At 38.9% G+C, this 540089-nt stretch overlaps 2 protein-coding genes across 12 annotated transcripts; one reads left to right on the forward strand and one right to left on the reverse strand.

Moving 5' to 3' along the window:
• The first annotated feature begins 42188 nt into the window (after positions 1–42188).
• Positions 42189–86549, forward strand: PTBP2 (polypyrimidine tract binding protein 2). Of its 5 annotated transcripts, none has more exons than XM_041421449.1 (14): positions 42189–42325; positions 43846–43876; positions 56189–56264; positions 67292–67464; positions 67886–68029; positions 69571–69735; positions 69813–69923; positions 76537–76732; positions 81988–82142; positions 83556–83589; positions 84033–84125; positions 84513–84729; positions 84832–84909; positions 85051–86549. In XM_041421449.1, the coding sequence occupies exons 1-14, from the start codon at positions 42318–42320 to the stop codon at positions 85181–85183; spliced, it is 1614 nt and encodes a 537-aa protein (XP_041277383.1). In that variant the 5' UTR covers positions 42189–42317; the 3' UTR covers positions 85184–86549. The 5 variants fall into 5 exon arrangements, with proteins under 5 accessions (XP_041277383.1, XP_041277384.1, XP_041277385.1 ...); XM_041421450.1 differs by having other exon boundaries at positions 85054–86549; XM_041421451.1 differs by having other exon boundaries at positions 82003–82142.
• Positions 86550–150830: 64281 nt separating this feature from the next.
• DPYD (dihydropyrimidine dehydrogenase) lies at positions 150831–487362 on the reverse strand. Of its 7 annotated transcripts, XM_041421778.1 has the most exons (23): positions 487282–487362; positions 463779–463889; positions 439617–439699; positions 395811–395898; positions 385385–385546; positions 376200–376396; positions 372204–372285; positions 369702–369789; positions 332217–332324; positions 328986–329155; positions 327136–327346; positions 318950–319134; positions 311310–311525; positions 280559–280723; positions 259073–259141; positions 256549–256632; positions 239649–239769; positions 238668–238787; positions 215397–215539; positions 196755–196934; positions 164040–164183; positions 154908–155048; positions 150831–152237 (listed from the first exon to the last, which is right to left on the reverse strand). In XM_041421778.1, exons 1-23 carry the CDS (start codon positions 487318–487320, stop codon positions 152067–152069), a joined length of 3078 nt encoding a protein of 1025 aa, XP_041277712.1. In that variant the 5' UTR covers positions 487321–487362; the 3' UTR covers positions 150831–152066. The 7 variants fall into 7 exon arrangements, 5 of the variants coding, with proteins under 5 accessions (XP_041277712.1, XP_041277713.1, XP_041277714.1 ...); XM_041421779.1 differs by lacking the exons at positions 395811–395898; positions 439617–439699; positions 463779–463889; positions 487282–487362 and adding an exon at positions 384796–384840 and having other exon boundaries at positions 385385–385439; XR_005953933.1 differs by lacking the exons at positions 150831–152237; positions 154908–155048; positions 164040–164183; ... (1 more) ...; positions 215397–215539; positions 238668–238787 and adding exons at positions 249114–249151; positions 250570–250688 and having other exon boundaries at positions 239700–239769.
• Between the last annotated feature and the right edge of the window lie 52727 nt (positions 487363–540089).

The raw sequence follows: 540089 nt of genomic DNA on the forward strand, positions 1-540089 counted from the left end.
TTGAAGAAAACAGAGTATATTTTAAAAGGGTTTCAGCTTCTAGAAAAGTACATGATGAGGCAGTCTTTTTAAGGAAGGGCTGGGGTGTGTTCAAATGGAGGCTGGGCTCAGAGGGTCTCTTGGGAAGAGCCTGCGAGCCCCTGCCTTGCTGGTTGCCCCCTGGGGGGGACCAGCCCTTCCTCTTTTCCCCTTTTTGCCTGTGCAAAGATGGTGCAGGTGAGACGAGGTCGTGGTGAGACAAGAGCAGCCTTGGCCTTTCTGCAGCAGGGCTCAAAGTGCTCCTTGTGGGATAATTGACACAGTTATGCAATTATGGACACTTAGCATGAGGTTGGATGAGCTCTTGACCAAAGGGGTTGATCGTGTCATGCTTTTTGAAATAAATATTCCATACTGCTTAGCTGTACCATTGAGAGAAAATGACCAGCTGCAGGAATCTGAACACACAAGTTCCCAGATTAGAATCCTCTCTGAGAACAAAACGCAGAAAGCGTGCAGGGCAATGCAGATGGGTAAAAACACATAGTCCTGAGAGACCCCAGCCGGTGCTGTAGTTATGGTACTTGCTACAATTCCTGCATCATCCTCCATTCTCATTTCAGGTTTGGCTTCAAATGAAGTTGACCCAAAATATAAGTTACAGTATTAAGGCACGGTTGTGCCCTAACAGACTATTCTGGTAGATAGGATTTCTTAAGGTGAAACTCTCATTCTTTATTTTTCAGAGAGATGAATAATGGCAGACAAAGCAAATCTGCTGCTACCTATCTCTAGCCTTTTGCTTCATCTGAACTCCTGTGGCTTCCCCTCTCTGAATGTCAGGCAGTGCCATTGCCCAGGTCCTGCTCTATCTCCATGCTGAGCCTTTACCCACCATCTGATTCATCACAGTGATTTTTCATCTCAATTTGATATGTGAGCTGCTGGCTCCACTGCTGTGTCACGGCTGTCGCTAATTTGGCATGACTCGCATCGTGGTAGGTTATTCAGTCTCTGGTCTTTCTTTTTAAGAGTTTTGAACCCGAGTCCATCTCCTAGGTAGGGCATTGTCCTCACTTAACACAAGCACTTTACTGATTTTGCTGTGTTGTGATCACAGAGTTAGTTTTAAAATAACATTTCTGTCTACTACCTGCATTTTCTAAGGCAGTGGTTACTTGATGAAATTGAGGATTACTGCTAGACTCTTCCACTGGAAGTTCCTTCCTCTCTCCTGCCTGTAGCAGGGAGGAAAAAAAGGACTCACTTCACTTAAACAAAAAATCCAGGATGGCTTGATTTTTATCAAGGTTTTCTTTTTATTCAGTTGTCCTAAGGATCTTTGATCCATCAGTAAGAGATGTTACTGATCTTTTGAGGTTTTCTGTGTGATGAGAGCATGACAATGGATTCAGCAGGTGAGGTATTCTGGTGCTCTTCTCTGTGAAGACTGGGGGCCTGTGATACTGGTTTATTTTTCAGGACAGGTCAAAGACCTGTACTTTGGTGTAGCCACTAAGCATTTCTTTTCTTAAAATCTTACCATGAATAAGTTAGTTGCTTTCTGTAATCTTTTGTAGCTCCTCTTTGTAATAAGGAAGTTTCATTGTGCCTTCACCTGATGATTTAATATTTTGATCAAATTACCTTTGAATGCTGAGCCTTTGAATGTTTTTCTGACTTAGGCTGTATATGGAAGATTACCCTTCAAGAGAATACTTTTTAGAGGGTTTCAAGCTAATAATTCAAATGAGATCTTTACAAAATTGTTGAATCATCAGTTGTTTGAAACTAGAGTGGCTTTTACATCAGACCAACCATTTCAACAGAACTGAGCCCAGGGTGAGCATCCTCTAACTGTTCCCTTAATCTCCCAATTGACTGCACACTGTAGTCTTCGTGGGCTTGTATTTCTGCATGTATTTTCTATGGTTGTGTCTTTTTTTCCTCTTGCTTTGAGTGAAGGAGATGCTCCTTTTTATTGAGAAAACATGCATCTTCCTCAGGTTTTCATGCTGTGCTTCCTACTCTTTTTGCTAAATGTAGCAGCTGCTGCTATCAGTCCTGAATCTGAACTTCTCTGCCATTTGAGGACCCAGGGTGCCAGGTGTTATCTCAGGATGTTATTACTCCTACTCTCAGTATCTTTGGCTAGATTTATTTCAGAGTAATTATTAAAAACAAAACACAAAAAAAAAGACACTCAAACACTAGCCCTTCTTTAGTCTTAGTAAATCCTTTTTCTTTAAGTCTTGTTTTGCTCCTGATGAGCTTTGCTGAGAGAAAATTTCTGCTGTAGATTTCAGTGGGTTGCACAGGGCTCTTGCTTAGGAAGCCATCAAGACCTCTTCAATCTTTATGTTCTATTACTGATGTTAGTTCTTAAAAAAAAAGACAGTAAATCAAGTTGTCATTAAAAATATGCCTTTCTAAGGTGACTGTAGTGAGGTTCTGTACCTGTAATTTTTCAGTTACGCTTAAAATATAAAATAATTGAGGAACATATTCTTCTTGCAACTCTTTCTCAGCATCCTGGTAGTTTTGAATGAGCTTACCCACTATTCTCTTCTTTTTTAATACAGTAAGAGCCTTGCAGCTATTTTTGGAGCAGCTTTTTTTCAAGTGTTCAGTCACATTTAAGCTACATGAGGTTCATGAGGAGATATTTAGTTTCAAAGAAAAAGCAAGCTTTGAAGAAATTCTTGTCTGTAGAAAGATTTGTATGTATGAACTCCTTTTCTTCCTATATTCCAATGTCTAGTGTAGGATATTATTTCAACTTATAAAACTTGTTTTGCCTCGATCTTGAGGTCGTTGTACTTAATGATTCTCATTGCTGCAGATACATTTATACACTTTAAATTTGTTTCAGTTCTAGCAGTGCCCATGACAGGTGGTAAGTATTTCCAAACACTTAAATGCAGTTCTGAGGAGTTTATAATCATCACTCTCCAGGAATTCACATCAGATACTTGTTTTAAATGCCTTGCTGTTCACGAAGGGAAATATCTGTTGGAGAACCATGCAGGCTCTAGGGGTACCTGTGTTCCTCCATCTCTGACCGATAATTCTTATCCCCTGCTGTCTGCTTGGATGGGTTTGCTTTATAACAAAATTGATCAAACACTGTTGCTTTAGGTGTTGGTCAGGTTCTGAAAATCTCTGGCTAAACAGCAAGGTGCAACACCTCCAGTTTGGACATTTTTGCTGTAGGGATTGCCCCTCAGAGGCATTTCTGAGACATTAAATTGCAAGTCCTCTGAGCTGAATGAGTGTTTATTTGCCTTATAACTTGGTAAAATCAGTCTTGCTTCCTGATGGAGCCCTGTCACATCAGAAATGGTGTTGCTCTGCAGATGTTAAAATAGCACAGCTTTGCTTCCTGCAAGCAGCCCCAGTGTTGTTCCACCCACCCATTCCCTGCATGTAGGGGAGCCTACATCATCAACAAGAAATACCATGCCACTTTCTGCCTGCAAATAGAAATGTGCTTGCTTTGATTTCCCTCTGTAAATGCTTTGTTCGGTATTTCAGCACATTTTAAGCTTTCTATTATGTGTTAGCAGTTAGAATTTTCAGATTGGAGCACAGGTATTACAGAGGAGGGCCAGAATTAATTCTGTGCTGAAAGAGCTGTTCTAAACAGAAATAGTGCTGATGCACTTTCCCTTTTCACCTTACAGGGGGAGATTATGTATGCATCACCTTGGGCTTACAGTAGGCTGTGCAAATATCCCTTTTGCAACAACGTGAGGCTATGCCATATTTAAATACTACAAATATGCAGTTGTTACAAGCATGTTTTTCTGCCATGAGCTGCTTTGATCAAATTTTCAATAGATATTGTGACTGAGCAGCACAGGAACACACAAAACATTAGCTGATATTGTTAGTGTAAAACAAAACCAAACAAAGCCAACATTATGTAGGGCAGTCTACTCTGGAGATAGCATTCCTATTAAGAGTGAGGTTATTAAGTTCAAAAAGCCCAATGTACTTCTTTTTAAACTTGAATCTTTTCTTTGAGACCCTTATACGAAGCCATTAGCACTGAGAAGAAATCTACTGTCAAGAAATTGCAGTAAGGGCCTAAATTGAAAGCAGAATGGGAGAGTCTTTTTGCTCCACTATGCCAATTATGTTGCCTCTTTTGTTTCTGCACTGCAAGACTGATAGGGATCTACAAATGCTTAGATCCCAAGGGATCTGAGCACATCTGGTGAAAATTGGAAATCAATAGCAGTCTATAATCAAGCAAACTGCATCATTTTCATGGGGGTGAAAGATGGCAGCTACCCAGAGATGCCATGGACGTGGGTCCATCAGGTGTATTTGTTGGAGCCTTCTGCTCAACATGAGAAGTACAAGGTCCTGGTTTCTTGGCAAATTAAGCTTATGACTTTCCTCTCAATTAGCAAGGGAAGAGAAGAATGTTCACTGACCTTTCCATTCCGATGAATATTTTGAAGCTGAAGAGGAAGATTCACTTTCTGGATGTGAATTTTAAATGTATTGGCAGTCCTGCTGAGGAGGCAAATGTTTCGTTTTCAGTCCTGTCACTAGACTGCAAATTCATCCCAGGTCTGGCTTGAAGCAAGTTTCATCTCCAAAGGTGGGAGGTAATTTAGTTTCCAGGGTTATTCTGTCCTGGCTTTTGCTTAAGCAAAGGCTACCAATTCAATGTGACAATGAGAATTACTATCCACTAGGGGCCAAACTATGCCCACCAAAGGCTTGATTTCCTTTCTGAAGCACATTTCTTCACTAGCGGTTGAAATTGCATGCTTTTTTTGCCTTTTTTTTTTCCCCTGAGCCCACTACTTGATGTATTCAATTCCAGACTGTCCTTGAGCTCTCTAAGTCTCACCCTGAATCCACAAGATACAGTTCACTTGTTCTAGAGAAATGTGCAGCAATTATGAATATTATGACTGTATTTGTCTATAGGGCAGGCAGGCAAGATATAAAAGTCAGTCTATTGACGACAAACATAAAAGAGATGTCAGTTTTCAGAGATGGGGGAAATTATGTCTATTGCAGGCTCAAATCCAATTTTTTCAATGTGTGTAATAGCTGAAATGATCCTGCTCCTGTGTTGAAGAAGGGATTGTGAAAGAACTCAACCAGAGATGGCTCAGTAAAGGTCTGATTCAAAGCTCAGGGAAATCACTGGGCAACCTTTCAAGCCAGACATGCTCCTGGACTGTGTGTCCCTTGTACATCTCTGCTTCCTTCACTGTTTGAGAGAACTGACAAATGGAGGAAAGCACTGCTGAGACACACCAAAGCACAGACCTGTTTACATGTTGGTGGCTTGTGGTCACTGGCCAGCAAACTCTAATGCTGTAAGCTGTCACTAGGAACTTTGCATAACCATTGAAGTGTATCTTTCCATAGACTCCAAAACCAAGAATTCTGAGATTGTTCTTGAGCTTTTCTTTCTCCCACAAGGTGCTAACAAATGAGCTATTGGATTAGTTACAGCTTTCATTAAAATGTAATTAAAAGATGTCATACTTTTATAGTTGGACTCAGCTGTAGCCAAACATATGGGCATAGTAATACATTTCAGAGAACTGAGAGATTTTGTGGTCCTGCTGAGAAAATGATAGCCTTATGGCTTCTCACTTAATTATTTTAAAATTAATAATAGCAATTGTTTAAGTTCTTCTCATTCTAACAGAGCAGCTTTTAATATTTGTGGCTGAAATGCTCAGTTGTGAAGGTAGATAGTCTGCTGTGGATATGGAGAGCAGCTCAGGGTCCTCAGTCCTGCTGGTTCCTACAAAAGACATCTTGGTGCATTGTGCACGTGCATGAAACATTACAGATGCTTGGGGGAAGGGACCTGAAGCCCTGCCACTCCTGTCTGGAGAGGACATCCTGGCTGCCAGTTCTGACATACTTGCTGTGTTCTCCACTGCTGTAGCTGTGCCTTTGGCAAATTACTCTGAGATGGAGACAGGCTGGGATGTTGAGTATTTAGGTCACTTCCCTAGAATGGGAGGTATGTCTGTGGCTTTTTTACAGTGATTTGAAGTTCTACAAAGTCAAGTAGCTGACAGAGGAGGGAGATCTCTGTCTCTAATAGCCTGGTCCCAGTGCAGTTGCAGTTCAAATCGTTGCTCCAGAGCAGGGATCCCAGCAGGGCCCCTGTGCCACAAAAGGCTTTGGGTTATGCACTTTCCATGCTGGCTCTGTGCTGTGACATAAGCAGCAGTTGCTGGGTGTGAGGAGCACATTGCTGTGCGGGGGAGCCTTGCCTGGGCTCCTGCTGGCTGCAGCTCTCTGTGCATGCACGGGTGTAAGGAGGGGACAAGTGCTGCTGCCTGCCCAGGGCACTCCATTCCACGGAGCTGGCTGTAGGCAGAAACACGTGCAGGGAGATTGTAGGGGACCCAAGGGCCTGTGAGCCACGGCCTCGGACACGATGAGACACGGGCATCCTCAGCCTGCAGAGCTGAGATGGGAGCCAGGCTGCCCCGTCCCAGGATGGGGCTGGCAGAGAGAGGTGCTGCAGCTTGGAGTGCGGGGACACTCCGTGTGACTCCCCACAGCTCCCCTGCTCTGCCTTCTCCTCTGCTTCATTCTCTGCAACACCAGGCAGGGAGGGACGCCTGGAAGGGACACCTTGGGATGCAGGCTCTGTTCCCCTCGTTTTTCAGAAGAGAATAATATTCAGCTTCTCTGAAGATGTTATCTGTATGCAATATTCTCTGTACCCCACTCTGGGAGACAGCTAGGGCACTTTGAATTATAAATGCAGAGAGAGTTTTCTCTGAAAGTAGTCGGGGGGATGCTCATTTATTCTGAAAGGTTCACAAATTTTAACACAGATTCAAAATTTAATTTAAATATGTATTACTTATTGTTTTACGCTTTTTCCACTTGCTTGTAAAACTTGTTCAGAAATGAGAAATCACATTCTGTACCCATTGCAGGAGGGAAAAAAAAAATAATCAACCTTACCACAATCCATTTACACGGATTACCTGAACACTTATAAGTAACTAATCTGTTCAGGGGAACCAGAATCAGGCCTCATACATGAAAAATGCCGAAGTTGCAAAATATAATTTGAGGATGAATTAATGACTCCAGAAGCATCACACACTTCTAGTCCCAGGAAAAAGACACTGTCACTTTGTATGTAATATTGGGGTATTGAGAGCACTTGCTGAGTGCAGACAATGACTGGAGTTGGTATGTATGTAACACAACAAGCCCTACTCTTATTTATGTTAATATTAATTAATTATTATTGATATCTGTGTCACAAAGCAATGACAAGGTGGAGAGGTTTCTCTGTGCCAGTAGCTCCTGCACATGTGCCCCTGCCAGAGTCCTGCTGAGCCAGAAGTGAGCTGCAGGGCACTCTGAACCTGCGTGCGCCTGGATCACGCAACAGTGAGACTGTCACCACTGGGGGCCAAGATAAAGATTTCAGTGGGAAAGTAAGACCAGTAGCATTGTCAGGATTCAAAATAGTAAGAGAAAGAAGTACATTCCTGCACTCTTGTGACTGGTACATGGAAAATATTTCCATTTCACAAGAGCTGTTTTCCTGGAAGAAGCTATCAAAGTATTACTTTAAACAAACTATCCCCTTCAAAGGACTGAACCAAACCTATTTCATCATGTGTGTGGTTTTCTAAAAGCCTGACTATGAGCTTGAGCCCTCCAATTGCTGTGATTCAGGGAAGGCTAGAATAGAAAACTGGCTAAAATATTCAGAAGTTAGAAATTAAACAGGTTATAGTAAAGTCAGTTTTATTTGGGGTATAAATTCTAAATAAATGATACAGTGTGTGACTGACTGCTCAGCTATCACGGACATCTGTCTGGAGATTATTCCTTAACAAAAGAGTCTTAGAAATCATCCATATAGTTTGCATTCATGTCAGGTTTTGGTCACAGACAAATTCACACACTCAGCAATGCAGTTAATCTCCTAGATACCCACCACAGAAGAATAGGGATTAATACATTTATCTTGTAAAACAATGCAGTCCTCCTCTGAATTACAACCAGAAATTAGACTGGAGTTATCAAATATGCTCAGTGAGGTTATGACTCAAGTCACTGCATTGTTAAAATTCCCATCTCTTACTGCCTCCCGTTTTGAAGGCTGAAGCCATTGAGTGTCCGCTGCCAGCTGGGTTTGCTGGAGTCAGGAAGTGCCTTCTCCAGCAGGGAATTTCTGCACAAGGGCTTTGCCTTGCAAATGTTATCCACAAGTCCAGAAAAGGTATCGGGAGACGCCCCTGGACTCGGTAATCCATAAGACCTTTATGAAAGTCAATGACTGCTCCGTCAGGGATTGAAGCCATCATTTACATGGCATGCCAGCAGTGATAAATCTGTCCTGCAGATGTGTGGAGGACTGGTGGGTGTCATGCTGTTTGCTTGCTGAAGTCTCTGTTAAGCTCAGAAAAACTTATACTTAGCTCAACTTAAAAAAACCCAAACCAAAAAACCCCGAGACAAACAAAACCAACCCACAATAGAAATTAAAAAGCCATGGCTATCTGTAAGGGAAGAAAATTTCCTAGCTTGCAGTGTTTGGGAGAGAAGAGAGGAAGGGCTCCTTCATTTCCTATTCCTTCTGAATGTATGTGGCACATGTATTTATAGGTTAATGGTACCTTTGAGGAAATACAAATCTCGCAGTGATTAACAGAATTTTTATTTTCTACAAGCCGTGTTACAAAACCCACGTAGTTCCTGCCTCCGAAATGATAATTAATCTGCTGCTGTGTGTTGTCCGTCTCCAGATTTCCACAGCGCGACACTGGCGTTTCTCATTAAAATGAATCCTGGAGGCACTTTGTTATTGTTTAGACTGTGAAAACCACGGGCGGGTTTTTTTCCCCACTCTGTATGTTTTGTAAGTGCTAAATGCAGGAGGAATTTAGCACATTCTTTAAAGGACTGCACATTAATAATACATTCTCGACCACAAAAAGTCAAACTGTTAAATGGTAGTTGTTTAAGTCAACAGCATACAGGAAAAGGCACTCTTCCTTTAATCTTTGCTACAAAGGGATGCCCTTGTAGTAGAGACAGTATCATCTATAAGTCGACCAATTCTTGCTTGATGTGTTGATCTTGTGCCTTTTAACAGTGCTTTAGGGGGTTATTTCAACAGCATTGTAGATGACAAGGCTCAGATTAGTGAAACTTTTCAACTCCATCTTTGTTTTTGAAAAGGTTGCCTGCTGTATGAGAGCACTTGTAAGGCCTTTTTGTGCATCTCGGTCTCCTGCCATAGGTAATTATTTATTAATGTAAACCCTGCAAGAAAGATTGACTGTGTCAAGAAGAGAGCAAGGCAATAATAACCTAATAAAATTCTACCCTGATACCCTTGTCTGATCCCAGTATGAGAGTCAGTAGTTCTGCCTTTTTGCCACATTGCATCAGCTAATTCCCAAATTCAAAAGCAGTTTTGTTCAGTAGTGCTCAGACTATACCAAAACAGTCCCACAACTGGGATCGTGTTGCTGCCAGCTGATGAGTGTTGATAGCGTTAGTGCTGCTCTGCCTCTAAGCCCGTGGCAATGCTGCAGTATTTACACAATGCACAGGATTAGGGCTGGTGGAGCCACTGGTGCTAGTCTGAAATCAGCTGTCCCATGGATCAAATGAACAGGGGAATGCATGCTAGGGAAGTGGTTTACTCTGGGTTCAGGTTTTGTTTTCACTGCTAGCCCCAGCAGTGCTGTAAGCTTCTCTCACAAGTTGCTTTGATTTCAATCCTTTCTGCTTTGTGCTTGGACAGGCTGCGCTGCCCCCGCTGCGTGTGGGGCTACAGGCTCTGCCCCTGGATGTGGAAGCAGCACCCTGGTACAGCAAATCTTGGGGCTCAAAGGAGCAGGCTGGGATGTGCTTCACCCCATTGGGCAGTTTGGTTACTTTCTGAATATCCATATGCTCTGTGAGCTACCACCTTCTGTCTGGCTTTAGGGACCTTGTTGTCCATAAATGTGTTTGGGCCCTTCTTGCATCTGCTGGCATAGTCCTCCTCCAGGTTCCTGTGGCAGCACCTCCCATCAGTTTGCTGCTCCCTGTGTAATGAAGTGCTTTCTCTCACCTCTTGTGAATTAATCTTCATATCCCACCAGATACCTCCTCATTCTCACACCACAGGGATAAATTCTGACTAAAACCAGGATGCTTCTTTGCACTTGTTCCACTCACAAGCAGTAGACAGGCTTTATTAAAAACTAAATTTAAATCTTACAGCTCTGTGGAGAGTGAAGGTAGAGCGAGGTTTGCACAGGCTCGTGGCAGACAGGGAGGTTTTGAGCTGTCAGGTTTTGAACAGGCAGAGGTTTTGCAAAGGCAGTTAAATTACATGTAAATGTTCAGTTTCAAATGACTCTGAATATGGCTTCTTTTGGTCATTTTAGGGAGGATTGCTCAGACCACACAAAGCATCAACTTCTGAATTTTGTCTTAAAATAACCAGTAAGTCAGCTGTCCCCTCAGTCAAGCTATGTGGCAGAGGGACAGTGTGGCTTCATCAGGTAAAGTTTCCCTTATGCAGAAAAACTTTGGCTTAGTTACAAAGCAAAACTTCATGACTTCCTTCTTAGGTTTTTGATTTATTTTTTATTTTTTCCCCTAATGGCAAAATGCCCAGTGCAAATCAAATCCTTCAATTCAGTTTCCAAAAAAGAAGAAGCCATCCTGTATGCCTGAAATATTAATTAAAAAGAAGCAAAAAGAGAAAGATTTGGACAGTTCCCAAACCAGCTACTCAAATATAAATGTCTGCAACTGTCATGTGAACTTCTCAGTAAATGAAACTATAATCCATCCTTCCTAATGTGGAAATGCTACTTGATTAGCCCAATTAAGAGCAGATTTGTGACAGAATATTACTTTAGGGTGTGTTTCCTTAAGGATGAAAAGATGCCAATTTAGAAACAACTGTATGTGACTCTTGTTAATAAAAATTAGAAACAAGGAATGACATAGTAAATTAACCAGTGGAATTACACATTGGCTCGAATTTCTCTTCAAAGTAAGATAAAATATGTAGAGCAATTAGGCTATTTTTACATGGAGTTATTTGGTAAATCAACATCCTCCATTAAACTTTTAATTTTCACAAGTAGAACACTAATGTATTTTGGTTTGTTTGGTGATGTGTTGATTGGTTGGGTTGGTTTTTACTGCTCCATTTGAAGAAACAGGTCACTTGAACAAAATCCTTTATTTGATCCTTTTTTTTTTTGGTATTATTTTGGTTTGCTGTCATAGTGGTCTGTTTGTTGAGAGTTGTTTTAGGAGGCCTGTGTTTTAATTGGGATGCCCGTGCATATGAGCATCTCTGAGCTACATGCAGTTCACTGCATGTGATAGGCTGGGACCCTCACTTCTCCCAGCTGCCTGGGTTTTGGTTTATTTTAAACACTCTGCTTAGCTGCCCCATGACCAAGTTAGCCTGAGATCTCCTTGCAAGTATTTGTGAGCTCTGCGTGTGGCACAGAGGAAGTGGGGCAGCCGTGCCCCTTGAAATGCTCCTGGGCAATGGTGCAGGGCTGTGAGGGCTCCCCTTGGTGTGAGCAGCAGGGTGTGCCAGGCTGTGCCAGGAGGATGTGCCACCAGGATGTGCCAGGCAGTGCCAGCAGCCCAGGAAGTGCTGGTAGCCATGGGGTGAGTGCCGAAGGGACACACTCTGCTCTCGCCCCAGGCACGGCCAAGCTCTCCTCGGCATCTGCGACGTGGGGAGCCAATTTCAAAACCTTTATTGTTTTGTACAATATAGCGTAAATATTTAACAGGGTTGCTTAAAGTTCTTTGTGTTTGCTTAACTGAATCGAGGCAAGGAACATCAATTTTCTGGGAAGATTTCTGCTCTGCACGATCAACAGAATTTCATATTGAAAGATAGTTTATCCATGCAGTCACGCTTATTTTCCAGTTGCCCAAATTAAGACAATCTATAAAGAAATGTTCATTTATTAGCAACTGGTGTTTGACAGTTTATTTCATGTAAGCCTCCAGCTTTCCTTGGCAAGCTTATTTGCATAATGTGTTATTATGTCTAAATGGAAAACTAAATGCCTCCATGTGGTCTTTAAATGACAAGTGCTTGTCAGCTTCATGCAATATTCAGAAGTAATAGATCCAAATCACAACAGCACTCACTATGATGTACAAGGAGAAAAAGAAACAAAGCCCAAAAACTTGTTGCCTATCCTTCCCTGACAAATTTACACTTTGGTACAGAATTGTCAATTAGAGTTTTCATTTGTTAAACAGTTGAGTTCAACTGTGAAGGCATTTACTGAAGCTTTATTCTGCACTGCTTTTGAGTAATTACAATTCACACTGCTGTTTTTTGTTTTCTTCATGTTTTTTGCCCTCTTTCAAACAATGCAGCTCGGGGAATAAGCTTCAGAAAACCTTGGCAAGGTATAGCCAAGAATTTCTGCCTTAATTACTTCTTAATTACTTCTGAAAACATGAATGCTCCCTGACAATGGTTACAATAGCTTTGGAAGATCTATTATGAAGTTCACATTTGAAAGCGTCCTTGGGTCTTAAATTTTTGCAGTTATGTATTAATAATTTTTTAAAAACAGAAAAGTGGTGTGTTTTTGTGTGGTTCCAGGTTATTTGAGGATTCAGCGAGGATGAAAAGTCATGGTGCTCATGTAAACATTGTCTTTATGCCCTTTCTTTGCATGTGTCTGGTGTGCTGCTCTGTCCCTCATAGCCTCTCTACCCTGAGCACACCAGAAACATCCAAGTGGCTTCCACCAAAGAAGGAAAACCTAAACTCTGCTTTTACACCAGGGTGGGATGTGGTGTGCTGGCACAATGAAGGGCTGGGGTTCAGCCAGGAAAAAAACCTGCTAGCAATTAATGCTACAACATGATACTGTCAAGGGGCAGTTGTGACCTTTAGCAGTGCCACATCTCCTTTTTGATAAATGCTATTATTTCCATCTCATGTTAAAGGTTAGGAAAAGTAAACAATACTTTACATATAAGATTAATTTTTAACTTTTAAAATAGCTTGTTATCTTGTTTCCTATTCATTGTGCGCCGTGGAGTGTTCTCTGTTGAATTTGACATTAGCAAGCTCTTTTTAAGTTGGCATTAACTGAATGAAATGGCGTGGAGCAGAGGTTGGGGTTTTTCTGTGGCACACAAAGAAAACCAAAAAGAGATAGGGAGGAAACAGAAAATATTAGGAGAAATATGCTGTCTCCTGGGTAAATCGGTGCAGGGAGAGAAAGAAAAACGGCCAGATACTGCATGCAATTTTAGCACTAGTCTAAAACCCAGGAAAAATGTATTTGTGTTGGACTGTTGAGTTTGTTGCTTCTAACTGTCCTGTTTGGCTGCTCAGTGTTGCAGGACAAGGAGACAAGGAGGTGTGCCTGAAAAGGACAGAAGGAAAAGAGAGGAGACATAAACTGATGGAAGGAAAATAGCACAGGGGGCAGGACAAGCGGCAAGGACTTGTGTCACAGCTCGCAGACTGGCTTTGGGCTCAGACTGCTTTGGGTACTGTCAGTCACCACCATCTGGGCACTTTGCCTCTTGGTAGCTGAACAATGTAGGCTCAGAGAAATGCTTGATGGTGTAAGTTTTAGGGGTTGGGAAGTGATGGAGATAATAAGCAGGCAAACAAAAAATAACACCTGTTCTTCTCATGCGCTATCCTGTCTAACCACCACTAAGCACTGTGGACAAACAAGTCATCATCAGCCACACACTTAACATTAGTTACTAGAAGTTTTTTGGGGTTTTATGCCTGTTCTGTCTGCACATGCTAGGTTACCTTTGTGCATTTTGTTCAATAAAAAGGGACCAAATTCTGCTTCCGGAAACCAAGAGAGGCTGGAAGCACTCTGGGTTCATGCCTGACGTTGGATGCCTAGCATGCTCCTGAGCGAGCCCTCATTAGGGGAGCAGCAACAGGAGCTGCAGTTAATGAGGAGGTGGGAGCTCCTGGCTTGGCAGTGTCTGCTGTGAGAGAAGGTGCTGTGCTGGTAATTCCCTTTGGAAGCTCGGGGTCAGGCATAAAGCAAGGCAACAGTTCATCAGTGTTATTAAATGATGTTTCAGTCCCAGGCCATGGCTTCCCTTGATGATTTCAGCAGCTGCTCTGCTTGATGCCATTGGTGTAATTAAAGTGGTTGTATCACTTGCAGCAGGCCTGGTGTCAGCAGGACAGGAGGTGTTTCCAGCAGTGGTGACCTGTACTGCCTCTGCCTGCCTGAGCTGGCCTGGGGCTGGGGGAGGCTGCTGTGGCCACTCACACAGGGGGCATGTCGTGCTCCAGTGACCCACCTTGCTGGGGACACTGTCACTTCCTCCACTTCAGGTTATAACTTTCACTCACCCAGTGCAAGAAAGCACAACACTAGCTGCAAACAGCAAGGTTGTGCTGGCTTGGAGCCGTCCTGCACCCGGCTCTCTCATTAAACCCTGGCAGTGCCTCCCCAAGACAGGTCCCAGAGGACATGGAAGGCTCCTGCCAGGGGCTCCCTTTGGGCTGAGATGAAGTGGGGCTCCCCTGGCTGCCCAAATGTGCCCAGGTGCTGGTCAGGCAGTGCAGGCAGCTGATGGGCACTTTGACCAACAGGAGCTGTTAGGGGAATGCTCAAATATCCAGAATAGCACATAAATTATCCAGTAAAGTCCAAAGACTTGCTCACAAATATGTCAAAAATGTAGCCAAAAAGGTATTAAAAATTAATGATGTCATTTGCTGCATGACCATGCAAATAACACTATTGCTGTGAAAATCAGAGGTGGATTGCACAGACTTGACAGCAGGTGACTTGCATGCTCCACCTCCAGTTGGTCTTTTAGATTCCTTGGCTCAAAAAGTTGTGCAGCATCATATCTTGTGCATCTCACAGTGCACAACAGTTCTTGTAAAGAGTAACATAAGAGTTATCATCTCATCTTGGCCTGAATGGTATTTATAGGTGCATGAAAATAAAGATAACTCTGAATCAGTATGTACTTTCTCCCTGCCAAAATAACAGGTTAAATTATCTGAAGGAAATGGCAATCAGACTGGATCTCAGAGTGTCCAACAGGGTGAACTTTTCAAAGTACCACCTCTGATTTTACAGCTATTAAAACCCAAGGGCATTTATTTAAAAATCCTCACCTTTTTTTTGGTACCCTTATTTGAGATTAATTATGTATGTAAAATTCTCAATGAAGAATGCAGCATTCGAGGAACTCATGTTGAGTTTCAGCAGTTAGTCCAGTGATATTAAAATGAAACAGGACCAACTTTGTAGGGAGCAATTATAACATATTACGGTGTGAATTGCACACTGTGATTAAACTCATAGGAGGTACTCAGCAGCAGCATTTGCTTTGAAAGGGGCACTGATTACCATTTGTACTATGCATTTTGGTAATCAGAAATCATTATGGAAAATATTACATCAACTAAACAAATACCCCCTTAGCATCATGAAATATACAGATTTTATTTTTTTTAAGTAGCCTTATGCATGTAAATAAATACTTTTTTTCTGCATGGGACTAGCACTTGATCAGCACGTGGAATTAGTATGCTGTCAGGCTACAGCAGGACCATGAGCTGCAGAATGAATGGTTTAAAGTTAAAATACCTCCTGGGGTTGGGTTTGTCTTCATGACTTAACTTCAGGCTCATTGCAATGACACTCTAAACCATCATTTACTTGTGATTTATAAAAATAGCCTTGTGAAAGAATTAAACTAGCAAGAGGTGTTAACGTTTACTTTGGAAGTCCTGAGTTATTTCTATTAAACGGCTTTCCCTAGGATTTAAGATAGGGGAGTCTTAAAGCTCTTACTACCTATAAAATACTAATGGGCCTGTGTTGCAAAGGTACTATATTTTTCTGGCATGTTTTGACACCTAATATTTTAAGGGATTTGAAGAGAGCTCTTGTCTAATGGCATTAACCAGTTTTATTAAGGCATTTTTGCCACTGCCTTCTGAGGGTGCTTTGAAGGGTGTCATGCAGCAGCACAGGGCTTTCACATCCCCCCGAGCCTCCTGATCCAGGGCCACACCTTCGCCAGGGTTCCAGGGCACAGCAGAGAGTGGCAGCCTGGCGACAGGTCACCTGCAATGACTCAAAGCAAAACTTCATCACGAGCTGACAAACCAAACAGCCGCTCACTCAGGGATCTCTCCCTCCTGCCTCTCCTTCCTGCCTCTCCTTCCTTTCTTCCTTCGACAGGATGTAATATAGATAAATCCTGTAACATTTCTGGCAGTTGGGGGCCATGTGATTGCTTTAAAGTTGTAAACTCATCTTCACTGTATCTTGATCATTTTCCTTCCTTCTCTTTCTGCCATACCATTTTGATTGCTTAACATAAGGTCTAATGTCAAGTAATAATAAAGCAATTACAAGAAATACAATTCATTCTAAAGCGCATTAAGCAAGAACTAAAATAAGGCACATAATTAACAACAACCAAAAAAAAATAAAGGAAGATACATTAAGGACAAAATGTTTTAACCCCTATATTTCTTCCAGCATTAACTACCTTGGCATTAACTCAAAACTGGTAAGGAAAAAATATAGATTCTGTGCAGGTGCAGTAGGGCTTTTACTGATTTATGAAGGGAGATTCACAGATCTGTCAGGCATGATCCTTTCTATATAGTAATAGACTCCGTTTAAACTGTCATGCTAATTTTTTTTACTTGTCCATCTGGTCCAATTATTAGAAAATTCTACTCAAGAAGGCTCCAATAACAAACATGAAACAGCTCAATATTTCAAGTTGCCAGTATTTTTCTCATATTTGTTCTTTTTAATTAGAGAGCATACCAAGTTCCAACCACAGGACCCAGGCATTTATTAAGTGATAGAGAAACAGCACTATTTTATTGACTAATTCCCCAGGCTTTTATTATGTTTCCTAGCAAAATGTGATTTATAGGAAAGTTAATAAAGGTATCCTCACCTACTGCTCCTGGAGACAGGACATCTACAAGGGGCAGACATTCAGACTAATAAGTGAAATCACAAATCTGGAAGCTGAAATTGGATTTTATTTCTGTGAGTGCAGCAAAAAACTGATGCAGGCTTGGGTATTTAACATCTCTGTCTTAACTGGCTTTGCCTATAAAATGAATGTAATAGTTTTTCTAGATTTTCACATTCTTCTAACTAATTATAGCACTTACATTTTTTAAAAGATTCAATGCCAAAAAAAAATCATTAAAGTTTCATTTTCTCTATACCATGACCCATTTCTTCCTCCCAAATGTATGAGATTTTTTTTTAGTGACTGCATTCCTGAATTGAAAGTAACAACTTGAAAAGTGTGTTATTCCCAATTTCTTGTCATGCTTTGACTGGATTTTTCCCCTTTTTATAGCATTTCCTGTATGATTTGTTCACGAAGGGAGCATTGTGCCATGAGGACATTCTGTGGGCTCTGCTGATGCCTGAAGGGTGGCATCAGGACAGAGGAACACTGGGAAGCTTGGCCCTGGTACATACATCCGTTCCAAATCCAGCTAAAAAAAAGAAATAGTACAAATTGGACAAAGGCAATTTAAAATAAATGCATTGATTCTCATTCTTAATAAGGTTAGGCATGCAATTGTGTGATGACTAATTTGTGTGCCTAATTACCATGATTGTATGTGCAAATCAAGTAATTATGGAAGTAAATAACCATAATCATTTATTTTCATGGGTAATTATTCAATTTTATGCACAATGGCAATAATTGGGTGTGCAAATTAAGCATGCAATTGTGCATGCATATTCAACACACACTTGTGTGTCTAATCTTTCCATAAATCTTTTTTTTTTCTGATTATTTTTCTTGCTTCCTATCCTTTACTCTGGTGTAGCATTACTGGGGCACTCTTGCTCGAGGTAAGGATTTGAAAACTATTCCAAACCTTCCTGACTTTTTAGTGGTTAATAGTTCTCCAGTGCAAATGGACTGCTCTCTTGAAAGATGGCTTTTCATTCTTGGTCTTAGTGCAGGTGTACTCTTTTCCTAATTAGGCAGGGAATTTCTAAATGGGAGACTGAAATAGATATATTCTGTAGTTTCCTAAAATTTCAAATACATAATTGTGTAACCTATTAAGGATATTTCATAGAAAATGGGTTTTCTGCACACATATCCACAATTACCTTGGGATTTCAGACATAACAGTGCCTTTGTCATGAAGAGAGACTTCATACTGCACTGCACTGGAGGACATGTCCCTAAGCTGCCATTAAAGGCAAGGAAAACACTGTACCTCTCTGCTTACCACACAGGTCTGATTTACAAAGCACTTTGGCACTGACCTAATTCAGTTCCCACTTAAGACACGTAGAAAGAAATCCCATTGACCTCAATACAAGCGAAGTTTATCACTGCTGAGCGCTTCTAAAAATGTCATCCCACTTTTCTGTCTTAAGACCTGAATTTGTAGGCACATGATTATCTTTAAGCATAAAGCATAAGCATATGTGTTATATGTTCAAATTCTTGCAGCTGCAGGAGCCTGAGTGGCATTGCTGCCAGCAAGGTGCTGATCCCCGGGTGCCAGGTTGGTTATTCCCGTGTGGCTCCAGGGCCCAGGGCAGGTGTGTCCCAGGCAGCAATGCTGGGCTGTTCCCAAGTCATGCCTGTGGCCAGGGTACAGCCCATGCAGCTCAGCCCAGTCTGGGAGGCTGTTCAGGGTCTGCCTGTACAGTACCCATGCCATAGGGGCTGTAGTTTGTCACTCTTTCCTCCCCACCTCTGCCTGCAGCAGGGAGGCAGGGGAAGCACCCTGGCTTCACTCTGCCTCGGGAGGAGTGGCTCATTGCTCTGTTTAACCAAGGGGTTTAATTTCCATCGTTTGTCTTTTGTGTCCCTTTTCATTCAGATAAATTTCCCCAGCCTCACTGATGCTAATTGTTCAGGAATCAGCAAAGGGTAATTAGTCTCTGCAATAATGATCTATCTGTCACAAGATCATGGCCTTTCATCACACACTATCTCAGGTGTTTTCTAACTAAGCCCAGGGAAAAGGAGCAGAGCTGTTCCATGGTGTTCAGTGTCAGCTGGGGAGGTCTGCGTGGTGCATGGGAGCAAGTCCCACCACCCAGACTGGGGCATCCAGCCAGCAAAGCCTTCCAGCTCCAGCCCCACGTGTCACCCACCACTGGGAAAGGATTTCCTAATGGTCAGAACCTGACCTTCTGGGTGGGTAAAATAATAGTAACAAGAAGAACCAAGCCTCCCATCCTCAACCTGTTTTGATATTTCAGAAGATAAATTAATTCTGTTTTTAGCTATGAAGTTATTTTTCTCAGCATGGTATGGTTTCCTGTGGCAAGAGGTTATAAAGGTCAAAACCAGAATACAGCTCATTTTTATTGAGATAAGACAGCTTGTTCATGTTGCAAAGCTTTTCTCCCAGCTGTTTTATTTCATAGGGAATTTTTAAATTTTAGGGTTTAAAACATTCTGAAGTAAAAAAAATTAAAGACTCAAAAGCAGAGCTTTGTATAAAACACAGCTGTTTTGCTGGGTATTCTCCTGGCAGCAGTGTCAGACCTTTGTCACAACTGGGCTTCCAGCTTGGGAGGGGACCTGCAGCCTTGGGCAGAGGTGTCACACGTTGTGCCCCATCTCTGGGGCTGAGCCATCTCAGCTCGACATGGTGTCACACTCTAACATGCCTTTTTCCCATAACCATGAGCACTTTCTGAGCTCTTTCTCTCTGCCAAAGAGGTCCAGATGTTTCTTCCTGTGTAGTCTTTAATTGCCAGACTAACTCGGCTTTCTGCTGGAGCCCATCAGAAGGTTGCATGTTCAGTTCTGCATTTCACATCACTGAGAAGCTGTGTAGTGTAATGTAATCTATTCTTTAAAAATATAATGAACAAGAAACTTCCATTCCAGAAAAAGTTTAGGTACATTTTTAGGAAAGGGCTGTTATTATTAAATTTTATGTATCCTACCCATAATATTGCCACCTTTAAATATACATATACACACACAAAGTTATTGAATTATAATGTCTAGGAGAAGATAGTTTTCAAAATATTCATAAATGAGGAAAATTGAGCTGGGTTCCTACATAGTAATATGGCCACTGAAGTTGAAGTGGAGAGATAAGTCACTAATTATAAACAATAAACACTGAATGTTGTCATTTTACAATTCTGCTGACTTTACAGGGCTGCAGCTGCCTTATGGAAAGTCTCACTAAATGTTTCTTTGTGTAAGAACAATTCTGCTTATATAGCCTATATTTTCCATATTTCCGTATCCTTATTCTGACTTACTGGAAACATTTGCATTAAAAAAGTATCTTTGTTTCTTAAGAGTTCATCTGGTTTCCTGCTTATCATGCACATGCTGAGAAAATGAGCTCAGCAGCAACAAGAAATGTCTGTTTCCCCAGGTCAGAAATCCTTCTGCCATAATGAACAGGAGTGACTTGGAGACAACACCTGATCTGCTTTTTCAGACAGATTCAGAGTCCTGCCTCATGCTTTTTCTGACAGATTCAGTCAGAGATAGTGCTCTAGCCTGACAGTATGTGACCTTGGAAAACTTTGGAGAATACAGGGCAAACTGAAATTCCAAGTTATTTATTTGGAGTTAAAAAATTCCTCTGGCTATTCACAGAAATGTTCTTGCTGAAGATGTTTGATGTCCAAAAATGGCAGAATAAACAGCTGAACAAGAATCCTAGAAAGCCAATTGGTGACTTGGTAGGGTGGAACACGAGAGCTTGAGGAGCATCTGCATCTGCAAAAAGGCTCAAAACAATGCAGTTGCATTAGTTAGTTCCCTGTCTGGAACAAGTGCCTGAACAGAAGATGGCTTTGTGGTGAGATAAACAGCAAAGGCAAGTGATTTCTCCTGGTGAGATTGGAACCTTTTGCTTCTTGGTAGCTTAACCAAGAAGAAACAAGGATTTGCTGGAGAATCAAGGATGTTGCCCTACATGTTTGTAAACAGAACACAAAATAGAGCATTCACTAGGAAACAAAACCAATTTTAATTTAGTAAAAATATTTTTAAATGCCTTTATATGAGAGGCAGCAAAACCCACTAACAGTCATATGTCTTGAAAATTACCTCTAATCAAATCATGCCTTTCCCTTCCCCAGTAAAAAGCCTTGTGCCCTGCTGTTTGTCACACTTGTCTTGTTACTCCTGATTATACCTGTTTTAGATTTATTCTTTTACTTAAATAGAACAATGCTGTTGTCTCAGTGAGGCTGTTACTTGTTTCTTATGACCACTTAATGCCATCCTGTGGAGCAAAATCATGCCTTTTTACTTTGCTCATCTTGGCTTATGTGGTACTGGAATTTGAATAATAAGTGATCACTTGGGCATCCTGTTTCATACCAGTCTTGTGCTGTTCTCCTGGCAATGGCAAGAGTATTCATAAGGTGAAATTAGGGTTTGGTTGATAACAGTGTCTTGGTCAGCAGACAGAAGGGTGACCACTGAGGGAACCCAGCTCAGACCCATCACTGCACTTCAGGCAGCGGGTTTCTGCTTCATCCGCAATTGAGAAGTTCCCCTGTGCCAGCAGCTAATTGTGCTGCCTACTTCTTGTTTTGTGCAAATGAGCTCTCCACTTGCAGGGGCTGTGCTTCACAGGAGTGTCTCCTGCTCTCTTGCCCACGCAGAGTGACAGAGGCTGGGCTGCAGGGCTCCAGGAGATGCCTCAGAACAGCAATGGGAACGGGAACAGTGCAGGGGAGGACAGCTGCACAGCTCTGCCTCCTGCTTTACCAGCCTCCTGTTTGTTTCCTCTGGTGCCTTGGAGATCCTTGGTCTTTAGCAGCAAAAGCTAGAGCATCTTCCTCTTGTTTCATACCTATACAATAAATTCAGGGTGCTGCTTGCCCAGTAGTATTCTGTTGGTAAGGCAATGAGGAGACTCTGTGACCATTTGCTTGAGGGCAAGATTTGCATCTGTATTTGTCTTGCTGTCATTTAGCTATAAAACACAGGAAGTAATCTTTTCCTATGTCATAGGCATGATATAGGCAGCTCAATTAAAGTTTATGAAGCATGATCTGAGATCCTTTTTAACTCAGAGCTTTACAGATATGCAAAGCAAGATTTTCAGTTATTCATTACTGTTTACGATAGTTCACTTCTTACTTTTTTCAAGCAGAACAGTACCTTGATCAGGAAATAAGTCTGCTTTCATGGCAAAGAACATTATTTGAGGAGGAGACAAATATGGTAATTATTAATTACATATTATAGATTCCCTAGCACATAATTTTATCCACATACATGGAATACACTTCGTGGACTGGATGGTAGGACTTTATTTCTCTGCTTCAAAATATATCTTGCTCATGTATGCTAGTCTGTGGAAGTACGCTTGGAAATATTTTGGGATGTAGCATCTGATTTTTCTGTTGACAGTAATCTGCCTGTGGTCATATAAAATACCTCCTAGCTTAGATCTGACAATGAACACCGAGGATTTGTTTGCGAATGGTTCAGAAAAGAAGATTTACTTTCCTTTGAGGGCAGCTGGGAAGACTCATTTTATTGGATTACAGAAAGTGAGAGCAGTAAATAAAACCTGATCCCCAATATTTAATATATGAGTGTCATGAAAGAAGTAAAGATTAACTGTCATGTCAAGATGCAGTAACTGTAAGTCTGCTGGTTAGCTATTTAACTGATAGAATTAAAGGAGGAGCAAACAGAACCCATCTGCCCACTCTTTGTTTTTCAGAAGACCGAGAAATGGAAGCTTTGAATTTTAACAGCAAAAGGTTTTCTGATCATTTGCCAATTCTGTCTCATCTCACTGATTTGAGTGGTCCTGCCAAGTTACATGAAAACAGTATCTTTGAACTGTCTCAAGACACTCTGTTAGATCATTGTAGCTCCAGTATTTTAACAAAAGCATGTAATTTTCATCACCAGAGAACTGTTCTTTATTTAGGTTCACCATTAAACTAGGAAATCCTTATCTAATGAATTTGGTTATGTAGCACTCATGGTATTATTAGGAGCAGGTGAAGCATCTCCAGTCTAACTCACCCCCCCTAAATTGAATCTGAGTTTTTTGGTTCATACTTTGTACAGATTGAAATGCTAAAGCTTTTTTACTGGCTTCATTTGAGCCTCTATCACAGCCCTGAATCAGTTGTGGAGCCCCTGTATCAATGAATAAGGTAAATTATGTACATGAACTAAAAATAACAGGGTGATACACTGTGACCTGCCACAGACTCTTTCTGAATTTATATGAACCAAAATACATTAGCAGTGAATAACATCTTGTTATGGAATCCCTAGAAGTGATATAAAACCAGTTTTGTTGGCACATCACAGTAAGAACTGGGGTCATGACAGCCTGTTTGATGGAACAGCAGATGCAGTGGAAAAGTTCAGCATTGTGCCTCAGAACCTGCTGTTGTTTTCCTGAGGTGACCTAACATCTATGACTTCAAAAACCCTCAGCATTTCAGTCTGCCTTTGGCTTATATCAGTAAGTTCTGCCAATAAATGAATATTAGCTATTTTAGTTAAATATCAGGCATTTACAAAAAGCATGGGAGAATGATCATAATTGTATTATAACTACACTTTGTCTGTCATCTTTTCTTGGACTCTGTGTCAACAGCCTCCATACAAAAGAACTGCTAAAGGCACTTTGGTTGCAGGCTCAGCGCTGCCACTTCAGATTTCTGGCTTTTGAGCTAAGATTTAACCACAAAGCCTCAGCTGAACTTTGTGGCTATGTACTTAAAAGATGAGTTGGCACCTTTAAATCAGTTCAGCCCATGGGCCCAGAGGAGAGAAAAGTCAGCTCCAGAGTGCACACAGATGCACTGAAGCTTTTTCATCCACATGTGGGCAAACTTTTATGTTGAAGCTATATTAAATTGCCAAAGGCAAACAAAACTACTTTGCTAGGTAGTCTTAAAGTTTATTTTTACCTGATGATGACATTTGCATTGGGAGTGAGGTACAGCAGCAGAAAGCCCACAAGGGCAGCATCAATGGAACAGATATTGAAAAGAACAAAAAAAACCCTGTTTCTTTTTAAGTCCTCCATACTTGTAAATGTGAGACCTATTGCTGTGATAAATGAAAGGGTCATGAGCCAATGCACCAGAGGAGGATGAAATAGCACAGCTGTGTGGAATACAATACTGACTTTTCAAAGTTTGTTTAAAATCAGGGCAGCCAGTCCAGCCCAGTCTGGCTTTGCCCAGGGTTTACTGAGGGGAATGTGCACATCACACTGCCCTGGGCAGCTCTGCAGATTTTGCTGTCTGGGACAGCATTTTCATAATGAGCAGCGTGTTACTAACTATGTATCCCGCAGCCTGCCCTTCCCTGGGGCCTGAAGCTCTGGCTCTCCATCCCTTCCCATCCTTTCCCAGCTGGTCTGGCTGCCATGAAGACAGAGCAGGTTCTCCTTCCCTCTCTCAGGCCCAGATGGAGCTCCCAGCCCAGTGTAGAGCCCCGACATGGGTCCCACAGCTCAGGGCTGGGCTGCTCCACAGCACTCCAGGGCCACCTCTGGAGAGGGGCACTAGGAAAATCTGGCAGCAGCAATGGACCATTAGCTGCACCTACAGGGCTGCTGCCAAAGTATCTGAAAAGCTTGTTTTAAAAACCAATCTGATTGCAAGTAGGAGTAATTTCTGTGGTCTGCACTTCTTAGCTCTTGTTTTGGGTATTGCAGTATGTGTCAGTGAGCTGAACTTAATAATACTTCACCCATATGAACCTTGGTGATTGCATGCAGCTTCAACAGAATAACAAAATTAATTCTCTGATGACTTCACAGTAGTTTTGGGGAATAATAAGCTAACCTTTTGCATTTATTTTGTACATAGAAAGCACTACAAATTTATTAAAAAAGGGATCTGCAGACTAATCTTTTAAGTGTTATTGAAAACAACAGCTTTTGTTACTTATATAGATTTAAAATTCTACCTACTTGAACCTGTTAGGGCACATGATTTAAAACAAAGTATAAAAATGTCATATAAGATTCAAATATTATAGGCTTCTAAAATGTACATGCTCTGAATAGCAACTCCAAATAATGTCAATGAAGAATACAGGTGATGTAAACTTTTACTGCCTTCTATCTCTCTTCTACACCAATCACTGTAAGTCTATGGCCTCATTTAAAAATCAGTTACACAGTTGAACCGTGCTCACTTTTAGGTCATTCTTTTAATGAGTAATTTCACTGGTATATCACTGTACAATGTCACAGTATTATAATCAATCAAAATAAAAACCACTCAATTATTTAGTAGCTAAACATAACAAATATTGTTATGTGTATATGAAAACTTCATTTCCACCAGAACTAGAGTAGAACCTTGTCCTAAGAGCAAGTATAATGTCTCATTTTCAATCTTAAAAAACTGTTATAGCATGAGAGAGAAATTTATAGAGATATGAGTTCCATCACTGTTATAATCAACTGTACAGTCTGCTCTGGAATGTTGTGGTCCTCAGAGTGGGGATTATGGCCAATGCTTGTGCTATGATCTACATTTCTTGAATTCTCAGACCTACTCTTTCTATTAGAAAAAGGTCCAAGTACATAAAAGAAGTCTGTTTGTAACACAGACAGGAAAACTTGTCAGGTTTGCTGAGAGCAAATTCCATTTAGCTAGTTTTACTGTAAGCAACTTAATCTACAGGTGCATTTTGCATTCAAATTATTTTTTATCAAGATCTTTTCCTAGTAATATTAAAATGTGTTTATAAAGCCTGTAAGTGGTTTATATAATAAGATTTTTAATGAGTTGGAATATTAAATTAAGTTGTGTAGAAGTGCTTCAGGTGCTGATATAACTAACTTACACACTGTACATCATTAACTTTATCATAAAGTTTAGCTTCTCTTCATGCAACAATATACAGCTCTGCAGTAGTAACTATCAGCTACTTTGCACTGCAAACTGTGTTTTGTGGACTGTTTAGCAGGATTTTCTGTGGCTGGGATACCTGAGCCCTGCTGCCAGTCATCCAGCTGCTCAGTCAGCCGGTGTGGTCTCATTCTGGGCTGGTTCTCAGGTTCTGTGCTCTTTGCTGAAAGACACAAATGAGAGCAGCCCAGTGGCACCACAGCCTGATCTGCTGAAGCCCAGCTGAGATCAGCTCTCTGTCCAGTGGGAGCTTGGAGAGTCACATTTTCATTCCTCTGCTTGTAGCTGAGATTCCTTGAAAGCAAAACTGTGGAAATGCCCCCCATGTTTGCTGTGTGAATGGCCAGGGCACACCAGATGAAGCATATCTTAACCTTACCTTGCAATTCTTAACTTTGATTTACCTTGTTTGTAAATCAAAATGAGATATGGGATTACACAGCAAGCAGAAAGCCAGAGTTTTGCATTCTGTAGTTAATATTGAAGTGTCTGGCATTATGTGTGCAAGTTAGATTGTCCTTTCATTATCAGCTACTGGTTTGACAGGAAAATGATGCTCCTAACTTTTAAAAAGCAGGGGTTTCCCTGCTCAGAGGAAACCTACCTCAGGGTTTTCCAGAGCAACTAATCTTCCTTGTCAGCTGCTGCTCTCTTTGCTGCTGGCAGGAAAGCCATGTGTTACTGCAGGATGATCTCATGCCTGGTCATGTAACTAGGACTTGGAGTATGTCTTGTCATATGACCAAATCGTCTTCCCCATAATGGGGAAAATTTCTCTTTACCTGGTGGATGAGGTATAGAGTGTGCTCCAGTGTTTGGACAACTGGCCAACAGTAGATGGGGAGCGAAACAATCCTCATCATTCTTAATTTGCCAGAAGTTGCCTAAAACAGACGATATGAGTACCTTTCTTAGAGTCGCCTTATTAATTTATAAGTCTATGGTAGCTTTCTTTTTGTTGTCTACAATTTGCTTCACTTCATATACTCTTCATTTGCCTTCTTACATTTTGTTCTTCTGTCTGAGGTTTGTCATTTCTCAAAATGGCAGGTACTGAAAAATCTCCCAGTGAGTTGGAAGTATACCATGCTTTGTCTCGTTTTTGATTTTGGCTTCAAGAAGCTTGAGCTGGTATGAGAAAAGCTCCATTTCTCCAACACCCTTTGCTGGGTAGTCACAATAGCTTACCCTGTCTCCACTCCTTGAGCCACCAATGTACCTCTGTCAAGTGCTGGAAGAACAGCAGCATTATAAATAAAAACAAAGCAGTATAGTGCTCCATGACACAGTTTTAGCATCTGTCATTAGCTAAAGTTTCTTACCCTGGGGAACGGAGGAGCTGCTGGCTACACAGGCTTGGAAGTGTAACATTATGTGTCAGTCACTCTGGCAAGATCTACATCCTAACCAGAGAATAAAATAGCTAGAAAGGATACTTTTGCCATAGGGATGATAACAGCAGTCTCACTCCAAACAAAAAAGAAAAGAAAACACTTTTCTTTTATTGATAACATTTGGCTAAGGTATATGGTTATTGCCACTCACTCTCAATTAAAAGATATTAAATTGTGTCAGTGAATTGATAGTGCTGAGGAGCACAGAGCTGCTGCTGAATATTCAGCAAGGTTAAGTGCAGCTATTGAGGCACCTACCATTGCAGCAAATGGGCTGCAACATCAGATTTTCACATGTAGGGCCAGTGCTCTCAAACTGTGGTGTAGCTCAGCTGTTCTGCCTCCCTTCATGAGATTGATGGGGATTCTGCTGTGCTTGCCACACTCCAGTGCAGAGCACTGGAGGGCATTCAGCATGTTGAGAAAGGTCAAAACAAGACTACATCAGCTTCTGAACCTAAAAACTCTGAACTCTTTGCTACCTATTAGGATGAACGAACAAAAGCTGTGTTTTGATGTGTGACATCCCAAAGAATTGCTTGAGGCAGATGAGAAAGCTACTGCTACTTAAAGGAAGGAGCAGTTGTCTGCAAGCTTCATCCCTTAGTGCAAGCAGTGCAGCACAGCTCCAGCAAGCTTCAAACAAAGCTGCGTCCTCAGTGAACTGGCTGTAGGTTTGCTAATGAAGTGCTCATCCCAACAGTCATTAAAATTTTGACACCCTTTACTGTGGTTAACAGGAAAATATTAATTGTTTATTTTCAGGTACTATGGAAGCTGAGATAAACAATGCTTAAAGAAATTTACAGCCTGGCATGTGCTACCAGTAAATAACAGTTTGTGCATTTTCAAAACTTGTAATATGCCCTGTTCCAGCCTGTTGAGAGGTATGGGAATCTCTCTTGGCAGAATATGTAAATAAACCTAAAATAAAGATGGCTCGGCGTGCAAACCCCCAGCCACAGAGCAGGAACAGCAGCAGGAGGGAAGGCAGCATCTCCCTGGGCTGGGTCACACGGCAGCTGCAGGGAGCTTCTCCTCTGTTCAGGGAAAATACTAATTAAGTAGCTTGTTTACTCCTAGCCAGACACCCTCTCCTCAGAGCTGACTGTCAGCGCAGGGCTCCAGGGTCGCCTGTGTCCCCTCTTGCTGGGTGAGTCACTTCAACTCCAGCCCTGGCTGGTCCTTTCCTGTGCCGAGGGCTCTGGAGGGGACCCCTCCTTGACCCCTTGACTGGGCTGCACACAGTGCTGGCACTGCAGTTTCACCTTCTGTCTCTATGCTAAGATGGGTAATATACATTCTGGACCTACACTTATTTGTAAATATTTTAATTTTTTGCAGGTCACTAACTGCCATGTTTGGCTTTGAAAAAATATTTTTCATGTATTTCTCCCTCACATAAAAATTATATTCTAGACCCTGGCTTTTAATATCCTGGCTATTATGCTATCAGCACTGAAGGGTTTAAAACTAAGAATTAAAAAAGCAAAATAAATGTTTAGCTTTTTGCCAATGTCCTCATCCAAGCACACTTATTAATTCAAATATACAAGCTATTTTTTTCTATTTACACTACAATAAATGAAGGTTGCTCATAGGAAAAGACCTGTCTGGGAGGAATGTGATGCACAACAAGCAAGAGACTGACCCTCTTAATGTCATGCTGCTGTTGATGATGTGCTTAAGTACTGCTTCTTTCTTTATATGGATGCAGGCTGAGGCAGGGCAGCCAGGCTGCCACAGAGTGTGACTCAGGGAACAAGCATGTAACTAACAGCTCCTGCACCGCTGTGGTCAGCCTTACACCCGCCAGGAATTTCTCCTGGCAGCTCTACCAAATTGTGAAAGAAATACTGTGGAAAGTTTCTGTTCCTCAGATTTTCCTTTCATCAGATCAGAAATTCCATTGCATAAATGTAACAGATTCATAGAGAGGCTTCTATAATTGCTTTTCTTTTTGGTCTTTTCAGGACTGCAGTTTTCTAGTTTTCGTTAACATTTTAATCAAGGGTGAATTAATGCCATGTATAATGTTTTTCAGTTACAAGTTGTGCTAGAATTCCTCGTAGTTTAATTACGTTTACATTAGGTAAAAACCTGGACGTAGGAGCTGCTCTCCCTGTATTCAGACTACATTTACTCTTGTGACATTTAATAAAAGCCTCATAAATCCAGAATTAAAAACAATTTAAATTCTGCAGCTAGAGCTGTGGAGTCAGTGCTGCTTTGCTGAAACTTCTACATCACTTTCACCTTAATTAAAATCTGCCTGCTTTTATTAATTGACAATTGCAAATGTAGAGACTAGACCAGAATGCAGTTATTTTCTGGCACTCTTGTCTCTCCTTTCGGCATATTCTGCTGTCTGCGTGGCTCACGCAGGTCATCCAGGGGAATTTCTTGAGTCACCAATGCCTACATTGTGCAGCTAATACAATACCAGATGCTTAATGTATTCAATACCTAGAGAAATGGAGAGTGGGCATTCCAAAAGGGTTCCAGTAAACTGGATTTATGGATCATTACAGCTACAGAGAAGGAATGGCGTGAATTTATCTACTAACCTTGAAATCTTGCCCTAACGGAAACCATGTTAAAGCGAAGCATTTCTTTACAAAATCCAAAACAGAACAAGTTACGATGGCAGATACAGTAAGAGAAGTGCACTTGCCTGGAAATCAAATTTAATTGCTTGTCCTTCCTCTCGGTATGCAGCTGACAGGCTGTGGGTGGCTAATGAATCCATGCTGTAAGGCAATGCCTTCCTGAGACCCTGGGCTGCAGAGAGCCACCAGCTGACACCCGCCAGCTCCCTTTTCTGCCCTCTCCCTCTCTCGTGGATTGCTCAGTGGGGCATTCAAAATCACACCTTCTCTCTTTGCCTCATGTGTTATTGATTGTCAGCTAATTTAGGAGGCAATTTCAAAGTTGTTCTGGGTGATCAAAGGCCCCTACTTTTTTGGAGATGCCTACTTCCCTTTGGTAGACTTGGCACCAAAATCCCCTGTACTTAATGAGGCAACTTAAAACTCATTGGCTGTTGAGAAATGATTTACTTTTGTGGTAAGACAGTGTCCAAATCTGCACTAAATCTATACATGTGTTGTACTTTACTCAAACCTGTAATGGAGATTAGTGCTCGTGGCTTATTATTGACTCTTGATTGCACCATGCGTGATAGATTGATATTTGGATCACTTGAGGATGATGATGATAGATTTGGGGTGTTCCACTTAATGTCCTGTGTTTTAGAGATACTCTGATAGCAACACAAGTATCAAGACTTTTAACTGATTTAAAGACTATGTTGATGTTTCAGATCAGTTTAGTAAAGCAGCTCACACACCTTAGACATCTTAATACATCAGACTGGCTGCATTTCCAGGACTGAAATGGTTTAAAAATTATCTTTCTGACCATGACCATTGAGATCATTATATTATTTACTGAAAAGTGGTCATATAGAGTGTAAAATCACCATGAGGGAAGGAGCGTGTAGCTCATCAGAATCTTCTCAAATACTTGGGAATTCAAAATACAGTTTTTAAAGTCCCATAACATTTGCATTTTAATTCATTTAAATTACACTGTGTGTATTACAGTTTGAAAGGTAACATTGTGGTTATGTTGACAGTTGTGGACTCAACTCTAAAGCTCTTTTTCTTCCTCAGCTACTGCAGTGTTGTTCTCGTGACTTGAAAGAATCAGTTTGTCTAACAATAAGAATATAATAATTATTATTATTATTATATGTTTTACAGAGGACAAGTTAAACTTAATTTATACTGGTATGGTATTTGTGATCTTTGGATGAAAGGTTATGTGTTAATAAAACTTCACATCTTGTTGCAAACCTCTCTGAAATAGTGCTTCAGTCAAACCTGCTTGGTTTGGTTGTGTCCTTAAAGAGAGGAATGGAGCAAAAAGAAAACAGAAGACTCTGAAAATCAGTCCTGATTTTTGTTGGCTTTGCCTTTTTGTTACTCTTAACCTCCACATTAATTAACGCATTGTCCAGCTGAGTATTGTTTCAACAGGGCAAGTAAGAGGCAAGCTGAGGAGTAGACTGGATACTGTAATGACAGCCTGGTGCTTCCCTGTTCACTGGTAATAAAAATATGTGGTGTCTGAGTAAGAACTGTTGTGTACTAAAATTTTCCCTTTAACTGAGCGTGAGTGACTGCTGTTTCCCTACTATTAAGAACTTGCCTTTAGCAGTCTTAGACAATCAAAATCCAGAGTTTTTAGGGTTTAGGTCTGGTGGTCCCTGAGCTTGAAGTTTGAGATTATCGCAGCAACATTTTGATTGCTCGGAGTGAAAATCAGTGCAGGGCAATTCCTGCCTGAACTAAAATAATATGACAGAGCTGAAAAAAGGACTGTAAAGATAGCTAAGCAGAGTCTCTACAGTTTTTAGAACCATGTTTGGGCAAAGCCATATTTTGTTCAGCAACACATGCCTTTAATCGGAGCAAGCTGCCTTGCCTCAGGTTGGGTTGGAGCTGGGAGATCTTTAGTGCCTCCAAATACCCTGTTCATCCTGTCTAGCACTTGTATGTGTCAGCAGCCCTGATCCCTTCTCACTCCTGTCAGAGAGTTCCTATGCCCTGAGGCCAAGGCTTAGCTCTGCCGGCCCTTGTGCAGAAAACAGGAGGGATATGACTACCCAATCCCCTAGAAGCCTGCACCAGGACTGCAGCTGTATTCTGATTACTTACTACAGGATGATGGCTTCTACTTTACATGCTTTGTGCCTACAGTGGTTGTAAACTATCAATTTTGCCCTTTTAAAATAATATTTTACATCTGTTAAGTCTCTACATTAGACAGCAAGCACAATATTGGACTGATAGCTGAACTAAGAAATGAGTAAAGAAATACAGACATATAAATTTGACACAAAGATGATTGCTGTAGTCCAAGCCATGAGGAATCAGCCTATCATTGGACTGCATCTCATACTGCTGACGGTATTTGTTAAAAGTTGCTGCTATTCAGGATGGATGTTGAGATGATAGCTGTTGTTTATTCTGAAAATGCAGATATCTTTGTTGGGTTCAAATATTGCAAAAGGTTAATGAGATATTATGTCACAAGTGGCCAGAAATTCTCTGAAATTTGCAAGCAGACGGTTTGTAATGCAGTGTGACAAGCTGCTCTTGTTCTCCAGCTACATCAGCATTCCTAAAGGACAGTAGACTACACAGAAGATTACTCTTGAAATTATAAAGTAAATTAGTTTTAGGGATGGCAAACTGATTTTTTTTTTTTTAAACAATATCCATCTGGATACATAATGAATTTAGGAACAGAATTATTTCTGACTTCCATCTCTAATCTGTTGCTCTTCTACTCAGCACCCATTTTCAAATTTGCAGTGGGTTGTTGTGCCTTTTACCACTTAACATTTTTGTAACTCTTCATGCTGCGTATGAAAGAAAACTATATCTGTTTTGTATGGTTGATAGAGCAACTTAAATTTTTTTAATGGAAACTATAATTTAGTCTAGAGAAGAATATTTGGAACCTCAGAAACATTGGGATTCTTCTATTATTTCCAAATTGAAAAGACAAGAGTTAGGTTGACAAGGAAAGTTACTGAGGTGCCTTGATCTGTTGCCCATACTCCACCATCAGTGAAATTTTTGTTTGCTGTCGCAGGTCAACTTTAAATTACAGCTAACACATCATGAAGTTTCTGTGGAGCATGAGGAATAGAAAAAACAACCTGTAAAACATTAGTTTATGGATTGCTTTCTGGTGCTTTTTTAACCTTGCAGCCTAAGGCATGACGGGTCACTAATTCTGCCTGTGATAGTGATGTCTCAGTTTCTGATTATTCAGGCACTTGTGTGCCACAACAGAGCTGCAGGGGTATGCACCTGTCCAAAAATCTCATTTGGAGCATGGGAGTACCACTCCCAGCCTGAGCAGAGCCTGGGAAGGGGCTTTGGGGTTTTCTTGAGCATTGATGTGAGGCTCTGGCTACACTGCTGGGAGATTTTTAGCTGCAGAAAATCTCACCAGTGCCTGCAGTTTAGGTGCCCACCCAGGGCAGCCCTGGGGGCTGTGTGGTGGCTGCAGGGGTGGCAGAAGGGAGGACACTGTGCCATCCCCAGCATGGGCTGCTCTGTGTCAGTGCCCACAGGGCCGGGCCCTGCGGCTGCCCCGGCTTCGTGGCACACCTGCAGCCTGCGTCAGGAGTTTTGGTTTGGAGAGGCAGTGCTGCAGAAAGGTTTTTATGTGCAGCTACTTGGGCAGATCATCTTCAAATGGTCTCACAAGGTATTTGTATCTTTTGCTTAAATTCTCTGGGCATTGCCATCTGCAGTGACTGCTGTATTCAGTGAGTGAAAAGACTGTAACAGCAACTGAACAGGTCCTTGCAACCTGGATTTATGCTATAAGAAAAACCAGTATTCACAACTACCTTCTAGCATGAAAACTTCTACTTTTTGTGGTCATCTTTTTGGGTTTTTTTTCCTAAAATGCAAACCTCCATCCCAGCTAAGGCTATTATTAAAGAACTTTGTTTATAGGTCATGTCAGTTGGGTCAAATTTGCCTCCTGTGTATACATATTGAGCCTCCCAGTACTGCACACACAGAAATCACAGGTCTGTGAAATTGATATGCTAAAAACTATTTCAGCTGAGTAGATCTGAAAGAGTAATGTTATCTACAATATTTAATACAGAAAGATGTTTAAGTAATCTCAGTTAAATTTGCTGGTAGACAAACAGACCAGTGGGAAAAGTATGTACAGTAAAGCAATTAAAAACCAGAGTGTCACAATGCATCCCCTTAGCTACTTTTTCCTAGGGGTGTTTATGATGCCCAAATCCTACAGTGAGGAGTGTGTGAGGACAGCATGAAAAGATAATAAAGGAGAGGGGAGGAGACACTCCCTTGTTGAGTGGTTTTGGTGTAGGAACAGTATGAAGGTTGTGGTACTATTGTAGGTTCACTCAACCAGGAGTAGATGACTAAAATGTTGCTTCCATGAGTCTCATGGGTAAGAGATGAAGTGGCCACTCAGGAAAGCAATTACGTATTTTATACGTAATTTCTGAATTTCTTAATTTAAAAAAGACTGCATCTCCGCAGGGTGCTTTGAACTCCAGTGCCTTGCCCTGCAAATAATTCTGGCATGCTGTTGCTTTGGGTCAGCTGCAGCTCACTCACAGTCCCACAGCTTGTGTAGTGCCCCAGCAGCCAGGCTCTTAAAATGATGCTATAGATCCACCTCCCTGCATTGCTCAAGGAAACACTTTAACAGCAGTCATCTTCAAGGCCATGGTGTTTCAGTGTGGCAAAATGAACAAATTGTCTTTTTATTGTTTCCTTTCTAAGCTATATAGAGGCTATTTACTTTGCTTGTCACAGCTTTGCTTCTATAGCACTTCCCTGTAAAGCTTTTGACCAGCAAGCACTCCATGGAATGTGCCAGTCGGAAAACATCTGACTATGCATTTCCACCCTGTAGAAATCATCCAGATTCCAAAAATCATACAATTCTTAACTGGGAAAACATACTGAAAAGTTGCCATTTCCTGTCTTTTAAGAAAAAAAAAAAGGGAAATTCATGAGAATATCATTCATAGAAATACTTCCAACAAGCTCCATTTCATGGACTTACATCTTCAAAAATGATTTCTTTTTACGTCAGCAACTGACTACCCAGAGAGAAAGAGTATACTGCCACCAATACTATTTATTGATTAGAATATTATGATAATATATTTTAATAACTTTGTGAAGATAAGGATTTTGAATAATACTTATTCCTCTTGTAAGAGAAGAAGCATTGTTCGCCTCTATAGTTAACGATGGTGCACGATGGTGCTCTCTTTAGGAACACCCTATTTCCCAAGGAAATACTGCTTTCAGTTTTAGGAATGGTTTATTGCTTTCAAAGTTTTCAGATCATTTAAGAGATTTCATTTTCAAAGATTCTCACTCGGGAGGAATGCCCCTTTGAGGATTTCCTCACAGAAAGAGGTGTCTGCTTTGAAGATTTTCATTTTTTAAAAAATGGCCACATTTCTGGGGTGTCCTCTTTGAAGACATTTTCTGTATCACTTAAAAGGCTTCCATTTTAAATATCTTTTGCCACCATGGACAGCATCCACTTGAAAATATTTTTCCTCTGTGATATTCTTTTTGATAATTTATACAGTCTTGTAGGATTCCATAAAATAATCCCTACCAAAAAAGCCCAGGAACATAATTCTGTTCCTACATGAGGTGCAAAAGCGTGTGGAAGAACTTAGGATATGATGTTATGAGAGCACAGTTTTGGAAAAATTGTACAAAAATAATTCCATTTTCTAATGGAAAAATTGTACAAAAATAATTCCATTTTCTAACATCAAAGGGTAAAGTGGAAAGGTGAGCTCATCTGTCACTTATATGGCCTCTTAAAAATTACTGTGAGACACTTTTTACTCCTTTTAAATTATTTGAGTTCAGAGTTCAAGTTCTGGTATTCCTGAAATCAATAGCAAAAGTCCCATTTCAGTCTAGCTGTGCAAAGAATATTCTTTGAAATTGCTATGAGTTTTCTTTCTTTGTTTGAGAATGTATTGCTTTAATTTACTACTATATTATTGGAGATTTGGAATCTTTTCCTCGGTAGTGTTTATTTTTTTCTAAAAATGTGTTCTCCATTACTTTTTTGGTCAGCATTTTAATAATCATAATTATCATATCTGCAAAACTAGGCAACCTCAGAGCTTGTACAAGACTGGGCTCATTGTGTATATTACATAAAGTCTTCTGTCTGATGTTGGTCTGGGAGTTAGTTAAAGGGCAAGTCAAAATTCACCTTAACACACCCTTAAGTTAACATCTAAGCCTAGTTTGGGGATATTTACTCAGGCTGTGGCTGAAACCTCTAGCCTGTCCTTGCTCCTGTCTGCAGAGCATAGGGCAGGAAAGGCTCCTGGACTGCAAACAGGCAGGTGGATGCAGGAGGGCTGAGGTCTCGGCGGGTCTCTGACAAAAATGACTCTGAGTATGTTTAGATCTCTTCAGTGTAAAGTAAAACCAGAAGAGTTTAGATCACCTGCAGCAGTGGATCTGCTTGATTTGGCAGAGGAACAGAGCAAAGTCCCCCCACCAAAGCATGCTTGTGGGATGAGGGGGTGATGTTTGCCACTGCTCAGACACCGCTTGGTCACCGCATACTTACTGGGACAGACTGGGCTCCCCTTTGCACAAAGCCACCGATTGCCAGGGCAGCACTGCACTAAATGCTGCAGCTCCGTTCGGTTAGTCACACCCTTATATGTGTATCAATAGCCAAAATGTAGGCAGCTTCACTTCAGAACAAAAATTAAAATAATCTTGAAATCCCTAAATTTACTCCTATCTGATCCTCAAAAGGAGAAACTTTGTTACCTGAACACTGATTGGCAAAAGCTATTGTAGTAATGAAGGACTTGCTAAGAACTAAAGCCAGGTTTTTGTTGATTGTGGGTCTTTCATGTAACTCACTCATGAAAATAAGCAGTAAATATTGATTTTGAAAGTACAGTGCTTAGAGATTTTTTCCTAGGTTTGGTGACTGCCTGGCAGGTGGGACAGCCCTGCTGTCTGCAATGTAATGATCAAGGCTGGTAAAAGCACCACCATCAAGGGAGCAGTCCTTAATGCAGAACTGGCCAGCCACATTGCAGTCAGGGAAAAACTAGGTTTCACTGTCCATTGACTAAATTACTTTAGTAATCTACTTGGAGAACTACCATAGTTTTGGTGTCAGAATATTTCACCTGTGGCTTGTAGAGGGCCAGGCCAGCACTCAGCTGCTTGTGACAATAGAAAAATTGTTGCATTTTTTTAGATTAAAAAGTAGAGAAGTTCTTCCCTTTGTTTTATAACATCAACAGACACTTTTGCATTCAGGAAAAAAAAAGGGAAAAAAAGAAGGAAAAAAGAAAAAGATTCATTTCACTTCTTGCCCTTGACAAGATAAAAGCTGCAGCCATGGCTGTACATGACCCACAATATGATCTTTACTCCACCATCTCTCCAAGACAAAACAAAGGAAACCCTATGGAATGAAAGAAAAAAAAAAAGTAAAACTGATCTCCAGTCCTGAAGAAATTAAATGTACATGTTTTTAATCAGAGTGATAGAAAAAAAAGGTGAATTTGCTGTGGAAAATAAATTTCCAGGTGGATATCCTAGAAGCTAGAGAGAGAAAGTGGGCAGACAGATAATAATCTGGTTGTCATGAGCAGACCTTTGGACACAAACGAATGTTCAGTTAAGTACAGGATGAGCTATGCCACATATTTCAGTGTCTGAAATAGTAGAGAGCAGTAACATTCCCAGCCTGCCCAAGATAAGCTGTCTTTCTAGCAAGGATGCTAGAAATAAAATGTTGGAGAGCAGCCTGTGGGATTCAGGCCAGCAAGACAAGTTCTGACCTGAACTTGAAAAAGAGACATTTATTTAGGGCACTGTGCTTCTAAGAGCTACACAATAGCTTCAAAACTTAGTTTAAGAAAACAAAGTAAATCAACATAGACTGGTGGGAAGAAATGTTGATTAAGGACATTGTTTACAGGAGACAAAAAGATGAATAGCTACTAATAAATGTTGGGACTTCGCTCAAAGGCATCTGGGGAATTTATGAAGATGATAAGGACTGGCTTAAGATAGAATAATGTGGTTTAATATAACAAAGACTGCTAAACCAAATGATCAACCTTTCCCATAATATCCCGAGGATCTGTTGTTCTAAGCCACACCATTTAATGACACTACCATTAACAATTTGGGGAAACTGAAAGATGGGGCTGTTTGGAATAAGGACAAATGAAGAGTTTTTACTGTGTAAGTGCCTCTAGTAGCAAGAACCATCATATTCTTTGAAGGAGTCAATGCGTTTTAGCATAGTCTGATTGAAACAACGTGATAACATTTTCTTAAAAAAATAATTTGTTGAAATTCTCTGCCCAAAGCTCTTGAGAGAAATTAAGCTGACACAAGACTAACAGGTACATTCTTTGATATATTAATAAATTGTTAATTATTAGTTATTATTACTAGATTAAGAAAATAAATTAAGGACAAGTAAAATGTTCTATTTTGTTACAGTACAGGGAGGTCATTGGTAGTGCACCACAGGGACCTGTGTTGTTCAGCATATTCTCAAATGATCTGGAAAAAAGAGTGATTATCGAGGCAACCAAGTTTGCTGATGATGCTGAATTATTCATGGTAATAAAAACAAAAGCTGACCGTGAAGAATTGTGGAAAGCTCTCATGATACTGTGTGACTGAATGATAAAATGGCAAGTTAAATTCTGTGCTGAAAAATGGAAGTAATATGTGAGAGAGAAAACAAGCCAAAATATAAGTGCAAAATCCTGGAATCTAAATAAATGGCTTTCACACAGCAGAGAGTGCTTGAGTTGTGGGGGGTTCTGTGAAAACACCAGCTCATGGCTCAGTAGGATTCAAACATGCAAATGAGATTGGTGTTATAAGAAAGAAAAATAATATAAAACCAGAAAGCATTTATTATGCACCTATATAAAGCCATTGAGTGTGTAACTTGAATAATGAAAACTATTATGGCCTTCTAGAATAGGAGTATGAAAGGTATTAAAAAAACCAAAACAAATCATTGAAAACTGGGAATGATTTCTAATAGAGGAAACATGAAATTTATTAGAACTCCTGAAAGATAACTGGAGACAGCATGATGGAGGTATATGCATTCAAGAACAGCAAGAATAGGTACACAGAAAAAATGATCCATCTGTTTCTTTAAAAAAAGGAGAACTAGTGGACATCAAAGGAAATTATCAGACAGTGGGCTTGACACAACCAAAAGAAAATATTTTTCAGACAGTAATTTCCTAAATCGCAAGACTTGTTGCCCTAGAATGCTGTGGATGTCCAAAAGTGCTCAGGCAAACCCTTGGACAAGCTGCTCTCTGACAGGGTAGACGCTGTTTTATCCCAGCAACTCCAGAGACTCAGTCTGGGACAATGTACAGCAGAAAATATCTTTGTGTGCTTTCTAATTCCTACAATCTTCCATGAAGCAAACATCATTAACTACTCCACTGCTACTGAACTACACAGATGGTTATTTATTAGCTGTTCTTGAAATAAAAAGGAAACAACCGAACAAAGCGAAACATCTAAGTGTATCAATGATCAAAGGAAATTATTTAGGAAAACAAGATATTGCTGCAGCAGTAAGATTACTGTGATTTTAAGGGTGTGGAACTTTTGAACAGCTGATAATAGTATCTGCACTTAAATTTTAGTTAGAATAAAATGGATAGAGTATATAAGCCCATTTGTTTTGTAATGTAACAACTGAATGTGGAGGGCTGTGCTGAAGATATTTTTTGTAATGGTTGTCTTTTATTGGACATTTCAGCTGCCTTCTGAAACATCTGATGCAGGACTTCAGCAGAAAGTTGACAGCTCCTAAGGACAAGAGGGTGTTTTTTGGGAATGATTTTTTTTTTTCTGATTTTCTGAAACATGAGAAAGACAAAGCAAAAACACACTCTAGCAACAGAGAAAACAGACAACCAGATAAACAGATGATGCTATCACAGTGTTCCAAATGCGGCAGACATTTCACAAGGCATTCAGAAATGTACTAAAAATGATCTAATAGTAAAAAAGGCAAAGCTTCAGCAAAGTGGAATATCACACTGCATGAACAACTGATCAAGAGGGTGCCATGGCATTTTATACTTGTACCATTTTATCCCTTTTAAAATTAAATGCTCTAGGTAAAATCCTGATTGATTATCACTTTTATTGATGCTTGGTGGGGGATCAGAGTTTTGCTGTATAAAGTCATATCCGTTATATCAACCAGATTTGCAGATTCAGTTCCAATGTCTTTTCTGCTATACTCAACAGGTACTCCTCAGCCTGCTCTACATGGAAGAGCTTCTAACTCAGGATAAACTGAATGAGCATTAGTGAATTTACTTAGATTTTGGTAGGTGTCATGAAAGAAAGAGAAAAAAAGAAATATTACAGAAGAGAAAAACAGGATTGAAGATGGCACTACTGTAAAGGCAAAGAAGGTAAGCAAATTAGGCATTTGGAGAAATGAGATGGAAATCAATCGCTAATTGCTAAGAAGTGGAAGAATTAGTACTTCTACCAGTACAAAAATGCATAAGATGTATTTAGATTTATAAGGGGGGAAAAAAGACAAAAACAATCCCAGTACAATGTGGCATCAAACAGGACTGAAGGCAGTGGGAAACAAGAGAAACCAATTATAAACCCAACTTCCAATGGTGCAAAGCCTAGTAAGTATGCCAAAATATACAGGGATTATACTTAGAGAGAGTAAATATATAAATAAACCCTGGATTTGTGGAGATTGTTACATGCACTCCTATATCTCTGATGTCTTCAATGTTACTTTCATCATGATCATAGTACTTTATCACACGTAATCAGGAAAGAATGCTACAACCACTGACTTAAAAAAAACCCCAAAACAACAAACAAAACCTAACAATGTAGAAGGCAAAACCCTTAAAGCATAGCATGTGGCATGATAGGCTGTAGATACAATCTCAGCAAATCAAATATTTAAGAGGGATTTTCTAAGAAACTGAATAATAAGTAATTTAGTCTAGTGGTCAGTGATGGGTGCTGAAGACCATTTCTGAAAGAGGAAGTAGTTGCAGATATCCAAGTGATTATGGCATTTAGGAGAAGCATTATCAGTAAACTTCTGCAGCGAATCAGAGTGGCTTTTCCAGAACAGAACGACAAAAAGTTGCAGAGTAGAATGAGAATTTGTACACGCTCCTAATTGTTAATCCGGTTATGAGCTATTTGTGGTGTCAGTTAGAGGAGGATACTGGAGTATTAAAGCATACTGAAAATTTTCCAGTTATAGATCTATGTATAGTTTTATAGTTTTTGGTTCCTAAATTCTTTATCAGGCTTCATTGCAATAGTTTTGATGACAGACTCCAAGGAATTTACACTAACCTGAAAAAATTAAAGTGCAATCAAGTAATGGGCTATCTTCTCTAAACATATTTTTGCTAGATCAAAATATAGAAATCACAGAAGACATTTTGAATACTTTGAAACATTCTTCTGGGTTTGGGATCTTACAGGAACATTTGGATCGCAATTTCAAATTTTCTTTCATAGGTATAAAATCTTTAGTTTGATTTTTTGTTTGAATGCAATCCAGGGTCTTCTCATGCACAGCTTTTCTGGAAAACCTAGACATGTATCAAACATTTGAAGATTTGTGATGAAATCCTGAGATCTGGCAAAAGATAACGAGGAGAAAATGTATATTTCGTAATAGCCACGTATTTTGTACCCTGACGCGCCAGTGTACAGAGATGCACGGAGACACTTATTCTGTGAATAAACAGCCCAATTCACTGCAGTAGTTCCTTTGTACGTTCCTCTTTATTATTTTTATGTAGTGTTAGCGATCAGTTATATAGTCAACAGGTTGTTTTGTGGGAAGTGACAACGTAGCCGGGGACAGCGAGCGATGGGGACAAGGCAGGAGCCCGGCGCGGGTCCCTCTGAACGTGTTCCCTGAGGAGAGGGGCAGGGACCAAGCCCGGGAACTCTCTCCCTTCAACAAGTGGGGTCCGGCGGCTCAGCCGCGGCCCGGGCGGGGCGACGGGGAATGCCGACGGCTGGGGATCCCCCAGCAGCCTCGGCGCTGTCCTGCGGCCGCTCCCCGGGCCCTTCGGACGCGGCCGCGGGCCCGGGCCGGGTGCGGAAGGCGCCACCGCCGCCTCTCCCGCCTCCCGCCCCAGGCGGGGCAGGCTCGCGCCGCCTCAAGGGCCGGCTCGGACCGGGTAGCTGAGGGCAAAAACTTCAGCGGCGCGCACGGCGCATGCGCGCTCTGCCGGCGCCTGCGCGGTAGGGGAGGGGGACGCGGAGCGGAGCCCGGCACTCGGCAACGCTCGGCGGTTTCCGTGCAGGCCAGGCCGCCATTTTCTCTCAGCCTCCCCGTGCGCGGCTCCTGTCCCGCTGCCCGCGCTCTGTCCTGCTCGGCGATGGACGGGTGAGTGGGCACCGGGGCGCTGGGAGCGAGCGCACTGCCGCGCCGTGTGCTGCCGGTCCGCGGTGGCACCTGTCCCGGTGCCGGGCGCTCGCTGGCTGTTGGCGGGCGTCTCCGAGGGTGTGGGTAGCGATGAGCTTCCCGCCGCGGGACAGCTGAAGCCCGAGGCCCCGCACAGGCTGGAAGCGGGGCAGGACGGGGCTCAGCCTCTCCCTAACGCGGGCCCCTCTGTAGGGTCCCCCGTTCAAATCGCCGAGGGCCTTGGGCTGCCCCCTACTTAAGTGTAGTGCCCGAGACGCCGTAAAGAAGGGGCGCGATCTACCATTATCTTGCCCCCCAGAGCCTCTCGCTCCCTCCTTCCCCCCGCCTTTGGCATCGCTCCTCTGGCCAGGGGCTGAGGAGGGGCGCCTTGCGGGGCTCGGGTTTGTTTTGGAGCTGGCTGGAGGGGAGGAGCGATGCCAGCAGGAGCCAGATGTCGAGCTCTTTTGTTTTCAGAAACTGCCTAATAAGCCCTTCGGCTTCCCCCCCTCTTCAGGTGGAGAGATGCCTTTGTATATACAGTGGACTGGCTGTAAAAACCAAAGAAGGGAAGGTTGGAAGCAGTCGGCAGTATGGGACAGAGAGGGCTGGGATGGGCAGGCACTACATGCCAGGCCTGCTTTTTGTTGCACCTGGGAAGCGGGCTGCTGGATGTAGCCTTCGTCAGTGTAAATACAACAGCTTTCTGCTTCTAAATCTCCTATTAGCTTGTTTACTCTGCTTCAAACAGAAAAGCCATCTCTTTGGTATGCTTTATGCATATAACCTTTCAACTGTGAGAGTTCCAAAGGCTTTTTATGGTTGTGGTTATATGGTAGGAGTTACAAATCCTGTCCGAGAACTACTAATGAGTACTACATTGTGGAATGCTCTCCCATGTTCTTTTTTGTGTGTATGTGTTTGTGGACTGAGGTTTCTTTTTGGATTGTGGTATACACTGTGAGTGGTGATGTCACAACCTCTAAGGAAAAGATGTACCTTGACATACCTGTTGCAGTGTTTTTCATAGGTGTACCTCATTAAATTTCATATAGGTGTAACTGCCAATGTGTTGGGGTTTTTTTCCAAGCTAATTAAAAAAAATTTTTGCTTTCTGCTGTTCAAAGAGTAGGTCAAACAAAGGTTCAGCTACGAGGTGTGTGAGAAGTTTTGTACTTACTTTTAAATTACTGTATTTCCACCCTGTAATCTCACCTAGTCCAGAAATCCGAGTTTTCTAAATAAATTTCCTGGCAGTGCTGCTTTGGAGTAGCATTTACTTGAAACTTTGTTCTCTTTGGAAAGGCCTATAAACTGTGGGAGCTCAGTGGCTTTTTAAAGTTTCTTTTGTGTTTCAGTCCAATATGTTTTTGAACATAGTTTCTTTCTCAGGGAACTTGTTACCTGTTTCTTTCCTCACAATTTTGTCATTACAATGCGTTGAAAAGTTTGGTTTATGAGGATAAATTGCTTGACTTGTGTTCTTGTTTTTTCTTTTTTTGCAGCATTGTCACTGATGTTGCCGTTGGTGTGAAGGTAGGATGTACACTTAACAAATAAGGGGGTAGAGTGCTCATACAAGATGAACTACTTTGAGCATCAGTAATTGCATGTTGGGAGATTTTAACTGGTCATTGTGAGCTGATATCTAGTCAGCCGTGTATGCTTTATTAAACAAAAATCCCTAGAGGTAAATTGGAGCCTCTACACAAAAGACTTTTCTAGGTACTGACTGTAAACAGTGGCTCTAGATTAATGTAGTGTTGTCAGCTTCTTACTTTAAAACTTGATTTACCATATTTTTTTTTCAAAACAACACTCCCGCATTGTTGCACGGGGCCTGTAAAAGTCATACTTTCTCTGTCCCTCCCCCTTGTTTTCTCAAACCAGTTCCCACTGAAGTTAAAAAAGAAGTGACTGTCTGTAAGAGGACAGAAAAATGGGAGCTAGAATTTGTTGTGGACACAGAAGTGGGTGTTTGCTTTGCTGTAACTTTGATTTCTCAAGTTCAGTTATGAGTTTAGCATACTTTTATAACAAGGAGAGGGCTTCCAAATAGCTGTTAATTTAGTATTTATTTTGCTTTTTTTATTCAAATCTATCACAGGAATTAGATCAGTACTCCGTAGTAGCAGAGTGAGAAATAATGTTTATGCAAAGGGACGTGGGACAGGAGAACTTTAATGAATGCGTGAGAGCAATTCTATTTCAGTGGTAGAAGCAGAAGTTTTGTAGTGCATGCAGTTTATTCTTCACATATGTTCAGGGACTTTGTAGCTTGTGCTATGTACCTGCCTTTTCACCTGAAGCTGATCAGTGTTAGCTGCTTGCTAAGCCCAGCTTTGTCTAGTAAGGCCCAGTTGCTCAGATTCAGTACTGGTCCTGCTGGATTTGGACTAGTTGTTATATAACACAGCCGGCCTGTCGATACAGCAGTTCTGTTAGATCTACCTGTATAATGTTTCTGGGTAAGCTTGCTTCTAGGAAGAGCTGTGGGAAGTCAGTGACATGGGTTCTGGACCCATCCAGCTCCGTATGTTCATGCAGTGTTGGAGACAAGCTTAGACTCACTCTCTGAATCGTGAGGCAAGTGTAGTTATTAAGGTACTTCCGTGGGAGCTAATCACAATGGAAATACGAACTGACATGATTATTTCTCTGATGCCTGGGAGGACAAAGTGTTAACTAATTAAAACTTGGCTATGTATTTACTAGTTTGGAGGGATACTGAGGATGTTCTGAGTCTTTCAGCAGCAAACTGTGCTCCATGTACTCGGCTTCAGGGCAAAAAATATAAAATCAATTATTACCCTTAGTATTTTTTCTTCTTTCTAGTGTAGAAGTAGTTTCAGGTAGACCATGTAATTCTGACATTTCTCACTTCAGGAGAAGTAAATGGATTCAGTATCCTTTTTACTCTGTACTGTGAGCAACTTCAATCTATGAGAATTTGAGTGGTATGTCCTAAGTGGGTAGTGCCATTTTGGAACCAAATTTTAAGATACTCCCCAGACAGTGAAATAAAGATGCTTCGGATGATGTAACTCCTTTCTTCTGTTGATTGTAGAAGTTACATTATGAGTGTAAGAAAGAAGGCAAGGCAGGTGTATTGGAGACAGTTACTAAAAACTACAAGGGAAAGCTCAGAAGGATTAAAAAGTTGTGCTTTTTGCTTGTAAAAATGGACTTGCTGTCTGGTTTCCGAAAGAAAACAGTCTGTGCATAGAAGTAGTGCAAATAAATAAGGATGATGATTTCCTGAAGAAAGCTGTTAAATATGGGAGGAACAAACTGGATTTTATTCTGGAGCTTCTTTAGTTATCTCAAGATACTGCTAAGAAGGGAAAATGGGATTTCTGTCTAATTGAGGCATACAGTGTGTGTAGTGATGTCATGCCAGCTTCACTCAGGTTTTGTGGAAGGACATGTGAAACACTTGTCCTTATGGTTACTATTCATTGCTCTTGAGGGACTGATGTTTTCAAGTTGAGGAATGCTTTGCTTGTCAAGTGTATATAAACAACTGGGATCAGTCATCTGGCCTTCTCTTGGAAGTTTTCTTTTTCATGGGGTGCCGTGGGAATGTGTAAGAAATAAGTTTTGAATCCAGTGAATTGCATTAGCAGTTCTAATGCTCTTTCCAACACTTCAAACTGCTTTTATTGTGACTGGATAGTCATTGTATGTGGGCAGGGTTTTACCTGTGAAATGTTGCCTTATTCAGGATAGTTTTTTTACTTGATGCTGAGATTTTTCATTTAGAGTGTATATGCTAATCACTTGCAAAACATGTTTGTGATATATTCAATTATACTTGGAGAAATGGATGGTGATATGTGAGTCTTCTTTTTGGAAAATTTGCTTTACTTTATGATCATTAGTCATGTCAATACAAATTTAAAAGTTGTATCAACTGTTATATGGCTGGGTGTTCTCTTAAACAGCAAAGCACACCTTTTATATTTTTAAATCCATTAGTAAAAGAGTAAGAGAAGTTAATTACTGTAGTCTGGGTATTGCCTTTGAATTAAAGGAGGGCTTTGTAGCTTAGGGGACTGCATGTGGTCAAGGCAAGTAAAAGCAAAAGGAATGCTTTCTTAGAATGCTTTATTAGCAGTTTTATAATTGGAGTTATCTACAAATGAGGGATACATTTGAAACTATTAACATTTATTTGTATTGTATACTTGATTTAAATTAAAACATTTTTGTTCATTTGAGGTTCAGTCTTCATTTGATTTACATGTTGAGTCACCAGAAACCAATACAAAACATAAAACTTAAAATGAAGGTGGGAAAAATGATGAACACAACTTGAGAACTTGGTTTACAGAGAGTAAATATGGGGATTTGTCTAACTCAATATATGCAGTGGGAACACACTTCCTAGCTCAAATCTGTCAGAGGAGCAGCATGCTTTAATTTCTGAAACCATTAGAACGTCACAACCCAGTCATCTTGTAAATACAAATGAAATAACTCATACTTGATTTGGTCTGTAATGTCTTGTTTTGCTTACCTAGAATTCATGGAGGCAGGGAAATGTCACTGCACACAGTTCAGCCCTTACATTACATTTTGCAAAATAATGCAAGAAGGAATGAGCTTTAGCTCTCTGTCTGATGCTGATTTGTGAACTTGCATTGTATATAAGCAGTTTGTGCGAAGTATACTTGCACAAATAAAGGAGAGTTAAGGATTCCAGTAATGGTAATGTTTACATAGTTAATCAGTTTTAAAAAAAGTCAATTCCCTGGAGAAATCCTATACATTTTATAGGTTTCTTTGTGCATCATTTAAAAAAATTATCATATTATATGAAGTGTTTGCTTTTTCTTTTTTAAAAAAGTACATTGGAGTTGCTCTGTTCGTATTACATCAGGTCCTTAGTTACTCTCTGGTTATACAGTTTTGAGCATCAAAAGATGCTCATATGAATTAAATTTGAATTCTTCTCTTGTGTTCTCTTTACATTACAATGTGTTAATCTTGATAACTGATGCTTGGTGTGGTTGAGCCTTTTTCAGCCATTGGATGTATGAAATATATAATGTATCTTTCCTGTGGAGTAATTAAAATAATCTTTGGAGGGATGTGGAAACATGGTATAAGGAATGTATGTCACACATGTGTAGGGAATAACTTAGGTGAACTTTGGGTGCATATTGAGGGGGATCTCTCCTACTGTGCTTCAGTGTGTGCCAGTTCAGTCTAATGGATGATGTTTCTCCTGGATGGGAGGCTGTGCAGTAGATGGGGTCTGAGCAATTGAGTGACTCATTCTGTGTATGTGCATTGCATGTTTCACAATGGCTGAGGTGTTGTTATGTCTGACAGGAGAACAGAACCAGTCATTTCTTCCTGGATGCATTATTTGGTACACAGCATTTGGGAAATTTTTTACCTTCTTGATGGTGGTATAGATACTGGCCAAAAACCAAGCTTCAGCTGCCAAGCATGGACAGCCCCAGTTAGAACTAGGAGAGAAAACTCCCTGTAAAGAGAGTTTTGTAATGTTTAAAGATGTGGGGATGGCCTTCTTCCCCCCAAGGTCAGGGCTTTGGCTGTTGCAGTGTGCTTAAGAAATGAGGGAATTGGTGGTGTGTTTTTAATTGTTGTGTTTTGGGATGGATAGAAGATGCTAAGAAACATGTCCTCATACTTTCTAAGTTTTCCAAACAGGAAAGTATCACCTAGTTCCCCTTCTTCTCCTTCTTCCTGGAGGAACATGGAGGAATATAGTAGTGTGGGGGAAGGACAGTAGCTAAGAACTGACAGAGACAGGAACTGATGGAGAAGGTTGAGAGAGCATGAAGTAGCAGTCTGTAAGTACTCTTGAATTGTGTCCACTTTGGTTTTTTAACTCATGTTCTGAGGAGTAGTCTTCTCTTACAAAATTATACTCTGAACCTTATTTGCTAGTAATAACTGAGAATTTTTTCATGGTGGAAACAAGTAGATACTGTAGATGTGCTGTGACTTTTTGTTTCAACTGTACATGGTATAATGAAAGTAGGATTGAAAGTCAGATTCTAGCAAGTTGTCAGAAGATAAACTCCCACTTCTAAAATTTAGTCTAAACTTATTTCACAAGCCTGTTCCTTTCAGTTTTGTACTGTCTCCAATTTTTTCGCCTTCACTGTTGTGATTTTGGCTACTTAAAAAGAAGGGAGTGGTAGGATAAAATACTGGTTTATTCATACAGACAAATGCCATGTGATAGTCTGTTGTATTTAAAATATTAGGATTAGAGTTTTGGGCTAACCTTGCATGTCTGGTATAATTGCTGGTAGACTAGACAAAGACACAGTGATATGAGAAAAATGGGTTGTTTGTGAATTAGAGGCGTTTTAGTCTTGTGTTAGCTCTGATAATGTTTTTAGACAACCTTTGTTTTCAATAATACTTAGTTGTGCTAGCAGCGGTAAACAGCAAAAAAGATTATAGCAGTGAAGTAGGGCTGAAGTCTGACCATGTTCAAAAGTTTAGAACTGGCATCTGGATTTGTCTTTCCAGCAATGGTATGGGGAACATGTCCATAGTGACAAAAAATAACTTCTTACAATGAAAGATATCTGTTAACAGTGAAGATATCTGATAACAGTAACTTCTATAAATTGACCCTGTTTGAAATGGCTTTCATGTTTATTCTCAGAACAGCTGACTCCAGTTCTTTTTTTCTTTGTACTTTTTTTTGTAATGTCCATTCTGCCACTGTAATATATGTGAAGAAGTAAGGAAAGCTGAAAATGGAAAGGAAGGAAACTTGTTGAAACTTATTTTGTTCTCTGTAGTAAGTATGCTTGCTGTAAGGAAGTTTTAGTGTACCTGTCTGATCAGTTTTGATATCTTTCACTAATTTGAAATCGTGTAGTTTTCATTTGTAGCAGAAGACTTAGCTTTGCATCTTAATTGAGGGGTTATACAAAGAGAAACACAATTGCCTGCACCAAATCTGAAAACATGCACGAATACCAGTATGCAAATACCCTTCCCATTTCCGAGAGCTTCGGGCTGTGTTTTCACAAGCAAATCAAGCTGCCTTCCATTTCTCTGTCACTGTAATACTTGTGCAACAGATGTTTAGGTTGCCAATTCACAAACCTTTGTTGGGACCTTAACCAGGATGAAGCTAAGCTGACACAACACCGAGCTCTGTCTTTTTACTCAGATTTGTACCAAAGCATGTGGTTGCGTAGGTGCTTGTAACAATACAGAATTAGGAGGACAGAGTAGGAAGAAGTTGCTGGGGTCTGGGAGAAGGTAGGATTCTTGCTTTTGGTGGTAGTGATTCAAATGAGGTTGTGGTTTCACAAGTTAATGGGACTGTGATGTTAGATTTAGGGGTTTGGTTATTTTTTACAGCTGCAAGTACATGTAGCCGTGTTTAGCTTTTAATAAAATCAGTTTTTCTGTGAATGAGTATTGAGTTATAGACAAAATAGCATTAGCACTTCTAATTTATTAGTGAAAAATAGGGGATAATTGAGTAGAAAATACCTTCCATGTGGATTGCATTTTGAAGTGTAGAAACTGCTACTGAAAGAGCAAGTCTGTACGTCCAGGTGCCATGGTTGTCTGGAAGGCAAAGGACACATCCAGGTGGTAGCTCTAGTGAGTTGTTCTCACCTATTCTAATTTACTACCAGTAATGTTTGAGAGTAGTACCTTCTTTTCTGGTAAAAGTGGAATCAAAAATCTGAAATGCTGAATAAATTATTATGTTTGTGTACTTCTCTTGAATGTTTGAAGCATTGACTTATATGAGGAGAGATCCTTGCCTGCAGTCTTTCATTACAATTGAAAGTTTGGAAGTTTCCAAATGAGGCTGTGTGACATGGTGTACATTCAGATTTGATTCTTTACTCTTTGGCTTTTTGGTTTAATAGTCCATCTTGATCTTCTGGTGCTTTGAGAAACTTGTTTTTTTCAACACTGTGTTTTGGGAAGCTGGAGATTTTTTAAGGAAATCGAGTTTTGTTTCCTGTCAGTCTTAAAAGACTTTTCAAATTTCCCTTGATTGCTCTTTCTCAATTTCTGCAAAATTTATGTGGTTTATTAATGTTTTATTAATTTTCACCTAGCTCCTTTCTTACTGAAAAATTGAGAGTGTTAAAATGGCATAGTTATTAGTCTATATAAACAATATATGCTTGGCTGAGGAGAATCTGAAAAGAATTGAAGTAGGGTGAAAAAGAACATACAAAGAGAGTAAGTAAGTAAAGGTGGTCATATTGTATGCAATGTACATACTGAATGAAAAGCAAGTGATGTTATAAGTGAGTTACTAAGCACCCGTGGAGTTCATGACCTTAACTGATTTCATGCCAGTATAGTGAAATGGTGCATTCTTTAAAATTATTCATGTAGGTCTGCTCCATGCATGTAAGGTTCTGTGAGGTGACAGCAAGCTTATAGTTGAACTGCATGTTAAATGCTTTGCAACACACTTATGAACCTGCATGGAGTTTCTTTTGAATATGTATCCTCTCCTGCATGGGCCTTCTGTGATCCTGTACATATGAGAGGTGCAACACATTCCTTAGGGAAGTTTGAATTATATGTTTTGACAGTTGTGTGTGTAATCAGAGCATAAGGCAGATCAAGTGTTTTTTCTTGATGAAAGATTATGTGAGGGTATATTTATGCAGTGTTTCATATAAAAATTTGTCATGTTAAAAATGAAGCATCCTTTTGAATTCTAATCCATCACATGTAAACTGAATGAAGTTTATAAATGCTGTGTTTGGGGGTTCAAAGTGTGTTGTTCTGTTTCGAACAGCCAGTCCCCAAAGTTACTTCAGATAGTGAAGCAGTGTGTTTACAATGTGTAACTGTTAGAGGAGAACGTTTTAATGTCTGGGTGGAAACTGTCATGTGCTTATTCCTCTCCCATATCATCAGGTTTCTGGCTCCTGCTTTTAAATTATTCCCAGATGTTGTTAGAAATAAAGTGTTTTGCAATGCTGTTGGATTTCCTTAAATCACGAGATCTGTCTCCTGGCTTGTCATACCCCTTGGGAAATTCATGCCTGTAGGCTGAGAATGACTGTGGTGAATGTGCAGTGCAGCTGAAGTTCTCTTACTTATCTTTCATTTGGGGAGGAGGGCAGAGAGGGGGAAATGGGAAGGGCAGAATCATGCTGGTTTTGAGAGAGGTTTGTAATATCAGCAAGTATAAACACCACAAATGAGAGAGTATTTGTAAAAAATGTATTTTTCAATGTCTTTGAGTGTCATCCTTATATTTTCTAGTGTGAGTTTAAGAAATTTTTTTAGGTGATACTGCTGACCTTTTAACAAAATTAACTGTTTCTAGGAGTCACTTGTTTACTGTTTCTAAGAGTATTGTAGTGCTTCTACACAGGCTTCTAATAAGCTGTCTGTAATACACTGTTAGGTTAGGTTTAGCCAAAACTTCTGATTAGAGTCTCCATAGCGCTGAATTATTGGGGAAAAAAGCTGATGTCTCTGATGTAAACAGTTGTCAAAAAGTATTTTAGCATAAAAGACTAAACCCTTGGAAATCTGGGGAATGTGTTAAGTATTTACAGCCTGACCTGGAATATGAGGAAAATAGTTTGCAAAGACTTCTAAATAGTATATTTTTGATTAGCCTGGAAGCATAATAAGACTGTAATGACTTCCTGAAAGTATACAGCTATGTAATAAAACCTGTGATAGCATGAAGCTTTATAGTAGCCTTTTATGTGAGGAAAAATCTGAAATTCTGTAATGTAAATCCAGCTTGTGTAGTGAAGGATTTTGAGTTAGCTGTAACTTAAAACAAGGACCTAGGACATTCATTTGCTGAGCTAGGAGCTTTTTCCTTCTCTTTGATTAATTGATTTTGTAAATTGTAGAAGTGACAGTGTAAGAAATAAGTATTCACGTAGGGAAATTAGCTAAAATATCAAAGAGGTGTCTTTAATTTACACTATGTAAAATAATTTTTGTATATATGATTTTGAATTTTCACTTAAATATGCACTAAAAGTCTGATTTGGTATATTTTTTGTCTTTTTTGAAAGTGGCCCTGCGTGTCAGTTTTACATTAATCCATTGATTGAAGCCATGCGTTAAACATGATGTTTTCCCACCGTGCATGGATATGCTCTCATGGGGTCATGGGGGTGAAGACATGGGCTGAAGTGGAAGGGTGGTATTGACTGTGACAAATTCAGGGTTCGCTTGCTGCAAGATGTTAGCTTGGAAAGTCCCTTGTTTATTTTGTATATTTTGGTAAATGCTGGTTTCATAAAGAAATGGTCTAGATAGCTCTGATCTGAGCACTTAGTTGTTAGTTTTTGTGGAAGATTTATGTAGATTAATTTTCTTGGTATTGGTAGGAATAGAAATATAGCATTGAAGACTTGTGCTGTTGAGGCTTAGATGTCAGAAGATGACATATTAATAGTATAATAGCAGTTTGTACTTCTTATTTTCTTTCTTAATAATCTCCTTGCCTCATGCTAAAATGGATATTCAGTTAGTCTCCACCATGTTGCTGTTACAGTAACTATCCTTTGCAGTTTCTGTGAAATATAATCATTGTGGTGGTTTTTTATTTTTTGGTTATTTTAACTTAGATGAGTATGTTTTTGCCATCTCTGTATTTCTGATATTCAGTACTGTTATACAATCTCAAACTTGCTTTGATTCTTTAGAACACAGCAGTTTGCACAGACAGGGAAAAGAGTTAAGCCAACGTTGCTGTTGGATCTTCCTTCCTTGAGTCTGATTCTGTGTGCTCTTCAAATATCTGAGTTTGGTTTCCTTAGCTCTGAAACACTCAATACAATTACCTAATTTAGTTTAAAAGTTTGTTCCATTCAACTGGCAGAACTTCTGTGATTGAGACAAATTAAATATTTGAGATGCTTGGAAAATTGGTTATGATTTTGAAATTCATGTGTGACATAGCAGGGTGATGAAAAGCTTTGCTCATGGAGCACGGTGTCAGTCCTTTTTGGCTTAGCACCCTCTAAAAGAGTATGCACATAAAACCAAAACCAAGCACCCCAAACCACAAATTGAATCCACCCTTATCTCTGCTGAATAAATGTAAGTAAAATATTTATGTCTATGTAATTCGGGAGGGATTGCGTTACACAGTAGTGCCAGTCCAAGAGCACACATTGGCTTACTTTAGATGCTTATATGAAATTGCTTTGCTAGCCAACCAAGATCTTCAGACAACCCTTTTGAAGTAAATCACAATAACCAGGCAGGTACTGCTTTTGATTTCGTAATTTACCACTCTATATCCAAGTCCATCATGTCTTTTGCTGCAGAGCTGATTTTAAATTCACCTACTGAACTGAAGTACAGAAGGATCTAGGCTGCATAAGAACCAATTAGGAAAATGTGTATCTATAGGATCATAACTTATATGGTAAGAGAGATCTTTGACCAAAAGTTTGGGGAATACATACCAGAATGAGTTAATAGAGGTTTGCTATACATTTGTGATTTCACAGGGGAATTGGAAGAACATTTCATGTGTGAACCTGTACATATGTGAATCAGACTTTTGAACACTAATTTATGCAGATAAGACAAGTGTAGATTTTATGATACACACCAGTGCAAGAAATTAATATTTAATTGTTCCTCTGAAGCAAAAATGTTAGAACTTTCATGTGCAATGACAAAGTCTTGTGATTGACTGTGAAGGTATCCATGAATTGTAAAATGATATGCTTGTAAATGAAGAGAGAACTGTTCATGAAACACAAATACAGGAACTGAATATCTACTCTGTTGAGTAATTTGTGCTCCTTTTGGATTTTTGTGCTGCAGATTAAGAAATTAACAGTTTTTTTGAAAGCCAGATTTACTAGGAACCAGAAGTTTATATAATCACTCTTGCACTCTTTCATTCAGCAGTTGCTGTTGTAAGTAACTTTCTGAAGCTGGAGGCAATTGAAATCTGAGATATTTCAGAATTGTAAAGTTCCTACAGATTTTGGGAAGAGCATTCATTTGGTACTGGGGTTGCTTCAGCTATTTATGTAGTAATTGCTGAACTGTTGCAAATTTACGCCTGTCTTACTGAGGGGGAAAAAATGCTGGAGAATGATCTTAATCAGCTGGACTATGAACAGATTCAGTGTCTGCTGCTACTTCTGTCTAATCAGCTGAGCTGGCCAGGCTGCAGACAGGGGCTCCCAGGCAAAGCTAGATGGGTATTGCAAGCTTAAAAAACTGCACTTACCACTGAGTAACCTAATGCTGCTAGTAATCCTCAACTTCGCAGCATTCTACCCTTGTCAATATTATGTTAGAAAAAGTAGAACATGAAAGGGAAAGAATGTTTATGTTTCAGCTTACATCGAATACTTGCATATTACATCAGTAGTAGAAATGTACTGTACATCAGTAGAAAGCAATGTAGTTAGAAAAACAGAGAATTTCTATATTTTACCTATAAGTTGCTTCTCAGTTCTATCTAGCTATTTTTTTTTTTTTGTTATATCTGATTAGAAATGCATCCTTACATCAAAATGGACAAGACATAGTCCCTCTCATGGTTCTGTCTGATCTTGGTATTAGGCATGATGCAATCTTAAGGGATGTCTTGCTCATTTGATTGGCACAGCTTTGTTGCTTGCTATGTACCCTTACAAGCTTAGAGCATTCAGTAAGCTGTATAGAGATTTTTCAGAGCTGATGTTGAAAACCAAGTAAATTTTAAGGGCTCTATATGTGTGTACACATATATAAACTTTAACATACTGTTCTCTGTGTGGACACAAATACAGTGCAGTATGAGAAAAAGGTAACGGTTTGATTTTTAGCAGTCCTTCAATTGTGCTGTCTGTGAAGGTAATAGTCTCAGATTAATTTATTATTAAGTATTGAAGTGCCCGGTAAAACATACTCGTTAAGTATTCTTGATTCTCTTGTAGTGTCCACAACAGAATTAAACCCATTTATTTTAGTAAGGATGGGTAGAAACTGGTTTTTTTCCTCATTACCATTTTAGCAGTGACCTGGATTAGTCTTAAGGGTGCTGCAGAAATACTTCTGAGGTGGGAAAGAACCTGTAAGAAATGAAAGATGATATTCAAAGGATGGTTTAAATATTTTGTTTATTGAAAGATCATGTAAAGATTTTGTAGGCTTTTTGAGGGATGAAGTCTTGAGGGTGAAGAGGGTTGGGGTACAAATGAAAAAAAGAAACAAGGTGTGAAAAGAGGCGCCTCTTCAGCTGCGTCAAGTGCCCATCACCATCTGTGGAAAGGGTTATCTTGTATGGTTTTAATATAAACCCTCCTGATTTTTGCAGCCCAATTTTAAGTCATTCATTAATTGATATTTCTCATGTTTTAAGAACTACAGTGAAGATGTAATTCCCTGCCCTAAGTTGTGTTTTTCAGAAAAAATTAATGTCCCCAAAATGAAAACTGATTTCATTTCCTGTGATAATTAAATCTTTGTTTTTAAATAGGGGTGTTAAAATTGAGCTAAACTCCATATTTCTCTTTGCATAGATTTCCCCTGTAGTTTCAGCCAGATATAATAGTTAAATATATATGTGTATTAAAATATTAAAACTTAAATTAATATAAATGTTATTGAAGTAGAATAAATTTATTAATTATATTTTAATTTGAAATGCTGGACAAAATTATTGTTCAGCAGTTCTCATTGTGTCCAGAGATGGCTTTATTTTAGTGGTGGGTTAAACAACTGTGCTTAAGCTGCTCTCATTTCAGATTGCCATGTAAATATTCCGCTTTACTTAGATTTCGAATTGTTGCACTTATCTGAAAAGAGGAAGTATCATCTTTAAAAATCACAAAATAGAGGAAAAAAAATCTCTTACTGTCTCTTTCTTTTTAGAGAGGATCTGACGAACTTCTTTCAGGCAGTGTACTCAGTAGCCCGAACTCTAACATGAGCAGCATGGTAGTTACTGGTAAGTGATGCCCTTTCAAAGGAGAAATCTATAATTTATACTTGGACTCATTTCCTGTTTACAAGGGGAGAACACCAAAACAAGAATCCGTTGTGCTGTAGAGGGATAAACTGTTGGCTTGTATTAGAATATAGTGACTTTGTATTTTCTACAAACTTTGGGTGTCTGAGAAGAATAATCCCACAATCAACAGGCAACTGTCAGATATCTGTACACACAATTGTTGGTGGGTGATGGGATGTAAAATCACAGTTGGCTTGTACAGCTACCTTTGAAGTAAGGAATCTCAGCTGGCAGGCAAAGGTAAACAGCCTAGTGCCTGTGGGACATGAACTTCTTTACACTTGGTCATCTGCAAAGCTGGGCGTTACAGGGAGCACCACTGTGCCAGTTTCATAATACAGTGTGGATTCAGGAAGAGAGTGTTCTGGTTCACTGCTAAAGCAGGAAGCTTCACTTTGCTCTTTCAGTTTGAGATTGCATGGTAGAATATCAGAGCAAAGTGACTGTGGCTATTCTTGAATCAGTTTTCTGGTGATGCTAGATAGAAAGGTTTTTTCATTAATTGGTGCACACTAAAATGCCTTCTATTGCAGTTGGTGCTTCTGTATGTTGAATGTACATTGAGTTCCCTTGGAAAGCTCATTTCAGAGGTCTTGCTTTTTCTCTTCTTTTTCTACTGTGCTAGTATTTTTTTTTGTGGATTCTTTCTCTTTTTTTTTTCCTCTTGCCTTAGAGATGTGGAGGAGTTAATTCATGGCATCAGAGGGTTGCTGCACTTTCCAGTCAGTTCCCTGCTTCACTGTTCTACTGTGCCTAATTTTCTGTATTCATGGGGTCAGCAGTATAATCACTGATATTAATAGCAGACTCTTCCCTTTTAATTTATTAGTAAGAGGTTGGGATTCAGGGTGCAGTTTCATGTTACTATTGGGGTGCTGTGGTGACAGCTCTTGCCAGAATGTGTAGCTCTGTGCTTTCTCATCCTACTTCTTTATCACAAGCACAAAAACCTCCAAATGCACGTTTCTGCTACACTCTTCTGTTGCAGTGCTCATACACTTGCAGAATAAGTTAATGCAGCATTAAATTCTTCTAACAAAATTAAGTAGATTTTCCTTGGAGCAGCTTACTGATGAGTCATGTATTGCACAGTTGTAGACACAGTTGAGTAGAGGAGTGTGGCAGCAGAAGAAAACCACTTCCACTGGCAGTTCTGTAACCAGAGGTGAAGAGGTGGTTGTACTTTGGAATAAGTCGGAAATGCAGTGTAGCCATAACCATTTTGGAACCCCAGAACATTTATCTATTCCCTGTTTTTCTTACTTCCTTCTGGTTCTGAAAGAGGTCCTTCTTGTTTTCATTTTCTTGATGTCCTTTTCTGTCCTGGATATTAATTAGTGCTTCATCAGTTTGCTTTACTTAAACAATAAACTACTATGGAAAAGAGTTGTGTGTAGGAGGGTTTGCGTGTCGGCAGTGGACATTAAGACAGGACCAAGTCCTAAATATTGCCAAATTTTCCATATATTTTTAGGTAAACTTTTAGTTCCAGGAAATTAAATGCAAATTATTTTACCAAAGGAAAAAAGAGGTAAAGTAAAAAAATTGAAATAAGTATTATAACTTTGAGGATTTGGAAGAAGTACGGAAGCTTGTCTAAGCAGCCCCTACATAGAAATTCTTCCTTAAAAATTCTGAGAATGGAAAAGCGTGTTTTGATCCCATTAGGCTGATGTATGGGATAGATGTTTGATGTATTTAACAGATAAGTTACTTCCCATTTTGTTCTTATTTCCACCCTGTTTAAGGTGATTAAGGGTTTGGGTTTTATTCTTGGGAGTTTCTTTGTTGTGTGTGGGAGTTTTTTTGATGTGGGTGGGGTTTCTCTGTTTGGATTTTTTTGGCATCCATAACCATAACTCAAGAAATAATCTCATTAGCAGCAGTGGTCAGAGTAGTGGTCTGGCTCCTGTAGTATGAGATGCCTTTTATTAAAAGTTTCACATGAATTCTGTGATATGTAAAGAAGGTTGGTGGAAAAATAATCCCAAACAAACAAACAAAAACCCACAATCTGAATGCAGTGCTGTAACTCAAGTAATTCTCTATAGCAGTCTGTAAAAAGGGGGCTAGTTTGTTTGGGTGTTCTATTTTTTAAACAATTTCTTGGTATTGTATTCAAACTTCATTCTGCTTGCCTCTTTGAAGTAGCACAAAAAACCCTATAGAGTAGGATAAGTCCTCTGTTCTGAATATATCCTCCCATAGCTGTCTTGTTTACTGTGAACCAGGAAGTACTTTTTCCAGACTTGCACAGTTTACAAGTTCACATTGTAAACTCAGAAATAGTTAGATGTGAAATTGAAACCTGTGTGTTAATTTTTCTGTAACCATCTCCTGAAGCCAAATGAATTCAAGTGTTCTTTCTATCTGATGTCCTCCTTTTGCTTCAGTTCTGCTATTACTTTTTCTCTTCAGAAGAATTTAAAACTTTAGTCAATTGAACAAATTTTCTTGCTGTAGTCAACGTGATGAATCTTTCCCAAATTTTCTAGGACTTCAAGGGCCCTGTGATCATTTATTAAGTCCCTTGTAAATGAGACACGTAGATATTTGCATATGTAAAACTAATACTTGTTCTTGCCCTTTCATTCTTAGGGTTGGGAAGTGTCATGGTATTATTATGAGACTTGACCATTGTTTTCTGGAGAATATAGAAACCTGTTCTGGTTTTGACTGTGATATTTCCAATATCTGATTCTGTGATTTTTTTTTAAGTAGATGGCTAGGAGAACAGAAGCAAGATACGGTTTGTCTTTGTAATCCTCTGAGCCTTTTATTGGTGAAAGTGTACACAGCCAAAAAACTAGTTATCAGTAGCAGTGCCTTAGCAGGCCTAAACTTTGAACAAAATCTTGTCAATTACAGCCTCATTCTTTCTCTGCTGTAGAAATATTAACCTAAACCAAAGTGCCTAAGTTGTCAAAAAAAACTACCTTTTCTTGGAAGGGAGGGGTTTTGGAGGGCTGTGTCATTATGGGTGAGACTGAAGATGATTTTTTAAAAATGAACATCCTACCTTTTTATCATGGGAACAGTTCCTTCAGTGGGTTGTTGTTTGTTTTGTGGGTTTGTTTTGTTTTGTTTTGTTTTGTTTGGGGTGGTTTTTTTGATTGTTTTTTATTGTTGTTGTTTTTATTCAGCTGCCATTCAGTGAGAATACGGTAGTACTTTAATGCTTTTATGAATACTCTTGCTCTAATCTTCTCTCCTAGTGAAAGGCACGAAAGAGGAATGGTTTCTCTGCCCTATAGGGAGTCTTGCAGATTAATTTTTTTCTATTTTTTTGTGAAAGAAACTTGTGAAATTGGTGAACAGATGTTTGATTTGCATTCTTACTGATAATTTGAACCACTGGTAATTCTCTAAAAAAGGCTAGCATCTTGGACATGGTTCAAAATAAAAGGCCTGATCCTTGGGCATTTTCTAAACAGTTTTGTCATCTGTATCCATCCTCTGGACTGGGTAGGTGACAGTGTGTTACATTAGCAGTCACTATAGGTGAAGTTACTGTTTTAGGTACTTTCTATGTCTCTGTGGAAGAACACTCTTAAGACTGAAAGAGCAGAAATCTAGACTTGGATTAAGATGACTTTTACCTCTTAATTCTGAACCCTGTTTTGGACAAATTTGGTTACTGTCATTGTTGAGAAATTTCATTTCAGTTAAGTGTTTATATTTAAATGTACATGATTTATTTTTGTTCCTGAGCGGGGTTGGACAGTATGGCAGAATATTATCCTTTAAACATTAAGGGAAGGATCCCATCCACTAGATTAGAATTTGTAGCAAGGGAGAACATCTTGTAAAGTACAAGATCAGCAAATATCTAGGCTAAAGGAGTTCTTTTTTTATGTTGCATGTGTAAGTTTCTGATGTTTTTAACACCAGCTGACATGAGCATATTAAAGTTGTGTTCTCAGAACTACAGACCTTTTACTACGTAAACTACTGCTAGTTTTCCTTTACATTTTTTTGAAAATATTGGCCAAGTCTATTCTTATTTTTTGCCATAATCTTGCTTGATTCTGATTTCTATGGAGAGCATGATCTTCTCATAAAGATCCATGAGTTAATTTCTTTTGTGTTGGTGCACAATGAACAGAAAGGCTCTTTAGGTAAGCTAAAATATGATTTGGTAACAGGATTCGGAGAAACCAGAGCTGAAACCAGGATCTTTAAATAAATATCGCTGATTCTGACATTGCTAATGTTTTCAAAGACATTAGTAAGGCAGATTGCAAATGATTATATGTAAAGAATTTTTTTTACCTTTCAGTGCTGTATGTTCAGTAAATAACTAGCTGCAGTGGTTTATTCTGCAGATTTTAAATGCAAGAAAAAAATTCCTGTATCTTTAAAAGCTGGGGAAAAGTGTTTCCTCTGCAAAGGGCTTACTTTTCCCCTGAACTTTGTGTGAGGCTTTGGCTGTTCAAGATGGAGGATTGCTTAATGGAAGTTGTAGGGAGTTATCTGTATGGAGATGCTCATGCCATGAACTCATTGCTGAAATCCACATACTAAAAAGGTAAAATTTTTAAGGGATGTAGATAAAAAGTGAAAGATGTTGATGAAAGTTTTATGAAAGTTGGCGTGTCAAAGACAAGAATTGGCAGGTTTTCTTGTTGCAGCTGCCATCAATTTCATTGTTCACATTTCTGTGTTTAAAGTAGATTAGTAGAAACATTCCAAAATCATTTTGCAGTTGAGCTCACCAAATTCCTGGAGCTTTGAATGATACTGTTGGTCTTGTTTTTACTTAATTAGCAGGGAATGTTAGGAGTGACTTCAGTAATTAATTCATTGTATTAACAGAATAATTAGCACTGAGGCATACAAACTAATAATATTTCAAGTGCTGTATTTAACTTGGGCAGTAAACATAGATGTGTCATGGATGTGCCATTTTTGCTAGCACATTAAGTAAAATTAGTTATTAGTTAAAATTAATGATGCCTAAACTTAGGTAATTTACTTCTGAAGTTTGCAAATTGATTACAATTAATAATAATTGGAAAGATTTTAAAAAGTATATTACATGTGATTGGAAAGAATTGTAATTTAATAATACCGTATACTTTACATATTTCTAGAGATACACAGATTTAGAAATGTACAAAAATAAAACCTCTCAGGATGGGAGAAATAAAATGTGGCTATTAATATTAATTTGAGTAATTTCTGTCTACATTGCTATGCCGTGGTAACTCGTTGCTCTGCTTCAGCTGGATTTCACTCTAGCCTGTAGTATTTTAAGGACTAAATTGAAGTGCATTCGTGTTAGACTGCAACATTGAACATCCACTATATTATACTGTAAATGTGTTATCATAGCTGCGTAGAAAACTCAGTGTTCAGTGCATTCTGAAACAGGCACAGCCTATGTGCAGATGTGCCAATTAAAAGCTGTATTAAAGTTTTCTTTGTTTCTCTGTATTTACTTATTTAAGCTCAAATTCCTCTTAAGCAATAGTCATTGTAGTGTAAGATAGTTTTAATATCGGTTGGTCAAGATTCTTGTATGCACATGGCTCATGTCTGTGATAAACAGCAAAAAAACCCTATTAGCAAAAATATAATTAACACTGACCGATGCAACCTAACCTTCAAGGTTAGCAAATGTGGACTTCAGACAACTTCATATTCTACGTGTTTTTATTGTATTTTGAGTGTAGTATCTCCTTTTCTTGTTCTTTCAAACATTTTGAATTCCAGATTTTATCTCTAAGTTGAACTTTTAAAGATTTACATGCTAAAGCAAAGGTCCTGTATATTTGCTTTTGGGAGCCTGGGATAAGTCCCTGGTCAGCTTTCTTCCTACATTCTGTCACTTAGATCAGGGTAGGGTACATCCAGGAAAACTTTCTTTAAGAAAAGAACTTTCCAGATATGAAACCACAGGGGACTCTATTATACAATTTATGATTGTCTGCAGTTTGTTGCTGGTTGGTTGAGGCAGATGACTGTATTCAGTAGCCAGTGCAACATTTTAATATTTGTCTAATAAACTAGATATCTTCGATTGCATTGCCTTTCTCTTAGTCACTTATTTCCTGTCTGGATATGTGTCTGATGTTCTACAGCTGATGACATTAAGTTAAATATATTTAGCCAAGCCACAAGAAGTGCTTTCTACACAGAACAGCACTGAATACTATTAAGCTATTAAGCTTCTTGTATTTAGTATGTACAAACTGAAAGTTACTTTTTTTTTTTTTTTTTTTTTTTTTTAAATTGATTGTTGGTATGTACTGGCAGTTGTGAAAGAGAGTGATTTCTTCAGGAAGTATGTGTATTTTTATATTTCACTACTGCAGATATGCAGGAATTTATAGCCAGTGTCTTGTGGTAATTTTTTTTTCCTTCTTTTCAGGAACTAACGGGTGAAAGCAGCTTTATATTGTATCCAGGTTTTTTTGGCTGTACCTACATAATTACATTTTGGTTTTAGGAGATTGTGTGCTTATGAAAAGAAGTTTATGATACAGAAAAGTTATGCTTCTAAAATAAAGGTCTCAGAACTCTTAGGTCGTATTTATATATTTCCTTTAAAAAAGTGCAGAGAAAAGCTCCTCTAGCATGAAATTTTATTAAAATATGTTTTCAAAATCAGTTTTTATCAGATAGTAAGCTATTCATTCTTTGGTAGGAGTTATGCTGAACTTGAAGAACAGTTTTTCTGCAAAAACTGCTTGGTTGCTTGAATATTCATAGCTTGAATGATTGAATGACTTGGATTTACAAATATGTCTGTGTATACTGCAGTTCATTTTGTTGCTTTTTTTATATAGGTTCTTATTTCTTTGTTTAATAAAATAGGAGTTTCTCTCTGAAAATGCCAGGACCCGAGTTGCACAGATTATGGCCATTTACAGGCTTTGTCAACCTGTAAGCATTCAATTTCAACAAGTTGATTTACGCTAAATTGAAGGAACTCGGTGCAACAGGGATGTGGCTTATGTATAAATTATATTTAAACTGCAGTATCCTATTTGGATGTGAGAATAATGCTTTGAACATCATTAGTAAAGATGATATCTTGTTTAGATATAGTTGCCTGATGTCACATGGAAACTGAATTCTTCATGTGCTTGGTAGAGAGACGCAGAGGACTTAGATCAGTGCTATGGTTGTTACAGAACATGGGTTTTTACGATAGTCTGAATTGAATAGAACCATTCCTGTGCTCAGTGGATCTTGGCAGTGCAGGGTTAATGGTTGGGCTCGATCTTAAAGGTCTTCTCCAGCCTAAATGTTTCCATGATTCAGGGATAGGTTTCTAATTTTTTGGGTTTATATTTTTTTTAACTATGTATTTGCAGCTATAACTTGATTTGTAAATGAACTAACACTGTGTTTTAGTCATTCTCCCAGTGCTTCTTAAAACTTTTTCTCGCAATGCAAATGTTGCAGCCTGCTGTTTTCAGTGCATATTTGTATTTGTTAAAGCGTTAGCAGCAAAATGTTTGAATTGGAACAGGATTTTCAAGTCCAGTGAAAGCCAAACTACCTCATGAAATAGCTACTTGCCAGTAAGTCTCCAGTTTAACAGCAGTTTCAGCAGTAGTTAGTCAGCTTGTGAGGTCTCCTCCAATATCCCTTGGCCTCTCCCCCAGGTTTCAGCAATTTTGTCTTAAGTGCTGTGTAGGGAAGGATCTTTCAGGTTGTTGCTGCTTAGGCATGGACTCTACTTCTACCAAAAGACCATGTTATTCCTTTAGTACCTTGCTCCCCTCAACTTGGCTTTTAACCTTTATAGACACTGATTCTGCTAATAAAATTTGTTAGAGGATAACATTGTTGTTTTAACAGTAGTTAAATTCACCTTTCAATGGCTCTGAACAAGTTGTGTTCCCGTGTTGTAAATGTGGTTTTCTATTCCCAAGTGCAATTTAATGATGCATCTTCAGCTGAGAAGTACCATTTATAATGACAACTGAGAGACTACAGTCAGAGAGGTTTCATGTAGTGCCAGAATCTCTCAATAACTCTCCTAAAAGCTAAATATAATTTGTTCCACGAGTGTCTTGAAAAGTTCAGTTGTGTATGTGCATGCATATTTAGTGTACGATACACACTTCATTACTGGAACAGAAAATTACTGTTAGGTGATGCTGAATGGATAACCAAATGTAGTAAAAGTACATATTCTCTTTGCATTCAGCGGCTGGCATGTTAATTTCTTCTGTCTTCCAAAATCCACTGTTAAATCTTTTGGCATAAATTTTACTTTAAGAAGGTGAGCTTCATGTTTCTTGAAGAATGGTACCAATTTGGCTTTCATTGTACTAGAGATGCTTTTGCCAATAAGTAACAAACAGCTTTTGTCATGTTTACCTGTCCTACTGCTAAAAACATTTTTTGGGCAATTCCAAAGCGTTGAGAATGCCTGTTGCCAATCCCCATCCTGTACCTCCCGCCCCCTGTTTTCTGATTGCCATATGTTCTGTGCCTAATTCTGTATTTTTTTGTATTACTGTAATATATTTATCTGCTTTTTAACATAAATGTTTTTGCCCAGGCACTTGTCTACATAGCTTTTTTTACAGTGAATAAAAAAAGTTACAATTATAGTGTAGCTGAGGTTTAAGACTGTGTAAAAAACAAAATTGTGTGAGAGGCTTGTATATGTGAACTAAGTTAAAGCTCTTAGTTGCTGTTTAGGAAAAGATACACATATTTAATACATCAAATGATTCTTTTAAGCTTGTTCTTTAAACTTACTGCAGCAAAAGTTGAAAAACTATTTAAAATGCCAGTATTAGGTAGCAATTCTAAGAGATGCAAAATCAGTTGGGTAACACAGTAATCAATAAAGTATTGTGTTAAATAATTATTAAAGGAACATTTAGTATATATGTATGTGAGTGATTATATGCTGGCCAGTGATAACTTTACTAGAAATGATGGGATTACCTGAAGCCTAATTTAAGTAAGAGCTTTACTGTAACAAAAAAGTAAATTCCTAAACATTATGCAGTGGAAAGGTTAATATGTTAAAATTGTCTGTTGAAAAGCACACAAGAGACAAAACAGTTCTGTCAGTAGTGATCTGAACCATTATAGTGAATATTTTTCTGGTGATGTAAAAAAGGTTTCTTAATTTGAGAAAATCCTTTAGTTTGAAAGCTTTTTCTCATTTTCATTTTTGATTGGTAATGTTTCATATTTTTTGAAACTTTAATGAATTGAAGTTATTCAGCAAGCTGAAGTATGAAGGGCATTGGACTTGTAGCTTCAGTATCACCACAATTCTTCTATCCTTTGCAAGTTTGTTTTTAACATATTGTTGGTCATGCATTGTCCAGCCTATCATGCTTCACCTTGTTTCTTCTGTTTGGGTTTTTTTAGTTTTGTAGAGATTTAAATTGAGAACCAAGGAAGACTATTATGTGACGAGCTTCAGGTGAAAAGTAGAAGTACTTTTTCGCAAACTTTGGCTGTCTCTTTGAGATAGTGTTATTATGTATAATCTTGAACAAGTGAAATATTGTTACCTGGAAGCTCAATCTCACCATGTTTGCCAAAATGGTACACGTTAGAGTCCTGTGTAGACTTCAGATCCTAGTTGTGTGTGTTTTTCAAATTTTACTCTTCTGTGTTCCACCAAATTTTGTCTTTCTCTGCAGCAGACCAAAATAAAATTCCTCCTATTGCATGGATATGCATCGTCAGTTGGAGATACTAGTTGGAGATACTAGCATTTTGACCAGTTTTGAATGTTGTTAGGTTTTTGTTGTTCTGTCTGCTGTAGTAAGTTGGAAAACACTTTGTGTTCTTCGGTGCAAGAACCTTTTAAAAGCCTAGTCATGGAAATTTTTTTGGAGGAGGGTTGATGGTAGTGGTACAGGGTGTGGAGTTACTGCATGACGTGCCTGTAAGACATACTGTTTTTAACTAATAGGATATTTTGAATTTTATATTTAGATAAATCTAAATATCTTTTTTGGTAGAAGAAAGGGAAGTCTTATCACTTGTTTCACTAACATCTAAGTACATACTGATTTCTAGCATTGATTAATTCATTAATATTATATATTATGACAGTGTTATTCTTTAGCTCTTGACTCTGATGTTTACTCCATTGACATATTTTTAAGCAAAGTAAATAATTTTTTTCTGGCCTTCTTTCAAAAGCAAGATTTCTTCCATCCAACTGGTTAGCTGCTTATCAAGCAAAAGGAAGTGCAGTTGGAATTTTGCTGTAATTCTTTGCAACAATACTGGAGAGTATTCTAAATCGTCTTTCTGGTGTTTTGTACATTGATGCTAATGCTTCCTGGCTTCTTTTAGGGAAATGTATCTGGATCTTCCTCCATCCCGGTCTGTGTTGACTGCATCATTTTATTAGTTGGTTTTTCTTTTTTTATGAGTGAGATCATAGTTTAGAATTGACATTTTCCTACCTTAAATTGTTGGTTTCATCAGCTTTTTGTGATGTCAGTCCTCTGGGTCATCCCCTGTCTCCGCTCTGATCTTTCCCAGCATTAATGACTCTTCCTTTCTTGCTTTGTTGCTTTTCTACTTTGTGTCCAGTTCCTTACTGCAAGCAGCTCTTAAAAAACTTTGGGATCTATTAATGGTTCACCACCATTTTATTTCCTTCAAAAAATCTCTGGGTAGCCACTAACTGGTTTGACTTCAATATATGTTGGAGTTCTTATGTGAACTCTTGTTAGACGTGATTAATATGTTATTCCATGTTATTTTTTGAGATGCTTCACTGAAAGTGAGGTGTAAAGGATTTGCTGTGGTCTCTAGCAGATGAATAAGTCTCGAACAATCTATCTTCCATGAAACTAGCATTTGTCTCTGCAGAATTTGTTCTGAAGCCTTGAATTTGACCTAAACCAAGGGAGATGGCTCACTTAAAATTAATGTAATGTTTATAATTAAAAGCATTTTTAATAAAGCATTAATAATATCAGTAAACTTTTCAAATAGAGTCTGAATATGTCTTTCAGCCAATGGTAATGACAACAAGAAATTCAAAGGTGATGATAAAATGGATGGGGCTCCTTCTCGTGTTCTTCATATCAGGAAATTGCCTGGGGAAGTGACAGAAACAGAAGTTATTGCTTTAGGTTTACCTTTTGGTAAAGTAACCAACATCCTGATGCTGAAAGGGAAAAACCAGGTAATTTGTTGCTTTCTGTTTTTTAATATGCTTGCTGTCTGATTTCAAAATATATTGTTAAAATGCTATTGAAGTAAGTCATAAAGCAGTAAGTATTCTAGAAAAATGAGTTTTTGTTCCTTTATTTTTTTTATTGAATTTATGCCATCTTTTACTAAATTTTTGGGGGAAACAGGATGGTTGGCAGCTACATAAAGCAAAAAGTTAGTTGGAAGATAAATATTTATTCTTGCATCTTCACAGATGAATTTATGGAGATTAAGTAGCTTAACAAATAAAGTTGGTATGTGTAGAATGACATTTTCTGAAGACTGATCAATCTGTTAAAATGTGTTAGAAAACCCTTTGGTTTTTTGTGTTCGTCTAATATGAAGATTACCTGCTTTGTAAATGCTGAAAATTTTAATTCTTTTAATTACAGGCATTTTTGGAGCTTGCCACAGAAGAAGCAGCTATCACTATGGTTAATTACTACTCTGCTGTGACACCTCATCTTCGTAACCAACCCATTTATATCCAGTATTCCAATCATAAAGAACTAAAGACTGATAACACACTTAACCAGGTATATTTCCTGTTCAGTAGTATCACAAATGCAGACAGTAGAAGATGGGGCTTGGCACGTGTTCTTGGCTCACGTGCCATATGTTTGAATCATTTGGTTTTGTCCACATTCTAACACTCCTCATGTCTTTACCTATGATCATTCCATTTTGTGGCACTGAAAGGCATTTGCTTTCAATAATTTTTCAAATTATTGAAGATTTCTGAAATTTTCAATAATTTGATTATTGTATTCCATTACAATAAATTTTCTTAATGTGTCCTTAATGTCAAAAGGCAAAGATTCTGAAGTGTGTTTTTAATAGTTATTCAAAAGTTCTAAATAACTTCAAAGTTTTTCAGTTTATAGACTGTAGGATGGTAGAATTAACTTCCTTGTTCTGACACCTGCAACTCAGCCAAATATCTGGCCGTCTTGAAAGTTGTGTGTTTCATGCATTTGGGAAAAGACATTTTTACACAGTTACAATAATTAATGTTAAATGTAGAGGTAAATTTTGTTTTCCCAACTGATATTCACCAGGTCTTCCCCCCCACCACTTTCCTTATTCATTGATTTGATTCAGTATGAGGAGTATCATGTAAGTTGTGAGACATGAAGTTGTGTGGTATCTCTAATACCTTTAAAATATGCAGTATGCATTAATATGATGGTTATTATTTTATCTGGCATGCTCACTTGTCTCTCTTGTTTTGTATTGTTTTGCTTCATAAGGCAACTGTAATGAAAGTATTAAATGGAACCTCTTTTTTCTGCACTTTTTCTTTCTCAGAAAAAGACATCTAATCTTGCTGATACTGTCAGCTGATACTGATACAGATGTGTGTTTTTGTGGTATCATGGTTACCTTTGAATTTCTAAAGTCCTACTTGTGTTTAAAAACAAAAAAAAGCCCCACATATGGAGAGGATTTTGTTTTTATTTTTACGAAAGAGAGTGGATAACAGACACCAGTTTGTTTACCTCTCTGGAGGTTTACTTTCTGACATTTGTTAGTCTTTTGTATTATTTCCTTGTGTTAAAACTGAGAAGCTTGGATGTGTTAGTTTAGAGTTTTCCCTTCCTATTAGAACCTTCTACATAATTAAAATGGCAGTGAAATGTTAGCTGAGATGCAACCTTTTGAATGTAAGATAAGTTCCTCTGCTTTCTGTAGGGTTGGGGTTTTTCCTTGATTCGTTTGTGGGTTAGTTTAGTTTTATTTCCTGTAAAGGAAAGAATCTTGAAATCTACAAAATCCTCACTTTCTTGATCCTTGTTAGTAGAACAATAAGCTTTCTATTAGAAAGATTGATATTGTTGCCTTTTGAAGCCCCTCCTTAATGTGACATAAGGATTAATTGCTGTTTTCATTTTTCTTGGCTCTTCTCGCAGAGTCAGACTGCATTGCATTTAACTTTGTGTTATGTCTGTAGCTCCAGGTTTTAAATAAGTGGACTATTTTGTGTTTCTGGAGTTAACTATATTAATATTTCTAATTAATTTCAAGCTGCTATCTTGAAATATTAAGAAAATCTCTCTTCTGTCATGTTTTCTTTAAGCGGGCCCAAGCTGTTCTTCAGGCAGTGACGGCTGTGCAGGCATCAAATGCTCCCATTAGTGGGACCACTGTTAGTGAGAGTGCAGTGACTCCAGCTCAGAGTCCAGTACTTAGAATAATTATTGACAACATGTACTATCCAGTAACCCTGGATGTTCTTCATCAGGTGAGTCAAATTTCATTTTAGCTTGAGCTATGATTGGGAGAAACAGATGTGTAAAACTGTACAATGTTTTTTGGCAGATATTCTCTAAATTTGGTGCTGTATTGAAGATAATCACATTCACAAAGAATAACCAGTTTCAAGCTTTGCTTCAGTTTGGTGATCCAGTAAACGCACAGCAAGCAAAACAAGTAAGTATAGTTCTCTTCTAAGGCTAGAGATCTTCCTGTACTCTCAGTATTTGTAAAATGTTGATCATACAGAGTACTGCCATAGCCGTGTGTCGTACTCCTCCACCATGTGTGTGAATTTTTTGAGATTAAAGAAAATAAGTGGAAGTTAGTTTTTATACTATGTGAAATCAGTGTTTAATGATAGTGTGCTTATGGATACAGTGTGTAAAATATTTTAGACAATTGTATGAACAAATATTTTAGTAAGACTGCACAGAGATGAAATAATATGCAAGACTGCAATAGTAAAAATGTCAACCGGAAATAAGAATGTAGGATGTCATGGTGATGCATAATTAATTCACTGTAAGAAGCAAATTTAGTAACCCTATTGGATTGTTGTTGGCAGGTACTTTTAAGCATCCATATAGAGATGTGATTTGTGGATTAGTTACAGATTTGTGAAAGTATTTAGTTACAGTATCCTAAAAAAAAAAATCTATACTTATTTGTAACCATAAATGCCCATAAGAAAGAGAGCATTTTACTCATGTGACCAGACTGCGACAAAGCTTTGCAGCAGTGATGGGTGAGCAGGATCTTGCTTTTGTTTTATAGGAAACTCTCCTATCCTGGGTAGGAGAGGCAAGAACAGGTAGCTGGTTTTATTCATTATAGCAGGAGAGAGCCTATGGATAAATTATGGCAAAGATCAACAGCATGTCATCTAGACCAGATGGTTTGAATTAATTGAATGGCATGTGTTCACATTTGTGGCAGTAGAAAAGGTGAACCAAAGGGGAAGGTGAGATTTTTTTATTATTATTATTATAATTTTCAAGAGATAAATGGAATTAATTTGTATTTTCAAACCTTCACATGCAGTCTGAGTTTGAGGAAGGCTGATTAAAATTGATGTGCTGGTTAAGTGTTGCTTGGCAGCATAGAAAGTGCTTATTGCCTGTAGATGACAGACTAGCTGAGAACTTCAGAAAATTGAAAAGCTCACACCTCAGGCTAAGCTGGCAAATTTTCCTCTTGGTAGAAAAAAGACAAAAAGGGCTTAATTTTCTGTTGTAAATAATGAGGACTGTATTGAAATGAAGACTTCATTAAGTGGTGGAGGGTGGTCATTTTTGTCCCTATCACCAAATGAAATACTGGGCATTGAGTAAAGAACTGTGAGATGGTCAAGACAAGGAATCACAAAGAATTGAACATGTTTTCAAAAAGCAGAGTGTAAATTTTCATGCTATTGAGGAAAGCAAGAGAGAAGAGAAGAGACTATTTGCAGCTTGGTTTATGGTGGTCCACTTTAAGATAATCAACTCCAGAAAAGCAGTCTGGAAATACTTGTAGATCTGGAACACAATTTAAATTAGGGATATCCTTTTCAGAGTTGAAACAATATCAAATACTAGATTATGCCTCAGAGTAGAGAGAGATGCAAATTATCACTGTACTACATAAGAATTTGTACGGATAGGATGGACCTTGCAGGTTTAAAATAGTGGTACATTGTGGCCTACAAGTTCTGCTGAAATCTGTAGACATTTAGATTTATATTTGAAATATTTGATAAACAGTTGGATGCTACATGCATTTGTTACAGAAGGGCATCATTCAGGCTTGACTTGTGTTTGGAAAGACATTTTTCAGTAGTAGATGTTACTGCTGCTGTTAAAGGGCTTTTCTGATGCAAAGTATGACATCAAGTGTTAAAACTTTTGACTTTGTTTTTTGAATCATGTGTATTATCAGGAAATTTAATGGCAAAATGACATCTGCAAAATGGACTGTAGTGATATGAAAATGATCAGTGTAATTTTAGGACCATATTACAAAGAAGTTACAAATGAAAGGAATATTGCTGTTATTCGCTTCAGACAAACTGTTATTACCTTGTGGGACTCTATTGGTCTTAAAAAAAGCCCAACATGTATTTGTTTCTCCAGTTTTGCATGTTGCTGTTCACTTGTAGTAGCATGTGTGTGAACAACTAAACTTCAGTAAATAAGTGACTCTTGTATGTACTGTCATTGACAGAATAATGTTGGGGCCTTATTGTCAAATTGAAATGGTCTTAGGTTTACAGTTTCATATTTTAACCAATCTATGCAAAAATATACAAAATGTTAAGAGTAGTACCAAGTGCAATTATTAAAGGATGCTAAATTGGAAGGAAGGTTTGATTTTGCTACTACCCTCACAAACTCAATAGAGTAAAACACAGTTCTTACGGTTAAGGCACTGTGATAAAACATAAAGAGCCACCAGAACAAAAATACCTAAAGGAAAGAAGCAGTCAGGTGATAGGAAAAAACCCCTTCAGCTTAAATACATCTGGATGTAGAAGCAAGATGATATGGTGGCTGCAATTAAGTTGCATGGAGTTCAAGATCAAACACATGGTAAAAGAGTAAAGTTTTCAATTTGTTTTCCATCCAAGTTGCTGTAGAAGATAATGGGGAAATTTAATTTTCCGGTGGCCCTCTTCACAGGAAATCAGAATATGGCCTTAATAGAAATTGAAGACTTAATAAGGAAGTTAAAGAGCAATTTGAAAAACTCAAGTGATGTAAGTACCAAGGAGAGATGCTATGCATTTGAAGGTTCTGAGAAAACAGTGACACTGACAAGAATGTGCAATATGAAGTCTCTAGCCCTGTGGGATCTCTTTTGCAATTTGAACGAGCAGCTAGTGAAAAACCTCATTCCTGCTCTGCTTGTTTTGTAAGAAACTCATTTCCTGTAAAAGTAGATAGTGGCTCCACCGATACTTGTTTTATCACCACTCTCAGGTTGGATCATTATGGGTTCCTTAAGTGAAGACTGGGAGCTTCAGGTTCTGTATAATGCAGCAGTCTAGCCAGGGTGGAGAATATAACTGAGAATGGGCAAGAGTAGAGGACAGTAAACTCTCATGCTTCTGCTAATGAAGGTTTTGTCTGGAGATGTCTGTATGCATATGGAAATATCTAAGCATTAAAAATAGCCCATTTTCATAGTAAATGATGAATACTCTTGGCATAAGCAGCAGGCTTAAATGTTTAAGGACCATTGGTATACCATGAGATGGGTGCTGGTGTTCCTGTCTGAGAAGCTGGCTAATTCAGAGAATTGCCTTCCTTCGTGCAGGTTTACTGAAAGTATTCTTGTCAAGTCATGGATATTAACAGTTATTTATGACTCATCTGTAGACAACTGAGGCTCATATGTAGTGCATGCTGGTCATCTTGACCCAGCACGGGTTAAAAATATCGCTAGAGCTTCTGTTTCAGTTGGCCAGTTGATCCTTCCTTGGCCTGCACGTGATTCAAAGATTCCAGTGAAGTTTGACTGCATATGTCATCTTTCCAGTTGTTTTGCCTCACAACTTCAAGGTAGCTCTGTGCTGATAGCAATCTGCAAAAGATCTCTGCCAATCTGCATTGCCCTAAAATATGTAGCAGGAACTTCAGGTAGTTGTTGCAGAATGGAAAAAAGAACATCCTCAGATGGGGGGATACTGAGCTGCAGGGCTATTATCCACTATTATTATATTAGCCTTTTTTGGATATCTTTTGTTCTGAGGAGCACAGTTTTTGCTCAGAAATTATAAGTAGTGTTCAGGTAAACATTAGAGTCTGGATTACATTGTATCAGAAAGCCCAGGAAGTACAGCAACAGGTCCTTTGCACATAAAATATGTTAATTTTTGAGAACATAATGTATTTACATACACTTCTTAGCCACAGAAACTTCTTGTATCTAAGATACTTGTCTCAAAAGAAATTACTTTCATTCAGATGCACTGATCTGTGGGATGCGCTTGGGACATACCTCTCCCAAGAGCTATTTAGCATATCACCTTCAGTTACTTTGAGGTACTTATTTGAGCTGGCATATGTTTTGTAAGTGTTCCTTCCTTGGGTTTGGGGTTTTCCTTATGCCTTTAGCTCTTACGCTCTTGTAAAAATCTTGGGTTTACTTTTTTGGGTTTGCTGATACAGCAGGATGAAGAATGGTACTCACATTTGTAGAAGGTCTCATGATTCTTGATCTCCTTGGTTTGGCCTGTGTGTGGTGTGGTATGGTATCACATGTGAAATAAATACTCGAAAGAAGGTTTCTTAGCAGTGACTAGAGTTCTTGGAGATGGTGTTGGTATGTACATTCACTAGCAGTGAATGGCTGGTGTCATGTTTTTCAGAATGTCTGAGTGGAACAGTGTTTGAGGATTTGTTGCACATTCTTTTGCTATACAAGTAAGCGCTCAGGACACACATTCACATTTGTGACTTTAGATGTGAACAAATAATCTTGAAAAAAATGCTGGTTGGTGAGAGTCTTTCTTGCATTGTTAGAGGTGTATGATGCTGGTAGAGATGGTGATGGAGGGGTGAGGATTTTTTTTTGTTCTGGTGCTTGAATCCTCTCCTAGAGTTTGACTACAGTGCTTATTAAGAGTGCATCTCCTTCCTTTCTGGTTCAGGATGTTCTTTCACCCCATCTATCCCCCAACTACAAGGGATTTCTCTTGTGCAGTATCTTTTATATGTATTTTTGGTCACTTTGATTTTGGCAGAAAGAGGAGTTTTTGCTGTTTCAGTAGAAGTTTTAGTTACTTATATAGCTCCCTTTAAACACTGACTACTCTAGAAACTACAAACACAGATATATCTTGGTTTGCTGCTTCTTAAGTCTAAAATATTTCCATCAACTTAGCAGCTTTCTGCAAGCCACAAGTCAGTATTTCTACAGACTCCACAGAGGTAAAGTATGAATCTTGTTGGGTCCTGTGCTTCAGACAAAGCTAAAGAATACAGCCTTTCAGTCTTGTTCACACCTGTTTTCTTCATCATAGCATTGGGTGTTCCCTTGCTGGGCAGTGATATTGTATTTGACAGTAAGTAAATTCTGGCTGGAAAATTTGGACCTTCCTCTAGTCCATATCTTAGTGGATTTTAGAGTAGGAAGTCTTCTGAAAGTGATGGCGTATTCTCAATATAAACTTTTTTTAGGTGTAAATGTTCAAGTGATATTCTTTCCCAAATACCAATGGGAGTCTTGGATTGTGCTTTGTCACCATGCATAAAAGAGCTAGCAAATGGTGTATGCTGTAATGGTGGTGCCCACCACCAGCCCAACAGTCCAGAATTAATTTAGCTTGTGTTCTATGAATAAGGACAGTAAATTTTGCTTTTGAAATATTGTATAAAGCATTTTTAAGCTGAACTTCAAGCACAAGAGTTTCTCTTTAATTGCTGTTTGTTGATGCTTAGATTTTCCAGTTAAGTTTTTTGTTCTATATGTTTTTAGAACTTCCAAGCTATGGCAAAATAATTACATTGACTTAGACATTCTTTTACGTTGACTAATGGTGGTAGTTCTTTTAAGTGGTTTTGTGAGTCCTGGAGATTTCAGGTGTGAGAATGCTTTGTGGGGATAGCCTTGCTGGCCCAGACCTAGCAGAGGGATGTCTGCAAGATGTTCAGTTTCCAGATGCATCACTGTATGAAAATAGCAGGCACACAAGGTTTGTACAGTGCTGAGCTCAAAATAGAAAGCCCTACCAGAACCTGGATGTGTTGGCAAGTAAACTGCAGCTGTAACCTGCTAACTGCAAGAGCTAGCTCAGGTCCAGAAGTGGTACATTTCAGTCTAGCATTTCAGTCCAAACAGTGAAATAAAAGATCTGATGTGTGTATTTGATAATTTGCTTTATTTGTGTTTTTCAGTGCACATATATATAAATGGTAGCTTTATATTTAACATAATGAATTGATTGAATGCTAGATTAGCTGCATTGTCACTTCCCAGCATTCCCTAAGAATTAAACTGACTTTATTGCAAAAGTTAAGTCTCCCATATTTAACTGGTAGTGCTTTGAGTGAAAGGAAGATATGCCCAAAATGTAAATGGACTCAAATCCAGGTATTGACTTGCCTGGTGGATAAGGAAGATGGAGGAAACATATATATATATATATATATATATATGTGTGTGTGTGTGTGTGTATACATATGATGGATTTTTTAAAAAGTGTTTTCATGGAGTACTAGCTGTCATGTTAATACACATTCTTTCAGAAGTACCAATTAATTGTGAAAATGGGATTTCTAAAAAAGAGTATTAGTAACATCAGGTTAGCAGTTATAGTTGGTTTTCTCTCTGTTTTGGCACTAACTACCTTTAAGGAGAGAAGGAAAGCATGCAGGAATAATGTATATTTTATGCTTTAACAGATGGCTGTCTAACATGGTAGTTAAGTCTAGGTTTTCCATGTAAGATTCTTGGTTTTGGTTTTTTTTTTTTTCTTTGAGAAATCTATTTGGCATTATGTCTGATTTTAAGCTGTGCTATGGAATGCAGGTTAGTTAGCTGTATTCAACAGACAGAATTTAAGTTTGAATTTAAAATGTCCCTAGCCCCTTTGGTGCATAAAAACAGTTTCTAGGTAAGAAGGGAACATTGAGCTTCCTGGCATCATGTTGAGAGGTTAATGCATTTTAATTGGTTTTAAGCTGGACAGTAAGAGAGATAAATATCTATACACTGACCTTGTTTAAAATAAAACAACCAAAAACCCCAACCTTGTGCAACCAGCTGGTATTGTGTGTCTTTAAATAAACTGTGGTCTTTTTTTCAGGCCTTAGACGGTCAAAATATTTATAATGCTTGCTGTACCCTACGAATTGATTTTTCCAAATTGGTGAATTTGAATGTCAAGTACAACAACGATAAAAGCAGGGACTACACTCGTCCTGACCTTCCATCTGGCGATGGACAGCCAACGCTGGACCCAGCTATTGCTGCAGCATTTGCCAAGGAGACCTCTCTTCTAGGTATGATGTTGACATTCTTTTTCTGTATTGCAGAGCCACTTCATGACAATATTAATTAATCCTTCTAACAACTTAAATTACAATAGTGTCCAAAGGCCCATTCACCATTCAGTCTATATCGTGGTCTGAACTGTAGTAACATAATTATATAGTCTTTAGAAGTATTGCAAAAAATGAATGAAAGCTTGCATGACAAAATGACAAATGCACAAAGTGCTAGAAAAAGTCAAGTTAGTTCAGCTTGTATCCCAAAATCTGTCCTTCCATGTTTTGTACGTTGCTGTCTGTGGCCACCTTGCCCACCTTCCCAGCTAGTTTGTAAGAGAGACTTAACATGATTTGCATGATTTCTTCATGCTAATGGTTATTTGTAATATCAGATTATGAAACTAACATTTTGCTGGTTTCCTTCAAGGGGAACAGATTATGGTTTTTGCTTAAAATATCCAAACCCTATTGTGCTACCTGTAGTTTCTGTGAATAAAAGAAAAAAATCTATAGTTGCACTTCTAGTGATACATTATAGCAGTTCTATATATCCTGTTAGCCTTTGAGTTCATCAGAAGTTGGTAAAATGTTCTAAAATCTGACTGTTACCAAAATAATCAGTGCATGCTCCTACTCCTGTCAAATGGGTTTTTGGGGAGAACACCTTTCACTCTTTAAAATGTAATAGCACTCAGATATAGAATCATTACTTTTATACAAGCTGATTTATTATGTTGTGATCATTGTTCTTCCCACTTAGCCTTTTTCTTTTTCCCTTCTTGGATACTTTCCCATTTTTGTTCTGAAGAAAACTTAAGAACAACATAGATTTCATGGGTTTTGTACAGTCTGGGCCAAACTGAAGTAAGTTTGAGTTACTCTAGGAAAGAGGGGCCTCTGCTGTCTGTTACAAAAGATAGAAGGCACTTAGTGAATGATGTGAACCCAGGAAGAGGTAATAGGGCTACTGAATGTTGCACTGTATTTGCCAGTTTTCTGAAATCAGGTTACTTGAAGGATACATTTCATATCTACTTTTGTAAAGTACACACAAAGTCAATTCCACCAAATTCCAGAGCGCTTGACTTCACATTTTCAGTATCATTTGCAGCTACAGCAAAAGTTTTGGAAAGTAAAATAAATACTGTAAGAATCTAAAGTCTCAAAAAAAAAAACTTCCCATAATTTAAAAATTGAAATCTCTCATTTTATGCTTTGATTGGGAAGATGGATGAATGTTCATGTAGAAGTTTGACACCATAGAGATGAGTGCTGTAGGAACACCCTTGAAGCAATTAGTAATTGTTTTGTTAGCCTATAATGACTAGAACATAGACGTGAGGCTTCAGTGTGAATAGTAAGTAGACAAAAGCAAAATAAATCTGCTTATTAATGAGACCCACAATATTTAGGAGAGGAGAGAGTAAAGATTCATGAGCTATAAAACAGTGCCAAATACATTTTCTTATGTAACTCTACATGACATTTTCCTGAATCCTGAGAAGTTGATTTTTAGTCTCAGGCTTACTAATGTATTTCCTTGTATATAGTACTTAGAGCATGCATCAAATTAACAGGTTTAATTTGCTTGGCATGGTGAAATCACACTCTGTGATTGCATCGTTGCATTACTACGGATATATTTAATTGGGGTTATTGTACTTTCTGCAGTTATCCAAGTGACTTTAGTGGACTTTATGGTCTACTACTATAGACCTGAAAGTCACTTAGATACGTTTGATTTTTGCCTGCAAAATTACAGAGTTTTCTAACATTTTGATTTTCATCACTCATTCTTCTGTATACATTTAAAAAATTTCTACAAATATTATGAAGACGACAATCACAATAACTAATTAAATATTTTAATTTGTTCTCCTTGGGTGGACCTCCAGACATGCATTGTTTTTCTAAAGCGGTAGAAAAATACGAGATACATAACCTGCGTGACTTTCCTTGCAGCAGTGAAACGTTTTCAGCATCGGTGAAGTCAGTCATGTTTTTTTTTGATGAACAGTGGAAATTTTATATCATGTTGGCTTTTTCTTATTTAAAAACATTCATTGTTTCAAAAGAGACTTAAGGGAGCTGGATACATTTTCTTAGTCTGCTCCTGGCCAGTTGGGTAAGCTTGGTATGTTGTTAACTCTTCATCCTCTGTCAAATGGGGATGGTTAGTACAGGAATTTTTTGTTGTTGTTATTGTTCATTTTTTTCTACTTGACTGCTGTTTTTACAGAACTTGAGTTCTCCAGCTGAAAAATATTACGAAAAGACTCCATAGTACTATTGATGCCTTAGTCATTAGGATAATTGTCATAACGGGAATGGTGCTTGTTTGAATATGGAATAACAGGATTCTTGTTCTGGGCTGCTTACTGTATAAAAAGGCACAAAATATAAATGATGTAATAAATAAGAGGACAAAGGATAGAAAAATACCGAAAACCAGAATGGATACTTGTGCATACAATTTATAGTTGCATTTATTAAGATGCTCAAAAGGAGAAGGGTGCCAAAACTTAGAAGTTCAGAGAGTCATGGAGGTTGGCAAACTCTGATGTGTTAAGTTTGGCAACCTTCCTCCTAATTTTTTTAATCTTAATGTTTATTTCCTTCTGTTTGATACACAATTTCTTTCTCTAATGTTGATAAAGATGTCTTCAGCATATGCTGAGTTTCTGCTTTGCCTTATTCACATGTGATTCTCAGAGAGCATATTTCCCCGTGAAAGAGTGGAGTTCCGGTTTGACTTTAGTGTGTTCTTCAAGTTCTTTTGCATGCTCAGAAAGAATACCATGAGATGGATGTGTGGCATTGCTGTAGAAATTCTTGCTGTAGCTGATCTTTTATATGTATATCATGAGATTGCTGACAGAAAATGCATTAAGGACTCCATTCTTCCTTTTGCTTATGTTACACTTTTATATGCTGCAAACTTGTACAAAACTTGGGTGCAATTTTTGTTGTTGGCTTTCTAGGAGTATACTGTAATCCATATGTCAAAAGTGAGATTTAGGTTCAACACAGTTTTGTTGCTTGATTTTTAGTGACAGGATGTAAATCTTGTTAGTCTTGGTGCTTAAATCTGCACTAATTCTAAACCAAACATATCTCGGTTTCCTTCTGGGTGAAGTTAACGCTCCACTTCAGTAAATGTAACTTGATGATGTAACTCTTGCATCTTTGTAAGCTGTTAAGCAGAGATGTTAAGCTGCTGTCTCCCCCAAAGCTGTAGGAAGCAGGACAGGGACTAGGCAGTACAAGTAGATGGTGATTACTTGACATAGAAAAGGGTTCCTAACAGGTCTATAAACCCAGTCCTTGGTCAATTTTACTCTACCTACATTAAGATTACTACTAGTAATCACTAGTGCCTGTGGTTTTCATGGAAGTTGATAATATATTCTTAGTATAGCGTCAATTTGCCTACTATGGAAATGGCATTAACAATTTGCATTTTGGAAGTCACACAAAAGGATAAGCTGAGAGGAAATAAATAATGCAATATGTTGTATTTTAACTTCATTGAGGAAAAGGCCTCAAAAGGCTGGAAAGAAGGTATATAATATTTGTATGTTTCCATTAATATTTTGAAAAAAACAAAAGCCTGTTATCTGTAGTTGCTGGAAGCTGAAATAAAGCTAGTGACAAAGATTTCTAATACTAGTTGATCATGTTGACAGCATAGCTAACATTTCTAAATAGTTTCATACAAGTCCTAAACAGTGTTACGTGGTAACTTTTTCATAATAGAAACTCTTCTTATTTTTATTTATTAAAAAACTTTTCTTTGCTTTAATCAGAATGGCAAATCAAAGTACAGTGGAGACTGCAGACCAAGAATTCTGTTCCACAGCTATTTGCTGTGGCTTTTTAATTTGTCTGACCTTTTCAAAAAATGAGATCTGTGTATGCTAAGTAATCAGTTAAAAACATATCAATCAAATAGATGGTCTAGCCTGCGTGCATCATCACTCATTCATCTACTACATCCTCACCTGTGATAAAATAAGGTTTCAGAAATCTTTGAGTCTGTAAACTGGACAATATTCAGTGAGTGTTAATGTTTTTTGAAAGAATGAGAAAATTACTAGTGGACTAAATGAGGTGGTTTCAAATGAATGACCAGAGGCAATTTTTTTTTTCTTCCGTTTTTCACCTCACATATGAAACAACAGATACAGTCTCCCTCTTTTTCAACCCCCCCAAAAAAAGTTACAGATGTCACAGAAAAAAGCTTTGGATAAACAACAGCTGTATTATATCGAACCACAACAAACAAAATATTTTATATAAGAAGTACTTAAAATAGCAAATTTTCTAAAATGTAAGTGATTGCTATTGACCTAGTATAAAATAAGTTGTATTTCCTTCAGGTGGGGATCTGTCATGCCTTACTGTCCTGGAAAAGTATTTTGGTACAATATTGCTCTTTTACTGAACATCATGTGCAAATGGCAGTGTTGATCAAATACAATAAAGCTGTTCCTATATAAACCATGTATAGTGCAAATGTATCACTTCCAGAACCTTTCCTGAATCCTGCGAGTAGCACACTCAACTCATACCCCAATGACGTGAGCAGACAAAACCAGCGTTTCTCTGCGGGGTCTGAGTTTCCTTGAAGAGGAAAACGTAAAGGCACAACTGAAGCTTTAGCTGAGAGTGACATGCTTCTTCAGAGAACTGGATTACTAAAGCCACAGAGCATGTTGAATCTTGAATTTAGAGAGTTGCCTCCCCACCTCATGCTAGGGTTGTGAGAGAAGTGTAAACCTCTTCACATGGCCAACTGCACTGTTGGGGATTTAGTCAAAAGCACCAAGTTGAGTGAGGAACATCTCCCAAATGATGATGGGAAATAAGGATGTAATGATGCGGAGAGCATTGCAATAGTGTTTATTCTTACTGATTACTGAATAAACACGTAGTAGTGTTTATTCTTACTGATTACTTTAGACCATTTGATAAACTAGACACTTCAAGCATTTTGGAGTGCAGTGGAAAGTTTTGCTGCACAATAATTGTTATTTGAATAGAAAGTACTTTTTATACCTCATAACCTTTCAGACTTGATCTGAAAAAAAATTTTCTACGTTTCTGTTACGTTAATTTACCAACCCATTTCACAACCCTTTGGATGACTTTAGAGTGGTATTGTCTGCTGTGTAGAGTGGTGTATACAGCTCTAGTACTGATATAGGAACTTTTTTTTTAAAATGACTTGTGTGTGTTTCGTAAAATATGCTTTATTTTAAAATTAGGGCTTCCTGTTGCAGCTGTTCCAGGAGCTCTGAGTCCTTTGGCTATTCCAAATGCTGCTGCTGCAGCTGCTGCTGCTGCTGCTGGCCGTGTGGGAATGCCTGGAGTTTCAGCTGGTGGCAATACAGTCCTCCTGGTTAGCAATTTAAATGAAGAGGTAAGTGAAACAATTTTACTTTTTCTTCCCCCCCTCTTTAGTCACACTTCATTTGTCAGTATTTTATAATTTCTTTGCGTTTGGCCTCTTACATTTGGATTTTAAGCTCAAAGTATTTTTGCTGGTTTTTTAATAATCCCCAAAGTTTATTTTAATGCCATTGTTAAATACATTTTTGTTCCTAGGTAGCTCACAACTTAAAAATATCCTTTGACAGTCAGCTACCTATTTTTTCTAAGAAAAATTTGGTAACTTCTTTATGTTTGAATACCAGCTATTCTTTCTTTTGTAACTGTAATCATGTAAACTAGAATTTCTGTTTTGTTTCTAATTGTTTGCTGTTTCATTTCATGCTTGTATCTCACATTTTTGAGTCTTAATTTATGTGAACTACTCTAATGCATTTTTCTTTGAAGGTTCTCCCAAAGATCTTGACGAGGCACTCTCCCAGTCTGTCTTAGTAATTTTTTTTTTCTTTGCAGTTACTCATTTGTCTTAAAAAAAACAAAAGTGGTGGCAAAGCATTTTCACCTTAACTGTATCTTTCTTGCTAACTCTGAAATCTAAAGGGATTTAGTTTTGCATTTTTACTGTCCTTTACGTTTATTTTGATGGCTGTGAAAGCTGGTATGAAATGTGGGAAGTTTGTATCAGTCTAGCTGTTCCATTTTTAACTGGCCTCTGTCACTGTAAATCATTAAGCTTTTTTTATCATCTAGTACTATTTTGTCATCCACAGTCTTGCATGTTAAAATGTTTCAGATCAGAGTGCCATTTTGAAAGATATTTTGCCTGCATTTCATAACCAGCCATGCTTACGCAGTTAAAGTTTAAATTTCAAATTTTCTATTGCATGCTTTTTTTAATTTATTTTCATGTTGAGATGAAATGCTGTAGTTTACTCTTGATATGAATGTACTTTACCCATATTTGTCTTGGGTGACTACATTTTACTCAGTTTTTCTTGTACAGTACATAAACCAACCATTTTCTGACCAAATTCCTACATTTCCTATGTACTGACCTATATTTTATTTTTTTTTTGTTCCCCACTTCCTTATTTTTTTTTTCTTCTGCATTGCTGTATTCCCTCCCCCATTTCATCCTTTTCCCTGTGTGTTCAACTTCCCTTTCCTTGTCTTTACCCAAATTCCCATGCCCTTCCCTGTCTTACCCTTCTCCTCGTCTTTGTCTACGTTCCCTGTCTTCATTCCCTATGTTCATGCTTCTGTGCTTGAACAAAATGTTCCTCGGACCAACTTGCCCCAATTAACCGCCTTGAAACCATGATCCATGACCACCTCACCATTCTGCGGGAACCACCCTTCGTTATGGATGATCTGTTCATCTCCGCTCTTCCTCGACTCTTCTCTCTTCTTGTCTTACGCTGCTTGCTCTTCTCTCCTTCTAAAGATGGTTACGCCCCAAAGTCTGTTTACCCTCTTCGGTATGTTATTGTTAGCACTATACTTTTATTATTGATTTGGTTTTGTTTTTATGGTTTTTGTTTGGTTGGTTTTTTTGTTTCACCTTAATTCTTATTTGTAGCTAGCACTTTGGCTTAAAGTTGAATAGTGAATCTTTTGCTATTTTTCTTTTGCTGTTTAAATCTCTCCATAGACACAGATTTTCTTTTAATGCATGCTAATATATTTTGCATGGTCTTTAATTTTATATCATTCACATAGCTTTGAGGGTTTATCAGAAATTATTCTTTTCAAAATTCACTATTCAAAATCTTTATCTCCTTTATTCATTTGTGAGTGTGTTGAGTTTGAGCGAGTGATCTTGTTGCTGTCTGAATGTTCCATTGATATGTCAAAATATATTACTTAGGTGGCTGGCTTTAAAATAAACTTTTCCTTTTGGGTTACTTTTGACTTTGAAAAGGTGTTTATGGTGATGTGCAGCGTGTGAAGATTTTATACAATAAGAAAGATAGTGCTCTTATACAGATGGCTGATGGAAACCAGTCACAGCTGGGTAAGATTAGTTTTCTGTTTATATTCCCATTAGTCTAAGTACTTGGAAATTAGGCTGTGTAAGATCAGGTGAACTAAATGTATTTATATTTGTCAGTCTGTCTCTTATCCTGGTTATCCACCAGATCCAAAATCTTTTTGCATGCACTTGTGTTCCAGAAGGTCTGCACTTAAATGAATACCCTAAATGAATTCAACAGCTGAATCAAATATGATGATCCCTGAGTAAAATTAAATATTGACAGAGAGTCTGCAGATCTAGTTCTTGATTCTAGTCCTTTAGCATACTGACCCTTTGATTTGCTTGAGTGCTTTTCTTCTTTGCATGTGTGATGTACAACAAGCTGTTGAACAGTAGCACTCAATTGAGTAAACTTGTCTTTTTCAGCCATGAGCCATCTTAACGGACAAAAAATGTACGGAAAGATCATTCGGGTTACCCTTTCTAAACATCAGACAGTACAACTACCTCGAGAGGGACTTGATGACCAAGGGCTGACTAAAGATTTTGGTAATTCACCTTTGCACCGCTTCAAGAAACCTGGTTCCAAAAACTTCCAAAATATATTCCCTCCTTCTGCAACACTTCATCTGTCCAATATTCCGTAAGTGCTCACTGTCAGCAATCTGGTAATATTTATGTGAATCACAGCACACTGAGCTGCCTAATGATTTCCTGCTTATGCTTATTTTCTCCCTGTCTGTAGACCATCAGTAGCAGAAGAGGATCTACGCACATTGTTTGCTAACACTGGAGGCACTGTGAAAGCATTTAAATTTTTTCAGTAAGTACCTTTTCTGCACATAGCTCTAAAAAGACTTTTGCAGCACATCTTAAGGAAAAATATATATCAAATAGCAAACCCCTGCAAATTAGGAGCAGCCCCTGTAGTGTTCAAGTTCCTAATTCCATTGTTTTGTTTCAGAAGAGATCACAAGATGGCACTTCTTCAGATGTCAACAGTAGAAGAAGCTATTCAGGCTTTGATTGATCTTCACAATTACAATCTGGGAGAAAGTCATCATCTGAGAGTTTCTTTCTCTAAGTCAACTATTTAAAAAGGCAGATAGAGAATGAAGGTGTATTGCATTGTTTGGTGTTGTCACCTTTTGACTGTTCAGGAAAGTGGGGACCAGAGTTTGTCTTCTGTTTTTTATTTTTTTTTCATGCTGTTACCATTCCTTGATTGTTTTAAAAAAAATAATTAAAAAAGGCAGTGATGTTAACTGCTTTTCAACTGTTCAACTGTTGTTTAGATAAACCATTGTTTTGTTTAAAGGATTTCAAATTGATACCACATTTTTTCAACTTGGTTGACGTACGTGCCTTAAAAAGGAAAATTAGTACTGCTGGAATTGCATAACTAGTAAAAAGCAAATTTGGTTGTCTGGGGCACATTGTTACATGATAATTTAAATATGTTTAGGCAGGGGTGTGTAAAAAGGTTAAGTGTTTGTTTTCTCCTGCTTGATAGATTTCTTTATCTGCTGGCTTGTCACTTATTTTCTTTTTAATTGGATAAGATGCATTACGCTGAAAAAGTAAAAAAAAATTACTTTATTTGATTTTTGCTACTTTTTGCTATGTGTTCTTTTTTAAAAAAAAGCCTTTCTATTTCATTGTTCTGGTCTAGATTCAGTTATGAATGTAGGCATTAGTTAAAATTAACAAGGTACAGAATATTAATTTCTTAAAGGACAAAAAGTGACTTCTGTGACTTTGAGCCCTACGTGAAAAGCATTGTGGAATCTTAACCTTTTTGTACACACTCTTGTGGGATGTATCATATAAATGTCAGCACTAAGTAATGTCTTGTTTGTGGCTGAATATTTTTCGTAGATGTTTTTGAAGTTGACATGACTTACGTGCATTTCAATATATATTGCCATCTTTAGTTTGTAATTAAGATATGGAATATGGTTGTGGATTTCTGAGCATGTACAGACTGGTCAAGCTAGTTCAGGAAATGGTGCATGTATTTTTCAATGATGAAGAAAGTTTGCTGCAAATGCTTGCAGGAAATTTTGTGGCAGTTTTCTAAAACTGACAACCAGGTGGGACCAAAGTTAATGTGCCTTTAGTCTTAATTTACCTTGCATTGTAATATTCAGTTTTAATAAATCTCTTCAAAATATTTTGTATTTAGAAATTGATCTGACTTTACTATAAACATGGCTCAGAATCTGCAGATCCAGTTAATTTGAAAGCAGTTCACTGACAGTCTGAACTGTTACCTTGATTCTGTTTAAATGACCAATACTTTTTGAAATTGATGTACTTAGTTTCAAGATTCATAGATTCTGTTATCTATGTAGAAAAAAAAGGTCATGTATATTTTCTATTAGTTGAGTTTTTACATCTTTAGAATTGTAAAATTCAGTATAGTTTGGAAGTGGCACAATTAAAAATTAATTTTCTAACAAAGTTGGGAGGTTTGATGGTTGTTTAATTTCATTTTGTGTGTACTCTGCTTACCTCTGTAGCATGCTCAATAAACACTTCTGTAGCTCTGTATTCACCTTTTCTGTCTTTCTCTGCTGCTTTCTATCTCTTCTCTTCTTTGTTTTTCACTTCTACTGTGCTTCTAAATTCATGTTATTCTCTGCCAGGGTGGGAAAAGCATAATATAAAAACTACTATTTATGGCTTTTTACCATAAATCTGATACTGTGAAAAATACCAACTCTTTATTTTCAGATAGTGACCCCTTTGCAGTTATATGTGCAAATTAAACATTTCCCACCCTGTTATAACTTACTGCTTTAAAGACATAACCTTTATTGTAGTTTGTTAGCTCTCTCTTTCTATCTTTTTAGTTTTTAAGCAGATTTATGCACTAATAGATCTCTCAGGTTTGCCATGCTCTCTTGCTGCAAGTTTCATCTTTCATTTTTTTTGTGTGTGCTAAAGATTTTCTACTAATCATACAGTACACTCATGGGTGAAAGTAACAAAGGATTTCACATGAGATCCATGGACCATACATGTTTCAGAACAGGATACTTCACCTTTTCAGAGTCGTGGGTTCAAATGAATATTAGAACAGTTTAGGCACTTCAGTAGTTTTTCTGTATATTACTTTGAACTGATTGTTGTGGGGTTTTTCCCCTTTCAGTTAGAAATAGAATTTCACACAGTTGCCATTTAACAGTAACTGAATGATCCTGGAGCATTTGGTAAAAGCTGTCAGCATTCAAATCAAAGCATTTTTCAATCACTTTCCAGTACACTGTAGGTACATTGATGTCAGAATACTTTGTGGACTGATGTCTTTGGGTGGCTTTCAAATCAGTAAATAGCTATCAGCTTTTGAAGGTCATGGTATAATGTAGGGGCTTGCATTAGACTTAAATAAAATGCATTTTATCAGAATTACACCCAATATATGATTTAAGTTATACTCCAGGTGCTGCAGTGATCACCCAGTCTGAAGTGCTGATAGAATCCTATTCATCCATACTCAGTTTGTGAATCAGCATCTTTTTACGACTCGAGCACCCAAACGCACAGATGTGACTATTTCCAGTGATTTAAGCAGTAGTTCAGGGTCTGACTGAGCTGATCTGTTAACGTTTTTCATCTGTACAATATGATGTCCCATATTTTTCTAAAATAAAAGTGTGTCAGATTTTCTTTTGTGTATCAGAATGTGCTTACGTGTTCCAACTAGAAATGTGACTTGAAACTTGCCATTCTGTGTGTTCAGCCTGTGCTGAATTATTTCCACGTGTATCAGATAGCACACAGTGATTGCCATATGTGTAATTTTGAAATAACTGTAAACATCTGCATTGTCCAATTGTGTACAAATATAGGGGTTTATAAAAGGGTAGCTAACATTCTTCTTGCCAGGCTTATTTCCTTAAAAAGAAGTTTCTATACTTTTCTCATATTGAAAATTTCTGTGGCAAAAAGCTCAAGGGAAAGAGTATATATTGGCTTTGACTTGTTATAAATTCAGCAGCTTTTATTATGAGGTTATATTTGTATCAGCCAAAATTAAAAGTAATGACAGTCATAATTGTCATGAAAGCATTTTTTATTAATCTGAAGAAAATCACTGTTCAGTTACGGATACTTAGTCTTTAAAGTGGTATCTCTTCAGAAAATACAGACTTAGTAATGTCCTAACTCCTAGAACTTTCAAAAACTTCTTTTTCATGAGATGGTAATGCATTTTGTATAGCAATTTGTACATTTTTTGTTGTTACAAAATGTAAATAAGTTTCTGTATTTTTAGCTCTTCAGAATGTGAAAAGCATCACTTTTATTAAAATTTTACTAAAAATGAGATTCATGAATAACTTCTTACACTCCATGGAATGTGAGTTTTCAGATTGTTAGTAAAACCTTACCAAAGGCATGGTGTTTCTCCAAACTCAATTTCAGATTTTTAAAATAATTCTGGTATTTTGTCAGAGGGCAGTTGCTGACTTCTATTTCTTTGTGAATCGTTAGTTTTTCTCTGGTGGAGCAACGATATTGGTTGGAGAAGTCCAAAAATGATCTTTGATCAGATAATGTTGAGTGGCAAATACAGTAGGTAAGTGAAATAAACCAAAACCTTATAGCATTCTAACTAGGAACTGGGGGAAAACCTGGAAGCTAAGTGAATACACTTAAAAATATTTCTGTATATTGTGATTTAATGTGTTATGAAAGACACCTTTGCCCTGCAGGAATAACAACAGTTCATACAACTGCTTGTAGCTTGCCATTTTTAATGTTTTGCATTAAGAATTAGTTTAATAAGCCATTTTACAAAAACAGTTTACTTGACTCTTTATAAGTTTCCCTATGTTTTCTAGTATCTTGCAGCATGACAAGATTAGTAAGATCCTGCTGTCTGTAGGATTTAGGGCACTGTGATTTCAAACTCTCATTTACTCCAGATAATTTGTCTAATTCTGTGCTTAGATAACATGTACATCTGTCAAAACATGAGAAAAAATGAATTGTGGAGTTTTTTTTTTTTGCCAACAGGAATATAAATCCAGTAGTCCCATCTCAGGAAATTGATTTCCTAGTGTCAAATGTGTTACAGTGAGCAAGACTGCTCAAAAGGTTTGACCGTGTTATGTAGGGATGAGGCTGAAGTCCTTGTTCTGTTCCAGGCACTGAGACAACCTGAAATGTAGTTTTGCTGAGGTGAACAAATTTTCTTTTAAATAATTAGGCAGACTATCCCATGTCTTGTAGTCCTGCTGTGTCTAGAAAGGTATGTATGTATGTGTATATATATATATATATATATATATATATATACACACATACACACATATATAAGGACATCTGCAGTATTTCTTACCTTCCTGGTTTCTTGGGGAGCTGAGCAGCTGTAGCCTACTAGTGTGATTCCAGCCATACAGAGGATAGGAAGAAAGAAGGATTTTTTTTTTGAATCTATAGGATTTGGCATGGTGTTTTCTACCTAATGGGCCTTGGTGAAGTTAGTCAGTCAGTAGACTGCAGTAATCTTAACTGTAGAGAATGATGAACCATTAATTATTCTGTTAGTGCATTGGCTTGCTAGAACCAGTGACAAAGTTCCTGCCTTGCTGTGGAATTATAGGCTATAATAATGCAGCTTTAAAGAATTCTTTTACCTTGTTTTTTCCTTTGATGTAAGAATTTATTTAGTATCACATAATCCGAGTATTTTCAGGTTTGAAATTCTTTCCAGTGCATGTGTTTGGTCTTTGATGATGGTTAAGAAAAAGAGATTGGTGAATTCCTGCTTCACCTTAAAAAATTTTACAGCTTGCTATATCTTTTGTTGTTTTCTGAGATGAGTGGATTTTCCTCTGATCAACAGTCTAAATTTGGAACAGGGTTACGTTGCTTTGTTTTTTCCCTTTCAAAATGTACAGCATGTAATGTTTAAAATCTGTTCTTTCTTGATTAGTTCTGCAGGCAGGCAGCAAAGGAAAAGAAAAGAGGTTTTTTCCTTGGGAAAAATGTGAATTAAATACAGATTGATTTAAATGTCTCAAAAAACTTAGCTGAAACTAGCACTCCTATTATGGAAGAGTTCTGCATGTTTTATGAGTTTTAGCCCAGTGTCTTTAGGAAATGAGGCGTGTGTAAGTGCACCATCTCTGTGTGAATGTGATGTTCCCGAGATAACCCCTGTCTCTTCCTTGTCACTCCTGTACCCTTTGGTTGCCTTCCTGGCAGGCAGAGGGGATGAAGGTCTCCAGTAGTCGGGCATTTCTGTTTCTATCCTCATGATTAATTGGCTTGCTAGGTCCAAGTCCCCACTTTGTCCTACAGGCAAGGGAAGGGAAGATCAGGTGCCTTGTCTTTTGCTGGGACTTCTCAAAGAGGCACGGAGCTGGTTCTCTCCCTCTTAATGGGCAGCAGCTTCAGAGGTAGCCAGCCTGGTGAGGCCTGGGGATGGTGGCTACAGGACGTGAGAAGGGCAAGGGAAGGGATATTTTGCAGGAGGACCTGAGTATTGGACAGAGGAGTGTTGAGGGTGTTTCAGTAGCTTGCTCTCAGTTGTTTCATGCATACACAGACAAAAAATTATTGAGTAGGTGAGACATGTTGACTGAATAATTCTGTAGGGGTATTTTACAAATTAGTCTGAAAATATGTAGTCCAGCTTGGGAAGTAAATGTGATGTATTTTCACTTCGGCTCAACAGGTACAGGGGTGTCAGAGCTTAACACTTGCCTGCAGATTGCTGTGGAAGCTGGTTTTCCTAGGATGAGTACTTATCATCCCTGGAAGCCAGCAAGACTGAAAGCCTGAAGCCTCTAGCCCTAGGTTAGGCTACATGTCAGGGTAGTTTAGGATGATTGACACTGATGGCTGGCCAAAGAGCTAGATGAAGTGAGCTAGTGGGATCCAGGAAGAGATTTGTTAGACGAGTCATCAAGTGACATGTGGGGACTGGCATTTTTTGATGAAAAATAGAAACTAAAATTTCTGAGTGTATTCCATGGCAGGTTACACCAGTGTCCTTTGGGCTAACCCTATTCCCCCTAGTTCCTTAATGCCCGGGGCTTATCTCTGACAGCATCAGCACTCTTTGAAGATCTCAGTTGTGCAGCTGAAATCATGCCGGACTAGTCTGTTCTTTTCCAAAGCAAGAAAGGTTTCTTGGCAGCTGCATCTGACAAGCACCAGTGATTTGTTGCGTGTGGTGGGATACTGGCCTTTCCACGTTAAAACACTGGCAATCCTCAGCTAATAAGGGCCCTGGTGCTGTGTCAACAAAATGCTCCTTTCATCATGCTGTGCTTTGTTGCCTAAGCACTAATCTTCAGGTATTGACTTAGATAATTTGAGTAAGCTTTTTGTGAACAATGTTTATCTTTAAAAATAAGGGAGCTTTTCCTTTTTTTCTCTTTTTAGAGAGAGGGAGATTTTCCTGTTGATTATAGAAAATAAACTAGAAATTGCCATTTTCCAATTCTTAAGGAAATTTTGGTTGTCCTCAACTGTTTGGATCAGAAGTGTGTCTAACTTGTTTAAACTCTGATGGCAGAAGTCACACAACATCCTCAGTCTGTATCACTGCTCCTACACTTCAGGGAAAAAATAATCTTGACCTAAATCTTTTGCTGCAATTTTAAAAGTCTGCTTTCGCTTTTAGGAAGTGGTAGTTTTCCAGTTCCTCTTAGATGGAAGATGGAGCTAAACCTCATATTTCAAGTGTAGCTACATTAAAATACCTGATTAATAGTAGATAACCTTTTCCTATTGGTGGCTCTTCACTCAAAATTGTTCTTAGAAACAGAGGTGTTTGTGGTGCCATCGTGTTACAGTTGAAAAAATTGCTCTTTTAATTAGAGAATGATAGCACCAAGCACTTCTGCAGTGCTGTAGGTGAACTCTAAATAGGTTTTTTCCTGCAGGTGGCATACCTTGCTCGAGTACGTGTACAGCAAGTTTTGGTCCACCAAGGGATGTGCTGTCAGTTGTGGCAATGGAAGAATTGCCATATCACCAGCCATTATTGTTGGCAAGTGACTGGAGTTGCTCAGCAAAACTGAAGTCTGTAGAGTGCAAGTGATCTTGCTAACAGATCAATATTAACATTTATTTGCAATTTTCTTAAGGATACCTGGAAATCTTTAAAAGTAGTTTGCTTTTCAAAGCAAACAGGTAAAGTATTGGAACTTATTCCACAGGAATGTAGACTGTTGGTTTGTATAAGCTATAAATTTTTACACAGATCTTCTGAATAAGTTGCCCTAGGGAAAGGGATTCCACATTTCATTTAATTTCTAATTCCAGCTTTTGCAAGTCTTGAGCCAGTTGAAAACATGGATTTTTTACTGATTTGAAATAATATATCCTTTCATACACATCCTTTTTCAGTCCAAAGCAGCTTCCTCAGTTTCTAAAGATGGGAATTCTGTAAAACTTAGCTTTTTCCCAGGGGGATTTCAAACAACATACGTTACATACTCCTGCGTAGTTAAAGAAAGGCACAAGGATTCTTCCTTTGCTGGGAGCAGTTATCCCGATGCCTTCTGGGCTTAGAACTGCTTGGTAAGCTTCCAGACATGTACTGCAAGGGAAATACATTTTGCTTTGGTGTGCCTGGACAGCAGCAGAACCCCTAAACTTCCCTCAGCGAGCCCTCATGCTTGAAGCAAAACATGGTTATGTGCTGCAGCTGTGAGGTGCCTAGGAATTCAGGCCTGGCAGGTTCAGTGTTCATAGAACTCTTCTGCCCTTCGGAGATCCTTGGGTAACAACAGCAAGCTGCATCCATGATTTCAGAACTTCTGGGGTGCGTACTGTCGAGTGAGACCAGGGCTCTCTGCATTAGGCTCTGACATGGAGTAGCCCTAGAAAAATCTGGGAAACCTCCAGTCTGTTTTGAGAAAGTTCCCTCATAAGACGTCATTAGATATTGAAAGTTCTATTCATTTCAGCTTCACTTAGGGTTTAACAACCTGCTTGAATCCTGAGTAACCAACATCCTTGTAACACTCCAAGAGAAGCTCTTAAAATGCAGCGGGTTTTTTGAAATATTTTTGGAACTTAATGTTATGCTCTGAATAATGCTTTTGTAATTAAAAAGTTACATTTTTCAGTCCCCTACTTTGTATTTCTGTAGTAAATGTTACTTATGTTTATTTTAGCAGAATTTAATAATAGTCAGTGTAGAAGTTGGTGAACTTGCAGGAGGATTACCACTTGGAACAATAGGCATTAGTTTTCTGTGCTGGAAAAAACAAGTCCAGGCTTCTGGCACTGAGAAGGTGGTATCTAGGCAACTGCTGCTGAATGCCAAAATCCTCTCTTGTGCAGACATCTGCCCTGCCAAAACCATGTTCCTAGGGAGAAGAGAAAGTTCATCCAGATGTAGTGACTGAGTATGCAAAGAAAATGAAACTGAGGACAAGTCCTGTAAATACTGAACTGCTGCACAAGAACTTCAGCTCCCTAGAGATGAGACAAGTGGGAAAGCTTCCTCTGCACACACCGTGTGAAAGGTGGCTACTGCAGGGCACATGTCCTGAACTTGTACCCTCTCTCAGTTGGTTTCAGCCTAAATCCTTGCACTCCTTTTTATAAGACTGCGGTTTTTTTTTTTTCCCTTCTCCAATTTCAAAAATAAATTTGCAAGTTTTTGAGTTGCAGTGTTTTAAGGTTTTTTTTAAAATCTGTCAAGCAGCGCTATGCAGATAAGCTGTGTGTCACTGTGAGGCCAGGTGTGATTTACTTAAAACTGGAAATTATGTAAAACACTGGATGTAGCTGAGACTTCACTTTTACAGATTAATAATTGTCACAAATAGAGCTCTGATCATTGGGCTGCCTTAATCTATAGTACAAAATCTCCTGTTGAGTAAGTATGTGTACATCAAGTTGCCTTTCTCTGTCAGGGACCAGAATGCCTATTTGCCACCACTCTATTGTTCAGAGACATTAACAACTCCTTCTGCTGATAAAGAGCTGATGTTTTAAACTGGTTGATTTATATGAGTTATCAGGTTTGTTACAGACTTCCTTATTCTTCTGTGTTTGGCAATTTTAGAAGTGTTAAAGTGTCAAAATATCTTACACTTGTTAGCGTTTAAGCACCTTCTTTTGCAATCATTTCAAGCAGTAAGGAAGATGGAACAGTTACAAGTTTCAAATATTTTGGATGTCAGCTTTGTTCCAAATTTGGTTTTAAGATACTTAATGCTTGTAAAATTGCAACTGGATTTTAAAGTCTAACCTGTACAGCTGCCTGATCCCTTGTACAAAATGCAATGAAAGATTTAGCTACACACAACAGACACATAACTTTAAATACATTGGTACTAATAATGTAACCTATTTCTCTCTCCCATCCCCTGGTTAACATGGATGTCAAGGGAGGGAGGTGCCAAATGCTCCTCTTGCACTGCAAGAAGCAGCCAGGAATCGTTCAGAAGGTGCTTTCACTTTACAGCTGGGCTGCTCTTAAGGCTTGCTGCTATTCAAGGGATTAGTTCTGCTCCTGCCATTCTTGCTTGGTGTCTTCTGCCAGCTCTGATGCCTGTCTTCTTGCCCTTCATCTGCATGATTTAACCTGCTAAACTGACAGCATCCCTACCAAAAAAAGTGACATTTCTGCCTTGTCTTCTCCCTCTCCCCTTTTGGTATTAGTTTTTGCCCTTTGGTGGACTGAACCTGGTCACTGAATGGTTACAGAAATACTAAAGGAGGCGGAGCATACTCCTGGGAGCAGGGGGAAAACAACTCTGCCTGCTTCAACAGAAGTCAAATATCAGCTAAAATGTAACCAAATCTCATATTTAGAACATTTTAACTGATATAGCTGTTCCAGCCCTAAAGGCTGGAATTGTCACAGATTTTAGATACAGGTGGAAATACTGCGTTCCTCTAGACTTCAGATAATAAACACCTTGATATTTATTGACCTAAGTGCCCATATGAATCTCTTTAGTTTCTAGACATTAATAATTACAAAAATACTGTATATTACACAGAGTTGTAACATAAATTAGCATAATAAACACATCACTTTACAAGAGCATCTTATGAAATGGTCTGCCACATACTGCCAAATAAGTTCATTGCATCATCTTCATGGGCTATGTGAAATGTTTTGCTTAAGTAATGTTATTTAACTTCTTAATGTTTTTCCTTCAGTGAAAAAGGGAAAAATATTTGTAATTGTGGATCAATGATCTCTGGGGTGCTGTTTATTTTGCATGGGATTTTTTGGGGGGTTGTGCTTTTTTCCCCTACCTTTTGCCTATCATGCCTCTTTTGTTGTGTTTCTGTCATTGCTGCTTTAGGTCCAAGCAGGATTCACCAGGCACAGCTCTTTTGAAATCTCTGGTTATTATCTGGATGGGATTTTCCTGTTTTGTTTCCAGACATGCTCTTTTGAAACAATGTGTTAGTTCCCTGTTTATCATGCTAAGAATTACATTTGATTTTAAATGGTGGAATTGGGCTGGCGTTTATGCCATAAGTTTCTCAAAACAAAGCTTCTCTTTTGAGGTGTCAGATATGTCATAAAGGCTGCAAGAATTCTCAAATATACACTTCTGATTTTTGCCTCATCACTGTAGTATAAGAGGAGAAAGACAAAAAAAATGGTGCTTCATGAGCCAGGGTTTTACTGCTTTATGGTGACAGATAATGGTAATATTTACTACTTATGAGCCATGCACATAAATCTACATATTTATGTAGTAATGAATACAGTAAAATATTGTGGCATTTCTACTTAGAACATAATTGCCATGTATATTAACACAGATCTGGATGTCATAGAAAGTGAGCCAAAAATAAAGGTGTTTTACCAAATTGATTCAGTACTATGGGATTATTTTAAGAAGCTGTAATAAGGGAGATTCTTGAGAAATAGACTGAAATATTTCTGTTTATATGTAATGACAATGTAAAGGTGATAAGCAGTGTCGTTCTTACAGCTGATTACATGCTGCAAAGGTAGCTGTAGATTAGTTCTTGTACTAAATTTCTGAAGTGTATAAATAGCTCTGTTCTTTAGAGTCAAAGCAGATAGAAAATTGAATTAAAAAAAGAAAAAGTTCTGCTAGACTTGGTTTACTCTTTTCTAAAACTTAGCACCTCTTTTCCCCCTTGCTCTGTCATGTCTCCTTTTCCATTTTCAATTTGTCTCAGCCTAGATACACCAAACCCTTAAATGAAATTATTGTTTTTCTTTTCTCTACCTTAACACCTGCCTGCCATCACACCACCTGTCCCAAGCTTGGAGCATTTGCGTTGTTTACATTGATTGGTTTTGAAAGCTGCTCTCCTGATATGTTCTCCATCCAGCATTGCATCCTTGTACCTTATTGCCCTGCTGTTGCTGCCTCTTTGTCCTCTGTGCCCTGCCCTTCCCCTGTGAGTGATCCCCACGCTCTGCTCTGGGCTCCCTCTGCTTGTTGCAGGTGTAATGGTGCTGTGGCAAGCCCAGCACCCAAATGCTGTTGTTGGCCTCTGCAGGTGTGAGCACGCTGGGAATTTCTTGGGTTTGGGAGCAGTTTCAGGAATGCCTTGTCTTCTCCAGCCACAACTGACCTTGGGAGGCCTTAATGATGGTGAACCTGAGCACAGAGAGCGCTGCCTTGTGACAAACTCTTCATCCTTCACATCCTTCTCATCCTTCAGTGCATGGAGCACTGGCCCAGGAGACCTCACCTGCAAGTGCAGCAGGGACTGTGCAATGGGACACTTGAGCAAGACCTGTTCTCTGTTCAGAACATCACAAGATTTACAGCAAGAAGTCCAGATAACAGTGCTGAAATGCTGAAACAAGGGGTGGGAATGTTGAGGATGTGTTTTCTATGGATGTATGCACAGGATCAAATCAGACTTTAAATCTTGCTGGATAGTTGTAATGGTGGTAGCAGTGCTTCTAAACACATGCCAGAGCTTTCCATTTTATTGATGTGCAAAGCCAAATGAGGGTTTTTTTAAGGTTCTGACCCAGTCCCTTTCCATCTGTATGGGCCTGTTTCTCAGGAAAGATGCTTATGGGATATGGCAGAATTGCTAGGTAGTTTGGGTTTTTTAGATCACAAAATCTACTGCTGTACTGAAGGAAGGGCTAGTAATGAGAAAGGATCAATTGACAAGAGAAAGGGTGATTGCTAGTGTTGAGCAGGGAAAATGTACGTGCTACTCTCAGGGTTTTCTTAAAAGAGTTTCTTTCAGCGTGTTCTCTAATGACCTTGAAGGTGAGGTTAATTTGATATTGATCAGATTAACAAATGTAAAATCTGGTAAATAAAAGCAATTAATTGAAAACAGTGAGGAGGTTGAATAAAAGTAAGGGGAGCTTTAACATTTGGAAGAACAAGAGGCTACAGAACTGCTGATGTTCCTGAAGTTATGCACGAACTTGTGACTCCTTGTTACTTGCTAGAGAGAACTTTGATTCCAGGGCCTTTTGTGCTTCAGCATTTGATGCTGTTCACACTGAACCAACCACTGAAGCACAGCAGAAAATAAGGTCTTGTCTCCCAGGATTTCTAGTTGGATTGCAAGCACCCAGACTTTCTTTAGAGGCTTGTATTTAATTAGTCCTAACATGGCCCAGGAAAGCAGAGGAGATTTTGAGCTCGCTCTCAATGTTACATTAAAATACTGTGCTATTGTCATGTTTATGTTATTGAAAGAGGAGGGAGGATGTTGAGATTTAACAGAACAGTTTCTGAGCCTTGGCTGCAGACTTGGGGGTCACACACATGAGTATCCCTATGTTTAGTATTAGTGTTGATCCTTGTCTCTGACCTTCTTCAAATATTCTGCCTTCTTGCAAATATTCTACCTCCTTGCTAAAGATGAGCAGTGTGAGTGCAGGATATGGGACCTGCACGTGCTCATTTCCTTCATTCATGCTAGTCCTGATTCATTCCTGATGAGCACATCTTTCCACAGCTGCTGACAGGTCATGAGAGTAAACCTAGCAGCACACCCCCCGTGCTCAATTCATGATCCTTGTCTCTTCCAAAGCAATCCCTGCAGTCCGTTCTGTACAGCACCCTGTGCTCTGGGAGGCGCTGGGGTTTATGGAAAGTTTCACAGACCCAGCGGGGAAGCTCCCGTTTGTCTTGTGCACTAACATCTTGAGTAGAGGCTTTAGGCAGATGCTCTTTCCTACTGTTGCTGCTTATTCTGTCCTTTACATAAAAATGAGAAGACATGAGAAAATCAGCAAGTGAGCCCAGGCACCAGACTGTTTGCTTTCATGCAGTGGGCAGAGAGAGAAAATGAAGTCGTGTTAACTGCCTACCTCACTGCCTCCTTCAGCCCATTCTCATCCCATGAGTCCACTGAAAAGCCTCTCACATTTCTGTACTAGAAATAACATTAGCAGGGAAAAAAACCCAAACACACTCCACTTCATACACTGCAGCTGTATCATCTTTTCCCAGGTGCCTGTGTTGCTTTTAAGAAAAATAATAGAAACAATAGTGGGGAAAGACAGAGCACAAACAATTCCCACTCTTCCCCTTGAAGTGAGCAGTTTAAAAATGGGCTTATTTTGTTAGAATTCAGGGTAAATGCTTTTCAATAGATGAGAGATACTTTAGCTCAGTTCCAATGGACTCCACCAAATCAACCTCCCACCCAATTCAATTAATTCCCTTCCCCCTGTGTGTCAGGAACAAGGTTTGGATATAAAAACACTAAATGTAAGATTAAAATGTCTACAGAGATGATCAGAAGGGAGTCTATTTTAATAACCCTCTCAGATTGCTGTGCATGAGATGTGGAAGTAGGAGGTTTAATCTCAGTGCAGTGCCTTTACAATTATAATCAGAATTGAGCTGAGTATTGGTCAATAGGAAATTTGCTCCTCAGGGTAGGGAGAGGACTGTAACAAGAATTAAGTCTCAGGATGTTAGTGAAGGAAACCATCTGAAAAGAATAATCAACTGCAGTGGTATGGATCTCGGGTTCCCAGAAAGAATTGTTCAAAATTAAACAAAAACTCAGAGCAAGAAACAGCAGAAAATTCACAGAGACCAAGTTGATCATTGTGCAAGCAGGAGAGAAACACAAGTTCCAAGTGCATGATGCTTTCCCTTGGTGATTTTTTACTTTAAGATATTTACAGCTGGTGTCAGTGTAAAGGGAAGAAGTTATTCACTCTTTCCTTATGCCCAAGATTGGTTCCTATAAATCAGTGCAGAGTGTATGAAAATTGTCGTTACATTTAGGCAGGTCATAGGCTAGAAGACATAAAAGGTGCCAATTGAAAACCATTTTGTGGGTGTCCACCTCTTTATTTACTCAGATGTAAATTTCATTTCTAGGTTTTTTTGCTACCCTCTTGGTAGCAAAAAATACTCTAAACTCAAAGGAAAGAGATTATGTTAATGGTACGATTTTGAGCTTTAGCAAAAGGCCCTTGGGTTTATTCTTTGTTCTCGGGGTTTTTCAGGGCTTCATTCCTGGCCCCGTGCTCTTCAACATCTTCTTTAATGACCTGGACACGGGACTGGAAGGGACACTGAGCACACAGACCCATTCACAGATGACACAAAACTGGAAGGAGCTGTCAACTCCTTGGAAGGCAGGGAGGCCCTGCAGAGAGAGGGCTGGGCAACCACCAGCCATGGGAAGTTCTACAAGGGAAAGTGCTGGGCTCGGCACCTGGCACGGGGCAGCCCTGGATGTACAGACAGACTGGGGAATGGGAGACTGGACAGCAGAAAGGGGCCACCAGGGCCTGGGGGACCGGGTCAAGGGAAAGCTGAACGTGAGCCAGCAGTGCCCTGGCAGCCAGGAGGGACATCCCTGTCCTGGGGACATCAGGGACAGCATCACGGCCAGGCAAGGGAGGGGATTGTCCCGTTCTGCCCTGAGCTGGGACAGCCTCACCTCGAGTGCTGGGGGCAGTTCTGGGTGCCACAACACAAAAAAGACATGGAGCTGTTAGAGAAGTCCAAAGGAGGGTAACAAGGACGGTGAAGGCTCCAGAAGGGAAGCTGTGTGAGGAGTGGCTGAGGTCACTTGGTCTGTTCAGCCTGGAGAAATGGGAGACACTTCAATAACCTTGCCAAAGGAAGCAGAGGGGCAGGTGCCAATCTCTTCACTCTTGTGACCAGTGACAGCACTCAAAAAACCAGTATGAAGCTGAGTAAGGGAAGGTTTTGGTTGGGTATCAGGGAAAAGATTTTCACCCAGAGGGTGTTTGGGCACTGGAACAGGCTCCCCAGGGAAGTGGTCACAGCAGCAGCCTGGCAGAGGTCAAGAAGCTGTTTGACAACACTCTCAGGCACACGGTGTGACTCGTGGGGATGGTGCTGTGCTGGGCCAGGACTTGGGCTCAGTGACCCTGTGGGTCCCTTCCAACTCAGCACATGCTGTGGTTCATACTCAAAACAGGAAATGGTTTTAGCAAAAGACACTTGACAAAAAAAATTCTGGAATTACAGCACATGTTCATGAAGATGTTTGCATTTCTGCAGGTTTTGACCACCTATAGTAATTACCATTTCAAATTTTCCTGTCAATAAGTGTGTAAATATTAACAAGTCAGGATGCTTTTTATGCCAAGGCAGCTTACTGAGAGGGCAAGCTATTGCCTCAATACTTTTTAAAGTTGAAGATTTTCTAATATCTGTCACTAATCACAATTTTTAGTCCCCCATGATTTAAATAGTGCAGTAGAGGTGTCCATATGTTGTGCAGAAGTAGAATGTACAGTGTGGAGTTTCCTTAAGTCAAATCTTAGGCACATGAGATGATACTTGAAATTACCACTTCAATTTAAAAGTGAATCTTGTTTCAAAGAGCTGACAGTTATGATGTCTTTTCACCATTTTTATCACTGCTTCTGAATAATGAAATTACAGGGCTCAAGGAAGTGGGATCAGGCCTCATCTTTGAGAACTGTCTCTGCTGGGGAACAGTCTGGCAAGGCCAACAGCAGCCAGGTAACCCTGTCAGTCATACCACATCAGGCTGGGCTTGCCTAGGAAAATATGTCAGAAATACCAGCCTGGGGCACAGAAATGAGCAAAACTGGCACCAATGGGGGAAAAAGTCATTGGAGGCAGATTGTTTATTTTGTGTGAGGGTAAGACAAACAAAACAAAGTCAAATAATGGGTATAGGTATGGCAAGGTATGCAAAGCTCTCTATTTTACTGCAAACTGCAGGAATCACCTCCATATATAAGAGCTGCAAGATATAGCAAAAAACTTGTAAGGCTGAATATAAAATGAATATTTTGGAGTGAATGTAATCTAATTATTTGGGAGTTCAGACAAAGGTGATGCTAATTCTTCTTAAAAACAGCACTGATGCTCTGCAAATCTTAAACAAGCTATTAAGGAATTAGCAGATTACAGGCAAATTTTTTTTTTTTTAAATTTGCTTCCAGTGCAAAAGCATATGGTGCCGCTGTGTGTCAAGCATTAACTAAGCAGATGTCAGAGAGGTAGCCTGAGTTTGACACTGCTTGAGCTGCCCTGCTCTCAGAGCCTGGAGCTGCAGCACATTTCATGGTGCCTGCCAGAGTCAGAGCAGCCTGAGGTACCACTGGGGCTGGGGAGTGTCACGGTGCCATCGGCCTCGCCCGTGTGCCCAGCAGAGATTGTCTCCCTCCTCCAGACAAGAGATCAGACCTGGGCAGTGCTCTGAGAGGGAGGAAGGGCCTGAGCTGTGCTTTCAGTCATTCTGACTGTCCCAGGTGGATTATTTGGATGATTGCAGGATCATTTGGTGGCTTTCTCTCATAAGGCATCTTTGAACCTAGCCTGCCTTAATCTAGTCCTGAATAGAAGTTAATTTACAGCTATTCAGAAACTAATTTAGAGAGGTTTACTGAGCTCTCTTCAAGAGAGCAGTCTTTTAGGATTCCATTTCTAAATAGTGAGTTTTCTTTTTACTGTGGTTTCCAGGCTCTGCATCAGGGAAAAAATGTCTTGGTTACTATTGCAGGACATGAGATGGTGGTTGATGGTAGTTATGTTATCTCTTAAGAAGTGCTGAATTCTTCTTGAAACACTGATGATACCTTTAAACAGCACATGTGGCACACCTGTGTGTCTCTTAACCCCACTAGTACAGGCAGAGATACCAACAGCAGCTTGCAGTGACCCCTGGATTGCTGTAAACACCCAATTCTCTTTGTTTTTTCCCAGGAATCTCACTGTTGTCATTCTCGTTACACACATTGCAAACTACCAAGTGTTTGTCACCTTTGTCAAGAGATTGAGCAGTGAACATATTTGAGGCCATGCAAGCACCACAGAATTGGCACCTGGTCCACTTGTTGTCCATCTGTCCAAGGATTTCTTTTGTGAGGTCTTTGGCCCAATTATTGTATCTCTGATGGGTTCAGAGAAAGAACCACACTGCATGAATTGTGGGGCAGTGTAGAAACAGGCAGAGACTAGTGTCCCTTTTGCTAACTGATTACCAAAAAACCCTTTGGGGGCATTGGGAAGACTCCTGCTCTGGAGGATTAATATATTTTCTTGGTGGTTCATCAGTGTTTTCTGACTGAAGTGACTCTAAACCAAGAATTCTCCAGGTAATACAGGGTGAGAGCAGGAAGGATGCAGGTGAACCTGGAGGAGGGGAGCTTTAGGGCTGCCCCCTGAAATATGAAATGTGGCACCAAGGTGAGCACTCCCCAGGCTGCTTCACTTGCAAGATAAAAATGCAGGGCCCTTGCTCAGAGCTCTTTTCCACTTCAGCTGGATTGTATCCACCACCAGATCCCACCTGTGCAAACGGGGTATGGCCTATTGATGGCATGGTTTGCATTGAGCTTAAACTGAGATATTTTAATTCATATTTAGTGAGAGAAAGAAGCAAGACCTTCAGTGTTCACATGGCACACCTTTCTGTGCCCATGCAACCCAGTCTAAGGGCTGGCCCTAAATTCCAGCTGATTGCAGGAGTTCAGGATTTTCCTGGACTGCCAGGTTGGGAGTCTGAGTCTTGTTTTCAAAGAGAACTTCTGAAAAAATTGTGGTTGGTGGAGAAGTTATCTTGGGCTTAGATGTTTTCTTTTTCTGTTACTCCTTCCAGTCAGATAACTAAATTGATTAAAAAGCTGTTTTTAAAACAGAGGATTACTCAGTCTTTTGTAGTTCCTTTTACAAGAGAAACGTGCTCAATAGAAAGGAGCCTAAGGTTTGCAGCAGAGAGAGATAGCCCTGTAATCTTTGTGTCTGTGTGTGGGAAGTACTTGAAAATTGCCTCCTACAGACAGATTAGTGAATTGTTGGTAGAGGAAAGTTTCTTAAAAATTACCCTTTGCATAAACTTTAAATTGCAGAAAACATCTACTTTCCTGTTATTTCCATTATTTATGTACTATCTGAAACAAATGTCAGGCTGACACCTCACAAATTGTTTGCTACTGATTCTCCTATTACTTTACAGATGTTCCAAAAGTTTTCACACCAGCTTCTCGGAAAATATCCAAAGATGAGAGCAGGTTTCATTCTGTAGCATCATTGTTTTGGCAGGTATGAAGAAAGTTGAGTGGGCTGGTCACGTGCTTCCCATCTGTCAGCTCATCACTGTTAATAGGTGCTTGAAGGAAAATTGCAGTTATTTCACACAGCACTGGAAGCTGAAAGTTCATATGTCAAGAAAAGATGGACATGGAAATAACAGACTTTTTTATCTACAAAAGACATCCCTGTGCTGCCCTGTTGGGGGTAGTTATCTTTTGTGCACTTGTGATCGTGGTCTAATATGGATTTGCTGATGCTCACTGAAAAGCACATTGCCCTCAGTCTGGGCCTGTCTTCCTCAAGACATTGAAATGTAGAGCAGGATTTTTTCCAGTAGTGCTGAGGTCCCCCTAAAGGCTGACAGAGAACTACAGTGCAGAGGTTTTCCTGATTCCTGGAACTACAGCTCATTCCTGAGTGCCAGCTGTTGCCACCTCTGTCCCAGCTGCTGTGTGTATTGCTGTTTCTTACCCACCAAGGTAAGGATACAGCAGTTTCACAGGAGCAGTCCATATATCACCAGGGATAAGAGTTCCTCCCAATGCATGTTGGACTCCATACCTTTTGTGGTTTCAAGGACTAAACCATAAAATTTCCTTCACTTGCTTGTCTGAAACCCATCCTAACAACCCAGTCAAACTGCCCACATCTGTGGCTTCCTGGGCTGCAGTTTATCTCAGATGATAAATGCAGAAAGCTGTGCTTAACCCGGATCAGAGGCATCCTGCAGTGCTGGAAGCAGCTCAGTGCTTGGTTTGGGTACAGCATATTACAGCATGACAGTAGCATGGCTGAGTTGTTAAAGTGGCCAGTTTGCCTTCCACAGTGCACCAGTCAAATAAAACTTGTCTTGCTATTGGTTGTTAACAGCAGCTAAGCAAGCTCTTCAGCGTGATTCATCTCCCCTAAATTTAGCTGCCTAAATATTAGGCATCTCATCTGAACCAGTCATCTACCGTAGTCTCAAAATTAGTCATCAGAGATAAGCAGCTCAACAGTACCTGTGTCAGGAGAGGTTTCTGGCAGAGATAGGGAGCTAAGTCATCTCTGGAGGTAACTGTTTTTCTCCATTCTTTCTGACTTCATTTAGTGACTTTTGACAGCAAGGCAAGGGAAATTCTCTTCTTTGTTCTGTTTTCGAAAAGTGTCTTTTCCATTTCAGTTATCAGTATCCTTCTTTTTAATTATGAAAAAGAAGTCTTTGTGTGTGAAGCAAAGACTGGATTTGCTGCCCTGATTTTAAGCCATTGCCTCTTTCTTGTTTCTCCTGATTGTGAATTAGAATCATTTCCAAGGTTGGGTGAAAAATAAATGTTCTTTATTCTTTATTTAAACACATTTTTTCCCAGTAATCAATAGCACAACTGGAACTCTGGGTTTCAATGCTTTCTCCTTAAAAACATACATCAGATTGTTGTGAAGCTATACATCTTCCCTGTCAAACATTTAATTTATTGTGCTGTTCATTTATAGCTAGAGACTAGAGAACTACTGGTTGACAAAAGAGGATGGATGACTCTTTTATTGAGTCCTTATACAGCTGGCAGAAGATAGCAAATGGAGGAAGATGTGCAAGACTCATTTCCAAACTTCTGATAAATTGTGGATGGATCATAAGGAATTTATGCTAACTCAAATATCTTCCCAAAGGATCAGGAATTGGCAATCATTTGTCTCCTTCACTGTGGTTAAACTTGAGCATCAGAAAGCAGGTTAAGAAGAAACTTCAATAGCGGTTCACAACAGCTAATGTGGATATAGACAAATAAACAGCATGATCCATTTCTAACTCACTTATGGCTATTGCTTCATCCCTCTGAAGCTAAAGCAATATGAGCATTGGAACGGTTCTTATGTAGTGTTATTCATCCCATCATACATCAGTGCTCCGTGTCCAGGAAGGGTTTTATGGCGGTGGCCGAGTGGTTTCAGTGCTGCTCTGGGGCTCAGTTTGTTGGTGTGTGCCCAGGAGGGTCCTGCTGGGAGCCCCGACACTGCTGCCACCACCTCAGAACCTCTTGGTTATGAGGCCCTGGGCATCCCTCAGCCTTCACTCCTGCAATTCTCTTCCTCTGATCATTTTGATGTACACAGAAGTCTTACCATGGCAGAAAAATACAGAAGCTTATTGGTTTGAACTAATAATTTCCTGGGTTTAATATCTGTCTGGCTTTCTGCAGTATCAAGTTGTAGGTTTTATCTTCAGTTTTGGGGACCTTTGTCACTCTGCTCCTTTGCTTTTTCTTACCATATCTGAACCCATCTTTCTCTGTATCTCTAATGATGTTCCAGAAGAATTCTTTATTATTTCTTAACTGTGATATTTTCTTCTTGAGGGAAGTTCTGCTATAGCATTTAAAATACATCTTTTTTTTTAATGATCTCTTGACTGCATATTATCAGTGGGTATGAGCCATGCAATCTGAGCTTCAATCTGCTTTGTTATCTAGTAGCAGTAGAAGTCTTATATCCTCCCTCTCAATCACTAGAGGGGAATGAATCCTATTTAGCCATAGCAATTAAAGAGATTGTGATTGGTTTCAAGTTAGAAATACTGATGGGTTGGTTGGAATAAAGAGCTGCATTCTACAATTCTCTAACTTTTCCGAATCCCTCGTATTTCGCTTTTCTTCAATTAATCTTTCATTTGTGTGTTTTAAGGTTATTATTACAGTTTATGCACATGTGTGTAGAGTGTGTAAACCACTGGATAACCACTGGCAAAGAGGATTGCAGGAGCCATTATGCTCATAGAAGCTAAACAGAGGTGAATGAGTGCATTCTATAATAATTCTCCTCAGAATTTCAAACAGTGTATATATGAAGTAAATGCAAGGAAAGTGTTCTCTGAGCTTTTCAAAATGAAGTGAAATTCCTGCTTGCGACATCTTAATAAACAGAAACAGGCTAAGACACATTTCTTTTACCTGCACAAAAATGAATGGCATTTCAATCAATAAACACAAGAGTGAAGAGTAACTGATTGCACGGATGTAGCTACAAATGTCAAATACAGTAAGTATTTAGAAAGAAATTGAAAAAACTGGGATTAATGCAGTTTTTTATTTTTTAGAAAATATACTCACATGGTTATCAACACTGACCATCAAACTAACATGCAGAATTAATAATGTGTGATTTATTTTTGAAATGAAGAATGCTTCTATATCACAACTTCATTATGAAAGAGTCAGCCTGATAAAGTCATACAAAAGGCTCATAAATGGGGCAGCACAAATCAAAATAATTACCTTTACTCCTATTATATTCAGAAATATTCCTGTGTAGAATAGGTAGAAGAAAGGAAAATGAATGCATGGGTGTGATATGATGTAACAGAACTCCCCAGATTTCCATTCTACCTGCACATCTGAGTACCTTTCAGGGAAAGTACTGGGCCAGACATTGCTATTTAAAAGCTTTTAAATACATTGTATTAAAAATATTATGCACAGAAGGAGAAGGCTATGGCACTTTTAAGAATTAACACTTCAAAATATCTGCCTGCATACATCCCTGTGTGGAACACTTTTACCATCTTGTCTTAGGAAGCCTTTTTACAGGAACAGTGTTTTCCAGCACAGATTTCTGTCTTCCAAGCTTCATGAAACCTTACATACAGATACATTTGTAGAAACAAAGCTCCAGCCTATTATCCAGAGACAATCTGAGTTTGTGGAAATGGTCTCTGAAGAATGTTGTCACCCAGAAATGTACCCTGCTAGTCTGTTCTCCGTGGCTTTCTCAACAGCTTGCAAAGCCATTCTCATGCAGTAGCCAGAATTACTGGCAGTTTCACTTCCCAGTGCAGCAGGGTTTGAGGTGTGCAGCCCCTCCTGGGGCGCTGCTGCTTGCCCAGCACCCTTGCTGCTGCGTTGGCTGAAGCGCTCAGGGGGCTTTGCTGGCGTGGCCGAGGGGGAGGCCAGGCAGTGCTGGGCACACACAGGGCTCAGCTCCCATTCCTGCATGGCAGCGGCCTCCTGCTCCTGGCCGTGGGGCACGGAGCTCAGGTGGGAATCATGGTGTGTCCTGAGCAGGTGCAGCAAAGAGCTGATACCTGCCTTGATTCCCCACCAGACCTTGGCCAACACCCTGGCAATGGGTCCCCAGCCGGGTCGTAATTGGCATAGACCCCCCATATTACAGAAGGCTGATCAATTATCTGTATTAAGAAACCCATTGCTCTTATGGACTAGCTCACTACAGGTGTAATTGATTGGTCCTTTTCTTAAAACACCATCACCACTGGCTAATTAAGAAACCACTCTTTGGTAAACAAAACCTCCGTAACACATTCCGTGTTCACAACAACAGGTGCAGCAAGTTAAGAATTGTTTCTCATTCTTTTCCCTGATGTTCTCACAGCCTTGCCCAGGACGATGCCTGGGAATGTTGTGTTTCTCTCTGTGGCCAGAGAGCTGCTGCCACAGGCCAACCCACAGGGCTGTCAGCAGCACTTACGGCAGTGTTAACGAGCGTTCTGGTAATTAACACACTACAAATTAGTCCTGTAGGTAAGAAGTCTCCAAAGGGGCAGGATGGCCTGCACTAACTCCTGTAAGGACTGGGTTTGCACTTGTGAATTTATTGACAGGCATCATTGCAATACCATAGGTACCCTGGACCTACCAGGACAGTCTGAGGTTTGTACTGTTCTGCATTTTATTAGACTTGTGCATTCAACATCTTTGCAAGGAAATTAAAAAAAAAAGCAAAGCAGACCCCAGTTACTTCATAGATACATGTTTGCACCTTTTCTTCCCATTTTTGAAGAGGTGTGTTGAGATAAAAATATACGGTTGGAAGAAGATCTGTTAGAATTAAACTGCAATCATTGTAAACAACAGTAAAACTTCCAGTATTTCTACTTTCCCTTTTCTGTTCCTTTTATTTTCTCAATAAATAACAGACTTGTTCAATAAGTGAAATAGACTGTTTCAGTAGACCATCATGGATTTTATTTTGGTTGTGCTTTTTATATCATGCTACTTTAAAAAATCCATTTTGCCAGGCTGTTTTTCATTTAAGCTTATTGCAAATTATTTTTTTGTCCCAAGTACATCTTGCATTTAGTGCACTAGCTACCACTGAGTTCTTGATGGCATGGGGAGATAAAACACAGGATGGCTAGAAACTCAACATTAGTTCCTGAAATTCCTGTTACATCCTCCCCCACACTGCCTCACTTTTAGCCAGGTTTACATGCATTCTAATATTTTTTTTCCACAAGATAAAGTAAAAAAAAACTTCCCCTCCTAAATTTCCCAGATGCCCACCAGGGAAAACACAGGATGAGATTCTGTTCAAAATAGCCTCAGCAACATTGAGGGAACTGATGTTTTATTATGTTTCTTGGTGAACTTACTATTTATCAGATCTATCCTAACTGCAGAAATATGCCTAAAAAAATAAGTGTTCAATGACATACACAGAGAAAACCTATAAGGTGTTCATTACCTTTTCATAAAGTTTCCTTGCTTGTCTTGCATGCAAGCAAAAAACCCTGACTTTATTTTTCTCCCTGTGTCAGTATTTCGCAGGCTCTCCTGCTGTACCCTTGCTGGTTTGATTTCCAGTCTCCAGCGGGCATGCAGAGCCATTTTTTTATGAAGTTCAAGAACTTGCATGTTGCTTTGGTGTCACAGCCATTTCCCTGAGTGGGTGATAGAGCAAGTCTGTGTCCATACACCAGATATTGCACCCAGCAGTGAAATTTTAGCACGTAGTTGTATGGAGTCTCAAGTAGAAGAAACAGAATAACCCCCCTTTGAGATGTTTTATCATCAACCCTTATCACTCAAAACAATCTTTTCATTATTGTAGCTATTTTCATTATTAATGTCTTACTTTCCTACCAAATATCCACTGTGGTCTTTTTTGATAAGTCAATATATTTGTCTCTCCTCCAGCAATGCAAATAAGCAAGAAAACAATATGTTCTGAAGGTGAGAGGAATACTGACGTTTGCTATATGTGTTTTAACCTTGACTTAAATTTAAAAGCTTTGTTGCATACATTTAGAATATTCACTTTTTGTTTAAATGGTTTTAAAGTTTCCAAAGGTGAGATGGATTGTGCTTTTTTCCATTGCTGTCTTTTTGGTGCATCTTCACATAGGGATGTATTTGCCTTTTGGGAAGTTGACAGTGTAAGTGGCTGACAAACTAGCTAATAAATCTGAGGTTAATAGGGTTGTAGACAGCCAAGTACACAGGCGTAGGAAGGATCACCAGCCACAGAATGCTGCACATCTAGAAGCTGTCAATACAGAGTATGAAAAATGCAAAGGACAAAGCAAAAGTAGAAGTTCCAGCTCGTTTTTCTGCTTGCTGAAGCAATCTCTCACATCAGCACATCCTGGTCCTCTAGGGAAGCCATGTATTTAGGGTTTGATCTTGATTCTACTCATGCCAGAAAAAAAGTCTATTCTTTAACCCTAAGTGGAGAGGATCAGATTGCTAGTGATTGTCCCTCCAAAAAATAAAACCAGAAAAAGTAAAAAGGCCTCAGGTTATACCAATATGACATGTCTCTGTAAGAAATAGCACTCTCCACTGCTTGTGTAGAAATTAGTTTGAATTCATTTAGAGGTATTTAGAGATGGGTATTAGAGCTTTAAAGCTGCTTATTCTAGTTCTCTTAATTAGTGGACCAAATGTTTGATACAGCTGCTGTGCACTCATGGTATTGAGGACAGTTTCCATCCAGAGGAAAAAAAAAATCTTTTGAAGAAATTTTCCGTGCAGTAAATTAAATCCCTTGAAGTAGCTTGTGGCCAGAAATTTGAGTAAGTCAGCATGGGGCTCTTGGACTCAGCAGAGCTGCACTGATGCTGTCACCTGTGATTGTCATTGAATTATGCAATTGAATTCTCTTAATGCCTGAACACAAGTAAGAAATAGGAAAGGGTGAAAGGATGGTACCATTCCACCAAAACTGTTCAAAGAAATGACAGTTGCTAAAGCACTGCATCTTCAATGTACTCTCCACTCGTCTGAAGCCACCATAAAAAAAGCTGGCTGGAGACTTAAAGGTGTGCACATCACAGATCTGCCAGGGAAGCCTCCCTGCACTAGGCAGACTGCCAGGCTGCTCAGCTGGGTTCTTTGAAGGCATGATGCCCTGAAGGCTCTGTTTTCCCCCTCTTCTTCCCTGTGAGATGTCTCAGATGTTTTTTGATCACGGAAGGACCTTGCCAAGGGGTTATCATTTCAAAGGGAGCCAGGATGCCACACACCAGCTGATCTGGAGTAGCCTGCCTCTGTTCTCAGAGGTGCTGGGGACACCAGCCCATCTCACGGCCTCCCACTTGTGGCAGAGCAGCAGCAGTTCCTGCTGGCAGCTGCTTGCAGCAGGAATGGCACAGAGAAGCAGGCAATGGGATCTGAGCTTGCCAGAAGGGAAGATGTGGGAGAGTTCTGCTCTGGCTGGGCTTTCTCACAAGGTGAGCCACCACGAAGCCCATCCTCTGTGTCTTTGTGCTGCAAGGTTGGACTGGGGCTCTGAGTTGGGATTTTATCTTTTCAAAAAAACTTTTTTCAAAGTACATATTAGCCACGTAAAGCCACAAGTTCTTATACAAAAGTCTTGGTCCTTTAGAAGGATGTTCTGCAGGAAGGTGCTGCTGGGAGGTGTCATGTAAACACCAGTAAGAACTAATGTGTGGTTTGAGTGCCAGTTTGGGGGCACTGGGGAATGACAGCAAATCTCAATTCACAGTGTTACCTGAAACAACACCCTTGCCCAAGGTGCTTGGATGAGCCATTGACTGTGGCAGGAGTTTTAGAAACAATCTGAGATCAACTTATAGATTAATAAAATCAGGAGAAATTAAAGTCAGGCAAACAAGAAATGTGCTTGGATGTGTTTCTCTCTGGCCCACAGGAAAAGGAGTGTTAATAAGCACAATGGTTGTAATTTCAAACTTGGTTTGATGCTTAAAGGGGAGATGGATAATTAAGACTTCATCTTCCAAAATATTAAATATTGATTTGTAGACATTTAGCAGCAGGCATAAAGCTCTTCTGAGAACTGGCTGTAACTGTCTAAAAGATTATAAAAGATTTTACTTGTCCATGTAGAATTTAGCATTTATTTTTTTTTTATTTAAAATTTATGAAATCAGAGTGAAATAAATCAGGAGATAAACTTCTAGCCCTCTGAGTGTGTTTTAGTTCTGCTTTGTGTGGCCTTGCAGAGTCAAAATGGATATATGATTTTTTTTAAAGTTTGTATTGGCTTTTGGCTTATTGAAGTGTCAGGAGGTTTATAAGCTCCTCAACTCCAATTTTGATTGTTTTATCCAACTACTGTCACTTCTTATCAGTATTAAAGGCAGAAATCAAAAGCATGGGACCCATGGGAAGAAGTGTTTCAGATGTACACTGCTGCTTTTTTTTGTCACTGTTCTGAACTGTGCCCCTCTGCTCCTGACAGCAAACCCACAATGAGATAAGGAGGTGCGTTTCATACTTTATTAATTCATTTGTGAATCAAACAAAGGCGGTTTTAGCTTGAGTGTATATCATTCCCCCTGCCTTGTCCTTTCTTTATGACTTGTGAAAATTGCTGAAGTCCAGCATGTCCCATATCACACAGGGCAGCTTCGCTCTAGGAGCCCATTTGCCTCCAGCCTTTCACTAATTGTACACTGGGAATCAAGACAATTTGTTTAAACAGGTGAAAAAAAGAATATTCAAGCTCAGCTACATCTTGCAGATGTTTCTCCCAAAGAGAAGGTAACCCAGATTCATTAGCTGGGTTTCAGAGCTTGGCCCTGAGCGTGGCACTTGCTGCTGTGAGCAAAATTAACCAGATGTTGGTTAACCAGGGGCTGGGCATGGGCTGCCCAGGATGCTGCTGAGGTCCCGAGGAGGGAGGTGTAAAGTGGTTTGAAAAACCATCTCTCTGCAGAAAGAAAACACCCCACAGGAAAGGGAAAGGAAGAGTTCATTCTCACTAGGCAGTTCTGGGTGGGGTCTTTCCTTAATCACAGCTCAGCTACAAAAATATCTTCACTGAGTAAAACTGGAGTATTTATAACTATGTGCTCATGGCTTCATGCTCAATCTGTGTAGTAATAGCCAGTCTTGTAAATCAAGGACTTTATTCATGGTAAAAGCATTTGTGCAATAACTTCTCCTTTTCTTTTTTTTTTTTATTTTTTTTTTTTTTGAGATATCTGTGCATTAGAAACTGACATGAATTTTCACAGCAATTTTATTTAGTTTAACAAGTGTATTGAATTTAAGAAACTATATTTGCTGTGCTTTATTTGCAATAGTTTCAAGTTGATCAAATCTATTTCAGAATGTTCTCTATTTTATGCAAACTCGTTTTAAAGAAGTGTAAGCAAAATGCGTTCATTTCACCACTGGATCAATTTATTAGGTTTTAAAAGTGCATTTCCAGTCTACCATCGACAGCAGTACAGGGGAAATGGGAGGAGCAATGACAGAAAATCTATTTGACAGAATAAATAGTTTCTTTGCACATATGCATGTATAGGTGTGTGGGATATATGGGTAAAGTAATGGTGATGGCACTGATGAAGCAGACATACTTTAGCATGATAATGACAAATTGTAAAAGATGACACACGTTAAAAAAAAAGATGATGTTTATTGGAGACTTGATTAGTTCCTACCTTCACCAAACAGAAAATTGACTGAGACAATAGAACCCAGCAAGTCAGAGCCCAAATTGAAACACTAAGTCATGTCTACATGGCAAGTGAAAAGTAATTAAAGAAAGAATCACCAGTTTTAGAGGAGGGAAAAGAGAGAGGGAAACACAATTAGAAGTCAATACTTAAATCTTACTTAAGCACAGCAATTGCAAAAAAGCAGATATTTCATAAATAAGATTTTGCGGTGGCACAAGCAGGGGGGAAAGACACTAGAGTGAAGCATGCAAATTGTACATTTGCATATTTCTAAGTAAGCACACAGACCAGATATTTTTGTGTCCTTGGGTGTTACTACATTCTTTACCTTCTTTGACCATTTCAGCTGGGCTATAGACCCAGGAGGGACATACATTTTATGTTCTTTTCATTTTGACATTTTTACGGTTAGATGTTGTGCAGACTTAAATTTTTTTGTGCTCAACTTTAGCTACTTGAATCCTGAAGTCCTCTTATTTATCCTGTCATCTGTCATTGATGTAACGGACTTCTGTGACAGTGCTGACAGAATTTATCTAAGACTTTGCTGGATGGCACATTTCACAGAGTCAAATATAAATAAAAGGGTCCATCACCTGGGGGATATGGGATTGGAAGTCAATGGGTGTTGAAGGTGCTTAGTTTCACAAAGACCTATTCAAGAACTCACACAATCCTGTCTTACAGATTTATCTCTTTATATATGACCATGCTCATATTCCCTTCAGGTCAGGTAGCAATATGTTGTTGTTCTTTTTTTTCTTTCCTAAGACCTGGCAGATAATCAAATATGTACCTGCATTTCTTTCTGACATTTCAGAAATGCTAAATATTGTATTCTGGTGATAATGCTTTCTGAAGAAGGAAGGAATGGCCCATTTAATAATGTATACTTCATTTACAGTTTGGAGTGTTAGCCAACTACTTGTGATGATACTTCTTCCAGTCATAATACTGATATATGCAGAGTTCTAACTACATTTTTAAATAGAAAAACAACTGAATGATACATTCAAAATAATTCATGGAGAGGAAATAGATGTATTTCAGCATGGGAGAATATTTATGCATTATTTAACAGCAATAATGTTTGAATTCATACATTATGCAAATGCCATTATAATCAGGAAAATGAAAGAACTTGGACTGCTGCAACATCTTTAAATCTACCATTAGGTACTTATTTGTGCATATCATTTAATACTGCACAATGTTACAGTATGTCACTTGAAGAGAGAAGTTATCAGAGACTAACAGGTTATAAAAAAGTAAAGCTGATGAATCCTGATTGCTACCTTGATGCTAATGTCTATAAATTTATCAGCAAACAAGAGTAAAGGCTTTAATGGTAATTTACATAAACTTCTCTTCTGGAGACGAGTTGCGGTGGTTTTACACACGGTTCCCTCTTTGCATTGTGATCCTTATCCACCCCCACCCCCACATGACAGACCGGCACACAGCGTGGGCTGACACTGCCAAATTGTATTTTCCAAATGTATCAGCAGCTATGTTCCAAAACTATCAAAAGCAGCAAGCCTGACCATATAAAACCAAAGCTGCTTCTGTTTCCTCTTATCTTCAAGACAAAACATAAAAAAAAAAAAAAAAAAAAAAAAAACCGGGGGGTTGGGAAAAAAAAAAAAAAAAAAAAAGCCTGTGGTTTGGAGAAGAGCATTAACAGACCTGCCCTCAGTATTTGGTGCTGTTTACACCTCTGCTGAACTGGATCCATAGCCCCACACATTTGCTTATCTGTAAGTACCCGTGCATGTCATGGTAGCGACTTTGTGCCCCATTTCCAGGCAGTGTGAGCTGTGGCAGGGGAAGGAGGGAGCCAGCCCAGCCTAACCCAGCCCAGCCCAGCCTAACCCAGCCCAGCCCAACCCAGCCCAGCCCGGCCCTCCCGGAGGGCGCTGCTCTCCCTGCCCCGTGCTGGGTGTCTCCTGCTCTCTCCCTGGCACTCCTGCTTTTGTTTCCTTAGTCTTTCTGTTCTCATCAATGTGTTTTTTTTTTTTTTTTTTTGTTTGTTTGTTTGTTTGTTTTTCTTCCCCCTGTTTTTAATTTTTTTTTTTTTTCTTTCTTCTGCTCCCTCCAGGCAGGCTGTCCCTGCCACATGGTCCTTACAGCCTGTCCCCTTCAGTACTTCACAGATAAATTAATTTCTCCTCCAAATGATATGTGAAATCTCTGTGGCACATGGTACTCTCATGCTATGAAGCAGAAACACAGTTTCTGTCCTCAAAAGTGCCTGGTATATTTTCTCCCATTTTGAGCCTGGGGAGCTGAGGGTTCAGCTGTGTTCAAACCATTCTTTGGGGCAGTAATCTCATGCTATACTTACAAGAATGTTCTCTCACAGTCAAAGGTGTGCATGGTGATGAAGGAGAGCTAGACTTCCTCCTTGTAGTTGATGAGTGAACAATATTTCTTCAGAATTACTCATATTGCAAAATTCTTCATTTGAAATAGCTAATATTTCTGTTAATCATAAAAATGAGAGTAAAGAGAACTGAGGAACATCTGTATTGGGAGAGTGATCTATTTTCTTAACTCATTAAATAAGGCTGGCCCATCACTTGTCCAGGAGGTATTTACAGATAAGGACAGCAGAGGGAAATTTTTATTCTGATTTCCATGTGTATTTGTTGTGTGGCAAGCAAAAAAAGAATTTACGTGCAGATGCAATCAATCTGGTGCATCTCATAAACACTGTATTCTCCTAATAGCTCAGGAATTCAGATCTTGCAATTGGGTGGCATTTGGGCACTGTTTGGGTGCTCACCAATTTGAATCCAGTCGACAGCCTGGAATTTTCACTGTGATAGAGTTTTCCAGAAATGATTACTTTTTATGTCAGAGTGGATGCTGTAGTGTTTGTTTGCTCCTCCATCATAAAGACTGCCAGGACCTCGGCTATAAAATCTCTATTGCTAACAAGAAAACACGATTCAACCAATATATTGTGTTCCTGGCTGAGAACTGGCATGCAAGAATTCATCCTGGAAATTTTTATTTGCAGAGAATAGTACTAATTTCTCTGAATGTAAAATAATGCATGAACTTCCTTTTGTTGAATATTAACTACTATTTTTTCTTTTCTTTTTTTTTTTTTTTTTTTTTTTTTTTTTTTTTTTTTTTTTTTTTTTTTTTCTGGCATTGTAGCAATCAGTTGTTGCAAAGCTGGTTAGGAAGAGAAAAGGATGTAGGATGCAGCAGTCACCACGGGTGCAATAACATGTGCCCACTCCAATGCCAACTGGAGATCACCAGCTGGTGATGAGGAAAAGAGGACTGCACACACTGGAGTCGGTATGCCCTGCAATGGCAAATCAATTAATGGGATATTAACTTTGGAGTGGTTATACTAGTTAATGCAGACCTTCCTGTTTTACATGGTTTTGACAGTGCCAGCTGATGCTGGCTATACAAGAAGAAAGATGGTTATCACTGCAATTATTTCATGGCACCCTTGGCTGGTTGCTGTGTTTGTGCCTAGGTGAACTGAAGTTTAAGCTCACCTCAGGTGGATTTCTGTGTCCACAGTGCCTGGACACAGTGACAAAGCCCAGCCTTACACAGGACAAGGTTTGCATCACTTCAGTGCTTCCTCCTGGCTGGCGTGCTCCTTTTGGCCAAGGAGATGGTGCAGCAGTTTGCCAAAGCTGTCCAGTGTGTCTGAGTTTTCTCTGCCATTACAGCTCCTGAGATGAAATTTCAGAAAGTGCCAAATCCAGCCAGGCCTCTGCATGACCAACAAGGATGCCATCCCCACCACAGAGGAGTGTAAGAACTGTGGCAACCCCTCAGCAGAGGAGCTTGGAGAGAGCAGGGGAGCCAGTGGTATGGTTAATTCTGAGCCTGTCATGCTGTAGAAATCATCTTCTCCTAAGGCAGCCCTGTTGTGTCGGCAGCATGGCCAAACTGCAGCTGCAGGAAGTGCCTGCTTGGCTGAGACAATGCAGCCACCTTCTGCAAAGCGACCAGAAGGTAATAGCAGAGCTTCACATTCTACAGACATAGAAGGAGGTCTTCTAAATTATGACCATAAACTCAATCCAACCGAAAAATGACAAAGTAACTTGTTTGGCATGTGGAAAAGTGTCTCTGGGTTGTCTCCTTTTCCCAGTGTTTCCTCCGTTGGAGTAGGATTACTGCTGCCATTATTCCAAATAGTTTCTCATTGCACTGAGGACATGCTCCAAAAACCAACAGAAAAATTTCCTGAGAGTCCAAATCATAAATTTATGTGGTTTTCTCAATTCAAGATCATCCACTGTCTGGCCCGAGTGTGTCAGGATAGGTCCAAAACACTTGTTTTTCAAAACAGAAAAACTAACTTCAACATTAAACTTGGCACTGACTTCAAAAGGATTATCCCAGTCATCTATGTTCTGGCAGTCCTTGCTCACAGCAAAGTTTTAACAGATGTTAAATTTTATGCTGATAGTTTGCATATCCTTATACTAAATAAATATGTACGTTTATGTACAATGTGATGTAACAGTGATTTACATCTCATATAACTGTCTGACATTGTTTCTCCTGGGAATGGCTGTATCTTCCCAGCAGGATGAGGAAAATGCTGTTTCAACCTAACAGTAGTCAAATAAATAGTATTTATAAACAGTATTTATTATATAATAGTATTTATTTGACTACTATTAATTTCAGGCAGTCAAAATGGTGTATCTTTAACACAAGCTTGTCTGCAGTTTGTAGTGTGACTTTCATAACTTTGCTAATTCCTTCGGGTTTTAATTAGAAACATTCAGGCACCTTTCCCTAAAACATGAAAATGCTGGGTCCTCCACAAACAGTATTATTAAGATGGCTTCTTAATTGATTTTTCTTTGGGAGCAATTTGGTTCACTCCCATTTTATTCTGGCAAACACTGGCATTTGTCACTTCTTCCAGTAACTGATGCTTTCTCCTTTAATAAATGCACATATTAGATGCCATTCCCTTTCTCTCTTTGATAGGTGTATAGTGTCAGGAAGAAGAAGGTCGCAATGATGTTAAGTTTTCTGCTAAGCAAAGGATCAGAGCGTAAATGAAATCTTGAAAGCTGGGAAATGAGAATGTGCAAGTGTAAATAATGTATTAATTATTGACAGCTAGGGGACGGAAAAGTCCTGTTTAGTAGTGACATCTTCATTGTCACACTGCCTGACACTATCTCAGGTATTTTTTTTTTTAATAACATGTTTTTCCCCCCAAGATAGTAAGTATTTCAATTTGCCAGTGTAACTATTTATTTTTTTTTTTTTTGGCTTTTCTTTATTTCACTGCAGTCTAGTAAAAGGAGGGGACAGTGGAGAAGCTAATCCTTGTTTTTTATTGTGGCAAGTGATATTATTATGGTACAAAATAGATTTTTTTTTGTTTGTTTGTTTGGTTTTTTTTTTTTGTTTTGTAATAGAAGAACAAAATACTGAGGTGCAAGAGGAGATTCCACTTCATTGGTTATTTATGAAAGTCAAGATATAGTTTAGGGAAAGACATATGATAGCTAAGGGCTCAGTTTTGCCAACAGGCCTTCCCAGCAATGACTACTGCTTAATATATGCCAGAAGCAGAATTGGTTTCACCATGACTTTTTGAGTGAGACATTAGTTATATTAAGGAAAGTTGTTCCTGAGTTAAAAGGCTTTTAATACTCTGTACTTTGCAGTCATTGCATAAAGTCTAAGAGTAGTAGAGAATTCCTTAATATTTAAATTATTTTTGTTACAAATTAGAGCAGAAAAAATTCCCATGATCCCAAAAAGGTCTTCATATATTAGCTGTTTGCATAAGGCTGCTAGGTGTAAATAGCTAGGAGCTTTCAAATACTGAGATTTAAATTGAAAAGGAAAAAACCCACCACAAGTCACCAAACAAAAATAACAACAAAAAACCTCCACCACCACCAAAAATACCTCCTGATCCTTCTTTGTCAAATGACCTGTGAACTTTCCTCCCCTCAGCGCCCAGACAAGGGGCTCCATTGCCCTTTGGCAATCCTGTGCCACCTCCAGACCCCTGCTGGTCCCTGACTCCTGCTTTATCCCCGCTGACTTTGCCAATAATTGGATTTTGTTCCTTCTGTGGGTGGGACACACATTGGATTGAGGAGGCTCGCAGGGCTTGGGCAGGCACTGAGGAAAGCCACGGATCTCCACCCTGCAGTGTCCCTGGGGCAGAAGGTGCTGCTGGGCGTTGAAGCAAAAGAGGTAACTACTTCAGATGCTCTCCACACTGTGGTATTGTCTTTGCTTTCACCTTACTGAAGAGAACTGGGAGGCAGCTTTCAGTCAAATCCTCTTTCTCCCGAAAAATTCAGGTCCTGATCTGCGGAATTGCTTAGCAAATTTCTGTCAGCCCTAGTGAATTGATGGGGTTGATAAATCCTGGTATGTGGAGAACTAGAAAAAGTGGAAATACTTTATTTGACTGTTTCCAAAGCACTGTTTTGATTTATCACATTGACGAGATCTTCCATTTGAAAAGTTTGATTTCTTTGTTTAACAAACATTAACATTTTTACATAAGATCAACGAGCCATTTCACCTGCAGTTTCCCACTTCCCATCTGACCCAAGCCCCGCTGGTTTGGCCCGTGGTTCCCGGGGCAGCGTGGCCGGGGAGAGCTGGAGCTGCACCCTGCTCCTGTCTCTGCTCCCTGTGCACAGCAGGGCCGGGCAGGGATGCTCCAGCTGCACCACCCGCCCCAAGGGGATCTCTTCAGGTGCTGGCAGCAGGAGGGAAAAGGCAGTTCGCTCTTCAAGTCTGTTGTTGTTTACAGAACATGTGTCGCAAACGTTAAAAAATGCCGTATGTGATGCTGAATATAGAGCCTTCTTCCCCTGCTCAAGAATAGAACTTTATCAAAATGAAATTTCCTGCTCATTTGAGCCCGTCTCCATAGCAACAGTCCTGTACACCTGTGATGTACAGGCAGAAGCTGCTACAACCTCTGAACCAGGCAGAACGAGCCCCATCCCCCTGTGGAAGGCAGAAGTACATCTCTGATGTACCCGTGGCACATTTTGCTGTGTGCTACCTATGCCTGGTCCCTATATACAATCATTTTGTTCAGGATTACCCTACTTACATTTGGTAAATAAATACAAATGTGCTACTTACATGAAGTTGTACACTTGCAAAAAAATTCAATCTATTCTTGTCCTGAGGGAAGACTTTACAATGCAAACGTTACACAAAATAAAAGCTTGTTCTCACATTTGTAAGAATTTCCTAATTCAAAAAATTCATGAAATACCTCACTCTTGCAGATCTGCCAACCTGTTAATAGTACATCATTAGAAGAAAAAAGCAACTGCATGCTGAATTATTTAAATATTATTTTAATAGTAAACTGGAAATAATTATGCACCTTTGGCTATCCAATATTGCAAATTGCTGCTCACTCCATAACTTTTAGTGAAATTGAACTCACCAATAAGAAACAAATGGTTGCATTTTAAAGCAACCTGAAATTATTTCCCCGGGTCATTCATAAGGTAGATCATTACAGAAAAACGTTTTCTTATGCAAATAAAAAATAGCCTGCTAATGCAATGTAAATTATATTTTAAGTTTCCTACATTTATTAGCTTATTTAAGAAGAGGCAAACTTCAAAGAAGGATTTTATTTGAAATACATGCAGAGTGAAAATCTCCATAATGATGGCTATTGCTCACAGATATATACTGTATAACATATAGATGAATTGTCTGTTTCTGTCTCCTGATGTTTGCATGTTCTTGTCTTTGCTTTCAGACCTGCCCTCTCTTCCCCTCTTAGCTCAGCATTTCCCATTACTGAATGCAGGGCAAGCTGCAAGCAAAAGGAGTGAAATATGATAGATGATACATGCATCTTGGCAAAGTTCATTGCATCAGGTTGCCTGAATTTTTAATGCCACTCCTTGATACAGTGGGCTTGACTTTTTCCCCCAGTGTTATTATAACCCTCATTTCTATGCCAGCAAAAATGGGGCTTCTGCTCTCAGAGCAAAATTTCTCATCTTTTTTCAGCAAATGGGTGGACAATATTGTTTTTCTTTTGCAGGGCACAGAGAAGCCAGGGCATGGAGACACCCCCTCATGCAGGCTGCAGCCAGCACAGGGCTTTGGTACAGCTGGTGACTGGATGAAAAGGGAACTGATCTTTTATACACACCTTAAGGACAAGAGGCAATGATCCCAAATTTTTTGTGGTATTTGTAACAGCTATTTATTTTCTCTTTCTCAACCGTGGTTGTTTTCAGATTTTCTACTAGGAAATATCTGTCTTATATAAGCTGCTAATACTCTGCTCTAGGCAGAACACGGTGCTTGGAGCTTATGCAGGCTGATTTCAGGGAAACTAGCAGCATTATTGATTTTCATTGGGCTTATTAGGATCAGTGTAACATGCACTTTTGCTATACTAGATTGTATTTGACTTTCATCATGAAATCTCATTACACTAAAAAGAAATGGAAACAAGCTATGCAAATAAAAGATTTTGCAGGGTACTCTAATGAAATTACTCTGTATCTGCAAAAACACACTTTGTATGTAGGTCATTCAAACCCTGAATGCTGCTGGTCAGACTGTTCTCATTTGCTTTTGAAAATTAAGAATAGATTCTCCAGCCTTAGCAGAATTATTCCAGATTTATGCTAACATAACTGAAGTTATAGCTTGATCCTTGCAGTAGTTGCGTTGTCTGAATTCTGATGTCAGGGATTTACTAGGAAAGGGAACTTCCAGTTGTTTGTCTGCTTGCAGCTGGTACGGATGATGCTACAGCATTATAAAGGTGTGAAATCCACGTGGCTGTGAGCACTCTCCCAAACCCCCAGCCAGGATGAGGACGGAGCAGGAAGCTTGTTTTCACCCACTTGGCTCTTGAGGGACATTGTCTCATGCTTTGCCTGTTGGCATCGGTGAGGCAGCATGAGCTGGCAGCACAGCAGATCTTCTCAGAGCAGCATCAAAGGGGTGAAGTCCTCCCTCCAGAAGCTCAGGGGAGATCTGGTTACCACCTCAGCTGCCCTCTTCCAACAACAATTCACTACCAAAGCTCACAAGTCCAAACCCAGACCCTTCACCAGTATTCCTGTAGCTGCAGAGTGCTGAGACTTTCTCATGTTCTGCTGGCAGGAGAAGGTAAGGTTGTTTGTGTGGCTCCTATCCTGTGAGTGCCTGGACTGTTTGGGAGAGCAGGACTCCTCTGCTGTGGCTGTCCTGGTGCCCCTGAAATGGTGTGCTCAGGGCTGGGCAGGCTGAGGATGGCAGCAATGCCTCTTGCCTGCCCTGGGTGGCAGAACACCTGGGCCCCATCTCCTCTCCTGGCTGGTCAGCTGCAGGGCTGAGGAACGGGAGGTGTTCTTTGGTTTTGTGTTTTGTGGTCTCATTTTCTTGTCACTTGAAACTGGCAGTAGGAAAAACATTCATCCAAGGTCTCTACTTGCTCTGTAAAAATGGATCAAGACTTTTGAGCTGTCAGGAAAAAGTGTCCTCCTTTGGCACGTTTTGATGGTGCCTCTAAGGATAGCACATTTCCTAATGGTCGGGATGCTTTTATTTTTATAGATGTTCTACATCTGCAGAAAGCAACATCCTTTTGAGAAAGAGAAAATGAATGTTGAAGAAGTCTGAGTAGCAACTCTCAGGCTTCCTTTCCTAATAGATTAGTGCACTTCTGATCCTAGAGGGTGAGCTATGTAAGGTACTAAAATTAGCAGAAAGCACCCGGTTAAAAACCACCCCACAGGATAGATGCTAGGAAGAACAAATTCAAGACACAAAGCTGCAATTGCAAAGTTACTTGGGGAGTACAAATTTGGCATTATTGACAGTCTGTGATTTAATGACATTGCACAGTCAGCTCTTAGGCAGTCTTGCCATTCCCTGTTGATGCAATGAAACTGTACTCTTCTGCTTGGAATTGCCTACTGCTTTTGTGGGGTTTTATGGTGAAATTTTGGTATGGAATTTTTTCCAGAATTTTTCAAACTCAGCAGCAAATTCCTAAAGGGGAAGCTCTCTTAATATACATGTGACAGTCTTATTTATTTGTCTCAAACTGCTGAACACACAGGTTTATGGAAAAGATCTCTCCTGTGTTGCTGACAATTAATATATTTTTCACTTGCAAAATGGTGTTTTCTGCTAATGCTATGGTATAGTAATCAAAAGTACCTAATCCAGCTGATTAAAAATTCTCTGTTGGGCTTTGCTGACCAAATGAATACAATTAATGTAAGACATTTTAAGTCTTAATTTTAAGAGAATTTCCTGCAAATACTGATATTTGTAGACCTTAATTTAAAATTATGATATGTAAAATTACGTATCAAATGAAGAGAGATTTTATTCCTTGGTGCATCTAACTGAGGCCCATTGTTGATGTGTGGCAGGAGAGATTTTATTCTATAAGTGCAGGTGAGCTTTTCACTCAGACTTCAGCTTTAGAATCAAATTAATTGTGTGATCAAAGCATTTCTTTTTTTTACATCCTCCCAAAGAAACTTAGCACAAAATAAGTCCCTTAAGTAAGTTAGCTCATGTAGACAATAGTAACAGGTGCTATGGATTGTTGTTGTTATGTTGTTTGTTTAATATTAATCTAAAATAATTTAAATGGCATCTTAATAGCCTTATTTTATGTCTCTTATTTTGATTTTAAAAATCAGTGCATTCCCCTTAGTGCAGTTAATAGGGTCAGCCTGTGAGCCTGTGCTGGTTACCATGCCTTCAGTCATGTGGAATCCAAACAGCCATTATAATTTGTTTCTAAACAGATCAAGAGCTATTTACCATCTCAATGTTTTGTGCACAGCTGGGTGTCTGGCAAACATCCAATATCCATTAACATTTAAAAATTAGTCCCATAATGCATCTTTTCCGTGGCTTGAGGAGTATACACACTGACACATGTTGGGAACCAATTATATTTGCACCACCATTAGTCTGGCTGCATTCAACTTCCCAGTAAATGAGGGCTAATTTAGTTTCCAGAATGGTGTATCTTAAATTCATGCAATGACCTTAGCAAAAGCAGAGTATCTGAAGATATAAAGAGGAAGGAAATGTTCAGAAAGAATAATGCTTCCTTTTTTTCTGCCTAAACCATAAGAGTAGATTATTATATGACTGTATCCAGTATCCATGCCTGGCCTTAAAACCAGATTCCTTTAATTCAATACTGCTGAAATTCATGAGCAGACTTTGGCTGGGAAGAAATCACACTAATATGGTAAGCTAGCACACCCTCCTTGCTCAGATCAAACCTGCTAATGGACCTTTTTGTAATAGCAATTTAGACCTGCCTGTAGCAGGTCTAACTCTTCAGGTTCCCAACTGATTTTAAGTGTTCTATTTTCCTACCAGCAGGAAAATAAGAAATACAGATTTCACAGTAAGTGCTGTCTACATTGCTTGTGAAATATATTCTAACAATGCCACGGAAGTGAAATGACCCTCACAACTGGCAGTTTGGCACAGAATTTTAATGAAAATGGAGAAACACAAACATATTTTGAGAAGTATATTTGCCAAACCTCTGCTGCCATGAGAAATTCCTTCAATAATACCAGAGGTGAAACGGGATGTGTGGCTTGGGGGATGAGTGTGCAGCACCCTTCCTTGAGTGCAGCACCCTTCCTTGAGTGCAGCACCCTTCCTTGAGTGCAGCATCCTTCCTTCAGTGCAGCACCCTTCCTTGAATGCAGCACCCTTCCTTGGGTGCAGCATCCTTCCTTCAGTGCAGCACCCTTCCTTGGGTGCAGCATCCTTCCTTGGGTGCAGCACCCTTCCTTGGGTGCAGCACCCTTCCTTGGGTGCAGCATCCTTCCTTCACTGCCCTGACAGTGTGTCAGGGCAGCTGTCAGCAGTCAGCTTCTGGGCTGACTGACTTCTGCAGATGCAGTGCACTGCACCAGGCTGCTCTGGGCTCACCCAGGCCGTGGCAGGCTGCTTAATAAAGCCAAATTTCTCCTACAAACACAACACTATTCAGCAGCCTTTTAGGATTAAGAGCTGGTTTAAAAATAGTGTTTTTCCTTAACACTCATCTGAACCAGTTAGAAACTCAGGAAGGCAGGAATTTTCTAAATGGGAATTCTCTAAATTGCTGCGCACAGCAACACAGTGCAGCGAGCCTCCAGGTGAAGGGTCTGCTTCCTCCTGCAGCTGTGCACATCTGCAATAACTCTGTCCTCCTGGCACAGTTGTTTGGATGGAGCTAGCTGTAGGATTCTGTCTGGAGTGAGGCTGCAGCTTTATAAACAGCTCTCAAGTTTAATGTATAGAAATGGTCATTTACATATGCTTAAAATGCAGTATTTAATGTACAAAACTTGTTCTTCTCTTGCATCCGTATAGTTCAGAGCTAGCCTTTGTCAAGTGTTTCTTGATTGTATCAGCACCTTTTTCCTGTTACTTTTTGTGCAAGAAAGTATCTTTCACTGAACTGGCCTGTTCTTGAAGCTGCCCTTTTGGAAAAGTTCACTGTACAGTCAGTATTTACAGATGCTGTTTATACTGTCTTCCTCTCAAAAGACATGGCTTTTTATTTTATTGCTTTCAGTGGAACCCGTGCTTGTAGTCCCTGACAATAATACATTTTCATGCATCATTGGCAATACAAGGCTTCATTTAGGCTATTGATTTACATTCTTATTGTATTAGGACTTGTTAGTGTTTCATACCTTCTTATTGTTTGGTGATTGACCTTTGCAGATTTATAGTACATAAGCAATTAGCCAGTAATAGGTTAAATTAATAAAGAAGATTCCTATCAAATTCGGGGGATTCACAAACCTATCATTTGGTACAGTCCATTTCTTTATTTATATTCCACAGCTGTAGTTATAAGCTGAATTCCAAGTGCAGTAAATCCTGCTGAAGACTCCTGAGTTACATGCAGGAAGAAGATGATGCGTGGTGTGTGTACAATTTGCTGGGTAAGTGCGTAGGGATGGGAACTGGCAGAAAGGTTGAACTGTTTTCTCTTTCTGTCCTGACAGTCTCTTTTGTTTTACAGCTGTGGATTTAACAAAACAAAACTAGAGCTGATTTTAATTTTTAATTAAAGTCAATAGCTTATGTTCATTCTGACATATTTGGTACAAAGAAGAATAAAAGAAAATACAGAGAGAAACTTGAAAGAGAAATGCATTTCTTCAGCTTAATTATTTAGTTTCCAACTAAGAAACAGCTCTGCAGACGTCGATTATCCTTCAGGGATGTCTCAGAAGAAGTGAGCAATTAGCTTGATTTTCTGTTGAATATGTAGCTTGCGACTCAGTATGTGATCTATTAAAAAGATGATCATTCCTTTTAAACTGTGTCCTGATATACATGGAGCCCATTGCTGAAGATAAAAGTCAGTGCAGTAATCCAGTCCATCACCATGTGGGACACAGCTTTTCTGTCTTGCTGCACAACAGACAGTGGGAATTTCAGGGGTTCTCAGGACTGTAAGAGAAGGATGAAAGAGGAGGGTAATGCTTCCTGTTAAAAGGTAACCTGGGATACTGCTTAACACTTTTTACAGCTTTAAGCATGCTTTCCCATAGAAGCAGAGTCTAAAAAAAGGGCAACATTTCTCTGGTGGAGAAGAAGTCTCCTTGCACTCATTTCTGTAGGAAAGCAGCAACTGTTCTGCCCCCATCAGCCCTGGATGGGGCTCTGAATGGAGACCAGCAGCTTGGGAAATTCAGGCAAGGCTGCGGGGGAAGGGCTGTGGAGAGGGGCAACAGAGGATGTGGCCCATCCTGCTGCCATCCAGCTTCCCAGGGAGCTCCGGGCCTCACAGGATCAGTGCTGGGTCACCATCCACACACAGCACCACAGCTCTGGCACCGACTGCACCAGGCACACAAGTAAGAAGAAAGTGGGAACTGGAAGGGATATTTGAAAAGGTTGTGTGATAAGCACATTTTCTAAATATCATCAGTGGTGCTAAATTGTCCGTCGGTGCATGGACCCTGTCAGCATTCCCTGCTTCCAGGTTGCTGCTGCTGGGTTGAGAATGCCCAGACTGTGGAGCTGGGGGTTCTATGTCTGCTGGCACTTCTGCTGCACAGCTGAATGGAACATATAAGCTCGCAAAGTGCCCAGATTTCACAGGAAAAGCAGAATCATGTTTTTGCAGTTCATGTGTTCAGAGCGTGGTTTTTTTTTTGTTTTTTTTTTTTTTTTTAATTTAGTTTGGTTTATGTGTCTTTTAATACAATTATGACATTCAAATTCTACTACAGGGAGATACTGGAGGGTTTGAGCTTAAAAATGAACTTTAAGTAAATGACTTGCACGAGGCTGAAGTTTGCAGATTTGCTGCCAGATTTCCTGTACACCTCAGTCCCACTTTGAGCATCTCCACCTGTCAAACTGTGCTCCTCCAAACACACACTGAGCAGATGCTCAGCCCTTGATGGGCCTAAATTAGTAGGCACCGGTATTTCTGACATTGAAGCTTCCATGGCATCTGAAATCTTGCTTCTGGTCATGTTTAAAAGTGCCACAGTCCTGTCAGGACTGAGCAATTGGTGCCTAACATGTACCTTCATCTGCAACAGGAACCCAGTGCTTTAATGTCGCATGACAGCAGAGCCTGGGTCTCATCCCTTCGAGGCCAGACTGCTCTGAACCCTTTCTGCACCTTCCCAGCATACTGATGGAAGGGAGGAGCAGACCTGAGCTGTGCTGTCTTTCCCAGAATTGTGGCAGGATGTTGAATAATCCCCCTTTTGCCTTTCTGCAGGTAATTTCGAGGCCATATAAAAGAGGGCCCTGAGCCCTGGTGTGGCTGTCGCTGGCTCCCTGTGGCACTCCTGGGCTCCCTGGGGCATGACCCCTCTGCCCCTGGCATGGGTTTCTCCAGCCCACAGCAGAGTGGCCTCCTCTGCCCCTGGTGCCATGGAGCATCCTTCTTTAGCTGCCTGTGCTCCTCCCCTCCAGCCTGGGATGGGCAGCCACGGCATCCAGCTGTTTGTCAGACTGGACACAGGCCTTTTTGCAGGATTACAGTTACAGGTACAGCTCATCTATGTAAGAATAAATATAAGAAATTCTTGCCCGCCTCATCCTTTATTTATCTGCGCTAATTATGCATCATGAAAGCTACTGGTGCAAAAGAGCCTGTCCTGCTTACAGATATATATAACAGAGGATAATCAAGGTGACAGCTACTCACTGCCTATATGTAGCCCAGCAAAAACCTCCTGTGTGGTTTCCAGGGCTAGATGCAGTCCAGAAGCAAATTAGGTATTTTCTTGTGGCCAGAAGCCCAGACTAATAAACTCTGCAGACCTAACTTTTCATACAGATGGGTTGTGGCTTCCTGCATTGTGTTTCCATTTGTATTGAAAACTACCCTGGATCTGGCATCACTGGATCTCTGCCAAGGCTAATCAGCCTATCCAGCCACACGCTGACTCCTGAAGAGATCCTTAAATCCTTCTTGCATTGCTGACCCCAGTGCTGAGGAGCAGCCCAACCCAGGACCCTGAGGGTTGGTTTTTTTTTTTTTGTTTTTTTTTTTTAATATAGTTTTATTTGTATTTGTATTTGTTTAATTCTTTTAGAACCTTTGTGGTTCTGCTGGCTTTGGAAAGGTGCTGTGCTCCACAAATGCAGTGAATGTGGGATAATGCAAGCATGATAGCCATGCCATAGGTTTAACCAGCTGAGCAGAGACTGAAGGAAAGGCTGTGTACTGCCCAGGAAGTCCTTCCATCCAGCCATCCCGACAATGGACAAAGCTGAAGGGATTACCTGTGTCACTGCTTCACTGAGGGGCATGCTGGAGTACCTGGTATTGGGAATGCCAGGCATCTCTCAGGCAGTCTGACCAGAGGATGTGATCCCTGGATGAGGTGGTGGGGAGTCAGGGAGCAGCACAGATCTTTTGTGGGTGCCAAGCTCCAGGCTCTGAGCTGGCTGCTCTGGCAGAGGGTGCCATGGGTGTAGTGTGAGCTTCAGACAGTGTATTTGAGAAGCCCTCCTGCTGAGCCACAAGGTGCAGGAAGGACCCTCTTGCTTTCTAAACTCCTTCTCATAGAGGAGCCTGGGAGTGACTGGATCCAAACTTAGCCCCAGACTTTGCCAACAGTCTGTGGAATTAGAGAGGTGTGATTGAAACCTTCTACAACTCTGTCCCACAGGATTATGGATGGTAAAAGATATTTATTTAATATTTAAATATTTTATATTTATATAAAAATGAATTATTATGATAAATGGTTAGACAAAAAGATCTTAATCTGAATTATTTACTACACAGTATTGAACATAAATCTACTATTATAGTATAGTATAGTATGCTATATCAAAGCTGTTATATTAAAGCTATCAAAACCCCCAGTTATTCAGTAGAGTGATTTGCCCAACAGCTGTGGGCAAATCTCTTCCATTGATCCTGCAGGACTAACCTTGCAGGGCAAACCACCCAAGGAAGGAATCTCCACAGTCCAACAAGGAGTGTGTTAGAAGAGCTGGCTGCTAAAAGTGGGACTGGACTTTTACAGTATAAATGACTGACTGTCAGTCATGGCTCCAGGCCAGCATTTTCATATGGGGATACCTGACCATGTCTGCCACATCTTCACCTCATCATCAGGATGTTCAGCTTTGAAGCTGATGAGTCAGACTGGTTTTTCCAAAAGCGGTATGACTCCCTCTCAGTCCAGCACTGACAGCTTTGTGAAGTAGGCTCTGTTGGAATTGTGTTACCCCATTCCAGGCAGAACACCCTGCTGGAGAGGGCAGGGCAGCCCAGAGCCATGTGGGCTGGCCACAATCAGGAAAAAGCCAGGAGAAGCTGGGTACATGAGATGGCTGTGGAAGGCACTCATGGTACAAAAAGCCCTGCTGAGCAGAGGCAGGGTCGGCCACAGCAGTGGGTCTGGCAGGGCAGGCAGAGGCAGCTGGGAGCATCCAGCCCTGGGCAGCAGCAGGGAGAGGGGAGAGGCCTTCCCAGGGAGAGGCTCACCAAGGAGCCATGGCCAAGGCAGGCAGCGCTGCGCTTCTCTGGATCTTTGCAGTGCATTGCTTCTGCAAGTCTTGCTTTTACATCTTAAACAAGGAACTAAATTAGTATGTAAGCCATTGTGTTTATGCTGAAGTGTTACAGTGGAAGTGTTCTGACCCAGAGAAGATAGAGTATTCATTTTTCTTGAAGGCTTTTGTAGGGAAATAAAACTATAGGTTATTTCTTATTGTATGTCTGAGAGGCTCACAAGAGAGTTAAAATTGAAGGGGAGGAAGAATGTAAAGGAATAGGACCTCTGTCTGTTCAGAATGATTCCAGCTTAAAGATAGGACACTGCTACATTTTCACTTCAAGCATCACTTCATTGATATTTCTGACATTTTGGAGGGGCAGAGTGAAAAAAAACCCAGAGATCTTTTCAATCCATTGGAAGATATCTTCCTGCTGTTTTACCAGAGTACTGAAAGACATTTCATAGAAACATGTGTATGTCCAAACACATATATAAATATTAATCTTTATTAGTGACAAAATGGGGAAAACAATATGGCAAACACAACTACTCTAAACGGTACAAATCCTTGAAAGAGAGTGAGTGCCAGGAGGCTGCTTTTGTGTTGAATGGAAGTTCACTCAACTTAAGGCTGCCTCCAAACACAGAACTAACCCAAGAGTTTGGATTTTACACTGGCTGGACAAGTAATATTTCTCCTTAATGAGGCTCAGCTCTGAAGAAAAGGAGGAAAAGAAAAGGGTCAGTGTGATAAGCTGTGCAAGGCAGTAATTGGATCAAGCAGAGACACTGGTGGCCTTTAGGAGAGAAGAGACCTGTAAGCAGTTTGGCATATGCAAATTGTTTTCTGCATAGAATTGCCTCAAAACTGTTTTTAGTTTTCTTCAAAATAGGACAGACAGAGAAACTGGTTAGTGGCTTCTGAAAATTTAGTGATAAAAATTTATAATGAAATTTTGAAGCCATCCCAAGCCATTGGGACCCATTTTCAGTGTTACAAAATAGCTAGGGAGGTTTAGAGGCTTTGAGTTTTGAAGCTCTAGCTGGAGCACAAGCAGTGCCACAGCATCCTGGGATAAGATGTGAACTTAGTGCATAGCTCCTGCCCCTCCTGGAATGGCTTGTTCAGGCATGAAAACCTATTTTCCAAAGAGACCTTAGTGACTTCCAGAAGAACAGACCATGTCCATGGCTATCTCCTGATGCTGGTGCTGCCTCAGTATTTGTCTGGATACGAGTGGGCCCCAGCAAGGAGTCCAGGCTGTTCTGCAGTGTCTTCTCAGGTGATTCATGATGTCTCTGTAAAGGCCCATGGTACTGAAGTCATGCACAGGACTGAGCAGTGTTTTCAAATTCTTTTGGGGAAGAGAGAATGCATTATAATAAATGTCTAGAAAAAAGAGGTGGTTCAGATTATATCTAGAAAATATCTAGAAAAAAGAGGTCGTTCAGATTAGGTCTTTTATAAACTCCAAGTTTTTGTCAGTGGTTCAGTTCAGTCGTGATTTTTTTTGTTGTTGTTTCAGTCGTATGCAGTGATGCCATGCCCGACGCATGTGGTTATGTAGTTAAGCAAGAACAAGGCTCTGTTAGGGTTTATTTGTTATTGAGAAATAGCCAGATTGGTACCCAAAACAAGGTATCTCAATATAATGGTTGTGACACCAGCTATAGGTGTGTGTATCTACCTTGCCTAGATGTGGCAAACTGTTCTAATATGTGGACTTCATTACACATATATGCAGAAGTGTTTGTGTGTAAAGCACATGTAGATGCAAGTCTCCATGTGCTACTGTAAATACCAAAAATGTTTTTCCAGTTAAAATCCTGCAAGAATCTTTTATTATTACATTTTTAAATCTTACAGCAGGTATTGTCTCTGATGAACACCTGGGATAGGGCTGCTTTAGCTTCCATTGTGGTCAACAGTCTGGAGATGCGAGACTCTGGATGGGAGGGACGGCTCTGCCCCTCTCACATGCTTCATGTTGCTCCTGCCTCTTGGCTTTTCAGAAATGAGGCTTTCCTACATAGGTAGGGCTGATGTGCCATCTGTTGGGGGGATCAGCATCCCCAAGCCACAGCCCTGAAATGCTCCTAGACAATGTAGGAAATGTATGACTGGAATGTAGAGGCTTGCATTTGCATTTCACACATTCAGCTTTGCTTCACACATTCCCCTCTCTCAGACATGATAAAGGCAGGGAACGCTCTATTTCTTGTCAGCCTGGATGGATGGCACCCCTAGAAGAGTATGCATTTGAAGCAATATGTTCTGCATCACTGACGTAAGCCAAGATGCTGTTAAGGCTGGGCAGGTTTGTTTTCCTATTCAGTGCTAGTGAGAGGGGCACTCGGGGACTTCATGTCCTTGAATTTAAAGAAGATTGAAGTGTTGTATTGTTCAGAATGAAGGGGAAGAGGATGGGAGCAGAATGATGCTGCAGCAGACGGTAAACACTTGATTGCAAGAGCTGAATAGGCTTGGCCTACATTTTGAATCTCATCATGGTCTCTTTTATTTCACTCATTTGTACCCCCGGCTCTGCAGGCAGTCCCAGGTTTACTCCTGCTGTTTCTCTCACAGTTTTCTTCAGATCTGCAATGCTGAGAGGGCATCTTGGCAGAAGAGCAGCACATGCCCAAGTGTTGTTTATGAATGAGGGGTGCCAGGGCAGTAGTGTACACAAGATAATTTCTCCCTGTCTATGTTAATTCCTTTTAAGATTGAAAATTGTCCTTGTGAGATTCACCTAGCCTAAGCTAGGTGAACCTAAGCCTTCATTTCATATTGTGTGGCAGGGCTGTAATGGTCAGTGTGCAGAAAGGTTTCTGAATTTCTAAAAGAAAAAATTTATCCGTTGCAAGCCCTGTCCTTTCCCTTGCCCTACCCACCAAGCAAATCCATCACTCTCTCTTCATTTCCCATTCCACCTGGGGAAGGCATCGATGTAGTGAATGCTAAGTACTGAACTAATTTGCAACTTGCCAGAGCCACTTCTGTTATTGTTTATTTTCTGCTTACCTTGGAATAGCTAACAAACAGGGAGTGAATGGGGGGGGGATGTAGGGGGTAACTCTTGCAGAGAAAAGCCATAGTAGTTCCCAGTGTAATTCCTTTCAATACCCAGATTTTTTTCAAATCAGTCAGTGGAGACGAAGTCATATGTAAAATTATAGTTAAAATTAAGATGGGAAAACAAAAATACTGGTGTTTTATATCTAGCTGATATTTGACAGGAATAACCAATACTGATTCTATGCAAATCTGAGTTCCTTGCTAGAGATGAAGGAAAGAAATGGAGACAAATTTGATGCAATGCATTTGTAATAGAGAAAACAACTTTTTGATATATTCACAGGGCTTGTTATACTTTTCTGTAGCAAAGAAGTCTCTAGAACTTCAAATTATAGCTGGATTTACAGATGCTTTGAGGGAGTTTTGAACCTTTGTCTCCTTGTCTCCTGTCTCCATTGCATGGATCATTAGAATTGTAGCAAACAATTGTGACTTACACATCCTTTCATCCTTTATATACAAACCAAAATATTTTTTGTCAATTTATTCAATACCTTACAGTTGATTCTCAAGGTATCTGGTAGATAAATCCTTGGTTCTGATCATCCTTTAGAATGCCATCTTAAAAGCATATAAACTAAGATATATTTGATGTGTATAAATGCATAAAACAGAGTATAAAGAATGATGTCTCCACTCTTTGAAAACAACAGCATTTGTCAAACTAATTTCAATCTAAAGTTCAAACTAAATTACTAAATGAAACTAAAAACTAAACTAATTTCAAACTAAATTTCAATCCACAAGTTCTGTAGGATGGGTTTACAGCTAAACTTTCAACACTAATTCCTACAAATATTTTCCTGGTAATCACTACCCCAATCACCCTTGACATTTGTTTGTGTTATATGCAGAATTTTGGAAAAAAATAAAAGTAACTCAGTATAGAGGTTAATAATTCAACTGCTCTCTGATTTTAATTTCATATGTCATTCAGGGACTGAAGGCACTGTGGTATTTGCATTTGGCAAAGCTGGAGAAGTTCCGAGATATGATTGTGTCCCTGTTAGTGCACTGAAAAACGAGAGGCTTCAGGCAACGGCCAGGTGGGATCTGGTCTGTGGATGTGATCCCTGCCTCTGCTTACACCCTGGACATATCCTGCTTGTGCCTGTTTGGAGAAATGTTAAAATCAAACAGTACAACAATGAGCTGGCCTGAAGGATGGAGCTGTGTGAGTATCACCTTCCTCCCTGTAACGTGCCCACTGAGATCAGGGACCGCAGTCCGCTGTGTGACATTTCCTCCTGTGCCCTTCAGTGCCCCTGTAACTGCGCTCAGGGAGGGGAGGGCTTGAGGAAGGCAGAATGAGACCCCAGAGGTGCCTGAGTCACTCCCCAGGCAGACAGCTAGAGAGACAAAGGAGAGCTGATGGGCTGTAATGGGATTGCTACCCTGGGGACTCATCCTGGACAAATATCCAGGAAGATGTGGGAAGAGGAGGGTGGGGTTGTCCTGAGGAGACATCTAGTGAGGTGGCACCAGTGTGTGGCACTGTGTGAGGGGCCACTGGCCCAGCTCTGGGCAGAGCCCATGGCACAGATTGCCCACTTGGCTCCGCGGTGCTCTGCATTCCGTGTGTCCTTCCAGCCCTGGTGCTGCAGTGGGCAATCCTGCATGGCATTGCCGCTGGTGGTGATCCCCACTGCAGAGAGCATGCAAGAGCTGTGCAGTGCTCAGGGACCAGCAGCAGAGCAGGCTGGGCTAGGGAGAGACAGCTGGAGCTCTTCGTCATGGCAATGTCAGAAATAACCAAACCTATAGCTTAAGATCAGACCTTGTCCCAAAGAGACAGGACCTTTCCCTCCTCCCTTTGCTCTGCAAGGCAGCCTTCCAAAGGCCTCAAATTTGTTTCACTCTGTGTGTTCATTACTACTTTTTAATGACTGAATTCTCACTCAACCATGAAATAATTTAGGAAAAATTGCATTAACAAACAGACTTGCTAAGTTCATAATTAAGGTATTTTCAAATATTATGGGAGGAAATTAACTTACTGTGCTGTCTGTGGAAACAGTGCAGAAGGCAGCAGGTTGTCTTGTGGAATACTTATGAAATACTTGCTGGTATTGGCCGAGGACCTGGACAGGTCCATAGCAATTGAGCACTGAGGGTGTTGGTGTTGGTGGAGCAGTGGGTGGGGCTGATGTCACTCAACAGTGCTGGCAATGACATCCCCTGAACCGATGGCTTTGGCTTTGTCCTGTTTAATCACGTCTCCCCTTAATTCTGTGTCTTATAAGAGGAAAGAAGGTGTCTTTTTTAAAGGGAAACCAGCGGCAGGTGTGCTAGAAGGTCCTCCAACATCAATACCAAATGTCTTGTTCCTCTGCAGCCTAAACCTTGGGGCAATCACTTTCTTTATTCCCTCTGTCAGGAAAACTAGGAGTGGGGCTGATCGGGACATGGGTGAGGAAAAAGTTTTGGCAAGAAAAAAGGTGTTTTGGTGAGACTAAATTGTTTAATCTGCTACTAAGAAATGGCAGGCTTTTGATACATTTTTGGTGGATAAAGACAAGAAAAGCCTAGCAATGTTTTGTTTGGGTTATTTTTGTTTCAGAAAAGGAAATGAAAATTTCACTTCTGAATGCTTGTTTAAAAATGACTTCCCAATTCAGCACTGACTACTGTCATTTTAGGAGTGGGAAATAATTTAAACACTCACAAAGAAAACAGTGTTTTTTTTTAAAAAACAGATACTAACAAATTTTATTGGTTTTGCATGGCCTGGCTTTTGGTAGCAGGAGGGCCACAAAGATGGGTCCTGTGAAAAGCTGCTGGAAGCTTCCACCATGTCCTGCAGAACCAATCCCTGATGGCTCTGCAGATGGACATGCTGCTGGCCAAAACTGGGGAATGAGAGAAGTTGGTAAAGCCTCTGTGATGACATATTTAAGAAGAAAATCAAAACAAAGTCACAAGCTCTGCTTGGGAGAGACTGAAGAGTCACAGCACTGAGGGCATCTACCCACTTGCAGAGCCTGTCACTGGGGGTGTGTGCATGTGGTCCACAGATACACCAGCAGGGAGCTGGAAATCCCACTGAAGGGGCTGGGACAGCAGTGTGGGACAGTCCCCTCTCACACCCATGGAAGCAGAGTGGGGAAGGCATTAGGGAGCTGTGCTTTAGGTGTATTTTTAAGATGGCAGTGGAGAAAAGTCTTTCACATGAGGCTGTGCTGAGCCCAGCAGGGTTAACCTTAATCACAAAAGGCATCCACACTGGAAGTGAAGATGCTGACAATACGTCAGTGAGATGTGATGTCAGGATGTGAAAGTCAGCAGTGGAGATGTGCTAGGTGACTACAGGCACTCATCTGGTTGTGTTTCTGTGGGGAGAGCAAGAGTTAACAGCTAAAATTATTTTATGGCCAGTACATGTGGTAAATAAGATTACTTATAATGAAATTAGCCTTGGACAGACTAAACCACTGATGAGGTCATCTTGGTCTGAGGCAATCCTGAAGCAATTGTAGCACCAGAGAGGATGTAAGTGGTTCTGGCTGTCCCAGCGTGCCAGGGCCATGCCAGGAGGTGGTGGCTTCTCCTTTTTGGGTGGAAAGACAACTGCTGCAGGGAGCGGGTGGCTGTGAGTGATGCTGTGGGAACGTGATGCCAATGGATGTAACGAGCTTCAAAGGCTCATCTCTGGTGAAAACTGAGTGTGGTTAGAGCTGGAAATATTTGTGAGGGGCCATGTGCTGTGCCCAGCAATGGGAGGTTTGTCAGCAGTGCCCAGTGCTGGGCAGCAGGGCACACGAGTAGACAGAGGTGGGAACTTTGGGCTTTGCCTGGGAGCTGCAGGAGGTGGGGCAGGGCGTGTGGAACCCCTCCTGTGACCCGGGGGGGTCAGGCACTGACCAGCACACTGGGATGGTGGGCACCTGCTGTGGCCTGCAGCCCCCCAGGGGGTGTTCGCTGGAGGCAGAGGAATGGATGTTTTCAGCCTTAAATAAATGTAGCTGGAATGAGACACCTGACAGTATGTGTTTGTGCTGCCCTTGAACAAACAGATTTTGTCTGGAATGGATTAAATTAGTTATGAGTTTAAGTAAAAATATACAGGGAATAGGAAAAAAACAACCTGGTAGCAATGTCATTGCAGAGGAATAGTCCTGCATTTCCATGTTATTTTCTCAGTGTGTTGCATACAGTTTCTCTAGAGGGGCATCCCATAGAGCATCCCAGCACCAAAAGCATAAACCCAAACAGGTTTTTAGGACAGCAGGACCAACCACCAGGGTAGACCTGGGGTGTTCCCACTGAAGGCACAGGACCACTGGGGAGAGCTGGACAGGAGCTGGACATGCACTGTGCAGACCTGGCCTCACACAGGCCTCTATTTACTGATGTATTCTAAGTCACCATTTCTGACATCCCAAACACTTAAACCATCCATTAGGTCTCTGTGGTCTTATCTTGGTGTAAATTAAATTAAAATCTGTCCATGTAGTGCTGTTGCAATGCAGAACTGGTATGGTGGTGGTTTCATGCCAGCTCAGTGCAATCCATCCAGTCTGTCCCACTGGGAACAGCTCAGATGTCTCCCTTAATCCAAGGTCTCTGCTACAGTAATGCACAAGGCAATGGCAAATGGCAAATGACCATCATTTTAGCAGACACAAATTACATTCCTACCCTTTATTTCCTTGGCCAAATCTCACTGTCATCCATCAACCTTTGATATTCAAAATCTAAATAAATTTGCTAATTTTTTCCAATCAAATATGAAATGGTTATTCTACTTTCAGTAATTAATCTTTTTAACACATTTAAATGATCTTTTAACAGAAGAAAATATGACCTAGGAGTCTTTGAAGCCAACCTACTCTTTTCTTTTCCTGTTGCTTTTCACTAAACACAATGTCTGTAGTGCCAGACTAAAATTATGCTGCTTAAACTTGATAAAGTACTGCATCAACAACAAAAAAGGAAACTATGACAGAGAAATGAACAGAAAGCAAAAAAGTTCATTGTACGTCAGGCAGTCTTTTCCATCTCACATTATGCAGTGTGCAAATGTATCCAATTTGAAAAACTGACTCAGAGCAAACTGCTAGTGAGAGAGCAGGCGTGGAGGCAGACGCAAAACTGCTCACAGAGCAGATTAAGTGAGTTCCCTGCCAGCCCTGCCCCCAGCAGGCAGAGGTTTGAGCAAGCTGTCCCCCAGGGCAGAGGAGGGCTGGCCAGGCTCCCCCTGAGCCCCAGGGCATGGGGCTCCCCTCAGCTGTGCCCACCTCAGCCGGGTGGGCATCGCTGGCTTGGGGGCTGCCAGAAACAGAGATGGACTAGATGGAGCAGTGCAGCATATTAAATTGTCTCTGTGCAAATTGAGAGTGAGCATATGAAGAGGGAGATTGGTATTTGCTATGTTTCTCTTTCTCAGAAACACTATTAGTGATCTCCCACTTCAGCACTTCACTTGTTGGTTAGTCCCCGTTCTCCAAATGCCACTATGTCACAGAGGGAACATCAGCCCAGAAATAATTAGTATGGCAATTTGGCACTTACTCTTCAAATTACATCTAGCAGTTGCATGTAAAATTGTCTGTAGAAATCATCTGGCTCTTACCAAGAGTTAGTTTAATAATGGAGTTTGTTTTGCTACCGCCACTGTTATGTTGAAGTCTGGTGCTTAAGAATTGTTTTCCTCTCTTGCTGATGGAAACATCTTCTAGGAAAAGCAAGAGAAACTAAGCCTTTTCTGCCTTGCTGGAGTGAGGAGTCCTGACCTAATCTCTCTTCAAAATATAAGTGCTGATTGTGGCTCTGTGGGGAGACCCACCCAAATGCTGGATTTCATACATGTTATAGACTATTGCCCCTCTCCCTCTTACCACTATTAACTATTGGTGCAGAGACAATAGTAAAACCTCCTACTTCTTATGTGACTACTAAGCCTAAACTGGGCTGTAATTTTTCCTGGTACAGAGGAGGAAAGGTAGTAGGAGAGACTGAAATACAACACTCCAAGCCTAGAGAGGAACCAGCTTTTCATTCAAGAAGATCCAATGCCCCAACTTGAATGTTGCTCACCTCCATCCTTAATGGCTATTTTCATGACACTTATGAGAGAAATGCAGAGTATATTTTTCTTTTTGCTAAAAACCCCCTATCCTGAAACTGAGAAAACTTCTTCAGCAAAGGGGGGGGGGTTTGCCCCAGCAGGTACAGTCCCCTGAAAATGTCCCTGTCCAGCCTGTCAGCATCATCCCAGCAGCAATATTGTGTCCAGCCTTCAGCAGATTACTAAGTGACTTAGCAATCAGCCTTTCCCAGGACAGCAGGAGGTTCTACAGCAGACCTTGCAGGTGGGATTTTAAGAGCAGGAATAATAGATAATGATGGGGCTATGTCAAAGGAAAATATAACATCTCTATAATGTGGACATTACAGGATTTCTGAAGCTGCTTTCAAAATGGGTCCAAAGAATATATCCAGCAGTGCAGGGCCTCTGGAAAAAGAAAACAGGCTGCCAGTGTACTAGATGGTGAACAGTAAACAACAAGGAACAGGGTGGTTTGTGTGTGCATGTGTGCTCATGCCTCTTGGGCTCTGCACACCACCGTGAGCTTTTAGAGGAGAGCAGGTACTGCCCATCAGCTGATTCTCTGCAGCTGGACACAAGCACATCACTAGAGAATGCCAGGCAGTGCAGGCTGGTTTGGACACCTTTCCTTGACTTAGTCTCTGACTGTGCCCTTGGTGACACAGATGGTATGTGGTTTTGAACATGTGGAATGATGAAAAGCTGTAAATGCACACTGTGAATATGTCTTCACATGGCAGGGTCTTTGGCTGTGTGCTCTGTGGCTACTCCTTAGATTTCATGTGTTGCATTTTTCCTATGAACTAAAAGTAATTGAGCCTGATATCATGACAGCTCTGTGGCCAAGGAGCTGGGTGGGGAGGGACAGAGGAAGGTGTGATTTTCACTGTCCATTTATTCCTTGGTGTTAGGAAAAAAACCTTAATTTTGCTTGCTTGAACTAGAGTGCAATTAACCAAACACCTGATGCTTATGCATTAGGGCACCTGATGGTGTTTGTAACGGTACTAAGTTATGAGCACTCATGGAATGGGGTGTTGTTCTAATTGTCATACTTTTCTTCTGGCAGTCCTTAGGTCCCATTGGGTTAGTAGCTCCTATAATGATTATGACTGTCAAATTAAGCCATCTGTAAACACTAAAACTTGCAAGCTCTTACCAAATTCACAGCACTCATGTGTGGGAAATAAGTTCTGCATCTTTTCAGCTGGCTGTCAGGAAAATTCTTAAATGGTTGGCATGTGCCTCGGCCCCTTTGTCCCAGAGTGTCCTCTCCCTGTGCTGTCCCAGCCAGTGTCACCACCCTGCTGCTGTGGGGGTAAGAGCAGCCATGGGGCTCCTGCCCTGCCACCACGGCTGGGGTGTGCTCTGCCTGCAGGTGCCAAGAGGCTACCCAGAGTGGCAGTGCCTAATTTATGGCTCTAAGGAAGTCACAATGAGTTACAGCCTTCCCAGCAGTGAGGCAGCCTCCTTGAAACACACACATTTAACAACTCAAACACAAAGGAGTGACTTGTGCCTTAGAGCAGGCTGAATTCCAGGTCAGAAACCAAACAGGGAAGAAAGGCTGGGCTCACAGGGTACTGTTCATCCTTATGCCTTGCAGCAACCATGGAAGATGCTGCAGAGGCTGCTGAGAGTGGTGTCACCAAGCAAATCTCCTTGTAGCTGTCTGCAGGCAGCCCTGGGCTGTGTCCTTGGTGCCCTGCAGCGGTGACCAAGCTTCCCTGCTCATCTCCAGTGGCAGCCCACCTTCCTCTGGACAGGGCTCCTGTTGGTAAGCATGGTGTGTAACTCAGTGTGCAAACCAAAGGGGCAGTGTTACAATACCTGCTGTGTTGCTCACACCACACCAGCAATGTTAAATGGCTCAGGACAGGCCAGGACAGAACTACTGAGGAGAGGAGGGAGAAACCCAACCTCACAGATGGGCTGTTGGAGTTTCCTTGTTTTCTGCCATGTTTAAGGGATCAACTGGCTGATGTCATGGGCTTCCCTGTGTGAAAGCTGGGTCAGAGAAACCTGGGATGTGTCAGAGGAGCTGTAAGTGGTGATACTTTTGCTTGCTTGTCACCATGGCATGGCTGGCTGAGCAGGCAGCTCAGAGCCTGCTGCGAGACAGGGCTGGGGCTTGGCTTGGAAGAAGCAGAGCTCGGGCCAGTGGTGTTGGCTGCTTGCCCAGGGTTAGCAGAACAGAGGGAGTTATTGAGATATCCTGCCCCAAGACAGCTCAGGGCTTTGAAAATGCTTCAGGTGACCTTAATTTTGATTTGGAGTGTGCGGTAATGAGCAAGCGGTGTGATGAATGTGTAAAGCTGACAGAAGGCACTGGTGTCTGTAAAGAAATAGGATGTGCAAGGTCAGGAAAGGTGTGCAGGGTGAAGCGATGTTTCAGAGGCAGTGAGCATGCCAGGCTGACTCATGAGCTGAACTGTGCAATAATCACAGGTAATTATTGCACACCAGCCAGGAGAAGGATTTGCATATACACCACGCTGGACCACAGGGCCCATTTGGGCTGTGCACACTCTACTCACAGCTCAGAGCAGACAGGCTGAGAGATGAGGAGCCATTTCCAAACAGAGCCAATATACTGTTTGTTTCCTCATCCAGCTTCCAGACATGACATTGAGCCTTGATGTGCAAAAGTGAGGAGACAGGGAGCTACTGTCTTCAGAACAATGAAGGGCAGATGAGTGCCTGTATTCACCCCTCAAAACACGTCTGCACTACAGGAATGTGCTTCTGAATCTATAGTGAGGCATTCTCTTGTAACCAATGTATTTTTTACTGAAATAAAAACAATGGAAAACCCAAAAAAATAATGAAGCCCTGTTGGACAGGACCACTCAGGCAACACAGGCTGTGGCTTACCAGCTAAGGGGCAAGGTAACACACCTGCCTGGGTCTCCTGTGACAGAGAAATCTCAAGGGATTCTCATTGTCCCAGGGGGCAGGTTTTGAGGCTGTGTCCTTGCAATAGGAAAATAACCATAGTACCTCCACTCTGGTGCCATTAGGGCCCTTGTGTGGTTTGGGTTTAATGTCCCCTTCCTCTCCCTTGTCCTTGCCCACATACGTGGCTGGGTTGGTGCTGGTGGCAGTGAGGGTATGTGTCGGTGTGTAAAGACACAGCACAGACAAATTATATCTCAGAGTGGCTCTCCGAATGCAGAGAAGAGCACAGATTTTCTGTGTGCTTGTGAACAGACTCCTTGAAAGCAGAGCAGAGGTACTAGTCTGGTGGTGAAGAGCAGGTAAATGTTCTCATGCCCTGGGTAGGGGCTGCTGGAACTCCTGCCTGCCATTCCTTGTGCCCCCGTAGCACAGCTGCCAAAACCCAGCAGTTACAGACACTGTGGCTGTGGATCTTAGGGGTACATCCATCAGCACCTCCAACACCATTTCTGCCCCCAGCTAGGCTTTAAGATCTGTCTGCTGCAGGCATGTTACTTTGGAGATAGTTTTGGAGGTAACCAGCCTTTATCAGTGTCTTGCATGACATGATTAGAAAGAGAAATTTAACTGTGAGCAATAATTGGCATCTGTCTACACATATATGACCTGTGCAATATAGAAAGCAGATATATATACACACACTCACAAAGTATTGCAGGCAAGTACCTACACAGCACTGTTAGTATGCCTAAGATTTCTTGCAGCAAAATACCACTTCAGATTAAGTAATACCAAATTGTACTCTTTTGGCTGTAATATAGATATTTCCAATCTATTTTTAGCTTTATCTGGCTAATTCAGCCACACTTGGGTAGCAGTAATACTTTCTCTTCTTTTCTTATGATGCTGATTTTATTCTGGTACCCAGAGTAAATGGCAATAACTCTGCCTCCCATTCCATGTTTACCCTTGGAAAGTTGGAATACACTGTGACTGCTATCGCAGCGCCCGACTGCATGCTGCTATTCAAGTGGGACAAAAAGAAACACTACTTAGTCCTGGGAGCTGTGGGGAGATGACCATAGCTAAATGATTCACTTTTAAGACCACAAATCCATATTATGGGTAACTGGGATGAAGCCAGGCATCCAAGAAAACAGATCTCGCTCCCTCCGAGCCCCGTGGCTGGGCGCAGGTTCGCTGACACAGCCCGGGGAGCATGGCCGAGGGGCACAGGCACAGCTCTCTGATCGAGCACAAAACAACCTCAGAACAGCCCTCGGGACAGAGCGAGGCAAGCGTTTAACCTTTATTTTATAGGGCACAGGGACTCATTCCTGCGAGCCCGGCCGGTGGGGCTGAGCTGCGCCTCTGGAGCCCGCTGGCTTCCCCAGCCAGGAAAGGCTTGCCCAGACGGGCAGGGACACAGGTATTCACACCACCAAGGGAACGGGGAGAGGAAGGCCAGGCCAGGCTCCTGGTTGGTTTGAAACACACAGGATTTTTAAAATACATTTTTCTTTATGGTCGGACAAGAGGAATTTCAGTAACTTGCAGCTAAGGGTGTCCCCCAAGTCACTCCATCCCATTTGTTGAATGTATAAAGTAACCAATTGCCACTTTTAATGCATGCCAAGTTCTAGCAAAGGATAGAAAATTTTTTGGGGGGAAAAAAAGTAATGTATATTAATTCCTGTACCAATATTAACCTCTGTGTGGGGGAAAAAGTGTTGGATGCAAGGTTTTTGAAGCCACAAGCTCTGTTAGCCATTACATGATACAATGTTCTGGCTAAACTTACACCCGATGATAAGTTGCCCAAACCCAAACAATGTAAAGGCTAAACATCGCCATAGTCCAAACTCTAGCCTACAGCATCACAGTATGTAAAATGAACATTATTGCTTCTGTATTACTTCTAGATGGCTCATACAATGCTTTCCATATACAAAGAGAAACAAAGGCATGAGGAGAATATGGCATCAGCACAATCTGCAGTGTGCACAGAGCCTCTGTGCTTAGGCTTTTTCTGTCCAGGGTAGGTCTTTCACCTTGCCAGCTACATAATTCTCTCCTTCTGGGTCTTTGGGCATTTCTTAGACAATGATTGCCTAGGAGGCAGCACTTAAAATTTAATTCAGGTAGGGAAGGCAGTGCACATGAATGATACTGACTCTCCTAGCCCTTGTAGACTATATGATTTATACATTCACTCAAGCAGCAGTGAATGAACAGTATTATAGCAGGCAATATGCTATTGTGCTGTTACTTCTATGCCTTGTCTTTTTAATGAAGGGATTTATACCTTCAAAGTTAATTAACTCATTTCTCAAAATCATTTACACATCTGCTGTGTTTCCAGTAAAACTTAGTTTCTTAACTTCTGAGTTACATAAAAAAAAAAACACAAAAAAAACCCAACAAACAAAACTGAACTTCCCCCTTTGTATCAGACGTGTTACTTCATTTGTAATGAGTTCAGATGTGGAATTGCTAATAATGATAGATTTCCATGGGCTGAAATTTGGTGTGTCACTTTGGATTGGTAGCTGCTGGAAGGACAGTCAGATACACAGTGGCCATGAGCCTCTGTTGTACTCAGTGTCCCACCGGAGCTGCAGAGCAGGCTCAGTTTGGGGTGTCTGTGATGTGTGCCAGGACCCTTCCTGTCACTGGCAGACAGCAAGCTGGAGCTGAGGGGATCTCCAGTTCCTGGCTACACCTCTGTCACCACCGCCCCCACGGCTACCTGGCACAGCATGCTACCAAGAGCTTTTCCAGCTGACTGTGGGGCCTGTTTGGCTACTGCTGGCCAAAGCCCTCGATGCCAAGGGGAGTGCTGGGTGTTGTGGGGTGTCAGCCAAGCCTCCTTCATCCCAGGCCTCCGCAGAGTTGTGCAGTGAGCACAAGCACAGCACTGGGAATGGCAGCGCTTCAGAAGAGCAATGCGGGCAGCGCTGCCACTGCCCTGCTCTGCCACACACAGGGAGCAACCCTGCTTCTCTCTGCTGATGGCCAGACATATTATTTTAATTAAACTATTATTTCAATAACCCTTACAGCGTGTGGGCATGGCTTGGGAAGCATTGAACCCAAAGTAAACAAAGAGTGTAGCACTCCATCTGCTTTGAACAGCAACCCGACTGTTTGGGCAGCACACAGAGCTGGGTACTGTTAGTATTTACTGTAGAACACCTCATGCCAAATTTAGCCTACAAGCTGATCACAGGTTTCATTATTTCAAGCGATTTATTCTTTTCTGAAGCGAAGAACACCTCTTCTCTGCACCAAATGCTGCTTGTGAAGTCTGCTTTTCCACTTAAGGGATGCTAAGCAGAAGCTAACCAATGAAATGAAGGTAAATTTAATTACAAAAACCATAATGTTCTTCAAAACCAACAGCTCGCTCTCTCTCCAACAAGGAAAAATACAAATAGAAACCCTTTGGCAATGCTGAAGAAATATCTGGGGCTGAGGTGAAAGGGGCACAGCTTGACAAGTATGCTGAAAGCTGAATGTGGATTACCCGTGAGTGCAAAAATGAATAAATGTGTTTTATTCCATTATATTAATGAAATGGTTAATTCGGTTGCTATAGCAACAAGGAACAGCCATGCTAAAAAGCTAAAGGGCCATACATAATGCCAGATACAAGGTCTCTCTAATTCTAAAGCTGATTTTCTTAGCCACAATAGAAATGATGTGTATTTTCAATATCATCAGCTTTTGCATCAAATCCTCAAGCTAGTCCAATAAATAGGATAGCAGCATAAAATAGCATATATATGTTGGCACCTCATGAACTTCCAAAAGGGGTTTACCTATGCACAGTTCTACAGAAGGATCCACAGAGTGCAGTGTGGGATGCTTTAAGAGCCTGTTCTGTGGGTGATGGTGAGGCAGCAATTGTGTTTACAATGGGCAGCTCCTAGACCCAGGGAGCAGGTGCCTGGAGGGGTAACCACTGCAGCACTAGCCCTGACACCTTCCTGATAGCTATTTCACCTTATGGAAAATAGACTTGATGTTCTTTTCACCTGCATTTCATGTGATTTTGATTAAAAATAATAATTCCGTAAGGTTTCAGTGAGGAATCCTGTAGTGCTTGTTTTTGTTTAACATGGCAGCCAGGGGCAGTGTGACCCATGGTCCTGCCAACAGCCAGAGAACAGACTATAATTACTGAAGCATTTGCAAAGGAAAGAGGAGTGCCCACACTGCCCTTCAGAGGAGCCTGGGGCAGCCCCTGCACAGCCAGGGGGAAAGGAGCTGCTGGGGATGGTCATGGCATGCCCAGCCCCAGTGCTTCCACCAGGCTGGAGCCCTTCACCAAGCACAGGACCACTTCCATTCCTTTGGCTGCAGTGAGATTTATCAAACACCACATCACTCACTCTGCCTGTAACAAATAAAAGTCAATACAGCACACTCACAGGAGAAACAGAATTCACTGGCTCCCCTTGTTGAACTCAGACAGAAAATTTGGACTCCTACACCTGCACAAGCAACACGGGTGACTTTTATCTGCAGGCCATTTGGTTTGCATGAGATTGGCAGTAATGTTCCTGAGAAACAGAATTTCTCAACAACTGAATAAAAAGTTTTCAGTGCTGAGGCCTAAAACTGTCTACAACAGGCAGAAGTAAAAGCTGTGATGAGAAGTAGTCTCTAGAATAAACAGGTGAGAACAATGTCCTATAGGATGATCATTAGCTCCAGTCAGTGGCATGTGATTCTAATCAGCAATTGTGATGTGAGCTGGCGACTGGAGGCATTTGACGCTGAAATGCAATAAAAGAGCTCACCACTGGAGGCAGAAACACTGAGGAACAACGTTAACTCTATCACTACGCTGAAGTAAAATGTTTGGTCTTACAAAAAGACAAGGCAGATCAATGGTTGCCACTGTTTTAGTCAACTTGTATGAAATAATTTCTTAAGATTCTCCCGAACCTTACACAGTACCTCAAAACCAGGCGAGGAACAGCTTTAAATTGCTGCCCTTCAGGGTTGCCAGTATATGTGGAAAGGCCCATGCAGTGCAGACAGAGGAGCTGTGTGTAACCTGCACCTCCAGAAGGTGATGCTGCAGTGGCCCTGCAGAGAAAGCCCTGCCATGGGGTGCAGAGGCAGCTCCCTGCACAGCACCAGGAACCTTCCTGCACCCATGGCACTGCAGTGCTGGGGGTACATGGCCAGGTTGGTATTTCTGCAGCACCACAAGAAACCCCAGTAGTTCAGAGGTCTGTTAGCATTTGTCAAGGAATAGATAAACTGAAGGGCTACAGTGTTCAGCTGCTGAGCAGAAACTCAGGGCTCAGTCCAAGCTAATTCCCATATGCTGCCCCAGAATAAAGGTAGGTGTGCCATGAGAAAGCTTAATAACTTGCAGTTCTTTTGCAGAAAAGGACCAACTGCATTTCCTTGTGGTGATTTTAGTGTGCTTAAGCTAGAAATGGGGAGAGTGGCTTTCTTTGTGCAGAAGTGGTAAGTGTTCACTTGCCAGGCTGACCTCCCTCTTCACTTCTTGATAGCAATGAGATCTGCTCCCACATCACAAAAATCACGATGGGCAGATACAGACCTCCGAGAAAGAAGGGATAAAAGCAGGATCTCTACTCCTGGGCAAGGCCAGCGTGGATGTTTGCACAAGATCCAGCAGACTAACCTGAAGAAGAGTTATTAAAAATTGATCTCCCGGAGTAACAACTGGAAAAATTAGTTTCTCAGAAAGGAAAGGAAATGGCAACAGCAGAAACAAAGCAACCCAGATGGCCCATAAGCAGACTAATTATATGAAAGACCCAGAAGCAACTCTGAAGTTACCAATCCAGCTGCCGAGAGCGTCTGCCAGGTTGCCAGATGTTGCCAATGAAAACCTATCCTGCACAGTTCATCAAAGAAGTGGAGCTGCCTGGTGAAGTGAAACCTTTGCCAATAAAATAAATATTTTATCTAAAAAATATTTTCTACTAGGAATCGTTGAAAAATATAAAATTTTAACAACATGTCCAACCTGATGTTACAGTAGATAAATAATGAAACATACAGAATGCATTGGCAAGATCTTATTGGTAGGAAATATCTATGCTTAACATTTTATTTCTAAGGCTGCAGTCTTGGATTGTGTTAAACAAAGTGGTTTTATGAGGCATGAGGTTGATGGAATTCAACTGGGGTTTGGATAATTTGCCTTGAATCTAGCAGTCGCTTTTGCCACCTTGAGATAAAAGGATTAAAGGCAACAAAGCTGGAGGAGCCAAAGGTGACAGTGGTGGGCACTGTAAGGTGGAGAGGCTGCAGAAATGACAGTGAGCCACTCTGTGGCTGCCAAGCCACCTCTCCCAGAGCTCTGCATCCTCCAGGACACAACAAAGAAAGCAGCAGTTCTAGGTGTGCAACTTACATTTTGCTCCTGCTACATTTCATGAACTGAACAAATGGATGGCTGCTAAAAAGGCTTCCTCCAGGAACTGGTAAAGGACCCGAGCAAGGAGCAGTATGCACATGCAGGGCTTCAGCTCTGGACACACAGGCTGCCCAACAGATTCATGCAAAGACCAGTTTTAATTTTGCTACAAGATCAAATTAATATTCCATTTAAAATCAGGAAATAATGTATTTTAAAAATACTGTGTGATTTTTTTAAATGTGTCTATTAATGTTGCCAATCCAGTGCCTTGGAAATATTATGTCAGTGCATCCTAGAGGCCAGAACACAAACTGCCTGTATAGTCTGTTAGCGAGGCAAAACATCTCTTTTTTCCAATGAACATGGGTGCTTTGGGATTCACACAAGCATATCTGGCAGCTTTTTCAAGTAATTTTTGGCCTGCAGAGCATCCCTAGACATGGGGAGGATTTTCTGTTGAGGAATATGACATGAATAAGAATGTGCTATGGGAGCTATGGCACTTCTATCATAATTTAATTTGTCAAATATAGTTCACAGTATTTTATAATAATAATCAATAGCACAACATATCTAAAAACTGCAAGGGCTAGGGTTGGAGGATGTCAACCATCGTGTCTTTAATAATACATAATTCCTTAAATGTGCAACTAAATCACTGAAATATATGAGCTTAATTTGGAACCTCTTACACTTCGAAAATTCATATCTGTTTTTTAATAACTGGCTACAGAATTTGCAGACTAGACCAGATTTTTTCTAATTTGTTTCCTTGGCTCTTAAATGGGATGATTCCCCAAGACCAATGTGAAAAACATATAAACCCCGGGAATATGTCCTTTGTGGCTCTCTCCCCTGTCTGTTTACACCTTGCCTTACCCTGATGACTTAAGACATTCCTGCAGGAGACCTAAATATGGCTATTTCTCCAAGTTCCTGCAACACACAGATTTATTGCTGACTGTCAGAGTTAGAAACAAATGCATTTGGGAATGCATTTCCTGAAACTGTTAACTGACTTGACAGAACAAGAGTGGGGCAGAGGGTGGGTAGTAAGAAAGAGGCCTCTATAACATTAGTCCTTCTTTAGTAAACAAATTATAGTTTTAATTATAGTCTTGATTCACAAAGAATGCCTTTACCTCTCTAAAGATGACAGCCACTGCAGAATACTGAACGTCCTGTGACTACTGAATATTCTTGGAAAAGCTCTGATTTTGCTACTACATTCATCAGGTACCTGTGCTTAGATACTTAAATTAGGTCTCTTGGCATTGTCCTGTATTTCAAATAAACCAAACACTACCAGCTGTGATGCCTTCAGGACAGTAAGATAATTGGGTCTGGGGATGCAGGAACAGAAGACCTGCAGAGGCTGCCCTGCTCAGCCACAGGTGATACAGCACCTCTCAGCCACAGGGCTCGTGGCAGGCAGGATGTACAACAAGAAGTACATGGTAACAGCCTGGGAGAAGACAGCTACCTTTCCTTGCATCTGCTGTCTGAGAAGAGAAAATGTTACTTTCAGACCATCTGATTTTGATGTCTTTTTCTGCCCCACTCAAGGGCATGCTGCTTCTTAGGCAGTTCCTCAGCAGGGGGACGAGCAGTACATGCAGAGACTCTCCAAACTTTGTCACCAACATTCACAAAACTACTTGTTCTTCCTGTGAGTCCACAGTAGCTCATGTAAGATAAACTACTGCAAGACTAGGAGCTTTAAAGAAGTTGCAAGCAAACATTTTCTAAGCAGTATGACTGTCTGTTCCTGTTTCATCTGAGTCTGAAAAATCCACAATGATAAACAGGAAAATTAAAATACAAAGAGAAAACTGTTAGTGGAGACACTGGACTTGAGCCTGCCAGCAAGCCCAAAGCACCAGCAAAACAGTGTTGGTGGAGCAAGGACACTAAATGAAATGACACTTGAAAATGTTCAAATTTACACTGTGTGTGTGGGGAAGGAAGACAAAAGGAAGGCAAGTCAAAGGCAGACAAAGAGGTGCCAGAGAGGGGCAAAGAGCATGATACATTCTGCACTCTAGGCAATCAATGGAATAATGTACATGTGAGTTAACTCATTAATGGTTCCTGGAGTGAATTGTAGAGATTATGAAACACCAACTGACAAGCCTCTACAAAGAAAATCTGTTTAGTAAACGCAAAAAGAAAAATCACAAACAAACGCAAGTTGGTTTCAACATTTATTTATAATTCAGTGTTCAATTCATAAATCAAGAAACAAAAGCCAGGGTATCTTTTTAATCAAGCTTTTGCTTCTCACAATATATAATATAAGAAATTGAACTGATAGATCATTTGTTATTGTTATGAAACTAAAGGCTTTATAATCTTAAGTGGAGTAAAGCAGACAGCAATATGTTCATATTAGAAAGTTCCTACTGTGAGTGAAAAATGGATTAAAATTGAGATACTGTTTAGTAAGACAGATGAATCTGTAGTTATTTTTGGCTGTGAAACTGCTAGAACTATACACAGCACTGGGAGAAATCACCTTGCCAGTTTACCCTGTGTGTCTGTGTTTGGCAAACACAGCCTGCAGGGTGTGTAGTCCGCTTGCATGCAATCAGATCTCTGACCTGAAACGTGTACATTCTGGAACATTAATTGGCACAATTAAAAAGTTATTTAGAGGATGAGCTTGGAGCAAAAAATGTTGTTGCTTCTCAGAATCCTGAAACACAACCTGGACTTCCTAATAAGCCATTTTAACTGTTTGCAGAGATGTTATAAGTGTTCACTGAGGGGGGAAACTAATGATCAAACCACCCATGCAACACACAAATCTGAAGAGTCCAGCATGTGTCAGTGCAAAGCAAATTTATTCTATAAAGTGACTAGTGTGAAAAAGAATTAGAAAGGATTATAAAAATACACTACCATATGTTGTAGTAGTTGAAAGTGATTAATCCAGTTCTTAAATCCTATTTTAAACTCCCTTTCATTTCTGTCTATAGAAAAATAGAAGCCACATCGCTTTGTTTGCATGCTATGTAGTTAATTACATCTTCTAAGAAACTCTTTTAAAACTAAATGTAATGTTTAATTACAAAATGCTCTCCTTGAAAACAGTTAGCTTGTACATTGATTTGTAGTTCATTAAAAATGCTTTCTTAATTATATTTCCAGCCAGAAAATACGCAGAGATTAAAGAGCCTATAGAGAAGTTTTGAAATCACAGCATGAATCGTAACAAGAAAGTTACACTTCAAATAGTGGACAACTGACAGCCGCGACCACCTTTCTGTGATTTCAAAACTTAAATTGCAAAAATAGTAATTGGACTGCAGCGTTCACTGTACCATCTATCTGTATAACATTTTTTATAGGAGGAGATTTGCAAGGACTAATTAGAAGGCAAATCAATTGCATCAAAGAAGGGCGAAGCTGCCCTCAGCTGCGGGGCTCAGCGCGCGGGGTTCACGGCCAAGGGCAGCCCGCGCTTGGGCTCGTAGGGGGTTGTCCTGGAAACCATGCGGATGCAGTCGATGACAGGGCACACGCTGAGACACAGGGTGCAGCCTGTACAGCTGTCAGTCACCGTGGGCAGGTGGGTTTCGGGATCAAACCGGATAGCCTGCAACCAGGAATAAACATTATTGATGGCACGCGCAGGAAGGGTCAGAACGGCTCCCGTTTGGTGTCTGCATTTCCTGTGCTGCAACACTTGGAGACATCTTGGTGTGATTCTGCACTGCAGCTATAGCAACTGTTCCACTGGCAGGGAACAAAAAAACCCCCTCTCCAGACACTGAAATTAGAGAAGTGGGCCAAATTATACCTCGGCAAAAGCTCATGGGCCACAGGGGCTGGTTACAAAAGGAGGGGTTTGCTCCATGATATTTAAACTCCCACAGGGTATTTCTCCTTGAAGTAAAGCAAATATTTCCTAACATAGCAATGTGCTTGGGTTATTGGTTTAGAGGAGACACCAGACCACACCTGTACAGCTTCAGCACAATGCCCATCACGAGGCATTCTTTTGACTTTTATTCTCAGCACAGCATAAACAATCTAATTTAATAAACAGCAGAGAAAAGCACAGCTTATTGTGCTTTGTGTGATTACTTTTCTTTGCAAATCTTCGAAAGGAATATCAGAGTTTGGGGCAGGCAGAGCTTGCTTTAGTTCTCACATTCCATGCAGTGAATCCTCATTACCAATCAGGGTGATAAGTGTATTTGAATGTGAAATAACAGTTGCAGTCTCAACGATATAAGCTCCTGGTTATAATGGAAATGGCAATTAAAAGCAAAAACAAAAGCTTCACGCAACCACAAATGTCAACATCTAAGCAGCAAGACTGGAAAAATAAAAAAAAATTTGAAAGCACCAGAAGCACTGAATAGCCACGTTGAAGAGTCTAGGAGGGAAAATCAGGCCTGAAAGTTGAACTCTGGCAAACAAGCAGTGCCTTAGCGAATCTCCCTGATCACTGTCAGCATCTGGGGGAGGCAGGGAGGTGATGGGAAGTACTGGTGCTGCTGCAGGTTGGCTCCTAAGGCAGATTTGAGACATTTGGGGTTTCAGTTCTACGAAGGCACAGAAGTTGCTGTAGCAACCAGCAAGGGCACGAAGTCTGTAGTAGCTGCTCTGGATCTCCGAGTTTTACTTTAGCTTGAGCACAAAGAGAGCTCTGGCTCGTGAGTATTTAAGGAGGACTCCTTTCTTTCTCTCTCCCTAACAACAATGCACATCTTGAAAGGGAGTTCAAAGAGGGAGAGCAAGTCAGGACTACAGTGCTGGCTTTAAATTAAGGAAAGCTTTTCTGTTGGAGTCATACAAGGTGACAGCTGTGAAGAGCAGCATGGATATTTCTGAAACAAAGGGAAGCATAAAGCAGATGCTGTTTTGAAGGTGAGGGGGGTTGTTGTTGATTTATTTGCAATTAAGAATTCCTTTGCAATTCTGTTCAATTAATTTCTTTTCAATTTCATTAATTAAATAAGAAAAAACATTTTTCTTTTGTGCTTAGAAAACCTGGAGGTTTAAACTTTGGTTCTTTTTGTGCTGATTTTTATTTCCAGTTACAGAAAATAAAATTTACTAAATCTAAATCCAATCTTTTGCTCTCTAAAGGTTATAGGAAAAATATAATTCTCCTGAAAAATCTGATGTAAGGGGAAAGGTGAAGATTGCAATGTCAAGAAGAAATTTAGACAGTTAAAAGGCTACTGTAGTAATCTATTTTTGGAAAAAAACACCATTAATTTTCTTGTATTAGTGGAAAAAACTTTTGCTCTGACATACTTGTTTCAAATGTTGTTGATTTGCAATGGAAGACTTCTTTCTGTGACTTTATGTAGCTCAAGTCATCAGACCTATTATTGGTTAGACTGAATTCAAGGCAAACAAAACTCATGGTGTCCAGAGGACACTTGGTGCTCAATTGAAGTATTTTTTGACAAGCTCTTCTCAGGCTAAGATGTATAGAAATATCCATGTAGAAATTATTGCTTGCTGCATATTGGATTCCATGAAAGTTATGCTAGACCATATTTTTATTTTCTTAAAGAAAATTAATCTTCCTGTACTGTCTTTTTTACTGCAGACCAGTTCATCAGCTCCTGTGGACATGGCATGGATTGGCACCTAGACATGCTGATATATTTCATAAAACTTGCTACCATATTGAGCAATCAGAAATACTTTGCTGCAAATAGGAGCCTCAGCTCAAGACTGGGCCATTTTCTGGTCACAATGATTTCTGCAAGCTTCAACCTGCTGCTCAAAAAACCCTGGCAGCTATCCTGGAGAAAGGATTTGTAACTCAGTCAAGATCAAAACAAAACCCCATCTGCCTGAAACCTGAATTAGTTTGGTTGCTCTGAGGGAACAAGACCTGGGTTTTTTAAAAAGCATTTGGCAGTAAGACCAACCCATGTCTCCCCACATCCCCTTGGTGGGAAGGGATGTGTTCTTCCCTTTCTCCCTCATGAACCTGAAAACCAACAAGAGCTTCACTTGCTGCCATTCTACTTGGGGCTCCTCCATTTTCTTTCTCTTAAAAAGAGTCCCAGTTGCAGTCAGGGCCCTGTGACAGTGACGTGGTCTGTGCAGCCCCCCAGGACCAGCCATGCTCCGGCACGGCTTGTGAGCCAGAGCCTGGGAGCATGATGGGTTTTGAATTCAACATTTTAGGCATCTGTTTTTACCACCTGCTCATTAACAGAAGGTGAATTCTTTCTTCCCAGCAGCAGAAAGATAACTCATCGTGCCTTTCTGCTAATTACAGCTGTGCTCTTACCTGGTAGCCAGAATCATTACAGGTCATGTAGCATTTGCCACAGTTGATACACATTTCCTCGTCAATCAGAGCCACAACTTGCTCTGTGTTGCACAGATCACCATATGTTCCAATATACTGCAGTGCTTTTCCAATTACATCCTAGGGGGAAAAAAAAAGTTATTGACTCATTTATAAGATACCTAGGCAGTCTCTACAGCTGCACTGGAGCGCTCTCTAGTACTTCAACGAGGAAGATTTGGCCGTGCATTTTGATGATGGTTAGGATCTTTCTTATAAATTTCCAAATGCCTGACCTTCATAGCCCCTGTAAAATACATTTTCCTGCATTTTCCATGCAGGAACATTTTGAATGTAGGCAGTACTAGAAGTATGCATTGTGTACAAACACGTTCTACAAACAGGGTACACATTTAGTACTTGATTTTGCATGTGCTGTTGTTTTGCCATGATTGGGTGAAACTTCAAGGAGCAAAATGGAAAGTAAACAGGAGTGACATGCTCGAATCAGATCATCTTTGGTCACTTCTCACTAGCACAGATTTAAGAACTCACAGCAAGGAAAGAAAAAACTGAGAAAGAACAATAATAGCTCTTCTCTCTTTAGCAAGGTGCACAAATGACATGATCATCAATTTATTCAAATACTGCACAGAAGTATGGTCTGGCTCTAATCCTGAAAGATCTGTTAATTTCACAACATGCTGCATCAACCTTACACATCAGTGCTGCAAAAGGTGTATGCCAGCACAGCAGACACCAAAAAGGAAAGCTCTGCTACATAAATTAAATGCAGAAATGTTTCCAACCTTGTCTTCCTAGTCTGCTAAGAACTTGAAAACCCAGCACTACTTTCTGAGAAAATAAGGTCTACTTGGTGTTCAGCATTTGTACAGTAGTATCTTTATGCAAAGAGACAACTTTATTTTTTCACTGGATACAGTATTAGGATCTATGAAGTTTCTCCTAGTGACTGTTGAGCTTGAAAATTCAACCAAATTCTATGCCCAGGAAGAAAGACTGGCAAATTGTACTATTTCCTTGTTCCAAAAACACTCAAATGTTTTCTCTCTGCCAAACCCCATAGTTGCTGCCATGTGAAATACCTTGGTTACATTTATTCAATAGTAAAAGCCTTCCAGTTCTTCTCAGCAACATGCAGAGAACATTAATGCTCTTTAGCATAAAACAGCTACGGCACATTGCTAAAGTCAGCATGATGAGCGTGGACAGATGACTGTGAGCAAGTTATCACAGCTTAATGAGTTAACACTCATCACTCGAGCTGTGCAAGCTGATTTTATGCATGGTCCAAAATCACTGCAAATTTGAAGTAAAATCTGTTTGCTTAAACTACTGTAAAAGGTCAATTAACTACTATGAAAGTGTTTCAGCTCATGCATTTTACTAGAACCATGCTTGCACACGAAGCCCTTTACTGTGACTCCACTGATGAACTATGGTAACTAAATCAAATGTGATCTCCTAGGAACTGCTTACACCCCCATCTTTTAATTTCCAGTCCTTAATCAGAAACATTAATGGATTTACTGGATTTACAGCAGTTTTCAGGTGTCTGTAGTCTTCTGTGTCAGCTGTACTGTCAGAAATACTGTACTGGTAGACTTCAGCTCCAGTTTGTTTCAGCTCTCATGTAGGCTTGTCAACGACAAGCCTTGAATTTTGAACCTGCTACAGGTTTCAAAATACACATGTTTTTGTGTGATCTGCTGGCCCCAGCAACACTAAGTATCCTTGAGCCTCTCTTGTGTGTATACAGCTCTCAAACATTCCACTGCCACCAATCCACGTCGCCTGCAAGTGATGAGCTGTGTGCTCAAGAATCTAAAGAAATTATGTAAAACCTGCACAAGATACTATTGAGTAGCTTTCCACTGCCTCTCTGTGTTGCAAAAGTATCAACAGGGGGAGACTCCTGATAGTGAAGAGCTTTTCAGTCTAAAAAACCATATGTTTAAAAAGCATAGGTAATTTTCTCAGGGAGGTTCTGGATTCACAGTTATATTCTTTAAATATTGTTTGGATGTTAGCAAAACCCACACAGCTCAAGTGGTTTGCAGAGATGTACTACTCCAGTAACCATGGAATGGAGTGTCTTGCTTATGAGAGAAGATATCAAGAACCTTACAAGATGTTTAGCCTAGGAAGCTGATGGCAGAGCAGGAATATAATGTCTTCTTTATATATATACATCAGGGAGGAAAAAGGGCTATTTAAGTTAAATGAAAATGCTGGCACAAGAACACACAATTGTAAGCCAGCCATTAATAAATTCAAAGCTAGAAATTAGAAAAGGCTTTTTAAATAGGAAAGGAGTGAGGTGGTTAATGCCCTTCCAGGGCAACAGCTGGAGGAGTCCAAGGTTTAAGGTAGCATTAGATAGCTCAGGAAATGGTTGCTTGAAACATGATCAAAATTGATTTTTCCAGCTACAAACTTACAAAGGGAATAACAAAAACAATGCATAAGGCATGGTGATTTCTGCATTTTTAACCAAGTCTCACTTCTCACAGCTCACAAAAATACACTTTTGGGGACTTAGAATCCCAAATAGGGAGCATGATGGCACTTTAGAGGCCTGAAAGTGATTCCAAAAGACTGTGTCAATGATTTACTACTCATTTACACTCATTGGTGTTGTGTCTTTTAAACACTTCTTTCTCTCAAGCAAAGACTGTATATTTATTCATTTGCAAAGTTTCAAGACATTATTGGCTAAAAAAGCAATGGTACTTAAAAGATGTTCTGCAGGTGCACTCTTTTACAGCATCTCAGAGCTTCTTGTTTTCTCAAATCATAAATGCTTGGAACAAAATAAACAGTGCAGCAAGAAATAATCAGCTTTCACTGTTTAAAGCAGCTTCACTCCAAACAGCAACTGTCTAAAAAGGCACTATGGGATTCCACACTTGGTAGATCTCAATGGCCTCCAGATCAAATTTGCACTGTTTACAGATTAATTTTTTTTTTTTTTTTTTTTTTTTTTCCATGTGCCAGACCTGCAAACAGAAGCCAGGTTCTGAAAGTCAAGCTGTGTTCTTTCTGGCTCATGCATTAGCAGCAGCAGCAATTTAAAAACAAAAACAGAAGAAAAACCAAAACAAAAGAGCCCAAAAAACCCCAAAACTGGAAGCTAAATTTGCACCTCTGCAACAGCAGGGACCTAGAGTACTCTTTTTGATTACTGCTGTGCTGTCCTCCTCTTCTCAACATAACTGAAAAAAACTGGGAAAGGAATGTAGTCCTGCAACTGGAACTGTCAGGGAATTCAGTTGCTATGGAGAGAATCAGAGCAGAATCCATTAGTTTTATGTTACTAATGAATACAGAAAAAAAATTCTTTTTGTCACTAAGCTAAGCAGATGTGGGTTCGAGTATAAACAAGAAGATCTGTTCAGCAGGATATTAGTTTTGCAATTCTACAATAGGTGCATTTTAATGTTACTGTATCAACCATTTTATGATGATTAGCTTTTCATTAGTCATCTATTTGTAAATACACTTCATGGTTCAGCTCTGGTCCTTGTAGACCTGCTGTGTCCATCTTCATGCAGATGCTTTAGTAAAAGACCATGCTGTGTTCTAGAGATGATGAACATCACAGGCCTCTGATTAGAAAGCCTTTCACAGTGCAGGTACTGCATGTCATGAAGCAAGTCAAAGAGAACACACATTAGAAAAGCACCTGCCTTCCACCTGACCATTTTTGGCAATAAAGGTGAGGCATGGTCAGAGAGCGAGAGATGAAAAGAAGAAACGTTAGAAATACTGTAATACTAGCTAAAGTGGGCCTTAGAAAATAATTCAAATCACAGAATCATACCATATCATACAATATCCTGAGTTGGAAGGGAGACCCATATCACTGAGTCCAGTTATTGGCTGTGCACAGGACAATCCCAAAAAATCACACTGCTTGCCTGTGAGTGTTGTCCACTTAATAGAACCTTTGTGACAGAATTCAATATGGTTTCTATAATGAAAATTATGCTTCTTGTATTGATCACAATTCTTTATGAAGACTGTGAAGTAATAAATTAAGAAAAAACCTCTTAAAAAACCAAAACCCTAGTAATTTTAATGTTTGACAGAGGCCTTGTGACACAAGAGAGCTCTGAAATTAACTAGCCATGAAGTGGCTAAACAGAGCAAAAAATAAAGGGCTGGAATACAGTGATCAATGTTCAGAAAAGGTAAAATATTAGCAGAACAAAGCGTCTCAATTTTCTGGTTTAGCTATGATGTTGTTTGATATGCTTGAGTGTGTTTCAGGAAAAGCTTTGAACCAGAAGACTGTAGGGCTGATACAAGTTTTCATTTAAACTAAATTAAAATCCAAGGAACTTGTAAGTATTTTATAGAACTAGATGAACAGGTACTATCACAGTGAGAGAATGCAGTTCGACAAGCAGCTTATCAACATAAGTAACTTTTGCTGATCTTGCCAATAGATACATTCTAGATTGAAGAAAGCTGCAAGAGAAAACAGGGTAGGAGACACCACTGACAGCTCATGGAACTGTCCTGATCAGAGGCAAACAAACTAGCCCCCATAACTACTGTAGTGCTGTTGTTCCAATTAATCAGCCATGATGTGGAATATGCAGTCATTCCAGTGTTACCCACAGAAGCATAGTGCCCCGGAGCACTGGGCAATGATTAATGGGATAACAAGTCCAAATGGCAGATTCTGCACTAAGGATAGAGTAACACCAGGCAGAAACACAACCAGAGCAGCTCTGCAGGAAGGGGTCTGGGGTGCTGCTGGGCACAGCTCGGTGTGGCTCAGCGTTGTGCTCGGACAGCCCGGAGGGCACAGCTGTGTCCTGGGGTGCAGCAAACATGACACAACCAGCCAAAAGAGGAGAGCATCCCACTGTGTGCAGCACTGCCCGGGCCTCGCCTGGCAGGCTGCCTGCAGGTCTGGGCACCACCACTTCAGAGCCACGTGAAGGTACTTGAGTGCCTCCAGAGCAGGGCAACAAAGCTGAGGAAAGGGCTGGGATGTTCTATGAGGAGCAGCAAAGGACTTTGGGCTTGTCTAGCTTGTAGTTTGCCCTCTACAGCTTCCTGAGTGAGAGAAATGAGGAGAGAGCTGGTGATCTCTTCTCCCTGGTATTCAGTGATAGGACACGTAGGCATGGTTCAAAGCTGTGCCAGGGGACAATGTTCACATTGGACAGCAGAAAGCATTTATTTACTGAGAGGTGGTCATGCACTGGAACAGGTTTCCCAGAGAGGTGGTCAAAGCCTGTTTAAGAGGAATTTGGACAAATGCTCTTAACAACATGCTTTATCTTTTGGTCAGTCCTGAAGTGGTCAGGGAGTTGGACTAGATGGTCATTGTTGGTCCCTTCTATTCTATTATATTGCTGAGGCACTTGAGGCAGTCCTTCTGCCACAGTCAGAGTGGGGAGGGAAAAAGGAAGTTTGGATTTCTAGAATTTCTCCCCATATCTGAAGACTAAAATTTACTTAACCACCATGTATAATGAGAATATTCTCTGAGGTACAGTGAAGAGGAGAGGCGAGGCGAGGCGAGGCGAGGCAAGAAGAGAAGAGAAGAGAAGAGAAGAGAAGAGAAGAGAAGAGAAGAGAAGAGAAGAGAAGCATGATGGGCTGTTGCAGGGGAGATTATTTCTATGATTCATGTTTGAGTATATACTTGGGAGAATCAGCCTTAGACTCCCATAAATTAGGGGAGACACATGCATAGTTTCACTTGAAATATGCAACATCTCCACATTTATGATGAAGATTACAATATGGTCTTTTCCAGGCAGGCAAGCACAAGGTAAAACTACTCATGTTAAACACACAAATACATGCCAGGAAGGATCCAAATGGTACAAAATAGTTATGGCAAAATAGAGCTGTCCTTACTTCAATATTCCTCACCTCTCAAGAGACTTTTAGAGATTTATCACAGCACTGGACTAAATGTGGCTAATGCTTCCTGCAGTGCTGGCTTTTAGATGAGTACTTGCACATCAGCAAAAAATGACTTGCATATATGTATGTGCAAAAGACCATGTAGTAAATGTACCTTGTAGCAACAAGGGTGAAAAAAAATTCAAACAAAAGGAATTTAAGCTTGAGGAGCTCTGTGGATATTTTTCCAGGAGGTGGAACAGCACATCATGCGCCCAGCTAAGAGAGTTATGCCAGAATGTTTGAACTACCAAACAATATCTCTACAGCAAAGCTTCCGGAAATAAAAAAAGGAGGAAATAAAATAAGCAGATAAATGGTGACTGAATATTGTGGTATAGGCCCCAAAGGACAAAGAACTAAATTATTAGGAAGAAAAACATGGGAACATGTAAGGAAAGAAATTAAAGCAATAAGGAGGCAACCTGAGGTAGGCAAATACATCTGTGGGAGCTGTACCAAACTGCAACTGAAAAGAAAAGATCCAGGGCACATAGCCACACAGAGCACAATTTCTAATATTACAGACAAGCGAGAAAAGAATAAACAACTCTGCCAAATATCAAAATATGCAGTTTCAATTAATATTGAAAAATAGAGAAAATAAAGAGAAAAGCCGTAGGAAAAGACACCCAAAAATAAATTAGATTTTGGATAATTACAGAGGGGTTTTAAATTGACCAATAAATGGCAATTTGACAGCATGTGGAATTTATATAAGTGCTCGAATTTAGATATCACCAACCCAACAGCCAATTAGATGAATGAGAAAATTTTGAGGAGACATCAGGAAATTTGTAGCACCCCCCTAAAAATACAGCCAGACAATGCAGGGGTCACATCTCTTTCAAGGGCACCTCTCTCTCCTTTAGGTACAGGAATGGGGTCTAGAGTGTCCCCAGTGCATGTTCCTTTTCAGGCTGAAAAACCAACAGTCTCTCTGTCTACATAGGGAAGGTGCTCCTGCTCTTTGATCATCCTGTCACTCTCTGAGGGCTTCTTTGTTGGGTCTGAGTTTGTCCAGGAGCTACTATACATCTCTGTAGGCCTCCAGGAATTTTCCCTGACTTCCTCTTTGTTGGGGTGCATCACCCCTGAGCTTGGAAGAGGTGATTCTTGGATATTACCAGCTTGCTTGGGCCTCTCTTCCCTCTAGGGCTTCCTTTCAAGGTCTTCTATCAAGCAGATCCCTGAAGAGATCTATTCTCACTCCTCCCTGTGACTGAAAGTGCTGTTTTTTTCCCCATTTTAAAAGGCGTTATCCCAGAGGCGCTGCCACTGCTGCTGATGGGCTTGGCCTTGGCCAGCGGTGGGTCTGCCCTGCAGCTGGCTGCCAGTGGCTCTGTCAGGCCCTGGGGAGCTGCCAGCAGCTCCTCACAAAAGCCACCCCTGCAGCCCCACCTCTGTCAAAGCTTGCTGTGCAACCCCTCTCACTGCAGGTTTTGTCATTATGGTGAGCACATTCCCTTCCAAAGAGATGGCCAGGCTGAAAGACTGACAGGAGCCAGCTTTGGCAGCGCCTGTCTGCTTGAAAGAGCTGCAGGGTGAGGAAGATGATGCCCTGATTTCTCTGGCTGAGAAGCTCCTCAGACACCACTCAGACGTATTCAGTATCTGTGTAAACCAGTGTTTGTGTTTGGGGGAATTAATTTTCCTCTTTCCCTGCAATGGGCTCTCTTTTCTTCTTTTTAATCTATCTCCTACTACTTGGATCTTTTTTTTGCTTTTCTACTTGGAGTTAGGCATAATAAATTATTCACCTCAATTTTAAATTTTTTTTTTTTCTGGCCTTCATGTCTGTTTTTCCCTCTTGCTAAACTTTTCCCTTCATTCAGTTTACTTGCTTTTGGATGGTTATCAGTTTTTTGGTTTTCTGCTGTTTTCAGAAGCAAGCCATCTCATTGAAAATGCAGTTATTGGCTGTTGCTTCTTCTTTCTCTTTTCCCTACATCAATACTCTCCCTGCAAGGAGAACAGAACCATGAAACCTCTGAGGTCAAGCAGGCTTTGAAAATGCTCATCATAGTGAGGAAAAAAGAGTAGATTTCTGTTCTTTGGAACTTCTTGTGTACATATATATATATATATATATATATATATATATAAGAGAACCTCAGCACAAGAGGACGGGAGGGGTTTTCAAAAGTGTGACATAAACCAAAATAAGCAATCCAAAAACCGGAGAGAGGTCTACAGAAGTGGCAAACTAATTAAATTAAACAGGAAGACGATTCAAACTTTCTCCTTGTCTGGTTCTGCCATCCTACCAGTTAGCTTGGAATATTGGATGTATCAGTAAACTGCAATATTCTCTTGGGAATTATGTGGTTTTCTGAGCCACAGCTCATGTTCTATTTTATGCTTGGCCTTACTTTTTTAAGAATTCTTACATGTCTGCTCATGCAGTAATCTGATATTCTCCCATATATCAAGAAGACAGTCAACAGATATAATTTTCATCTTGCTTTATAAATGGTCTCCATGAGAATCATGATTTAAAAAAATTATTTTTCCTATTCAGACTTGGAGTTTAAGTAAGTTCTGAAGTGAACACCTAGAATAATTACCTCATGCTGTTTCATTTTATTGATATTTATTGACTACCTAAGGGAAGGGAAAAGCTTCAATGTATGGATTATGCAGTAGATAGGGGTCACAGGTTTTATTTTTACCTTGACATTTACTCATTGTAGATGGTGGATCAGCTACTTAGACAAACATTCTCCAGCTTTAAAAGTTCAATCTCTAAACCTATGACACAGCTTTTATATGTACTGAGCACCAGCCTTTGCCATCGATCCTACATGAGGGATGGAGGCAGTTAGCACAGTGCAAGTAATCAAAAGGTATCATGCAAAACAGCTCATACTGTAGCGTTCAAAGTGAAAGAAATTCTAAACAGTTCTGCTTTGTTCTTCAAGGCATCACTCCTGCTTGATCTGCAACTACTGTTCCACTGCCTGAATATCTTCATTCTGAAAAATGACATTAGGGAAATACCTGTACACGTACATCACAAATCATTTCCCATCGATTTTGGTTAAAAGCTAGAAAGTCTGCATAAAGAGTTGTCTTTGATGCCCTCTAACAAGCTTAAAAGCAGTAATAACCAACTCAAACTGCTAGAAATGACTGTGCATGTCAACTGCCTATCACTTCTTATGCATGCATTTTTGTTACCTTGACTGCTGGAATGGGCTTCTTTGGAACAAAGTGTTTTTTCTCAGGAAGCTCAGCAGCCATGTTCTGTGCCTTCAGTTTTATCTTGTTCTCAGCTATTATCTTTTTGCGTTGCTCCAGGTAAGGCCCAAAACTGGGCAGTTTCTGAAACAAAAATCAGTAAACATGATTATGCTTAGTAAGTGGGTATAGTAAAAAGATGAGTCTGATCCCAAGGGTGAGACCTCGAGTCCAAGTTGACTGCAACTTACTTCTTATTCAGGAAGCTGAAATTGAAATCAGCAAGACTGCACCAGAGTGAGAAGTGAATAAAAATCAAATATGAACATTGGGATCTGACTTGGAAATATATACTGAATATTAAAATATTAATATCTCACAGCAAAAAAATAGCTGAATTGCAGGTCAGCATCCAACAGTCTTTATTATTTCCCCATAGCATACTTGCTTATATATAAAAATGTATCATGTTAAATAATTCAAATGCTAACTTTATTTCTGTTTCATTTTATACTACGTTGAAAGGTATCGTAAAATTATCAGTTTACTTAGAAGGGTTCTACCAGTATTTAAGATTATTTGTATCAATATCTTAATAAATCAATACATACTTTTAAAGCTTACAAACATGTATTTGGCAGTGTGATAACAGAAGGCTGTTTTAACCTGTCAAAGTAAGGCTAACAAACACCAAATGAACTGAAACACATTATAATATCTCCTAATTTTCCTCTATGTACCACTTGCAATCTTTTCTGGAACATTTAGTCCTTGAACTCAATTAAGCAAACTCCAGGGGAAGATTTCACTGAATTGCAGAACTCATGTCTCACCCAAGAACATGAAAGAGCTGGATCAGATTTCCTAAAACACTAATCTTCCTGGACAAAAAAAAAAAAAAATCCTTTTGCTTACCTGGAAGAGATAGGGACAACTGTAGTGTGCCACGATCACAGATTTAGGTCAACAAAAAATAGTAGAAAAATGGACTTTTGCTTCCTCCCCTGAAACTAGTTCCTTATTCTGCAGAAGTATTTTATCCACCTAACTCAAGCCTGTTCAGAAACTACAGCAGTACTGCAGAAAGCAGCAGGTAGTAACAGGGGATACATAGCCTGAGCAGCTGCTGGCATTAATTCACGCTAATAATACAACCTCAAAGAGCATATCGAACAAGATACAGTACTGCTGTGCTTATCAATTTTTTAAGAGGGAATTTCAATGTGAATTTTAAACCCCAGATTATTTAAAAATTTAAAAATTATTATTTTTTAAAATGAAGTAAATCCAGAAGAGGTTACCCTGCTCTTCTGCTAATCCTTGGGAGAAAAATTCCTCAATGATCTCTGTCAGTCACAATACCCAACCTTGGCACCTCAGGCTTCTTGCTATGACAAACAGAAGCTTCCTTGGCTGCTGGGTTTTGGGTACTCTGAGCATACAGCCAGAGGGTGACGTCCTTGAAATGCTCCCCTGCTTCCAAGATTTGGTTTGTGGTCTCAAGACATTTTTAACAGCAAGTGAGCTCCAGCCTCGCCACGTCCAGGAGCTCTCCAGAGGTGTCTCCTGCTGGCTGGGACTGACCCCTGCTCTGGGTCACAGCCACATGCTGGGCAGCAGCAAGGCAGGACTGCAGCTTCCAAATGTAGAGGTAGCCTGAGTTTGCCTGCTGGCAGAGGGCTCTTATTTTGTTTGTTCAATGGGAACTTTGCTCCTGCATGTCATGTTCAGGGCTTCCTTACAGGCAACAAACTTTCCTTTCTGTGCAGCTGCTGGACATGAAATGTTCCAGGACATCTTAAAATCAGGCTTTGAGAATTCCAGCAAACAGCAGTGAGGTGGTGGCATTACATACTGAAGTCAAATAAAGCAGCAAAAGCAGAATTATTTTAAACAGCAAAATAAGTAGAAGGAAGAACTTGTCTAGTTCCAATCTAATCGATAGGCTCTAAAGCACACACACATAAACTCAATTCTCACTTTAGAAAACCTAAAACTTTTTGCAGAATTCTAAAATGATGGATTTTGATAAAAAGTGTTCTTGTATGTCCACTAGGCTGGATCAATTAGAAATATATTTTTGGCTATGAATAAGCAGTAGCTGTGTCACTGAGGAACTATTTCCGCTCCATAATTTATGTGCTGATGCCAACAACTTTGGTTTGAGAGGGCAGGAGACCTGATGACAAAGCGTTTTTGGATTCTTTCCTGTCTGGCCAGGAATTGAATTGCTGACTTTGAGAGTAGGTAGCAAAGCTAATTTTGCTGAGGTTTTAACTGAAGGAGTAGAGAGGGGAGACAGTTGTTCACGGCTTGACTGATTGGAGATCATCTTTGGGAACAACAGCCAAATCTTTGCAGAATAAATCCTTTACCTTTCTGTTCTCTTAATATATGCCAAATCTCTCAATTTCTACAGACAGAAACACTAAGAATATTGAAATTAAATACGTTATCTAAAGAAAAGTGTGGAAAAAGAACCTATTTTTGTGAATAGGTGAAAAATGAGTTAAAGAAGCTAATTAATTTTGATCGTTGTGAGATGGAAGTATTTAGATTTTTATATCTAACATGGCTGCTAGCTGGAATGTACAGCAGGCATTTTGAGAGGTGTGCAATGCCTTCATCTCCATAATTCCGATGTTTTGTAATGACATGCATGCAGTTAAATTAAACCATATAATCCACATAGTTTAAAAATACATTATTATCAATCTACAAAATTGTCATTCAACCTTGATATTTGCTGTGCACTGCTGTTTTTCAATCAAGAATTTGGCTAAGTTGAATTTAAAATAATTAAGGAAACATGTAGGTCTTGGTCCAGCCTTGGGCCCGTACACAATAAGCTTCCAGTGACTTCACAGAAGGTGACTGTGTGCCCATACAAACGGCCTGGTTATTTCGTGTTTGGGGTCTAGTAGTTCACAAGCAGCCAGGCCAAATTTCATTAAACAACACTGAAAACCAGCAGTCTTTTCTATAGCAATAAATAATACATGAAAATGTAGCCTCAGGAGCTTAGGAAGGACTTATTGATGGTTCCCCTTATGAGTAATACTCAGACATATGGAATGTTGAGGAGACTGCTTATTGTTCAGAGCTGCGGTTTCAAACATTTTGCAGTCAAAGGCCGTATGAAATGGCAAAAAATATTTTAATGAAGTGTGTTACTGGATATAGCAAAGGTGGGAAAATGTTGAAATAACTGCAGAAGACATGGATATTGAAGAGATTTTAAAATAAAATTGCCTCTAATCATTGTAGGGGACAACTTCCTAAGCACATGGGGGATTTAATAACAAAATTACCAATGAAAGCACAAGCACAGAGCTTAGTGTGTTTAATTCTGTTTGCTTTTGAAATCTTTATAAAGTAATTTTATTTTTTTCATTTCCAGACATTCCAGTGTCACTAAACTCTCCATACACTGGTATCTTTGTCAGACCAACATCTGCCTAGAAAAAACAATTAATATGAATATGTGGAGCATAGCAAGTGCTTAGAAGATTGCAACAAACAGAGTAATTAGATAATTCTTGTCTACTTACATATCTGTATCAGTGATGTCTATAGCTGCATTATTTGTATCCATCTGTCTCTATATAGACATAATTCAATGTGTTTCTGTGTTCTAACATCAAGAATGGAGTCTAAATAAATACATTAAGTGGAATTATTTCATTCTTTATAATTGCATTATCACAAAACTTTAAGATTGAAATATTTTGCTGGAGTATTTTACAGAAAGAAAACAAAAATCCAAATCCTCCCCCACCTCTGCTTCCAAAAGCTGCCTTTTAACTGATGAACTGTATAAATCTTCAGCAACATTGTGATTTTTGTTTCAGTACTTTCTCCAGGGATTCATCATTGATGAATTTATTCTTACCAAAAAACCTAAATCCTGCTCATTTAAAGATAACAGTATCTTCCACTAAACCTGTCTCTATTCGGATATAAAAAGGCATTACCCTGCCAATAGAGAACTGACAACTTAATGAATCAACAATGAAACCTTAAGCCAGAGAGCTTTAAGGTGAGTAAGTCTGTTTTGATTATAATTTATTCACAGATCAATCCAAAGGTAATTGAGCATATTATGAACTAAAAAAGGTGCTTGTTTCCTAATGGCTAAAAGTAGAGAGAATCCTCCACTTCAGAGTGCTGCAGTTTTTATGGACACACCAGCAATCAGCCTGAGAGTGGAACAGGCTGGTGGACGGAGCAGTGCAATAGGCATCAGATGACCCAGACTTCATTTCTAACTTGGAAACTGATCTGATCCTTACTCTGGGAAAATCCATGTATGTCTCCATGATGTAGTCATGGGTTGCTTATTTGGGACCTGTCTGCTCCTAAGGGGCTGGATGCCATCTACTGTTAGGAGACACAGATTTCACCTGGCACAGTGTATGAGGTTTGCCTGGCAAGGTTTTGGTACTACAGGGCTTCTGGGAGAGGCTTCTCCTGTGTCTGACTGAGCCAAGGGCATCTGGCTCCAAGAGGGACCTGTGCTGGCCAGGGCTGAGCCCATCAGGAGCGGTGGGAGTGCCTCTGGGATACATGAACACCTCACTAGCAAAACGAATATGAAGGAAAATGTAGGGATGCTACTGAATGGAAAAAGGAAACTTGCAAGGGGTTGCAGAGGAGGCTGAGATACCGAACACCTTCTTTGCAGTCTTTGCTTCCAAATCCAGCCCTCAGCAATCCTTGACCCACGAAAGCAGGGAGGTCTGGAGAAAGAAAGACTTCTCCTCAGTAAAGGAGGATTGGGTTAGACAAATTTGACGTTTAGTCAAATTTGACATCCACAGGTCCATGGGCCCTGATGGGATGCACCCACCAGTACTGAGGAACTGCCAGAGACCATTGCTCTATCATCTTTCAAAGGTCATGGCAGTCAGGAGTGATGCCTGAGAACGGGGAGAAAGCAAATGTCACACCAGTCTTCAAAAAGGACAAGGAGCACACAGGGAACAACCAGCTGGTCAGCCTCCCCTCACACCCTGGAAAGGAGATGGAATGGCTGGTGCTGGACACCATCTCTAGGCAAGGGGAAGACAAGAAGGTCATCAGGACTAGTCAGCATGGATTCATCAAAGGAAAATCATGATTAACCAACCGGATTGCCATGGCCCACAAGCCTTTTATTCTATTTTCTGTCCCCTGTCCAGTTGAGGAGAGGGGTGATAGAGCAGCTTCGGTGGGCACTTAACATCCAGCCAGGGTCAGCTCACCATGTACAGTTAAGTGTCATCATAAACCAAAAATAAGCAACAGCCTCCTACAGTACTCATTGGATTTGAAGTGTATGCTAATGAGATGGCAGCAAAAAGGACACTGGGGGAAAGTGGTCACAAGGTAAAGGAAGAACTTATATAAGTAATTCTAGGGATCACAAAGAACATTTTGGGTAGCACTACCATTTAATGATGAAGCAACATATTTAAAAAATACTGTTTCTCTCATGCATGAATTTCCCACATTGAATGTGATTATCTCATTCCTTTCACACCTGAGTTTTGTCTCCAGACTGAGGTCTGAAGGTGTGTATGTGTTCATTTTCCAATACCTCCTTTGCACTTTCAGCATGTAAACAATTTTAAGGGACACAATGTCCCTCATGAATCTGGAAATAACTGAAGCCAAATTGTCTCATTTCACATACTTTATGTTTTTGAATTGTGGAAGTCTCTACTTGCACATAGCAAAAAATAGGTGAGAGCAAGAATAAAGACTGAAAAATATCTGACAAACTGAACTGATTAAAGAGAGTACAAATTGCACTGCTGAAATATTCTCTGCTGGTTGCAGTAGAGATGCACCAAACAAAGGTCCACATATTTAATAGCTATGTAAACAGGTGGATAATTGTCACAGCAAAACTTTGCCACATAGTGGCAAGCACTAGTGTGTTTTAGAAATCAAACAAGAGGTGACTTTCTCTATGTCTTGTTTTTTGAATAGATCTTTCTTTGAAATCTCTTAATCAAAAGCTTTCCCTCAGAGGACAGAATAAAGGAGGAGAAAATACAAATTTTCTTAATGATTGGAAAGAAAAAGGTGATCAATGACCTGGGCAAAATCACAGAGTGGTTGGGATTGGAAAGGATGTCTTGAGGTCATCCAGTCCAGCTCCCTGCTCAGAGCAGCATCAGCTACAGCAGGTTCTACCCGCTTGTCTGTGGGAGGCAGTGCTGAAAGCCTTGCTAGAGGTAGCACCTACTGCCCTCTAATCTACCAAGCCAGTCATCTCCCCCCCATAAATCCATGCTGACTACTCCTTTCCTATGAAGAACAGCTGATCTGTGGCTGGTTTCCTATCCTCCCCAAATGCCACTTTCTTCTGTAAATGAGCAGAAAAACTGGGCTTCATCCCTTTGCTGCCTTGCTGGGACTACATCTGGGAAGGTTTCTCACTGGCTTCAGAGAACTGAGGAGACAAACAGCAAGGCAGGTAAAATCTAAGAGGAAACACCTGGGGAGGCTTCACAGCCAAGTGACTACTTCAGACACAGTAAAAGGTGTGAAGATTGCAGACATTAACTAATAGCTTTGAGGAGATGAAATAGGTGAATCTATGAATGTGGGAGCATGGTATGGAAAGGCAATCAGATAGGGGAAACATTAACATTTAGGTGAGGTAGTCAGTTGCCCTGCCCAGGAGCTACAAGAGTTTAAATCAGGTTTGTATAGGTAACTTCATATGTCTGCAGTACAAAGGTTTTAGTCAAGTTCAACTGCCATTTGTTCATGGAAAACTTTTATTTGTGGTGTATGAAGTTTTCCAGAAAAAGGAGCTGTAATTTTAATCTCTTTTTCTCCTACTTGATTCCGAATCCTTATTTATTCTTTCTCAAGTCTGATGTGCTCAAAATGGCTGCATATAATTGAATCCTTGTTACATACTGCATGTATCTGTAATACTTGCAGCACATACTTTACACTGTGCTACAATTTCCAAGCAGTGGTCTGCCTCCATCCTCTTGCAAATTTACAACAATAACAACAATAGAAAGATTACTATAAAGTTTCCTGAAACAGTATCTGCTTTCTTGCTTGTTCTCAGGGAATACAATGAAACATGACTCCAACATTTCCAGAGAGAAAGAAAACACAAGGTCCCAGTAACAAAAAGCAGCACCAGTAACAACAAAATCTTGTCACAATGTCAAGGTAGCTTGTGTTCCTTCTGGGAAAATAATAATAAAAAAAACCCCAACCAAAACAAAAACCCAACAATAACAACAACAGCTGAATTCTGTTCCTCTGAAGGTGGCAAATAACACACATTTTCATATTCATAGGTATATGGAGAGAATATTTTGCACAAGCTTTCCCCACGGGTAAACTGCTTAACTAATGAAAATTATGTGTGGCAATGGAGAAAGTGAAGCTGCAAATTCTTACCCTCTTAGACATTCTTATTCTTTCAGGCATTCCAAGCCAAATCCTCTTACACAGCTGCATTTCTCAGTGTCTGTCCCATACACTGCCATGGTCAGAGCTGGCACTAGGGTTCATGTCAACACCTCCAGCAGGGAGTCCTGCAAGAGTCCTCCCCACAGCACGTGGGCAGAAGAGTGTCATGCAGAGGATGGGATACTTCACTCTATCAGTTTCCATCTGATAGAGATGGGTCAACATCAGCTGTTGCAGCCCTGGAGCTGCTGTGGTTGCATTAGCAACAAGCCACAAAGACTTTGTCCCTTGTGTTAAAGGGTTCTCATGGCTCTGTTTCTTAGAGCTGAGACATTCCCGGCATCAGTGCCTCTAATGATGTGGGAATGCTATCAAAATAGACGACAGAACACAACAGTTATTCAGAAATAAATGAACTCTGCCTTTCAGTTGTTTTCATTTTTTTTTTTCTTGGAACTTTTATTTGCTTGGTAAACAGCCCTGTCTCAGTAATCTGAAATTACTGCCCATATACTCGTTCTGTAACCTCTGCTGCCCACAGCATGTGTATATACCATTGCATTTAGTTACTGAACTATTCTGCCTGCTCTTTAAACCATGGTTATTTAAAGTGGGTGAGCTAACCCCCAGCCCTTCAGTAACTGAGTCTAAATGGAACAATAATGTGTGTTCTAGGAAAACACATTGCAGTGACCTCATCATGAGCTATACAGTGCCATGCTTGAATGTGCAGGTAAAAATATTATTTAAAATAACAATTATTTCTCCTTTTGTAATTTTTCTAACACTGTCACAATTTTATCTTCTAGCTCCAAATCAGAAACAAATTATTCTTCATGTTCTAACTGAAATGTTTGGTTTATATACACCAAGTGAGGGAAAAGATTTTAGGATTATAGGCTTACTATAGTGCAGCAACAACTTACATTCTACAAATGTACTGAAGTAATGAAATATTCATCAATAAAACAAAAAAGAGTTAATATTTGAAGCAAGCTTAGACATTTAAAATCAAAAGCCAGGATGACATAGATGATAAAGAAAATGTTACCTTCTGGGGTAAAGAAAAGAAGATACTGATACACATTACTGTGCTACTTCATGAACATCTGGCAGTCTGTCACTTAATAGACAACAACATCTTCTCTAAACAGAAGAGACTTGAATTCATCAGGGATTCCTGTAGTACAGTATGTGCTTAACTTAAGTACCTGCTTTCTGTGATTTCCATAGATTACCATATTCATGACACTGTGGAGTGAAAGCATTCTTCTCACTCTCTAACCAGAACATGGAAAAGAAATTAAAACATTGGCAGGCACTTTGTCTCCAGTTTGTTGGACACGTGAGGAAAGGACTTTCCACCCATTTATGCAGATGAAATTCTGTCAGCTAAGCAGCAGCATAAAGAAGATGTCAGCAGAATGGCTATTAACAAATATCTGTCAGGCAAGCAAATAGAACTGTATTCAAATGTGTTTAGGAAACAGGAATCACTATTAGTTGAGGCTCAGTGTTGGAAAAAACTTTGTTCAAGCAAGATTTTTAACTTTTACTGATACCTAAGTAAAAATAATCAGTGCAGTAGTCACATTTTCATGTGTATCTATATACCATTTATACATATATCTATACATTCAGTTTATGCACTTCTTATATTAATGCTTTAAATCACATGGAAAATGCCATTGGTAGATACTTTTACACACCTTCTCCATGCTGGCTGGTAACTGAGCTGTTGAGACCACTGCTAAAATCATGTTTGTTTGGATTTAACCATTCTCTTCTGGGGCTACAGGTACTGATGGGATTGACTCCAGCAGTCCTAGAACTGTGTGTTTTCTAGGCCCTTTCAAAGAAGCTTCAGAGATGCCAGCTAGACTATTAAAAGGGAAGAATAAATCTTGTCTTCTAACTATGAGAAAGCATGGATATCCTTGCTGCTATAGTGGTTACCAACTGGCCACTCAATCACAGATACTGCTGACCCAGCAAAGTGAGCATTACGCTGAGTTTGCTAATTCCACGTGTGCTAAATGAGCTGGGTCAGGCACCAGGAGCAGCACAGCCCTGTTTGAGAACCCCGAGGGCCAAGGAAGCTGCATTTAAGGTGCCTATATGACCCATCTGAATCTGTTCAAGAGCTCCTTGAGCAACTCAACATTTTACCACAGAGCCCACCAATTTATCCCTGTGGCCAGGAGGAGAAGAAAAGAGCAATATCTGCATCTGCCTTAGCTTTTCCACTCTCCAATCCAGCATCCCCTGGTGGAAATACAGCTCCAGACCCTGCAGTACTTATTGATAGCCTATGTGTGCACCAGGGCCATAGAAAACACTCCCAGTCCAGTCAGTATTGCCCACCAGATTCATGCTCTCAGGGGAATGAGAGCCTGAACAGAGAGGGCAACCAGCAACCTCCTCCTCGGGACTGGAAGAAATTGAGATGCTGAAAGCTGCTCTACAAGGCTTTCAGTACATTCAGTAAAATAACTACTGCTTCCCCTGTGTGCAAAGAAAGTGCATTTCCACCACTGCTGTATGTTTTTCAGCTGCAAATTTGCGTGTCAAGTACTTTTTGCTAGCAATCAAACCTTCCAAAAGAGGTAAGAGCCTACACTTTTCCCATCTTCTGGATCCTTTGCAGATTTTTGTTTTGTTTTGATTTTTGTTTATCCTGTCTTTTTGTTTTTATCTCTCCAGACTTATTACCAAATGTCTATACTGTAAACAGCATATAATTTCAATATATCTAGAAATAAACTCCACTTTTCCCTGGTAGACTACACACCGCATAACTATACATATATTATTGAACTAATAGATTACTTAAATGCAAATCACTGCTAATAATTCCTATCTAAGCCTTCTTCCACTTCAGATTCATTGTAATCCATCTCTTATGGCAGATGAACTACAACACTTATCCTCCTCCTGCAAGACTACAATACTTTCCCTCATTCATCTCTCACACATGTAATCCTTCCATCTCTGCTTCACACAATCCTAATTTAAATGTAAAGTATTCAGTGCAGACAAAAGAGCTCTAGTCAACTCTTGCAGTTATGACCAAGGAGCCTACTGCTGCCTTTTAGTCTTCATATTCAATAACACAATGCCTTTCATCATCACCTCAATATCCTAAACTCACTAAATCTCATGCTAAGAGTCATAATACAAATAGTTCTAGCATTAATAGCAAGTACTTCCACCCTCAATAGTCAAAACTCCCACTTCAGTTGGTGAGAGGAAGGATGAGACAATGCTGAATAATCTCCCGTGAAGAGTTTGGATATTCTGGTTTGATTAAGGCCTTTGAGCAGTTTTGAAAATGTGACAAAGCAACACATAACATATGACATTAAAAAAAAGAATATAGCTAGATGAAAAAATTGGAATGGTGCACTAAAGGAAAGTGATAATACTTTTTATAATTTCAAGCTATTAAAACTTTTAAACAGATCTGAAAGGAAATAAGTAATTGCTAAACACTTTAAAATTAATATTACATCAAACTTATGAATCAAATATAAATAATACATTGCAAAAGAGAGCTTCACTACACTGACATAACTGCTTCTTATATCACCATCAAGTAGCGAGGAGACACCAATACGTAGGTATGAAAGTAACAGACACTATATAAAAACCAAATGTATAAAACCAGAAAAATCCTCATTAGAGTCCAAGTCCCCCACAGTGTCTCTCTTGCATATTTATCTGTCTTTATAACAGCTAAAGTATCTAAAGTATCATTATATTCTGAATATAGCATTACAATGGTCATATATTCTAAAATGCTAATTTGATTAGATTTTCACTCAAGTCAATCAGAGGAAGAATTTGATTTTTAAAAATCTAACATGCAAATCATTAGAAATACAGATTACAGGCATACATCACTGTACTATCTTTTTTAAAATTACTGTAATAGCTTTAAAATGAGTTCTGATCATCTTGGTACTGCAAGACTTCACTGATTTGTATGCACAGTTAGGCTCACGAGTATATGCATTCAGCTTGGCCTCTGCTATTAAGCAGAACCACAATCACATATTGCTTGAACAGACCATTCCCTTTTTCACTGCTCACGGGCTCCTTGCAGATAAACAAAGGAGACAGATAAACTTTACCTGTGACTTTGCACTGCGTACTCATTGTGGCTATTCTGCAGGTCAAACGGGCTGACATGGCACAAGAAACCCTGTAAATGCCAAGGAACTCCTGTGCTGATCCTGCACAGCTTCTCCATGTGGCTCAACACACAGGGACTTACACTGACTGAGGTGAGCTCCCGTGCAGCGTCTGGGGGAAGCAGGACCATGTCCCACTGGCTGCCCACAGCCAACCCACCCTTCTTGGGCATGCACACCTGACTTCATCCCTGGAGCTGCACGGCTCCCGTGAAAAGTGAAACAGAGTGCACAGTGGACACAGCTTTTGTGCTGCTTGAATAAACTGTCTTGTCTCCAGCCATTCTGCACGCAGTTCCAGATAAAAACCACAGGATAACCTATTCACATGTGAGTGATCCTGCAAGCCCTATAGAGCATTGCTACTCAAGAATCTGCCATATTTAAAAAATCTCATCCTCATTTCAATTGTGAAAAAAAAATTATTTCCTCACATAATTCAACTTGTTAAAATTATGCCAGGTATTTATAGTGATTCAATCTACAGCTCAAAAACAAATAATCTGTGGCCATTTCGACCATTAAGGGAGAGAGTGAAACAAAATTTTCTACTTAGTGCAGCTTCTCTATATTAATGCTGTCTACAACAGCAGTGCTGCTCTAAAGGTCACAGATGACATAATTTATGTTATTACAGATAATCCATGTCATCTGTCTGCCTGACTCTTTTTCTCCATATTTTTTAGAGGTGCTGTGTATTTCAATGGATAAAGCTCCTAGGAGAGCTTCAGTCTGAGCAGCTTACAAAGGCAGGGGCAGGCACCACACAGGAGAGATTTGCTGCTTCTCCTCAGCAAGGCTGGGCCATTTCTTGCCTCCAGAGAACACACATGAGCAAAAGTCTGTTCCCAAATATCCAGTCCTTCTGGTGCAGAGCACTCCAGCAAGCCACGACACCACTGCAGGGCAAACTGCAATTTGCTGCAAGGCGACGGCAGTGGTAGCAGTGATGAGAAGTGGAGGAGATTTTTGTTCCCAGGTCATTTGTATGAATGAACGAGCCCAGGCTCCAAATGCAGTTTGGTAGTGGCACTTCCAGGGTGGTGCATCCTGACTGCACCTCTGCAGCAACTGTTCAGTTGTCCCGATTTTGTGTACAGCAGCCTGGGTAAGAACTCAGTGGTATACACCTCAATCCCCTCCAGATACTGAGCAAGGCGGGTCACTGCAGGCTGGGGTTACTGAGGGGCTGCTAGTTCTGGCTTTATAAAATCCTTTTTAATAATTGATGGCCACTTTGTACTCATAGCCTTTCCTGCCCTTAGGACAGACATAAGGATTGACATTTTCACTTGCACACATGACTCCAGTGTATGTGAGCTGGACTGCTCCCACACTGCTGGTGATGTACAAGCCCCCTTGGAGGGGCTGTGCCCCGTGTGTGCCTCACACCCCTGCCCTGCCTTGTGCAATGTCACGGCCTCAGCATTTACACGCTGCAGTGCTGCACCGTGGGGTATTTTGTACAGCTCCTTTAGGCAGGAGAAGACTCCAGCACATTACAGCAGTTGTATTCATAGCATGCTTTTGTTTAGTAATCACCTCAGGAGACTGTACAGGTCTGAAAAGTTGGAAGGTATTGTGAGATGGTTTATGAATCCCACTAATCTTCAAACTGACATTTTCAGGTGTGGGTCTATCCTGCATGGTTTTTACTTTTTAGGAGCTAGGTAATAGCCTCTAGGAGGTCAGCAATTATCCCAGTGCTCCAGGAGTCAAATGCAATTTCATCTCATTTTATTTCATTTTAGATTTATTGCCTTGGTCATTTCAAGCAGATAGATGAGAATGTAATCATGATCAGCTACAGCTTTTGCTGTTCTGTTTCTGCACCTATACAGCTATGGCAATGATCCCAGCCAGCTCCATTAGTTCTTCTTGCTGATACTGCTGGCATTCTTCAACCACAGTTTTGATATCAAATTGCATTTTCTTCCACCAGTATCCACACTAAGGGATGCTCAAAAGATACTGAGGTAGTTACAGTCTGTAATTCTTACATCTAATAAGCTTGCAAATATATTAATATTGCATCAGAAACTGAAAAGTCTTTTTTGAGATGGAAAGTGCATTACCACCTGCAGGTCTGTGTAATGCCTCGTTAAATTGCTAAAAGACTATGCATATGTACAGCTTCCCATCTTCTCCACAGCTGGCTGGCTGCCCATCTGACCTGGGCTCTGGAAAACCTCAGCAATGAGACATGCTCTCCTTACTTTCACTTGCCTTAATGCTTTTTCTCTGAGTGCTGAGGACATTCTATCAATCAAGTGCCCTCCTGACTGCATCGCTGGGTCCATTTCCAGTTTTTCTTTGCCTAGAAGACTTGCCAAACACCTTTAAAACACCATGTAAATACTTTGCTGCAGGGGCTCTTACAGAGTGCTACCTAGTTCAGCTAAGTTTTCTGACTTTTTGTCTGTAACTTTTATGAATTATTTGCCCCATGCTTCTTTCATTCATGCACTTCATTTAGTTAAAAGCATTTGTGAGTTATCTATACTTCCTGGTATTTAAATTTGTTCAGCTTCTTTTTGTAATCAACATTGTCCTGCTGGTATTTTGATTGTTTCTATCATGTACATTTTTGATTGTTTCTATGCTGTATATTTTTGTCAGCAGTTTTAGACTCCCAGAAAATGCCAACAAAGTCTCTGTTGTCTAGTATTTACTGATGTTTTAACTATCCAGCTGGCATTCAAACTCTTCTCTGCTTTAGTGCTGCTGCCCTTAGTTTAAAGTTCATGCTTCTGCAAACGGCACTGAAAGTTTATTTCTGCTCTTGTGTAGTGCATCAAAGCCAGATATGAGTAAAGTTGTATTTTCTGAGTCAGTTTGTTGTCCTGATGTGGTAAATTTTTCCTTTTTGCTACTTCAAGCAAGCTTTGGCAAAACAATCTTCTTGCCAATGCAAAAAATCCCATATGTGAGACAATTACCAGTCGATTTCTCCTTTCTGTTTTGTGCTAATGCTTTTGTGTTTGCATGAAGTTTTTCCTTGTCTATGCAAACCTTTTCTGGGCAGTTAAGGGCTTGTCTCTACTCCACTGGTAGCCTGAGCTCATGCCCAGGAGCCCTGCATCGCTGCTGTGCTGCTGCAGGAGCTCTGCACTCATGGTTTAGCTCAGACCAGAGCACACCTTTGATGTGTCCCCACACACCACACCTCACTTACAGCAGCAGCTGCAGAGAGCACAAACTTCATTTTATTTTGGATGAAATGAAACGTGAGTATGTGCTCCAGGGATGCAGATGCAATGAGCTCCAGCTGCTAATGGGCATTTAGCCCATGAGAACAGACAAGAGCTACAAGTCAGTAAGAAAACCTGGGATGCACATGGTGTGGGCACCAGTCTGCAGCATCAGCCATTTCACTCTGCAACCCTGTTCCTATCTGGCCTCTTTGTCTGCACCACTCCTTACTGTAAACAGAACCTCTGGGTGCTCCCATCTGAACCACTGCAACTTTGTCCCACCCACAAACTGAATTCAGCCTCTGGGATGCAATGAACTCAAGGGCTAGTTGCTTTATATCATTGGGAAAGACAGGGACTTACCATGTGTTCAAACCATCCATAGTAGGACAACACATATATACTAGTCACACCATACAGAAATATGTGTATTAGTCACACATTTATATCATTACACTACATCCTATTATATCTTAGATATTTCTGGAGATTTTCTAAAAATTCCGACTGCTCTCGTGATTTTGAAGCCTCAGGCTGTTAAGCTTTTTTCTGAGTGTAATTTCACTAACATCTAATAGAGCTCATTTCTGTGTCCATCTGTCCATCTTTCATGCCCAGTCATATACTGCCATTACTTGTCTTTTTTTTTTTCATTTCAGAGTCTTTTGCAAGATCCTCTCTATATCCACAGTAGTACCTCAGCGTCTGGGAATGTTCCTGGGCACAAGGATGTTTTCATCTATCCTAACAAAGCGTTACAGCATTTTTTTTGCCTGCTTTTGGCCTGTGCTGACTATCAGTGTCCCAGGCAATTCCTGGAGAGGCTTTGGAAGTCAGCATGCTCCAGGAGCCATTCCCAGCAGGCAGCCTGCCTGCAGCCAACCTGCTTTGGAGACTAACAGCTTCTGATCATCAGCACAGGCTGCTTGGTGCCAGCTGGCCTGAGCACCTAGGAATATTCCCGGGTACATTTAATTTGGAAGTACAGACATTTCTCTCCTTTCTGAAGTTAGGTGCCTATAGGAATCTAATCACTTCTGATGTCAGTGCCCAGGCAGAATGAAGTAAAAGAGTGTAGCATCCAACTAGTTTCAAAAAATGCTATTCTCTGTCATAAGGGACTCCTTGGAACTAGAGAGACAAAGTTTAATGCTAACCATAAAAGGTATGTCATGGTATGGTTTTATTTATCCCTGCATTTTTTAACATTTAAGAACACCTCTTTTTTCTTTCTTTTTTTCTTTTCCCCGAAATAGGAGAAGTACAGTTACAGCTTTAAAAAAAAAAAAAAGGCATGAGACAAAGAATGAGCTATATCTTCAACCTAGTCTTAAAGCAAGTTCCTGCGCCAGGAATAAATGATTTGTCCATTCTATGGTAACTTTACACCACACAGGGTTCCTTTCACACCTTTTAAAATGCTGTTGTAGTCTTAATTAGGAAGCAAAGCAACCTCAGGATGCTATAGAGTTTTCTTTTTGACACTTTACTGATATCAGGGACATTGATACTGACTCTGGTATGGACAGATCATAAAATCATAATATTTTGATTTAATACTCCTAAGTAATAAAGAAATAACAGCTTTAAAAAATTGCTGTTGGTGATTGCTTCCAGCTTCTTTACTATAATTTACTATCAACTGTTTATCCCTTAAGAAAACTTTGCTTTAATATCTTTAAACATTTCCCCAACAGAAATTAGTAGATTTGAGGGATCCACTGACTCATTTTTTGTAACAATGAAACTGACCTATGTCAAATTCTTGGCAGGACCCAATGAGATTACTGAGAGTATGGATCATATTTAAACACTAGCCTAGGCACCTAGTTTTCCTCTTCAAGAATGAGAAACATCTTGAGAATTATAATGTCTTACATTTTTCTGAAAATAATACAAACTGAATATTCACAGAATGAATCTCGGGAACAGAACTGTGAAGTCATTTTCATTTCCTTTCAGTATTTAATTGGGTTCCTTGAGCCTGCTTCTACGTGCCTGTTTCTGTTCCAGAGGACAAAAGAAAGCAGATAAAATGGACACTTGTTTCATAGTTGCCTTTCCTAGCAAAGGTTTTATGCCACCTTCATCCTTAAAATATCCCAGCAGTCTCTCTTAACTAATGATCTCCACCTATCTTGCACGTCTCACTTCCTCTCTCGTTCTCATTCTTTGGGTATGGAACAGGCTGCTTGGTTTTGGTTAAGATTTTAATGATTTCCTTCCTGTAAAAACAAAAGCAAGTAGCAACATAGATACACTTTTGCACAGAGAAGGTAAAGCTGGAAAAGTGCCTTTTACTGTCAGGGTGAAAGGCAATGGCACTACCTGAGTCTGAGGTCCTGTGAGATCTTGTCCCACAGCTGTGTGCAGGCCCCTAAGCCACTCCAGCCACCACACAGCACTGTTGTAAAAGTGTGCTGCTGAAAATCCTTCAAGCCAAGCAGTGCATGCAGGGAGTCATGGAGTGTAGACTTGCCTGGGATTTCAGCACAGAAGGTACAAAGGATCTTTTTACTGACAGTGCTGAGGAAAAAAGCCAAGCACTGTTTGCTGTTCTGTGCCTGGATGGACCTGGGACTTCCACACCACCACCACCACTCATTGCCAGCATATGCAGGGAGCCAGGGAGAAAAGGAAAAAATAAACGGAGGCAACAACTAATGTCCGTGCTTCACCTGAAATGGAAGATAAATCTTTCCTTCAGTGAGTACGGGATCTTACAGCTGAACTGCTCTGCTGCTGGAAAGTGCTGGAAATCTAGCCTAGAAAATGGAGGGAGGATGGCCTGGTGTGCTCACACCAACTGGAGTCTCTGAGCACACATGCTGCAGTGTTTTAAACAAGCTGGAGATTTCCAAAAGATAATTACAACTGCTGCTACCTCATACTCTCCATTCTTTTACCTCTAAGTAGAAGGTAAATCACAGTAATAATAAATCCTTCTATAGAAATGCAAAGCAGAACTAAGAATGAAATTGATGTGGCAATTTTAATTTACCACTTTCATTGCTGTTAATTTATACACAAACACTCCCTGTTCCCCCTGGAAAATAATCCAATTCCTTTCAGGCATCCCCCAAGAAGGCTAGATACAGACACCAGTTTCATGCTGTATTTTAGTATGTCTTAAAAGATTTCCTTTTTTTCTCAAGTTGGAGAGAAGAACATGCTCCTGTAGCAAGACAAAGCACAGCACGTTTCAACCTTTATTTGAAGTTCCTGATTGCTGTGATAAGGGTTGAAGAATAATTTAAGATACATCAGCTATAATAGATCACAGGAAAAAAAATTCAACAGCCTTTAAAAAGTCTTCCTGTTCTTATGCATATAAAGCCATCTGGGGCACAAACAAAGTTAAACTTTCTGGCTGAGCTCACTTCACAACTCGCAGCTTGGTTCCCATGTAGATCACTAAGCCACATATTATCTTCCAAAAGTTCCTCAAGAACTCGAGTCCAGACAAACTCCACAACATAAACTTTCCACGGCTCTCCTGCCTGTTTCATGGCACAGGTCACACACACGGCCAGGACCTGGCCACGAGGGCTATCAGGTCTCCCCACTGCAGGGTTCATGGTTTGGGGCAGAGTTTATGCTGCAGAGCATCCCCTAGATGGGCACAGGGTGGCAAGTGGGGCATGGAGAGCCAGGAACAGCCACTGTGGAGCTGTTGTGGCAGAGAAAACCTGGAAATATTTTGAACTTCTTTGCAACTATTTCTTAGAAAGTGAGAGACCATGGGAAAAGCTCAAATGTCTCAAACTCCAGCTGATTTTGGAGGGGAAAAATCCCCACAAATTAGAATGAGAACTGTACATTTCAGAAACTCCTGTCTGTGAGAATGTAGGTAAGCTTTGGTACTCACCAAGGCAGCAGACTTTCCTACCATGTTCCTTGCCTTCAAGATGACCATTTGGTTTATTATACAAAGACAGCAGCTTTGTATAATAAACAGTTACTGATTTCTGATTAAATAAAGCATCTTCAGTTTGCTCACTGCATTATTTTACTATTACGTTCATTTGAATGCTACTTAATTACTTAACATTTCAATTTGTATGAGAAAACAATTTCATCTCTGATCTAGAAATATCTCCCTAAAATCAAGTAAAACATTTTCAATAGGTAAATGTCCAAAATGAGTTTTTTTACTAACTGAGCAAAGAATAGTTTTCAGCAATGTACTGAAATTATTTGTTCAAGCAAATGTTTACAATGTTACATTGTTTAAAAAAAATTGTTTAAAACAAAATGTTGAAAATGTTACATTGAAATCAATTGTTACAATAAAATCAATCAGTATATTAAAATAAAAATTCCCAATTTTCTCAACTTCAGAAAAATTTATATTCCTTCATGACTGTAAAAGCCAAGTAGAAAGCCATATGCAATAAAACAATCTTTAGCCTAAAATTTTAATCCAGTTGTTCAATAACTTCAATTTTTTGCAGTTTTTTTTTACTTTATTATATTTTTATAATACCCTCAAATATATGTTTAAAACTGTACAGCTCTTTTCCAACAGCGTTTGGGGAGTGGCCTCAAAAGAAGCACGTTTATGAGCTGCAAGACAGGAAGAAAATTAAAGTACCCTTACAGGACTGAGGCAGGGACACTACGGTTATGAGCTCAGATTTTGAAGAATCCACCACTACCCATGTAATTCTTGAGTCTCCAAGTTTTCACTGCAATTGCTTTATGGAATTGTCTTGTACTGGACTGATAATACTGTACAACCTCTCAATGCTCACAACTGAAAACGAGTTATGTTGTGGCACGATCCCTTTCACTGTGCATCTCCTGGCTAATGCTTATGCTCGGGAACTGCACCTTTGTGCTGGAGAATCCCAAGGGCAGCTCACCCAGTCAGACACTTGACACTGAGACCTTTCTGCGTGGATGAGCTGGGATGGCATTTGGAGAGCTAGAGTCTTAGAACAGACTGAGTTAAGATTTCACCTAAATACAGCCCAATAAATGCTCAATTCTGTACTAAAAATTATATTCCCAGTGTGGGCTGAATTATGAGCCATGACTCAAAATAGTGGTCAAAAATAGAGACATCCCCTTCCAAATTGCCATTTAGGAACTGTGCAACTAAAGACACAGTCTGGATGGAGAAGAACTGTTTTTTTAAACGGAGGCAGGCAGACTGTCAAGCTTTTCAGACTGCACATTGATCAGTGAAATATTGTTATAAATACCTTTGCAAACTATTCACACTACATAGACAAAAATAACTCAGCAATAAACAATGGAGAAATAAATTAGGTCCTGTGGAAAAATGTAAATACCATTTTTCCTCCATCTGCTTTATCCTGGTAAATAAGTCCAAAATCCAGCAGCAGGCACAAAAGCCCACCCACAGACCAGGGACTGAAGGTCAAAACCAAGCTATGAGAGAATTGATAAGAAAATGGCAGCAGTCTATCAAATGAAAGATGATGACTTTGTTGTGAAGAAAGAGAGGGGAGCTCTGAAGTGTGAGGCATTTATTAGCCCTGTTCTGCACCAACCAAAACAGCCCTGAGGCTGTGCTCCTTTGGGTGCTCCTTAGGAAATGGTGATTATGAAAAGGCACACTCATGCTACCGTCACCAAAGGATTTTGGGTTGCTCCTGTTTTAATTGGTAACTTTAGAAGCTTCAAAATATCATTTTTCCTAATGGAAATGGTACACGAGCTGCTTACAGTTTGGTGATACATTTTTAGTAAAAGGGAAAATATAGATATGTTTGTGCTTATAGAGCTTTCTGTGTTTACAATAAGTCTTCTGGTTGTCAATTTACAAATGGAAAATTTTGAAATGACATTTCAAAATGTCAGAAGTGCTCAGCATTTGAAAGAAGGCTCAGTAAAGGCAAGGAAAAACTGCTGGAGAGACTAGATTAGACTTTTGGTTTGCAGTTGGAAAATATGCCTTTTGGCATAAATTTAATATTATTATTAGTTGCAGTAGTAGTAGTAAACATTCAGAAAATATTAAGTAATGATTAGCACCTACGATAAAATGCTCTATGCTGTAATGATGGTTAATATAAATAAATACAATTATATTTTATAGGTTCTAGACTTAAACTACTTTAAACTCAACTGCAAGACCTTGTCCTGACTTACCGAAAAAAACCTCCCTGTATTTCAGTGATATGTGTTTGCATTTCTCATGTTTCCAGACATAATGTATAAAACAAGTATTTTATGGCTTTTATGTAAATAAATCATCAACTTGGGAAAACTACAACATAGCAATACAAAGGAATGTATTAATTATTCCAAGCAGTCAAACTGGAAAGACACAAAATGATTAACAAAAAATCAGATATATAATGTGACACATCCTGACCAATATATGGGTGATACGACTTACACTGGATAGTCACAAGTGTGGAAGTCAAAAACACAGCCATGGCATAAAATAGAAAAGGAGCTATTTCATTAAAACTTGTCTGCTGAGTTGAATGAAGGGCAAACAAGGTCTTACCTGCGTGAGGATTAGACACACCTTCTTAATAACAGCTAGGGTAGGTGTTCTTAAACATCCACCATCAGAGCACACGAGTTCAATCAGCCTGAATGAGATCCTAAGAAATCAATAAAATTCTTGCCAGGCCACTTCAAACTATTACAGAGCCCCAGTGTGGAGCAACAGATTACAGGCTGGCTGTAATTTTTCCCTGGAACAACCCAAACACAGTTCTTGGGTCTTAATGAGTTTTGTTCAGCATGAATAGGTCAGCAGAGTGCAGAAATCTCTTTTCTCAACTTCTCCATGTAGAAATGGTGCGCCACCAGCTCCGTTCAGGTACTGGGGACAGTTGTCCTGTGCCAATGTGTGACTCATGGACAATGGAACAGAAAGACATTTTTAGTCCATTTGTCCATAACAAACTCAGGAAGTACAGCTTTGACTGCTAAGACACCCATGTGGTTGAATCAAAACCACACAAGACTACAGAAAAACCTTCAAAAGCTTTCTATAGCAATAAAAATAAAGTAAATGGGAAAGGTCATAATCATGTTCCTCAAGTCTGATCTTATTCTTTAAGCAAAAAGACATTTCAATTGCATACTATTAGACACTTACAGCTCCAGTGACTTACAATAAGTCACTGGATACTTCATAAGGATCCAGTTGCTTCCATGGGTAGCCCCTATTGTACAGCTATAATGTTGGAATGGGCCAGGGTCTAGCTTGTGCAGAGAGGAGAAGTCTGCAAGTCCAGCACATAGTCCTGGAAATCCAAAATTTCTCCCAGCAGTAGTTCCATTAGACTCTGTGCATCCAAGCTTTACAAGTTCTCCCCACCTTTGATCTCAGCAGCACAGCAGGAAACCACCATCATTTCTACAAAAACACTTTTCTTCCAATCAGGATAATTTTTCTCCTACTTTTCCAGAACACTTTTTCCCACCCCTCCTAATTCAACTCATCAGTCTCAGTTGAGTTTTACTCTGTATCAGAAAATCCCTCTTTCTTCACTGATTGAAAATGTCAAATATTTGTACATCACTTATGTTTACACACATCATGTGGGCAGGACACTTTAGGACTTTTAGCTTCTGTAGCCTCTCCCCATAAATAACTCCTATACTTCTCATGTGTATGTGCATGCCACTACACTTGAGGCTATTCTTATGGGCCAAATCCGCTCCTAAGAAAATTAAGAGATGTTCTTGCAAACTTCCTCTCAAAACTAGCATAAAAATAAAAGAGTTCTTGGAAAACAAGCTGAAAATTATTTCTAAGTCTGCTGTCTATGACCAATACCACCTACGTAATTTTGCACTTTTCTTGCATGGACATTGTGGCCCACAGACTATCTTGCTATCCAAATAAACAGCTTTCTTAGATGAGAACCTTAAAGGGATAATGATTCTTTCAGAATGTAAAACTCCAAGTCTTTTCTTGCTCATCAGAATGTGTGTCTGACTAGTACCATAAACAACATGGGGACACATAAATAAAAACAGGTTTTACTAATAATAGCTACCTATAGATACAGAAGGGGCCTTTCTGATTGCACAGATATTTATTTCTAAGCCATCTGGATGTCTGTAGGATACAGCTTGCAACTCCATGAGACTACACCTCATGTAATACCAAGCATTTTACCAGGGCTTAATGAACTAAAAGATGGTTAGAAGTACTGCTTAGAAATTCACAATGTTGTTAATAAATGTCTTCTCTCACTAGGAGTAGATTCTAGAGGAAGAATTTAGTATCATCAGGTTCCCAGACTAGTAATTAAGCTTACATTTGAAAGCCACAACCTTGCTTTCATGAATGCAATTTGCATCAAAATCTGCACTTACAAAATCAGGGAGAAGAGTTTTGCACACATAAATTAATTGCCAACCCATTTTCTAGTGCTTGAACTGCAGACAATTAGCTATCAATCATTACTGACCTGGGCTTTACTCAGTGAGGACACAAAGAGTAAGGCTCTGCAACTAATACCAATCCCACAAATACTGCAGCATCCTAAACATCCCCAAAATCTGTCTGCACCTGACAAAGAAAATACTCTTTAGCAGGAAAAGCTGGTACAGAAATGAAGGTTGGAGAAAGAGGGAGGAGAGGGAGAGGAAAAGAGACCCACTGGCTCTCAATTAATATGAAAAAGCTCATCTCTGCCATTGAGGAAAATTCTTGCACCAGCAAGTGCTGACTGATTGTGATGAGGAATGCTTTTATCACCCAGATCCAGACGCCCTTTCATATGGTGATTATTATTCCTGTCATGACCCTCTGGTCATCAAGCCACAGTGTCTTTTGTCACGAAACAACTATCCAATAAGGAATAATCTAGGAATAAGCCTGTAGCATAATATCTTCTGCTTGCTTATACACACAGCGGGAGGAGGAAAATCTTCTTCCTGTGAGTTATTACCTGCTCTAATCCACTTTGGAAAATAGCAGTATTTTCTTAATTTTGTGAAGCATGCAAACATATATTTCACAAACTACAGCTACATGAATAGCTCAGACAAGAGCTGAAAGCAAATCTTAAAGCATTCTAAGGTAATAAAAAACAGTCCAGCATGACCATCAAATCCATGGCAGCACAGAAACTATCAAATAGCCACATTAAACTTGATAAGAACATTCAAAGACTGAATTGCATGCCAACTTGCCTCCATGTTTAATTTCATATTTTCTTCTATAAGGCTGATGTCTGGCCTAATTCCTGATGCCATTCTTAGAGCAACAGCTTTGACAAAGAGATAACACATGTACAAAACCCCAACAAATGCCACATACCACCTAAAACATTAGGTCTGGTTTAGTTCTTGTGCAGTTACAAAGACATTTTATATTAACATTGCAATCATCCATATTAACATCATCCACCTACAATCTGTTTTAGAACTCATTTAGCCTTCCACACACTATTTCTCTATTTCCTATTCAGTTCCTTGAGAAAGGGTCTACTCCTCTGCAGTCAGACAGTGTACACCACACTGAAAGCATCCAGGGAAGAAGGGCTGGGAACCCTGCTCTGGGAGCAGAATGAGGAACCATTTCTGGCCACACAAGCCAGTTCTTTTTATGTCTTTTCTGTCTCTAGTGTCCATGTAGATCACCTAACACAAGGGCTGTTTTGAATGGTTTATCCAGTCAGCAAGCTAACCCTAAGTAACAAATACAACAATACATACACAACTGTACAGAATAAAAAATTAATGGTGTTAGAGAAGGATGATGCACAGAGACATTATGTGTGACACTGGGGAGGAAGTGGGGGTAAGTGTGCATGGTTAATATGAAAAGATGTCAAAAAAAATGAAGCATAATAATAGTGCAATTTATCCTTGCTAAACGCACTGCACTGTGCTATAATTAAATATGAAAACCTAAATTTATCTCTATGTTCGGCTGTCATTAACTTAACAGGGAGTGCACATGTTCTAATCTAATGGCTGATTTTTTTCTCCATGTGCAGCATATTAAAATGTATATTAGCCTCAAGGTGCATAAACACAAAATAATAGACCAAAGGTTTTGGCCTGTGGAGAAAAAAAATCCATGCTCAAAGGCCATCAAGTAGCTGGTGATGCAGGGGAGACACTCACTTAGCCTCATTAAGCCGAAGCTCTCTTTTGCTTGTCTTTTGTTCTGCATGACAGCAGCCTCTTTGTTGTATAATAATTCATTCCAAGTTCGTTCCAAGCTACCGAAACTGGTGAACTGTGGCCATTTTAATGAGCAGTATTGGTGGTATGCATAATCTGGAAGCCACGTGGACCAGGCAATCACAGAGCACTGCAGCCAGCAAAATGAGATACTGTCGAAATCACAAATTTGTCAAGTTGTTTTTGGACAGGGTATTATAATAAGCACTAAAATATGCATCTTATTACTCTGCATCTGCCAGTCAAAGATCACTGTAATGAATGCATGCTGCAGGGTATGACCAGGCCGTTTCCCTAAGTAAAACAAACTGCAGAGTACAAAAAAAGAATTATGTATTTTTGGCAGTGTCTGGATTTTTTTTTTTTTAAATCCTTTTGCATCAGGAGTTGGATTTTCCTGGCTTGATGTCCACTGCCAGCAGTGAATGCACTAAAACTGCCACAGCCAAGGAGTTAATGTGATATACATGGTTTTCTTAATAGCCACATTTACTGCCTGTGCATCTGAAAATCTAAACTCCATGCTGAAAGGAAATTTAACATACAGTACATATGAACCCCCCAAAGATTAAAGTATTTTAAATACACTTTAATAATCCTAGCTCCTTTTGTTTTATACGTTTCTACTGCAAATGGCTTCAGCGTTAGGGAAGATACATTTTACGTAACCTGCTCTCTCTGTGAGAAACAGCACTGTAGGTGATCACAACATAAACTTCCATAATAGAACAATTAGGAAAAAAAAGATTTTAAAGTGGTCCTTTTTTTTCTACAAATTTGTCAGACTCATAATTGAGCTCAGCTTGAAAGGCTGGGAGGTTCACCAATGGCAGCATAGCTGGTAAATATGACTTGTGCAGCAGGGTGCAGAGTCTGCTCTGCTGGCTGTCCCCAAAACACTGCTGGGGAGACCCCACAGAGAACCACCAGACTCTCTCCTGAAGCAATGCCTGTGGAGGCCTTTCATCATCAGATGAGGAGCTGAAAGCAGGGAGCAGAAGAAAAGGACTTATTTCCTCATCTACCTGCAGATAATGGTGCAGACATATTTTGGCAGAGCCTTATTTTTGGGCAACCCAACAAGCATTTGCAGCAAGAGTCCCTGAGTGTGCTGATGCAAGTTCCCATAATATCCTAAAGTAAGAGGTTTCTTGATCAATACTGGCTTATACTTAAAAGGCTTTGTCTGGCTGAAAGCCATATTTCAGGTCCAAATTTTAGCTAATGGGAAAGAGGATCAAACAACTCTCTTGGGTTTGTAAGGTCAGGTTTGGTAGCAGGGGGAGCTACAGGAGAGGCTTCTGTGAGAGCTGTTAGAAGGTTCTCCATGTCTGACAGAGTCAAGGCCAGCCAGTGATGGACCCGTGGCTGGCTGTGAGTGAGCCAGTCAGGAATTACAGTAATGCCTCTGTGATAACATATTTAAGAAGGACAGAAAAATTATTGCACAGAGGTAATTGCACTTGGAGAAGAGAGGAGGGAGAACATGTGAGAGGAACAACTGCCGACCCCAAGGCGAGTGAAGGGGGGAGGAGGCTCCAACGCCAAAGCTGAGATTCCCCTGCAGCCCCTGGTACAGCCCACGGTGAGGCAGCTGTGCCCCTGCAGCCCTTGGAGGTCCATGGGGAGGCAGAGATTGACCAGCAGCCCATGGAGGAGCCTCACACTGGAGTGGCGGGGATGCCTGAGAGAGGGCTGTGAACCTGCAGGAAGCCCACGCCGGAACAGGCTCCTGGCCTGCAGGCCTGTGGAAAGAAGAGCTCACACTAGAGCAGCCTGTTCTTGAAGGACTGCACCCCATGGAACTGCTGTTCATGAAGAACTGTAGCTCCGGGGGATGACTCACGTTGGAGAAGTCTGGGGAGAACTGGTCTTCCACAGGAGGGACTGTGCACTGATGCAGTGATCAGTGGAAGCACTCCTGTCCCTGAGAAGTGGGAGAAACAACGCGTGAAGAACTGACCACAACCGCCATTCCCTGTCTCCCTGTGCCACTAGGGGAGGAAGGAGAGCCTGGAAAGGAGCTGGGGAGTGGGGGAAAAGGTGTTTTAAAGATTTGTTTAACTTCTCACTATCCTGCATTGATTTTAATTGGTAATAAATTCAATTAATATCCCCAAACTGAGTCTGTTTTGCCCATAATGATAATTCCTGAGTGATCTCTCCAAGTCGTATCTCAACACGTGAACCTTTGGTTATATTTTCTCTTCCCTGTCCAGCTGCAGAGGAGAGTGAGAGAATACTTTGGTGGGTACCAGGCATCCATCCAGGGTCTGTCCACCACAGCTTAAAGCTAATTTTTTTCCCCTCTGACTCTTCTTCAGAACTGGTGATAGCAATATGGGAAAATGGGTTTTTTCACCCAATGTTAATTATCTTATTGCAATCTCTATATCAACATACGTTAAACAGTCTGTATTTCCAGCCACAAATACAATTTTTTCTGCCTTTTTTTATGCAGTCCTGGGAACAAGACAACAGTTCTTTACCATACTAGGCAAATTTGTTTTCCTTACGAACAAGGAGCACTTCCAAAAATGAAGGGTGAAAACCTCTGCTCAGTGACGGCAGTCAGAAGTCTTGAAGAATCTGAAGGCAGACAAAACTCTATGATGCAGCAGTGGTTCTGGCATGGCTGAGTTCCCATTGAATTTATTTATTTAATAGGAGAGTTAACTTATTATTTTGTATGAAGTCTGGTGGGTATAGTAAGGGTTTTTTTCTCTGCTATACAAAAGACCATTTAGATTTGACTGCAGTACAGTTAGAATTTAGCAGGTTCATACTGTTTGGAAGACTCAAATTTTAGTACCCAAAGATAACTTGTAGGAAATTAGTATTTTAGTCCAAATGGGAAGTCTGATCCAATGGGAATTCCATTCAGAGAAGAAAATCAGAAGGTTGCTAAATTTAAGGTGATGAAATGTTATTGAAGTAATACACTGTGCATGTACAGCATCATTCTCTCTCATCTGCCTGATGAATAAAGCCACTGTCTATAAATGTGTTTTTACCAGATACAATTTTAACATTTTTAGTACAGCACAACCTTAACAGTTGAGAACTACCCACTGAGTTCCTTAGGGGTTTTGTATATTTCTGGAACCAAGATGCTTAAATTATTAGTTTTTGTTACTTTTCATTTTTCATCATTTAGACATGATTAAACAAATATCACTTGTTCAGAACTCCTGGTGCTGAAAGCAAAGTATGAAACATCCATATATATTCTTTTCCTATAAACCCACACCTACCAACTGAATACATGGCAAGATTTTGGTTTAGCTACCTGGCATGTATAGCAGCCACTGCATTAAGTATGATTTTTATAGCTGACATTAATGGAAGTTTTTACAGAGACACACTGTACCACTTCTGTGATCACCAGCTGACACAGTGCATTTCTGGGACATAATCACCTCAGCTCTCTGGATTAAGATCAGTGAGCAACTAATAAAAGAGTCCTGTAACAAACAGACAAGGTGAGACAGTGAGACACATGGGATCAAATTGCACCTCTGGGGAATTTGTTCAGATACCTAGTGAGAACAGAGTTATCTTTATTGCTCCTGGTCATATATATTCCTGAGAAACTCGTGAACACTATTTTAAAACATAATTCTATTAATTTTGTATTGTAAGGAGACCAACTGTGCCCTTCCTCTGGTTTATGCAGTCACCCTAATAACTTTGGGTTGTAAGAGTGTGCACTACATCTTAACTGTCCTCCTGACTGCATCAGGCACTTGATCTCAGTCCTAAATTAATTCTGAGATAAGTGTGCTTTTACACAAGTTCTTCCTTGAAGGAGTCAGTGAGAAGCACTGTGGTGTCATCCTCACTTTGCCATTCTCTCATCTCAGCATCAAGATTTGCACACTGAGATTAAACCTGAGACAGGCTGACAACCTTTATTCCATGCAAAGGTGACTCAGAGTTGAAATTAATGACAGTCATCCGTGTCAAGGTTTCAAGCGTCAGGTCCCCCTACAGAAAAAAAAAACAAGGCAAACAAACACAACTCAATAAACCATCTGAAGAGCAATGAGAAAGGAAGCCCAGAACTCTTTGGGTGGCTTTGGCCACCTTTGTGAGTCTGACATAGCATCTGTGCTAGGACTCTCTTCAGAGCTGTTACAGATAGGGTTACAACCACAGGAAAGAATGAGTAAAATTGGTGGAGCTATGGAAACCTGTATCACCCAGTGACTGGAAACCAATGGGACTGGCACTCCTAAATGGGACTCTCACTCCTGTTATAGGCAGTCTAGTATCACAGGTCACATTCCGGACAATGGCTCCAGCAGCAACTGCTGCGTTAGCAAAAGGGAAAAAGCCACTGAAAAGATGATCAGAAAATAAATACTGCCGGCTCAAAGATGATAAATGTAGGGTCTACATACAAAAATAAATAGATTCTGCAACAGTGAAAAACAGAAAAAGAGCACTCAAGTTTCCAAAATATTTTCCAGTGCTATGGTGCTTCTGATATTTCAAGGGCTATAAATTATCAGAAGTATTAGTTTCATTAATGCAGAAGGATGAACAGATACTAATCAACATTAATTTCTTTTTCAGCCAAAGCATTTTATGTTTGCTATTTAACTGCTTGTTATATTACACTATTTAGCACAGTACTTTCAGTATTCTCTCTGTTTAGGAAGGAAATTATTGTGATAAATGTAACACCTGACAGTGATAACTGTTCAGTTCGTCATTTATCTGGTGACTGCATGGCAAGACAGCTTCAGTTTGAGGTTAGGAGTAACATTTAGAAGAAGGTATTTATCTTTTAGTTTACTGTGGTCATCAAATACTACAATATTTCATGACAAAACTCCACTGTGTCACTCTCCTGTGGTTAACACTCTGCAGTCAGCATCTGTTTGATGCTGAAACCAGGACAGACAATGAATTATAAAAAGAATAGTCCATCATTACATAAAAATACAGACATTAACATTCAATATTGCACTGTGAATCAAAACAGATACCATTATGAACATACTTATCTGGGAACAGAATGGCTCCTAAATCTGTAATTTATTTAAAACTGGTAGAGGCTCAATGAATTTGTACACAATCAGAAAGCAAATGGTTCTTGATGCTGGTGAAAATAATTCTCCTTTAGTTCCTTATTACTAAAATTTCAAATGTCTGAACTTCCTATCCTTGTGATTCTATTTGAAAATAATAGTAATCTTGTAACAAAAAGGAGGATGGTTCCTTGTATATTTTAAAATCTACTGCACCAAACCCACAACATATAAAAATCAGGAAATTCACTTTTTGTTGTTGTTGTTTTTGAATGCAAATGTTCATCTGTATTTGCTGCTTAGCTTCTTAAGAGTCTTACTGAAGAAACTGCATTTCATCTCATGGTATATACCAACACAAATTTGGGCAGCTCCTTATGTTTCTATAAGGTAGGATTTTGACTGCCACATTTTAATTCGTATGTAACATATACATTCCCACGCATTATTTTGTCAATGAGAAAATATCAATAGGTTCTTTCCTCTGTTCCAAACAGAGAGCAAGAACATGCTTTTTAGTGAATTCATTTTAGAAAGAGACTCACAGACATGTTAATGACTTGCTGCCAAGCAAGTTAGATATTTGTGTTTGAATTGAGATGAAACTACAGTACTTAACTAAATTTACTAGGCACAAGTACATGAAATCCAATATTGATAATAATTTATGAAAGTAAGAATACTGATTCCTACAATACTGCAAACTTAGTTTATGATAACATAATTAGTTACACTAATAACACTGCTTAGGCACAGTCTTGCTAATTAGGATATTATAAATATTAATGATATCAAGTCTTTGTATTTGATTGCCCCTAGTAGGATCATTTATCACGGTATTTCCAGTTACCAGAGTTGTATTATTTTTCTTCCTTTTCCCTTGAATGTTCATTCCTGGACAAACAGCCATCCTGAGCTTATGCCTAGAATGTATCAATAGCTTATCAACAATGCAGCCTGCTTAACTTTAAATGCTATTATTTAGTAGGAATGTTACAATGGCATAATTCAGTGCTAATACGAATACACAATAAATTATAGTCTGTATGTCTTTTAAATATCTAACAGAGCCAGCCACACAAGATTACACAGGGCTTTGTTTCTATTCTTTTTCATGTGACCTGTTTCAAGTTAAGATTCCTTTGAATTACTAAATGCTTTCTTAAAGCATATTTTCATGCAACCTTTTAAAAGTTAATTATCAATGTAGTGACAAGCAAAGAAAGACTAAAAATTACAATTTTTTTTTCCTCATTCAAAAGGACAGGAGAAATGTCTTTGACAATGGTTGTCTGTTTAGTAAAATACAAAGGTAATGCAAAGACAGAACACTGAGTGTAGCTTGAAAGAAGAATTACAATAAATCTGTAACATTAGTTGGAAATGCTGTGTAGGTTTCCACAGGTGTTAAAGAAAAGAAGTTTAGCCATAACCCTTTGAGCCCGGTTTAACTGTTTAACATAAGTAGATGAAAATGAAACTGCTTATATCTTGGTTTATTTTTAAGCAGTGTATTATCCAGAGCTTTAGGAATAGGATTGTCTTTCCTCCTTGAAGGTAATGTTATAATTTTCAGAGCTCCACAGAGAACAACAACAATATAGGAGTCTCTAATCTCCTGCTAAATCCAATTCCAGTCATCAGCAATGATAAGCAGAGATTTGGAGGTGTTTGACACTCCAAATCCTATTCTTTTGTAATTCTTTACTTTTTACAACATTTTCAACAGTCGTACATCAGATTTTTGGAAGGATAATCAATAGGCATGATGTATAACTGAAATCAGTCTTCAAAGCGATCCCCTCTAGTAACCAGAAACAAAAGCTTGGCCTCCCTGCTGTGCAGGTATTTTGCTTAGAGCAGGAGGCAGCCGAGCATCAGCAGGAAGCCAGTTACACCTCCCTGCTTCTCAGTATGGATCAGCAGGTGCCCTGGTGGAAGGGTGAGCAGGGCTGGGGCAGCTGCAACTCATTGCATCTGTCAAAAATCTCCAAAAATGCTTTTGTAGCAGGGAACCACTAGAGCAGAGAGCAAAGACAGTCCAGAGGTAAGGATTTCATGCCGACCATCATTTACATTCCCATTTCATCACAGACTTTCTAGGTTTAAATGATCTTGCAGAATTTATTAAATTGTTTGGTCTCACCAATCCTCACTTAGAACTTCCCTGTCTTGCAGAGGGTTTGAGCATCAGCACACATGAAAGACCACGAGATGCTCAGGTATGGTGACTGAAGGACCACTCCTACCTGATCTCACGTTCCAGCCAACAGCTGGTCTGTCCCAGCTGGTCAGAGCCAGTGCAAGAGGGTTTTTGCATGTCTCCTGAATGTTGCACCCTGGCTAAAACACCCAGGAGCTTCTGACACAATATTGGGATCAATCTGAAGTGAGTTGAGTTTCATTAAAACAAGCAGTTCCAGAACTTGTTCTAATGCATTTTTAATTTTACATCCTATATTTTTTTAAAGACATGGTGTTATGAATCACGTGAAGAGATCATATTTATAGTAAAAATGTTAGCTTGTATCAAGTAATTTCAAGTTTGTCTTCTTAAGCTGCCTACATATTTGTTAATATTCAGAAGGAAAATGACTTGGTGACTAATTGTCACAGCAGCAGTGATTAATCAAGGTAAGTAGCAGAAACTGCATACAATCATTATGGAATTACATTCAAAGCAAAGACATAGTGTTACTATACAGGAATGGCAATAAAACAACATACCTTTCCCATCAGATCAGCAATTCTAGGTACTGGTTTTCCTTTCTGATGGCGCATGGTTGCAGGACTCTGTCCATTCCAGTCTTCAAGTTCCTCAATGCTTTTCAGGTAAAGAAGAGCTCGCAGTCCAGTGCAGTAGTCATCAATAACAGTGAAATCTTGATTTTGGATTGCACTGCACACCTATGAAATGCAAGTCAGTTATCAGCACCATCATGGCAGAGAAGCATATGGAATTAGCAAATTCTTTGGATTTACTGGTGATCAGGTGACCCTTCCTGCAACCCCACTGGGAAAGAACTACAAGGATTCAGGATTGTTGTCTGATTAATCCTTTGTCATGATGTCAGCACTGCAGTTCAGGAAAGAAAGGGGGCTCAATAACACCAGTTATGCCCAGATTTCCCAGCAGCAGCCCTTGGACAAGACCTGAGGACTGTTGAGAGATAAACCCAGAAGCCCAGTCCCAGATGTGGCTGCTGGGGAGCTGCTGCTGAACACACCAGCACTGGCAAACCACCACCTGTGCTCAGAGCTTTGCCTGCAGGCACTCAGTGGTACCCCCCAGCCTGCTCTGCTCAGGAAGCACAGGCATAACCAGTTAGGTCCCAACCTAGCAAATCAGAGAACCACAGACTTGCTGAGATTGGAAAGCATCTCTTGAGATCCTGTTATTCACCCTCCAGCTTAGAGAAGGGTCAGCTAGAGGAGGCTACCCAACACTGCATCCAGTCAGGATCTGAATATCTCCAACTACACATCTCTGGGGAACCTGGTTCAGTGTTCGATCTCCCTTACAGCGTTTTCCTTATATTTAAATGGAATTTCCTGTGTTTCAGTTTGTGTCCATTGTTTCTTGCCATGCCACTGGACAGCCCTGAGATGAATCTGGATCCAATGGAAGTGCCTCAGCAAGTGGAAGTGCCTCAGCACCTCAGTTGGTACGGGGTGAGCATTGCCAGGCACAGAACAGAACAATCCCCTCCTGCCACTCAGGGAGGCCAGGCCACTTTATTTTAGATACTTTAGAAACATAAATGGCAATATAGCTTTATAAACATATAAAGCAGTGATCCCTGACTTGCAGAGCTTAACATGTACACACAAAACTACTGACCAGCAGAAAACAGTCTGACAATTTACATGGGTTCTTCTAGAGCATGTTGGGGATATCAGCTCAGGCTTAAACCCACAGAGATCCCCAACCACACTAACAACTGAATAAAAAATCCCCAACTGTTGTCTGAATACCTTCTCATTAGCTAAACTCTAATCAGCCATCAGTGACAAGGTGCAGGGTTGATTGAGTGCCATTAATTATCAGTCCCTGGAAATGCTCTGAAATTCCAGATGTGTCAGTGTTTTCAGCCTCTGATTCAGCTTTTATTGTAAAAGCTGAAAGGAATGCTCCTGATAATACCTTGACTCCATGCACACATAGTGAACACAACAATAGAATATCCACCTACTTTAGAACATGAATTGGTGCACACAGACGTGCACAAACACATCCACACTCCTTCAATGTGGAAACACACTTCAGATTGTAATTGACATCAACACTCAAAAAGCCCAGGAAATATACTATTGTTTTCCCCATTTCAGAAATGACAATACAGCTTGCAGTCCTGAAGACAGGTACACATCACATTGGGAAATACCTCACACTACCACTGAACAAGAGAAAAAAACCCTATAAAATAAGCACAGTAACTCTCTCTATGCAGTGCATTTACATTATAAAAAAAAATCTGTTTCTCTGGAGAAACAGTGTGGGCATTAATTAGGTCTGTTATACCTTCCACAAGCTTCAAGTCTGTATTTTTTTTTTTAATGGCAATTATAGAGAGCATCATAATTACTTCCCGTACAGGTTATTTAACTGCAAAACTCCACTGATGCTTTTTGTACAGCAAGGAATTCTCTTGGTTTTTTTTGTGCATGGGTAACGCTTTTATTATCTACTCTTAAAAATACTTAAACTGTAAAAAAAAAACCAAACCACTTAAAAGCCATGTCATGTCACTTGAAACAAGTTCAGACACTTTTGTCAAAATCCTGAAATATTTTGACAGGATGTATACACATGAGATACACCCGAGGATACCTGTAATAATCTTATAAATAAAGAGGCTTTTACTGTTTTCCAGCTTGTGGCGCAGTGTTATGAACTGCAATAATATAAAAATGCGTGGAAGATAATAACACACTAAGAGCTAAATATTTGTCTTCTCTGTGATTCTATATGCAATACACTATTTGTCTTACCTGGAAAGCCAAGAAAGTTCCAGAACTCAAGGCAAAATGCAACTTTTAAGAAAAATGTAAATGTCTGCACTAAAGAAAAATGCTACATGACATGGAAAGGCTTAGAACAAAGAAGTGGTCTCAAACAATCCTCTTCTTCAGTAGAAACCTCATGGCTGTGGTGCCCAATGGTGTGGATAATTAGCAAAAGACATGCCTTTCACTAATTTCACTGGGCTAAAAGCAAGTGCTTACATTTATGGGCCTTTCCTAGAACAGAGAGCTTCAAACATTAACACATACAAAACCAACTGCAATAGTTTTGTCATGTATTTGGCAAATTCCAAAATTCTGAGCTTATGTTGCACAACTCAAATGGTGAGATTTGTATTTTAGGTTTAAAGTATCTTCCATCAGTCAATGTAGAAACCTTTGCTGCATTTTAAAAGGTGGTGAACAAAGGATAAAAGGTCGCCATGACCCATCAGCCATGACAATTCCTACACCACAGAGAGAGGTTTTTAGCATCATACCTGGCTGCCTCTGAATCACCAGTTTAAATGACACTGTGTCCTCTCTTCAGCACAAGAGAAGTGGCAATAGACCAGGTGAGACTCAAACTCAGGCATCCGGAAAAATCACAGAAGAACTGAACCAGCCCTTCCACAGCTCATTAACGCCCTGCTCTGCTCCAGCTGCTTCACTGGGAACAGGCACTGCCTTCCCTTGCACAGCTCAGTGCTGAGCCCGAGCCCCCTCTGCTGCACTCCAGATATTGCTGTATCCAAAATGGTTGCTACCACCTCTCATTTAGTGTCTTAGTAAACCACCTGAGGGGGAGATACAGGTGAGAAGCGCTGTGTAAGGGCTGCTGTCCCTGCCTGGCACACGGATGGAGCAGAGCAGGAACTGCAGCCAGCCCTGCCCGCCCAGCCCCTCTCCTCAGCATCAGGCTGGTGCCCACCAAGCACGGCGGAACGTGCTTCCCTTCAGACCCTGAAGCAAAAACCCGAACAGCAGTGAGACTTTCCAAGTGAGAACACCCCCGTGCTGTGTTGTGCCAGAGCAGTGGTCCGCATCCCACGGCCAACACAAGCCGCTCACGGACGAGTGCAGGAAGCAGAGTGCGCCTGGATCGCTGCTCGTGCGCTTTGTCAGCCCTGCTTCTGGCAAGCAGCACTGCTGGGACTTTGCACAGCAGGGATGGCACCTGCTTAATATCCCTTAATCCTAAATAATCCAAGTGGATCTGTTTAATGAGTAAATTAACATTCAGCTGTTCACTGACCCAGCCTTTCACCTGAAACATTAGGTAGAAAGTATCTTCTGTGGAAGATGAGAGACTGGCCCTGCGGAACATCCTGTGGGACAGAGTGAAGTCCAGGTCACAACAAAGCTGTCAGCTCTACTGCTGACAAGTGCTGTCCTGCTGTCTTGCTTGTGTTGATCTCTAGAAGCTGGACTAGAAGAGAAAGGTGCTACATTTTTCCTTTTTAGGAAGGTAACATGTAGTATTCATACTGCACTAATATGCAGGGAAATAAGTTTGCACAAGCTTGGTTTTACTGCATTGCCTGGCTCTGTCCCAGTAGTAGAACTGCTACAATTTAATTTTTAATGTGGTATCTCCTTCCTTTTCTCCCAGATCCAGAGTCCAATGATTGCCCTTTATATCCCAAAAGAGACACCTAGGCCAACATGCAATGTTTGGTCAATTATATTGTCATCTCAGTATTCTGAAATCTAAAACTGCTCAGCCTGCTGTAAGCAACTGTAAGTTACAATTTTAATCTATACAGACACGTCTAAGATACTAAAAGACATAATACCTGCTTTGCTGCTGGTAAACAGCCAAATTATCTCACTGGGGAACAGGGATGTGAAATTAATCACAGGTTAAGGCTCTAAGTAAAACTATTCTGCAAAATGCAATGATGGGAGAGGCACACAAAGATCCCTGCTGATGTTTTTCATGAGAAATGACCAGTCTGCTCTATTACTAAATAAACATAAAAAGTGAGTTTAACTTTGTCATGGGATCTAGACACATTACAACTCTTACTTGAGGAACTGGAGTAAATTGTAAGGAGATTATTATTGTGCAAAATAATTTTTATGCGTTACAAGATTTTTATTGAACATTCACATGAATCTGAAATGTTTTATACATATATTTTGAAGAAAAGTTCACTGCTGGTGACAAGTACTTCTACATCAGTCACAAAACATTGTAAATGCCTTTGCTGTTAGCAGAATCATTACACAATAAAGAGATGCCAATTTCTGAAGTGTTTACAGAGGCAAATCCCCTGCACTGTTTATTGAGAGCTCTGTCTGTGTAAGACCTTTCAGTTTGTTCATAGCCTCTGTTTCTAGAAGCAATGGGAAAAATACCCAGACATTAAGTTTTATTTCTGTTTCGCTCTCTACAAAAATGGAAGTGGTTCCTGTCCAAACTTTAGCATACCCTGAGGGACTGCATGAAAGACCTGTGCCATCCATGCAGAATTTGGACAGAGTGCCTGAGGCATTTCCAGCCAGTTCAACCAGTAAAGCAATTCCCCTTCAGTGCATCTTCCCTTTGGGAGATCTTGTAGAGGAGAAATATTTTTCTGTAACACTAGAAGAGGAAACAGTGAAGTCCTCTTCAGGCTGTGCAGTCTCTCTTACCCTGCAACCTTCAGTTTTTACATAAACTCATTATTATATGGCAAAATCTCAGCTGGACAGGTGATGATGGGGAAGATAGTGCCAAAAATGAGCCCTACTCCCTACCTGCATTATTTCTACTGCATCAATAGCTGAGATTTCAGCAGAGGCCACAGAGGAGATGCAGATCTGGACATGCTTGTGTCAGTTTTTCTCCACACTACTTTCACCCAACAAGAGGTATTGTGTATAATCTCATATACTGCTAGATCACCTCAAAAGACTGGAGCAGGTCAGAGAACCTAGAATGCTCAATAATGTGCTGTTTTGCAAGAAGAGTCTAAGTATTCTTGGTGTGACAAGACCCGTGTGAACAAAAATCCTGTGGTGCTCCAATCTGAAATTGTTTCAAAGCACTCTTAGAAGGCTTTGCAAGTGAGGAATTTGTTCTGGGAGTCAATAGCTTGGAGAAAATTTTAATTTTTACACCCCTCTGAAATATATGTATCTCTCTTCAGGATATGGGTGTAAAATAATTGTCACTTTTATGAAAACAGAAGTATCAGTAAGGAGGCAGATGGGTGGCAGTGATACATGGTCTAGAAGTAAGAAGATTGATGGGTATATATTTGTATATATAAATGCAAATCACACAGCTTTACTGTTCTACCATATTAGTTTCCATTTGTTGTAGCTGTACAACATCAAAGCAGTGATGTCTTCGTATATTGCATTTAGTGGTAATGTAAAGGACTACCAAAAAAAAGAAATCAAAGTGAGAGTTTCTAAGTAGTTTCCTGGCAATTGAGACAGCAGGCTCTTTCATCTGTGCTGTAACTGTGGCAGTGCATTGATTTAAACTCCTTCTGAGATCTCAAATGCTTTTATATTCGTAGGTCTCACTGGCTGCTTTTCTTTTTGCCTTTTTTCCCCTTCAAATGATGAAATTCTAGCATTTAGCAGAATGCCATCTTGCTTCACCAGAAGATGGAGACTAATTTCAGCTTTTTTCTAAACTGTACAGGTTTTGTAAATAAAATAGCTCTCAAAATGTCATTAGATTAAGAAATTGGCCTTTGACTTCACAATTTCTAATATTCTGACCACAGCAAAGGGATAAACAACTATTATTCCTCTGAGACACCTGTGAGATGGTTTACACTGCATTAACTATTGTGCTTTGCCATTAATTTGGTTGACTCTCTTTGAAAGATTTTTACTGGTATGCTCAAATGGTAAACGAAAGGTTTACTATTTTATACGATATTATATTTTCAATTTTAGCATTAATCATCTTTTTATAAAAGTTTTTTTCCCTATTAAAAATTCTTCCTGATAAGTATTGAAGACATAAATTCACCTTCCTGTTGGAGAAACATTTATGAATGCCTGAGATGTTATTTAACGAATAGTTGAAGCTACTGCTTTCTTGATTAGGCTCTATTGATTAGGATTCTTGTGAAAAAAACCTGAAGCTGTGAATGAATGCAAGATGGTTCAAGAAGGACTTTATTTGTGCCCACCTGTATGAATTGCCAACATTAAGAAGACTAATTTTATTGTAGAGGGCAAGAGCATTATGATAATCTGGGTGAGGCATAGACACAATTAAGGATTTATTCTCAAAGGCAACTAGCAAAAATTGACTTGACTAAAGGGAGATCTTTCTGGTCCACGCAATCTATAAGGACCAGCATAGCTCTTGCCCATGGAAATGAAAATGTGCATTTTCTAGCCCCTGTAAAATAATTTGGAGATCTGTACTCAGATGTTCAAAGTAGAAAGCAGCAGACACTGCACAGGTTGTCTGACACAGTGCTCATAATGATGTGGTAAGAGCTGCAATGTGAGAGCAAGCAGACAAATACCATCTCCTCTGACAGGCATTTCTGTACGTACAACCTTCAGGACACCGATGTCTATGGAAAGGCTGCCTCTGCAACGATGGCTCCTCCTCCTCATGTCTCATTGAATGCCGACTTACCAGAACACTAAATGTCTAGCCTAAATTATCCTTTCTATCTAACTATTGCTTCTGCTAGAGGGTTGTAGGATTAAGAACATTAGGGGAAGTGGTTTATCAGACAATGTGTACAATCTCGAGAAAAAAGACTTGAGACTCTTTGTTTTAAAGAACAAATTTGTGAAAAGAAAAAGCTCCCAAAATATTGATATAGTACAGATGGAATGATTTGATTCACTCACATTAGCTGCTTAAATGACTCGAGAGATAGAGGTTAGCAGATGGGATGTTACTTAACAAGTCTTCAGAAACTGGATCGACGCAAAACTGAATTGGATGATAGCTGACAGCCTTTTTAAAACATTACAATTGAACTAAGATACATGAGCTAATGAACTGCTATTTGTTTCATAGTCTAGTACAGCTTTCACAAAGCAGTTTGAAGGACTGAAATAGTGCATCTATGAATTGTCTGAATTATGGGGAAAAAGCCCACCTAATCTTTTATACTGAGTCCTAGACTTAAAGTCCTAATGAGCGGAGGCCTTACTAGTGGCACTTTGAGGGATAACACCAGAAGAAAGATTCCAAGATGCTAGTAACTCCAGGCTCTGAAAAGCAGGCAACCATTCACAAAAGGCTTAAGAAATCTATATTAAAAAAACAACAACAAAAAAAAAGAACTGAATAGTCCTCTGCCATGTAGGTCTCAGGAAGCCAGTGAAGTATTTCAGATATTTTGTTATACCGCAAGATATTTCATCAGACAACCTTGAGATAAATCATCATTCTAATCCAAAGTACAGGCTAATGTAAGTAAACAATGCAGCTCAAAATTACTTAAAAGGAGAACAAGGTCTCCAACCTTCTTCTCCAACCATGCAAGACAAACTTAGGGGATAAACACTGTATTTCCTGCAACAGCTTGGATCCTCTCTACACCAGGACAACATAATGCTGACGTAGTGTCAAGCAGAGCTGAGCTGGCACTTTGGGAGCATCGCGGCAAGGACTGCAGGTATGGAAATATGGATGCAGCAGCTGGGCAGCAGGAAGAGCCCCACAGCTCTGCGTGCTGAAGCCACAGCAGCCTCCTGACACAGGCTTACAGAGAAGCTTCCCCAGCACCAAAGGGATGGCTACTCTTCCTGGCAGAGAGACCTCAAAGTACCTGATTTTTGGGGCTGCAAGACATCTTGTTCATGTACTGCACTCCAGCAACCCTGGGCAGTTGTGAGTGGCCAACAATGAAGGAGGAGAAAAAAAGCTGAGAATCCATTAGGCAGATATCAGATGAGAGCACAGCAGGAGATAAGAGCACTATAAGGGATCCTTTAGGACTGTTATCCAATGCATTAATTCCTAGCCTACTCAAACCTATTTTCCCTCCCTTTAAGTTCTCCAATGCCAATTAATGTATCTTCGATCTAAATAGCTAAACTGGGTGTTTGGGAGTGGGAAACTGGTACTTATCAAGGGACTCTGAACGATGCAATTTCCTATCCCATGTCTTTGAGAGGGGAAATGCAGAATAAATCAGGAATTTTTAGAAGGCTCCCTGAGGTAACTGTGGGTTTTTTCCCTGTCAACCACCCCTAGAGGGAATGGTTGTATTTCCTTATCTTATTAAAGCATTCTGTCAGTTCTTGGAACTACAAAGTGAACCTTTATGCAGTAGGTGGGCACACACACTGATAAAAGTGCTGATCATGATCATCTTTCCTACAGAAAACAAATATGATTCCACATGCCTTGAGCATTGAGGAGTCTGGGAAACAGCTTCATAATCAGCCATGTATAGCAAATTGTATCATTGAACTGCAGATCTACAAAATGAACGATAGCTTTGGAAGCAGATGAACTAACTCCCCTGTGTAAACAGTCCATATAGAGGTTCCACAACCATCTTTGAATACATGCTGAATATCACACCATATTTCATTTATTAACACCCAAAGATCTTGCCTCTGTCTTATAAGTACTGTTCTGGAAAATGAAATCATTCAGCTCTCCCAGTGGTTCTGCAGCTACTGGGGCAGCATCACCACTTGTGTCAGGTAGATGTGGATTTGTTTGACCCATTTTCACAAGCCATAGCCTTCAACTCCAAAGAAATTTCTATAGCAGGTACCAATTAAGTTACTCAGATCTGGTAGTTTGATGATAAAAGTAATCAAGAATTACACAGCAGTTGCAGTGTTTTTAAGTTTTTGTTTTCTGAGAGCAAGCCAACACAAACGCCATCATCTCTAGAACTAACTTGGTCTGTTATCCCATTTTTGGAAAGGTGCATTTGTCAGAGATGAGCATAGTGCTAGGAAAGCACCCTTTTCAGAAAAGAATGCTGTTGGGAAAATCATGTGGAAAAGAGTTTCAGAATTACCAATATGTGCTGTTTGACAACATGGAATGCAAAGGCTACATTTAACTTGAAAATGTCTGTTTTGCAATCCAAGTTAATTGGAATGAAAAGGTCAAAACCAAAATATGTTGCAAAAAGATTGAAACAGATTTGATTCACCCAAATAAAATTTTTGTCTTTAAATGTGCTAATTCCACACGTTTTTAGAATTTTGATTATCAGTCTAAACTGGAAAAGTTTTCCATGCTTAAACTTCCCTGTGACAGAATAACTATTTCCTCATCACTGGCAACAGTCAGTCTCATTAATGCCTAACAGATCCAGGGTAGACCTTCAGTGTTCACCCCAGGACACTGAATCAGACACAGCAGGAACTTAAGATCCATTCTGATTAAATGAAATTTGTCAATGAAAAACAGTTCCCTCAAAGAAATTTTCAACAAATTCTAATGAGAACCATCTACTGAGGAACATCCTCCTGTGACCAGAATTTTGAAAGCTGCAGACCTCTCAAAATCGAACAGAAAAGCAATTTTTCCATCTTGGAACCTCAATTCAGTCCTGCAATGATTAACCCCTCATCCTTGTGAGTCTTCCCCTCTAGTACTCTCACATTATATTTCAGCTAAAATTACTTTCATCCTCTATCAGCTTGCCTGTATGAATTTGTGCAGCAGCTGCTGTGTCCACTGAAGAGTGAGATTCATGTGAACAAAATAGTTCTGACCCTGCGAATCCTTCGTGTCAGAGATAAAAACCCACTTCCACATTTCCTTAGGGATTGTTTTACCTATCTCCGTCCAAACAATAAATATCAGCAGGAAAAGCAGCAACATAACTGATGATATTGGAGGAAGTTAAGCCCTTTCTTAAGTGTACTGCCAGCTTCTAAAATGACAATTTAGAAAAACACTGCTTTCCCTGTTTCTTTTGTTCTAATTGCATGGATAAAAGAACCCCTCATCAGTCAGATCAAGCTGTGTCAGGGGGCTTGTGCTGTAACAGGAAAAAAATTATTGCTCCCTCCTTCCTTAGCAGAAAACCCATTTTTCTACCACTGAGAAAAGCGAAAGATCAGTGACCAAAGTGCAGCTAGCCCAGCACCAAGCCCCAGCTGAGCCGCACAGCAGTGCATTCCTGTGCCAGTGCGGGCTCCAGGACCATGCCTTCCCTGAGCACAACCTCTTCCACTGCTTGCTTCCCCTTTTTTCCTTTCACTGCCAGGTACAGCCTCTGCCTGAAAGATCAACAAAGCTTCTATGATATAAAAAGGAAAATTTCTTAAATGTGTTTTCTTTGTATGACTGACAGTGTTTCCAAGAACTTCTCTGGTGACAGAGCTTTGCAATACCGAATGTTTTGTGTTCTCCCTTTTTGGAAAACAAGCCCCCTGCAGTTACAACACATATAACATTAAAAAACCCACCCCCCACAAAAACAACCCCACAGGAATTTTCCTAAGTCATTATTGGGGATGGCAGAAAGGAATAAAGAAACAGCATTTTCCACTGTGCTTATCTTGCCTTGTATTTATTTTCAATATCCAACAAGGAGCTGAGTACAGTTTCAGATTCAATTTCCAGTCACCTCCACATGTACTCAAGGGAACTCAATCTACAACAGAGCTACCTTTATGTCTGAAAGCAACCTGAGCAGAGTAAAACAACTTGCCTATAATTTGGTTAATCAACAATTAACCAAACCTCTTGTGAAGAGTCATCTCCATGTTGCATTTACTTTGTAAACTTTAAAAAAAACAGTGTCAATTCACACCATGTGCTTCGTCCACATGGAGAACAGCTCTGTGCTTGCTCATGCAAGAGAGCAGCAGCACGAGTCCACATCAATAGTGTGAATCCACATTAAAAATAGGTGCAGCAATACTAGGCTTTCAAAGGATAAGGAATATTGTGGATCCTTGGGAGAGATGGAGAAAAACATATTGCCAAAGCAATTATTCTTGCATCCCCTCAATTCTGAAAGTCCCTGTGTCGCCAGACCCAGAGAAGCAGGGTAGGCAGCCAGGCAGGGCAGGAAAGGGGAGCAGCCCCACTGTCCCCAGGAGAAAAATCCCCTGCAGAGGCTGGGAGTCACGCTGTAGGACAGCATTTGAACTGATGCTCAATTGAGACCTAATTGTTAGTAAATAATTACTACCATACAGTGATAGTTGAAACTACTTTGCATGAGAATTCATTATGAGAATGACAAATAGCAATTGTTACAGAATGAGCTTTAATTCATTCTTACAAATTTATGAAATAACAATCCTATCTATGCAGACTTCATTTGCTAGCTGGTGAAATGAGCAGAAATAAAGGAAAACTAATAGATAATTCCCCATAGCAGCTCCAAATGTAGAACTAATGCAAAACTGTACAAAATAAAAGGCATTATTAGTGTTGAATTTAGTCTGTAACTTTACAATGTGATTTGAATATTGCAACTTTTCATAAAAAGTGGCAAAACAATACGTAAGAATCAGTAATGAAAACCTGATCTAACTTGAAGGTTTACTACTAAATGAAAAAAACTTTATAGATTGGATTTGTTTGACAAATTCTGATTTCCTTTAAAAGAAATTCTCACAGAAGAGTCTCACTATCAATTAGCAATTTCTCTCCCAGTCGTCTGTAAAGGAGCAAGTGTAGCAGTCCACTAATTACTTTTTGTTTTATTAGCAAAGACAGACAGTTGAGAACAAGTTGGATTTCTGTAATTAGCACTGGGCTAGGAAAAAGCCAGAAAATAATGAAATGTTTTCAGAAGTGAATGCTTGGGTATGTCTGCCCCAACTCTTTTCTCTCTTTCACATTCATTTTAACTAGGATTTTATGTCGACATGTTCAAACAGCACTTTGTTCCCTCTTTTGTTTCTGCATGTACTGCAAATTTCATCTCTGCAGAGAAGGGCCACACCATTCAGTGCTGTATCCATTGAAGACTTTTCTCAGTGCGTGGCTCTGTGAGCAGTGGAGCTAATGATATCTGGCTTCCAGCAGCTCTGTGTCTCCTGGTTGGGTTCTCTGACGTCTAATAAGGTGTGACTGCCAATTAAAGCCTTTCCTGTGGCTGACACAGTGCTGTCCCATGTGGGTTCTCAGAGGTCTAATAAAGGTGAGCTCATAGTGTGCTTGTGCTTACAGTGAAGGAATGCAGCTACTTTCTCTCCTCTGCCTTTTCTGTTTCTCAGAATTTGTTAGAGTAATACACTCTCCGTTCTGGCAAATTTCAGTGAAAATGGCCACAAAAGCTCAAATGTGACAGAAGATACTCAAATGGATGTACAAATACCTATCAAGTTTCTTTGGAAATACAGTCTAAATACTGCTCTTTCTACAGGAGACCACACTTATCTCAATCAAAGGACTTACATCTGAAAAGTGGTTTTGCCTTAAGTGGCATTTTTCTTCTTAAAAATCTTGGTGGGTCTAAAGTACCAACCCTTAAATCTTGTCTCATATCATTTTGGTAGCCTGGCACTGCATTCAGCAACCTACTCTTCCCTTATCAATTTTAATCATAAGAGAAAAATTAGGTCTAGCACCCCAACTTCTCTGTGTCATGGACAGCTTTGTACAGAAAGGTTTTGTTCTTCTACACCTAAAGCCACAGCCTGTGTCAGAAAGCTCACAGTGTCCAGCTGGTGCCCAAGTGTTCTTGGGCTGGAGCACTCTCTGCCTGGCACAGAGCACAGCCTGCAGCCTGTGCTCCCTCCATGTGCCAGGGGAAGGACAGGCAGCGGGCAGAGGAAGGGTGGGCTCTTTGGGACTCCAGGCAGGAGAAGCACAGCCTTGCTCTGCCACACTGATGGCACTCTGTGGCTGCCTGAGACTTGCAGCAATCTACTCCACTTCATTCTCCTCATGCAGGGCTGAGACAAAGGACTCTTTGTCTGCATTCAAAATCATGGCTATTCATTGCAAGACAAAGTATTTTTTCCCCAATGGTTATCAGTAGAAACTTAACCTGGAATTTCAAAACACAGGGCCAGCTCCCTCACTCCCCTGCTCTGCACTCCCATGATTTGAATGTCTTTTAGTTCTTCACACTGCATTAAATGGCACGAATAGTAATTCCAGGCAGAGAGTTTTTTGGCCTGATCTAATCCTCACTTAACTAAAGTATCAGTCTTCACTGACTTCAACAGACACTGACATGGACTGAAAAGAAGAGTAATGAAGTGCATGGAGAACCAGATCTCTACTTTGCAGTTCTGTAGCCATAAAAAAATTATAGAGTTCCTTACAGGGTTTCACATTTGCACAAATACAATAAAAATACTGTCTCATAGATCAAGGCCCATGATTTTGTGATGGAAAAGCCTGTTTATTCACACAAAAAGGGCCATCCTGCTGCTATAAAAATCTCTTAGCTAAATGCTTCAGTGAAAAGGCTGCTGAAGAAAAAATAATAATCAAATTGTCCTGAATCCCTTGAGACTTTTGTTCCAAAGAGATACCAACAAGAAGGCTTGTTGAAAATATTAAAAATCCACGAGCAGTCTCACAAAAACCACTGTGTTTCATGTTGGAGGGAGAGTTTATCTTACAGAGGCAAAACTCATCGCTAATGCTTTCCTGCCATGGGCTGGCCCATTTCCAGAATGGTTTTGTTCTTCCTCAGATCCCTGAGGTCCCACCCACAGGTGGTGCTGGGCAGGAGGGAAGGGCCCAGGGCAGATCCAGCTCATGGCAGCTCTGCCAGCGGTGGGGACACTCTCCCACCTTCCTCCCTTGCCTGACAGATGAGGAGGGGCATGGGGCAAGGCCTGGAGGCAGCAGGTGCACATGGGCTGGACACAACACGGTGAGGACAAGAGCACAGCACCCACAGGAACAGCCCTGCCAGGCACTGCATCCCAGCCGGGACAACAGGGGGATGAGGGAGGATGAAGGTGGATCCAAAAAAGGGCTCAGGGCAAAGCCACAGGCTGTCCCACTGAGAAGCAGCATTCCATGGGTGGCTTTTAAATCATTGCTGGGTTTTAAATCATTGCTTACAGACATCCCTGTCTGCAACAGAGGACATGTGTGACCTCCATACTTTGTGAGAAAAGACATTTATTTGAAAAGGAATCCATATTTGTTACATGAAAATGACCAATATTCCAGGTGAACAAAGTATTCCATACCAGAATATAATGCTGAAAGGTTCTACCATGAAGCAAGTATACTTCAGAAAGCACCCCTTTGTTCTACTCTTTTTTTTTTTTAGTTACATCTGCTAGAAATAATGACTACAGAATCTCTTTCAACAAAAGGTCATTTATGTCAATGGACAGAACACAGAGGATCGGATCACCTGCTGTAATTGCAAATTAATGCTCTACTGCTAATGCATTAACTACACAATATTGATCTACAATTGAATCATACAGGCTACTGTGAAGTGATTTTTACTTTAATATTTTTATGCTTTTATTGCTTTTTCCATAATGCATTTTCTCTTTCCCCTTGAATTTTCTATAATTGTTTCCCATTTTAATTTCCTGCAGCAAGATGACTTTAAAAAATGTATGTCTCTTTCAAAACTTTGCAAAAAATCTAACAAACCATCAATATAACATGGTAAATCTCAAATATTTTTGCAAAACATGCAAAAATTTTGGATATACATCTAATTTTGATAAATTGGGGCTTTAAAAAAAGCTTACTTAAATTACAAATAAAATACCTCAGCTTCACTGGAAAATTGTAATAATGACTTGTATCACAGAAAGGTGCTTTCTAGACATTTCTGGAGTTCCTGGTATACAATGAGTGCAGGATTATCCCCATATTAATTTATTTTTTTTTTAACTTTCATACCTGTACTGAAAAGGGGATGGTAGATTCAGGTATGTTAAAAACCTTTGGTTCTATGGAATCAGCTGAAGAATGACTGAAATGTTTCAGCATCTTTAAGGAGCAATTAAGACCCAAGTAGGGTCTTTTTGCAAGTGTTTCTGAAGTCCATGAAGTGGAAGAATGCTCTGTTGAACTGCTGTCTAAAATCTTCAGCCCAGCTAATACTGACTACAATAACCTAGTTTGTTTTCCATAGCTGCTGCAAAATTCCTTACATGCAAACCTTTTTGTGAACAATAAGATGTTGTCCTCCATCTTCTAAAGGAGGGGATAGAACATATTTTGATTACTGAAACTCCCTCCCCACACCATTTCCTAATATACCTGCTTAATACCACTTGAGGTGGTTATGGCATACAGCAAAATATGGCTTACCACCTGACTCCTGACTTGCATTCCTGTGTATGATGATTTTGCAAATGGAAAATAAATCCCCGTGTTTTAAAAACAAAAGCAATTGGAAAAAATTATGGAGAACTGATTGCAGGTGAAATATCTGAAGAGGAAAACCTGATCTTGCTTTTAATGGAAGAACATTTATTATTCATAAACCTATCCTCTAACAGATATGCTACATTGCAATTAAATCAACTCACACAAAGCCTCCTTATTATCCTAGGCCCCGAATGTCCTGCTGCCGTGGCAGAGAAGACACAGGACCTGTTGGGACACAAGGAAGGGACGCCCAGTGGCCAAGCAAGTGCTGCTGTCCCAGGCTCTCAGGCTGGGCTCCATGGATAGATCAGTACAGCCTGAGCTACGCTGCAGCAGGGGACCATGTGCAATGCTGGATGCCCTGGCAGTCCCTACCCTTCCCAAGCACTGCTGGCTGACAGGGTGCTGAGAGCAGTGACACAGCCCAGTTTTAAGCACCCCCGTGCCTCTTTGGCACAGCTGAGCACAGAGGCTGCTCCATCACTACCAAAGCCCAGGCTGCTTGCTTCCTGCCTCTGCATCAGTCACAAGGCATCTTTGTGGCTTTGGAAATGTGAAGTCAGATCACAAAATGTGCAGTGGTGTGTCAGTCTGAGTGTCTCTTCAGAACCACCTCCAACAGTATCTAAAGCAGATACTTTAGATAAGGCTATCACACACATACAGAATTCGCCCAGTACAGTCCCACCTTCTACCTGCTTAACTCGGACTTGCTATGCAGTGAATCCTAAATGCTGAATCATTTAGTAGATCGCTTTATTTGATGTTATCTATAAATTCTGTACTCACTCTGTATGTCAGTACTGAGAAAACAGAAGTGAATGTCAAAGCCATAGGCAGCCGAGGTTGTGGCTGCTGAAGGAGCAAGTCGGGCATTTGATACCAAGGACATGTGTGAGATTGGGATTCAGGGAAAAGAATATTAGCTGGCTACTTTTATGACCTTGTTTAGAAGGAAAACAATGGAAATGATCCTCATAATCCTAATTAGGGTCCAAAGACAACCTGCGAAGATGAGGCTGTCTTTTTCTATTACAATGTATCTCATCTGAGAAGCCAATACTTTGCAGTCTAGTCCCAATAAGTGCATTTCTTTAACGACTTTATATAGAGATTACTCATTTCCTTCTCCTTTCCATCTGTCCTTCCCATCGTGAGGGAAAGACTTATGGCCTCTATTCACAATCTAGCATGAAGCTTACTAAACACTTATTTTAAAATGGATGCAATTGAACTAGTTCAGATCCTTACCTACTTTAGAATTTATTTATCTGAGATTAGTTTAAACTACTTCCCTACTTTAGTGAAGCAGAAATAAATCACTCAAACTGAGGATATTTTTGATCCAGAGGAGTTTAAAATCAGTTCTAGAGATGACTTAAGTTAAACTGGTGAAACCTAAGGACAAAATGAGAGTTTTTTCAGCAACTCTGAGAAAAATTTATTGAAAAGAGAAATTGTTCTGCACAGGGCAAAAGATCTATATAGATCCAAGTAATTTGTGGAAGCCAGTTTCAGAGAATTTGATTACTACTACAAAGAAAACAATAATTAATGTCTTGTAAATCAAATAGTCTTTCTATCCAGCACTGACTGGGATGTCTGCATGAAATTATATTTCAGAATTTCCCATTACCACTGGGACAAACCAACAGGAAAATAAAAGAAAAAAACACAAAACAGCTACACAATCTATATAAAATAGAAGTGCAAAAGGGACATTAAACTCCTTGATTTTTAGTCATCCAGAAACAGATACAGCAGACATAGAACAGAAAATCATTTCTTTCTGTGTAGTTCAGATCATGCAACATTGCTGCAGACAGAGCCATTGAAAGTGCAACTCTATTAGCAATAACAAATGAAATACCTCTAGAGAACTAAAAACAATCCTTGCCAATCCTAGGGTTTTTTTGTAGACAAACACTGCCCGGCAATTTGCACCATTACTTAATATTTATATGGAAGAAGCTCTCAGACAAAAGGCCAATCTCTTATCTGCCCATGAAAAAGAAAAGTTTGAATCATTTAAATACAACTGAAAAAAAAAAAAGGAAATGGTATTAATAAATCCAAGGAACATATCAAGTCTATAAAAAAGGAACAGCCTTCTGCTTCAGCTCCCAGAGATGCTAACTTTGATGTGCACTAAAAAAATCAACCAAACCAAAATATTGAGCTGGCTTTTTTTTTTTTTTGGTGAAACAGCAAACAAATGACTAATCGCAGCAGTCACTGTAGCTGTGTAAAAAGGATGGTCACACTGAATCTAATTTCAATGTCAAAGTGAATTGTGGGAATGAAACTACTCTAGTCATCCCATGGAGTGACACAAAGCCGATATTCACGGGATCCACAGCTGCTGTTGTCTATGGTGGGATCCACAGATAAAGGGGAGGAACATCTACCAGAATGTAACAATACACAATGGAACAATGTCACATAAAGACCACCTGCTCCTCAGCCAGTCTAACATGCATGCTGCAATGGTGCCCTGACATGCCTGGCAGAGAGGCAAGGGGCTGATTTTCGGCCAGTTTCCTGGTGCCTGTAATATGAGGCCACCAAGACTTCCTTCCATGACAGAGACTAACCGACCATGCCAGTGTGGCCAGCACCTCACTCCAGTGCAACGCCAGCACCTCCTGTTCCAATGAACACCCCTAAGGGACACAGATGCCTGCATAAACAAAAGTCACTTTAAACTGGCTTCCTGCAAGACCAACATAGTACTCTTTGGAAGCCCTCTCACCTTGAGAAGGCTCTTTGCAGAAAAGAAAAACTGAGACTACGGGAAGAACAGATAGGTCGAGCTAAACTCTGTGTCAACCCTGTTTGTGTGACAAGGGAGAGAGATGTTTAAATTTTTAAATCATTTAAACCAGAGATAATAAGTACTAACAAACTCATGGTTAGCTGTTTCCCAGATTGGTATTGGAACACCCAAAGTTTTCTTCTGGCAGCTCCTCCTCCGCTTCCATGTGAAATGAATGTCTCTTAGCAAGCAGCATGAAGTGAAAAACATGAAAATTATTTTCAATGGTAGAAACTCCACACTACCTAAATGTTTGAAAGGAAGACACATTATAATCTTAATCACAGTTACTTGAACAGTAACATTTTAAAGAAAGAAGCGGTACCTGTAAGACAGAAGCCCCACTGTGCAGAAACTGAAGCCCAGTCTCAGCAGAATCGATGCCTCCAGTTGCCAAGATGGGAAATCCCGGGAGAGCACGGGCGATGGCGGACACCGCGCGGAGGGCGATGGGCCGGATAGCATTTCCTGCAGAAAGCCAGACAGCGGGTCAGCAACACCCCAGCTGGCCCTGATGGAACTTGCACATCCCTCAAGGTACAGCAACACCAGCAGCTAACACGTAACTCTGAGGTGCAGAGGTTATATTCATTTATAAACTGGCACCAAGTGGGTTGCAAGTGGTATCAACACTTGTACAGCAATTTATGCATCCGGCTGGAATACAGAAAATGCCAGAAACATTCAGATAAACAATGCAAAGCTAGCTTGACCATTTTGGCTGATGCTTAAAACAAAGTCTAACAATGTCTGAGACAGAAAGCAATACTTTACCATACAGTACACTTTGTATGGTTCTACATAAAGAATCAGGTTGATTTTTGAACCTAAATGCTGTCCAACTAATAGCAAACATCTCATTTACTTATATTCAACTAAAAAATGTTTAAAAGTGCCATTTCACTGCACTTGACATTTAATATTTTATTTGTTTCCCCTTCTGCATGTCTGTAGATTAAGAAAATTCTTTAAGTAAGCCCCCTCTAACAATTAATATGATAGTCAAGTTCTCAAAAGAATAAAGTATATTCATTTATGACAGTATCTCCAAAACTGGAGCTCATATTTCAAGTGGTACACAGAGGTTGAGTCAGACAACCCCCTGCTATATTTAGAAGATTATGAATAAACTCTTAATACACTGTGTCTGCAATGCATCTGTTTGGACTACATTCTACTGATGGTATGCAAGTATTAAAAAAAGCCTACAGATGCTGCTCATTAAATGAGGGACAGCATAGATAGATGACACTTGCAGTTATTTTTAAGGCTAGTTGGGATTTCTCTAGATAACCCCCACGATATTAGAATTTCTACTTAATTTAGAGAAGCTTTAGGATAATTTGATACCATCGTAGGGCAACAACAGTGTAAGAGGACACATCACTCCCACAGGACCTGTATGGCTGTGGCTGCCAGGCAGTTTTTTTCCCCCTCAGTACTACATGAGGTAACAGCAAATAAACTTTATGCACATGAAAGGGACAGCCTAACCCAAGATGCACTATTGATATGTTTTCAGGAAAACTGGAGCCTGACAGATAAAAATGTGAAATCTCACCAAAACTGCTTTAAAGAATCTCAGATCTCAAAAGAATAGATCATAGAAAGAATCTGGAGTTGAGCAGAAACTTTCCCTAGGACACTAGGGATTATTTCCCATTGTTTGGGCTGGATGGATTGTAATGTGTTTGAAAGGAACAGAACAATTCTTTAAAAGAGGATGACTGCTAAGTGTCCAAAGAGCAAATATTAAGACATAATTAATGGTCCAGTCTTAGAGATATGCTTGAGGAAAAAAAAATATGGAAACCACACTGTTTGCTCTGATAGATTTACAAATAAAGTCTTTTGGAAGGTATACAGGCCAAAACATACACTATGCAGCCAAAACCACTGAAAGTAATCTCATCAAAAACAGTAGTTCAGGAAATTCTTCAAATATTCAGTTTTTGAAATTTAAGCTAGAAGTAAGCATCAGATTTGCTACACTGCTTTCAGGCTAACACAGCTCCAGAATCTGAGTGTGATGAGGTAGCTGTTTTTTAGAAAGGTGAATGAATACAGAGACTCATAACTCTGAAATCATGTGGCTACAGGGAAATTTCTTCCCAATCTTCTCTGAGGCATGAAGGTTTATATACTTCTAACCCCAATATAACTCTTAAGAGTTTGCTTTCAATGGGTTTTAAAGGCTTGTAGACCCTTGGCCTTAAAGATATTTTGCAGTAAAGAGTTCCATAAGAAAATATTTCCAGAATATAATTAGCCCCCTTCTCACTTAAATGACTGTTTCTGTACAGTGGTCAGTCCAGCAAAAGGACCAAATGACAGCTTATTTAAGGTTTCAGCACAATAGGTAATCAGAAAGGCTTTCATCCAGCCCAAAGAAATCAAGCATGTGATTCAATGAAGTCTAGCAGAATTAGCAATGAGACTTAGATTTTATTATGGAACATAGGTACTTCTTAGTACTAGCTGAATTTGATATTCATAATATGAATTATTACTTACTTTGGTGATTAGTAAATTAGTGATAAATTGGTATGATTGCAAAAGTATTCCATTCATTTATAATTCACCCAAATGAATTTAAAAACATTTCAGAAGTGCTTCTGATGAGAGTAAATAAATGGATGTAATGACAATCAGAGGGATCACTAAGGTCTCACCATTTATCTGAGCATTTTTTAAATTATTCTGCTCATATGGAACAAGCACAACATAAGCTGAAGCCATTCTCCCTTACATTTTTTCAACAGTTCAGAAGCTTCCTCCCCTGTAGCAAAAGCTGCTGGGCTGGAATACAATGTGATTTGCTTGTGATAGAGATCCTACTGCCTAACAAAATGGTGAAAAGCCTACCAGATTAAAGAAAAAAACCAATGCAAACAATAGAAACAATAGTAATGCCAAACTATTGAAAAAAGAAAGCAAATTTAAAAGAAAAAAAAAAGGGAAATGAATACCCAATTTGACTAACAATCTCTATATTCCTGCATTCTCATACAAATACATAGGAAGGTAATAAATTCCATTACAGAGATTTGCGGAGAAGGAGTTTTAAAAAGGTTGAAATAAAGGAGATTTAATGCCAACTTTTAAAAGATCTGTAAGTAGTAGTGGGAATTTGCAGAACATTTTCTGATAAATCCAATGGTATTTAAGAAGCTGAGATCCAAATCCAGCATGCATTTGAAAGACAGCTCACATACTAAAAGATAAGCATCTACCACATACTTTGACACGCTGGGATCTGTAATTCCACTAGTTAAGCACCCGTAGCTGAGGAAACTGCTGATATGGTACTCTCCTGATAGAAGTGCTACAGCTGCTACCAGATGCTAGATGTGGCTATCGTTTACCTTGCTGCAAAATAATGAGATTTAATAAACAAAGTCCATTCATCAAGACCTCAGGCAGGCGAGTGAGATATAAACATGAAAGACAGAAAAATACCTCATGGAGATGACATGCTACTCTATGTTGAAAGCTACTCTTTCAGGTCTCATTAATTATGGAACAAATATTTGCTATTATGGGAAGACATGAACAATGAAATAATTTCAAGATGTGAAAGTCCCTGACTTTTTTTTTTGCCTTAAAACAAAGAGCTTTGGCTTTCTCTATTACTTTATTTTATTTATTAAAAATAAGACTTTTCAGACTATCAGTGAAGGAAATCCAATCGTGAAAGCACAACATGAGGGAGAAGCAGGACATACATCAAGCAAATCTCTCTCCCTCATCAGTACAGGTAGGCAGAACTGCTCTTGTCCACTGAGGATAGCAGGCTGATGACAAAGTGATGAAAGATAATATACCTGCTTATTTGTTTGTTTTTCCTTAGGAAGTAAAACACCCTTTACCAATGCTAGAAGACACATGTTTTATTATGACTTCATAAGTACTAGGAGTCCTGAGAGGACTTGATCCTGTCAAATACCAAAAGTGTTCACTAGATTGAGTCTTGAGAGCCAAACTTTCTTCAAGAAGCCTGGTGTTAAGTTTCAAACAACCCAATTTGGGAATTCCTAGCAGAAACAATTCAGATCTTCTGATCCCAGTGATCCACCAATGGGAGAAAAATAATTTCAGACGTCTTGAACATTGGGCTACATTCTCAATATATTGGACCAATTTGGTAGTTTAAAGTTTTAGATGCATATTAAAGTTTTCAATGCAATGAGGTAGCTCTAATGAGGCCTTTAAGTAAAGATGATCCCGGTCCATTAAAAAACAGCCAACAGAGTAAATTCAGACTGGTACTACTGAGTCTGAATCTTGAAACAGTCTCAGTGGTCTTTATCAAACTCTCTATGAACAAGAGAAACAGATTTTAAAGGAAAGCAAACTTTCCTATCTTTGGATAGTATATCAACCCAAACCAAATATTTGTTTCTATGGATACCAGATGGAATAAAAATGAATTTGGGTCAATTCTCCCCACTCTGTGCATTCACAAGTATTTTTTAATTTGTATTATATTATATTACAAATTTGAGATTTAAACCACTGAGTCTGAATATTACAAACAATAAGCAGCTGATACATAATTTTTTACTCGTAAGTCACTGTTAAAGTCTGAGCTTCTAAAAAATGTAAGCCTCCAAATCTAAGCAACATCACCTTTCCTCCCTCTGTAGATACCTTCTTGGAAGAAAACTGACATGGTTATGCCCCAGACTGTTAAAATTAATCATGATAATGAAAAAAGAACACAATGACAGCAAATAATAAACTTGGATGAAAGGCATTATACAAGGAAAATGGTCTGGAAAAGTTCAGGCATTGTAGATATCAACCCAATGCTTCAGAAATTAAGTAGGTAAGAAAGTTTGGAGATCAGGAAAAAAGCCCAGGAAACAATTCTTTGTTAAGACATTTTCTGCACAGTGTATATGCTGCCTAATACTGGCAATCAAAGTACTTTACATAATCTGCATTTGCAAACAGTCCAGGGAAACTTGCAGGTTACACACAAACCATTTGCATCACATTCCTTCCGACTGCAATTACTCTGCTCGCTCTTTCTTTCTGCCACCTGTAGGTGGCCACCATAAGCTACACTTATCAAATAACTCATTAGCAGGGTTTTCAATACTGTCATATCCAGATAATTAGCAATTTATTTAAATAACCAATTTCTGTGGAAATAATTGCCATGGAATGCCCTGAACCTACTTTTTATAAACTATAATAAAAGTGTTAAGATAATCCCTGACATTTGCAAATGCCATTAGTTCACCTTTCCTTTTGATAGTGCTATGGCATTATGTTTAAACAATTACCTGATAACGCAGCAGTTTAATGAAACAGTGTAGCAGACACATCCTTCAAAATGACCAGAGAATGCATTTATATGCAGAAGAAAACCCAGTGAACAAACGTGTTTAGAGAGAAAGACTATCCACAGTTGTTATGAGATCTGCAAATGGGACACAATATTTAGTGACTAAAAATACAGGAAGTTCCCAGAAAGCAAGAGCAGGATGGACCTTGCCACAGCCTAAATGTTGCACAGCCTAGCACTTCTGAGGATCCAGAAAGGACTCTTCTCACTGCTCCCTTTCTGTTTCCCTGCCTGGTCAGTCCTTCAGTCCATTATTACTCATTAATAGCCATTTGCCAAAACCACTAACAATAATGTACTATTTACTCAGGCTCTGGCTATTTCCAACTGAAAATTTCAGTTATTCATGTACCAATGGAGAATTCAAGGGAATAGTCCTTTTATGGAATATCTCTACATCAATCAGCCTACCATCAAACCAATGGCTACTCAGTGTCTCGTGTTGTTCAAAAGTTGTGATGGGCAATGCACCAACTCTACCAAATCAATGGCAAAGGTTCTGCTGACTACAGAGAAGTCAGGACTTTTTCACAAGACTTTAGAATAAAGTGAACGATTCTGCAGATTTGAAAGAACTTCTATCAAACTCTGCTATAGCAGACTCTTGATACCATATCAACTGACAGGATTTTTGTCAGCATAACATGACTATCTGGACACACTGATAGTGTGTCAATAGTTCTTCTGATAACTGTTGACCCTGCCTCTTAATTTCAAAGCTTACATCAGATGTGATTCTCTTTCTGATACATACATAATTGAACCCAACCTCTGAATGGAAAAAAAGAGGCAATAATTTTCCTTCATATTTCCTTTAAAAAAAATGTACTCAAATAGAAAAAAAAACTGCCTTGAACGTCCATAATCACAGAGAAAAATCAGTGTCCTTTTAGGATTTAATTTTGCCATTTTTTAATTAATACAAATGATTATTTATGCTCTTTCAGCTAAAAATTCATAAAATCACCAGAGTTCTCATTCAAGAAATGTTTAGTACTCATCAGAGAATTCTCTCAATTAAAAAAAAGGCTAGAATCAGAGAAAGAGAGAGGGGAAAATTAAATTTTTCTTATCTGTAAATATTATTTACCCATGGAGACTTGGGGGAATTTTCACTCATATCAAACTTCAGTAGGAAAAACCAAGAGGACAGATACAAATTGTTTTGTGAATGCTGAAAGAAGTGGTTAAACATTTCCTAACAAAGCCATTCTCTCACTGAAAACTACAGATTCACAAAAAGTCGATACTTCTGGTCGTCAGCATGAAATCTAGCAAAGCATTTTCTGTTGCAATTCATCACACGTTCATTATTTAATTCCACTCATGGTTTTTACTTCGGTTTGACTTGGAGCTGGAAATTGTCTGGCAGAATGCTTTCCGTGTTCCTTGGCTGGTTCAGGAAGCCCTCTCTTTGCCTTGCTCTTGCTGCCCAGCACGACCTGCAGCCCGAGTCAGCTGCTCCAGGGTGGTGGGGCTGGTGCTGCTGCAGGAGGTCTGGCACCTTCTGCACTGCAACCCTCCCCTGGCCAGCACCAACCCTGCCTGCTACCCAGAGAGTGCCAGTGCTAATCAATAAAACAAATAACAATACAACAGCAATGAAAAGGTAATAAAATAGTGCTAATAGCCAGGGTAAGCTCCTGACACAATACAAGGAAAAGGACACATGAATAGGACCAGCACAAGAGCCAGTGAACAGCCCATTTAGAAAATTTCACCCAGTTAGAAGACAAGATCACTGTGCCATCTCAAAGGGACAAATGAGCTCCTGCTGAATTCTTCCCCTCAAAAGATGTGAGTAGTTCACTTTGTCACGGGGTAGGGCTTGCTGCCCTTTTATTCCAATGCAGAGACTGACATTTAACCTGAAGTGTGGTAGAAATGGTTCTGGCTGTTTACAGATTTGTTCAAAGCCAGCCTTGCCTCTGTCAGCCTTGGCAGTGCTACCTTTGTTTGAGCTGGTTTTAACCTCCATAACAACCACCACGGTCAACACGACCCTGGAACCAGGGGTGCGTGTATGCCCACATGTCTGTGCCAGGGCTTCAGCACATACCTAATTCTAACTGCAAAAAGGCAATTTAGTACAAGTAAGGATGCACTGGAAGAGACGTGACTGCCTGCTGAGCAGGAAATTGAGGTTCCTACACTGTATTTAAAAAGCCAAAATTACTGAAAAATGAAGTACAACAACTTTTCAGGCCATATACAAAACCTGACTCATAGCTTGTGCTGTTTGATAACCACTTGCCTAAGAAGTCCATCACAGAAAGGGATGCAGAACTTCAGAAACTATAGCAAATTAAAGAAACCAGGCCTAGATAACTAGAAAGCTCAGATAAAGTATTTCTTTCTTGCTTTACATAACTCAAGTTAATCTTTGTCCTATTTTCAGGTTTATCTATTTTATTGTCTCTCCCTCTATTTTATCTATCTCATCCAGATAGAGAAGAGACAGATGTCTCAACATTGCTATTATGTAGTAATAAACAATTTTATGTACCAATATATTTAGATCTATTTATAGATACATAGATATATTAAAAATATGTCACAAACACAAATTTTTGTGAAACAAAAGACTCAATTTGAGTAGAAAACACTGTATTTGCCTGTGCATTAGTGTCTACATACACATCTACCATATTATTATTACATATCCATATAATCTGTGTGAGTATATATATACATGCACACTCAGTAGATGTATTTCCATATTCACATATACATAAAACAGTGGATGACACGTCCCCTGATAAAACCTGTTATTTCAACACTTCAAGTGAAAAGTGTTAAAATAAATGGCTCATCACATACAATGTGTTAAAATAAATGTTTATTTCAACACTATGTGTATCATAGCCATTTATTTCAACACTTCCCATTTCTCAAGACTCACACAACCAAGAGTAGGAGAACTGATAGCTATACCTAAGGTAGCTGAAGCACACAGCCCTACTCTGCTTGCCATAGGATGAGTAGGAAGTTACTTGACACTTTTTTTTCTTCCCAGCAATAAATGGAAACTACCTACCTTGACTGTTCGTGGGGATCTGCATGTGCCTGTAAGCTGGTGGGCTGTGTCATCATTTGGAAAGAAGTGCCATGCCAGAGTCTTCTGGGATATTTGGGAAACAGGCTACTGCTACCACGGTAGGGTTGGGAAAAGAAGCAAAGCATGGGAGCTTTTGAGAATTTCACTTTGCTGTTTCTGACTCTGACACAAAAGCATCTGGGCAGACGAAGATTTATGTGATCTAGAGCAAAACCTAGAGCTGTTGATACCAAGGGCTGGATGGGACATGATTGTTGCAGGACCAGCTATAATCTGGGTTTTCACTCTACCTACAAAAAACAGTTTGTTGGGAGGATTCTTCACCTCAAGACTTGCCTTATTAATTTTAATACAGAACCTGATGGGTCTTTGGAGCAGCAATCTTCCATCTTTAGGTGGTTTCCAAAGCACAAATATAGTCATTGGGGGCTTTGAGACTTTAGGTTAGTGTCAGCAGCTGAACTTGCTCCTACAAGCTGAACTCAGATGTTACATTATAGGCCAGTGTTGGCTAGCATCAGTTTCTTTCTCTGCTTTATTTTGGGAGGAAAGCACAAGAAGTTCCCATTTTCTGGTAGCTCCCACTGGAGCCAGAGGGCACTATGCCTTTATACATCTGTCTCTAAGGGACAGAGGCAGGATGAGGATGAAGAAATTTAAATAATGCACAAAATATGCACAGAACCTCCACAAACTTTGAGTTCTCTCTGAGCAATATTTACCACTAACTTGCCTGTAATGTTTTCTTGCAGTTTTCCTCCTTTGAAAAACTTTAAAAGCATGATTAAAGATTTTCTAGGCCCTAGCAAGACTGTGTGGCTTTAAGAAGATAAACACTTGGAGGAGCATTCTCTTTTCTTTTTCTTGTACTTTTTCTTCTCTGAAATTGCAGATCTGATGGTCAGAATGGACAGAGCACAAACCCACAAAACAAACTAATGAAAGGTCAGAGAAGACTTTGCAACCAGCATGCCCTATCAGAAGACTGTTTTGCAGCCAGACAATGAAAAACTGAGACCACAGTTTCATCAGCTCACAAATAAATTCACTGCCTTGAGCCAAGTCACTTCACAGTGTTAGTTGCCTATATTCAAACATGTCTCTTCCTGTAAAATTATTTCCCCCCCACCACATCACTTTTGTCAGATAAAACACTACAACCGTTTTGTAGTAGAATAGTCTACAATGCAATTAAAGTTTTCCAGAAAAAACCCACAATGTTTTCAGCCTTTCACTTTCTTCAGATGTGATTAGTTCCAGAAAGAGCGGGTATCATCACTCCTTTTTGGGCACTGCAGGTTATAAGATTAGTCCTCAGAGGTTGGCAACACATAATAAAAGTGCTTTATTCATAAACATCAATCAGTTTCAAGAACGGCAGTTGCTCACAGAATGGAAATATTCAGCTAATAACTACTGTAGACATTAAAACACTGTATGACAGATATGTAGTACTCATTACACAAGAAGGCTTACTAATAATTATACTTTCATAACCAGGTACAAAAGTTTGTAAATATTTAGCTCTTTACACTTTGATTTTATTTTTTTTTAGGGCAGATATTAAAAAATACTCGTGCCCCAGAGAGTGGATGGGCAGTGGAACAGGAACAGGCTCTCCAGGGCAGTGGTCACAGCACCAGCCTGACAGAGCTCAAGAAGCATTTGGAAAACACCCTTGGGCACATGGTGTGACTCTTGGGGATGGTGCTGTGCAGGGCTATGAGCTGGACTCGATGATCCTTGAGGGTCTCTTCCAACTGAGCCTATTCTGTGATTTTTTTAAAAAATGAAATCTACAGGACAACACTTAGTTTTCCATGAATGAAAAAGACTCCCCCTCCAACAGAGAGGTGATACCTCAGATTTAGTTGAGGCCTTAGATGTGCATGAATAACAATTTTAAATTTTGTTTTCGTTTTCTTCTTTTTTATAACCTGCACAATTATAGGAAATTTCATGCCATTTCTTTAGCTGAGAGCATACTGAAAGTTGAAGAGTCAGTGGCATAATGGAAAGCAAAATAATTGCTTGTCCATGCTGTGTAAACGATTTGTGGAATAAAGGAAGCCCAAACCCTATCTGGAGAGGTCTTTACTAGCTCTGGATATATATCACTGAAGGTTGGTAATTAAAACATGGTTATATCAGTCCTCCTTGTGACCAGCCACACAACTCAGTGCTGATTTCAAGAAGAAATTTTACACCCATATCATAACTCTGCTTTCTGCATAAATAAAAAATAACAGCATTAATAGGCCTAAATATTCATTTGTTTGATGTATTCAGAGCAACAGAAGGGCGTGCAAGGGAATTTAGTGTATTGCTCTGTCAGATCACTTTAATTATCCAATGAGGGTAGCTCAGAGGGTGAGTAAGGGACTTAATTGATGTACTTACTCATCCCCTCAGCTTCCACTGAAGAAAAATGGTAGCAACACAACTCCTAAACTGCATTTGTTGGTCTTCAGTGATCAAAGTAAAAGCCAATTAACAGAAAGCCAGGGGCCCACAAAGCGTTTGTTGATTTTAAAATACTGACCAGAACACACACTGCTACTGTTAAACACACACCAGCAGTATCTGGCACTGACACAATGCCTTCTAGGAGAGGATATCCAAATGCTATACAAAAGTATAATATTTTTATCTTCCAGAATAAAAAGACTTCACAGGGAGGCCTGGAAATGTGCGTAAAGAGAGCAATTCCACCTGAGCAGAAGAGGCAGCATTTGGTCCTCCTGGTCACAAATCCCTTGTCCCTTGTCCCAGAATGTCCCCTTACCCTTTTCTCTAAAACTGTTTGTAATTTAAAGGGTAACATTTTAGAAGTATGCTTTGTAAATCAACTGTCTCCTCTCAGAAGTAAACTACATACTAATGTGCCAAGCACCTTATTCTGTGTGTTTGCATGGATGAAGTGTTATGCCCTTCACACCACTGCCTCAAGCATGGAAATACAGGGGTTCACATAAGCATACAGGATTGTAGTTGACTGTTGCTGTCACCCATAAAGAAATTATTTTCTCCATCCTTCCCGTATTTCTCTAACCTAAAAGAAAACATGGACAATTCACTTTGGGGGCAGTATCTTTGGAAAAACTGTGTTGCTTCTGTGTTTTTCTTGATTGTGTACAATTCTTAGAATTCTGAAGGTTATTTTAGGCAATCAATGTACATACCAAAATGAAGATATTTGCATGAGCTATTACTGACACAATACTGTGTATGGCAAACTCGAAGAGGAAGACTCACAAAAGCATAAATGTTCTGTGTGCAACTCTTACACATCTGTTCAGCACTGGAAAGCCTGCATTTAAGTCCAAAGCACTAGAAAGCTGAGACAAGTGCATTTTTGGAATCAAAACAAATGATGGTAATTTAAGAAAATACTATGAAGCACGCAAAGGCTGTACAATGCCATATGTTGCACAATGCATCTGGTAATCAATTTAATGCATATGCCAAGTTTACTAGAAGCCCAAATTGGCTTAAGTTCTTTACTCAGAAATTCAAAAAGTAAACTAAAAGCATTACAAACATGTTGCTCTTAGAATCAGTAAAAAAGTGGATTTTTCTTTTTACCTACAGAACACAGAAAAAATTAATCTCTTAAATTACCTCCCATAATGAATACACATCCAAACTTCACTTTTGATCAATAGCTTTCATAGACCCACAGTTTTAGGACATGGTTTGTTCTACAGTTTAAAAGATAAATGTGATTTTAAAATTATTTTATGCTCAATGTTTACTTCTGGCTTGTAGGTTTGAAATCATGTAGGTTTTATGCTGTCATTTGTGATTCTATACACAATACACTACTGAAGATGTCATCAAACACAGATGTATAACCAACCTTGCAAGTAGTGTGGTCCTAAATCAAATATGAATCCACTGTTACAGTATTAAAAATACAGCAGAAATCCCTAATTCAAGTGGACGGAATCACCTATAAAGCCAAAATAAATGGTGTAGGATAATAGTTTCCAGACTTGGGTCACAGTGTCAATGCAGAGACTTGAGCTGTGCTAACTGACCAAGCTTGATCTTGCTTGCCAGAGCATGGTTGTCAATATTTAGCTCCCAGAGAGTATGTCATGAATCTTTACAAAAACTAGCATAAATACAAAATACTATAGCAGCTGCTGTGATCCTTTTTCTAACACTGAGATTAAATTGCTAAAATTTGTTTTGAGCTTTTTAAACCAGAAGATGTGTGTCATATACCTACTGTAACAAGAATGTGAGAAACAGCATTAAGGGATTGCAATGCTGTTATTAGGACTTTTAAAATACATAAAACCACCAGATGCTTACATTAACTGACTGGAAGATATTTGAATGCCAAGCTTAAAAACATCACTTTCTCCTGTAACAGCAGATTAGAAAATGGACTGGGATAAAATAGCATACACCTGCATTTTCAAAAAGAGAAATCTAAGCTGCACCAGTAAACCCTGCATCATTTACTTGCCTAACCACTAGAAATTCACCGCAAAATGTAGGTGCACACTGCCTTAGGCATTTGACAGCAGTACATATACTAGTATGTAAGAATATACTAACCTCAAATTTCTGCTGCATCAATGGAGCGAGAAAGGAAGCCACCTCTGAGAATGCCTGACTCCTTACAGGGATGAGAGGGAAGTCTCCTAGTGAAGTGCCTGATGCTTAGGGGATAACCCTCAGCTGTACCTGGTTAGCACCTCTGCTTCCATCTGCTGTCTTCTCCGAGCATGGCCCCTCTGGGACAGCCCCGGGGGACTCTGGGACACAGACACACCTGGCAGTGGCACAGCTCAGGAGGGCAGTGCAGGTAGCACAGGCAGGAGAGAGCACCACTGCTGCTTGCCTTCAGTGCTAGCCTTTGGCTCAGTGTATCGCATTTATGAGAAACAGAAAGAAATAGCAAAGGACAGTGGAGACACTGGAAAAGTTCAAGTTTGCAAAAGAGAGTAAGAGTCACATTTTTTAGGACCCTTTTACACTATCTGACTCTAACAGTAAGCTGGGGATGTCCTCAGAGCTGTAAAATATTAAGCCTGAAAGAAAAGAAAAATAAACACATCAGAAAGAAAACTTTGTGCCAACCCCACACAGAAGGGAACTCTACACTAAAACTCCCCACAACAAGACGGAGCAAGACTTCCCTACATCTAGCAGGATTTACCTCCTTTCTGGATACCTGCCAAGACCTGATCATCTAAAGCGTTTTTATAAACAACAAAGATGCAAACAACCTCTCCATTATACCAATAAATCAGAATGTACCACATAGTAGACTTCTTCTAGAATTTCTTGACAAAGTAAGGTGCCATGAGATCTTCCTTGGAAGTCTGAATTTTTCAAATTCCACCTTGAATAAATTCTGAAGAAACTTCTCCTTTTACATGTAAAAAAAGGAACAGATTCTTATGAGTATTGTTTGGCAATACCTTCCCTGCAAGTGCACAAAATTTACCAGTGCCTAGAATGAGATGATTTCTCTGAGTACTCACTATTGAAAGCTAAGCAGCTCTTGAGTGGGCATGTTTCCAAAAATTGGTGAAAACACTGCCAATTCTGGAGTACTCAAAGGTGAGCAACTGGCATGGCCTTAACAGCATAAGCAGAGCAATAGCTGACAGCAGCAAGATAAACTCTGTCCAGTGAAATTCTGGACTGGAGTAACCACACACTCTTGGAAACCAACAGGTCGCTCAGTGGGGTCATGAAACATTTGAGAATGGACAGACACTACTGTAACACAGTTAGCTATGTCTTCACTGACACGCCTGCTTGCAAAAACCACACAGCTTTCCTCTCATTTTGAGCTGCCTATAACAAAGTTCTTCAGCACAGCATCAGCCTTACCTCGGTACCACACATTCTACAGGAAGACCTCATGCCATTAAAAACACCCTCTCTATGTATCTGCAATGGATTTCTCATTCTGGAACAGTGGGATACTGGGCTCAACAGGTCTCCCTCGGCTCTCACTTACCCCAAATAACAGTGGCTCAATCCCTGACCACGAATGTCTTCTGGGATTTAAAAGGCACTTAGGGAAGATGGTTATATGGTGCATGTTCATAGGAAAGACAATTTCAATTACCCAGCAATGCAGAAACTGCAAATTGATCATAAACTGGAAAACTGAATTTCTACAGCAGGTTCCCTAGAAGATTTTGTAGGATATGTTTGTATATCCTGTGTGTGAGCAGGACATTTATACAGCTCATTGTATACAATGAGGTGCTTGCATGAAAAGGCACATTAAAATGCAGATTCCTAGCTGACTACTGTGTATTAGATGCATTCTTTTGAAAGGTTAAAAAAAATGTTCTGATGGTTGTGGTTGTGAAATACATTTATAAATGCTTCTGGTAATCATTGGCCAGTGAAGTACAAATCCAAAATCTACCCAGTAAAACAAATCTGCTCTTCTGTATTTTACGTGTGAAGTTGGCATTAGGATTTATTCCTTATTCAAGCAGGATACTAGAAAATACAGAATGTTAGCAGGATTTAGGTGAATAAAGATGTATTCCCTGGTGAGTTCATAATAAATCATAGCTAACCAGTGGTAGAACTTTTCAAAGCTACATAGAAGCAGGATATCAGCACTAATGAGGTAAGTACATCCTTCTGATGCTGATTGGTGTAAACACATGCCTTGCATTTAAACTTGTTCCAAGGGTAATTCATTATTTTTTTCCTAAACTCCTGTACCTGATTGTCAAAATATCCTTAAACAGGATTACTCCCAGCAAGCACACCTCCATGTAACTGTGAAACCTTCTCTTCACCCATTTCTAAAACACATCAATCAAGCACTTTGTAAGGGGTGGGAATGGTGAGAGCCTCAACATCCTCACAGAGATGCACAAGCTGTTGAGGCTGCTGAGTCTGCTGATCCAGAGGGAGGAGCTCACACACAATAGAGAGGTTGGGGTGCTTTGGCAGCAGTGGTAGGATCCCCACAGTGATGGGGAAAGGCAGTAGTCAGTCAAGCCTGTTCTGCAAGCACGGCTGTCTCACGGAGAGAAGGAAGAACAGGAAGAAGCTCTAGGCTAGTAAATGTTAAATGAGAAGTCCCTTTTCTAATTATTTTTAGCTCCTATTTTGATTTTGATCTGTAAATGTGATGCTGTTTTTTTCATAAATGTAAAAATGTGTTTATTGTCCACATGAGAATATGCCCTCCACAGAATAAATATGGGGTATAGACAGACAATATATGCCACTTGGTGACTAGAGCAAATCAATACACAAAGTAATACTGAAAAAAATGAACATGCTTTCGACACACCAGGTCAAACTCAGGGGTTTTAACCTCTGCTGATACAATTGTTACTCAGAATTGTTCACAAATTCTACCAGATTCTTGATTTGGTTTTGGGGTTTTTTTTGAGGGGGGAGATAATTATTAGAGTTTCTGCTCTGAGTGACAGGTACAGTTTATAATTTCCACAGAAGGCACTTGTCTCATTGATCACTCTGAAGTACCACCTGTACCACAAGCCCTGCTGTTGATTCAGGTATGGAATCAGCAGGAAAGATGATTATGGGCTCTGCACCATCAGCAACACGGAGCTTGGAACATGGACATGAAATCACATGAATTGAGTCCCTATTTCCTCTGTCAGGTCTTTCCTCTGCCTTCTACACTGAAGCTTCCTAAACTCCCATAACAAGTATACAGGTTTTAATCCATCATATACTTACACTGCCACAAATCTTTGTAGCCCTACAAACCTACTTGAGCACTGCCACCTGGAGCCATCTTCTTTGTGCTCCAATCCATGGCCACATACCTACCCACTTCTTCTGGAATGACAGAATGTACACGTGCATCACCTGCACACAGAGAGAGGAGAGCTTGGCACAATCCTAATTTAGTGATCACCAGAGAAAGGTCAGCAGCCAAGCAATCATTCCAACCAATCACAATCTATTCTATAGTGATTTTCTCTAATTGTTCTCATATTATGTCTGAGAATAATTTATGATTTTATAGGAATTGCTTTCTGACACATGCCTTTGAGTTGCCGTGAGTTAGACTCGATAGCTTAACAGTGATCTGTTTATAAAAAACTCCAATCAACTGTGAAATGAATTATTTCAACTGCACATATTCTAGATGAGCTCTGATATAAACAGTAAATCCAGAGTGTTCAAGAGCAGCAGTTTAGAGATTAACCTAATTACAGGCTATTAAACCAGGAGAATGTAGCCAATTGCATTTCTAGCAGCCTGCACAGAACAGCAACAGTTAACGATGATTTGATGGTTTTCTAGGACTTTGGGACAAATACTTGGCTTTTAGTCTGAGAGCAATGCTGGACATTCCTGTCTGATGCTTGGGGGATTCAGCCAACTAACAGATACATTTGGTGAAGAATCTCATTCTAGTCATGCCCTCCCTTCCTAATTTCCCTTTTCACTGTTTTGTCGTCTTTGCCTGTTCCTCAGGGAACCGAGTGATTGATAGCCTAATCCAATGACTGTATTACAGCTGCCTCAACTTGGACTCTTTTCCTTATCATTAGCAGTTAGCCTATGGTTAAATTCACAGCTCACTGCTTGGTACAGCCCCTGAGATTTAAGGGTCTGGCCTTTAGAAAATATTTAACATAAAATTGAAATCTTGACATACTGAGAATTCAGTTCTCTGCAAGGCTTCTTTAATTAATCCAATGTACTGTACCATTGTTCTATATGAGGCTCTGACATGGTGAACTGTTACTGAAGCTCACAGAGATGTGTAATTCTAAATTAAACACTCACTTACATGTACCTACACTGCATTTGTTTCCCAAGAACAAGTGCATGAATGTGAAAATTTAAATCCAATCTCTAACAATAATAAACCACAAACCAATTACACTCTAGGAGTAAAGACTCTTCATTCATTTCAAGCTCAGAACGAGCTTTTTTTCCAAGTAAGAGGAGGAGAAAACACAGCTTTGTTCAAATGCTGTGTGTAAAGACTCCTCCTTCATTCTTCTCCAGGAGTCATTTAATCTTTTGGTGAATGAAATCAATTATGATCATTTTTAATCAACTACAAATGGCACCTGTGCTAAAAGTGCAAAGCATTTTCTTTGTGGGAAAGAAATTGGCTAGAAAATATTAAGAATGGAAAAAATATGCTTAGTTCTCTGACCTTATCTAGAGAATAATACTTATTTTTAAATAGCTATAGGAAGGATGTAGACCTTGATCTATGCTGTAAACCTTTGCCCTACTTCCAGTCAGTCGATGAGCTGCAAGCCTCTATGAAAATGGCAGCTGAGTCCCAGATGAAAAATTATGCATCTCATAAACTGCTATTCTGCTGAAATGTCAAGCTATGGCAGGGCTGTACCTCAAATTCAGCACTTGGCATTTTCCTTCTGTCTGCTTTGTTGCCATGAAGCAAACATGAACAGTGAGGATTTGTGTAGGGCAGGTAGCAGGCGAGCTCCCTGTCAAAAATCTATTATTAGGGCTCTGATCTCTCCTGCACAGACCAGTGATGGCAGTACACTAAGAGAAATCAGACTGCTGCAAGGACACGACAGAAAACAGAGGACTCTTTGTGAATCCTGACATAATATATGCAAATAAGGGCTTTTAATGGCTGAGCTACATTGAACAGGAATAATAAAACAAAATTAAAATTGTACTATGGCATATATTTGGTTTTCACCCCTTTCCACACTGTTTTATAAATATATGTTAATATAAACAGTCTTTAACTCTTGGTAAATATTTATAGTAAACAGGAGTGCCTATGCATACATACATTTTGTTTTGTTTCCAGTGATGGGCAGCTTTTCATTCATTTCTATTGACCAAAATCCACACTGCACTGTCACTGGCAGAACTGTGATGAGTAAAGTGAATGCTCTTAGTTGTTTTTTTCACTTTTCTTTTAATGATGTGTCATTGAATTAAAATTAAAAGGCAGCCTTTGTTATTATAACTTCAACTTTTTCTCTTTCAATATAATTCATACATTTCAGATTAGAATATATGCCTCTATTAATAAAGTCAATATACATTTTAATTTAATAACTCCTGAAAAGCATTCCCTTAAATGTCACAATTGCTCTTGGAGTGTTTTTCTGTAAAAACAGACAGCTCCACTAACTCCAGAATGTAACTAAAATTAACTGTCTCTGCTGCTTTCCAATAATTACACATTCCTGTGTTTAATGACTGAATCCACCACCTAGATATCCTCCTTCTGACATCCCTTGTGGGCAGCTATGAAGTTATAACACACAGCTCCCTGAATCTCTCTTTTTCTGGAAAACAAGCACATGTACTTGCACATGCTGTACAATAAATTTGTGCAAATAATGCTAAAGCACTACAGCATATAATAAATGGAGAAAGCAATAACAGCACACAGACATAAGGTATTTGAACTGCTACTGTAAAATACTGCAATATTTCTGAAACAAAGCATTAAAAGAATACATAGTGAGTGCACCGTAGAGAGATTTGCTTTTAACCTAAGTTTTTGCTAAGTCCAGGGTATGGTTTTATAAATTTATCCCCTAAGGATTTGGCTTCCAGACAAAAACGAAGAAACAAACAGATGACAAAGAACAAAAAAACCATGGAAATTTAAACAGAAGCTCTGCTCTACTTTGCCTGCAATAGATATGCCATTGTGCTGCAATGTGATGTGTTTTACAAAACACATCTGGAATATGGAAGCACAGTATGAAAGCTCATGGAAAAAAACTTTTTTTAAAAAAATTTTTAAAATACATTTCAAAGAAAGAAATCTTAGGGAAGTGTGCAGCTGCTGACAGTATAACAACATTTCTCAGAAACCTGGCAACTTTTCCTGGTATCTATAAAATACCACAATAAGCATTTTCAAAATAATTTGTACTTACACAAACTAAAACCTGTCTTTCAGAGCCAGAGGTCATTATTCTTTGTGACGATAAAACCCCCACCATTAGCCTCTTTTTAATAAACAAATACCTTACAAATACCCTTCCCATGTTTAGGAAGAATTCATGACCAAATCTCATATATTCTACATTCTCAAACCTGAAATACTGCTGGATCCATTTTAAAAACTTCTTAATGGAAATCAAACTGTCTCTCATACTGCAAACACATATGACAGTTACACAGCTTGAAAAACTGTATCTTAATTTTAATATTTTTTCTTTCATCATAAGGGCTTATTTCCTCAACCACATTTTGTATGGACTTCATCCGGATAACTATGCTTTTTGAGTAATGGGCAGTTCCTGTAAATTTATTTTAATAAATGGATGAAGACTGGGGGATCCTCCAAACACAATGTCCTCTTAGATAACAGGGCCACAAAAATCTGCAGGGCTACCACAGCCTTTAGACTCATCCAGTGCTCCACAGCGCAAATTGGAAAATAATTTTCTTTAGAAAATAACAATATATCAAAAATAAAGGTTAAAATTTTCTTGAAAACATTTTTTTTTCTTTGTCATCAGGATAGAGGTAAAAGTAGAAGAAAAACCTAAGAGATTTTATAAAGCTCAATATTTGTAGGGTAAACTTGGAATCCAGGGGGCCCAGCTATGACCTGGGCTCACACCTAGGATTTAAATCTGGCTCTCCCAAGTCAGGCTCATGTTCAGGTCAGCAGGCTGCGCTAGTATGAGTGTGTATGCTGTGAGAGCTGTTTCACTTTGTATTAATAATTCAGTATTTGCAGAGAAGTGGAGGAGAGACAGAAAAGTCATGCAGTTTGGTAGTGAAACCTGGGATACTGGGATCCCTCCCTGTCAAAACCACCCAAGAAACAGGAGGGCAGAAAGGAGGAAACAGGGATGCCTCTTGCAGCTTAGCAATTTTCAGCTGATCAAATTAGGTCAAAACAGGAAGGTCACTGCCCGAGCACTGGCTGGCAAGAAAACACTGACTGTGACAACTCAAAACTAAATGGGGCTTTCAAAGTAATCCCATTAAGTCTCTCCTTCTTTGAACATTTTTTTAAAAAAAACATTTTAAAAAGAACAGAGACAAAAGTCCGTTCTCTAAACATGTCAGGACTTGGCAATGATGTTAATAAACGTTTTTCCTTATCATTTTTTTTTGTATGTTAGATAAATCATAGGAAACTACCTGTGATTTAGTAATTGAAGAGGAATTATTAAAAAAAAAAATTCCTGCTTCAAAAATTAACACCCTGCATACTTAGAAAAATAAAGAATGAACCTCCTGCATACAGCTGCATGAGGCAGACAAGAAGAGACGGGATGAGGGGGGCAAGTGGAAATTTTATATGGAAAATATTTTTTCAGTACATGGCCACATAGGAGGACATTTTTGAACACTGGAGGAGAGGGATGTTTGTCAGTCAAAATGTCAGGCAGCTGCTAGGCCAGGGCACTAACACATCTTTGTTATTTGCTCTTTGTTGGAAACTTTCACCAGACTCAGAGGAGGGAGTTTGCACTCACCTGGAGAAGGCAACCTGCACTGCCCCAACACAGTGAATTTATAAATCCCTGAAGAACTTTGGTCCTTTAAGAGACCGACTTCTTGTCCCGTGACCTGGTCACTGCCAGGGCCAGCAGACAGACACAGGGGCTGGGTAATGCTGAGGGTCACCACTGCTGAGTCAAGGCGCATTTCAGACCTCACCAGGACACCCAAGGGGACCCTGTGCTGTGACCTGCACAGGGCTGGGGCCAGCTCCCACCTCACCCACGGTCACACAGCACCCTGAGGGACAGAACTGCCTCACTCACTGTACCTCTGGGCCATGGGAGCATCACTGCCAGCACACAATCTATGCACATGGAAAAGTCCAGAAAGCCTGATCCAGCTTGGCTGTGTGCTGTATCTGCTCTAGGTTTGTGCATGACAGAGTAACAATGAACCAGCTGTGCTTTGGGAAAACACGCTGAAAATGAACCAGACTTATTGCTTCTGTAATAATGCTGTCTTTCACTTCAAAAATTAATTCTCTCTTGAGAGGAATTATTTGGAAAAAACAACAAAAAGCTTACTGACTCTATCAGATAATAAAATAAAACAAATTTACGTATATCAAAATAGAAACCCAATATGTTACGCTGGGAAGCGACTTTTGAAGCCAGGACCACAGAGCACTTCCCACCAAGCCTGTAGGCATGTAAGTGGTGTTCCTGCCATTCCACAGACAGGAGAAATAGAGCACGGAAAGGTCAAGTGTCTGGCTGCAGGCCACATGTGTCCGCTGTGGCACAGCTGGAACAGAAGTACGGCCACCCTGCCCCTTGCTCTGACAAGATGACACGCTCTCCCACTTTTTGTCTGCTTGTAAGCATGCTAGCTCTCCTGATTTAAAATTGCTTTCTTGCTTTTGGAAATTTGTATACTGCTACACCTGACTGCTGAGCACGAAGTATTGCAACGTGCTGCCAGGCTATTGACTTTATTGACTCTGTGGCTTTCTTTTGTGCAAGGAGTTGTGGCATTGGGACCCAGTGATGACTCTTTCAAAACATAATAAATTGACAACACCTCCAGTATTTTAAATATTTTTTAAATAAGCAGATTTGCATCACAGGTAATGGTGCATCCTAAAACGTAATTTTCTCTCCTGTCTGATACACATAAAACTTCAGGAAAAAAAATTCAATCATACTTACACACATACACACATATATATTAAAAAAATAAAGAAGAAACTTTTCTTCGGGTCTATTTAGTATTATAAACCACAGAAGTGCTGGAACATCCTCACTTACAGCTGGGCATGCAGGTGCCACTGTAATTTACATTGCATACATGTTTCAAATTTGTGACATAGACACACTTATCTAAAATGCAGCCATTTAATAGATTTTATTAGGCAGAATTATGGTAGGAAGGAATATTCACAAATTGCAACTTAAATGAGAAAATGTGAATGGTGTTACTTATATAAAATACTACTGCAATAGTTCTTTTATTAATTTTTAATGCACAGCACCCACTGTGACCTCCTTTATTCTTTTCCTGTCAACATGGCAGGCTAGAGAAATTGAAATGGGCTGTAGCTGTTCTCTTCTTGTTCCCCTCTTCCTCCCATTTTGCATAATATTAAAATATAACATCTTATTGGACTGTCACTGTGAAACCATTATGCGATAGGCATAATGATTTTTTCTGATTGTTATCACTTTCTTACTTTTCAGCATTCTCTAAAAAATTCCAAATTCTATGTAGTTATCTAAGGCAATAACACAATTTGCCACTGAATACACTCATCTGAATTAAAGTTTGTTTAAAAGTCATCTTTCGCTGCATTTCCTATGGTTCTCTAAGGATAACACCAGTCACATAAAAGAAAGCATTATTTTGCCTGTCTGGTCTCCTCTGATTACTTTTTTGGGGTGAGGTAGGAGGTGGGTCCAACAGAGTAACGTTTGGTTCAATTGGGAGGATGCTATTACTTCTTTTATGTATATTTACTGCTACTTTTATCACCAAGGAGACTAATCTCCATACCAGTAAAGCCAAGAAACTCACAGTATTGTCTTTGCAGGGCCAAGTTTGTGTTGTCACAGCAACAACAGAGTTCACAGGGTCAATAGATTAATACATTAGTGTGCACCGGCACTGAACTGGAGTGTAAAAGTTTTGCAGCCGGTTTGAAAATTAAACTGTAAAGCAGGAGTTGAAAATATGGGCTAGACAAGATATTCTTGTATATCTTGAGAAATAGGCTACAAAAATATGCATATATTTGCCTAACACTGTCGATCATTTTTACCACAGTGGAAAGAGGAGGAAATAACCTCCCTGAAAAAGGTGCACTTAGTGGGAAGGAGCAAGGAAGGCTGGAGACTGGGCTATGAAACATACACTGCATTTGGATTGTTGATATTTCCCCCTGCGATGCCCTTTCATTAGCCTCTGTCTAACGTGGGGCCTGACAATTGTGACAGGATGAAAAATTTGAGGAAAAGCGAGGGTCACGAGGGAAGAGATTTCCTTCCCTCTCCAGTGACCCTATCACAGTATTCTGATGCAGTGCTTTACCATTAAGGAAAGGGCAACCCAAGAGCCTTCACACTTAATCTGTTCCATCTGTCATGACTTGGAAACATTGACCAGCAGTGAGCTTTAAGGACTCGGTGCGACTGCAGACATGATATTCTAGCCCACTACAAGGACCTCCTGATGTTTTGAAAGCCTCCAAGGAAGTACCATGCATCAAAAAGGGCAACACCTACCTGACACGCCACCATATGTGGTCCTCAGTCCTCGACCAACTGCTGGCCAAGGTGTGCTGTCTGCTTTCATTCCCATCAGTCCTGACACAGTGTTGGTGGCTGTAACACCATCTGCGCCACCTGGGAAAGAAAAGGTCAGTCGCTTTTTGTTAAATCATGTGTAAGAACAAGAGAGGATAAAATACTAAAGAAAAGCTGTGAAACTCTGAAATAACTAGAAATTCAAATAAACAACTGGAGAGCAAAAGCAACAAACTGCAAGGGGGATGCACAGAAAGGTCCTTAAGACTGATCCTGGGAGAACAAATTTAGCACTAGCTTCAAGGCAGGCTGCATCAGCTGAAAGAGCTGTAAGGGCTATAAGACAGCATGTGGGAATGCTGGGGCTGACAGGCAGATCTCTGCCCTTCAGCTCTGTGGGACAGAACCTGCTACAGCAGTTTTCAACACCTGAAGGTACCCCAAAACACCTCCTCCTCCAAGCTTCTGTGCAGCAAGACAAAAGAAGGAATGTGATAAAGAAACAATTACCATGGTTCTAAATGACGGATTAATACACCTACTTGGAAACTTATTTGCTGCCACATTGTACATTAAGCTCTAAGGAAAAAAAAATACTTTCAAGTAGTATATTTTTATTTTCTCAGAACACACACACACACCATTTTCACTGCTAAATATAGGAATAGGGGGATTTACAGTGGTATGGTAAACACATAAATATGACAGAATTAAGAGCATGCAGGGAAATACTATACAATTTATTGTTAACAGTCTAACTTGGTTCTCTTTATATATTGCTCTATTCCAGATGCATGAACAAAATTAGGAAACCTTTGATCACTGTGCTTTTTCTAAATACATCAAACAAAATATCTTCATATTAGTTTCTGCTGTTAGCTGTTATTCCAGCGATGTTCCTATCTTACACCATGCAGCAAATCAGTAAATCTGCACGTCCTGTGCACTGGAGTCACTCACCTTCCTGCGCAGCCATTGCAATTTTCACAATATCAGTGACATTTGGGGTCAGTTTGGCAAAGAAAGGAATGTGAACAGCTTGTCTAACCCAGCGACAGATGTTCCGTACCAGCTCTGGATCCTGTTCAAATAGGCCAGATAAATATAGAACATAATTAAAAGTAATATGAACAAAAGGTATATTAAGGAAATAGAAAACTTTGCTCTAAGTGGCTATGCTGCAATTTTGTAAAATTGCACATCAGAACTGAACTTCATCTCATTAGTTAACTTATTTCAGACACACCAAGTAATTGCAAATCCACTGCAGAAAGGTTAGTTTGTGAAAAAAAGGAATTTTTTTTTTTCCAGAAGACAAAGATATCACAAAATGTTCCCTTCCCAGAGAGAGGAAAATACCATTTTAGATGACAGAGACTATTTTACCCATTTATTTTAAAAATTAATTTTCAGTTTTAATGACTCACTCTATGTAAGGTACATTAAAAACAAGCAGTATCCTATAAAATAATGTGAATCTGAAGCATTGTCTGATCATGCCTTGATCAGAGCAAGGATGAATCGAGGTTGCAGGGCTATCAGAATGCAATTCAGCATTTCTGAACTCTAGGAATAACTTGGGATGGCCATAGTGTAAATGAAAGATCAAAATCTCTGTTAAAGTCAGAAATCGAAATCTTCAAGTGTTAGCTTTCCCTGATTTCCAGTCATTTACTTCTCTTATGGAATACATCTCATGTAGACAGTAATCAGTTACCTTTTCCACTGAGGACAGCTCAGTGGAACTAACACCTGCATCTGGCACATACAAGGGTTCTTGCTCAATGTAACTCTTGTTTATTTTTCTGTGGCCAATTCATAATGCTCCTCAACATGTACCTTAAAATTTGCAATACTGATGCAAGGAGAATTTGGTGCATGTTCTGGTTAAAAACTGAATGGTGCCAATACAAGATTTAGCACAAGTACTACCTGTGGGTAGGCTAATCGGTACTGCAGCAATTATTTACATTTACTAAGTCTTTATCACTCTCTCAGATAATGAAATCTGTCATATATGAATAATCTTCTCCCATTTGGATATTGTAAAAACTCAGAAAGCTGCATTGCTATGTAGTAACTGAGAATGGGATGAGACTAAGTGAAATTTCCTTTAAAACAATCCAGTGGACACCAAGGTTGCCAGTCTAGTGAACACACAGGAAATACCCTCTTGTTGTTTTTCCTTTTTACACCAATGTTTAAATACAAACAAAAACCCCACAGGCTGTGCTCCTAGAAAGTACACAGTGCTTGACATGAATAGTAAAATCCTAAGACTTAGCTCTGGCATCCCAATAAAAACGGTGATCTCCCGCCCATGCAGCTGCCATGAAATATGTATGAAACGCTGCACCGGCAGTATGAAAGTAGTTGCAGCTTTGACTTTCATTTCTGTTTTGAATTTCCTTGAGGCCCAGTGCAGAAATGAGAGACCCTCTAGAAGACATGAATTGTATATACTTTATGTTAATTCTTCTCCTTAGAAATCCTTGTGATAACGTTAAGGATGTTGGCACCACATAACTCATTATGCTGACTTCATTGTGCTTATAGTGCTGCCATAAAAATTCTTACTCTAACACACTAAAGCCTTAAAAAATACAATTATTTTAAACCACATTGAATAACTTTTTGGGAGACATCTTTCATAAAAGCCAGTTTTCATCCTACCTAAGACAATTTAACTAGTCCATCTTTTATAATAAATAACAATTGTTTGGTTTTTTTCACCAAATGAAGTAAAGATCTTTATTTTCAATCAGTTCTACTTCTCACACACCAAGACTGATGCAATTAATGTAATGGGATGGTCTTCTATTTCTCATGCTAGTAAACAGTTTAAATATCTGATTGCACAGCACATGATTAGAAAAAGCCTTTTTGAAAGGCTCACTTGTATCGGCCTTGGAAAATTACCCATTTTTTTGGTCCTCATAAAATCACAGGTAAATTAATAGGAAAGTAATTCCAAAATTCAAGTGAAGGAGGTAGAATCTTTCATCCTACTTCACTTAATATTCCAGGGAAAAAAAAGAATGTTTAGTGAATAAAGATTGAAAAAATGAAGCAAAAGTTAAAACGGTGCTTTGTTGTATAGTGAGACAGTTACTGATAGCAATTGGAAAGGCAATGAATTTTATAGAAAGAAAATTAGAATTCCAATTAAACTTGACAGTTCTGAACTGAAACAGGTATTTCTGAAGGTTATTTTTCCCCCATACTGTTTTATACAGTTAATTTGCACATTAAATAAATCTCGTACAAAGACAATGCTGGTTAACTTTAAAAAATGTCAGTTTACCCTTGTGCCACACCCATGTGATGTGTCTTGCTGCTTCCCTTTACAGTGCAAGTCCTGCAATGGAGTTGTGCTGGAACATCCAGGTGATCCATTCTTACACCCTCCTCCTCCTCCTCTCCTTGCTCTGCCTCCAGACCCTCCTGCTTGGGTTCCTCCTGGTGCAGTGAACACCAGAGAGCCACCTCAGCCCATCCTCTGTCCCCTCCCAGCACTGACACTGGGAGTGCCCAGGGGCACAGCCTGAGCATCCCTGCTGCCAGAGGGATTTCTGTCATGAAGTCACTCCCTGAGAATACCAGAGCTCTTGTGCTCTACAGACAAGACAACTAAGGTATTCGCAAAGAGAAATAATATCCTCACCTGGGTTTGTTTAGCTTCACGTTTTCTTCCTTAGATCATTAAGAGAAGTCATTTGTTCATTTACAAATTTTGTAATTTCCTACTCTACTTACACTAATTACTTGGAAAAATGCATTCTAAGCAATCAGATGGCTGAAACCAGAAGATATTGATGTCACTGGACAGAAAATTTTCATAGGAAATGAATAAACTACATTTGTATAATCCACAGGAAGTTCACTGGATGGTGCACAACTTCTCCATAGAAGCTTCCTCACCTTTAGATGAGAACCAATTTGCAGAGGTCACACCAGAACATACTTTTGAGAAACACTAAAGTGATTACAAATAGAGAATTCACTTCTATATGCAATCACTTACTAAAGAAATGCAGCTCAAAACTTGAGATTTCTGAGAATATTAATTTGACCCATTCAGCAAAGTTTTAAACTTGGCACAAATTTCACAAAGTGAGTAGCATGACTCCAAAAACTAGTTTTGAAGAGGTTATGTACAAGCCTCATTTTGCCTAATTAATTTGACTGACTGAGGACCTTGCACCTACTGGGATTTCTGAAAGACTGACCCCAATTCACAAATCACTTTTTCCAATTCTTTCTTGGATTTATAAAACATTCAAGGATAACCATGTAACTTGTGAAACGATGAATCTTGAGGCTCGTAAATCACCTTATAAAACAAACTGTCAGTGCTAATGCAACAAAAATATCTTTTTTACCCCAATCTAAGTTTATGAAAGTGCCTGCAGCTTTTATCATTGATAAATTGGTGACAAAGTCTGTATAGTCAAGAAATGTTTTCTAAGAGGCTTGATATGTAAAATGTTACGAGCTGTAAAAAAAGCTGGGCATTTGTATTCACAAAACCAACAAGATGAACTAAATAAAATATTATTCTGCTTAATTTAGTAGAGGATTGTACTGCTTTTGGTTTAGAGTCTACCACGTTGCTAAAAATTACATTCTTTCATTAGACATAACTCGGTTTGTTGGTTCTTTCATTAATAATGATACAGTGTGATTGTAACAGAACATGTAGCATAATTTTGCACTGTGTATCAATCCAGAAGAATGAACAAATGCTCCAATGGACTGTAACATCCATTGCCAGCACACTTTGTTTATCTGCTGTATTTCAGGTTTTTTTTAAACAAATCCCATCTAAATAAAAGCTTGGTAAAATTATCATTGGCTAAAACATAATATTGATTCATGCACTGTACACCTACAAGAATCTGTTGGTAATTTAATATCATATAAAGTCTCTTTTGGTATAAGCTGTACATCAGTGTGTCTTCTGTCTTCCTGTTAATCAAATAATGCTTGTTTATTCCAAAGGCACAGGAGATTTGAATGTTACAGGGGTTGTCTTTTTACTTCCCTAAGCAACAGTACAGAATCATTTTTCCTGAATATTCATTATAGCCTTGGGCTAGATGAAGCTTTTAATCCTAACTACTCATTGCCAATGGGTAGATATTCTAGAGGAAAAACAACTATTCACCTTTTTTTTCTAAATGATCACATGATAAGCTTAACTACAACCATAACTAGGAGTATAAGTCCTAAGAAATTAAAGCAGCAAGTTGTCGACTGATTGCATTTGGCATCAGTAATGAGATGAATCCCCTGTCCTATCAGCCCCAAGGCAGATACATCCTGCATGTTTAAGAAGCAGCGTGAAAATGCTGTGCACAGAGTAGGTCACCTCTCCTTGTGTTTCATGGAAAGAAACAAAACCATTATGAGATTACCACAGAAATGTCTGGCTGCAGATTTTTGGAAATTTTTACTGTGACCTATTTTCAGTGTTCTTTCAGGGCCCTCATTTTTTCACTATCCTGTTACTGCACAATCTTTACACTGTACACTCTCTGAGGTAGAGAATTACGATTATACCTGGAAAGAATGAAAACTCAATTTTCTCAGACCAAATCCTGACTCTATACATGTATGAAGGCTTCACTACATAGACCTATTGGATTTATCACCACACATCACGCTGATGATTTGTGTTGGTCCATTATACTGACTGTGAGGATGGGAAGTTCTAGATGGCACAATGAGTGTTGCAAGATACAGCAAGACCTTGCATGTAAAGTCCTCAACCCTCATCTATCACTGACTACAATGACCTAAACAACAAAGTTTCAGAAATTAAAATACTTTATCGTATTTAATGCAAGAGTAAGTCTAATCTTCCTCATACACATCAAATCTTTGGTGGCCACAAGACTATTCCAATGTATCTTTGTTGCCTATGAATTTTATGGCTAAATAATGCATTATGTCAACATGTTTGCAATTCTAAATGCTGATACTAAGTTACAGAGGATTTATTTTGTCTTTTTTATTAATTTAGCACACATGAAGGAGACTTGAGATTTCTTATATACAGCTAGGCAAGTGCAGGCAAGTGCAACAACAGTGCATCCTTCTCATGGCAGGCCTTCTTTCTGTACTGGCTCTTCAGAAAGAAATCTTGTATTCCTGTTGTATCTATTAGCATTGGAGGAATTTTTTACATGAAAAAATGTTCTACAGTTAACTTCTCATTCTGAGCAGTAGATAGATTTTTCAAAATAGTACCCCTATCTAGGGGAAAAGGAGGGAGTGCTTTTATGATCACAAGAATGATGCAGCATAATAAAAGCTTTTTAGATGAGAATTTGGAAGACTCAGCCGTTAAATTTAATATATGTACTACTCTACTGTTGCATTCAACAACAGTCTAGTAGGGAAGAGTTAAACCTAACCTCAGTCAAATTCTGCTGTCTGATGGCCCAAGAGGATCCAAATGCACCCTCATCTGAAAAGTCAAAAAGGAGAGGAGGATCTTCCCCTATCTGCTGGTAACCTCCATGCAGCAGGTCAACTTTCTAGAGCATCCTACTCGCCCTCTGAACATTACAGTGGCACAACTGCAGTGTGGACAGGCAGGGGCAGGATGCATTTGGAGCAGCTTTAGAAAGTGAGAAATGATAATTTTTAGACCCTTCATATATTCAATGCACTCTACTGGCTCAATGTGTACCTGCGGACCTGCATCTTTCACAGGGATCCCATATAACAGGAAAAATTCAACTCTGTGAAGAACTATTCCTTTGCTATTCATTAAAATACGAAGAACAAATACGGGAATTCCACCTTAAAGCATTGCACATCAGTATCTGTCGCCTTCACCACTTTTATATATACATGTGTGTATTTTACTATTTATCCTTTACACAGTTATCTCTTCTCTTTCCTTGTATGGGAGGCCCAAAATTGTCTTCATAAAATTGTGTCTCTCTAAACCCAAAAAAAATGTCCACAGTACCAAAACACAGAATTACAGTCAGTCACTGTAGCAAGAGTCACCATTGCAGAATTTCATGCTTAGTTTTACTGCCTCCTTACACCCTAGAAAGGAGCAGTTCAGGTTGTGAATTTGTCCCATTTCAAACTTAATTAAAGCTAACAATTTGTTTAAAGCCTGTCAAAATAAGGGAAGGATTTCCCAGGACAGAAGATGAATAACTCTCAGCTTCTCATCTGGAGTAAAAAAATCTTCCTCATTTCTCAGGAAATTTGACAGCTTTTGGTCAACATCTATTGACCGCAGCTGTCAAAAAGAAAGAAATGAAGCAGTTTAACCTAAGGCAGGAATCACAGTTTTCACGGTTGTATGTGAAGCTATCTATATATATTAGGAAAAAATTAAAAAACTGGCCTAAATTACATCAGAGGCTTTGGGTTAGCCTGGTCAGCCTCACAAAAATGTAGCTGCTGGTTGAGAGCTTATATCCCTCCAGCAAGAATTCGTGATGTGATGTGAAACCAATGCCACACAATAAACTTTTAGAGATAATGACAGAATTCAGGACTTTTTCCCAGTCAATACTGTATTGCTTTTTGTCATAAAATGCAAGAGGTACTAGTTTAGCCAAAAAAACAAAAAAAAAAACAAACCAAAAAAACCCAAAAAAAAAAATTCAAAAGCTCTTTAAATATCTTCTATAAAATGGTACAGGAAAACCCCATCCAGGATAGCAATTCATCCAAAGATGAATAATTTCATATTTTGTTCTAGGAGAATAAAAAATGTTTCATCCCACTTAAGCCTTCAGCTTTTATTAATTAATTTGCACTTTGAAACAAGAGGTCTTTTCAATGTGAAGGGAGGTTGTAGAGGTGGGGTTTTCGGAAGCATTTCTAAAAGATCAGAGATTCAGATGAGAAAAATTAAGCAAATTCCACATAGTTACCATTTCACTAAACTACCATAGCAACGATGTGCACTGTGACTATTGTTCACTGATTTAATTCAAGGACATACTTATTTTCTACTCTCTTACACACTCTAAAATACTCCTTTCTTTAAAAAAAGTCTTTTGAAACAAGTCTGAGTAAATGAATACATTTATGTTGTTTTTACACAGCAAAATGTTCTCTTTATAATTCGAACAAAAACTGTAATATTTTTAAACTGAGAAGATATCATATGACTTATATAACTAAGCATGTTCTACTAGTGAAACAAGCACATTTTTGCTTACAAAATACTGCATATTAAGATGTAGAAGTATAGCTTGGAAAATTCCCATTCATTTTTGCAGATTATTTTCATTCTTTTGGTTATAGATTTATCAATTAGGCAAAAAACCATTACCACTTGAAAGTAAAGACATATTTTTATCTTTAAATTTAATTAAAAAAAAAACCCCAACCTTACAGAGAGTAATGACTCCCAATTCACAATGTTTTTGCTAAAGTAAAAATCTAAGTGAGACTTGAGAGACCTGACTGAACTTTCTTTTCCCTGTGGTAAGTTATAAGAACTAAAAAACTCCTGTCACCTAACTCCATTCCTAGATGCTTGGACTTTATTAATTTAAAGTAAAGCTGCAAGCAAGGTGTCAAAATTTGATCAGCTGCTCCTTGTGATCTGTCACTGCAAGTTCCACTCGGGGGAGCCTAATTGAGATTCTCCTTTTCTTCCAGTGATACCAACGTGTCACTGGGCTAAAACAAGTCACTCTGGATTAAGTCCAGGTTTTGGGCATGGCTGAACTGAGAAGTCATAACTCCGAGACCCTGTCGATACAGAGAGCAATGGGCATTGAGAAAAGCCAACAAGGGACTGGGGCTCCTACTTCTCAAAGGAGTCACAGGCTCTTCTCAGACTGCTTTGAAAAACTGAAAGAACAAATTGGTGTACATAAAAAAGAAACTTTAAATTCTAAAGCATATAACAAAACAAATCTTAAAAGACAGATAAAGGGTTTCTACAGAATCAGAATTTCAATAAATTTTTCAATTTTAACAGATCCCTTTCTCCCTTTTCTTTCTTACTGTCCTTTGGTATCACAACTATTTCTCCCTATGTCAGCTCTTTAATTAGAATCTTTGAAAGATGTTAAAAGCACAAGACAAATAACCTTTGATTGCCTCACTTTATTAAAAAAATGTGGAGAAGTACCTTGTTACAGTGTTTCTTTATTGCAGTACCCACTGGAGCTGCACAAATGAATGACGCTTTACATATGTCAAAAAACAGACAAAAATAAGCCAAACAAAAAGAACCCACTCCAAACGGTTTTCACTTTTCTAATCTAAAAGCTGCCAATTTTAACATAGGTCAGCATCCTAACTCAAGAATACATTTATCAAAGTGCTGTGTGGGAGATCCTCTTTGGACATCTTATTAGCAGCATGGCACTCCTACACCCCTTCTGGATACTGCTGCACCTCATGACTGAAAATCCATGTGCAGACAAGGTCAAAAATGAGCTGGAGATTTTTGATTGACCAGTACAGGAAAGTAAAAAACATATATTTGTGTTGGGAGTAAGAACAGCAATTGGAAGGATGTCAAGATCAAGCACAACTGAGACTTGAAAGGTTGGTTGCTGCCTTTAGTCAGCTTTGTAATTACTCCTTTTTCGAATTACAGAAAAGCATTTTGTTTTCTCCCCAGAACAAAGAGGAAAATAACTGAATTTGTTTTGAAAACTGATTCCTCTCTCTGTGAAGGTGGTTGCGCCATAGTGTTTTTTCCACATTCTTAATGTTTGGGTTTTGTTTCACTTATTTTTAATTTAAAAATGTTATTCTAAAAAACCAGAAAAAACATCTGTTAGAAAAACTTCCTAATTAAAAAATTAAAGACATTTTATATTTGCTTATAGTTATCTTACATGATAGGGAAAACAGTCCTTTTGTTTCATTACGGTAGGTCTGTCAAAACTTCAGCAATGAGTATTTACAGCTATTGATTTGAATGCAATGTTAAAGGCATTTAAGTCAGATGATTTTCTTTGGTTTCCAGAATAAAGATCACTACTAGTCAGCCTGATAGGTTGATGCACAGTTGGCAGTCCAAATTACCAAATTATTTGTTCCAATATCAACTGGGCTTAAATATTCCAAGTGAAAAATACAAAACTGCACATTTATCACTAGTAAACTTCTTGGACACACTGACTGGAAAGATTTATTTAACAGTGGTGGTCTATGCAAAGCGTTGACTAATAAAAATGCCTTTTTACCTCTGACAGAACAGAATATCTTATACTGGTTGTTTCTAGCCAGCCAAAATAATGTTTCTCATAGCACTGTAAAAAGTGGTATGCAGCATGATTAAATAATATTTCAGCTCTTTAGTTCATGCAGAGGTCACCTGCTAGAAGGCATGAGGGTTTGATTAGGTTTACGTCATACATGAAATATTCTAAAGGGAAGCACTGAACTCGAATATGTGAAGGCTGCAACTACAAATACCTTTCTCTTGTGGTCAGGTAGGCAAGCTCTGTCCTTTCCTATAATAATAAGGCAGAAAATACTGAATAAGTGAGGAAAGCATAAACCTTTGGAACACGAAACTAGGGAATTTAAAACCTATGTTCTGAGAAGAATTTGCCAGTCAGTTTTAAAATGGTGATCAAGTGGGCATGTATTCAGATTTGGCTACTGTAAAGAGCAAGCTTCCCAGCAAACTAACTTTCCTAGGAGCTGAGGCAAAATTTAAAGAAATACAAGTCTGATCCTTAAAACTCTCGTGTAGGCAGTGAAGAGACTAGTTAATATATTGCTAATTAACTTTATCCAACACTGGGATAAAACTGAAACCACAGAAAGAAAAAATTACTAATGTGCACCAAGATAAACAATCTTAAAATATTTTATTTTACCTGCACAGTTATTTGTTGGTGATCACTTTGTTTCCAGTAAATCCTATTTAACAGATATTATAGTTACAAAAAACTGCAATGCCTCATGGTGCAATCACATACCCAAAGGCATTCCAAAGAGCCCGGGCATTTGCTCAAGTTTTCTACATTTCCCACTTCTGAAAACATCTCAGGGCATTAAAACACAATTTCAAGAACAAATACAGGTTGCTATTTGGTTTAAAAGAAAAAAAAAAAGGGGTTGTTCCTTTATGGGAAGCACTCACTATATACTTCATTGCTGTTAGGCTATTGAAGTGTCATTAAAACAGTCAAAATCTTGAAGCGTCATTAAAACAGCCACACGGTGCCAGGTCACTGATAAAGTGACCAAACTAACATTCTCTGTGACATCTGTCACCCATAATGTGAATTTCAGCAGAAATGCTTCCATCATAATAAGACTGAAAATTATGTGTAAACCCAAATAGCTTTCATGTCTTCATGATTTTCAGTGAAACAGAATCACTTTTACATTTGCTAAGGAAATACATTCTGTAGAGAATGCCTCCCTTACAAAAATATAAGTCACCACACATAAACAGTATTTCAAACCTTATTAACAGCCATAGCATGTCATTAAAAACTTTCAGCAAGTTGGGATGGTTGTTAACATTACTGCTGAATTTATAATCCCTTTCTATTTTCCATTTTGTCTTTTGAGTAATTCAATTAGAAATCCTTCAAAGCAATAACAGTGGATTAAATGTTGTCACCACAATATGAAATTACAGAATAGAGTTCTGATGATGAATTTATTAAACTTTGCATTTCAATTCAATTCTCTTTGAGTGTATAAAAAGCAGAATTCTTTAGACAAAACACCAATTAACTGTCGTACCTCATTATTAAGTATTGTCTCCTTTTAAAAGATAGAATACATGAGAACATAAAAGGATGCATGCAAGAAATCCATTTAAATCACAACATTTAATTACACTTGAATCCTGCAATGGTCATAGAAAAGAATTCTCAGATACTGGAGGAAGGTGAATGATGTAACCTACCCAGGAGTGACCATAAAGCCAGGAAGCTCTTCCTGCTCAGATTTCCAATTAAATAGCTCATGAATCAGTTTTTACTTTGAAAGGAACTCAGCAAAAGGGTTTCGTTTATGAGGAGAATTCTGAAGAATGAATAGAAAAAGAAAAGAAAGAGACATCTGACAACAGAGAAGATTAAAAACCAATCCAAGAGGTTAAACAACAAAACCAAGTTATCATAAAGGATGATGTTGGACCATGATCAGTGTGGGACCATGAACATAAGTCCACAAAACACATCTCCTGACCTGCTAAAAAGTGTGTTTAGGTCTACATCTGTAGGAGTTGAAGCAGGCCATCGGCAGCATCCCTTCTCCCTGCACATCCTAGCTTCCTTCCCAGCAAAACAATGCCCAGTGCAGCACATCCCTGCACACACAGAGTAACGGGATCACTGCCTCAACCAAGGAATCCTTGTTTCTCAGGAACCGAATCTCCTGCTTCTGTTGAGCTTTTCCCTCAGTTGAGTTACCAAGGCTCCTCTTCACAGCCATTTGCTTGGGCAGCAGGCAATTCCCCTCCTCTCCCCAGTCACCCACTTTTATGGAATTAACACTGCCTTTGAAGCACTTTGGACTCTGAGAAACATGACTGAAAGAAGTAATTTGGTCAAGACACGCCCCAAAGCAAGAAAGGGCAGTGGCAGATGCACAGACACTGAGATCACCTAGGATTTTATTTTGAAGAACCAGCCAAAATGGATGACAGTGGCCAATGCAAGAGAACAACAAGACGTACGAATCCTGAAACTCCGCCACAAACACCAACACGAACTTCACTCATGCTGGTTTATACTGGATTTTGGGTGACAATGTCCACACTGCTGCTACAGCCCAGAGTAGCACCACTCTGCTGTACTTTGCATTAATTTGTAGCAATAACTGATACAGAAGAGAAGAGCGAGGACTAATACTGCCTGCAGGACTCAATGAATTATACTTAACCAGCATATTATTGTAGGCTGATAGTAGAATGTCACATGAACACAGATATAATCAAATTCTGTTTGGGGCATCATTTATTTAAAATACTTCAAGCTCCTTGCTGGCAGAGCAACAGCGAATTAGCATGCTATGCTGTGCACTTCAATTAAAAAGCAGCCTCATCTTTCCCATTTCCAAGGTACAGCAGAGCAAATCTAATTGTGCCATGCAGTCAGCTCTCATCTTCGCAGAGTAACCAGGGCTTTGGGGTTTTTTTCTTTTTGCTTTTGACAGATTTGTCGTCCTCTGAATGAGGCAATGTAGGCTTTTATGAAACTTGCCTCCTAATTGCAGGCAATAAACGTAAGCACAGCCAGCAGCAGACACTGTAGCAAGTACAACCGAAGCAAAAAGAAAATAAAGGTAAGAAAACAATCACAAAGCAAGTTCATTTTACATATGATCTGAATAGTTAAAGCACCAGAATCTGTATTTCAGTGCTCACAAGAGACATATACATTCCTTCTTCAATATAAACTAAAAAAAAAAAAAAAAAAAAAAAAAAAAAAAACCAACAAAAAAAACCAAACAATTCCCCAAAGCTAGGGCTTAAATGCTGATATAGGCAAAGATTTTTTGCTATTTTGGGGGGTTAGAAGGTATGACTAATTAATGAGAAATAGTTATACACCAGGATGCTATTAACTTTTGCAATATTTGCTTATAGCACTAAGGCTAAGATCTTTAAATATGAGATTAGTCGCTTTTGGCTTGAGACCTTGTTCATACTGATAATCTCACTCCAAGTGAACACCCAAGTCCTTTTATGCAGTACTCATTTCCTATTCCTGGTACAAAGAATACAGTGCCTTTGGTGAGGAATTGAACAGGGTGAATCCGCAGAAATGGCTGTCCGAATGGACTCCAGGAGGGCAGGTACTGGGAGGTTCCGCTCGGACTGGCACTAGCACCACCACCAGTGAGGCTGGCCACAGCTTTGCCTGCCTGAGCCCTAAAAGCTCCGGAGATGGAGAGCACACAGTTCCACCAGACAACATATTTCTGATCTGCATCACCTTGTTAGGGAATTCTTTTCCTAATGCACAATTTGAAATATTCAACCTGCAATTTGTCCCTTGCTCTATCATCTGACGTGACACACAATAATCTTCTCCTCTTTGTAGCTACTCTTGCAGCATCTTGTCACATCCTTTCAGGTAGCTGTAAGCTGTTCTTTCCTTCCCTCTGTTGTTTTTTACTGCCCACTAGGCCAAGGAGACCCACTGATAATTTTGAAGACTTTGGGTATCACTTGTCCTAATCAATCTTGTTCTAATGTTTCTTGGGAGATGTACATTACAGCTCTCAGACATAGGGTTTCATCCTAGCACGAATGCAAAGTAAATTCAGATTACTGACTCAATTTAACTATACATGCTTGGCAGAGTAGCTGGAGAAACTTGTTGACCTTTAGACCAAAATCAAAAAACCAAACACTTGAATTTGTTGGTTTCATATGGCATTAATAATTCTGAATATTCAGTGCCACTCTTTAGAAGGAAAAGTAAGAAAAAAAAAAGATAAAACATCTTTGCATGGTTTCCAGTGAAGGACAAAAAGTGCACCACAAATACAACATCACAAGTTAGACATTGAAACATGAGTGCTACCATCTCACATGCTTGATTTATTATTTTCCTAATTTTATGCTAATATTACTACAGGATTGAACTATAGTGGGAAAGTGACGCTGTCATTTTATAATAATCTGCTGTTCACCATGTTGTCTTTATGTTTACTATCAAATGTTTTGTACACATAGGTTATCTGATTCAAGGAAAATCTGTGCATTAGTGCTGGTGCTGGAAAACTTAATGACAAATTCTATTACAATTTTTAACGATATCCACTTTTATACCATTGCAGATTGTTACAAAAGAATACAAACCTTAACTTTATTATCATTAATCAGCATTAGTAAATATAATTGACATTTTATACAGAACCAGTTTTAAGTAACTTATTGGCAGCAATACAGATACCTCTTAATATTACCCTCTGGCTAGCTACGCTGTTTGGGCGCCAGAGTGTCTGCACTAATGACTTGGAATTAAAATCAAATAAAAGCTGAGAACGGTAATTCAGCGTAAAACAAACAGCCATACCTAGAACCGATTTTTATATATGTAATTTGGATCTACCAGGATCCTTTTTAATTTATACTAAATATATAAACTGCAGTTAATATAAAGCAGTGAAAGCGTTTGATACTAGACAACAAAATAGGATAGAGAAAAAACAAATCTGATATTCCCAGATTTCTACACTAACCCTGTGGGCACACCATAGGAATTGGAATGAGAAGAAAAAGTAGACAGTATAATTAACCTTTCCTTTCCCTTTTTTAAAAACAACAAAAAGGCAAAACATGTTAGACATTATAAATAGTAAAAATACACATTTTTCTGCCATTAGTCTTCATCTCAGCAATTTCTGTAGTTTCCGGAGGATTTAATGTGCTTAGGCATGAAAGAGACTAAATCCTTGAAAAAAATTCTTATGAAGACATGGATTATGTTATCAAAAAGATTTAAGAAAACCTGCTTCACGGTACAACCAGGAAAGCTGCTCTGCCTCTCAAAGCCTCATGCCCTGACTTCCAGATATCGAGTGGGGGTTTTTTTTCTAGAGCATATCTGAGCCCTGTCTTCCCCACACCACCTGTGTATGACCTATTTGACTTCAGCTCTGGGTTGGGGTGGGGGAGAAATAATACTAAAATACCGAAGTACTATCTAGCACTTTTGTATCTTCTGATGGGGTCTCCAGGGGCCACCGTGCGAGGAAGCCCCCTGAAGGGCTATGATAAATCTTGTTGCACATATCATTACTTAATCCAGTTTATCCCCACCCTTTGCTTCAATAATCTACATTTAAAATCACTATAATTTAATTTTAGCCAACTCTGAAAAAGAACATTAGAATCTGGCTCTCTAAACATGGCTTGTTTTATTCATTTATTCATCTAAAGAAATTGATTATTTTCTGAGCTCTCATTTTGATAAAACAAATAAGAAAACACAGGAAAATGTTTAAGCAAGAGTAGAACATATGAAAAATTCCAAGGAATATCATACTGTATGGGGAAGGCAGAAATGTTATTATAAAAGCATGCATGCATATGTAAAGAAACCTTCTTTCTTTATGGATCTGATCTCCTCCATGGAGAGTCACAAATCCACACGATAGCCCTGAGTGCTCAGATTTTGCATTTGCTTCTCTGATTTTACAATAGCTGAAAGATATGTAAAAACTCATGTAGCCAGACAGCTCCCTACTGACTACACATCTAAGCAACTTCACATGCATACATTACTCCAACCACTGAAAGCTGGAAATAACACATACATAACAAAAATTAAAAAAACCTCATGCTTGAAAGAAGCCTGTCTCAGTTTGGGACCTCCAGGGCTCTCCCTGACTCCCTGACCAGACAGCACCTTCCACTGTGTCCTGCCTTCTCAGGCAGGGACATGCCAGCCTACTGAGTTACGCTCTGCAGACTGAAGGGAGGAAATTTCTTCAAAAACTTATAAACATGGCTAAAATAGCAATTTGTTGTTGAATGTGATTCAGGGAAAAAATTAATAATAACTACTACTGTTTTGCTAGAGTTATCCTGGAGGGCTTTTATGATTCTCTCCCATTTTTAATCACAACTTCAGTAAACGACCACTGGCGATAAAAAGCATCCAGATTACTTTCATTAAAAATAATAATCTACAGCATGGAGTAGATTGACATAATTTTGTTCACAGAAAGCAATAAAATGCCCAGGACACTGTGCCTGACAGTATTGCTATGATAAAGCTATACTTGTGTCCACTTGAAGTGTTGCACTGATTACAGCTCCTAGTGCCTCCCTAGTTTCAGAAAGGGAATGGTTTTGCTCCCCAACTACACCTCAGTTCTTATTAGTGATGTGTTTAACTGAGTGAGGGAGGATGAATTAAGATGCTTACTAGCCCTCTACAAAGGGGCCAGGTGAATAATAATATGTCAGTTTTAGGGTATATAATCATGATTCCCACTCTGCATTCCCTTAGTCCTCTTCTTCTCCCTGTCCCCAGAATGTATTAAGATAGGAAATCAAACAGACTTCATAATTCAGAAACTGATGGTCAAACTCTAGAAAATCTCTCCTGGTAGACTGTGAACCAAGATTTTTCAGAGACTCAATTCACTATATTTGGGCATTTTTCAAAGCCAAAACAAATTTCAAGGCATGACCAAAACATGCAAAAATCTACAAGCTTCCAAAGGATATTAGTATGAGAATTAGGGTTTGTATGTGTATATTTTCTTTCCATGGACAAAACAACACACATTCTCCTAACTGAGGTCATGGGATGTACTGATAAACTCTGCAACAGATTTCTGCATGGCAGAGACATCAGGCATGGATAATTCCAATCTCAACTGTATAAACCACCAAGTCTATAGGTAACTGAACACAGGCTCTTACAAGAGAAGGTGTTAACTGTTTAAGAAGAGAAGGTGTTAACTTTTTATGGTACTACCAGAATGCATGGCCTCTTCTGTGATTCTGAAATACAGTTAGGTTCACGTTAAAAATTGTGAAATGAAATGCGTGTGTATCTCCTGTCCTTCAAAATCATTACTGATATATGCAGTAATTACTAGCTTGTGATTTAAAAGACATCTACAGGGCACTGAAATGGAAATCAACAAATTCTGTCTAAGTGCTTTTTTGAAATTGTTATCATCATATTCCTTGTCAAATACATAATGCATTTTTGTTCTCAGCAAAACTAAGCATTTTGTACGTTCTCAGCTTCTTTATTTTTTTCCTCTCATCAATAAATATTTAAACACATACAACCTAAAAATCTCAAGCTGGTAATCTGCAGCTGGTGTCTTTCCCCCTGAGGTGTAACTATCAACGTGGCAGTGCAGGATTGCTGGAGAGACATTAAACAGATTGTGGTTACAGTCCTACCTGCCCACAGGCCAGTCCCATGCCTCGCTCCCCCATACCATGCGGACATGATAAATTTAACTCCAGCGCATCAGCACCAGCCACCTATAAAACATGTGGAAGGACAAAAAAAGAAAAATTAATTTTAAGTAATGTACTCTTTCCTGTAGCATTTACTGTTTATGTTAAATAGATTTCTTCAGAAATTTGACTTATTTTTCTTTTTTTAGAGAAAAAGCTATGGTTATGATACCCTAGAAAATAAGCATGTTGATCATTAGAGATAAAAACTTCAAAAACTGATGTGGTTTTCAAAGATTCTTAAGAAATTAGAGAAAAAAAAAACAAAGTAAAAAGATATGAGCAGAATAAAGAGTTGATTCTGGAAAATGTTAAAAAATTAAATGTAATTACAGGGCCTAAGAGCAGCACTAAGAGCTTTGGCAGGCAGTGTTACACAGGTGTTGCTGTGCTCTGAAGAACTGTAACTCAGTAATAAATGTTTCCTTTTTGCTTTAATGGATTCAGTCTCCAGATTTTCTGCAGGCACCTGTACTGTGCCGTAGCTTTTGTCATTAAGTAAATTTATTTCTAAAGAAAAAGAGGTTATATAAAAAAAAGTCTAAACAAACATATTAGTCATGCTAATTCCTGTTCATCGCCCTCTATTAGTTACAATTAAAAGGGGAAGGAGCCGAGCTGTCCGAGGGCAGCACACAGACACGCTCCTCTTCCTTTCTGAACTGCTCTGGCCTGACACGAACATCTCTCCTGTTGCCTTCCAGTGGCTCTAACTAGGGTTTTGTTCTGCATCTGCATTCTGTTTTGCTTATTGAACTGGAGTAACTTTGCCTGCTGTGTGGCCATGGTTCAGCAGCTCCCAAAGTGCGTGAGCAGGGAGAAGCCATCCATCACTCCCAGGAAGCCTCCCCGCTCCGGCCGGCTCTGCGAGCCTGGCCCTGCCGGGGCTGTCGGCCTCCCTGACAAGCTGACCTTTTGGATGAATAGGTCGTCCTCCTGCTGAGACACTGTGCTACCTTCTGGGGCTTCTGCTCTTGTGAAAGCCACATCCATTACCTCCTAGGCAGGATCCTGCACGTGCGATTAAACATCCCTGCTCTTCAGCTGTGCATTCCAGGGCGCCCAAACTAGTGCTGCTCTCCACAGGGCAGACACCAACAACTACCTCCAAGAAGAATGTTCTATCACATAGGTTACACATCATTGACTGCATTTAGAGAACCACTTCTTTTCTAAAGGGGTAACATAAATACAAGCACGCATTGGAAATGTGTCCTAAAGCTGGACAGCAGTACCACCGGAGTTAAAAAACAGGAGGAAAGGCACAGTAAAGCCATTCATCCTAATCAGTTTAAAAGTGGCATTGCTTCTGTCAAGCATAGATTCCAAAATATGATTTCATGGTCAATTAGGTAAATACAGGTATAAATTGAAATAGTGTTGAAGATTACCAAGCTAACTACTGAAAATGTTTCATTTCACTTCCCTAAGTCCCCCAAGTGACTTTTTTCCTCATAGGTTTAAAATGCTCGAAGAAAATTGAGAAGTGTCACCCTACATAACCACAGGAGGGCTTAGGACACTGAATAAAGCAACAATGATGTCCAAACATTCTGTCATATGAAAACACAAATTCAAAATATCCACATCTCTACCAATACTTATATAAAAGCATATTTATAATTTAAACATGAGGTAATGATGAGGTAATGCTAGCAATAATGACAAGGTAATTTTTTTCTTTGCTTAAATTTGTTAATACTATGCTTGTAATTTCCTCTAGATACTTTATGTGGAAAACATGCTTTAATTTAAACATAAAAACTTTGCTTTCCATTCAGACATAGACACCCTTCTGAATGAAATTAGTGCAGTCCTGATAAGTATTTCTTACACTACTCCCTATGGACACAGGTACATGTTATTAAATAGTTTTTTCCTCAAATTGAATACAAATTTCAGGTGCATAGTCTGTTTGCATTTCTGTAAGATTGGATTTATATTATAGAAAGCCTGCTGACTGCTATTATATATGCTGACTTTCTCAGCTATCATTTTTGAAAGTCTGTATTAAAACTAGAATAGCATTAAATAAGCGCTTTATACTTTAAATATTCAAGAGTTTTATATTCAAAATTTCTTCTGGTGCTGTCAAACTAGTGTGCCTCTAGGCAAGGTAAGATCAAGTTGGGCTCTCAAAGGCAGAATTAAATTTTATCAGGGCATCTGTCATAATATACAGTTTGCTTAAAATGCAAATAAAAAGTATATAGATTCAAAGACTAAAGGCTTTCCAGGTATTGCTTAAAAATCCAAGGGACCATTTTTATGGAACAGATTTCCTTTAAATTTACATTTCCATCATTTTAATGGAAACACAGAATAAACAAATTATAATGGACATGTTTTAAATTCTCATTTTTCACTTTGAATCTATTTCTTTAAAGAAATTCCTTACTGCAGCTCTTGTTTTCAATGAGAATTTTAAGAAAATTGTGTGGAAACACATTTAGGAAACCATTACCTGAGCCATTTTTGAAAGTTCAGTCCAGTCCTCCCTGTTATAACTGCACATGATGCTGGCAATCAGAACCTGGAAAAAGAATATATACATTATTGTAATACTGTGCATTACTATGACTCTAGACATGAACTGCACAGCCTGCCTTTGGGAACTACCAGCTGCCTGCCAGGAGCCACAGAGTGAAATACAGCTGCAGACATCACTGGGGACAAGAAACAGTGAATAAACTCATCTATTATACCCCTGGGTTTTAAAGAAGGTCTGTCCGTGTGCATTCTCTCTGCCATGTGACACAGTGAGAACAAAGTCTGTCCTACACACAGAGCCAACCAGGAAACTGCCAGCATACTTGTTCTTGAGGCCTGAGGAATGAAGTTGTTATTTACTATTAATACAAATGACAGAAGCATTTTGGCTATTTAGAGGTAGGTAAGACATCAATGCATGAGTTTACACTCCGGTGTGGCAGAGTATGGACACAACATTCCAGCTGACTTCAGGAACCCAGGACACATCAATTCCAGACCCTGGAGTCTCTTACCATGCAACTTTAGGACCGTGAAAGACAGCCAGAACTATTTTGTGTCCCAGAGGCAACTGGGAAGAGACTTTCAGGATGTGGAGAAATTCTGCAGGACTGGGAGAATGGCCCAGGGAACATCCAGCTTTTGTTATCCCACGATGCACATTTTATTTCTTGTCAACTGACTGGCCCCAGTTTCCCAGAGCTATTCTGTGTAATTGCCTTTCTTTTTCATTACACTGAGCACCTTTCAAGTCCAGATTCTGTCTCTAGCTGCTCCTCCCTCTAAAATATTTCTTGAGGTTCATGTTTTTAGGTAAAATAAGATCTAACAGGATTCTTCAGGGTGTGGGGGGGCACCTAAACACACACCTTACCAGTTGCATACAGTGCCTATTTACTATTAAATGAATGTTAACCACTCTGGTCAATGCCCAGTCCAAGTGACAGTGCTAGTTTCCATTTAAGACTAAAATAAAATCATGTCTTCTGGACCCAAAGGTTGAAATTCTGAAGTTGATACATTTGAGGTATGATGAGCAGAGAAATAAGCCCAGACACTCCTGCATGAAGTTCTTAGAAAGGTGATGTTTGGAAGAAAAAATGCAACAGAAAACTATATTGCAGCAGCTAATAGGTTAAATCAGAAAAGATATCAGAGAACTTAATAGACGTCTACAAGCTCAGTCTGTGTTCAAAGGAAACAGGAGGAGAGGAGAATAGAGAAGTGTCTGGCCATGCTCTTGTTTATTTGGCCCTCTTACATGAAACTTTCACATGAAAGTTTGATTGACAGGTAATGTGACAGTTGATTTTAATCTTTTTGTTTTCCAAACAAGTTTTACTGTCTCATTAATATATAAGGTTGGCTGAATCTGTCACCCCCTCATTTTAACACTTCTCTTGAACTTTCCCATAATGCTGGGGGTTAATGACTCATTCATTTCAAACAAATACTGAAAAGCATGGTGTAGAAAAATTGTCAAACACACACAATTGCTGGAAACTGTAAACTCCCAAATTATCTGCATAAGAAGGAGGAGATATTTAGTATCTTCAGAAGGAAGGAAGACACACTTTGAAAAGTAAGGCAGGTATGGAGAAAATTGGACAGGGTGAGGTTACATTCTATTAATTTAAAATGAAACATATTCCAAACATATTAATTTAAAAGGAAATACCACGTATCATCATTATTTCCATTGTTTTTCTCTGATGACTCTCTACAATGAGCCCACCTACCTGCAGACTGCCCACCCACCACCCTTCTGGCTGCTGTTTGCAGGATGGCAGTCTGGAGAGAAGGGAAGAGTTTGATGAAGTGCCTGCCTTGCCTGCAGGTGCCCATTTGTACTCACCTCTGGCATAAATATAAGACCAAACTCTTCATTAAGCACACACAATCATTACTGCCCATGCTTTTATTCCCCTCTGACAGGGAAAAAGAGTCTCCTATGCCATAATTTTTTAAATAGAGAAAAATCTTATATAGCTGTATAGGTCAAATGTTAATGAAACAAAATCTGCTCTGTGTCCTATTTGAATATCCAAGATAAATTGAGAGATCCGGAAATAAACAGAAATCTCTTTTAAAGGACTTTAATTTTTTAAAAGCAAAAATTGTGACAAATCTGTTTAAGAAATTATCTATGAGAAAACTTTAAGGCAACTGGAATTTATCTAGACACCCTATCTTGTCAAATTCATGCTTTTTATAAACCAACTAAAGCAAAAAAACAACCCAGCAGCTCAGACACTGACAACATGATAAGGATTTTCACAGTTGCAGTCACAATCCAAAGAACATCAGAAATCTGCACAACTGAGCTTTAAAACAAACCAAATTCTTCATTGGGGAAAGTTGTAAGACAACAAGGGCAGCTGACTAGATTCATAAGTAGTTGAGTTAGGTTACCTCAAGTGTTACTAATGAAATTTGAAAATTCTGCTGGGAATGTACAAAAGAGGAGGAACATGATCTGTGATGTTTCAAAGAGCTGTTAATTAAGACAACATGTTTATTTAATATTGATTAGTTTTAGGATTCATGTTTAAAATTAAGGCCATACTTTTTGACAGAAGCAGTGGTTTGTAATAACAAAAATAACTGAAAACAAAAATTACATTTTTGCCATGACTGTTCACAGGAAAGCCATGATCTCAGAGGGAATAATGGAAATTTAAAAATAGTAGGGATTTTATGGTTCCCCGCCCCCCCCCCCCCCCCCACCAGTGTTCTCTTATAACTTGAAAATAAGTTTATTTCCTAGGTGGAAGCATATCTCCCAGCACTCTGTGCTAACAAAACTGTCCTGTCTCAAGTGACTGTTCTTCCCAAAACACCTTTACAATCTTTTCATTTGAATTCAGTGCCCAAGAAAAAGAAATAATCACTGTCATGTGTGAACATTTAGGGGAACTATCAGTGATGCCTGAGGTTCAGATCTACTCCTAAAATCACACATGGAAATTTATAAAGAAAATATAGAATATTATCACTACCTAAAAGAGAATAGCAAGAACAAAGCAAGAATTACAAGTGATAACAGACAGAGGTTTTATTGGAAAGTAATAAATGAGAAGCCTATCACATTTCAGCCTCTAAGTCTCTTCTCACTCATATTTTCAGTGCCTACAATGTCATGTACCACATTACCAATCCTGCAAATATAATAGCCCCAAACAGCTGCTATCTCATGGAAGTCCAGCACATGGCCACATCTGCAGAGAGCACATCCCTCCTTTTGATTCCTCCAATTTTCAGTGGCAACCTGACGTGAGCTTAATTACAGTGGTTTGAGCCACAAGTGTGAGGCTGCACATGCTTCCCAGCTTACAAAAGTCGAGTCCTGACAGATCTTACAATGAAGCTGCTGCTAAAGTGTGGTAAGTGGTAAATGAGGGTTGACTAAATTGCAGCTTTGTCATAGCTCGAGTGTGGGCTGCCTGCAAACGGTGCATGATTGAAGCACAGTGGGACCCCTGGCCCATTCCTTATTCCAGATCAAAATCATAGCTGATAGATGCTGTTCCCTCTTTTCCTCCATCCAAACTGCTGTTTTGCCTCTTGTGGGAGATGCTGCTGCCCCTCCCCATGTCCAGGAGCACAGCAGTCCTGCGGACTCTGTCCCTCCCTGACCATCACCGTGACAGATGTCACCAGACAAGGGTTTTTCACCCCACACAACGTGACTGACAATTTCTCCAAATGCCTATAAAGGGACAAATGCACGTTTGCAACACCACACTGCTCTGTGTTCAGCGTTTTCCTGATCATTCATGGAACAAAGAGGTCCACAATAAAACTTGCTTTTTGTTGGAGGGAAGGGAGGTGGAAAAGGGAGGGTATGTAATGTACAAGTTAGGACACCATTATAAGATGAATATACTGCAGCTAAAGCAGTAAAAAGCTACATTTCACACAATTCTGTGACTAATGCATTAGTAGTTGTTCTACTTAAAAGAACACTGACAAGGTACTTCTCATAATCCTTAAAATATTTTTCTCCCTGTTTATAATAATCCCCTGGAAGCTTAAACTAGAATCTATTTCCCTTGTGAATGTTTTTTTTTTCCTCATCCATTATCTCTATGTGGATGTCTCATGAATGCAATAGAATGAAAAGAAATAATAAGGATGAGGTTTTCCACTGTGTATGTTTTCAAGTGATCTTTCTTTCCTAGCACACAGAATTCACTGCAAGAGGTTGCAAAACAAAAAGAAGGAGGAAAAAACCCAACAACTGGGTCTAGTTTGGGTCACATCTATTTAAAGCCAGAGAGCAGTAAAATTCTACGTTGACAATTACCATTTGTCCAGTACTGCTCTGCAGGGAGTAAGGGAGTTTCAGTATACTCAAAAAGCCTGAAAAAAAAGTCTCAGCAGTCTGGATTTAAATGTGAACCCTGTCAGTTCCTGCAAATTTAGGAAAAATTCTGAATATAGAGAATGAAATCACAATCCTCTGTCCTCATGCCTGTGACAAACATATTTATTCTGGTCATCACACACTGTATCTGTTCCGAACCTCCTCTTCCAGGCCTGGGCACAATCTCCCTGCACTTCAGGAAACCAGCCACCATAATTTCCGCTTGCGCTTCCCTGCCTGTACCTTCTTATTGCTGCACCAGACTTGAGGGCAGTTCTGCATCATGTCCACAGATGCTCTGTTTAGACACTGCTGCTTGCCACAACATGCACCCCTCCCTGATTTCTCAAATATTGACAAAAAGCCACTGTATTTTATTTTTTAACTGCACAGTCCTTGCAAAAATAGAAAGTGATTCTTAGCATCATCTTTAAAGACTGCATCCCTGAAAGCTGTAAAATCAAGAGGAGCTTTCAAGAAGGCTGAAGGACTGGATTTTTTTAACAGATATTTCTTTGGGAAGCAGAGATAAGGAACAGGATAAACAGTGTTTAAAGATGGGGTGCAGAGATTGAAGATTTTATTAAGAACCAGCTTTCAATACCCACAGAATTACTGTCGATCAAGCTAAACTTCAAAAGGTATTTGTGTTTGGATCAGATGGAATGACCTCAAACTTCCTTTCAAGACATGTTTTTTCCTTTAAAACAGCACAGTATAGCCTTGCCACATGACCTGCTCAGTCTGAACAAACTCAAATATTTTAAATCAAAATTCTCAGGAAACATTTAGTAAGAAAGAGCTTGGCACTGATAATACAATCGTTCTAGAGCAAAGGCAAAAATAAGATGTTCAGCTCACCACTCGCCAGTGGAAAAGGCACCTACATCAACACAAACACAAGGAGAGGACAACTTCTTGGCAGCTGCATCACTGCTCCACAGCATCAAATTCCCCATCAGTCAGAAGGAGGGGTACCTGCACTCAGTTCTGCCCCACACCATCTCTCACCCGCACGTCATAACAAGCCGATGTGCTCAGAACCTTCCTGAAGGTCCTGCCCAAGTGCAGCTTACAAGAGCACAGGACCACCAGGTACTAGGTAAGAAGTCAACAAATAACAGTTTATAGGACACTCCTTTGCTATTTCAGTGACACAATAAATAATCTTGTAAACATCTACATGGAAAAAACACCTGCAAAGGGACTTCTCATAGTTCTTCACACGTGCAAGTCAAGCATATGGGCCATAGGGCAGACTGCCCTCACAACAGCTCTTAAGATGAAGTCTCAACAGCAAAGAGCTGGCAGTGAGGGAGTAACAACAGCAACACAGGATTTTTGGGTTGTTCCATTCTCAAGACTCACACCAATAGCCTTCCTCTCTAATCCTGCCTCTTACACAGCATCAGGTTAAGGAGCTGTGTCACAGTGAGCCAGCAGAAAAGTTCTTGTAGGCTTTGTGCTATCCAGTGCCACCTGTGGCCACCCTCTGCGTTTCAAAATGGTCAGTGGCTGATGAAGCAATTCCCCTCAAAAAAATAGAGCCAGAATTACCAATACACAGAACACTTTTAACACCCACTGTACAAGAGAAGAGTACAAGCACAGCAAACATTCTGTACTGCACAAATACACTCAAATGTGCAGTACTGAAAAACAACAGGAGTACAAACATTTGCTGCTATAAAAATAACCCTCTGGAAACCAGCCTTGTACACTCAGCCTGGTTTCTCTTTTCCTGTACATTCTTGTAAATTTTGATATGCTGCAGAACTGAAATAAAAATAAGCTTATTAAAACCTACCTAGAACATCAAATCCCGTGCAATAAGAAAGTTAACAATTGTAAAACCTGTCATGTCTCTGAGAAGCAGAGGAATTATCTTGTTATCAATTTAATAATGGAACACTGAAGTAAATGATGCCATCCACTGACACCAGTAACACTCTCTCTCCTGGGAAATTCATGTTGGTAGGAACTGTCAATCCAGATGGATATGGACATATGAAACACCGTACCTTCAGTCCATAAATCTATTCTTTCTGCACTGCCTTAATAAAAAGATTCTGCATGATGATAAAGACAAGCAACGCAGAATGTCTTGACACTGCTGACCTGCAATTCTGCCTCTCTTCTCTCTTCTTTTTTCAGGGAATTTATTCTCCAGTAAATAATTTAACAATCCCTAACCATCCATTGTTTTCCTCCTTCACTTGCACTTAAAATACATATATTTGAGTATATGAAAATGAGAAAAGTAGGGGATATTAGTACGTTTATTATTCAGCTGTAGCAATCCTTCTGAATAAAGCACTTTCTGTGCCTTGCTACTTTATAGTGAGATCTTCAGTTTGTTTTTTAAAGGAAGGGGGAAGGGGAAGTTAGATACAACAGAGCAACACAAAAATAGGCCAAACATTATCACCACACAAGTAAGTCTAGAAAGGTAATGATAAAAGTTTGAAAATGCTATGATTTGCTCTATGTACTACCTAAAAAGTCAGCATGAGCAGAAAACACCAAATATTCTAATCCCAGGCTAAATGGAGATGCTTCCTTTTAAAGGCAGTTACTTTCATATGATGACTCTGTTTCTATCAACGAGAGCCACCTATTTAATGAGATTATTTGATGGATTTCAGTGAGTCCACTGGGCTACAACTTCAAAACCAGGCCTAGAGTTGTTAGGTTCTAACTTCCTCAGATAAAAAACCCCAAAGGTTATGAACAAACCTTTTTTTTTTTTTTAAAATAACACAACTTGTGTCTTTGATAGGAGCAGAAAGCTAAACAGGCTGCAGGTAAGAACTTGCTGCACCTGTAGATAAACAAGGGATCTGCTTGGTTTTCTAAGTGATCCTCTACCACGTCAGACTCAGCACCATGTCAGCACTACCAGGGCAGCAGTAGAGTTGCCTTGGCCCTGCTTACACAGAAATGTACAGGCACACACCACAGACATGGAAATGTGCATAAATGAAAATGAAATGTGACCTAATGAGAGTCCTGCTAATTCACAATGCAACTGAAAAAAAGGTCACAAAAAAAAAAAAGATCTGATCCATCCCATCCCTCAAGACTCAGGGCACTCTAATTAAGATGTGGTAACTTCTGAACAGTGAAAAGGGAACCATGGAATGAGAGTTCCCCAAAGCATACGTACAATAAAAGGGAATATAGCACCTGTATAGAGCACTTCAGGGAAGCTCAAATATTTAATATGACTAGAAGAAATATGTCCATTTTATAACAGACTGTTGAAAATTTCAGTACTTCAAGTAAACCCTTCAAATTATATTGAAAATTACCTATGTGGCTAAAGACTTCCCTAGAAATTTGACAGAATCTCTGGGATTTTATTTTTCACAGGAAACCTATCCTAGTTCAACATTTAGTCTCTTTGATAATGAGTGAAAACAAATACTTGAGTGCATGGAAACAGAGGCTGAATCCAAGAGAAGAGTGAAGACAGATACTAATTTTTGGCAGTGTTTGTTTCTAACAATGCCTGCAAGCCCTCGTGGAACTGGCATGCTCCTGCTGTATTTCTGTGCTTTCCACACTGATTTAATATAAAGAGAAAGCAGAGGAGGCCAATACATTATTGGAGAAGCTAAAAGAAAAAGGATACATCTAATTCTATGATATTTCAGACACATGCTATGACCTGTAGCAAAAGCTTTTCACCAGGGTGCTGACACATTATTGATTCTCAAGACCACGAAGGAAAAACAAGGCTGGCAAAAGCCTACACAAATTTGTGAATTTTTTCCCTCCACCTTTAGAAATTTTTCTCTTATCAAATTCTCTGCCCAGATACACAAAGTCCTTTTAACCACAGTTCTTTGAGCACCTCGTTAATTGTTGCTCTTTATTTTCACAATAGCACAGGCAACTCTCTGCAGGGTGCCCCTCTGAGAGGGGAAGCCAATTGGAGACAAAGATGTTCAAGGCATGTAGGCTGTTCCCACGGAGGGAATGAGCAGCTGTTGACTGAAAGGAACCCTAAGATCCCTTCCAGGCCTTGGCTGCCTCTAGATATATACAGATATATTTCCTCAATTACTCAGCAGCAAAGCTGCTTAACTTATTAGAAAACAAATTCAGCAGAAAATATAAAGAGACAAAATACAGAATTAATAACTTCATCACAGTTTCCTAACCCCTGCACTCCGTCAGCTAGCAATTCCCCAGGTCAAATCTGTCTCTTTGCATCTCTGAGAAGTCCATCCCATCTCTTCTCTTGTTCCATCACCCCCCAGGGCTTCTTTTAATTCACTTCCTTGGATTTTGAAGGCTCAAGAAAGCTAGCAGTATCAGTGCTAGTAAAGGAGAAAATTGTGACTCAGAGAGCAGAGAGAAAAACCCCTCCCTTTTTACACTTCAGAGCCCTGTGATCTACTTCATCATGTGACATTGCTGGTGCCAGAGGGATGCTTGGAAGCACTAAACGATTTTGTCAGCCAGGTTGCATCCTCCACAACTCACCCACTCTCTCTCTGTGCACCATTATCCTCATAGTGATATACTGAAAATCAGTGATAATTTACCTGATTTTTTACAAATCACTCTTCAGTTACGCTGTACTGAGAGGTGAAGGTGTGGTGGTTAAAAAGATGTGTAGGAACAGGTTGTAAGTCCTGTCCTATCTTCAGGAAATTATCTGATGGCTTTAAATGCCAGCTGCATGGGGGAGACCTACCAGTTCCCAAATACTATTTGTATTTAAATACTATATATAAATAGTATATAAATGCTGTTTCCCTAGGCATCAGTCTAGCTATGGGACTTCACAAAGAGGAGATCTTCACAGTCTCAAACCTGCCTGATCAATGGGGCAGGCTCACCTCATGATCAGAGACAATCTGCAAATGTTCACAGGGCTAAAAGCATGCTATTGTTTCAATGGCCAGTGGGACCCAACCCCACCAGAACCTTTCATTTGGAAAAAAAAATCTTTCATATATTAATATTGAAAATTGTAATTAACTAGTCCATTATCAAAGACAGAAACTCTATTTTCTGCCAGGCACAGAACTTTTCAAGAAGTGAGGATGAAAATCCATGTTTTCTGTTGATCTATTCATATATATTTCCTGTCATCCCCTGGTATTTCCCAGCCGGGCCAAAAATTCAGGGAACAACAGTGCCACTATGCACTGAACCTCCTGATGGCAGGTCTGCAGTGCTCCCATCTGTGGTATGATCAGAAAAATCTCATGAGTGGGTAGGTTTCTTTTCCTATGCAGACATTAGAATTTACTTAAGTAGCTAGCTGTTATGTCTGATGACCCAAGTAGTTTTTTGGCTACACTCCAGCAGCAAAGAAGATACAAAATTAAGGGCTGTAAGTTGGCAGTTACATTCTGACTAATCTTTCCTCCTCAAGTGCCAGTTCGACCCACCTCTTCATATTTTAGGGAAGCTCATGGGAAGATGCTGAGAAACTGAAAGAGGCCTTACTATTTTCACTGTATATCTGGAAGTTTAATAAAATTGGTACCTAACTTGCTCAGCAGACTGCTATGTGATTGGACATTTTAAGATTAAAATGCATTGAATTTTCTATAGCCTTACAGCCTCATTCAAATGATCATTCAAATGAAAGACCTAATGTTGGTGAGATTTTTATCTATGTCCCAGCTGTGAGTACGAGTGTTCCCAAAAAGATAAATCGAAAATAAATCACGTGAAGTGTGGATGCCTTTGGCAGAATCAAAGGCAAAAGTCCTACTAGGAACCAGAGGTGTGCTGAGAGAGACATTGAGAGAATGCAAATATAACACACATACATTTTTAATGCCCACTTTAAGATGCACACTCTGCACACAGGTAAGAATTTGGGGTACCTAAAATCGCACAATCTTTAGATACTCTCATCTGAGCTGTATATAACTTAAATGAAACATTCTGCAAGCATATTCAGATTTTAATACAGTTATAGAGAGAGAGAGCATAAACGGCTAGGTGGCCAAGAATGGTGTAGCTAAGAATATGCCTATCATATCGTATTACACTGCAAGAAAAGTGAAGCAGATTTTTATAAATGCTGCTCTGAAATTTAGGAATAGAGATTCAATATATTTTTTCCAGACATAAGACTTAAATTAGGCTTAAATTACACCCTTATGTATAGACAGAAAAATCAACGTAACTACAATTTTATAAAAAAAAATATTTAACATAAAAAGAAGTAAAAGAAAATTAAATTTGAAATAGATTAGAAACCCTGCACTTAAAAATGTGAGAAAGATGTAAAAATAACCAGTGAAAAAGCATTCTTCCTGAGATTTGTGAGACTGGGAAGTGTAGTGGCAGGAAACAGGAGAGAAAAGCACTCTGTTGGTTTCTTAGTTTACATTTAACCTACCTGGTTCACAACAAAGGATGCACTTCAGTCTCCTTTAAACAAGCCTTTAAAATATTTATTTGGGTTTAAGTGTTCAGTAAATAAATACTTACGGTCACACATTTCCTTCCACTCTCAAAAGACGATCTCCACTAGCTCTGCATACAAGGTTTCAAGAAGGTTACTGCTGATTTATGAGTTACCTACCCATGGGCACACCTGCAGCCAGTGGCTGCTCTTTCAAACCCCATAAAATAGGAGGTAAGTCTGGTTTGCTATGTCCAAAACTGAAGAAATTCATATTGAGTTGAATCAGGCTGTATTTGCTGCAAGTTCCCAATAGGGGTAGTTACCACACTGACACACTGCAATTTGCTATCCCATGGTAATTGGTTGGCATGTCTGTGTTCACACAACCGTGTCTTAGACTAAGACTGTATGAAGAGAACAAGATTGCTTTTTGGATCCTGCTGGCCACCTCATTTTGCATGTTTAGCAGTTGCTCCTTTAAGCACAGTTAATTTAAAAAAAAAAAGAGGAAAAATAAAAAACCACCACAAAAAAAAAAAAAAACAAAACAAAAAACAAAACCCCCACAAAAAAAAAAAAAAACCACAAAAAAACCCCCAAAACTAAACAAAAAACCCTAACCAAACAAACAAAATAATTGAAATATAAAACAGAGTGAATTGAGATCTAGAATATATAATTGTGACAGATATAAGAAGTTTAGTAATGAAGACTATGTAAAAGGTTTATGGTCGTAGTCCTTAAAACACAATGTGCACAAAAAGTTTAGAAGATACCAGCAGTATTGAGAGTGTAGAATAAGATCAGTTCAGAGCCCACTAAGAATTCTGCTAATCTACATGCTCCTCTTGGTAGATAAAGAAAAAACATCTTGGAACACTTGATTCCCACATTTCGCTCAGAATTTGAGATCTTTCCCTAGCCCCCCTCCCCAGAAAGCACAGGAGGCTGGGATATAGTCCAGCTGCTGTCAATCATACTGAAGAGCTGGCTCTAATTGTGATAGATTCAAGCATGTGCCTCTGCCTTCTTGTCTGAGCTAGAACATGTCTGCAGAGAGCCAGCTCTCCTACTACCGGCACAGTTCAGAGCAGCAAACGCCGCACTTGCTTCTGAGCAAAAATAAACAGTTTGGTGGCAGAACTGCATCTACACTAGGTTCTGCCAGGACAGCAGCTAGATGCCATTTTATTTTTAGTATTCCTAGCCTACATAAGTATGTGAGCAAGCCTTTTAAATATAGACCTAGCCTTCATATTTCTCTTCATTAGAGCTCTAGCAGAATGCCTAAAATGTAAACCACATCACAGAACATACAGAATATGGGCTACAGGAACAGCATGCACTTACTACTTTGATCAGGTATACATTTCGCTTTCCTATTATTATTGTAATACAAATATTGTCATATAAGGGATGAAAAAGCAGAATTATCTAAATCACATATACTCAGTGCTTCATAAAAGACTAAAATCGTATCACAGGCAGTAAAATGAATGTCAAAGGTACTGTGCATTTTAAAAGATCAAATTCTATAATTTAGCCAATTGCCTATGACAAACGTGAAATGGAAATTAGGAAGACATATTTAGGGGATATGTATTTTGCACAGGTAATCAGACTAGCAGAATTTTGTCATTTTTACAAACTCCAGATTTTAATTTTGATGGGTTGTTGACTCTTACCAATTTTAAAATTTTGCCTTTTATTTTATTTTTAACATTTATTTTGTAAGATTGCCACAAGGTCATTTTATCTCCATCCAATGGCATCTACATCTTAATATTAAAACAATAACTACCCAGAAAAGGGCATTTCCCAGGGAGTAATGACTGGCTGGGAGGAGTTGATGGCCTGAGGCACTGCTGAGGGCCATTAACCCTGGCCAGTTATTAATCGCCAGGAAATGCCCTGCACCAAGGTTGTTATTGCTATTTTAAGCACAGATTGAGGGGGCGAAATGGATATCTGAGCATCCAGGGGGTTTAACACATGATGCCATTTCCTTTGTTGCAGTTTATGGAGGACATTTCTACAATCTACAGTCCTGATACCCAACCACATCACACAGATCATTTTGAAGCACTCCATTGTACACACAGTAACTCACCAAACTGATAAAACAGTTGGGAATTTTAAGAGATTGCCTTTTCCCTCTAAATAATAGTCTGCATGTTCACACTTTAATAAGATGAACAGAAATATGCAACTCTTCATGTCAGTGTCAGCAGAATTACATTCCAGAAATATCTTTTTAATCATACTGTCTTTATGTTTAGGGCATTTCCTTTGTCAATACTCCTACTTAATGACCGCTCACATATCTCTGCAGAAAGGAATTTTTAGCAGCAACTGCCAAAGCACATCCTGAAGCAGCTTCAGCTGATGCTAGCCATTAAGGAGTTTGTCTTTTCCAATAATCAAACAGATTGAGTCATTTTCTAGGAGATGGTTGGTGAAGTATTTCAGAAACTGCTTTAATTTTCTCCTACTTCTTACCCCAAGGCTAAAGTTTAAAGATGTGTTCATAGTCCACACAGAACTGTGAAATTTCTTTTTTTTTTTTCCAGGGATCAATAAATCACTTTTTACATCAAAAGTGTATTCTTAGCATATGTCCAAATTGTCTTCGGCCTTACTGAACTACTCACTGTTTTTCAAACCTTAGCCATGATAGTAAAACAAGGAAAATAAGTTATGGCTTTATAACATGTCTAAGAAGAAAGTACAGTTCTCCACTAAACTAGTTTTCAACAAAGTTTCTCAACAAAGCAGTTTCCAAGTCCAAAACATAAAAGACCTTCTCACATTTTTCCTCAAAGTCCTAATTTGTCACCACAAACATGCACATTTGAATCATAAATTGATTGTAAAAATCTCACAGAACTTAATACATGGTCCTGTTTTCAGTTACAAGTCATGGTTTCCAGCAACAGATATGTGCTTTCCTAAAATAAAATTCCCTCAAATTGATGGCCAGAGTATGTGTCTCTACTTCTTTGCCAGATTAATAATCATATTTTTGAAAATTTTATTCTAAAAAAAAAAACCCACTGTGTGAATATTGTGCAGTTGGGATCAAACATTATGATGTGTACTGCATGGTCATTTGAACATGCATGATCAAATACTGTCTCTGGGTAAATTTTTAGCAGATTTTCTTGTGTTACTGTATGTTGGATTGTCTGAGGTTACCCTCTGGAAATACAGCAAATCTTAGTAAATTGAAAGTAGCACTTGAATTACAAAATGATGATGTGCCTTAGCACATCATTCCAGACTAGTACAAAATATATCTACATCTCAGCTTCAGTTCAAGTAATGTAGTTACATGCTAATCAGGTTGTCAATATGTAATACAGGAACAATGGTCCAAAGGTTGAGACAGGACTGGGAGGCTGAGAGGGCTTCTGATCCTGGTTGCAAACCGAAGCTCCTGTTTGTGCACTGACAGTGCAAATCCCCAGGAATGGGTTGCACAGCTCAGTGCCTTTTCTCCCACATGTACCAGCAGCAGCTCCCTCGGGCAAGCTCACAGTGGTATTTCCCTAAAAATCTTGCCCAGCTTTTAAGAAACCTGTGGCACAGGAATTCCCTGAGTCAGAGGTGATGCTTTCAGATAGTTTTTCCAGTAGGTTTTTCTCAGCCTGTATGTACCTCTGGGACTGGCAATGCCCCACGAGTATGAGCTCCACAGCTGCCGAGCCATGTGGTGAAGAATCTCCTATCACTCATTTCCACCTATCACCCTTCTGGTTCCAATCCAGCAAGATGTGAACCACAAAGTGTATTCAAAATGTGAAAGGGAAAAAAAAAAGAATCAACACGCTGACACAGTGATGGGTTTTGCTTTGTTTTCTTCCATTCCTAGAAATTCTGTGTCTGATAAGCTTTATTTCAATCTTATTCAGCATTAAGCTGAGATTTTCACAGTGCTCTCTTACTGTAATCCTAGTATAGTTAGCTTAAAATCACTCACTGTACACATGAATTTATCAATGGTTTATCCCATCTGCACACTACTTTCATTTTTTGTTCCCTGGCAGTTCATTGGCAAGTCAATCAGTAATGCAAGATTCTTCACAAACCTTTATGTCAGCCCTTATCTTTACCTCCCTACATAACATACTATTATCAGCAAAGTTTACATTCTTAAAATTTTCTCTCTTTTCCAGATTGTTAAAAAACATTTTTTGAATAGCACAGAACACAGTACAGATCCCTAAAGAATTTTTCTGCAGCTCTCTATCCATTGTGAAAATGGACTATTTATTTCTTAACGTTGTTTCCTATGTTTAACTGGTTATTTGTTCATGTAGGTTTCTTTCTCTAATCTTATGATAACTTAATTTCTTTCAAATTCCTCAGTGAAGGACCCTACCAAACCCAAGCTCACTTTTACCATCTGAATTTCTCTTGATATCCTCAAATAACTTTTTTTTTTTTTTTTTTTTTTTTTAAGGCATAACATACTACAAAGGGAGCTCTTCACTCTTTTTTCTTTCTACTAGTTCTATTTTTTAGAACAGCTTTTACAAATTTGCATACAAGGATAAAAGACGCTAAGCCTGTAGTTCCCCAGATCTCTCCCAGAAAAGAGATTTTACATTGACTCCACATCACTTCTCTGCTACTTTTCAAGGCTGAAGCATGTTTGCTATAGCCAACATGACTATCAAAACACGCTGCTAGAGGAGATGATAGATGAGAATTTTCCTGTATTTTCTCTTTTGTTTTTACTAACACCTAAGCCTCAAGGAATGAAAATTTACTGTATTGTATTACCACTGTATTTTTTAGCTCAGACCCATCTCTGTTAAGATTCAGGTTATGTGAGGCTTAATCAGATTTTTTGTGTTGTAGAAGAGCCTTTCCAAAAAAATTTTCCTTCCTTATAAGCAAATGTGGTCTCGAAGACACAACACATCAACATTTCTGTTACTAGCCTCTGGTTTTGTTGTTCACTGTCTAAACTGGACTTCTTGCTGAATTCCTCCTTGGACTGAACATGGGAAAAACGCATCCTGCTGGCTCACAAATAGCTGAAACCAGGATCAGTAGCAATTGGGACACCCTCAGGATGGGGGAAAAGCAAAAACTTCCCTGGAACATGCAGAAGTATGTTGTCAATGTGTCTGCTGTTCTTTTGGGGCAGCTTTTTCCTTCTCTTTTCTAGGAAGTATTTTTCTTTACTTTTTTTCATCCTCCCCTTTTCTTTTAGTGAATGACAAAGAGAAAAAGGAGATGTGGTCATGTGCTCTGAGATCTCTTCCTTTCTATCCACCACAGTAGTCACTGGAAATGGAGGAGTTACGGCCACTCTTGGGCTCCACACTCTCTAGGGCCAAGTGATTTTGTTCCTGGACAAGGTAATGCATGTGAATGCCTTATTCCAACCTCACCTTCCCTTTTCAGCTAGGATTTCCTCTGATGTTAAGGGAATGGGCCTATTGCCAGTTTTCTGTAGTGAAAGGGATTTTTTCCATATGGTGAATTTAACAACTGCTGTGTGGGTTTTTTCACCTCCTACCAAGCATCCATGATGGCTGGCTTTGGGAAGTTTAAGCTGCAGCAATAACAACTTCTGGAGCTTTTTTAATGTGATTTGAGGGCCTGAAATTCAGATAAGCAACCCAGGTAGCTATTCTGCACCTCTGGGAGTGTGCAGGCTTCCAGGCAGCCCAGCTTGTGGTGCCCTCCCCTATGATCTGTCCTTTTCAGTACCCACAGAGAAGCATCTGGACTTTCAGCAAAGTCCTCTGAGAATGAACAGCACATACCCTCCCCATTAAGATGATGGGTTGATGTTGGTACCAAGTGAGGACCACATGGGCACGGCCCTACATGATTGTTTATAAATGTTTTATTCCAAGATTGTAGATACTGAGCTTGTCAAAATGCATAAGATATATCACATGGAGATACAACTTAGTAGGTATTTGGATTACAAAGTATCATTTCTCTGCAATAGAAAGGTAAAGCTATCTATATTAGGCCCAGGAAGTGCAAAACTATTGCTTTTTATAACCTGAAGCAAGTCTGTGACTGGTATTGCAAAATGCAAATACTATGTACAACATCCCACAGGCCTTTAAATATCCATTAAAAGCAAAAGCTATAATAATACCTGCAAAAATTAATTATTACTAATACCTCTAGTGAGAAATCCAACTTTGACCTTCTCACAGTAAAGCTGTGAAGCCTATGAGTACTCTGTATCTTAAAAAGTTTTCCACCTAATGTCCCTTAATTTTAAGTCTCGAAGGAGATTTACAGCAATTTTAGATACTCTGGTCAATCCCTCTCAGTAACCAAATTACAGGGTCTACTACTAGTGCAGACTTAGTGAGCAAAAAGTTTTATATAAATAGATTAATGCCGTGCCCAGTCTGTAGATGAAACCTGTTTTTAAAACCTGAGCTGGTCCAACACAAGATTGATATGTAGGACACCACTTCAGAGATCACACTGGCAAACCAATTAAGCTTCCCCATGCAAAATATCCAAATAACTGTTGCATGTCTATTTCTGTTCACCTTATAACTTCATCTCTTTGAACATTGCATGTTTCTGCACTAAAATTTATTTGTATGAGCAATGCACTCATATATGCCTGTTAACAGTGTATTTCTCTTCCTCTTTAGCCCTTTATCTTCTCCTATTCTCACAGGGTAGAATTAAACCAAATGTGGGTTTGTTATCTAAATTTAAAAAAAAAAAATAAAATCAAGAACCCACAAAGACCAAATCCAAACAAAACTAGCAGCCTGATTTCATACTTCTATGGTAGAAAAAAAAAATCATAGTATAAAAACTAATTGCACTATTCCAGGAGTTCAAAAAAAAAAAAAAAAAAAAACCCCAAAAAAACAACAAATCAAAAAATCTAAACCCAACCAAACCTCCCCAGTGCTACAAAGAAGATGGTTACCAGCCTGGGATCCAGTGATCTGTTCTCACACTCTCTCTACCATGGCTACTCCCAACAGGTGTTCCTGGGACATTCTGAACAAAATGTTGAACAAAAATACATCTTTAACAGCTTCAGCCCTGAAAAGCTGCTGTCTGCTGAGTAACTGTCAGAGAGACTGTCAGCAACATTCCACAAGCAGCAGAACAAACATTAAGACAAGAGTTTTCAGCTCAGTTTGGGGGTCCACGAGTACTTACTGTTTCTAGCAGAAGAGGTTTCTCAATTCAACGCATCGTGACACTGATATCTGAATCACAGATTCAGTGTCACAGCTGACAATCTGGTATCCTATGTACATTCCCTAGAGTAATGCAGGAGATCAAACTCATTTGTGTTGAGCTAGGAGGCCAAAAACTTACTTTTAAGACTTCAGAATACTAACAAAGCACTATTAAAAATATTAAATTTGGCATCTTCTTTCAAGATCCCAGTTCTTTCCTGTGGTACAAATGTCTCGTACATTTGCTTGTTTGTGATAGACTTCTCTTAGTCTGGTAGGGAATGACATTTCCCCTGCAATCTATTTCATGGAGTATCCTGTCAAAGCTTATTTGTAATGCTGTGACCTCCTGCACATACCCAGACCCAAACTAATTTGCATACTGAGGTTTTCAATTGATTTGCTTACCTTATTATCATCTACAGGGCACCAGTTACAGGATGGTGCAGAAGGACTATTTGGCAATTGTGTTCATCACCTTCTTAGTGTAACCTTGGTATGCATTTTTCTGCAGGGAAGTATTTCACTATTTTCAAATCTTGCTCTTTTCAAGCTTGTTCTCCTCAGTGCAAATGCTAAAGAGATTAGAGCTCCTTGCTTTACCAGGTCACCAAGACATACTACCACCACCAGTTTTCACAGTTCCCAGCACAGATAATGGCCAGATTGTAGCTATTGCCAAGCATGTGAATATAAAATTTTAGCAGTAAGTTCTCCTCCCAGGCTTTATAACTTTTTTCCAATTTTCTCTGCCACTTCCCAATGATTAAATTTTGTAGACGTTTGCTAATGAAAAAGCAATTTTTTCCCCCACCATTTTTATTCCTGTTCATGTCATGAGGTGAGTTCTACTTGGCTGAATTCATATTTCCTAGGTAAACTAATTTCTTGAATGTACCATACTCTATCATTTTTTCAGCCACGTTTTGGCTGAAAAGTACACCAATTCACCATATAATTAGGTATCTCCTTGGTGAATAAAATAGGAAAGTGGGACTTGTTGTGACATTAATGTTAGTTCTTTCAGACCCCTAACTAAAGCACTTGAACCACTGTGTGTCTCAGGTATGGCCTAGTCATAAACTGACATTTATGCATTTCCCACCTGCGGTAGGTTGACCCCAGTAAGCAGCTTTTGATACTACTTTACCACGTACCATACAAAGTCCAGACACCTTAATCTTTCTCCTCTGCTTGGACCCTTACAATATTTTATTCATTGCTGGTGGCACTGAAGCAAGTTCCTGGTGGTGGCAGCTTCTCCCTCATCCACTTGAGGTGGATTTGGGGTCAAAGGAAGGAGCTAATAGAAGAACAGAAAGGGTAAGACTGCCAGTCAGAGATATTTGCAAGCTACAAGCAAGAATCAGAAGACAGAAGAGACAAAGAATGAGGCTACCCACTACAGGGGTTGAAGACAGCACAAAGGAGTTACTAGTTCCTGATTTATAGAGGCAACATGCCACAGTTAAGTGGCATTGTCCAAGAAGCTGTGACAGGTGGTCCTCTTCTGCACAACACATTGCAAAATTCAGTTTACATCCTAGCCTCTGCTGGGGGAATTTAACTGGCCTTTATGGTTTGCTTCTTCCCAATGGCACAAGACAGAATGCTGTACTGGGATCATTTTCTAGTGAGGTGGCTATTTTGCTCATATCTTTTTCATCTGTAACATAAATCTCACTCTAATTTACTTGTATTTCACAGCAAAAGTAATTATGTGTAAGTTTTGATTTGCTTTTAAAATTTGCCTTAGTAATATAAGTTTTTTTACTGTAATCACTTGTGTCCTCATCTCTTTGGCCTTCATTTGAGCAGAAAATGTCATTCTTTGCTCGTTAATTAAGTTCACACAAACAGTTCTCAGAAACTGGTTTTGGTTTTAATAAAACACACAATGTTGAAAAACCCTTTCTAGAGGAGTGAACAGCAATTGGGTGAAGAATATTCTGAGAACTGTAATTATACAGAATATCTCAAAATAAGCACCAAGAGACTTCTCCTCTGAACAAAATTCTGTTTCCAGTTAGCAACAAATTTACCATTATAATTATATGACAGTTCTTAGATGAGTTCACAGGCATGTTTTAAAAATCCCTGTAAGCAATGCCAAGGTCTACTGCTGGGTGCTGCTTCCCCTATGCCCACGCAGACATTACCAACCTCAAAGATACCACAGTATCAGCCATAGCCAACGTGCAGAAACTGAATTCACAATCTCAAAGTAATAACTCACATATAATGAGGGATGATCAGAAGATGTTCACCCCAGGAACTCTGGAAGAGTGGGACTTCTTCATCCCACACACAACGCTAGGTCTCAGAAAATTCAAATCTTCCTTTTGAAATGCTGCTAGTGCTTTTCCTCACAGAAGAGAATGGTTTGATCTCAGGCATAAAGTGCTGTGAGGGATTTTTGGTGAAGACTGCAGTGGGGTAGCATTCCCACAGCAGAAATGGCCAACAGTCTGCCTGCATGCAATATCCAGGACTTTTACAAAGGACTTTAAAATCAAAATAAGGGAATAGGATATTATCTTTGGGTTCATGCTTTCATTTTGATGAAGCTCAGTCACAGTAAATAAAGTAAAAAGAATCTCAGCAAAGAAACACCCAGTCCATTCACAGGGAAGTAGGATATTAAACATGCAGCACTCTTACTGTCAATATGAAATGTTTAAACACTTTTATACTTGCTGATATGCACATTTAAGTACCAGGAATAAGAAAAAACCTCTTGATTATCTTAATGTCATAATATATTCAGGAATGTTCCCTTATTTTGCTCATAGCTGAAGCATGGAGGTAATAACTTCAAGACAGAAGATACGCAGGCTGTGGGATTTCTAATTCTATCCAAGATAATGATTGAGGAGAATTTTACTTTCTACCTCGTTGTCCTTATTCACAAGAACAGTACCTGAAAACCATTTATGCCAGCTACCTGGTGTCATTGCTCCCAACTGTCATTATCATCTTTCAGAGACAGATATTCCCCACAGCCAAACAGGCTCTAACAAAACTCTATCCTTGCAGTGAAGTTAACTTTAAGTATCGGGTTTTTTTACCTAGAGTACTCAATTGTTTATAAAAATACTACAAGCACCTTTCACATTTGGATTAAGAATGAAAAGAACACATATTCATTTTATGATCAAATTCAATTCACAGTAACAATTCTTATTAAAAATTACATATGATCTTAAATACAAAATTATTTAGAACAGAACTGCTGAGCATCCACACTGGAATCAACTCTTTCCCTTGATATTATTATTTGGAAGTAAACATCAGTCTAATTAAAAAATCATGACTGTCCTCTGCATGACAGCAATTTCACAGAATCTTCTGTCATAAATATTATTTGGATGGGTTTTTCTGGTTTTTAGCAATGTACTTGTATGTCAATAAAGCAATTTACATTCTATTGAAAAGATGCTAAATATGAAGGTTTCACAGACCTGTAAACTAGAGATTCCAAGAATGTATGTTGCATCTTTATGATTAAGTGGCACTTACATGGTTTGGAAAGTCAGCCTTCAGTTCAGCAATGCTTTTACACCAATATGCTGCAGTTTTCTCGCTGATCAGTTCAATGTTTAGAAAAGAGCCTTGGCCTGGGCCATACAGAGGACCTGAAGTAGTTCCACGCACAATCCTTGGAGAAACATTGGTTACAATATCCTGCAAAATAGGAAATACTTTCAGATGGATTTTGCAAAGTGAGGTTTATGTTGATGATGTATATTATATAATACAAGCCAAAATGTACCAGGTGTTTTAAAAAAAGCTACAACTATAGGGCAGTTCTCTAAATTAGCAGATTCTCCAATTAAATTCCTCATAGCAGAAGAGAAAAATGTTTGCTCTGTATGTGAAATGGCATGATAATTATAAAGAAATCACCAGTATGTACACTTATGAACTGCCATACAAAATATTGTTCAAATTGTGCTGGGAACTATCCCCCCAAAGGTGGTCAAAGTCCATGTCCTACACTCACAGGCGAAGCTCAAAGAGGTGCAGCTCACCAGCCTCTCTACTGTGAAGGCACAGGTCAGAAACCAGCAAAAGCACACCAGTACATCAAACTTCACAAACAAAACCGTATGATTAAAAGAGAGAAAAATCAAAACAAATTTAAAAAAAATTGAAAATAAAGATTAATATTGTAAAGTATGACATTTCTAAAGGTCTATGTGAGGCTAGCAAACAATTTTGAAACGCGTAGTAAACACACAAAATGTTGACTTGTTTAGTAGTCTTAATTAAGCCACAATGTCACCAGATCTATATTAACAAAGAACTGTAAATTCTGACATTATTTAAAACTAAAGAGAAACATAGATGGCAAAATGTTCCTTTTGCCAATTTCCAATTAAAAATAATTTTGAGTAAAGGTCATTTATTTACAAACGTATCAGAATTATTTGTTTAAGTACCCCTCCTCACCATCTTGTCATTTTCAGTGAGATAACATGAACCTCTATTAGTATATAGCAATTAAGGTAAATTTACATATTTTAATTAAGAACCATCCCATATAAAACAATTAGGGTAATAGGCATACTAACTGGATTTCATAACATTTGGACGTTTTTCCAGCTAGATAGACAGGAAACCTTAATTAGCATTAATTAGCACTGATCTGCATATGTTTGATAAGGCATACCCTTGCCACAAAAGATTATTTATTCCTGAATCTGCCAAATGCTGCAGTTACAGAGGATAAAGGGACTTTTCTTCACATTGTATGTAAATTTGAGGCAATCTTAATTTGCTTATAAAGTTGAATTAATTATTATACAGTAAATATGCACTAATATTTTATATTGATAGATAGTTATATGTCCATTTACATATGTAAAAATCATACAAGGTAATCTAGCCAGTTCATCTATTTTCAGACCTAGTATGTCTGGAACACGGACACCCCATTAATCCCCCATTTTCATTTCATCAGAAAACCTTCACCTCCCTCTCAACAGTTAAGTTATATTTTCAGAAAAAAAAAAAATTCACAACACTTTATGAATTTATGCAAACCAATACCATACAGCAAAATGCACTCCCCTCGCTCCCTAAACAAATTACAAAAATTTTATGCAGTTTATACAGAGGAACCATTTACATCAGTTTGCTCCACATTATCCTCTTGAGCATTTCAGTCCTTTTAGATTGCCTGAGAGGAGCCTGTGCTTTGCCTCCATCCCAGAAAGCTGTTGGTGCACACCGGCCATCGTGCCCCGTGAGCAAACACAAGCCAGTGACAGGCAGTCCGTCCCGAGTCCTCCAGACACAGGGCGCACAGGGGCAGCTGCAGCGGGGAGTGACCCTGGCCACGCTGCAAGCAGCCAGGGGCTGCCTTCTCCCACGCTCCAAAGCAGTCAGCAGCTATGCAGCTACTGTAGCATGGCACTAAGCCTGAGCTAACAGCCTGTCTGCTGGTGGGAATTATTACTCCTGGGTTTAGTGCAAATTACGATGATGTACGTGGTCTGACTTCCATTTTGCGGCTCGCTTGTGTGCATGTGTTTGCCAGATAATGCTAGGAGCCACCAATGGTCCCGCTTGTTATCTCATTATGTGCAAGCCTTGGTGTTCTTTCACTCATTTCATTTTACTACGGGTAAGAATTCAAAGACTGAGATATTACAGCCTAGATTACACCTCTTGTGAGGCTCTCTCAAAGCCTCTGTCTGCTTCCACATAAAAACACTCTGAATTTTTCCTGTCTGCCTTGGGTCTCCAGGCAATCTCCTCTCCCTTCTAAAAGGAGACACCCTGGTTTAGACCCTGCAACTGCTGCTGACGCCCCACAGCTTTGACACACTCTTTCCCAGAGCTGAGTTACAGTCAACATCTGAATGACAATTTCTCTCTCCAGGATCCCACAGAGCTGAATCAGGGAATGCTCAGACTTTGCAAACTGCCTCAAAAGCAGCTGTTCTTCACTTTAATGACCACAAGAGATACACGGAGCCATATGAAATAGTAAACACACATTTCATCTCTCTGCCTACGTTTCCTCACTATTGAATTTTTCTTCAGATTTTGTGAGATCCCCTTTGGTGCTCAGGGACCTTCCCCTCCCAGAAGCACAGACATCGGTTTCTACCAATGAAGAAGAGGCTTCCACTGCCTCCCCGCCAGCTCTGTGTCTCAAGACCTCTGTGGTGTGTCTGTGCACCACTTTGTCTTTCCTGACCAAGCCGTTTCTGCTTCCAAAAATCCTTCCTGGCTGTGAAATCCAAACATTACCACCTGGCTGCTTTGTCTTGGTTCCTTGTGGGAGGGATATGCTGTCCTTATTTAAGATCTCATTCCTCATTTGCTCCCCCCTAGTTAGGAGTAAACTAGATGGAAAGAGTCTGTAATGACTGACACTCTGGCACTTCTCCTGTCTCTTGTTAGCACATGACAGCCCCAGGCACAGGGAGACTCACAGTTCATGGAAACAAAATGGAATTTATAACTTATGTGATGATTCAAGGAATCTGTCTATGTACATACAAAATAAAATCACACAAGCAACAGAATAGAAAATTGTCTCTTTGAGATGAGTGTGAAATACCTACACAGAACTTGCCTTACCAGCCTCTTCATCTGTTGTCTCCTGCCATGGCTATGAGAAAGCTGAACAAGGGAAGAGCTGGGCAAAGCTATTGGATCTATTGGCTGGGCTTAGCCAACTTCATGGCCCTTCCTTTTAGGAATGAATTTTACATGGTACCACAGGTTGTTTTACTATAACAGAAAATTCTGGTGGCTGGCCAATTGCTATTGCTGTCTCCAAAAGCAGCAGGTGATGGCAGATCAGCTGAAGTAGCCCTTGTGCTCCAGTCCTTGGGGTTTGCAACAAACCACCTTCTGGAGTTTTAATGGAACAGTCTTTTCCCATTTGTAGGAATTGTGAGGCCAAATTCTGGCACTGATAATTCATTTTCTTTTCTGAAACCCCAGTTTTTTCCTTTTATCCTAACTATGCACACAGCCCTTTTATTGTTAATAAAAATTACTGTGTGCATGAAAAGCCACAATGGAACTGAAGCGAGAATCCTGACAGGAAGTACTTCAGGGTTTGAACCTAAAAACTTTATTGGTTCTAAACAGAGACGTGACCTAAGCCATGAGTTGGTCTGGTTCCTGCACGCAGGTGAAAGGAGAGGTCCACATACCGGAATAGAAGAATGTCTCCAATGTCCAAAACAAATCAAGTATCTAACTCCCTCATTCAAGGGAGGCAATGTACAGTCCTTCCCTCATTCAAGGGAGGCAATGTACAGTCCTTGAGAAAAACAGCACAGCATTTTCATGTACTCTGAAGACCAAAGATAGAACAACTTTTAAATATGGAGAAACTAGGGGAGAACAAAGATTATAACTTTCCACACAAAAAGACGAAGCTGTGGGAATAAAAAAAAAAACAAACCTGAAGAAATTGTCAAAGATAACAGAAAGCACCACATAAAATTACTTTGTTTCATGGGGAAATATTGCAATTCAATGTGGACTTGAGGATTAGGGAAACTCTATTTGGTACTAGATTACAGCAAAAGAACCTGGTTTTGGGATTAATGTAAATGAAGAAAAACAGTGACAAGAAAAAGAATCAAGGGCTGACTGTGAATCATGAATAGTTCAGTTACTAAATTTCTTCCACTGTCTCACAAGCTTATTCATTTCTAAAGGAGAGCACAGCAGAAACAATAACAGTAATCCTGGAACTATCTCTAGTTCAGGACATAACCAAAAAAGTGGTGTTCCACAGATAAAAGCACTAATATCCTGCTGCTTTTGGATTCCCCTCGCCTGCGTATGACCAATTCTGGTATTCTAGTAACTTGAGACTGACTTAATTTGCATTACACATATATTTCTGTTCCTGTTGATTAATTAATTAACACACTGAAAAGATGACCCAAGGCATTGATCAGGCCCCATTTGCTCTAATAATCCCTGAACTCTGCAATCAGATCATTGAATTCTAAACTACTTAAGTCTAATGGGCTGGGAGATTTGAGACAACAGTTTAAAGATAAAGTCCAGACACTCAGCAGCTTTTAGTCAGCTAAATTTATTTAGGCATGTATCAATCTATCAGTCCATACCTTACTAGCCATTCTGGATTTTGCTTTGCTTCACACTGTCCACATGGCAGTTGGTAATTGCCACAAATTTTTGCACTGTAAAATCTAAACCATGCTGTCTATAATGGCCAATGAAAGCAGGACAGCAGGGGCATTTCAAGTTTTAGGGCATCCAAAGGGTTGTTGGGCACAGTGCTAGATCATGCAATATGTATATGCATTGCATGTTCCTCCTAAACCAATCACCTGAGAAATAATTCACATTGTGAATATTAACATTGTCATCTGAGGGCATGGAAGTTAATGACACGTAGAAATTAATCAAACCATTCACCTCTCTCTCTCAGACATATTGTTTTAGGAGAACCAAGAAGACAGCTCTTCATTAACTGAGTTCACTTTTTATTTCATAATCATGTCTCCTAGAAACTAAAAAAAGGGGGAAAAAAAAAAGAAAAAAGAGTATTTGGAGAAAAACATTTTAAGAGGCCAGTTGCAGAAAAGCAGTCTCCCAAGAGTTGTGCCACCTCATGCCTATTCAGTTGATGCAGTTATTCTAGGTAAATACATAAAATATATATATAATAATATAAAAACAACCAAGAGAATAAATCTGTATGATTTTTCATATCAAAGCTCTGATGTGTTCCTATTGATTTGCAGAGCTCAAAGCATTCGTCTTCTTCCCAACTTTTTTTCAAAATATTTCTGCTAAAACTATGTTAATGAACACTTGAAATAACAGGGTGCTGTGGGGAAAAGAGGGGTAAAATTAAAGAAAATTACAAAAATTGCAGTTAATGTACATGCTAAGGTGGGGAGGGTGATGAAACAATACAGAGAGGAGTGGAAAGTTACAGACACAATTATAACAGTATAGAAAATTATAGGGAGAAAATGTGGTTGCTACTCCCCAGATGGAATGCAGTCAACATGCCAAACTTCCCACACACAATACATGCTCCACCCAAACATAAAAAATAGTATAAAAGTAAGTTAAAGATGGGGAGAAGATAGGGAATACTTCATCACAACTTCGGGGATCAGTCAGAGGGAGCCACCTTCCCTCCCTAGGGATGCCTATGGGGTAAGAACTGTATTTTTATGTACACTGATTGTCTCATGCCAGCTTTTGTTAGTAATTAGAGCTTATTCATATACTGCTTTGAATAAATCTTGCAGCCAGATACTATCACCAGCAATCTTTGAACTTTAACCTGTGACAATCTTCTATTATATTAATAAAGGATGTTATTCTGTACACTGTCAGTGGGAGTTCAAGGGCGCTGGCAGTGGCTCATACGCTCCATTGTGAGCCCCAGGAAGGGCTGTCTCTTATGCTGTGTGACCCTGAACACACCAGTGGAGCTGCCCTCTGATCCAGTGCCTGAAGGGTTCCCGGAATGGGACACTGACAGACTGGTAGGGCACAAGGGCATTGGCTTTCCTGGGGCACTGACAGACTAATCAAACACAATTGGTTTGAGAAAATCACCCCTTTTACATGATAGCTGTTTAAGAGAACACCTGGCATTTTTTATTCTGGAGATATATATATTCTGGAAAAAAATTAATTGTAGCTTTTATTAATATATTAAGCAATTGTACGACTATTCACTCCTGAGGTATAGGTGTTCTGCAATGTAAATGGCTGCAGCACTATTACAGTTTCAAATAAGATTTTTAGATTTAAAAAAATACATTTAATCACACTATAACAAGTGTTAACGTGAGTTTTCTTCACTCTGAGACACTTCTAAGAGACACCGAGAACTTGCCTTGCAATGTTGGCCCCCAAAGTCAATGAAAGTCACTTCATACTTCAAATTAAGCTTTTCTCAGCTTTAACATATGAAAGCAGATAGGAATTAGTGACCATTGTCAGTTTCTTCTCATTAATATGAGAAAAAAGATTAAACACAATGAGCAGATTACTATTTCTAACAAAGTTAATTTATTTGACCTTCCTTTCTTCTAGGAAAGGAGGGCGTTATACTTGCCAAGTGGAGTATGCATCTGTACATTCCTGGGGTTGCTGCTCATTAAACGTCAAAGTGAGCACCAAAGCAGCCACAATGGCTTCTTTGTGAAGGAGAGATATAAATAAATACCTGATGAAGGTAATATAAGTCCAGTATTTCAAAACAGCATACTTAAAGTTAGTGCACAGTAAATTGCAATGTAAAAAACCAGCTCAAATATAAGTTCCTACCTTACTATGTTTAATACACCACCTTCTTTAAATGAGTAACAAAGTACTGCCGAAGAACACAGTTACTTAACCAAATTATGATGTGCTTTTCTCCCCAATATTTCAAAAATTTATTGAAAAGGTTGAAAAGACTTCAATATCTAGTATGTGTGCAATGTTTTTAGGGCTTATTTTCTAAATGCTTTAATCAACTCCCCAACATGAAGATTCAGTTTTCCCTAACTACCCTAAAGTTCCCTAGTAGAACATTATTACAATTTCACCTCAGTGAAAACATGGGGAGACTTTGCCTTTTCCTGCCTAATATCGCAGTAGTTAAAGCATTCTGGAAATCTGGCTCACTGCTGTTTGCACACCCTCCTAGATACGAACGGCATCACAGACTTATGTCCTCGTAATTCCCTGCCAACTCTCACTCAAGGTCTTGTGATGATTTGCCTCTTCTGTGACTCAGCTGTCTAGCCAGACTGTGTCTAGTATCACCCCTTCTGGAGTTTCAACCATCCACAAAAGGCAAGTGAAACTTGAAGCAACAATACCACTGCACACAGCGCTGTTCCTGTGCAACCTTTCCGACTTGTTCCTCCCCTCCTCTCCATCACAACTCAGACATGCTACAGCCTTGCAGGGTTTCTTTTATGAGGCCCAAAGCACTGACTCGTTGTCCTGAATTTCCCCAAGTCCGAATTTTTTCCAGCTGAACTGGATGATAAATGCACAGTAAGGACCTCTACAAACACAAAACCATTCCAGCAGTTACAAGACCTTATCTAGTAGAGTAAGATTTTTGCAAAACGCAGGAAGATTTACTGGCTCATGGAGAAAGGCAAGAAAATTTGCTTATGATTTCTGCCCAAGAAGGTTGGATGTAGCCCCTGGCTGGCACCTTCCAGTGTACAAACCACATGTTGCACACAGTGCTGCCTGTCAATTTCTAACACTTGCATTTACCATATTTTTATTGAAGGAATAGGCCAGACTATAATCTTCCCATATAAGCACAAACCCTCATCTATGTCACTTCCTCACTCTCTTTCCCTCAGTGCACACAGAGGCATTTTTTAAAAATGAAAACCACCCTGACAGAAAAACTTATCTCAGAACATCCCACCATGCAGAAACTGCTCTAATCTCTCCACCACCAGGTATGAAAAGTATAGCACCATAAAGACACCTCTTTTTTTCTCATTGCTTTTGGGAATGAAGTCTACACCTAGCTCTCTCTCTCCTCTTCATTGCTCTCCTTTCCTTGAAGACAGATAGTATATAATGATAATATGATAAAAATAATTATTTTACAAGTTTCTTCAGCAAAATAAGAACTGAATTTAAAAACGTATTACTCCCTCAGCTTTCCAGCATTTTTCACATTGGTGACTCAAAGCATAAGTGTTCTGATCTCTCCACTAGTACAGAACACATCTTGAAAAGGAACCTTGATGTAACTTACAATTGTGCTTCTTCAGCTTTTACATACAAGATCTTTTATGCTACAGAGGGGAAAAGGATACCTTAAAAATATTCTTATTTGTCTTTGAAGTCTGTTTGTTCCGTGTTTGCAAGATGAAAGTACCCAAATCTGTACTTATATTCCAGAAGTCTGGAACACAAAAAATGCTTGTAAATCTTCCTTAATATCCTGCTCCATTTCTTGACTGAATAATCTGAGCTATACATACTATTTTTAAAAAAACAGACCATTACCTCATAAATGCTTTTACAACATTAAACTATCACATTTGTGTTTATTAAATCAATTTAACACTACAGCTTCAGTGAGTAAGCTGGCTTTCCAAATCACTAAGTTAGCACAGAAAACTGCAGCCCCATAAGGGAAAAAGCAATGTGTCAGGACTTTGGAGAAAAACTGCTGAACCACTCACATTGTGTGAAAGTAATGTGAAAGACAAATGACAAGTTAGAGGTTTAGTTACCGCATATTTAATGTTTTTCTATACTGTCTCATTAGTGCTTTAAGATTTAACCATGAGAAACTTCAAAATTTACAGACACCGAACTTCATTTCCACCTAAGCTTTTATCACTGCTGCTTGCTCAGCACACCTTCCTCACTAATGCAATTCCCAGACAGAATGCCATCAGTACCCATAAGTTGTGATGAAGACAGCAAAATCCCAAGCCCTTTAGATAATCCCACTAGATCAGTGTATTAAATAAAAATAATTCTACTCTTTACTTTAGAATAATTGCAGAACAATCCCTTCCCCACTGTAAGTCAAATAGGAATGGTTTGCTGCCCTTGCTTAAAAGAACAGCCAGCCCCACAACTTTGTTAATTCTGACATGAATCTGTCTCCAAGTCTCAATATTATAAACTTAAGCTTGCTAAAATAATAAATTAGGAGATTCAAATACAACACAAATTAGGAGTAAAAGTAAAAAAAAAAATAGCAACTATAATGTTTATGTCAAATCTACAAATACTTTCTAGTTGAGTTGTATATTTCAAAAGGAAATTAAGTATTTGATCTTTGTTGACAATTACATTTGCTTGAGTGGTTTAAAAATGCCACTTTTTACAATACAAGGCCATATTCCTTTAAAATTAAAACATTTACATTTTTTTTCTCTTTTTTTTTTTTTACATACTTACTTGTTTTCTAGGCATTAGAATATAAGGACACTTTTACTGTAATTATGAAAGATAATTTTAAAATGTATTATGTCCTACAGCACTTTGTCTTGACAAACAATTACTAGATATCACATTCAACAGAATACAAAAAGCAATTTCTATCACAAGGTTAAAATTAGTCTTTGAACAAAAGATGCTTTCAAAGCAAATCCAAATTCTCATCAGCTTTATATCAGTTTCTCTGTGAGACAGGGAAGTGAGAGATGGAAAGGAGAGAAAGAAAAAAAAACCTGAAGGACATTTTAAAAATTTCTTGCTAGTGATCAGAGTGAGCACACATTTTATCAGCTTTCTGATAAAGGTCTAAGCAGAAGGACATGATTAAATTTCTGCTGTCAAAATGTATTGTGGTCAAAAAACACATCCATCAAAGGAGAGAGAAGTAGAACTTGTAGTTTTTGAAAGAAAGTTGAATCTTTATGCAGACATTCGCTTTTGGATCTGGTTTTGCACTTCAGGGTTATTGGTTGGACTGGATGATCCCAAGGGTCTTTGCCAACCTAAACAATTCCACATTTGTTGGGCCTTGGTGTTTCGATATAGTAAACTACCTAATCAATGAATGGTTGCTTTAGCTGACTGATGGGAAAAATGTTCAGTAATTGCCTTAAAACATTAATTAATTTTCAGTAAGAGGTCACAAGAACAGAAAAACATGATGCAAATGATGAAATGCTAATGATTTCAGGAGAAGAGAATAAAATAAATAGAAGCAAAAGGTTCTAATACAATATCTGCACTGATTGCAGCTTTTGATCTGTATCCTAAACTGATATTTCTGTACCATGGCTTCTAAGGACCTATGTAGATTGACAAAGGTGGAAAATGAATACATAATATAGCACTTCAGCCTGTAATGCTTACCCTTGGGATACAGTGGATTTAGATCATAAAAACTTATCTTGCTTTAACAGATTAATTATTTTACAGACATCTAAAAATATTAGCCCATTTTCAGCTGTTAGGGAATATCATCCTCTAATCAGTGATCAAAACTTGTTGTGAAGTAAATGTATTTAATTGACCAAATAAAGGAGCAGCAATTCTTAAGACTTCTTTCTAGACGAGTGCTATTAAATGGTCCCATGAAAATTGAATGAAAAGGCACTTACAGAAGTGTGAGTCTAAGAAAGTAAAAAAAAAAGTAAAAAAAAAGAAAAGAAAGTAAGGAAGCAACATAGGTAAGACCCCTTAAAAAGAAATAAGAGCCAGGAAAGAGAAGGAAGAACTACATTACATGCTTGCAGCAGCAAGTTTGACAGAGTCACTAAAGGGAGTCATGCTTAAAAGGAGAATACAAATTCTCTTCTTATACTTGATGGGGAGGCCAAATTAATATAGTTTTTTTCAAATATCATCATTAGAGAAAACTCAATGTTAGTTTCTATAATATTGTTTTCTAATTGCTACACAAATTACTGTAGGAAGGCAATAGGGCAGCAGCTGTATCGGGAGGTTCCTAACAGGATGACCTAGAAGCTAAGACACACTAGGCCACAGAATGAGCTCCTCTAGAAGAAAACTAAAAGAGAATTGCAGTTCATCTCATAATTCTAACACTGCAATACTAATTGCTGCTAATTAGGCATGTAACTTCACACTGGAAAAAAGCAAAGAGGTAACTATTTATTTAAGGGACAATACCACACGGATTAAAAAAGCTCCTGTCAACAACTCTGGACACCTGTACCAAGCTCATTTATTGCCTAATTAAATATTAACATGTCCTGATAGAATCCGTGTTATAATTTTAATTACTGTTTTCTCACAGGGTAGCCATATAATCAATGTATTTCTAGCTGTTCCTAGAGGCTGTTTTGTAAAACTCCATTAGTAAATTGTGAACTATCACTAAAATATTTTTTTCCAGATTTCTTTAAGTAAATCAAGACTATTATATTCTCCTAGGAGGAGGGGAGACTAGATGCCTTCCTTCTGGGGAAAAATATATGATTTCTTCAAGAATAAAAATGTTTTAACTACAATCCTATTTAGGACTTGTTAAAATTCTTGCACAAAGAATCAACATATGGGAATTACAGTTCACCAAAGTTATATTTAAATTTATGTATAATCCAAAATACTTTTATTGCTGGATTGAGTAATAAGGATGAGAGTCACATTACTTCCTTCAAGCACGTATTTAAATTTTCTGAAGGAGATGAATTTCAAATATTTAGGTACGTCTTGAATTGCCTTGCGTATTTTCTTTTTCCATTAGGATTAAGAATGCTAAATACTATAAGCATTGATTAACATTACTGTGTATTTAGGGGTCAGAAATGTAAGGAAACAATACCAAATACTATTTGGGATGCTATTTAAATAGCTAGGTACATAACTTTAAAAGTATCAATTCTCCAGGTAGCACTAAACAATTTAAAGTTGTAGGAAAGGAGGTACAGGGACAGTGGAAGTATTTAAAGGAATATTTTCCTTTACATTCCAATTATAATCTAGCCACAGATTACTACTTTGATAACTGAGCTCTTGAACATTAACTTTGTTTTGAGCATACTCCTTTTATCTTTTTCTATGTAAAAGTCCTCTGCAAGTCAAAGGGTCTTTTCTAAGATCAGGGATTTCAAGGCTAAGCCACATTCTCAGAGCCTGATTATACAGAGATCTGGACAATATAAGCATGGGGATAAACAAACCATGAAAATATCAGCCCCTGTGAATTTTAACTGAGCATTTGAACATCTTGTAAGAGATTCAAACCAATTTTAATTCAGCACTACATTTTAGAGAGGATCTTTAAAATAGATTTTGATTTTTACTGGAGGTCTCATCTACCTTAAAATTCTTAAAAAAGCCCTAGCATTTTCCTCTTTGTATTGGCTACCAGAGTAAGGATGCACATAAGCGTATTGCATGCAAACTGTTAGATTTTATGTTCATAGACACAAAAGTAGCTGAAATACTTTTCAGAACAGATTTAGGTTAAATAAAGAAAAATAAAATATTGACAACATTCTTTCAAAATTACTATTTCTATGAACCAACTTGCAAGGCATCTCAAACCTTGCACTGCAAATTAAACTGTCATCCTGAATTAGTTACCATTTTTGTAAAGACTAACAGGTTTTTTTCTGACTCCCGCCATCATGGAACAAACTCAGCTGGCATATTTTGATTGATTAGGACACTGTACTTCTCTGGCAGGACAGCTCATACAGAACTTGGGATAGGATGCATACATAGCAGGGAGAGCATTTGGGAATGCAAACCCTGGGTGGACCAAGCTCAGGAAGGGTAGAAGCAGCATGCCTGGGGCTGTCATCAGGAGATCTGATCTCCTCTGAGAGCACGGTGAGTTCATCCATCAGTCATCATGAGGGGCACCACACATGGGCTCAATAATCTCGACAGAGATGGGTTTTTCCACTTGAGAGCTTCAAAGTGGAGATTTCCGGCCTGATGGGCTGATTCTGCTTTTCCAGACTGAGCTCTTAATAAATAAACATCCAGTGTTTGCAGATGTTATACCCTCTCTGACAGGCAGAAATCCATGCAGAGAAGTGCTGAAGTGCACACAGAATTTTTATGCCAAAGGACAAGCCCTGTTTCCCATCTGCTTGTGGCAGACACAGAGGCCCCATCTCAAGTCTGGTTTTCCTCTACATTCACCTGAAGTTTCCATAGCAGTAGCTTAGCCAATGCCTATTAACATTTTTTAAATGCCCATGAAAAATGACACATTCTGTTGGCTTTTAAAAATCCACCCTGTGGGACATAAAACAAATTCAATAAAGCAAGAAGATCAAAGCTCATTAAAATATTCTTGTAAGAACTGAAAGCAGCCATAATACATGGAAATTCCTAGCAGGACCATTCTCCTGCTTACCACCGAGGGAAAACATCATTCTAAGCCAAGCATGCCCTCTTTCATTAAATGTATACCAGGTCCCAAACCCCAGCCCTCTCTGGAGTCATTGCTCAGGTCTGTCAGTTAAGTAAATATGCTCATCAGAGGATCTAGCAGCGCACACAGATAAGGTAGATATGAAGTCCATTTCCCTTGAAATCAATAGGAAGGTGGTTGTTAGACACTATAATTGAGTTAGGGTTTCATTTGGGAATCTGTGGTAACTGTTGCCACTATTACTGTCACAGGGTGCAAGAAAGCATACGACAGCTGCGGCTGGAGCTCTGGCACCATTGACGGCACAGCCAGCTGAGAGCTGCTGCAAAAGGCTTACCTTACATGCTCAAACCTGGAATACTAAGACAATCTGTCCTGAGCTAGAGAGGGCAGCTTGACTGGCAGGCTCTCTGCTTATTTCAACAGAATATTGATTTAAAATTGGGCAAGGATTCAAAAGCCTTCTGATGCTAAACACAAAAAGACAGAGACAAAGATGTTTAAGGAGGAATAAGGGTTTTAGCCCCACAAGAAGTCCTTGGTTAGGGATAATTACAGTAGTGATAAATAGAACATAGGGATTGCCTTTGCCTTCTTTTTCCTACCATGGAACCATGGAGTTTAAAGCACAGGTCACTGCAAAATGTCACTAAGAAACAGGATATACCCTTTACTTCCACATGCCAGATCACACGAGCAATCTCACCCCAAGGGCAATGAAGCCAAGTTTGCACTAGGGCCAAAGAGAGCTCCAACATCCAGCATTACATCATGCACCCAGGAACTACCGAGATTCTTCTTGGCCAAAGTTCATCCCGACATATGGAGACTAATCTACACAGCACAGCCAATGCTCACTTAATGGGCAAAACAATTAAGTATTAAGGCAGGTATAGACTGCATGCTTCGGGTTTTGGAGGTATTAGGGGTCTGGATTTTTACACCTCTGCTATTTTAGACAACCTTCCCCTAATGCAGCCAGTACAGCGCAGGGCAGACTTCTTTGCTGCACACCTAGAATTGGATGGATAAAATAATTTTATGCATACTCCAGTACAGCAGGAACTCACAGGATTTAAAGGGGATTTTAGAAACTACAATGCAAAACACTGTAGGGCAGATCCCAAGAGGATCGACAAAATCTGGCAGATTCTTAAACTACACTCACACAAGCTAGTTAATGTAGGACTGTACTGTAGCATTATTTTAATATGGAAACCAATTGGGCATTACATAAGCTCTTTATGCCACACATCTTTTCATAACTTATATTCATATATTTTAATTTTATTTAAACATATATACTATATATATGCATATTTGCCAAATAAATTGCATAATAACTTAATTTGCATAATCCATACTTTTGGGTTGCATAATCCATACTTTAGTGAAGTTTGTTTTTTAGTTTTGGTACTCTTTAACCCATAGACTCCTTAAGAGAAAAACCTGCCTAAAATCTGACTCACACCATTATTCTGTGATATTCAGTGTCATTAGTGTATTAAGTCTTCTTAACTGGGCCTATTCCTGCAATTAATTTAATTTTCACCGTTCCCATCAACTCCAATATTCATTCCAATATGGTTTCACTGCCAGATGTGAGCCTTATTGAAGTAATATCTTTTTACTTTTTTTTTTCCTGTGACTAGAAGGGTTCTGAGAATGGCTAATTTCCTAAACATTGTACATTTACAACCACCACCAACCCAGCCCTTTCTGAAAGAATGTCAGTGCTTTAAAAGTGTCTTCTCTTTCACTACAGCCATTCTGTTCTGCAGTAATGTAACAACCTATCTGTGAAAATACATGCACCTACTTCTTATTTACACATATTGGATTTTATACCATGAATTCACCTTGTTTTAATTATGCGTCACTGCCTAGTGATACAGGAAACAGACCTCTACCCATCTTGATTGTGAAAACTAGCATCTCAAAAATTTTTTTCTTTTTCAAGTGAAGATAAGTTACTGCATTAAAAATAAATGAGGTATTTTTTTGTCAGATGATTGGACACTGAGTACACATAAGGAATCACCAAGAGCATTGTGTGCTGGTCTATGTGCTAACCTTGAGCTGCAGTTTATCTATTGCCTGCAATTCAGGAGACAATAAGGTATTTTACCCAATCAGCTGATCAGCTGAAGGAACTCAAAAGACTGAAATTGCTTTGAAATACACAGCCTTTTAGATATCAAATTACCTCTGGAACCCTCTACCCAGAAGTAACTCAAACAAAACCCATTTGAAATACTGCTTCAATATTCAAAAAAATCAATAATTTAAACCACAGGTTGAACATTTTTACTGCTTCCACAGCAGACTGTCGTTTTTTGAAATGAAAATGCTAACGGCACCAAAGGGGAAAGCTCCGGCCAGCCGAGAGATGTGTGTGCAGGCGTGGATTGGCTGGAAATGCTGCCTTACTTTTCCTCCCCCAGTTACGTTTACATAAGATCTCTTAAAATAAACAACTCTCATTTCCACCACTTAGAAAAAAAAATGTTTTTCTTTGTTGCACTTGATGTTTCTGTCCCTGAGAGTTCAGCAGTATCAAGACACTTCACTGTATAAACACATGTGCTGAATGCAAATACTACATCCTCAATTATGCCATTAAGTCATATTATTTTGTATGTAACAGGCACTAACATTGTGGTTTTGAATATCAGCAAGAACACTGTGAACTCTTGATTAATATACAGAAAAGCAGGAATATGGGTGATGCTGTATTCCAACATCTACAGTAGGAGCAGGAAGCAGTTCAGCGCACGCTGCAAAAGCCAAACAGGTATGGATGTTCCACTGCCCATGATACCTGTTCATTTAGGCAGAGAAATGGTTGGCTGGATAAAGATTTCCTAAAAGACAAGGAACACACGTAAGGAAGAGACCTAGTAGGAATGTGAACCCTCGAACAGGCTAGACATGGAGGATGTTGGACACAGAATCAAGTCTCTCCTCTGCAGAAATTTAACCATCAGGTATATTTTTAGCAGAGCTTGAAATATGTCACTCTGTAGAAACTGGGGGGTTTTTTAATCATTTAAAATATCATTAAATCCTTGCACTCTCTGGAATTAATTTTTTAAATATTGTTGAAGAAGGAATGCAAGAAACACAAAACACACCACCCAATTAAATAAACATCACAAAACAGAGCTTATGTATCTGCAGGTATATAACTCCCAACACATAGTAAGAACAATTTTTGTTAGGGTAGCAAAGCATCACTTTTAGTATTGTAGCGAGGGGCATAAGAAAGAAGTCATGAGATTGATGGTCCTTGGTTTATCATTTTAGTACTTTACTCTCAGATATATTCTTACTCTCTGACACGTTTTTAGAGCCTTCTCTAACCATAGTGTTAAAATAGAAATGAAAATCTAAAGTATATTATGAGAGTAAAGTTGTGCAAGTAAAAAACACTATGTATTTATATATAGACAGTATTATTGTGAAGCAAAAATTAGATCAGCATTTCTGTTTCTAAAAAAAATAAATTATTATATACTATTATGAATGTTCTGGTTGATAGATTTGTTCAAGTTTAACCAAGATAAATGCAGATTTTTAGTCTAGAATAAGAAATGACAAAAATATAATCATTTACAAAATGTGACACTCAAAAATATATACCCAATAAATTTGGACATTTCCAGTATTTAGTTCTTCTTAAAGGCACAAAAAATCTCTGGATATCAAAAAAACCCACAAATATCAAGAGAGAAATTAATCTGAGTTTGATGAATTTCTATAGTCCTATATCCAGAATATAGGAAAATAAGATTTTGCTTATTTATGTGTTTGAGACCTGTGTTACCTCCACGTGAAATCACCTATTTCAGGTAATCCTGTCAGTCTTTAAAATATACCTCCTACACAAGAGCAGCAATCAACTGACCTTCTGAGAACACTGTTTTTGGCAGCAGTACAAACTTAAAACAGAATAATAAAAATCCAGTAGCAACAAGAAACCCAATATTCATCATCTCTTCAATTCTTGCAAAGTTAGGGAGGAAAAACAAGCGCAAGTTTGTGCTGGAGCTAAGGGATTTGGGCTGTTACAGAACACCCTGGGCAGGAGCTCCAAGCACGTGCAACAAGTGGGTTCTGTGAACTGCCAGCATCTCCTTCTGCTCCATCCCAGCACACCTGAAACAGGTAGTACAAGCTAGGGGCAGTTTTGATTCCCTTGGCAGAATTCAAGCCGTGAAGTTCACCACCACTGACAATATTTGGACAGATTTAAGACCCAGTCCAATATAGCACAGGCTGGCAGTAGGTTAATCTTGAAATACAAAGCGTGGATACTCATGGCAAAGCTTGTGTTCAGAAAATAAAAGGGGTGTAAGGCTTTTGGCTCTTATCTTTTGCTGCAGCTACAGCCTGGAATGGAACTACATCCCTCAGCTGGAAGGACTGATAATTCTCTTGCTGTAGCCTCTGGATGTTTCCTCTAATGATCCCAGCATCACTCCTATCTTGTCTGGATTGACTTTTGCTCAGCATGCTTTCAACCATGCCCCAGTCTCCCACAAACATTTGAACAATGCAATCAGCTGCTCCAGCTAAATCAGCTGAGAGTTGTAAAGCTGAGTTTCGACATATTGAAAACACTTCAATCAATGTCACATTACTAAACCTTCTCTATGGCTTGATATACAGATTAAATAAAAGGGTGCAAACAGGAACCCTCCTGAACTGCTCAGGGAGAGAACCATCCCAGGCAATAAAGCTGAACACAACACCGACAGCGTGCTCCTCTGACCCCATTGCTTAAGCATGAGGCTTGACAACGGACCAGGAAGATGCTTTGGGACAGACTGCATTAGGGACATTTGGGAAATGTTTCCAGTTTTCATAGGTTCCACAGACATATAAGACAGACCAACAACTGCATATGAAAAAGATTTTCAGGTTTACAAGAAATTATTTCTAAAATAAGTTGGCTACTGATGCAGTTTAACAGCAGCATTTTTGCCATTCAATTTTTATTGCAGATCGTCATGTTGCAATAGGGCTTTACACACATACATTTACTATACCGTGTGAATTACTAGAAACATGCTTTTCTATGTTTGTGTGATTTATTAAAGCATAAATCATAATAGCATGTGCCAGAAATTCCTTTTGAAGGATACAAAAAAAGTAACAATTATCCTCTGAACTCCTTTGTCTTCAGAGAATAAAATGCATTAGAACATATCCATTTGCTGCCCCATGACAGAAAATGAAAGCAACTGTGAAGGTTGCAACGTATGCTTTCAGTTCCTGCAGTTGGCTGGTGAAGTGAGCTTTGCTCCTGAATATGCTGTCAGAGGCAAAACCAATAGTTTTGCCAGTACTTTTAAAGAATAAACCTTAAAAACAGTAAGACAAAATTAATTGAAGAGGTTTGTTTTTACATACATGCAGATGGATGCAGAAAAATCCTACATATAAATATTAAATGTAAATTTAAAGTATCTTTTATTTGAAAGAAAATTATGTACACAAGGCCTCCCTGTATGGTTTTGACTTGAACCAATATACTTCACCTTTTTCATTTTATGCAACAATTCACAGGATCTGATTCAGGGGAATGGTAGCATTTGCTTCTGGGGAAGTATACACAGAGGAGCAACATTACAAGTCTTGTTAAAATTCCCCTCAGAGAAGGTTTAAGGCCTTTTAGACTAGCTTGTGAGTGTTTGGAGTCCTGTGTTTGATGACTGGCACAGTGAGAACGCTCTTAATGTACCATGATTTTACCCAATTATTTTTGAAGAAAAAATCATAAACTAACATTCACTACATAGAAGGTGCTACATAAAGGCATTATTAACTGTGCAGGTAAGTAGAAGGAGCAAGATCACAGGATAAAATTTGCTTTATTTGTTCAAAGAAAGTATAATTTAATCTCTCATATTTTGATTGTTTTAAAATTCTATTTCTATGGAAGAAAAAACATATGTGTGGTTTAAATTTAAAGAAAAAAAAATGAAAACCAAGTTTCAGCAGCCATCCAGAATTCACTTAATTTTTCTTGTTCTTCTAGAAAGAGACTGCGCCCAAACCACATACCCCAAATGCTCAGGAGTAAAAGGATGTGGACCTCATAAACAAATGTGTTTGCCAGGAATCAAAGTGGATATTAAGTTTCACTTTGCTCAAGTGACATCAAAACCTTCTTAACAAATAAGTACCTATATACATGCACACTTTGTTTGGTTTAGCTCATGATATACAAAGACCTATTTTGTTCATCGATTTTGCAGATGCGTAACTCAAAATTAAATCACAGTGTCATTTGAAGACCCAATCATGTGTTGTGAAATTCTGATTCTGCAGGATATTTACCTTTGTAATTAACTTCAAGAAAGTCCACATACCATGTCATTTTACTGAATGAAAAATTTAAGTCACAACAAAGTCATGCTTGGCTGAATTTGATGTCTGTACTCCTGCACTGCCCAGGTTCTCTCTGCTTAACATGCCTGACCATTTCCATTGGCTTTGGGTCAGAATCGGGAATCTAGATTTTCATTAATGATATTATAGTTATGCACAGTGTGCACATATTTTGCTCAGGGCACCATTATGACCTGCTCGTACTCTGTCACATTTAGGGATGGACACAATGCCAATTAAAGTGCATTCAGAATGCCACACATGACGGTTTTGATGGCTGGCAAGCATCCTTATTAACAACTATACTTTTTCAACAACATACATACAGCAGCTCCCTGGAAACAGGATCATTTTGGGACTCCACTAAATAGATCACAATACCATAATTACTGCCATGGTCAAGTCACACAGTTTGGTGAAGTTCTGTACATGAGAATTTTGATACCCTGTGTTTATCTAAAGTTCAAACTGACTAAAATAAAAGAGCACATGTCACTGCTTTTCTAATATTACATGCTTAAGCCTTATTTTATTTACAGCTTCCAGCAGCTCTCAGCTCGATTCCTGGTTGTGCTGGCTGCCACGTTGCTGGAGAAGGCTAACAAACCCCTGCGTGTTCACATGACAACCTTTGTGCAAACGCATCCTTACTCTGTCATCTGCTGGCAGCGCGCTTCCCAGCCATGGGCTCTGCCAGTCCTTACCAGTTTGCCAATTACACAAGCTGCTTCCCAGACATCAGACAAAAATTCCATAAGACTGCTGTGCGAGCGTACCCTAATTAACCATCAGCTTAATTAGACAATTTACTGTGTAATTAGCAGGCAATTAGTCAACACCTCTCAGATCTTATTGACTGCTGTGACAGCCTTCCTTAGTCTACACATTCCCATACGCTTCCACGACCATGATCCCAGCCCTATCCTGTACAACAGCAACCCTTGCAAGGGAAGGGAAATCATATTACATAACAAGGGAAGAGGGAGAAAAATCAATATATAGCCTGTTCATTTATTGAACTGTCTTCTAGCCAAGACTTTCTTTTCTCTAGGAGTAGAAGGTCAGCTGCTAACAAAGAAACATTCAGCTATAACATTAGCTTTTATCTTTTTCATTTGTAATGCGGTTAAGGAATTTAATTTTTTTTCTCTTATACTGCACTAAATTATCAAAGAAGTCAGGCAAGCAGAAGTTAAAGAAAAAAAAATTAAAATTTACTAACATATTGTAAGTTTAAATATATGTTCTAAAACAGTGAAAAGGTGGTGTTAGCTGCTTTTGCGACCTATAGCTTTTATTGTAATTAACTGCTTCATAGTCTAAAATGCACCAGAAAAGTCAAAATAAAGTATAAAATGTCAACACTCAATAATAATTTAATAGCATTAGTGTAATTCACTAGAAATAATTTTTGAAGTAGTATCAAGTCCTCCACACAAATCTAAAGTTGTAAGTCCTTATAATACAAGATGTGAGGAAATACAATTAAAGAGTAACAGAACATGGATATTAAGGGATTCCTAAAAATGTGTGTTCCTTTTTCTATAGACTGAAAATTGGATTTGCAATTAGCATTGACAAGAGCTTTTTGAATAATTCTTAAAGTAGTAATTCCAAAGTTCACAGAATGCATACACTTGTGTCCTCCTGGAATTAACTCCAGAGGACTTATTCACAAAAATCCTACACTTCCGGACTGAAGGATAGAATCCCACAATTGCTATTGTAGTTAAAAAAAAATAGATAATTCTGTATCTCAAATAATGATGAGAAATGTTATTCAGAATACACTTACATACATATTTGGCTTACTAATAGGTGTTTTAACATAAGAACCTGTCAGGTTTTTTAAACATATGGGGCTTCATTCTGCTTTTGCAACAATGTCAATCAGGAGTAAATGCAATTATATCACCATCAGATTCAAAAAATCAGCTCTTTGCTTTCTTAACTTCTTGTGTGGGCAAATCAGATGTTGAACACAGCCTTATCCTTTTAATTTACTAAGTGGAAACTCAAGACCTGAGATAACCCAAACACTTAAAGAGAACTGTATCACCTGTACATAGAAGCTACAGTGGCATAACCAAAAATTCCTTGAAAAATGATTAAGCTAAACCATGTAAACTCATGTGTGGAAATGATGCCAGTTCAGAGACACATCATTTCAGCTAATGCCTGCAAAATTCTTAACACAAGCTGTACAGCACCATAAACATGCTTGACGACGATCTCAGTGTCCCTGTAAAGGCAATTTGGGGCCACATTTCTGCAAGCATCTTGCAAGACTGCATGGTCCAAGCAGGAATCTTGGGGCCATGGCTGCTGCATGAGGAGCTTGCAGGTCTCTGCAGCCTGTGGTGCAGAGCAGAAAAGCAGCCACCCCACAGCACTGCTGCCTTGCCACGTGCCCAGCGGGAGCAGAAGCCACCAGCGGCTGCCAGGGCAGGAGCCCAGCGCTGGAAGGGCTCCCCAAGGCACGTGCAGCCTTGGCATGCCAGTGGGCACGGCTGGGGACACAAAGGGACACCCAGGCTTCTGCACAAGCCAGCCTTTGGCCACAGCAGTGAATTCCGGCCTCAGCAAAGATGCTGAAATGTAAATCAGAGCAACTGAATCATGACAACCACTTTTCCTTCATTCCACTTCAGTATCTCAGTAGGCCTAGACTGACGTCTAGATGGTATTCTGGATTCATTTTTATAATTACAATGTGGAAATGAGGGAAAAAACCTGAACTCTGACATGTGCACTTAATCAAATGGGGAGAAACAAAAAGCCAGTGACTTGACAGAAGGGAATCTTCTGAATTGTATATTGACAAAATAAAGACTTCATTTTTTCCTGAATGTCTGTGGTTAGCTATTAAAGTGCATCGTAACAATTTCAAAAAATAGGGAAGTTTGTAATTTATGCTGAAACTTAAAAATATTAAGTATGGCTTTATGCTGTGATTGTCTCAGGTGTTTTAAATATAACTATTAAGAAAAATATCCGACAGTCTTTTCTAATGAATTATAAAATATATTAATGCCACTTGAGAAAGTTAGATGCAGTTGCTTGGCACAAAATGAAAAGGTTTGCAACAAATCTGAATTGAGCATGGAAAATATGTGAAAATTCTAAATTTCAGAGTTACACTTGCCAATTTCTAACTTGCATTCAAACTGTCTTTTTAGCTGAATTCCTTCCAGACAAAAAATTATGAATCATTTTCAAGATCACCAACAACCTCCCAAGGACATACAAAACAACCACAGAAAAATGTAGCTGAATGGTATTTTACAGAAGCATGTTACATATTTGCTTTTTAGAATCCTGTTTATTCAGGATGTGATATTCAAAAATGTTGAGTACTTCAGATACAGTCAACTGCAGATCCTCAGCAGTTTTGGAAAATCATGCATGTGTGCTCTCCTTGTCTCTCTCTTGATAAATATTTGCAGGTATTTTCAGAAGAATGAGGTAAACAAAGCAAAATTAGTGAAGAGCACAGCAGCTTCTCCAACATAAAAAGAAACACTGTACTGATTTTTAACCAGTGTAAAATTTGCATCCATTTTGTTTGACTGACTGGGTAATAGTTGCACTATGAATAGAAATTATGTCCTCTCTCAAGTAGTGGTCACTATCAGAACAGCATATATTATGCTGAGCAGGAATGAACACTCCTACTTTTGGAAGCTGTTTTTTACATAAAGGCTTATGTAGCAAAATCCTCAGTGTTTCAGTCTGTAAGCTCCTTCAGAATTACACTTGAACTGCTCCTCAGCTATGCCAATCTAAGTGCACTATAAGTTTCATTACAATACACAACAGTTTTCAGATTAAAAAATACCTTAAAGACTGATTTACAAGTCTTTTATACATAAACTGCCTGAAATATTCAAGCTCTAGATTAATCTTCACACTTACACTTTGTATCTGTATATGCACCCTGGCCACACTGTTTTAAACCAGACTCCAGAACAACAAGACATGAAAAGAAACAACCTCGAAATACTGCGTAAAACATCTCCAGATGAATAGAAACCAAATACTTTAGCCATAACTGAGAATCCTGCAGCCTACCAAGAACCAATTTTAGACATATATCTGGTTTTACCTTTGCTGGCTAGCTTTGTGTGCAGCTCTGAGGAAGGTAAACCACTGCCAGCTTAGACTTCGTGGAATTCATGCCATGAGTTCAAGGCATAAGTTCCAGCCATGCTCACTCTGCTCCACGAGGGTGCATGGCAGAAAAAGTGATAACATGGGAAGAAAACTGCTGACCCTCTGTTTGTAAAAATCTGTCCTTCAGCACAGATGAGGTTTTCTGACTCAATGTGCAACACCCCTGCATGACAGATCGCTCTGTCTTCCACTGATGAATTGTCACATTGTGCTCCACGCCTTGAGATAACAGACTTCTCCATGAGAGACTCCGTGCAGAAAAGAGACTCCCACTGCAGAAGAAGTGTAGCATTTCTGTGATATTTAATGCTACAGGAAGAGTGGGACTAAACATTTCCCCAGAGGTTTAATTTTTTATCACGAACTTGTAAGAAGTTTTTAATTTCTAAAGCAGTAAACACAATCACAGAGAGAGAGAGAAACTTTTTACAGACTGTTGCTAAACTCTTGCTTTAAAAATGTACTTTGTTATCTTCAGCATTTGAAATATTAATTGGTCAAAACAAACAGAATTACTGATGGCAAAACCAGATTTTTGACTGGCCCAAAGTGCCTCATTTGCAAATTCACTGGTGTCAAGATGCACACCTGCAGCAGTTTAAGGTGGGCATCTACCTGGTGCAGACTTCAGCTGTGGTAGTAAAAGCTTTGGCTTATCAATAATGACTTTGTTAAAGCTCTCAGTGCTGGGATCTTTGGTCTTTCACTGTGTTCAAGCTGTGCTACATCTCTCCAGATGGATTCTTCACGGGTGAAGATATGCCAAACCCCTACACCACCAGGGGTATGGACTGAGGAAAAAGAATAGTTAAATGCAGTCCTTTCCAGTTCCTCACACAGCAATTTTGAAGCTTTTGAAGTTATTTGCGTACTAAGAAGTCTCCAGTCTTCTTTAAATGGGGTAGGGTAAAAGGAAGTAGAGAGATGAGATCTGATCCTTAAGTTGAACACATCATAGAAATAGTTTTTCTCATGGAAAAAGGAGGAAAGTCTGTTTTCATGCTACTTAGATTCACAACATTATTTGTTCCATTTTTTATAGCTAAATAACACATTTTCTGTAAAAAACTAAAATGGCATAACTACAGCATTTTAAAAGATGATAATTACATTCCATAGCACTTCTCTAGCATAGCCTTTTACTTCTCCTGTTAAACGTCACTGATTTTGTGCACTTATCCAGAAATACAAAAAATATCAAACAATCAAGACTGTATTTCTTATTAAAATTTTTTTCAGAAATACCGAACAAAATGAAGGATATAACTCCTAAGAATATGAAAACCAATAAGAATTTTAAAACTTGTACAACAAGAAAATAATTTAAGAGTGTTGTGTGCTAAGGAATCTCATAAAATGCTCATTTTTCTGTTCAAAAATGTAGTTAATAAAAGTTGTTTAATGCTGCTTAGTAGAAAGGCAAACAGTCCCTTTTATATTTGACATTAACAATCTGATCATTGTCTCCCCAAAGAAAGCCCATACAGCTTTCATACAGACCACACAATAAAGAATAGTAATATTTCTGTTTACTGAGATATCAACTGGCATTTCGTTGCAAGTCAATGGTCTATCTTTGCTACAGCATACTAGACCTCAATCTGGCATCTACAAATGTCAAGAGTATAAAAAAAAAATTATAGGATGGAAATCAAAAGCGTGTTCTAAATTCCTAAAAACCAAACAAAGTTCACCTAGACATATTTGCTGCAGAAATCAGTACAATATTCAGCTGTCAATCTTGAAAAACAATGAGGGAGCGATGCTGTCAGTAGGACAGGATAATAACATTTCAAGCAGATGTTCAGGCGGGGCTCTAATTCTCACTGAACTCCCTTGGTAAGCATTTAATTTCTTTATCATATGCAAGCTAGGCAAATTGTACTTCATCAAAACTGTATTGTGAAATATTAATATTTCATATTATAGCAAAACTCCATAGAATAACCTTTGTCATATTAAGAACATCAGAATTTCAAATGTCATGGTTCTGCATTTTAATGCATCTTAAATAGCTTTTTGGCTTGGCACCATAAATTATAACTAGCTTAATCTAAATTACTATGCTGTAATATCATACAAAAATATACATTTTGTAATACAGATTCACTTCTGTGAAATACTAATGTTATGGAAAACAATGCATCATTGTACTATGATTTTTTACCACCTTCAATTATGAAGCAAGGTGCACAGAGTGCAAATGTACAGAAAGAGAACTAGCTGGAGCCTGAATATGTATTTGTAATAACACCACATAGAAATGCAATATATACTGGGCAAATTAATTAATTCTCTGCCAGCAATCATTTTTATTTAGAAATGGTTCTGAAAATGTATTGTAAAATCTACATCTGTAAACTGCATAAACATATATTATGGCTAGAAAGTTTCCTCCGCTACGGTTTAGTTCAGATTTAATCTAGTTTTAATTGCAGCTTTGTTTTTAAAATCATCCACGGAACTTGCTCCATATGTAATGAAAAAAATTAAGGATTAAAAGTGAAGTTAGTCTGCATGTTGATTTCTGCTGGTTCTCATAATAAAGGCAACTGTTTCTGCATTATTGAAAGCGACAGCATCACAAATCAATGCATGTCACAAGAAAATAAAGACAGATGTGTCTGATTAATCAGAATTAAATTTTAGAAGTGAAGGAAGCATCTAAAAATCAAAGCAAACATTTTTGCTAACCCAGTTGTTTTTTCGTCTTTCTAAACAGCCCGTACAATGCAGTGAGAGAACAACAAAGCCTGAATTCAGCTGACAAACCCCTAATTTCTGCTATAAACTCCTCACCGTGGTAGTGAATATGGCATAGGGATGTACACACCTCATATAACATTGGACTTATTTTGATACTATGTTTATACAAACTTTCTGATTAGAGGTTTTAAGACAAATTTTGTGTTCTTAACAATACTCACTAATAAATTCTTAGTAAATAAACCAGCTCACTATAGCACTTTTCCTAAAACCCTCCCACTCACAGTTATGTGTCTAATTAATGCAGTATGTGTCATTCTGAATGTAGTTTTCTGTTCATCTAAGCTCTAAAAGAGGTAATAATTGGTATCCATTTATTGTGGACTATATGATATGCAGCTCCCTCATTTCCCTTCAATACCCTGCAAACAGAATTTACAAATAACGTTGCTGCATACAGTTATCGGAACAAGACAGAAATACTATTTGAACCAACAGAGCAATGAGCTATTGATCCTGCAGTCAAAAAGGGAAGACATGAATGTAGAAAAACATGTGTGAAGACACACTTCTATTCTGCTACCATTTGTCTTTCTAGTGATTGTCCATTTCAAAAGCAGTTATTCTCTCTTCTGGAAGAAATCAAATCTAGTTGATAGTAAAGCAGCTGTGCAAAGATGTTTAATTTAATAAATAAAATTCTACTAGTCACCATCTCCCTCCCAGATACCTTCAGACACATATAGGTACAATCCCCTATGATTAAAATTTACCCTACACTATAATATCCAGCACCTTCTAAAGTATGTAGACTGCAGTAGATTTCAAAGTATAAATACTCTGAAGGAATTTCAGCTATTTCTTACGTTAGCTTTTTTGTAGGTTTCAACAATAGTACAGTAGTATGCAAGAACAAACTTTGCTGAATCATTCTCAGTTGAAATGCTTACCCTACGAACAGAAAATGCTACCAAGATTGTCATGAAGACAATTATGACCAAGGTACGTGGGTGTTTAAAAAGGGAGTGAGCACGGCACCAAACCGCGCTCTGTGCTAACTCCCTGTGGGCAGCATGTGAAGCTTTCAAGGTGAGGCCAAGACACAGGAGGATTAGAAAGACTAGGGGAGAAAATTATGGTCCAGAGGCTGAGCTCCAGCACTGTTCCCCAACAGCTCCTGTGTACAAGGCAGCACATGGGCTGCAGGGATCCCTGGCCTTGTGTTTTAGAGGAGCATTCTGTGCTAGATGATGGAAGAGAGAAAAGGAGAAATAGCTCATATGAAATAAATCCTGTGTCTTATGAGAATCACAGCTGTCCAGCCTGAGTCCTTTTTTATCTCTATCCTTAGATCCTCTTCTTCCAAGATTTATCATGCTTTTCTCTCTGACCTTATTCCATCACACTGTAGTTAATGCATGGAAATTTGTGATTTGTGTATGCTTTTTACCACCTATATGTCACTCATATTTAGCCAGCATCAGTCCCTTTCGCTGAAGTGCCAAAGATGCCCATGGTAAACAGGGAATTCACGAGTTTCCCCTACCAGTGTCTGAACACAGAGGCAAATTCAGTCACTGGTTCTGGAAAAGGGAGAATTGCTGCTGCTGCTAAGGTCCCCATGGCCACAGAGGCAGGTTTTACTTGGCAAATCAGAAGGAAGCCCATCAGTTAAGCCTTACCGGGACAGATAAAATGAGGAGACGAGGGAAGAACACAGAATCCTAATTGCACCACACACAATCAAGGCTGAAGTGGAAAGCTTCAGCTGCCAAAAACTGTGTCTAGCAAGCTCTCTCCCTTCCCAGAAGCTCTTCCACTCTTGGGAACTGTACTGTCTGGGGAGCTGCTCCCCCTCCTCCCACCAGCTCTGCAGGCTTAGATCAGGAAATCTTTGCTCTTGATCCTGCTGTGTAGTTTGCTTTGACTAGCTGACAGGGCAGGACAGCTCAGTCTGAAATCCCCACCGTTGGTACCACAGCCCAAGAGAGCATTCTGCTCCCTGCTGAAAACTGTACAAGATTCACGTCTACATAATCAGAAGCTAAATTAGCAAAAAAAAGAAAAGTCAGCACATTATGGCAACCTATAATATTTCAAACTCTACCAACAACTTGTTCTAGCATTAAGTCAACAAGAGCAGTCTTTCTATAACACTGAGTTCACATAAGAACTGCTGTACCCTACTGAGCTTTTCTTCCCATTTGAATTGATTATTTTTGAAGTATTAAGTACCATGTTACTCTGATAAATAAAATCAATTTCACTTCTGCAGCACCTCTCAGCCAAGCATCTCAAATCATGCCACAAATACACCTGTGGGAAGTGCAGTACTAGGAAGAACACAATAATAGAAAAACTAGGCAGCACTTGGGTGGAACACAGTTCTACTAGACACAACACAATTCAATATCAGAATATTAGAAGGAAGCTTAAGCAGAAATAACAATCACTGAACTAGAATTCACTAGATAACACTTTTCTGAACTTACTAACTTAAATTATACCTTCAATATCCTATTGCAACAAATACTTTAAAAAAAACTTGAAAGACCTTTATCTGAGTCACACCTCCAGAGCATGGCATCCAGTGGAACACTTCGCAGTCGCCATTTCAGAAATGACTCAGAGTCTGCTGCTTAGTATAGCACCAACATCACTTCCTACAACATGCATGTCTTTCCTCCTGAACTCCCACCCAAGCTGGAACTCAGCCTGTGTCTGTTTAGCTCTCGAGATGCACAGTAATCAACGTGCAGTCTGGCAGGACTGCCAGCATACCAGCAATAAAACTGATAAAAAAATAAGTCACAGTACTTGCCATGGGTTGGCTGTAGCCTAGGCACTGAATAATTACAGCTGATGGTATGTTATACAGGTAAGTCAGTTGTAAACATATTTGTATGACTTTTATGTCCTAAAAAGTGTTTTAATAAGAAACCCTGGGAAGTAGATTGGAATCTCCACTGCAATCCAGATGAACACTTACTTCCTCAGGGCTACCTCAGGTGTAAGAGCCAGCAGAATCCAGCCTGACATATTTTATAGTATCCTGCAGCAATACAGCATTTTGTTCTTGACCTTCCCCATACTAGAGGGCCACCCAATACAGTTAATTCACCTATGATACCTACCCATGGAAAGGTGGAAGAGAAACAAATCCACCTTCTCTATTCTGCTCCATCCATCAGTACCCTTGTATATCCTTCCTCTGAACCAAGAATAAAAGGCCCTTGTATCCAAATTAAATTCAAAAGCTTTCTTAAGACCACACTACTGTATGTTACTGCTTAACAATACATTGTCATTACTCACACTGTTACTCAGGCCTATGTTCAAGGAGTGACCTTTTCTTCCTCTCTCCACAAGTCAAACATATCTACATCTCAGCTCAAAACCTGTTTCTTTTCTCTGTGATCTCTTTATCAAAGCTGTTATTTATTATTTTCTTTCACTCTCCAAACTTCTTGCTCAGTCTCACTTCACTATTTTGAACGTAGCGAGAAGTTGCAATTCTTCTGAATTCAAACCAGCAATTACACACTTAAAACTACACAAAATGCTTTTTTTTAAGGTGCCACACTGAGCCATAGGCTTCAAGGCTTAATTCTAACTTTTTCCTCCTCCACTACATGTTACTGAAGGTTGATGTCACTGTGTTCTCCTATCCATAGAGTTGGTTTTATGCTGCCTCCATCTTTCTCTTCCACTTCCCACCCAGCCTCCCCCTTGCAGCCACATGATCACATTGCAACTGCACCTCCAGTTCCATGGCTTATCTTGGCAGCATCTGGCACAGAATCCGCCTTTCATGAGTTATGTGACAAAGCTGTTACTCATTCCCTGTACATTCTGATCCTCCACAGAAAACATTTTCACTGCAGTATTTAAAAAAAACCTACTTTTTCACTTAATGGTTGACTAATATTAGAAGCTGGGGCAATACAAGGGAAGAATGTAACAACAAACAGAACCAGAAATTGTGTCACTGCACTGGGCAAAGCTCATAGGCTAGTTGAACTACACAATGCATCATAACCATTCCCTGCTATTTTATGGTAGTTGGATGTGACAGAACTATTCCCCAAAGATTGACATTTTTCAATTATACAAAGATATAGTTACATGCAAAATACACATAAAATATTAAAAAATATTAAAATATTTCCTCACCTTATCCAGGGAGAATGTTTTAGTGACAGCAAAGCCCCATCCAGCTTCAAATGCTCTTCGAATCATCGAAGAACTAGTAGCAGGGGTTGCACTGGCAAGGCCAAAAGGATTGGGAAACTTCAGTCCAGCCATTTCTACACTGATATCCACTAAATCTATAGGAGTATAGAAGAGTGGTAGTTCCGGAACTGTAGAAACTGCAACACCATATAAGGACTGTAAAAAAACAAACAAACAACACCACTAAACAACTGATTTTTTTTTCTGATCTATTTTTATACAATTCATTATTAATCCTGATATGGGAATAATTAATATATAATAACCCAAAGTTTAAGTACTCTATTTTGTGTTCAGATTTACAATTCAGCAAAACAAGCAAACACTCACCTATGTAACATCTTCAACCCAAACAGTCTTCATGATGTAATACTATGCTATGCTGGAAATAACACTGACAGTAACAAAAACAATGCAGAAAAAGTTACTTTATATCCTGTACCGATAAGCCTGGTTAAGTCCAAAGGTTTGTTCAGCCTTTCTGAAGAGCCATCTCTATTCCCTACAGCAGTCACTAATAGTGAGATTGAAAAAACCCAGGGTATGCAGACAGACCCTTTCTAGTTCTCTTCTCAGGTGCCAATCTATAAAAAGTATAAGAAGTTGTGAAAAATGAGGGAAAGCATCATGTAGAGGATCACTCAGCCCTAACTCTATGTAATTTGAACCTTTTTCCCCTACTTTGAAAGATTTTTATACAGCCTACACAATGGCGTACCTATGCAAAACTAATGCTGGGTTTATATTTAATTGTAGTAGTATGAATACACTTCAAGAGTGAAAAAAGTTAGTGTCTGATTGCCATCAAAAACATCATACACATTATGGCTGTGCCACCACAGTCACTTTTGTTTTCATTTGAAAGAGTCTTTTCTCTGAAGAGTCAGTTAAAAGCATTGAATGTATATGTTGTATCTAATAATACAAAAATTGCAGAGGGAAAAAGCTTTTTCCATGTATGGATACTGAACAGCATCCTGATCAGGCTGTGGTGGGTAGAATTTAAATCTTTGTTCATGGAAATGGTTGACTCAATAAAATCACAAAGAAACAAAGCAGGAACTTCAAATACAGAGAAGCCCTACACTGTCTGTGTTCCTAGTAAGTCACAGCTAAGAGCACAGCAGTTTCTTCTGTCTTTAAAAAGAAGACTTTTTTCAGCAGGACAAAAAGAACCAGTACTTAAAGTTTGGAGAAGACTTTCTGTAGCAGACTAAAAGCCTCAGCCACTCAGGAATTGCTGCCTTTTGGGTTTTTTGATTTTTTTTTCCCCTAAGGAACTTATTTAATCAATTTTTACCTGTAAAAACTAAAAAAGCACAGATAGGATGAGGAGGTTTTTGTCTTTTTTTGTGCCTTTTGTTTCCTAGGCTGGTTTAAAACCTGAGAGATCGTGCCTGTTTTGTTTTGGGATTGTGTGGACTCCCCTCACACTATTCTGACCCCAGATCTTTGAATCTTCAGACAAAGAGGATACATTTTGGGGCCAAATTTTCTGATGGCTTAAAAGGACTGAAGGTGGAATTATCCTAGTCTGAATGATGTGAACCTAAATGGGTCCCTAATGGTGGACATTTTGAGAAAAGCTGATTTCTAAAGACCCCTAACACCTGGTACCAAACTCACTTCAGTATCATGACCTCTCTCAGCCGGAGAGTTACACTTCATAAAAAGCACAGTTACACTTCATAAAAAGCCAAACATACCCCATTTCTTCCTTCCTGAGTGTTGCCATCTTATTGCAAAGGTTTCGTACCTTCTTGGTGACTTCTCACAGCACTGACTCCTTCTTCTTCCCCGCACAGCCAACAAACTCCATCCAACTTCTCAACCAGCCAACCTACTCTGTTACAATACCCACCCTAATTGGATCTAGCTGTGGCCTATTAAGGGCAGGCCTGTTCCTAATTCTTCATAATTAGCACAGCTGTAACTCCTTAGGGGTGAGATTACCTTCATCACTATCTCTATTTTCTTACATTCCACCCATCCACACCTGAGTGCTCGCTGCTTCCTCCATGTCATACCCCACAGGGCTATTTTTCTACACCAGGAGAATCTGATTTCTTCCAAAACCAAAAAGCCTGGCATTCTACATCTGAAAAGCTTTTGTTAACTGGCAAATAGAAAAAAGAGGAGGAAAAATGAATTTTGTATTTTTATCTTTTTATTACTTTGGGTTTGATTTCATCCTTTTAACTTTTTTTTTTTTTTGTTTGTTCTTCTTAACTAATATTTCAACTGCAAAATGTTGTTTTCAATGCCAAACCAGAAAATCCTGGATCACACAATCCAAATTAAATAATTTTTTAAATTCTAGCACTTTTGTTTCCTACATATCTGAAAGTGGGGAAATCTGCTGAAATCAACACTGATATACTGAAGTCTTACCAAAAAATCTTTGATTTTCAGTCTTACAGAACGGCATCAAAGACTTAAGGAAAATTCTTTGGTCAACTCCACTCTTTGCGCACATGTGAGCAATAAATCCAATTTTCTACTTTGAATTAATTTGCTATTCAGAATCGTTCAAATGGTCTCTGTGAATACATTTCAGTCTGAGGATTGATCACAAACAATTCACAGCTTGTACAACTGTAAATATAATTTGCTATAGACAAATAGGCAGAGAGTGCTGAATATGAAGCTGAAGTTCCATTGTACTGTTCCTTTGCCCAAGCAGGACAATTAAATCTCTAAAAGTTGTTCTCACCGAAAATGAACGCTGCTTGAAAGTGATTCTTAGTGACCTTTCTGTGGTAAAATAGAAAATACATCCTATACAAGACAAAAAAAAAAAAGCACAAAAGCAGTGAAAGACTTTTGAAGCACATGGTTGAAAATAACCTATGTAGGAATAGGCCTTGCCTCCTGCACGCCATCATTCAAACGAGCCTAAAGCCACTTCCCAAACTACATACAGGGGCCCATTTCTCCTGCCTTACTTCCCTTCCAAAGAGCAGAACCACAAAGAACTCCACCCACATGCACTCAGGTCCCACAGTATGTGCCTAATGGTTTGTTAATGATGAAGTGACCCAAGCAGAGGTGGCAGGGGGAGAAATATGAAAGGAATAAACCAAGTATTTAAAAACAGGGGCAGGATGCAGCTGAAGGTTCAGTAGTCAGTGGCAATACATCTTTGGAGATTTATCTCCCTCCTTCCTATCACTTCCTTTTTTGCTCCATTTTTTTTTTTTTGACTTTTTTTTCCTTTGCGCACAATTCGTATAAAATAAATATATTTTATAAGCCTTGATGCATTGCTTTCTACAAAGCAAAATTTTTGGCAAAAAAAATGGTATATAGCTTCCTGAAAGTAAAATCATCTTTATAATGAAGGATTTCCCTGACATTGCGCAAACAAATAGGAGAAGAAAGCCTGCAGGCAAGAGTTTATTTATAATAACTCTTCTCTTGATTTTCAGAAGTAGAGGACAAAAAGTGTGGTCCATTCTTCCTGTTAATTTGATACCAACCAGCTGAACTACCAATATTGCAGGTACTTCTTGCAATCATGACAATTTTTTAGAGACTGGAACAGGGTGGTGAAAAATCCCCAGCATATTGCAAGCAGTGGGCTACTTCACCCTAAACAGGGTAAAGGACTGGCCTGAAGGCAAAAGGACATGAGCTGCAGTGCAGGGCTGAGAGACAGGAACTCAGCTTTAGACCTGATGCAATTTTTGACATTAATTTTCTTTAGATGGAAAAAATTCCTTACCAGAGTGATATGGTCTAACTACATTTTCTTTAACAAAGATAGACTGTGAAAGCAAGTAGTTGTATTACAGTTATTTTTCACAGAGAGCCTTCTCTACAAGTCCTAGTGCCTGGAAGAGATTTCCTGTATACTTCCATCTTACTCTGGCTTTCTCCATTTTGAAGTCTGATCTCAAAACATGTCTTTTCTTCCTTGCTTCTGGTTGGAAGGACATGCATCTTGTCCAGCACTCTTGCTACAGCAAGTTTGTTCAAAGCTCTGTCCACTTTGACACAGACTTCCTAAGCTCCTTTCTGGCTTTCTCTTTCTCTAACAGATATATTGCTTATTCAAAGGCCAGCAACTAAATTACCACGCTTCCTGAACCTGCCTTTAATTTACCTTTTCTGCAAACAGTGCTTTATTGGTGCCTGCCAGTGTTTCATACGTTGCTCTAGCTAAACAAAGAAACATTCATTTTTTTCCTGCAGCTATCCTGAAAAGAAACAGACAACGTAACTAATGGCTTCAAATTCAAGCTTCCTGGGAACCTTTCAATTCTGGTATTGATCATGAAATAATGTATATTCATGCTCAATAATGTATACTGCATGCTCAAGGAATAAATGAGAATGGTCGACTTGATAAAGAATCAACACTATACTCTTCAGAGACAAAGCCCATATATTTTCTGACAGCATAGGTAAAGAAAAAATAGAAAATATACAATCGCAGTTCAAAATAACACTGTGATGTGCTCAAAATTCATCTTGAATAATGTCTTAGTGAAGTGCAATTTATATCAGTTGGGATCTAGGCCTCTATTCTCTAAATGTATCATGTACATTTCAGTCTAGGAAAAATATAAAAGAAACTTCCACAGTGGAAGGTTACAATAAAGAAGAAAATAGACTTAAATAAATGAAAACTTACTGTGATTTAGGAAAAAAAGTCACTTTTAAAGAGCGATTTTAGTGAGAAGAAGATGGCAGCTTGACTGTCATATACGGGAAAATAGCCCACAGGTAAGTGCATGAATAAAGCAGGCATAGTCATCCAAGATGAAAATACTGGAACTGTCTTGGCTCTCAAGATAGGCATAGAAAATTAAAAGTTAGTCCTGCAATAATTGTGAGCTACCCTGATTATAACTATTAAATCTATTCCCTGATCAAAAAGAAATGAATGGTAACTGCAGCCTAGAAGAGAACAACACCCTATATTGCTTCTGCCAGGATCATAAAGTCACCATTGGACAAAAGTGAGGGCTTACAATCCCCAAACTAAACAAATCACTAAGATTATTTAATTGAAATTTTTATGTCATTCATGGAATAACAAAAGAGGGTTGAATTGTGAGAAAATGTGAGTAGTAGAAAGTTGCATGAATTGGGCTGATTCTGTTTGGATCCCTAAAGAGTTGCAAGGAATGGTTCTAGGAAGACTGACTGTATTTCCTAACACGTTCTACTACAGCTATCCTTAGTTAGGCTTTGACCGGTCATGTTTATAGAAACTAACCTGACACAGCTGCAGGCAACAATTTTTGAGATGAACCTATGCCTCATATAGTGGGAGGAATATGTTAAGAGGCAGGAGATATTTAGGCAACTAATGATGGAAAGTTTCCAGCATAAGAGCAGCCAAGAAGCTTCTGTAAATAACTCTCAGTATTGAACATAAGGCACTTCTGCTGAAGAGTCCTGGAGTCTGGATCTCACGCCTGACTTGACCACGTGCCAGAGCTTGCAGTGACTGGAGTTTCAGGGCACATATCAGCCCCATCTGTTCGCTTAGCCTTTTGCCTGGAGTAGGTTGGGATACAAGCAGCGTGCTGTTCAGACACTGCATTCTGCAAGCAGTCAGGATGGTGGGTTTGTGTTACACTCTTTGACATTGTCTTGGACTAGTTGAGAAATCCTATGGAATAGTTTTATTTTGATGAAGACTGACTGCATCATTTATAGATCCTGGTGCTGAGACAGTCAGTGATTTTGGAAATGGTTACCCACTCCTTAACTAAAACATAGACAGTATCAATGCATTTATTGAAAATTTGATGCATCCGTGATGCAGACACGCAGTTCACAGGATGGTTGCCTGCTTTAGAATCTCACAGCAGAGAGAAAGTAAGGTGGTGTGCAAGGGTATTTTTTAATTTGCTTTTGGAAGTGAGTGCATGCACACACACATGAGCACAAAGGCAGGCACACGTGCACACACCTGTCCCTATAAACAAGCAGGGTAATACAATCCTTCTCTTATCCTTCCCTAAACAACTTCTTTAAAAACAAACCCCTCCAATCACTAAAATTTCCATCAGCTCCAAACACTAGTGAAGTAAATTGCCAAATTACAGCATTTTGCACCACAGCAACCAGATTTTACAAGGGCTGCACATCCAAATAAATTCCCTAGGGCAACCCATTCATCTAACAGCTGGAAAGGTGACACTTGACATTTGGAAACTTTCCTGTGAAGATTGCTGTAAGGCTTTCCCATTAGCTTCCTGGTGAGACTGTAAGGTTGAATAAGCTGCCTTGAAACCTGCAAAGGGTAACAGAAATGCTCTAATATCACAAGTCTGCTTGATTTAAAATTCTAATTCTCAAGCCATGACTATTCAGATTTTTTTCAAAGTATTAAATACATTCCAGAGGGGAAAAATAAAAAAAGCTTTGTGAAGGAAGCAACATGATAAAGGAGGGTTGCCTGTATTTCTAAGAGGTTAAATAAGGAGACAAAAAGGAGGAGATACCTTCTCTCCCCTACCACAGTTACCCAAAATCACTGTGCATTGAGAAATTAAGCAAGCAGGTCAGGGATTAAAGATGTTTCACACTCAGCATTTTCATAGGGTATAAGAAGGCAGGACACAAACAGTGCTTTAGAACAAGTGCGAAAAAATATGCACAGATACTAACAACAAGCTTTCAGTTGAAGTATTTTTAGGAAGTGAAATCAGACCCCAACAGCATGAAATTGCACAAACATGCGATCAGAGAGGCTTTGAGCAGATGGATGGGGGAGAAAGACATTGAGCTGTTACAGTCCCAACTTCAGTTGTTCAAATCTCTTTATGTGGGAGAATGAATCATGTATCATGTTTCTTAAAAGTTCCCTGCACTATGAACACACTTTTTGTCAGTTGGTTCTCCAGGCCGTGTCTCTGTCTTGGGAAGTTTTTATTCAGCTCCTCTAGACTTTGTACTCATCTACTAGGAAAATTAGAGCAGAGTCAGCAACATGCAAGGAGAACCAAAGGGAGACATGTGATTACCAGATTTTTCAAGTCTGTACATATTACATTTCTCAGGTAAATTCTCCTTTGAATTATTTTGCCTTTTGCATTTAATGCTTAGTTTCTGTCAAGCTCTTGAATCCAGTTTATCAGTCTCATCAGAGAAAACTTGGGTTCCAGTGTAGATAACCTGAGTGTTTGGTAAACTGTTAGTAAACTAAAAATATCTTCCCCAGGTAACAATATTGGCAGTAGTTAATTTTTACTCTATGCACTACTGGAAGATTTTACTTTTTAATACTTATGGAGCTCACTCCTTTTCCCCAATTACCCAATTAGGGCTTCTGCTCGCAGTGTCTGTTGTGCAGGGAGGCTTACTACCCTTGAGTGGAATTCAGAGCTGTGGCCAAGAAAATGTTGCTTGAATTTTAGTGATAAGATCATGTAAGACAGCTGAGTTCATCTACCCAAACTCTAATATGTGATCCGAGATGGATGAATATGTAACGTTCTAATCACCAGATAATCTAGGTATTATTTCTCAAAATTTGAATCAAAACCACAATGAAATTATTTTTTGAAGTATCGAAAAGCAGATAAAACTGGGAAAGAGAAAAATACTGTTGAAGAAGTTACCTGGATGTATCTGTGCATGTACCAGGAAGCTTGTTTGCCATCATTCACAGATTCCACTGTAGTGTTGGCAAGACCACCAACGTCACCCCCTGCAAACACCCAGGGCTCACTTGTTTGCATCGTTTCTGGGTCTACTTCAGGGAGACCCCATCTGTTAAACTTGATAGGTGCCATAGCCTCTCTGACTGTAATCAAATAAATTACAAATATGTTAATAAAAGAAAGAAAAAACTGTTGCTAACATCTGTCAAATATATGCTGATAACAATAAGAGAATTTAATGCTGAGAAAGGTATCTCTCATCAAAGTGAAAGGCATCCTGACTTAATATTCAAACTCAGAACATCCTGGAAGAAAGGCTCACTTCAAAACTTGTTACACATATTAAGAATAAAACCACAATCAAAATTAAATGGTTAGAAGAAGACAATATATTTTGTATCTTTTCACTACAATTTCTGAATTTTTTTTTGAGTGTGCATTAAGAGATCTTAATATTTTTCATACTGTTAGAAAACAGCACATATAGGCATTTTGCACATGAAATATTATTGTCCTCTAAATAATGCAGATGTGAAAATAAAAAAAAAAATTATACTGCATGGCATTATATAAATGTCATTAAACGCACATAAATGCTCAGAAGAATATTCTGTTAATATTTTTAAAATTACTATATTCACAAGGCACTTCAAAGTAGCTTCATTAAGAGAATAATCTTTTCAGTAAATATTTTTAGCAAATTTTGATGGCATCTATCAAAATGGGGGGGGCTATATAGCTTTGTCTGCAGAAACCGAACATGCTGCAATAAAATGCAGTTTAAAATTGCAGTGTCCCTCAGGGACATACCACTGGCAGATGCAGATTGCCAAGGTCAATTAAACTGATGTAGTTGCACTGTCACAAATGTAAAAGAGAAATCTGCCAGTTTAAGATGAAGATTTCTCCAGCACAAAGGGCAGAGTCATGGTATTGTCCCAGCACACACCTCAGTACAGAGCAAGCTTCGAACAAGCTTTCCCACACATCACAGCGATGGGATTTTCATCCAAGGCTCTGTGTCTCCTTTCACCTCCAAATCATATACCAGAAGTGTATTTCAAAGTGGAGGCTATGTATAATCAGCGACAAAATAATTAAACAGGAAGCAAGGCACAAACATTGTCACCTATTTGTCCCACCTACACTCTCCTCCTCAACCTTGGCATTTACAAACAAACATATCCAAAGGACTGAAATTCAAAGGAATTTTTTGCAACTTGTTCAGAAGCCTGAGTCAGAGAAGACAGCTCTAAGCGGAAAGCCTGTAGCAGATTTTCTACCAGAAGTATTTAATTTATCTGCAAGACCTATTGCCTGCACAGTCTCTCCCACCTGGCAAACACATGTGGCTTAAGTTGACAAAAATAATATTTGGGTAGCAACAAACTCAAAAACTTAAGAAATTATGTCCTGTAAAAATATCTGAATTACTGAAAGATCACATGGAACACAACCTTCAGACTGAGACATTTTTCATCTGGAAAATGAGGGGTTTGGTTTGTTTGGGTTTTTTCTGTTTGTGTGGGTTTTTTTAAAGGAAAGAGTTGGCTGATAGCAGTTTTATCAAAAATCCTTCAGAAATCAATACATTAACTTTCTCTTTGTGCCTCGGACTGTCTGTACTTCAAGAAAGCTTTTGATCATCTTCTATTTGTCATATATAGGATAACTTATTGCATGCAGTGCCACCATCTCAGCATGTGGTCTAGACGGCTCTCACAAGTTAAACATGTACAGGCTTGTAAAGACATGTTTGGAAAAAAAACAGAGGAAAACTTGGTACTGCAGGCTTTGGTAGTGGGGATTTAATAGACAACTTCTGTCTGAGATGGGACTGAACCACAGTAAAGGTGGCTGAAGACAACATGCTGTCGAAAATGTAGTTTTTCAAAAGAAATTATGTAAAACTGGGAGTTCTGACTACTTATTTCATCTTGTGGAAAAATAGGGTATTACTTCTGTTATCTTGTACCTATTACATTTCTCAAATCTCTCTGAATTGCTTTGTTCTAAAATAGCTGTCTGGACATAATTATATCAAAAGCTTTTTGAGTGTGAAGAATGCCCAACGTATCTTCACCTGAAACATCTCTCCAGGCCTGGGGATTTGTCTGCCTGATCCTTATTTTTAAAATCGAGAACAAACATTTCCCTGGTGGCACGGATGACACGGTACCCAACTGCTATTTATTTCTTTCTTATAATCTCCAAGATTTAGGTTTTATAAAAAAGAGCATGGTTCAAAAGCATTTTATATAAGAGCTCCTAAAATCCTCACAATTTGGATCTGATAGTAGGTGCAGACAGGAGACTGAAGGGAGCACCTCCCAGACCACCTGCAAAAAGCAGGGGAGAACTTTTGTCTTCAGAAAGGGAAGTCCCTTCTCTTCCCCTGCAAGGGTGAGAGAGAGCCCAAGAGCTAAATGTGAGCTTGAATTATTGGTTCTTTGAATTCGTGTTTGACACTGAACAACAAGCAAACCAGATATTTAATGTTTGCTGCGTGATTTGGGACAGAGGTAAAAAGTATCTTTAAAAACCTTCACCCTCCCAGTTTCAGTCTTCAAAGTTTAAAACTAACCTAATATTTTCTCTTGAAAATTCAAACTACAATCCTGTGTTTGTGCTGCCATCTCCTCCCCAGTCTAGTGAGATATTATATATCATTTGAAAAGATCCTTCTGGATGAAAGACAATATACAATTTAATTATTCTACCGCTATCAAGTGATGCTAACACAACACCAAACAAAAGGACAGTGCTGAATATATTTTCCAAATTCACTATATTCACAGAGCAAACAAACACAAATGGAAACACAGCAGCAAATTATAGCATTTGCAAAAACAATATTAAAATATAAGTGAATACAGAAAAAATATTTTAATTAACGAAACAAATCAAATGGAAAAGATTCCTCAAATAAAGCTTTAAAAGTGAGTGAGTCTCTGTGTGACTGCCATGACTAATTATGCATCTATGTAATGTGTGTTCAATTTGGGCTTATTTAAATAGCAGAAATGCTCATTAGCTGCAGTATATCTGTGAAGCTTCAATAAACAGTTTAATGGTTTTTATGTTTAACCAATTTGGTAAGTTCCTATAATTTTAGCTTTAGTAGCTCATTAATGTTATTTTTGATATCCATCTTACAGAATTCCTTTAAAGTGAATAGTAACATTACTTCTGAAAAATACAAATATGCAGTAACTTTCTTAATCTGAAATGTATAACTACAGCTGTCACATGCATTAACAGATTAACTGCTGACACTGCCCAGTCTAAATGCCCAGCAAATAAAGAAAGGCACAACCATGCTTTCAACCTTCTCTACCCCACTACTGTCCTGAACAGGATTAAAAAGTGGTTTGACTGGATAAAGCTGGGTCCAGTTACAGTGGGAGAGGGTCCTGCTGCAGGCTCCTATTGACTTTGTTTTCTGTCACCAGCAAGCAGAAGTGTCTGATATGTATCAACTCAAAGAGCAGAATTTCTGCCCTAAGCAAACTGGGCTTTAGAAATCATCATGAAGCCACTTTTTGATACAGGGAATGGGTAATGATTTCAGAGCATGGAACTGCTGCACCCAAACTCATTTAGTAAACCTGTTTGAGGAGGAAAATCCTATTCCAAATTACTCAGCAGGAAAACTATCTATTTCAATAGGAATCTTCTGCATGTATATAAATTTCAGTTTTATATAACAATTTTTTTTCAACTCTGGTGCCTCAAAGCCTGTTGGTGCAGGCAGATGCCAGGGCATTCCCAGCTGGGGTATCACAGCCTCCCCTCCTCCCCTCTACTCTTTCATTAGATAGTCAAGGCTTCAGTGCTCTGAGGTCAAAGTTACCCAGCTGTCTGAGCAGGCTCTATGAAGAAACTCAACAATCCTTTCAAGTTTCAGAACTTCTGGTTTCTGTGCCATTTGGAATTCTATATTTGATCAAAAGAAAGATAAAAATCTCTCACTTCGGAGGTCAGAGCTCTGCAAACTTTTTTCCTTTTTTCCCTATCAAACGCTTCTCAAACTGTAGACATAAAAATTAACTATGAATAGGTTAAAACATAAAATTGTAAACAACTTGGGAAAAGTTATCTTTACTGTATGTTGACCTATTCTAGGGGAGCAGTAAACTTGGGGTTTGCTGGTGCAGTTTCCAAGAAAGATGACAGTTGTACTAAGATATATCTGAAAATACATGAAAGCAAAATATCTGAAAGGTGTGACTGATTCCTGGAATGATGAAATAAAGTTTTGCCCTTCAGTCAATGATGCAATTGGTAGCTACTACCAACATTTTCATAAAACATATTTTGGTTCACAAATAACTTACTACTTCTGGGATTTTTTTTACAAAGGTGGTGCTTGGATTTTGCTTGGATATTTTTTAATTTCTCTTTTCTGCTGTTCCAAGAAAATAAAACAGACATTATCATGCTAAGATTCAGTGTTCTGGTTACATGTGAATTCTTCCTCTTTACTGCTGCCTGCTAAACAGAGTGTCAAACTAAACTCAGGTTGTCAGTCCCCTATCCTGGCTTAGTCCTTTGCTCTGCACTGAATTTTGTAGTGCATTTTGAGCGCTAATTTCCATACTTTCTCCATGGTTCTCATTGCAAATTCCAGAAAATTATTCTGAACAAAGGCATTTGTTATAAAATTTTGCATTGTATTCTATAAAGTATTGTTCCCTTTGCTTATCAGAAGGATTAGAAAAGGGTTATTCAAAGTTCAAACTTAAAACCAACGGGACTGGTGTTAAGTAGGATGCAGAGGCTGAACACAGTGTGAGGGAACACACGGAATTGCAAGTGTACCTGTTGGGTAGCTGCAATTAGGAACGGTGACAGAAGATACTTCAGTAATTCACTAAGCACACTGTAAGCCTCAAAAATAACAAACTAAGCAAAAAAACAATAACCAAAGGAAAAGTACAAAATTCCTCTCACAGCTCTTTGTTTTTGAGGGTCAGTTACAATGGCTTGAAGGCTCTGGTAAGCTTTGCAGTCAAAATAAAGCAGCTTGAGCTTGCAAAAAAATTTTTCTTCAAGAAAAAGCAAAAAATTTTTCTTACTCCATCTGCAGTACTTGGATTTGAACAATTTGTTGGGCTGGTTTTTTACTGGTTTTAGTAAAATGGTAACATTCTTGAAACAGTCTAGAACTCCCTGGTTTCATCTACAAGCAACTCCAGGAGCATAAAATGGAACTAGGAGCCAGTTTTTTAAAGTGATGCATTTATATGATTCCCAACAGGAGGATGACTACCCACTAGAACTGCTACTTAAATACACCATCAGCATTTTATTTTAACAAAACAAAAAAGACTAAATACCTATTGTGAACACATGGAATCTCAGTTGCAAATTTAATAGTTACCATGCAAGAATAGGAAACATCTTGTTGAGGATAATAGACCAGAAAAAACTTTCTAACCTATGAGCTATTTCTGCTCAGTCACCCACACACTTATGGCTTCTTACAAAACTTTCCAATGTGAGCATCAAGGCTGCCCTGAACACTTTGTTGAACTGGGGCTAAATCTAATTTTAATCTCTCTGGTTTTGACAGTATTTTCTTTATTCTTTTATCAGTAGAACCAGCTTTTACAGGATATAACCTGCTATCTTAGCCCATACCAATACTGCATTTGCAGTTCCCCAAGGTGCCTTATGAATTAGGTCAATTGATAGAGCTCTTTGTATGAGCAGCAATTAACATGTTTATTCAACCTGCACCTGAGTCACCCAGTCACAGAATAATTGAGACCAGAAGGGCCCTCTGGAGGTTACCTATTCCACTCCCTTCAAAGTTAGATCAAGCTCCAAGTCAAATCAGTTTGCTCATGGCATTGTCCAGTTTTGAGTACCTCAAGTATTTTCATCTCCATCTTTTGATGGGGAATACCTGAATATTTTAATCTCTTGAATACAGAAGTGTACTTAATTTAGGAAAACCAATCAACCACCAAAACAAAAAACGTCAACAAAACACTAAGAAGTGTTTTGGTGGCTTTTTTTTTCTTTTTCATTTATTTTTATTATGTACACTGAAGTGGTCTGGAGTTTTGGTTGTAATCCAGCTCAATGGTGAAGAGCAAATTTGACTCTCATTAAGACAGCTTAAAAAAAAAGAAAATACTTAATACCAACTGAAATGGTATGCCCAAAATAAGCACTTTATGCACTCAAGTCTTAGTTTCTTTTCAATTTCACAACATCCAAAACAAATGACTTGCATTTTTCCTTTTTATTGATTGCTCTTCTAACAGCAGTTTCACCCAAAATACAGCATGAAACTGAAGTGTTTTGCTCACCCCCAAATTAAATGACTATTCTCTCATGATCAGATCACTGCATGACTGTTCCCCTCCCATTTTATGTTCCTATTTAAAAACCTCTCAACAATTAATTTACACTGTGAATGTGCCCTAGGAAATACAAGAATGGCACAGTAAGTTCAGTCTTTTAATTGAGATAATTTTTAACGTAGGAGAAAACAGAATCACTCCTGTATCATGGGGTCTATGAATCACAACAAAACATATTGATTGAACAGGTTAATATTGATTTACCACATGAGATTCTAGAAACCCTTCCAAAAAACCTAAACACAGGGTTTTAAAAGCAAAATTACCAACAAAATTTGCCAAAATTCTCAGTTGATCAATATCACCATCAGAGTAGTTAATGAATCTCTTAAAAAAACTGCTTAAATCTTCTTATTGTGTCCTGGAGGTTAGACTGAACCCTGAAATATGACCCACACAAATGACAGTCTTTCCACAGCAATACAGCTCCAAGAAAAATGCAGTCTGTTCTCTCCTGTGCCCTGTAGAACAGGAGGCAGCAGCAGGCAGCTCTGAGTAATGAGCTGGGAGCTCACTGCAAGAAACTGCCCCAAAGTATTAGTAGCACACACAATATAGGATTGCTTCATGTATTCACTTCACATGTTCCTCAAAATACCAGGCTGATCCCTCTTTTTACTGTAGGAGAGGGTTTAGACTCTTCTCATGGCTGCAGGATGGTTTACCATTCTATACAACTGGATGTAGAGCAGGGAGTGCTGAGTACATCATTGAGGTTTAGAGCCTGCTCACATCACTTAGGATTTACAATTTTACTTGATTGCAAAGATTCACAAAAGTACATTACACTAAGAAATTCTGAATACCAAATTTTCTGGTCTTGTGCAATCTAAGGCATTTGCCAAGTCCTCTGTCAGAGCATTTGTATGGCCCAAAGGACCAGGACAACATCTCATGGGTTAATTGGCTGGCATGACCATGCCCTGGAGAGGCAGGCACATTGCTCACCAAGGCTTTCAGAACCTGCTAACCTAGATGACCGTCTCCAAGCCAAAGACCTTCTCATTGTATCAATGTGTCTTCTGCTGAGTTAGTGTTTTTATTCTCAGTCACATTTGATGTGAGTGCCTGAACTCCTAAAATCTAACCTAGTGTCAGAGAACAGTCTAAGCACTGCTCAGTTCCCATGTTCTTAACTGCATTCACATTCATCTCTCTGCTAAATGGAGACAATTCGTCCAATCTCTGAAATGCCATCAATGTGCCAATTTCTGTATCTTTACAGACTTAAGTAATTGCTGCTTTTTAAAACTAAGCCTTGTAAAGTGCAACTAAGAATATTGTGTAAGATAGAAGTCTCAGTTCTCATGTACGTGCACAAGAAATAAGAAATACCCAGACCAGCTGAACCAGAATAATGAATGTTTCAATGCCTGTTTAATTTGCAAAGTTAAAAAAAAAAAGATATTTCAGAGATCAGATCAGTTCAGCTTAAAGATGTAACATAATGAGTTTCTCTAGAGTTAATTAATGAGATCAGAAGAAATTCCCAAGAGTTTCTTTGAGGTCCCACTTGCACTGAGACGTAAAATATACGCTGAGGAACTGTACTTCAATGCTGAGTTCCAGCTCTATCCAGCAATATGCAGAGAACTGCTTAGTTACCCGACCCCCAAGTCTTTCTCTAAAGGTGTGCCTGAAGGACAAACTCCTGTAAGGGGACCTGCAGCCACAAGCTGAGTAACCTGCAGAAGACCCATTTGACAACACTGTTAAAGGACAGGACATGCAGCTAGAAGAGCAATCTGCATTTGCCTTAGTCAGGGTTACCTTTATCGTCACTCAAAATGGAGCCGAAGGCACTGATCACCACATCGGCTTTCAGACGGACAACCTGATCCTCATCTTCTTTCCAGCTTCCATCGCTGTCTTGCTCAGTTCGAACAAATTCCATAGCAACAATTTGTCCACCTTTAAGAACAACTTTCCGAGGAGAGAGGAAAGGCAGAAATTCACACTTCTCTTCTTTTGCAAGTTCCATCTGTAGAGTAGAAGCAATAAAATATATAACTTTAACATTCTGCATTTCCATGGAAAAAAACCCCAAACAAACCAACCAGAAAACAGTTTTTGCCTCAGGATGTTGCCATGGATTCTACTATAGCAAAAATCAGCCATGTCCAGTATGCAGACAGTCATCTTACTGTCAGCTTCAGAGCCTCTCATGCCATCAAATCAAGCAGTGGCAGTAAGTAAGCTTTAAAGGCAAATATTTCTCCAATATATTTTCTTATTTTTTCATTACTTTGAATACATTTAACTTCTTGTAGGATAAAAGATTTCTCTTACATAAATATCTGTGTTATTTAAGAAGTGACCTAGTATTAACTTAGTCCATGCCCTGATTTGTATTTATTATGATTTTAAGATTTTATTAAATGCTGACTACCATGTACAAGCAACAGTTTTCTGAGTGATAATCCAGACTTGAGGATCTTCTGCTGTGGTAAAACTGCTTAAGTCAATCATCTTCAGAATGTGACTGTCTCTATTTAGACAACTTTTTTGAACATGTACTATCCCACCTGAAATGATTCTATCATGGCCATTACTAAATGAAGCTACTTTTATTTTACTGTTTTCAAGGCCCACTGCATGATTGGATGAATAGCAACTTTTTTGACAACTTTTAGAAATTTATCCAGGCTTCTATGAAAGATTTTGGTTCAGATTTTAGAAAGAATCTGAAGAGCACATAAGTCTGTGCAATGGCTTCAGTAATCTCATTGTGTCTAGAACTCTTGACTGAAGTGCAGCAGAAGTAAATCATGCACCAAGAAACCCTCTAATACTTTATTTGCAGCTCCATTTCCCTTCTGGAAGATCTAAGGTGCCCACATTCTTGAAACAGACAGCCAAACTACCATAAATCTCATTATAAAGATACGTTAGATGGTGCGCTATTCTGAACTATATAAAAAGGTAATGTACCAAATAAATGAAAACAGAAAAAGACCACCAAAATAAGAAAAAAAATCTGAAAAATCCTCCTGTAGTGCATATAAATCGAGGAAGCAGAATAATTTCAAAATGTGCAGATGACCCAATAAATGCCAAAGTACAAAGCCAAACTAAAAACCAAGTGGAATGCTGAAATATATGACAAATAGCATTGCTTCACTGTCATTGGCAGTGATTCAAAGCCAAAATCACTGTAAGTAATTTTTTCACCAGAAAGGAAGGAAAGGTAAGAAAGCAAGAAAGAAAGCCTTTTATAGGTTCACAAGGCAATGTCAGAATCACTGAGATTCCCTAAACAACAGCCAGAAGGTATCATTATAAGATCTAACCACCATCTGAAGAGTTACCTACAACACTCTAATGGCTGTTTGATTCCAACATTGAGAATTTTAGTTCATTTCCTAACTTGCAAGAAATTCTAATCCCTGCTTGCAAATACATCTCTCTGTCTTGTCAGGAAACAGATACAACAGTGGAAAATTATTTAAATACCGAGTACACAAAGTGAGCCTCAGATCTTTAATAAACATTCCTACATTTTAAGAGCATTTTTATAAACAAAATCTTTAGAAGATGTCTGCTAAGTACCTATAGCATGCTTCCAGGCCACATAGAAATACCTAAGATGCCTTCTCAGAAATGCTGCTATTCAATTTTACCTCTTCTGGGACAGCTCTGATATGAGTGAATCCCTTCCTGAAGACCACGAAGACGCGACGGGCTCCGCAGCGCAGAGCAGATGTTGCACAGTCAAAAGCAGTGTCTCCTGCCCCGAGTACAATCACAGTTCCATGGATTGGTGGCAACGGAGAGTTACAGGCACACATCCCTGAAAGATAAAAGGCAAACCCCATTTTCAAGTAGAGAAACCATTTCTGCATGATAGCTCAAAAGGTACTTGCACTCAAAGCAGTGTAAAATTGCATCTTACAGTTTCCAAGCATGGAGTGTCACTATCAAATTATTCTGCTCCACTGAAAGACAGTTTTATTCCCCCTTTTAAGATATGCTCATATACATAATTTCATAGTCAGTACTCTAAGCAGCTGCATCTTTCTATTGAGAGAGAATTCAAATGACAACATGTTTGTAGGATTGTGGGTCATGTCAGATTGAAACTAGAATTGTGAGATCTTTTTATTCAAAAAGTAAGTTCCTCTCTCATCAGATTCATTATCCTCCCAGCTAAAACAAAAAAAGAAAAAACAAACCAAAACAATAACAACAATGAAACAAAACAACAACAAAAACAGATGACCAGTTGTTATCAGTTATAGTTTTGTGTAATAGCATACCAACATCAGTCCCCTCAGATTTCTATAAAGCACTGACACTGTTCTGGTGGTGACATGATTCTCTGAGGCTATTCATCAGCTGAACATGAAGAAAAAGAATATTGTTACAGTAATTCCTAGTTCTTCTACTGGAAGAAAATGTTTAATCTACAGTAGTTTTTTATAAATCATTTGGAAAAAGTTACATGGAGAAAATGATAACATTATGTGTTTATCATCTACAGCTTGTATTTAATGATTCAATTAAAGAAGAAACAGTTAAGTAAAACTGAACTGTGTCTGCTCCCTGGATGAGACTGCACTTTATCACATGTTTGAGTACAACTAACTGTTGGTTAGGCAAATGGTTATAACTTGAAAAATATTGACATAAATAATACAAAGCCATATTCTTACTGAGTGCAGGACAGTTCCAGTCAGGAGACACTAAGCATTTACCTGTTCTACTTTAACTCAAGTATCCTACTATATCAGATTTTCACATGGAATTGTGGAACACAAGTATTATTGAAGTAAACAATCCTTTTCATTTAGACATATAATGAGAGTGAGAAACAGCATCCTAATACATCTATTCTCTCTCCAGTTGAAAAATACTTAATGTATGAAAAATGCTATAATTTCCCCCTGCCCATGTATGTGGTGCCACATTGACTATTTATTTAATAGGATTCTTAGGCTAAAATTATCTCTAAACTTTTCTCATTTATTTTTAGTGAACTTAATACTCCATACAAATTGAGCAGTGGAAAAAGCACAAGTGAAGCAGGGGGCTGACAGCTCAGAGTGCCATTGGACTGTGAGTCTAGATGAGATCAGTCAGAGCAGCCTGCTTTGCTCTTGGTAACACACTCCTGAGGTAAATTCACAGCTATGTATTTGCAAGAGGAAACCCTTTTGGAGGAAAGTGTATTAACAAGTGGCATTCAGAATTAATAAGCAGGCAGAATATGTATTTTACCATGAATAAGTCTATTATGTCTATTATTTAGATAACTGTCACAGTGAAAAAAGGAGGATAGAGGAGGATGTAGTACATGTATATTCTATTTTATAATTCCATGCCTTAAAGAGCAAAAGGTGGCTATAGCTACAGACAGACACTAGGAAAATTAAGTAAAAGAGACCATGTTAATTAACAGACAACACCAAAGAGCTATCTATTACTGTCAATCAGAAAAGGTTAGTTCTTCTAAGTTCATCCTTTTTCCCACTGTAGACCTAATATAAAAAAACCCCATATTATCAAATATGCTAGCTAATCAAGAGGGCTACTTTGCATTATTTTGAAATATGTGGCTCACAGTATAGAGATCCTCATGCAGGCAGGTGACTTACAGTACACAGCTGCTACATATCTCCTTGGAACTCTGCAAAGTATTTTTAGTCACATTGTTTCACGAGAGTTTTGTTTTGCAGAATTTACTTTTCCTTTGTTAATCTACGAACATGTTGCACTGCATATTCTCAACCTGTTTTATTTTTAAACATCTCTGTCTTCAAAAAGAAAACCCAAAAGCTCACCCTTTTCTCCCAAATTGTTTACGATTACTTTGAGCTTAAGAAAATAAACAGAAATAAGCATTTGATGGAAACAGCAAAGAGATGGCACAGATGGGATGCAGAATTTCACTTCTGAAATATTTTGCATCAAATGGGGTAATAAATGTTACTTTTATAAGCAGAATAATCTCCCATAGAATATCTATTTCTCAAAATTGTTTAAGTCTACTAAATAAGTAGGCAATCCTATATGATGCTAAAAAATCAGTTTGTAGATAAAACAAGTTATTTAAGTCAGATGTAAAATACCACATTCTGTCCCAATTAAATAAAACACCAAAACTGTGTTTTTCTTTTTTTGTCTTGGGAATCTAGACCAAGAAGAAATGTGGCATAGAAATCACATATTTGGGGCTTAAGAATTCATATTCAGGGACACTGAAAGCATCTGTACTCCTTAGGGAGCAAATGCAGCTATCTCTGAGCTCAAAGAAAGATGTGAAACCATAAAACAACACTGTATTTGGTGCCTATAAACTGAGCACTTTCTTATTAACTCCTGTCATACTCCTGGTGTCCTGGGTCTTAGATTGTAAATTCATTGGGTAAAGAACTAGTGCTGATTTAAATGTGTCTGTAAAACCTGTAGCACATGACTTGGGATCAAGTAAAAGAATTTATCAACAATCTACAAGTCAGCTGCTTATGTTAGTCAGAAACACCTTTTTTAATATCAGATTTTTTTCAAACCATCTTATATATACTATTTTTATCATGATACTTCATTCAAATGAGAAGCTTATGTCATCTTTTGACTATAATTAAAAATAAGAAATAAAACTTATTAGGGGAAGTTATTTGCCGTAAGTTTAGATTTGTATACATGATTATTCAGTTTTTAATCTCTGAGACTAACTTTCCTGACCATGCTGCTGATGTTGCCATTCACCAAGAGAAAACCCTGTCCCAGACATATTCAGTGGAAGGTACTTTGTGACTGGATGTGCTGCTTTGTAGCCACACCCTTTGATATAATAATATCTGCTAATGACTTATTGAATGTGATTACAACAGGAACACAGTGCCACACACCTGGTTTACTTGCCATTGCTACCAAAGGTAAGAAGTCTTTAGATGTGTAGAATCCTTGATTCATTCTCAGGCCTTGGAATATACTGTCTCTGTTTGGTTCTGGCAAACCTGAAATAGATATTTTTTGGCACATAAGAATTACGCAGGAAATTTTCGCAATCAACATATATTTTGAATTACACACATATTCTTAAAAACATCATCCACACAAGCACTTTCACAAACCCTTAGATGTTTCCAAAATAATATTGCAAATGATCACATTTGTAGTCTGCAGCTTACATAACTGGTGATTGTTTAATAGTACAGGCACTTGAAAATCAGGTTCCTCAACAATGTGTGCACTTGTATAACTCATAACAAAACAAATGCAGGGGAAGGAATTAGAGAGAACACGGTGCAAAAGCAGATAATACAAATGAGGCAGTAACAAACAGCTTAACTGATGAGGGGAGCAGGACAAATGGCAGTGCTGTAGGTCTGAGCTGTGAGTATTTGTATGCCAGCTTTTTTTTTTTTTTTTTTCTATTCTTGATTATTTTCTCAAAACCTTGAAGTCCTGATTGGCTGACATTTATTCCTAGTTATCAAAAACACACATTTAGACAGAATCCATAGGATGCAGACAAAGATTTACTTCACAACTATTAATAGCACCAAATACCTTTCCATTAAAAGAAAGCAGCAAAAAGCATCTTCCAATTACCAAAGAACATCATCTCATTTTGATGTGAATGGTTGGACAGCACCAAAAGCTAGCCCAGCTGACACACCAGTTAAGCAATTTTATTTGTGCAAATTCAATCAGGGTATTTTCAACACCCTCAACTTTCATATTTACATCTAAAACCCCATAATATTATCAAAAGTAAGCTAATTAGTAATTACATACTGAAATGGAGTAAATGTCAACAATTTTTGTAAGAAAACATACTAGCACTGAGGCATCCTCAGAGCAAGCAGGAAGAACAGGAGCATACGAAGCAATCTGGGTCCCCTCCATTCTCAGGCATGGGTGGCAGCAGACTAATATTACTCCTCTTTGAGACACACTGCTCTGGAAAAGCCTAATAACACAATTTTAGCATCTATGATAATGCAGAATTGCACATTGAGGAGCACTTTACCAAACAGGGAAGGCTTGGGATCTTTTTCTATTAATTAAGCAATCAAAAATCTGTCTCATTGCAGCATACGACTAGAACTACCTAATGAGAAAACTTAGTAGTTTTTCATGAGTTACCCATATGAAGGAAGTTTTTTGAACCTGTAGAACTCTGAGTGAAGTTACTATAATACTAGAAAAATAAAATACATTTTTAGATTTATTATTAGAGTGAAGTAAAACAAAATATACCCTCAGTGAATTAAAAATGCTTACCAGCCAAAAAGCAAATTTAAAAATCCTGAAATTTGATCTCTATTTCTAAAGAAAAATCATGACTCAGTTGCTGAACACCCAGCTCTGAAACCAACACTGATCTATAGTTGGATATTGAGAAAAATAAGGTTAAAAAATACTAGCACGTCCTGAACTTCAAGACCTTTGAATGCTGTATTTTCTGGGTAGACTGGAATTTCAGCTAATGAATAATGAATAATGGATGTCTTAAGAGGCTGCCAGAAATCCTTAGTACTATTGAAAGTACAATATGTAAAATGCATTAAAGAAACTATTTTTAAAAGGGCATTGATTTTTCTCTATGTATATATTGCAAAATCATCTATGGCAAGAAGAGCACCACAGAAAAAGCTCTCAGTGACTGCCTGCAGGCAGAGGACAGAGTAATGCAACCATCTCTATTGAGATATCCATAAACCAACTCAGAGGCCTCAGTTTACTCTTGGGAGAAACACTCTTGTCATTAGTGGGATGTGCAGCCTGCATTAAAGATAATTTCCTTTCCACCTAATATGCACCTCCATTCAAAGAGAAACCCTCAAAATATTTTTTCCCACTTATTTTTTGCTGCTTTTATCATCTCCTAATGAAAACTATTTGGTCTCTAACAGCATCAGTATTTTAGCTCCCATAGGCTGAATAAAGAGTATAATAAAGGAAGAGTTGCAATGTTCTTTGTCTAGGTTCATCACTAGTCTTTTCAGATTCATCACTGAAATAAAGGAGTTGGATTAAGAGCACATTGGGTTCAATAATGTTTAGCCTGGCTGATATGACCAAACAACTGCCAAAGAGGTGGTCAATATACGTGGCATTATCTGCTATTTATTCTACTATTTTCATTTTGCTGAAAACTCCTTGAAAAACAGTTTGTGATATTTACATTTTAAGGAAATACAGGGGATTTCTTCTTTTATACTTATAAACACTTAGCACAGATTGAGCTCTTTGCTAAGCACCTGCTGGAAATTGTATTGTGCTGGATTCTGATGCATCTCCTTTTGCTGTTCAGTATTTGCTATTGTAATGACTTCATTGTCATTATTTATTGCATTTACTTTTGTTAAAATAGAGAGATTTAGTACTCCTTCAAGCCACTAGGCAAGCTAAGAAAGAGGCAGACGGAGGCAGACAGAGAAAGAGATCAAGAACTGATAAGATTCACTTTAGAGACACCATTTCATAATAAACATTCACCCCACAGAAGTATGCTTTACAGAGAGATCAAATATTGATAAATAGCCAACAGCCTCTTGGGAGAGAGAATATTTAACGAAAAATAGCTGTAGAGGAAAAATGCAGTTTTGAGCAAATGGTTTCAGAGAAGAAATAAAATTTAAAAAAACCCAGTCACCTATGAAAGACACAATTTAGGTCAAAATAATGAACCAAGAGAAATACTCTTTGAAGATAAATCAGAAAGATTCTTTAGAAAAAGAGAATTCACACACTAGCACAAAATAGCCAAGAGCCACCCAACAAAAAATGCTTAGAAAAATATAAGGTCTTTTCCCTAGCTTTTAGGCTGAAGCCAAATAAGTCAGTTCTCTGTTCTCCAAATCCACTTGCAAGACATCTAATAAGATTTTTTTATTTATTATTCGGTATTTCATGTTCTGAAACAATCTGTCACTATCCCACATCTTCCCTCTTTAAATAATCTGTATCAATATCTAGTGATAACAATTATTTCCTTCCCCTGCGCTAAAGAACAACTCTTTTGAAGGGCAAGCAAGAGGAGGCAGATTAGAAAGGCAGCTCCCCTTGGTGGTGTTTGGATGGGCTCTGCACACCCTTCTACAAGCAGAGGGCTGTGCTGAGCCCCCAATCTTCTGCAGCCACAGCTCTGGGCTTCCTGAAGCCTCAGCTGCTTTGCTTGCTGATGCCAGGGAATCTTCTGAAGCAACTGATATCCAAACCACGCAATGAAGCCTCATGGGCTGTGGAAAACTGCATTTACTAAGAATAGAGAAAGTAGAAACATTGTGAAAATAACAGCTTGCATGACAGATCTAGTTCAGCTTTGCAAAATCTAACCTAGACAGCCCCAATCTGGGTCAGGTGCAGCACAGAAAGCAACTCATCTTGATTCCTGACCCTCTGGTTTGCTGTGCTCTGCCTTCCATCTCCAGATGCTCCAGCTGTCTCTCAGTAGGCCTTCTTTGCTTCTTTCCTTCATTTGAACCCCACAACCCTTCTCCAGTTTGCAATTCCTCAGCACCAAAGTCTCTCCCATGTATGACATGCCATATCCATTCCAAAGTCCTTAACCACTACAACAGTGGCTTTGGAAAACACAGACTTTAACTTCCCCTTTCTATATCCTTTATATATACATATAAATATATATGTGCACATATGTATTGACAAAAACATCATCTGCCTCCTAGTAAGATCTTGTACTTTCTGTTCTCACAACACTAATGCACATCTCAAGACCATTGTTTCCCTTTAAAGAAAATTTAGATACAATTCCCTAGTCCAGTTGAGATATGAATTGCTAAATGATTAGAGTAAATTTATCAGATGTACAAGGCAATGTACCAGGGGATGCATAGACAATGTAAGGGACTGGCTTGCAGAGCAGGGCACCAAGTCCATTCAGCTGCTGCACCAAATAAATCCAGGCATGTCAACACTTCAATCAGCCAAGTCTGCCACTACTCTAACTATGAGCCTGATCTGGAAAGGGAAACTAAAGCAAGAACAGGCTCTGCATATCTATCTCCTGTTTTGATCAAATCCCCTCTCCCCAGCAACAGCTATGCTTCTGAGCCTGAACTTTCTCTTTGGTTTACTTAAATCTGACATGGCTGGGCAAATTTGCAGTTTCAAGTGAACTTCTCAACCAATCTTAGTAAGTGACATACAAAACAAGCTCTCGTCCTTGATAAGGGTCAAATACAGTTTTCACTGGCAGCTGACTAAAAACATATCTCCCGACAAAAAAGCAAAATGGAGCTGAAGGTGAAGGGTAAATATACAGGAGCCTACACGGACAAAACTGACTAGAACATTTTCTTTTTTTTCTTATTTTCCTCACATCAAACACTGAAAAGGTTTTTTGCCTTTAATTTTAATTGTGATAATATTGAATTTTACAGGTGAATGCAATCTGTGAAAATACCAAGAGCGACTTTTAAAAAGTGAAGACACTTACTTTTTGCACATTTTTTATATTGAGTCTTTCAAATTCTTTTTGAAATTACATTGCATAAATTTACCCAAATTCAATAAAAAAGAACACAAAATGTGATTCACTGGCTATGCACATTCCTTTTTCTAACTTTTAAAACAAGGAAGCCAAATATCCAACCCCATTCACAAATTTATGGATTATTTTTAAAATTTTCTCTTGCCTTACACACCTGGAGCTAGTTAGAGGGCAAGGACACCTTTTCACCTTTGTAACATCTCCATGTTTCAGAGTTAAACCAGATTTTTAAAAAAATCACATTTACAAGGAAAACTCTTTCTGTCCTTCACAGCCTCCATTACAGGAAATCCTAGGCATGTGTAGAAAGCCTTTGACAGCCAGATATTAATGAGAATGAGGAGAAAAATCCATGAATCCCATACAAAACTGGAGAGAAGAAACATGGAATTGATTTTCTGCATATCTGCTCTGGAGGCAATGCAAATCTTCTGAAATAACATCTGAGAGGCCGAGCCCAGACAAGCTGAGCCCACCCTGTTACTCAGCAGAAGAAATTTGAGCACAGCCTGCCAAGGAGGCAGCACGGATCCTGCAGCAGCAGTTCTGCACCTCTGGCCAGGAGAAGGCTGTGCCTCTTCATGTGTCCTGGGGAAAGGAGCCATGGAAGGCTGATGGCCAGAGACTGATGTGAATTTTATAGAGGAAATAACATTGTCTGATAATTTTTTTTTTTTGTGAACAAAGTTTTTTTATATTTTTTAAAAATTTTCTTTAAAAGGATACACTAAAGTAGGTACAGAGCTACAGTAATTTCCCTCTGAAGGTAAATTCTAGATCCACCATTTGTCTTCTGAAAGAGTCCTTTTGAATTAACAGAAAAGAACCATTTTGTCCCATGTCCCTGCCTTTTTACACACTGAGTTTTCCAACTTGCTCCTTGTGAGCCCATACAAAGATATTTCAGATGTAGCACATCTGATGACATTTTACACTTGCCCAGAGACTTGCAGCTACAGGTACCATATGGTTACACTGTGACTACAAAGGTACGTGGCACACTGTAAAATCCAAGCACATGAGCACTACTTTAATATTTCTGAATGCTCTGATCTTCTTGAACAAGTCTCCTTTGTGGGCTGGGGAACTGGAGATCAAAACCTATATATTTAAAGCAGTTTTATTTAATGTCACACAATCCATTATATGCATAAACTGGACTATGAGTTTTAAATATGTTATTTTCTTAAATGATACCACTGAAACTGTAAACTTTCATAACTGTCAAATGTATAGTTTTACCTAGACATGACAGAAACTAATTGTACGCTCTACATATTTCTTTCTAAGAAGCCACATTCTCCCACACCCATACTGATGGCATTGCTGTCCATGGGTCAATACTGCACAATTTAGAAATTATCTGTATTGAAATGCATAATCCAAACAGTGTGCCTCAGGGCTGATTCTACTAAATATACCAGTACAACTCATGCTATGACATGCACCATGCATGGAAAGACAACCATTGGTATCTAGAGAGTAACTTTCTTTACATGTTTAAAGGCTTGGTACTGGGCATCTAGACTTTCAGAAAAGTTGCAAATTCTCTGCAAGTCTTTTCTCAAGGTCAGTCCATCAGTGATTAGCACTTCAGTAAATACTTTTGAGGCTCATATTTGTAAAGAATCTTTCTTATTTTGCTGGAATTTTTTTATGGGGACAGCTTTGTTACTTCCTGTTGTGACATTCAATAGAGCACGTTTTCTAGGTGGTTGATTTTTTTTTTTTTTGTTTGATACGTATGTCGATGGAGATAAGTGTTTTAATTACTTTTTTAATGTCTATGCTTTTGTATTTTCTCCCTCCCTCCCTTTATTTCCTGCTGTTGAGATTACTGCCTCATCTCCACAGCAGGTGGCTCCTCCAAATTTGTTTTCTCTGTAAGCCTGGTAGATTAATTTTGTAATATAACTGCTCCTTTTCTGTAGTTTTTATTAATGATTTCTTTTCTTTGGAAAATGTATGCTTGTGAGGTTTTTAGGAGTTACTGCCTAATGTTGGCTAAAGGCCTCATTCATAGAAAATTACAAATAAAAGGCAAAAAAGTAAAAACTACACTAGGGTTAGCCTTCTCTTGCCCTCAAGTTAGCATGAACAGTGTGCACAGCATATGTGAAGACACCCTTCACATCTACCAGCATGAGCCATGCACAACTGCTGCAGTACATTCTAAATTAAACAGCTATATCCATACCATGGCTTTTAAACACATCTGAATAAGCAGCTGAACCTGGAAGCCACAGAGTCTGTAGGTCTCACACCTTGCTTTGTTGCTAAATTAGACACAGAGACAAGTACCTGAACTCTTGCAAATGGTAAAGAAATAAGAGTGAGGGAGTCTGATTATTTAGAGCTAAATTTTTTCTCATAATCCACTTTCTCTTTGAGTACCAATTGTCCAAGCCCAGTTTAGAGGTAGCCAGAATTCACACAAGCTAGACATCAGAAAGTGCAGATGAGAACGACAGGCAGAGTTCAGAATCAATCCATGCCAGTGACGGAAATCAGGATTATGACAACACAGTCAGTGTTGTCTGCCTGAGCATGGAATAGAAACCAGCCTTGTGGTCTGCCCTCACCACATCTAGTGCCCCATGATCAGATCAGGCTGACATCTAATATTGGCCAAAGTGTCCAAAGATGAAGCATAACTCATTGGCTTCATCAGATATAAACTCTACCCCACATTTGATTCTTTTGTAATCAGTCCAGCCTTACTCAAGGCTTTAGTGTACCCTCTATAGCCTACCTCTAGTCTTAACTGCTGTTTTTACTTTTATTATGCTTAATTTATGAAACCTGTGCTTTGAATTTTAATAAGGCAACACTCAAATATGACTAAAATACTGTATTTTAATGAAAAACATCAGTGTTTCAAGATGTTAAAGATCTTATGCAATAATTTTTCAAATCTCAATATCTGGCTATTCATGTATGCACCAAGAAGATTTTGAACTCAACATTTTGAGCCTTATACTCTAAAAGAACTTTTAAAATGCATAGCTCAGTACTGAATCATACAGTATCACTAAGTGGTTTTAAAACATAATTCTTTAAAGAACAGACTAGAAGACATGATACTAGATTGTACAAACATACAGAATTCTAAATTAAGAGGTAATTCTAGCCTATCTTCTGTGTTTGGGAACTGATACTTAATGTTCCCCATATCTGAAGTAATCAAGTTGAGGATTTTAGGAAGTTAGCTGGTAGCCCTGGTGAATGAACTTGCTGAAACGTGAAGATCACTATGAAGCAAACCTTATCACAGAGAAGGATGAATGCCAGACGTCTGCTTACCTTCCCTCTGGTTCTGTTCTGCCTGGTGTTGTTTATTGCAAGACTTAAAGCACTGAAACAGTTTGCTATGAATCTTGATTTGTAGAACATAAGAGTTCTGTAAATTGTAATACAGAGTAACTGAAGAAACATCTGCTGTAAAAAATAAAGTGGAATATTGCTGCAAACCTTTCTTAAGTCATCTTGGCAACATTTATTATACTGGCGACAAATTTGAAAAGGTCACTAGCGAAAATGCATTTAGCAGTCTGAGTCCAATCCATCTCTACCACAAGAATGTATCATTCCACCCAGGAGCAGAGCTTGCTCCAGTCTGCTTACAACAGAACTAAACTGGATTTTAGTCCTGACTGGAATTTGGTCACTTCCCACCACGGACTTGAGCTGTTATTTTTCAGGAGCACTCTGGAACCAGGAAGGCTGAAATTTCAGATGTGACATGCTGATGTTGTCAGCTCCTTTGCCTCTTCCTTCTACAGGTTTGTTCCTAGCAGTAACCTGCCAAAGGAAAGGGGGGGGGCTGTGCTTCCTCCAGACACCAGCCAGACAGTATTTGCCAGTGTGACATACTGCACCACTCTAGAGGAACAGAAACTGTCCCAGTGCTTACTCGTGTTCAGTAAACAGTACTGAGGAGCCCCAAAGCAAGATCCCCTCCTCAGGGACTGCCCATCAATAACTTTAAGAACACAAAAAAATCTATCATCTCACAAATCATATGTCACAGTACAATGATTTCTATCCAGCACAGGAAATCCAAATATGTGGAAGTGAAAGCAAAATAAACTGGATTGTGAGACTGAGAGCAACAGACTCCGAAAAGAAAGCAGAAAATACTCCCATACCTGTTTACAAAGGAAACAATATCTTTCCCCAAGCAGATTCATTATAACTTAAATCTCTAATATGCCCTGTTTATAAGAAGTCACGCTGGTATATTGAAATAATCTAAGCAAATGGAAATTTATAAAGGGAAAATAAAATGTTAGCATAGAAAAGATATCTTCATATTAATTTTTCATTTCAAAACATGGAAAAAATCTTGAAAAGCTGGATCAAGAGAGGCTACATACAATAAATACACAGGGAATGGATAAAATGAGAGCAAAACTGATGATAAACATTCACAAAGAAAAAACCACAACTACTTAGTTGGTATCATGAAGAAATATAAATTCTAAGCCTCTACACTATCGCAAAGCAACAGCTGAAAAAAACCATCAAAGGCAGCAAATTCATCCTGTAGAAATATATGAGGAGTAATTAAGTCATTAATATTCTGGAATAACACCTTTGTCAGACCTCAGGCACTGTACAGCAAGGAAGTTGCAATGAGGTATACTAAGGCAACATCAACTTATACTACCTAAAATCAACCTGCATTTTTGATATGTTATGAATATAATAGCCAATAGGTATCCATGTTGAAATTCTAAACACTGATTTTTATAATATTGTTTTCTAAATTTGATGGAAGACAGCAGTAAAGAATCATAGAAATATTTAGCTACAGCCATTTGTCTTAAGCCCACAACTATCCTCTGCTGCACACTACTTCCACAGCTCCCATTCTGTTTCAATATAGTGACTGTGAAACAACAGGCTGAGTCAATCACAGCTCTGCTCCCTGTATAACTTGATCTATATGAAATATTTGTTAAAACCTATTCCTTCAGGAATTAAATCCCACATGCTAAGTAATATTTGCAAAATACAGGACTTTCTGGTCATTCCTATTTTTAAAACATTACAAGGATTAATCTTTTTTTTCATATGTAGAAGTCATCAATGTAATTCAGCAAGGTCTGCCAAAAGCTAATGAGTAATTAGCACTCTAAGTGAAATTTCAGTTTAGGAAACAAATTTTTTTCCCAGTTTTTTGTTAATGTATTATATTTTCTCATCTTAAATCTTAGCATATTTAAATACTAAAACATATATTTATGTACTGGTTTTGTCTACATGAAAGGACAAAAAGATACTATAAAATGTATTCAGTAACTACTACTGTATCATTCGCCTACACTGCATTTTTTCATCACTTCAGGTAAACCATCTCTACATATATTCTAAAATGATGCCTCAGGAAAAGACTCCTAAACATTATTTATTACCCTGCAGCACAGATCTATAACTGAAAACCTATCATCAGTACATTCTGATGAAAAGGTAATAATTAAATCTCTTTTATCCCTTTTTCTACAGCACAATATTTGACCTATGATAAAAAACTCATCCTATCAAATTTCCATTTATTATTTCTACCTGAAGGGCTTTGCCAGCTCACACAAACATAAATCTCCATTTGTCAGGTTTAAACTGTACCTGTCCCAGATGCTATGAGAGTTCATAGCTCTTGTCCCTTAAAAATTACCAAATAGCATCATGCAGCATAACCTCCCTGCAGCCTCCCCTGACCCTTGCAATCAATAATATTCGTAACCTGTATGTGCACAGTTAAGGACTACAGGAGCCCTGCACTATCCCAGTTAACCACACTGAGCTGTGATACTCAAATCTGCTCCCTTGTGTCTGCTGTGATCAATTTTAATCTCTGCACCAATAATAAAAGAACGCAGCCCCTTGTTTCCAAATTCATCTGAAACGGATGTTATAGATTTGTAGGTCTGCACAGGAGCTGTGGATTTAATACAACCAGCAGCTGAAGGAAAAAACACATCTAAGCTATCATTCATTCTCATTACCCTCAGTGTATTTTGGATCTTCAGAAGCAATGAGAAGCTCAGGAAAATGCACATGTACTGATTTAAGGAAAGCTGAATTTGTTAAAATAACATCAGGTAACTGTTATTTGCTGGAGCTTTATCCATTACTGCCAGGGAAGGTGGAGGTCAGTCTCTCCATTATGATTACTTTGCTTAAAGGTTTAGTAATAGGCTGCCAATATTAATTTCTTCTGGAAATGTGTCATATACAGTAAATTAAGCAGAAATTCCCTAGAAATAATAAAGCCTAGCTCTGCTCAGTTAAAAAGAAACAATTATTATGGAAAGAAAGAATAAATCACGTTTCTGATGGTATTTGTTCTCTCACCTCCAAACTAATTTAATTTAAAAGCTGGCAAATTTGCCAGCCAATTAGCCTAATTAGACAACGGCATCTGAATGTAGAACAGGAAGAGAGCAACTTTAGAAACCTACTCCAGTAGAAAGAGTGCTTTTTGAATCTGTCACACTACCAGAATTCATGTTTCCAGAGTTCTCATAACTGCATATTTATAGACTTGGCTATATTGGCTCCTCATCAGCAGCTCCAGTGCAATGAATCATCTATCAAAACATTTGAGAAGATTTTCTTACTCATTTCTTTAAAGCAACATTCTGAAGAGACACTTTCAACATGATTATGCTCCAGTGTTCACTATGAATTATGAAAAAAAGCACACAGAGTTTTATAATTGCAGGTGAATAATAAGTATGTGTCATCAGAGGCTTTATCTTCTCAGATTGTCACACACTGTCAGTACAGAATACCCTGCAACAAATATGACATTCTCATAACATGCTGGAGGGTCAATAAGCATTCTCACTCAGGTCATTTACCTACACATCAATGTCCTTATCATTAAGCACATATTTATCTGCCTTTCCTTTCAAAAGCAGCTGTAGCAAGGAGTTTCATGTAAATATTCTCTTAAACTGATACTCTCCTACACAGGTACATCAGCTCAGAAGCATTACAGCTACTGCACAGCTACCCCTTCATAGTCTTCCATACTGGAAATAACAATGCAAGTACATAGTTTGGCCAAGTTCATGCTTTGACCAAGCAAGCTCACACTTTGACCAAGTTCTGAATTAGGGTAAATGACAGAAAGAACTCATGAACTAACTTTTTTTTTTTTTTTTAATCTATTAACCAAGTCTGAATTCCTTTCTCAAGAACAGCATATATGGCATTTCATATAAAATTTCACTTAAAGACAGAATGTCTTTATTCACTAATTATACTATTTTCTTCAAGTGCCTGCATTTTCCTTGGGCATTTCCCATACTGGTGACAGGGCACTAAATCTGAGACTTTGGGTCAAAAATACAGTGCAGTTGAACCTCTCATGTTGTAAAGTTACTGTCCAGAAAACAGACAGAGAAATGGTGGTGCACATCTCCAAATGCCTCCTCAATGCCCAGCAGTCAGGAAGATGAAGTGAAACATGGTCACTGGTCATCATGGGTCAGGTACTTGGCTTGTAGGTGCAGATACCTGCACAGGCATTCACAGAAGCCTCCTCCTCCTCTTAAGCTTATTCTTTTGGTGGGGAAGTAAAACATCCAAAATGAGAAATTTATACTTTTTTTAAAGCAAAAATGTTTTTTTGTGATAAAGCATCAGTGAGGTAGGACTGTATGTCTCTTTTCAGTCCACGAAGAGACTTCTATGACAAACAGGTGCCAGAAAGTTAAAGTGAGACTTCTCAGATTACCTGCAGTGATGATGCAAATACTCCCAAGGGAGCATATGTTTCCTCTAAAAAGGCATCCAACCCTTGCTAAAGCAAACCAAAGCACACAAATCTACCTGGGAGAGGACATGAATCCTTTATGTCTGCTTGGTGCAGATTTTTGTATTTGCAGCACTACAATAGGAAGGTTCTCTCTGAACAGTTTCAAATGGTAACAAAAACAAGATCAATAAATAGAAAATCAAGTTACACAGTCCCAATAGGTCCCTCTAACAAGGATTTCTCTCTGAAATGTTCATGCTTGTCTAATGCTGCTGCTTTTAATCCTTCCACACCAGTGGGTCCTACATGCTTGCATTAGTGCTAATGTAAAACAAATGAACATTTTATATGAGGATATCCACTCTCCCCAAGTAAAGTGGTTAATACCAAAGTAAGCTTCAAGAATGCAAATTATTTTCCCCATGTGGCTGAAAAACTACATGAGTTATTAATTTAAAAATTATTAGCATATAAAATCATTATTATCTCTGCAGTTAATGTACAGTTCACTGACAACCTTTTGGACCATTACAATTAAGAAAGGCAGCATCTTTAATGAAGTTACAAAATGCTTTGTTTATTAAATAGCAAATTGTATCTTTAATTACTTTAAATATTATAATCCGATGAAAAATTATTTCATAAACCTCAAGACAAATTATGTCAGAGATGGAGAATGCATTTTGTTACTCTATGAATCCTAAACAGCACTTTGATTTTGCTTACAGGTTTCTGTTGTATGTAAAATCTGCTCTTGAAATTTCAAGTGCCTAAACCCAATGGCATGAGCATAAGTCTAAGATGCAGCTTGTGCTATTCTTTCTTTTTAAAACAGATTTAATTTCTTGTCAAATGTAAAATTTGGCAGTTCTAATAAATGCAGCTTTTCTATTAATCCATCAGAAGAAAACTGAAAATAAATTTCTGTAATAGTAACAAAAACAGGCTCATTGAAACAAAGACTCTTTGGGGATCTATGGAATTATATGGATTTGCTGTTGTGTTTTGAACTAAAAGGTAACTTTTGTTCAAAACTGTCAAAGATTCTGAGGATATGCTATAATGCAAACATATAAGCACAGACTAAGCCAATTTTAAAGATTCAATTCTAAAAACACAAATTAATCTCTGCACACTGTCACCTTTTGCTTTCTGTCCATAATTAGACCTACCTACTTGATATGCTTTCCACTATCTGAAATGGCTGAGAGCTGCACAATTAAAGAAAAAGTTTAGTTGTACACAGCATTAGGCCCTTCACTGTGCTTTGGATCCAGCCCAGAACAAAGTCCATATTAAAATGCATTGATTTTTAGATCACTAAGACAAAATTAATACATTCAACTTCAATTTTGTCAACATCAACTTGTCACTGAATATTTTGACAGTTTGGAAACCCTCAGTTAGCTATCGAACTGTCCTGGGCTAATCAATAAATCAGGAAAGCAGATATTCTATCCAATTTCTTTATGCTAAAAATTGCTACATTCTATCTATGTCTGCCTTACCAGAAAGATTGCCTGTGTAAAACACAAAGGAGAAACAACTCATCAGTGTAATATTATAATAGTAAAAATTGAATTTTTTAAAAGTACCACACTTTTTTAAAAGCAGCTGAAGTAGTAAAAAAAAATATATAATTACATAATTAGATGCAATTATAAAATACAAGCACAGATAACATGTTGTTTAGAGTTGAAATGAAAATATGCAGAAGATCAAAACATAAAATACTTGCTTATGTTCACATCAGTGCAAAAATTTTTGAACACAGAAAGCCATCTAGAAACATAATTGGAAGTCTCCTGTGACTACCCAAGCGCCAGAAGAAAATCCAAGTAGGGATTTGTAGGCAAGTCAGGTAGTGAAAGTCAGATATGTTTGTGGAAGCACTCACAATAAAATCAAGTTTTGAAAAAGGTTTCCCTGCAGAAATATGACATTAACTGTAACACAGTTACAGGTGTTACAGACCAAACTGAGTACAGTACCTCAAATAAACCCCTTCCTAGGTGTGCACCTAAATACTCTGATTGATTTGGGCCTAAGGACCTTCGGGACCCATCCCTTGTCTGCCAAAAGATCTGTATGTCTGTACATCACTGATGTGGAGGAAAAGAACCTCAGGAGGGCCAGGAGACTTTCAGAGCAGGCATTCTTATGTATTTAGAGATGTTCAAAACTGGATATGGTCCTAGGCAACCTGCTCCAGCTGACCCTGCTTCGAGCTAGGGGGCTACACTAGACAATCGCCAAAGGCCCCTTCCAATTATTTTACGACTCTATGAAATATGCCCTGATTGAGGTCCTAAGCCATAGAAAGATTTCTGAGTTTTTCATCTGGGATTTAAAAAATCCACTACTACAGTTAGGTAAAAGAAAAGTATTCCCTATCAGGGCATAGGTACCAGACACTGAAAGAACAGAGAAATTCAATAGCTGGTGTGTTTCCATCAGCTACAGAGCTCTCCAAGCCAGTGGCAGTGTACCAGGAATCAGACCCCTTCTTCCTCCACCCACACTGCAAAGAAACAAAGCTCAGACATGGAAAACCAGAAAACACAGATCTCACACAACAGTCAAGAGCTAATTTCTGAAATGTCTTCTCTCCAAAACCTCCTTCCATCCTTCTAATTAGTACCACACATTATTGCAGAAAGCACATCTTGCTACTCACAGTCCCTTTCTGAGCAAATGATGGAATTGGGCTTGCCTTATTCCACAAAATGACTCAATAACTTTGTAAAATCAGAGTGTAGGATAAGGACAACAACTTAAAATAAAAAACTGAATACAATTTTCCTCCATTCACAGATTATTTCAGCCGTTAGCATTTTAAAACAACTTCTCAAATATCACTATCTACAGTTGTGGATGTTTGCAACATGTAAAAACAGTAATTATATCTCTCATGTAATTTTATAACAGGTTACAAATGATGCTGATCAATCCTGGAGCTTCCTTGAAGTCCATGCAAAAATTCCAAAACATAAATAGTAAAACTTGATTTGTACATCCACTTCCCTACTAATAAAATTATCTTTCAGAAGTACAGCATAACCAGACTAGTTATATGGAACCAAGACTTTTACTCAAGTATTTTAAATTATAAATTTGTTTTGCTTTACATATAAAATTAGATATAGAATGACTTTAATTAACCTTAGCAACAACAAGAGTTGTGTGAGGGAAAGGGACTCAGATAAACAGAATCATCTGCTAAAACAAAGTCTACCTCTGATTCTGAATGCTTTATTTCTGATTATAGTATACATATAAATAGAAAACAAGTATTCACTTATGCATTCAAATGCAAAATGAAATCTGCATGTTGAAGGTATAGCATGAGGGGTGAAAGCTGCTTAACCCTGCACTGGCAATCATGTCACCAAGCATATGCATAGATACAGTTCCATACCTTTAAGTACACATCTTTCCAAAAGCTCATGTCTTCCAATTTTTGGAGGGGGAGATTACAATTATAGTAACACTTGAGCCTGAGCAGATATACTTTTTTTTTTTTTCCCCATGCTCATCTCTATCATAAACTTAAAAGAAAGAAGCCATTTTCATAGACTCGTACCTCAGGAAAAAAATATAGTGAATTAAGCTATATTTCAGAATATCCAATAAAAAACTGTTGAAGGGGCAAGAAGTGACACAGTTTCTAAATGTAGTCCTTGCAAGAAAAACAGATAGTATTATTGAGGCACCATACGGGAGGACACTTTACTATTTACTTATTTGTTCATTCCATCATTTACACAGATCATTTAGAACAGTGTCTGAAACCAAAATTCCTAATTGCATAAATTTTACAGAATGGGGCAACATTTATTAATAAAGGGTAAATCATACATCCAACTAAACACCTGGGAAGAAATTAACAGAACTACACATTCAGCAAATGAAGCCACGAGAAAGATGGCATAAATGGAATGCTGTTGTGACATTGAAGAAAAAAGGGAAGAAAACATAATATTTAAAATTTCTGAAGCCTTGTAATTAAATGTATAGCTGACGTAATGCAGAACTTCTGACCAGACAGCAGAGTCATAAAATTTATAAAAATGCAGGTATTGATATTATAGCAACACCTTCCTATTTTCACTGCATGTAGGAATGCAAATCAGGTATGCAGACAGCAAGCCATACTCCACGCTTGGCTGCATGAGTTATTTTGATACCATGAGTAACAAATAGCATTTACTGTTTATAGCACTTTCTATTGGCAAGGTGCTACACAAACAGTCAATCCTCGAAATATCCAGGACCCAGATAAGAGATCAACATTTATCCCTACATTTTACAGATGTGCAAAGAAATTGAAGTGATTTGCTGAGGACCATACAATAGAAGGAAGGTTGTGATGGCTCCCGGGCAATTGACACAACAGGATTTCAAAAGGCTTGAAGAGTGCATCTTCAAGCTAGAGCTTTTATGGTGTGGGAAGCTTGCAGAATACTTCCTGCCTCCAACCATGCTAGCGCAAGCATTGTCTGAACACTTATCCTGCTTGCAACTGCAGCTCTGGAGGAACCAGACCACCCGTGCCCCACACAGGAATCATCCACAGGGCTGAGAGATGGGAGCAGTGTCCTTGAAAGGCCACTCTCTGTGCTATTAGAAAGGCCTGCTGGACTGGAAGAGCTCCTGAATTACTAGAGACAGGAATTAAGCCCCCAACACCTATTAATTATTGTAAAATGCTTGTTTTTGCAATTATTTTCCCTTCCTTGCTTTAAGGACATGGATTACCTCTACAGATTGTGTCACATCATACCTATTTAGCCAGCAGCCTGTACAGGTTTGACACAGGTAGAAAGACTCACTCATATCAGTGGGCAGCTACTACCTTTGTCTTCAGGAAAAACACGTGATTGCTAATATTAAAAACCAAGGAATAACATACTGTCAAAGGGATATTCAGAGAGCAAATCAAAATTCACACTTAATTAAAAGTCTCCCTGTTTCCACCGACTCCACACAGAGTAGGAAGACCTCAGCTGCAGAAACCAAGCAGGAGGTGACTCTTTAATGAAGTGCACATTTGAATGAGATGGTCATTTGGTGTCAGCACAGACAATGGCAACATTCCTTTAGGATTACTACTTTCCACTATTTGACTTTTTTTGGACATGTCTAATTATATAGCTCCTCTTACTTGTCACCTAGCAACCTTAGCTCTGATTTAATTGTGTTTTTTTGTTTTTTTTTAATCCCATAATATATCCACTGATATAACAATATGCTTATTCTTTGAGATGAATAAGAAACATAATCAAAACTGTTGCAAAAATCCTCAGAATATACACATTTCCCCATTTTTTAACTTATTACAGCTGACCAGTCAGGAGAGGTTTTCATGTAAATACTTTTTTTTTTAACTTTTAGATCTACTTTACTTGGTACACATGACAATATTTTATGAAGGACAGAAAGGATCAAAACTCAGCAAAACAGTTATTCTACTCAGCTGCTCTTTTTCTTTAAATAGAAAACTGACATTTAGGCTATCAAAGGAAGAAAACTATTGAAAATGTGGCCAGAACAATTATATGAGCTTCTGTTTTATTTTAATCCTTCCCATTTTTTATCATATTTATGGATAATCTAATGTCTTTCTGCTTTTATTTCCCTTATTTGCCTTTCCCCCCCAGTTTATGTATTCTATCTACTTTTTCTTTATTTCCTTAACTTTTTTCAGTTCTATTCCATTATAGAAATTCTTGTCTCCCATTTCTCTACTATTGTCTTCTCTCCTATTTATCTACTTTTTTTTTTTTTTTTTTAACTGCCCCTCATTTTGTTCAGGGCTTTCCCCTTCAGCCTTTCCTTCCTAGACACACACCACGTGTTGTCTCTGGAGCAGCTGAAAGCAACAAGACTCAAACACAGCTTGCCTAAGGGCCCAGGGATTTGTCAGATACATGACACTTTGGAGAAAATGTTTTAGTTATTGCCTCAAAAATGCCAGGAGAACTTAAAGCATGTTTTGTTGGTTCTTTAAAATACAGCCAAAGCGTATTTAAAAAAAAAAAAAAAAAATCAACAAAAGCCCCCAAACACTAACAAACAACACAAAAAAAATCCAATTACATACAACCCTCCCCATTTTTTAGCCAAGTAGTAAGTACAGTGGAGAAGCAATACTTTGCATTTAATCATTTCAAACTGTTCCAATCTGTAAATTACTGCAAGGCATCAGTGGGGCTGTGGGACTGCCTCACTGAAGGTGTTATGATGTTGTAACAGCTTCATACGGCACTATCTGTCCTTCACTGCAATCGTGAATACAGTGTGGAGAGTATTCTCCACCATATTACGTATGAATACTCCTGATACTAGTGGAAAATACCATATATGGTAGATATCCTTAGGATTAAATTCTATATTAAAAAGATACACAGCAAATTTTGTAAGTTTTTTCCTACATAAAGTGCTTTAAGCAGTTTTTTCTTGATATCACTTTTCTCCAGTATTACAGGTTGTCGTACTGCAAGCATTTACTCTCATACTGAAATCTATGCCTGGTAAAGTGGTGACTCTTTCTGTTGGGGTAAATCCCCCACTTGTTCCCTATACAGAAGGCAAGCTTGCCTCCAAGGAAGCCTTGCTCATACTCCAGTCATTCAGACACGACAGAGCAGGGCATGCGTAGTCACTCCAGACACTGCATCAGAGCTGTGGAGACATACCATAAATGCCAATGGAATTAATTACATTCTGTTAAGTGAAGTTTGTGCATAAGCTTTTGTGAGAACAAGGCTTAATGTTGTTTTTAACATAAAAACACTTTACAGAACTCCTCCCACACTTCTTAAAACTGCATCCCTAATTATGGAGTGTGGAGCTCTACTATAAGTGATTGATGTTGTTTTGTGTGTTGTTATGGAAACAAACCAAGTAGGAGTTTCTGATTTGCGTATAGAATTTTGAGTCAGATTTTACAGTAAATAACTAAGCTTTCCAGTGTATAAGCAACAACACCATATGGCCATTAATCTCCACTGAAAGACTACGTCCTCACTTGCCACTACATGTTAAAACTAAGGTCTTTCGAGGAAGAGGGTAAAAATCAATGGACCTGCTCCATCTTGTCACTGGTCAGTGAACAACAAAATGTGGTTGTCTCAATTAAGGACAGTTTATAGGTGTGAGCATTTGATAAACTCATTCAAAACATTCAAAAGAAAGCAGTTTTTCAACTCGAATTGACAAATTCTGCAGTTTACAGGATGCCTGCCTGGGGATGTCACAGCTATACACAGGAATTTATGGAAGTGCCAAATGAATGGAAGGTTTAAATGAATATCTAAGTTAAAAAGTATTAATTTCTGGTACTGAGCATGTGGGATGTGGGTACATTCTAAACAGAAAAAGAAGACCAGTGCTCGTCAAAGAGCTTACCAAGCAATAAACAGAGGTTTGCAAAATTATTGAAAGTACATGTAAAAGCAAAAGCCACAAGAAGAATGAAAACATCAGAGGGGTATGGTTTAGGAAGAAAAACAATGTTAATTTGGTGGAAGTTAAATGACCTAGATAGACTGGATGATGATTCCTGTCATAATAATTTTCCATTTGTGCATATAGAGATGAACTTCTGCTCTGCATATCTGAATCCAGCCCAGCGCTGTGGCTGTCCTTCCTCCTTTATCCCTTTCCTTTACATGCGTAGACTACTGCAATTCCACAAGAACCCTCTCTTTCACCAAGAGGCGTTACTGATTACTTTAGCTCTTACTTTGCATGCTCCTGGACTCACTCCTTCATTTGGGTCCAATGCATGTTTAACCTACAAATCTGTCATTCTAATATTGCATTCATTCCATATTCCTTATTCGTCTCCAGAGGGCAGGAAAACTTCCCTTACATCTCTGGAAGCAGCATGGAATGCAGCAGAAGAATGGAAACTGCCCCAGCCCTGCCTCATGACCTCCTTATTCTGGCTTTTGATTCTATCAGTGATCCCCATTTTTGTTGCTCATATTTTTGCTCTGAGGAAGTGCAATGTCACTCTGGTTAGGTGACAAGCCTCCTCACCCCCTTCCTGACCAAAAGTCACTTCTGCCTGGGAAAACACTAATAATGAGTCTCTTTTGACATTAGATATTTATGCTGCCCTAGTGCCCTTTGCTGCATCCCTGGGTGATTTCTAACCAGGCCTTAATGTGATCCCATTAGTTATCCTCCAGCTTTGGGGACATCTAATATGCACTCTGTCTGACTGAGTACAGCCATGTATATAACCCCTACAGGCCTCTGCTGCCTCCTCCTAACCCTTACTGCTAATCCAGACATCAGGCTGGAATCTGGCTAAAATAATCTTCTTAGTGCATAGAACCACAGTTTGGCCCTCATCTAAAAAAGGAGTGTAGTGTCTTTACACAGAAGCATTCAAAAGGACTAGGCAAAAAATCAGCAGTCTTTTGTTTAGGCTTGTTTGCCTGACCCCTGTGTTACAACATTTGGGCCAAGCTTCTCTTTTTATTTCAGAAGGGAAAGCAATGCCATTTAGATGGCACAGAAAGTGAATCATAAAGACTTGTAAAATTACAGAGGCAGGTAATAATATTATAGGCTGCTTCATTAAGTGATATAATTGCAGTTATTTTGACAATAAAAATCCATTGAAATCAGGATTTGAAATTCATATAAATGTAGCCATCGGGCTATGCTTCTACAATCTCAGCTGAGTACTCAATTCTCATCCAAAAGTGAAACCAGGATTGAATAAGCAGCAGCCAGTGCTACTCCTCCATAGTAAGCATAACTAATACAGAGGGAATGAAATAAAAAGAGCTAGCAATGCATTTCCCCCCCAGCATATCAAGCAGGTTTTCATATGGAAGCAGTGGTCATCAATCACTACCTCATTACCAACCTGTCATCTGGGTTTAGGCTAAATGTATTCTGGCTTGCTGCCATACTAAATGTTCAATGAAACATCCTTAAGGCTCTCTACAAGTTCAGCTGAAGTCACACATGCTATACATCAAAAAGGAACATTAGCGTTATCATAGCTTAATAAATAGTGCCATTCTGGCAATGTAATCCTATGTTCTAGAGCTATCTTCCATTCCCAGTATTATACTGCTTAAGTAAACAATCTTGCTGTCTTGTGTGAAGTTTATTTAGTGATAAATGCATGTAAAGATAATTAGTCATACTGTTATAGATACACTTCCATCCCAGCTGAAGAACATGAGCAAAAATAGCACAGGATTTTAAAAGCACACAATGGAATAATGAACTTTAACTTGCAGCATTAGTTTATAATTCTTGCATATGGCATTTTATTATTGAAGTCTCACTGTGCTGGAAAACAATGACAGCTGAAGGACCCCAAATCAGTGTCTTTTCCAAATAATAGTGGCTTGAGTAGAGGACTTATGCATACCCCTGGGATGCAATACAGCCACTAAGATGACTGCAAAATGTATTTCAACATCTGTGACTACTACTTGCTTTGTGAATAATTCCTGATTTAAGGAGGGATCCTTACATTTAGTCACTCATTTCATGCACATTTGAAGCACTAAGTCCTGAATCTGTTTTCAAATTTAAAAATGCCAGTAAAATATACATATATATTCTACAGTGGCAGAAGCTTCAAGAGCCATCAAAAAGTCCTAATAACAAATTTTTAGATACATGAACCAGTTTATGAACTTTTTTTTAAATAGTGAAAAATAGACTCTAAATTTAAGAATACCTTTTTGTCCTTGTATAAAATTCTTCTTTTGTAGACACAGCATTTGTTTTGCAAGCAGGCCCTACTATTCTTTAACTGAAATATGAGAAATAGCTCCAATATGCTCAAGCACAGATTTTCCAAACGATTTTAAGTATGTACCAGGAAACCTGCCTTGACTAATGAGCTGGGCTTGTTCTATGCATAACACATGGAACTTAAATCATGGATTCAAACCCTTACCTACATGTGACACTGTTCCTTCCCCTTGTGCACTGATGCAAACAAAACAGCAGCTGGACCAGCCCTTGAAAGAGTCCTTTTCCAACATGTTCACAGATGCACACATACATGAGGAAAGGTAAACCATTTTTTAAACTGAATTCTGACAAACTGAAGAGAGAGGATGTTAAATGACTCTTTGGCCTGCCAGTTATATCAAGCAAACATAAACTTGCTTAAACCAGGCTTCTCTTTTCCTATTCTGCTGCTTCATCTTCTAAGTCATCTAACCAGAAGGCAGTCTTAGTACAAATTTTGCTGTCTGCAGAGTCTTAGCAACAAAGACTGAATTTCCAGACTTACAGCTGGAGAATGAACGTGACTTTTCAACTTTGAGTTGTCTTGCTTTTTGCTTGCCTATTCCACAACCATTAAAGTTATCTTGTGCCTTTAAGAAAAGGTCTCTGCCACAAAATGGGGATGATCAAATTAGTTATATTTAGTGCTTAGAAAAGGTGACATGCCAAGAAGTAGTAATAGCAGCACAGTTCTGGCACTCCTGAGAGCAGTGATAGTGTATTTTGTGTGGTTCCTCCTCAGAAATGCAAGGAAAAGCCATTATAAGGCTTCCCTTTTCCATTTCTGCTTATATACAAAGGGCCAGGCATCAAACTTGCTGTAAATATTGTATAATAATACAGATCAAAAGCTTGCACAGATTTCACTGTGCATTTTTTTACAAAGATATTAAAGAAAAAAGAGGAAAAAAATGCCAAACATGTTGCATCTAAAAACCTAACTGCATTAAACAGTTCTGTCCCTAACTGTAACCTTAATTCAGTGCCATTTTAGAGGTAATCTTCAGCAGTGAGCCAGTTTAATTCAGAAGCTGTGAGTAATTACTAAACAACACAGCAAAAAAGGACATTGAAAGATGTATTAACTATAGGCATACTGTCTCTGTTTGGGAAAAATAAGGGGATACAAAACCAAAACTATTACAAAGTATAAAAGCACACTACAACAGCGTACTATTATTTTCTTGTGAAATTGGTGGACAACAAGGAAAGGGGAAAAATCTCATGCTTGGCTTTCTGCACGCTTTTTACAAAAGAAGCCTGCAAATAGGCCTGCAGCAGATCTGACTTCTTCCATGCTTCACTGCTTATAGACTTAGCTGCCTGAACAAAGAATCTGGATCCAGATTTTTCAGTGAAGAAATTATCACATTAACCATGTTTTTGGCAGTTTTCACTTCTGAAGTTTCAATCTGACCTCTAGACTAAATTGTTGCAGTGTCCATGTAGCATCACTATAATTTCTAGTTGTCTGCTTCTTTAGGTTTTGTTGGTTTGGATTTGGGTTTTTTTTTCCCTCTCCCTCTGTAAATACAAATGGGCCAGGATCCTGAGAGTGCTCAGAGGACTTAGTATCCAGCTGTTGATCCATATGTTCTCTAGGCTAGCACCTGCTGCAGAGATGCTACCAAAACCTCATAGCTGGCAAGCTGCACTAACTCCACTCAGTTTGTAGGTTGAAAGGTCACTCCTTTAATGTAGTCAATTTGTGCCTTCCACATTAAAGAGAGGGAGCTGTCACTGCTGGAGCTCTGTTTTATGAAATTCAGTGACAGTAAAACCTGATGCCCTCCAATTTCATAACAGCTTTAACTGTCTAGTACATCTTAGAAAAGTAACTTCTCGGGTCTGATGAGAGGATGAGCCAACCTCTCCATGAACAAGAGAACCTTCTAACTCAAAGCTAGGACATTACTTAGGGACGCTAAAGAACTGGCTGGAGGCACAATCTGAGGACAAGATTAATTTCCTTTTCTTTCTATTTCAGATATGAAAAAGAATTGAAGATAAAGTTTATTTTTTTCTAGTCTTTAACTCCCACTATATTGGACCCTGTAAGATGAAAACACGATGAAGAACAGATCAAATGCTATGAATAGAATCTACCAAAAAAGATCTTAAACAAAACTTCTGATAAACAATTTTGACCCTAAGCAACTAAATATGTTTTTTGCTAGTCAGTACTAAATTACATACACAAATCAGTGTGAATTTATGTTCAAGGGACACTGCAGTGTACCATCCAATTTTCCAAAAATTGGCACACCTTTTTTAAGACCTTCATCAGGTTATACTTTTTTTGCACAACAAAAAAGCATGTATTTTTTGACTAGCATTTATACACATATGAAGACATCAGTGATGAACCCCAAGATGAAAAATATTTTAGCTGTCTACTGAATTAGAACAGAAAAGTAAGAAAGTGCATAAGGTATATACACATAATAGGTGTAGATTTACAGAACAGCATATATCAGAATTTCCAAACATTACCCACTAGAGAGGTGTTCCACAGTCACTGACCCAGCAAAAGAGAAGAAATTTGGAGAGCGGATTACATTTACGTTGTCCCACCTTTCCTATTTCCAAAACTAGAGAAAAGGCAGTTTTCTCTAATCCTGGAGTCAGGGCACTCCAGCCTGTCTGAACACACAGTGCAGTTTGATGGAGGTGAGTGTGCACCATCATTAGCGCTCTGTGCTCCCAGCTCCATGGCTGCTCTCAACAGAACCAAGGGACGTGACACCAGATCGACAGCCACTGACACACAGCACAGGATAAGGTCACTTTATAAACCAAAGGCACTTTTATAAACTAAAAGACTACCCAGCAACTACAAGACTAAATTGCAAGTACACAAAATTAAAATTTCCATCTACAAGTCATTGTTCATTTTCAAACACAGCTTGAGTAGAGAGAAGAGAATCAGACATGGGTTCATAGGCATATTTACAGGAAACTTTACCAACTTTAATGACACTACCTTTTAATGACTCTACAAATGAAATAATTTTCCTAATTTCCATGTTAAAATTGCATCGTTACATTTTTTCACTCCTACGACATTGCTAGGAGAATTCTTTCTTCACATGTACAGTTGGAAGAGCTGTGTATGATGCCAAATGCAAAAATTTAGGGGATGTTCCAGCATATTAAGTTTAACCCTCATTTCTGTCTCAATGATAGATGCAAGAATTCCAGCTAGGTTGATTTTATGAGCCAGTTAAATGATTTGTATTCAGACCAACATTAAAAATCCCCAAAGTGACAAAGTGTACTTGAATAAAAATACCCTGCTTGTGACATATCCTTTACAAGTAATGTGTTTTCATTTTTCACATGTTGCATCTCATTTATTTTATTCAGGCACACACAGTTGAATCTACAAGATACAGTAAGCTTCCAATACCTTTGAAATAATAAATCATTTCTTACAGATGTTTTCACCCAGTGCAAGTCTGCTGCTCATTAATCAAACATTATCAGTATCTATCACTGCCCAGTGCTAAACAGGAAAGGCACCTCATTTTGAGTTGTGACTTTTATTCACTGGTTAGTCCCTGACCCTTCTACTACTGCATGCTTATTAGAAACACCCACTTCAAGGCAGATCCTACTACATGGAGTTTTAGAAGGGGTGTTATACAAGCAGAAGCACTTTTTCTTTAAGAACCAAAGGAAACAAAGTCAGGCAGCTCTTCAAATTGGCAACACAAATGCAATCAAATTGTCTTCAAAGCTCTTTTCCAACATCTAAGTAAAATAAAACCATGTAATCAAACTATTTCTGGTCTAGATAATTTCATATCTGAAAGGTTGAAATAAATATATATTAGGCACTATGCAAGATATATTTCATTTTTGATAAATTATTAAAATTTCATTTCAGAAAACAGTATGTAGGAAACAATACATCCTTACCAGCATAATCCTGGTGGGGAAAAATCTAAAGAAAATGTTTCAATGTGAGTGAGAAGTTATCTGATAGAAAATTTCAGCTTCCTTGTGATCATTGATATTGCCTGAATTCATGCCAATAATGCCAAATAAAATCTGCTTTATTTCACCTGTTCTACTGGTTGTTACACACATTTTTCAAAATGCTGGAATAGAAATGAAATTGGGTGAGCCACACAACTGCAAGTGCTTAGGAATGAAGATTTCTGTAGCTTCAAGAAACAGCCTGAACATTTGCCAGCAAGAACACAGTATGCTTCCCCACAGCATTTTACAGTACTGAGCACTTCCACAGTCCTTTTAGAGCTACATTTTAATCTTCCAACATGATTTTAGAGAAGAATGAACTCAGTCAGGATGCCAACAGCCAGAGCCCAGAAGTCTCACCCTCAGCAGACCTTCACACCACAATGCTTCCTTCCAGTGATCTATTGTGCTGTATATGATTCATATTTTTGTTATTAACCAAGTGAAAAATTAAAGGCAATGGGCATGCTTCAGGTGAAAAACTACTACCATCTCCTGCCACAGCAGCAATTCACTCAGCTCTCCTTTAACTAAACATTTTGTTTGCATCTTCTACATCTTTCTGAATGAATGCTGAATGCCACACTTATATCTAGAATTATTCACTCTCCAAGGCTGATTAAACATATTCTATTCTTGGCAGGTCTACAGAAGTGACTGAGCTATGATGTGTATTTTCTATGCCTCAATACAATAAAGGGCACATTCAGCACATGCAAAGGCCCATATTTGCATCTGAAAAATAAGAAATTAACTCATCAGTGTAGAGGTTGTATTAAGACTCTTATGTCTCTACAATTTCAAGAGTGCTAGCATTTCAGAACTTTCTTTACTTAGTTTTGTTGGGATTTCCAGAAAAAGTTGTGCACAAAAAAGGCATAGGTTGTAACAATTAGGAGTGATTTCTTCAGATTCTGTCTCCTGCAGGATGGAGTTGTTTTAAATGCAAATTTCCACCAAGCTTTCTTATCAAGCAGCTACTACAGAAAGCAAACGGGCAGGAACTTCACCCCAGCGATTAGTACAGAGACCACAACCAAGTACCTTATGCTTCATGCACAGAATGGTCACTCTATCTCCTCTAACTGCAAATTTCTTTCTGCAACAGACTTCATTCAGTCAAGAACTCAAACTTTGAGTGTAAGGAGACAAGCAATAAAAAACTATAAACAGAGGCTATGTGGTCACCCAAGTATGTAAAGTCTTTTTGAGAACATTTTTTTGTTTTGGAGAGACTCTTATATAACTTGATAAAGTTTAACAAAACATAAATACTTCCAGATCACAGAATATGCTGAGGTGGAAGGGACCCACAAGAATCATCAAGTCCAACTCTTAAGTGAATGACCCATGACAGGCTTGAAGCCACAAACCTGGCGTCATTACCACCATGCTCCGACCAACAGAGCTAATCTCAGAGTCATACATTTCTCGCTGATAAAAATTTGGCCATCATTTTTCACCTAGAAAAGATTTGTGCTGGGCCATAATAGAAGCATCAAACCTGTGTTTACCAACAAACAGAAATGCAAAGATGTCTAAGTCACTTAGGGATTGGAATATTTCCAATGAATTGTGCTATTTCCAATGTCTGACTACTAAGCAATAGGTTAAGTCACTTAGAGATTGAAATATTTCCAATGAATTGTGCTATTTCCAATGTCTGACTACTAAGCAATAGGTTAAGTCACTTAGAGATTGAAATATTTCCAATGAATTGTGCTATTTCCAATGTCTGACTACTAAGCAATAGGTTATCTATAAAACTAGAATAACTGTTTCCTTTGGAAGATAGTTCTGTTCTCATTAGAAAATCCAAGGTATTAGAGAAAAAGCTATAAATATTGTATTAGTTAGAAATTATCTTTAATGCTTAATAATTGAATTTCAATTTAAATAACAATCAGGTACTGACATTTGACTATCTACAAAGTATTAGAATACATGTAAACACATGTATCACACTCAAATACACATTTGTTATCAATGGCTACAAATAAACAAAGAATCATTTCTAACAAAAATAATCCTATGAAATCTGAAGTGAGTTACACGATCTCCTATTACATCAATGGAACAGTAACAAATAAAGCCTTAACAACTCTTAGAAATGCAGTAATACACTGCAAGCTTCTACTTGGTGACTACCATTTCAATACAGTGACAATATTAACATTAAAGATTAATTGGCTGAAATCTGCTGATCTTGAAAATCGTATTATTCTTCCTTTTTCTTCCTATGAAACTGATCACCAAAGATCATTTGAGGGAATATTGAGTTATCACACTAGCTATTGAATGCATTTTCACTTTCTCTAATGGTTCATATTCAGCTCAGGACATTTTTAGCACAAATTAATGAACAATAGCCCAAGGATTTCCAAAAAAACAGCATCAAAGACAACATTTGGAAAATAATTTTCTCTGTTAGATAAACAGATAATTTGTATTAGCATTACCCAAACATTCTAAGGACTTAGTGTGCTTATTTCAGTGTTTTGGTCTTATAAACAATTTTTATTAAAAAATTTACAGTAAATTTAGCATTAACACACTGCAAACTCTAACAGTACAAAAAGTCAATCTTAATTACTATATGTACCCCACACCTTATGACATCACCAAGTGTCAAATTTTGGATATGGTTTCATACTATAAAATGTACACAGAAGACTATCCATGTGACTTTATGCACAAGGAATGACAAAGTTGATCTCAAATCTATAGAACACACCAACATATCACATAAACCCAAAGAAATACTTGTATGCCTCTTACCCTTTTATTTTGTATTCATAAATGTAAGCATTTGCATAGTCATTTTAAATTTCATACTAAAAGCAATTATATGAGTGGCCTATCTGAAAAGTGTAGATTAGAATAGTAGGAAAACAACTTTCAAGTATCATGACCATAGCAAGTGGTTCAAAAGCCTGGACAAAAAGCAGAGACACAGCAGCACAAACATTTGTACAGCTTAGTTAAAGATTACTTGTTATAGTGCACATGTACAATTTTCTTCTCAGATATTTGCTCCCTTTAAAAATGTCCATGGCATTAAAATAAAGAAGGGCAGAGGATGTGCCTTCCCATGACGATGGAGGCTAATGCATTGGACAATACACCTACAAATGCTTCTGGAAGAGGAAAACTTTCCAATTAACGTGTTGACTTTGAAGGGGGGAGTGAGGGATTGCCTTGGGCACCAACTGCAGGCCATTTCAGGACTCAGAAGGCCCTCAGACTGTGAATCCCATCCAGAAACAGTCACTAGAGTGTGTGTGCTCCAAGATAAATGAGGAACCAGAACTGGTTTCAAGCACAGGGTGTTCCCCCAGAATGAGGTAACTGCCTTTCACTGTATCAAACTGCTCCTAAACCAACAAAGGCCTGACTCCTGAGCCATGATGGAAAGGGAAGCAGATGATTGAGAAGCACAAACAACTACTGGGTCAGATGGAAGCCCTGAGCCCTGCCGATGCCCAGCAGTGGCTTCCAAGGCACCACTCTCATCAAGTAGAGAAGTGGCAGAGCAAGATGATCTCCTAAAGCAATACCTAAAATTCTTTCAACATGTACTAGAAATCCACAGCACAGATCCAGTTTTGTCTTAACTTTCATAATTGAATTCAACAAGGGGATACACCCCTTGCTGAGTGGGCAGTGAAAAGAATATGAATTCAGGAACACTACATTTATGAGACATAAATATGACAGGAAGACTGCTTAAAACTTTACTCATTAACACAAAAAACTGCATGTCATCGTCTCACCAATAATTGGCACTAAGTAAATGAGATTGAGATACTCTATTTGTGTATAGTCTTTAAAAACAAAATTAAATGCAACAAGCCTAGGTTTTTAACCAGTGTTTTACCTTTTGCAAACAAGATGAAGGAAAGTAAGGAATTTCTTAAGCTCTTATTTAGATTTTGTATTATGGCAGCCCTCCTATAGTATTAGGTAGAACAATGTTTCAACAAGTGCCTGATTGCATTAAACCCATATGGGACCACACTTTTCTTACGAAAAAAAAAGAGAGCTCAGCTGAAGTAAAGGATATGGATCAACTCACAAACTGCACTTCAGGAGGTTGTTCATTCTGTCTGAATGTTAATGTGAAAGTAAAAAGATGGCAGCACAATTAATATCTGTACATCTAAAAGATAAAAGTAATTGAGTCATGGAGTGAACTTTTGGAAACAACCGGCAAGCAAGCACAGCTCTTTCCTTTAGGTGTAAAGCATTCAAGCGTGTAACATCAAAATAGGAAATATAACATCACCATTTTTTCTTTTTTTAAACACCTCAAACATAAAAATGCTTAAAAATATATGCCTGAATTAAAAAAAAGTGCTAAATAATATTAGATTACATAATCTGCTAAAATATGAAAAAATTAACTACTCTTAAAACAATAAGAATCAAATTAATTTTGTTATTATATTTAATGATCAGTTCTTCAGGCAGACTGTCCAGCATCATGGAATATGACAGAAGAGTGTTTTGTAAAACATATGCAGGAAAGATTGTTATGCTAAGTAGTGTTTGGGTAGGAAAGATAAGTAAGAGCAGAAAAATCTGTGTAATTTACAGGTGCATATCATAAGGATGCCCAAGGGCAGATCATTAGTATTTTTTGAAAGTGTCCTAAGACTATCAATAATAAATAAGCTGTTTTGTGAATCTTAGCCCTAAAAGCTCTCAATTGCCTAGTGCTTTCGATGTATATAGAGGAATATTCCACCAATATCCAGAGCAGTACCAAGGACTAAAGAGCTGAAATAAGAGCTTACTACAAATGCTAATAGTAGAAAAAATGCCCCAAACATAAAAATTCTTGGATTGATGTACATGGTTGGTCTCCAGAAAAGACACTGCATTGGGAATAATAGCAAGTTCAAATTCTTCCATGCTACAGCATGCAAGAACAGGTTCTTTCACAGGGCTCCTTTTTTAATGTAAGTATTTGGTTTTTAATAACAATGCTTTTTAGATTAAAGAGCAGCAGACAATAATGAAAAGGAACAAGTTTTGTATTAGAACCAACTCATTGTATAATTCATTTAGAATATTATTCACATGGGACATGAAGCAAGAAATGTGGTGTTAAAGAAGGAGGCATTTATTCTCCAAGCTGTGAGCCATGAGCTAAGGCTCTCCAGGAGGCAGATTATAAAGAACTCCTATACTTGGCTGCACAGACTTGTGCAGACCTTCTTCCCTGGAACTTCACTTCAGGAAGTTGCAGCTCAGTGTGAAGTTTTGATCCTGTTTTGTACAAAGTGCAAACACATCTATCACTGGCCTTCTCATGGAATCTTTATTTTAAAAAAATGTTTTTTAATTTAATTTTAATATTAGTCTAGGGGCTGTAAGGCAATTATTAACTATTTTAAATTAGCTTTGCCCAGATCCTGCCACTGCTCTTCACCATTGCTGTTCTTCAGATTCCTCAAAGTACTCTGACTTCATGACTCATCTCGATTATTTCATTCTCATTATTTCTAATACCAAAGGCTCACAGCTTTTTGCAGATACATGAATTTGAATATGTCAGCTTGCAACAATAAAATACAATTTCAAGTGTTTTCCCTGGTTCTGTAGCCTTTAATATCTTTGACTGTATACGGATACCAATGCTTAAAAGGCCATTGTCACCATTTAAATACTTGGTGAAAAGCACTTAGTTTGCAAGATTCTGAAACAGTCATCTCCCTTGTCTACAAGGGGCAATAAAATAAACCCAGAAACTATGCCAGGCACACGTTTATTTTGAGTATCTAGCTGATCATCCAACAACATCATTCTTTCCTGCGAAAGACCTTCCAAGGAATTATTTTTCTTCCTTTGTTCTTGTCTTTCATCCGCCTGCCTTTAGGCTTTGGCTTCCCTCCAGCAAAAACTATACAATCTATAAAGTGTCAAAATATTTATGAAATTATAAAATAATACAAAACAATAGAAAAAACCTCCAACAACAGAGCTGGTGATATTAAGAGCCTAAGGCTGCACAAAGCCTGTTCTCAAGCTCTGTCTTTCCACCAAGGTGCACTGCCATTTACATGACTTGTTACATTACCACTGAGACAAACAGCTCTTCACCAAGGGGCCTAACAGCCTCATACAACATCCCAAAGACCAAGAAACACAAATCAACTGTGAAAAGCAACCAATTAACAGATAAATCCAGGATACGTTTTCAAACAACTTTGTCTTTAAATTCCTCCTTTGGAGGAAATTGCAGATGAAAAGAAAAAGAAAACTCAGAAATACAAGGTAAACCAAAACCAGAGAAGCAAGCAAATAAAACTCTGTTCACAACCTGAAATGAGAAGTATTTTGAACATGACATATTTCCTCCATAAATGTCTGTGCTGGCCATGGGCCTGTGGGTCCCATATGCAGATTTCATGTCCTCCAAATTTAGTTTATGAATCAGGAGTACGATGCACAATTTTTTTCCTATAGCACAAGCAAAATGAACATCTGTTCACTTTTTGCCATGTAGGTTTATATCTGTGTGGGTGGGTGTGAACAGAGCTCTTGATGTGTAATAGTCCTCCCATCTGCACACCAGGTGGCACTGCATAGTTAATCAGAAGATAATAACAGGCATGAGGAGATTACTTACTTTTTGGGGAAGAGAGAGTAAATCTATCTCAGAGTTTTTTTTAAAACAAGGTACATTAATGCTTGCACTTTAAAATTCTTTTCTGTGGTGTGTAATTTCACTCCAATCAATGACATGATCTTATTATATCATTGTTTGAATGTGATGTTAATTAACTATGAATGACTGCAATTATGACAAAGGTTCATTCCACGAAGAATTTAATTTATTTTTCTTCTTTTTTTTTAACGTACAGTTTTAACCCTTGTAAGCAGGATATACTATTTAGAATACAGTCAAACAACATTCTGCTTAGATTTGCTTGGTACACTCACCTAACCCATCGTTTCACAGTGCTTAATAGATGTCTGAATACCCACATACAGCAACATTAACTTCACAGCAATTCAGCAGCAGAAGATGGAGGAATAAACAAGCAATCTTCATTACTCAATGAGAAGCTAAGTAGAAAGTTAGTGCTGTAATTTTAAATCTACAAACACTGAAGTTAAAGTGTGCAAGCAATTTCTGGGAATGGGGGCATTAGATTTTTCTTAAAAGTTTACCAAATAAAACAATACTTCAGACTATATTTTTATCTGATATTCTCAAAGGAGAATGTAAATGTTATGATGAAATATTACAGAATAAGACTAGAGGTTTGTGTAAAAGGTTGCAGAAAATATGTTCATGGTGATAGCATTTCCATGTAGTCGTTTGAATGTCACATGAAGAATATCCTTTAAATATTTTGTTCATACATTTTTATTCAATTAAGTAGTTCTATAAAGAAACTGTATTTTATATGAATATGTCATGTATTTTCTCTTTCAAAAAGGATTTGAAATGCTTTGTGGAGTCTTAAAAGACCAAAACACAGAATCCTGTTTTCCTTCCCAAGAAGGCAGCTGAACTTCTAGAAGGATGAGTAATAAAAGCCTGGTATTTCTGCATTTGCTCTGATAGCCATGACAGACACATATGTGTGTTTTGGTTTGGGTTTTCTAATTGGTAAAAATCATATTCCACTCTGAAAATCCATGAAGAAACAGTAACACAAAGCGTTCAGACTGCTCTGTTCCCTGCAGGATACCCTTGGCTGCCTTCCTCTGCAGTCTCTGAGGACCATGTGCTCTCTCCTCTAGCCCCTCACCCCTCCATTGATTTCTCCTTTTGCTCTCAGCATGTTTGTTCTCTGTTGCCCTGAGTCTCTAAGGTGTTTACAGAAGGCAGCAACTGATGCAAGACTTTTTTTTTTTAAAAGCAAAATTTTCAAACTGATTTGTCAGCTCAGTCAAAAATTCTTCACAAACCCTTCTTATCAAAAAGCAGAGCTGATTCAAGGCAGAATACATTGAGTAATCTTTCAAATCAGGACAGGATAGGATTTTTTTTTCTATGCTTACTTTTAGAGGTTGGTTTTAAAACTTTGACAGTTTAATTGGGAGACTTAATTCCTATTAATTAATGTTTGTGAGTAACAAAATAAAGCCAAAAGTTTTGTAGCTGGAAGAGAATTGAAATCCTAAGATGAAAACTTTAAGGCCTAATTCTTCATCTCTAATTCTTAATTAGCATTTTAATTGCCCAATGAAATAAGACTAAGTTTAGAAATTGTACCTACCTATATGACAATGAGAAAAACCTAAAAAAATACAGTAGAGACTCCAAGAATATTGTTCCTCCCATTGTTTAGCTGCTGCCTTTTGTTCCTTTAAAAATTATCACACATGCCATCATCAATTTTGATGTAAGAAACTGAGATTCATGGACTATCCCCTAACACTTATGTTAGCTACAAACTGAAATTGTGACTGCTGGAGAAAACCAGAAGCATGGTGTATCTCTTATATTGCCATTACCCAGCTGGATCCTAACTGCTTAGCTAGGTAACTATGAAAGCTTTTCCTAGGATTTAGTCTTTCCTAGTTCAACACAGGCCTTCATAACCCCAAATTTCACATCAGTCTTCACAGCCTAATTGGGAAAGGTAAGATGGAGGTAAGGTGTGACTCACACTGAACCCAAGAGGTTGTCAAATGTTGGTGACACATACTGGCCACCTGCTTGTTTTCAAGTCTAGTACAAGGTATTTTCTCAACTTTGAGCCAGTGACTACATATACCAGACCTACTGGCTAGAGAGCATCTTTCCCCTTAACATGAACCATCATGGCCTCAATGCTTCAGTAAGAAAAGAATTGAAGCAAAGCACACTTTTTTGTTATTATTCATTTCAAATAAGTCTGTTAACCTGTAGCCTTTTGTGAACTTAGGAATTCTTTACCTCTCACATCAGAAACACAGCAAACAGCTGATTAGAGCACACTTTTAACACTTGTCCAAACAGCTTTCACCAAAAGCCTGTGCTGTTCATTTTTCTTTAATATGGTCACTTGCTAGAATGCTCAAACCTCAGTCACTATGTTTTACCATCGACAGAACCTGCAGTGGAGGACACTTTCCCTACCACACACAATATTCCCACAGGCAACAGATTTTCCCTGATGCACAGCTGTGTGAAAAATAGTTTTCAAAGTTCTCTTTGGAACTCTACCTGCCCTCAGGTAGCTGGTTATTTACAAGTCATCTTCTGTTTCATGAATCACACATGGACTTTTGTACAATCCCAGCTAAGCAAATCTTGAATTCCGTCTCATTTGCAAGACTAAAAGTGTGCTCCTCAAAAATCATATTGCTGCAAAAACATCCTCTCACACTGTACTCTCATCCTATCAGGGATTTCATTTTCTTTTATACACTCATTCACTTCGTTTTTCCACTAACAGGGAAAATTTTAAACTACCACATTTCTTTTCCATCAAGGTACAAATTCATTTGGAAGCAAATTACAACAAAAAATAAACCCTCTCTTTTATGTAAGTAGTTCCATAATTATTTTACCCCTATGATTCAGGGTAATGTTCAAATGTGGTATTTCATTGAATATGTTTGTTCAGTGGGCAAAGAACACAAAAAGAAATGCAGTTCAGACTCATTATGGAGAAATAGCTGTTGCTGAGAGCTTATAAATGCTCTATTGCTTTAATATCGTTAACTTCACAAATATACAACCCCCCAGCATGTCCTCACCCTCACTACCAGTATGCACTTTACTGTCCAGTGGCTTACACAGTACTGAAAAAGTGAGATGACAAGCAGACAGGAAGGGGTACAGAAAGGGCATCATAAATGCAAGGTAGTGTCCAATAATAAAACTTTGTAGGTACACATAATCCTTCATTAGCATTTATACCCTCTGTTTTCTAGTACAATCAATGAACACATGCATTACAGGAGAATTATGCTTCAGATACCTTCTCCTGATTATTAAAATTCTGGCTGCATCCCTTTACCTAGTAACTGTATGGCAAAATGTTGTCTGTAGGCATATATACATATAAATATATTTCTAACAAAAAATATTGTATACTAGCATAGCTTTATAAAGATCAGAAAATAAACCCAGATACATAAACTGAACACTCCAATTCTATGTGAAGTGCTCAGTGGTCATTCTTGCTGACACTAAACTGAACTGTGATTCTAAGCTTCTGAGTCAGAAATGCTGATGTTAAAAAAAGAGGAACGATGCTGATGTTAAAAAAAAAAAAAATTACTGAGAATTTTTTCCTAAGTGCTAGACTTACAGAAAACAAATGCTTATGAGTTAATTCCTCATTGGTGAGATTTCACAATGTGGTTTGAAAGACACAGATGAAAGCAATAAAAAATATAAGTCGCACCATTTGCCTTGTATACAATTACGTCAAAATATGATACACCAGAATTCCTATACATGGAAGTTCTCTAACAATGTGAGTGAGGATTTAGGATTACATAAATCACAACACTCTGCGCTATCATTACACGACAGAATAGACCTGCAAAGCTTATTATACTGCATAACCAGATGGTAAACAACAGTTGTCGTTGCACTAAGAATTACATCTCTGTAATCAATAATAGGAAGGAGGAACAGTTGGACAACTTGTTTCCTATTATGTTCACTTAGGCAACGTCTAGATCAATAAAGAGCATTAAGCCTCATACCAACTGTAGACAATGCCTGCTCAACATGCCTATCATACGGCAGCAATGGGTCCAGCTGTACTTCAAAATAATTGTAAATGGATAATAATTCTAATCTAACATTAAAAAGAAGCAATGATTCGAACAGCAGAGAGATGCAGGACTGCTCTAGTATTAGAGAAGACAGACCTATGATGCCAATTTTGTACAAGTCAAAATCAGCTTATTAACCCACTCCATAAGTACATTTCACTCCAGCCTATCTGAAGGATGTTACACATTTTATATGGATGAAAGAAAAAAAGCAACCAAGCATGATATCACTGGCTTACATATAGACTCAGTAATTGTGTGGGTGTAGTAAGCTGTTCACAAAAATTGAAAACTAAACTTGTGTATCGCTCTAGGCCAATATGGCAATTAATTACAAGCAAATTTTTAGTTCATCCATTTTTAACTATCAAAATAAACAATAAATCAACCCGTTCGGCTACATTCACCTATTACTTAAAGATCTGTAATATAAATCTGAAAATTTCAGTAATCATCTTAAGGCCACTAATTTTAGCTTCCTGATTTTAAAACTTTTCTTATATTCCATACTTCCATAATTCACCAAATTAAAGCTTTAACAAAGATACAAATTCCAGTTTATTCTTAGGCATTATGACAAAACATGGGACCATGAGCTCTTACCTATTCCAATAAAGACTGCCTTATAGCCATCTTCTTTCAGGGTATGGAGTGTCATTCCATCCACTGCAAGGCCTTTCCTAAAAATTATCTGAAAGAATTAAAAACTGCTTGGTAAAAAATGTAATTATAATGAAGCAGCACATTCTGCATGGTAATCTAACAAAGGCTTTCAAAATTATGAATAAGTTTTGATTTAGACTTGCAATTGTTAGTTCAAATTTAGACAAGAAACAGTGTCCATAGTGCAGTAATTGGTGCTCATTTATTGAAAGAAATAACTCACAGCAATCAAAGCACACGTATAATCTATGTTTCTGATCACTTGCTTTTTTGCTTCCAGAAGCAAAAGCTGCAATTTTTTTTCTGCAGTCATTCTCCACCACCAATCCTGCTGTGAGCAGCCACTGCCCAGGCTGAGCACCTAGAGGAGTTGTAAGTGTAAGAGTGTAAGAGACAGGGAATGGTGCTCTCTGCGTGCTCAGGAAACCAACGATGGCTGTCCTGTGCAGAGGTCATGCAACTGGAGATACACACACCTTTTGTTCATCACTCCTAACCCCAAGGCCTTTGAGCACAAAAAGTGTGTGTGATTCCTCTTCTGATATTTCATACTTCTTGACATAGGTATGTGTGTTTTTATCTCCACATCTTAGACTCTCTGAACCTGAATGTTTTCCCTCAGGTTTTTTATATCACATGCGATTTTCCTTCACAAAATGCAGTGCTGTTGTGTAAGCTCTCTACTTTGTGATCTTAACAGTTTAGCCTTCAAGTCACTGTGTATCTTGTTTGTTATTCAATCTGCCTATATTTCATTTAGTGTACTTTTCAGGTTGCTGGGGAAAAAAGGCAGAGGTAACATACATTTTACATTACTTAAAACACTGACTTTCTTTGTCTTTGGAGATTTAGTATAAATTTTATCAGAGGTGAAAAGTCATGTACTATTGCAATCCTTTAAACAATACAGACTCCATCTCACTTGCAACAAAAGACATTCTATAAATAGTCATTACATTTTTTTATCCCGTTCTGTACATATGTTATGAAAACCTAATGAAGGAATTTAAATAGCAATACTATTTCATGTGAGAATTCAGAATACTTCGAGGGCCCAGCTCTGTAATCCTTATCCAACTGACTAATTCTTACTAATTTCAGTGGAATTACTTGAATAAACAGCAGTACTGAGCATTTACACAACACAGCACCTTCCACCACAGATTTGAAATGCTTTAAGTAAACATCAGAAAACATTTCCAGCTTATGGAGGTATAAAGCTAAGGTAGTAATTTAACCAGCTTGCCAAAGGGTCAATTGCAAAACAATGGCAGAGCTTTGAAGCAAATTTACATTGAGATTCTCTGCTGCACTCTAGAACCACAGTGGACTTGCAGGTCAGGACGACATGGTGGCTCTATCAGTCCACTCTGGAGACCTTGTCGTAACACGGGGCCCTGGGAACCGAGGCTGGCAGAGGATTTCCAGAAGTCTGTGGCCGGAAATTTTGCCTAAAGGTGTCTCAGTGCTCTGTTTAACACCATCCCTAACTAAAACTCCATTCTGTCAGTCTTTTCAAGGGTTGCAAAAGGATCTTTAAAATAGAAAAACAAACCTGTAGCACTTCAAACCCTATCTTGCATCTTACCAGCATTTTTGTAAAACCCAGGCAGGATAATGTTCTCACTCAGATCTTGTGACAACAGTCTAATGCTTTTACAAAAAGAATCAACACAAAAGAATTCAATCCAAGAATTTCTTGCTTCATGGAAGGCTTTAGTAAGGTGTTAAACATAAAGTATCCCTCCTGGTACTTAAAAATTTCATCCAGTGGTACATTCTAAGTTTGTAACTACTATTAAAATGTGCAACAATTTTAAATACTATCTAAATCTTCAGCTCAAGTGCTAAATTACAATAAATCGCTGTTCCCACTATCTATAAACAACACACATTTATTTAACAGAATAATGCATAACTATTGCTTTCCAAGAAGTTGAATAGACTGATATTGTTTATAACAGATGATCATGTTAACACTTTAATTTGATGCATTTTATTATAAAATTAACTTGGATGCAAGACTGTATGATACACCATTAAGAAAAAAAATTGGGGAGAAAGAACAAAAGAAGAATCAAATATGAATGGTTTAAGTAGTGCCAAACTTGCATGAAAAAAACTTGATTAAAAAAAATCAAATCATTCCAATAGCTACATTGAACCCCTAAAGCAATTTAGGAATTTGTTTCTTACAGACAATTAATCACATGCAGGCATTCCAGATGAGTACTATTGATTGCCCTTTTCCAAACTAGTGGCATTCAGACAGGAGACAGACAAATGCCCTGAGCAAGAGGAAGCATCTTCCTGCCTCTGTCTAGCATAGCTTTTAATCGTTCTTTACTAATGTGCATGACATTTTCCTGTTAATCTTTGGCAGAGTTCTTGTTGTTTTTTTTTTCTTTGAGCTATACATAGGAAGGATATATTTTTCATTACCTTCACTCCAAGATCCTTCATAAGCTCAGCTTCAAAATTCACTACATCATATGGCAAACGGAACTGGGGGATTTCAGACATACTAAAATAAATAAAAAATTGTTTGTAACCATTAGGAAAATATTATTTTAAAATTTATTATTATTATTTGCAAAAAAAACTTATAACGTACCTTAGTTAATTTTGACATACGTGAATGGAAATGTGCTGAAATGCGACTCGACTTTTTTTAATCATTAGAGTGACAAAAAAGCATTATTCATCCAATGCTAAAAATATAGGCCAGAAAGACAATACCTTGAGGCCAACACTGCCCACTCTTGTAGGTAACTAATTAACATAGGTTACGTTTGAATTCTCAAGGACTTCAGCTCCATTCCTTTTGTTCACCAGAATATGCAACACCAAGCTTAGGATACCCATTTAAAAAAAGACCTCGTGGCTACTGAAAGCAAAGTGACATAGCAATCTTTCATTAAGCTACCCAATACAAGAGTATCAAATTTCCCATACAATTTTTTAAAAGTAGAACATATGCTATTTTGAGCTAGGGTATTTAAAACTGTACCTCCATTTGTACTTCATCAATTTTTAATTATTTTTCAGAATGGACAAACATTTTATCAGCTGTTGATTTCATGTCTGTTTTTTGACTTAATGTTTACTAACTGGCATTTTTTCCTCCCGGGGAAGATTAGGAATGACATCTTCAAGTTCCCAGAATCACAGAAGGTGAAAACTGCAGTGCCAATATAGAATCTTGGTTTATATCTACTGATACAGATCTAATATATACATATATTTATCTCCAGTGAAATGACATCTATATATGCCAGTTCTAAACTCCTACTGTAAAACATGTTGCAGATAAACACAGCAAAGTTATATTTTAGATACTTTTGTTCAATGAAGATAAAAACCTAAATATGCAGAAAAATAAAGGCTTCTCCCCACATACTTCTAAGCTTCAAACAGTCTAATCTGTTTTCAAATTAATGAACCTGTAATATCCATAACAAAGCAGAGGCACAAGAGATTTGCTGCAGCTTATTTTACATATTGATATTGACCACACCATCTTTAGCATCCAACTTTGACAGGCCAGAACAGTTTCATTCCTTTTAAGTTGCATCAACTTTAATTATACTGGTAAGAAACTAGTGTTCTTTCTCATTTCTAATACTACCCTTTTTACACCTTTCTTGACCAGTGTGCAATGAGAAGTGTTGTAAATATCAGATATAATGAATGTGTCAATACAACTTTCAGGAGTCATGCTAAATAAAGGTGTCTGAGGCAGAAACTAATGTATCAATATGATTATGCAAGAGAGATTCAGTAAAGAAATCCAATCAAAAAAGAGGAAAGTTCTATTTTCCAGGCCACCTATGAATTTGTTGGAGGCCTGACATCTCCACAACGTGCTCCCAAAACACTACTGGTTGTGTTACATCACTGTCAGAATTTGTAAACACTTTTTTTTTTTTTGCTCTTATTAAACACTTAGTTTTATGCTGTGAGGTGTACCCACATGCATGCACATTAACTGTGAAAATAGGCTTTTTATGAAAGCCAACTATACATCAATAATTTTGATGCAATTTTTTGCAGCAGCAGCAGATGGTCTCTGCCTCTGCAATGGAGAGACAGAGGGGCAAAAGAAATGGGGCAGAGATGGAGGAGAGATGCAGTGGATGCAAAGTGTCCCACAAATTCACCTCAACCTCAAATTTGACTCAAGTCAGAGGTGCTTGGACAGGTGCTTGGTGTTTGTCAGCAACCTCAAATTACTGCTGCTCAAGGGACAACTCTTTGGCCTAGTGAGAGAAATATTGTGGTACATTGTAAAGCAGTGGCACAGATAGGAGCAAAAGTAGTAAAGCTTGTTCATGGTCTCTAAGCAAGAGCATGGTATGCTCATGCCTACTCTACTATAAAGCATAAATTTTACACAACTGGTGAAATGTAGGAAAACCTGCCCATAAATATGAAAAATCCAGACATGTTCACAGAAGGATGGATTTACGTTATATTTAAATATCCCACCACAGGAATTGCAATCTCTAGACACCTGTTTAGTGCCACAATATTATGAAAATTAGCTACGATGCAAGAAAGATCCTAATCAAAAACAATTGGAAAAAACTTTAAGAAGGCAAAACCACTGCCATTATAAACAGCTGATTCCAAATAAAAAATTGATTTGGTCTTCTTAGCAATTTGCAATAGTTTATGAAGCCTTGAAAACACACCCATCAATAACCTAAATTTGTTAAAAGATGTGCTGCAAAGACTTGGAAATGCAATAATGGATGACTGCTGCCACAGGCCAGCCCCCCTTCTGTTTCAAGATTAAAATAAGGACAAAAGGAATTGATGCCCTTAAACCACACATGAGCATTTCTACAGTGAATGGAAGTAAAATTTGACCTTGATTGATACACGTTAAGACTCAAAAATAAAAAATACATTTTAAAATACACTCCTCATCCATTAAGGGTACCAACAGAACAGGCAAAACTCTGTGTAAGGTTTCTTTCATTACAAAAAACAACAGGCAAAACATTATTTTAAATTCAAGTTAAACCATGACACAGTTAAGATCACACTGCTTCAAATACACAAGCATGTAGTGAGCAACTGTAGCATTGTACTACAGCACTGAAGCAGCTGCAGGAATTCCTGCATTGTATTGCCATGTCCAACCTGAGTCCAACCTGTCACCAAAAAGAGCCTTTTTGTTAAAAACCTCTTATTAATTCTGACTACTGTACAGTAACAAAACTGATTTTAATCTGGTATTTATAACATAACGTGCTAACATGATAACGTGCTACTGAACAGGTAAATAGGTGTTTCACATACTAAATTTGCAATCCTCTATGGTAACTAGTTCAAGTAAAACAGCTTTACAGTTAAATGCCTATGGATTAACACCTTGGTAATTTGGTAGAATAATTCTGAACCTCACTGGGATAAATGCAAGTAATCAGTTCAACTTCTCCAGAACTGATTCTCTTTCTTGCAGAGCACTGAATAAGTATTTGACATTATGACATTATGGATCAATTTCATTAACCGTGTCAACTCTATTGATCTCAGTGGTGCGGCATTAAGAAATGTAAGTGCGTCACCCTTCTTTCTCTCTGTTTCATTATATTTTTTATTTTTCAAACACATTGTGTGAACGCATTTTGTACTCTTGCACACATTACATTTTAATTTTACAATTACAATTTAATTTTGATTTTGAATGGCTTGGTATCCACCAGTCAGTCTGAATTATCTCATACACAGGGATTCCAACAAACCTACTAGATTTGATCAAAGCCATTACTGCAGTGGCAAAAATTAATTTTCTAGTGTAGAGGACTGACAACATAGAAATACTAGCCAAGGGTTTACCATACAGGAAAACTGCAAATGTACCTTCTTTTATGTATTTGTAACTTTCTGAAGGTTGAATTGCAGGGGGCTTATTTCACCCATACGGTATGGGCTGCAAAAGCTGCATTCACTGATGGCTGATTGCCACTGTCACCTTTATTTGCACAAGGGTAGTCCAGGAAAGCATGCTAAACCTAAAACTTTCCAGACAGAAATTACTATCTGTCTGAAGCATTTTAAACATTCTTTCACTAGGACTACAGGTACTTAACCTTGTTTTAGAAGTTCTGGATAAGAGAAAATGGTTCCTAGAAACAATTTTCTATTATGTTAATTTGATAATAACAATAGCACTCAAATTTAACAGGTCATATGAAGAGAATATAGGAAATAGCCACCATATTTTCAGTTAAAGCTTGCCTGCAACTGTACCTCTTTTAACATGAATGATCAATTATTTAAATAATTAAATAAAAAGTGACTTTTACAGATCTGAAATATTCTGTTCTCTTCCTTTGCTAAAAGTCAAGCAATCATATATAAACAACAGTTTTCACTATGCTTTCTACAATCATTGGAAGCAGTGCTTTGGTATCATTGTTTTATTACCTTAAGCCCCCGAGGTACTCCTGCTTTTCAAATATGGTGATGTTTGAATAGCCCAGTCGAGCCAAAAAGGAAGCACAACTTAAACTTGCAGGTCCTGCACCAAGAAGAGCTATCTTCACCTGATATGCTTCAGGCATATCTTCTAGAGGAGGTAGGGAAGGGTTTCTGATCTGACGAATATTCATGGCTTTGAAAACCTGGAAAGCAACACAATCAACAGGTTAAATGCTTTACATTCCCTCCTTAAATTTTGTTATGACTGACACAATGGAAACTTCTGCTAGTGCTGTCACATAGCTGATATATTACAGCAAACTCACAACATTATAGAGATTTCCAAATGACATGACCTGTGCATTTGTGAGGGATGCTCTATTAGGAGGGTTTAGTCTTTCTATGGGTCTTTTTGTTTTAAAAATCTCTGAAGTCAGATTTTTCACTACTGTAAATTTCACAGAGAAGACTGATCCAGACTAGCAGTAACAGAATAGGAACGCAAAGTCAGCCAGATGGCAGAGAATCTCTGCAATGCCAAAAATTTCCCTGCAAACAAATTATTCTTACTAGTAGAAAAATACCTCTGCAAGCAATGCAAAGGATTACAGTGCCAGTAAAGAGGCTTTGCTTCTTCAAGAGAAAACCTGCATGATCATGGAAAAATCACTTACAGCTTGAATTTTAGACATGGTAGGTGACAAACTTTAGGTGGGTTTGAAATGTTTTAGGAACCACACTTAGTCTTCAGTGCTATATTTTCATTTGTAACCCATGCTTTAGATGCCTCCTCCTAGACAAATTTTTATAGGACTTTATTTCAGTTTCTTGTCTATCTTATTTAATTTGCTGTCCACTTTTTAATTTGGTTTCCAGAAACTGTAGACACACCTGAAAGTCACACTGTTATCCCCCTGCCCCAATTATTCACTCACCTGCATAATGGTGATGATCTGCTCCAATCTGTCCTGACTATTAAAAATACTTAGGAACAATCTCTGCCCACTGTTCTGTATTTCTACAGAAGCCAATGCAATGGGCTGCTAACCTGGTTGTAATGTCACACAATTCTGCAGATTTGCATTAAATCAGTTCTATACTCAGATATACAGGTAAGAGGTGAAGGCAGAAATATTCTGTATTGCCCAAGCAAGATTTCACTCTCCTCTGCACGTATATAGAAATTGTAGGAAAGGAACTGAGTCTCTATTTTGTATGATCTACAAAAGGAAAAGGAATAGACATACAGCCTTAGAGGCTACTAAACATTAGAAGCATGGAAGAGCACAGGTACATCTTCTTTTTACTTTAGGCATTAGGGGGAAAAATGTTTAACCCAAGCAGTATATATTTGTAGCAGACAAAATAATTCAAGTGCATTGCATGGGAATTCTCAGTCATATCACAAACACCATCAATGTAGCATCTCAAAAACTACCAGACCACACTGCTGCCCACCTATTTCAATGCAGAGCTGTGTTCCCCAAGTCCCAACTAGTCCTCTAAAATACATACACTGATATTCGTCATAATAAATATCATATTTCAACTATTTAGAAGCTTACCAACAGATTTTACTTTCCTTAGAACTCAAGAAGCAAACGGTTTTCAAGTTAAACTTTGGCAATTCCACTCATGATTAGAATTTTTCATTTATGTTTTGAATCAATGTTCATTTTCTTCATATGCACTTGAGCACTCATGCTAGGTAAACCAATGATTAGTTCCTTCCCTCTCTAAAATTTCTGTGTCAAACTCCCCCAGTCTTTGTAAATTGATACAGCAGTTTAACAAACTGCATGAAGCAAGAGACAGATAATTGTTTTAAAGAAAGAATCATTTAAACCTGACAATTCATACAATATGGGAAAGTTTAATGTGGTTATTAATGGATTTCACAGGCTGAAAAGCTCATACTGTACTGTGAAACTAGATTATGATAACCTGAATGCAATGATATTTCTAAAATGTCTGCTTTGTTATATTCATAAGAAATTGCTTGAATTATAGCAAATTTTCATTAGTCTCATATAGTTAAGAAGGCTACACAGTAACAAAAATTATATAGCCTGCATATTTAATGTGCATATTGAACACTCTGAATATGCATATGCCTAACAAATTTACTACTAAATTTACTTTATTGTTAACATAACTATTTTTATATGTGTTATTGAATAGTCATACCTATCTAATAAATGTTACACTGAACTTCCACACCACTGTAGTGCAGTGTTAAGCTTCAGAAACCAAGCACTCATGCAGAAAATCCTAGGAGTTCAGGCTGAATGGTCAACTTTAATTCTGCCTATTTGCAAACAGGGTAAAACTGTCTTTATGCAGCACAGCCAGCTTGTGTGGCAGTATCTTGCCATCTGGAATTCAATGGCAGTTTTGCATATTAAGGCTGGCAGGGTAACTGTGTGAAAATAGCAAACTGCTTTAATATATTTCAAATGATTTTTACTCACCTCATGGTGAAGTTTCCCTATACTGTAAGTCACTTAATTAAATATCACTGAATTACTCTGTATAAATCCTTTGGTGGCCAGAATGAGTAACTAGCAAGCAAGTGTTCAGAGACACATTACATTCAACTGTCCTTTCTGCCTCTAATCTCTTCAGACTATGTTCATGATGCAGGTAAAATTTAATACTATTACCCTTCTTTCCAATTTTCCTTCAAAAACATGGTTTCTTTCTTGCTTGGTGTTTGGATGGAGTTTTTCCTTTGTTTTACAGAGCTTTTTAACCAAGACCCATACAGGAAAATGAGACCAAATGATGAATTTTGAAGAAGAGTCTCTCAGTGAAAAGCCTCAGTCATCATCCTCATGCCTGCCTTTCCTTCTGGCTCTCTCTCATACACAGATTAATAACAGACATTAATAACATTAGGCATTATCAAATATGACAAAATTATCATAACTTCACTGTCTAGGGCCTATTCAAATTAAACCCACATTGATTTTGTCTACCTCTTATGCCTCACGCCCATTAGAGTCCTCCAAGAGGATATCCCAGCTTATAAAACATGGAGATAAAGTCCACAAGTGAGATCCAATTTGACCAAACCAAAACAGACAATCTATTCTGCTAAGTTCCAACAACTGAAAAAAATTCTCTCTTGATTCACATTTGTAACATATTATAGTTCTCCTATTTGCATCACTTCATTGTGTAAAGGTGTGAGTGCACTTGCTCAATGCTCTCTACAGCATGGCTCTCCATAGTGTGAAATCCAAGTGTGTTGTATTCTCTATTGCAAATAAAGCACCCTTTCACTGCAAAAGGGTCATGTTCCAGAACATTCAACAAAGAGCATGATTCCAAAATATATAAAAATAATGCAAGACATGAGTTTGTATTCAGGTTCCACAACATGTCCCACTTGAGCCAACCACAGTGGTTTCAATTGTTGAGCAACTGATTCCAGTTTAAATTTCCTGGAAAGTCTTAGCCAAATCATTGTAGCTGCTTTTGACAATGCAGATAGGGAAAAGCTTATAGTTAGTTCATGAAATAAAATTCTAGTTCTTTTCTTCACTGCACCACTCTTGTATTAGAATGTTTTGATGAAAAGATGTGACATTTGGCAAAGAATAGCAGGTGACTCAGAGAAATGTATTTTGCTAATCAGATGAAAATAATGAAAATAATTTTAAGGCAAAGCAAGCATGACTTAAATGAGTCCAAAACATTTTAAACCATTAAAACAGGCTAGAACTGATATTCAGAATTTTTACCTCAAATTTTATACAATTTAAAGTAAATAAAATAGCTCATTTCAATCAGTGTGGCATGGTTTAGTTGACAAGGTGTTGTTTGGTTAAAGGTTGGACTTGATGACCTTGGAGATCTCTTCCAACCTTAATAATTCCATGATCCCTGGCAGTGTTGAAGGCCAGGCTGGAGGAGTCTTTGAGCAACCTGGTCTAGTGGAAGGTGTCCTTTCCCAAGGCAGGGGAGTTGGAACTAGATGATCTTTAAGCTCCCTTCCAACACAAGCCATTCTTCTACTCCATGATTGCTTAAAACTATTTTTGAACTAATACAGTAAATAGATTGCAAGATCAATCTCATTGTTAGAAAGTGAAAGACCTTTGTCTAATCCTACAAAATGAGACACTTACTCTGTATAGCCAAGATATAGAGAGAAGGACACATTTCAGAAGGACAAACAGGACAATTTAACCTTTTAGTAATACAAGTTTCGATTTGATAACTAAATTTTTTATATTGTTCAGCTATAATGCTTGGATCCATGTTTAAAAGGCTCCAGAAATAAGTTTATCAGTAAGGTTTACAGTTAAACATCCTTCACTAAGGCAGTGAGACACCAGTTACTGACACAGACATCAGAATCTAGCTGGAATTAATTTTAGTGTGAAATGTATCAGTATACACTGAATTGTTGTCACATTTTACTAGTGCAAAGACAGTAGAACACAGGCAATGAAATCAGGAACATTTAGGAACTGGTTTTACTAGTTTCGCACTTTCCTACTGGTTTCCATGGATATTTATCTGTAGGCTGGTTTACATTAATATGGGGCAGTTGAATATTTAAAGAAGAAAATCATATTCTGCATATATTTTAATGCAAAATAAAGCAAATTGCAAGCACAGTAAGCTTCTTGAAGTTGTCAAATTACATAATCACCCAATTAATTCCATTTAATTGCACTGGATAGCATAGGATGTTACATGAAGTGTTTTTTCCACAGACACGTGGTAGTTATGAAATGTTCGGGATCTTCCCTCCGCAATTCAAGAGCTAAAGTTGCAATATTTCAAATTTTTATAGAAATAAGTGGGTGCTTACAAAACTAGACCCCAAAACATCTTATTAAAGACCTTTTAAACCTCCATTATTCTAGTACTAAGATATCCCACAGATCTAGGACATTGCAGAGTCCAAATCTCAACATTTCATGAATTCCACCACTAAACAGACTTAGCAACATTCATGCAAATGCCTTAAAAGCAAAAAAAATATACTTAACATCTGTAAAACAGATATTAACAATAAGGGGGTTTATATAACTTGCCAAAATATCAGGAAATCTTTTAACATTGGCCAGAGAAATCAGAAGTCCTCAGATTCATCCCCTTAACTATTGTAGAAAGCGACACCATTCCCTTCAGACAACCTGAAAATTTTTTTATTATTATCATGGATTTCAACATGACTTAAAAGATATAATTACCTAAAGATGTATTAAAATTAATACTGACAAATAAAGGGCTTTTTCTATTTGTCCTGCTGTCTTAGCTCCCCAGAACAGCCCTCCTCTTGCAGATACAGCTCATGTATTCGTGCCCAGCCTGGCATCCCAAGGCCATCCTACTGCAAGAGAGGCAGCCCCATGAGAACCACCTTCTCCTCACAGCTGCACTGCAGACTGATCACAGCTGACAATTTGCAGCTCAAAGAGGATCCTAAGCCCAAGGGCACAGTGTGCCACTCCATGGCAATCCCTCAGGTAAGACATTTCTTCCTTGACTGTGGTGGGCTGGGGAGAAGGGAGGTTCAGCACTCAGGCCCCTCACCAGAACACTCCTTCCAGCACAGGTGCTCTGCTGAGCTGTCCCTAGGTGAGCAGCAGGTAAGCTCATCCAATCCCCCTTTTTCAGAAAAACAGGTATCAAATTGTCTTTTCCAATTCCTTTTTGCTGCAGCAGCAGTCAGAATGTATCTGCAAAGAAGAACAAACCACCAGAACTGTAACTGGCACAAGAGCCATAGTACTAAATGATTTAGTGTTTCTATCTAGTATGCAGAGATTAAAATAATACATTTTCTATTTAGCTTGTGCTGCACCATTCAGAATGATTAAACAGAAACAGAAAAGAACTTTTAGATTCAATAAAGGTCTATCAAAAAACATAATAATTTGAGGGTTTCTTACTAATATGATAGCAGATAAGGTAATAGACCTCACTTCCTTTTCACTACAAGCTTGCAAACTAGTATTTGAGTAACCAGTGATTTTAGTTCACTTTGGGACTGACAGCCATATACCTTATGCTTACATGTATTGTCACTTCAATCTCAGTGTATTTTCAGTGAACTTGTGTTCAGAAAAGGTTGTTTCCTGATTCTGAAGTACTTGTGCAAAGGAGACAGATAAAGGCATTAATATAATTTTGACCTGTGCAAGTAGCAGGTGTAACCTGAGCTTGACACTCGACATTTATAATAGTGAGATTTACTCCATGTTACTCTCTAGATGCAACAGTTACCATGGTAACTGCATCCCAGTACACACATTCTACATCACAAATACAAACGGACACTTCCCTTTTTCCAGTTAAACATTTAATTGTCGAAATCCACATTTTATCAGGCTGGACTACGATTCACTTTGAGAATGAGCCAAACAGTTGCAAAACTATGAAAGGGCAGAAGGGAAATGCAGGCAGCATAAGGTGCCTTTTTTTTTTTTTTACTGTTCTACCGTATGCAAGACAAATATTTTACAATTAGGGAGCTTTATCTTCAGTATGAACAGATGATCAGTCATTGTCCAGAAGCACAAACAGGCACACGTCATACCCATATATTTTCCATTTTAAATCCACATTCCTGCTTTACTGCAATTTTATCTATTATCTCAGCTAGCAGTTGTGCCCTTTTATTATCGCTCACTCTCATAATGCATCAAGTCTATGATCCTCAGACTAATTCCAAGGGAAAAAAAAGCCTAAAACTGGCTTCATGCACAACGGAGTTTTCAGTAAATAAGCCCCTGTGGGACAAATATTACACCAGGCATGAGAATCACCATGCAGCTCTCATTAAGACTAACACATGTTGCATGCCTAAATTACACAATTTGCTAAGTTACTTGTACAGGTAGAGCTGTGAACACACTATCTGGGCCAATTCTTGCATGAACGGTAGCACCTTACAATTTTCTTCAATATTATAACTAATATTTTTATAATAATTGTTACTTGGAAGCACTCATACCATTATATTTTTTCAACGATACCTACTTTCACAGCAAAATTTAACTGAAAAGTAAAAAAGTACTAATTGCAAAAGTGACTGCCTATTATTACTAATTAAGAGTGCTACAATACATACAGATTCTATGTTAAACAGCAGTAAACCTAAAGGTTATTAACAACTTTTTTCTTTTACATTTTTTATATATTAGATTTATAGAAACATAGATAGTATGAAAACACTAAAGGTAATAAATTTTTTTTTAAATCTTCTTTTTGTTGGACTGCCATATAGAACTACACAACAATTTTATTCTGTTAGAGCTCCTGGAACTAACATTATTTTAAACAAACTTGAAACCCTGAAAATTACTTGTCCTCTGCAGTTGTCGTATCAATCATTATACTAGCACTGGGGTTTTTTAATAGATTTCTATAAAATTTTGAAGAAAAATGGCAGATATTTAGCATTATCTATCAAGTCATAATTCCTCTCTATTAATCATAGAATAAGAGCTAAAAGAAGACACAAATCAAATTATAACAGATATTACTTGCATTTGGTACCTAAACAGTAATATTTCTCCATTGTATTTATTATCTACTTGCCGACTGTTTAATCTTTTTTGGTTGGTTGGTTTGGGTTTGTATATTTGGTTTTGTGGAGGGTTTAAGGAAAGAAGAAGTCTTCTGCTTTGCAACAAATACTAGCTTTTTATACATACAGAATAAAGGCCACTAGAAGAAAAGCTAATAAAAGTGTTTCTTGACTGATAAAGCCCAACTATTCAAAATACACATAGAACTAATACAGTTCAGTGTCTCTAGTCTCATCTTGTAAATGAGAACTTTGGATTCTTACACTTGTGTGTTCAAATCTCAAGAAAAATGAAGTGGATAACTATTTAAATGACAGGAGAGGAGAGAAGATTCAGAAACAGCTAGCAGAAAAGTTTATCAGGTGCTCCAGAAGATTTACAAATCTCCTGGAGAGAACAAAGGAAGGATACAAACAGATAAAAGGAGAACAGCAGCAGCAGGTAGTAATATTTGCTCATCAAATCATCACCCACAGCCACTGAGAAGAGGGTGTGAAGTCTATGCTTTGCACTAGAGGAAAATACTGGTCTTACAGATATCATCTGTTACTTCCAGATTTATTTGCATTTCTATTTTGGTCTGTTCTACAAAGTTTTTTTTTTCCCATGCTTTTCAAAGTTGACCGGAACTTCATTGTGTTTGTGAATAAGATCAGCCAATTGGCTCATGATACAGAATAGGGACACAAACATTAGTTAAGGACTGTATAGAAATGTACAGTCTTAACACATTAATATGATGGTTTTACTATAGCCATAACGCCCTCACTTTTACAGAGGCCAAAATAATAATTTTTACAAAATGTTACTTCAGATACATCAGATGAGGTATTATCTGAGACCTTGAGTTAGGTAAAAATTCTCTATGCCCTCAAAAGAAATTAATAAATGAGTAATTGCCTCGGTCTTTCTTCAGACAGAAATTGGAGCATTAAAACTACACAATCCCAAGCAATGCACAAGAAGCTCAACAAAGACCCATGCAAAGAATTTCTAAGGTGAAGCAGCAAGCAACAACCTTTGCTTCAGTAGCCAAAACATGCACCTACCTTTATGAACTAGTGAATTTACACATATACACTGTGAATCTGTACCTATATAAATAGATACACATGGACATGTATTTTAGGTCAACCTCAAACTATGTAATTACTTAGGTTTGAAAAAACAGGACAATAAAAAGAAAAAGTCATCAGAAGTTTATCCTTTGTCTCAAAGCCAGCACAAACACACATTAATTCTGCTATAGAATCTACCCTATGCCCAGAACAGTTCTACATCTCCTTAATATGCATGCACTTACAGATACAGCTGCACTTCATCTTTTCTCCTATGCAGCCTACTTGAGCAACATTCACAATTTCACCTGAAATAAATCTTTCATTATAAAAGAAACTGTCTCAACCACCAGTGTGTCTAAAGAATCATCTTGTTTACAAATAATGTTCCTTATGTTCCTATAATGTATTGCATTATAAAGCATTTGAGTGTGCTGTAAGAAAAAGGATAATTATTCTAAGCTTTCTATGCTTTAATTTTATTAGTGTCAACTTTTTTTAAAAATAATCATTAACAAAGGTAACCACAGGTAATACTCAATAGCACATAAAAAGAATTTAAGACATGTGCAAGTCCTACCTCAGTAGCAAACTGCTGCAATCCACCAATATTGATTGGTCCTTCCTCAGTGCCATACAAATTGCAGCCACCAACACAGAGATCTGATGTTGGACACACCATTCCGCATGTCAGGCCAAGTGGATTGTCAGAAAGAATCATTTTGGCAGCTCCATAGTAATTCTGAAGGAAAAAGAGAAAGGAAGAAGAAATAAAGACAACAGTCACATACCAATGAAGCAAAAATTCAAACCTTCAAGAGAAAATTTTGTAGTAGAATAATATATAAGCATATATGTTAAATAACACTTAAATGTACTAAGATGGTACGCAAAATTCCATCAAAGACAGAGAAGCAAGTCAGCAAAAACTGTGGATTATGCAAAGGTAAACTTTTGCTTTTTAGCTTGCAAAATGGTTAAAAGCATCTTCAGTCTGAAGTGGTTGTAGGATTTTTAGTAGCTTAACAAATCTACCTTCAAAAACTACAATTGCTGCATTATGTTCTTGAAAATATTCTCTCCATTTCTAGGTCAATTGGGCAGTAGCTGAGTTGCAACCCTTGTTACAGGTATGACCAGAAAGTGCCACTTATACTACCAACTCTTTACAGCTCAGGAATGAAAATCTTATTTTACACATCTGTGCACACCATCTCTGTGGATATTCCTGTCCTTCACACCAGACCAGCAGTGCCGATTTTCCCAGACACATGATGAGAGGACTTTCCATGTAGCCACCTGCAGATATCGCACTACTGAATTCTTTTTGATCTTTTTTTTCTCAACATATAGTAAGCAGGGCAAACACTTATTCTCCTGTTTCCTTGAATCATAAACGAGGGAACTAATTAAAGATGTTACCTACAAACCACAGCTTCAAAGATTCTCAATATTCAGTGGACTTCAGAAAAGGAACAGTCACCAGCTATATGAGAACTAGCAAGGATTTTTTCCATTCTAAAACTCTAAGGAATGGACTCTAACAAGTTCCCAGTGTCTGATGCCATGAGAAAACAACCTCTGGTGGTTTTTTCAGCTGGACAAATTGTTTTAAGAGGAAGAATCAGAGGAAATGACAGGAGTGACCTGAAGTGTCATTTAAAGGAATAGAACTACTGATGGCATTTCTGCACCTACATTATTGAAATAATATTGTAATTAAAGCAAACTTTATACACACGGTATTTTCTTGTGTGTCATCAGTACAGAAGTGTAGGTAATAATAGAGTGTAGTACTTCCTTAACCACTTTTTCCACCTCCTCTAAAAGTCCCACCAAGTCCATGAAGATGGGTTAAATCTAGAGTTACCTTCTAAGATCAGAATACAATACAGTATATCCTTAGAACTAGCACATGACTGAGGTTCCACTAAAGTTTCTTTAGTCAGAAATTAATGCTGGGGTCTCCTTTCAGCTTTCTACACACTAGAAGTATCTGAGAGGCTAAAAAAGAGTATATTGTCTTCCTCCTCCACCTCTTCCATATTCCAGTCTTCAGTAAAAATCAGCAGTAAGAAACTGTTGTTTATAACAAGTACCTTCACCTGTCCTGTCCTAGGACAGCTGACCCAGAATAGAGAGAAGATGTTCAAGCACTGTGAAGTACTTGGTCATAGCAGACCCTGGGACTTTCTATCAAGTAGGATAACGCACACAGAAGTGTTTATTCAAAGCAAATACTTTGCCATATAGAGTAAGAATCCACTTAGGAATAAAAGGAGCAGTGTCAAGATCTGACAATTCAACCAACAACGGGTAACAAGAATTTGGTTTGGGAGGTTCAAATTCACTATAGGCATATTATTAGACTGAGCATTCAATTCTCTAAACTTAAACCAGATCATGCAGACAAATACAGAGATTATCAAGAAAATGCCAAGATTCAAGAAATGTATTTGCAAACATAACTGGACTCCTTATTTACAGTTGCTGGTCTACTGCAGACCACAAACCTTTGTCCATCACCTGGAAACCCAAACCAGCTGCCTAGGTGTACTTTTATGGGACTTCCTTAGACAGTATTAAACTCTACTGAAATTCTAATCCTGGCTGAACAGGCAACCCCTTTATACAACTGCTCTGAAGAATCTTCAGCCATTTCCCCTGTGGTGACTAGTAAGACATTTTATTATCCCCAATGCTCACTTATTTCAATGTAAAGGTATATTAGTTAAAATGGAATTGTACGTATTAGCAAACAGTTTTGCTTTTCCAGATTATTATACTGTTTTAATTTGAGATTATCAGGGATGCTTAAAAAAACCTGTTAAAAAAAAAAAACAAAACGTGCAGGCTCAATTTGGCAGCAAATTACAGAAGCCCAATTGTATTGGAGATGTCACTGACACAAATTTGCAGACAGCAGAGGTGAAAATCAATGCAGGAGACCCACATCTTTCCAAAGCAGCAATGAGACCAGCCTAGTCACCCTGCAGCATCTTAAGTGGCACTAGATACCTGTTCCTCAGGCAATTATATCTAGCCATTCCTTTCTTCTACTCTAAAGGAACAATTACAAATTAGTGCTGGTTATTTTCTCACTAACTCAAAGACAACAAAATGGTTTTCAATGAACTTTTGTTCTCTTTTATGTTTCACACATATTAGACTTACAGTTTTCCTTCCTGTGTTGTCCAGTATCATTACATTTATTATCTTCAACTCTGGTTCAATGGAAACAAAGTGCATTTCCATTTCAACAACTTCATTAAGGATTTTCTACAGTTTTCAGCTTGGTAATTAAAATCTATATACAGACCTAGTTATTATGCCTAGAAAGCAAAACTGTTAACTATTTCTTTTTTTTTTAATTAATTTTCTTACATATATAAAGTATATTTTCACACTTGAACTGTGTCAACACAGCTGGCACATCTTATTTCTTTTGAAAGCTCAAACCAAACTTTGAGTACAGCTATGCTATAGAAAGACAGAGCACAAGTGACTTCAGAGAGAAAGGCCTAGGGTCAGTACGGGTATAGGACCAAGATCTCAGTGTTTAAAGGGGATATCTAAGGAAATCTGGCCCAGAACACCATACCAGAGTTTGGTAAGAAGGAAGCTGGAACTGAAGACTCAGTGGGGGTAAGGCCAGCTACTGCTGAACTCTTACTCTGGGAGAAACGTGATTGAGTACATGAAGGTAGAGAGCTGATTTGGGAAGTTTTGAGAGATTGCTGTCATGATCATGAGTTCCTGCAGCTGGCACTGGTAGTAGTTGCACCTGAGAAAAAAGGAACTGCATTCTCTTGAAATAAAAGCATCAAAAACTATATAGTACACACTGCCATGCTAAATATTAAGACCTTAAATAAACTGTATGAACCGGTATATATCTTCTAGTCTTAGCACCTAAAACAATTTTAATGATAAATTAAAAGACAGTCACATTTGAGAACAGCAGGGCAAGGCTTCTGCACTGCTTCACTAGTGTGCTCCAACTGTGCTAATGTGGGCACCTCTAGAGATGAAATGGCAGCACAGGTTCAGACTGGACTTGGTTTTATGGTGTGCCAAAACATGATTACTCTGTGCTAATTTCACTACAGGTAAACTTACAACATTCTCTCAGAAGAGCCACAGCTCCCTTATTCTCCTTTTCTACATTCCTGAGGATCGGTATAAGCACCGTTCCCACTGCCATTCCTGCTCACTCCCAGTGAAAGGATACTGCCATGTGCTGCTGCCACAACTGTGCAGTGCCTCGAGAGCAAGACCACCTGCAAGCCTCCCACCTTGCCAGGGCACAGAGCAGTGGGGAGAGGCTGGGCTCCAGGCAAGGCTTCATGTGCCTGGCCCTGAGTTGCTTCATCTTTTCTTCCTTCTATTCTATTTCATCATTTATCCTATCTTTACTGTGCAATTATCTAACATAACAAAAAATGAGAAATATGTTTTACAATACTTGACAAACACTGACAGATAAATTCAGTACGTCTAGTAAGTTACACTGAGTGGTGTTATACAAACTGTGTTACAAACCTACAAAGCATGCTAGTACAGTAATAAATGAGAGTTTGCAGTATGGGTATAGTATCTTAAATGTTTAGTTACACAAATATATTTTGCTTATGCAGCTTTATCCTTTTTAAGCTGAAAACATGTATTAATGATTATATTTATCAGTGACATCAGAAGTAAAATATTCATAGAATATTCACGTTAAAAAAAAATATTGATCACTTCATTCTACAAAACTAGTGTGTAGTAGGCTGCATATAAAACAGACATGCAGAGATGCAGACCTGGCAGGCTGGTAACTACGCACATGTTGTACATGAGAAAGGATCATAATTAAAGGGAAGCTGGCTTCATTAAAATGACAGTTGCTTCAGTGCATGGAATAATGCAAGCTACCTTAACAGTTTGGAGTAATTTTTGTAGATGTTTAAATAATAAGATGACTCAGTTGGCCAGTTTCTTGCAGACGTCACAGAGGAAGCAAGTCTAAAACTAGAATGTTTCTGAATTTTTTAATGAGATAAATGTCTGCTCCTGCCTTTGTTCATAGAATCTTTTTTCCTGTGCATTTCCATGGAAATAAATTAATCTAACTGGATAAGATGTTTTGTGGTTTCCTACATCACAATGTCAATAAATTCTACATTGCTAACATAGGGAACAAAAAGAAGCCTTAAACAGATATCAATAATCAGAGGAAAACAGGCAGAAGAGGATCTCCACATGTATAATTTGGAAGCATTATATAATTTGCATGCAAATTAGACTGTTTTTACGTGAAAAAAATCTATTAAAACACATAGGATCAATACTGAGAGACCAGAAGAAATTGCATTTACTATGAGGAAATGCTTATAGCATCCTTTCTTTCAATTCAATTCAAGAGCTTTTTTAATAAATTTATTATGCATCAGGGTGTTTTGAGATTGCAGTTTTCTAAAAAAACTGAAGAATATGCATTATTATGTTTTATGGAATAAAAATTAATACACTGACTTTATCAGAATTTGGAGACATTGTGAATACTTTTACAGGAAAGAAGAAAAGAGTCATAACTTCTTTTTCATCTGGATTTAAGTTTAAAAAAGGGAAACATAGCAAAACGCATGGAAAAATATCACCACCTCCTATTCTAGTTCATGTTCTGCAATAGCTTTAAAATTTACTCAAGATGTATTGGATTAAAACATTTCCACAGACCGAAGAGTCACTTTTTAAAGTACGTTGTTATATAAGGAGCATTTTTCACACTGACACACACCAGTTCAAATATAACAAGAAACGCCCTCAGTCTGTCAGCCCCCCCAAATATCTTCCAAAGAAGAATGAACAAAACATAACAGCAACTTATCAAATCATACATATTCCATATTATAATGCTGATGATTTTTAATCAATCCAGAAATCTTTCACATCATTTGACTTGTGTCATCATAACAGGACTGTAATTTCACACAGTGTCACTATCTTTTTATGAAAAAGAACGGAAGAAATATCTTGTACTGTCATTTTGTCCTTTGTAGTCTAGAATGTGAGAGATTCCTTAATTGACATAGTGTCATCGCAAAAGTCTATTCTACATAATTACACTACGGCGACTGAAACCAGCTGTCAGCCATTCCATTACACTAAGTACAAACAGACATCTCAAGAAAAGTCACTGTTTCATGTGCATCAATTTAACATCATTCCTAATTTTTCTTTTAAATTCTTTTTTTTTCTTACTGTTTTATTTGGTGACCTGAAATATACTACGATTAACAGAGAAAGCTGAACGAAACAGCACTTTTGAAAAACCTGGGCCTTCAAAGTAGTACTTAAAGATTAATTGTGATTAATTTCTGTATATAATTATTACCAGTCACCTAGCAGCTTTCTGACTTCCACAATCCTTCATTGTATTAACAGTACCATACCTACAGTATTTTACATATGAACTGTGACTCGTCATTTTCTACAATCTTTGCAATGGCATATAGATGTCTTTTGTTAATTTAGTCAGAGTTCCTCTGGCACAGAAAAAAACCCATCATTCTGTTTTTCTCACCTGTCATAATCTTATGTCTCTCAACAACCATTCTCTGTGGCAATCTTCTCTTCATTTATTTTCTCTTAGCAATTCCACAATTTTTTTATCTTGTTTTCCTCTGTATGCACACTTGTCGTTTTTCTTATTTCTAGTGTACTACCAGAAACACAGTTTCCTTTACTCCCTCAATCTCCCAAACTTCAGATTTACCCTTATCCCTTGGTATCCTTCTCTGTCTTCCAGTTTGTTCCTCCTCTGATTTCTCCTTTGAAAAAAAAACAGAATTTCAATCTTGAAAATCCCACACAAATGTTCTTTGGTTTCATTTAAACCCAAAGATTCCTCTGAAATCCTAAAACATTCCCCTGTGTTCTACAATTTTCTCTGTACTGTTCCTGACATTAATTTCTCCCTCCTCCATTTCCCTCACGGTGTTCTGCACAGCCCAGGGAGAACCTTTTACCTTTTTTCCAGAGGACAGCATGGCTTTCTGATTTGGGGGATTGGATTGTTTTTTGAGTTTGTTTTCCAATGTGGGGTTTTCATTTGGTTTGGGATTTTTTTGGGGGTACTGGGCTCTTTGTTGTTCTTCTTTTTCTCATGTTGGCCTCCATAGAGTCTGTTAAAAAGAGTTCATGTGTCAGTGCAAACCAGCTTATCCTTATTATTAAGGGATGTTGGAGAATATGGTCTTTCTGAACACAGAAAAAACTGTAGAGAGTCAATGTCAGGAATCATTGTAATAATGCATGGGTTGAAATAAAATTGTGAGAGCTAGTCACAGAGGGCTACAGCAACCAAGTGATTTCTGTAAGTACTGATAACAAAAAAGATACTTCTGTACCCCCAGTTCTTCATTACAGACTGAGACTGTAAAGGCTGAGTCACTCATTCCTTATGCCTGTGCTGTGTAACAAAAGTTACACAGCACAGGCATAAGGAATGAGTGCACCAACAGTTGTTTTTCAATGCTACTACTCAAACCATAAAGACATCTGATAACAAAAGACTCCAAGGCTCTCTCACTGAGCAGTTCAAAGGTAAAGCATGTGAGGAGCTGCTGCTTTCTAAAGGGTTGCTTCTCTGGCACCATTTTGCTGAACAGGAGAAAAGCTGCACACCCTACAAGTGTTCAGGCTGAGACATGCTTCTGGGAAATTGTAGGATTTTCTGCTGCTGTAAAACATTTGCTTGTGCCAGCCCTAAAGGATGACAAGTGCTAAAGCTCCATTTTACAAATTCCTTCTTGCTTTGACATATCAACACAGGGAAAGGAGGGCATAAAATCCTAAAATCATTCCTGGTACTACTTCAGGGCTGGGGGGGAAAAGCTTCTCCTGCAGCAGCTGAACACATTTGGACTTTCTTTAGTGTGTTTTTTTCTTTTTAAAGAAATAAACAACTATGACAGCACTTGTTCATTATAAAGCGAGAAATACAGGTTTTGCAATGTGGTGGTATTTAAAGAGGACAGCTGGAAGTCAGAATTCTTGTTTGCCATCTTCTGATGTTTGGAAACAAAAATAGTAACGCGTGCCTGGTGAATTTGAAGTCTGATCTCTGAGAGACACAATTGCAAGCAGTCTTTATGAACTGAGAAACACGAACTGGGAAGACACAATGGAATAGATTGTACCTTTATAAAGTGGAGCTGTAATCCAGTTTGTATGGAAAAAGAGAATGGAAGTTGTGGCCTAAACTCTACTGAGTCACAGCAGCTAACACAATACAGCATAAGTGACATCCTTTCTCTCAAAGAGGCTCAAGGCTCATTGAGTCTGGCAATTCAATTACCCTCTCAACCCAGGAACAACCCTCCTCCCTTGTCCCTCTCCTACTTCAGAGCTCAGGTCTAATGGCAGAACAGCCAGAACGGCTACATTGTACATGGCCTGTAAATATCTAAAAAGCCTCAGGCTTAAGAGAACAAGAATCCCTGACCCTTTATGATTGCTATAGCCATTTCCCAACAAAACAAACCACGTACAATAGAGCTTTTTAATACCTGACAAAGTAATTCATTTTCAGTTTACTGCTGTCTAAATAGTCTATATTAATAATGAATCATGTTTAAATAAACACCCGCATGCAATACTGCTTACACAAGGATAAGGACAGGGAATTTATTGAACACAATCTTCTCTAAACAAGTAGAAGGGTAACCAGCTGAAGCAAGTTTCTCAAGTGGGTGATGAGAGATTCAGACACGAATCTTCAGTTAAGTCTAGAAAATGTACCCCAATTCCCTGAATCTATTGACCTCAAACACATAAATGTTCTATGTTTCACCTATTTATTTCTTCTAGAAGTTATCATACATATTTATAAGCTTATGGATTAGAAATGGGAGTTTATTTACAAGATGAAAACAGCAAAAACAAATTTATCATATTGAAAACTATTTTCAATGACACACAAAATATCCTTGATCATCTTAAGCAGGAACTTCAGTGACAATAATACAGAAATTTTCATCAAGCTGAATATTCAGACTGCTGAATGATAATATCTAACTTATTATTTCAATAGAAGTTCTGCAAAATGCATAACAAATTGAAAAATTACTTACTGGTTCCATTAAAAACTATCAAAATTATAAATGATATATTTTAGTTTTCAAAAGCACACTATTCTTGTCTTCTATCTGGCCTAAAAGTGTATGGTGCAGGTACCACCACAGCAGCAGAATGAAAGAGAGTACTTTATCGCTCTTTCCATAAAAAAAAAAAATCCTAATATCTGTTGCCATCTTATTGCAAAGGTTTCCTACCTTCTTGATGATTTCTCATAGGCAGCTCCTCACAGCACTAACTCCTCCTTCTCCGCACAGCCAACAAACTCCATCCAACTTCTCAACCAGCCAACCTACTCTGTTACAATACCCACCCTAATTGGATCTAGCTGTGGCCTGTTAAGGGTAGGCCTGTTCCTAATTCTTCATAATTAGCACAGCTGTAACTCCTTAGGGGTGAGATTACCTTCATCACTATCTCTATTCTCCTACATTCAATTCCATCCACAAATATCCAACTTATATTTCCCTTCGTGCAGCTTTAGACTGCATCCTCTTGTTCTGTCAGTTGCTGTCTGGAGATGAGACAGAGAGTAGCAGTTCCATTACTGCCTTGTACCTTCTCTGCTCGGTTTGCCTGCTTCACGATGCCTGAAGAGGTAATAAGCAGCAATATGCCACAAACTATACTGTGGCTGCAAACAGATGCCTACATTCATGAAAATAAATGCAGCAGTGACAGGATACAGATTATATATGAAAACAGCCTATGTGCATATACTGGGCATAATGCCAATTACTGCAAACCACAGCAACGTGTATTTACATGATAATTGATACACACATTTTAATATTTCCTCTTATCCTAATGTTTCTTGTTAAGGTGCAGGATTTGCTGGTGTCTTCTCCGTACCACCCAGATTAGTAAAAGCAATGTGGCTGTTCACTTGCACATCAAAGTGCTGCTGTTGGCCACTCACTTCACTCAATGTTGCCTGTGTTGGCCCTCTCAAATGCATGTAACAGTGAGAAATGTTAGAGCATGAAAAGCAGACAGATAATCTTTATAGCACCCTCAGTAGATTATGAGTCTAGCTGGTTTCATACAGATGTAAGTCATAGGGCAGCTGATGACTCCACAGACACAAAATAAGCTTTAAGAGGTATGGGGCAACCAATATCCAGTCATCTCTAGGCTATCCTAGATGTCCTAATAATTCACACCAACTTTGCAGTAACCTTTATTTATTTCTGTTTATGACTATTAACAGTAATTTGTAAACCACAATTCAGAATAATGTTTTAAGATCTCATTATGATCATCATAGAGTAGTCTATTAAGAAAACGTACACTACCTCCAAAGAGGAGGGCCCATTTATTCCTGTAGTATGTTATTAACACTCCCCGTGAGTGACTACACTTGCATTAAACAGAGCCTCTTACGATAAAGGACAAAATATTCGTTGAGATTATCATTTTTATACCAAATTTCTGCCTGTGGGAAATTTAAATTATAATCACTTCTTAAAAAAAAAAAAAAAAAAGAAAAAGAAAAGCACCAACACCCCCCACACACCTTTAATGAAAAAAAAATGAAAAAAGAGGTTTGTAACTGTAATAGCCCAGGTAGCAGGAAGGTTAAATAATGAATGACCTTATAATGCTCAGGTTTTTGAATACCATTGTGTTTGAAAACCATCCAAACCAAGAACTTTATAGAAAAAGTGCCATGAAGAAATAGATCTGCAGTATACACTAACTGTATGGGCATAGAACAGAAGTAAAAATAATCGATATTAGCTGCCTCAAACTTCAAAATGTCTGCTCTAAACACTTTATTTTGAAGACTTTACAAAGATAAGCCTTGAAATGCAATCTCACCCACAAAATTGCAAGTAACTGCTGTTTTCTCCTGCCATGTACAACTCCAAGCCCGACTTTACCTTGTTTGCAATACTCGTGATGAATGACTTGATGTCCAGATTAGTTGGGCAACTCTTCTGACAGGGGGCATCTGCACACTTTAAGCATCTACAGGAATAAAAGAAAATGTTTCAAGGAGACATGGTATACAAGTGCTGCCAATAGCATAAGGTTTTCAAGTTAGCATGCTAAAAGATAAGCCACAAAGCAATAATGTGTAACACTTGCACAGAATTTCTATTTAAAACCTCAAAGCTCTACATGATCATTATTGACTGACATCAACACAGATCAGTTATGTCTTTTTGACTGCACTTTACGTAGGAAGGCAGAGGGTACCATTTACAAGCACCCAGACAACACCTATTGAAGTATTAGGAAACCCTCAAATTACATAGAGGTAATTTTTTCCCTGGAATCCATGACTGCTAAACTTCTGACAAGTACATTTTTCTATCTGAAAACACCTGTGCTGTAAACCTGAATTTATTAACTAATTTCTGGAAGTCTCATTATGGATTAAATGCTGAATGTTGGACCATCAGACATACAAAAGCAACCGTATTTCCGCAAAGGAAGGAATTACTTTTTACTGTATGTCCAAAGAATAAGAACAGCTGATGAATTTTCAAGTCACTTTTCTATGAATTTCCTGTGATAAGTCTGACTTTTGGAAACAATTCAGAAGTCTTATACATACTCCCAACCAAAATCCCTAAGACCACCTTCCTGTCATTTCTAATTAAAAAACCTAACTAAGTAACAAGGTGACAAAACATCCTAAGTAATAAAGACTGATTTTCTTTTTCTGCATAGTTATACATGGGGGTGTGATGGTCTGGTTTCTTGCACCAGTCCCATCTAAGGATTAAGTCCTCAGGACAGTCTACACAACGTGCATTAAGCAAACCTAAAAAAAAAAGATAGAGTCAGCTGAAGGAGTAAAATGGTTCTCTATTAGACACAAAGGTATTAGAACACAGTGTTGGTTTTATAGATCAGTGATTATCACAGGTCAAATGCCTAACTACTTGTCTCAGAGTTCATTAGGTTATTCCAGATGCTCTTTTGATACTGCTTTAGTAACAGTCAGAATTAATTCAAATTGTAGGTTTAACAATGTATGGAAAATGAAATAAAATTTTTACATATTATTTGAGCTCAGATACTTATGTAAGTTCCACAAGTCTACCTTAATTATTTTTATTCAGTGCTAGGTAACAACACTGTAAAACTGAGTACTTCAAAACAGAGAAAAGCTGCAAGAGGCCAGTGAACTACATACAAAGAAATTAAGACTACATTAAAATGAAATAAATTACTGGAATACCTGCAGCAAAACACTGTTCTGACTTTGTCAATCACACACATCAGGGGTTTTTTTTGTTGTCGTTTTTACAGTTAAGGGTGGAATACAAGAGAAGGGAAAGCTAGTTAAGTAAAAGATTAATTAGCATTTCATCTTATTATTCATTGTCATCTAGCTGGGTATTGCAGACAACATGGCACCAGAAAAATTTGAAGGCATATGTGGTAGTGGCTGTTTAGATTTTCTCACGCGACTAGTCATGGAAAAAAGGCCCAGAGGATACTTAAAGTGAACAGGTCTCACAGGCTCCAAAAGATGGGAAACCTACAGAAGCCAAACCTGGGTTCAACACCACACTGGGTTACTAGTTCAGCTAGGTGGGATGTCAGAAAAGCATCAGCAGGTTTAGCTGCAGCAGCTGAACATAACACTGCCCAGCACTACCTGTGGCTGGTACATGTTAAAAAGGCTTTAAGAAGAAAAGGTGGGACAGGGACACCTCAAAAGGTTGTGGCCAGAACACAAGAGGACACTTTCAGCATTCTAAGCAAACAAGAATTTCTCTTCTTTAAAAAAAAGCAAAGTTCTAGTATTAGAAGCCAGCAAAAAAGGAGATGGGTTAGAAAAAATAACACCACTATGAGGACTCAGCTGAGCACTTTGCCTGTGTAGGCAATAAGGAAATAACAGAACTCAAAAATCATGCAATTAAGAGAGACATCAATTCCATTACGATTTTTTACTCTTCACTTTCCTCAGTGATGTTTTCTTTAAAATACAACAGTCCCGTATTCAAAATCAGAGGAAGCACACTGAACATAAAATGCATTCTGTGGATTATATATAGAACAATCTCATGTCAAAACTGCATGGCACCTGGCAGGATAAGATGTGTACAGATTATTCGTTCAGACTAGCAAGCATCTTTAGCAAATTATTTCTCTTTTGATTTTTGAGCTGCTTCACAAATAACAGCTGTTGAAAATGTCAGCTGCTGGGAGGGGCAGGTAAGGCAAATTTAAATGTGAGCTTTAGGGAGGAGGGGAGGGTGCCATGAATATGCCAGTCCAGACTTTCTCTTATAATAATACCATCTTCCAGGCACTCTGCAGACTAAAGTGCACTAGGCTGCCATTAATCCCACTTATCACCATGACAGCTCAGTAATTACATGCCTGCTATAGCTAGGTACTGTAAGGTACTGTAGTCCTAATAAAACATCAAGCACTGTGCTGAATGCATGCTGGTGAGGTGTTTTATTAAACTTGGGGGGTTGATCATCAAGTGACATTCGTGTTGACCTATTTTTCTATCTGACAATAAATTATCCTTTGACCATACCATCACAGATATCACAGAGTGCATTTACTGTACAAAGGAGCAAAGGTATTGCATTCTGAAGAATCAGGCAAAAAGAATAAATAAAGTAGTAGAGTCACACACCAGAAAGTTATTACATAAATTGCTGCAAGTGATTGATCCTTTCAAAAATCACAGGCAAAATACCCTGCTTAAGGGAGCACACCAACAATTACAATGAGCTTCAGTTCCACGTGCACATACCCCAGTGGAGAAACCTTAAGCATTACACTTCCTTTCTTTTTCTTCAACTGTCCTCCCACCCTGAGAAATCCCACCTTTCATTTTACAAGGTTATTTTATTACTATGATTTTGGTTCAAAATATTGTAAACAAATTAGAAATTTAGATTAAATGTTTCTAATTCACCTGTCAGCTCCTAGCAAATTAAATAAAGAGGTGCATGCTCATTACTTAAAAAAACCCAAACAAACAACATTCTGGACTACCTATGGACCTGTGGTAATCTGAGAATACATAGCTCATCATTTCTTAGTAAAAATACAGGAAAAATCCTACCAACTATCAGAAAACACCCTATATTACAGATTTCTCTGCCATTGCTCATGGAACAGTATCTCCTTTAGAAATATAGGCTCTTTTGAATCTTAAAAGACACCACATTCACTTCACATGCATATTCATTTCCACATAAAAGGCAACACCACAGTCTTTGCACTGCAGAAGAGAAAAGGAAGCCATAGCCAAGATAATCTTCAGTTAACAGCTTTTGTTGGGCAGTTGTTGAAATATTACCCAACATTTTATTTTAAAGTTAAAATATCTGACCAAGAGTCCCATTTCCAGGTATGGGCCAGCTGTTAACACACTTTTGCTTCCAAACAAAAAAGGGCAATTTAGTTGTATTGTTACCTAAAAATGCAGCAAACAATTGTCTATGTAACTGGCAATAACATCACCTGAAGTGCAAGCACATGAATGCTGAAAGACCGGGGGTGAAACAGATAATCCAGAGTAATATTCCTCAACAAATTGTAGCTGATAACCCATCAAATCTTCATGTATCACAAACCAGAGCAAATAACCTTTATTATGGTTACTTTTGGCAGAGGTTTAGAAGCAAATTGAATCCTAATTCATTTCTGCAGGACATAAACAGTCATTTTGAAAAAAGGCTTCCAGCTCTAGTACTTGTAGAAATTTTTAAAACTTTATCCACTACTCCAAGAAATAGCCCTGATGAAGGTCTGTATGTACTTTCTGAGGCTTTAGTCAATTAACTTTAAGAGAATGGTAGAGCTAACTGCACCCAGTAAATAAGAGGTCAGCATGAACAGGAGACCCAACTTTGACCCGACCAAGGCTCTTCTTGGTTCCAAGCCTCTTGCATCACTCTGAGCTGGGGACAGTAAGCACTGAAATAAGAAAGCTGCATGTCAGGAAGAAATGAATCTATTATTTCCAAATAGATAAAAATCCCAAGTTGAATGCCCCTTGCCTTTGGTGGCCAAAGTGAAGAGCATTACATAGATTTTTCTCTTAAAGTTCAATTCTTTAATTACTTATGGCTAATCCTGTAGAATTTAGCCTTTCTTCTCCCCATTTGGTCTTGCTTCTTGCTGTACTGAAAGAGGGTCAAGGACAAACCTCAACCAAGATTTGGACATACACAGACTCATTTAATAAACGTAAGGGGTGCCAGGATAGAGATCCACTACTTAAATGGTAAGCCATTGGTGGAAATCTACTGTTGGCAGCTGAAAAAAGAAAAAAAAGGTGCCATTATTTCCCTAATTATAAACAAACAAAAAACCACACCCAAAATTAGCATTCACAGAGAAAAACCCCACATTCTTTTGTCTTTGTGCTCATTGCATTTCACAAGGGACAGAAGAGGAGAAAAGGATTATAAAGTAACTGGGTTTAAATACAAAAACACCGTAACAGTTGGTACATGGTTTTGATGAGTACCAAAGACAAATGATACAGGAATATTCAAAGTCAAGAAACAGAAAAAGGAATTCTTACATGCAAGACCAAGAACTCTGTTGTGTAAGTACAATGTGGCAAAGAGAACAAAATCTTAAATTAGAATCACCTATGAAAACAATTTTGGACTACAGAAAAAACAAATCTAATTGCCAAGACGCGTCTAGTATAAAGGGCACCAGAAACTGTGCAAAACACAACAATACAGACAAGCAGATATCCTGGTCCTGGATATTTAATACTGGGTGAAAGGCAGCAGTCTTTTAGGTTATATTGCAGAATGACATGTGAAAAATTCTGATTGTGAGAAATGCCTGGCCTGTTAACAATGGCCAGGAGCTGTAAGAAACAAAACATTCAGCATCATGTAAATTGGCAATACTAGCTGATATCTAAAGAAAGCAGGAAAGACTCCCACACTGTCACTGTTGCCTCTTCAGTCACCTGAAGTCCTGTAAGCCTTATGTAAATCCATAAAAAATGGCACTACTTCTCTGTAAGTTCACATGACTAGAGGAAGCAAATTTTAAATAGATGCACTCCACAGGATTAGAGACAGACATGGCATTGCTGCTGGCAGTTACAGGACTCGTAAGGGAGGTGCTTTTTATCAAAAAGAAGAAACGATCAGAGTTGAAACTTAGTCTTCAGACACAAAAACCTCCTACCCTAGCACAGAATAATGGCACTTACAGACAAGGTTATTTTTGGACACTTAAGAGGTGGTGAATCATATGGACATAGGCTCCAAATCATTCTATTCATCAATGCCTCATCTTTCTCTTTTCTTCTTTGGCTCTCTACACAGCCGTAATTCTTTTCTCATCTACTTCTGAATCCCCTTTGAGTGCAGGAACTCTCCTCTCCTCTTTGCTTCTGCTTGGCTGTCTTCCTGTTTTCTGTAGTCTTTCTTCCCCATTCATCTGAAAGTTTTCCACTTCTCTGTCCTGTAACTTTTTACCATCTCCCATCACAACTTCATTTTAATGGACAGTGTTGATAATATAATAAAGGAGCCACTGTCTGCCATCAGGTATCAGTGACAGTGGTGAAGGAAAGTGTGTGCCAGTTACTTTACAGTCCATCTTCTGAGTCGTTGTCAAGTACCATTCAGCCCATCAGAAACCTCCATTTCTGCACTAAAACTGTCATTGCCTTATGTCATGTCTTCTGCATGCTTTGGACAGAGCTGTCTTGGTCTGTGATCAGACTCACAAATGGAGGCTAGCAAAGGAAAAGCAGGTTGGTGGGATTTCCTCTTAACCCCTTGCTGAGCAGCGGGAACACAGCCAGGCTCTGTCCACACTGCACTGTGAGGAGCAGCCTGCTCCAAGACAGTTCATGGGAAGTTACATTCTCCTTAAATTCCTCCTGTCGTCTTACTGGCACACAGAATTTTTCACCAATCATTTTGCAATATAACCTAAAAGATTGCTGCCTTTCACCCACTTCATGTACATAACTTCTATATGTTACTTTAATTGCATTTCTCTAATCTATAGTGTTGCTGAATAAAGCTGTTACATAAATTAGGATTAAAAATAGAAAATACAGTTCTGCTTACAGAGTACTGTAGCACAAAGCATGTATATCAGCTGATGCCAAATCAGAAAAACTGTTTAATCCTTTTGACATATTCAAAATCAATTTTTTTTTTATACTGATGGTGAAAGTAATTTCAACCATCCATTACAGCAATGTTAATTCTAAGCATGGTCCCCTTTTTCTTGTTTCACGGTAAGGACTATGAAATTGCTGTGTTTTCAACAGTATTAATCAACATTCAAAATTCATTAAATTGTCCCAGAAAAACTATGTCTAGTTGCCAACAAAATATTTTTATTTAAATCTTAAAGTTTTTACAGTTACAAAAACCAAATACTTGAAAGTCAATCTGCAAATTCTCTGTTAACACTTGATTAAATTTCACACTGCATATTAATTAGTATTTCCTCAACATCATAGGAATACAATATAGTTTCCTGCTTATGACAATAAACTTGATAGTACCCATACCATTCCAGTAGTGTAAAAGACACACAAGAAACCCACTCGTTGATAAAACACTGATAGTACCTATTAGACCTTGCACTGTGCTCTTCAAGTCCTTGAAAGCAGCACTTTACCTGCCAAAGCAGCCACTTGTGGCCCAGCCACACCTCACCTTATGGAGCTTTTTAAACGGGTACATTTATGTTCACCACAACAGTGATCCCTTTCACATAAGAGACAGCTGTTACACAATGTTCAATATCCTTTTAATCCTCTATAGACTGTAGACAGAAAGGTTGACAGAACTGACAGTTTTTATTATGGCTTGTCCTGTACACAATAATCTTCTTTCGCCTGGACTATTCTCCCAGAAGTGTTACAGATTTCTTGACTTCTATCAAGTATCCTTTCTAGGGTGTTTTTAGAAGATCAGAAATTAGTTTTATGTGGCATGATTCTTGTCCTGTGTAAACTACCTTCCAAAATATGAAACACTTGTTGTCTTTTTATCTTAATGTCAACAAAACTCCTCTGGGTTCACTTCAGGAAAGATACACTTCACAAGTTTAGTCAAAGATGCTTTTCTCACTAAATGCCTTCATTATCTATGCACATCTTACAAACGCCACTCTGTTCAATATATCAATACCAGGAGCACAAATCTACCATTTATTTACACTGAAAACATTGATTAAATTTAAGAATAACATTTATAAACAATCTATGATACAATATAACCTAACTATAATGCATTAATTGAAAATTCAAGAAAATGTTCTCAATTAAAAACTACAAACCCAGAAGAAATGGATTGCCTCACTACAGTACCACAATCAGTCTTGCAATTTAGGCATGCCAGCAATTCTATCACAATTAACAGAAGAGTGATTTAAACAAAGAACTTTTGTGGAGAATTAGTTTTGGGAAAGGCAGTAACGGCATAATAAGCTTTTTAGGATCTGAGCACCAAAAATTTCCCCAACTCTCTTTTTTTCATCATCCTGCAATTATCCACAGATCTGACTAAATGCTGATCTAGAACCCTGCCACTCACAAGTCAGGCTGCACTGATCTCTGCACACAATGCATTCCCACCATTTCCCAGCTCATGATGATATTAGCAAGGGGTGGGAAGGTGGGAGAAGAAGAGAAAAGAGGGCAAAAGACCAGAAGGGTTTTAGCTTTGCCATTGGTGTCACCTGAACATTTGATCCTACAATGGGCATAATCTGGAGGCAGGCAACAGCAGAAATTAAATCAAGAAACTTTAGATTACAACTAAAAACTTCAAAGGTTCCAATTGCTCTTGCTTTCAGATTTGCAGAAACAAGAAAGAATTATCTGTTTTGGCTGCTACTACAGTTTAGAACTCCAGAGAAAATTGAGAGGTCAGTCACCTTTCCACTGCAAACCTGGTAAAGATGCTTCTTCCAATGGAGGAGGTAAGTCATTGACCCCAGCTAACCACCCTTTCCTAAGTTTTAAAACTTGGAAAGAAAGGCAGAGTTTCCTTAGTAAATCAAGCTCAGTCCTTCCAGACAATGAACACTCCAGTTCATTATCAGACTGCTTAACTGCACTCTATTTTAATATATGTAGTCCCCAGTGGGACCCAGTCAGACCATTCAATTGCTCATAATGAAAAGGCTTAAGCAGTTTCTTAAGCCAGCCTCACGCAAGTCTTCCAGAAGTGAGCTCCCAGCACTCCAGTGTCCTCACCCTTCCTCACTTAAAATTGCTGCAGCGACAAATTTGAGAACCATGTGCCTCTACTCCTGTCTTTTTCCTCTTCTGGAAACTGTGAGAATTCAGCAGAGGATTCTAAGATTTAATATTTTGTCTAGAAATTGCATGTGTACAAGGACGGTCTTTCATCCTCTTTTTCAAATGAAGAGGTTTGTTTAAGACACCTTAATAAGTGATACTGTAACTTGTTAATATGCTCAGTCATCAAGACCCAGAAAAAAGGAAATCTGCCTGCTATTTTGGTTCTGATTTTCTACACTGCAAATAACTGGTACATTTTTCAGTCATAAGAAAATAATGGTACCCTGTTTATAATATATAGGCATCTTTTCAAAAAGGTGGCATTTTCTTTCATGCCTTGACGTTTAAGATAATTATTTGTCTTTGCTTTTCTACCCTAAATTTACTCAAAAAGTAAAGATTCAAAACTATCATCCCCTCAGCAAATGGACAGACAGAATGTGACACAACTACAGAAATCACAGAGGGAAACTAGAGGGGTAAGCAGAGAGTAAAAACAAACCCTGAACAAATTACACTAATTGTTTCATTCTTTATATCTTGAGTTTAAAGATATAAGTAACATTTTAATAGTAGATAGTTGAAAATTCAGTCTTAATTGTTTGCAAGAGGGAAATACACTAACTCATTAAGACTAAATGATTGGTTTTGTATGTGCTATATTCAAATTTTGCTATAACCACCTTCACTGGGAAAAATTCTATAATATTCATGCATTCACAGTATGATAATATGAATAAATGACATAACTGAAAGTCACTGTCCAGACTTGCCATTATGTGAAACCAACACATCATTTAAAGTTTTTTTAGCTGGGCATCTTCCCCAGCTAAAAAACACCAAACCAAAACCAAAACAAAAGCAATAAAAAACCCCCAACAAACAAACAAAACAAAATTTAAAAAAATACAGGCAGCGCCTTTCTGTAGATCACCAAATAAATTTAACGCTTGACCCTCTTGGTAGCAAGGCTGCCTACAGAAGCACCCCACTGTATACTTGTACCTCTTCACAGTTTCCTTCTTTCAGAGTAGAAATCTCCGACACGCAAATCTCCTCCATTCAAACTACTTAACTGGAGAGAGCTGTTCAAGCTTTGCAGTTTCACCAGGCTACATGGACAGAAGCCTGGACTACATGATCCAACTGGTTTACACTATCTTTGCAATTTCTCCGAGTATGCTGAATAACAGCCTTTTAAAATGGCAAATTTATGTCTGCTTATCTATCTACACTTGAGGCTTCCCACAGAGATAAGCAGACTCTAAAAATTTAAGAGTTCATGTCTCAAGTTATTTAGGACTAGAGGAGTGACGTGAGTATTCATTTTCCTCATAAATTAAATCCTTATTTTAAGCACTTCACCAGGTACCGCAAAATTAGGATAAATAAAAAGGACTGTAGTTAAAATAAAAGTTCCCAAAGGATCTAAAATATGAAATGTATACAAGGGTTTTGCAAGTATAACTACATGAAAATCCTTTCAAAACGGTTTGATTTCTGAGCACTACAGCATGGCCTTTTAGGTCAACATATATTGGCAAAGAAAACTCCATTTACCAGCTAAACACATTGAAGACTCTGGAGTCAATGTCAAGAAGGCTTGGAAAGCACAACTTGAGAATAATCAGTGTTTGGAAAATAGGACAAATATTTGTTGCTAAAAGGAAGGCACAAAAATCTTGCATTTTAGGTTTCACCTTTACAAGCTAAGCAGGGAGAATTTTCACATGCTTTTAAGGAGATTATATGAAAGAAAGTATTTGTCACATTTCCTCCCATACTGATGTTAATGGCATAAGAATGAATACATTTTCAGTGATGGTTCAGCAGTTAAGTGCTGTCTGGAAAATATTAAAAGAAATGTTGGTTTGGTTTTTGTTTTGTTTTGTTTGGTTTTTTTTTTTTTTTCAGGAGAAACACAGCTTTAAGAAATCATAGGATGCATAAAAATTATTAATCTGTTGGTTCACGACAGTTTGACAGATCACTTGTTCTTGAATTTGTGGCATTGTTCTTCTTTGTACATGCTCAAATTGTTAGACCTACATCAAATACAGCAATCCCAGGACTGTAAATATAGTGTAGCTGAAAAAGCACACTTTTCCCATTTCCCAAAGGCACTGCATTTTCAAAAACCTGCTGGAAGGATTTAAATATTCTCTTTTGGTAGATAGTTTTGCTTGCTACAAATGAGCAGATGTCTGCCTTTTGGCAATTCTTTTTTATGCAGTTATTTGAAAACAATTACAGAAAAATATTAAAATTTATATATAAAAAAAACCTCCACAAAGATCTGCATTTCTCAGACTAGTCACACAGACATTTCAGAAAGCCTAGGAATCAGTACAAAATGCTTCTTGTCGTCCACCCCCCATTAGTACCTCCTCTACACAAAATCACACATTAGCAACTCCCCAACTGTTCCTGCATCATGGACTTAGATGGACTTTGATTTTAGCATTGCTCTTTCTAACCCAGAAGCATTAGGGCTTAATGAATGCATCCAATGACTTCCAGAGTTTCATACCTCAGGATTTACAGGATCCTGTGATGCAGCCTATGATATCAACACAATCACAGGTATAGCTTACTTACCAGTGTCTCTCTTCCTGAACAGTGAGGGATGCCAATTGTTCCAGGTGAATGCCCAAGACTGCTGGCTGCAAACTCAGACAGCTCTTATTAAACTTCTCAGCAGTAAGAATCCTGAAGCTCTGTAACCATGCTACAAATTAGGCCAACAAGAAAACCTCCCTGACAGCTACTACTGTCAGTCTGCTCCATCCCTGCATCCCCAGCTCCAGGATGTCAGGAGGCAAGCCTACCTATTGTTTCCCCCGTACTTGGCCAGGATCTGATCACAGCAGAATATATTCCAATTTGGGGTTACTGTAGACCAGTAAGAGTTTTGACTGTGAATGATGCTGCTGCTTTATCAGATTCCTTTCTGGCAGGTCTTGCCCGGTTAGCAATTTTAAAAGCAGTTAGCTCACTTTCATGAAGGTATCTTGATATTGCCTTCCAAATTTTAAGCAGGAGAAGGAGTGTTAGAATCTTTGTGTTAGAATCCCACTCCAACCCCATTTCAGGTATATTCAGGGGCTGTATTTTCTATGATGGGCTCGACGGAGTTAAACATTGCTCAGTCAAGAAAGGCTCCCAAAGATACTAGAACTACTTAGGTTTCGTCTTCAACCTCTGACTGAAGTTAGTCAAATAAAGATTATCAATATAAATTCAAACCCACATTTGGGTGTTTGTTGTGCTGTCAATATGTGTTCAAGCACGTAATACAAAGCAATGGAACAGAGGACAACAAATGCAACTAAAGGGTGTTGTCACTTCAAATTTAATCAATGCAATTTCTTTTTCTTTTGCAAGCCTAGAATAGCAGAAAAATAGAATTATCCACTCTTTAATTTCCCATTTCACTAAGGATGTGAAATGTACTACTAGTCCTCTTATGACTGGAAACAATTTCTTGGAAATAGCCTCTACTTATTGTTTCCTACTCTGAAGCAATTTTTTGCAAAACCAGATGGGATATTCTTTCAATCATAAGAAGTCTGTCTTTTTGGAAATGAAGACAGGAGTGAAGAACAGTAAAATCACCACCTTTTCTTCATCCCTTCACTTCCTTATCCATGACAATTTCTTCAGCCCCTTCAAAGAGAGGAGCTTTTCAGAGAGACAGGAATTTAACAGTTATCACTCAAAAAGAAAACTAAAAAAAAATCAATTCCCAAAATGCAAAAAACAATTCAAATCAGAGTAATTCCGAGCAGAGATCCTGACAGTATTTTGGAAGATCTCTCTACAAATCCATTTTGGTGCTTTACACATGCTAAGATCCAGCAACCTAAGTTATACTCTTTTGCTTACAAAACACAACCATGCAAAACTCTGTCCTCAATTCAAAACAAAAGCAATAAAAATACACACAATATATTAGATACAGCAACATAACCCTCTCCATTTTCAGCAAAGAGGGAGTGACAGTGCTCTGGAAAAATGCTCTACTGATAGCTCAGCATGATCTTTCCTAAAATATACTTGAGTATGTTTACTAGCTCTGTGCAAGATGATGTACTGGCAAAAAAAGTTAACACTGAACCACAAATGTCAAAACAGACTAAGAACATTATGTGATACATTATTCTTTTTTTATTGTGTTTGTTCACTTGCTAATGTGCGCAATTCAGTAATTCATAAAAGAGTCTCCCTATCATTAGTGCAAATTAGCGATTTTCTAGCACATAGTTAAAAAATACACGTCAAAGGTATACTATACTTTGCATGTTTGTTGCCTTTGAGAAGATAAAAAAACATTACATGGTCAAATGAAATTATTGGGTGATTATTTTGAACCTGAAAACAGCTCTACACAACCTCCTAACATATCTCTCAACATCAGCCTGGTGGGAGTATATCACTCACCAGCATTTTTCTGCTTAGCATGAAAATATAAAGCTATTTTATTCTGAGTTGCTCCTGATCGCACTACCTTTCACGTATTTTAAACTGAAGTCTTTTCTTCCATCTAACCAGATCAATCCTATTACTGCCAGACCAGTAACATTTTACCTGCCCTTCTCTAACACACACTTTGCCCATATATAGGCTGAAGTCACTGTGTAGAGATAAACCTCAATTAGATACAGGTTCCATGAAAAAATTTAAACATCATATTTTGATTTTAGATTCAGCCAAAAAATCATTCAACTATAGTATTGCTTTGCATGCACTAACATTTTTGGAGGAAGAAGTGTTTTTCTTAATGCATCTACCTCATTGTTATGGTCTGCCTACTATTTACACAACACACACATTAAAAACAATATTATGAACATTTTAATTAAGTTTTATGTTCCAAAAGAACAAGCAAACCCGACTTATTTTCAAATGTTGTGATTTAGTGTTACCTTTCTATTAAGACAAAAAAAAAACGAGTTCCAGCATCTTCAATATTCTTACAATATATGCAATGTAAGGTGTGGGACTCAACCCAACTCAACCAGAAGAGCTGAAATTAGTTTAGTCGTCAGCCATGAATTATGTGTGACAAATGCCCTCAAGTATTCCATCTTTTTACATCGTCAGTTCATAATGGCTCTTGCTAGTATCTATTAAATATTTTATGAATTTATCATGAATATAAAGTATGACATTACTATCTTATTCTTGGAGAAATAAGAGATTCAATTACTGACACACTGTGTCCAGGGGTGGGGAAATATAAGTGGGAAAAATGTCGATTAAGAAAAAGAAAACAAAAACCCAACAGTAGCAAGCACTAACTAAACACAAACACCTGGCTAGGTCAAGTTTTTCATGCCAAACCTATTCCAAGTGGCCAAGTGTTTCAGAATCTACATATGCCAGTTCTGGGACCTGTATTTACAGCACAGAAACCTACAGTCTGCTGTAAACCCACAGTTGTGCTGCAAGCACACTAATATTAATTTGCTGGTTTTTCAGAATGTCACATTCCCCTTTTAAACAAAAACAGGTATTTGAGTCATATTCCAAAATGAAAATGTTTAAATTTGCGTAGTGTTTCATGAAAATGTACAATCTATATACTAAACCATTATATTGGTACATTTTGGGTTATGGGACAAACTTATTTCTAAATACTGTATCAACTGGTCTGAATTTTTCTGCCCAGCTACAAACTGCTATTTCTTTAATAGAGACCAGCAGCATTTTTTTGTAGGCTCAGAACCCAGACTTACACCATAACCTAAAAATAGGTGGCACGACTTCTGCCTCACTAACCTGAACCTAACGTCAGGAATCAATGAGCCACTTTTCAAAAATATTATTTGTAAACCATGACTTGTTGCTGACATAAAACTTAGCTGCATTGTGATTCCTGTGATTAGCGTTCATCCTGAAAATGGTCTGCTACAGCTTTGAATGCAGAAATCTAGTTCCTTAAAATACAAGGATCTTTGACTTGCTTTGAGACACCTCAGCAGCCCTAAGAATATAACTGACTCTCAGTGTGCTGCTGCCCAACCCTCAGCATTGTTCACATCTTCCTTGAGGAAGTAGGCCAGGTGAAAGCAAAGCCATAACCCTTCACTTGGCATCTGGAAGCAATAAAGCTAGGTCAGTGCCCATAACCACATATGAAAGAATTAGCTCTGTCCATTTCCTATTCTGCCAGTTAATTTAGGCTCAGTGTAATGTTGAGACATTTTCTGTTTGCCCACAGAGACTGTGAAGTGTCCATTCTTGGAGCTATTCAAAACCTGACTGGACACAGCTCAGTGCAATCTGCTCTAGTCAACATTGTTCTGAGTAAGAGGATTGGACTAGAAACTTCCTGTGTCCCTTACAATCTCAGTGACTCTGATAGTACGAGAGATAACAAAACCATCTGCTTGAAGGGCATTTATCCCTGCCTGCCCTCCCTGGGTCCCTAGAGCCATGCTAACCCCCACCAACAGAACTCAGACAAGGCAAGTTCACTCCTGTACAGGAGACTGTGTTTATCTAGCCACACTTACCCAGGCAGTCACCCTCAACAAAGCACCTGAGCACCTCTCACTCTTGCTTTGTATGCCTCTCCCCATCCAGATGTAGGGAAATGAAATATTATTTCAATTTTGACAACAAAGAACTAAGGTACAGAATATTTTGGCAGTTTCAGCAACCTGCAGCACAGAAACCACTTGCATCCCAGCCTCCCAGGAAATACCAGAACCACCAAGTTACCCCTCAGTCCTGGGTGCTCCACTTGACCATCAAGTTCGATTATACTGTCTTTCTTAAGTTAACAAGAGCTTTCTGAAAAATTTTATTTAAAAGCTACAGTGATCAAGAGAATAACTCCCAACCTGTTGCTCCAAGCAAACAAAATAAAGATCCTAGGAAGTAAATGAGATGTTTGTCTTTAACTTCAGGGAAGTAACAAGGTGATGTTGTAGAAACATTTTTGCTACTTTTACTTGTATTTATTCTGAAGAATGAAGGCAATTCAGGAGTTGCCTGGAATTTAGGCTGTAACTAAACATCAGCAAGACTACTCAGTGTCAGATGAAGAATTCTTGTCACAGACATTAATATGAACATAAAAAAGAAAAGCTTTATTTTTAGACTTCTGTTGAAGTTGCAGGCCTATTGACATTTTTAAAGGAAAAATAACCTGTAAATAGAACCAGTACATTTAGAAGTCAGAGATTCATTTCCTTAATAACATTTTAAAAATCTCCTTTGATAAAAGAAAATGCCTTAATAAATAATGTTGGGTTACATCACTTTTTTTCATATCATACATTTGTGAATGAACACTGACTGGAGCACCAAGGTAATTGTATTTAACATTTGCATGAGAATGAACTGAAATACAGTTACTAAAAAAACCCTATATTTATGCATGTCAAAAGAAACAGTTGTTTTCTAGTATAAAATCTCATAGTATAGAACATATCTTTTTTCAGCTTCTGTTAAATGTAGATGAAGCCTCAACAGTAAAGATCAGCATTATGCCATATAATAAAATGCTTTTTCATATTTAGGGTGAAAGAGATGTAACTTGTGAAACATTTCAAGTCTCTAAATTTTGATGATTTTGCTGCTCAGAGAGGTCTTGTAACCAGCACTGCTACAAGTCCATGAAAATATTTGAAGATATGCCAGATTCCTGTTATTATTAAAGCAAATTAATATTTAGTATTTAACATTTTCAGAAAACTAAGTAGCCTTATTTGTACAGTTCTTTAAACAAAAAGCACAAAGTATGTTTGAAATTACTGGTTAACAGGAAAGACTGGATATCTTTACACATTCACAATATTCAGTTCACTTTACATTGTCCTCCACTACATCTAAGTACAACAGTAATTACTGCGATAACGAATATACTCTCACACTAATGAGAAATCCTACAGAGGACTTTTTGAAGTGTCTTTCCCCCTAATGATTCTCTGATCAAGATTACCAGATCCAAGCCACAGCAGATCCAAGAATTACATGAACAGCTTTTCAGTTGAACAATGGTCCCTTACCTTGACTGCCCAGCACAACAGCAGTGCTTTACCGTCACATTCAGAAAAGCAGCATCACCCTACCAGCTAATTAAAAATCACTGGTCCTTATAAGTCTCTCTAAAATAGGTACATGCACATCTTAAATGCTGTCCAAAACCAGGCAAACACTTATACTGATAAGTGGCATGCAGGCACTTGAGTTTCTAACAAGTTTGCAGGAAACCAATGCAGTTATTTCCCATTCCAGAAATGAGTAGGTAATATACAGATTTCAACACTAAGCATTTATCAAAAACCATTATCAAGAACAAGAAACAAGGAAAATGAAAAAAACAGAATATGCCCAAATATAATGATAGCTGCTGCCAGTTAACAGAAGATGCAGACAGTTTAGGACTCTGTAACCTTCAGTACATGAAGTGACTTAAGAAGAGAAAAGTTCCTCCCAAAAGTGGTCCTCTTAAAACCTAAAACTAGTCTTGCCTGGAAATACCTCCACCACAAAATGCTACCAGAATGAATTTGGAAGCTGGACAGCTATTTACATCCAACTGTACATACTTTTCACATCCCTAGTACATCTTAGATGGGGCAGGAATTGCCCACATGCAATCCTCACACAGCCAGTCCTCAAAAATTTCACCTGCATCCTAACCTATCATAGCTAGAGCTGCATTTCTAGGTCAGTTACACATAAGATTCATCCTTCTTCAGCTGTTTTTCCAGAACCAAATTTTAGTACTTCACCCTCTGCTATGCAAAGTAGCATATGAAACTTTGTCCCAGAGTACAGAAAACACACATCACTTACAACACTGAGTAAAGAGATGTTGTCCAGATCTTCTAAAATGAGCACTATGTGTACTGGTCACAGAGGAGTGGACCATGCATCCACTGCCCATCCAGCAGGCAAGTTACAGCCTACAGATTCATTTACTCTATTTAGTATTAAATTATATGTATCAGGATTGTAAAGTGAATGCTGTAGTCCCCAAATGTATATCTAATTATAGTGCAAAATAGTTTCATCTAAACACTTTTATTTTTCTAAGTAGAAGAAACACATCATTTGCTTTAAAACACAGAGGGAGGAGGACGAAGAAAGAAGCCATCAGTAACACAAAATGTCATTTCCATAGTGCACAAGTACTTTGGGTTAATTCCTGCTAAAGTGGTTAGGCTATTCAAGTTTTAATCAACAGAGCCCTATTCTGCTGCAGATGCTCACATCTGTAAAAGTTTTACCTCCTTCAGGCATTGTAGCACCTGGAGAAGCCACAGGGAAGGTAACATGGAGCCTTCTTGACACTACTGCAGCAGCTGTCTACTCAGGAGGAGGCATATTCTGACTTGCACCAGACAGCAGCATTGTACAAACCCACACTCCCTCTTATCAAATACAGTCTATAAGCCACACCAGCAATTCTGCATTGAGAACAGACTTACCATATGATCAGAATTCACTAGCAAGATGTACTTAAAGCTTTTACTTTTGTCACACGTGTATAGACCTTGATTTGACAATTGTTTCATGCGGCAGATATACCACTAACAAAATCATACCATTTGTGGTGACATTGTAACTTCTAACTGTGCAGTATCTTTGATTTAAACACATAACTTTTAACAGGACTGTTGTTTAAAACCACAGCCAAAAAGCTGAAAAATATTTATTACACATGAACTTATTTCAAGACCTCTTTTCAGTGGGTTTACTAACTGTAAGTAAAAAGGTAGGCACTAATGAGAAAACACTAGTACAAAAACCCAATAAAGATATACAGGACACTACACACAACTGTTCATGCTTCACCAGTCCAATCCAGGAACAAAGGATGAACAGTTTATTCCTGTTTGAAAGCACATCCCAGTTGCAAGATGAGCACCACAAACTTCCCCAAAGTGAGTTACAGAGCAGTAAATACAGCAGGATCAGTACAAAGAAAGCATTGCATCCCTTCCCATGTAAAGGCCCTATCACACACCACAGAAAATCATGCAGAATAACAAGAAAAAGCTTAAAATATTGGACATGTATTCATTGGGATTTCTTTTACAATAGTATACTAATAATAATTATCACTTTTCCAGGTTAATGTCCCATCCAATTTGTCTGCATGGAAATAAACGTTAATATTGACAAACTACACTGCAGTGGCAGAAAAGGTACAAAGCAGTATCATCTCTCCTAGGTTTTCATTTGCTATTTACTCATATCCTTTCCAAAGCCCTAGCACCTCAGTACACATTCATAAGAGAGGTATTTTCATCAGCAATGTGCCCAGGAATATCTGGAGTTACAAACAGTGAAGAAGCACTAAAGTTTCCCTCAACTTTGCAACACCAGAATGCTATAAAATAAAAACAGAGTGCAAGGCTGGTAACTTCAATATGTCTCCCAAATCCCAGCATAGCCTAGCAGGTCTCATAATATTTAATAATCTTGCTACAAATCAGTGCAGCAAGAACAATCTTCCTTGTTCTTGCAATAAACTGCTGTTAGGCTCATCCTAACTCTACAGAAATACTCTCTGAGCATTTCCACTGTGCTACAATAACTAACCTGAAAACTAAAAAGTGCAGTACTAACGCCATGTACTAACATAACTCAGAACTTCAATTTTTTTTATGCTCTTACAAGTAATCTACTTCTATGGGAAAAATAAACCAGCTTTCAGACTACTGTTCCACAAAAATCTGTAGACATTAGGATTTTTAAAAGATTTTCCAGAAGGTGAGATCAGTTTTTCAGATGTAAAACACACTTATGAAACTTACTCTGCAGAGAAGATCCAACTTCTTTTCTTTATCTCTGTCTGTAACCATAGGTAAAGCTGACAACTATCAATCTACTATAGTCAATCACCCAATTGATCTCAATGGAGTGATATGCAAACTAAGGAGATGATAGATTTTATTGATTAGTGAATTTGTAGACACCACCATTATTTGTTCACTACCACATTATCATACTCAGCTCACATGGACAGGACAGACATAGCTCTCCCTTTTAGAACACTGCTTTACTGTACTATTTCCCTTTCACTCATGGTTCTGCTATGCAGAGTATTTCTGGATCTGTCTGCTTCAGTTCTTGCTCTTCAGCGCAGACTCCACTTCCAGTCTCTGTCCAGTAGATCCAGTGAGATGATCACTTACTAAACACATCCATACACCACACACACTCCACACTAATAACACATACACCTAAAGCAATCATCAGGCCTTTTAGAGCCTCATCCCAGTCATATCAGAGTGGGAAGCAGCATACACAGCTCCCAGTCATTCCTTACACTGCTTCAAGTCTCCACAGCAGTCTGAAACAGAGATGGCATTGGGATGGCTCCTATCATAAAATCTCTCTCCCATGGTCCAGGGCCGAGTAATGTATCCAGAGGAATTATTTTGATGACTTATGCTAATACTGAAATTATAATATAAAACAAGGTGTTAGAAGATGAGTGTATGCAAAACTCAGTACAAAACTAAATCTCATTTTACTTCAAAGGAGACAAAGTCAGTTACCCAGGCAGGCACCCAGTTATTGATCCACCCTCATCTGAAGATTTTGAATGAAATTATTAAATCAAAAAGAGTAGGAGCTCAAATATGCCCAAGGGAGAGAGATTCTTGGGGGTTCCTGATGGATATGCAAAAGACTCCCTGTGGTTATCCTCTCTCATTTGCTTACACTTGTGAAAAACAGAGATGTGAATGGTGAAAAAAACTTGTGGATACAATCTGAGGGGCCTTGAAGTCTAAACTGAGCCCAGCCATCCTAGATTATATCCTCTTGAGCTGTTTCTAATTCACATAAACACAAACAGGACTAGAATGATAACAGTTCTCTAGAGAATTGCAGTATACCTTCTTGCACTGCCACACACATCAGAATTACCTTCACTCAAATCACTTGGGTGACCCTGTGTAGTGGTTCAGGCTTGAAGATACAGAAGTAAGATTGGCTCTTCCCACCATTCCAAAACTTTAGAGGTATTTTACATTCAGCAGTATAACCTCTCATTCAGAAAATTAGCTTTTATTTTGTGTCATTCAGGCATGTGCTATTCCTTTTTCATGAATTCAAAATGCAAGTATTGAAGTAGTATTTTTGACTGCTGTTTCATCTTCAAAGGCAAGACTTGAGCTTTGAAGACCCAAAGTTCACTAAAGCTGACTTCTTCAACCCAACCTGGATACTCAGGCTCTTAACACACACTAAATGGACAGAGTAGGTAGGGGTATATGTAAGAGTTTCTCAAAAAAACCAGCCAAGATGCTAGCTGCTATGAGTTAAGTTGCTAAATATCTGACAGGGTCAGAGACAAAGCAGAACCATGCCTTCCTGTTACCAAAGATTACCACTATGCACTTGCTCCTGAGGGAATAAATTTAAGCTCTGCTTTTCCATCTGAAAATAGAAAAAAAATTAAAACAGTTTCACAGCAACTATTATCAGGCAACTTATATTTGAGCCCTAAGCTGTGAAAGGTCTAAATTCAGGCACTTACTCAAAAATCAGGAAGAGCAGTGATTTGAACTCAAATACATATTTAACATGCGAAAGACCTGGTAAACCTCTAACCTATTAGCTTTAGGTATCAGAGAGTTTCTAAGCTCCCTCTGTACATCCAGCTTGGTTAACCTGGAGGGACTGAATCAATGTGGAACAGGAAGAGCCTATTTGGAAGCCCACTACAGAGTTCAGTGCTGAGAAGCTCTTTTATGGAAATGCAGCCTAAGTACTCTGGCAGCCTTTAGGAAGGTAAAGTGGCTTTAGGAAGGTAAAGTGGCAACTCCTAAGTAACTTCAATAATTCCCCTCCACTGTCTCATAACTACCAGGTACTTTATCTGACCTGGTAATCTAAAATAGATTCTCACATGTTCTCAGACTCCTCAATATAAAAACTGATTAAATACTCAGTTCATTTCTTTCAAAAATACTATATACTGTTCAATAAACTTGAAAAATAGATATAATTCTGTTGAACAGATGTGCAGCATTTCAAAAATCCCATTTCCAGAGAAAGAAGGTTCAAATGGATACTTCCAAGGATGCAAACTAGACACTGTATTCAATAAACATATCTATTTCTGCTCAGAATGATACGAAGCACTGTAGACACTGTTTTGCTGCTATATATGGTACATTACTCATTCTGAGAAATAGTTAGCTGAGTATTTTACAAATGGAAGAAAATAGCTCCTTGCACATACATTTGTGATTCAAAGCCTTAATTTAAGCAATGACACCCATCCATCTGAAGTATGCAATGGTGCATGGTTTTTCTAACAGTTCTTTACATACAATGAGAGAATCTAAATATACAACATGCTTATAACATAGCAGGCAGTCTTTCTAGTACATCAGTCTAATGCTGATATTGGAGGAGCACCTGACAGCACATCAACCATTCAACATTCGTTAATATACATCTCTGCAGCTTTCAGAAAGAGACAGATGATCTTCCCTTGGAGACCAGCACAGCTTGACTCCACTGATGGGTGCCCAGTTTGATGGGTGCTCCAAATCTCTGCGGAGCATTTCATACAACAAAAAGTTTAAGATTAAATATCTTGTTTCCTCAACAGCACTGCAGAAGTTATATAACGAATAAAACGCCCAACTTCTGTATGTTTATATTACCCATAATAGTAAAAAAGATAAATATGTTGACAGACTTTTTTTTAATAAGTTGCTACTATTGTTTTTTCTCTCAGCTGCTCACCTACAGATAGCATAACTGACAGAAAGTATTCAGACATTTTTATAATGCCATGAAACTTGACAAAATCACACTACCAACACTATTATTACAACCTCTCAAAAATTCAGTGTATCCATGATCCAAAACTAGCAACAGAGCACAAGAAAGCCATGCAGGTTTTACATACTTCCGTGTAAGCATCTTTTAGTTTTGAGGCACAGAAAAAGCATGCTTTTCATGCTGAATTGCTGCAAATGTTCTTGTTAAAAATCACCATCTGTCAGAGATTATCCTGTTTTACACAGAGGGAACATGCATTAATTATTAATCCTACTCCTCACAGAAATGTACTCACACAAGATCAGGACTATCCATGGTGTTACAGGAGTATTAGTGTTCTTAGAATGTAGTCTCTGGATGAAACTCAGGATTGATCCATTGAGAACTTCCAGCAAATGAGCTGCTTCAGGGCAGGTCACTGGCCACGTGGCAGGGCATCGTCTCAAAAGAAGTAAGAGGTGAATTCCTAGGGCTTGAGTCTGTTTCCATGAGCCAACATAAATCCAACATACAACACAGATATTACCTTTACTGACACAAGCACTGTGGCTCGCTATGCACACACTGAGGCTCATGTTCAAGTTTAAGCATAAAAATTTGGTTTAATTAAAAATTAAATGCAAGAGCTTTCTCAGGGCTGGCCAAAGTCCTCAGGACTTTGCTGAGTCTTCCACGTGTGCTGAGGGAAGGAATTCATAGCTGTAAAGCAGCACACTGATGTGCCAGATCTCATTTATCCACCATGAGAATCTGAAAATTGGTAAAATAGGAAGACAAAGCAAGCTTGTCACAGATCTTAGTGAAGGATCATGAAAAGTGTTCATTCTTTTCCAAGGAATTCCTTAATCACATATAATCTCCTAGGGAAGCTGGTATAGATCACATTTCTGCTGTAATACAGTTTTACCTATCTGGCATTGTTTGACATACAATGCCATATATTGCCTTCAGTTAAAACTTTACTACTGCTGAACTTGTTGCCTTGGTCAGAGGCGAACTGATCAAGTTTAGAAATCATTTCATCACAAACTAACTTCTTGCAGGCTTTGGTATTTCAATGAGAAAAAAACATTACAAAAGGCTACTGAGCAAAGTCATTGCAGGGCAGAGGGGGGGAGAGAGAGGTAAAGAAATTTATATAATATAGAAGCAGCTGGTATGAGACAAGTCTTAGTACCTGGCTTTATCCAGAACCTTTATCTTATAACAACGAACAAAACTGAAAGTCGATTCTCCAAAGAAGAAATAAGGGGTCAGATTGTGAAGGACTCTTCTGGATAAACACAAAATATACTAATGTCCATAAATCTCAAAACTTTGAAGCAGTTTTTAAGGTAATCTCTAATGCTACAATGTCTGTACCTTTCTGAGCAAGGAAGAGGTTAAAAATCTTACTTTCTGAAAAACAGAAAATTTTCCACTGAAAAGCTGCCTAGGCTGCCAAGGATGGAGGGATAGTACTCCAGTTGGAACTCATTACAGACAACATAGGAGAGCTGATCCAGCTTTTTATTTACTGTAGAGGCAGAATGACATGAACATCTTTCTATGTAGACCTAGAAAAATATGTTGGCCCTGAAGCCAAGGATCAGAACATTATCAACCCTGCCAAAACGAAATAGGTTATTTGTTTTTTTAATTTAGTGAGATTTGGCACTGATTTATGTATTTTTCCCTGGAGCAACTATTTATATTCTTCAGAGTACAGATGATAATTGTTAATTTTCAGTGGCCCTGCATAAAGAAATTGTATGTTTATTATTTTGAAACAAGAAGACCACAGTTTTCAATCTGGTAAAGAGCCACAATTTCAGTCAAGCCATTTTAAGTATTTTCTAGAAGGTGGAGCTTCCAAGGAAAGCTTTTTCAAGTAAGGACATGGCCATGGTGCTCTCAGTGTCAGCACCTCAGTGACAAACAGGAAGGGGCATGCAAATTTCACATTAAAAGTTCACCTTCCATCAAGTGAAACATTGCTATGGACTTCTCCCATTCTCACATGGCTCATTTTTTTCCCCAGCATAAAGTCACAGCATGAAGCAAAAAGTGGTGTCAGTTGTGAAAACATAAAAACAACAGGTATCTTATCTTCTGATGCCCTTTCCAGCAACACTCCTGAAAAATAGTTTTACTCACCTTTACACACCACCATTCCAATACCACTCCACTTATCAGAACTTACAGTGCATACCATAGCTCAGGTTGTATTTCCAGCTCAGATTAGGCTGCCTGTGTGTGACAGGGGTCATGAGAACCTGTCAAAGGACCTTCCCAGAGCTCTGCTTACAGACCTGACTTCAGAGGCTTAAACTGACCATGAAGCAGCAGAGTGACTCAGTTATTATGTCAGGTTTGACCCTTTGTAAACCACCACATCCTAATCTGCTTCCCAGCCCCTGGTCAGGGCTGAACCTCAGTTCTCAGGCTGCTCCTGCTGAGAACTTTGACCACTCATCAATCACACAGAGACTGAAGAAGGAAATGTAAGATCAGTCTGGAAAGCTACCACCTTTCCTACAGCTATTCCGTAAGCAAAACAAGAAAGATTACAGTACAGGACTTGGCTCAGTCCCTCTTCACTAGTGAAGTGCTAGTGGGACACATACAGGAACTACAAAAAAGTAACGTGGAGATGACAAAAAAGATAAAAAGGAACAGAAAGGGACAAGGTTAGCTGCCTAACACAAAAAAAAAAAAAAAAAAACAAAAAAACAAAAAAAAAAAAACACCAAAAAAACCTCCTATCTCCCTTAAACTATATCTGAAACTGGTCATCATGGATGAGGGGGAAGAAATCCATCAAAATAACCACCTGAGATCATCCTCTTTCTTGAAAACATGGGAAGAGATTTAAACTACCTTGCTCTTTTAAAACAACATACATCTCAACATGCAGCACAGAATTACCATTATTTGCCTAGTAAAACCAAGAAACCATAAATAAATGACACCAAAAGCAATAAAGTAATTGACACTACCTATTTTGCAAGAAAATTATTCTTGATTTTTGCTCGATGGCTTGCCAGAGAATTTTATGCAAGCAGTTGTGGTGGCAGGTTGTAGTTACATTTTTACAAAAGAGTCCATCATACTGATCAAAATTACACTCTTAAAAACAAAAAAAAACACCAAACCAAAAACCTCAAAAACTTTATTTTCTTTACTTATATTAAAAAACCTGTCAATACATAACACTTATCCTGGGTCATCAGGTATACAAAACACAACATTTGATTTTTCTAATGAATTTCTACTTCTGGGTCACTTGTGGCTCCAGTAGAAGCTCCCCAGCTCCCCACAGTACCACAACTACCCACCCTGATCCCAAATCCTTCCAAACCTGGGACAACAAGCACCTTTGATGGCTCTAAACCTTTATGACTTGCTTCCACAAAGCTGACTCCTAACAAGCATGCAAGGATTGCATCAGATCTTCCAGAAACTCTTGCTAAGCCCAAGCTGTTTCTTTCAAATATAACTTATATGGGCTAAAGATCACTGCACCTGGGAAATATGTGGCATCAAATATTGACTTAGCTCTTCAATGCATAGAACTGAAAAAACTGAATGGAGGACAGAGAGAAAATTTTTAAACAATCAGATTTTTCAGCGTATTATCACAAAGCCTTACTAATATCCATATTAATTAGTGACCTCCTCATACTGCAATAAATATACTTGTCAGCAAACCACTAGAAAAAGCAACAACCATATGATAAACAGGAGTCTTTCCATGAAGCCAGTCCATTAATTACCACACACTTTTCCACCATTATTCATCACATGGATAATAAATGAGCCATAACATAATGTTTATTTATCTTGTGATTACTTCCCCCAGATCATCACTTGCAGAGGTTTTATGGTACTGCTGTATTCCATCAGTGCAAAACCTGAGCACATTGTGTTGACCCAACAACAACGACAAAAAAAAATACAGAACAAGAAAGAAACAGAATATTGCTTTTCTATAGACAGACTTACAACTATCAAACTACTGAAAAATATCCCAACTATTGCAGTTAAAATCTTGGTGATACAGTACAGACAGACATTTTAGAAATGCTCACAGACACAGACAGCTCCTTCAGAATGCTGTTCATATTTATTCCTTCACAGAAACGGACTCATCAAGCTGTTCTCTATATCTGTTCATGCAGTGAAACAAAGACTGAGGAAACAGATTCCTTTTGGAAGCCACTTGCAATTTAAAACAATACTTCAAAATTAATTTAAAAACATTCTTTTGCAAAAGAATATCTGAAAAGTCATAACTAAAATGAAAGAATGCTTTCTTCAATTTCATTTTTTATACACTACAAAATACAAACTAAGAGTTTATATTAGGGGGGAAATCAGAGGGTATCATTCCATTTCCATTATTTGTCAATGAAGTTTCAGTAAACTCTAAAAAAACAAAAAAAAAAAAAAAAAAAAAAAAAACAAAAAAAACAAACTTGCCCATCATCGTTATATATATCTTCAGGGAAATTTATCTTGCTGTCAATTTTTGTAATAGTGAGTTATCTTACACATACAGATTTAATCTTGGACGATTGTGGACTTATACAATCAAGTTTAATTTGTTCATTCTTTACATGCAGTAGTAGCTGTGATGTTTTTCTAAATGGCACATCTCAAAAATATTCTTTCTTTAATATTTAAACATTACAAGCTCTTGAATTCTCAGCCATTTTGAAAATCTGATCATTAGCCACTTATCTAGAATAAAAATGTTGAAAGCTTCTTATGGTGATCTATCCATACATAATTGCAAGTTGCACATCTAAGCTCTCTGTAGGAATTTTTGAAAATCTCAGCCTATGGGTAGAAAAATAAAACCAAAACCACCTCAAGGATATTACCTTTCTGAAAACGTAAGCTGCGCTGCAGCCCCCAAAGCATGCTTACTTCCTTCTGGTTCTAAGCAAGCACTACAAGGAGCACCTGTGCCAGCTGCACCACACAATCTGACCTGGTCTTCTGCCATCATTAACCCTCAGCAGCTGTTTTGTTTTAACCAGGGTCCAGTGTTCAGGGCCAAGGATGCAATCCATTTTATATACTGGAAACAGCATCTTAACCTTGCTCCACAATTTTTTTTCCTACTTGTCAATAAGAATAAATGTAATCAAACACCTCTTCACCTGTCCCTTTCACCAAACCAAAATGGCAGCAAAGAAACCTGAAAATACCCCATAATGTAAGTAACTAATTCAAAGCTCCCTTTTTGAAGGAAGGTTCCAACTCTCATTTTGGAAGCAATGAAAGGATAACAGTGTGGTTATTATTTTCTTAAATTATCACATATTTGCAGATTTGATTCCAGGTGATAATGGACAGACGGCAATGGATTTTGGTTTTTAGTCTCTAACGTATTGCTTTTCTCTTTTTCATCTTACTTTTTTGTAAAGATATAAGCATATTTAGCTTTTAATTCAAAGCAGAGCTCTAGTTTATAGCACATAAAGATGTCTCTGAAGCACAAAGTACTGAATCAGAGAAAGGAATGCACATCCCGTCCTACAGTGGTGACATGAGTTATTTGCATAGTTGCCACAAAAGTAATAATTACACTGTAACTCAATAGGAACAATGGTAATTTCACAGTAGCTCATGTTGTTGTTATCACCCTATATCCTGATAACTGTGAAATTAATTTGTGGCACCACTGTATGTGTCAGCTTTAAGCTGTTCCCTAGGTAACATTACGCTACCATAGAGAAGGAATGCTTGGCAGTAAAATGGGTAGCAGCAGATTGATTATACCAAAAGAATCTTCCTTCCACATACAAATAACTTGGCAATAGGAGATGATGATGAGAAAAAATCCTCGCCACTGCTTTCTTTTTCTTACCTTTTTTTTTTGTTATATATATAAAAAATAAATAAAAGAGTATTAAAGGTATTAACTGACTTATCTATCCCCTAGAGGAAAGGTAAAATAAAATGAGCAAACTAACATGCTATACTTAGTGCTACTGACCCATTGTTTCAACCGCAGCCAAGATGCAGTAAAAAAAAGCTGAAGGTTTCCTTTCTCTTCTTGTAGTAATTTCCAACGTTAACCATCAAACAGTAATTTTAAATATAAGAGGAAATAAAGCATTAAAACATATTTAAGACAGCAACAGCAGTGTAGGTTATGCTTTCAGAAATAATCCTCACTTCATCTGAGTGGTACAGTCCTTTCACCTCTGAACACTCAAAATTCTTTTGCACTATCAAAAAGGAGTTCCACACTAAATATAAACTACAAGACTGCCACACAATATACAGAAATAACTACAAATTTACTGGTGAAAATTCAATGCCACAATAACTGAAGGTCTGGAAAACATTAAATTATGAAATTTAACAAGAGAATTAATGAGTGATTCATAACAATAAACAAAACACCAAGTTTAAATTTTCCAGTCATTCTGCTTTGTGCAGCAGTAGGTATGAGGCTTTGGATTAAAGAAAGATGCTATTTATTTTCATAGAACCTGGATTTCATTTTTTATTTCTAATTCAGGGCTGCTTGTAGCATTCAAAATGCACACTGTAATGACTTGTTCTCTCACTGTATGTTTGTTTGTCTGCAAGGAAATAGGCAGAAAAAAAACCACAGCATGTTACATATACTGACTCAGTGGTTCAGCTGGAGTTTTGTTACTGAAAAAGCAGCACCATCTCAGTGTCAGCACTAGTCATCAAAGCAAAGCAAGGTGTTGAGCAGATACTCTGATCCAGGATATCCAGGGACAAGAATGTTTTGTCACTCTGAGTTTTGATCTTTATCTTTGACTGATACTCTTGTGATTGCTGTTCTCAAAACCCCTGACAGGTTATGTTCAAATATGGGGGGGGGAGGGGTTTGGTTTGGTGGTTGTTTTGGTTTTTTGTTGGTTTTTTTTTTTTTGCAATCCAAAATAGAGCTTTCAAAGCAATGAAAGTAGCTGTAAGAGCCTAAAATCAGCTTGGACAAGCCCAAATGTGTATTCTTCATTAAATATTGGCACTTACTATGCCAAATTATGTCACTACTGAGAGTAAAATTTTGACCACCCCATACTTAATTATTCATCAGAAAGGCACTCTGATCATTATCACTATTGACCCAGGAATTCATCCTATATCCTTTGCCAAATCAGCATGTACCCTCGTCCACTCAACACACTCTTCTTTCACTCCCCACTGTGTGAGGCAATTCTCATGCACAAGGACCCTTAAATTCTGACAACATACACAACACACATTTGTAGTCAGCAAGCTCACCATATTAACTGCATGGAGAATTTGTTTTTTCTCTTGATGCTAGTAGGAATTACTATGGGATATCAGTAGTGATTAATCCCCAGTTTCAGTCCCATTAATAGTTGTTTGCCGTTTGTTAGACCTGTGCAGGTCTTGATGCTCAGCTAACTCAGTAGTCTTTTTTTTTTTTTCTCCCCCAAACCTGATACTATTTCTGCCTGCAGGAGCATAGGCCAAGGCTGATGGCTGGCTGATTAACTCCTGTGCATCTCCTCTGTTCTTTATTTTCTTTTATATACTCTTCACATGTCAGTGTTGAAATGACTCCCACCAGCTGAAACAAACACACCCTCTGGAACAACAAATACTGCCAATGACAACGAGCCTTCCACTTGCTGGATCAATGCTGCTAAAGGCATTCAGAAATGCTTCAAGAAAGGTATATGTATGTATGTAACTAAAGACCTTTGGAAAGCTTTAAACACTAATACTAATTATTATCTTTATTGTATGCCCAAACTTACTACCACAGGGAAAATGGCTGTGAGGAAAAGGTGTCAGATAACCTTCTAAGAATCTTCTAAGAATACTGACTGAAAATGAGTAGTGGGGATTAAAAAAAGAAAAAAAAAAAAAAAACCTGAGATGGAGGAATTTTACTTTTATAATCACAAAATCAAACCAGATGCAATACAGCTGGTATTTTTACCTATGACAGCATTCAATAGCCTGTTTGGAACTAACTGATGTACTCTGAGCTCTCTGTGGTTCACAAAAAGAAAACCCAATACTGTTTTTAGTATGCACTGACACCCTCTGTTCCAAGACTGCTAGTGAGGCTAAAGATTAACTCCTTAACTGTGAACTATTTGCTAATGCTCCATAAGCAGTGGCTGCTCCTCACCACGTCTGAAACATGAAAAGATATACCATGGAGCTGTTTATAAAGCCACTGCCACAGTATTTTAAATGTATATTTTTTGCTGAGGCCTGTTCAAAGCTGTAAAGAATATCAATGTATCTTTAAGACAGTCGCAGTGGGTTGATGCCACAGAACAACAGTGACATTTAGACTTGGGGAACGGCTTTAAAGCAATGTGAAAACTAGTGAAGAATAAGACCAAATGCAAAAATTCTGATTCCTATCCAACGCCCAGGTCTCTACAGCAAAATGACTACCAAAAAAGATGCCTCGACAGTTCTGGTTTCTCCCAGCTGCCAAATGGCTGATACATTATTATTTTCCACACTTCAAAATGAAAGAGACATTCTGTTGCTATCATGCATATATTTTCAGTTAAGATTTTTGTTTCAGATATATTCTTCCTCAAAAAATAGGGCATTTTGGAGGAACAATGTACATAATTTGATCTAATTAATGGAGCACTTCTTTCTGATTTCAGAAGATACAGCAGGGTTTTTTTTAAAAGGGTGTACATGCTCTCTAACCAGACAGAAATTGCATTTGATTACTAAAACTACAATGCCATAAATGTAGCACCTACAGAGAAACTTTTTCAAATATCTCTAGAATATCATAGTATCTCAAAATTAAAATGTAAAATCCTTGCAATGAAATGACATCAAATACATTTCACAAGACAATTGTCGCATACATTCAGCGAGAGTTATTAGCTGGCACGCGAAGACTTGGAATAATTTCCACCGCACTTCCATCCAACTGTAAGCTTGACGCATTACCTTGGAAGAATGCCACGTTTCCCGCTGTGCTAAACTTACTGAAACAAATAGGAAAGCAGCATTGCTGTGTTACATCCCTGCTTTACTATTGTGTAATTGGACCACACTACAGGAACAGCACTTTATATTACAAACATTGAGTTACCATTATCAACTTGTGGCTTCATGCTCCCAGTACAAAAGCAATGAATTCTTGTTTTACATCAAGAATTAAATGAGTATGATAGAAGAGAAAATATTAAGAGAAGTTGCATTTCAAGGCTCTGTTTTCAGTTTTAGTTTTAAAACAAAATAAATTTTATGTGTTATGCCACTGTTATACTAGCAGGAGAAAGAACACTTAGCAATGCCAATAGGAAAAAAATTACTCAGACCTTTCCAAATTAGAAGTAAAGCCTTCATTCACCCAATATACGCAAATAGAATAAAGGAATAAAAATTGACTCTAGAAGCAGGGAGTTAGTTTTACACTTACTGAAACAGATCTATTTCAACTAGAAAAAGGGAAAAAAAATTCGTTCTGTATAGTCCCTGCTGGTTAAATGCCTTCCTGTAGCATAAAAGGAAAATCAGGGATTTCATCAGCAATTGGGTGAAGAGTGGCTCTCTCTCCTCTGACATGATAACCAGCCTTTCCCTATGATTCTGCCCACAGAAGGATTTGTGCCTACAATGGCTACATCTCTAATTGCAGAAGATACCTGAAAATGACTGTGTCTATGAGCAGTGTGGCCCAAAAGCAGAGGGTTTCTACAAACACTGTTGTTGGCACTAAGCATGACATAACCCTTCCTGAAAAGTGCTTATTTCAGCTTACTTCTCACCTAGTCCTGTAGGCTAGAGCAACCGCCATGGACACGAGTGTCCCTGAAACTTCCCTGCGCCAGCCACGCCAGGGACAGCGTGGGAGCGCTCACCTGCATGGAGGGGCGCTCGGGCAGCAGCGCATCCCAGCCCTGCAGCACTGCCCTGCAGCCCTCGCACAGCTGGCACCGGCGTCCGGGAGGTGACACCGAGCTCCTTACAGGCAGGCTGTGACTGAACGTGTGACACCACACAGGAGCCATTTGTGCTCCTCTAAGAGAGAAGCCGTGCCACATGCTGCTCATTGTGCAGCTGCACCTCAGAGCAGGCTGAAAGAAGAACTCAAGAAACATCTTCTGTCTAGGCTACTGCAGCCACACGGCCAGCGGTTCTCAGCCATGCCGCCACAGCTCTCTTTAGTGGAACACACTCAGTGGAGCCAGAATCTCTTTTAAATATACAAACATTCCTGTTAAAGTACTTTTAAACAGCTCTGTATAGTTCTTTAATTACAAGAAGAACAATTCCCACCCCAATTAAATATTTAATCTGAGAAGCCACAAGGGAATATCCTTCAGGACAGAAGAGGGTTAACAGCACCAGCAGTTACCATGCAAGCAAATTTGCAATGGGAAGACTGAGGGGTGGATACTGTGAGGCACAGCCCAACACGTAACAGCCAGCCATGAGCCAAGCAAGCCACTGTAGCTCCCTGGGAACAGAAACTGTTCTACACGTGTTCAAGTGCATCTTCGCTTCATTAGAAAAACAGATAAGCAAGAAGAGGCATTAGGAAAACCACTTTTTGCTCAGTCAGGAAGATATATCAGGTAGGATAAAGAAAAAAATTATTTTATAAATATATCTTCTTTCTATTTTAAAACACTCCTCAAAGAGTATTTTTTGTCTTTTTGGTAATACTGTCAGATATCAATTTAAAAATATTTTTCTTCATTTGACACATTAACATTTAAAAAGGAAAGGCTTGGTTAATACTAATTAATGACCACAAATGTGGAAAAATCTTCAATAGGCAAAATAGCAGTAAGAAAAGTATTTGTGGCATTAATCAGTACCATTCAACACTACTATATGATAGTAGCAATAAAAGTAATAGTCTTTATAAAGATAGCAGCCATAATGACTTTATTAAATTCTAAAATGTACTATATATAGTAATAGTAATCCCTAATTTTTAATGTGGCAATAGTAGAAATATTAAATACTATTGAAAATAGGACTTGAAAAAGTAGTCATACTATTTCAAAACAACTTACTTGTTTTAAAAGATTATTGTATTGTAATGATATCAGATTATAAATCAAGCCTTTTGTGAGTATTCTGACAGAAATCACATTATAATTCTTTCCATTACATTCCATTCCATACACAGATCAGCTATTAAAATTCATTTGAATGGGTGCAATTCTATGGTGATATTTAGAAGAGTTCAGGATTTATTTTACAGATGAGGAGGATTTTTTTATTTTTCTTCCTGGAGACAAAAGAAACCCAACAAAACAACCAACAAACCACAAAAACCACAAATGACCTTAATTTTTGGTATTGGACCAAACCAGAACTAAATGCTGAATAACCTAAATACACTACAGACATACAAACTGAAGCCCTCTGCAAACGCCTGCTGCACAAAGAACCTTGTCACTGCCAATACTCTGTGCACCTTACAAAGCACACCCTGGATAAGCAGTCCTGGGCATTCAAGACGGCAGGAGACATCACTCTAGAATAGTTTGTTCCTTTATTCTCTGCTGCAACTCTTATGCTTGTCTCACTCTGTAAGCAGCTTCTTTGTACAAATTGTGGCCCGAGATCCTAACCTTCCTCAGTCCTAGAGATGCCTTGAGATTTAGCAGCCTTGCCTTAAGCACCACCAGTGCAAGGCTCTGTGTGGTGTCCTGAAAAACCTAAAGTGGTCTAGAGCTTAAACATCTGCCCATCACCTTTTCAGCAGCAAGCTCCAATGAAACAGAATCCTATGTAAAGTATCTTTGTTCTGAAGAAAGAAGGATGGGAAACTGTTTCTGTTAAATTTTGTATCCAGTTAGTTAAATATATGGTACTGATTCTAGTGTATCTTAACAACTGTCTCACTGAAAAAAGTGCAACACACTTTACAGTCTTGCTTTCAATAAACAGGTTGATTCCATTAGAACATTAAATTTAGATAATCTTTTCTTGGTCTCCCAAACAGCCCCGAGTAAATAAACAAGATTTAAATTCAGAAGTCTACAGGGGAAGGACAGATTAATCTTCATGGAAGGTAAATATCTTAGGGCACAACTGGACCCCCAGTTTAATCTCTGAAACACCTTCACCCCAACACACAAAACATTTCTAGGAAAATGGATGTTTGCTCTTGCATCCAAAAACCGCAACAGCCAGTATAATATAAAGCTAGAACTCTAGAGAGGCAGCAAAAAAAAAAAAAAAAGTAGTAACAGCTAATAATATAGTACTTTAGAACAAGGGGTTCTAAACACATGTCCCGGTTTAACCCTAGCCACCAACTAAGCCTCACCAAGCCACTCATTCACTCTCTCCTGATGGAATAAGGAAGCAAATTGGAATGATAAAAGTGAAACCTCTTGGGCTGAGACAAAATCAGCTTAGTCGGTAAAGCAAAATCTGCATATGCAAGCAAAGCAAAATCAGGAATGCCTTCACTATGTTACATTGGCAGTCTAGGATCTTGGGAAGAGACAAAAGACCAAAACTCTGAATGTCTACCCCATCCTTCTTCTTCCCATACCTCCACACCTGTCTGGGATATCCCTTGGGTCAGTTGGGGTCACCTGTCCTGGCTGTGTCCCTTCCCAATTCCTTGTGCACTCTTGGCCTTCTTGCTGGGGGGTAGGGTGAGGAACAGGAAAGGCCTTGACTCTGTGCAAGTGCTGCTCAGCGATAGCTAAAACATCCCTGTGTTATCAACACTGTTTTCAGCACAAACCCAAAACACAGCCCCAGAGCAGCTACTGTGAAGAAAGCTAACTGTATCCCACCCAAATCAGCACACCACCATAATCAAAGATAATGACTACCTGGCAACAATGAACATATAATGGAAGGACACACTACCTAATAATGCGATTTTCAGTGAAGATTTATTTTTTCCTCAAACCCTTAGCTTTGCTTTGTGTCCTGAACTCCAAAGAGAATGTACTCAAAAACATCCATTGTAACAGGAAGTCCAAGGCCAACACAAAGGAAAAAAAAAGATTACACATTTTCAGGCTTTTGAGAACTACAGTAAATGTCTGAAAAGAAATCAGTGCAGATATATGTAAAACAGCATTTGTAAAGACAGACTGGTTTCTGACTGTAGACAAAACTGCAGGAAATGGCCTTTGTTAAATACATGTGGAATGTGGTACTCTCAGTAGGCTGGCTACAGATTAAACTAATGACTTCTAAATAAAACAGCATGAGCTTCAACATCTTCCACTAAAACATCTGACTTCTTTGCCAAAGCTGCAACACACTCAGCTTCTGCATACATCCCCAGCTTTCATTATGATTTAAAATGGTAAAATGCAACCTTCTACCTAAACCATCCAAAGCCCTGCAACATAATATCAAGCATCAATAATCTACAAAAAGCCATGGTTCATAGCAAAACCACCAGAAAATTTTCTTCACTCATATCTGTACTTTTTTTTAAAATTTATATTTCACAAACCAATACCTTTTTTGAAGTTTATAGGCTGGTAGTCCATATTGTATACATTGTCTCTCTGGCAATTCAGAACACATTTTCCTGAATGCTAATGACAGCAAAGAACACATTTCAGAAATATTTTCAAACTTTGCATTTTAAGAAACAACAAAGAGGGAACCCATGGAGTGAACTCCAAATTCTGTAGTGTAATTTTCTACTCTGTTTGCACAAGTGGCTGTTAGTCACTGAAAGGTACGATGCTGCACCCCCTGCATGCCACCTTTGGAGTCTTTGTGGTAAACCATCTGTCACAGTAGTTTTCAAAATCTCTTTCACCACCAACATCAGAAAACATCTCCTGCAGTTTGTTAAAAATGAAATTTTGACTGTTATCCAATTCTTTCCTTTAAATCATAAAACTAAATGGTTCAAAATCAAAACTAGGCTCTTCTCAGTGAAGGAGACACTAAGTAGTTGTTTTTTTCCTCTCCCCTCTGAAATATTTTTTGGAAATACTACACACAAATACAGAAACATATTTACCATACTCAAAACAGACCTAAAGCATATTTCAGTCATGGTAATACATATAAAAGAGCATATGAGAAACTTACAAGATTTTATCAAAAATGTTCATGTAAGGTGCTTCCTAAAGCACATTTCAGTAAATCAACAAATGCAGCAATTATAATGCAGTTTCCAAACCTGTAAATATTATTTATTTTGCTATTTTGCTCACAATGCTTTTGTTCTATATCCATCTACAGGTTATATACACTGCAAGGCATAATTCAAACCTCTGATGTAAAGTAACTGCAAATCTACACTGCCAATTGGAATAGCAAAAAAAAAAATCTGTATCTTTTCATATTTGCCGTTCAGAAACATCATCAGTGAAAGTTTATCCTGGCTAGGTGACTAAAGGAACATTCAAAGGAAAACAATCTAACTTATCTTAATCTCCTCCCCTGTAACATCACTGGACCAAAAAAATATATAACTCATAAATTAAAAATAAGAAATTAAATACAATACTTTGAACAAAGGATGGGTAACAATCAGCTGACAAACCTGGAAATTCATTTCAGTTTTAAAATTTCTGGGGAAAGTATTATGAAGCTGATATGCAACAGAACAGTCTACCACAATCAAGCACAAAACAAGGTACTTTATAGTTTTCTTGATTTATAGTTGAAAAATATATATAAGGCAATGCAGTTACATTCTTTAGTGCAGAAGTTAAGCATTATCACGAGTTTTACAAAACTTTCAGTGAGTGACACCTCAATGTGTATCAGAACCTTCTTTTTCTTTTAATTGCAAAATGAAATATGAAGTTCTTGAATTCTCCATAGAAATTACAAAGACCATGCAAGTTCTAATAATTATCACAAAATAATTACATTAATGTCATTGTTTCCTATATATGCTTGGTGTCACAGCTCTGCAGCATCTCTCTATAGACAGAAATTATTCCATCGTGGCCAGATCTGAGCAATTCATCCCAGGCTCTCAAAGGGTGGCTAGTGAGTGACTCAGAAGTTAGTTAGCCAACAAAGAGCATGGTAAAGTTGCATGGGCACAGCTTAACAGTGCCTTGTTAATGCCACTAAACAGCTTCTAGCACGTAAGCAGCTTGGTTAGTCATAGCTCTCCTTATCCAGGGCAGCCTTGCACTGCGAAGGCATATGGCTAATGCTTCATCAGTGCAAGTGATGTTGGCAATCTGTTTGATCTGTAATGTAAACTAAGAATAATAGTGAAGTCCTGATTTCAAAATGGCACTCAAAATTCAACTCATATTAGCCACATGGGTTTTCATAATGGAAGTACTATTAAAAGTTCTCAAGTGCTTTAACATTCTGCATGCATTTCTATGCAACACCAAACACGACTAGAAACACTAGCATTTTGCAGCATCTCATCTCCACGTGCTATTAATAATATGGCAAATTTATAAAATTGTGAAGATGCATATACAGAAAATAAATTCCAAGGGGAGCAAGTTAAACATTTCCTCAACTCCAGTTTAGCTGTCAACCAGCACTCCCAGGGCTTTTCCCACTGGGCAGCTTTCCAGACACTCTTCCCCAGCCAGCAACGCTGCCAGGGCTGTTGCGACCCAAGTGCAGGATCCGGCACTCCACCATAAGGAACCTTACGCCATTGGCCTCAGCTTATCCATCCAGCCTGGCCAAATCCCTCTGCAGAGCCTTCCTGTCCTCCAGCACATCAACTCTCCCATCCAACCTGGGAGTCTTTTGCAAGCTTACTCGGGGTGCATTTTATCCGCTTTACCAGATCATCTATAATGACAATAAACAGGACCAGGCCCGGTACTGGCCCCTGGGGACACCACAGGGACCCGGCCGTCTAATGGATGCAGCAGCTTTCCCGAACACTCTGGGCCCGGCTGTCCAGCCAGTTCTTAACCCAGCAAAGGGTGCACATGTACAAGCTGTGAGCTGCCAGCTTCTCCAGGAGAATGCTATAAGGTATTGAAGGCTTTACTGAAGCACAGAACTTTGGAATACTGGAATTCACTTCAAAAGCTTCTACCTCCCCAGAAGGATTTCTTTGAACAATTTCTGGGACCTGGACCAGGAAACCCAGAAACCTTTACTGCTCTTATTTCACCTTCTCTTTCAATTTATCTGAGATTGGTCCTATCTTACAGAACAGTACAAGAACAACACAGGAAAGCAAAAACACATTTAACATGACATTTTCATTGTCCTTATCCCTTATACTTCATGTCTGTGTTTCTCTAACTTTAGAGCTCTATGATGTTTTTTAAAATGGGAAAACCAAGTTGCCTGACTCAGAACCCAAATACGAACCCACATTTGCCAGATCTCAGGCTAGAGCCCTAACAAATTGGTTACTATGTTTTGTAGTTTGCACGGCAGACCTGTTTTGTTTACATTTTGTTTACATTGTTTAAATTTCCAGCTTTTACTATGCAAACTAATGAATACTTGTGAAACCTTGGAACTTCTTACACTGCAATTTTCTTGGGTTTTGCCCAGTCATAGAAACTATTTGTCAAATACATCTGAGAGTCTAGACCATATTAAAAGAAGCCTGATTATTACTAACCCCAGCTTTCACAGTTGTCAAGACAACAGTGAATATCATCATTAACAGAAACTGTTTCTAGCAAACTGGAAATCACAGTTGAAGCTTCACTCCCTTGTTCATATTATCTAAAACCATATGCAAATATATGAATGCAAAAGAAAATTCTAAATGAACTTTGGTATCTTTTATACTGATTTAAACAGATAAGCAAACTTTCCCATTTCAAAGTACAAATAAATACGTTTCAATTTTCCTTTAATAACAAGAAGACTACACAAAAATACTCAGCTTTAATTTTGACTTGCAGAGCTTTCACACATACTCAGCGTTCACAAGACAGACCATCTCCATATCCACCTACGAGTAGGACCCATTTACGTATTAACAACTCTCCAGCCTCGCTGATTGCGCACTGCCTTAACCCACCATGGCGGCTTACCAACTCAGTTGGTAAGTAAGCAATTGCAACACTGGATTTGGAAAAAGTTTGGTTTGAAATGCTACAGCTTAATTTGTCTGACACCAGGCTCACGAAATGTACACTAGAGACAGGTCTAGAACACACAGTAACATATATACAGCATTCAAAAGCAATCTACCACCTACTGAGTGGTGACACTCCAAAGGGTTGGGCTGCTGTTGACAGGCTGGATGAACAAGCCTGCAGAAACCACTTTAAAAAACATACCAAAACCAACAAACAAACAAACAATTCCACTATGAAATCCTGCCTCAGGGGAGGAACAACCCCAGGCACCAGCATAGGCTGCAAACAACCATCTGAAATCAGCTTTTCAGGAAAGGCCTTGAGTGTCCTGAGGGACAAGATGAACAATGACACAGTCCTTGCAGCAAAGGGGCTGTGTCAGGTACAGCACTACCTGTAGGTTGAGAGTGGTGAGTCTTCTCTGCTGCCCAGTACTGGCAGACAGATCTGGAGTGCTGTGTGTTGTGCGGGGTCTCCCAGGCCAAGGGAAACAGGGACGTACAGGAGGGAGCCCAGCAAAGGGGCAGTGAGGTGTTAAGGGACTGGAGTGTCTGTCACACAAGGAGAGGCTGACAGACCTGGGGACACACAGCCTTGAACAGAGAAAGCTCAGGGGGGAATCTTATCAAAATATATAAATACCTGATGGGAGGAAATAAAGACAACAGAGCTAGATTGTTCTTAGTAGTCCCCAGAAAAAAGAGCAAGAAACAACAGGCACAAGCAGAAGTGGAATTCTGTTTGTTTTTTTGGTTTGTTTTTTTTTTTTTTTTTTAAAAAGCAGGGTAGGGGGGAGGGTGATGGCAGCTTTTTTTGTTTGAGTTTTGCTGCTGTTTAATGTGAGGATGTTTGCCTAGACAGTCTGTGAAACATCCATCCTGGAAGACGTAAAAAAGCTTTGTCGGACACAGCCCTGAGCAACCTGCTCTACTTGACCATGCTCTGCGCCAGAAAGAGGTCCAGATCAATGATCTCCAAAGCAGAGTATGCACAAGACAAGCCACGTCAATGTGGGAAGAAATATTCTCTGTACAATTAATAAATATTTTTTTAAAAATTAGAAATATTAGTATAGTGGCAATACATGTATTAACATACAAATATTGGGGACGCATGCTCAAAAATATTTTGCTGGTATGCAGTCAATGAAATACAGAGACCACACGTTTAGATCATCTTCAACCTCCCAACTTCATCAATTCTGATTCTCTCTCCTGATGACAACAATGAATGCCTGTACACAGAATGAGCAGATTCAGCAGGAAAAAGAATTCCTGCCCATTGATGTCTGCTGCTTTTTGAAATTTGTCCTTTTTAAACCCAGTAACTCACTAAACCTTATCTTAGTAATTTATGAATATCTAATTTGATATTAATAACTGAGTTTGGATTTCTGCCACACTTCTCCCTAAAGTTACCTTATAATTTGAGGGGGCAGAGGTATCATTATTGTTTGCTTAATTTTAAGACTCCTCAAGGCTACTCTACCCTACTTTCCCAGAGAAATGCCTACTGAAGCAATTCACATTCTAGTTTCACCACCTATGAAAAGACTCCCAGTGTCAGCACCCAACTACACCACTTCCTGCTCCTCAAATACTTACTTCCTTGTAGCAAAAAAAAAAACATCTAAAACCTCCTTTAAAATTCTAGATGAAGCTTTACTAATTATTTGGATCCAGATTTTTCCCAGTGATTATATATTAAAAACAAATTGAGCTTTGTTTAATGAAATAACCGTGCTCTTACTTATGCATCCTGACATTACAGGTATATAGCTATATTCTTCTGCCAAGTTACTACATAAAATATCCAATTAATTTATCATATACACATTCAAGGTAAGCAAGCAATAGCCTGTCCATTTATTAGATCCAATTCAAAATACTAATGGATTTTTATTGTTTACTTCAGCTTTGCAGCTGCATTAAAATATGGCAATAAATAAAACATTTGGAGTACATTAACAAAATAAGCAAAACATTAACTGAATTGAATGGTTTATGGATTTTATGTGCAATCACAAGTAAATCAAATTCTTAGACTACCACTCTTTATATATTGAATAATGGCAAACTACTATCAGCTCATTATCTCATTCAAAATCTAAAATAAGTGTAAAGTAGAAGTAGAGAAAGTTCGTAGGCTTTGTGATAATTTCAAAACCCTTCAGAAAGTTTATTTTGTATACATCTACACACATAAGCAAGAAAGATAATTTTCATGTAGTCCTCAATTTGAATACTGAGGAGCTGGAAACAGAACAAGAAAGACCCTTCTTGGATATTAGTATTTGTTTATGCAGAGCACAGTGATACTCATACACTAGAAGTGTACTGAAACCCATATTAAATTGGCCATTTTCTCAAAGATGAAGTTAAAATGGAAGGTCTCGTTCCAAACAGGAGCACTGGGAAAAAGCGTTCATTGTCTTTCTCATCTGGCAGACCAGTAGTACCACTCTGGGAAATCAGAGAGGATTTGGGCAGACTGCCCACTCAACTTAAGGCTCATCTGAGATCCACATATATCCACATAGCCATCCAACTAGGATTTTTTTTTTTTTGCTGTTGCTTTCATGCCCACATGATTTTAGTGCTTTTGTGCAATGTACAACCCTCTCCACAAGTTTCCCTTACCCAAAGGAGGCAAGTACGTCATAATACTGAGGTCAGCACATATATGTCCTCCCATGCCTGGTCCAATGTCCATTCTTGTCACGGAAAGGAGAAGCCAACTTGAATCTTTAAAAATGTACCATTTGAATTACACACATACAAATAATCTTGGAATCCAAACAGAAAAATGCAGCCACCCAGCAAATGAGGTGACTATACAGCACTTGAAAGAACCATACAACCTAAAACAACAAGTGTCTTTTACACACATTTAGAAAAATATTTACACCTACATGCAGATGCCTCTTTAAATTAACATTTTGCATCTCTCATGTGGCACTGAAGTATGGTACAAAAACATACAACAGTATAAATTTACTGAGTCAGATATTTTCTTTATCTCAAAATAAAAAAGCAACTAAGGAAACAACCAACCATACAATACTGACTGCAATTAAGAGAATTCCAGCACTGCACAATACCTGTCCCTCTTCACAATCAATAACTATTTCTCAGAATGGCTTGTACACTAGCAGAAATAGCCAGGATACAAATGTATGAGATAGTAAAGTGCTTTTGCACAGCAAAGAATCACAAGAATCTTCTAAACAGGCTTTGTAACAGAAACATGATCTCTGAAATGCCAAAGCTCCCCTCGCTAATCAATGTTGATCACCGAAGAGATGTCAGCTCCCAGGTTTTTAAAATATTATCCCTGCTGAGTCATGTACTGAAAAACATCACAAACCTGAACACTGTTACAGAACAGAAGCAACTTGAAATCCATTTGTTGGAAATACTAAAGGTAGCTTCATTTGCCAAAAATTCCCCAAACCTTTACTTTAAATCACTTTCCATTTGCTGACATTAGATGCAAGACTTATGTACACAGATGACTGATCACACTGAGAGAAAACCCTAAACGTATGAAGCAACACAAGCATAAAGCAAAAATCACTATTAGAAAGGTGAATGCCATTATTTTTACAGTTATTTGCAGCACTGGTAGTTGAAATGTTCAGAATACTTGTAGGTAAGAATACCTTTTCAGTCAGTGTACATGAGACGATTTTGTGAACGTAATTCATGCAAATCAAGTCATTCACACACATCCATAAATTTAAATGGATAATGGACACAGTCAAAGCAAATAGGTGTATTTATTTTTTTCAAGTAGATTCTTAGGGGGATTGTTGATTTTTCCTATTTACTGCACTGGTTCAAGTGTAAGAAGTTACTCTGATATCAGGCAAATGAGATGAAGCACTATGTTTGCATCATTACATTTTACTATCCAATTTGAAAACCTTTAAAACTGAAGCTTATATAATTTTCTGATTCACAGATAATAGTATAAGTAACAACTTCCTTGTTATTTGGTGAGTTACTTTAGAAAACCTGTCTTCAATTCCACCACCTTTCTGCATAGCAATCACTCCCTTTTCCAGGCACTGCATCTGGCAGACTTTGGAGTCCTGTACGCAGACACTTGCAGTGCAAGTAAGGATGGCAGAAAATTAATCTTCTGACTAATTTTAACCTCCTCTAATAAGTATTAAGTGCAATAATATGATGATATTAAACAAAATATACATCTCTACAACACATAAAGAACCAGCCAGATTCTTACATTCCATTATCAAAACCAAAATCACGTAATTTTGGTGATAAAATCAGAGTACACAGGAACTACATACATAAAAATCAAATTCAATTTAAAGCAAATACAGGTTTGTTCAGACACCATTGTACAATTGCTTTAACACTTACAGAATTTAGATGAACAATATTTTCATTCACTCACAGTTTAGTATAAATATAAAGCAAGGCACCCCTTAAGCATTTTAAATAACAAATTAAACATTTACATTTTTTACTGTGCAGTCAGGCTTAACATTTATGCAGCTTCAAAACCAAAGTACAGCCTCAAGGGAAGCCTCTCCACTGACAAATTAATACCTTAGAGAATAGAGCTGAATGGTGGCAATGAACTCATTTGTTCCCCCAATAATGAAGAATGACTCTTTCTTTACCACATCTGTGACTGTTGCTATGGTGACCCAGACTTACCTCATTGCTTCTCGAAGTGCTCCTCGCTCACTAAGAGTCGTGTGCTTGATGTCATCAAAATTATTTTCCAGTTTCTCACAGTTCTGCAACAAATGGACATATCCACGTAAGGCTCTTAAACAGTTCATTGTACAGGTATTAACAGTATTCAGCATCACACAAACAAAACTGATTTATATTATGTTACCTCAAATTATGCATTCTGTTTTAATTACATGGAAGTCATTAAAAAGACATTGAGAACTCAGAATTAAAGTAAACATGAATCTTATTATATGGTTGTCATGGAAATAATCTTATAAATTTTCCATAATGAAATTTATAGAATTTTTACTTTTTCATCTTTAATATTTTTCATTTTTCTCTGTGTGGGGCTACAATGCTACTATAGCACACAAACAGGAGAACAGAAATCTAAATGAGCATTTTTATTATTATTAAAATAAAATTTATAAATTTTGTTCCAGTTAAACAGGCAGTGTTGTTGGAACAAACCAGTCATGTTTAATTCCGCTTTAATTTTTAAAACATTACAGAAATTGAAAAGCTTAATTGTTTACAGACACCTCAACTACAATGTTCCTTCCAGATTAGAGCTCACCAATATTTCTAAAAGTAATATGAAACCAACAATTTTGTCACAATAAATGAAGTAAAACTTTGATATATTCTGTAAATTATTACTAAATGTGTGACTGGTTCCATTACTTCAGAGCACTGATGCCTTTCTTCTGCTGCCACAAAGACAGTAAAATTGATTCAGAAGGTGCCGGCAAGTGCAGTAATTTGTGTCTGTACAAAGTGAGTCTGAAACACCAGCAAACAAGAATTCTCTAATCATCTGCATCTTCCACAGGATTTTTATATTCTCTTGAGACTTCATCAATACAGGAGGCTTTTAGGTTACCCCTGTTCTACACAACAACTTTCTCCAATACCAAAAGTTACCTCTGGGAGGCATGATTTTGCCATATGGGTTTAAAAGAAACAAGTTCCAAGCAGAACAGCTCCTATTGCTAACAACCTCAAAGGCAGGATTGCCAGGCTCTATATGTAGCCATAATTTTAAAGAAATTATGGATGCTATTATTTGGTCATATTGCTTTCACAGTATTTAATAAGTGAATTAATTTTTAAGATCACATCTTAAAACTAGTTATAATAAATACAATAAGAATTACCTATTTTTTTCTTATTTGCATTGATTCTTTATTTTTATAATTACATTCAATTTGAGGCTACAAAATCATTACTGAAAAGGAAATTATTAGATTCTTATAAATGACCTAACAACACATTTTAGCTTGTCCAATTAACATTTAAACTATCATTATTTTTAGATAAGATTATAGACCTTTTAATACAAAGTTTTAATGCTTTAACAATACATTTATGAGCAGAAGAATTAACAGAGCTAAATATATTTGGATCTTTTGACATCTTTTTTCTCCTTTGTAAAAACGATGCGTGTCACAGTAAGCCTTGTCCCATAGTTATTGATTTGTTTGTTTGTTTATATTACAATCAGTTGTCCTTTGCATAGCAAAATCATACCTGAAGAGTCAAAGGGATTGCAAAAGAAATATGGAAGCTGTACAACAAAGTATTCCATTAATCAGATCAGCATACACTGACCTTCAGCTCCAAGCACATACAGGCAGGCCTGTCATTTAAAATACATAAAATAAATCCAAATCAACAATACTAATTAATGAAGGATTGTCAGTTCATCAATACTAAGATGTAAGTACCCGTGCAAGCAAAATTAAACCTTCCATCCTCCAGGAAAATAGAAGCCAGAGGAAACATAATTTGGAATATTGCTCCAAGAACCAATGTTTTAACAATCCTGTGTCACTAGCACCCCACAACAGGTTCAAAAAATCTGAGCATCACAAAATTAATTCTTGACTTTGTGCTATAAAGCATGTAAAAATCCAAAGCACACAGATTTTTATCAAACACAACTAACTTGTCTCAAGATTGTACAAGCTAAAATAACTGGTTCTGTACATATAAAAATGCTGAAATAAGTTCAGTTGCTATTTCTCTATATAGACCATACTGTGTTAATTGGCTGAAGGACAACTAAGTTGGCCTATATCTAAAGAAAACGCTGTGATCATTTAGCCTTACACACAAAATAAAAATAACCAGATAACCCAGAACAAAAGAAAAGGGGGAAAAAAAAAAAAAAAAAAAAGGAAAATTACTGAGTCAAAGAATAGATGCTGTACCAATTCACTTGGCAAGAACATGAACTTACTTCTCCATTTCTGAGAACTGTTTCTGGACAGTATTTTTTCTCTGCTACTTTCAGCCAAACATCTCTCATGCAAGGTACAGTAGTTGGAGAGCAAACCGTAGAGTCATTAGAAGAAAATGAGCTAAAAACTGAGCCAGAAGCAAACTCAGGAAGGAGAATGATCTCATAGGACCATGTCATCAGTTACTGCATTTGTACTGAACAGGAGAGTAAGCAACCGCTGATCATATCCACTGCTTTTCCACTCACGCAAGCATGCTTGATGGTCTCAGAGGAAGGAGAAAAGGGTGTCTGAAATACCAAATATAAGCGCAGCTACAGGTGCAAAGATGGCACTTCATGTGTCTGAGTGTCAGCTCACATGCAATACCGTAGATCATCTGAAAGGACATCAGTTTCTGAAAAGGGCTTGAAATGAAATTGTAAGCATGAGAATACTCTGAAGAATATGTCTGGAAAACATATTCCAGACTGAGGAAACTTCAGTAGACCATGACCAGAGTGAGTTTTACACTCTGAAGTATTAAATCAGTAGCAAAAACTGAGCTCCTTCTATTATCCGTGCTACCAAATAATCTATATGTATAAGCATATTGCATATGACAGTGTATTTTGGCCCATAATATATCACAATACATTTAAGTCTAATGAGGAATTCAAGTCCAACATGTTTCATTTTCAGCAGCAGCTAAAGTAAAAAAATCAAAATGCAAGCAATGAAAAAACTGCCTTTGGTGGCTCACTGCCAAGTGATTTTTTGTTGGTATAGATACAGTCTAGAGGTTTTAACTCTCTGATTCAATAATTATATAGCAGTCTATATGTTATCACTGTTGGCAGATCTATAGTTCTGCACGACACTAAATTAAATATCACCCTTGAGAAGTTTGGGAGGAAGAATAAGTACAGAGTTGCAATTAGGGACATGGTCATCATAAGTCAAAATACCATTACATAGAAAAAAGCCACATAAGTCTAAATACTCCTTCTTACAGGATTCTAAGATAAATACTTGGAATTCTTTTAGTGTACTAAAAAGCAGGAGCAGGAAGTATTTCCATTTTATCTATAAATAAATGGCTTATTTATCATAAGAGATCTTAAGCTTCATGGCAGCTAGTTAAAAATGGAGATGTGGACTGGATATTCACAACTATCTGTGGCATGACATACAGCAGACTGGTAAAATGTATAACCAGAAATGAGAAAGATGAATAATGAGCATATGAAGATGAGGAAGAAGGAAGATTAATGAACAAGTTGGAAAGCTTTTCCTCTCATAACCACAAAAATATGACTTTTCCCTGCTACAATTTATTTCTGTTAATAAAACAAACTGCATGCTTTCGGAGCAAAGACTATGTGCTCACAATTCTGTATTTTCAGATATTTTAAGCGACAAGTCCAAAGTACTCTGACACTGGTTGAAGAAACCATCTAGCTTAAGCAAGAATAGAAATAAAGAAACCCTCAAGTTTTTAAATAAAAACCTAGGCTATTCTGGCAAAAGTGAAGTCACACTCTTTAAAACCCATCTCTCAACATTCATCAGCTTAGCTTTCTTGCCTATGGTGTTGTCTTGGATGAAAAAGCCCTCTTTGTTGACGTATTGGAAAAGGAATTCTTCATTTAGCCCCTTGAGTCAAATGAAGAACCTGGCAGAAGTAGCTCAGAAACCAAGAGACTAGCACAGCAGTCTGCTGCCTGGTGTCACCACTGAGGATGTCCCTAAATGACAAAAGCACTGCTGCCTTTGCTCTGCCACAACAGGAGTAGGTGTCCGTCTTGGAAGACCGTAACTGAAATTTGCCCATTCTGTGACACAGTAGGGCTAAATATGACCCCACTCCCATTAAAATCAACCATAAATCTTCCAAGTATCAAAACAAGAGTGGAATCACACTAGGCCATATCCTGCTACTTTAAATCTATCTTGAAATTCTTCATAGAAGACTTTCAGAATTACAGATAATTTCTCTACACACATTTTGAGATAGTTAAGAAATAAAAATCTTTTGTACTGACAAGAGTGTAAGACCTATTCTAAGGCAGCCTGCACCACTGAAGTTGAGTAGATCTCTTATCCTTGTTGATACACTTCCAAATAAAAAGCCCTCCTTGAAATACCATCTCTCTTCTGTGAAAGAGGTTTTTAAGGTTAGTACTACAATTGTTGAATTCTCAGAATTCATTGTTTCTGCATAGTTTTAGAACATTTTCTTAGAAAGCTTGAGTACATCTCACACTTTTAATGTCAAACTTCCTGAGTATTAAACATAAGGAATGTTCATCAATTGAAAGACAGAACAGCTCTCACCTATTCAGTTCAAATTTAGTATTACTACTATTGCTAAAACAAATTAATTTTTTCCAATTTTCTTCTTTATAACCCATAAGAAATGTTCCTAGAGTACGTTGTGTCAATTTCCTACTGTTTATGCAGACAAATTTAATTTATTAATTTATTAAGTGTATTTGTACCTAAATTTGAGTCCTTAAAATGAGACAACCTGGTCCAAATTCTGAAGGATTTGCTAACTCACTCTGATATTTTAACTCATTATGTTTAAGGAGGTAGGTTCCAACAAGAGATTACCAAAACTGTTGAGGACCTACAAAATCTACTGTAAATACCTACATCCAGGATAGATTCATCAGGAAGATTCCCAAATATTGGTCCAAAAGTCCTTCAAACTTCAAATTCTATGCATGCTACAAGGGTGACCACATCAGCTAGCACTTTTGAAAATGTTGGCCATATTGTACAAGTGACCTCCTTTAACAAAATAATAACAAAAAAGCTAACTATTTTCAGGGGAGTGTGTAAAAAAGTGTAGAATGCTGATTTTCACACTGATCTTCTTATTGATAGATATGAAGTGTTAACACAAATAATCACTTCTTCCAGAAATGTGAATTATTTCATCAGCAGAAAACTTCAGAAATAACAAACTTGTGGTTTATAAACCTAAAGCAACACTATAATAGTAATCCAAACTGTAATATATTGCTGCAAGGATAATTATTAAGGGAAAACACAGCTGACATTTTCTGATTTATGCACACAATCAGAGATGGAGTCCAAGGACTGTGACATAATTATCTTCATGCTAACAATTTTTGTAAATCTCTTGACAGAATTTTAGCTAATTTTAAAATGCCTTCTGAAGATTAGCACTTAAAACTGTTGGGGGAAATAGCACAATTTATTAGCAAGGGTATAATTGTAAACCTTCCAAATACTCATTGTGAATATCATTTAGACAGTAACTCCTGCTTTAGCAGCTGGTATATAAGACTCCAGTTTATGGAATCTTGAAACAACAGAGAGAGTAGAATCTAATTAAACAGGATTACATGCCAAAGAAAAATATTAAAAACAGACTAATAGTCAATTGTTATGAATTTGAAATAGCACATCTTCTTTTGATGTGAACTGTGCTTTATTTCAATGAAACCTAAATATTCTTAGCAGACTCCTCTCTTGATTTGGAACAGACTGTCTTTCTACACTGAAACAACACAAAAAGCTAAATGATTCCATTGATCATCTCTCAATGACTTAAGTTCCCATCTGCTATAGGGTGAAATGACTTACATATATTGCATTTATTCTAATGTTATTCAACAGCCAATAGCTGTATTCCATACAGGAAGCCTCCTGAAACTGTCTTCATACTGAGCAACTAAACAAAACTGATGCCATTTGCCAGAGGGCCTTACCTTAAGAGCAATCTTAAAAACTAAACACATAAAAGGACTGTTTGATCCTATCTGTAACATATTATCATCTCTGCAATGTGTGCTTATTAAATTCCTCCTTCTTATTTGCTGTGACTCATTCTCAAGGGGTTCTTTTTCCAAAAAGGGGGAAAGAGCAGCTTTAAATTGCTAACTGACCAGTTCTTGACAAAGGAAAAATAGATCCTTTTAAAAAAATTTTAAAATACATACATATTCCTAATATCTGCAGAAAGTATATTGAGCCCGCAGGTATTTACATAATATTTGACTGCATGCCATTCATAATACATGAACATTTGTTATAACATTTTTTTCATTACAATGTGATACAGCCACATTGTCCAGACAAGCTCTTAGTAAAGTACAGATATTAGTACATCCAAAAAAGCAGAATTCCAACAGAAAACTAGCCTAAGTGTTAGTAATCAAATAAGAATCAATAGAAAAATCATTACATAGAATTGTGGGAGGCTTTAATCAATGCCTTATCAGCACAACCATGTTAATTTTCTCAGGTTTTTTTTTAGCAGTATATTTAATTTAAGGCGCTAAAAATAGCAGACATGCAAACACACTCAAAAACAACTATCACATTTTCTCCACAAACAGGAATATTTTGCTAATACAGGATTGATATCAGGAAATACTGACGCATGTGCTGTTTTCTGAAACTGCAAGTGTGGAGTTTTAGTAATAATTATTACAGAAATACTACAGTTAAGGCAACTGTAAATTCTTAAATGAAAGCAGACAATTTTGAATCTTTTTAACTATTCCCAGTTTAAAATATGGCACATTTAATCCTTAAAGACAGGTAATCATATAGAAGTTAATTACTTGTAAAACATAGTTAACACTCTAGTTTGCAATTTTACTGGGGCTGTGAAAGATGTTCAGCGCAGAGATGGCATTCTGCTAACTTCCTTTTCATGCTGTTTCACGCACAAATTTCAAGTGGCAAATTTATCACAGCCTTCATGCTCACATAAGGGTATGGTATCTTGCTTGAATTCAACCTGCTGTTGTCAGAGCAGATGCAGACACCACGTGTTTTGGCAATGGATAACACATCAGATAGTAGTGATACACGCAGGGTGAGAAAAAAATATTCTGAAAGGACCAAGCATGCAACACAAAAAACAGCAGACCAACTAACTCAAAAGAATAAAGATCTACAAAAGATATGCAAGAAACCAGAGGCACAGCTGGAAATAATAATGGAGCAGAGAACACAGGTGATGCCACTAACTAGACAGGACAATTTATAATGCTCCTTTCTCTTGTGACTCAGCTTTAAAAGACAGAAAAAAAACGTTCACGGAGGAAAAAAAAGCAAAATCTTTGCCTCCCACATTTCTCTTTCTCTTTGCAAAACAAACGTTAAACTTCATCAGCAGATGAATGAGAAGACTTGGCAACAAACTACTGGTCCCCCTGCATTTGAAGGGACAGTTGCAAGACTGCTTCCCTTTATGGGACAGGGTTCTGTAGCAGGGAACAATACACATCATGAATATCAAAAGCTTCATCTAAATACTGTTTCTTTTTTAATGTGGTTGTAGTCTTGCTTTTTCCTCTTGCAGAGCCTGGTATTCTCAACATGAATTTACAATCTAATTCTCTAAGAGCATTAACTTTAAATAAAGAGACACAGGCTCTTCACAGAATTTCTAAATATACTATTTCTACTTGATAGTGAAAATATAACTAATGACTAAGAAAAAAAAATCCCAAATGCTATACTCCCTTCCCCTTCTATTACTTTCACATACCTCAACCCTGCTTACTCTTCCCCTGGGATTCTTTACTCTGCTTAGGTAAATATTCCCTTGACTCATTGAGATTAAATAAAATGAGACTATGCAGGTAAAGACCAGACTCATATTGAGAATTAACATTTACAGAGCTCATAACCTGGGAAAAAGGAAGAATCTTTAAAATGTAGGTAGAACTGTACTCCTACAGAACAGATTATGTTCTTGACCTTCAACAAAGACTATAAGGAAAAACACACCCAAAAGTCCTTTCTCTTTTAGAACCTAAATTATCAAGAATTTAAGGAATTAACCCCACATATTTGAGAGTACTAACTTAGAGGATACCTCTTATTTTCCATGCATAGCTAAAGAATTATCAAATATTAAAGTTTTAAAAAAATTAAATTTACAATTAAATGCCTAAACACCATCCTGAAACAGTAGGGTCCTGCCTTATGTAGTGACATAAAAGCAAATTATATGTAACAAGCTTGCTTCCTCAGCCCAGGAGGCTCATCTCCTACATGGCACATTTTATTGTCCAACAGCAGTATTTTTTAGACAAGCCCCAACACAACATTTTCTTTCATTGTGCTGTTGCCTCAGTATTTTAAAAAAGTAAATAAATTTTTTCCCAACCAGCTCTGCAGAAGCTAATCTGCTTCAGCTATTTCTCATGGTTTCACATAAGATTCTTGCCAAAAAAAGCTGGGTTTGGGAGGGGTAGAGTTAATTTTCTTCATAGCAGCTGCTCTGGGGCTGTGTTTTGGGTTTGTGCTGAAAACAGTGTTGATAACACAGGGACGTTTTAGCTATTGCTGAGCAGCACTTACTCAGCATCAAGACCCCAAGCGAGGAGGCTGGGAGTGCACAAGGAATTGAGGAGGGACACAGCCAGAACAGGTGACCCCAACTGACCACAGGCATATCCCAGACTGTAGCTATGATATTATGAAAATCCTTTGCTGGGATTTTTCCTCTCCTGAGAAGCTGAGGAGCCTCAGGAGAGAAATGTAAACAATTACTATTTGCTGCTGTGGAATGCAACAGGTGCATCTGTGATTGGTCCATGTGGATTGTTTTCCATTGATGACCAATCACAGCCCCCTGTGCCAAGGCTGTGAGCAGTCACAGGATTTTTGTTATTCTATTCTATTCTTGTTGTAGCCTTCTGATCTCTCTGTTCTTTAGTATAGTTTTAATGTAGTATTTTAATATAATATTTAACATAATAAATCAGCCTTCTGAAATGGAGTCAAACCTCGTGACTCCACACACAGAGAGTCAGCAACAATAGACCATATGGAGTCATGCTGAGCACAAAAAGCTGGGGGAAGGAGGAGGGAGGTCCAGAGTGGTTAGTCTCTGCAGTATGGTTTAGTGGGCATGGCAGTATGTAGCTGAAGGTTGGAGCTGATCATCTTGGAGGTCTTTTCCAACTTCAATGATTCTGTGATGGTGTTTTTCTTCCCAAGCCCCCATTATGTGCAATGGAGCCTGGCTTTCCTGGAGGTGGCTTAACACCTGCTTGCCACAGGAAGTACTGAATGAATTCCATGCTTTGCTTGCATGTGCAGCTTTTGCTTTACCTACTAAACTATGTCTCAACCCAGAAGTTTTCTCACTGGTACCCTTCTGACTGTCTCCCCCATCCCACTGGGGGATGAGCAAGTGGCTGTGGTGCTCAGTTGCCACCTGGGGTTAAACCACAACAGCAAGGCCATACCAAGGTCCTTGTCTCCTAATCTTACAGATCATGTCTTAGATCGTGTCTTTCTACTGCCAGTAATAGAAGCACGTGCACCACCACTTCCACCTACTGCTTACTAAATTGTGTGCTCCTAATTCTCTCCAACAGCTAAAAGACTTGCATAAAATAGTATTTAATATGAGTTTATAGAAGAGAAATTAAAGCCTATTTTCTTTTCTGAAGATATGTGATTTGTCAACTCACTTATATATCTTCTCATATGTATCTCTATATATCTAGGTGTCTCCTGTCACCTACAGTTACTTCTGAGTTAACATATAAGTTAACATACAGTTAAAAACATTAGAGCTGAGGTAACATTTTGTTGGGTGGTTGCATATGGTGTCCATTGTTCACAAATGAACTTAATTTTTTTTAGTATTATTATTGTTTAATAATTACTTAATTACCTGTCTAGTAGAAGGAGTGGGAAAAATCCCATCCTCTGTTTGCTGGGCTTAGGAGAAGAAAACAGCAACATGTGAAATAGTTCAGTGTTATGACTGAAGCAATTCCACAAAAAATATTACTAAGATATCATCAGGTACCTGACCAGGTGAATTATCCAGAGAAGAGTATATACACTTATATTCTGGGTTACTGTGTTATCTAAATTTAGCATCAGTATCACGTTGCTACTTAAGTAGCAATGAGAGAAAGCAAAATATGAAACTGAGACTAAATTTCCTCAGAGAAATAATTTGAAATGTTCAATTATCTTGAGAAGTGTCTATCCAAGTCAAAGAAATAAGGACTAGAAAAAAGGCTACAGACAGTAAAATACAACCCTTGTATCAATATCTTGGTGCAGTTCAGTTACATGCTGGCATTGTGTTTCAGATTTTCCATCACTATCATAGCTTATGAAAACCTGAATAATAAAAATATTAATATTAAAATAAAATAATAATAAATCTGAAGTTAATTTACAAAGTATGGACACCATATGCAAACACCCAACAAAATATTACCTCAGCTCTTATGTTAACTGTGTTAACTCAGAAGTAACTGTAGGTTACAGGAGACATGCCAGGAGAAGATACATAAGTGGGTTGACAAATCATAAATCTTCAGAAAAACAAAACAGGCTGTAATTTCTCTTCTGTTTCCATTTTCTTTGAGATTCAAAAGACATGTGCGGAGATGTCCAGAAAAGCCAAGTATTTAAGCGCATTTTATATTAATTGCCATCTAAAATAGCTAAATCAGCTATTCTGATTTAGAATTTTCTAAGATCTTCTTTCTCTTTTCAAAATACCATATAGAAAAAAGATCGTGCAAAAACTACTGTAATTACATGCATCCCTTACTGTGCTTAGCAATGATTGGTGTCTCAAACCATATTGCAAAAGATACAGTCACACAGCGACCTCAGACTCTGTAATACACACAGAGTCAGGAAAAACAAATGGAAGTGCAAAATAAAAAAAGGAAAGCATGAATAAGAATGCAGAAAGACTCACAAAGCTGTTTAATAGTCAACACAACTACTTATTTTTAAATATCATGCATCAAACCAAGTTAGTCAAAACAAAAGCTTACACTCACTGCTAAGAAAGCGGAAAGTTAAGTCTTGGTGGGGATGGTTTGGGAAAGAAACAATCAAGTAGGACACTACAAACACTTTAAATGCTTTTTCCCCTCTCAAAAAAAATCAGAAAATCAGAGGTATGAGGCTATTACAATGGTTGCAGATCCTATGAACTTATCACCATCTGTTGTGCCATCTATTTACAGACACACAGACATAATCAAAAATTAGGGAAAACTGCTCAAATAAGTGCAATCTTCATTGAAGATACCATGCATGTTTAACAAGTTTTAGAATCTTCCAAAAGAAATGTAAGAAAATAAGTAATATTGATTTATTTTCTGTAAAAATTACATGAAAAATAACTTTCCTATACACAGAAATGAACAGGGCTTATGTGTAGCTACATCTTTCAGCAAGGCATTCAAAAGAGCATTAAGAGAATGCTGCTGTAATGCTGCTTGTTTATTCACATGTAGCTTGAGAATAGCATCTAGGATAAATATATTGCCTCAGGTCTCAGTTCCATTTACTGTGTTAGAGAGAAGAGCACTCAATACCTGACTATGGCACTATGCACTCTTCTGGTTCTGTATCTCATTTACTGTCTTCTTTGTAAGGTTTTGGCTTCTTTGGAAGCTTTCATGTATCAGTCTGAATAGTTTGCTTCTCCCAAAATCTTCTGGCCTGCCTTCAGACAGCTCAGGCAGCAGTATTCTCCTTGTTAGTCTCTTGAAAATCACTGTATTCAAGCTGAGGTGAACAATACTAACATGCCCCAAAGCATCAGCCAAGCAGCTTCCCAGCAATTCCCAAGCAATCAAGGCCATACAGAGCCAAGATACAACAGAAGAGAGCTGCAATGCAAGACTCCTAGATTTGAATTTGGCTTAGGACTGTTTGGAGGAGTCTAATTCAGGTCGCACAGAAAGTGCTCAAGACATTTGGGCCAGGTAGCACAGCTCCTGAGCTAATTAAATCGGTGTCTCAGCCAGGCTGGCCCTGGCACAGAATTTTCCTCGCATTGCTATGTTATTCAAGCCTATAAATGACTCCAGCCATTGCAGATGAAGGCCCTTTAGTTCCCTGAACACTGCACAGGACAGACCTGCCCCTGCTTATCATGTTTAACTTGGAGAATATGAACAACCCACTCCCTCTGTGCAACCAGTGCTTGACCTAACACCCTTGGTATAATCACCCTCATTTTTTTCAATAAAATGCAATAACCTAGTTCTGAAAATGCTATTTCCAAACAGACAGATTGAATAATTTCTAAATAACACTGAAATTCTTACTTTAAATTATTTTTACTCTCTGGGAAACATATTGGACTTATTAATCAGTTCCCAGCTCATGAGTGTCACTGCTACTATTGCATATGTGCAAACAGAGTAATAGGAATGAACAAGATGATACGAATCAAAAAGAAACAAAAATCATCATTCTTTTGACATCATTACCAAATTTCTCCCTTTTCTTCTTGAAGTCATTTTTATCTCTGATTTTTAATTCTTATTGCTATGCAGCAGGCTCCCTGTTCCCCTTGTGTATAAACTGTTTGAGCTTTCAATTTTTAATTTTTCTTCAATAATGCCCTATCTTTTCTATTCTTTTTTTTTTTTTCATAACTTGGTGGGGTTTTTTTTCTCTCCTGCTCTTATTTCCTCATGCTTGTTTACTTTTTCTCTCCAGTCCTTACTAATTATTTCATGTCTCTTGGTTGTTTAATTATGTTTCATGGCTGTTCCTTTCTTACATTTTTATATTGCATTCCTTTATTCCACTCCTGCAGCTCTCTGATTTCTATGTGCTTGCTTAACTATTACCCAAATGGCTCCAAGCAGGACACAGTCAAACTGAAGAATAAATAAATTAAAAGAAAAATACTATCTGTGGCCATGCAGTGTTGCCTAGCAACACCCTGTACCTCTCCACAGCTTTTCTAGAGCCCTGGTGGCAACAGAGCTTTTCAGACTTATTGCTACAAATATATGCAAGATCCTTCTTCACATTGTTTGGCCATTCACTGACAAATAAATGCGGAGGAAAACAAATGAAAAAGAATAACTCCAGAGAAAGCATCAGCAACAGCACAAGAAATGGCCACCTCCTCTGATGCACATGGCCCTCAGGCCTCTAATGGACTCTGTAAAACACATGCAACTTTTATGCTATTGCTGTTCACCAATACCACTACTGTTACAATCTTTGAGAAACAGAATGTAAACAAGACTTCTAATGCAATTAAAATGTGTTAAATTCAACCAACTCTTATATAGCTACTGTGGATGCATTAGTGGCTGAGATTCACTGGCCTCTTCTGAAAGCTTTGCACTAAAAAAAAAAAAAAGATAGCCTGCCAATTGTATAGGGTAGGAAAAAGGGTCCAAGCATGGTCAAAAATGAAGTGGAATTATAAGGAAAGCGAAGTTTGTCCCCAGAAGTTATATTTCAATATAGATTCAATATTAAAAGATTTTCAATATTTATTACTTCTAATTACTTCAGATGTGACAGAAGTGAAAGTGAATTCTCACCCAAACACTTCTCTTTAAAATGCAAGTTTACGGGCTCTGTCTTCAAAAGTTAGAAACAAATGCTTATTAAGTCCACACTTCTCAAAGTATTGATGATTCACCATGAGCTACACTGAGTTACAAAGATACTAAAGCTAGTTTTATCAACAGTCCTTTTTTTTTGTTCCACAGCAGTGAAAGACTTCTTTCACCAACCACCTCTGAGAAAGAAAGTGAATGAAATTATACTCATGCAAGGGACTAAAACTTTAAGACTATTTTGAGTCTTGGAAGAGGAGCCAAAACTGAAAATGCTAATACAAAAGGTAACTACATAATTTAGCTAAGGACAAACCTACAATGAAGCCCCACAAAATGATGAAAACCTTAACACTATTTCTGAAGGACATCAAAAATCAGCATTCTTGCTTGGAAATTTTATATATAGCTAAATCAGCATCTAAGCAATTTCATGTCTGTATAGCACTTGCACCAGCAGCAAGTGAAAAGAAAGCATATCAGAGAGCACATACCTTAAAAAGATATTTAACAGCATTAATCTACATCTATCAGCTACAACTTGTTACTTAGTAAAGACAGGCTGCAAATGATTCACACAAATAAGCAAAGGACAGAAACTAACATTCAGGTACACAATTAAGCTCATTCCCCAAGTAATGTTCGTAAAACAGAAGCTGAACTAAGGCACACAGAGTTGGCTAAAGAACACAGAAGAACCCATAGGACCATACAGACCAAAAAGCAAACACAGGCTTTGCAGTCAGGCACTTAAATTTAAAATGCCCAAAAAAGCTTTCAAAATTTCATTTAGCTAATGCACAAACATGCAGTAAACCCAGTTTTAATTACACAGTCAGATGCTATTTTACATAGAAGTGTTTCATGACTTAGAAAACACAACAGAGAGGGCAAACCTAATCATTAGCCTTTCAACATTTGGGCTCAGTGTGCAGCCTTGTTTACTGGCCATTAACCAGATCCTTACTTGAAGGCAGACCCATTTTTCCCCATGAACATTTCAATGACACTCATTATGTATCTGATGTGATCTGAAAGCAATTTATTCTACATAACCCCCACAGTCCAAAACATTAAAGCATAGAGGAGACTAGAAGTGACAACCTGGACAATCACAGTTAACCTCTTGCTTTCACATTAAATTCACATTCAGATTTTCTTACCAGTTCGTGGAACCATCACCCTCTGATCAGCTGGTATTTCTAAATCCTCTTCTTGCTTAATTCCAGACATTAGGCTCCTAGTCATTCTCATTCTCAGCCCTTGGCTGTACAGCCTCCTAATTGCACTATTAAATTTATTCTTATCTTTTTTATTCTAAACTTCAGTGTCACACAGTTCTTTATGATGTTCTAGTTCCTTCTGTATTGACAGTGCCTGTCGACTTTCTTGTAACATGCTCCTAATATTTATGTCAAGCTCATTAATGAAAACATTAACTGTTATGAATCTGAAGATTGATCCTTCAAAAAGCTCTGCTAAAAGCCCAGCAGATCTTTAAGCACTGCTCTCTCTCATTTCCCCTCCAGCCAGTTCCTTATCCATGCTACTATTCTAATCTAAGCAGATAACACTTCATTTTTAACTGGCAAAAATCAAACCCAAAACCCTTGTTAGTGTGTCACGATTTATCCCTAAGAATAAAGCCCAATATGCCCTGTTCTATCTTCCATTTCCCTTAATGCATTTAATAAATCTCTGCTTAAAATTTTGTTTTCAAAGTTTTGCATTCTGCCAATATGAGACCAACAGAGTCAGAGTTGCCCATCAGTTCTCTATCTTTTAACTCACAAAAACAGCATTGCCTATTCTTTGATCAAGAACTTGCTCTACTGCAAAGCTTGTAATTTCAGATGTCAATTTTTCTGCAATACTTTTATGGATGTTCTGTTCCTTTGACTTCAAACATAAAACACTCCAAGTTTTCCTTCTGGCCTGTCTGGTACAATTCCCACTTCTGCACTTTTCTGCCCATTTAGCCACCTCTTGCTGTATTCCCATTTTACTGAAAGTAGGACAACAATTACAAAGACTTCAGACAATACCTAAGATGCTTAATCCTATCTTCGCACTTACTTTGCTTGTTCTTTTACTTTTTAGTTTAAATAGCTTAAGAATCTTCTACTATTTGTTTTATATAGCTGAATAACCTTTTACTATTTGTTTTAATTTCTTTCACCCAGAGTGACTCAACTTGACTTTTGAAAGTTCTCATTTTTTCCTCTGTATTTCCTGCTTTCCCAATCAAACCCATTTGTTTCAACTCCCTACAGGTAATCCTCATAGTCTTAACTTTTTGAAGCTCTTTTACAGTTCAGTGTGAAACTATTCTTCACAAATTGGGATTCAAATTCCAAATAAATTTTGTATAATTTAAACACTAATAATCTTCTCAAAATTCATGTCTTTGAACTGTTTATCTTATTCTATAGATTTTATATTGAACTGGTTTTTTTTTTTAAAATGACAAAAATTATATTCTGTATTTATGCTATGACTTCATCCATTTGCTAAAGGGATAAAGTCCATTCTGATTCATAACAGAACTGATAAGATTGGTACGAGTTGATACTGTTTTTTAAAATTATGCATTAGTGTTTCTGATTAAATGACTGTTACTAACAAAGTTTGTCAGTTATCACATCAAAGAATACTTGCACGCTACCTTATTAGGATCTGAGGTTTACAGGATGCATTTAAAAAGTCAAAGTGTCTTACAATCAATGACTTACCTCTGTAATAGATTACAATCAATTCCAAGTGCAGAAAGTGGTGAGGGTAAAAGAATGAGGATGGTGAACCTCAGAAAATATAATTTCTGGTATGTCTCCTGAGAGTTATACTGATCAGTAAAGGAAAGCAAGAGAAAGGGCAAACCTACAGAAATTCACAAAAGGGAACTATTCCTAAGCAAAGCAAATAAAAAGAAAAAAACCCAAACCTCACAAAACCACAAACAAAACAAACAGGAAACAAACAAAACTCACCCAAAACAGTGTTTTTAGCACACCTTTATGATCACACCATGCCTCCTCCCAATGGCCTGGGAAATCAAAATCAAAAAAGCAAGGAAACTGACACATACCTAGAGCAGATAAATTTCTAAGTATAAATGAACTGCATAAACACTGTGGGAATAAAAACAGAAAGTGATGCAAATTTAAGTTTAAAAGGAGAAAAATGTAAAATTATAGTAAGAAAACCATTCTATATACATGAGAAGCAAGAAAAAAAATGAAGAGAAGTACAGATTATGTACAACAGAGCAAATAAGTGATGCAGAATCAACAGCCCTCACTGCTCTCTTCATGAAGAGAGCACGGTATAGCCATAACTACAGCTAAAAAATTATATTTTTATCAAGAACATGGGATTGCAGGCTTGAGCATGGAAAAAAAAGAATAATTTATACTTTTTAATCAGACTGATTCATGTATCACTGAGTCACTGAGGAACTAAGTGAAGCAATGCATGGAGCACTATCAATTGCATCCACTAGAAGGCTTGTGGTTCCAAAAGGTCAGAAGAGACAGACATAATTCTTGCCTTTACAGAGTGGGATTGAGGGGAGGGGAAACAAAAGGAAAAAAAAATAAAAAAGAAAAATGGTGAAAACAGAAATCATATCCCCAGGTAGAGAAAATGGAGTACACACATTAAAATGTACGTTGTGATATAAAAAGTGCCATCATGGCCATGTAAAACTGGCCAAGAATAGCTGGCAGAGTAGATGTGGCAAATCTGGAATAAACTTCTTCCCCCCAATTATTCCACAGCACATTTTCATAAGCTAACTAAAAGTGTAGACTAGATTAAAAAAATATCCAGTGAGTGTGCAACTAACTGAAAAACAACTAGGTTGTTTTGGTTTCTATCACCAAAAAACAACCCAAATCAAGATGGTTCATAATTCACCCAACACCTCAGTGACTTGGTTAATTGGAAAAAATTAATGCACTAATGGTTTCTACTGTCATAATGTTTGGTGGAATAAGGGAAACAGGGAACAAAAGATATTAAACATTTCAAAAGGCAAGAAGAGAACTTCAAAATCAAACCAAACTAATGGGTCAGAATTTGGGCCATAAATATAAGATAATTCAACACTCTTGCAGAAGGAACAGCACATGTCTGATGGCCTTCACTATAGAAAAGGTAAATCTAGTACAGGAAAGAGCAATCTTGGTTTCAGCATAGCACTAGCTTACAAAAGAAAAAAAAAAGTGGGAGTAGAAGGTCTGAAGAAAGATAAGCTAGTCTTGATATTTTTTCTGTTTTCCAAAAAAAAAAAAAAAAAAAAACCAAAAAAAAAACCACAGTATAAGAAGGCACCTTTATCTCCATCCAGTAACCACAGAAAAGTATATTGAATTCTACATCTGAAAGAATATAATACTAAGCAGAAGTTGAAAGTTGACAGTGAAGATGGTTTCTGATCCTATCCCTGCTCTGATTTGTTCAGCTTTAATGAAGAGGAATGAATTGGACTTACCTAGAATTCAGCACTTTAAGCAGATAACCATTTTTCATTTTGTCATATAATTAAGTACAAAGCTAAACAATTTGCAGCTCTTCAATTGAAACACTTCAGTTTTGAAATAGTTAAGATCAGAAATACACCTGGAACTAAATGCTGCTCACAAAAAGGTGAATGCTTCTCTATAGAAGAGGAAATCATCCAACATCAAATAAGTGGAACACCAAACCTGAAGAACTCTGAACAGCAGCAGTTAAAAGGTTGGAGGTGGTTTTGCACAGCACTCCAGAAGAGCCACAGGATAAGAAGGAACCTTCTGCACAGTACTAAGAAAGTGTCTGGCACAACTTGCCATCACCCAGTATTTGCAATTTAATACATAGAAAATGTGCATAAAATCACTATTTTGTTGCATCCAGGCAAGTTAGGAGCTATTGAGATATTCTAATAAAAACACCTTAAGATATTGAAACTAATATAACACATCAAATGCAAGGAAATTCATAATATGCATTTCTTAGAACCAGTATATATGATATCATATATAAACATGTAAACCACTTTATTCCAGTGAAAGGGTTATAAATGCCAGCATATGCTATCGATAAGAGAAAATGCAGAGTAATTAGTTAATCTAAAAAATGCATGAGTAGGAATTTGACTGCTAAATGATTAAACTGGTACATTTTAAAATGCGTATTAATATTTAATTATTGACACTATGAGAAAAGAGAAAATCTCTTGATGTTACTTCTCAGCTCTTTCTGATACTCAGCAACACATGTATTATTCATATGAATAGTTTGTGCATATACAGTCAATCACTAGTTAAATAAAAGAATCATTTTCAAATTCCCTAATCACCTCAATAGATCCTAACGCAATATTTTCCACATTTGGGAATCAGAGCGTTTTATTTAAGAAATCAGTCTGGCCATGATGAATACAGCACAGCTCGAGCAGACATCAGTTCAAAGAATCAGATGTCAAAGTGCTCCCTCTAATGTCCCTTAATCATCACACCAATTAGTGGTTGAATAGTGATGTGATTAAAGAGACTGCTGCTATCCTATACCTATTCAGACTAGTAGAATTCTACATATGTTCTACCAATTAATGTTTGAATAGAGAAGCGATTAGAGAGACATCTGCCATTGTATACCCATTCAGAAAAGAGCTAAACTTGCATATTCATATGCAATGAAGACAAAAATAAATATTTGCAAAGGTAAACTATACGTTTAGATTATAAATATAATTGAGTTGATTTCCTTTAATGAGTGTTCTCTATTTTACAATATTTGGGATTATTTTTTTATTTATAAATATAGAATCTTTCATCAATACATGTCTAGAAATGGACAAATTATTTACTGGAAAAGCAGTTATTCACTAAGGTTCCTGATCTCAGGCCTTCGGTGTGCTGGGTTTTATATCTACTTGTTTGCAATTTGCACTATTTCTGCTTCAATCCATCAGTTATTTGTGAAATGCTAACTTGATTATTCTGTAATCATGATACATTATTAGGCACAAAAAACGTGAACTTTTTCCACCTCACTGGAAGGCAATACTTAGAGTAACACACTGATTATAGCTGAGAAAGATCATCTTGTTTACACATTTTTCTCTGCAAGCCTGGACACTGGTACATCCAGAGGTACTTACATACCTTGTTTTAAAGAATTTCTTTAAACAGATATTTACATATAGCAGTGACAGCCACAGAAATACTATCAAAGTGAAAAGCAGTTAGAAGTTCTAGCAAGCTCTTATTACCACTTTTTTAAAGGAGTAGCCTTGTCCTCTGAACTTAAAGAGCAACATGAGCTGTTATATCTTGCAATGAATTGCAGATCTCAGGCTCCATCATTAGCAGAAAATGATCTGGTAGTTGCAACTTAATGTTGCACAGAAAAAGACAAGGTGAAGAATTTGGTTTTCTCTAATGGCTGGAAAGAATTAGAGTACAGTTAAAGTCTCTTTCCCAAAGAGAGCCCTTGCCAAAAAAAAAAAAAAAAAAACAAAAAAAAAAAAAAAAAAAAAAAAACCAAAAAAAAACCAAAAAAAACCAACCCAAAATCAAAAAGAGGTGAGCATCAAAATTATTTTGTTCAGAGGCTCTTTTTGCACATGCTGATCAGGCTTAGCACATGTAAGGACAAAGAACAATGCTAATACTGCCAGAAAATCAATACTGTTACAGGCTATGGCAATTAGCTACAAACCAATTTAAACCCCATTTCCTTTTCACCTTCTTGTCCTGTTGAAATACTTCCAGCATTTCCATCTGGAGCAAATGTTACAATTATTTCTAAACGCAGAAACTGAAGCAAGTCTGTATACATAGGTGGATCTATATCAGCTTCTCACCTGTCCTTAGCAGGTATCTACAATATTTCATTATCAAAAAGAAGGCTGGACTAGAATATCCCACTGAATTATCCAGTGACAAGTCAATTTATAAAACTTGTGGAACTGAATTTCATTTAAATTACAAGCCTGCACATGTACAAGATAGAACAAAACTTGTCCTATAATGCTTAGAAACCCTACTCATAAAGCAAGGAAATCAGTGTGCTGGGTGCAACGCAAATGCACATAATGTGTGCTCCCCTAGTTGGTGACCTAAATGTAGGTAAACACAAAATACACAGAGAAATGTAATTATAAAGACTTAGAAACCACAAATAAAAATATTAATCCGAAGTCTAAACAACCCTGAACTGCTTAGGAAAGACCTGAAATCAAAGCAAATCCTCGCCGTTTCACAGTTGACCCCTTTGCTTTTGTTCTATCTGTAAACTGATGATCTAATGTGATCTAAATTTTGCACCCTTCTTTAATGCTCACTATTAGAACAGCTATTTCAAAACTCTTCTAATTATTTCTGGACAACAGCAATCTTTGTTCCCCCAGATAACTAGAGGCATGTGTTTATACCCCTTTTCAGCATAACTCATAAGAAATAAGAGTGTTAATGCTTAGGTCTAGCACTGTTACTGAAGGTGACACAGCAATAAAGAGTTTTCCTACTCTGATACATGTCTCTGAGTTAAAATTTCAGAAGGAAAGCTGATTAATCTTGCACTTAAAGCTATAATTTTTACAGCAACACTTGGTTGCTAACATAGTAAATAAACAATAGCACTCACTGAAAGCCTAATTGAACCTTCCTTTAGGAGGATACTTTTCCAATGCTGAGGAAAGGTATTGACATTCTGTTTCCACTTCACAACTCATTAAATGGGCAACCCAAAGTGTCTCAGAGCAGGCTAGGAGTTAAAATTTCACTTGTGTAATTATTCTGAAGAAATATGTAAGTCTGCCATCTGGAAGTCTATTAGACATTACAAAGTCACTGTGTGCATGCCTCAGCAGATGCAGCTTTTGTTCAGAGTTTTGAGGGCTGTTAATTTAATTAGTTTTGTATTTTCATACTCCCACCTTCCTTTCAACAGTAGTTCTGCAAAGGCAGCATCAGAACAGCTTTAAAAGAATCCAAAGCTAAAAGCCAAATTCAGATTTTAAGGAAATGGAAACAAATAAAGTTCATATGGACTTTAAATGGAGCTTGATCTATTCATTAGCAGGCTTAAACATTAACACCAGTGCCTCCTTAGACGACAACAGAAAACGGTGTTCAAGGAATCCTTTCCTACATTAGCTTTCCTAATTTAGGGAGGCAATGAAAGGATTCAACCATTTTATTTTATTATTAAAACCACTCAACAACAATGATATGGAGAATGTAAAAGGTCTCTTATTTTTTACTGATGTCTTTTATGTAGTGGGAGACCAGACAATTTTTTTTTCTTTTTTCAGGGCTTTTTCTGCTATAGTAAGCTATGTGGTAAATCTTACACAGTAAGAATAAGCTACATATCTCTGAGCAAAGAAAAGTTTGTCAGTTTTAAAAGCTACCCATCTAGCTACCATCATTACCCATCTAGAAATAAGGACAATCCCTTTACAGTTCCTTCTAGCACTTTACATTTCTTATAATAGCTTGCAAACCAAATAATGCGATGTTTCTACCAAATAATATATAATAATGCAGTATTAAAACTATCTGTGACGAAAGTAGTTATATCTGCCCAATTTGTTTCTTTCTAACTTTTAATCCTGTAAACTGTACCCCATAAGCAGATTCCTGTCTGGACAGGGTGCTAATAACTGCACAGATCTCCAAGCAGTACTGCAGAACTATAAAACCAAGTTGTTATTAGACTGCAAGCCTATGCCAAAACATCATCCTGCAATGTTCAGAATTTCTCTCAACTGAAAATCCAGACAAGGCACACAAGCTGGCAGTGAAGCCAAATCCATGGTGTCTGCACAGCCCAAGAAGCTCAGACCTTGGGAATCCAGAAATATTTGAGACACCATGAGGTACACACATACAGCTAACAGCAGGAACATGGGAAGAGAATTTCTAGAAAATAATTTCTAGAAAACTTTCAAAATCAATGACAAATATCAAACAATTTATGAGTAAACTAAATACAAAAAGCAAGCAATTCTGACATGGGATAACAAAGAGTGACTTAAAAGCCTAGATGCTTTAGGAAATGTGTGTTAACACACCCATTAGTAAAATATTTCTGTGAATGTTACAGTTTAACTAACCAGAATAATTTACATTGGAACAGCTAGTTAGGTTAATATACAGATACCCAGCTGCCCTGCTGCATGGATACCTGAGCTTCCTAACAAACAGTTTCTGAAAGCAGAGGAGTTTACAGCCCAGTATTGATTTCAGGTCACCTGAAATCGTGACAGTGTAAACTGCAGCTGCCCAGGAGCCGCTCACTAAGCAGCCCAACATTCTCTGCAGCAGGAACAGACAGTTGTGGGCAATATCTGCATCAGACATCCCAAAATAATCATCCAAGCTCACAAACAGAAGGTTTTCATGTATGTAAGTTACTAGTTCACATGACACTATCTAAGCCAATAAATACAAGAAAATAGGAATATCAGCTATAGCAAAAAAGAGATTCTTATAATCAATACTATCAAACAGGAAACTGTACTAAGATCATTGTTGTTATACTAAGGATATCTTGTGTTGCTCCTCCCAGCAAATATTTATTGTTCATACTGGATTTCATGTTCTTAAGAAACTGAGGAACTTTTTGGTATTTTTGATTGGGTTTGTGTTTTGGATGACATATTTTTAATTACAAACAAAATCAACTTCCTTCCTGAATTTTCCTTTTTAGAGGGAGGTGTTTTGACAACACTGTGAAAAGACACCACTATCATTACACCCATAAGGAAATTAGTGCTCTACCTAAAAGGTTTCTGAATTTAGAAGATTATGTAAGACAACCTGTAGGAAGCAGTAAAAACAGTACCAATCTTCTAATCAGATGAGGGATCAAAGAGACATAAAAAGTCTGATAGGATTAGTCAAATATCACACTGAGACTAGGAATTCAAATACCTAGAGAGAAAACAATGATATATAATGACAGAAATACAGAAGAGTATGGACAGTTTACAGCAATAAAACTATTTCTTTCAAAATCAACTATTTCCTGAAAAATACAATGCACAAAATTGAAATTCCAGAGTCATGTTTTAATTTAAGCTTTATGTATTTATTTACATATAAAATAGGTACATATGACAGGCTCCCCTATTTCTGTAGAAAAATAAAATTAGCTTTAGAAGTCTCAGAAAGGATAGTGAAGTGCTGCTCATGCCAGTGTGACTCTTGGAAAACAGAAAGAGGAAGGGGCAGAAGAGGCTACCCAGGGAAATCAAGAGGCTCAGCATCGCTCAGGATGTGATACTTGAGAGGGATCAGAATTCCTAACAAAAGGCACAAAAGTTGTATCAAACACTTACTACAATCACCAAAAATGAAAAAAAAAGTATGGACTGCAATATGTTCTGAAAAGCAAAGAGCTCATCACAAAGTAACTCTCTATCTACAGGAACAAACTAGAAGCCAAATGCAGCTACTGAATAACACTAATTTATTTCTCCCACAGCTGTGATTTCAGCCTCAATGATTGTTCCAGATGCGATGATAAACATGTTCCAGATGCAATGATAAACGTGCACTTACTGAACAGTTTTTGTCAGAATTCCTTTTCCAATGCTTCTTGACTAGTTTCTTTGCTGCAGTTGAGTGAAGAGTTGCATGTGTTTGTTTTCGGGGATTTAAAGCCAGAATGTTCTGTGGAAAAAAAGAACAAAAGACATTAAAATATAGATTCAAATTTCCATAAAGGTTCAAAGCCTCTTATATCACACTTTATACACTTAATTACAGTGCTTTGTAAAACCAAATGCAATTATTCCACATTATAGCCCAACTCCATACTAATTTGTTTAGATTGTATTGTCCACACCACTTAGATGATGAATATTTAAAGACATTTCTAGGATTACTAGAAAACAGAATTATATTTAGTAGCTTTAATAATGGTTTCCATTCCCAGATATTTTTTATGTACAGCATATAGAAACACAGAATTCTGGTTCATTGTATCATTCCAAGTAACATTTGTAAAGCAAAACAAGCAAAAATATTTTAAAATATCTGGGTTATTTCTGAATGTTTCATCATTTCAGTATAAACTCCAATTTCCCCATCAAAATAATCTCCTTCTAAGCCTAGCAAGCTGATGAGTTAAATTAATTTATCTTAAAATACTTTTATTTGCAAGGACACAAATATATCTCAGGAATGTAGCCATACTTTTAAGTCATAGTGGTGGTCTGACAACACAGGCAGAATGAAGTTTGCAATGTCTTGCATTATCCTAGTGTAACTCAAAAAATTAAATCCAATTTTTGGAACCAAAACTCTTTTACAAATCTGGCAAGTAACAGACTTCTATAGCAAAAGCCAGCCTGTTTATTTCAAGGGATGAGTGTGAAAGGCATCCAAGAGACAGATCCAGACTCAGGTCTGTGAAGGAGAACAAAAACAGGCACATTGCTGCTTGTAACTTCTGGAATTAGTTTGCAAGTTTACCTATAAGAAAGCCCTGGCTTTAGCACTACATGTCTCCACTGCAGTGTGTTTTTATTCTGTTACTATATGTCAAAGATGTGCGAGACTGACTTACAGAAACATGATGAGTGTGATGGGGTTATGAATATTATACTGTGATTCTTCCTGATTTTAAAAATCTGTTTCAGAGGGTGATAATGACGGGACAGTCATCTCTTGTATTAAGATTTTATTGTGCTGATTATGGGGACTTTTTATTTTAAATGGGAAGGAGTCACTTTATATTCAACTACTTAATGCCTTACTCTGAAGGCAATTGGTAATCCAATTGTCCCTCAAACCAGAAACCTCACCTCTGCAAACAACAACATAGCCCAACACAGTAACTGCCAGCTTGCCTGAAGCACAGAGACAAAAAGCGAGGCACAGTATTCAAAAAACATATAGACTATTTAGCAGTCTACATGCTGCTGAATTTCTGAAAGAGTTACAGGTTACTGGATGTGCCCCTGTAATTCCAGCAGCAAAGACTCTGCTCCAGTTCAGGGTGTTCCCCAGATGAGTACCTCAGGGAAGATATGGCAACTAAATGCATTCAGTGGTTATTTATGCCAATTTATTTTGCCTTTAATTAAAACAGAGCAGGGACATTCACATAAGGGATATCTCAGTGGATACTTGATTTTCTCAGGATGATCAAACTCAACTGTCAGAGCATTATCTGACTGCTGAGTGCCCAAATTACCCAAGCTGGGCAGTAGGTTCTGCATTACATAAAAACTTCAGCAAAATTTTGTCTGCTCTCTTTTGTAATTGCTTAATGCTTGGCCATGAATATTATTTCAGCAAACTGAAATGAATTGCAAATTTCTAGCAATAAACTGTAACAGATGTACTCCACTGGGTACAGCACCAGTTGGTTTAAAACATGGAACAAATGGTGGGGCAAGCCAAGGACGGAAGAATCCCCATATGTTTGCTCCTGTTGGAATTCTGCAGCAGGAGCATGGCTCCAAGTGCAACAGTTGCAGAAATCCAAAAGGACTACGTAGCACAGCATGTCCCAGAATTAAATCTGAAATAAAACTGGCACAGAAAATACTAAATCACATATACAATATAAAAAATGCTTATATTTCCACTACATAAATAATATACTACCTGCCTAAATCTTGGCTTGCTGGCCAAAGTGGTTGCTCTAGCTAGAGGTCCCTGGTGTTTAAGAACAACTCAGAAGTTAACTGCTTAAATGGGAAAATAATGTAAATGCTCTTGGGTCAGTTGAACTGTCAGAAGTGAAATTAGTGAGGGTGTTTTCTTCCTATTCATTTCAGTTCCCTGGTTGGCTTTTCACAGCTTATGGCTACTCAGACATTTAGTAAATTTAACAAATAAATTCAGATGGGTCAGCCAGTAAGAGGAAAATTACTGAGAAGAAAGTTCTGGAACACGTATTGCAAATAACAATGAATACACACAACTAAACAAAAATAAACTACTTGGATATGCAAGAAAGGAAACCTGAGCCCTGCAGTCTCTCAAACACACTGGTCATCCAAGCAGGGGAAGAGTTCATTGGTGAGGAGAATTATTTGGGCACCTACAGTCTTGCTTGTCTGAATCCCATGCTTATTCTGCCACATAAATTCTTATTCTTGACAGATGAGCTGTTCTTTGATCTCTCCAGATGTTGAAAGACCAAGACTCAAGCTCCCCAACAGAGGCTGCAGGTGCATAATGCAGCCCTTTTCAAAGTACTATGAACTTTGGATTTCACATTAAGATGATATTTTTACAGTAATGCAGAACCGATGAATTTTATCTTTACAGTTTTACTTAACTGGCTCCATTTATTTCATTAATAGTAGATATAAATCCATTAGCATTAATGGCTGCAAAACAGAATATAAGGACACTGTACTTCCGTAGAAATCCATTGTGATACTCTCTTGATGAAGAAAGACATGGGGCTGTGGGTAAGGACAAAGAAGTGAATTGAGCCCACGTTGAGTTTGTGACTCTTGGCACAGAAGCACAACACGCAGGTGAGTAAAAGCTGCAACTGTGCATAGCACTGATGATTATGGGCACCACCAAGGTATTATACTTTCCTTCACTATTTCCATAGATTAATTTGAAGACTTCACTTTGGGAAAAAAGCCAAGGAGCCCATCTCTGTGGAATGCAACTCAAATATATTTTGCTGATGACTTGCTCAAATATCGTTACCTTAAGGAATTCCTTTAATAATTACCCATGACAATTATTTCTTTCAGGTCTTTTAAAAGACAACAATTATTAAAAGCTACAAAATGCAGAAGAATGGTTCAATTCAGAATACATCTCCTTCTAGAAAAGAACATATTTGTTACGTCTAATAGATATCAATTTAGGTTGCAAGTATCCTAAAATGCAATAAACTACTCATATGTAATGTACATTGAGAATGACTACCATGCATAAGTCATAGCTACAGTTTTTAAATTTTGAGAATTTATTGATAGATGGTTATGTTGATCTTTGTCAACAGCAACATAGCTTCTGAGATTAAACTTACCATAAGCCATTCATTAGATGTTTACTGCTTAGCTTCTACTTTAAATGGCATGATTAAGAAGTCTACACAAAAAATACTAGCTCTAATTTTCACTATCATCTATTAATGAAAAGGCTGTAAAAGTTTTAAAACAGCGTGTTATATCACAGTGAGTAATTTATCAGGAATTTGAATTAATATTACTCCAAGTAAGTGATTTCAAAGCAGTCATCCAGGATAGGATACACTCTGCAGCTGGGAGTCCTGTCTCTGATATAGCACTTTCAGGTAAATCAAGACAGGTTTGGCACATGCTCTGCAGTGATGCAACATAAATTTCTAAAGACATTTCATTTTGCTTTTAATTTCATTAAAAGCACTTTTTATTCTCATCTCATAAAGCCACTCTCTTCCTGAAATCAGAAGAAGCTATTTCAATTAAATGTGATTCTTAATTAAGTGTATATTCTGCAAAATAAAATATAAAATTATGGAAGCACTCTGCTCATTGGGAATGCTCCAAAGCCAGTGGGGACTGGGGAGCACACAGAGAGGGGATGTTATTGAGAAAAAAAAAGTACAGTTTCGAACACAGGTGGGACATGGGACTGCAGTAACTAAGACAGTCATTGAAAAGTCCTGTGGGTCTATCAGCGTCTTTGTAAATTACGTGACATTAATTCAAATTTTGAAAGCTTTTCTTTAAAGCATTATAGTGTAAAATCTTTGGCTCTATATTTTTCTCCCCAAAAGTAACAACATTAGCAAGGTATCCTGCTTATGTGGACTCTATCTCTGATTCAAAACAATATATAAATTTAGAAAAATTCAATAGTTAAAGATCAGTCTTCTTCTGGTGAGCCTCCTACTGAAACCAATGAGTTGCACCAGGAGTATTTAGTGCTTAGTAATCCTCATATTTGTTACTGCTCATTCAAAGCCAGAATAAGGATCAGAAAATCTATCTTCAGGCTCTGTCACAGGTTGTGATATTAAAACTCCGTAAAATTCTTTAACAAGACTAAAATTTTTTGCTTATAAATATTTGCTTGTTTCAAGGACTGTGTGGACTTCCTGCAGCTTGTTGGGAAAGTTTCCTGTGAACAGCCCCAAAACACCTCCTGAAGTTCACCACAGATCAATACGTGTACTGTCACAGTGAAGATGTGGAAAATGCAACAGCTCACATGCAGACTGTGATTGGGTATAAAACAAGGTCCCATGTGTCAGTCTCCTTGTTTCAGCACACAGCTCATTTCCCTAGCCCAGCCCCTGCAATACATGGCTATATCCTGATTTAATCCTGTTGCTTCACAGAGCCCCCTCAGCTGAACACTTTTATATACATCAATTAAAATTCAGGAGTAGGCCAGGCATGCTAGGGAATGCATGTGGAGAGCAATTTAACCCACCCCATTCCATTAATCTACCCAATTTCCTTAAAAAGAGTTGTAATCTCCCTCACAGCAAGTAACATTAAATGTATTGCAAGATACATATGCTCACCAAGTGAACATAATGAGAACATATTTATTTTTTCTAAGAGTAATGAGCATACTAAACAATTAATTTCTAAGCTATGCAAGTGTTACTTCACTGACAGAACCAAATACCTGGGGTTTTTCCACTAATATTTTCTAGTATATCTGAATATGAAACTAATTGCATAATTGCTCTTCAATCAAAGGCTAAAGAACACAAACGTATTTGTTTTCATAAGATTAGATAAACCACAATAAGGAACTTTGTTGATAAATCACATCAGTGTAGAAGAAGATGACCAAGGCATAAACTCCTATTAATATCTAATTTGAATTGCCTAATTCACATTTTAATTCTCACATCTAATCTACTTCTTGGAAAGCTGAATGAAGCTCTGACAGATGCAGGACTTTACACACCATGTCAAGTCCCCAGTATACATGGAAGTTTCATTGCCAAATCAGAAAGAGCAAGTTCTAGTCATAGGAGAGTTTGTTACACTAAAGATAAACATAAGACTTCAAAAAGTAAGTATCTATGGTGTCATGTCGTCCCAAAGCTAGCTCTATGTTATTTTCCATTACTGAAAGAATGCAGGACAATGTTGTGAATCTCTCCCATATGCTTACTTTTGACAGAATATCCCACAAATCCATACTTATGATTTTCTTACTGAAGATCAGAACTGATAAGAACCTTTACAATTTATGTAAGCTGGCTGATAATGTATCTTAGGAATTCATTAATTCATGCAAAAATTTCAAAAAGGTGAAAAAAACATGCTTTCGTAGTAGTTCAGGCCTAGCTTAATTGTGAAGCAACAAAGCCAGAGAAAGCTTGATAAAATGTGAAATGAACACAAATGTCAGGAGAAGGATGTGGTCAGCCTTAGGAAAATCCAAGGGAAACCCCCAAGAAATTATTTTTGTAAATTACCAGGTATGTTTTCTGTTACTGAGACAAACAGCTGCACACATGAGCAAAGCCACCAGCTTGACTGTGAACATATTTTATTACAATACACCAGGGTGAGACAAGGTCTAACCCTCTGATATCTTTCAGTAACGATAAATTCTGCAGGTGGCCCCCTGTCCATGCCTGAGAACTGGCCTTTTGTACTACTGTGTCAGCTACAAACACATCCTCAAGGTCCAGTGAGCTGGAAGATGGGGCTCCACTACTTTGAAGAGACGACCAGCCCATGAACCAGTGCCAAAGGAGCAGCAGCATTGCAGAGTCCTGTGAGACAGGGTTGGAGAAGCCAACCTGCTCAAGGTACTGAGGCCTGACCCTGTATCCCACTCTGCATACGGGCACAGGGAGCTCAAACCCAGCTGGAAAAAGATTCAACTTTTCATCACAAGACAAATTTCTTCCTTGAGCCACACAAGCTCATCATTTCAAAACTGATCAAGAACTAAGGTCGATGGATGATCTAGTGATAAGCATATGCTACCTGTGCACTGCCATATGCCTTTAACGTGGCATTTAAGTGCTGTACCTTCATCTTTACATTTCCGCGTAAGACAAACTGCTGATAGCAAAACAAACACTTTTCTGGTTTCTTGCACCCCCTTGCATAGCCTCTAAAACTGAGAGAATGACAATTTACCCTGTGACATCCTCATAGCATACCAGTATCCTAGAGGTGTAGTCCTAGATCCATTACTAGGTACTTAGATATTGAGATTTTCAATTTCACCACTACAGAATTTCTTGGCCCTCAGATTTTCCTGCAATATATAAATACAACATTTTAAAAAAATGAGCAGTTTTCTGAATCACTCCCACAAAAGTCAGGAAAGTCTTAGTCATGAATACATCTATGTTAACAAAAGTGTGTTATACTTTATGCACTTTCTGTTACATAACAAAGTTAATGCCTTACACATTAACAAAGCAGCAAAACTACACAACCCTAAGCACGGTTCACAATCATGCTGTTACTTTAACGGTCAGATTTAGTGCTTGATTTCTCTAACTCAGCAATGCATTTATGCTAGGTATTACTGTAAATTCTAATAGATTTATTAAAATGAAGCCCAAAAAAGTGTTTCTTGTTTCCCATAGATTCCAACCACTCTCCTCGATGGGAAGGGCTCTGGGTGGTAAATCATGCTCCTGGAAGCTCTACATGCTACCTCCTCAACACAACTAATCCCTGCAGAATGCATTGACCCTCTCAGGGAAAGCCAAAGCAAATACTCACCCTCCAGGCTTTACTGAAGTATCCAAGCAGTACCAGTATCAGTGAATTATTCATGCATTTAACACAAGCATATATATATATCAAAACCACACAACCTAAAGCAGGCTTCAACTTCACCACAACACAGGATCAGTTCTGAGGCTCCTCCAGGGACACCCTACTCTGTGGCAAGATCATGTTTTCCCACTATAAACAATACACCACATTCAAAAATATTAGCCTTTACATTAAAAAATTCAGAGAAGACATACCTGAGCACATCTCTGGACAATTTATTCAGTGTTGAATTCACTGTATGTATTGTATGTATTCATTTGGCTGAATAAAACGTTACTTAACTTACAGCCTTTAAAAGTACAAGGTTTTAAAATTTTGTACAGCTATCCTTCTACACACACAGTTAATATTTAGTAATTTTGTAGTTTTTCTCCCTAACTGGACAGTCTTTAATCATCCAACTAATTGGCAAAGTGTAAAAAAAAAAAAAAACCAAACAAAAAAAAACCAAAACAGAGCAACTCATGTCACAGAATTGATTCTTAGCTTCATGACTGCTGTTACTTTAGAAGTAAGCATGTACATAGTCTGCAGTCTGCCATGCTCACTACACTCAAAGTCACCTTTTTTCATCTTCCTAACAGAAACATCTTCCTCCTTTACAAATCAAAACTTAAAGCTTCAGAAAAATATCAGGTTTGCATCACAGGTATATCAGAACTTTTTAGTTTCTTCAGTGAAAAACTGATCTATGTTTCAAATCCTTGCACATCAAATTGCTCTCTTACATGAGGAATACAAATGGTTATTTGGTATGTGCTCACTCACACAGAGAGCCATTTATTGAAAGGATCACAGCAAAAAGGATCGTTATCATACACATACATCTCACTTGTTTACATCTCACTTCTATTTTTCTACAAGACAAACAGATCACAAGACAAAGCAAGCTCAGTTGCCTTTGAAAATAAACTTTGTCAGAACCAAAAAAAAGCCATTGTATCCCAATAATTGAATCTCTGAAATGGACCCTCCATTGCAAGTGTTTGCTTAAGCAAAACCCAAACCTGCATTAGAGACACGTTTGTTAATGACAAGCAAATGCTCTAACTTTTGATCAGAGGAGAGAAATTAGCAAAGTTAATACTGCTAAAGTTTAATCATTGGCAAAACCAGCGGAACTAATTTTAGCTGAGGAAAGCAATGTTCTGAAAACTTTGTTAAAAGGTGATTTTCAAAGTCAAACAAATGAACTTGAAATGCAAGGATGAGACTAACAATATACATCCAAAAGATCTAGTACATTCAGTACTTGAAACAAATGTGAACATTTGTATTTGTTCCAAGAACATGCCAACTATCTATCAGTACTGACTTTCTAAATCTGTTGCAACAAGAAGTAGTAACAAGCAAACCTACCTTTTTGCAACTACTGTGCAAACTTCTTACCAAAATTTCAATAGCAACTGTTTAATACAATGTAAAATGCAAAATGGACAATGGGACTACAGACTTTCTATCAACTTTGTGCATACACCAGAGCATCCTAATCAAAAAGGAAAAAAACTTAGCATGTAGAAATAAAATGGAAATGTGAAGGGTTTGTTAATTGTGTCCTATAAGCACTAAGTATATGTGAAGTCACATTATAAAATATTACTAAATGTCTGATAATAAAAAAAAAAAAACCCAAAACCACACCTAATTTTCAAGCAACAAAATTAGACAGCCCATGCAAGCAAGGCAAGAGGAAATGGTTGCCAGTTTTTCCTTTTTGTTTTAAAATGTCATTCTCTTCTTTTGCAGACGCACACAGTGATGCTGACATCTTTAAGCAAAGAAACACTCTGTTAGTATACAGGGACTCACATGCTATAGATGAGAGTGGAACGTATATCAGTAATAGCAACTATAGAAAATTCCTTGGAGTTATTCACTCTTACAGTTTTGATTTTCAAATCTTATTGACATTAAATACTGATGAATGTGTGGGGCAGAAGCAGAGGTGATACTCTTAAAATAAAATAACAAGATAAACCTGCCCAATCTAGAAACATGTCAGCAAACATTTGGATTCTGATCTATTACACTTTGTCTCATGCTTATAGAGAAAACTTACTTTTAAATACTTGTTAAAGAGTGTTGTATGTAGGAGCATTATTTTCTAATTCTTTTATTTATTAAGCAAAATTACATCTCTGCTGTGAGACCTCTGAACAGAGAAGAACTACTTTTATCATTTGCAAGGTTTTCTAAAATTACAGCAAAATATTTATTCAATAAACATACTGTAATGATTCTAAGGCTGTGGCTTTCAAGCTGCATCAAAATCTAAGTATTGGACTTTTGAAAAAATAAAATTCCCGTCTTGCTAGCAGGTCCAAGTTCTCTTTCCTAGAAGATACAAGACCACAATGCTATCATTCAATTAGGATGGAAGTATTAAAAACCATTTGTCTCAGAGCAGTATCCCTTTGCAGTTTGTTATGAGCAGCAGTACATGGCATAGAGCAACAGGAAAAGCTGTAACAGAAGCAACATTTTTTAGAAACTAAATAAAGCCACGCAGGTTACTCTTCTGTAATTATCATCTTCCTGCACTTCTGTGCCTGACAGCTTCAGAAATGTGGATTTAATCTTTACCGCATGGAATCACAGAATGCTTTGGGTTGGAAGGGACCTTGAAGCTCATCCAGTTCCAACCCCCCTGCGATGGGCAGGGGCACCTCCTACTATACCAGCTTGCTCAAATCCATTCAACCTGGCCTCGAACACTGCCAGAGATGAGGCACCCACAACTTCTCTGGGCAACCTGCTCAGTGCCTCACCACAGAGACTGAAATATTATAGTTTATGATTTAAACATTTTCATGAAAGACTTTTGCCTATTACAGCAGAACTGTGTTACAAAAGCTAAAGAGATGACCACCACACCCTGAATGGGCCTCTGAGAGGCCCTGAACCGTTCACAGATGAAGATAAGATAAAGTAACAAGTCAGGGATGGGTACATTGACAAAGTACCTTCATGCCTTCAGGGTGGAGACAACAGCCCCAGGGCTATCAGCTGCCAAGCTGGCACAGATCCTGGCACCAAAGGGTGGGGGGAGAGCCTTTGGGTATGTGTTGGAAGGCCTCTGGTCAGAGGCAGTGACTGCCCATCCTCTGCTGGGCAGAGGAGCCCTTCACCCCGGGAAAAGCTTATCCACAGCAAAGGGCCATCACATGGCACATCAAAGGTCCCGCAAAGGGGTCCCCAGACCCTGCACCAGAGCACTGCAGCATGTTGTATCCCTCCCTGCTGCAAGGGACAGTGTCAACCCGGCCCCCTGCAGGGGAGGCATGTGGGCATTCCCACCTGGCCCACAGCATGTACTACTCCATGGAATTCCATACTCTTCAGCATGTGGCATGAGGCAGGGGACTCTCACCAGCAAGAACACCAGATGGAGGGAAGCAACAAGATATCACTGGGACCTTGGATGGGTGGTATGCTTCCACCTAACCCCTATCACTCTCTACCCGTCTCCCCAGACCCCATGCACACTTTTTTTCTTTCTTTCTTTTCTCTCTGCATCTTCTACTATTAAATAAAACATACCAATTTTTTGGCACCAACATCAAACCTCATTTGGTTTTAATCTCATTTTTGGGTATATTTTGAACATGCTAAGTTCTTTCTGGTTTATATACAGAGACTTAGCTTTCTTTGCTTTTCTGGTTTAAACTGGATGCTAACACCCTCACAGTATACAATTTCTTCCTAACATCTCATCTAAACCCACTCTTTCAGTTTAAAGCCAATCCACCTTGGCATACCACATGTCCTTGTAAAAAAAAAAAAAAAAAAATCCCCTCTCCAGCTTTCTTGTAGGCCCTCTCTAGGCTGGTACCAAAAGGCTGCTCTAAGGTCTCCCCTGGGCCTTCTCTTCTGAAAACCCCAATTCTCTCAGCCTGTCTTCAGAGGAGAGGTATTCCAGCCCTCTGACCATTTTTCTGGCTCTCCTCTGGACTCACTCTAAAAAGTCCACATCTTCTTTATATTGGAGACCTCAGAGCTGGGTGCTGCACTCTAGGTGGAGGTCTTACAAGGGCAGAGTAGAGTGGAAGAATCACCTCCTTTGACCTGCTAGCCACACTTCTTTTGATGCAGCTCAGGATAGTCGAGCCATGTTGCCAAGTCATGTTGAGCTCTTTCCATTCAACTTCAGGTCAGCTTTTCTTTTAGCTATTGTTTGCTCCCTTTTCCTGAGTCAGAGACATGGAAGCTTTGTAAGCAAGGGCAGGTGACTAACTCCAGGAGTGGAAGTTGCACACCCAATTAGGCTTCTTCATAAAGCACCTGACTAGGGGACTCACATCTGCCAGTATGCCAAGCAGGACTCCTTAGATGAATCTGACAAAACACCAAAGGTGTACAGACAGGAGGTACACAACCACAAGTTGTTCTCTCTTACCCTCCTGGACTTACACACAAGCCTCTAGGATGATGGCTCTCAGCCTGAAACTCTGTCTAAGTTTAAACACTTACCTGTACTCAAACATATGAGTTCCCAGCTTCCGTTTGAAAGATGGAAAAAATTGGGGAAGTGTCACAAATAATTACAAGAACAGACACTTTTGTAAAATAGTCTAATCATTACTGGAGTCACCCCTGAAACAAGAAGGCCTCCATCCCCATGTTCCTGATTTGTCCTGCACAGGATGGAAGGAAACCTGGATGAGAAGTTGAACTGATTTACTGTTCAGCTAAGATTACAAAAGCAAATCAGAGAACATGACAAGAATCCTGCTCCAGCACTAAAAGAGTTTTAGACCAACTCTCAAGACTTCCTATGTATTTTTCACTGAGGGCTCATTGATTAAGTGCATAAAGAACATTATACTGGGAGTTAAAAATGATCTAACTTTGCTTTTGTGCTAAATACTTCTTGGGGTTCCTAAATCAATTCATCTTATCTCCTCACCTAGTGCCATGATGTAGCAGCATGTAAGCTATTCTGCTTTACTGAACAAGCAGTTCTTATTCTACAGTCTTCTAGAATCTCTTTCTTATCACACCCTATCCTAACAAAAGAGTACTGGCCCTTCAGCTTAGTATTGGTTACTGCTGACTACTGACACTTTACTCAGACTATAGATACTTTGAGAAGAGATAATATTTTCATTTTTTTCTGTTCTGTATTCATTTTATTTCTACATTTCATCATCAGCATTCGAGAACAGATTCTGTTGTGGTTATCTTCTTTGCTTTTTTCTCCCAACTCTTTTGTCACTTTCTCACTTCCATCTGTTTTGAAAAGCTATATTCGTGCTTACTAAAACCTTTCAAATTTTGCATTTTCAATTGGAACTGAAAAAAGGGCAATAACAAACACAACTTTAAAACAGAAACAGAGTAAATCTGGGAACCACTTTTCATCTCCCATCTTGTGTTCCTGTAGCGTACACGCACATCCACACGCAAGCATGTGCACGAATTTGCACAAGCCCAATTTGTCCCTCTGATGCTGCAGTCTGTTGAAATTAACAGAGAAGTTCATCGTAGCGCTGATGAACAGATTTGTTAAGGCTAAAATTAGATCTCGTATTCACCCATATTATATTCCAAAATGTTACATTACACGTGATCCTTTGAGCGCAGATGCTCACAGCAATTACTGATAACAATCCATAAGAGTTAGTATACAGACCTAACTAGACACACCAAGAAGGACAGCAAGCTCTAATTTCATCAATTGAAAACCAAGGAAAATGTGGTACTCATTCCCATTTTCGCCCTGAGCAGTAAATCAGCAGTATTCTTCAATACTGATTTAATTTAGAATTAAGAGTTTTCCTTAATATGATGGCTACACTCTATCTCACAAACCCAATTTTTAACCTTAAAATGTGACATAATATGAAAAGTGCTGACACAAATAATTGACTGCTTTATTATAAATAGAATACTTGAAGTTATTTTTAAAATGCCTTATAAATCCACATTAAGTCTACTTTATTGATTTCAGAAAAGTTCATTTTATTTTCATAGTCCATGATCTGTGCACTTAAGAAAAAACACTTTTTTTCAGTTTTAACTGTCATTGAAATATCTTTCATTTCAAAGATATCAAGAAATTATCACTATTCACTTTCAATACAAAGCCTCTTACATTTCAGCTGTCATTTTCAAAAAATCATACTGAAAATAGTGTTTCTAAGCAGAGTTCAGTTGCAGTGTGTAATAAGTAATAATTTCATCAATTAGCAGTATTCAGCATCCACTGAGAGTTCTCTCACTATTATTTTATTCATAGAGTCCTTTGTGGAAGTAGCATACTAAAAAGATCCATTTATCCTTCAAGGTTTTTCATAAATGTGTCATACATCTTAGAAAACAATTGGTTATTATTCTCGCTCAATCTAAATAACTATAATAACTTCCAGGTGTAAAACCTCCCTTTATACTTCCAATCTTCTTTGCTCCCATTATGGGTCTACATTTTTAACAACTTATTCTAACACTTCTACCTACTTTCACAAATGAATTCTGGAGCTTTGCATGGATGCTAGACATGCCTGGATGGAAGGGCAGTCAGCTTATTGTTAAGAGCAGAATAGAGTTGGTTTTCATAGAATGCCCTTCACAATCAGTGAAAACCCAAGCATTTTATAATGAGCAAGATGCTAGTACGGATGCTAACAGTGCAACAGCTAGACAGGAAAATGCTGTGATTACTAAACTCAGCAACAGCTTGCTTTCAGTGTATACTATATTTCTCCTTCCCCATAGATCTCTTCACACATTTATTAGCACTTTTTTTCCTCTCTCAGAAGCTCATCCTGCTTTCTGTCCTTTCTGTGCAAGAGTGCAAAGGGTCCCTTCAGAGCACAACATTCTCATTCCTTAACTGACTGACAGAGATGCAATTGGGCAGCACGAGGACCTCTCCCATGGCTGGGCAGAGAGCCCTGCACAGAGTGCACAGCACAACAAAACATCCCTGCCTTAGGAGACATGCATCTCCTGCACAGCAGCCTGCTTCATTCTCATCACATTGGCCAAATGATTTGTTGACTGAGAAAAACCCAGCCAAGACAGATCATTCCAAAGGACCTTCCAGTTTAAATAAGGCCTCTCAGAGCACAGTTAACAAAATCACACCAAAAACCAAGGCAAACATGCAGCAATATACTAATAAACAAACCAGGTATCACAACAACCTCTTTGCAAATGGCACAGAGTCCAATCTCCATGATAAATACAAACCTAATGACATTGAATGTGTGACTAATACTTGAAAGAAAAGTGTCGTTAGGAAGAACACATTAATTAAAATCAAACCTTCCATTTTTCTACCTTCTACCATCTCAAAAGTGGTGTGCACAGGTACCTCTATTAAAAAAAAAACCACACACACACCAACAAAACATGTAAATCAGACAGGTTGGCTGCCTGGACACTTTGCTCCTTAATTACATATATAATTGTTTTTGAACCTGAAATTAAAATGTCAGAATGCACCATGATTGTCTTTAACTGATGACTAGTATCCCATCTAAATGGAAATATTTAGATTCATCACCTAGATACCTTTTTAATTTGCTTTCAAATAGAGTCACAGGCAAGCATGTCTGCCTTCTCCCATTTGCACTGTTGGTGTCAAGTTGAACTGGAAAGGCCAACCATTTCAATGAACTAAAATAAACGTAATTTTAAGGTCAAGTCACTTGTAACACTTCAGGCAGCAAATGTCATACTGAAAATAAAATTGAACCTTGGCTTGAGCAGAGATGAAAGGTTTGGCATTTCAAGGACTTCATTGTGTTTATCACTTTAAATCTACAAATTAAATACCAACATCACATACATTAATATTTATCAAACTAAGAATGCTTTCTGAAATTATATCTTTAAATACTGGAAGCATTATTAAAAACAAAATACTCTTATAGGTGGGCTTACTCTTAATTCAAATGGGGAAGCCTCTGTGAGACCTAAAACCACTTAAAATTCCGCACTGGTTTAGGAAGGCTTCTATGACTATGGTAAGAACCTAGATGTTTCACAGGAAGGTCTAAGTATTTTGACAAAGGAAAGAAGTGAAATTGCCAAACTCAGACCATAGCATATGAATCACAGAATCACAAAGTTGGAAGAGACCTTCAAGATCATTGAGTCCCATGCCCTAACACCTCAACTAAACCATGGCACAAAGCGCCACATCCAATCTTTTTTTAAACACATCCAGGGATGGTGACTCCACTACCTCCCTCGGCAGACCATTCCAATACTTTATCACCCTTTTGTAAAAAGAGATATTTCCTAATATCCAACCTATATTTCCCACATGCTTAACACATGCTGCCAGCTTAGTGTCATCCACAAACTTACTAATGAAAGACTCAATCCTCTCATCCATGTAATCAACGAAGATATTGAACAGAAGTGGTCCCAGCACAGAGCCCTGAGGGACACCACTGGTGCCTGGCCCCCAGTGGGATGCAGCACTGTTCACCATCACTCTCTGGGCCAGCCATGCAGCCAGTTCCTAACCCAGCACAGAGTGCTCCTGTCCAAGCTGTGGGCTGCCAGCTTTTCCAGGAGTGTGCTGTAGGAGACCGTGTCAAAGGCCTTACTGGAGTCCAAACAGACAACATCCACAGTCTTTCCTGCATCCACTAGCCATAAAAGGAGACCAGGTTGATCAAACACTACCTGCCGCTCCTGACCCCATGCTGGGTCTGATACCCCGGCCACACTTTAAGTTCTGTGTGATGACATGCAATATAAACTGTTCCATTACCTTACTGGTACTGAGGCTGACTGGCCTATAATTACCAGGATCCTCCTTCCACCCTTTTTGTGAATGGGTGTCACATTGGCCATCTTCCAGTCATCTGGAACTCCCCAGTGAGCCAGGGCTGCTGGTAAATGATGGAGAGTGGCTTCACTTGCTCATCTGCCAGGTCCCTCATCACCCTGGGGTGGATCCCACCTGGGCCCATGGATTTATGAACATCCAGCAGCTCAGCAGTTCTCTCACTGCCTCCTCCTGGATAACAGGGGGACCATTCTGCTCCCTGACACCATATGCCAACCCAGAAGGACAGTTGTCCTGGGGACAAGCCAGCTTCCCACTAAAGGCTGAGGCAAAGAAGGTGTTAAGCACTTCAGCCACCTTCGTATCTGCAATTACTAAGTTCCCTCCCACATCCAGCAGAGAACAAAGGTTGGCCTTACCCTTCCTTTTGCCACTAATATAGTTGAAAAAATATTCTTTATTATCCTTTACAAAAGTTGCCAAATTAAGTTCGAACTGAGCTTTGGCCTCCCTAATTTTTTTTCCTACATGTCCTAGCAACCCCCTTAAATACTTCCAGAGACACATGACCTTCCTTCAGATCAAGGATGTTGAAAAAGTAGATTACTTCATTTGTGATTTATGATTTGGATAATATTAAGAAAAAAATTCCTTTACACATCTTGATATAAACACTCCTCAAACTTACATGCTTTATCATTTTCTCCTCACTGCATCTTCTAATTTCTGCTGTTATTATTGTTTTTTATACTCCTACTTGAATCTTACATTCTTTGTCCTATGCAATAGCAAAAAAAAAAAAAAAAAAAAAAAAAAAAAATTGGGGTATTTATTATAGTTGTAAGAGTCTATGAACAGAAAAAGAGTAATTTAAAGTTTAAACTACAGACCCAGTCTGAATCACCTGTTATTTCATAAAAGAATACACCTGGCCAACTGAAAGGCAAAATGTTCTCATTACAAAAAAAGCATTATTGTGAGAAGAAAACTGGAGAATTACTTAAATTCTCCCACTTAGTTCTTTAGCTGCTTTCTTCCCCAATCACAATTTGACCAGGATTTTTTTAAATTTATATTTTGAATTATGGCATTGCATATTGCATTACGGAACTGCATAAAAACCAAGAGGACAAAATGCCCCCCAAGGTCTGTGTAGCCAATCTCTGTGGGCAGGTTTCACAAACTGATGCTCTGCACATGTAGAGATGCCAGAGATTTATGCTGTGCTGATTTGCAAGAATTCTGCCCTTAGTATAAAAATGACAGCAAATGAAAATGAAAAGACTTTGAAAAACATGCCCACACAAACACCACCCTCTGAGCTTCTGATAAGGCATTTATGGCCAAAGGTTCCTAATCCCAAATGTTTGATTTCTTTGCCAAATCACATACTTGCCGAAGTCTCATATAAAGGCACAAATCCTGCTCTTCTCAAAGGCGGCAGCACAGGGCAGGGAGCAGAGTGTGTAACACTGTACTGATGAAATAAAAAAAGGAATAGAAATCATATGCTAATAAGAGGAGGGAGGTTGCCAGGCAACCAGGGAGGGAGAGAAAGCAGTTTTTGATTTGAACTCGGTGCTGTCAAAGGGTTAGCATAGCCAGAACAAACAGGACATATTCAATCCAGCTTGTCTGCAGCCACCAGGAATTTCAGCTTTTCTCAATATTTTAACTAGAAGTGTATTCCCAACCCAGTGCCAGTTACTTTTGCGTTCCCTGGGTCATTTTACTGACATTGGCAAAATGGTATAGAATAGGATAGGATGGACAGTAGAATTTTTCAAAGTGTTAATTTGAAAAGCAGCAGTTTGTGTCTTTGGGTAGCACAAACTGCACCACGCATGTACACTGGCCAGTAGGATGGAGAGAGCCAAGCAATCTTGGGTCTGAGCAAATGCCAGCCCATCAGACACAGCCACACCCCTCTGGGCTGCACTGAAAACTGGGCAAGTCCTGCCCTGCTACTAAAACTTCACTCTTTCAAATGCATCTCAAATGCCTGCCCTGCAGTGCTGCACTCTTGTCACAGCTGATTGGCAAAATCCTGCCTCATGGATAACAGCTTTCTATATCAGTATGTAGTTATACTTTCTTAAAAGACGTGACACTAAGCAGAGGAAAGAATTAAACTCCAGTTTGGTCTACAACCTAAAATCATTAAATTAATTTCTGTAACTAAAATAAAATGAATATCAGTTCCTTCTTGTTTTCAGCGTTGTTAACTGCAGATTACTCTCAAGTCTCGGCCATGAGAAGGGTGAGAATAGCAGTTCTTACAGGAAAGACCTCGCAAAAAGAGTAAAAATTTAAAGGATGGGGGAAAAATGGGAGTTTCATTTGTAAGTAACATTAAAACACAAAGGTTGAAGAAAAATGAAAAGCACAAGTTTTGAAAAGCACGAATTTTTTTTCCAACATAATTTTTTTGAGGGCTTGACTGCTACAATCTGGCAGACTATCGACAGTAGAGGCAAGACCATACATAATTCCTTAGCATCAACAGGATTTGCATATAAAATGTGAAAAGAAAAAATGTTATACACAGAAGACTTTCCTTCCTACTTGCCAGATCAAATTTTAACCTGATGAGTAAATCATTGTTCAATTCTCTAAGACAGACATGATAATTGTGGTCTATAATCTTCCACAAGGTCTAAGCAATCACGCTATAATTGCTGTTCCACTCAGCTAAGAGTTTATTACAATAAAACCACTAAAACAATGAAAAGGCTTGAGAAATTCATTAAGCAAAAACAGCTAAACAGGAAGTTTTGTTTTCTCACTGACTGCTTGTCAAATGACCCTAGGAAGACACAGCCATCAATCTGGAACAACCATCTGATCATCACAACAAGCTATAAAGCAGTAGCATAAAAACATTCTACATATTAAAGCTTCATTATGGAACTTCAAAAAACTAACAGGTATTTACAACAGAGAGAGACACTGTAATAACTGGGGCTTTTAAAATAAAAGTTTAGCCTAGATCAAAGAAAGCTAGCTTCAGTTAGTTATTCACATAACCTTTGCCTAACAACTTTGTGAGCCACGCTGACTAATAGAGTTCCCTGCTATCTTGCTGGAGGTTTCCGGTTTTTTACAGTGTTCTTTATTTTTCAATCCCTGCCCTGCTTCCCACTGTGAGCACACCAAGTATAGCTCTCAGACATACCTTTCTACCTGCAGTTTTTCCACTGTTCTTGTCCACTTGCATTGGGAGAAAAATAAGCCTGACATGTGAAACTTGCCTATCTTGCCATCCTAGCCCATGCTTGGTAACAGCTGCTAAGCATATCCCAGGGAACCAAGAACTACCACTGCTATCAACCTGCTACCTAAAACACTATGGAATTTGCTGTACAATAATGCTTTCTCAAGACTTAGGAGCACTACCCTTCCATGCAGTAGGAAACATGGTACAAGGGACTCTGTTCCCCCAGCTGGAACCAGCTGCAGCCCTTGAGTGCAGATGTGCTGTCTGCACCATCAGTGAGCTGCTCAAACAGCCCAGAACCTCATCCCACATTCATTAGGACCTTCAGACAGCAGTGTAGAATTTGCTACTGAAGGAACTCAAAACCACTTAACATGCTGCCTGCTGAGCATTGAAGAACTCCTGGAGCCTCTCGTGTTCTCACTAAGGTCAGCACCCAGTGGGCACAGTCTGGCCCTTAAGAAACATTCCTCTGAACACTGAAGTAAAATCAAAGAAATACATGGCTGAATTACATAACTTTTGAAATAAAAATACATTACTTAAGATCCATTTTTACTTTCTGAAGCTAAATGAAGAGAAAGCATAACATAGTTATTGTTCATTGAACATTGTTCATACAATGTTCGTTGCATTTTAAGTGAAAGTGACACAAATTTACTGTGATAATTCTCAGACAATTCCCTGATTCCAATTTCAGAGCATGGCTCTAGCCCTTTGCACCTTTCATTTTATTCTCACAAGTCAAGCATTAGTGTCGGGGTGGAAACAGCTGTGACAGCATTCTAGGTACCCAGCTGCTGGTCTAGCAGGGAATTACCCACTCACCAACAGCCAATTCCCCTTTAAACCTGCACAACACATGATTCAGAAGGAAGGACAGATCTGTCAAGTGCCAGCATACTGCCTACCTACTGTAAGAACAATACTGCTGTTTCATACTAAGTTGTGTTGGGGGACTGGTTTTGATTTTCAGTGAATATTTCAGGTTTGTGACAACAGTGTGACAAAGTGTCCCCACTCTGCTGCAAAGAAGTCCCTTCCATAAAACTGGGAGACCTACTCTTCTCCCCAGATTGTAGTCTGGGTGGCAAAGAGCTGGAAAGCATCCACTACTCAAAGATCACCGAGTAAAGAGGGGAAGACTGCAGAGCAACACTGGAATGCAGTCAGGAAAACACAGCATGCAGAGAACAATTCTAAACTATGTCGTTCAAGATTCTGTTCTATTCATTTTGCAATTCTTTCATTTCCAAGTACTTGATTTGACAATTTCAATACTTCAAAGAATCCTAAAGATTGCAACAGATGTAATTATATATGGTTTACACACAGTGGTTGACAGGAATCAGGTGAGACAAAAAAGAAGACAAAAGACTTTCCTTACAAGAGTATTATTGGGAAGTTTACATGAAGTCTGTAAACACCCTCTGGAGCACAAATGCACATTTAACGGTTTCACATAACAAGTTAGAAAGGGAATGCTGCCCTCATAGTGTAGATTTCAAAAATTCTTGTACAGATTTAGAGAGATAAGAAACCAAAACCCAAGGCAAGTCCTTATACCATAAATCCAAGGTAGGTTCTTTCACGTGGAGCTATTTTTAAACAAGCTTTCTTTCCTTTTGCTTAGAGTATCAGTGTCCAAGGGATATCAGAAGCCCACTTTGATAGTTGCCTTTGTTTTCAAAAAAGCAGTGTTTGGGGTTTGTGCAGTTGCTGGTAGTTGAGGGGAGAGTTGTTGTTTTGTTTTGGTATTTTGGGTGTTATTTTTGTTTTAGTGTTAAAAAATAAAATTGGAGAAAAGCATATCAATCACAACAAAAAGTATTTAAATCACAACACGCATAGTATCCCACAATTTGGAAAGCAGATTTTAGGAAAATAACTTTCTATGTAATTTGTTAATTTTCTTTACTTAGGTCCAGAGGCTGAAGCTTCTGGCTAAGCCAAACAAGGGGGACAAGATTCCTCAGGGACAGGTTCCTGGAACTTTTCTTTTGTAAAATAACTTTGAGAACCATCAGTGATTTTAGCTACTTTAGCATAGATTCTTGGCTCTTCTTTAGCCAGTGACATGTCTTTTTATCCAGCCTTAACTATTTAAATACATTGTAAAGTAGCACCAGGACTTAAGAGATAATTTTAATATTTTGTTATATGAACTTGAATTTGAGATACTAACCATTGAGATAAGTTTCATTAAATCACTGGTTCCATTTTTATACAGTAGCCAAGCAAGTGACCAAAATATTCAAGTTGTGCTGCCAGTGCTCACATTGATAGACTCCTCCACTCAACAAACAAATTACTAAGAATATTTACCTACAATGATAGGATTAGCTAGCAGGCACTGTCCCTACTTCAAAGGCAAAAATAAAACACATTTTTTGAAAATGCAGTACTTCCTCCCCCAAAAAAATAAAGTCCTATGCAGGGGGAGAAAAAAAAAAAAAAAAAAAAAAAAACGAAAAAAAAACAAACCAATCAACCAACAAAAACCACACAGATCTACAATACTGCAATTAGACTATCAGTAATTATTGATATATTCATCTGTGAGACAACCCATACAATGACTAAATTTATTTGAATAGATGGGGGAAGGAGAGGACAGTACATTTGATTAGAAGGAGACTGCGTTGATTTCCTTGCTAGTTTCAATGACTGTTGAAAACAAAAATATACTAAGATACTGAGCAAAGTTTGTATCTGAAACCTCAGACTAAAGCAAACACCGGCCTTTTAAAAAACCATCAACTCATCTCCTAAATCATGTAGTACTGCATACTATTACCAACACAGGATCCTACCATAACATTGTTCTTTGAATCTGAGTAATAAGTATCTAGAAATGCAAAACAATGCAATACAGGCAACATTTTGCATTAAAAATTTAAGGAAAGTACTCAAAAACCTGAACAACTAAAATCAAACCTTTGCCATAGAAAAATGAACTTTAACATTTGAAGAAAAATCCAAGACTGGCTGCTCTGAAAACAGAGCTTGTAAAAGACAGACAGTGCTGATTTCATACCACAGTGCCTCCCTAATTGCCAGGAAGACTTCTGTGATAGTTCATTCTTCCTACCCAGTCCACGCTTCAGTTTTTTCAGAGTATCTGTAAGACCATTTCTAGACATTAGTCATGGTTTAAACAGCAGCTCAGGTAGGAAATGGACTGGACACAAAAACTCAATACTAATGAACCAATGATAAAATTCAGTAACAACTGACCTAGAGATGTGTTCAAGTTTTTGCTGTGTGTATTTGCGTGTTATATCTGGGCCTCAATGAGCTGCAATAGCCCAAACTAAACTTAACATTTTACACTCCAAGCTATACCACAACAAAAAGTTGTGTCAGGCTAGAACAAGACTATCAACCACAAGTTCCTTTATCATTGCTTTTGTTTTACTGGACTCTTCACAAAGAGCTGAAGTTAACAGCCAAATGTGAGCTCCTGTGAAAGGTGGGAAAAGGCTACCTTGAAGTCCAAGCCTGCAGCCTAGCTAACACCAGCGGGAGCTCACCACGTGTGCCAGGGCACCAGCCTTGGCCACACTCCACCTCAGCTCCGCCTTCCCAACGCCAGGTCCGGACACTACTTCCAGCAGCCAGTACGACCTGCAGCAAGGAATGCCATGCAAAAACCTGAAGTGCCACAGGTGAGAACGCCTCTTGCAGCAAGGCTACTACCCCGGCCCTCCTGCTCAGCCTTCCATGCAATTGTTTTGGGCCGGGGAGACTGGCTGCAGTCCGTGAGCGCAGCCTGACCCACGACAGGACAGCGATCAGCTGGGTTCCGCACAGCTCCGCTGGCCCACAGGCAGCTACGGGACGCTGAGCCCCAGGCCATCGGCCACGCACCTTGAGACCGTCCAAGGTTCATCAGGTCACGGCCCCCGAGCAGCCCTGCCAGAGCCGGGAGCCCGACCTCGCCGGGGAGACGGGGCTCGGTCACACCCTGCCCTCGAGTTCGCCGGGGAGTGACAGGAGGCGGCGAGCAGAGGGGAGGCGCCCGGCGCCACCCCCTCACGCCCCTTGGCCGGGCGCCGGCCGCGCTCACCGTGCCGAGGACGGGGGCAGGGGCACGGCTGGAGCGGGGCTCCCGGCGCTGCCCCGGCAGCCACTGCCCGCAAGGGCTGCGGCTTGCCGGGCGGCAGGACAGCCCCAGGGGCCGGTGCCGGGGCTGGTCGGCACGGCACGGAACGGGGCGGCGGGACGAGGTTCCGGGCACCGCCGGCGGGCAGCGGCGAGGCACTTCCTAACGCCGCCAAACTTTATCGGGCACCGGAGCCGCCGGACACAGCCCCCTCCCCGCTAGTGACAGCCGCACGTCCCGGCAGGGCGAGTGGGTACCTCAATGTCCACCGGGTCCCGGCTCAGCACACGAGCCATGGTGTCCGCACCGCCTTCCCCCGGCTCCCCGCAGTCCCGGAGTGGAAGGGAGCGGAGAGCGGGAAGAGGCGGAGCCGGCAGCCCGGGCAGCAACGCCCAGGTGGGCGGGCGCCCCCGCGCCGGGCCGGGGCCGCCCCGCCGGGCAGGGCAGGTGCCCCGCGGGGCGGCAGCGGGGCAGGGCGGGTTCCCCGCGGGCAGGCAGCGCTGCCTGCCCCGCTCCCCGGGACTGCGGCAGCGGCTACCGAGCGGCGAGAACGCGGCTCGGCAGCAGCGCTGCTCGGGGGCTCCCCACACACCGCCCCGCCGGGAACGGCCCAGGGCCGCGCCCCGCCGCTGGGCCCTCCGCACGGTCCCGGTGCCTCGCCCCATGTGCGCACCCGGCCTCCTGCGCCCCTGCCCCTCTCATCCCTGGTGGTGGACGAGAAACTGCGCGGGGAGGACCAAACGCCACCCTGGCTGTGTTTATCCACTCGTGACAATCCCACAGGAGCAGCTAGCACGCCACGGCTGAAGCCAGCCCTGCTGCGTCTGGGGTCACCCTCCTGCCCAGCAAAGAGCGGTGGACCCTTGCCAGGGTTACACCTTCCCAGCAGCGCCCGCCCGGGCTGTCCATGAACCTTCACCCTTCTCCCCACGGACAGCGAGCCTTCCCACCCACTTGGGAGACTCCCCTCTCAGCATCCATCCAGCAGGTGGGAGTGGTGCGCGAAGGCCAGGTCACAGCCTACCAAACATTGTAATTGTTTAACACCAGAAACACAATATTTACGGTATCACGGAAACAAACATTTCCACTGCAACAAGCCTAAAGAGAAAGCAAGTATTCTCCACTTCGGGAAGCAACAACACCCAAACCAACCAGCCAACCAAACACTATAACATCTGTTTTTACAGTGCACTTTCATTTAGCCACATCTATGATTCCTCAAAATAAGAGCACATTTATCCCCATTTCACAAGGATAGAGAAGTTTAAAATTAATCTTTTATTTTTTCTAATGTGCATGCCAGGCAGCTTCCTGGGTTCTTCCTCTCCTTCTTAAAATAAACCCCAGATCTGCTCTTCATTCCCTTTACAGCACTCATTTTCTCTAGCTAGCTTTTATTATCCCCTCCTTAGTCCAGCATGAAAAAAAAAAAAAAATTAAAAAGGGTTTCCCACTCCTATTTACTTTACAAAAAGCCTGGAAAACTGTAAGTAGCTTCTGGACACTGCTGACCCTTTGGGTGCAGTAGAGAATTTGCCTTATCCTTTCACATCTCCAGAGATAATGCCTCTCACAGAATAGCATGGAAATTTTTCTTTACCTTGTAATTATTTTATTTCTTTCCATCTCTGTAAATGAGCACTTTAGAGATGCCCAGTGGAGGGTTTTTTTGGTTTTTTTTTTTGCTTTGTAGATGTGAAGAAATAAGGTTGTGGTCTTTTGTGTCTCAAGTGAGAGCTATATTTTCTCAAGTCTCTGCTTCAGCACTATTGCATAACAATTCTTGCTGATTACAATCACCCATGTAAAGCAGCTGAAGTGTTGGCAGGAGAATCAGAAGCAGGATCTCCTTCATTGCTAGTACTTATCTCTAACAAATCCAAGAGTCTTTGGTTCATTTCACTAATACTGACATTGCTGAGCAGCTCAGTGGTCTGATGCTAGCTGGAGAGTTTTCTGGTTGTGTTTGCTCCTGACCTACAGCACTATATTGGATATGCAAGTACATTAGGTGCAAGTCATTTTCACAAGGAATGTTTCAGTGCACATGAAATAATAAACTTCTCTGTGACCAAGCACTTGGAGTTTGCCTCCATTTGTTCTAAAGGAGCATTTACATAGAAGAGACTAGCAGCAGGCACTGAATTCTCCATTATATACATCTTCTGTCTTGTTCTGCAAGTTGTAAATTCTTGGTTACCCCCATGTAATCTACAACTCAAATGAACCTGACACCCACATGATTTTTGACCCGTGAAACCAATAAACCATTTAGATTTCATGGAAATATAAATTTTCCTTGAAATGAAGCAAAACTTACTCTGTCAATACACATAGGTCAGAGAAAGGGATTCTCAGACCTAACCATATTCTGCTTTAATTCACATCTCCTCTTATTTCTGTTTCCATGTTTCTTCTGAGAATCAACTTACTGTCTTTAAAGCATGGCAGTCAGCCAGTCTGTATCAGCCTGCTGCTGTTTGCCATCTTTCCCCAGCAGCTTGGGAGAGCTGGCCTTCCATGGATCACCCATCTGAAGCCTGGATTCTCAGCTGTGGCAAATAGTGCTTTTATCAGCGCTGAGCATGTTTACAGCTGAACTTTGTTTCAGGAAAGAAATGGACAAAAAGAGGGAGACATGCAAAATATTCATCAAAATACAAATATTTAATCGTCTCTAAAGTAGAGTTATAAGAAATTTTAATTGGAGGTGTTACACAGCCCAGATATAGTTTGGGCTTTTTTCATTAAGTGCTAAGCCTCTGATTTTAATTTTTTTTCTCCTGCCAGTAGGATTTTTAAAGCAGCAGAAACAGAGCAGGGATACTAAAGACTTAGCTTTCACTTCTGACATGAAATGCTGTTGAGGCTTGGTTGAGTTATAGGCTTTTGAAAAATTGCCATTAACCTTTTGTTCCTTGTGCTCTTCAGGTAAAATTTGCTCACATGCCAAAGAAATAATTGCATGTGAACTTTCTCAGAAAAGCTCCAGGCACTCACAGCTACCAGAGCAGCTACAGCCTTGTGCTGGGAATGGCTGCCTCACTGGGAGGGCAAAGGAGGGCAGGGCGGCAGACGGTGAGAAAAGCCATGTCCTTCAATTTCAAACGGTTCCAGGAACACAACCTGCCATCTAAAACAAAGGATCCCTCCTCCAGCCATTGCAGTAGTTAATCTCCAAGTTTAAAGGGTAAACTGTAAACTCTGAAAGTTCAGCATTCAAATTCTGGCAGTGATGTATTAGAGAGCCTAGAGGTCTCCATGTACTGATATGTGGTACAAGCAGCTCCCCACTTTTGCATCAAAACTGCCCCTGCTTCACAACTGTTCAAGTACTAGAGAGACAGACATTCCAGACTTTAATTTGCTGTGTAGTTGTACCTTGAACTCAGTGGGCACTCTTTAATCCCACACTATTTTTATTCCAGGATCAGGTTCCTCCCTCATTGCATATGATGAAGAGTGATGGTTACAGTCTCACAGCTAGCATCTCCCAACATTGGAATGCCTGATTTAGCTATCCAGACTGCTCATTACACATAAGCAAGTTCACATGTCAAATTCATGGGATTTGGGAAAGCCTGAAGTGATCCCAAGTTGCTATTTTACCTTCTTACTACTTATGACAGTGCAAAGATTTGTATTTCAGTTATTTTCTGCTTCTGCCCTCTTAGTTTGGCTTAAACAAATGCAAAGTAAAGGTGATATATCCAGAATGCACATAGTCCAGGAGAACTGGGATTAGCAAGAAAATGCCATGAAGAATACAAGCTGCTTCTGAATGCTTACAACTTCTCAGATTTATTTTGTTTGTTTTTTTGTTTTTTTTCTCAGTGGTGGTGACTTTTAACAGGACAAGGTAAATTACTGTTAAAGCTGAAAGTATTGCTGCTGATTCCAGTGCCAGATTCATCAACAGAAGATTTATGTTGCATGTCTTCAGTGTACTGGTGGTCAAGGAGGAAACAAGTGTTTACACATGAAGAAGTTGAAGTATGAAAGGGAGAGGTTTAACTGCACTGTTTCTGAAAGGGTCTGAAGAGCCACAGAGTAACTATGTCATCATTTGTCCTCACCCATCCTAATCCAACACAGGAGGACTGGAATTCAAGACTTAATTTAGGGAAGCTTGCTCTGACTACCTCTCCCAAATAGCAGCATTGATGCTGCAGTCTGTAATTACAACTTTGTGCATTTCTTCACCAATTTAGGGAAAATGCTCAACTTAAAACATTCACAGTAGTGAAGACGTGCACTGCCTTTCTAATCTGCTTGTTTGCAACTGGATTTACTCTTCAGTGCTCAGTGCTCTTCAGAGAGGGCAGCTACAGGATTATCCAGGGTATGGCACAGTGCAAGAGTACCAATGCTCTTTAGGTGTGAGAGACACATAATTATAAATTCTGTTAGGAGGAAGCTCTAACCATTAGTCAGACATAGCCTTTGGGCATGGAACTGTAAAGCACAAATAGATGAATAAGTAACAAAATGGCCACCATGTGGGCCCAAATGCATTTAAAACTACAAATGAGCTGTTCTTTAGTGAGTCCACTAATTTATTCCAGCCATCTGTATCAGTGTAAACAAAAGCTTGTCTCCTAAAGTGCTTAATAATTTCTAAGATGTAGCAAGGACCACAAGTTTCAACATGATCATTTTGGGGAGAAAGAATTAGGAAAAATGAACCCACGTATTTTCACACCACAAACATCTTATGATAACCACTACCATTCAATTCAAAGAAATACTAAAAAGTAAGACTTGTTTCTGGCTCGGCATATTTTTTCCTATTTAAATGCCATGAAATGTTTCATTAGGATATTTTAGGGGATGGAAAAATCTGGCCATTTTCTCCCCTCCAGTCTCCAGTGATGACATCTGTAGACAAATTCTGTATTTATTGCTAAGCCTCAGAATTGCTAAATTGATGTGCTGGCTTTGTACTGCTCTGAGGATCTCAGCTTTCCTGGGGCATTGACAAACAAATTAAACACTAAGAATCAAGTAAACCTCCCCGCCCTAAGGGTTGAGGAAGTCTCCCCTTTTCACATGACACCAGCCTTACTTGGTAATGCCCATGGACCAACAGCAGCAGTTTTAGGCTTGGTTAGTACCTTTATAATGCCTCCAACTATGCACTGTGACCAAACAAAAAAAAAATCTGCCAATCATTGCAAAATCTATTATTAAAGCACTAATGAGAGCACTACAAAAGAAAACCATAGCAAATGATAGGGGCTGTATGATAGTCTCATCATAAGTCAGCTTGGTGGGCAGATTTACCAGAGAAATCTTAGTTTTAACAGAAACAGCCAAACAAAAATAAAGAGGTAGTACGTAATTTCTTGCTTAGAAATGATGATTTACAAGTTACATTAGTTGTTCAGCTGTGTTAAAACACATACTAGTTTTATACTCTTAGACATCTTCCCATTTAGGTATTATAGTACACAAAAACCAATGTTTTCTCTCTCCTTATTGACTTCAATACAGACTGGGTTGCCATTAAAACAGCAAACCTTTCCTCCCTCCACCAGTGTTGTATGTAAACATTAACAGGACTCTGCACATTCTTAACCATACTCTTTACACGCCTGCAAGTTTCTTCCTACAGAATTCCTTTTACATGGAAAAGATTAATTTTCACTGTTCTGTTCAGCAGTTGTCACCATACACACAGTGAAATGTATTGCTCCTATTGCGAGATTGAAACACAGCTAAAATACTATATACTAAAATAATTTTCTAATAGAGGCTATTGTCCTGTGCAGTCCTTTACAGTGCTCAGTGGAACAAACCTCAGTTGGAACTTGAAATTTATAATAGTATTTAACAGCCATCAGCACTAACAGACACAGGTAATTAATGTGAATGCTTTAAGCTAATAAATGAAATATTGCTGAAGAAAAAATGTTCAATATTGCTTTACAGTTAATAAAAATTTGCTGTAAAGTAACATAGTACTTGAGATGAAAATTAAAAGAAGCTTCCAAAGCTCTAACCAGCACTTTTTTTGCTCTCTAGCTTTCATCAAATAGGACAGAAGAAACAAACACTTAACCAGGTCTTCCTTGGGACAGTTCAAGAAAATCTCTTCCCTACCTTGCTGTATAGATAGGTGATTTTTACCCAGGACCTTTACACTGCATAGCAGAAAACAAATTTCCACTTATCTCAGATGTAGCTGTAGCCCCCAACTGCTGGTGTGAGATGATGTATAAAGACTATCCACAATCTCAGCTGTTGACTGGAGAACTGATGCTCAAATAACATAAATTACTTCTGGTACCTCCCTATGTCCTTGCTGGACCACTAGACTGATGGCAAGATGGCAAGCCAGTCATCTGTCTTGGACTGTTTTGAGTGAGTTCCTGTAGCTATTTCTGAACCAGTGAAATAGGCTAACTTTACAATCAGCAGCAGTCATTGCTTTCTTAGCAAGGTCAAAGTGAGTAGAAAAAATTAATTCCTAGCCAAGGTCCCTGCAAAATATGGGCAAGACGTTAATTCACTGCCAGCCTAGCCCGAGGTAGCAATTGTCAATAGGACAAACAGTCTGCATCATCATTTTCTCTCTAATTTAATCAAGGTCATATTAGATCACTACATCAAATCAAGCAGAATCAATTTGATATAAAAAAATCTGAGCTAAACCAGATTCCTTTTGGAAATTAACCCTTTATAACAAACATTATCCGTAAATGTATGGCGTCTTATTTCACTGAAAAATTCCTACTGCTAGAGAACACATATCATGATTTATAAAAAAAAGTCTTCACCCACCAAATAAAACAAGATTACATTGTCTAATCTCATGCCTAAATTTGTGTTTCTTTACTGTGTATTGTGTATAAGTCTCATTCTGCAATATAACAATTTTCACAGAAACTGAAAGATATGTCTGACAAAAAAAGGACTGTATTTTGCTGGGTGTCAGTTACCTCACACAAATTTAGCTTTTAGCAAGAGAAAAGAAAAAAAAAAACAACCAAAACCAACAAATCATGGTGCTGTGGAACTGCCCACTTCTTACACAAATGAATAAAAGTTTTTATGTTCTTTTGGCTTTTTTCTCGTGTTGGTTGATTAGGTTTTTTGGGGGTTTTGTTTGTGTTTTTTAAGATTACGTCCAGTAGAGCTCCTTCCCAAAAATTCAAACAATTATCACTTTAATTGCAGTCTGTACATATCCAAGATTTTATTCTTACTGGACAATAATCTATTGCTATGGCAACTTTTGGCTATGCTGCATTCCACCTTTTTGCAGAATGCTTAGGTGGACTACTGCCACAGCAGCCAGCTAGGAAAGTGTGATCTCCACCTGGCTGGGCCACAGATAGAGTCCTTTTAGCCCACACAACAAATTCCTGCTTCAAGCATTCCAAAAATTTGAAAGACCCCTCCCATATGTCTCATAACACCTACATCAGTGGCTTCTATAGTCAAAACATTTTTTTTTAATCTTGTCAAATACTGACAATGAGACCATATACATATGCATCCTTGTAATTTCACACTTATTGCAGGGAGAACCTATATCACTGTCACTGGATATTTGTTATAAGCCTCAAAGGAGCAGAGTACCATAGGATTTAAAAGGCCTTTTTATTTTTTAGTGTTTTTTCTCAAATACAGAAGAAATTAATCATAATCCTACAAGCAAAGGTATTGTAAATACCAAAGTCAATGCAGCCTGACTGAGGAGCTCCCACACACAGAGCCAGAGCTGCAGCTGAACCCCGTTGTAACAGCCTGGCTGGCCCATCTGTTTGGTGTATGCTTGTTTGTTACTCTCATCATATCCTCAAACTGCCAGCTCTGAGTTTGGGTTCTGTGCTTTGCAAGTACATCCCAGCCATTTAAAGATAACCCCTCTGCTCCCAGTAAAGCCAGTGATCCTAGTAACACAAGTTTCCTCACATCTGATTTTGCATCGCTTGAGTAACGTGACACTGAGCAAGTACTGCAGCACTATTTGCTACAGATGTAGTTGTGATCTTGTGAGAGACAAGCCTTGGCATCAGCAGGATGGATTTGGAAGGATGCAGACTATGGCAGAGAGAAACATACCTGCTTTTGTTTCTTCCAGTGAGAATTTTTTTCATTTTAAGTCTGTTCCTCCATCTCACAGCACTTGCACATAATGAAGAGAAGTAGACTAGAAACATTTATGACTAAGTGTAACCTCAAAGTGTTTTGGAATAGGAAGAATACACTTGGGACCTACACGCCAAAAGTTCTTTATAGATCCATGAATTTTGGTAAGCTATATTGTAGGGTTTATTTTTCCTTTTAAAGTGGAAATAAAGCACTCAACAAAAGCAAAAATTCATAGAATCCCTTTGATCAGAACACATTTGGTTGAAGCAGAACACAGTTTGCCATTTAGAATTTCTACAACCTAATTTAGTTTTTAATATAAAATTTAGGACTCTTATCCATGGAATGTGACTTTTAATTTCAAAATCAATTATGGGGGGTGTTTTATCTATCAACTATTAGATGTTGTATCTTAGCACCAAGATATTGTAATGAAACATGCTTTAAGATTTAAAAATCTTTATATCACTTTATATATGAATTTTTAATTTCCTTTTGCCCATGATTGAAGGGACTTTTAGTTTTTTTCAAAGCATATCTATTACAGCAGAATGTCTGTCTAGGTGTTTGATGATAATTAGCAAGAAAATTAGCCTGCTAGAAATATTATTCATCAAAATACCATTGAATCCTAGGGAGATTGCAAACCCCTGTTGGAAAGTTTCTTAGAGACAGGCTGCTTGGTTGCATCAGGTTTAAATCACATGAAGTATTGATTAAAGTCATTCTCAATTAACTATTGCCAACTTAAAAGGCAAACCAGTCCCATTTTAAGGGAGCATCTAGGTCCAGAATCTCAACTCTCTTAGGGCTATTTTACTACACCACAGAAGCCTAGAGGCTTCCAACTAAGCTCATGGTTGCTATTCTACCATATCAAATACAAAGAGTAAAGAAAAGTACTCAAAGTATGAGTCTGTTTGGGCCAAGCTTTAATACATAACATCTCAATTCCTACTTGAGCACCTGAAGTTTCTAATATACAGATGCCACCACTTTTATCAAGATATACATCGCAGTAGAGTTCTAGGGGTTTTTATTCGTAACTTTTTTGAAATGCCCCGAGCATACCCCTGGGGCTGTATGCGCTTCTTTAGTCTAAGCTTTTGCCTTTAATGTACCTTTTCCGTTTTTTTTAAACCCCTCCCCTTCGCTCCATTCTACCACCTGTTCTTCATTCCCTTTGCCCACTTGCCCGTTGACCACGTGGGACTTTTGCTTTTAACTCTGTCATAGCATCAGGAGCCTTTTGTTTTCTTACTCCTCTGTGATGAGCTGTTTATCTTTGAGTAGAAAGTCAAGCTAGTTTTTGTTAATTTCCAAGCAGAGTATGGCTGCTTTTTGCAGTATTTGTTTTAGTAAATAATGGGTCTGCAGGACACAAAGCTGACTTTTAAAGCAAAGTAAATCTTAGTATGTTAAGGAGAACAATCACCTTCTGTCTGATTGATCCTGAGTCTTAAGGGATGGACTACATCTGCTATAAGTTAGAATTCTTCTCCTGCTTGGAGAAAAGGCAGAGGACTGGAAAATTAAAATTAAAAAGAAAGGAAAAAACTCAAAACTCATAACGAAGCATCCTTCCAGTAAAGACTTGAACATAATGAAATTATTCAAACACAAGGCAAGATATGAATGGGTTTTTTACACACTGCTTATTTCAGGTGATTTCACAATTTCCAGGTAAACATGGAAAAAAAGAAATGTGCTTGCAGTGGGAAAAGTTTTTTCTTTCCCCATTTCTGTGGATGAGCATTAAGAAGTATTTCTTTCCTATCAATTTACTCTAATCTGTGTTACATTTCATCTGCCATTAGCCTGACTGCTGCATCAGGGTCTGAAGTTCATACATTGTAACCTGCAATGAACTTCTTTTGCTCCATAGGGAACTACAATAAAATGTGCAAAACTGTTGCTAAAAGCATAGGAATTCGAGCGTCTGTAGGACTTTCTTCCTTCTGATTAGCATGCCTTGACATGTTCCTTATTATGACACATTTGAAAAAGAGCACACTAGTCTTTTCTTTAGTAAAAAGGGTAATGAAAAAAGCATATCATAAATTGCTTAGGATATGAAGTTAAGCATCCAGAAGTTCAGAAGTCTGCCTATCTCTGACAAACTCAGTGCAAATCGATTATATTTCAGAACTTGACTCAACATTGGTAAGCAAAACCAAAAAATAAAGTCAAAAGGCAGATGCATCAAAGTGACTTTCAGATAAAAATTGTAATCATTATCAGTTGAAAAGGAGAAAAACTCTGACAACAGGAATAGGCATAAAAGGATAATGGTAGATAGCAGAGCTGATGACTTTTTCTAGCTCCTCAAAAGATACAACAGTGTAAATACTAGTGAAGTGAGGGGAGAACATTTTTTTTCTATGACCTGTATGTTATATGCAGCATACAAAACATTATTACACTCTAAGCAAAGGTGTCAGGAAAGATGAAAAAAATATGTAACCCCAAACTGTTTAAATCAGTTGCAAACATACCTCTCAAATGAAGTTCACTAAAGCAGTACAATTTCAGCAGTAAATAAAGAACTGATTAAAGAGATCCTCTGCCCACACTGGAAAATCTTTCCATCCACAGAGAACCTATGCCTGCTCACCTTGAGCTTCATAAGCCTTTTGCATCTGCTAGACACTAATTGATTTCACTGAGAGCAGGTGACTTAAATTAGCAAATTTAGCTCCAATTCATGACTAAATATGGAAATGCCTATCAGAGGCAGTGATTGTTTTGTATTTGTTGTAATTTCCCCCTCCCCTGGGGCACAGTAGATGGAAAAGAGAGATTTGTATTTTTTTGGTAATATGAGAGTCATGGAGGAGGATAAGACCCTTGTGCTTTCCCCTTGCAGTCTGCCCCTTGCTCGAAGGGACCTTGCTCCAGAGCTTGGAGCTGCTTGTGCAGTGAGTGTACAATGCAGCAGCTCCATACTCCTGACTCACCTCCTCCAAAGTGAGTGTAGGCGGCGTCAGGATGGATCCATGTGACTGTGAGCCAGGTGAACGCCCAACAGCTGCTTTTTGTGCATTATTCCCAAACTCTGCCCACAGAACCAGGGGGATAATGTGGATCACAGTTTTGCTCTGTGGTTGTTCAGAGATGTAGCGCCCATTGATTCTTCCTGCATCTTTTTATGACATTCATACTCACCACTCTTCAAATTACGTGATATGATGGGACCTGTTGTAATCTGCTTCCCCTTTTATGTCTGTTTCCGCTCTATAAACAATGTTTGACAGCCTCAGTTTGCCTTCTTAATAACATAATAAAGAAAATTAAAGTGTGAATATTTTTCTAAGAACAGCAAGAAGATTATTTTATTTCATAGAATCATATAATCCATTATTTTACCAGCTGCTTCTTCTAACCTCTTAGATTTGGCTATAGGTGCACTTGTATAACCTCTACATGGTGATACCAGAAACATCCATGGTTTTACCCTGGCTGCCCTCATTCTCTAATAAAAATATGTGATCTCTCCATGTGTGTATAAATGGCCCTTATAAATGCTGGTTTTAGGGAGGAGTTTCCCCTGGTATTTCATATGCAATTTTCTTCAAGTCTGTGGGATATCAGAACCTCTCTGTCTCACCTTTCACCTTCCTGCTCTCCAAAGGATTGCCACATGCTGGGCAATTGAGAAGGAATTGGTAAATAATTATGAATGCCCTTTTGTGCCAGCACTTTTCCTGACTTTTATTTATTTATTTGAAGAATATTACAGATACACTATAAAGGAATGACACTGTTCATCTGGTATTTTTGATGTAAACAGAAAATGTGACTTAAGGCTTTCTGATAAATTCTATAAAATGGATTTCTTGAACAGAATAATGTGTTATCTATGGGTATTTATCCATGAAAGTAGAGACTAAAATTCTGATTAGACATGTATCTTTTCCAATATATTTCTATCAGTTCACTGATTTGGCAAATATTTAGACCCAAAGGTCAGGGCTCTTCATAAGTCCCATTGATTTGAAAGTTGAATGTCTGCCCAAGATTAAACACAAATAGGAATGCTTTCCTAAATCAATTTATTTAAGTCTTTATGTAAGTGCTCTGTTGAATCAGGGCCTAAAGTCAGCAACATATCAGGAAAGATAATGAGTTTGGGCCAAATATGTGCATTAACAGCCAAAACATACAATGAGACAAGGACCATAATTATTACTTGAATTTGAACCAAGCTCCCTAAATGTATAAGTTAATCAGATCTTTAAATTTCATTTCTTTTGAAGCTCTTAGCTTAAATCTAAATGGTGAGACAGGTGACATTTACCTGTACACACTGGGCTGGCTCTTCCTTGTCTTCTGCTCTGCATCTGGATCTGCTTCCCAGAGAAGTCACAATATTAGCAGGAAAGACAGTGCCTGCTTGAGTTTCTCTTGCTAGGATGGTACAGAAGATACACCTAAACTCCAGAGCTGGGAAGGGCTCTGGGCCCCAAAAGCTCGGGATTTCTGCAGTGTCTTCAAACAGAAGTTTATTTTGAGTTTCTGTATAAAGCAAGTAGAATGTCATCCTAACAAACACAGGAGATTATGAATCTGGCAGAGCAGAATGTAGATCAAAATGGTTTTAATCATTACTCCCTGTTTTAATTACTACTTGACACATTATCTCTATTGTCCTTCTACAAGTCTGTCTTTTGAATGAAATATTAAAGGCGAGTTACAGCTGAAAATATATGCAGTCTAGAAAGAAAATGGCTTTGAACTATTTGAAATGATTTATTGTCCACATTTCTTTATGAATATTTATTTGCCATAGTGAAAGCAATTCAATAAAGAGAAAACATGAGGACCAGTTAACTGAACATTTGCATACTCTAACAGTTAAAAAAAAGGGAAAGAAAAATAGTATGCTTCATTAGAATGGTGTCAATGTTTAGTTTTCCTGTTTCCTGTAGTTCATTAATATGCAAGATTCAGATCCTGAAGAGGAGATATAAAAATAGCCTACAAATAAGTGTCCTCAGCCTTTATATATTCCCATTCAGAAGGAAATAAACATGTTTGTAGAGAGATTTTCAAGGCCAGGGTGGAGACTATACTTTTGTTTCCATACTACTCCAGGTAGCTGGCTGTAAACCTTGCTTTTTGCAACAATCATTTGTAATCAGAGTCCTGATCTTGTCAGGACCAGAGGTCCCTCATTCCCGGGCACTCCTCAGAGGAGCAGCTGGCTATCAAAACGAGACATGAGCACACTGATTATTGTACTGTTTAAGCATGGCTTTGTGCACCAAACCCAAGACCACACACAGTGATGCTTCTTTTCTTTGATCCTCAGTGGAGGAACAGAGTTTTTCATGGTATGCACTCTCATTTCTCCCTGCTTGAATTAATTTCATCGACCAAAATGCTCTATGTGTTAGACTTGGAATGAACTCTGTTCCTCAGAGCTTCTTAGTGATATTCTGATACCCAGTCGCAGATGGAGCCTTGACAGATTTTGTACTGATTTTCATGACTCCTTTTCTCTTCTTCTTCTTTTTTTTTTTTTTTTTTTTTTTTTAAACCAGAACTGTTGCTGCTAGAGAATTCACATGCAAATGGAGATGTTGACTGGCACTGTTTCACAAGGAAGCTTGGTTGGTTGGTTTTTAGAACCGATAAATACTCTTTGATAGTATATCAAAGAGTATTTGGAAAAGGATAATCCTGATATATAATAGTTCTTGAGAAGGATGGTTACAGTAGTAAAACACAGACAAATGTATTCTGCATTTTGGACAAATACAGAATTCTCTATGCATCAATATTCTATTCTTCTGAGTAAGAATGATAATACTACTATTTATTTATAGTAATAATTATCATTATTATCTCCCTAAAAGCTAGCTGTGAGGCTAAATCATTAATATTTTCAAATTATTTCATAGTCCTTAACTGGAATTTGCCCCGAGAGTACTAAATATAATAATTTTCTCTGTATGCCTATTTCATTTTCCTTTGGGAAAAATCACACTCAATGTCTTGTTCTCTTTACATTTGTCTACGTAAAACATTTTAAAATTCCAGCTGTTTAGCTTTTCTAGAAGTTAATAACAAGAAAGTTTGACATTATTGTATTGCTTATTTCTTCCTCTTTTGTCAGAGTCTTTCACCCCCACATAGATATCACAATATCATTATCATCTGGGAGCTTATTACTGCATGTACAAATAGAGACGTTGAGACCTACACTTCCTGTTTTTTCCTTGCCTGAATTTGGAGTTGACAAGTAACCATACATTGCTTCTCTGAAGTCAGAGCACTCTTGATATACCACTTTCAGTGTATTTTGTGTTCAGGGAGTTTAAGTTGCACACAGCTAGATGCTACCCCATGTACATGCCTGGATATATTTGTAGGTATCTCAAATGTTTTCTTTCCTCTGCAGTTTACCAGGTTCTGCATTTATTGGCAAATGTGGATCAGTTGCTCACAACTGAAGATACCCAGATCCATTTCCTCTAGGTGTTATCTGTTGGATAGCTAGACTCTAAATGCCTGAAATCGACATCTACCAACATAAAAGCCACAGGATATGACACTGGTATCTTGTGGTTCCAATCAGCCTCCTGGTATTATAGCAGTACTTTTATTTAACCATGTTTCTCCTGAGTTCAGCATGCTCAGCCACACTGGCTGTTTTGCATGGCATCTGCACTGCATATTGTGATAATTGAAAACTCAATACAGCCCGGAGGCACCAGCACAACAGGACAGGAGCGGGCTGGGGCATAACTCAGAAGAATAAGGCAGACAGGCAGCAGCAAGCAGGGCTGAGCCAGCCCCAACACATCTCCAGCAGCAGTCGAGCTGGGTCAGGCATCCAGCAGCTGGGGGTCCCTCTCTGGAAGCAGCAGATGCCCCGTGCAGTGCCTGGGGTGTCCCTCCATCTGCCATCGTGGGGCTGTCATCTGGGAGCACAGACCGTAGGCAGAGTCCGAGGCTCACCTGGAAAATTACAGAGACAGATCAAAACCAGATTCAGAACCACTGACAGCTCCCATCCTGCACATGCCCTTCCTAGGGTGGCTCCTGTTCCTAAAATATCATCTAGGCATTAGCAGAGAATAGGTCAGATATTTTTTCTAGTGTTTCAGAAGTGTAACATATATCAACAAATGTCACTTGCTATTATGCTCATAATTAGAATTAAAACAAATTACTTAAATTAAATGACTGGAGTAAGCCAAAGTATTTCTTCCTATTAGCCTATGTAGAAAGAAAAAAAATTGCCTGGAGTGTAAAAAGGAGAAAAGAAGAAATAATGAAAAAACAACATGTGGCATGAAGAAGATAAATATTTCTTGCCTGTCCTCTTGGCTCTCTCTATGAAGACTTTGTCCAACAACCTCAGCCAAAACTATTTAGTGAGTGATTTGTGTGTCTGGCTGATGGAAGGCCCAGTTGTCTCAGGGGCAGCTTTGCAGGGTTTCCAGGAAGCAGACAAGTAGGTCTCTGCTGTGGGAGTCACAAGCTTTTCCTGACAGTAGTGCACCCGAGCTGGTGGGAGGGTTCAGAGGAGCTGGATGTGGCCCTACCTTCTTCTAGCAGCACCCCCAGAAAGTGCTGATGTTAGACTGTCTCCACAGACTGAAGATCAGCAGCTTGCCATGAGTCATTTGGCGAGGAAGGAAGGTGGACTAGTACAGGAAACTTAGGCTGTAGGGCTGTAAAATTGAGAGAGGTTGAAACATTTCACCCATTGGGGTTCTCCCTTAAAAGTATATTTGTATAAGAAATTAAACCCCCCAGTATGTCTTTATAAACACTTAAAACCAGCCTGAGGAGCAGATCACATTGGTTCCTGCCCTTCCTGGCATTCTGGCCTTGCTCTCCCTTCCGCTCCAATTTGCCAGCCCCAGCAGCTCAGCTGCCAGCCCCTGCCCAAAGCCAGGGAAACGCCCTGCCCAGCCCCTGCAGGACACCCCACACCATGGCACAGGCTTCACCCACCACGGGCTCCGTGCCCCCTTTTTTCCCAGGCCCTGCCCTCCAAATGCCTCCGAGGCACAGCTGCAGTGCGTAGAGTGGGAATCTGGGTACGTGTTCATGTTGTCATCTCCAAACTTTCTGCTTGAAGTGCAGCCTTTTAGGGCTCTATTAGATCTCTGCATTAGGGGTGTGATTATGTATATTTCCTGCTCATGGCATAGTGTTAATTAATGATTATTTCTAAAGTTCTTTTAAATTCTCTGGCAGTGGTATCTATTCTTTTCCTCTGACTCTTCTCCTACCTTTTCCTTCTTCTATTTAGTATAAGGAGTCATCATTGGTGAACTGATTATAAGAAACCAATTTACATCATCAGTTCAGTAGTAGGACACATGTCTTAAATCATCTAAGATAAATACTTTTAATTAAGCAAATGTCCTACTCAATTCACTGTGGACAATCCCATCATAATGGATATTACTTCTGCATGCTAAATCTTGATCTTCATCAATACTGAATGCACAACGCAAAACCATTATAAAAAAAGTAGGCTTACAGTAATATTGCCATTTTGAAGCTGCCAGCTTTTATATTCATTAATATGGTGACAACAGACTCCCGGCTAACAAATTCTACTACAGATCTGAATTTTTATCAGATATGTATATGAGATAAAATCTATGCTAGCCTATTATTTGCAGTTTTTATTAAAAAGTTAAACTGGGGTTATTATAAATTCTCTTTGGATTCCTTAATAAAAAAAAAAAAAATTAAGTTAAAATGGAATGAGATTTCCTGGAAGCATTTTAAAAGGCTGCAACACCAGTAAAGTCAGCAGTCACCACACAGCACAAGGAAGTATTTACTGAGCAGAAGATGAATGTCTCTTCACTGAGAGCCTAATGGTTTTACTTTGTACGGATTTTTGAGAGACAGAGAGAAGAGAAAGCAAGAAAAACTCCAAGCTAATGCTTTCCTAATCTAAGACATCATATTGCTTCTTGATCAGAGCTTTCAACTTCTGATGTAAACTGACTTCTTGCTCTTACGACCAAAATGTCCTGTCTTCTTCCCCCTCCCTCTATCTGTTCAAGCTTGGATTTGGAAGTCCCTTGTCCAAAGGAAGAAAGCCTGATGCCTATTGCTACAGCTGTGGTGTTGAAACCCATTAATATTTCTCTGGCAGGTACCCTGACCCTAGTGCCCTTGTACATGCTCAAAAAACATAGGGTATTCCTGAGCCTTTGTCCCTGAGAGGATTAACAGGGTTGCCCTGGAGCCAGCCTGAAGGTGTTTTAATAGGTAATAGGGGTGGGCTTCACAGCTGACTTCAAGCTTTGCCTCAGGCCGCCCCTGCTCAGCAGCACAGAGGCAGCATTGAAATTGGGGGTAAAGCATGATTCTGTGTGTGAGTTGGAGTGTGAATCCTCTGCATCTGGTGGAGGATATTTCCAAATATATCCTTCACCCACCAGGACAGGCCTCCCAATGGAGGGTTCAGGGACTGGAGATCCGTGCTGCTCCTACCACTGACTTCTTCTCTGACCTAGAGAGTTAGTTACTTAAGCTGTCTCTGCCTCTCTCCTTCTTTCCTCTCTGGCCTCCCTTGTGGCTTATAATTGTCTGAAGGAGAGACTGTAGCACTCTGGGGGGTTTTGCTGTGCTTAGCAAAGTAGGTCCAGGTCTCAGTTGGGTCCTGTGGCTGTATCATGGTAAAAGTAAATAAATAGATAATAGTGGTAACAGTTATCTTTTTGTGTGTGAACAATAGAATCCTAATGGAAGAGAAGCCTATTCTCTGAGTTTTTTTGAGTCTGCAAGTTAAGGTCTCTCTTTCCTCACTCAGCTGGAGAAGATACTGCTTTTGTAAATCAGACAAAACTTATCATGTAAAGTGGAACACATCTTTGATTGTAGTGAATACTATCCTGTCTGTAATTTACCCTTGCTGCTACAAAGGACACAACATGATTAAGCTACGAAATGATAGACTGAACATCATGTGTCAGGCTGGTAAAAGATTTTTCCTATCTAAACAGGAAACAATCATAAAAAACCAGAGAAAATACACAAGAAAGTGTTTTAACATATTATAAACAAGCCACCCCACTGTTGCCTTATATTATAGTGTTGCTTATATTGTATTCCTTGCTTAGATTGCTGTGGATACTTCTCCTGCAGCCTGCAATATTTATTTTTAAAAAACTACAAACTGTCATGATTTTTTAATGATGTGAGTATCCTTCCTCCATAAGTTCATATGTACTGTTACCTGCTCAGTCTGTCATCTCTTCTGTGTTTCCCTGGGTGAGTCCAGATCCTCACAGTGACATTTCTCAAACTGTAGATCTGTGCATTTTCCCGGAGCTGTTTCTACTTTACTTAATGGCAATGTTTAGCAATACCAGCCATCACTCACTATTTGGTATACACCAGGTACTCTGCACAGGGGCAGGTTTACAGACCAGAGAAACAAGGTGTTGCATTTGGCAGCAATTAGCCCAGAACATGCTGCAGAACACCCAAATGGGAGAAGAACCAACACACCTTCAGCTCACATTTTATTCTTTAGTGTGTTACTGCTTTTGTTTCCTCCAATATTCCCAGTTGCACTGTGCCCTCCTAACAGGATTTCAGAGAATGAACACAGTAGAGCCAAGTGCTTTTGCCATAACACATTCAGATACTGCATCAATGAATGTGTGTAACTTCCCTAATTTTGAAGTGTGACTTTGCTATTGTGTATGGTGCTTAGTAACTTCTGCCATGTTTCTGAGGATTTCTGGGTCTGCTGCCAGTAACGTGACACATTCCTAGCCAAATTAGCATGTGATATTTTGTGCTCGTACTCCAGTGGTAAGGTCTGTTTGCTGTTTCCATATAGATGTATTTTTGACAGGAAGAGCAATTCTATAAGCCTAGAATGAAAAGCCTATCCATTGAATTGGTACCACATTACCATGGCAACAATATAATGCTAATGAAATTGTGACTGTTGAACCTGTTTTATGGAACTCTACAAAATGGGCTTCATAAAGGAGAAATCTTGTTGATTAGTAAACGTTTCAAAGCATGATGAAAACCTGAGAAACACATGCGCTATAACTTATGAATCCTGTTATCATCCTCATTTAAGATAATACATTGCTCTTTGTATGAGGCATAGGGCTTTCAAGAAATAAAATTTTATGTTAAATCTCTGTTTCTCCAGGTTTTAACATGCACCACAGAAAGACTCACTCACCTCTGTGTCCTGGTTCACTAGTTCAGTTGGCATAGGCATGTATTAAGTCATGCAGTTTTTGCTGCTTATTTAATGTCTCTCAAAATTTACTGCTACTACAGCTGCAATAAATACATTTCTGTAAGAAAAGTGTGGCTTAGTTTATATAAAATTATTTCACAAAAACATTTCCTTTTAGATTGAGCCCTACACAGAGAAGAGGTGGCAGTAGGAATGCACACTTCACTTCCCACCTCCCTTCTTTTTGTCCATTTGGCAGTTTAGTCATGTAGGCTCCCAGCACAGAAGAGAGAGCCACCCCAGCTCTCATTCCTCAGGACAGCAGCTCTTGCTGAAGGCGGGCTTTGATACTGTGACTACTTTTAAACAAAAAAATGCTGAGCACTCAAATCTCCTGGTCATTTATGTCTCTGGACAGGCTTCTGGGGAGGCGCCGCACCTCTAAGTGTCTGGAGCTTCAGCACCAAGGTTTCCACAGCAGGAATTAAATTTTTCATCAATTATAATAGATAATAGGTAATATTCCTCTCTTTTTTTGTTTTCACCTTGGGAATAACAGTGTGTCTCACCCTGTGGAGCCATCTCCTAATTTGCCAGGTAAATCAGAAGGGAAAAGCAGGTGTGCCAGCAAGCACTGAGTTCCGTGTGCATTCACCGTGTGGTGTTGTCTAGGTGTTTAGCAGAGACAAGAGGGGGAACACTGCTCATTTTAGTCAAGTCCTGATCTACATGGCACAGACGTCCGCAGAAATCTTCACAAACATTGGATTTAATGGGCTTTACATCAGGGTTTTAAAGGGCTGTTTCTGAAAGCTCCATGTTTGATCCTATTTGGAAAAGGAAGCCTTGTCTAACATTTCATTATTTCCATGGTTTTTGGGAAAGCAACACACCAAATTTCTGAGTTGATAGAAATATAATGTAATGTAATTTCCCTTAATATATATTTTGCACTGGCTGACAGTTTTATTAAGCAGAAGCAATAATCATCATTATTCAGTGTAATAACCATCTCATTAAAAATGGTCTAATTTTCCCTAATTTTAATTTACCTCTCAGACTAAGCTGTTCTAAAATTACTGAGGTGCCTACAGTTCAGTTTCATAAGACTTCAGCAGAAATATAAGTCTTCAGAAAGCAAATACTGACTTATTGCTACTAAAATAGTGATAAGCCAGACCTTTGTGAGAGAAAAGGAAGTAGAGAAAATTCAGATTAGGAAATTGCTATATCACTTTTTATTTCCTTACTGTCTTGTAAGTAGCACTTTCTGCACGCATTTTGCACAATGATAAATTGCACAGTTGCCTTCAAGCCTTGCATGCTCTACCCTTTAATAAAGGACCTGGCTAAGGGTCACACCAGAGAGTCCTGGTAAGGGGGAGCTGACAAGCAGAAATATTTCTTGGAGTGACAGAGAAGGAGATGAAGACACTGATCAAGTTTCATTATCATCCAATGAAAATGGGATGTAAACTGTGACATCCAGGCAGATTATATATGTCAGGCAAGCAGATGTGAGCAGAAAAATGTAGATGCTAAACCTTACCTAATAGGCTTACTCTGTGGATTATTCTCAATGAGCAAGGCTATATTGAGTGTGGCCTTGTGTGTAGCTATAGTTAATATACAGGATATAAGAAACATGCATTCATAAGTGAATCTGGGGACATTCCCAGCTGTGCTGAAGTTAATGCTCTTTTATATACTTTGGAGAATCCTAAAAGCACTTTGAGTGTCATATATTTCCACAGACACCATAAACAGCATTAGGGCATTTATACAGCTTTAGTTCCAAGATTTCAAAGGGCACTCTGCTTTCTCTAAAAATGTGCTCAAAAATTCTGTACTCAAACAGCACTTGTGCATGCAAACTGATATAGCAACTTAGCTACTTGATTTGGTTTTGCCAGTTCAGAAAACACATTTGATCAAAAGCATTTTGTTGCAATCACAGGGATAAGTAACCTCATATGAACAAGGAAGCACTCTGCAGGTTATATTATAATACAGACAAATTTTCTAAAGGTTTGTTTATCATCAGATGTTATTCTGTGTAGTCCCGAGTCATAAAAAATCACTTTTTTTGTTTGCTGGGGGTTTTCTAATGTCCCCCTAAAATAACAGAAAAGGCAGTCTCTTATGTGGAAGCACTCTACTTATGAAATCTCTTCTCTTTGAAATTTTGAGTCTTTTCCAGCTGTAGTATTCTTTGCTCAGCTATAAGAACACAAAGTGCAGCAGTGAAAAGCATTGCACTATTATCCCAAGATAATTTGATAGTCTGTAAATGTATTTTCCTGCCTGTGGTTCCAGACATTATGCTCTCATTTGAAGTAATGATTTGCAGTTATTTATACAATTCAAGTTAGCCCACATTTTACCTGCATGGTGCAAACATGGCTTATTTGTGGATTGCACAAGCTAGAGGAGATGGGTGATCTTTGCAAGGCACGCTCCCCCAGCAGTGCAGGGATGCCTGCTGTAGGCAGCCAGCTCCTGCAGGAAGTGCTGCAGCAACTCACGGGACTGTCCCCTGCCCACGTCAGTGTTACCACAGCCATACATCTGCAGGAGCCCTGCTGGACATGTTGAATTCTAAGCTCTGACATAAAACCACAGCTCTGATCTGAAGTGGTCAGTAAATACAGCATGGCACCTTCCAGAAGTACTTACCCTGCTCTTCTCTTTTGGCTTCTGTGTGGGATGTGAAAACTCACCTTAAATTCATCTTGCATTTCTGGAGTTTACCATTCTCCCCAAAGCTGGAAACGAGTGGTCCAGTTGCTTCACCCCTGATGCACCCACACTTCAGCATTACACAGTTTGTTTGTAGAATTTGCAATGTTAGTGAGTGTGGACACAAGGCTTTGGTTTTGCATGGGCTCAGAGTTCACCTCCCTTACTCTCCTGTGCTGGGAAGAGCTTTACATAAGCAACAGCAATTTACTGCTGGCTCGTAAGGGGTCAGCAATGGATGGGCACTCTGTGGTGCTGGCAAGAATGAAGTCTCATTTGAATCCCTGGTGATCCTCCTCTGGGAGCCCGGGGCAATTCAGAGGAGCCATGCACTGGTAACATCCACTGAGCTGCCTGCTCTCTGTGGGCATCAAAATGCTCAGCAACACAAAAGATATAAAATATGGTTTCCATTGTCTTTTTTCACTGTCATACATTCCTGAGTATCATCACAGTTCATATCTGATATTGAGAAAAATATTAATGTCAAGGGAGTGAATTACAGACAGGTGCAGTTCTGACTTGGGGCAGTAAGCAGCCAGGACAGGAACTTCCACCTCTGCCTTCCTGCTTCTCTTATCCTCAGCTGGAGTGGCCCCCAGAGAGTGTCTGAGTGAAGTGTGAAAGTTACAGGTCAAATAAAGGGGGAAAGTAAATATTCAGAAATTACTGGGTCACTCCTCTCTCATCTGTTCATGGTATCTTGGATACTGTTGTGATAATTCAGTCAGTTTCTTTAAAAAAAATTTAAAAACCCCAGACAAATATTTAAAATACTACTTCTGTTTTGCTGAAAATCTTTAAAGTCTTTTTATTTTGAGAGAAAAATTAATATCAACATGTCTTTCCAGGACAGTGTCATTTAAGAACAGCAGCATTTTAAAAAGTGCAAGAATCCCAGTTTACCATCCTGATGTCAGTTTGTGATAACATTTATGACATTAATATAATGGATTATGACCTTTCCTGGCTTGTCTGACTGACAGTTATTCATATATAACACAGTACTTATCACCTTGGTCCTTCCATAATAATAATCCCTTCAATTTTCTGAGCTGTGTCATCAAAACATGTCCTCATAAGTGTTGATCTCATCTCTGGGAGAGTAGCACTAGGAGCTCCTTTTGAGCTTTATGTCACCTAAAATCTATAGTGAAATTGAAGACCAATTGCAGAAAAATAACCTGTCTCTAACTTTATCACACAGTCTGCATAATGGCCCTTATGATTTTAAATGATTTACTGAGTCCTGTCAAAATGCTGTGCTTTTTTTGTGGTGAAAGTTACTGAAGTTCAGAAATGCCATTATTCTGTACAACTGGAGTGATCTTGAGGAAATATGCAATAGATGGTGTGCTACAATTACTTACCTTGACCTTCCTATTTTTTTTGGTTCTTTAATCTCCTCGGAATAGACAGAATAAAATATATTTTCTTCAATATTTAGAGTGAAAATTTGCTGTGCAATTTGTACCTGCTTATCTCATGCCATTTTTACTAAACAGGGTATCAAGGTACTCTTTTTAGATTAGAAGTTTCACATGAATCATATGTAAAAGGTGAAAGAGGAAAGTGAAAATTTTGTATGCTTCCAAGAATTGACCACTTAGCAAATACTAATGATGTTTGCGTGGATAAGGGGTCACTTGGAAATCCTGGATTAGACACCAAGGCCTGTCATAGCCCTGCTCTATGACTGAGTTCCTTCCCTGTTTGCTCTGGGCCTCCCAGTCTGCTCGCTGGGCACCGGGACATTCCCAACCATCCTCTGAGCAAGGCAGGCAGGCTGGGGCTGTTGCTGTGGGAAGCAAAAGATGCTCATGCCTCATGGTCAGGTCTGCTACAACAAGCTGATCATTCAACTCTATCCAAACAAACCTGGGAACTGTGTGAAACACCTCACACCAGCAAAGCAGGAGTGGGAGCAGGAGCTTCCTGTGCACAGAGATGACTCCTGCATCCCCTGAAACGTGGCAGACTGTGAGTGCAGCCACAACAGCATGTGGTCTTTACATAGTACAGGCCTTCTCATGCATGTAAGGATCCCTCAAACAATAAATATTTAAAAGAAACATCGTGTCTTTAAGCTGGCTGAACAATTCCATATGCCTCAGAGGCGCACAGACAGGACATTCCCATTCGCTATGGGGCTCTGCTTCCACAGCCAGGCAGGCCTGCCTCTCCCGGGAGGGCTGAGGCTCTCCAGCCCTCACTGTTTCCCTGGGGCTGTGCACCACTGCCCTTCTGGCACAAACATCCCATCTACAGGAATGTCAGGTTCAAGCAAGGACAAGCAGCCTTGGCACGTATCTGTGACTACTGATACCTCTGCCTTCTCCCCAGTATTTTGTCAAGAATGTGACAGGCTAACTTTTTTTATTCCTAATTATTTTTTTTTTAATAAACTAGCACCATGACAAGGCAGCTGCATGCAAGGAGTAGTGCTGTTCTGTGGGCAGAACAGAGGTGCTCTGGTGCTCAGCTGTCACCTTCTGAAGCTGCCTTCAACATTCTGAAGGAAAGTGGTTTGTCAGCGACATCCTGGGCTGGCTTTTCAGGCTAGGTGCTGATGAGCAGCCATTTCTATCCCTGGGCCTGGTGATTAGTTTTATTCAGCTGAGAGACAAGTACTTGGACATTTGTCACTGTTTCTTTGAAAAATGTGTGTTTTCTTGGGCTATCAAATGGGACATATGGAAGCTGGATTTCCATCTTTCATTAGATCTTGGAAATTGTGTCCTCCTGAGGCAATTAATTAGCATGATGTTCTTGGCTGCTAATGTTTGATTTCAGATTTCAGTGGCAACAGACTTGGCAAGACAGATTTTGTGAGAATGGTCTAATGGTTTAGGTTATTAGCCATTGCCACACAGCTTTCTTCAACTCCTCAGCTTCTGCAGAGTTCTCTTAGGTGTGCAGACAAGTCCTGTGATTTCTGTCCATGTCTTAGCTCTCTCTCTGAAAATTAAATGTAACAGCACTTTCCTGCTTCACAGGACAAGTGCAGGACAGAGTGCATCCCAGCAGAGGCCAGGCAGCACCGCTGCAATCCTTTGCCACCCCAGCTCCATGATGGAGAAGCTGTTCTGCAAAGCTTTTCTTTGATCCTTCCACAGTTTAAGGCAAAAGCATTTACAGTAGAAATCTTTGAATGAACACATTTCTATTTGTTTACTTTCAGTTTGTCCACTGTAGATACCTGCAGGCTGTACACACCTTTATTTTTGGAAAGGACATCTGTGGGAAAAGGCTAAGTGGGCTATTTGATGTAGGCTCCTGGGTAAGGTATAGCCCATCAGCTGGTGTCTTCCATGTGTGATCATTTCCAAACCATACCCTTCTGAAATCAGTGTGATATACAGCAAAACCACACACTTCTAACCTATGAATACAACTCAGAGATATAATCTACACTGTTTGCTTTGGTTTTATTACCTCAATTATATTCATAATCTTATATAATGATAACAATTCATGGCTAGAAAACAGTGTTAGTTACAACTCAAAAAAATGTTACGACTCTCTCAAAGGGAGACACAAGCAAAATACAAAATATCTATCAAGTACAGTTATACAGCAGATAACACATCCTCCATGAGGAAGAACACATGCTTTTCTTTAGTATCCTCTACACAATAACAGAGGGCTGAATTTTCCAGGGCAATGGAGAGGATGAACCTATTTCAGAACACCAAAATGCAAGTGACATTTTATAGATGCATTTGTTAGTACTGTTGCAAATAAGTTGTTGTGTGTGTGGGGGCTCATTTAAGTGGCCATTACTGTATGTGATTTGAACTCACAAAAGGCATTTCACAAATCTGTTTGAAACAGATGTACTTCTACACTGCATTTAAAATAAATTAATCCATGGCTTCAATTTAGGTAACCTTTGCAGTCACTAATATACAATCATGTGTACAATCACACACTTTTTAAGCATGTATGAAAGGCACTAGACAGAAGAAAAGAAGATAAGAAGAATATATCACTAAGCAGTATCTGCAATGTTGGATATTCCTTTCAGATAGCTCATTCACATTTAAACGGAATGAGAAAATGCAAAACATTAAATGTACCATTGCCTGTTTTCACTTGATGCAGCTAGGAGTTCTAATTCAAACACTCTGAGATTGAACTTTGCTTTCATACCTGCCAGACAAACTTTCATTAATTAAACCAACAAAAAAATACAAGGAGGATAGCTGAATAACTAAGTTGAATTTATCCTATATATCCAATTTAATAATGGCATGCTTTTTAAAACATTTTGCTGCTACCCTTATTATCCCATGCCATCTTATTGCAGTAGTTTTTCAGAATCCCTTATTCCTCCCATCAATTCAAGATCCATTTCCACACACCCAGCATTCACCTCCAATTCTCTGACTTTCAAGCCGTGTCTATTGCAGACCACCAGGAAGGAATTTGCAGAACACTGGCTGAAAGACACTTATTGTGCAACTAATAAGGAAGGTTGAAATACCATTAAAATTCCGACTTGTGCTTTAAAATGCCATGAAATTCTGAATTATGGCCCTGCCTTGAATCCCGGGTTGCACAACTGAAGTACTGCCGGGCTGCCGCGCGATCGCGGGCTGCCCGCAGCAGCTGAGCCACACAGGCACTTTGGACCACTACAGCTTTTTGCTCGGGCTCCTGATGGCTTTCCTGGGAGCTGATCACCATTGAGGCTACAGAAGAAAGCACCAAGCTAAAAGTTTAAGCTCTGAATTGCTCTGATAGTTTTACTTCAGCCCCTCACATACCGCTGCCTTTGAAGCCATAGCCCTCCCCGTTCAAATATTTAGTTTTGGCCTCAAAGTTACACTTGCCCTGAAATTATTATCAGATTACATTGGCAAAGTAAAATGCCTAAAAAGTGAATATTTTATCAATCAGTTTCAAAAATTGAGGAGAAAACATATATAATATTTCATACTCTTCTTTTAAATCACTGATTTGAAAGCATTTGGTGAGTGGGTATCACATCTGTATGATGGGACCAAGAATTTCACTTGACACATGGTTGGTGTGGTGGAACCTTAAGATCTGCTGTATGGATGGGAGTATAAGTTTGAAAATTAAGATCCAAAGAAGCTGGAGAAAAATGGAGAAAAATCTTTATGATTAAAAATTGAAGAACATTGATCTACATTATTGACTGACAATTGTAAATCTTTCATTTAACAGGAGAGCTGCTTTCTAATTTTTACACAAAAATCTTCAAAACCATTGGCTCTTTTCTGTATGGGTTTTAAAAATATATTTAACTGTATATGGCACAAATATTTTTTGGATGTTGATTATAGGGCTAAACTAATACCAGCATAAGAAAAAAAAAACAAAACAAAACCAAACACATCTATTACAGTGGAATTGCTTACAGAGCCAACAGCCAGCCTGAAGGGAGCTGCCCGTATGACAAATGTTCATGCATGATGTAAACGTCCTTTTTGGTGATGGTGTAGTAATTTCCATTGCAAGTGGGTATTACATTTTTAATTGATTCCTAGCAGCAAAGTCTGTAACCTTCACTGATACGTGTCCATTTCACAAGGTTATTGACTTTTGACATATCTTGTTAGATGTTATGATGAGACAGTTTTTTTTTTGGCACAGATTGATGTCTATTGATATTACATTAGCTCATCAAGGTTACAAATCACACAGCATTGCACTACATTTCACATTTTCTGTATCATGACAAGAGGTTTATAATATTCACTCTGGGACATATAAAGTGCCTTCCACCCATCCTTTGGATAAATAATTTAAGAAATTGTTGGGAAATCATACCTAATTAGTAGGATCTGCACTCAATAAGTGCCTTTTGATTTAAATTGTATTTGTATTTTGATAGCTATTGATTTTAGGAGTAGGAGAAATGAATAATACATTTTGCATTTCTCCACTGTTCACAGCAATAATCTGACAGAAATAATGGAGGAACACTGCTGGCAGCAGCCTCTTTGGGGATCTGCATGCCTTTCCCTAGAAAGCCCACGGGACAGTTAAAGGCACTCCTGTGTGGAATGGCCTGATCCCCTTTTCTCCCATTGATTTGCTGCATAATCCTGGACAAATCACTCAGCCTCTCAAAGGCTCTCCTTTTTCCATCAGCAAAATGGAAACAGAATGGTTCCTCCTCAGTTTGCAGATGACCACAAGACATGGAGAAAAGCAACAGACACATCCAAGCAGGTATTATACACATCCTAACTGGCACTGCCACATGGAGCATGGAGCCAGCAAGTGAGGCTTCCTGTGGGCACAGGAGAGTCTGGTTCCCCAGAGCAGGACCCACAGTGTCCCCGTGGGCCTCTGAGAGAGCGTGGTGGAGCTGGGCAGCACCCAAAGAACACACCCTGCCAGCCTCCTTCTGCACGCAGTTCTGCCAGCAGGAATGTTCTGGTCGCTTTGGCTACTCGCTTCCCTGGGTGAATGATACAAGACTAATTTGGTTTTCTTTGGATGCTAATCCCTCAGAGTGAGAAGAGGGAACAAGGTGAAGTTGTACCATGCAGATAAGCTGGGTAACAGGCTGGTATCTTCCCGAGGCAGTGCAGCTCGGCGTGCAGGTAGGGAAGGCTGCTTGCATGAATGGCCAGGGGTGAGGAACACAGACAGACAAAAACATCTCTGAGGCTGAAAACAAATCAGAATATATAGGTATTTACAAACACTGATTTCCAACACCCCAGCAGCTGTAACAAATGCAGACTTTATGAGATAACCATAATTATAGAAAAGCTTTATTTTTGGTTTGGTTTTTTTTCACCCAGTATGCCAGCTCTGATTTGAAAGGAAAACCATAGGCTCAACTGTGCAACACAATAAACCATGGCATCAAAGCAAGCATCAAAGTGGCCCCTTGGCTGCTGGCAAACAGTACAGTCATAAGAAAAGAGACAATGAAAATACAATAAGTAGAAATAGTGCTTTTTTTCCCATAACATAAACACCATAGACATTCTTTTAATACAAAGAGAAGCAGGATCCAATGTGACAGCTTTATATTTGCCAAGTATCATGGGAGGACTGTTAAATACATCCTCCCCAAACCAAGCCAAAGGAGCAGAACGAGCCAAGATGTTCTCGTCAGAACAAAGACATCCCTTTTCTTAGGTCTCAGACAGTTAGCAGGATTAATTTTGCTTTTTATTTATTTTAATCATCTCCATCTCAAGCTAGCTTCACCAACATGTGCCAAAATATCTATTAGTGCCTGTCTATATAGGTACAGTCCACTGCACCAAAATCACTTTACGGTCTTCAATAATGGAAATTATATTTAAGACATATTTTTTTTGAATATATAACTTTTAAAAAACTTCTCAAGTAGACAACTGAGAGCCAGGACTGTGCAACTCTGAAGCAGAGGGGGTCGCTGTCACATGGAGGAGCAGACGACTCATATGTGCTTGAATCCTCACCCTCTCACAGGGGGAGATGTAAATAATGCTTAGTGATTTCTTTGTGATGCTTTTCCTTATCTCTTTTTTCAGTTAATATTTTACATTCTTTTAGAAGTATTACCTGCACATTAAGCCCCATATTCATATAATCATGAAGGACATGCAACTTTTCTGTCTTGCCCTTGTACTTTCAAGCAAATTTACAGAAATTGAGGCCTGACAACCCACAGCTGAGGTGCTCAGGAGCAAACAGCTGAAAGCATAAGAATGGGGCTGCTCGAATATATTTTTACCCTTCTCTCATTAAAGATTCATCTGAAGAATTTTTGTGGGAGCCTTAGCCAGTAAAACAGCACCCATCTCTTTTAGGTTCCCAAGCAGCAGGGGCACAGGGGAAAACAAGTATCAGATACATACAATCTTTCCTCCTATGCCTGCTGTGCCCTCCCAGATGCAGTAATTCACCCTCTTCATATCTTTTCATAAAAGAAAAGTGATACTAATTATCCTGAATTATTTTAAAGAAGATGAATATTGGAGACGTTCTTACTTATTTCACAAGACATTCTGATTTCCATGTAAAATGTAATGATTTTCCATGTAAAATTAATGATTGTAATAAGTTTCATTTTAAGGCAGGTCCCTCCTGGGTAACCTCTCTAGTAAAGTCTGATTCCAGGTGAAGCCAACACAAGAACCATATTTGCTTTTATGAGTGCTGAAATGGTCCATGAATCTCAAATAGTATTGCACCCTCTGTTTTATAAATATTTTATGTGTTTTTCTTCAGTAAATACATATATTTTGCTTTTTGAATCTCAGGGCCCCCTTTGAGCTGTGTGGCTCTTAGAATGTTAATAGAGAAGTAGCAACATGAAACTGAAAATAAATGCTTTTAACAAACAGAGAAAGTCTATATTTCACCAAGGAAAGTGTGGTTTAAAATAAAACAGACTCCTGCAATGTCTAAATCCTGCATATTTTCTGCAGAGCATGCCACAGCTATTGACATGCTGTTGGTTTTATATGTCCCAGGATGCATGAATTATTACTGTCATTTGACATTTTATATTCCTAGTTCCATAGCCTATAGCAACACTTACCGTCAGCTGTGGCAGACTATAGCAGACCTCTGGCAATGCCTCTTATTGATCAAGCACTGCTCACTGTTTGCCTGCTCAGTAATGCAAAGACATCCTAATTCTCTGAGACAGAAAACCCACAAGTTACTGCGTATGGGATTTCTAGTCCTTTCAAGAGACCCAAGACACGAAACACAGATTACAGATACCTTCTCCCCCACTGGGAGACAAACTGAGTTATCTCACAAGCTTTAGGTACTACAAAAGAAAGCACATTGTGGGGTAATACTGAAGAGAAAAGCAGGATGCTAACGAATGGTGCAAATATAACTGGTTATGAAAGGGACCTCAGGAATGAGAGAGGTGTTCTGCTAAGAGTCAATGGACTTGTGCTGCCAGCTTTATTAACTTCTTTAAAAAGGACCTAAACAAAGTAATACAGCGAAAAATTATGTCAAAGGTGCGTGTGCTTATGATTTGAATAAAGGTAAATTTTCCCAGTGCTTACTTAGGTGAAATTCCCCCGAGACAGCAAGAGCCTGAGTTCATGTAAATAATAAAATAGAAATTGCAGATCACAGGGCAGCAGAACATACCACAGCTGACCATGTAAAGACCCAGTGCCTAGCAAACACACCCCCCAACCCCCTCTCAAGCCAAAGGAAAGATGACCTACCCTTGGATGGGGCAAGTCCTGTCAGGTAATGCAGCTCACAACAGCAGCAGATCAACCTTAGCCTCCTCGAGGAGCTGGTTTACCACCTTCTCCCTTCTCCCAGTCCACACTCTTCCCCTCTCTGCGGTCTCTCTCCTCCTCCCAGGCAGCGGCCATGGCCCCAGCATGGCTGCCCAGCACGGAGCTCTCTGCACGGAGCGGCTCAGCAGGGAACAGAGGCTGTGTCCACCTGCGCCCAAGGGGCTCCTCAGTGAGTCACCCAAGAGGGAGCATGATGGCCAAGCCCTGACAGCAGGGCTCCATGTCTGCACACCCTTCCTGCCCCAGCAAGTGCCCTGTGCAGGGGCAGCTCTGACCCACACCTGGGACTTCTGTCAAAGTCGTGACAAAGCCGAAGTAAGGGACATGTTTAACTTGGCCAGCCTGAACCACCAGAGAATTTATTTAAGCTGTGTCTTTTGCCAAGCCTCACAGCTGTCCTTCCTCAGGGTGAAGTCCCTGGGCAGGATCCTGGCCCTCCACAGGTCATGGCTTGCACTGGTGCCCACACATTCCCAGGGCTAGCTGCTCACTGACCAAAACACTCCAGCAACAGCCCATCCACGTTTGCTTGGCTAAGGAACAGCTTTGATGTGATGCTTCTGTGGTGAGTGTCCATCCCAGCATCCAGCAGTACCCTATCCCAGCTGGTTGTGAATCCCCATGCGGGGAGAGGGCCTGAGAGCCTTCCCTGGTTCTGGGGACCCATCGGACCCAACTCTCAGGGTGATCCAGATCTTGAATCTGACTCCTGCAGCCCAACTCCAGATTGTGGCTTTGCTCCTCACTTTGGCTGCAGAGACAATAGCTGCAGCACCCTCCTAGCATGCTCTGCTGGTCTTCGGGAAAGGGCTTTTCCTGAAGCTATTGCTTTTTGTCCCATCTTTGAGCACAAGAGTAAGCCTGAAGCACAGCAAAGGGGTTTTCTGCTTGCATTGCACCTTTCTGTTCATTCTCTCCCACTGTCTGATCCTTCTGCTTCTCTTGCCTGTCCCACCACTGTTACATGAGGAGCCTCCAGCATCTTTTTTTCCTCACTGAATCTCTTGGAAAGCATCATCAGGTCATGAACCATTTCCTCCAAACACTGACTGCATCTGCTGCCTTAGCATAATGATGGAGTTGCTTATCCAGTCCAAGCTTGCTACAATGAAAAGTCACACTTTTTCAATTTATCCAGTGAGTTTTTATGATCACTTGAAATACAGCAGCACAGCTCTGCACCTGTAACATCTTCAGAGCCACTTAACAGCACAGCCAGAGAGCACGACTCCAGTTGAGCTCAGCTGAACACAGAAGGTGACTTCTGATGCTGGAGCACTTCATCACCGGGGTAAGACAGGCTGGTGAAGCAGGCAGCATTTGACTTGCAAAGCCTCTTTCTTTGACATTCCTAAGAGGCAGCAGGGCTGCACGTGAGTTAAACCCTTGCCAGCAAACAAAAACATTTTGCTTTGCCAAAACATTACAGTGGTGATTTTGTTCCTGTCTTTTGAAGGCATGAGATTGAATCAACAGATCCTGTCACCTCCTCAGCCAGCTTGAAGAGAGCTGGTTAATGACAAAGACCATTGGCATTCACACAGTCCCACCTCCTTGGAGGCACAGTTCCCTTTTGGTTGACTTCTACCAGGGAGAAACCAGTTTTCTGCCTTGCCCTTGGAAATGGTGGAAGATGCAAACTCCAGGCTAAATGCTTCTCTTCTCTGCTTCATGAGGCTAAGCCCACTGGCCTCACATTCCTGTGCTCAAATCTGGCAGAGCAAATATCTGGAACATGCAGACAAACCCCCAAATTCAGACACCTGCTCACAACAAGGACAGGAAGGGTGTTTGCGCTGCAGTTCATCATCACTAGGGTGGGAAGAGCTGCATTCCAAGCAGGACAGCTGGAGACACTGCTACAGGTGCTGGTGGGACAGAGCATCCACAGAAGTGGCACAGACTGCAGGGCCAAAAGCAGCCCTTGGTGGTTCATGGCAGTGCAATATGTATGTAGGTATTGAGGTTTAGAAATATACACCCACACACTTACACACATGCTGAACTACACATCGTATGTATGGATGGCTGTACGTGATGGTATCCTACATTTTCAGTGCATCATGTGCATCTGTGCAAAAAGATCACAACCCCTGTGGATAATTTATCAGCTGAAATAGGAATTTGACATTGGTCCAAATCCTTACTTCTTAATCTTTCAGTGTTTTTTTGCAATTTGAAAAGAGTTTAATTTTGACTTATTGACATCAGTGCACTTTACTGAGTGAGAAGAACAAACTCCTACCATGATTTCCTCTGAACCCTCATATGAACAAACAGAATTTTTCCATTTATGCAAATACCAGATGTAGCAGTTTTAATAAAATCAAATGCCTTTAAATAAAATACTTCATATAATTTGATTTATTTGTAGTCTTGCCTCTAAGATTAAAAATACCTACTGTCTTCCCATAATCAATAATCCAATTTTTAAGGGGCTGTTACTTTCATTATAAACATATAAAAGCAATCCAAGCTACTAAAACCCTGTATACAGACACATTGTAAAAGCCAAACTACTTTTTACCCAGCAGGCAAAAAAGAGACATAAACAGGTCTGAATTGTTGCAGACATAAATATTTTAGACAGACTAGAAAAACCTTTGGGAATTTGAGACTGTAATTAAGCCCCTTAACAGACCATTCAGTAAACCACAGCCTGAAGGACCCTGTGGTGGGTCCCAGTTGTGGAGTAAGACATTGAAAGGGTGTAAAAGGCAGCACACCCACTTCAGCCAGGGGCTGTTCACCTGTCAGTAAACAGGTCACAAAGTCAAGAATGGCTTCATAGGTGTGCCACAAGCATTCCCTGCTCCTGTGTGGAACATGGTGTCCTTCAGCTGACAGGAGAAAACAGAGAAGACACATTTCTCCTTTGTCTGCAGCCAGCTGAGCTTTCTTCCTCTGTTTCCATCTCTTTCTGTCTACCTCCTTCATCCCTCATCCAAGCTCTCTAAGCTTCCTATTATTCCAGACATTAAATCAATTTGTGTAAAACTATTACTGTTGTAGATGCTCTTTCTGTCTTCCTATTGCTCAGTAGGAAGTAGACTTAGCGGTGCCACCCTAACTAATGAAAGTTTATTTAAGAACAGCTCAAACCCACTAAAAATTAGCAGCTTGATCCCACAGATCTGTACTCAAGCTTACAACCTCCAGCCTGGATTGATCACTGTGGTGTCCAAGAAAGTGCTCTTGGCAGACTCCACACTGTCTCAGATGCATCTTTACATGCATTAGTTGCATTAAATAAATCATTATCACTGCACCAAACTACCTTCTGGTCTCATCACATGTTAAAGTTTCAGGACCTGCTTGGGACTACCCTGAATTGCTGATATCTGTGAAAGTGCCATCCCCAGAGTCACCCTGAGCCAGACACTGCAGTCAGGCTCACGCAGCAACTTGGAAGCACAACAGTATTTTTAACATCCCAGAAACAATTACTGCATCATCTCTCTTTATGGCTTTCCTGGAATATTCTTTATATGATTTGGTTTGTACAAAGAACTGTGTCTAGGATGTTAACTCTTTCTGCTCAGACCCGATGGGTTATTCCTGCTCAGTGAGGAACGCATGGGCTTCCTCTTAAACATGATTTTAAAATTGAATTGACGATGAGGAAAGCAAAGCACAAATTGCGATCAGAGCTTTTATCAGATCTCTACTCTTTGTGTGAGGGTAGGCAGTGTTTCTGATTACCAGAGGACAACTGTACTGGTATCTCCAAAACACAAAATAAAGATTTACAGAAGATGTGCTCTTAACTCTTGCCAACCCAAGTCTAGAATTAATTCTCAACTGGTCGGGAATGCCAAGCCAAACTCCTTCAAATCTTATCTTAAACTAGCTTTTTATGAAAGCTGAATCTCATTGACAGGTCTGCTTTTACTATCAGTAGTAGGACACAACTCCTTGGGTTGTTCTTTCACAAGGACACTATTAGTTTACTCCATATTGAAGTATATTGGGCTTTGGCTTTTTATAAGGCAGCAAGTAATTGCATGGAACACATTTTCATTGTCCCCATCTGTAAATCTGTAAGCGGGTAAAATGAGAGCAGAGACAGTGTATAAACACCTTACAAAATAATCTTTGGCCTTTGATAAGGATGCATTGATTTCAGCAATCTTGTTATCACTGAATCTTTACATGAAATCACATTATATGAAGGCATATTTTATTTTAAATACTTAGCTCTTCTAAATCACAATCACTGATTTATTTTTCTTTTTGACGGTAGCAAGAAACATCAGCTACCTCTCCTCTTAGAAAAATAAAATAAAATAAAAAGAGGACCTACAGTCCAATGTGTGGCCAGATAGGACATAACTTCGTCTTTTGTCACAGCTTGGTAAACAGCAAACCTGCTGAGATTCAGCGGGGAACTGGTGCTTACTCATGCTCCTTGCAGACCTCGGGCCAGCTGAAGGTGGATGAGCAGCAGACAGGGCCAGCAGCAGCTCCTTAGGGCAGCCACGGGCACACGAGCCCCCGCGCTCCCCGACTCTTCATCCCCTTGTCTCCTCTTCCTTCTCTCTCCTTTCTGCTTTTTTCCCCCATTCCTTCTCTTTGTCTGCTACTTTCAGTCATTCCTTTCTGCCCTGTTCCTCCTCTATCTTTTCCCTTTGCTCAGGTGTTCTGCCCCTCTCCTCTGCTCCCTTCAGGAGAGGAGAAGTGTGCAATGCTGTAATTTAGTGCTGATTTCTTACCTAGCCTGGGATAAGCAGCAAAGAAGTAAGGAAACAGGTATTTTGTTTGAAAAATGTCACAGGTCCTTTAGCACCCCAATTCAGTCTCTCCAAAAAAAATAAATCAATTGCAATTTTTAATAGGCATCAGATCACAACTCAAGGTACCACTCCTTGAATGCAATAATGAGTCAGCTCATTCTAGAAGTTGCCGCATACAGAAAACATTTTGCCAATTATTCATGAACAATTCTACAAAATTAATCACAGCCATTATTTAGTGTGCTCTGTCACATCAACTTTGCAATTATTCAATCCCCTTGTTTTTACATACCTATTCAAACCCTGAAAATAAAGACTTCTATTAACTTAAGCACATCTTTCTGAACTTTTTAAAATGCAGTAAACTCTTGGTTTTCTGCCTTAAGTCACACAAAGGACAAGGCAATAAGAGATAACAAGGGTTCTCACAAAAACATAGAGAGACTATAATGCTACTTTCATGTCTTTGATATGAGACAGGTTTCTGCACCTAAGATTTAATGCACACAGATTAATTGCAAGTACAATGGCATTTGGATAACAACATTTAGAAGCACAAAATTACAAGTGTACTGACATGTTTTTTGGCGCTTCCTTATAGCACAGTAGCTGCTGCTCTTTGTCCCCCACATCCCTTGTGTCAGAAGCAGCCCAATACTAATAAATCTCGAACACACTTTTGAGATTCATAGCAAGGGCTGCAACACCTGGGTGGAATTTATAAACGTGTCTTAAAATTGTTTCTGCGTCATACTAGAGCACAGACACAGAAGGAAAGGTCTCTTTGCCCTGTTACTGGGCATCATAAATGAAAATAATTTCCTTCCTTGGCCTGGGATGTACGGTTCTGTCTGGATGTAAAGGGGGGCAGGTTCCTGACTCTTGCTGAAGCAGCTCTGGGCAGAATTACTTGTTCCTTGTGACCAGTAGAGATGGGGCAGCCCTGCAATGCTTTCTTCTAGCTCACTTGGGCAACCAAAGATCTTTTTAGGACACTTACTGTAAGTATTTATGAGTATTTATGTAAGGTAGCAGCAGGGTTTTAAAATCTGGCAGTGCCTAGAATTCACAGGCCTCAAATCTGCTACACAACTAAGATTTGGGGTTAGATTTCTTTTTAGGCATTTACATAACCTCAGAAAGTGCTTTGCTCAGAGCTGTCAGTCAGAGACGTTCCAGCATAATTTCTGAAACATTAGGGAGTTTCACACCCAATGTACAGCAATCTGTTTGGATCCAAAAACTAGAACATGCTGTAGTAAACAGCTTTTTTCCTGATCTCATTTCATGTAATTGGGCAGGAAAACTGAGGTATCAGAGGCTTGAATCCTGCCTGGAAGAACAGAGCAGAGCAGGGAGCATGCAGCTGGGGTTTCAGTACTGGATTGTGACTCCTCAGCTCATCAGATCAATTCCCTCTACCTTTCTTCACCCACTTGGCAATCTGGTGTCCCCAGCTTTTCACTGGGCAGCAAGTTAACCCAGAGAACTGCAGGGATTTGTTTAATGCAACCAAAGCTTTTGTCTTGTGAATATCAGGCTTAAATCATTGTATGGATATGTTCTATGGAAACCATACTCAGTCTCACAGAGCTTCAGAGTAGCTATTTGGAATCCATCAGCAGAAAGACTGGAAGTTCCTAAAGAAAGAGGTCCTTAGCTGCAGTTTCTTTAACCAAGATCTCTCTCTTACAATTTCCAGTGAGTTCCTGCTCTCATATGCTAAAGGTAATACCAAATTTCTGGGGGAAAAAAATCATCCAACTTTTAAGATTGTATTAGTCTAAATAAGTATAAATATTTACCATAGAAAATAATTTCCTGGCTTCCTCAGTTTCCTTCCATGGAAACCTCTTACACCACACTGTACATCATGCATATGCAAGAGGAAATCCAAGGCCGGGAGCCCAGGATGCCATGGAGCCGCATCCCTCGGGCGGCTGCGGGAGCCGCGCACAGCCCGCAGGGCCCGGGGGCTATCCCTGCCCAGCCGGGCCCTGCCAGCAGCGAGCAGGGATGCTGGGCACTGCACTGGCTGTCCCCAGACACGGTCCCTGTGCCTCCAGGCAGAGCCACACCAGGGCACAGCAGCCGGCACTCAGCACCGCACCTGAGGAGCAGCGGCACGGGACAAACGCGGGGCATTGGCGCTGGCCTTGGGCAGGTGGTTATCTGCTGGTTTTAGGTTGTGTCTGTTCGTGACAATAACCCACCACCCTGACCACTGAAGCTCCCTGAGCTCCCAAATCCTGGCCCCAGGTGACCCCACCCGCCCCCTGTGAACCCCCACCACACGCACCTCGTGCTCAGCAGCTCCTTGTATGCATCAACCTTTAGAGCATGCATAGAGCTGCTGTCTTGCCAAAAACATTTCCTTCAATAGGAAACCCATTTTCCCCCCTTTTTTCTCCTTCAGCTTAAAGAAATAAAAGGAAAATATGGGAATTGTGAAATTATATTTACCACCTGCACATTTATGTAGGGGAAAATCTTCTCACCCAGCATCACTCAGACTTCCATGCTATTGTAAAGGTACTGTGCTTGACCCTGTGGAACTCATAACACATTTCATACTTCCAGCTTCCTACAGCAGCTAACTCTGGGAAGTGCTGGAATACTGCAGTTATTCCATTCACGTGTGCCTGCGCATACAGGTGCACACCTGACTGCAAAACACAGCTGTATTCTTAAAACAAACATGTTCAAATTCCATCATATCACCTTTTGGCTTGAAAAAAGAGTCTGCTATTTTATATCCCTTATCAATCACGATATCTAAACGTGGAGCATCCAAGTAGTTTACTCACTGATTTCTCAGTCAGCCTCCTGTATTTTCAACAGTATTTTTCAACCTCAACACCAAGTGGAAGAGCAACTCATGATCCCACATGTTAAAATCAAGAGCAATTGCTCATGTACCCTGTGCAGCAGAGCTGCCATTCCACTGGGGAAAGCCTGACAGCCCGCAACTCTCATGCAGGCAAAACTCCCACAGAGGGGAGCATGACTGCATGTTCCTAACACTGTCACACCAGTCTCACTGTTTGGGGACAGGCTTTTCTGCATGGACAGCACTTGGGTATTTTTTTGTGAAAGAAAAGAAACAGCTAAAATACCAAACTTCCCAAAAGCTGTCAATAATAATAAGAATAATAAGTCAAATCAGCATGTTTTGATTTTCTATATAAGGGTATGTTGAACTTTCAAAGGATGATAGATCTCTGTCTTCCAAAGACAGTCATGTGATGGCCCTTCCCATATCTCAGATTAGACGGGGGTTTTCATATTCTAATACTTGTGCTACATATGCATGATTTAATATCCTTTTTGAAATGCTGCAATTGAGGCTCCAATTGGGGTGGCCCAACACTCAGAGTTGTTTCAGCCAATGCTCATGTAACATCACAAACTCAGCAGGGTTGCCTTGCATTCAGACTGCTTTAAGAAACTTTGGTTCCCATTTTTCATGCTGTCCTGTCTTTCCCCCACTTGTACCTTGGCACAGGGAGCAAACAGAGCAGCACAGGCTGTAGCATGCTCCTAATACTTAGTTCCCTGAGCACAAAGCAAAGATGCAAGAGCCTGGAGCAAGCATCTGTCCTGAAAGAGGCTGGTATGGAATTTGTCAGCAGATACAGGGAGCCGCAGTATTTTCTTTTTTTTTTTTTACCCTGCAAGAACTCTGAGTCAAAATATCTAGAAAAAGTGAAATTTAGTAAAAAATTGGATCATCCTTTTCATCATTGTTTTCATCTCCTGAATCCTTGCAATAGCATTTTGGAAAGTGCTTCTCTGAGAGACAAAGAGGTTTTGTCCTGGGGACCCTGTGCCCAGCAAGGGCAGATCCCCCTCCTGTCACCCCCAGGCAGCAGATCCACGCCACCCCATGTCCTGGCTTTCCTGACCCTGTGCCCAGACGACCCACAGTGCAAAACATCAGTTCACACAGGCATCAGCATCTGCCTGAGTCCCGACATCCAAGAAGCACTAGGAGCAGCAGACATTGCAATGTTTAAATTTGCCAGCAAATAAAATGGTGCATGGCAGCAATGTTGCACATGAAAGGTAAAACTCACAGTTGGAGCAGGCTGTAGGGTGGTGGCTCTGTGCACACTGCAGACTCCATCCTGCTGAGAGGGGATGTGACAGCTGCCTGTGCCTCTCCTGTGGGGGTCAGCCCGGACCTGCCTGTGGCAGAAGGGATGCCACACAGCCTGGCCCTCCCCCTGCCACCAAGGCAAGCCACAGCTGCTCTGCCATCACCGGCTGCATTATTTCCAGCCATTAAAGCACTGCTCTGCCGGCTTGGATTTTCATGTCAGAAACTACGAGATACAGAATAACCCTACAAACCAAATTATATCACTGAGACCCTCTTTCTCCACCAGGGCAGAAACAATTTTGACCCACATTTGTCCTCTAGCAGTCTTTTCCTTCAGGTGAGTGGCCCACAGTGCTTCACCACAATTAACCATGGCCATGGCTCTTAGCAGCAATTTGTTTTCAATTACCTCCTTCAGGCAAATCTGAATAATTACCACCAGTTTTTTCACATTTCTTTCTGCTGCCAAGTCTGTATCAAAGTGCTCAAAGCGCATCAACTGTCAATCCTGCAATATTCCAAATAAACCATTGATTGCCCCTGGTGAATGCCAGGGCAGCCCAAACCCTGGGATTCTTTGCTCAGCACAGACCCATGGGCATGGACAGAGATCTCTCCTCAGTGAGAAGTGCAAGGTCAGTGCCACAGAGCCACCCTGGTGTCAGCTCTGCTGAGCCCAGGGGAAGCGCACACCTCTAACAAAATCACCATTGCCTGGGGCTGCAGTGCCAGCAGGGGAGTGCCAGCAGCTCCTGTCCCAGCTGAGCCCTCCGAGGTGCTGACTGGTCCCAGTGCAAAGGGTGCTCACACAGGCTTGGGCACACACTGCCTTCCATCCCTGGAGCATCTCCACCACTCTAAGGCAGCAGGGACCAAACTTCAGCTGATCCTAACAGTAGTTCTTCCAAAGCAGGGAAATGAAGGAAGGAAACTGCAGCACACTGTGGATCCTAATTGCATTTGCTCTGCAGGCTCTGAAATGTCAGTCAAACAAATATGCCATTGCCTTTACTGCTCTGCAGTTGCCATTTACTATTTTACTGGGAAATTATCCAGGAAAGGGATACTACCTAGAAGGGACCATTATGCTAGCACTGGAAACCAGCAATATTTCTGAACAACCCCATGGGCCCATTATCTGTTCCTACGCTGCGGAAAGACAAGAAGAGCCAGAGCGAGCCAATTTGTGTTCATGGCAGCAATTGCAGCTGCAGAGGGGATGGAGGCAGCCCAGGACCCAGCGGGCACATCTGAGCCGGTGCACGCTCTGGAGCTGTGACAATTCACACCAGAGGAGAGAGTGATTCAGTGAGTGAAGAAGGAAAAAGCCCATCTTAAAATGAGTTCTTTTATGAGCCTGAGTTTCATTATGCAACTTTATCAGAGTTTATATGAACCGGAGCAAACAATACAAAGATGCAGAACATGCCCACTCTCCAGCTCTATCAGTCCACAAACCCAGTAATTTCCAGGACATGCAGAAACCATGGGGCAGATGGGTCTTGCTGAGGTGACAAAGCCCCTTTCCATGGGAACAGCCCCAGGGAATCTTATTCTCTGGCAATGCCTCTTGCCCTCCAGAGCTCAGTTCCTGCAATACGCAGCTCCTTGATACTTAACTACCACTCTCCTAGACTTGGAGTGAGTGATTGAGATACTTAATATGCAGGATCATTCTGAATCACCCCATTTTACCACTACTTTATTTTTCCTCCAAGTCAAAAAAGCATAATAAAGGGTACTCAGCCCACTTCTGCTTACTGTAATTCCCCACCCGCTCCCCACAAAGAAACACAGATCTATCTGGATCAGATCCCATTGACTTCTAAGCAAAGCTCAGTCTGTCTCTCCCTCTCTTCAGGTAGTTAGTCCCAGAGGGCAGTTTCAGACCTACTTATAGGTTCACCCTCTGTGGACAGGATGAGCAGGGGCTGTGCCCAGCACAAGTGAGGAGGAAACCACCCATTGCCAAAAGAGGCAATTCCCACTCCTCTGGAAATCACCTTAGCCAGGAAAAGGTGTGCCCTTCACACCAGCACCTGTGAAGGCTTGCTGTTTGCAGAAGGTTCAGCAACGGTTTCATTTATGACATTTTTTGGTTGTCATCACGGTGTCTCTGGCACTGAAAGCACAAGTGGATCAATGCTCGGTTAAGCTCTTGCATCAGGGCACCCTGTCCCTGCTACTGAGACAGCACTAACAAGGCCACAGAGTGTCCTGCAAGCAGGGGACAGTAATGGGACAGCAGCAGCAGTGCTGTGGCTGCTCTCTGGCACAGGGATGGCTGTTCTGCTGTGGGCTGGCAGCTGCATTCTGTGCCTCACAGGGATGTACACCTTGAGCATTCAGTCCCTTCCTAATTCTTGGCACACTTTTTTGGCCCTAGGTATAGTTTCTGCAGACATACAAGCTGAATGAATACTTTTGGGGTTTTCTTTTCATTTTAAACGAAACAAGTGCCATGTTTTATCACCCCTTTTTCTCTCAGATTGGATTTCTTAAATTCACATGGGTTACACATTTTCATAAACCACGTTGGCTGCAGTAAGCTGCGTTTGAATCATCATTTAGAGAAGTGAAGATTTAATTTCATGGTGGAATTAAGGCTGACATTTCCTTTTTATTTACACCACACCAAGGATTAATAAGGTTACTATAACCTTAATCTTTGATAGCTCAACAATAGAATACTCCGGGACTACCGCAAAAGCTGGATTTTAACTCTTTTAATCCCATTATTGTTGATAACCTTATCAACACTGTGCTCCACCACAAAGGTGGAGTGGAAGGACCTCAGACTCTGAAATTCCTTACCATGGAGCAACACTCAGTTTAAACAGAAGAGCCAGAGACACTGATGCCTGCAGTGAGGCTCACAGTTTGCAGTAGGGCGGAAATGCTGCTTTTAAGCGCCTTGTCAGAGATCTTTGCCAAGAAAAACATTGGTCCAGTGGCATATGTTGGTGGAGCAATGCAAGGTTGCTCTAATTCCCTTACTTTGTTTTTCCCTCCTCCCATGCGACAACTACTCCAAGAATCAGACTGCCAGTCTGGCAAGTTGAGATCCAGAAACTTACTGCTAATTACCATGTTTACAATTCCCAACCTGTCTGTTGGTGCCAACAATCAAACTGCATCCTCTTGAGTGCACCAAAAGACACTTGCTGGCAGTAGTTTCCTAAGGTTCCAGGCTGGCTACATTAATTACTGTTAACTTAATTTTTGGGTATTGAAAAGCAGCTTTAATTAGTGATTCCATGGATCAAAATTATCCTTTTATGAGTTTCAAGGAATAGCAGCTTGACTTATAGACTACTTACCAACCTATGAGTCTTTTATCTGGAAACACAAGTGGTAATAAATTTATATGTGGCCTGATAAATAAAGTAGGCAGAGGTTCAGTAAAAATCACACCAGGAAACAAAAGGTTATGCCTTCCCTTTCAAGTAAAAGAAGCAGCTTTAAAAAGGCAGGTTGGATATATCTTATCATCCTCAGTAAACATTTGACTGCACAGAATAAACCACGTACCACATTCTGAAGGTATATCACTGAATCAAATTATTTAGTGAATTAAAAGAAAAAGCATGTATTTTATGAACTCAGTGAAAGAGACCCCAAACTCAAATAACAGCAGGGCACAGCCTGAGCAGAGACGCTCCCCTTTGAGCCCTGTGAGTCCTAGCCTGAGACTTCTGAAGGCCATCTGACTACTCACTTGGGATCCCTTTTTATTGAGCACATGCTTCAACCCTGCCAAAGTCAGCAGAGCACACAGAGCTGTGCAGTACCTGGGAACAGGCTGCCTACTAAAGGTCTGTGCTCAGGGCCATGCCTGCAGAGCCCACCTAAAGCCCACAATTCCCCCCTCCCCTCCCAGCAATAAATTTCTAACCTGGATTTTCCATGGCAATGGGATTCAATCTCCATGATGCTGGCTTTAAAATGTTGGTCAATTGATAAGAACTGCGCTACACTGCCTCTCTGAAGATGTTTGTCTCTGTTCACTGCCTGTCATGGAGCTAAAAGACAGAGAGCAGAGCTACCCTGAGCTCCCCCTGGATGCAGCTTGGTGCTGCTGGGGCGGGCGGGCTGCTGGCCACAGCACGGGGCTGCTCTGGTCATTCCGGCAGCGTGTGGATGCTGGTGCAGCCAACGCCTGCCTGTGCTGAGACTGCAGTCAGTCATCTCTCAGGGGTACTTATATCTGCTTATAATAACACTGGTCCTGCCTGCCTGTGTAAAGATAGGCCTAGGTGTCTGATTTTAGACCTCTTTTTCTAAAAGCTTGGTCTAACTGGTGCCCTAACAGGCTACAGTGAGACTGTCTTTTCTGCCCTGAAGCAGATTCTCCACCATCTCACCAAGACCCAAGACACGAACCAACTTCCCTGCTCTCCTGGCAGTGTTTCACAGGCTGTCAGCCACTGCCAGGCCCCTGCTCTTGCACCACAGTCCTACTCTGTGAGGTTGCAGTGGGCTACTAGGGAAAAGATAACCCAGGGCAAGATTCAGGCATATGAAAAGCAGTGTGGGGTAGGGGAAATAGAGCCAAAGCAGGGAGTAAGCCAAGGAGACAGACACTAAAATCAACAGGCATTTTAACTTACAGGGGAAGAAAGGAAGGAAAATGAATCAGTGCTCCCAGAGGAGGCAGTCTGAATCTACTCTGATCCTAAAGCAAGAGAGTGGAAGCAGGCATTTAAGAGCAGTTCATTTATACAAGGCGTACTGAATATACCGAGCAAACTACCAAAGGAGGCAATAAACCTGCATCTTAAGGACAGTCTAAAAGGAGTTGGATTGGCACTTTAGAGCAAAGAGATATTTGAGGCGGCAAAGGCAAGCAGCAGTGCACGGAGACACATGGACACAGCTCACGTGGCCCACGCTATTGACGTGTTTTCCCTCCCCAGCCCAGCCTGCTGAGCTTGATTACTTACATCTTGTGTAACTTACATAGTCTAAAGAGAGTCGGCCAATTTCCACTCAATTTATAATTTAGCAAGCAGAGGAGCTTGATTCTTCTAATTTACATAAAACATACATAAAACTGAAAACAAAATAGCTTTAGAGCATATGGGCAAAGTACACAAGAGCCACAGAGGAAAGCAGGAGTGAAGAAGGATATGGAGCAAAAGCACAGTCTGGATTGTGCTCTGCTAAGGAGTTCTGAGTACCTTATTTATGACGAATATCTCACAGACAAGCCAGTTTTCATCATCACAGGCACGTGTTGGTGGACAATCAGCACACCGACGTAACTAACCAGTGCCATAACGCTGAGTGGGGTTTTTGTACTGCATCCTTCTTTTTCTAGGTAAAGAAATACTGTTGAAAACCTTCTGCAACAATATGGCATCAGTGTGTATGAAGGTGGAACTGCCTTCCTCCCATTCCCTCTTGGACGTGTCCTTTTCTCGTGAAGAAAGGCAGGGAGCTCTCGCCCTGTGGGTAAACCCAAGTCAGCATTCCACTTCCTGGGAAGCAGCAGCGGGTCTGCGCTCTTGTGGCCATTTCTCCAGCATTCCTCCTCCATGACTGCTGGGTTCTGGCAGAGCCAGAGAAAGCATTCTCTGAGAGGAGACACCACCTGCCAAGTGTGGAAACTGGTATTCCTCCCATGGCATGGTAGGCTCCAAATCGTGCCTCTCTTCTCCATTTGCCTGAGGAGTCATCCTGGGTACTAACAATAGATTCCATGGAGGCTGGTGGAGCTCAGGCTGCCTCACCAACTTCTGTCTGAATTCAGTCATTTCCAGTGAGCAATGTATAAATAGATGCTGCCTCATTATTGATGTATATTGTGCAGAGGGTTTAGCCAGGGATGAAGCTTGCCTGCTTTCCTTTTATGGACGAAAAGCGGGATCCCAGTGCCTTTATGTGAGATCTCTGCACATGTCAATCAAACCACACCAGGAGGAAGATTCTGTGCTCTTAGGCCCATATTAAATGGCAGCCACATGGCCACAAGTCCGTGGGAACAAAATGCATGTGTGTATAGGCACATTCACAAATATGCACAACAAAAACAAATGAAAAAAGAACTCTAATGTTTGCAGCCTAATTTTTCTATTTCTTTTCAAATCCCAAGACCGGGTGTAGTCTGGGCCACTCTGACACAAATCTCATTTGACATCGTTATAAACCACTGATTTACACTAATGGAAGAGTTAGCCTCTGATTTAGGAAGCAGACCTTAGCAGCTGGCCCAAGCCTGAGCATCTCAGCCCTGCAGTCTGGCTGTAGCACATTGATACTTGCCAGCTAAATTTGATCATGAACTCTAGTGAAGGCGAGCTATCGATATTTCAGAAAGCCATTCCTCACACTTCTGAGCAGCAAACGGCCCATCACTAAGAAGGCCAGACCCTTGTCAGCATGAGCTGACTTATATGAAATGAAACACTGACCTCACTGCTAGCTCCAGAGTTAATCTCAGAAGAGAGATTTTATTGGAGAAAGCAGAGCTATTGTTCTGAGCCTCTCTACAGGGCACACGTTTAAGTTTTGCATTCAAGAAATGTGGAATACTTAAAAGAGAGTTGCATTTATAGAGCCTAAACCCGAAAAGCCTAGCTAAGTATTGTGTGCGTAGATTTATTTATTTGATTTGTTTTCCTTGGATTTCTCATCACGCCCATTCAGCATCCTTTCCCTCGCTGGAGTTTTTCCTCCCTCTCTACCAGGGAGGCTGAAGCAGAGTGAGCAGCACTGCCTCACTGCAGCTCCAGAAAAAGAAAACTAAACATGTCTATGTTCATCTCTAACTAAAGGTTTAGACTGGTCCTGTCTTCTTTGCTGGTAAGAATTTAAATAGACAGAAATGACAAGCATCTAAACAAGAAGAGCAAAAGGGAGTGGGTTTGGCTCTTGCTTCCTAGAGCAGGACTCAGAGATGCAGTTTTCATCAAGGGGCTCTTTGAACAACTGAAGGCAAATGGATTTACGTTATCACATGTGTGACACATGATGGGACAGCCACATGATGTCATAACACAACAAAGGACAATGAGAAGTAAAACCAGAAAGGATTGTACTGAAACCTTGAAGGTAATTATGTTATTATGTTCTGCATAACTCAGATCCTGGCAAACACGTGAGGAAAAAGGTCTCCTTAAAAATGGAAAAATCACCACTGTTTAAGCTGAGGTCTGAGAAAGTTTCCACTGCTCTCCTCTATAGTTCAAGACCTTCATAAAAAAAAAAAAATTAGGAAATTAAATGATCCTGAGATTTCTAAAATAAAACATGTTGAGAAAGAAAATCCCTTCCATCCCCTCAAATCTTTTGCATATATTGTAAACAGGAAGGGAGACAGCAAGGCAGTGGAGGAAGGTAGGGGAACAATAAACAGTTTTTACCACAGTGGTCATTTTTAACAACTAGAGCATCGACACTGTAATAAGTGTTGCTCCAGTAAAACAGCAAGCAATAAACAGTAAAACAGAAGCATGTATCATGGCAAATTGATGAAGAGATAATACGAAATGCATTTTCTTGGAGCAACCAGGTAAGTTATCTCCTGAAGAATGATTGTTAAAAGAAGAGTTTCCAGATGGTGGGAAGCATCAAGCCTCCCTGCTCTTACTATTTTTCACCTAAATTGAAGAAACAAAATAAATCCTTAATAATGCAATAATTAGTGATGCCTTTTTTATTTGATTTTTTATCAGCATATTTTAGGAGAATGTGAATATTTGCACAGCTACTACTATCAGTTAATCTAAAAGTAGTCATATGAAATCTACATTATCTATGTAAATGCCTCTGTAAGACGCAGTGAGATGGTTCTTTTTTTGGTAACAGGCTGCACAATTGCATGCTGTACTGTTCTGGTTCAGAATGTTCCTCTTTCTCCAATTAGAGAAGACCAGCCCCATGTTGATCACTTTATCTTTGATTTCCAATGATTTAAAAGATTGGTTTGACCTGTGATCATTAACAAACTTAGTGGTATTGTCCCAATTTAGTAAAGGAACCGCTAATATTACAAACAAGGTTATCAATCAGCCATTAATATTAAAGTCAGCTATGTTTTTCCAACATTTCATGCCTCATGCAATAATGTGAAAGGGGTGTACATTGCGTGCAACTCAGATGAGCTGATAGAGAACAACACTCAGATGAGCTGATACAGACAACTGACCCTGAAACAGATAAAAGATCTACTTAATCTGAAATACTCTTGAGTAGTTTGGAAAGTGTAAGTTACCTTTTGTGGGCCCAGCCCTTTCTTTCTAGTGGTATGAAGCACTAAGAAATTATCGGAGCCATTTCAGCTCCATGGAGCTGTGTTGCAACAGTCAGAGGCAAGAAGGCCTCCCCAGACGGCTCTCCAGCTCTCCTAGGGTGACTGCTGCTTGCTGTGTCTTGGCCAAGTTAATTTTACATCTCCCAGGCAAGGGCTTTCCTGCCTGGAGATTGCTCTGTTGCTTTACATCATCCCCACTGGCTAGAGGAGTTCACTGAAAGGAAATGTTTCTTGATAGCCATGCTGCATTTTCTTTGTACATAGCTTCGAGGTCTATTTGCACACACCAGGCAACGCTGCTTTCCTGCTGGTTTCTGCAGGAGAACGATTTCAAAAGCAGGATACTCATTTAATTTATCTATATGGGCAATACTATGTAATTTTGGCTAGGTATATATAGTCATATATAGATGTGCGTATGTATATATATAAATATATATAAACCAGCTTTCAGGTATATATTCAAGGCTCTTATTTTTCCCATCAATCAACCCGCTCTAGTTTCTGGAACATTTCACCTAATTTTTCGTTGGCTGCTTATAACTAGATACTGTTTTTCCAGGAAGCAAACTACCAAACTTGTGTGATGTTCCAGCCCTGGTTTCAACACTTCTGGCACATACTTCCAGCGCCACACTGCGATGCCTCCTCACCTACAGTCCCTGGTGCCTCACCTCTCCTCTGCCCTCTGACTCTGAAAAAGCTGGGTCACATCTACCTTCTACCATCACCTCCTAGACTCTTCTCTTTACCTTCCTCAGGATCCTCTCTGTCCTTTGCAGTCAGACTCTTTCCATCACCTCTATGAATTCTGGCTTGTTTTTTCACTTTTAGACTACTTATTTTTGGCCTGTCATTTAAATTTCTTTTGAGTCATTGTTATTATCAAGCCAACATTTATAAATAGCTCTATGCATCGCAGGTATGGGATAATCAAGTCTTTTGATTTTTGAGCAATTTGGTTACTAAATGATAGCAATAAAAAGTATGTAATCATCATGGGCGTTAGCCCAGGAAATGTTTCTACCATTAAAGCTTTCAGGAGGTAGATGATGATTCTGGTAAAAATTTATGGCTTTTAATAATGAGTGTTATGATTTACCATTACAACACTAAATGGTGAGGTGTCATAACAGCTATGGGTAATACCTGGGGGTGATGCTTTTCAGAAAAATAGTGACCTATTAAAAGGAAGAGAAGAAAAAGCCTTTTGTGTATGTAAAGACATGATCTAGTTTTAAAAAGTGCATAAAAATTTGTTGTGTACATTATGGCTAGTGTAATGTAAAAAGGCAGAGAAAAGGGCTAGTTGGCTTATTCTTACAGCTGCAAAGTATGTGTGGAGCTGTGTGGATGTACAGATATTACTGTTTTCAGCTTCCTCAAGAAAACCCTACGAACACCAGAAGCCACCTAAGCTGACATGAAAGACAATAACTTGTTATGGAAAGAAAACTTACACTCCCCTCCAAATCATATGTAGTCTTAAAAGCAGAAAGTAAAAACATCTGCATAACTGTACACATCTACACGCAACACTGTGGGCATTTATTTTAGGCAAATTTGCAGCAGCAAGAGGAATCATAACACAGATCATAAATATGCACGGTCCCTGCTGAGGTGAGTGGGTGTTGTGCCTCTGTCAGATCTGGGAGAATGGGGCTTTTCTGCTGTGCTCTAGCCTCTCTTCAGAGAGGGGTGCCTGTGTGTATATATGTATATTTATACCATTCAGGGATATATGCATATGTAAGGGCTGTAGTTTTAATTATTTCTGGAAAGAGCACCTGAAGTCCAAGGGCAGTCCCTCCCACTTAATTTAGGGTACTGCTGAGCAGAGAAATGCTCCACACTATGGGCAGACCCGGGAGGGCTGCAACCCTGCCCACACAGGACAGCAGGGACCAAAAATACTCCTTGTACTCCCACTCCCACCATGGGGCATGACGTGCCCACTGTGCCCAGGGACACAGCCCTTGGGCAGCTCCCTACTCTGGGAAGGCCCGGGCAGGGTGGGGGACAGCCAGTGTCCCAGTGTCACCTGCACTGCACCAGGGCCACTGCCACACCAGCGTCTGCTCTGCCACCGACCGCCTGCGCCGCTCTGGGGGCCTGGCGTGACAAAGACTTACTTATGGCAGCAGCCTCCTGGGCTACCCAGCAGAGAAAATTACCCTGAGATATAAATCTTCATAGGATTATGGCCTTTAAAGACAAGGCTAAGTTCAAGTAATTATTTTTGGGGTAATTTTTTAATTTAATTTTCTACCAGGATGCAGATTACAAAACACATTTTAAAACAAAAATTTAGCATTCTGAATTAATTAAATATGCCCTCACCAAAATAGCTGCTAATACACAATTGGTGCTGCCACAAACCTCATTCTAAAATGTCCTAGGAAATGCTCATACTGGTACAATTAAACCCTCTTATTTATAAAGTAATTTCTTACTATGTTCCAGTATAAACTTTTAGAGTAATTTTTGCCATTAATGAAATATTGTTAAACTACTAGAGGCAGAGAGGTTTTAGAGTTATTTTTTTAGCACACAGGATTTGCAATTTCTAAAGCAAACTAGGAAGTGTAGCATTGTAAAAAAAAAAATCCCTTTCACTAGGGGTCTAATCTTTCCCACAGTGAAATCAATTGGGACTTTGCTATTGCACTGGATAGTAGGATTTGGCCCTAAATATTTTGCATTTAATGGGAGCAGGCTTGCTTTCCTGAGCAGTCCCGTGGAAGCTACGTGCATTGCCAGGATCAGACCCACAGTACAAATAGTCACTACTTAGACGTCTGTTGTTCAGAAATGATCCCTTCTGTCCTTCAATATATATATATGTGACAGACCCCTGGAACTGCTAATAAATGGGGGGAGTCCCTCTGAGGTCATGCTATTGGGAAACATCATCCAAGAGTCCACACTGAGTATTTACACAATATTCTAGAATCATTTTGGCGAGCATATCCAGTATTTCTCCAATCGGATCCTACACTTTCACTCTTTTAACCCACATAGCATAGCAATTCCCAAAAGATTTTATAGAAGAGAAATCTACAATCATCAAAATGTTAATTTTGACAATGACAAAGAGTACATGCATTAAAAATGCATCAGCCCTGTCATTAAGGCATTATTCAGCAAAACCATCTCATCATGCTTTACAGAAAGTGACTAGAAGAAACCAAGTATAAAGAACCATTTGCTAAGCTTGTGTTTATGGGTACCAGTCCAATACACACTACACAAGGTACTCAACCAAGCAAAGAGCAAACAAATCCACGCCCTTTATGCGATGAAATGGGAACTCTTAATAGTATTCTAAGTCATGACTCAATGGAAAACGTAAACTAAAAGCTCTGACCAGAGGAAGGTTTGTAATACAAACCTGTTTTTTAAAATAGTGTTTCCACCGCTGTTCCTGCAGCACTTGTGAACGTGGCTGTGTTACGGTGCTGAACTGACTATGATTTAGCAGCTGATCGTGTCTTTTTAAAGCATAATTTAACATTATTTCTGAGGCTGTTGAACATACTAAACTACAAGGAAAAAAAATCTGCTTTCAAGTGGTATTAGAGAAACACAAGGATCAGAGTGCTAGCATCAAAGATGTGTCTAAAGAATAACAGATCCACACGTCTGTGTTACAACGAGCACTCCTCTCACTACTAAAGGCAACAGACTAAGATTGCTTTGGCAGTTTTGGAAATTATTAAGTAGAACATTGACAGCCTTTAAATCTCTAAGCAAGAGACAGAGAGAAAGACATTTTCCATCAGCCCACCTCGTGCTCTCAACGATCACCCCACGTCTGGCTTGTCCATATTAAAAATCATTCCTACCCCCATCATAGCTGAGGTTGGGGATGGATGCATTCAAAAAGGCTGTCTTATTACAGGACTCCTGGTCTTGCTTTAAAATGGCTTCTGATCTAATTCACTTAAGGCTGAAATGTAGTCTTACAATTATGACTACATGGCAACAAGACCTGGGATCATATGGGCATGTGGAGAGGCCTTGAACGGCAAAACACAGCCATGATCACACCCTGCTCCTTTTCTCTGCCAGGCTGGTGGGCAGAGGAGCAGGGGGAAAAAAGACCAGAACTATGAATGCTATGCCTGGATTTTCCTAAGCACAACATGGGAAAGACTCATCATTTGACTAACCAAATCCTGTACCCTGCTGCTGAGATTGGAGAGAAGAACAGATGCACTTTTTCTGTGTTAAAGCAATGGGGCATGTCTTGGCCAGTTATGGGAATCAACACATCCTTAGTTGTGTCTCCCACCTGCCCAGCTGCAAGTAGCATTTGGGGAGTCCTGAGCTCTTGAAAAGGGCAAAAATAAGCCACCACCTGAGCTGCAGAGGGGAAAAAACCCCTCAGTTCTGGCCCTAAACTTGTGTCTCAATCTGGGGCCTCAGAAGCTGACAAACTGCTGAGCTAGAGCTGGTGTGAAGGTGGATTCTTAATCCTGCCCTCACCAGGTTGCAGGCTGAGGATAAAAGAGCAACAGGGGCATTGCTTCCATCGAAAGCAAGCGGCCTCAGACCTCTCACAGGAGCGGCCCCACTGTGCGGCCGAGCCCCGCGGCAGCCGGGGCAGAGGGCTCCCCCGGCGTCGGGCGGCCTGCGGCCGTGCGGGCTGTCCTGGCCCCGCTAGCCCGGGCCGCTCGGCGCTCC

This window comes from Onychostruthus taczanowskii, unplaced genomic scaffold (assembly GCF_017590055.1).
Source record: "Onychostruthus taczanowskii isolate IOZ18803 unplaced genomic scaffold, ASM1759005v1 scaffold7, whole genome shotgun sequence".
Taxonomy (NCBI): Eukaryota; Metazoa; Chordata; class Aves; order Passeriformes; family Passeridae; genus Onychostruthus; species Onychostruthus taczanowskii.

Coding starts and splice junctions, on each gene's coding strand:
- PTBP2 (XM_041421449.1), top strand. Junction 76,733..81,987: donor CAAGGAGACCTCTCTTCTAG/GTATGATGTTGA, acceptor TTTTAAAATTAG/GGCTTCCTGTTGCAGCTGTT. Junction 83,590..84,032: donor AAGTCTGTTTACCCTCTTCG/GTATGTTATTGT, acceptor GACTTTGAAAAG/GTGTTTATGGTGATGTGCAG.
- DPYD (XM_041421778.1), bottom strand. CDS start 487,320: ATGGCTCGTGTGCTGAGCCGGGACCCGGTGGACATTGAG. Junction 463,890..487,281: donor GGGACCCGGTGGACATTGAG/GTACCCACTCGC, acceptor TTTTTTCCACAG/AACATTCTGGCTTTAAATCC. Junction 256,633..259,072: donor AACTTTCAAAAATGGCTCAG/GTAATGGTTTCC, acceptor CATGTTTTATAG/GTGGCTGGTGCTGATGCGCT.